Source organism: Eulemur rufifrons, chromosome 16 (assembly GCF_041146395.1).
Source record: "Eulemur rufifrons isolate Redbay chromosome 16, OSU_ERuf_1, whole genome shotgun sequence".
NCBI lineage: Eukaryota > Metazoa > Chordata > Mammalia > Primates > Lemuridae > Eulemur > Eulemur rufifrons.
In genome coordinates, this window is record NC_090998.1 from 82,817,781 (window position 1) to 83,360,250 (window position 542,470).

The 542,470-nt window shown below is 45.6% G+C and overlaps 4 protein-coding genes and 1 non-coding gene across 8 annotated transcripts; 4 read left to right on the top strand and 1 right to left on the bottom strand.

The window, feature by feature from the left end:
* Positions 1-154,229: 154,229 nt before the first annotated feature.
* ABTB3 (ankyrin repeat and BTB domain containing 3) lies at positions 154,230-442,806 on the top strand. Of its 3 annotated transcripts, XM_069490381.1 has the most exons (17): positions 154,230-155,364; positions 323,553-323,702; positions 344,037-344,241; positions 380,853-381,005; positions 407,299-407,464; positions 410,018-410,107; positions 412,249-412,350; positions 414,231-414,324; positions 414,441-414,576; positions 415,285-415,505; positions 416,999-417,177; positions 423,648-423,753; positions 428,029-428,131; positions 429,840-429,921; positions 436,129-436,197; positions 438,145-438,258; positions 442,597-442,806. In XM_069490381.1, the coding sequence occupies exons 1-17, from the start codon at positions 154,230-154,232 to the stop codon at positions 442,804-442,806; spliced, it is 3,315 nt and encodes a 1,104-aa protein (XP_069346482.1). The 3 variants fall into 3 exon arrangements, with proteins under 3 accessions (XP_069346482.1, XP_069346483.1, XP_069346485.1); XM_069490382.1 differs by lacking the exons at positions 414,441-414,576; positions 415,285-415,505; XM_069490384.1 differs by lacking the exons at positions 154,230-155,364; positions 323,553-323,702; positions 344,037-344,241 and adding an exon at positions 380,615-380,715.
* Positions 205,081-205,160, top strand: LOC138397770 (small nucleolar RNA SNORD74). The gene has a single exon (XR_011235878.1). It is a non-coding gene; the product is annotated as a small nucleolar RNA SNORD74 (small nucleolar RNA).
* Positions 442,807-463,585: 20,779 nt separating the features above from the next.
* Positions 463,586-485,278, top strand: PWP1 (PWP1 homolog, endonuclein). 2 transcript variants are annotated; one of them, XM_069489706.1, is made up of 15 exons: positions 463,586-463,771; positions 466,538-466,596; positions 466,734-466,918; positions 468,558-468,643; positions 469,431-469,527; positions 472,982-473,092; positions 473,979-474,109; positions 474,916-474,977; positions 477,446-477,542; positions 478,227-478,288; positions 480,102-480,213; positions 481,826-481,916; positions 482,016-482,137; positions 483,046-483,151; positions 484,343-485,278. In XM_069489706.1, the coding sequence occupies exons 1-15, from the start codon at positions 463,700-463,702 to the stop codon at positions 484,450-484,452; spliced, it is 1,503 nt and encodes a 500-aa protein (XP_069345807.1). In that variant the 5' UTR covers positions 463,586-463,699; the 3' UTR covers positions 484,453-485,278. The 2 variants fall into 2 exon arrangements, with proteins under 2 accessions (XP_069345807.1, XP_069345808.1); XM_069489707.1 differs by lacking the exon at positions 468,558-468,643 and having other exon boundaries at positions 466,734-466,754; positions 469,445-469,527.
* An 11,869-nt stretch (positions 485,279-497,147) lies between these two features.
* Positions 497,148-524,261, bottom strand: PRDM4 (PR/SET domain 4). Its single transcript, XM_069489725.1, has 12 exons — positions 524,097-524,261; positions 523,637-523,903; positions 519,071-519,204; positions 517,225-517,410; positions 515,031-515,825; positions 510,669-510,818; positions 509,186-509,304; positions 508,104-508,189; positions 507,349-507,476; positions 506,396-506,710; positions 505,079-505,247; positions 497,148-498,819 (listed from the first exon to the last, which is right to left on the bottom strand). Exons 2-12 carry the CDS (start codon positions 523,645-523,647, stop codon positions 498,507-498,509), a joined length of 2,406 nt encoding a protein of 801 aa, XP_069345826.1. The 5' UTR covers positions 523,648-523,903; positions 524,097-524,261; the 3' UTR covers positions 497,148-498,506.
* Positions 524,262-537,315: 13,054 nt separating this feature from the next.
* Positions 537,316-537,870, top strand: ASCL4 (achaete-scute family bHLH transcription factor 4). Its single transcript, XM_069489502.1, has one exon. The coding sequence runs from the start codon at positions 537,352-537,354 to the stop codon at positions 537,868-537,870; it is 519 nt and encodes a 172-aa protein (XP_069345603.1). The 5' UTR covers positions 537,316-537,351.
* Positions 537,871-542,470: the final 4,600 nt, after the last annotated feature.

Here is a 542,470-nt window from a genome sequence, read left to right on the forward strand (position 1 = left end):
ATATTTTGGCTATTATTGCAGCTAATAAAATATATTACTAAAATTAATTTCACCCCAGCCACATGATGAAGGTCAACAGAAATAGTCATAAATCATGTTGATAGTGTGTGTCCTTGATATGGTGTGATGAAAATGGCATTTATCTCTGTGACCTTTCTCCCAAATACCCATAACCCCAGTCTAATCATGAAGAGAACATCAGACAAATTCCAGTAGAGGGACATCCTACAATACACCTGAAAAATAATCCTCAAAACTGTCAAGATCATCAAAAGCCAGGAAAATCTAAGAAACTGTCATAGCCAAGAGGAGCCCAATGAGACATACCAACTAAATACAATATCATAACCTATATGGGATCCTGGAACAGAAAAGGGACATTAGGTAAAAGCTAAGGAATTGGGAATAAACTCTGGATTTTAGTTGATAATAATACATAAGTATTGGCCCATTAATTGTACTAATAACAAATGTACCATACTAATGTTTAAGATGTTACTATTAATAATAGGGGAAACTGGGTGTGTCTGTGGAGGCAAATGGGAACTCTGTACTATCTGCTCATTCCCCCCCTCCATAAATCTAAAATTGTTCTAAAAAATAAAGTCTATTAATAGAAAAAATAAAAAGTCAACAGCCTGGTAGCATGCAGAGGGCAGGATTAGGTTGAGATTGGGCTTGGACATAGGAAGAGGCTTCTGAGGTGAGCAGTAAAGTCTTATTTCTTACCCTGGGCAGTAGTTACACAGGTACTCACCTTATAATAACTTATGAAGCTGTACACTTGTTCTGTGAGATTTCCACTATTTTTGATCTTATTTTTCTCATAGTAAAAAAAGTTAAAAACAAATAAACCCAAAGATTTTGACCTGTTCTTTTTTTTTACCTTTTTTAAAAAAAATGTAGCTACTAGAATATTTTAAGTTATCTATGTGACTCACCTTATATTTTTATGAGAAAGCTTTGCCTTAGAAGTTTTCAGTGTCAGAATATTCTTGCATTTTGCCCTTGTATGAACTTTTCATGCAAGATACTTGTCAGGCTCTAAAAGGGCAGAGAGCAAGGACTTCACTGAAATTACAGTGACAGGTTGTATGACTTTTTGGTGCCTGCTTACAAATAAATGTTTGTGCATGATGCTTTCATTGTGTGATGCCTCCTGTAGTCATGTTGCACAGAGAAGACACTTCAATCCCTCTAATCATGGGACACTCTTGATCCTTACCGAAAGAACATGACAATTACAGGGCAGACAAATTAACTTACGTCAGTTTGCGAGGAAAACAAACACAATTTCCAGTGGCCCCACAAAAGGCCTAGAAATGAGCTGAGAGAGCTCTACAAAAGAATTCTCAGGCCCAGTGAGGCACTGCTGCAGAAAGCTCATAGATCATGTCACCTGGGACATGTTGCCTCAGTAGAACCCAGCAGGGAAGGGTGCCACACCCAAAGTTCAGCTGAGATTGACCTTTTTAACCAATGTCAGTGTAAAACTGAGCACAGCTGCAAATCAGACAGTTCCCTGTCTTGTTTCCCAGCTGCTCGGAACTTAGATTAGTCTTCGGGAAGAGGGAATTAAGAAGGCAGAAGGGAAAATTCAAAATCAATGAGTTTAAACCTAAAGTGGCTGAGAAAATCCTGAACTGGCTGAGAAAACCTGACAACATCCAGACTAAATTTTCTGCCCTCAGGCAGACTGGAGGGCCAGGTAGAAATAAAGGGTTTGATTATTGAGAAATATACTTGATATTGTCCTGTTTTTGTTTCTGAACATTTGAGTTTTGTAGCTTAAGAAACTTATATCTGATAACTATGCCAAAAAAGCCACAGCTTTCTGCCTTAGCTAAAAGATATAACTTAATAAAACACTTATTGTTCCTGTTGGTAGAGGTGGACCAAATACACCCTTTGGCAAAACACCCAAGGGTTGAGTGTTATGATCAGGTGAAAAATGGAATATTATCACCACAGGATGAATTTCTGGTTTACAAAAATATGGTAGATTATTTGTAAAAATGGCCCTAATTATACCCCTTCCTGTACTCATGCCTCTTGCTATGGAACTGTAAATGCTCTTCCACTCAGATTGTGGGCTCAGTTTTGAACTTAAGTTAGGGTTATCTGTGGGTCTTTCAAGTGGAGATGCCCAGTAAGACTTTAAATATAATGCAGGATCTCAAGAGAGACGTTTGAACTGGAAACACGGATTTGGCATCCTTAGCATAAAGTCGTTGGAATGACCGACATTCCTTGGAAGTGTGTTGGAGAAATAAGAGAAGAATGGTTGGGGTTAGAACCCTGGGACCGGAAACAGAAGAAGTGTCTGAACAGGGAGACAAGAAAGAGTTGAAAGAGAGCTAGGAGCCATAGGGAGGAGACGGTTTTAAGACAGAGTGGTCACTGGTATCAAAAGCTACAGTGTGTTAAAAAAAAAGATAGGTACGGGAGTGGATTCCTTGAATCTAGCCATTGGGAAGGTCAAAGGAGATCTTGATTGCAGCAATTTTAGGGGAACAGGAGCTTGCTTTCTTGTTGCTTTTGGATCCCCGTGACTACTGCTATGTGACCAAGCCTAGGCTAGCCTGCTGGACAATGAGAAACCACATGGAGAAAGGCCTCAGTGTTCCCAGCTTACCCATCCTGCCTACTGACTGGCCTAACTACCTTATGGCACAGCTAATGGTGATGTTGCCACTGAGTTATTAAGCTTTCCTTTCTGGTAGTAATTGGCTCTTGACTCCTGGACTGAAGATATGTTTAATGGTGAGGACACAATTTTTTGAGGTTGAGGCAATTTCAAAAATAAAAGCTCTGTGCACTATATGAAGAAGATTCTCTCTCTCTCTCTCTCTCTCTCTCTCTGAGACAGGGGTCTTGCTATGTTGCCCAGGCTGGAGTGCAGTGGCACAATCCCATTACTGATCAGCACAGGAGTTTTGACCTGCTCCATTTTGGACCGGGGCCAGTTCACCTTTCCTTAGGCAACCTAGTGGTCCCCTGCTCCTGGAAGGTCATCATTTTGATGCCAAACTTAGTGGGGACACCCAATCAACATATAGCACTGCAAGCCCACAACTCCTGGGCTTAAGCCATCCTCCCGCCTCAGCCTCCCTAGCGGCTGGGAATGTAGGGCAAGCGACTGCGCCCTGCTGGTGAAGATATTCTCTAACTAGTTTCTGAAGCAGACATAAAGTTGTTGCCATCTATTCCATTTTAAAATTCCTAAGACACTTGTGTGTACTTGCTGCCTCACACCCCAACTCGAGAAAAATTGGTTCTTAAATCTTGGGTTCAGAAATGTGGCAATGGATCAATTTAACTAACTTCCAAGGTAACCCACTACTCTTCATTTCCATCAGCAATTTGGCTTTTGTGGCATACACACCAATTTTAGCATCTTCCTTGGCAAAGTGTGATAGGAGCATCTTTACAGATAAGAAATGCTCTCTTAGGAACACTGCGTTGGCTACTTCCTCAGCAGGCTCTGGCGTATGAACCACTTTCTCTGCAGGTAATCTCTGGTGGTTAGCAAGCCCTGTTATATTGGCATTTTAATCTGCAAAGTGCTGAATTAAAGGCTCTGTTTTGTTCTAGCAGCCTTTTAAAAATGTAATAGCTGCTATTTCATCTTGTTTGAACATCTTGTGTAAGTACACGACGAAGCAATTCCAAAATCCCTTGTCTGCCTTGAGGTTTGTCTTTAGCCGAAGAAATATGATGAAAGTGGCCTCTTATCTTTCTGTTTGCAGTCAGTAATTCTGCTTCATTAGGCTGCAGGCTAATTACTTTCTGAAAACACAACAAATATTCATGGCCTAAATGGGATTAAATAACTAAAAGCTAAATACAGCTTTACAGGTTATTTTATTTAATGTTATGAAAGCTAAAACACCAAATAGTTCTATAAAGATTAGAAATAGGATATAATCCTATCTCTATTATTCTGCCTTATGCTATTTAAATTTTCATAAAGCTTTGTTGATTCAAAAAGGATGATACTCTTCCTAAAGTTTTCTAGTTAATGCCACCATCTCTATACATTAAAAATTTCTTCATAATTTTTCACAACAAAGAACTTTCACAATCATCACTAACTATTCTAGCATTTTACTTTTGCACATTAAAAACACACATTTATACTTCAACTGAGTGATAGGAATTCAAAATCCAAAGTACACAAGTAATTTTTTTTAATCTGAGTTACATCTAAAATGCTTACCTATATTTGAAAGTACATATTCAGATATTAACAATGACTCTGACACCTTATTCTATTATTATGCTGATTAAATTTAATGATAACTATACAGTCACTTGCTCATTGATCATATGAACATTCAGGCAGGCCAGAAATGACATTGAAGTTGGCATTCTGCTACTCAGCCTTCCAAAGGTCAAAGTCAATGCCAAAACAGTTTTTGGCCAAATATTGTGGCCTAAGCCAAACTTTGGTACAACCCTCATTCCTAGGAAACAGTGATTTAAGGGAAGTCCAGGCATTCAGGCAGGAAGCAAAGGGCAGCTATAACAAGAAAAAGTCCAACTATAATAAGCAGACATGATTTATTGCTCAAATTAACAGGGAATATAGAGGCAGGCCAGGAATAGGATCTGGTGATCAGGGCTAAAGAACTTTCTTGTCAGTTAAGGGAGGCCTAGATTAGATCTACCCTTTATAAAATGCGCAGTACTTTCCACGTGCAGCCCAGATGTCTGCTAGGTTGACAGGCCCTGCTAATTAACCCTTAGACCTTGACCTGCCTCCCACCCCCATCAGTGATCCCAGTTATTTCCAGAAGACACCAAAAGGTGTGACTCTAATCCTCTGTTTGTCACTTGGTATCATGTGTCTAGGGACCCTGTCCACGTAGTGGTTTGAAGAAGACCTGCCCCCGCTGTTGTCACCCTGCATGAGAGAGCCCAGGACCCTGCCAAGGACAGAACTGAAGATTTTCCTCTAGATACTTGCTCAGATTCCAGCCCCTGGGGTGTCTGAACAGTATTTGCCAAGGGTTTGGGTAGCATGGTGGAGTGGGTGAGTGGACATGGTTTCCTCTAAAGCAGATTTACTTATTCCCAGAGCCCCTCAAACCCCTTTGAATAGCCCCATCTGCCTCTATATTCCCCTCTTCTTGGGGGCTGAAAACGAGACACCATTTCATCCCCTTTCTGTTTTTTTTCTTTTTTCCTTCCTCTACTCGGCCCTTTCCCTCATGAAAACGCCCCTCCTTCTTTTTCTAGTTAAAAACTCTAGCCCAGGCAACAGAGTGACAGCCTGTCTCAAAATACATACATATATCAAACAAATAAACAGACAGCAAATACCAAAAACTCCACCTCCATGTGTAGACAGAGATGAATCAAAACTGGTGTGTGTAGAGGGTGGAGGGACGGGAAGGTTATTGTCTCTAGTCGTTCTCATATGTGGATGCACGTTCTCAAGTTGTGCTAGTTTTTATTGCTTCGTAACAAATCACTACAAGCTTAGTGGCTTAAAACACCACCTATTTTATTACCTCCCAGTTCTGTAGGTCAGAAGTCCAGGCTGGCTCCACTGTGTTCTCTCCTTAGAGTTTTTTCTCTTCTACTATCAGCTGGAGAAGACTCTCCATTTTTAAAAGGCTCATGTGATTAGATGATACCCACCCAGTTAATCTCATTTTGGGGCAGTGCTATCTCGCCATAATCACAGGTTCCACCCCTACTTAAAGGGTGGGGGGAGGCATTACAGAAGAATGAGGGTCATTCTTAGAATTCTGCCTACCACCTATGTGTATCAGAATTGTCATTTTGATCAGAACCAAATGTACAGATTCTCAGTCCCTGCCCTCTTCTCTCAAGAGTCTAGTTTAGTAACGCTGAGCTGAGCTGAGGAACTGGTATATTTCACAGATCCCCGATGTGATTCTGAGGTGGAGTCTTTAAAAGAGCGTGTTGGGATATCAACAAATAGCCCAAAAGGGTCTGCAATAAACCCAAGTTGCTCTTTTGTCTAGTGTTTTGGGAAACAAGGAAGAGGGAATTAAATCTCTCTGTTTCAAAATGTTATTATTTCTGTTATTGCACATTCATCATTTGTTATATTCCATGCATCCTATAAAGATCTTAATTTTTAATTGTTTATTGGATATGAATATAAAGTGAAAACTATAACACGTGGGTAAAACTTAAATAACAGTATTATAAACACCCGTATATTCAAGACCTAGTTTAAAAGTCGGCTATTACCGGTGCCTTTGAAGCCCACTCTCTGCATCTGCTTGATTCCTTCCCTCTCCCTCCTTCCCAGAGATAACCACTACGCTGAAATGTTTCATTCTCTTATTTTTCTTTAAGATTTTAAAGGAAATCTTAATCAATATGTCACTCAGTTTTCTGTCTTTTTGAACTTTATGTCAGTTGAATTACACTAAATCTAGTCTTCTGTGGCTTGGTTTTATTGCTCACATTATGCTTTTGAAATTCAGCCAAATTCACTCATTTTCATTGCTGCATAGTATTCCATTTAAAGACCAAGCCACCCACAAAAAGACAGATATTACAGGTTCTCACTTTTTTGTGGAAGCTAAAAAAATTGAACACGTAGAAGCAGAAAGTAGAATGGTGGTTACCAGAGGCTGAGGAGTGGGGAGGAATGGAGAGATGTTGGTCAAAGAGTACAATGTTTTGGTTAGAGAGAAGGAATGAATGGTAAGTATTTGAGGTGATAGATATACTAATTAGCTTGATTTAATTATTCCACATTATATACATGTATCATAGCATTACTCTGTATTCCATGAATATATAAAATTGTAATTTGTCAATATCCAATAAAAATAAATTATAAAAAAGAACAAGCCATAATCTATGTATCCATTCTTTAACAATGAATCTGGGTACATTTTATTTTTTTAATTATTATAAACATTGCTGCCATATTTATGTACAATTAATTTAGGAAATATGTCTAGAAATGGAATTGCTGGGTCACAGGACATGTTCATCTTCAAAATTATTAATTAATGTCAAATTGTTTTCCAAACTGAATATTCACTTCTACTTCCACTAGAAGAGTATATGAATATTTCTTGTTCCTCATCTCCAAACAAATTTGACGTGAGAATTTTTAATTTTGCCAATCTGGTGGGCTTAAAACAATGTCTCATTTTAGTTTTGATTTGCAGTTCCTGAATAATAGTGCAGGTGAGAATCTTTTCATATGTTTATTGGTCATTGGCTATGTTTTTCCTCTCTGAAGTTCCTATTTAAGTCTTTTGTCCATTTCAAAATTATGTTGTTTGGTTTTTCTTTATTGATATTTTGGAATTCTTCCTATATTCTGGATAATAGTCCTTTGTCCGTTGTATGTGTTGCAGATATATTTTCCCAATGTGCAATATATCCTTTCATTTTTTAATGGTATTCTGATGAACAGAAGTTCTGCATTTTAATGTAGTTGAGTTTAATTCATCTTTTCTTTCATAGTTTGTGCCTGTTTGTGTTTTGCTTCAGAAATCTTTTCCTCTTCCAAGGTCTTAAATATAGTCTCCTGTTTGTTTTCTAAAAGTTTCCTAGTTTTACTTTCTACATTTAGGTCTTTAATTTATGGTGTGAAATAAGCGTCCAATTACAATTTATCCAATACGAATAACCTATTGTATAGACCCTCCATTTCTCAGTCCTAGCCTGCAATTCCAGCTGTGTTGGACAGTTGCCAAAGACGGCTATGATCAATTCTTTCCTTCCTTGTGTTTGCCACTCCATCCATCAAGAGATAGAGTCTGATTTCCTTCCTCTTGAATCTGGGCTGGTCTAGTGACTTGCTTTCGCAAACAGAGAGACATCACATGGGAAGGAATTGAGACACCCCAGCCAACAATTGTCACCAAGGCCCCAGCCATGCAAGAGCAGTCTTTTGGACCTTTCGGCTCAGCCTAGCAAGTAGCTATGCAGCTGAATGACTGAATCAAGGTGAGACCAGAGAAGAACTGACCAGTCAATCCACAGAATTGTAAGAAATTATAAAATGGTTTCTGTTTTAAGACACAAAGTTTGGGGTAGTTTGTGACATAGCAATAGGTAATTGCTCTGTAACAAATCAAGGTTTTATACATATTAGAATCTGTTTCAGGGCTGTATATTCTGTTACATTAGTCAATTTGTCTCAGTATCTGATAGGGAAAGTATATCCATCTTTTATTTTAGTGAATGTATTGGTTTGGTACTTTCACATAACATATAGAATCAATTTATCAGATACATACACACATACAAACCATCCTCAACATTAAATTGCTGGGATATTTTATATATATAAAATATATCTCATAAGATATATATGATATGTCTTTCTGCATTTATTTGGTATTCTTTAATGTCTTTTAATATTCAATTTATAATTTCTCCATAGAGGTCCTATACATCTTGTATTAGATTTATTTTTAAGTAACTTTTTGTTGTTGTCATAAATACTCTTTGTTATTGATATACAAATGCAGTTTATTATTGTATGCTGACTTTGTAACCGTCATCTTTATTAACCTTCTACTTAATTTTTAAATTAAATATTTAATATTAATTTTTAAACTTTATTTTAATAGAGTTTTCTATGTAGACAATTCTATCATCTGCAAACAATGACAGTTTTGTTTCTTCCTTTTCAACTCTTATCTCTATTATTTCTTTTTCTTATCTTACTTCATTGGCTAAGATCTAATATTAAATAAAATCTTGTACCTGACATTAAAAGAGTATTTTTATTTTTATATTTCACCATTAAGCATGATTTTTGCTCTGGTTTCCTTTCTCTAGATAACTTTAATTAAATTAGAGAATATTTCTTCTATTCCTTCTATTTTGCTGAAAATAATTTTTTCAAAGTCATGATTTAATGTTTAATTTTATTAAATTGTTTCCCTGCATTTGTTGAGATGATCATATGATTTTCATCCCTTAACTTATGACTGTAGTATATTAAAATTTTTACAAAAGGGGAACCAATCTTGAATTCCTGGAATGAAATCAACTTTGTGATGATGAATCTTATTTTTTTATTCATTGCTATAATTAGTTTTCTAAAAGCATTTCCTCTATTTCTATAACCTAGAAGTTTGTTTAAAGTTGGATTTATTTGTTCCTTAAATATTTGATAAAATCTTCCCATGATACTATATGGGCATGGTATTTTTTGTGGGGAGATTTTGGAATAATTATTCAACTTCTTTAAAGGTTATATGACTGTTAAGGTTTTTTTTTTTTAATTTCTTCTGGAGTCAGTTTTGGTAAGTTATATTTTTCCAGATATTTGTCATTACAATGTTGTTTGTAATATCCTCTTAATTATCTCTTTAATGTTTAATTATATCCCTTTTGTTATCCTAATAGTATTTATCTGTCCCTTTTTTTCTTAATTAGTCTTTCCAGATATTTGTTAATTTTGTTAGTCTTAAAAATACACCAAACTTTTTTTAGGTCACCCCAGAATTCCTAAGGAAAAAAACCAAACAACTTTTAGTCTTGTTGAATCCCTCTGTGCTGTGCTTATTCTCCATGACTTTCAGCTCTTATATTTATTCTTTCTCTCTTTCTACTTTCTTTGTGTTTATTTGTTCTTTTTCTAACTTCTAAAGTTGGATTTTTAGCTAATTAATTGTAAGCCTTTATTCTTTTGTGATATATGCATTTAAGGAACTATAAATCTCCCTGCAAATACTCCCATAGCTATATCTCACTAATATTGACAAATAATAGTATTGTTCAGTTCTAAGCATTCTCTAATTTTCATTATGATTTCTTCATTCCATGAGCTACTTAGAAATATGGTTTAAATTTCTAAATGTATGATTATTTTGATTTTAAAAACTGATTTCTAAATTAATTGCATTGTAGGCAGAGACTGGGGTTATCAATTCTTTGATGAAACTATTTCATGATTAATACACAAGTATTTTTTTTTTTTTTTTTTTTTTGAGACAGAGTCTCACTCTGTTGCCTGGGCTAGAGTGCTGTGGCATCAGCCTAGCTCACAGCAACCTCCAACTCTTGGGCTCAAGCGATCCTCCTGCCTCAGCCTCCCAACACAAGTCATTTTTCATAAATTATTCCATGGAGCTAGAAAAGAATGAGCTGGGTGAGGTAGTGTACACCAGTAGTCCCAGCTATTCAGGAGACTGAGGTGGGAGGCTTGCTTGAGCCCAGGAGTTCGAGGCCAGTCTGGGTAGGCAAGAACTCCATCTCTAAAAAGATATTATATATAAAAAGAAAAGAATGCATACTTTTCTGTTCTTAGGTTTAATGTACTCTAAAGAGACATTACATCAAGCTTGTTCATGGTTATTCAAATTATCTTTCAAATCTCACTAACTTTGTTCTTTTGACTATAAATGACTTCTCTTACATTTAATTTCTTGGCTTGCTCTAAAAACTTGTGTTTATTCTATGTCTATACTATATCTCCCCTGAAGCCTCTACTTGAATCCCACTGGGTGACTCTGAAACTTGTTGATCTAGTCTACCGTTGCTAGGTTACATGCCATAACAAACAACTCCCCACATCTCCATGGCTTACAACCACCAAAGGTTTACTTCCTATTCCTATTGCATGATACTCACTGGTCAGCTCTGCCCTGTGCCTTTTTCATTCTGCAGTCTAGGCCCGAGGAGTAGCCCGTACCTGGGACAGGTGTGCTTTGTGTCAGAAGGAAAAGAGTAATGCAGAACTACTGGAAAGCTTCTGCTTGGGTCAGGCATACGACCTCTCTGCACAGTTTGTTAGGCAAAGCAAGCCACGCGGCGGCCAAGCCTGCTGTCAGAGAGGTGTGGAAGCATCATTGTATCACAGGGAGGGAGGAGAGAATGCTGGAGAACAAAAGTGCAATCTATAACACCTACCTTTTTGTTCTCTTTGAACAGTGTCTACACAGAATTTCTAAACCAGACCTTTTAGGGACTAATTCAGAGCTGCCCTTGCCTGGCCCCAATTACATGGTACATCTAGTTCAAAATAGCTGCGCTGGATGGTGTGTTTATGCTTGTAACATTTGCATGTTACTTGCATGTATAATAGTTTTGTCTCATCTCAATGGTTAGATTGAAGATGATTAAGAATCTGCTGAAAACAGTGAAAAATGCACATATGCATATATATCCAGTTTTGCTTACCATTTAAGTAAGGGATTTAAAAATTTCCCTGAATGCAGGAGCCATAAGTCCCTATCATTTTTGCAAGTGCCTATTAACACAACAGTATTGTCCACTAGACTACACCGTGAAGTAACATTGCATCTGTTTTGTTTGCTCTTGTGTCCCAGTTACTAGCACAGTGTTTGGCATATAATAAGCCTTCGATAAAAATACAAATGTGTTCAATGAATAAACAAACTAAACTGGAATTAAAATACAAGTCCAGGGTTCCAAATGGAATGAACAAGGTCAAATTAGTAAACATAAGCGATGCTCATTAGAAGTTCATGACAAAATAGAGACACTATTTTTACTAAGTCAACAAGTCTTTGAGGCTTGTCTGCTTCTTTTTGTAAAGCCCGACAGACAACATAAAGCGTGGACATATTGCAGCTAGCTTTGATGTTGGTGTAAGTGAACTGTCTTTTTATTTATTTATTTTTTTCCTTCCAGGGTTTGCAGACAGAATTTGTCAGGCTGGTAACGATTGTTTCTATTTTATGTCAGACCCTTTTGAGGGCAGAACCATGTGAGAGCCCAGTAGAGGTTGACAGCCTGGATGAATGAATAGGTGCAGGTAGGCAGAGAGTGGGCCGTGTCATGCGTTTTCTGTTTGAGAACCAGCCTGTCCTCTATACACAGAACCACCAGCAGATGTCATGTCTGATCTCTGTTGCTGGGCCTGCTGCCTGCTTTTTGGCTGTTTTCATAACACCATGTTTTTCCACATTGCGACATGCTTCGTATTACACGGACCATATTTCCTCTATTATCTCCCATGATCAATGACAGAGATGATGTGTTTATTTACTCATGCAATAAAGATTTATCATGTGTCTACTCTGCGACAGTGGTAAGCAGAACAGGCATACTCCCTGCCCTCTTGAAGAATTCTACTGGGGAGGACAGTTAATTCAATGAGTAATTTCCAAAAATTATAATTTGGGTTATGTTGGTTGAAATACATGATACCAGGAGGGCAAACAAAAAAAATGAACCAAATGCAGCCTAAGGAACCAGGGAAATTCTCCAGGGAAGCAAGGACACCGAATTCGGAAAGATGAACAATGACTGAGTTAAATAGACCAAGCACCAGGGGGAGAGCCTGGAATTCACCTTACTGAATCTTAGTTTTTTTAATGAGAAGAGTTAAGAGAGAGTGTCCTGTTAAACACATCAGCTCTGGGCCAGAATTCCTGGGGTCTAATCCTACTTGGCCATTTACTAGCTATGTTCCAGTTTTCTCATCTGTACAATGGGGAGATTAACAGACTTGCCTCATAGGATTAAACAAATTAATTCACGTAAGCATCTCAACGCACGTTGGTGCTTATTATTATTTACTGGATATTCAGCAGAACCCATGGCACCTCAATTCTTTTTCAGATTCAAAAATTCTCTCCCTACGAATCAGAACCATGCTAACACAATAGATTCCAACCTGCTAAATTGTGTTTCTGAAACATGGCTCTCTTTTTGTTTGGATTGTCATGCATGTGTTTTATGTAGATGGTACTTGAGAACCTGGCCGAGTTTTACATGACAATGTCAAGTATACAGCTCTAAGTTACATCATATAGTCATGAGTCGCATAATGAAATGTATTCTCTCAATCCTGTAAGAGATCCCATAGATAACATGGCTACACTGATAGAAACAGAGTCCTTGAACCTTAAGATAGTATATCACAGACTCATTTAAAAGTTATTGATACACAGAAGATCTTTGTAGTGTCTCTTTATATTCGACCAGTTTTAATTACAACTTTTTATTCTCAATTGACAATATAACCTCTTCAGTCTCAGGGCTGTACAACATATTCAGTCATGTAACTTTTGCCTGTTTAATGAGAATCTTTATGGCTACAATTTGGGGAGTGCTTTGAAGTCTCTTTCCAATAATGGGAGGACTAAAAAGGATGTACAGGACATAAATAAATGGTCTCAGGCTGTTGTAGAGATAAAGAAAATTGCAAAATATACAAATAGATTTGACAGAAAAAAGATATCTCTGAAAGGAAGAGCACATCTTCCCTTTGTAATAATTACAAATTAATTACAAATTATTTTTGTTTTCTAAAATTATAATCTACTCCAGAATATCAGTCAAATGCCCACCTAAGTTTCAAGTATTTTTAAGTTTTAGTTTTCTAACTTACACATTATTCATTTCTCAGCGCTCTTTTTGATTTTCAAATCGTGCCGGATTTTTCTTTATAGCTATTTAAAAAAAGTCATAGATTCTATCCTAATTTTATTCACATCTACATAGAGACACACAGAAAAAATACTGTAAGGTATTACTCATGGTTCCCTTTGGGCTCTGGCATTAAGGGAAACCTTTGTTTTGTTGTTGTAGTTATCCTTTATATAATTTTAGTTTAATAATAAAAATGCATGGTATTGGTTTTCTGAGCTGCCCTGAAAAGTAGTTCTCAGTCCTAAGCAATTCCATTTGAATAAAATTCATTTATTTTTAAAACAAAACAAAGCCAATCAAATAGGTTCCCTAGTAAGGAAATATTAGATTTTATTGGAAAATTCCTTAGTTCCAGTATGCTTTGCTTGTCAAAGGTTGATATACAATACCTACAACTTGCCTCTACATGGTTCCTAAGGGTCTTGCCCTTGGATTGATTTATTGTTGAGATGGAGTTAAATTTTCTGGAAAAGAGAATTCCACTGCTCAGCAGGCCAGCTGCCTTCAGACTAGCTACATTAACTCTACGTATCCCTAACCTAGCCAAAGAATCAATAAAAGCCAGTGGACTAAGAAAAGTCATAAATTTGATTTCTATATCCAAAATCACTTCCATCCTGGGCTGATCTCACATTGGCGGTCTGATTTGATTATAGGTCATTTTCCCACATGTTGTACTCAGCAGTTTGAAAAGTACAATGTATTAGTTAAAATCTGATCCTTGGGAGATATTTGCTTATTTTACAAGCAGCTCCTCCATTTGACACAGTTCAGTTCAATGGGCAGTTGAAGCCAATGTGCTACACCCTTGGAATTGTCCCAGCCCCACCAAGAGAGGCCCTGACAAAGTCTGCACAGGGCTCTCTGCTGCCTGCCATCAGTGTCCCCACTCTGCTGTCCCCAGACCTCATTGCGCATCAAACCTTTCATAACAATCTACACGGAAGTCTTTGTGCTCTCAAATGTCCTCATATTTATGACAGCTGTAATGCGGGGGAAAATACTCCACCTAAAGATTTGATTGAAAAAAATGAAAAAAAAAAAAGATTTGATTGAAATGTTTTTCTTAACCTCGGAATAATCATTTTTATAGTAATATATTTCCATTACTCAAACATTAAAATCACTTTTAAAGTAACAGATCTCATTGATTTAATTTCAGAGTTGAAAAGCATCAGGTACACTAGTGATTTTATCTAATAAATGAAGAAACTGAAGCCCAAAGGGAACCAACTGGACTAGCCCCAAGTCATATGGGTAAGTTCCAAACAGAGCTGGGGTCAAAACCTGAGGTCTTCTGATTCCGACCCAATGCCCTTTCCACTGCCTCAGTCTGGGCATCCAATCCCCTTATCAATTTTGGCTAAAGCACTATTACATTTTATTAATAATGATCACTACCATTTATTGAGCCTTTATTAGGTGTCTAATACTGTGTATCACACTTAATCCTGACAACAGCCTAACAGGGTAAATGCTCTTATTATCCCATTTTATAGCTGAGAAAATTGAGACACAAAGATGAGTAACTTACCCAGAATTTTAAAAGACTGAGTAAAAGGCAGGAATGAGATTTATATACAGTTCTTTCTGACCTTAGAACCCAAGCTTTTAACTATTTAATTCCATCCTTAGATTTTCCAGAACTTTATTTTCCTGGCCAAAAATATAAAACTATCTTTTTAAGGGGTCTTAGCCTGGAAAGCTTGTTATCCTGCTTGATATGAACAGATTGTTATCAGGTGCTCTGAACTCATTACATTGTCCTCTCCCCTCCTGGCCTACAACAAAGTCAGAATTTAATCCTTTTAAAATAGGCCCTTTTTTGTGTTACAGTAACTAACCCCCTGTAGTCCATCTTAGACTAAATTCTGCTCTTTGGGGGATGGGCTAGTAGCAAAACCATAATAGAGTCTAAACAATGGTTTCAAGTACCCTAGAGTGGTAGTTGGTAAGGACAACATTTGACAAGCCCGGGATCCTGGGCAGAGGTTTCTGGGAAAGATAAGAGCAGCGCCCCCCGCCCCTCCCCCATCCCACCCACCTACCAGATCCAGGCTGGTGTAGCACATCGTAAATAACCTCTTACACATGCCTCACTGCCAGCTCAAAATGGGTTTTGAGTGTATTTGGCTTGTTTTTAAAGAGGGTGTGAGCTAAAGGCTGTCATTTAAAATTGCCCAGAACCTATGTCACGAGAACAGGTGGGCCTAGATTTAAAACAAAATAAATGAGAGGCTGAACTTACCAAAGGAAACATTATGCAGTGATTGTTTTGCTTTAGAAAAGGATTACCCTTGGGACTCCTTACAGCAGTGATCTCCCTTAGTGCAATTAAAATGTAAATCTCTCAATTCAGCTTTGGTTAACATGTACGGCCTTTCAGGAAAATGCTTGCTTTATTAAGCAAGGGATCGATCCCTTATAAGGAAGAAAACCAAATTAAAGCTTTGGTTCGTTATAAATACTGAATAAGGCCTGCAAAGCTCCATTTCGTTTTTCTTTCTATATATTAACGCTGTTATAGAAGCCACTCTATGGGAGAGAGTTTGTTTTTAAATATGAACCTGACACTCTTTCTTGAAACACACCCATTAAAGTTCAAGATTAGGGAGAGATACCAACCTTTTGCACATTTTATCTGCGGCTGAAAAGCTCTTTACCGGTAGGTGGCACTCTAAGAATGAGATTACCAAATGCAGGGACAACAAATTCAGGCTAGAGAGCAAAACTCCATTCTTTCTCAGCATCATCCTGAAGGAAACAGCTTTGCTCTACAACCTTAGAGGGCCTCTCTTTGGCCCACCCCGGTTGTCTGGCTCTGCATGGCTGTTTGAGCATAAGGATGGCCACATTGTACCCTTCTTAGAATCACAGACTGTGAAGGTTAGGAAGGACCTCTTATGTAGTGGTTAGCTTATAGTCTTTTGGTCCTGGAATTACAGGATCTATAAAGCTTGGGGAAACCTTAGAAATCATTTCCAGGACTGTCATTTTTTTGATGAGGAAGTTGAGACTGAAATGAAGGACTCGAAGTCACCTAGGTAGTTCTCAGCCCAGCCAGGACAACAGCCTCAGTGGGCTTGCTCTGTGTCCAGTGCTTGGACATTGTGGGGCACTGTGGAGAGGGAAATGATACCAGCAGTGTGTGGGGAGACGATGGCTCTCCAGTGGTGGGAGACTGGTTCAGGCAGAGCTCGCTGACCGTGGATAGGGGACATTAAACATCTAGGATTTTCTTCCTCTATTCCTTTCACTGATGATTGCCACCCTTGCAGCACTTAGGACAGGTGTCAGGTACTGAGTCCTCCTCTCCAAGCTAACTTTCTTAGGCATCTTATTTCTGCGAACCAAACCACCATTTCCCACCATCTCCCAGATTCAAAATCCTAGAGTCCCTCTCGGTTAGTCCCTTTAGCATGGATTTCTCGTGTGCTTGGAAACATTCTAGGCTGCAGGGTATGGAAATGAACAAAATAGACAGAATCACTCATAAAGGAAACCAAAAATAAATAGAACAAATAAGTCCATTATTTAGCATGTAGTGATGAATGCTAAGGAAGGGGGAAAAAAACAAAGCAGGAAAAGAGGGATATAAAGTGTTAGGGACAGCATAGAAATTAGGTCAGAGAAAGCCTTACTGAGAAAGTCCTGAAGTCAGGAGCAGGTGTTGAATTTTAGGAACAGCAAGGAGACCAACAGATTATTTCTAAGTTCTTACCAAGTGAAGTTTTTTTTTGTTTTTGTTTTTGTTTTTTATCAATGTGTCTTCCCGATCACCTATTCATGCCTGTTATCATCTCCTTAGGTGAGGTCCCTAAACCTGGATCTTAACAATTCTCATCAACTGTCTGTTTACCATGAGTCTCTTTCTGTGGCTGCTTACCCTTGTCATATCTCTTAAAAAAAAAAAAAAAAGTGGCACCCTAGATTGGATCTTGGAAAAGATATAGGAGGTTAATGAAAAAAAAAAAAACCTGATGAAATCTAAATAATGTCTACAGCTTAGTTAATAGTAACAGCAATGTTACCTTCTTAGTCATGACAAATGTAAGATGTTAACAACAGAGAAAACTGGTGAGGGGTATATGAGTGCACTGTGCTATCTTTACAACTTTTCTACAGATTTAAAGTTATTCCAAAAGAACTTTATTTTTAAAAATTCTATTTGATTAACATGTCACTCCTCTGCTCCAGAATCTTGAAGGACTCCCTAGTGCTTTGGGGATGGAGTCAAAACTCCTTAGCCTAGCATGTAAAGAGACCTATAGATAGTCAGACATTCATTCAACAAGTATTCTTTTGGATTGCATTCAGTGTCCCAGACACTGCTACACACGGAGTGGTGAACAAGATCCATGCGCTCTTCCTCAGGCAGCTTACAGACTGGTGCGGGACTCAGGCAAGCAACAAGCGATTGGATTACAAAGCAATGGGTACTAAAACAGGGGAGAGACAGTGCAAAGTGCAGTGCAAACCCATGAGAGGAGTTAGGGAAGGCATCCTGGCAGAAGTGACGTCCAAGCTGAAACTGAATAGATGAGTTAGAAATAAGTCAGGTGCAGAGTTTGGAGGGGTGGAGAGAGAAGGGATAAGGAGAAAGTTCTAGCATGCAGTAAAGGCTTACTGTTCCTGAAGACTCATTTTGAGCCAGACTAGAGTACTCAGTGTCCCTGGAATCCACTTTTGTGGCCTTTCCCTACTTTACCTCTTAGGGTCCCATCTCATTATTTCCAGGCTTAGCCTTCCAAACATGGACAATCTTTTAAGACCAGTAAAAATGTCATTTCTTTCTTGAAGGCTTGGGCAGTAAAGCCCATCTTCATGTCCACATTCCCTATAGACTATGTCTTTCATTTGCTACTTAATAATTCTCTAATTCTATTTGTGACTTAGCTTTGACTTGGCTATATGTTGCCCCAATGCTATTGTGAGCCACAGAAAGCAGGACTAGTGTCTTACCCACCCACACACACAGTGCTGTGCAGGTTGGTGTGCTGGGTACCCACGACAAGAGAGGCAGCATCCTCACCTGCAAAATGAAAGTAGGAAAATCTGCCTCACAGGAGAGTTGTAAGGATTGCAGGAGGTGCTCTAACTAAAGTCCTTAATTCAGAATCAGCTTCCACTGTGACCACTTAATAAAAGGTAACAGTGATTTTGTTGTTACTGAAAAGACCATTGGACTTCTAGTTGAGCTTTTGGTTCTGCTTCTTATTAGCTTTGTGACCTTGGACAAAGCATTTAACAGGACTCCTGGGTCTCTCTTTTCTCATCTTTATAATGGGATGATAACAACTAACTTCACAGACTGATTTTTGAGGCTAAAATTTATAATAGTGTGTATGCAATCACTCAATCCTTTTGGGTATCATAATTATGAAGCAGTTTTATTTTTCCCAATCATTGCCTTCAACTGTGCCGTGCTGTATTGCTCTTGCTCCCCCGGGTGATGCTGCGTTGGCCATATCTTTGACAGTTTTAATAACTTTCTAGTCACCTCGTGACGTGGGCAGTCTTGTTTCAAAGTTTAAGACACAGTTCTGTTCATTTTCATGACCTCAATTTCAAGCTTGATTAAAAGCTGTGTTCTTAGCCCCAGGCGGATCACTCTTTTTTGGGGCCCTGGAAGCTTAGAGTAGAAGACCAGATACAGCTGTGAGATAATTGCCCAGCACCTTGTCTCTGGGCTCTTACATAATTGAGGGCAGGGAGGAGGCAGACGTATTGTTCTGTGATTGCCCACAAGGGGCAGCATAAAGGCGTTGTCTCTGGTTCTGTCGGGTGCTGACGCCAGCGCCCTCTGCTGGACCGGTGGTCTCCTTGTAGGTGTCTGTGGGTTTTTCCCTGGGGCGGTTTTCTGGCTGATTCATCACTGAGGACCAACCGCTTCCAGTCACTTGGCCTAGTAGTCACCGGGGCTGCTCAAAACTCCTGCTCCCCCGTTTACCTTGGTATTGCTTCACCCAGGGAAGCCACAGAGATTTCCAAGTTCCTCTTCTGTGCCCTCTAAAGGTCACAGAGAACTAGGATGGAGTGGCCTTTCCCTGTCTTCTTCCCAGCCACAGCACACCGCACCATGGATGCTTCCAGCCCCGTGGGTGTGGGCCATTCCACCCAGACACCCACCTTCAGTAATAGGTAAGTGAGCAACAGTCTGTTTCCCAAGGCCCCCAAACCCAAGACTGCACACTTCAAGCACCCATTCTTCTTACCCATAGTGAAGAGAAGAATTAAAAGGTTTATGGGCTATTTTTCAGGCTTCTAGAACATTTTCCAAGAGCTCTCTCTCACCACAGTATGCTTGGGGACAGCTTGATAGTGGGCCCAGCAGGTACCAGAGATCAGCAAACAACCCATTAGGGAATAGGAGGTTCTTCTTCTTCTTGCAAGCACCCCTAACGTCTCAGTTAGCTCAGGCTGCCATAGTAAAATACCATGGACTCGGTGGCTTGAACACAGAAATGCAATTCTCACAAGCCTGGAGAGTGGAAGTCTGAGATCAGGGTGCCAGCATGGTTGGGTTCTGGTGAGAGCCTTCTTTCTGGCCCTCACATGGCAGAGTACAACCTCTCTGGTATCTCTCTCTCTTCTTATAAGGGCCCTAATCCCATCACGAGGGCCCCAGCCTCATGGCCTCATCTAAACCTAATTATCTCCCAAAGGCCCTATCTCTAAATACCATCACATTGGGGCTTCAACATGTGAATTTTAGGAGAACACAAGTCAGTCCATAGCACCCAACATCACTAGAGATTTTCCTGGCTTACGGGAGGGAATGTCCTCTCACCACAAATAGTGCATTTCCTTTAAGGCCAATGATCTTTTCCTCTCCCCATTTCTCTTACAGACATTGAGTCCTATGTGAGGGTTGAATGATAGTAGATGGAGGTATTTGTATCAGTTCTGGGGCCCCTTCAGCAAGCTCTGCAGAAAGATAGATGATCTCAATGGCTAGTGGCTTCTGGAAAGCTCCTTGAGCTTGGAATATGAGGGCATCTAGCACCTTTTGTCCTCAGTTTTGAATCTCAGCCTCTAGGATAGCCAAAAAATATCCCACTCTAGCTCTAACACCATATTAGAATTGCTTTGTAAACAACACAACACTGTATAATGAAAGGAATTAGTCTTAGCAGTGCTTATATTATTATTATTATGCTATGCTCAGCTGTGGCCAGACACTGTTCTAGGCACTGGGTGGTCTCCTTGTAGGTGGCATGTGTCCTTTGGGACAAAGTCTCTGCAGTCTTGGAATATGAACAATAAACAAGTAAGCAAATATATAAACCAAGTAATTCCAGGTTTTTGTAAATAATATGAAGGAACTAGAGCAAGGTGCCAAGGTAGGGAGTCTGGACAGAGGGCACTAATTTAGGTTGAGTGCTCCAGGAAGGCCTTATTCAGGAGGTGATGTTTGAATTGTGACTTAAATGAAAAGTTGGAGCTAAGAGTGTGACAATATGGAATGGAGCATCTGAGCAGGGAGAATAGTAAATGTAATTGTCCTAAGGGGGAAGTAAGTGTGGTGGGCTCTGGTAACTGATGGAAGGCTGGTGTGGCCTGGCCAGAGCTCAGAGAGGCAGAGGTGAGGTCAGAGGGATATGCGGGGGCCAAAGTGTGTAGGGCCTTGTAGGCTACACTCATCAATTGCGTTTGTTTCTAAGTACAAAGGAAGGCCACCAGAACATTATAAGGAGCAGAGGAGTGACCTCGATTGATTTATGTTACACAAAGTCACTCTCCCTAAGAAGGGAGAATAGGCTGTAGGGAGATGTAGTGGTTTGAATGGTGGCCCTAAGAAGATATGCCCACATCCTAATCCCTAGAACCTGGGAATGTGACCTTATTTGGAAAAAGGGTCTTTGCAGATATAATTAAGGATCTCAAGATGAGATCATTCTGGATTATCCAGGTTGGCCCTAAATCCAATGATGAGTATCCCTATTAAAAGAAAGAGAGGGGAAGGCACAAAGGAGGAGGAGGCATTTTGAAAGGGGAGGCAGAGATGAGGGTGATGCCACCACAAGCTGAGGAATGCCTGGAGCCACCAGAAGCTGGAAGAAGCAAGGAGGATTTCTGTATTCATCAGGGTTCTCCAGAGAAACAGAACCACTAGAAGCATGTGTATGTATGTTTGCTTGTTTACTTATTATAACAACTGGCTCACGTGGTTATGAAGGCTGACAGGTCCTAAGATCTGCAGTCAGCAAGCTGGAGACCCAGGAGATCTGATGGTATAATTTTCTTGAGTCCAAAAATCTGGGAACCATAAGAGCTGATGCTGTAATTTCAGTCCAAAGGCTACCAGGTTTGAGACCCAGGAAGAGCCAATGTTTCAGTTGGAGTCCAAAAGCATGGAAAAAAACCCTCAAAGTCCCAGCTCCAAAACAATCAGGCAGTTCCCTCTTACTTGCAGGAGGGTCAGCCTTTTTTCTCCATGTAGACCTTCAACTGATTGGGTGAGGCCCACTCATCTTAGGGAGGGCAATTTGCTTTACTCAGTTTAAATGTTAAACTCACCCAAAAAGACCCCTATAGAAGCACCCAAAATAACCTACGACCAAATATTTGGGCACCCCATGGACCAGTCAAGTTTACACATAAAATTAACCATCACATGTCTACCCCTTGTCAACATCTTATTAAACCATACTTAATCTGCTATTTAAGACAATAACAAGGTCATAATTCTGCTTAACATGATATAGCTATCCTTCATACAACCAAAAATGTACTAACTCCTTCTCTAGAAGAGGAGGTAAAATCCTTGAGGAACATTTACTCTTCTCCTTGACATTCCATAACTTAAATATGATGATGAGGTAAAATTAATGATGCTTAAATGTTAATACTATAATATAAAGTTAATACATCTTATGTTGCATGGTAAAGGAATAAGAGAGGAAAGAAAACAAAGATATTTGATATACGCACAAACATTCATAGCAAGATCAGGAGAAAATATTCATGACAACTATAGTCTTTGTTTCTGTAACTGGTCATGTGGGAATAGCTGGTATTTATAACTGCCTTCATTCATTATCCATTCTGTATTTCCTTTGCCTCCAGCAAGCACCTCAGATGATCATGGTTCTTTACATTGTGGGCAACCCAAGCTGTCATCTCTGGAGGGTCTGGACCATTAATAGTCCTGCCAGGATTAGGTTATTATAGTTTTCTATTGGCTTTAATCACAGGGCACAGTAATACTGAGTAAGAGACATCCTAAGGGATCGCCTGTATTCCAGACATGTTCTTCCTTGCCTCCACCATGAAGTACTAGTCCAACTTGCCCTTGGCAGGCAGGATCAATCACCACAGCCAGCATGGCAATGCCCTTCTCTGCCTGTTGATTCAGAGGAAGGAGGAGCCCAAAGTGGCCAGGCAGCAGCCTTGACTTCCAGTTCAATGGAATCATTGCTGTGTCTCACGGTGGAAGGATTCCTCCCCCTGGGACTAAAACCTTTAGCCCAGCAGAGGATAAGGTTGAGGGAACAGGAAGCGGAAGTTCTGCTAGTAGGTCAGTAGGGGTGATAGTGAGTGGCGCCACTCCCATTGCCACCCCTTGATTCCCAGCCCTGTGAACCCTTATTATGGGAGAAACTGTACCAGGTATTGGACGCTGATTCAGAGCATATACAGCCTCTGGAGAACCTTGCCCTGGCCCTGCAGGGCATTGCCACACAGCTGGACTGTAACTGAGTCTTCAAAAGCCCTTTTCATCATGCTAACAAGCCAGCTGCTTCAGGATGATGGGGAACATGCTAAGACCGGGGAATTCCATGAGCACAGACCTATTGTCACACTTCAGTAACCATGAAGTGAGTTCCTTGACCGGAAGCAATGCCATGTGGAATAGCATGACGGTGGAGAAGGCATTCTGTAAGTCCACAGATGGTAGTTTTGGCAAAAGCACTGCATGCAAGTCTGTATCCAGAGGAAGTTTCTATTCCAGTAAGAACAAAACACTGTCCCCTCCATTACGTAAGGGGTCTGATGTAATCGACTTCCTACCAGGTGGCTGGACGATGGCCTCAGGGAATGGTTCCATGTTGGGGGCTCAGTGTTGGCCTTGCTGCTAGCAGATTGAGCACTCAGTGGTGGCTGTAGCCAGGTTGGCCTTGGTGAGCGGAAGTGCACATTGCTGAGCCCGGGCATAACCTCCATCCCTGCCACCGCAGCTACTTTGTTCATGAGCTCATTTGGCAAAGACAGAGGCAATTGGGGAAAAAGGCTTGACTGGTATCCATGGAACAGGTCATCCTATTCACTTGATTATTAGAATCCTCTTCAACTGAAATCACTCTTTGCTGAGCATTCACATGAGACAAATAACTTCATGTTTTTGCCCAAAGTGGTCTATCCACATACCCCTTCCCCAAATTTCCTGTCACCAATTTTCCAAACATTTTAATTTCAAGGCCCTGACCATCCAGCCAAACCATTGGCCCCAGCCCATGAATTGGTATATAATTGCATGTCTGCCCATTTTTCCTTCCAAGCAAAGTGAACAACCAGGTGCACTGCCCAAATTCTGCCTACGTGGGAGGATTTCCCTTCACCACTGTCCTTCAGGGACGTCCCAGAAAGGGGCTGTAGTGATACAGCTGTCCACTTGCAGGTGGTGCCTGCATGTTATGCAGAACCATCTGTAAATCAGGCCCAGGTCTTCTCTTCCTCTGTCCAATGATTGTAGGAAAGTCCTTATTGTACAAGTTGGGAGGAGGCAGTATAGCAGAAGTGGGGACCATGGACATTTGGGCCACTTTTTCATGTGACTTGCCTATGCCTTCATGGCCTAGTTTGGCCTGATCACGTATGTACCACTTCCACTTGATGACGGTGTGTTGCTGTGCACGCCCAGTGTTATGGCATGATGAGTCAGATAGTACCCATTTTATGATGGGCAATTCAGTTCACATGGTAACTTGGTGGCCCATGGGTAACTGCTCACTCTTTACTAAGGCCCAGTAACAAGCCAAGAGCTGTTTCTCAAAGGGAGAGTAGTTATCTGCAGATGATAGCAGGGCTCTGCTCCAAAATCGTAAGTACTTATATTGCAGTTCACCTAGCAGGGCCTGCCAAAGGCTCCACATAGCATCTCTATCAGCCACTGACACTTCAAGCACCACTGGATCTGCTGGATCCTCTGGCCCAGAGCACTTTGCACAGCAGCCTGGACCTGTTGAGGGTCCCTTCTCTTGTTCTGAGCCCCACTCAAAACTAGCAGTTTTTTTGGTCACTCAGTAAGTAGGCAGGAGTAACACACCCAAATGTAGACTATGTTGCCTGATGGGGTCTACCCACATAAGGGAGGGCAATCAGCCTTTTTCAATCTATTGATTTAAATGTTAAACTCAACAACCAAAAACACCTTCACATAAATACCCAGAATCATGTTTGAACAAATATTTGGGCATCCTATGGCCTAGAGAAATTGACACATAAAATGAACCATCACAAATTCTCTCCTACTGCCTTCAGAGGGAATGTGGCCCTGCTGACACCTTGATTTTGGATTTCTGGCATCCAGAACTGTAAGAGAATAAATTTATATTGTTTTAAGCCAACAAGTTTGTGGCAATTTGTTGCAGCAGCCATAGGAAACTAATGCAAGAGGAAGAATGGGAAGGGGGACCAGTTAGGAAACCAGTTTAGGAACTGACCTAGGCAAGAGATTGCGATAGTGTAGATCAGGGCAGAGCAGGGTGGAAGTGATATATTTTGTAGTTACAGCTGGCTGGGATTGCTGGCACATTAAATGTGGTGGGGGCAGGAAGTAGTCTGAAGGAATGGAAGAATCAAAGATGGAACCTAGGTTTGGGGCTTCAGCAACTCAATGGATGAATGTGTCATTTAGTAAGGCAGGAGAGACTGGGAAAGGAGCAGATTCTTCAGCGGGAAAATCAAGAGTTCTCTTTCGTACTTGCTATGTCTGAGATGTTGAGTGGGTGGTTTGGTAAATGAGTGTGGGGTTTGATTGGAGATGTCAGGGCAAAAGATGAAAAGTTAGAAGTCATCCTAAAAGGCAGCATTCAAATAGGAGTGGAGCTCTGCATACATACCAGGAATATAGTAAATTGTTGATTTGGTTGGAATGGTTGGAATTGAATAACTTGGGGTGACTTATCTTCTGTGGAAGACTGGGATGTGGAACACTCCAACATTCAGAGATGGAGCAGGTGAGCAGAAGCTAGCAGTGGAAACGGACAGGACTCGGGAGAGTCAGGAGAAGACATGAAAGGAGAGTTTCTCCAAGGGGTACTGATGACTCTGGTAGCTAAGAGAGGTTGACAGCAATATTAGATTTAGCAATGTGGAAGTCCTTGGTGACCACAACAAAAGCATTTTCTGTTCTGTGTTCTGGGGTGAGCGGGTATAGAAGCCTTACCAAAGTGAGTTGGGCGGAAATTCTGACGTAAGGAAGTGGAGGGAACAAAGAATGAAAACTGCTGACTGGGATGGTCTTGGTGGGGTTCTCCACTTTCAATCCTACTATGGTGCCTTGCTAAGGTATTTCTTTCCTCTTATGACTTTTCCCTTCCCCTCCCCATCTTTCCATGTTGGAGTTAGAGGCTTAGAGAAGTTAGATAAATGGACCCCAAATAAGTAACTGGTGTGATGCAGAGAAGGAACTTGGAGCTAGCCTCTCTAACCCTAAAGCTCACATACTTGGCCACTATACTGTACAGTGATGAAGCGCATTTGTAAACTGACCCCCAACTTAATAACATCTCATGAACATTTTCTCTTATTATGTCTCATAACATAAAAAAATATAACAAGAAGACCCATAATGCTTCTCGTAACATTAAAAACTCCTTATAAACACAATTTTTGTGATGGTTTAATAATCAGTTGTGTGACCTTTTTTGCTATTGAAAACAACATGTGGTCAATCAACATCTTTGTGCCCATAATTTTTGTCTGGTTTTCTGACTGTTTATTGAGGATAGTCTTGGAATAAAATTTCTGGATTCAACGAATGAAAATTTCTAATGTTCTTGATTCTTTTTTTTTTTTTTTTTTTTTTTGTTGAGACAGAGTCTCACTTTGTTGCCCAGGCTAGAGTGAGTGCCGTGGCGTCAGCTTAGCTCACAGCAACCTCAAACTCCTGGGCTTAAGCGATCCTACTGCCTCAGCCTCCCGAGTAGCTGGGACTACAGGCATGCGCCACTATGCCCGGCTAATTTTTTTTTTCTATATAGATTTTTAGGTGTCCATATAATGTCTTTCTATTTTTAGTAGAGACGGGGTCTCGCTCAGGCTGGTCTCGAACTCCTGACCTTGAGCAATCCACCCGCCTCGGCCTCCCAGAGTGCTAGGATTACAGGCGTGAGCCACCGCGCCCGGCCTGTTCTTGATTCTTAAGGCCAGATTCCTTTCTACACTTTCCTTAATTTAGGCCACCTCTTACTGGGAGAGACTGTATGACCTGAGAGGTCAGTCATCATTTCTAAACTTCCAGGTCCCCTTGCAGCACGGGGAGTAGCTCTGCATATGTACCAGGAATGTAGGAAATTGTTGATTTGGTTGGAATGGTTGGAAGTGAATAACTTGGGGTGACTTATCTTGTGTGGAAGAAATGGGACTCAGGTGGGTACAGAAGGGGCCTATTCAGTTCAACCAGCTTGATTCATGTAATTAAGGGAAAAGTGCACATAAAAATGGAAGTATGTCAAATGCTAACATTGGCTGTCTCTGAACGGAAGCCACTGCAGACACTGTTGTTGGCTGATCCTGTGCCCATATTCCAGTCCCCACCCCCATCTACAATCTCCTTAGCTCATCTACAGCCTCAGTTCTCTACCTTTCAGCCAGGTGTGACCATGTGACACAGTTCTGTCCAATGAAATGACAGCAAAGCCTGTTGGGTGGAACATTCAGAAAAGCTTTTGTATTCTCAATTTTCAAAGGGCAGGATTGAGCTGGTGTGCCATTTTTATTTCTTTCTCCTTTTTCCTGTCCAGAGTACTGCATGATGCCTCAGGATGCAGCAGCCTACTTGAGGCAGACCAGGAGAGGCCAAGCATGAGGGCAAAATGCAACTTGTGAAGGCTGGCAGGGCTAATATTCACAACTGCAAGAACGCTTACATATTGCTCACTGCACTATTCCAGAAGTTTGCATGTATTAAACTATTAATCCTTTCAATAGGCCTAGGAGGTGAGGGCTATCATTTTCATCTCCACTTTATAGATAAGAAAACTGGAGAACTGGAGAGAGGTTAAGTTTTGCAATGTCTAATAAATCACAGAGCCAAGATTTAGCAAGATTTCATAGAACTCATAAGCAGCAGCAGTCCAGGAAGCCTGCTGCCAACATCCCTGCACTCACCCACAGTGCAGGGATGTCATTTTGGGGAGTTGTGCCTTCTCTGGGCTGCCTATGTGTGTATTTCTGTGTATGAAAAATGAATCTCTGTTTGCTTGCATTTCTTATTACACATGAAAAATAAACCTCTATTTGTTTAAGTCACTATTATTCAGGTTTTCTGCTATATGTAGCAGAATAGTCCTGACACCCAAGCTGTAAAGTTGCTAATATTCTAAATCACTTTTACGTGGCTTTGTATGATAGTACATTGATTTTTTTTTCTTCTGTTAGAAGGTTAGCTCAATGAAGACACAGACCACATCTATCTTGTATACTACTGTATCTTAGCACAGTGCCTGGTACATATTAGATGTGCAATAAATGTGCTTTGAATAAATGAATACATCAATAAATGACTGATAGCTAGACAGCAATCAATTTAGTCTCCTGCTCATGCTTTACTTAGCATCACGCTAATTTGCATTCTCTGAGTGTAAGCTAGCAAAGAGAGAGGACAGGAGTACTGGGCTTTGTGATCATGTCAATCTAACCTGGCATAAAAAATACAGTATGAATAAATCACCAAGCCAAGGCACCGTTGAGAGGGAAGTGTACTTTTGGCTTTTTGTTTCTTTTGCAGTCTTCTGTGGCCTTTTCGCCCTGTCTTTAGCTACTAGTTTCTCTTCTTTTAATTCTACACCACCTCTAACATCCATTTATCCTTCTGATTTATGTATCTCATATATGCTCTTTTCTTCCTCGTTGTCTCTCCTTATTTCCCTGGACATTCTGCACAATTCCTCTCCACTTCTGATAGAGTGATTTCTCCAAGGTAAAGAGAACTGTTTGCTACCTTATAATGTACGCTGCTTGTGCCATCCTCATTTCAATTTCCTGATGTGATTTATCCAGCAATCAGACCATTGCCCAAAATTGGCTTTGCAGAAGGGCTTAATGCATTTGTCTCACCCCTTCAGGGACTGCTCCTGATAATCATTCAGAGAAGCTCGGGTCTCCATTTTGCTGACCCTTCACTTGGGCCAGATGGGCCATGTGAGCCACTTTGTTTAGTACCAAATGCAGCCATTAATTCCCAGCGTCACCAGCGTGCATTATGTGGAAGGAGTCGTGTGCTTCCTCTGTCAGCAGGAAGGGATTCTGTGTGTTCCCTTTGACGTGGCTTGCTTTTTCTCCCTGGGATGCAGTGGAGACAGCACTGGAAATCAGGTGAGCTGGAGCCTGCCTAGGCTCAACTCTGCACGAGATGTTGGTCTTGAGAAGTATTTAACCCCCTTTGGACCTCAGTTTCCTAATCCCCAGAGACTTGAACTCAGTGAACCCTAACAGATCAGCCAATCCTGCAATTTATGCTTTTATAAAAAAGAAATGGCAAAATAACTTTTAAAAATCAATATCACAAAGGCAACTTCACTCATCTATCAGGGGAAAAGGCTCAGACTCTCCTTATAAACATTTATTATAAAGTTAATCAGAGTTGATATCATAGGTCAAGTTCAGAAAAATAGATGCTATAGATTAAATAACAGGTAACACCAGGAATACGAGATTCAAGGTTAGATTAATGGCAGGAATTCAAGAACAAAGAGGTCAATTGTAACTGGTAAACTTGAGTGAGGCACAGAGGAAAGAGGTTTTGAGAGGTGAAAAATTTTTTTAATTGGTGAATTTTCCCAAACATTAAAAAAAAATTGATACATAATAATTGTACATACTTACGGGGTGCATGTGATATTTTGATACAGGAATACAATGTGTAACGATCAAATCAGGGTAATTGGGATTGAAATTTGTTTTTGTGTCTTTCCTAGTTTTGCTGTTTATATTCTTATTTCCTGATCCCCCAATCTCTGCTCCCCTCTTCTCCAAGTATATTTTTTAAATTTGTTATCTTAAAAAAAATTTTGTTGTATTTTTTACATAAAGATACGTTTTCACAGGAAATTAATAAGATAACAAAGCATGTATTGTTTTCTTATTCTTCTCCCATGATCACATTCAGGTCTGTTTGGCCTTACTGGGCGATGGCAATCTGATCAGCAGGCAGCTACAGTTGCTGTGGCCCCTGGCTAATGTCCACACGTCAACAGACGAATGAGCTACATTCTCTATTCCAAGGTTCCTTCTAGGCAGTGATGCCAATGGGAAGAGCAGGCGGAACAACACAGATATGCTGCCATGTGATTTATCATCTCCATAGATTCTATCTGAAGTCAGTAGGAGAAAAGAGAATACCATTTGGAACCCAGAAGTTTCGAAGTGCACAGGCTCAATTTAAGCCATTTATACGTAACTCCCACGTGTCCCCTCTGCCACATAAACCCTTCCCAGCTGTCTCTCTGACATTCTCCCAAGGTGGAGCCAGTTAAACCACGTGTGGCTCTTTGAACTTCATTTGCATGGAGATTCATTAGAAAGTAGAGTTCCCATAACCGAAGTGAGGTTGTTGTGATGGTTAATTTTATGTGTCAAATTGGCTGGACCACAGTGCCCAGATATTTAGTCAACCATTATTGTGGATGTTTCTGGGAAGGTGTTTTTTGGATGAGATTTAAATCGGTGTATCTAGAGTAAAGCAGGCTGCTCTCCATAATGTGGGTGGGATTCATCCAATCAGCTGAAGCCTCCATAGAGCAAAGCCTGACCTCTTCCGGGCAAGAAGGAATTCTGCTAGCAGATTCCCTTTATACTCAAACTGCAACTCTTTCCTGAGTCACCAGCTTGCTGGCCTACCCCATTAGATTTAGGACTCACTAAGCTTCCACAAGCCCGTGAGCCAATGCCTTAAAATAAATCTCTCTCTCTCTATGTATATATATACACACACATCCTATTAGTTCTTTTTCTCTGGAGAACCCTGACTCATATAGATTTCCCTGGCTAGTCTTGCCCACAGAAAGCCCCCAGGCGGACAGAAACAGAAAACTTCTGGTCTTGAAGTGCAGGTGCAGATAATGGAAGACTACCCTAGTGCAGAATTTCAAGGCTTGAAACTGGGGCCTTAAGCTTAGATGAGCTGACTGGCTGAGAAGCAGAGTTGCTGCCTTATATGGTAATTTCAGTTGTTTCTAGCCACTGTCATGGCTGGGGGTGTAGAAGCCAGTGAGCCTGCGATTCTGTGCTCTCCTGACCTGGCAGACACTTCCCTCAGTCTAAGTTCAGGTGCACCTCTCCGAGATAAGAGATGAATGGGGAGCCAAGTCCACTCTCTTGTACCCTTGTCCTATTAAGACTCTCTGTGCTACCTAAGGAGTAATTCTAAAGAGAAGGAATTTTGAGCTGAGTTTCAGGAATCATTGTCACTCAGCCTAGAACCCAGACCAAACTTTACGGTGTGGCTAAGCACATGTGACAATACCAAGTACTACAATTGCCACTCTCACATATAGACCTGCTCCTCCATTTGGTCAAACCTAGCTGCTCTTGGTAACCTCGCCTTCTTAGTCATAAGGATGCAAACATTAGTTTCCATTTTCTACTTCTTTATTTTATCTGTTTATTCACAAGGTCTTTGTGTCTTGTACCTGTTGCCTTAAATTCACAGAGTCTATATCTATTGTTTATTCCTGAATCTTTTCCCTTCTGTAATATGACTGATTTCTCCTCTGATCCATGCTGCTCATTCAACAGTGTAAAGAAAAATAGAAATCACCTGTAATTCTATTAATATTATCTAGGGACAGGCCCTCTTAATATATGGGCCTGAGCAACAAGTTGTATGGTAGTGCCATTTACTCACATTGGAAGATTGGGAGGAAAGCATGTTTCAAAGATGAGTGTTAGGGTGTAGGGGAAACCAAGAGTTCAATTTTGGACAATTTTGACATCTAAATGCAAAAGTAGAGTAAGCAGGAATTCAGGGTAGAAACCCGAGTCAGAGATAGAATTTGAAAGTCTTCAGTACATAGATGGAATTTAAAGCCATGGGCAGGTTGAGGTCACCAAAGTATAAAAAGAAAAGAGGAGAGACCTGAGGATTGAGTTCTCAGGCACTACACTGTCTAGAAGTAGTGAGGATGAAAAGGAACCAGCAAAAATAGACAAAGAAAGCATGAACAGGGAGGTAGGAGAACAGTAAAGAGTCGAGATTCGGAAGTCGGATGAAGGAAACATTTCAAGACGATATAAGTCATCAACTATGTCAAATGCTGCTGATAAGCTCTAGAAAGATGAGGACTGAGAATTGGCCAATGGGCTTGGCCACATGGAAGTCCTTGGTGACTTTGACAAGAGCAATTTTGGTGGAGCAGGGACTCATTAGAAGGGATTCTGAAAACAATGGGAGGAGGCACCGTGATGACAGAGTCTAGATAAGTCTTTCTAGGAGTTTCGGGGAAAGGCAGGAGAGAGATGGGGCGTGGGATGGAGGAGGCCATGGTGGGTGAAAGGATTTTTTAAAAAATGAAGATATTACCCAGCATGTTTGATGCTGATGGTGGCAATCATAATACTGTATTCTATTAACAGGCATGTAACAGTTTATTTAACCAACCCTACACTGGAAGAGATTTTGTGTCTCAAACTTTTGCTGTCATAAAAAATGCTGTAATAAGCATCTGCACTATTTCAGGTGCATGAGACAAACCCAACTTGAAAAATAACTGGCCATCTCTGGACCAATAAATGATGGTTGATCAAGGTGGGGGGAACATTCACAGGTCCAGCTTGGGGCAGGTGTCCAACCTGCTTCCCGCCAGGGAACTGGGATAGGCAGGAAGATGTCGTTTGAACCACGAGGGGATGGAAGTTTCTGCAAAGGTGAGTGTGCGTGGGAGTTGTTCTGGACAGATTTCAAAAAAGGCGTTTACTACAACATTCTTGTATATTTTGCATTTCTAATTATTTCCTAGGATAAATTCCCAAGTGAAATCAGTGGGTCAAAAATAATATGAATATTTTTGTGGCTCTTGCCAAGTTGTTTGCCAATCTGTATTTTCACCTCTGAGTATTAGAAAATCATTTCACATCCCTTCCCCACATCTCAGCATTTACTATTAATACTATAAAACAATTCAAGTATTTGAAAAGTGGAAAATGGCTGCTGTTTTAATTTTATTTTTTAAAAAGCCAGCGAGGTTGAATCCAAGCAAAAAAAAAAAATAGCATTAACCAACATGTGCATTAATAGTCCACTCATAGGAGTATTTCACGTGGTGGAACTAAAAGGGGCTGACACTCAAGTAACCGGAGGCCTGGTGGCCGCTATTCCCCTCACGCTGCCAGGGGATGTTTCTAAACACAGCGTCAGAGGCCTGTTTCCTTTTTAGGACCTTCCAGCTTGAATTGTTGCAGAACTCAGGAAGGGAGACTCAATCCATCAGCCTCAGGGGCTCAGCAAAGAGGAGACGCCAAGGACACTCTTAGGGAGCCTGTCCCAACGCACCGCAAAGTGAATTCCAGCCTCAGCTCGGGCTTTCTTTTGTGTTTTCCATCCACCTCAGTGACTTTGCCTGTCAGCTGCAAGACAACACGCCTGGGGCCCATGAGCAGCAGCTGATGAAGCTGGAAACGCTGCGCTGGTCCCCCGCTCAGCCCGACCCCCTGCTCCGAGGCGTTTGTTCGAATGTCAGGGTGATCCGCCGCTGCCTCGGGCAGGTCCTGGGCACCACCTGGACATTGTTCCCAGGCGAGCCGCTGCGGTGATGGAGTTCCGCAGTAGTAAAAAATGAACCTTTAGTTCAAAGGAGGAGAGAGAAAGTTTCGTCTTTAAATCCGAGTTCTATGGGACCTCTACAAGCTCAGAATTACAGGGAAGAGCTGCATCCTTCATCTCACCTCTAAGCCCCCCAGAATGAAGCGGTGGGTCTGCTTCCCACCCCCCGAGCCACTATTTTGATTCTTTTATTGTAGTTGGGCAAGTCACATGACCTCTTGCTTCCAAATTTGTAAAACAAGGAGAATAATGGGTATCACCATGGCTGGAGTGTCATTACTGTCCTTATGAGTGGATTTTTACAGTGTTTGCTTCTAACAGCAAATAGAGCATTGGAAAACTATGTCTTGAAACATGGCATCCCTTGTAGTGTAAATCTTTAGTAGAATAAAAATTGAGGGTCCTTGAAAAAGTTAGAAAAATATAAATATCTCCTTTCAATATTTATTAATTCTGGAGTGAGATACACTTGGGTTCAAATTCCAGGTCTCCCATTGCTTGGATTGTAGGAGAGTTCCTTAACTTCTCTTTGCCTCAGTTTCCTCTTCTAGAAAATGGGTACATGAGTTGTACCTACTTCATGAGGTAAAGTTAATACATGTAAAGTTCTTGGTACATGATAAGTGCTTGATATAGGTTCACTACTATAATTATTTTTAAAAATTATCATTAGTTAGAGCTAAGGCTCTGGCATGAGATAGACCTTTGTTCAAACTTCACGTCTCCCATTTACTTAAACTCTCTGTGCCTCAGTTTCCTCATCTGAAAAATGGGGGGTGATAACAATACCACCCAACCATACAAGGATGTTGTAAGAATTAAAGGAAATAGTGTAAGTGCTCCATAAACATGAGTTAATTTCACTATTTGCCTCTTACCTGGGCCAACCTTAAGGCAAACTTAAGAAGGTGGTGAATGTGTCATCTGAGCCCTAGTGCCTGACTGCGTGGCTCTGCCAGGAGCTCCTCTCCCTTTAATTCCCCTTCTTCCCCAGTGTTCATCTGTATTCTCTTCCTGCCCCGCCCTGATCAAAACCCAGGACAGGCTCCGAGAATAAATTCTAGTCCATGAGACATTTCTCTAAAGCTTATTTGAAACTTAAACCTTATCATGAGTGGTAAAACAAGGCTCTGGCCACTATCCCAGGAATTTTCAGCATCAGCAACCAGGTAAGTCCGTGTCTCAAGCAGACAGCTTTTCCAGGGCTCTTAATATTGCAGTGTTTTAGTGGCAGCTCTTAGAGAAAGCCAGACCTGAACAGAATAGTAATTCATAGTCAGATGTATAAGATGACATAGCAGTTAGGAATTGTGTTCAGCTGCTAATAGCAGAGACCCAACTACAATCAAATAGGGATTTATTCTCTCGCATACAAGAATCCTGTAGGTCAACCCTTCGGAGAAGATATGGTATCTCTGTGATAGCATTAGAGACATGGGTGTATTTTATGCTTTGCCATTCTTAGCATATAACTTCCATCCTCAAAGTAGCTCCATGGGCCCTATATGGCTCCTGGAGGTCCAGCCATCACATCCTCTTTCCAGAAAGGAAGAAGAGGAAGGGCATAGGACAAAAGGGAGGCACCACCCTCCTGAGTTAGTCTTCCTTAAGGAGCTCTTTGGAAAGCCCCACCCAAAGATTTCCACTTATATCTCCCTAGTTGCAAGGGAGGCTGGGGGAAGTAGACTTTTAGTTGGATATATTGCTATCCTGTATAAAATCAGAATTCTGTTACTTATAAGAGAAGGTGAGAAAGGATAATGTGTAGAAAAACTATTGTCTCTACCACAGATACCATTTATTTTAAACCAGCTATATTCTCTGTTTTGTTTTTTCAGGGCTGAGTAGGTGGACATATGCTAACTTACTTGGCAGAGTTAAATCATCACCAAAAAATAATCAGTGTTTCCCCTGACCCCCCAGCTGATTAGTTTTTTTCAGCCAAATCAAAGGTCTCAATTATAGGAGATTTATATATGTATATGTGTATATATATGAGAGACATTGTAATTTTCTTCTCAAATTCCTATCCATGCCTTTAACTTCTACTTCCTTCTTGGTAATTTTACTGCAATTTGGTTTTCAAACCTACCCTTGTCCTCAAGTTGCTCCTATCAGCATCTTCATTGACCTTCTCAATGGCTAGATTCAAGGAACCCACTTCAGTACTTATATTTCTTGAATGTGCCATAGCTACTGATACCCGTGATCACTTTGTCTTAAAACCATCAACTCCCTGGGGGCTCCTAGCTCTCTTTTAACTCTTTCTTCATTATCTCCCTATGTAGACATTTCTTCCTTTTCTGGCCGCAGGGTTCCACTCCCCAACCCTTCTTTGTTCTCTAACACCCTGTCCAAGGGATGTCAGTTATTCCAAAGTCTATCTGCTAAGGATGCCAAATCTGTATTTCCAATTTGAATGTCTCTCTTAAAATCTGCATTTTATATTTAAAGGCTTACTGGATATCTTCACTGGAAGACCCACAGATGGCTCTAACTTAAGTTCAAAACTGAGCTCATCATCTTTCTCCCCAAATCCATTTCTCTTCTTCCCTTTTCTGTTGAGGCACCCCTGCCAACTCTAGATACCCAACTGGAAACTTGGAAATCATCCTCTCATTTGTCCTCATTCCCCCCAACTGGTGGATCTCAAAATCCTGTGGCTTCAAATTTTCTTTATGTCTCTTGATTCAGTCCCCTCCTGACCATTTTCTCTTCCATTACCCAGGCTCTGGCTTGCATCGGCTTTCTCATGGACTTTTTAAAAAAAAGTTATGATAAAATACATACAACATAAGATTTACCATTATAACCACTTTTAAGTGTTTGGTACAGTGGCATTAAGTACAGCCACATTGTTGTGCAACCATCACCATCATCCATCCACAGAACTTTTTTCATCTTGCAAAACTGAAGCTCTGTACCCATTAAATGGTAAGTCCCCTTCCTGCCCTCTCTTCAGCACCTGGTGACCACCACTCTACTTACTGGCTCTATGAAGTTGACCACTCCAGGTACTTTATATGAGTGAAATCATAAAGGATTTCTCTTTTTGTGGCTGGCTTGTTTCACTCAGCATAATGTCTTCAAGGTTCATTCTTATTGTAGCATGTGGCAGAATTTCCTTCCTTTTTAAGGCTGAGTAGTGTTCCATTGTATGTATATACTACTTTTTGGTTATTTATTCATCCGTTGATGGACACTTGCGTTGCTTCCACCTTTTGGCTGTTGTGAATAATGCTGCTGTGAACATGTGTGTGCAAATATCTTGTTGTGTCCCTGCCTACAATTCTCTTGGTTTTATACTCAAAAGTGGAATTGCTGGATCATTCTGTTTTTAATGTTTTATCTTTCATGGACTTTTGCAATAGTTCTCTCAATGCCTTCTATCTTTTTCATGTCAAATGTATTTGCTCCACTATTGGCAGAGTTTATTTTTTAAATACAAATATGATTTTGTCATTTCCCTAAAGGCTCCTGATTGGGCAATGATGAAATTCAAAGCTTCAGCACAGCACATGGGGAGCTTTGCTGTTCTCTGTCTTGCCTCATCTCCCAACACTCTTTCCTGAATGTTCTACCACAAAACTTATAACATGACATTCTACACTTAACAAACGGTTTAGTTAACTTACTAAACAAATGCTTACTGACTACCTACTGTCCTGGGCATGGGAGCTACAGCAGTGAACAAAACAAAGTCCCTGCCCTCATGGATTTTCCATTTTAGTGGGTCCTGGTGGTGTTAGTATTAATAGAAGGCTCTAAATAAATGGATAATACTGCTGGTGGGATTGCAAAATAGTACAACCTCTGTGGGAAGTAATATGGAGACACCACAAAGAGCTATAAGCAGAACTACTATTTGTTCCAGCAATCTCACTACTAGGCATGTACCCAAAGGAAAAAAAGAAATTCTATAAAAAAAGACATCTGCACTAGAATGTTTATAGCAGCACAATTCACAATTGCAAAGATGTGGAAACAACCCAAGTGCCCATCAATACATGAGTGGATTAATAAAAGGTGGTATATGTATACCATGGAGTTCTACTCAGCCACAAAAAACAGTGGTGATCTAGCACCTCTGGTATTATCCTGGATAGAGCTGGAGCTCATAGGAAGAACTTGGTTGCTCTAAGATTATTGGAGAGTTTTGGAAGGAGGAGGGACAAGAAACAACAACGTTTTGAAAGGATCTCTCCCAAAGCAGTATGTGAAATACACACTGTAGTGGGTGAGTATAGAAGTGCAGATGCCAGCTAGAAGACCATGAAATTAATCCAGGCAACAGATAATGATGGTTTGGACAAGAATGGTTGTGATGGAGGTGGTGAGAGGTCAGATTCTGGATGTAATCTCACAGTATTGCCAATAGGATTTGGATGTGGAGTGTGAGAGGAAGAGAAAGATTACTCCAAATTTGTGGTGTATCAACCAAATGGAATAATATAGCATCATCAAAACTGTAATCATGAAGACTGTAGGAACATGGACACATATTTAGAATAAAATATTAAGAGAAAAGAATAGAATTCAAAACAGTATGTTCCCAGTGATTACAAGTCTGTAAATTGCAAACAAATAGTAATGTGCCAAAATAATAATAATTCTATGATAAATAAGTGTTAAATATTATCAGCCTTAAATCCAAGGGTAACACTGGCAAAAGGTTAACATGCCCTTTTCAGGATTTGGCCATCATGCAACGCCACAAATTAACTATCTTGGTCTCAGTGAATAAGAAGTAGAATTACAAAATTTAGACATGGACTGGTTTGAGATCACCACCTGGTACAACCCTTTCTTTTTACAGGTGACAGAAAACTGAAGGTTCCAAGTGTTGAGGTTCCAGAAGGTCACACTGCTAATTATGAGCAGAGACCAAGCTAATGTGCAGTCTATTTATTCCTGATCCACTAGTCCTTGTAAATCCTTGCACCTAATTTTATTTTCTGCTTTTGAAATTATCCTGGAAATCTATTTCTTATAGTTTCCTTAAACCTTGTTTCTTGGTAATTTATTGAAAATCACTATACTCACATAGACTTGTTTGTATGCAAAGTATACCCTATTTTCAAAGTCGAGAAGACGTGAAATGTCTTTCTCTGCAAAGCCTTGCACAACATGTGAATCCTAATATTAGACCTTCAAATGCAGAAACTTGGCAAATCCCATATGTGCATAAGAAATGCTTACTCCACATTTTTCAGGGTCTCTGATTTATTCAGCAGGGCAAGTTATTAATAACTCTGTAATGTTGGGTGAGATAGAGTTACCTGTCATAATAAATCTGAGTCTGGAAGTAAGTAAAGTCAAAAACTGGGAAAACCCCGCAAACCCTCCCCGCCAAGATCTTACATTTATTAGATTCCCATCAATGTCACATTCCTATTACTAAGGTATTTGGGTAAGTACTACAGAGGAATTGGAGAGAAAATCCCTGATAGGATTGGTTACATATCTTTTAGAGAAATTCAGATACTGCAGAGAGAGAACAGTGATTCTTGAAAAGAATGCAGAACCAGATACTCATATTACTGAATTTATGATATCAAGATAGTAATAGGTAGTAGAAAGAGCTTTAGGCTAAAGCTCAGCATACCTAAGTGCTAGCCCCTGTTCTACCACTATGGTAAACTTAGTTTACTCAATCAACCTTGAATGCCTAATGCTGACATTCAGTCTACAAATATTTATCAAGCTCCTAGAGCAGATACTGTGAGTAGCCAACTCAATATTCATGCCCCCTTCCTTGTTCATAAAAACGTGATTTGGTCTGGGGAGGCAATGTGCTTAGCTAAATACTCTTTCCCAGTCTCCCTTGTGGCTGAAGGTGGCCATGTGACACAGTTTTAGCCAATGAGACAGAAGGAGAAGACATCCTAGGATTTACATGGAGGTCAGAGGTCCCTGGGATGCAGAGACTTTTTTCCTTCTTATAAGGAGTTCAGAATCTAGTTCTGTCTATTGCCAAAAAGTTCTATGATGGAGAAAGGGCGCTCCACTCAGCCTGTGAGAGAGAAGCAAAAACTTAGAAAGGTTATTGGAGGAGGTGATTTTTAAACTGGGTCATGAAATGTCTCTGGGCTTCTGTTTCCTCATTTATAAAACAAGAGGATTGAACTATATTCACCATTTACATCCTGAGTTAAAATAAAAAAATGATTAAAAAATCTTACTTATAAATATAGTGGAAATTAAAATAGCAAAAAGTCATATTCTATTTGGAATAGTATACAGGGCATTGGATATGGGTTTGTGTGGGTGTTTATGTTGTGTGTGTGTGTGCGCACGTGTGTGTGCACATGTGAGAAACTCAACAAATTCAATGCAAAACTAGAGCCCAGGGCAAAGAATGAGCTTTACTGTAAACCATAGCCCTAAAATGTACAGAAGTTACTTCTATTAATTTGTTTTTGGATCCATTTTTAAAAATCATTCTTCTTTAGGCAAAACTCAAATTGCAAAAACTCCAAACAATAAAGAGAACTGCTTTCCTGTTAATAGAGGTGAGAGAGAGTGGAAGGAAGTGAACCTGACCATCTGAGAGAAGAGGCAGGGGGTGGGAATTAATCGGCAGCACCACGACCAGGGAGAATGATCTCAAAAGGCAAATGCAACTTGACTTCCTTTTAGTGGAGAACTAATTTTGTCTAAAGCTTTCTAGTGAACAAAATGTTTTCATATCCCTTATCTTATTTGATCCTCACAACAACCTGACAGGGAAGCATTATTAATATCGTTATTTGACAGAAAACAGAGCTGATCGGATCTGCTCAAGGTCAGGCAGCATAAGCAGGTGATAGAACTTGGACTGAAATAGTCCAAATACCATATTCTTTTTATGATTCCAGAACTGCCTTGAACTGCAATTTAGCAAAAAGAAAATAATTTGCACATCTTGTAACAACAAAAACATCAGTGCAAATGTTTCCTGCACAAAATATTTAAGCAACAAAATCTTGGAGAGTCTTTTATTCCACTTATAATTTGAAGCCAAGGGTGGGGAATTTGGAAGTGGGATTATAGCAATTAACTACAGTGGACAGGTCTCCAGGATAGGCTAACTGCTAAGACAAACAACCAGCCACTCTTAACCACATAAAAGTTTACTTCTCATTTTCAAAATGTGGATTTTCTTGGTCAAGAAACTCTCCTGAGTGGTTTTCTTTTAAATGGAAATTTAGGAATTAGGATCTTTCTACCTTTTGACACCACCATCACCATCTTCACACATGACCTATGTCATATGGAAGGGAGAGTGAACGTGAGGTTACACCACATACTTAACAGCTGCCTTGGCTCTATGGAGATACACATCACTTTTGCTGTCATTCCATTGGCCAGGACTAGCCACCTGACCCCCATCTAGAAGAAAGTAGGGCTGGGAAATGGATTCCCTGGCTGGATAGCTGCTTCCAAGTATCAAAGCTACATAATAGAAGGGACACATGAAACTTTGGCATCAGCTGTCTGTGCTGTAGACCTCTAGGTGATTGGACATGTGGTTATTCTCGCCCCTTTGAAACTTAGAGAGACCTCTAAAACTTGTTCCATTGCAGCAATCTAGAAAGAAGGCATTTCATACCAGGAATATTTGTAGTATTGGAGGAGAGTTGCACCATTGGCATTGGCTCAGATATAAGTAGTAGCTAAAGGAAACAGAAGTAGTTAGAGCAGGGAAATGTTGGGAAGACTCTGTGCTTTAAAGATGTGTTCTGGTTGGTATTTAGTGCCCACTTTATGTGGCAGGTTTAGAAGCACAAAGTTGTGGAGGCAGAGTGCCAACTATCTCCTCTGTGGATCCCCTAGATTCACTTTAGCCTGTCCCACTCTGCTCCCTGTCCTAGAAGGCCTCCCAGTCTGTTCTACCTGGAAGGGCTCCTAGCCTTCTGGATCCTCAGGTGGGTTTAGCCAATGGAGCCCTGGCAGGAAACTGGAGGAGGGGAGGAGAGAGGGTCAGGGATTTGTGCCCCTGGCCTCATTCCTTCAAGGCAGCCTTAGGGTTGCCACATCCTTCTACAGAAGGTTATTGCTCCTCTAAATCTTCTGTGCTTCACGTGACCCTCTCTCCTTCCAGGTTCTGATAATTTCTCTCTCCTGAAGTCTCTTCAAGCCTAGGGGTGATAATAGGTCTGCCATTGCCATCCCAGGGTTTCTGTACTATCTCCTGTGGTCCTCCTAGATCTCATTCACATTTTTGTCCTTAGTTTCTTTGCAAGAAAATTATTCTAATTTGATTTTCCCATTTGTTTCCATTTTTGCTTTTTTCTTTTTTAAAACCTGTTAGCATTACATTTTCAGCCCCAAGCAGCAGGTCTATTCTCTGAATAAACTAAAAGAATCCCTTTTTATTGTTCTGAGCATTTTTTATAAACCTCAGAGATTCAGAGCATTAGCGTCCTGGACTTTATTCTTACAGGGCTTTGTGCTAGACTTTGTGCTCTCAGTCTTGATTATGTGTCCCTCGTTCCCTCTTTTTGTGCATGCCCTTTGAAAATCTGAGCTCATCAGCACAGTCTCCACTTAGTCATATGTCCCTCATCACTGCTCCCTGGATCTTCTAAAAGAAGAAATTGCTAACAAGGCAAGCGGAGGATTCATCAAATGTTTTGCTGTTTGCAGAATGAGAGTTCCATCAGATATCAAAAAAGCTGAATTAGGAAGAATCCAAGATAGGAGGGAAAAACTTGTTTTGAGATTTCCTGTGCTACCAGAGAAATCCAGATACACTGGATATCTAAATTCAACTGTTCTTTGTCCAGTTCTTTTTCTTCCTTGATTACTTTAGAGGGCTGTATTTTACTTTTTCTTAGTTTTACCTGTTTTTCTTCCAGCTTCATGCTGAGTCATCTCCCTTTGCTAATTTTCTCTATTCTCCAAGGAAGATTCTGTTTGATTTCCAGGTCCTTCTCCTTGCCTACACTTTTTTGATCTTGCCTATCTGAGAAACAACTTTCTTCTAGCCTTGACTGATACAGAACCCACTCTTCTTTTTCATCTTCTTCTTTTTGTTTTCCTGACAGGCAGTGTAGTATAGTGGTAAACAATGGAGTTTTTGAGTCAGATAGAATTGGGCTTGAGTTCTACCACTTTCTAGACTGAGTGACCTTGGTGATGTTACTGAACCGAATTCTCAGTTTCTCAATTTGTGAAATGAAGATAGCAGAGTTTCCCAGTTCATAGGACTATTATAAGGATTAAATAAGAAAGTGAATGTACAATGTTTGGAACACTCAATAAAACACTGTTCATTTTTATTATGACCCTCTGTATGTTACCCAATACCAGGGTTCTAGATTTGATCTATTTTTCAAAGTGGGACCCGAGGTCATTATGTCCCTTCTGGAAGATCCCAAAAGTGTTCATGTTTGTTCATTGCTGACTAGGACCCTTCAATTTGTTCTGGTTATTGCTGTAAATAGAGCAGAGTCACTTAAAATATGTGTACAAAATCAGATGCAACCAACATTTATGGAGCAGTTTATAAATACCAGATATGGTGCCAATGTTCAATGAATTCTTTACAAAAAAGGTTAATGCCAATTACAGAATCAGACACACGCAGTGAATAACTGCTTTGTACAAGACAATCTTCAACACCTTTATTCCCTACTCTGGTTTGACTTTCAACTTGTTCTACTCATCTGACCATGGGCAGTTTTCTGGAAAGATAATGATTACAAGAAAACCCAATCATAGACATGTAAGATTTAGAAGGAAGGGATCATTTCAAAGTCATCTGTAATACTGGTTTGCTTATCAAAAGATAGCATTTACTTTGAACGGATATAATTTCAAAGGCTTTTTAAATGGTCATTTGTTTCTCGATAAAGTTGCACGTTTGTTCAGGTTATATTTACTCTGTAATTTTATTCCCACAGACTTGCACCAGCTCTTTTCCCTCCTCCATAGGGATCTGGCCCAATTTTCTGTTTCTGTGGCATTCCAATTTGCATTTAAGCTCTTTATGCCATGCCTGTCACCTGGTTGATATATCTGGGTTTAGCTACCTTCCATTGTTTCTTCCCTCATTTAAACTTTTCCTATCCACTCATATATTTCAGGACATTTGCCATTTTCTTTTTCTTTTGAACTGTTATTTAAGACTCTGACAATTTTGGAGCTGGAAAGACCTCTAAAAATCATCTACTTTGCATCAGTTTGGAATGTTCTTAGCTGCAAGTAACAGGATATGCAAATGGAGTGGTTTAAACCACAGAAGGGCAGATTTTTCATTAACACTAGGGCTGGAAATAGGTTATCCCTAGTGTGTCAAAAGCTCGACAATGTCAATGAGGACCCTGGCTCTCCTAATCTTTCACACGAGATCTCCAGTGTGTTTGTAATGTCTTCTCTAAAGGTGTGGGCAAGCTGCACCAATTCCAAACATCACAGTCTCACATTGCGGTATCCCAAGAAGGAAGTTGATAGGGTCAAAGGGCCTTCTCATGAAGCTTTGTCTTTTATCAGAGAGGACAAACTTCCTGGCAGCCTTCAGCAGACTTCCCCTTAATCTCATTGGCTGTAACCCAATCACAAGCCTACCTTTAGACTAATTAGTGTCGAAAAGAAAAGAATTGCCATCCTTGGCTCAAACCAATAATAATTAATCCCCTGGGAGTGGGCATGTTGCCACCTACAAACAATTGGGGTACTGTTCTCCAGTAAGAAGGTGAAAGGACAGTTGGATAAGCAACTGGGTAGTCTCCACACACCTACTCCCACAGCCATTTATAGATGAGAAATCCGAGGTCCATTGAGGTTAAGCCTTTGCTTAAAGACCACATACCTAGAAAGCGTCAAACCAAGACTAAGCCCTTGGTCTTATGCTCTAGAATTAATTCCTCCATTCTATAATCTTTAAAGTAACTTTTAACCATAAAAGTTCTGGGGAAGAAATGGAAGTTGGTGGAGATCCAGGACAGGGGGAATTTCTTTTCCTGTTTCCATGTTCTAGACTTACAGGGTGATAGACTTTTCATGTCCAAATTTGTGAGGTTACATCACCCAGTCATTCAACAAATGCCTTCCTACAATATATTAGGAATATTGTTAGGTGCCAGGGATATAGTTCATTTGGCTCATTGTCATAATTGCCCCTTCAACGATTAAGTGGAAATCTAGGGGTAGAGCTGTAGAAGTCATTGTAATTGGGAACAGAGATAACATATATCTTTGAAAGCCTGTTTTATTTTCCTCTTCTTAGTCATGTAGGAAGACTATATTTCCCAGCCTCCTTTGCAATTAGTTTGTACCATATATAATGTATGCTATTTCCAGGTCTGGCTATAAAACGCTTTCTGCTCTTGCCAGGGAGCAGGGTCATCTCTACTAGTCATTTTTCCTGTAGTTCGTATTGTTGAACAATATTTCCAACTTTTCCCCTTTCGGCTTCATATGGTTTGGAAAATAATAGCTTTGAAGATAGTCTTAAACTCTCAAAGGTTTTTTAACTCTTTCCCATGGATTTCTTTTAATAAATGACTTCATCTCATTTTACTTCACTTCTTTAAAATGAGGAAAGGTTTTCCTTTAACATCTGAAACAGAATTCGCTTTTTCCTTCCAGAGGGGATGGTCTAGAAGTAACAACCTTGTCAGTAAGAGGTTCAAGCCAGAGATGTGGAAAAGAGGGTGAAGCTTCATATCCGGATTGGGTTTAGTTGTTTTTAATTCCTTTCCAGTTTTGAGATTCTGTGTTCTCAAGCATTGACCCTATTTCTGCCTCCTCATACCAACAACTCAATGGGGAGAGGAAAGTGGAAACAAGTAAGATAAATCTAAGCCCTTTAAAGTTCTAGTTCCTCACCTATAAAATTGGGACAGCAAATCCAACTACGTTAGGATGTTGGAAGGAACCAATGAGATAAAAGATAAGATGCTTCAACAATAAGGGCTAGCACATACTAAGAGCTTAAGATGATGTTATTTAAATTTTTATCTTGTTATTGTTGAGAGAACCTGGACTTTGGAGCCAGACTGCCTACATTCAAATCCCTGCTCAGCCATTGACTTGGTGCATCATTTGTATAAATCACTTAATCTCACATTGCACATTGTTCCCATCTGCAAAATGATAATAATACTACTTTCTGCTTCACAAAGTTATTATAAGGATTCAGTCGATACATTTAAAATGCTTTTAATAGTACCCAGCATAGTTAAGCACTCCAAAATGTTAGCTGTTAGTGTAGCAGTTTTAAGTTCTCCTGGCCCTGTTACATCTTTTTCTCAAATGAAACAGCATAGCTTTGAATAGCCATCATAACTCAATATAGGCCAAGTGATACTGGACCTTTTGAGCTCTCCATGTTAGAAAATGGAAAATCTCTGTCTTGGTTTCTTCCGTGCAATTTATTCTTGCCATATCTTATTTCTCTCAGTCTAGTGCTTGGTATAAACAGTAGGTCCATAATCAATCATGTGTTAAAGTTCTATGCCTCCCCTTTCTGATTTTTCACATGTATATATTTTATATTTAATATGAAATGTTTGATTTTGTGATATTTCACATATTCTAGTGTTTAAAATCATTTCTAAAAGCCATATAATACTATTAAAATAAAAGCTACATTCTTATAAAAGTTAAAGAAAAAGCAAATTGTTAGCTTTTGAAAATTTAGCATACCACGTGGTGCTTTGAATTTTTACTTCTCTTCAACCAATGCCATATCTTTTCTGAGTTAGTGGTTCTATGTTAGCTGTCAGTTACATATAAAATATTTCATAAGTCAGTACTGCAAATTGAATAACTGTCTTAATCAAGATGTCATTAAAATGCATGGAAATATTGAAAAGATACCAAAGATAACCAGTGACCTATGTAATATATGGAAAGATTATCCAACTCCTGGGCCATTTATAACTGATTTGGACATAAAAGGAAGATAAAGTACACTCACTTTTGGATCTTTTGAAAAAACAATAGAAATCAGTTGCATGAGTCTTTGCAATTTGTTGTAACAACAGACAATATCACATGTCTAAGTTAACCTGCTATACATTTCATTCAAGATGATCTAAAGGGAAGATTGGCCGGGCGCGGTGGCTCACGCCTGTAATCCTAGCACTCTGGGAGGCCGAGGTGGGCGGATCGTTTGAGCTCAGGAGTTCGAGACCAGCCTGAGCAAGAGCGAGACCCCATCTCTACTAAAAATAGAAAGAAATTATATAGACAGCTAAAAATAAAAAAAAAAAAAAAAAGGGAAGATTAAGACTGGGAACAGAGAAAAGTAATAGACTGACGCTCACCACACCTCCTCAGCTCAGTAGGAGCCAAGTCCAAAAGGTCACAAGGACGACTAATCAGTGGAGGAACCCAAAGAAGCTAATTGTTCATGAACCCTTGTGTTGCTCTAATCTACCTAACCTAGGAGGACGGGAGACCACTACCGGCTGTTCTAACACTATGACTTATGTAACTCTTGGAAACTGTATAGGGTTGTGGCCTTAACATCAATCTGGACCTGGGTTTGAATCCTGGCTCCATTATTTCCTGGTAGATGGCCCGTGGCATCACATTTTCCTCATCTGTAAAATGGGGATAATAAGGGTCCCTACTTCTGTGAGTAACTGTGAAGATTATAAAGCACTTTGCAATAGGCCTGACACACCATAAATACGAAATAAATGTATCTATTACCATTGTTATGTTCAATTATATTAGGCAAGTCACGTCAGCCTCATAAGTCAAAAGGAACATGACTGTTTGTACTCATCTGAGGGCATGGGGCTTCCTTAGATGACCTCCCAAGGTCATGTCCCATGATTTTTGAATGAATATGTATATTATGACTATATATGTATCTCCACTTGTCTTGAGCATACGGCAGAGGAGTAAAGCCGACCCCAGATCATGAATCAGGATAAGGGCATATGGGCAAAGTCAGCTCCACGGTGGAGTCATTTTGACACTTGCTTTCCCTCATACCCCATATTCCATATATTATTCATTAAACAAATACAGAACAAATATATATTGAATGCTAGTTATACATCAGGCACTATTTTAGGAACTCGGGGTAGAACAATGAAAATAAAAATCAGAGAAAACAAAAACTCAAAATCTTTGCCCTCTTGAAGATCATTTTCTACTGTCAGAAATGGACAATAAACAAGGAAATGGGTACTACGACATCCTCAAACCCTACGAACTGTATTTTCAAAGTATAGCTGAAACCTGACCATGCTGACTGCCTTTCCTGCCACCACTGTACAAATCACCATCATTTCTCGTCTGGTTACTGACCAGCCCCCTAACTTGCTGCCCTGTGTCCACTCCTGCTTTCCTAATGTCTATTGCCTACCCAGCAACACACGGGGATATGACATCATTGTTCTCCCTTACTCTAAACCCACAAACAGCTTCCATCACACTTGAAAGAAAAGCCAGCGTCTTTCCATATGTGATCTAGCCCTTGACCACCTCTTCAACAGCTTCCTACCATTCAGCCCCTTCTTCTCTCCACTCCAGCCACACTAGCTGCTTGTTCTTCCCCCCCTGAACATGCCTTTGCACTTCTTGTCCCCTCTCCATCACCTCATTTGAGTTCCAACTCTTCGGAGAGGTCTTTCCAACTAGTCTTTTCAGAATAAGCTCTCCAACCCATCTCTCTTTAGCCCCTACTCTGCTTTATTTTATATGATTTATTGAGCACTTACCACATGCCAAGCCCTGCAGTACGTCTTTGATGTGCACTGTCTTCTCTAATCCTGACAACAACTCCAGGACACGGATGTTACCCCTATTCTTCAGATGCAGGAACTAAGGCGCAGAGCGGTCGGGTCGGTAATGGCGTTGTGCGGTGAACCCCGACTGTGTGATGGTCTGACTGCTATGTATGCTATACTGCCCCAGAAAGCTCTTCCTTAAGATGAAACCTTTCGTACTTGAAGGCTTTTTTATGTTCTCTTAATCTTCCTTAAGAGTGTTCATTCTGACACGTCCGTTTACCCCATCACCTTGAGCCTTTGAAGCAGATCAACTTACTCATTTTTGCAACTCTACCACCTAGCAGAGAGTCTGGCGGGTAGAAAGCGCTCAGTGAACATCTGTTGAACTGACCTCTATTACAGAGGACCGATGCTGGGAGGGGGATTTGGGGCAGCGTGTGGCCTCAGCCATTTCTTCCCCTCCCCTTTCTCTTAGTCATCCTCTCTCACACCATGTCCATGCCACGCTGTTCAAAAGTTTTCCAGGATGTGAATTTTTAAAACTAAAGATTATAAATAATAGTTACAGAAACTGATTCTATTTGGCTCTGCTCTAGTCCCTGAAAAGAGTTCAGCACAGCAGTGGGTGGGTGGCCAGACCAGGAATGGCTCTTACTTGTAAATTAGGACAACTGGAAAGTGTGTACACAGTACACACAGACATACATGTATACTTTTTACATACAGAGAGAAACAAAGCAAAAGATTTTTTCGCATTTCTCCTGCTCTAACCATAGTATGTTGTTTTAGTTTACTGGAGTGAGTGATTATCCACTCCAGAGAAAATTACTATTTTGGTTTTTGCTAAAGGGTGGTTTTTTCTACAGTAGAAAAGTACAAAAAGACTAAGTTTCCAAAAGGAGCATTTTTGTCATACAGCAGAGCACCGGGGTGTGGATTAAAGAGTGCTGGCTTGGCGGTAAGGAATCCTGCATTTGTACACCTCTCTGCCCTGGACAAATTGTTGGATTGGGGCAGGAGTTTCTGAGTTTCGGAGTCTTTCCTGGGATTATTGCTTGTCTCTAAAAGAAATATTTAAGCAGTAACCCCTGCCTTCCATTTTCTGCTCTGTAACCTGACCTACAGTAACTCTTGGAAGCTAAGAGGGCAGGCTTGGGAGTCAGGCGGACCCAACTTAAGACTCAGTTTGTTACATCAGGCTGGAGAAAGAGAGAAGGTCAGGTCCCTTTTGGTCAGGGAAGGTGGGACTGGTCATTTAAGACTGGGGAGAAGTGTGGAGATGGGGTGCCAGAGACTAATGCCCTGAAGAGCACCCCAGATGGGGGATGGCTATGGGATGCCACGCCCATGTGCCATAGGAACCCTGCTTTGCCCACCATGTCTCTGGGCTGCAGAGCAGTATCCATGAGATGAGCGGTGGAGACCCTGCCCAGCAGGCACCGCGCAAAGGGACAGTGTAACACTGGGGATCACTATGATTCAATGAGCTGCCTCCTGCCCTGGTTTTCTGGCCTCACTAATTCTAGACTTCTTGAAACACCTAATGCAGGGGAAGAGAGAGAGTCCCCTCGTCCACTCCTCAATTACTGAATTCTCGCAATGTCTCCCACCAGCCAGGAGAAGGCTGGGTTGGAGGGTAGTTAGCAGATCACATTTGATTTTGAGAAATGAAGTATTGTGACATGTACCCTAGATTTGAGGACTAAATCCTTTGCCTGCTAAACTTCTATTCTGAAATTCACTGTTAATTGAGTGAAGGAGTGAATTTGCTTTTCTCTTCGTTTGCATACCTGTAGCTACTCCTGTGAAAAGCCCAGGCTAGCCCAGGTACCTCTGTGGCTAACTTTTCAAGACTGTAGCAGAGTCTCCTAGGTCTCAGGATGCTCTAAGAAGCAGTTGCTGAGTAGGGCTGTCCCCTGAGGAACCTGGCCAGGTGACAAGGAAGTATGGCATTTGTAGTTACCATGCCCAGACATTTGAGAACCTCAAGGCTAAAGGGTCACATTACAATTGCAGAATTTACATAGATAATTTACATAAATCTCTAAGAATAATTCTGTGACCATTGAGTCCCTCCACCAGATGAAAGATATAAAAAAGGGACAGTGTGGAAGAGATCTGTGGAGAGAGTTCTTTAGGGAGGTACTATGCGAGTCCTCTCCCCCCAGGAGGGAAGTGAGGGGGAATTCTAAGTGCTTCACCGAAGTCTAATGCAACAATTGCCACAATCAATTTTACATTTTTGTCACCCCCAAAAGAAAGCTCATACCCACTAGCAGTCGCCCCATTTCCCTCACCAAAGCTAGGTAACCACTAATCTACTTCTTATCTCTACCGATTCGCTTATTCTGGGCATTTCATATGAATGGAATCACACACTGTGTAGCATTTTGCCACTGGCTTTTTCAATTAGCATAATGTTTTCAAGGTTTGTCTATGTTATATCATGAATCAGTACCTCATTCATTTTTCTAACAAATAATAATTCAGCATCAATGAGATGGATAGTGGAGATCCATGTATGGATAGTCTACATTTTGTTTATCCATTCATCAGTTGATTGACATTTGTGTTGTCTCTACTTTTTGGCTATTGTGAATCATGCTGCTATGAGCACTGGTATACAAATTTTTGTTTGAACATATATTTTCATTTCTTTTTTAAAAAAAATTTATTTATTTACTTTTTTAAAAATAGAGACAGAGTTTCGTTCTTGTTCAGGCTGGTCTCGAACTCCTGACCTCAAGCGATCCTCCTGATTTGGCCTCCCAGAGTGCTAGAATTACAGGCATGAGCCACCGTGCCTGGCCATCATTTTTTTTTTTTTTATATATACCTGGAAGTGGAATTTCTGGGTCATATGATAACTATATGTTTAACCTTTTGAGAAACTGCCAGGCTGTTTACTGAATCACTTCTAAAGGGATATAGGGGGACAAATATAAAATAGTGTTTTCATTATTTCATAAGTTCTGCTTGTTCAACATATTGATTACAGGTGAATGCAACTGTTGCACACTCCCTACCCACTGAAACCTTGGAGTTTGGCACCAGAGGACTTCAGGAGAAAGACACACACAGAGAGAGAAAGAGAGAGAGAGAGAGCCCAAGCTTGAGGGAGGGCACAAACAGGCAAACAGGAACTTAAAGACAAGGGCAGTCATCAAAAATACAGACCTCAGCAGTGATCAGAATTGGATAAGAAGTGGCTTGGATTCAAAGGTCTATGAGGTGATGGTGTGTGCTTGGAATGGACTTAGCATTCAACACATATGTATCTATTATGTGGCTACTGTGTGCCAAAGACTATCTTTAGGGGAGATTATGATTATATACACATTGTTTTACCTAATCATCATAATCATGTTAAGTGGTTATCCTTATTTCATTTTATAAATGAGAAAACTCAGGCTCAGGTAAATGACTGGACCGGGCTCATAAAATTATAAGTGACAATCTGGGATTAGAAATGTTGTGTGTCTAACTCCAAGGCCAATGCTTTTGACTACTATATGTTTCTCAGTTAGCCTGGAATCCTGGGCTTAACTTGGCAGCTCCTGAAGGGCTAGTTTTGCATGCCTCCAAAAACCATTGTATGCAGGGAGGTGTGCTGGTAAAATTACTCTCTCTCTCTCTCTCAAAAAAAAAAACAAAAAAGCCAAGGTATTGGAGTGTGTGCCAATTTCCATAGTGTAAATATTCCCACCACAGCAGATCTCAAGCTACTATCACTTTAACAACTAGCTTATAAAATTCCAGATTATTTAACAAATAGCCTTCATGATCCAGTAATAGCAACTCCAGCACATCACTGCTTCTATGTCTTTAAGTTGTATCTTTAATCTTGGTCTTTAGTTACCTTTACTTTAAAGACTTTTACTCTTTCAAGACCTTTACTCTTGGTCTTTAGAATCAGAATACCAAGTTCCAGTTAGGACCCCATGCATCCTTGAGTGTTCTGGTTAATTGAGGACTTTAACCTGTAATACTAACTCAATAAAACATTTTTGAGGGGAAGACATGCCTATAAAACCTGATATTCATGGCTTCCAGAAATAGAAGCAAAATCATATTAAAGACATGCACCAAATTTGTATGCATTTTCCTCTTTTACCTCTAACTAATAGTTAACATACTTTTAGGCTTATGCTAAAAATGTCAGTTATAAGCCAGTGACCATATGATAGAAGCTGAAGTTGACAGAAGCCAGATCTTCAACACAGTATTTCCTAACCTGGTGTCTGCAATTTCTACCAGATTTTAAAATTTAGTATGTATTTTCCATGGTAATCTTAAAATATTTTATCAGTTACAAAGATAAAACTTCTCTTTGTGCATAATGATTTGCAGTTTACAGCCATTTAGCAAAAAGCCTTTTGTTTCTCATGGCAAATGAATTCTTTGGTTGGGAGGGATAACATTACTTTCTTTCAAACTGGGTGCATGTGTATGTTGTGCCTCATGGATGAGAAACCCTGTTCCATCCTTTGGAATCTGCACCTTTTAAGACATTCACCCTTCTATATTGTTTCCAGGTTTTTTATAGATTCTTTTCAGTTTTATTCAGCCTCTTTTGTTTTCATGCAAACAGGCAACCAGTGACAATATCCAGCTTTTGCTATGTGACAGATCAGTGAGAGCAGGATAAATTGGCAATCTGTAATCTTCCAACCAATTTCACATGGTTCACCAGTGCAGGATTTGCAGGAATGGTATTTCCTAGCTGCTAATGACCAATTTCATTATCACGCCCCCTGAGCTAACATTTTGCCTTTGGCTTATAATGGGAGTCATTAGATTCTAAAAAATTCCCTCTCCATCCTCTTTCTAAATTTGATTTCCCTGGAATCGGAGAGAATATAAATTCTCCTGAGCTTTTTGTATAAGAAGCAAATGTCTGGATGAAACAAGAACCCACATCACCTCAGTGCCCGGGCACAGTCCCCAATTCCACTGCAAGAAGCCAAGCTCCAGGTAGACATTGCAGCGCAAGCTCGCTGGCGTCTCATGCTTGGAGTTTTCTGTAGGAAATTAACTAAATAACGCCAACGTTCCTTTGCTCCTCTCCTTTCCACTCTTCACTTCCCTTTATAACGAAACAGCTTAAATTCAGCTCTTTAGCTCTCTCACGGGGGCAAAAGTGTTTGACAATTTCATTCTCTTGTGACCCTTGGATCAAAAAGAAAAGTCTCTTCTCTCTTTCACTTGCTTATTCCAAAAAATGCTTCTCATCAAGGCTATTGAATTTCACTGAAGACGCAAGTTTCTGCAACAAGATGTCCTGAAATGCTAGTTCAAAGATGCATCCTTTAAAAATGGCGAAAGTGGCACTTTAAAAAGAACCCAATCACATTATAAGTGGGTCTGATTCTACATTCAACAAAATTATTGTGGCACAGTGAAATAGCAGGTTGCTAATGCTGTAGACATAAAATCATCCAATGAATCAAAATGAGGGTCAAATCTTCCCCATGTGGTCATTCTCTTGTTTAATGTGTGTGTTCCTTCTTCATAATGAACCCAGTAATGGAACGTTTAAGTGGAAATGTTCAGTAGTAATTTAAAAATATTGATGGAGAGCCTCGAAGGTGCACAGCAGTTACCATCACTTTAGAGACACAGACTCCAATAAATGCACAGCTACAATGAACAACGCTCCGTGATAGGTGACGTGGGGCACAGATAGGTGGTCCCTGGCCTCAGACAGTTTGTAATCTAGAGTAAAAGAGAAGCAAATCTAGAGATAACTAGAACACAGGCAATTGCCCATGCAACATACATTCCCTGAACACCTCTCATGGGCCATGTACTTTTGCTAAGATGGTTGAGATGCAGGGATGAGCCAGGGAGAACTTGTACTTCCCTTCATGAGGGTGAATGCAAGTATTAAATGTCTTCTTTCTTTCAACAAATATTTATTGAGCATCTACTACACTCATCCCTGTGTATCTGTGGGAGATTGGTTCCAGGACCTCCCTGATACCAAAATCCAAGGGTGCTCAAGTCCCTGATATAAAATGACATAGCATAAAATGAACCACATGCACCCTTCTATATACTTTAAATAATCTCCAGTTTACTTGTAATGCCTAATACGATCTAAATGCTATGTAAGTAGTTGTTGTACTATATTGTTTAGGGAATGATGACAAGAAAAAAATGCTCTGTACATGTTCAATATATTTTTGATCCACAATTGGCTGAATCCACAGATGTGGAACCCACAGATACAGAAGCGCCAGCTGTGTAAGCCAGCTGCTGTTTTTGAAGCAGTAGATATAGTGGTGAACAAAACAACCGTCCCTACCCTCATGTAGATTATATTCTATGTTCTACTGGAGAGACAGAAAATAAACAAAACAAATGAATATAATTAAGCAGGTAGCAGTAAGTGCTATGAAGAAAATAGAATAGGGACACTGGATTAAAAGTGACAGAGAGGACTACTTTAGATAGGGTGATCAGGAAAGGCCTCTCTGAGAAGTCTTTTGAGCAGAGATCTGGCTGAGGGAGGGAGAGGACCCTGCCCATCTCTTGGGTAGCGGGAATTGCAAATGCAAAGGCCCTGAGGTGAGAAGGAGCTTGTGTTTGTGGAACAGGGAGGAGACCAGTGTGCCTGGAGGAGAGTGAGCCATGGAACAGGGGAACTGGCGAGGAGCCAGAAGCCAGATCACGTGCGGCCTTGAAGGCTGCAGGAAGGACTTTAGTTATTGTTCCGCATATGACAGGAAGCCAGTGGAGGGTCTCCAGCAGGGGAATGATGATGTCTGACTTCTGTCACCTAAATACATGCACATGTTTGAAGTGGCATATATACAAGGGTTTTCATTTGTTTTTAAATTGCAGCATCGTTTGTGACAGCAAAAGAATATAAGGAACTTAGATGCCCATCCCGTGGGGGCTGGTTAAATGAAACTCTGGCACAGCCCTGCCATGGAATATTATATAGCCACAAAAAGGATGAAGAGGCCCTTCATGTACTGGTAAGGAATGATCTCTAAGATATACCATCAACTGAAAAAAACAAGCTTCAAAAATAGTGTGTCTACTGTACTACCTGTTTGTAAGAAAAGTGAGGAAAAATATATGCATGTATATGAATAAAATATTTCTGGAACTGTTAACGTTGGAATCCTCTGGGGAAGGAAACTAGGTAGATGAGGGAAATGAGTGAGAAGAGAACTTCACTGGATACTCTTGTGCCTTTAAAATGTTAAACCATATGACAAAGGCCTTTGCTTGTGTGAGGCATGTATGATCTGAATGTGATACTAGAATTCCTTTAGAGCCAGGAGACCACAACAGTTTCAGACCAATCCTTTAACCAAAGATCTTTCCAACTATTATAATAAAAGCCAGTTGAAGAGGTGCTTTCTTTTTTCTTTCTTTTTTTTTTTTTTTTTTTGAGACAGAGTCTCACCCTGTTGCTAGAGTGCCGTGGCATCAGCCTAGCTCACAGCAACCTCAAACTTCTGGGCTCAAGCGATCCTCCTGCCTTAGCCTCCCAAGTAGCTGGGACTACAGGCATGCGCCACCATGCCCTGCTAATTTTTTCTATTTTTAGTTGTCTGGCTAATTTCTTTCTATTTTTAGTAGGGAAGTTACAGCCATGGCCACCCAGGAGCACCCCGTTCAGAAAGGTAGATAGATGCGTAGCTCCCGTCCCGAGGCCCGTTTCCCACCGGAGGGTGGAGCAGACAGCATAGTGCGATTGGCTGGAAGGGTGTGAATTGGGAAACTCACCCTTTGTTGAAAGGAACTAATCTGACCCCTCTGTATTTCCTAGGCAAGTAGTTCCAGATAATGAAAGAGGATGATGCTTAACCGATTCTGGTAACACCCCCCCCCACCCCCGGGGCAGCTGGAGGGTGGGGGTGGTGGTTGAGGGGGTGGGAAAGGGCTATGCCAAGGGGCTGAAGGAGCTGAGGCCCTCGGGAGGCTGAGGCATCCTTGGCTCCGCTCAGCTTGGGGTAGGACGAGGGAGTGGGGTGCCTCAGAGGACCCTGGCAGCCTCGTGTCGTGTCGTGAGAGCTGAGCCGGGACATAGAGGCAGCACGTTGGAGTGAGCTAAAAGGACTCTGGCAGATCCTCCTCCCTCAACTTCATTTATTTATATTGTTTCACTTTATTTTAATAAATGTATCATTAAAGTGTAACACCCAGAAATAAAAGTGCAAAAATCAAAATATAACACTCAGTATATTTCTTACAAAGTGAACCTATCCACGAAGCTGCCACCTGGGTTAAGAAAAAACATTACCCACAACCCAGAACTCCCAGCTTATGCCGTCGTGAATCCACACCCACTTCTAACCACACAGATTGGTTTTGCCTTTCTTCATCTAAATGGAATCATGAAGTATGTGCTCTTTTGTATCTGGCTTTTTTTGCTCAAGTTATTTTCATGAGATTCATTCATTTATTGTGTGTAGGATTATCTCATTCATTCTCACTGCTGAATAGAATTTCACTGTATAAATGGGTCCCAATTTATTAGCCCATTCTCCTGTTAATGGACATTTGGGTTGTTTCTGGTTTTAGACTGTTACAAACAATGCTGCTATGAGCATTCCAGTACGTATCTTTTGATGCCCACGTGTTTGCATTTCCATTGGGTAAATGCCAAGAAATTGAATTGCTGGAATTTAGGATATGCATGTATTTAGTTTTAATAGTAAAGTGAGGGGTGCCTGGAGCAAAAGAAAAAAAAATTAGAAAAAAAAATAGTAAAGTGATTGTGCCAGTTTACACTCCCACAAAGAGTGTACAAGGGCACCAGTGTCACAAAATTCCTTTACATCATTGCCAATGCTTAGTGTTGAAAGACGTCTTAATTTTAATCATCATATGGAGTGTGTGGTAGGATGATTGGCTTTTATTTATTTACTTATTTTTTATTTGCAGTTAATTGCAGCAGAGACCAGCTTTTAATGGTGCCTCCATTTGGCAGTGGAAGGCAATGGCAAGAATGGGTCTGTTCCACCACTGTTGTGGTCTCCAAAGTGAGATGTGCTTCTCCAAGAGGGCACAGAAAAAAACAGGGGACGAGGGGAGAGAAGAGAACATCTATTTATAAGTATTTTAAAACAGCTTTATTGAGATATAACTCATACACCATACAATTCACCCATTAATGTGCACAATTCGATGGTTTTTAGCATATTCACAAGTATGTGCAACCCATTACCACAGGCAATTTTAGAACATTTTCCTCATCTCAAAAAGAAAGCCTGTACCCTTTAGCTATCACCCTCCTAGCACCTGGAATCCCTATCAGCCCTAGGCAATTACTGATCACTTTCTGTCTCTATAAATTCCCCTATTTTGGACTTTCGTAGGAATGGAATCATGCAATATGTGGTCTTTTGTGACTGGCTTCTTTCACTTAGCGTCATGTTTTCAAGGTTCATCTATGTTATAGAATGTATCAGTACTTCATTCCTTTTTATGGCCAAATAATATTCTGTTGTTTGAATATGCCACATTTTGTTTACCCACCTGTTCATTGATGGACCACTCCAATCACTTAAAAATGTTGATATTTTCTGTGTTTTATAACATAGTGTCACCAACAGCCCCAACAGAACAGTTGGAAAATTTTAACAGTTTTTCTTTAGTCTCTTCATCTATGGGCACAGCTGCTCAAGGACACCAGATGGTCCGAATGCTACAAATAGCCACATGACCCCCTGCCAGATGCCGGAGGAAGTCCAGACCTGCACAAAGCCAGTACAGACTAGAGCAGGTGACCTCCGATTACCTTTGGCTTATTAACGTGTTGTTATGATACTTAAAAACTCTCCCCTAAGAAAAAATTGCCACCATTTTCTGTACATGTGATGTATGAAAAAGCATGTCCGTTAACTGTGTCTGCGTGTCTGAACCTGCACCCTGTACCTTTTACACACACCCCCCCCACCCTGTACCTAACTCTTTAAAACTCCGTCACCTCCCTTTGCTCAGGGAGAAGTTGCCTTTAAAGCACAAGCTCCTTTCTCCATTCTTTGGCCACTGAATTATAACAGGAATGCCTTACAAATTGGACTTTCTTTGCAGCTGATATAAAGTAGGGAAAGAACACAGTTTTTCAGTAATGATAGTACATTAGTATATCATTTAATACATTAATGTAAAAGAACTCATCTGTCCTTATTTATAAACCGCCTCATCTATGGTTTGTAAATAAATGTATATATACATGCATACATTGGAGAGATAATCTCAAAAAGACTTTACTGACAGGAGTTCATGCTCAATAAATTTTGAAGATCTTTGCATTAGAACCAATCTTTCCTTTGGGGTTAAAAGTTGAATTGACTCCCTTTTTGGGTTGTCTAAGCCCCCAGAGTTTGTTTATTTATTTCAGATAATCAAAATGGAAAAGGGAACTCATCTACTAAGGTGGCAGAGGAATGTTCCAGCTCCTTTAATTTGGTTTAGGAAAATGAAAGAGATATGACCATATTTGGTATCTCAAATGTAAGGAGCTGTTCATTCTAAAATTATATTACTCTCCTTTAGTAGCCTCTAATAGTGGCCACCATGTTTCTCTCAATTTTGTGTCTTCTCCAAGTGTCTAGCACCCAAATCCAGCCTGGTTCCTCTGTCTGAGACACCCTTTCTGCAGTCTGTGCATCTGGTAATGCTTAGCACCAGCCCAGCTTCCTCCAGGAAGGATGTCCACCTGGGCTCTTTCAGTTGCAGATAACAGAACCGCACTCAACCTAGCACAGAGTGTTGTGGCACGTGCTTGTCATCCCAGCTACTCGGGAGGCTGAGGGAGGAGGATCCCTTGAGTCCAGGAGTTGGAGGTTGCAGTGAGTTACAATAACACCATCGTACTCTACCTAGGGTGACAGAGTGAGACTCTGTCTCAACAACAACAACAACAACAACAACAACAAAAGGAAACCTAGCACAGGGATTCTCCAGGGAGGTGTGATTTTTGCCCCCCTCTCCCCTCAAAGACAATTGTCATTGTCTGGAGACATTTCTGATTATTACAGCTGGAGGGTGCTCCTGGCATCTGGTGAGTAGAGGCCAAGGATGCTGCAAAACATACTACAGTACCCAGGACAATCCCCAACAACAAAGACTTACCTGGCCCCAAATGTCATGGTGCCAGTCTAGCGTAAGGGGAAAGAGCAGCTTATCAGGAGGCTCCGGAACAGGACCTGGAATACCAAGAACGTGGTGAGTTTTATTCTCTCCTGTTTACAGACTGGCTGTCTGTTTCTCTAAGCAGCAGCAGGAGGTGACCACCCAGGGCTCTCAAATTCATGTGCATCTCTGAACCACGATTCCAAAGGAAAGGGACTATGATTCGCCCAGCTTGGTACAGTTGTACAGCTCTTACCCCATCTAGTAGGGCCGGATGGCAGGATCACTGACCCAGATCATTGCCAGGTCTTATTTCTGTAGATCAGAAGGAGCAATTCTCAGAGAAACAGGAGCTCAGGTTGAAAAAACTGTATCACAACACCTGCAAGGCTTCCTGGAAAACACTGGCTACATTCTTGTCTCCTCCACTAGACCCTTAACCCCCAGGACTCATCTCTATAGTTCCAGGGTCAAGCACACTGCCCGGTACAGTGTGGGCACTCAACAACGGCTCCTCGAATGAATGAGCATTTATACATTTGCTTTCACACATAAATGATAATGAAAGCCCCTGTTTACAAACCTCTCAACAAAACACTACAAAATAAAGCACAATAAGTTAGGGGGGGAAAGGAAGAAAAAACAACAGCGAGCATCTTGAGGCATAGCCTTGGAAAGGACATACTTTCACTTGGAGTCACTGAAAGGAGAAAAAAAGAAAACCCTGAAAAGTGCTTGCCTAACACTCTGAGTGTTACTCAGAGTGGAAAATTTTTCGTTCCAAGGCTATCATTGTCAGTCATAGGCAGTGCAGCTATACATAGGAAAATACTGGTGTCAAACCTCATTTTGAAAGATGATTTAGAACTTCACTTGGCATTTCCTTCCACATTCTAAAATCTGAATGACCTTACATTAAAAGAATAAAAATAAAGAAGACCACAGAGACTGTGGCCTAGAAGAGAGATCTTCTGTGTTGAGGAGGTGCACCAACAATTTCCTCGGCTCAGGCTTTAGTGTCAGGAACCTGCTTGTTCAAAAGTCTCATGTGGTGAGGTCTGAGTGACCATAGAAGTTAAAATGCAGACAACATTAAATCACTGTTATGGGCTAGTTTGTCCCCTCCACCCTCAAATGCTAACCCTCAGGACCTCAGAATGTGACTGTATTTGGAGACAGGATAGTAAAGAGGTGATCAAGTTAAAATGAGACCATTATCGTGAGTTCTAATCCAGTCTAAGCAAGTCCTTACAGGAAGAGGATAGTTGGACATATAGAGAGACCCAAGGACCCGTGCACACAGAGGAAAGACCATGTGAAGACACAGTGAGAGGGTGGCCATCCGCAAGCCAGCGGGTGAGCCCTCAGAAGAAACCAAACCTGCAGACACCTTGGTCTTGGACTTTCAGCCTCCAGAATTGTGAGAACATAAACTTCTGTTGTCTAAGCCACAGTCTGTGGTATTTGGCTATGGTGGCCCCAGCAAAATTATACAATCATTTTCTCTGATGACTCCCCATCTTTTCAAGTATGAGGACTTTATATTTTATTATTTATTATTGCATGTAAATTTGCCTCATTGAACCAGCAACAGAAAAGAACAGAAAATTTAACTCTATGACAACTTTATCAGACAGTCCCAGAAAGAAGGGCTGGAAAGTCAATGAATGTGTCTCTGAATTTTTCCTACCATTTTTTCTGAAATTAACTTTCCCCCCTCAATTCTGAATATCCTTTTTTTCCCAGCCAAAGGCCTGCATCTGCAGGCAGATGCTGTGAAAGGATTCCTTGCAATGTTTAGAGTCTTTCGGGAGACCCTTGGGGTCCCTCCTACATGGAATTTGAGACTCTGACACCATTTCGTAACATTGTTTCTTCCCTTAGGAAGCTAATGGGATGTATAGACTCTCACTGCTGTTCTTGTACAATGTCTGCCAAGGTTCCTTGCCATTACTATTAATAAAAGGTGGGTTGCAAACTTGTGGTGAGACAGGAAAATGTGTGATGTTGGCAGATCTGTTAAAAGCCCTTTTGTTTACTGTACATAGAATGCTAAGAACAAAAGAAGGATTTACAACTACATGACAGGGGTGAATCTCGCAAACACGACACTAAATGAAAGAAGACAAACACGAAGAAATGTGCCCTGTATGATTCCACTTATATAATGTACACAAACGATTCCACTTATGTTAAGCAAGCAAAAAGGATTCTTTGGTGTTAGAAGGCAGAATAATGCTGTATTAAGTTCCCAGGGCTACCATAACAGATTACCACAAGCTCGTGGCTTAAAACAACAGAAATTTATTCTCTCACAGTTCTGGAGGCTAGAAGTCCAAAATCAAGGTGTCAGCAAGGTCATGCTCCCTCTCTGGGCTCTAGGGGAGGGTCCTTTTTTTCTGCTTCCAGCTTCCGGAGGCTGCCAGCGGTCCTCGGTGTTTCTCGGCGTGTGACTGCATCATAATCTCTGTTTCCATTGTCACGTGGCCAACTTCCCTATGTGTCTCCCTGTGTCTTCACATGGCGTTCTCTATGTGTTGTGTCTTTGTCCTCTTTCTATGAGGACACCAGTCATTAGATTAGGGTCCACCCTAATCCAGTATGCTCTCAGCTTAATTTGATTACATCTGCAAAGACCCTCTTTCCAAATGAGGTCACATTCACAGGTTCCAGGAGTTAGGACTGAACGTATCTTTTTGGGGACACAATTCTACTATAATACAAATGGCTGCCCTTCAGAGGGGTCGGAGAGTGATTGAGAAGCACGAGGAGTCTTCAGGGGTGCTGGTGATGTTCTGCTTCTTGAACTCAGTGCCAGTCACACAGTGGCTTCAGTTTATGAAAATTCACCCAGCTATTCCCTTACGATATATATACTTTTCTCTACGTATGTTATGCTTCAATAAAAAATTTGCCGAAGTCACCTTTGTTTAGAATTTGCACTTATTTATTCATTTGATTTATGTTTCTCTAAAATATTAGAGAAAAGTGAATCTATCAGTGTCTCCACATAAGGCAAAAGAAGACTGTAATTGGATATATCACCATGGGTTTTGATTTCTCCCCTGTGTCTGTGATTGAGAAACTGTATAACGAATAAAAAGCACAATGTATTCAGCATTTGATGTTTTTATTCTTCACAATGGCATCCACATACGTTTGAAAAATATTTGTACATAAATGTCTTACGCATTATATATTTGTTTGCAGATTATGTTTGCCTGCCGTATGAATTCACAGGCACACTGCAGTAATTCCATGGCCACTCTGTAGTCACAGGTTGGGGATCACTTGTTTAAAGCCCTGTAGGGAATAATGTACAGTGCTGAAGAGCATGGAATTTGGAATCAGACTGGCTGGGTTGGAATCCCAGACTCTGTCATTTTCTTTGGTATGTGACATTGGTGTGTGCCTCAGTTTTCCCACCTATAAAATGGAATGATATAATAATATCTAAGTCATAGGATTGTTGCATTAAGACAAGTTAATACATGTGAAGCACTTGGAAACTTTGTTTCTGGTACACAGTAATTGGGCCAGTTTATATATAAGAATTAGTTATTATTGTTACTATTATTATCAGGGTTCGCAAGTCTGTGGTTGTTGCCAGAGTAAGGGTCTAAGGCTGGTAGCTGCCCCGCCCCTGAGTGCAGCAGGTATTAGGGGCACAGATGATCTGGGGTGGTGGGGGGGTAATGTCTTATCATCTGGAAAGCAATGACTTACTGGATTCTTTCTGGCAAAATGTCCTGCAGAGTAGAGGCATGTCCCATGTCTACCAGGCACCACAGAGCATCACCTGAGGTCCTCGGGGTCACAGAGACTTTCCAGGTGGGGCCTGAGTCCCCATATCATGCCTGGGGCTGAGAGGGCCTCAGGAATCACCCTCCACAACTGAGTCAAAAAATGAAATTCCTTATCATCGAGACAAAAAGAAAGGTCCTCTCCATTCAGTACATCACATCTTCATAACATGTGAGACAACTTCTTACAGTAGATCTCAATCTCTGTATCTACATTTACATGTATATAGCCAGATAGATATAAATAGGTACATATTGGTCCTGTTTCTCTGGAGAACCCTGGCTAATACAATTGCCATCCTAATGGCTGTGAAGGTCTCATTAGTACTCAAGTAGGTTTCATAAACATATAATATGTACGTACTGCATATAAAACTGTTGTTGAGACTTACTATGAGCCAGACACTGCCCTAAACACTCTCACGTCTGAACTCATGTGAAGTGCTCAACAGCCACAGACAGCAGGTAGTGTTACGACTCCCAATTTATAGATGAGAAAGCAGGCACGTGGAGGTGAAGTAACTCTTGCCTAAGGTCATGCAGCTGGTATGTGGGGATTGGAACTCAGCAGTGTGATTCCGGAATCCTTGTTTCTGCCAAATGATGCTCATACACCTTCTGTTCTAGGAGCTTTACTTAATTCTAATCATTTTGGTAACTTCTTATGTACTGTATTTCTCTTTCCATCACCCCCCCTCTCCATAGGAGTCCTTCTGTCCATCTATTTCCTAAAATTAATCAAGGCCGGGTGCTGCAATATTGTGACATGTGGTGCGAAGAGGAAAGGCAATAATTTCTGATCATAACAGAAGCCTAAAAGTATGTCCTTGAGAGAAAAAAGTTAGGGACTGCTTTTATTCTGTACTTTGGAAGAGGAAGAAAAAATTAAATCCTTTAAAAATGAAAATTATTCCCATAATGTATTTCAGCCAAATAATTAAAGTGTACTTCTCTGTTAATTACACTTCAGGACTCTCCTGCTTCTGCTCTGCAGTGCTCTCCTTTTCCAGGGGTTAAGTGAGGACAAGCTTTTTGAGGTATCACTGAATTCCATTTCAAGAAAAGACTCCCAAGGCTTGTAAGGCTAAGATTCTCATCCAAAAGAATTGCCCAGCCAAGCAATTAAGTCACCTTCAGAAGTTACTAACTTCCAGCTGAACTTAGTGGAAGCTGGAGCCACAGATGTAACTCATGGATTTTAATTTTTTAAAGATCAAACTCCCCCTCCAGGAAAAAAAATGTATCCAGCACTCAAAACTTGGAAACAGTACCAAGCTAGGCCCTTCTTTCTAGAATTGCTGCAAATGTCCACACATTCAGCTGACCTTATTGTGTCCTGTCTTTCAAAACCAAAGCCTGGTATAATTTAATCAAGGTCGTTTGCTTTGCCCTTGGTGAGCTTCTCAGAATAATTGCCTCTGCCTTCTGCAATGTGTCTTGGAAACGTGGATTTTCCCAGGTTGTAAAGCATTAGCTATGGCTAGAAGGAGGCTTTGCGGGGCATGCCACACCACACATGGTTTCCCAGACTTTTAAATCAGAGAGGGATCTCAAAGACCCTTAAATCACAGTCCCTAACTTTACAGATGAGGAATTTGTAGCTCAGAGGGGCTGTACGAAGCCGCTGAAGCCACTCACAGGGATGAGTCAACAGGGCTCTCCTTGGGCCTCTCCTGTTGAGTTTAGTGATTAAATCCAAGGGTGATACAAAGCAAAGAGTCAGAGAAACTGCTATAGGTTGGGACAAAATGTCCAAGCCAATATGATGGAATTCCACAAAGAGAAATAATAAAGCACTGCTTCTAGCTACAGAACCAGCAAGGCTCTCTGAGAACTTGAGGATGTGGGGCAGGGGAGGAGGTTTGGCTGACCACAATCTTTGTATGAGTCTGCAGAGATGGTGGCCAGACAGATGCTTAAAAGCCTAATTAAATTCTAACAGTGGTACAATCACATTGTGTTTGTATATAGATAAAGTCTAGAAGGACTCACAAAATTGTTAATGGTAGTTACCTTTGAGTGGTGGAATTAGGAGGAAGAAAGGGCTACACTTTTTACTTTATATATATATATATATATATATATTAGTTAACTTATTTTACAATGAGCATTTTATTAATTTTGTAATAAGCAAATATTTAAAACTTTAAAAAAATAGTATAATAATTAATAAAAACTGAGGTTAAAGAGAGTGTCCAGATGAAGAACAGCAACAGCCGCATGTGCTAGACGACTGTGAAGAGTGTCGGCTGAGTAGCCGTGGGTATCAGAGGGACAGCAGTAAGTTAAAGCATTGTATTTAGGAGGCGGGAAATCAACATGGTGGAGGGTGCTATGAATCAGGTCACAGAGAGAATTTTGAGCAGATTTAGCTAACTTCAAATTTTGAAGGCTCAGTGTGTGAAATAGGGAGTTATCTTTTTCTTCAGATGACTCTGTTGCCCAGGCTGGAGAACAGTGGAGCAATCAGAGCTCAAGATGCCTCGAACTCCTGAGCTCAGGCAATCCTTCTGCCTTGGCCTTCCGGGTAGCTGGGATTACGGGCATGAGCCACTGCACCTGTCTTCTATGTCATTCCGAAGAGCTAGTACATGGCAATCCATTCATTCATTCAGTCATGAAATATAATAAACAAAGTATCTTCCTTAGCAAGGCAGTTGAGGAAGTATTTCCTCGAGTGAAGAATTAGACTAGTTTAAGAAGAATGAGCTGTTTATTCTTGAATGTATTTAAGGAAAGGTTGGCTGACCAATTCTCAGGATTGACACTTGCGTTTTTAAGGTGAATGGACTAGAAAACATCTAACGATTCTTACCAGTTTGCAAGCACATAATTTTCCTGCTCAAAAATACCCAAAGGCTCCAAATTGCCAACAATATAGAGGAAGGTCAAATTATTGATTGTGATACCCAAGGCCTTTCAGAATGTTGTTCTGATCTGCCTTTCCTAGTTTATCTCTTACTGTCCCCATAAGGCACCCACTTCCCAGCCAAACTGGTCCAATTATCAGACACCTTCTTGTCCCCTCGGCCCTCGGTTTTCCTTTGTTTATGCTGTTCTTTCCTAGAATGCCCTTTGGCTGTTCTGTACCTAGGGAAATGCAACTCTTTTGTCAATTTTACTCATACCACCTTGCTTTGAAGCTTCCCCCGTCCCAGGCATTACTCTGCAGAGCTGACATTCGCTGGTAGGAATTCACAGTCACAGCAGTAGTTTGCGGCAAGGATCCGCTCTACCTGGTGGTCAGTACCCATATCAGGGGTTAAAGATGTTAAACATCACCCTGCTGTCACTGTAACACATGTAACACACGTAATACTGTAAATACTGTCAAAACACATGTAATATTAGTAAGAGGCCTGCCATTTTACTATGCCATCTGGAAATCTGAGTTAAATGAATTCATTGACTTTAAATATCTGTGTTTCTAATCCTTACCAGCCAGTTAACTCTTCCAACTTTAGCAAGTAGGTACCATCTTTGTGCTTAGAGACTTTAGTTGAAATTGGTATGACATACAAATGCAATATTTCTTACTACTTTAGAGATCTTTGGGACTATTCAGAGAATATACCTAGTTGATGAAGTTAAACTTTCAAAGACGCAGGGATAACTTGTGACCACAATTCCAAGAGGGGGTAGTATAGAGTACAACAGATAAAATCTACTATAGAATGCAGTTCAACTTATGAGTCCAACAGATCTGAGTTTGAATTCTTCCTATGCCAAATGCTAGCCATGTGATCTTGAGTAAGTTATTACTATCTATAGGCCTCAGTTTCCTCATCTGTAAAAAGGGGATAAAAATGGTAACTTCCACATAGGGTTGTTGAAAGAAGGATTTCCTAAGATCCTACATATATTAATAACACACTAAGCTGAATGCATGGCAAACAGTAGGCACTCAGTAAAAGCAGATATTATTATTGCTGAGTGTTCTGGGTTTGAAAGCTGTAAAAACAACCCTGGGCTCGTCAACAGTGACTACCTGCTGTAACTTCCCCTGGCTGCACACAATATGCATGAACTTATTTATAGTGCCTGGTTCCTAAAAGGCATTAGAAGATATTGAATGCACTAAAACATGTATTTCAATGTTTGGAGCATTTGTATTCCAACAGGAGAACTTTATGCTTTTACATTTTTATGTTTAACATTGCAGTTTTTGCCCTAAATCTAACAACAAATGGACTTGAACGATTTGTATTAGGCCCTTTATGAGAGCAAAGCATTGTGGCTTGAACTTACTCAAATCCAAATTAAGGTCTAAATCTGAAGAAATATAAAGTCACACATATGGGTATCACAGAAATTTCCATTTGCTATAAATTACTCTAAATTTTTGTACCTATTACAGACTGGCAGTAAGCAGTTTGAAGGCCAGCACAGGCCCACAAATCCCACATTGGGTAGGGCTGTATTAAAACACTTGTTAGTGACAGTTTAGATATCAACAGGAATAAAGACAGTGGCATGCTGGTAAATGTTAAAAATTGGTCCTCTGGGGTAGGGGGGAAGCTCTGATTTATCATAATAGCATTTGACAATTTCTATTGACGGAATTCAAGCTACTAAGGTGAAGCCAGTGAACGCAGAGTTGTCTGCAGCTCACCATTGTATTAAGAAACCTACAAATGGGTCTTAAGTTAATGGAACTATCTTAACAACAAAAATAGAATATATAACCTTTAAACCAGCAGAAGAAAACTCAAACTCAAACTTACCCTATCCAATGGAAAGCACAAAAAGGATATAAAAAGAAACGCCCTTCCTTTGATTGGAGTATTTCTCACATTATGCAACCTGCCCCTATAAGGCAAAAGCAAAAGCCAAAAACTTGCTTTCCCGGTTTCCTTTGGAGCTTAGGTGCAGGCAGGGGACCTAGGCTCAGCCAGTCATATGGTTTCCCTCTAGACTTCTATTCAGAAGAGAGCATTATGAGGGAGCCTTGTGTAAACCACGGTGACAAAGATGACCAGATCCTGACAAGTAACAGTGAAGGGAAATCAGCAGCAGTTCAAGCCTCATCAAGTGAGAGCTGTAGAGTCTGTGGGAGTGGTGAGTGCACTGGAGGAGTCCCCAAGGTGGGATTTGGGGACTGACACCCTGACCCTCCTGGAGAGTCTATGAAATTCCTAATAGCCTTAATAAATTCCCTGCTCTGCTTAAACCATCAACCATAGATTCTTTTGTGTGCAACCAAGAACAATGATTGATGCAACACCTGCACCTCATTTTAAAAATAACATCTTTATTGAGATAAAATGCATACACCATACAACTCACCTAATTAAAACACACGCTGCAATAGTTTTTAGTATACTCACAAAGCTCTACAACCATCAATCAATTTTGCATTTATCACCCCAAAAGAACCTCTGTAGCCATCAGCAGTCATTTTCTATTTTCTCTCATTACACTGCACCCTACTCCACCCCAAGCCCTGGGCAAATACTAATCTATTTTCTGTCTCTCTGTATTTGTCTATTCTGGGTATTTCATTTAGATAGAATCGTACATTATGTGGTCTTTTGTGACTGGCTTCTTTCACTTAACTTCAAGTTTTCAAGTTTTATCCATATTGTAGCATTTGTCAGTATTTCATTTCTTTTCATTGCTGAAAAATATTCCATTGTATGACTATACCTCATTTTATTATCCATTCATCAGTTGATGACATTTGTGTTATTTTCACTGTTATGAATAATGCCGTTATAAATGTTTGTGTACAAGGTATTTTTTGTGGGCATATATTTTCATTTATCTTGGGGATACACCTAGGAGTAGAATTATTAGGTTATACGATAACTCTATATTTAATCTTTTGAGCAATGTGTAGACTGGTTTTCAAAGTGGCTGCACCATTTTACAATCCCTCCATAGTATATGAGTGTTCCAATTTCTCTACATCCTTGCCAATACTTATTATCAATGTTTAAAATTATAGCCATCCTAGTGAGTGTGAAGTCGTATCTCATAGTGGTTTTGATTTGCATTTCCCTAATGGCTACTAATGTTGAGCATCTTTTCTTGTGCTTATTGCCCATTTATATATTTTCTTTGGAAAAATGTCTATTCATACCCTTTGTCCATTTTAAAATTGGGTTATTCATGCTTTCATTATTAAGTTGTAAAGTGCTTGATATATTCTAGATACAAGTCCCTTATCAGATGTATAATTTGCAAGTATTTTCTCCCATTCTGTGGGTTGCCTTTTCACTCTCTTTATCTATATTTCATTGTTTATTTATGAAACAGAACTGGATAAGTCTTGAATTGAGTACTGACAGAATCACAAGCATAGATGGTTTGTGAGTATTTAGAAAATACTAAAGAGATCACTTGGAGCTAGTGTGGGTTCACTGAGAATAAGAACCAACATGATTCCATTTTGTTCTTATATCCTAAATTGCATTCTGTTGCCTTTTTTCTTACTTATGAAAAACATCATCTCCTTTTGCTGTGAATAATATTACTCCCTATAAGGAAGCATATATCAGTTCTCTTAGCCAGAATATCCTAATAGTAAAGTTGGAACAGACTATATTTTCTCAGGTGGGGGGCTTCTAATCACTGCAAATATCAAAATTAGGCAATTGGAATGACCATCTGTTAAGGACGTTGCAGAGGAAACCGCTGAATTGAATTACATGGCTTCTAAGAGCCTTTCCTATCCTGAGATTCTATTGTTATTCACTCATTTATCTATCTATCCATTCATTCTTTGTTCCAAGGAAAAATTTGAGAATCTTATAGCAATTTATAAAATCCCACAGAGAACACAAATTAGAAGAAGTGAGAAAGAGAAAAAATAATCCAGGTTAGAGATATAAAATGAAGTCAGGAGTTGCACAAAAGTGCCTGTCTTGCCAGCCTATATACTGCTAGGTGTAAAGCCTTTGAGCCTTCCAGCAGTCACATTTGACTTTGAATTTTCCAGAAGTCAAGGCCAAGAGGGAGACTTGCTCAGTTACACAATTTAAAGTGCCCATTAGGCACAGTTCTTTGTAACAGAAGGGACTTGAAAAAGGGTAAAATATTTTACCAGCTGTCTCTTTAAAACCTCCCCCACTCTTTTTGGGAATTAAAACCTGCATCCCTGCCCAAGGCCAGTAATCATAGGGGTAGGGGAGTATCCTTTGTTCTTTGTACCACAGGAGATGGCTCCACAGAATTGTCTGGGTGAAGGTCACAAGATTGTCTTCGCTAGAGATGGAATGGATCAGAACCATCAACTATAGTTAAACAGCAATCGCCTGAAGCTGAAAAGCCCCCTTTAAAAACTCTGTGTTTCTGCTTATAGATAGGACGTTGATACCTTAAGATGGGAGTCTGACAACCTCCTCATTTGCTGGTAAATTTATGAACTTCCCTTTCCTTCTCCTCAAACCACTCGTTCTCATTCTTGTGATGTGGTCTCGGGGAAAATTGCCAAACTTTCTTTCGGTAACATCTTGATTCTAGGACCAGGAAGAAATGTCTCTTGATCCCAGCTCCACAAAAGTCTCTCCTTTATGTTAAGGTATTTCCTTTTCTGGTTCCCTTTTGGGCTTTTAGTCACTTTGCTAACTACCTTCTCTCTTGGTAGTGGAACTTGGGTGGAACTTGGGAACACTGGCAGCTCTGAAACTGAGAGCTATTGCCCCCCACATAAAAATAATAAAAATGCCTCTCCTCCTTCAAGCCCCACGACTTGAATCATCCTTGAATTGACTCTCCCAATGATGTCTTTTGAATAATAACTGCAACTATCATTTATTGCACCCAGGCACTTTTCCATCTTGACCTCTAGTCTTTATGATAATCCTAAACCAGATAGCATTTTGCTATTTTATAGATGGGGAAACAGACACAGGGTAAATGATCTGTTCAAGATCACAGAGCTGATAAGCAACAGAGCCAGGGTTCAAATCCAGGTCTGTCCAGTTCCTAAGCCTGTCTTCTTTCAATATAATCCCATTGCTGTTTCTAACTTTTTTCCTGATGATAGTATTAATTACTTCCTAACTTTGAGCTTTATCTGAAGATTTCCATGTTGGTTAAGCTAAAGGTTAATCAGCTCTAACAGAGAGACCCAAAATGCAGCTGCTTAAACCATGGAGGAATGTGTTTCTCTCTCATGTAAAAGTCCAGAGTTGAGTGGTCCAGGCCAGCAGGAAGGCTCTGTCACTCTTCATGTGGCTTCCTAGGCTGCTCCTAGGTCACCTTTGATCAGCTGATGGGAAGGAGGACAAAGACAGAGTCAAGGACAAGCAAATTTAAGGAAATGATACAGAAGTTGCACACATTGCTTCTGCTCATATCCCATTGTGCTGAATGGTCCATTGGTTCACATTCTACAAGGGCTGCAAGGGACGCTGGGAAATTTTGGCTTTGGCTGGGTGGTCACGTGCCCAGCTAAATTTGATGTATTTGTTTGGATGGGGCTGAGACTGTATTACTTAAAAGAAAAAGGGGGAAATAATCTCTGGGGAATGGTTAACAGGCTCCATCATAATCTGTCTAGGAACAGATCTATCTTTTCTGACTCTGAGTTTTATTATGAATCAGTATTCACCCGCTGGTGGACAGACTGCCTTTTTACTTTATATCTGACTGAAAAATATATTATTGTCCCTTAATTTTTGTAAGTTCTCTTCCTTTTCATTTCTTCTCTCTGCTCCCTGAAGCAAAGCCATTATTCGCATAGAAATTTGGAGCTAGACAAAACTTTCTGATTCTACAGATGGAGCAATGGGGAGTCAAAGCAAGGGACTTGTCCAGGGTCACTCCAGTAGCTCATAGCAGAGGTGTGACTTGAATTGGGTGTGTAGGTTATACCCCACCATATGGGTGTAAGCCCGCAGCCTCCTTAAGTCCATCATTTGCCATTTTCCTGGTGGAGAGCAGTGGCAAGAAAATGAACAACACATCTGGAAAGACCTAGAAACTCTGAAGTTTCCTTAGAAATTCATTAAAGGTATGGAGAATCAGAACCCCGACAAATCCTTCCACCTAGATAAAGCAAAGTAATGCTCCAAAAAAAAAAAAAAAAAACAAAACAAAAAAAACAACTCCTAATCATTTCCAGGCTTCCTAGAAATCTTGCTGACACCCTGAAGTACCCTTCAGTCTCTGTCTGTTAATCGATGCAAAGGGTTACTCGATGCATCGGAAATTTCTGTTCCTGTTAGCACTATGAGGACCCAGGGTAACACACATTGCTTTTTCTCCTTTTCTTTCTTCTTTTCTCAGCTCAAGTTCAGTGCTACTTGAGGGGCTGGAGGAATTCCACGAACTCTAGAGTCTAGACAGTTTAGCCCCTCAACAGCACTGCAATCAGAGGGGCAGCCAGCAACAGGCCTGCCCAGCCTGGCTTTCCTTCACTGGGGCGGGAGGGAGAGAGGCAGGGCTCTAGATTGTGTGCGACTGTGTCCAGTTAAGAGTGTGTATTTGGAGGGGGTGTGGGTGTGAGGGGACCTGGATGTGTGGAGTTCGAGGGGTGTGACATGGGTGTATGTATTGTATGGTGGGAGGGGAAGAAAAAGGGATGTGATTTAAGAGGATAAAGAAAAAGAGGAAGACTTCTAGAATGTGTGTTAGGCAAAGTAAGCTTAAAGAGAGCATTGGAGGGTGAAAGTGAGATGACAGAGGATATTAGAATGTGTGGGAGGGAGCAGGGAGGAAAGGCGGAGGCAGGAGCTCTTGAGGGTGAGAGGAGAGATTTAAGAGCAAATCCTCAGGCCAGGTGGGTGCAGTGGCTCATCATGCCCATAATCCCAGCACTTTGGGAGACCTAGGCAGGAGGATCGCTTGAGGCCAGGAGTTTGAGACCAGCCTGAGTAATGTAGCGAGACTCCCGTTTCTACAAAAACTAAGGAAAAAATAGCCAGGTGTGGTGGTGTGTGCCTGTAGTCCCAGCTACTTGGGAGGCTGAAGTGGGAGAATTGCTTGAGCCCAGGAGACTGCAGTGAGCTATGATCTCACCACTGCCCTCTAGCCTGGGTGACACAGAGATACCCCATCTCTGAAAGATAAATAAACTACTCAATTAAATAAAATAGAGGAAATCCTCCCCCTTTAGCCTGGGTGGCTGCCTGCTGTCCATTAATCAATCAGTCATTGGACCGGCAGTGGTGTGGGAATTTCAGATGTATGGAGGTCAAGGTCCACCCAAGGAGCTTATAAGGAGATGGGGAGAATCAGGAGAAAGACCTAAGGGCCCATCACAGGAGGAAACGTGAAAACCAGTAACAGCTGCGGGGAGAAAATTGCCATATGTTAGCGTGCTGGGGCTGAGGGATTGAGTGGGAAGAGGATTGTAGTCTATGTGAATGGGTGAACTCGGAGTTCAACAAGCGGGAACCATTTAAATCAATTATAACTGTCTGCCATATAAGGTACCACCGGGAATAATGACATAGATGTGTATCGATTGACTTGGAAAGAGACTCACAATTTATTATGAGGTGAGGGAAAAAAGTAGACTGTGAAATAGTGCATGCAGTATGGGAACTAAAATAAAACCTTAAGCCCCCTAGTTGACTGAATGGACCCCCTCTTGGCCAAGGGGACCCCAGAAAAACCTTAAAGCTGAGTTGACCATGAGGAAAAGGGAGATCAGACACACCTCATTATTCCCCCTCCCTTTTGGAGTTACTCGTAACAATAATCTGAATGATACTAATCATTAAGTTTAGTATCATTAAGATTACTAATGATACTAAATCACTAAGAGGCCTAAAGCCATGCAAGACAAAGCTTAAATCATACCTGTAAACCACCTATTTACTTAACAGATCATCGAGTGCCGGGAAATGTCCGGCTTATCTCTGATTATCAGACATCTTTATCTTAACTTAAAACATTCTAAGCCTTTAGACAAAAATTCATTTCCTTAACCAATTACAGATCAAACAATCTTTAAACCCACTTATAACCTGTAAATCCCTTCCTTTCAAGATGTCCCACCTTTTTGAGCCAAGCCAATGTACTCCTTCCATGTATTAATTTATGATTTTATGTGTAGTTCCTGTCTCCACGAATGTATAAAGGCAAACTGTAACCAGCTACCTCAGGCACATTTTCTCAAGACCTCTTGAGAGCATGTTTCCCCTGAGTCACACACAGTCCACATAAACCTTTTAAAATTATTTTACAGTGTTTGAATTTTTTCCCATTAACAAGTATGATGCAATTTTATTTTGAAAATCATATATTTAAATATATAAGAGTGGATGATATACATAATTACCTGAATTTTTATGAAATATTGAAAAATATATAACTGATATATATGTAAAATAACAGTGTTTTTTTTTGTTTTTGTTTTTAGAGACAGGGTCTGGCTCTGTAGCCCAGGCAGTGTTGTGATCATGGCTCACTGAGGCCTCAAACTCCTGGGCTCAAGTGATCCTCCAGCTTCAGCCTCCCAAGTAGCTGAGACTACAGGCACGTACCACAATGCCTAGCTAATTTTTTATTTTTTGGTAGAGATGGGGTCTTGCTGTGTTGCCCAGGCTGGTCTGAAACTCCTGGACTCCAGCGATTCTACCACCTTGGCCTCCCAAAGTGCTGGGATTACTGGCATGAGCCACCACTCTGGATCAATGGTTAGTTTTGGATGGAAGGATCTTTATTTTCTTACTCATTCTTTTCTTCATTTTTGATTTTTCTTTTTTGCAGGAAAAATCAGGAAAATAGGAGAGAGAGAATGCATATAAAAGAGAAAAAGAATGAGAGGAAGTGAATGAAATAAAAATCCAGTGCACATTTATAAATTCTGTCTTCGAGGGTGCAAAAGGTTCTGTTTGGAAGTCCGGAACTAACCAATGACTATGCTCAGCCAACCAGTAGCCAAACAGTGGCTATACTCTTGTGGCTCCAGTGTCCTCCTTCCCCTACTCCTGCCCTCCCCGCCCCCACAGCTGCCTGGCATAGGGTACGGTCCAGCTGATCCTTGGGAAGCTGCCTCCCCACCCCTTACAGAATTGGGCCCATATGGAATGTGCCTTGTCCCCCTTGGGAGGAGGAAGAAGAAGGGAAGGAAGAGGGGGAGGGGGCCGGAGAGGAGGAAGGAGAGGTGGCGTTTCCATCGGGGTTTTCCCCCCTTGTGTTCCCAGGAAGCAGAGCTGAGTCAGGCCTCTGGGAGAACAAGAACAAACATGTTCTCCTGCTCAGATGAACTCCGAAGACAGCTTTGTCCTGTTCCGAGTGACACCCAGATTGAAAATTCTTGCGGAGAAAACTTAGGGAGCAAGTTCTTGGCAGATAACTCATGGCATTTACGGCCCCATTCATTCTTAAGTTAAAGTTTGGGCCTGAGGTTTGCTCACATTACTGAGGCCACCTGCCAAGTGAAAGGGGTAGCTCAAAAATGGGCACACCAGCGGGCTGGAATAAAGGGAGACCATGACAGTACCCTTTTGGCCTAACACAGATTGCAGAAGGTGGACTTAAATATGGGCTGTTCTTGTTCAAGTTCATCACTGGACTTGCTTCTCCATACAAGCGGGTTTTTATAAACTATGCATATCAAACAGAAAATAAACCCTGCTATTTAAAACATAATTGCTGACAGCTGCTTCTGCTCACAAACAGTGATATAATTTCTCTCTAGAGGAGATTTTTTTGTTTAGCAAAATTCAATTTAATTAGGTCCTCAAGCAAGCACCCCCACCCCCGCCCCCCTCCCCAACCAGAGGGATGGTTAAAAAAGTGACCAGAAAACTGAGAGAGCTAAACTCTCTGATAGGAAATGAATAGAAACTTTTGGGCCCAGAAAAGGGAAGAGTTTTAAAAGCGGTAGGTGTGGCAGCTATGGAGAAACATGGCCAGAAGTCCCAGTGTCTGAGATGACTTAAGGATACTAACATACTTTTTCAATATTCTGTGATTTTTTGTTTGTCATTATCAGCTCTGGGACTCTGTAGCCCCCTCGATGACCCCACTATAAAGAGCTTTGTTCAAGGGAAAGAGTGAGGTACCAATGGTCTAGAAATTGTGCTCTGGGCCAGACTGCCCAGTGAGACCTGGCTATGCCACCTGGGGACGCTATAGCTTTGAATAAGTTCCTTGACTTCTCCAAGCTTCAGTTCTTCACCTGGAAAATGGGAATACTAGTGTTTGTGAGATTAAATGAGATCAGCTGTATGGAGCATTTAGTCCACCCCTTGGCTCATAGTAACTGTTTAGTAAATTCCAGGGATGGTGATGATGAAGTTGAAGTTGAAGGAGAAGATGATGATGATGATGATGATGATGACAATAACAAAGTAGCTGCAGCTGTGTTATATAGCATCTGTCCGCCAGGATTTAGTATCAGCTGGAGGAACACGGAAAGGAAGAGCTAGTTGAACACAACTCAGAGGAATGAGTGCCGTGGTTCTCAAAGTGTAGTCCTTAGACCAGCAGCCGGGGCATCACCTGGGAACCTGTCAGACGTGCACATTCTAAGTCCACACCCCACACGCACTGAATCAGAAACTCCGGGTGGGGCCCAGCCATCAGCATTCTAACAAACTCCGCATGTATTTCTGAAGCACACTTAAAATTTGAGAGCCACTGAACTTGTGAATGCTATTTTAGTGTCTTGCAAGGCAAGAGCCACGTTGTCCATGGGTTCATTTTTTCCACACTTGTTCAAATGTGGGGAATACGATCATTATAATGTCACTGCATATGGTTATAAGTAAATCTATGGTGGGGATCACATTTTAGTCAGGTGAAAAAAACAGTGCTTTGGTTTTCTAAAACTGATCTCATCGTCCTCTGGAGTCCCCATTCTCCGGGGAAGTCTCAGTTTACTTCATCAGTTCAAAGGTCAAACTCCTATAGGGGCTGTTTTCCATCCTCCCCCACCTCCCTCCTATGAAGGCATCTGGGTGCCAGGGGGAGCCGAGGCAGCCTCACCGCGGTGGGGAGAGGTCTCTGCACGTGCTCAGCGTCCTCCCACAGCGGATGCTGCTTCCCCCACTGGGCTCACAGACCTGGCTCTGCTCAGGGGCTCTGGGCTCTGGCTGCTCTCACCAGGTCTCTTGGTGCCTTGTGCTGGCACCTGCTGCTGAGAGCTGGTGGTCCCTGACCCAGCTTCTGCCCACTGCAGCCTTCTCATCTCAGTCCTACGGCCTAGACCTCCCTGGATCCTAGTGACATGGACGGCAGATGACTGCCCAGACGCTCCAAGCCAGGGAGGAGGAAAGAGCAGGAATGCTTTAAGTAAGAAAGAACAAAACACCAATTTATCCCATGGCCATTTTTGCCGTACTTTCTTCCTTCCCTCCTTCGTGCTTTTTTTTTTCTTCTTTAATGAAAAGCTAAAAGGGAAGACATATGTCTCGGAAATTGAGATTTAATGAAAGCAGGTAACTGTCTGGAAGGCCCTGGTTGCTATAATATAATTGCTTAAATATTTAATTCGAAATTCTTCCCAGGAACCCCAGGTCTAGGTTATATGACAAGACACATCAGGAATTAAATTTCTTTTTACTTTAAATAGAACAAAAATTAAAAGTCTCAGTAAATCTGGGTTTAATGTAAAACCAGACCTTTGCTAATCATTGTAGGCCACAGTCTCTTTCTCTTCACTGCCTTCTAGAATATATACTATATTGAAAATTTTCATTTATTTAGCACTCCTCATAGGCAGTGAAGGCTTACTCTTCCTTTTTTTTTTTTTTTTTTTTTTTTGAGACAGAGACTCACTCTGTTGCCCCAGCTAGAGTGCAGTGGCGTGATCATAGCTCACTGCAACCTCAACTCCTGGGCTCAAGCTATCCTCTTGCCTCAGCCTCCTGAGTAGCTGGAACTACAGGTGTACAACACCATGTGAGGCTAATTTTTTGTATTTTCAGTAGAGATAGGGACTCGCTCTTGCTCAGGCTGCCCAGCCTGAAGGCTTATTCTTTAATGCTCATTTTCTTAAGTCTTGCTTGTGCACTGCCTGAGTTGTAAGCCACTCAAAGACGTTGATTGTAATAGTCATAGTTGCTAAGAACTTGAGAGGTTACATGCACCAAATGTATTAGGCAGGATGAGCTAGGTTATGCTGCAGTAGCAAATGACATCAAAAATCCCAATGGCTTAACACGACAAAGGTTTTTTATCTGTTCATTCTACATGTCTGTTGGGGTCATCAGGCGGCATCTGCTCCACGTAGACTCTCAGGATCCAGGCGAACAGAGGCTCCATCATGACTTGTGCACCACAGTTTTGCCAGCAGGACAAAGGGGACGTGGCAGTTTGCACACTGTCTCTTACAACTTCTGCCCAGAAGTGACCCATCCCTTCTGCTCACATTTCATGGGCCAAAGCAAGTCACATGGTCACATCTAACTTTAAATTGGGAAGGGACTATCCTATCATGTGCCAAGAAGGAGGAGAGCCAGAAATATTTGGGGAGCAGCACTAATAATTATACCATGTGTTGTGTTAAGCACTCGACTCATATTGTCTCTATCTTTACAGCTCCATGGTGGAGGAACTGTATCAGTCCCATTTCTTCAGACAATAGTATGGGAAACCAAGGTCACACAGTTTGTAAATGGTAGAACAGGATTTGAGACCAGATCTGTTTGGTTCCAATATCGATGCTTGTACTAAAAGACTGTACTGTTTTTCAAGAACAGTGAGTTAACTTTTATTGAATTCACAGACCACCGAGGCACAGAGTTTAAGTGTTTTATATGCTATGTCTCATTTAATCCTCACAGCAACTTTGTGAAGTGGATCCAATTATTAGCCCATGCTAAGGGGAACCTCTGCTTGGAGAAGTTACAAGGAAACCTGACCCTTATCTAATTCAAAAGACTAGTCCCTAAATCTACATTATACTGTAGTTTTCTCAGCGTGAATGTTCTTCATGAGAAGCATTTGGGGTGCTTATTCAAATGCCGGCTCCTGGACCCTATACGGACCTCCTGGATCAGCTTTCTGGGGAGGATGTCAGGAATGACAGCTCTGATGCTCACTAGAGTTTGATATTCATGATCCTGTTGCCACTGTCATTCATGGTGGTCCCACTGCCTGACATAGCACCCTGCTCCCAGTGGTGAATGAGCAAATCGAAATCAAACAAAACCCTAGCCCACCATCAGACCAGAAAGAGATGATTATTTCTTTGCCACTTCAGCAGCGCTTGCAGGAAAAGGTAGAGAAATTAATACATTCAGCACCATGTTCCTGGACAAAATCCCTGCCATCAACATTTTTCAAGACTTAAGGCAGTAAGGGCAGGGGAAATCAAAATTATTACATTTCTCACTAAAATTAACTCCACATTTAAGTAATAATTACAGAACCCATTCCTGACCTGAAGCAAAATCCAAAGACATTAAGATTCTGAGAATGCAGACGGTGAGTCCCCTCCTCCCTCCACACCCCACACACCAGCAGCTGGATTCTGATGCTCTGAGCACAGAGCGGGCAGGTCCTCTGTGTACAGCTGTGTAGGTTGAGCAGCACGATCCCCGTGATGGGGACACCATCTCCACAGCCTCCTCACACACCTGCGTGAGGAGAGGACACAGATGGGGGTCAAGGGGCCTGGTTTATGAGCCTACACCTCTCCAGCTGCTGTGGCTTGGGTATATCTTGACCTTTCTGCACCTTTAAAATGCCATGATTTTGTGAGATGCATTATGCCGGGATTTTATTGATGATTACAGTTAATGAATACTTTATATGCTCCAGTACTTTTGTTTGAGACTCTGTCACCCAGGCTGGAGTGCAGTGGCATCGGCAGTGCAGTGGCTGTAAATACAGAGGAAGCTTCACTTGCTCGCCTCCCGCTCAGCCCCTGCTGTTCGGCCCAGTTCCTAACAGGCCACAGACCAGCACTGGTCTGCAGCCCTGGGGTTGGGAACCACAGCTTTAATCATCTAAACTTTACAATAATCCTTTAAGGTAGGAGCTAGTTTTATCCCCATTTTACAGATAAGGAAACAGGTACAGAGAGGTTAAGTGACTTGTGCAAGGCCACCCAGCTGCTGCATTGTAGGGACAGTGTTTGAACACAGGCAGTCTAGCTCCCTGGCTCAAGTCTTAGCCCTTGTAAGGTACTGACTCTATTCTATGGGGCCTGAAAACAGTAGCTGTAAAATAGTCCTATCTACCCAGGGCTGGCCAGACCACGCTCAGTCTTTAAAAGGGGTGCAGACAAATTGGAGTCAATTCAGAGGAGGCTGTTAGTCAGGAAGGGGCCTGGAGCCTTGTCATCAATAACAAACTCACACTTACTCAGTGCCCAACTGAGGTGCTTTACCCGCCTTATCTCATTTACGCCTTTATAACATCCCTATCAGGTAAGTCCTAAGATTATCCCCACTTGACAGAGAAAGAAACTGAGGCACAGAGAGGCTAAAGAATCTGCCCACCCACAGCTGATGAGTATCTGGGCCAGAATGCAGGCCCTGCAGTGTGAATTCAGTCCACTTTAAACCAGTGCATTGCACGAACCACGGAGGGATTCTGCTAAAACACAGACTGATGCAGTAGATCTGGGCTGGGGCTGAGAGCCTGCACCTCTCACGGTTCCCAGGTGATGCTGTGGGACCACAGACCACTCTGGGAGCAGCAAGACTTCCAGGCGCTCTGCTCGAGGGCCCCAAACTGGGCCATGATGGGAGAAACCAAGGGTTTTAGCCTCGAGGCAGTTCCCTGGGGTGGAGCTGAAGAATGTCACGGCTGTCCTGAAATATTTAAAGGCCCTCCACATGAAAAGCAAATCAGACCTGACTTACACAGCCCCCAGGGACAGAATGACACAGACATGTCTTTATTTCCAGCCCTGACCTTTCCCTTGAGCCTCAGACTTGTGTGTCTAACTGCCTGCGGGACCGGCCCACGTGGGTGTGTCCCCGGGACAGCGCAAGCTCCGTATGTCCAAGTGCGCCTGCTGCCTGTCACCCTATTTTCCACCTCGGTCTCCCACACCAGGGCCTTGGGAGCATCCTTGACCACACTCAGCCTCTCCAACATCCAGCCAGTCTTGAAGACCCATCCATCTTACCTCCCATTTCTCGAGCACGTCTTTCTTTGCCGCTATTGTGTTAGTTCAGTCTCTTGGCGTTTTTCCCCTGGACTACTATGGTTTCCACACTGGTCTCCAATCTGATCTCTTGACTCCGCTCTCCACACTTTGGCTGCCAGAATGATCTTTCAGTGGCCCACCTGTCATCACAGATCTCCCTGTTTCACACCCACCTGTGGCTGTCACTGTCCTCAGGGTAAGACCCGAGCTCCTGAGAGTGGCCGGTACCCTCCTCAGCTTGTTCTCTGTGGGCTTTTCCATCCTCATTCCCTTCTGTGCCCTGTCTTGCAACTTAAGCTCTAGTATTACTCAAGTGCTTAGTGTTCTGTTCAACACTCTCCTCGGTTTCCTGCCTCCCGGTCCCTGGAGAGAGCTTTGCCTGCCAACTCTTCCTCACCCAGCACTCACACGGACCTTGCTCCTCTAGGAAGCACGTACCACCCCTGTAATATACTGCTCCCAAGGTTGTCCATTTTAACATTTAGTCTAACCACAGTGTACTTAATATATCAGGCCATAATGTATTAAAATGACTTGGGACTATGTCTGCCTCTCTCTTTTTGCAGAGTACATCAACCATGTTTTATTCATAGGTACATCCCCACCATCTCAATACACAAATATTTATTGATGCAAAGTTGCTTGTTTAGAAGAAACTCGAGGTTATTTTTGACTCCCCTCTCATTTTCACACACACACACACACACACACACACACTCACACACAGACATATCTGATCCAACAAATCCTTTTGGTTCTACCTTTAAAATATCTCCAGAATCCAACCACTTCTCACCCATCTGCTGTCCGGACAACAGCAGCAACCTCCCCGCAGAAATCCCTGTCCCCCTCCTCCCTGTCCTGCTGTTCCCACGGCAGCCAGCAAGATGCTTTGAAAACAGCAGTCAGCGCCTGTCAGCCCTCTGCGCAAAACCCTGCGGTGATTTCCCATCGCACTTAAAGTGAAACCCAAAGTCCTTAACTCGGCCCCAAGGTCTGTATGCTCTGCCCTTTCATTCCTCCCTGACCTCATTCCCCTTCCTTTCTCTCCCCATCTCCACCACTCCCCAGCCTTCTCGCTCTTGCTCAGATTGGCCAAGCAGGCATCAGCTTCAGGACTTTACCCTTGATGCCTGATAACCCAGAATGTTCTTCCCCCAGATATTCACAAAGTACCCTCTCTCATTCAGTCATGTCTCCACCCAAAGTCACCTTCATTGACCATGCTATTTAAAATCATGCTCCCACTCCTCTCACTCTAAATCCTCTTTTTGTAGCCGGGCATGGTGGTGCGTGCCTGTAGTCCCAGCTACTCAGCAGAGTGAGGCAGGAGGATCACTTGAGCCCAGGAGTTCGAGGCTGCAGGGAGCCACGATCACACTTGTAAATAGCTACTGCACTCCAGCCTGAGCAACATAGGGAGACCCAATATTTAAAAAAAAAAAATTAAAAAGTTAAAAAAATTAAATCCTCTTGCCTCAATTTATTTTTCTTCATAGTACTTAGTACTAAGTCTTTATATTACATACAAGGGCTGTATGTTCTCGTTACATTAACAGTGGCCGGATGCTTTCTGGACAGCCCTCGTGGGTATATTTTTAATTGTGCATATTTCCGTCCAGGCACGGTGGCTCACGCCTGTAATCTTAGCACTCTGGGAGGCCGAGGTGGGAGGATTGCTTGAGCTCAGGAGTTCGAGACCAGCCTGAGCAAGCGTGAGACCGACCCCGTCTCTACTAAAATAGAAAGAAATTAGCCAAACAACTAAAAATAGAAAAAATTAGCCGGGCATGATGGCGTGTGCTTGTAGTCCCAGCTACCCGGGAGGCTGAGGCAGGAGGATCGCTTAAGCCCAGAAGTTTGAGGTTGCTGTGAGCTAGGCTGACGCCATGGCACTCTAGCCCAGGCAAGAGAGTGAGACTCTGTCTCAAAAAAAAAAAAAAAAAAAAAAATTGTGCATATTTCCCATTAGAATCTAAGCTTCTTGAGAATATGCACTTGATCTACCTTGTTCTCTGTTGTATCCAAGGCCTAGAACAATGGCCCATAGCAGGCACTCGATGGAGACTTCATGAATGTTTCATGACTAAGACCCGTGAGTGGAAGCTCCAGGGAGGCACTTTTCAGTTCATTAGAAAGAAAGACTTTCTGTCAGCAGAGCCAGAAGATGGAAAGAGCTGGCTCTGGATGGGACAAATCCCCTGTCATGGACATGTTTAATTCATGGAGAAGCTGGACAGCAACCGTCCCATGGGTGCACACGCAGAATTAGAGCAGCCGGGGCTGGAGGAGACGGGCTCTAGTACCTCTCAAGGCTTCGGCTGTGTTCGGTTTCACGCACCTGCCCGTGATCCTTAGGATTCCCTGGGGGGAAGCTGCAAGCTTGGCTGAAAGAGCCTGGATGCCAAAAAAGTCACAGTTAAGTGTTTTTCAATATCAAATTTATTTTTTTCAGTTTTTCAAGAAAATATATGATCATTCCAAAAATTCAGAAAGGAGGAGAAGGAAGAAAACATACATACACAATCCTATCAGAGACGATCACTATTATAATATTTTGAGGCATCTTTTTCCCATCTTTGTAATGTTTTTTGGGGCCACTATTTTATAATGTTGCATATTTTATATAGTTATATATTAATTATCTATTGCTGCATAACTAATCACTAAATCTTGATGCCTTCAAATGGCAATTCACGCGTCTGTTAACTGTGAGTCATCAATTCAGGAGCGGCTCGGCTGGGGGTTCTGGTTCCAGGTTGATCAGGTGGCTGCAGTTGGGCTGGGACTGGGCTCCTCTCAAAGCCCTGTTTACTCACCAGTCTGGTGCCTCGGCCCGGGGACTCCTTGGGCATCTTTCTCTCCCTCTTTGCGGTCTAGCCATATGGTCTTTCCAGCATAAGATCTGGGGACATGATGGGCTTCTACATGGTGGCTCAGATCCCAAAGCCATCTCAAGAGAGAGCCAGGCAGGAGTCTTTTATGGCCTAGCCTTGGAAGTCACTAGCAAGGGTGAGAGACAGTCTTTTACTTGGACTCACTTCACTGATTTCATTGCTGCCGATTTCATTTACCTTAGCATATGTGAGTTGAGTGACTACTAAGGGCAGCGTACCTTGCTGTGCACGGGCGACTTAAAGGTGGATAGATATAGTTCCTCCCCTGAATTTATTTTCAATCTGGGGGACGTACCCACATGCTATTATTTTCTTTAGGTTGCATGTTAATAACTTCAACAACAGATCTAACATATATTAGGTACTTCCAACCCTGGTTCGGCCATTCACTGACAGGTCTAAATGAATAATCCACGTAAGGCTCCCGGCTCAGTGCCCGGCTCATGGTAAGGGCTCCATAAGTGTCTGCATTTTCTAGTTAACTGCCTGTTTGCACACAGATCCATCCTTGATCTGTTCTTCCTTCACTCTGCTCTGTATTTCAGGAAACTACATTCCCGGGGCTCCCGTACCCTAAGCTCCCAGGGAGGGCGAGCCATTAACGGCTCTGGTGGGAGACTGGAAGACAGGATTTGGAGAGAGGCCAGAGTTATTTCTCCCCTTTCTCTCTGCAGCCTGTGGCATCTCCTCCGTGGCTCCAGCTTGGACCCTGGTACAGTTTAGCTCCTGCAGGACAGCCTCCTGCTGTCCCTCCAACCCTAGCAGCTTCTCACCATAGCTAACCTCCGAGCTGCCTTACGGGTATCTGTTTTGTTTCCCATCTCTGTCGTCTCCTGTATCATCTATTTCCTGTATTAAATTCCTTTGGATTGAAAGACATAGAGTGCTTCATGTTTCCTGGTTGCTGATATTAATATTAGTATCTCATTTAACTGTGTAACAATTCTACCAGGTAGGTGCTATTAATATCCTCATTTTATAGATGGGGAAACTGAGGCAGAGGAGGGTTAAAAAACTTGTCTCAAGCCACATAGTAAGTGGTGGAGCCAAAATACAAACCCAGATGTGTCCGTCTTAGGTCTGGTTCCAGATGTGTACAATTAGGTAAGACGGCCACCTGCACGCTCACGGTGCTTTGAGAAGCCTCTTTTGGCACTGTATAGGCAGTATATAAGCTGGGGAGGGATGCCTCTTGATATCCTGGGGTTATCTCCCTTCTGGGAGTTTCTCCAGGCCATTTTCTCATGAAGCTCTTCTCCTTGGGAACTCATGAATGCATAAAATGTATGTGATTGATTCATTTCTGCGTTGTCCTGTGTTAGTGATTTATTGATAATTTAGAAGGCTTCACTGTCTAACGTACAGTGGATAACATGGACAGTTGATTAAGCGCAGGGTTAGTGGTCATGTCTATAAAACACTGAGTATCAGCAGTGGGAAGGAATGGAACACAGGATAAGATTGTTTCTCTGGTATAGCTGCAGGCAATTGACAATACCTTTTTCTAAAAAGCCATCCATAATAGTCCAAGAAATGCCCGTGTTATACAAAAGACACTCAAAATTTGGAACAGCTGCCTTCGAGTGGCATAAAAAGCGACAGAAAGCTTTACAAAGTGGAAGATGACTATTGTTCCCCAGAGCTCGGAGTGAGAAATGAAACATCAGATTAATCTCACACACAAAATAAGAAGCGTTAAGAAAAAAATCCCTCTCATCCCAGAAACACATTGAACATGGGCATTGATGAAAGATTACTTTGGCTCGGAGAACTGGGGCTTTTTCTCGCCACAGAGATTATTATTATTAGCAAGAAGATATTTTCCCTTTCTAATCACGAATCCAGCTTGGGTTTTACCAATTAGGCGAGGACTAAATCTGAGGCGAGCTGATCATTTCAGGACTTCTGGAGAGCCCGGGTAACCTTGGTGGGTCTGGTGGAGCCGGGTGTGCGACAGGGCTGCTGCTTTTGTGTCATTCTGCCCTCCTGGGCCCCAGCTGTGAAAGTCATCTCTGTCCAACCTCTCAGGTGATTTGAAGATGCGATGCGTTACATCCTCCCCAGTTGGGTGTTTCTACTGTAAACAATACCAGACTGAGGTCTTTAATGAGGACTTTTGAAACAGAATCCAGTTTCAGTGGAATGCCAGAGTGTGTCCGGAGAAAGATACCACCTCCCCTGCACCTTACACCCCTGTCCCCGGCCCCAGGAAACAAGTGAGTCCGCTCTTTATGGTCTTTCCTGTTTCTCAATTCAAAGCATCCTCCTTCCAAAGTGACATGGAAGTTGATAGGGCTCAAAGCCACATCTAGGCAGTGAGGTTAGAGAAACCAGCCCGCAGTTTTAACTCCTAAGCAGTTTTTTTCCTGACTCATTTCCTGATCCATGCGTGTAAGACACTGCAGCCAATTAATTTTTATTTTATCCAGAGAGAGCTCACCTGATAAGTGTGATGAATCCTTTTCTGTGGGAGCTCCAAGGGACCAAAGCAAAGCCAGTTCAAGGCCAAGATGAGTCTCATTAAATCCCAAGCTCACCAAACTGGAATCATGAAGCCGGGCGTGGGCTGCAAGCCCATGCTTGAACGAGGTATTAGAGACAGGCTGCTGTGTTGACCTTTCAGATTCTCGGCCTCCTTATCAATAATGCAGACAGCAGCCCTCACGGCTTAGAGCAGGCACTGAGCAGAAAACTCCTAGGGATCAGGACACGCCCCTCCTGCTGTTCCAGAGAATAAATATGGAGAAGGGGCCAGCGTGGGACCCAGAGAGCAGGCGGCAGCCAGAACCCTGCCTTGGACTCCTGGTGCCCAGGCCAACCCTGACAATGGCTAAGGAATAATTAGGGAAGAACAAAAAGAAATTATCAGCCTTTGTGCACATTTTATAGTCTGACACTATATCAATTTTTAGAACCCAGCAGAGAACTTTATCAGCCTATGATCATCAAACTCAGAAGAGAAGAGTCTCCAGGCTTCCAGTCTCATCAGTAAGCAGAGTTCATGAGGCCATTGTAGGGACAAGACTTTGCTATAATAGTCAGCAATTATTAATAACTGTAACACCTCCTCACAAGAGACTGACTCAGAATGAACTAGAATCTTCTAGTCCTGATTCCAAACAGCCAGGAGATGGAGTCCAACTGGCTCAGCCTGAGTCACATATTCACACTTGGCACAATCATCTTTGGGTAGGGTGACATGGGCCTCATAGGACATACCTGGCTGCCTGGGGCCCATCCCTGTGGGTGAGGGGACAGACTCGGGTCCTTGTGAGCAGAGCAGAACCCACAAGTGGTGTGTGTTATAATTGTCTTCCAAAGAAAGATGATCTGGGTGGCGATTCCTATTCTTCCTAGAGCAAAATGTTACTATTCCAACACTATACCCTCCTTCTTTAAATTCTCCACTTTCTGGTTTAATTGTACTTTCAGAATTCAGAATATCTACTATTGGATGGGCACAATGCTAAGGATCCCAGATCCTAGCTTGTGAATTTTGCAATGTGGCTGCACATTTCTCTGTATCTGTCACTGGGTTCAACATTAGCCAGATCCCGCAATATGCCGGCCGGATTAGATGAATCGCCAAACTGGAAAGGATATTTACCAAGATATGCCAGATGTTTTCAACCTTTCATCCTTTATTCTTGTCTTCTCAGCCGGGAACAGCCTTAAATTTCAATCCAGCTATTGAAATCCTGTTCATTACCCTTAAGGCACAGTTCAAATGCCAATTCCTCCCCGAAGGCTCCCCTAATCCTCCCAAGTTTAGAGTTGCCAGATTTAGCAAACAAAACATAGAATGCCCAGTTAAATTTGAATTTCAGATACACAGCGAATAATTTTTTGGTATGAGTATGTCCTATGAAATATTTAGGACATACTTATATTAAAAATTATTCACTGCGTATCTGAAATTCAAATTTAACCGGATGTCCTATATTTTTATCTGGTAACCCTACTCCGGTTGGGTTTAGGTACAACCTCTTCTTGTTCCCAGCATTTTGCCTATGCTCTTTTTTCACATTTATTTTATTTTGCCATGATTTAGTTGATTGTTTCTGTTTCCCTTTTTCTTGCTAAATTATAATTGAAAGCAGAATTGTCTCTTATTTATCTTTTTATTTTCTACATCACCTGGGAGAATGTCTTATACACAGCAAAAATTACTAACTATTTTAGTTAGCAAATGGAAAATTTCTTGAACCTAGGCCTTTGGCTATCCCATATATGAGATGTATGTATGCAACCAAAGTCCATACTCTGCTCCCAAATAATAGGAATATATGTTCTTTACTTGAGCAGTTAAATGTCAGACACTGTACTAAGTGTTTTGTATCCAATATAAAAAATTAAGTCCTATAGCAACTTTATGAAGTAGAGAGTATAAGCCCATTTCACAGGTGAAAATACTGAGGACGGAGAGGTTTTGATACGTTCACAGTCACAAAGCTAGGAGCTGGCCGAGTCAGGGTTCAACCCCAGGCCTGCCTGTCTCCAAAGCTGGTGAGGTAATCTTACCTACTCTCACATGAAAGAAAGACTGGGCAGATCTCTGTTTTTGTCAGAACATTGATTCAGCTGTTTTTTATAGTAATCAAAATTAGAGTATCTTAAATCGATGGAAGTTCCCTCCTCTCTAATGTATAAACCAGACCTCAGAGTCCAGGGAGATAGGCAGGTCTGCTCCCCGAAGTCACCCCGGGACCTGACTCCTTCCATCTTGTCGCTTCATAATCCCCTTGGCTACTGCCCGTCCTGCGTGACTGAGGTCAGCTCACCACGTCTACGTTGCAATCTTTGGGACTGGGAAAGTAGGAAGTGAAGGGCAAGCAACCTCCTTTTAAGGCTGAGCTCCAGCCTTTGTTCACACGTCCCTTCCACTCACATCCATCCACCCCAATGGAGACACAGAGCCACACGTCACCACAGGGAAAGCGGGGAAGTGTGGTCTTCAGGTAACCACCCTGAAGGTAAGCTCAAGGGTGCTTTACCTGAAGGACTAAGGGGAGAATGGGTACTGGGCACATCCAGCATTCTCTGCGGAAGTCTTCAGAGTAAAGGAGGCCGAGCAGATGTTATGAGTGGGAGAATATGAGTTCAGGGAGAAGGAAACAGCAGGAAGACAGTGGTGGCTGCAGGAGTGAGGCATCCTTAAGGCACAGCTCAAATGCCAATTCCTCCCTGAAGCCTCCCCTACTCCTCCCAAGTTTAGAGTTTCCAGATTTAGCTGGATCTCCGCACGCCCCGAGGTCTGCTGTGAAGGAGAGTGAACGCAGTGCCCTGACCATCCTTCCTATGTGGGAGAAATTCCCCACTCATTGAATTGACTCCCCCATACCTTTTTTTTTCGTTTGAGATAGAATCTCTCTCTGTTGCCCACGCTGGAGTGCAGTGGCATCATCATAGCTCACAGCAACCTCAAACTCCTGAGCTCAAACGATCCTCCTGCCTCAGCCTCCCGAGTAGCTGGGACTACAGGTGCGCACCACCATACCTGGCTAATTTTTCTATTTTTTGGTAGAGACGGGATCTCACTCTTGCTCAGGCTGATCCCAAACTCCTGAACTCAAGTGATCCTCCCACCTCAGCCTCCCAGAGTGCTAGGATTACAGATGTGAGCCACCGCACCCAGCCAATTCTCCTTTTAATGAATGAATTCCCCTACCCCTACCCTAGGTAGCAGCCAGAAATTTGCTTTTCCAGCCCCCCTTGGTGGCCAGAACACAGGCAATGAGATGCATCTTTTCTAGAGAATGAACTGGAAACTAGTGAAGCAGAAAAGGTGCGTCTAGGTAAAATCCACTCTGACCAAGCTGGCGGCAGTAGGAACAGAGTTTCCGTCAGTGGTAGGGCTCAGTGTTGGTGGTGTAAAGAGGCTGTGCCCGGGGGTGGCAGCAGTAGTGCTACAGTAGACTGGATAAATGTCCCCACTCTTCACTTTCTCCTTGTAATAGAATCCATGCCTTTCTCCACGTAACTTTGCAGAGGCTCCCAGACAGAAGGCTGGGTCTACATTCCAGACCCGTTGACCTTGGGCTTGGCTGTATGACTTGCTCTGAGCCACAGACAGTAGGTGGAAGGGACAGTGTCTTAGAAAGGCCTTAAGAAGCATGGTGACTTTCCATCAGCCCCCCTGTGCGTCCTCCCTTCCCATGAGAAGGGTATATACTCCGCGTAGCCATTGCCCCTTTGACCTGGGTCCTAGAATGAGGACACTTGAAACAGATCTGAATCCAACCTGAACTCTGGACCCAAACCCCATCTAGTTCAGCTAAGCCTAGGCAAGATTAGCTGAACCACAACAGATCCAGGAACAGAAAATATTTGCTGTGGAGATTGGAGAAGAGTTTGTCATGTGGCATTATCACAGAAGACACATGACTTAATCCTATCTCCCCACTGGAGTGCTTCTGAGGTGTATTTTGGGCAGGGCTGATGTTTAGTGAGTATGTTCTAGAACAGCTGGAGAGGTTATCTACCACCTTCTACTCTTCTGATTAGTTGGAGCCTGCGTCTCATGGTTGCCAAATATTTGGCAATCAATATTTGGTTGTTCCTGGATTCCAAACCTGGTACTCCAGCCTTTCTGCAGATTCTATAATGTCCCTGATATCACTGAATAAGTTGCACAAAATAAGAGTAAGTTATGTATCAATTTGCAACTTGAAACCCTGACTAAAAGAGGGTCAGCAGGGAGGAGAGCACCAAAGTCAAGCCCGCAGAGGGGTCCCTGACCTCCCTCAGTGACCACGGGATTTTCAGATTTGCTTCGCAGAAGCATTTCAGCATTTGCTATCTTTGGACTTTGGGTAAACATGTAAACAACCTAAGAACTCTGATTCTACATTTTATAAATTTGGCACTGGTATTTAAGACTCTTCTCGGTGCTTCTGGGACAGATTTTTTTCTTTCAAGCCAATGGAAAGAAGACTTGGCCATGACCCAAGAGCCCTGGGCTCTAATCCCAGTGGTGCCAGCAAGCTCCATGACCTTGAGAAACTCACTCCTTTACATCTCAGTTTTCCTGTATCCAGAACTCCAGGACACTAATATCTGCTTTCCTTTCTATGACGGTGGCCAGGAAAATAAGAAAATCCTGGGCACATGTCATGGAAAGCCACGAGATCTAAATAAATGCCAAGTGTGTGATGTACATCTCTGTTTAACACGTAGTGTGGCACTGATTATGTACAAATATATACAAAAGCACACCTAACAGTCTGGAAGGAAATGTGCGAACACGTTCATTGTGGTTTTCTCAGGGCTGTGAGATTATGGGTGATTTAAATATTCTTTTTAAAAAGTCCCCGTGTTTTCCACATTTTCTGTAATAAATATTTATTACTTTTGTGATGAGAAAATGAGTTTTTAAAAAGAAAAGAGAGGCACTAATGTACTAGGTTGATACAGGGTATTTATTAAAAGAGGTTCTCTTGAAAGCGTGACTCTTACCAAGTAGAAGCAGGTAACAAGGATGGGCCGTGGCAATGGGGAGCCGAAATGGGAGGAAGGGAGAGGAAGGCGGTGCCCTGTTACAGTCTGGGAGGTGGTGCCCTGTCTGCAGGGAGGGAGACAAGGAGAGGGGGATGGCAGAGAGATCCTCTTTCTATGCCCAGGGAACCCCATTGTAATGTGGCACTTTGGGTCATGGACTCATTCATCACCCGGTTAAGCCATGACCACCAAATGCACAGGAAGCTGAGAAGAAACCTGACCTTCCCTGCATTAGCCTGTAAGGTAACGTTCCTGTCCCCTAGGGCCAGGGCAGTAGAGGATCTGATTACACACATCCTCAGGAAACCCTCAGGAAGTAATCTGGCCACATGATCCTGGTGAAGAGGGGCCAGAAACTTTCTCCGGGCCCTCAGTTTTTTGAGATGCCTGCAGCAACCATCTTCCCAAAGGATTTTCATTGCATTTTAAATGCAATGATTAAGAGTTTGTTTGGGCTCCTTGCCACCTCCTCCCCATCCCTACTATTTCATGCCAACAAGACTCTGGCCCTGCCAAGAGAGAGGAGAGAAGAAAGAGGACAGATGAGAGAAAGAGAGAAATCAGTTACCATCACATTGCTTCTCAAGCCTAAAGATAGCACCCTCCGCCCCTCCCTCAATGCATGCTTCCTAAAAAGTTGCCAGGTCCATTCCACAACTCTTTAAGGAGCATGTAGTGTGTTCCAGGCACAGTACAAGGTACAAGGCTCAGGGGTACAAGATAGTGTCCCAAGATTAGTCTACTGAGGGAGACAAAGGGCACATAGGTTCTCTAAGGAAAGTAGAGTTAATAATGATCATTGTTAATGTTTATGGAAGGTTCACTATGTACCAGGCATGTACATTTTATATGGGTTATCTCATGTAAGCCTAACACCAACACTATAAGGTAAGTACTATTATTGTCTCCATTTTACAGATGGGAAAACTTCAGCTTGGGTCATTTAAGTCATTTGCTGAGGTCATACAGCTTACTGGCAGAGGAGCAAATGTGTGACTCTCATTTGCCTGGCTCCAAGCCCACCTACTTGATCCCTCTTCAGTACAGCACAGGAGCGGGAGACAGAGGAGGGCAGTCTAATCTGCCTGGAGAAGATCACAGAAGGCTTCATGGAGGAAGTGGCTCTTGAGCTGGGTCTTGAAGGATGAGCAGGAGTTTGCTTGAGGACAAAGAGGCAGGAAGGGCATGGCAGGCAGGGGAAAAGAATATTCTGAGGCAAGGGGCAAAGAAACAGGTTGGCCTTTTGTGGAAATACCCAATATTCCAGTACAGCTAGAAGTCAGGGGGCCAGCAGGGAGGCTGTGAAGGATGAGGGGCCTGTCGAGATCTCCTCAGAATTGATCACAGACATGTGATTTGCCAACAGGCAGGGAATTGAGCCAGCAGGGGCCTCACAGGGCCCAACACTCCCGGCCCAGCTGGGGCTCCTTTTCCAAGGAGCTGCGTTGAGTCTTTTCCAGAATATTCCCTGGTGGACCTGAAAGCAGCCTGTCTGAGCGCCAGATAGAGCAGCTGGGTTGGAAAGTGAGAGGGAAAAGTTATGGCAAAGCAAGACAGGAGAAGTTTTTTCACTAAAAGGCACGGTTGTCAGGACTGCAGGCGTTGCCCATGGAATCATGGTTTTGGAGCCCGGCTCCTCCCTTTATCTGCTTGTGACCTCGAGCACGTCACTCACCTGCTCTGCCCCGCAGGTGTGTCTCATGTAAATTTGGGCACCACCATACCTGTTTCTTAGGCTACTTGTGAGTATGAAATGAAGCGATTCATATCAAGGACTTAACACAGTGCCTTGCACAGGGTAGACACTCAGTTAATGGCGCTCACTCAACGCTCATTCGGCAAAGATTTACTGAGTGTTTTCTTATGACCAGCACTGGATTCTGGCCATGAACAAGGAAAACAAAGTTCTTGCCCTCCTGGAGCTTATATTTTAGGGAGGGAGACAGGCAATAAACAATTAATATATATAATAATTCCAGATAGCCATGAGCGCTGCGCAGGTCATAAAAGAGTCAAATATGTGAGTGTGTGCATGTGCGCGTGTGAGCTTTAGACAGGACAATGAAGTAAGGCCCCGGAGGGCGTGGCATCTGAGCAGAGACCTGAATCAAAGAAGCTTATCTCATGCAAATATAGAGCAAGAGCGATTCAGGCAGAGGACACAGCAAATGTGAAGGCCAAGAGGCGAGAAGTAGCATAACATATTCAAGGAATTACAAGGAAGACAATGGGCTGGAGGGTGGAGGGTGATGGGAGATGAAAGACAATAGTAATAATAATACCAATAATCATGATAATAACTTGTATTGAACACTTTCTCAGGGGCAGATGATTCATACTCATTATCTTCCCGAGCTCTATAAGAAGGGGCTATTAGAGGTCCCCATTTCCAATTGTGAAATCAAGATTTAGCAAAACAAAGGAGCTTCCCCAAGGTCACAAAGCCAATATGGGGCTGCAGAGCCAGGATTTAGGCCCAACAGATGGCCCCAGAGCTCATTTTCCGTCACTGCCCCATTCCACACTCACCAGGAAGGCACCCAGCCGTGCATCCGGCTTTGTGCTTGGCAGAGGGACGTGCAAGGGCGCACGTGTGCATGGATGGAGTGTGTGAGCAAGCGCTGGGATCAGAGGCGGAGGACGTAGGATGTAGCTGAGCTACATCTGAGAATTACAGACGTAGCTTAGCTTAGTTGTGGAAGGAGGACTAATATACAAGAAAGTATAGTTAGTTCAAGACAAAATATAATTAAGTGACAAATTGTGTGGCACTGACCCTAATGCCTTGGGAACTTTCTAAAGAAGAGGAAATTGATGAAGAGAGGAGAGGGAAGCAGGATAGTTTAGTGATTAAAAGTAAGGACACCAGAACCAGACTGTAGGGCTCAAATCCCAACTCTTCCACTTACCAGCAATTTGATTTTGGGCAAATTACTTAACTGCTCTGTGCCAGTTTCCTCATCTGTAAAAAGGGAGCAATAACAGTACCTACCTCACAGGTTTGTTGTGAGGATTAAACAAATGAGTTACTGTACATAAAGCCATGAGAATAGTGCCAGGCAGAGAATAGGGGGTGAATAAGTGTGCACTTATGTGAGTCCCCTGGAATGTTGAATTCGTAGAGACAGAAAGAAAGTGGAACAGTGGTTACCTGGGGCTGGGGGAGGCGGCATGGGGAGTTAGTGTTTAACGGATACAGAGTTTCAGTTTGGGAAGATGAGAAAGTTCTGGAGATGGATGATGGTGATGGCTGCAGAACAATGTGAATGTGCTTAATGCCGCTGACTGTACACGTAAAAAATGGTAAATTTTATGTTAAGTATATTTTATTATACTATCATTTTAAAAAATGGTACAAAAAAATCAGTCAACCTACACTCCAGGGAGGGCAGGAACAGCAGGAGACAGGCATCGTCGGGGGCCACCCTGAGGTTGCCCACCGCCCCATTTTCCCTTATCACTCCCTTTTCTCTGTAGCAAAACCCCTTGTGGGATTCTAAGGTGGCCGCAAGGTTCTCAGCCCTGCCCCCTCCATGTGGACACCCCGTATAATGTCCTTTCCTTGACTGGGGGCGGGGGGGGGGCGGACAGGGAATGTGATGGTTGGGTTGCAACTAATCCCCTAACTTTGAGTTTACCAAAAGGAGACGATGCTGAGGGGGCCTGACCCAATTAGGGGAGCCTTTTATAAGCGGACGAAGTGTCAGAGACATGCTCTCCTCTTGGCCAAGACAAAGCTCAATCAGGTTGTTAAATGACCTTGGAAAAGGACACCGAGCCTCAGATAAGATCCCAGCCCAGCGGACACCTTGATTTCACCTGGTGAGACCCCGAGCAGAGGACACAGCTAACCCCCGATCAGACTCCTGACCTGTGGAAAATGTGAGATGATAAATGTATGTGTTTTAAGCTGCTACATGTGTGGTAATCTGTTATTCAGCAATAAAAAACTAACAGACCCCTCCACAGGGTAGTTTGTATTTGCTGTAGTGACCACATCTCCCGCCATTCTCTTTCACAGCTACCCTGGCAGCCTTCTGCCTCACTCTGCCGCCGAACTGCTCTTCTCAAGGTAACCAATGGCCTCCGCATTCCTGAAGCCAATGTCCATTCTCAGTCTCGAGTCTTACTTGACCAGACGCAGCATTTGACACAGCTGATCACTCTCTTCCCCTTGAAACAATTTCTTCCCCTGGCGTCTAAGATGCCACCCTCTCCTGGTTCTCCTTCTACTCCCAACTGCCCCTTCTCAGTCTCCTTTGTTGGTTCCTCCTCTTCTGTCCGCCACAAGGAAGTCCTCGGTCTTTGGTCCTCTCCTCTGTCTACCCTCACTTCCCACGTGACCTTGTCCTGTCTCACAGCTTTAGAGACCAACTCAACTCTGTGCCGAATCTGTATCTCCAGCCTAGAGCTCTCCTTGGTGCCCACTCCTCTGGCCAGCTGCCTACGCTGGGTGTGCATTCTCAGTGTGGACAGTACAGCCCCAATCAGAGGAAAGCTTAGTGGGAGGGGGACTGAAAAAATCTTATTTATTTTTTATGTATAAAACACAGATACACACAGTACATAAACAGATGTACAGTATATCCGTTATAAACTTTTCGTGAGGAATCTATTAGGAAAAAAATGTTTTCAAATGCTCCTTTAGGGAGAGCCATAATGTCTGGGTTAGGGCATAAGGCTGGCCTCTTCTGACCACAGTGAGGTGAGGTGGGTTTGAAGGAGCCCAGAATCATTGGTGAGAGTCCCTTCCACTGATCCCACTCCCTGGAGTGGACCAACAGCTTCACACACAGCAGGTGTTCTTACCCCTAGATCTGGGTCAGACCCGTGACTGTGGATGGGCTTTGGGTGGAGGAATTGTAACCCCCCTGAATTATAGGCACAACCTAGGCACCCTGTATGAGGAGTGGTGAAGCACAGTCATTAAATCCTTGAGCTTAAGTCAGGTGACCTGGGTTCAGACTATGGCCTTGCTGCTTATTGTGTGACTTGGTCAAGTTCTTAACCTCTCTGAGTTACTTAACCATAAAACGAGGATAGTAATAGTACCAAATCTTAAGTCTACTGTGATGAATAAATAAATAAAACTTCTAGAACAGTGATTGGGACATAGTAAGTGTTCAGCAAATGTTACTACTGTTTGTATGTAGTATTTACAGCTATTACTATTATGTATATTTCTGAGAGGAGAGGTTATAGCGTTCATAAAATTCTGAAAGGGATCAAAAAGGTTAAGAATCTCAGAAATGCAGAAGCTATTCTCATCATAAACCCATGAAGTAATACATAATCTTCACCCTGCTTACCCACATCCAGAGAGCCACAACGTCTGCTTATTCAATTAGTGTGTCTACTCACCACGTAGATACAAAACTTACTAAGCTCACTCACCATCTCACACTTGGACAATTTCAACAGCCACGTTCCCCAACCTCCCCTACTCCCACTGCCATTTAGTCTCTTAGCTCTCTTTGTCTCTCATCTTGCCTGTTTCAATCATCTGGAATTGTTTTTGTTTGCTTGGGTTTTTTTTAATCTTTCAAGTCCCATCCTGTCTCCCTCCTACTGAAAATCCTTCAGTGGCTCACCATGACTTTCAGAATAAAGGTGAAGCCCATTTGCACGGCATAGTTCACAGTCTTCCCCCATCCACCGCCTCTCCCTGCTGCACACGCGATGCTAGAGCCATCCTGCACCCGCCCGCCCCTTGCCTCCATGCCTCTGCCGATGTTCTTCCTTGCCTGGAATGCCCCGTCTCTCTGGCAGCACGTCTCAAGCTCAAAGCCTAGCCTGATATTTTCAGACAGACTTACGTGCTTTCTCTATACTCCTCTTGAATTTTTTTTTTTTTTTTTTACTGTTTTTTTTTTTTTTTTTATTATTTTTTTATTATATATATATATTTTTTCAATTTAGTTTTACAGAATCAAAGAGTCTAACAGTATATCTTGTTAGATACAGTATGTCCTCATAATGTATACATTATTTCTTGTACAATGATATGAAATAATATGGGAAATATTCATGATAAATTATTAAGTGAACAGTGCAGGTTAAAAACAATAGTTTCATATTTTTTTCCCCACCCCCCCTTTCCCGAGTCAGCACCTTCAAGTGTTACCACTCCCCAAACGGTGCGCAATGCACTCATTGTGTAGGCATACCCCCATCCCCTCCCCCACCCCCCACCTCAGTCTGATGTCCAATTGGTGCCACTTGCAGAAGAATGAAACAGGACCCACAGCTTTCACCTCTCACAAAAATCAAATCACGGTGGATAACAGACTTAAACCTTAGGCGTGATACAATCAGAATTCTAGAAGAAAATGTAGGAAAGACTCTTACAGACATTGGCCTAGGCAGAGAATTTATGAAGAAGACCCCCAAGGCAATCACAGCAGCAACAAAAATAAATGAATGGGACATGATTAAACTAAAAAGCTTCTGCACAGCCAAAGAAACAGTCCAGAGAATAAACAGATCACCTACAGAATGGGAAAAAATTTTTGCATACTACACATCAGATAAAGGACTGATAACAAGAATCTATTTAGAACTCAGGAAAATCAGCAAGAAAAAATCAAGCAACCCTATCAAAAAGTGGGCAAAGGACATGAATAGAAATTTTTCAAAAGAAGATATAAAAATGGCTAACAAACATATGAAAAAGTGTTCAACATCTCTAATCATCAGGGAAATGCAAATCAAAACCACAATGAGATATCACTTAACCCCAGTGAGAATGGCCTTTATCAAAAAAACCCAAAACAACACATGTTGGCGTGGGTGTGGAGAGACAGGAACACTCATACACTGCTGGTGGGACTGCAAACTAGTGCAACCCCTGTGGAAAGCATTATGGAGGTATCTTAAACAGATTCAAGTAGACCTGCCATTTGACCCAGCAATCCCATTACTGGGCATATACCCAAAGGAAAAAAGGTCATTCTATAACAAAGGCACGTGTACCCAAATGTTTATAGCAGCACAATTCACAATAGCAAAGATGTGGAAACAACCCAAATGCCCATCAATACATGATTGGATTAGTAAGCTGTGGTATATGTATACCATGGAATATTACTCAGCTATAAGGAATGATGAAGATACGACATCTCTATGGTTCTCCTGGAGAGAGTTGGAACCCATTATATTAAGTGAAGTATCCCAAGAATGGAAAAACAAGCATCACATGTACTCACCAGAAAATTGGTTTCCCTGATCATCTCCTCTTGAATTTTAAAACAAAATTTTTATCATTTTTGTGATCATAAGACCAATGGTTTTATCATTCATCTTCAGTGCCACATTCAGTGTCTGGCACATGGTACATACTTAATAAATATTTGTTGGATAAGTGAATGAGTAAGAAAATAAAGGAATGAATAGATGAATTTAATAAGTTGCCCATGCTCCTATGTTAGTAATTGAAATAGCTGAATCTAGAATCCAGTGTATTCACATTGCCTCTGATAGTAAAGAATAGTAAAACTCCAACTTGACCTAAGCTTAATCAAAAAGAGCAATAGGCCTAAAACTAGGAAGTCCAAGAGGTGGGTTTCAGGGTTTCAGTCCAAGCTGAGCCCAGGGTCCAAGGATGGCATCAGCAGTCTGTCTCTCTCTCTCTACCCCTCAGGCCCTATTTTCTTCTCCGCTCTTTATTCTTCCATAGGCTTTATCTACTAACTATGGTCCCTACCAGCAACAGGCTTAGTTCATCCTTGGAGCGCTATGATTTTAGAAAAAGCAGAGAACAACTTCCTCTCCTAGCAAGCATAAATCAAATCACCAGATGGGCCTCTGATTGGCCGCTTGGGTCTTGTGTCCCCCCATTACACTCATCACTGTAAGCGAAGTGGGGGTGTCACTGTTGGCCAAGCCTGAGTCACACGTCCACCGCTGTGGACAGAGGGCAAGCAAGGTAATGTGATCAGCTTTCCACTGGCACCACATGGAATCCAGAGGCACAGTGACAACAGAAAGAAGGGTTCTGGGCAAATAGAAGCTGTGTATCTTTATTCTACCCAGTATTCCCTTCATTCTAGCCAACCATGGGCAGGAAAAGAGACAACACTTATTTTTATTTCCATGGCGGCTTTAGGGGGATGGCTGGAAGGAATCGTGGTGCTTGTGTCTTTCAGCCAGTCTTATTTGCTTAAATGTCACTGGTTTGAGAAGTTTCAGTCTTTGTGGGAATAAACACATAATGATTTTATTTCATTCACTACCCCTACTTATACTGTATTAAATCTTTCTTCCCTACTTGGTAGTAGATTCCTTATCAATAGCATGAACTGATCTAATAACTTTCCTGACACATTGGACAATTGAAAGTCAATTGTGTTTGTTTTAAAACTGTTGTTCTGAATGTCCATTTGGGGCTCCCCAGCTGCCCCAGCTCAGACAAGGGGACTGTCAGCTGCTGCTCTTCCTTCTTCTGGTCCCTGGGCACTGTAAGGGGGCGGGGGATGGGAAAACACCCATCCCCCCCTCCTGGGTCTACTCCCTGCAGGAGCCTGAGAGTCAAGAAGAGGAGATGAGCCATCTGCTGGTGGAGGGTGGGGAGATGCCCTTGACCTCCTTTGGTTGGTCCTCTCTGTGTTGACCATATGCTGGTTTTCTAGAGATAACATTGAACCTCAGTGTTGCCCTGCTGACCCTGCACCCTCTAATTTCTCCCAGTGGCCCCTGACATCATAGGGCATCCCTTCTGGCAACCTTGGATAGCCCCATGTCTCCTGCCCTTTCCTCTAACACCCTGCTGCCTGACATGGAGCCCTGGAAATCTCTGACATCCTCTCTGACATTCTCCAGTGGCTGCAGGGAACTGGGCTGGGGTAGAGGGTGCTCCATTTTCTTCCTAGGCACAATACTATAGGCTGAATGTTTGTGTCCCCCCAAAATTCGTATGTTGAAATCGTAATCCCCAATATGATGGTATCAGGAGGTGGGGCCTTTGGGAGTTGATGAGGTCATGAGGGTGGTGCCCTCATGAATGGGATTAGTGTCATTATAAAAGAGGCCCCAGAGAGCTGCCTTGTTCCTTCCACCATGTGAGGACACAGTGAGAAGATGCCATCTATGAACCAGGAAGCAGCCCTCACCAGACACTGAATCTACCAGCACTTTGATCTTGGACTTCCAGCCTCCAGAACAGTGAGAAATAAGTTTCTGTTGTTTATAAACCATCCAGTCTATGGTATTTTTATTATAGCAGCCCAAAAGGACTAAGACACATGTCATCCATGGTCCCATCTCTCCCTACTATCAAGGGCTACTGAAGCAAGCCTCCTGATTTCAGAAATCTTCAGGTGAGAAGCCCCTGGGCACATGCATGCCTCCAAACTAGAGCTGCCACTAGTACACACTGTGCCTTGTGCAGACTGTAAAAGGGAACCGCATCTGAGTGGACAAGTTACCAAAAAGTTCCATTTTCTCCTTGTTCCTCAGCCAGCCATCTTAATGAATGGCAAAAATGCACAATCCTATGCTGTGGCCCTCCCAAATTCCAGGGTATACATGCCAAGTTCTCCCAAGTATCCCTTCACCCGTGGTGGCAGCCCACGGTTTGCCTACTGACTTTGCAGTTACCGAGCACCCAGAGAGTGAGCCAGTCTCCACTTGCAAGCATTCCCACTCTGAGTGATTTTCCTGGAGCCTCACCTTCCCTCAGTCTGGCAGGACAGCAGTTCTTATCGTGTGGTCCACGCATTCCTGGGGGTCTTTAGTACATTTTCAGGGGATTCACAAAGTTAAAATTATTTTCATAATAAAACGTTATATGCCTTTTTCACTGTGTTGACTTTTGCACTAATGGTGCAATAATGGTGGGTGAAACTGCTGGCATGTCAGTGTGAATGAAGGCAGTGGTACCCAAACGTATGAGCAGCCACTGGGTGCTTCGCCACTACGCATTCACCAATACAAAAAACAAATTCCAGTTTCCCTTAATGAAACAGTAAAAAATTATTAAATTTCATAAATCTCAACCCTTGAGTATATGTCTTTATAAAAATATTGTGTGCGATGGAATGGGAAATACATATAAAACACTCCTACTGCATACCAAACTATGATGGTTAAGAATAAAACACTTTTGCAACTGAGTTGTAAGCTGAACCAGTCATTTCCTTCATGGAACACCATTTTTACTTGAAACAATGACGGACAAACTATTGCTATGCCGCCTTAGGTATTTGGCAGCTATTTTCTTGAAAATGCACAAAGAAAGCCTATTACTTCCAGAGAAATAACTAAGAGTATTTGTTGCCAATGGAAAAAAAAGTTGAGTTTTCAAACAGAAATTGGAATTTTGCAAAATTTGCCTTTGAAACCATGAGCTTGCTAGCTTCCCATACTTAAAGACTTTTCTGATGACATCAAGGGTAATGATAATGAAAGTGATTTTTGACTAGTATAATGAAATGTGTCAATTTAGAAGATCTGCACAACTCAGTGAACTAATATTTCCAAATGACCAGTCAATGTTACAAAAAATAGGTAAAAGATCCATTCCAAGTGCAAGAAAGATCAATGGATTTTAATATATCAAAGACCAAAAAAAAATTATATGGTTTCTGATTCCACATTGCAAACGATCCTTAAAAAATCACCTCTTGTCAAGTTTCAGCATAATATCAAAGAAGGATATCCACAGCTAAATAAAAGGCTACTAAAATTTTCTTTTTGTCCAACTGCATATCAGTGTGAGGCCAGATTTTCTTCATATTCTTCAATCACATTATAGAGATTTTTAAAAATGTAAAACAGTGTTGCTCTTCTAATTAATTATTTTTGCTTTGGAAAATATAGCTATTTTCATAAAAATGTTTATGCTAACATGGAATGGGTTTATTTTTATTATTTTTAAATATATTAATAAGGAAATATTTTTAAAGTTCTGGTTATAATTTTTAATACTGTGAATATTCATAGATATAATCCACATAAGCAAAAGCTCTTTGGAGTCATCAATAATTTTTAAGAGTGCAAAAGAATCTTGTGACTAAAAACTTTGAGAACTGTGTACCTGGAGATGAAGTACCTCTCCCACCTACTGTGGAAGGAAAAGGCCCTGACCCCAAATACGGCGGAAACCACTGTTGCCAATCACCCAGACCTCCCACACGCCCTTCCTCCTGATACAGAGCTAGTCCCTCTGCTGCCCAGAGGAAGTCCTGGGTGGATATCTGGCCCAGTGGTTTGTGGGTCAATTTAGGAGGCTGGGCATTTGGAACCTTTGTTCAGTCTTACTTGTCCTTTCCAGGAACTAGGAACTTTCCTGCTCAGTATCTTTTAAAACAAACTTTAATGGTTTTACAGTATTTATTTGTGTTTCTTTGTGGGAGAGTAGTTATTCTGTCATTATATAAATTTGACCTCACTTAAAAATATTCATTAGCATTTTGGTGTGACAATAAAGATAAGTTGGGAGCAAGGGTAGAGTTTTGAGAAGAACATGGGCTTTGGTTGGAATCCCAGCTTCACCATTTACAGAGTAACTGTGGGAAAATTATGTAATCTTTCTAACTTTATTTTCTCATCTGCAAAATTAGAAAAAAAATACCCTGCTTTCAGGTTGCTTAGAGATAATGCATATAAATAATCTGACACATAATAGCAAAAGAAATAAACTGTCATCATCACCATCATCACCATCATTATCCTAACAGGGGAGTTGGGAAAGAGTGTCTGCTGGAATTCTCTGAGACAATCAGTTTAAGTCCTTTTTGGTGCTCTTGCCAGGTTTCTAGTGGCTTCTTATTTCCTATCTCACTGGAAACTCCAGGTTTCTATCTGAATGTCAGGGAATAGCAGATCCATTGGACAAGGTGAACATCACCCTCTTCCCCGTTCTGCCCTGACAAAGAGGAAATGTTACCAGCATGGTTGAAGGGTCCTGGAGACTTTTTTTTCATATCTCCAATTCCCCTCAAGGCAAAACACCCTCCTTTGGGCTTCTCCCCAATTCCAGACCTTGGTGTGAGCCAGAATGGACTCCCAAAAAACCCACCACTGGGTACCATGTTTGGCCAATAGCGGAAAAAATAAACAGCTGGCTGAATTTTATGAGGTAAGATTTGCTAAATAAAAAGTTATGTGACACTGCAGAAACTGTTCTCTTGAGACTTTTATTTTTTCTAGATAAGGGTTCCAGGGGGGGATTTTTATGGAACAATGCATGAAAATGGTGTACTTCCTCATGCTGCTAAAATGGACGCCCTGGGTCCCTTTCAGAGCTGAGGGAGGCAGATTAATGAGTTGGGGGGATGTGGCTGCTGCCTCTCAGCAGCTGGCTCAATTACCTCTCCTGTTCAAGCTGTGCTTTGGGGCTTGAAACACAAGCCTGATGGAATTTTAACCTTGCTGGAGGACTTTGTTCCTTCCCTGAAGCTGCCTACTTTTAGCTTGAATATATCCTGTACTTCTCACAGGTTTGCTGGAACCATGGGTGTGAGGGAATCACCCAGTGAGTTTCCTTTTAAGAATAAGGAAAGTAAATGAGATCATGAGGATAATAACAAATGAGATGCTCTGGGAAGAAAAACAGTGTCTATTTGGGGAAAGGATATTAGTGCATTTTATTCTAATGAAGCGTTTTGGTGGGGAGAGGCGGCTTGTTTGAAGAGCTTGGTCAGAAATCGCTTGATTGCAAGTAACAGAAACCCACTCAGATTCACTCAAGTAAAACATGTATTTAGTATGAAGTGCTAAGTACACCTCATGGATCCCCAGTGCATACAGGACAGCTGAGAAGTAAGAGGTTTATAGTTCTATTGCTAAGTGTAGGGTTCTAAACTCTAGCTGCCAAGCTTCAAATTCTGGATGTATCACTTACACTATGTGACCTTGGACAAACTACTCATCCGTCTGTGCTCCATTTCTCTTCTCTGTAAAGCAGGGAAAGTAAGAAAGCTTATGTTTTAGAACTGTTGTGAAATTTAAATGAGTAGATACACATTGAGTGTGTAGACCATTGCCTGGCACATATTAAGTCCTTTATAAATGTTAGCTATTGAGAACTTCCATAATAGCTATCCTGTTTCAGACCAATTCTCCCACCAAGGACAACTAGAAAAGCTGGATAAAAATTTTATAAATCATTCCAAAGGCATTGGGAGAACTAACGAGGCTGGGAGGACCTAAGAGCCTAAGATCTCAGGGAGAAGGGGAGGAAAGAGCAGTGAACCTGACACTACATGCTGCTTTCCCTGCCAGGCATTTGCTCACTGACAAACTTTATCTAAGATACTAAGAAGCTGAATGGGAAAGACTGAAAGGTGAAATGTTGAGCATCTCTTGTGGGGCTGAAGGAGACAAAAATTAGAGTCCAGGGTCAAAGAGAGGAACCATGGTGTTTACCCTATGCTTTTAGTTGGGACTCCCAAGAGTTATAATTCAGAAATATGGATTAACTAGAAATATATCAACCCTCATAAAGACTGAAGCCCAGTTGTGAACCTGTTCAATCACTGATTTAATTAAGGTAGGCGAATCTGCCTTTAGCTAGCTACACGACAGAAGCAAAAGTTATTTCTCATTGGAGGAAGATAATATCAAGAGCCTTATATATAATGTGTGATAATCAATCTAAAATTACCAGACTCACCTGGAGACAAGACAAAATGTTTAAAAACCATGAGGAAAAGAAACTCAGACAAGATAAAGAAAACAACAAGAAATAGATACTGGAGTGAAAATGGACTTTAAAATAACTGTATTCAACAAATCAGACGACATGGTGGTAATTTTCAGCATAGAATTAAAAACTATTAAGAATGATCATGAAAATTCTGGAACTGAAAAACACAATAGCCAAAATAAAAAAACTGAACACATGGAATTATCTGGAGGATAGAAAGAGCTGAGAAAGAATTAGAACTAAAGAATTTGTTAGAAGAAAACATCTGGACTGAATCATGGAGTGATAAAAGAATGAAAAATATAGAAAAAAAACTAAGGAACGTGTGGGACAGAGTGAAAGATTGAACAAAGAAGTAGTTGGAGTCCCAGAAGAACAAGAGGAATAGAAAGGGGGGAAACAATGTGTGAAGGGAATGGCTGGAATTCTTCAAACACTGAAAAAAGACTTTGCACCACAGATTCAAGAAGTTTCATGAACTCCAAGGAAAATAAATAGAAAGGAAATCACACATAGACACATTGTAGTAAAACTACTCTAAATTGAAGATGAACATAATGTCTTACAAGCAATCACAGAATAAAAGACATATTACCTTTAAATAAGCAACAATAATCTGATAGATAATTTCTCAAAAAAATAAAACAAAGCAAGACAAAACAAAGCAAAACAAAACAATGGAAGCTCCACAATGGAGAAGACAGTGAATGGCATATTCAAAGTGATGAAAGATAATAGTTGCCACCTACACTTCTATACCCACCACCAACAACTTTTAAAATAAAAGTAAAATAAAGACATTTATAGACAAATAAAATATGAGAAAATTCATCACTGGCACATCCTCATTAAAAAAAAATACTAAAGGGAGTTGTTTAGGCAGAAAGTAAATGATACCATATGAACCTTGGAAATACAGGAAAGAACAAAGATTGATGGAAAGCATAAATATGCGGGTATATCTAAAGGAATATTGAATGTTTGTAAAACAACAATATTAATGCCTTGTATGGTTTAAAATATTTTTAGAATTAAAACATATGATAATAATAGCACCAAACATGGGAGGGGAGTAAATGGAGTGTTCAAGTTCCTTTAATTGTCCAGGAAGGGGCAAAATTACACAATTAGATTTTGGTAAATACAGTTGTCCTCAGGGCAATCAATGAAAAAACAGTAACAATATGTAAAACTATGCTAATGGTAGATGGGATTATTAAAACACATAATTAATCCAAAAGAAAGCAAACAAAAGGGAACATAGAACAGATGAAAGAGAAAACAAATAATGGAATAACAAAATTAGCCCAAATGTGTAGGTAATTCCATAAAATGCAAAAAGACTTAGTACTCCAATTCGAAGCCAAAGAGTGTCAAGCTGGATAAAAAATATGAAATAAAACCATATTCGTTTTATAACACACACTTTAAATACTAAGATGTAGAAAATTGAGAGTAAGATGAAAGAAAGTATATTATGTTATGCTAACCAAAAGAAACCTGATATATTAATATCAGATACGGTAGACTTTAAGGCAAGAAGAATTATTAGAGATAAAGAGGGGAATTTCAAAATGATAAAAAAAGTCAATCCACAGGATAAGGTAAACATTCTAAGTTTGTATGGCCCTATTACCAACACCTCAAAATATATGAAGCAATAAAGACAGAACTAAAAAGAGAAATAGACAGATTCAGAAGAATAGTTGGAAATTTTAATATACCTTTCTCAGCACTTGATAGAACAAGCAGGCAAAAAAGTCAGCGTGATTATAAAACCTGGTCTAGCTGATATATATAGAACACTACACCTAACAACCGCAGAATACATAGTCTCTAAGTACATGTGGACGTTTACTAAAACCAACCATGTACTGAGCCTTAAAGCAAATCTCAACAAGCTTCAAAGGGTTGAAATAAAGAACTATGCTTTCTGACCAAAATGGACTTGAGCTAGAAATAAATAACAATGGGTGATTATTAATAGAATATTTCTAAATATTTGGAAACTAAGCAATATACTTCCAAATAATCAAAAATAAAAATCACATTGGAAATCAGAAAGTATTTAGAATGAAATGGTTATGAAAATACAACATATCAAAACTTGCCATTGCATCTAAAGCAGTGCTTAAAAGGATAAATATATAGAGATTTTAAAACATATGGAAAAGAAGAAAGGCTGAAACTCAATTATTTAAGTATCTATTTTAAGAAGTTAGAAAAATATCTAGCAAGCCACAGCAGGTAGAAGGAAAGCAGTAATAAATACAAAAGTAGAAATTAATAAAATTGAAAACAAATGTTCAATAGAGAAAACCAACAAAACCAAAAGTTATTTCTTTGAAAAGTCTCATAAAATCAATAAATCACTTGCAAAAAATAAAGAAAAAAGGAAAAAGAAGAAAAAAGACAAAAAAGGTACAGATTTAAAGATTAAAAAAGAAAATTATAGATCCTATGGGTATTAAAAACATTAGAAGAGACTGTTACAAACAACTTATGGCTATTTAAAAATTTGGAAATTTAAAGGAGATGATCAAATCCCTAGGAAATCAAAATTTAACAAAACTGACACATGAGAAAATGGAAAATATGAACAGTGTTGTACCCATAAAAGAATATCTTAAAATATTCCTATACAATCTCTCAGGAAAACTTTTTGCAGTGTCTAGGAAAGCTGAATGTATTCATACCCTAAGATCCTGCAATCCCACTTCTAGGAATACATATTTCACATAAATGAATTTATATGGATGCCAAAGACTTGTACAAGAATAATCATAGCAACATTACTCTTAGTAGCTCCTAATGAAAACAATCCAAATGTCTATCCATAATTGAATGAGTAAATGAGCAGTGGCATATTCATTCAATAGAACACCATATAGCAATGAAAGTGAATGGACTATTTCTACATGCAGTAACATGCATGAATACCGTAAACATAATATTGAAGGAAAGAAGCCAGATACAAGGAATATATATGATATGATTCCATTTATATAAAGTTCAAAAATAGACAAAGTGAGAGAGAATACTGATGACCTTTGGGAGGGATGAAGGGAGTAGTTATTGAAAGGGGGCATAAGAGATGCTGGGAATGTTCTGTCTTGATCCAGTTGGTTGTTACATAGATGTATTTACTCCATGATCATGCACTTTTATGTATGCATATTATACTTCAGTAAGATTTTTACTTTTAACATGTTAGCTATTACTGTTGTTTTATTATAAGGGACTGGTGGAGGAAAGTTGTCAGAAACCAAAGCAGCTTGGGTGGTGCATATCATACGTATATTTCCCTAGACTCTCTCCTAACATTTGTGGGGCCCAGAACAAGGGTACAAATAAAGGCTCAAATGCCATTTATATAAATATTTTAAAGTTATAAATCAGGCTAAGAGACTGTTAACTAAAATATGTTTTACCCACCTACTTTGACAGATATACTTTTATTATGCTCTGGAAGTCCAGTTTTCAATTTAGAATTGTCAGTTTTGGAGCTGTAAAATGACAACCTGGAGCGAGGCAGTCCCCAGACCCAGCCCCAGCCCCAGTCCATGCCGTCTCTTCCCACTTCTGGCTTCCTGCAAAGGGGCCTCGTTCTCATTCACTGGATATGGCAGCCTTCACACTCCAGCAATGGCTGCCGTGTGGCCACTCCTCCAATCCAGAGATACGTAAGCCAGTGGTGTGGTCCAGCTTCAGGAGGACACATTTGAAGAAGAAGCCTGCATGGGCCCTGGGAACAGACTCAGGGACATTTGGGCAGGGAATACAAGGTCACGGATACCAAGAGCATGGTGTGGAAGGATGGGGTGCAGACCCCAAGTGGGCACGTCCTAGCCTCATGGACTCCTCACTTTGGGTGGAGGGGCACAGGGAAGGGAGCATCAGAGCAGGACCCTCTAAAAAGCAGAACAAGGGCAGGGGCTTTTGCCCACTTTTAAAGGAAAATTTGCATTTTCTTTTAAAAAGCCAACTATGCACTTTCAGCTACTAGAGAGACAGAGACAGAGAGAGAGAGAGAGAGAAAGAGACATTTAAGTAGAATGAGTGAATTCCACTCAATGAGCACACGTCCTGTGCTAACTGTGAGATGGGAGATACAAATCCCCCATCAGGCCACACATACCATGAATGTGGGGATTTTTGTTTTGTTTTGCTCAGCGACTATATCCCCAGAGCCTGGTGCCTTGCAGATGTCAATAAATATTTGACTAATAAACAGCTCTGCTGTTCCCTCAGTTGTTATGAGATGCCACCTGCTTCTCACAGCAAGAGCATCTTTGCTGGTGCTACTGCTTAAAGAAACAGCACGTGTATTTTGAACAAGAGTGAAAAAGGAGTGAAGTCTGGCTGGCCCGGTGCTCCACTCTAACACGTTAAAGAGCTTGGCCTCATGGAGCTGAAAGCTGGAAAGTTTCTCAAGGGTCCTTTAGTCCAGGGTCTCAGGAAGTCCAAGTACCCCAAAAGCTGAATGTAAATGTGCAAGTATGGGCAAATGTTCATTTTTCTGGGGAGATGTTATAGATTGCATGATAATTTCAAAGGTGTCCACAACTTCCAAAATGTTAAAAGCAGAGTTCTCAGGGAAATCTCTTACTTCTTAAGTGATGGGTCCATGGCACAGAAAGATGAAGTAACTCATGGTCACTCAGAGCTCCACTTAAATCTGCTGATTCCTGAAGCTTCTTTTTACTGCCTCATAGCAGAACTCATGTCCTTGGATAGGCGGGGCTGGGGGCAATTTTTAAGCTCTCTTTTGCAAGTGTTCTCAAATTTAACTGCACAGCAGAATCATCTGGATTTCTGGCAGGGAAAGTGGTTCTAATGTGCTGCCGGGATCAAAAACCACTGGCTTCGAGTATTTCACTAGGAAGTGTGTTGTGGGGGTTGTGGGGCAGGGTATGAGTGCCACACCCTGCTCCGTGAGTCTCCTAGCCCCAGAATTCTGACTGTGAGTCTAGAATTTATAAGGAAACAGACCTAAATGAAAAACAAGTTCTAGTGGGTTAATGGATGGGCAGGTGATCAATTACCCCCCACCACTCATGCAAATTATGGTACCTTGGTCAACAGAGCTGGACCACTGGACTTCTGCTGGGAAACTGACGTAGGGCTTCCTATTTCTCCTCCCCCCAAAAGACAGCAAAGCTTGCAGTGCATACCCCACCTGGTGAACCTACGCAGGCACAGGTGAAGATGCCGGCACAGAGATGGGGAGGATGGCTGGGCCTGCAGGGCAGAGCTGTCACATTCTGCTATACATGTGGCCACATGGTCTCTTATTTTACCAACGCTCCAGAAAAGGAGTGGAAGGAAAAGAAGGTTCCATCCCAGACCTTCTGCAGATGGCAGGGGAAGGCGAGGAAAGTCCTGACCTTCCGCAGGAGGGACAGAGAGGTCTTGACCATGGTAACCTCAGTCACTAATGAAACGTGGCCTAATCACTATCCAAAGCTCATCAGATTAGCAATTCCTTTCTCATTAGGCGAGAGACGGGGAAATGTGGGCATTAGACAGGAAAGAGAGTATCCTGGCATGGGAGGGAGGAGAACACGTCACCTCAACAGCAAAGGGACAGTAGAATTGTAATACCATGATGAGCATTAAAGTCAGGGTTTCCTGGAACCTTAGTGGAAAGAGCTACTAACCTGCACGCGGCAGAGAGGTAGTGCGCAGCTTTATGGAGGAGGTGACAGATTTAGCTTAATCCTGAAGGAAGAATGGACGTTTTCCAGATGGACAGGGGAAGGGAAATGAATTTTCACACATATTATGGCATAGAGGTTCGAGTATTACGTTATGTGAGAGGATTGTAAGAGGTGACTATGACTAGAATGTGGATTGCACAAAGAAGGTGTATTTGTAACGGGTTATTACAACGTAAGAATCAGGCGTATCAACCGTTTAGTGACCATTGCTTAAGAGGAATGAATTACTTAGTTGACCCCCAAATTAAAGAAATTCTTAATCTTCTTGGTTTGATAAAATTCTACTAATTTTAACCAGTCTCTCTTTATTCACCAGACTGTGGCTATTCTATGAGGACAAGTTTGCTTTGAATTTGACTCAGTAAGAGTCACAAATATAGCATCTGACTTCTTACAAACTGAATTCATGCATTAAATAAACTTTCTAAACTTGAACCTCAGCAGGAGAATTGCTAAATAACTAAAAGTTATCAGATTGGCCATGAATAAACATAGCATCAGAGCTGAAGATGTCGTGCAGGTTATAGAGAAAGTGTTCTTGGCATCAACTGTTTTTTCCAACACCAACAAAAGTCCCCTAGGGAGGTGTGTGGTCAAGTGGAAGGTCTTTGGAGCCAGACAGGCATGGGTTGGAATCCCAGCTCAACCACGACCAGCTGAGTGCTCGAGCAGATCATGCCGCCTCTCAAAGCCTTGGTGTCCACACTGCAATGTGGAGATAATACCCATTTCATTGTTATGAGGATTAACCTGGAAAAATGTGAATGAACTTTCCCGGCCAAGGCTGTTTTTAGTGTAAGGAACGAGAAAGCCCTTAAACTAGCTCAGCTGAAATCAAGGAACAAGCGATGAAATACAGAGTCCTTGGGAGAGGAAGCAGGAACCGGATTGTTGGGATCCAGGAACGTGCTCCGTCTCCCGGGAGATACAGAATCTGTCTCTTGGTGTCCCATCCTTCTGTCTGTGCAATTCTCCCCTCTAAGCTCTCTGCAGACTGATCTCCTCAGCGTTCCTCAGCTCTCTTCCACCTCTCACTGTTTCCCCCTTGAGACTTGTCTACACCCCAGCCTTTCTGTGGAAAGTCCTCCTGTTCGGTTCTTCTGTGTCTCAGTGCCAAGTTTCTGGGAGAACTGGATTGACTGAGCTTAGGTCCAGTGTCTGCCCTTGGTCCAGTTGTCTGTGGCCAGGTTGTGAGACTGGTCACAGGGCATAAACATGGCCCTAGGCCCACCCCTTCAGCTCTGTATGGGGATGTTCCTAGAGAGAAGGCCTGCAGGAGAGCAGGTTCCCCAACACATTTCTGCCACAAGCACCTGGCACCAGTAGGAGCACAGCAAATATCAGCCTCCATCCCTCCTCCCCTCCATACTCTAGCGGAGCAGGTTTCCATAATGAACACGTGTACATTCAGGATTACCTTCAGATTTTCATTTTTGCTTGAGCTATACATCTTACGAAGGGTATCCTACCATATCCATCCATCCACCCATCCATCCATCCACCCATCCATCCATCCATCCATCTCTGTCTTCCTTTCTACCTATCTATGTCCTATTTTCCCTCTCAGGACCACTTCCTCCAGGAAATCTTCCCTGATATCTTCAACTCCTCTTTATCTTCTTATTTCTGCCAATTCCTTAGAGTCTATAACACACAACCTAGCACTAAATTATTCAATGACTTAGGCTTTTCTCTCAATCACTTTGATGATGTTTCAACTAGATTATAAATTCATTCAGACCAGAGGGTACCACAGTGCCAAGTACAAAGAGGAGCAAAGAGTTAGTAATCAATGAGCAGAGAAAATTACAGCACACATTGGGTGCAGTGGCTCATACCTGTAATCCTAGCACTTTGGGAGGCCAAGGCAGGAGGATTGTTTGAGGCCAGGAGTTCAAGACCAGCCTGGGTAAGAATGAGATGCTGTCTCTATAAAAAAAAAAAAAAATAGAAAAATTAGCTGGGCATGGCAGTATGCACCTGTAGTCTCAGCTACTTGGGAGGCTGAGGCAGGAGGATCCCTCGAGCCCAGGACTTTGAGGTTGCAGTGAGCTATGGTGATACTACTATATCAGGCAACAGAGCAAGACACAGTCTGAAAAAAAAAAAAGAAAAAGGAAAAAAAAGAAAATTACAGCACAATAAACATTTTATATCTGGAAGGGATCTTAAATATACTTTAATCTTGATTTTAGAAGATGAACTGAGGTCAAAATAGAAGAAACAGCTTTGGTTGCTCAAATAGAATAAAATGGAGACCAAATATGTACTATTTATGTAACAGAAGAATCCTTTCCCATGATACCATGGAACAGTTGTTGGAGAATCATATGTTCAAGCTGGAAGGGAACTTGGAAGTGATCCAGGACATGCTGTTCAGGTTTGTAGATGAGGAAACTCTCCTAGGAAAGGAAGCGACTTCTCCAAGTTCACCCAAGTTTTTAGTGTTTCACAGCAGAGCTGGGACCAGGTTCCACACCTCCTTCTTCCCATGCCTATGATTTTTTTCTGCACTCTGCTGCCACTAAATCCTTGCCGTAAGCTTCCATTCCCTCCCAACACCATGCACCTGACACTAGAGCTTATTTGCCCCTCACAGCCTTGGTTCTATGCCACTTGCCCTAACCCGTTCCTTGCACTACATTCCTTTCCAGTCGCTTCTTCCTCCTGTTTGTTTGTCCCTCTGCTCACTTTGTGGTTGCTCCACGGACTAAATGCTTTTCCCTATCTCCTTGGCTATAACCTTGATCCTGCTTTTGACCTCTAGCTTAGTGTAAATACCTTTCCCAGTTCAGGCTGGCCTCAGGACTGGGTATTGCCCACTATTGACTAATTTATGCATTAATTTAGAAAGCATTTACTGTGCTGGTCTTTTGTGAAAATTTCTGACTCCTGAAAGATTCAGAGATGCAGATCAGTTAGTTCCTACTCAATAAGCTCACAATCTAGTGGTGTGTGAGAGAGATTTTAAAACAATATAGTAAATGTGTTGGTTTCAGAGCTTTATTCCCATGCGAGCCCAAAACTGAGTCAAGAGTGGTGGGAAGGTGACAGTCAGGGAAGACTTCCTGGATGTAGTGTTCCCTGAATGGAGGCCTTAGGACAGGTCAGTGGATAAGCGTTAGCAGATGGGGCAGTGGGGTGGAGGTGAATGGGTGTGCAGGCAGAAGGAACGACGTAAGCAAAGGCATAAAAGCATGAAATAGTAAGGGGTACAAAAGAAATGACAAGCACCCTGATGCTCTTGAAGGATAAAAAGGAGGGCAGGTGTAATGTGGGATAAGGCTGGAGAGATGGGTGAACCAAAGCAGGAGGGCCTTGTCTTTAAGTGAGATAATTCTACTGTTGGGATTTAAGGAGCTAATAAATGACACCCCTGTTCCCTGCCCGAGTTCCTAATTAATTGAGAGACACCCCAAGGAGTCAGGCAGATGGAGATTAAAATGTCAGCTTCATTACTGATAAAACAATAAACATGGCTTAGATCTGGCCAAATTGCTTGCTAACACTTCCCAGTACTGAACTTAATTCCCAAAATGCAGGCCTCTCCTACAGGGACAGATCTGCTTAGAGCTGATGATCACGTTTCACAAGCATCTGGCCCCCAGAGAGAAAGAGAGAGAGAGAGAGAGAGAGAGAGAACTGAGCACACTTACTAAACTCACGGCTATCACTCCTCCTCTGGGGAGAGAGGGCAGAGTGTTACTCTAATAGTGGTCCCTTTATTTGGAAACATGAAGCAAGGGGGAAAGGAAGTTCCTACCTAATACATACCCACCATTTACTGAGCTCCTACTAGGAAGGCCCTGATTCCACAAGCTGGAACCAGACAGAATCAGAATCCAGCTGGGAAGATTCTCTAACAGAATGGGTAAAAGAACACGGAAACCCTTGGTACCCAGTGTTTGCTGTTCGTTAGAAAAGGGCAGAGTCCTTAACATAAGAAATTTTGAGAAGTAGCATTGTGTATACCCGAAACTCCTCAGAGACATTCTCACTTCTGATATCACCCAGGCATCGTTCTTTCATCAGAAAGAACTCCCGTGGGCTTAATGTTCCGGCTAAAACAATATGACCATCTTCCCCTCCTTGCAACAGCTGAGGTGAGAACACAAGCACAGCCTTGTCACGGCCGTAGTGTCAGGGAGCACGCTGCTGCTGGGGGAAGTTCTCCCCGCAGGGGAAGAGCGTGGGCAAGGCGCTGCCATTAGGCACGTGTTGCACATCTCCCCTTCCTTCCATTTTAGCCTTTCCTTGAAAAGTTCTTGCCTCCTTTTGTTTCAAGCCTGGAATGTAAGGTTTGAGAGAAGCCCCGAAACCCACTGAATCTGCTTTTCCATCAGTGCGTGAAAATATCTACAGCATCACCTCCCTGCCAAATGGCCATGCACCCTCTGCTTGGATACATCATTGATGAGAAACTCACCGTCCCGCATAGCACAGCACAGCACAGCACAGCACAGCGCAACGTAGCACAGAATGGAGAACACCTGGTGCTAATTCAGACAGCGCACAGAATGGAAAACGCCTGGTGCTAACTCAGACATAGCACAGAATGGAAAACGCCTGGTGCTAACTCAGATGGGGCAGGGCTCTCTGTGAGATGGTGCTCACACTCTTTGTTTTTATCTTCTATTTTGCTGAAAATTTTGCCATTTTATATTACTGTGAAACAAATAGAAGCCGGCTTTATATTTCACATTTTTGTTTTCATGTTCTTTTGTCAGGCCTATGACATTTCCAATTCTTATGATTTTTTTGTCCTTCTGGGATATTCAGATATTATTTTGGAATATTGTGGGAAAAGCAAACCCAACTCGACACTGAGTTTATGTGGGTCCACAAAGTCCATCCTAGTAACAAACTGCTCTGACTTTAGGAAGGTTCTTCCTGACTTTGAATCTCAGTGGGCTCCTTGTGACTCTCCCTGTTGGTCTCAGTTACAGAACTTGAGGTGTACATGGTAGGCTGGTCCTGACATCCTTCTCATCTCTCCGACATACCACACTGGTCTATGACTTTGATATTCATCAGGTACTGAGAATTCGACACAGGAGTCCATCTTCCAAGCCTGGCCCTGCTGTCCAGGTGTAACCCTGTGGAAATCCACAGAGAGACCAGACTAGACATGGATGATGCAGGCTCCTTAGTTTGAACAGTGCTGCAGGAGGAGTTCTATGACACCACATTAGAAATCTTCAAAGGAGGGACTGCAACCCATTGATCAATATCTTTTGGGCATGATCATTAAGCCAGTTAGGCATCCACTTCATCCAGACCTTGCATCTCTATCTTATATGCAATACTCAAGGAGACCCTGATAAACCCCCATCTTAACTGCAGATACACCACAATTAGAGTAGACTTGGAATCAGATAATCCAGTGTGGATTCTAGCACCACCTCCTATTTTCTGTTGTGATCTCATATGAATGTCTCAATGTCTTTCAGTCTCAGATTTCTTATATGTAGATCAAAGATAAAATTGTTTCCTACCTCTTGTGATTATTGTGAGCATTAAATCAGATATGTGCATAACTCATGAGGTTAGCAGAGCATAGCGGTTATGATTGCTGTTTGCAGAGACAGACTACCTTGGTCCAAATTCGAGTCCTACTGCTAACTTAATCTATGACTATGGGCAAGTCACTAACCTCAGAGCATTCATTTCCTCATCTGGAACATAGAAATAGTGCTAACATCCACTTCATAGGGCTGTTACAGTACTTATAGGGAGTTTAGCAGAATGACTAGAATATAGTAAACACATGGAAAAAATGAGCTAAACAATTCCTTACACACACATATATGTCATATTTACATATATACATATATGTATAAACTAAACTGCGTATTAGTTTTCTTCCTTCTTTTCCTTAGTCTAGATTTCTAGCAAGCCCTTCAAATGAGAAAATGATGTTAATCTGATAAACTCAATCATAGTGAGCCCATGCTGACAGGCTGTGAGCATCACTTCATTTTCTAGAATATTAGTTTTCAGTATAGCAACCTTGGCATTTGCTGAAAGTCTCTCAGTCTAGGGAGGGAAACATTCCTAACCCAGATGAAACAATGGCAGAGCCATGAATGCAACAGAAATTTAAAGAAGGGATTAGCCTGGGCATCAGACTTCCTAGAAAAGTGACGTCTGAGTTAGTCCTTGACTAAATCCTTGAAGTAGGATTTAGTTAGGAGAAGGGCCAGGAAGAAGGAGATGAACAGAAGCCCAAAGGAGAAATTACACGGAACATCTGGGTTGGCAGAAAGGATGTTTGTGGGGTCTGGTGGGAAAGAAATGTATAAAGAAAGGTTGGGGACAATTTATAGAGGTTCCTGAATGCCACAGACAGACATTGGGTCATAGGAAACCATTCACTATAAGTTCTTGAATACAGGAATAACAAAGAGAAAACAATGTTTAAGAAAATTAGCATATGGAAGACAATTTGACAATATATGTCAGAATCTTTTAAAAAGTGTATACCTGTTAACCTAACAGTTATGCTTCTAGGACTTAACTTGAAGGAAAAAATGTAAAATGTGACCCAAATTTTAGCTATTAAGATGTTCATCTTGATGTTGTCTAAAATAGCACATACAGAGAAAGGAAAAATACTAAATGTCTAAGAATGTAGGATTGGGTAGATAAATTATGGCATATCCATAGGTGAAATACACAAAATCATAGAAAAATGTACACATGTGAGAAATGGTCATGGGATATTAAATGTTTTAAACAACTGTAAAATACTTATATGATCTCCTATTTGCTTTTTAAAAAGAAATAGATCAATACATAGATACTTGGGGAAAAGTCTAGAAGGAATACACCCCAAAATATTAAGTGATTATATCTGATGAATGGAATGATGGATTTTCTTTATTTTCTTCTTTTTGCCTGTTTGTATATTCTACAAAGAAAATTTATGAACATATTAGTATTTACATCTTGCTTTTTACTGCAGATGATGTGCGCTAAAATAAATAAAAAATTAAAAAAATAAATCTTGCTTTTTAGAAAGACTGGTGTGAGTGCAGAATCCAGACTGTAAGGTGACTCTAATGATTTTTTTTTTTTTTTTTTTTTTTTGAGACAGGGTCTCACTCTGTTGCTGGGGCCAGAGTGTAGTGGCATCATCATAGCTCACTGTAACCTCAAACTCCCAAGCTCAAATGATCCTCCTGCCTCAGCCTCTCAAATAGCTGGGAATACGTGCGTGCGCTACTATGCCTGGCTAAATTTTTTTATTTTTTGTAGAGACAGGATCTTGTTCTTGCTCAGGCTGGTCTCTAACTCCTGGCCTCAAGCAATCCTCCCACCTCTGCTTCCCAGAGTGCTAGGATTAAATGTGTGAGCCACTGTGCTCAGCCCCCAAAGCTTTTTTTAATCTCATGGTCCACACCTTTGTGTAATCCCCTCCCCTTGAGTTTGGGCAGGACTTGTTTATTGTTATGGGACCTATTATTGCTTCTCACCAATAGAATACAGCAAAGGTGATGAGAGGGTCACTCCCTTGATTAGGTTACATTATATAAGACCCCTTCTTAGCAAAGTAAAGAGAGAGACTTTCCTGTTGGCTTTGAAGAAGCGGCTACGATGTGAGCTACCAATGGAAAGGGCCACATGGCAGGGAACTGCACTGTGATCTCAGGAGCTGAGGACTTCAGTCCTACAACCATAAGGAACTAAATTCTGCTAACAGCCACATGCACTTAGAAGAGGTCCCCAACTCCAGATGAAGATGAAGCTCCAGCTGTCAGCTTGACTGCAGCCTCACTGGACCCTGAGCAGAAGACCCAGCTAAGGCCCAGGCTCTTTGCCTGCCCCAGGGAAACTGTGACACAAATTACATGTGTTATGTTAAGTGGTGCGATTTGTGACAATCTGTTATACAACAATGGAGAACTAATACAATGTGCAAAACAAAAGTTAAAAATACTTTATATGTTTAAAAAAGCTTTTTTCTTCTAAAATATTCAGAAGTATCTATTAAAATTCAAAGGCAAAATACAAATTAACATTAATGATATCAAAATTTAAATTAACATTATTTCTAAATTATGCTGTCTAAATGATTGAACTTATTTAAGGTTTTGAAATTTTAATTAAAACTAATTTGGTAAAATTAAACTTTTCACAATCTTTGTGTTCAATATCCATGTAGCTGCCAATGTAAATAATTAGTATCTCGCTTCATGAATTTTATGCAAATGTAAAAGTAATATGAATTATTTAATGTTATAAAATGTCCCACACCTCCACATGCAGCTATTGCAAGTACCACTCTATTTTTTTTAATCTTACCAGGGAGTCTGATGTTTGTACAGCAAGTACTACCCTAAATCATCAGTATCTCTGGAACTTCTCATTGGAACAGGAAGAGAAGCAGAAAGTGGACATTTGGCACTACTGGGAAACCAAACTTTATTAGACAAGAATGCACTGTATTCATGCATGTGAGAGGAAATATCTGCTCAGCTATTTCATTTATCTGTTATCTTATCTAACCTCCATCCTTTCTGTTCTTCCCACACTCCACCTCTGTCCCTCTTTGACATCAGCTGCCACACAACTTAAAACCTCATGGCATTTGGCCACAGTCACTTTTTGTAAGGTGATACAGAGAAGCATTTCCCTGGAGCCTGAACAGTGTAGATTATGGAGTGGATGTTTAGGGTTGAGGCTTGTGCTATAACAGAGCTAAACACCAGATCCAGAGTGACTGTGTGTTCTTTAATTTTTATGTATTTATCAAATTTATGTATATATTAAACTTATTTATATTTATTTATATGCTCATTTGTTTTGTTACATTTATCTTTCATGTTTATGACATGCAAAGAGCACGGCCCAGGGCAGAGGCCCTCCTAGCCCAGGTCTAAATGGAAGTGCTAGAGTTACGAGTGAAGGATGACATGTAAGGAGGTGTAGGAGTATGTTCTTTCATGAGTTTCATCTTGGTGAGATAAAATAACCAGTGCCTGCCTGGTTGCATGTGCTCCATAAAAACATAACAGCAGCCAATGTTTAGTGAGTGCCTACCAAGAGCTAGGCAACATTCTCTTATTACAATAAATGTTTTATGTCAGATTCTGTCATTTAACCCTTGCAACATCCTTATGAGGTAGATACTGTGAATTGCCTCATTTCCTTAGACATGAAGCACAGAAAGTCTTCAATTTGCTCAGAGTTTTATAACTAGTAACTGGGAAAGCTGGGATGCAAACCCAGGCAGCCTCATGCTAGTGCCATATTAACCACTATGCTGCTCTGCCCGGATCATTTTGTGTTGCTATTGAATTACTGAGCAAAAAAAGAGTACTGGGATGGGGTAGCTTACCATGAGGAGAGGGGGACGGGGTGATGCCCAGCCTGTATGGGTTATTTCCAAACTGACAAGAGAGGAAAGGAGTTCTTTGATTTTCCTATAGACCCAGTGTAGGTCACCACAGTAGAAAATAAGATGGGAGCACAGAAGAGAATCCTGTCTGAGTGGCGAACCTTACACTCATCGGAGCATCCCTTTCCCTTGTTCCATGGTGGCCTGTCCAACCAGCTGGGCTCCACGGTATTTCCCAAAGCCTTCGCCTCTCCAGGCCCCAGCCATCAGCCTAGGTCAGACTTGCATCGTTTCTCACTCAGACTTTTGCTTTTGTCTCTCAAATGTGGCCCCTTCCTCCTGTCTCTGCATCCTCTAATCCGTCCTCCACTTAACCACCAAACCCCTGCTCATGTATCAAGCCTTTAATGTCTCCTCACTCCCTACAGGGCAAGCTCTTGCATTTTTAGCATGTAACTCCAGCTCCTTCAAGGACACTCCTTATCCTGTCATATCTGCCTTTCCAACCTCTTCTTTTGACCCTACACCCACCTTCCTGAAACCCAATCACAGCTACTTACTCTGGATGTCCCCAATAAACCAAACTTCCAGGATTTTGCATAAGCCTCACCTTCTTCCTTCAATGCCCTTTATCTCCCTCTTCTGCCCAGCAAACTCCTACCTACAGTAGCAGAGACAGCTAGCTGGTCGGCAACCATGGTAGGGCCCTTCCCTATTGCAGAGCCATTGCCCAGTGAGAGATCACATGTCCCAGTATCCAATGCATCTAGGTGACCAGGTGCTAGTGCTTACCAATGGACTGTGAGCAGAAATGGCGTGTGATACTTGCAGGTGACGTAGTTCAATTTGGGGTTCATAGTCCTCCACACACTATCTCTTCACTCAGTGGCCAGCTGGATTCAGAGAATCTGCAGAGAACTCTGAGGCCTCAGGGGACAGTGGAGCCACTAGCTGAAAGAGCCTGGGTCCCTTGAGTCACCAGTTGGTGGAGAGGTACCCAGGAGAGCCCCCTGCCCAGGTGTGTCTGCATTCAACTTTGCATGAATGTGAAATAAACTTTTATTGTGTTAATCCTCTTAGACTTGGGGATTTATTTGTTACCACAGCACAGCACAGCCTAGGCTGGCTTACATACTCACTTTTCAAGGCTCAGACCAAAGGTCAACTCCTCTGCAAAGCTTCCCCTGACTCGCTTATATAAGCAGGGTCAGCTGCCACTCCTGGACTGTGTGCTCCTCCGGATGCTCTGTGAACCTGCCTCTAATACCCCGTTCATCATATTTATATTGTAATCATTGTTTTTTTCAGACAGGGTCTCACTTGGTTGCTGGGGGTAGAGTGCAGTGGCGTCATCATAGCTCACTGTAACCTCAAACTTTCGAGCTCAAGCAATCCTCTTGCCCCAGCCTCCCAAAGTGCTAGGATTAGCTAAGGTGTGAGCCAGTCCGCCGGCCTGTAATCATTTTTTAAAAATCTTCTCCATTAGCCTGAGATCTCCTTCAGTGCAGAAACCATCTATTATTATTTCTGTAATTTCACATTGCTAAGCACGATCCCTGGCAATTTGTTTTTTTTTTTTTTTTTTTTGAGACAGAGTCTCACTCTGTTGCCCGGGCTAGAGTGAGTGCCATGGCGTCAGCCTAGCTCACAGCAACCTCAAACTCCTGGGCTCAAGCGATCCTCCTGTCTCAGCCTCCCGAGTAGCTGGGACTACAGGCATGCACCACCATGCCCGGCTAATTTTTTCTATATATATTTTTAGCTGTCCATATAATTTCTTTCTATTTTTAGTAGAGATGGGGTCTCGCTCTTGCTCAGGGTGGTCTCGAACTCCTGAGCTCAAACAATCCGCCCACCTCGGCCTCCCAGAGAGCTAGGATTACAGGCGTGAGCCACCGCGCCCGGCCCCTGGCAATTTGTTGAATGAATACATGAATGAACAACTTAATTTGTATTTGTTGTAACTAAGAATTTGATAGGATGTAAGAGTTTGAGTCCTTTGGGGCTTAGGTGGATGTCTCTGCCAAGTGGAAGACAGGAGCACAACAAACAGCTCGTTTTCTACCCATCATCCGTCCTCTGTCTTCCTTTCTAAAGAGCCTTGATTTTCTCTAGGATGGCCATGTACCCAGGTAAAAATAATCACTTCCCTAGACTCCCTGTGACTATATTTGGAACAAGGATGTGTAAGCTTTTGCTGGGAAAGCTTTTATTTTTCTGATACAGGTCCCACCTCTTCCTGCTTCCCTCCACTTTGCCCTGGTTGGAATGTAAAAGTGATGTTTAGAGGCATAGCCCACGCTGTGACCATGAAGATAAAAGCCACACATCCGGGGATGGCAGAGCAGATAGACAGGAGGGTCTGGGATCCCTGACGGCATTGCAGAGTCCTCACACAGACCTGCACTGCCTTCCCCCAACATTTGGTTATCTGAGAAAAATAAATCCCTATGTGCTTAATCCACTGCAACCTGGAGTTTCTGTTGCTTAAGCTGATGCAAATTATTATAATTGATGTCAGGGTATTGGAAGGAGAATTTTGAAGTGCTAGTAACCTTGCCTTATACTTGGCTAAATTTAAATTAATGACAACCCCTTCAAAGTAATGGATGGTGAGTTAGATCTAAATTCTTTGATTCTTTAAGGGAATTTGCTAAATCTGAGTAAAATAGAGATAAATCGATATCTTAGATAGCTGGGTGACTTTGGGAAGCCCACTAATCTTTATGTGGTGCATGTTATATACATTACAAACTATGATTTTGTAAGCAACTAGAATATGCTAAGCTCAATGAATGAACGTGTTAAAGGAGGTTATTTAAGTTGCACAACAACCTGATGTAGATACCTTTAACCTCTATGTAATGGTATGAGGAAATCAGGGCTCTGCAAGTTTACTTGCCCAGCGTCACAGAGAGGTGAAGCCAGGATCTGAACCCAAGAGTCTGACTTCTAAGCTACAGCCGTCATCATTATTACATTGTCTTGAACTTGGCAGCTAGTGGTTGACAATCACATGAGGAAGTGGATAAAACTATCCCTTTCTGTTCTAATATCCTATATTGCTATAGAAATGCAGGTCGTGGCTTAATCTGCATTGGTCAGGAATTTTCCCCTGTAAGTAACAGAAAGCAATTCAAACTAGCTTAAGAAAAATTTGTAAGAGGCCGGGGGTGGGGGTGGCGGACATGGAAATTTTGGCCTTGCATAACCAAGGAGACGGATGAGCCGGCCTCCAGGACCTCGGCGGCAAGGGGTCTCAATTGCTGTTATGTCTCCTGCTTCTTGTGCTGCTACCTTTCTTCGCGTGGGGTTTATTTTCCCCCTGGAGGGGTATGTGGCCACCAGCAGCTTCAGTGTCATCTGAATCTGTGACTGGAAAGAAAGAAGCTGAGCCGGCGCAGTGGAGCACACCGGTAGACCCAGCGACTTGAGCCCAGGAGTTGCAGACCCACAGGGTCTCTAAAAATCAAAAAGAAGGAAAGAAAAGCTGAGCAGTGATTGGTTCAGCTGAGGTCACATGCTTGTCATCAAATGAATCACTGTGACCAGAGATATTGACTCTTTTATTGGTCCATCTTGTGTGACAGTGGCAACCCAGAGACCAGAACATGTCTAGTAGATTCCACCAAGGAGGGGCTCCCTGAAAGGTGGGAGGAACGGTTATCATTTGAAGGAGTGAGCTATGGGGACCCAAATATCCCCATTAGATGCCAACTACGGAACCCAGCCTCCAGTGTCTAAGTGTCCCCGCTCTCAGGCACGCCTTCTGGCTCTGAGAGCTCCATCCTGTCCCAGAGACAATGTTCAGAAAAAGAAAAGGCCAGTGGATGGCTAATTCTTTGCAGGAGCACAAGGTGGCACAATGCATATTAATTCAGACTCAGAGTATGTGCTGGGGCCTGATTCAGAGTCCAAAGCTGGGCGGAGAAACCTGAAGGGAGGCAATTGCTGAGTCAGCGTTGACAAAAAGCTGTAGGAAAATGCCAGAAGGGAAGATGATGAGCTTGTTTAGTAAGTGGGCAGGAGGACCTGGGAGAGGTGATCTTGCTTTTATTCACCAAACTCATCAGGTACCAGTAAATAATCAGCTGGCTTGTGAGCAGTGGAGAGCAGAGGAGGGGGCTCCTGCATTTGCGGGTTTTCAGGAAGTGCCAGTCTTGTTGGAATCACTAGTGCCCCCTCCCTCTAGGAAGTTCTAAAGCATTTGTTAAGGCCCAATCCCCACTCTACCCCCAAGCAGAAGGTCAAGGGGCTTGAACATGGCTGGAGGCCACATAGGATGTGCCTTTGCCTTTAAGCAAATTATTCAAATATTTTAAGTGAAAACAGTGCTCCTTAACCTGGGCAATTTTCCCTCAGGAGACATTTGGCAAAGTCTGGAGAGATTTTTGGTTGTCACAATGAGAGAGAGATGCCACTGCATCTAGAGGCCAGGGATGCTGCTAAACATTTACAAGGCACAGGACAGCCCCACAACAAATAATGTCCGAAATGTCAACAGTCGTGAGGTTGAGAAGCCTTGGGCTAAAACAACTGCCCCAGGGAAAACTATAGACAGGAAAAGAGGCTAATGAGAGAGGCACAGACTGTGAAAACTGGAAAGGGTCTCAGAGACCAGGTCAACCTGCTTATTTAGTAGCAGTTGAGGTCCTGAGCAGGGAAGTGGCTGAGACTCGGTCACATAGCACTTTGGAAGCCAAGTGAGGACTGTATCTGGGCTTCCTAATGACCAGTCTTCTCCACAGCACACCACCTTACAATCAAAACAATTTCCTTAGAACCGCCTGAGAGCCAGCCTGTGGTGGCTTCCACAGCGCTTAGGAAATAAACCAGAATCTTTATCATAGGGCAGAGGTATGCAGTAAAGAACCTGGCCACGTCCCAAGAGAGGTCTGGCTTTTGTCTGCAGCTTCTGGGAGGTAATCAGTGTCATACTGAGTGGGAGTGTCTTTGCTTAGGGTAGGAGCTGGCCACACCCGGCTGTTCTTAGGTGGGAGCTGACCATGCTGGAAAGACAACTCCATGAGTCAGGGTGAGGGCTTTGGGTCGAGCAGCATTAGTCTGCATGGACAGTGAGATCAACCCCATGAGCAGTCAGTCAATCTGTCAGTCAAGCCTATGTCATGGAGGCCAGTGACTCTGGACACTAAGCCTGGGCGAACTTTCCTAGCCGTCAACACTTTGCATATTGTCACAGAGTGGTGCTGGGAGGGCAGTACGTCTGACTCCACGGAGAGAGAATAAGAAGCTTCACATCCGGAACCCTCCCAGACTCGGGCCCATGCATCTCTCCCTTTGGCTGACTTTAATCTGCATCCTTTCTCTGTAATAAACCATAACCATGAATGTAATAGCTTTCAGTGAGCTCCAAGAGTCCTTCTAGTGAATTATTAAATCTGAGGGGGGTTGGGGGCATCACCTGAACTTGGGGCTGGTGTCGGAAGTGAAGGCACTTGTGGAAGATGGTGCCCTGCGACCTTGCAGTTTGGCTAGCTCTGGGCACAGGGGCAAAATGACGGGCTGCCCAGGTCTCACTACTCCAGCTGCCAGCCCAGCTTCAGTGCCACCTTCCCCAGGTTCCCCACGTGCACTGAAGGTTCTATGCAGGGGTACAAAGTTGGTCATCTTGAGCTATCTTGGGACAGTTCTGAAGGGCTATTCCAGATCCAGAACTCCCACAGGGTCAGCTGGGACTGCTGTTGAGCCAGCATTGTAGCTCAACTAGGCCCTCTGCCCATTTCCACTTCTGTCCCCCGCTCCCTCTTGCTAGTGTGGGTCCCAAGGGCTCTCCTTAATACCATCCTTGCATACAAAACTCCATCTCATTGTCTGCTTCCTGGGAATGCCAGCTGCCACACCCCTTCTTCCAGGCCATGCTCCAGCCCTTGCTGCCCTGTGATAGCTTACCTCGTGAATCTCCTTCTCACCTAGTACACTGCGGTTGCACCGATCTTCCCTCCATGCCGCAGGTTCTTCTCACTTTCTCGTTCCTTCCTGAAACCTTCCCCTACCCTGTCCACCCTGCCCTGCCCACCCCCATCTTTCAGGGCCAGCCTGAGTGACATGAATTTAGAGACACTTTCCCTTGATCACCTCCACTCCAAATACTAATGAAGTTCCCTTTCGCACAGTCCCTTTCACTGGCCTTTGCTTTTCCTTTGTGGAGCTTGGACCAGTGAGGATGATTTGGGCTGCAATGAACATAAGGCCTGACTAAAAGCAGCTTCAATCATAGAGGTTTATAATCCTCTTGTAATAAGAGGTTTGAAGGCAATTCTGGGGTTGGCTCAGCTCTGTGGTCGGGGTGAGGGAGGAGTGCTTCATGTCCATTCCTGAAGCTTCCTGCCATGTGAAGGAAGCTCAGCCACTGTAAATCCTGGTTTCTTGCTCCTCCCTTACCCGCCCGTCCCTGGGGAGGAAGGGTGGCCGTTTGGTAAATCTGGTCAAGCCTGGTTGGGACTGAGCGTGCCACAGGCAGCGCCTGGTCTCTGCCACTCCAGGTATGGTCTGTCAGTAGGTGCTAACTAGGCCTAACTTGGAGTTCAAGCCCGACTGGCTCCCTCGTTAAGCTACAGCCACACAGCTAGCATTTATCAGTGACCAAGGTGGCATTTTCCCTTCATCTCCACCTCCACTCTCCGATTTCCCAATCTGTCCAGAGCGCAGAACGGGAAGAAAGGAGCCACTCCTCAGGCTTCTTTAGGGACTCCAACAGACAGGAGCCCAGATTTGTTCAATCCGCCTCTGTGCCATCATCATGTGTCAACAGTATGTCCCCTTAGTGTCACAAGATGGCAAATATCACATTATCACATGACACATCCCTTCCTTCTTGGGCAGGAAGTACAGGGAAAGGGGTAAGTTGCTTTTCCCCAAGTAGCTTTGTCCCTCATATTAGGGGTCCAGGGATTAAGCATGGGGACACAGGAATAATTACATGCTCGGAATTGCTGGATATTGTAGAAAATACCAGAAGGAATGTCACCTTTAACACATTTAAACCATTTTCTATCAATATAAGGTAAGGCATCTCCCTTCCTTCTTCCAAATACTATATATCAAGTGGCCACAACATGCAGACAGTACGGTAGGTGCTGGGCGTGCAACAGTGGACAGCGAACAAGACTGGGGCCTTTCACGGTCAAGGGCCAGTGAGGGTGTCAATGAGAAAACCGCCATGATGCAGGTAAGTCGAAGACCAGGGAGCACGGAGGAAGGTTCCATGTTTCCTCTTTGCACCCAAACCCACAGCATTCAGCCCAAGGCCTGGGACTTTGTAAGCACTCAAAATACAGTGAGTATTGTGTCAGGGGAAAAAAAATAGTCACGAAAAAACTTATCAAACCTTCAGGGCAGGCATTCTTGGCATACTTTGCAACTCAAGAAACTGAGACCCAGAAAAGCTAAACGACCTTGCATGGATAATGGGATAAGAAGCCAGCTCTGAGGATGGCATGTTCCTCGTCTCTAGTCTTCACTGCCTTTCTGATGGGGCGACTTGTGACATCAGATTCTCAGTGCTGGGGATTGTTCTGTGTCTCACGTCCTCACCTGACCCATGAACATCCAAATCCATCTTCTCACATGTAGCGTGAAAACGAGCATTCATTTCCTGCCTGTCCTTCAGCCAGCAGCCCCTGCGTGAGCGAAGAAAAATAGCTGCACTGGGAGACCGAGGTCTAAACATGTAAGATTCATTTTTCTCCTTTTCTTTTAATGACAGCACCTCTTTTGTATTTAAGCACTAATCATAATTAGTCACTTCCTAGAAAGTGTGCAAACATCACAGCACAGTTGGGAACCTGCATAATTTAAACATTATCGCTAATTTAACTTCACACTCTGGGACTGTGTGGGCTTTACAATAGAGTCCTCAAACTCTAGAAGATGGGGAAAGACGTCTTTTGTTTTATCATCGGGCATCTCTCCCTGGTGCTCTGTGCAGGCCTTTGAATGGATTTATAAGGTTTCACATAAAAATGGTAAAAACATGTCCTCAAATGTTTAAGTAGTATTATAATGTTAAGCTCACAAAGAGCCTTGGTTTGCCAATTTCCAGCTACACTTTTTATAGTTTAATGGGTGTGAATGACTGTTCTCTAACTCAGATGCATAGGAAATAGCATTTTCATTCCTTCCTTTAAATCAGCTTAACTATGACACTAGTAGACCCTTATCCCACTGGGATGTGGGAAATTTAATCTCAAACCTTAACTGGAGACTCCTTCATGTCCCAGGGTCTTAGGATCTGGCAGGCTTATGTGGTCAGGTGTCCTCACTGTCTAAGCCCAAGAGACCTCTTGATGTTCACAAGTCTCTGCTTCTGGGCCATCCACAGGGTTTGGGAATCTTTCTGGATAGGCCTGGAGTCTCCCTGCTCAGGCACACCCAACGGCTGTCCTTGCTGAAGCTCTTGTATCTTCTCAGAAGAAGCCTAGAGCAGTGTGTGTATGTCTACTGCATCAAGAATCCATGCCCAGCTCTCCCCTTCCTGGCTAGGCAAGTCTTCCTCTCTCAAATGTCTCTCTACCCATCCTTCTCTTTCAGAGAGGCCAACATTCTCTCTTCATCTGGCTGAGACTTGAACAAAAGATTGAAGGAGCTCTTGGCTCCAGGTTTCTTCTGTTCTTTTGCCCTGTGAGCAGGCACACAAACTCCACCCATCCCCCAGCTTGAACTGCAGGGAGGGAATTAATTTCTTAATATAATTAATGTACAAATTACAACATACAATTTGTATATTATAATTATAAATATATAATTATTACACAAATTAATCTCTTAATGTGTTATCCTGCCACATTAGTTAAACCTCACCAACCAGTGGTTTGATTTTTTTTTCAACCCAGAGAAATTTATTTACTTAGAATATCCTATACATTTATTCAAACAATATTTATTTCATAACTCTGATGTGCAATGCAATGAGTTGGCTAACTGAGATACAGCCATGTGATGTCTTGCCTTATTGCTTGAAATTGTTCACTCATGTCTCTAACTGCACCCTATGTTGTGTGACTTTGCAGTTGCTCCTACAAGAAGCAGAGTGTATCTTCCCACCAAGATTGAGCTTGACCATGTGGCTCACGTTAGCCTACAGGATATGGCCAGAAGGGACAGGATGTCAGCTCCGAGACTAGGCCATAAGAAATCTTGCTTTCACTGTCTCTTGCACTTTTGTCATTGCCATGAGAAAGACACACCAGCAGGTCTCTGAAAAATAAGAAACTTCTCCATCAGCTTGGAGTTAAGTTCAGTGGAAACTAGCCTAGATCAGTCAAACCCCAGCCAACCGGTGGATATGTCAGTGAGAATATACAATTGTTATTGTAAGTTACTGAGTTTGGAGATTGCTTATCATGCAGCATTAACTGACTGATACAAGTGGTGAATGAGAATGACATGATCTCTGCCCTCATGGAGTTTATAGTGTGTGGGGGTCAGGCAGACATTAAACCAATAATGATACAGACAATTTTTACAACTGTAATTGTGATGGGTGTCATGAAGGAAGGACATGAGAATACAGAATGCTGGCAGAGTGTGGGACAGAAGCACCTAACCAAGTTTATCTTTAATTTCTCTATAATTACCTGGAGCAAATTACACTCCCAAATTCCCTCACATGGTTAATGCTGTTGCATCTGTATGGACCTTGTAAGTCACCTTAACTCTAAGAAATTAATCAACCAAAACATATGAATTGGTATGTATAATATGCACAGGTCCATGGCGGGGCTCTGAAACATCCTGGAAGTATGAGACTCAATATGTTCTCAGGCTACTGGGGGAGGGGAAGCAATATAGAAACACAGCACACGCTAACCAGCAACATGGAACAGCATACCATCACACCTGAGACGGGCCCAGGTAAGCCGTGATGGGCAGGTGAGGTGCACATCACCTGTGGCCGGCTCCTTTCCTCTTTCTCTCCTAGGAGCAAGCAGTGTGTGCATCTTTAGGAAGTTTCAAAGATGTAAGAGTTGAGAGCCTCTTTAGGCAAAGTCCCAGGGAATGTGCCAACAAAACATGCTCCAGAAGCAAGTGGTCTTCCAGGAGGGGGTGCATCACATTCGTTAGTGCCGACAGTGTATGACGGGGTGGGAGGTGCGGAAAGGACAGAGTGGAGCAGTGGGAAAAGGCAGATGTCACTGCCAGGCCAGCTTGGGTGTTAGGCCCAGCTCTGCCGCTTAGTGGAATGTGACCTTAGGCAAGTGACATGACTTCTCTAAGACTCATTTCCCTCATCTGGGAAATGGGAATGAGCACTGTGGCAGGGGCTGCTAGAGCTCACCAATATCTAGTTCCTCTCTTCTTCCTGACACACACCCGGAATATATATGCAGTTAGTTATGGCCTCATGATTGAATTCTGGTATGTATGACATGAGTAGAAATGATGTGAGCCCCTTCCAGGCCTGGTTGATAAAAATATTTTATGTGCAATGTTCGTTCTCTTTCCCCATATGCCAGCTGATGAGAGAGAAGCCTGAGATCCTGGAGGAAGGTCCAGCCACAGGGTGGAGGGATCCTGAGTCCCTGAATGGCTGCGTGGAGCAGAGCTCCCCTCCTAACCCAAGTCGTATGGGATTGTTACATGAACAAGAAATAAACTTTCATTGGGTTTAGCCATTGGAATTTTGGATTTGTCTTGTTACAGGCATTAACTTACCCTAGCTAATGCAATTACCTACTTTGCAGTGTCACGAGAATTCAACAAGCTTGTGAAAATGCCTGGCTTAGGTACTCAATACATAGTAGTCAATGTGACCATAAAGATTATTAATAAGTCCTGTGAGAACAGTGCTAAACAAATGATCTGGGGCTTCGGGGGTGGGGGCTGGGGTTCCTGTCTGGCCCTTGGTTCCTTTATTCTGGGCCCTGCCAGCCACTGAGATCATATGGAGTTTGAGGGGCTGGAAGACCTGACCTTGGAGTTCTCTATATCTGCCAAGAGGCCGGCAGAATGGTTGCTCAATGCAGGAGACAGGGAAAATGAGAGCAGCCTTGGAAATAGATGCAGTCGCAAGAAAGCAATGCAGTTGTCTCCAGAATACAGACAGCAGAGAGTTCCAGTTCCCAAAGAGCTCTTCTGTTTTCCCTGATGATGACTGATGTTGGAAATGAGAAGCCTAGACGTGGCAAAGCCACAAAGTGCCTTCTGAATCAACCATGGGGTGAGCATATTAAGTGCGTTACAGAATGCATGAGAGCCAACCACCTTTGCCTGGATACATTGTATCTGGTAAGTCAATTAAGTAGCATTTCCACTTGAACAGAATACAGCATTCTCCAACCCAGAACTTGCAAATCGGCAGCCCAATTGTTAAAAATTGAGCTAGTTGCCAACTTTTAAAAACTGAATGATTTCACATAAATATTTAGATTTCTAGCATTTCTCTAATAATCAAATGACCTGGTAATTCTGGACCCATATTTGCCAATGGCCACAATTGGCGGGTGCTGAGTAGCCGCTGTCCCTGTTATATGTGGCAGGCACTATAATATTTGCCACAGGACTTATCCAGCTCTTTTAACATTTATATTATTTGCCTACCATCTTTAATCATCTGAGTTTGCCACCCTTAGGTTAACTGATATGATAAACATGACTTTACCATATGGTAAAATTGTTGGTGATTATGACTTACGGTTACCATCTTTATGCCTATGATATTTTGAAAAATATTTGTTTATTGTTCAAGAAATGTTAATTGGATAGCTGCTATGTGCAATGCACTATGCTGAGTATTGCCATGAAACAAAGATGAATCCTACTCTAAGCAGCCCTCAGTCCACAAGGGAGATAAAATATGCAAAACACTACACTAACAGATACAAAACTATCAATTTCTAGGAAAGGAGAAGGGAAAGATTTATTTCTCCTTGAAAGATAAAATTATGTTTCATGGAGGAAGAAGCATTTATGCTGGGCTTTGAAGATTTGGTACGATTTAGGTGTGTAGAAATTGCAGAGATGGGCTGCTAGGAAGGGTGAACAGCACATGCTGAGGCTGGGAAGTATTCAAATTCTCAGCAAGGAAAAGAGATAAGTCACTTCCATGCGAGCACAGGATTCAGGAATGAGAGTGGTGGGAAATGAAATTGGAAAGCTGGATGAGACCAAAGCATGGAGGTCTTTGAAAGAATCTAGAGAGTTTAAACTATTTCTGTGGACATTGAAAGATTTTGCGCAGGAGATAGCCAGACTCAAGAGCTGTTATTCAGAAAGAAGAGTCTGGAAGTGATGTGGGATGTAGATTGGTAAAGAGAGAGACCAGAGATCATTGCAGTCCTCTAAATCAAAAGTAATAAGTAACAGCCAATTTCATAGCAGTCAAAACAACAAGGAGACAGTGGCAGTGGGAGGTATTAAGGATGTAAAATTTCTGGGATTTTATAAGCAGGGGACCGTTGGGGTCGGAGCAGGAAGCAATGCGGAGTTAAATGCTTCTGAGAGGTCAGGGCAGAAGTGGAGAGTCAGGAAGCAGCAGGAAACATAGACATCTCTGAAGAAGTGTGGCAGCAAAGGAAAAAGGAGGGAAGACGTGTTTGTAGGCTAGGAGGAAGAGAATGGAGTGAAGGGGCGGGGACTTGGAGGGGGGAGGGGAGGAGAGAAAGCAACGGGGCGGGGCCTCCTGGGCAGCAGGAGGTGGGGCCAGAGCGTAGGAGGAAGAATTGCCCTGAGCTGCTGTCTGACCAGCGAGAGAGCAGAGATCCTAAACCTGAATCAGCCTCTGACAATTAGGGCACCTTGATCTGCCAGTGGAGCTCTCCTGGGCAATGCTTCCTCGTGCTGCCCGGATGCTGCTGGCCCCGGAGGCCACCTGTGGGGCTCTTTTAACACTAGCCTCACAGTTTCTTACTTAATCCATCATCTAAGAAGTGATTTACAACCAAAACATGTTACAACACCCAGGTAAAAACCATTGTTCTCTTGTTCTTCCCTAGGACGGAGTCAACTCACTGTCCAGAGTGCATTCTCAACGCGGGACTGTGCACATTCTCATTTCTCTTCCCCATGCTGTGCGCCCCATAGCTGCTTTTATTTCCTTTTCACTGTTATCCTCTGTTCTCCATATATGAAGATGTTGATGATTATAGCTTAAAGTCTCAAGGAGAGAATTTAATACTTACAAAGTGCTTTCTCATTTGGTTCTTCTAACACCCCTACTGGGTGAGTGTGGTCATTGAACCCATCCTACAGATAAAGAAACTGAGATTCAGAGAAGTCAAATATCTCATGTAAGCTTTGGCAGGTAATGAATGGCAGAGCAGACCCCAAGACTCCAGAGATCATGCTAGAAGGAGCTAAACTGCCCAAACATTCCACCTGAACTCTTTAATTTTGAGGTTTCGGAGGTTTAAACTTAAGCAGTTAGAGTTTGAGGCGTGTGTCAGTCATCTATAGCCACTGTAATGCTGTGTGACAACCAAACACAAAACCTATTTAAGCATCATCTCTGAGGACGTGGCTCCTATGCTTTGTGCAAGTTCTTTGTGCACATATGAATAAGTGAATGAATGAATGAATGAATGTGTGAGTGAAGATCTGTAATAGAGTGTCTTCTTCCAGAAAAACTCTTAAAAGTAGGGTTCAAGCTCTCTGGACTTGGAATTCAAGGTCCTTCATCCTCAGAGACACCCCTATGAACTTAGAATGAGTTCAAGTTGGCCAGCTTCTATCAGTAAGTGTCACACTAAAGTTGAAAATTCACTGATTTGGTCTGCTCCATGTAGTCTCTCTAGTTTCTTAATAGTATTACATTTCTGAGACCTATCTTTCTTAGTACTCATATCAACATTATCAATTTTCTACTTTCCACTCATTTTTATAGAACAATGAGAGCAAAATGAAATAAAATAGCTAACATTCATTAAGCACCTTACTCTCTTCTGCAATATCCATAAAAACTGTGTAGTGTGTTTGCAGTTGTGCACTCTACCTTATCAAGTATTTTCCTAAAAAGAGAAAAATTCTGATTTGATTGGGCATGGTTGAGAACCCAATCCTCCACTTAGAGTTTTACATGTCTGATGATTAAAGGAATTTTCCACAGACGGAGTTCTGCCTTCCCGCATTTCAAGCCTTGTTTCTCCCCTCCAGCCCCGTCCAGTACCAGGAACTGTAGGACACTGTCATAGCACCTGCACCTTCAGGGCTAGAGAGGGTGGGGGAGTGTCACAGTGGGCGGCGGGAAGGCTCTGGAAGCCATTCCCACACTAGCACAGCAAGCAATAGGCTGATGATACACACAACGTACTGTGAACCCATAAACACCCACCAGACCTAAACTACATGCTTCCCTACACCTAAGTTCCCCTTTGGCCAGACCCCCCAAATACCCAAGACCATTTCCGTGCCACCTGGCATGAGGAAAAGTAGGAGGGAGAGGAAATATTGTTAAAATATCTTCCCTTTGGCTGGGCATGGTGGCTCATGCCTGTAATCCCAGCCCTTTGGGGGGCTGAGACAGGAGGATCGCTTGAGCCCAGGAGTTTGAGACCAGCCTGAGCAACATAATGAGACCCTGTCTCTACCAAAAATAACAAAACAATTAGTGGGTTGTGATGGTGAGGGCCTGTAGTCCCAGCTACTCGGGAGGCTCTGATAGGAGGATCACCTGAGCCCAGGAGTTGGAGATGGCAGTGAGCTACGATGGCACCACTGCACTCTAGCCTGGGCAACAGAGTGAGACCTTGTCTCAAAAAACAAAACAAAACAAAACAAAAAAACTCCCTTTTGCAAATTGTGTGTGTGTGTGTGTGTGTGTGTATGTAATATAAGCCATGCAATCCCATTGCTAGGGGCCCACCCATGGCCTTAGAAGGAGCCTGTATAAGTGAACTTATGAAGCTACAGCTTCAGTAGCTTTGCAGTAGGTAATCTGCTCCCCACCGCCCCGTCACACTGAACTGGAGTCATCTGGACTCTGCATCTAACGGTGGGAACAGGGGTGGTAGAATCAGTGGAGTGCCAGTAGGTGAAGTGGGTGTGTGCTGACATGGTACAGGGGTCAGCAAGTGATGGCCCACAGGGCAAGTTAGGCCTGCTGCCTGTTTTCATTTCCCCTTAGACTTCCTTTGCATCGTATTAGCCAAAATTTTAAAACATGTGCATGATTTAATTATTACTTGGTATGTTGGTCCATGTTCTCCAAGAAGCAGATGCCAAGATAGGGTTAAGCATTATTAGGGGAAATGGCTGTGAGAGAAAATGGGGAGAGAGCCAGAAGAGGCTGGGAAAGTTATCAGACAACAGGCAGGTTTGACCCTGAGTGAAGGCGAGAGGGAAGGAAGGAAGGTTGGGTGAATGCATTTGAGACGCTGGTGCAGTTCAAGGCCTTTGCTGAGGCAGAACGACCTGTGGGCGGAGTTCCGTGTCTCCCAGGAGCAAGCCTGTCTTAGCATCCTTGCCTCACTCAGCCATTGCCTGGGAGCAGCCCCTGTGAAATGTGAGTCGCCACCAAAGCAGTGAGAGCTTTTAGGGCACAGCACATGGGCTCATGTCCAGTTACACTCCTTGCAGTAAAGGATCTGAAAGCACATTCTCATGGCCATCACATTAGCAAGGAGCCTGAGAACCCCAGGACTTGCATACACCAATAAAGTTTCATCCCCGGGGCAGGGAAGAGCCCAGCCTGCCTGGAGGATGTGGCTACTCAGAGCAGAGAGAACAAAGGTGAGGATTCCTCTAGTGGACGGAGGGAGGAATCATGGTGGGGAGGTGACAACAGGGCCTGCCAATCTCCTTCCCCCATGCCACCCCTCAGCAAAGTTCTTGTCCCAAAAGATGGCCATTGAGCATGTCCACCTCAGCCAGGCCCGACACGGACACAGCTGCTCCCTAAATAGGTGTCTTTCCTGATCCCAGGGCCAGCACCATGTTTGCAGTAGAAGAGAAGAAAATAACTCCATTATGTTCTCCAAGTCTCAGTATTTGAGATACACCTGTTACAACATGAAGCCAACAAAATATCCTGGCCCCAGGTCTTATTATTTGCCAATCACCTAAGCTTGGGGTTAGGCTGCTTTTGTCTTTGATTTTTGTGGGGTGTGAGCCTTGGTGTCCTGTGTCTATTCTAATTTGGCTAATTGCATGTTGCCTATTTAAAATCTCCCCCCACTGTTTCAATTAGACGAAGAGTTTTTCATGTTCTGCATGGCAAATCAGGTTGCAAAGCACTTGGGGTCCTCGTGGTTTGTAGGGGAGGTGGGTGTCAGTAATTATAAACTGTGGTGGGTTGAATAAATCATTGGAGTAACACTGTCATACTGTTTCCAAAGATTTGGAAACCCAGGAAATATTTTATGTGGCATAAGCCTGGATTATTGCAGTAGCCTCCAAACTGGTCTCCTTGCTTCCTCCTTTGTCTCTTCCTCTCTATTTTCTATTCCATACCCGACATCCAGAGTGATCCTGTTAGGATGCAATTCAGATCATGTCACCATGCTCAAATCCTTTCAATAGCTGATCCATTACTTCCAGTAAAACCCAAAGTCCTTGCCCTGATCTACAGGGCCCTGAATCAGGGGCCTCCATATTATGCTCCAAATTCAGCTGCCTGTTGCCAGTTTTATAAATCAAGTTTCGGAACACAGCCATGGCCATTTGTTTGCGTACTGTCGAGGGCTGCTTTCCTGCTACAACAGCAGAGTTGAGCAGTTGTGGCAGAGACCATGCATCCTGCAAAGCCTGGGTTACTTACTATCGGCCTTTTATAGGAAAAGCTTGCTGATCCCTGCCCAGACTGGGGATCCCCCATCCCATCGCCACTGCCACCTCTCAAACCTTATCTCATCCTTACTCACTTTGCTGCATCCACACTGGCTCTTTGCTATTCCTCTAACTCATCACACTCCCTTTCACCTTGGCCTTGGCACTGGCCAGTCCCTCTGCTGGGAATGTTCTTGCCCTGTGTATCCTCACGACTTGGCCCCTTCCACCCCTCAAGTCTTTATGGTCAGCTTCTCGCCAGGGGCTTCCCTGGTCACCCTATTTAAATCGCAACCCTCCCTCCCTTGACAGCCTGTATCCTCTTTCCGTGGTTTGTGTTTCTCAGGCCTTTTCACTAACATACTGTATATTTTACTTACTTATCTTGTTTGTACTTTTCCACCCCAAAAGTCAGTTCCTTGAAAATAGGTCTCTTTGTCTTTTTTGCACTTTGCTATATCCCCAAGGCCTAGAGTAGTGCCTTGGGTATACGTAGGTGCTCAATACATGTTTGTCAAATGACTGAATATAACATGATAGATTTAGAATCTTGCTGCACAACAGAAAACTCAAACACTAGTGGCTTATTGGGGCCAGCAGGGTGGATGCACGGTGCCATCAGCGCCCGCTTCTCCAGCTTTCTTCTCCTCCATCTTTGGAAGGTGGCTTCTCCCTATGGTGTTCACATGAGCACAGGTTGTTCACTTCACCTCTTGCCTCCCCTTCATGTTTCAGGCTGTAAAAGACTGGGAGGAAGAGGTACCATTTACGTTAGGAAAGCAAGACTTCCTAGAAATGCCCAGCGCACTTTGTTTACATCTCTTTGGCGGGAACTGATTTAGTCTCCTAGCAGGATGCATTAACACCCTCAAGGAACCAAGTTTCCAAGGAGAAGGGGAAATGGACATTGGAGAGGTGACTTTCAGCATCTGCCACATCTAGCCTTTGATGTTGTTCTCAGCTGGGAGAAGAAGAGAGGGTGGAATTTGGAGAACTCCCATGGCTTTGGAAAAGCACTAAGGCCAGAAATGCTGATTTTCCCAGCAGTTGGTCCAAACTTTCTCTGCGGCGTAGTCTCAGAGCTCCCTGAACTTCCCTCGTCATCAGGCTTATGTCGTGCTCACCATCGATTCTCAGTCCTTAGCAGCACATGTATTAATAGCCTCTGGCAGATGCTCAGCAACTATTCCTAAATGATTTAATAGACAAGGTGGAATTTCATTCTGGTCAGTGTGAATACACACATGGATACCTATATACGGGTGTCTAAATGCCTAGACACCCTTTATTGCATGCTTCCTACACGCCAGTCCTATATTAATAGCATCTATTCAGTTCTGCCAACAGCCCTGCGAAACCAACAGCAGCACTCGCATTTTGTGGTGAGGATTACAGAAGTCTCCATTTCAAGACTCAGTAACCTAAGGAACCGGTACAGGAGCCAATAAGTGGTAGAGGCAAGACTCAAAACTGAGGCGGCTGACTCTAAACCCTATGCACCCTTGATCACCTTCATTCGTTTAGTCACACAACAAACATATATTTAGCACTTACTGCATGCCGGGCACTGTTGTAATAATCATATTTCCTATGTTTAGAAAATATTTCTCAAGTCAAAAGACTTACATTTTGGCATGTGAAGGGTAGTACAAAGAAATTAAAATGTACACATCCTGTCTGTTTTTATCTGTATGTTTTTTCTGAAAGTTTCTAGATAAAGAACATATCCATGTGCCTGCATTGTCACATTCTTATTTTAAGTTTTTCAACTAGTTTCATTTCTGTACATATTATTTGTTTACAAGATTATAAATTTCTTGAGATTAGGGAGTATGTCTTATTCATTATTGAGTTCCAGTCTTAAACTTGCCTGCATGGCCTGCAGTTAGGACAGTAATGAGCATACTCAGCCCAATAGATCCCTGTTGGATGAAACAGAACGGTATTAGGCAGGATTTTGGGCTGCAAATAATGGAAACCTGCCCTGAGTGATTTAAGTAGGAAAGGGATTTATTAGAAGGACATAGCTCACAGAACCAACTTCAAAACATAGGCAGGAACCAAGAGGTTATGCAGCAAGAATACAGCCAAAGTCATGGCTAGTTAAACTGGGCACTCAGTCTGCCATGGCTGGATACTGAGAGCTGATGTTCCCTGCTAGACTACTGTATCAGCTAGGTTATGCTGCAGTGACAAACAGCCCCATGATCTTAATGTCTTAAATGACAAAGGTTAATTTTCCACTCTCATTATCTGTCTACCGCAGTTAAAAGGGTGACTCTGCTTATCAGAATTGCTCAAGATCTTAGGCTGATGAAGACTTCATCTCAGTCCATGCTTCCGTGATCCCGACAGGTGGAAAAGGGAAGGGCAGGAGGCCAATTGCACATCAGTTCTTTTTATATTTTTATTTTTTTAGAGACAGGGTCTCACTCTTGCTCAGGCTGGTCTCGAACTCCTGATCTCAAGTGATCCGCCTGCCTCAGCCTCCCAGAGTGCTAGGATTACAGGCGTGAGCCACTGTGCCCAGCCAGCACAATAGTTCTGAAAGCTTCTTTCTGATATAACACACACTACTTCCCCCTCACATTTCACTAACCAAAGCAAGGCACATGACCTTGTCTAATTTCTTAGGGGGTAGTGAAGTACAATCCTATTAAACACTCCGGAAGAGAATTTTTATATTTGCGATCAGCTTTGATAACTCCACAACCTCCAATGCCACCTTCACCATGAATGTTTGCTTACTAGCTCTGTAATTTGTGTCACTTATTTAAAATTCCAAATCCTGGCAGGAGTATCCCACTGGCCAAGGTTAGGTCATGTCCAGTGCTTTATCAGGAAGGCACATGAGAGAGGGTGCATGCTAGTCGTCATAAGACCACAGAAATGACCAAACTATTCCCCTTCTTTTTTTAGCTGGAATCTAAACTGCTTATCAAACAAGCCTGTTTCTACCAGGGTGATGCATTCTAAAAGGGATTCCTAGATTTGGGCTAACCTCTGAGCTCTTCAAAGAGATAGTGCTAGGTACTCAAAGCTTAATTGTTTTCTAAAAAAGAATAAATTCATATAGGAATACCTCTCATTTATTCTTATGCCCTAGGACTTAGCACTCAATACATATTAGTCGTACGTGTTTCCTAAAGTGTTTTTCTAGATTACAAGCTATTGGAAAAAAGTGTGGGGGCTAAGTAATCATGGAATATGCTTGATTCATTTAGTCATTCTTTGTGATAGGCAGCCTCTAAGCTGGTCAATGGCCTCCATCTCCTGGTATTCATACCCTTGTGCAATACCCTCTCCCTTGAGTGTGGGCTGGATTTATTGACTCACTTCTGACAAATAGACTACGAAGTGATAGGATGTCAATTCTGAGATTAGGTTATAAAAAGACTATGGCTTCCGTCTTGGGTGCTCTCTCTTTGCTTTGGGGGAAGCCAGCTGTCCTGTTGGGAGCTGCCTAGGAGACAAGGAACCGAAGCTTCCAGCCAATAGCCACTGAGGACCTGAGGCCTATTAACAGCCATATGAGTGATCTTGCAAGTGGTTCATCCCCAAGTAAGGCTTGAGATGACTGCAGCCAGGCCAACGCCTTGATCGCTGCCTGTCGTACTCTGACGGAGAGAACCCAGTTAAGCTGCGCTTAGATTCCTGACAGCAACTGTGAAATAATGAATGTTTGTTTTATTTTTAATGCTAAGTTTGGAATAATTCTTTACACAGCAATAGTAGTACATTCTTTCAATCATTCCATAAATATCAAAGAGCACCCTGTGAGGCCCTGGGACATTTTAGTGATCACAATAGAACTGACGTCTGCCCTTATGGAGTTGATTAATTTAAACACCTTTCTATGCTGCAGGAATAAACAGAAGCTTTAATATGCAAATGTTCATCATGAATCTCTAAAAGGGGGAGAAAGTGTTCAGTGGATCCCAAACTTTTAAACTTTTTTTTTTTTTGCTCTGCATTTTATAGGGCTAATGTTTTGTGGAACACACATTAGAAAATTCTCTATTAGCTAAATGAGTGAATGAATTAAACTTGTAATTTCAAAGGCTTGAGCTCCCCTGCAAAATTTCAGAGTATGCCCCCCTTTGTTCATTACAGTCTTAATAGCCACTCTTCTTTCGCCGGCCCCTAAGCACACTTTCACTAATTTATTTAGCAAACATTGACTGATTATCTGCTACACTGCAGGCACCACAAGCCCAGAATTATTGCCTGGGTGATGGGGCTGCTGTGGTTCTTCTGAAGTATATTTGGAAATTTGCTAATTGTTTCATTTTGGGAGTAATGGTTGGTTTCAGTCACAATATTTGGGCAGAGAGCAAAGGAGAGAAAGAATGGAATTGGTGACTGTTAAAAGCAAAGCCTTGCTGAAAACAGTAATGTGTATTGAAGCAAAGCATTGTCCTCTAGGAGGGGAGACACAATCTGTATTGAAAGAGTGCCTGAAACACTTCATCGGACTGTATTTAAAATGTTTCAAGAAAGCGTGGAACAAATAAAGCCCTGAAAAGGTCTTTCACATTGAAATGAATTCTTGGCGTGCTTTCCGCTTTACTACTACTGACTTCCTCACAATAGCCTGCGTCAGACAAGCAGTGAGGAGAGCAGGGCTTTTGTCTGGATCGTCTAACATGGACCCAGTGGTTCGTATTTTGGATGGACGGCAGGGGCAAAGGGATACCTTGTTTCAGAAACAGAATGAAATGATAAACCTATTGTGTCTTTGGTGCACGGCTCTTGAGGAATTCACGTGACATTCTCAGGTTCGATGAAGTAATAAAGTTGGTCTGGGACCAGCCACTCAGCTAACAAGGTCCCATTTCTGTCCTTGGGAGCCACTTGGGGTCTGGTTTGTAAATAAGGCAGAGCCGGTGTTGGTAAGGGTAAGAAGAATGGGATGGATTGAAGATTCCCAAGGAAAATGTGAAGATACATATGGGACAATCTTTACCCGTTTGAGAATTGGGCAAACCTTTTTAACTTAACCAACCTTAAAAGGAAACATGGACAAATTTAAGTATGAGAAAATTAAAATCTTATGACAGCAAAATAAATAAATAAATGCACTTGAAGGGGAGAAAACGACAAACTGTGAAGAATTATGTGCCATTTATATGACCAAGAGTTAGTATTTTAATTCTCTAAGGAGTTCATAAAAATCAGTAAGAAAAAGACATCTTAGGACCAAAAAATAAAGAGAGAGAGAAAAAAGGAAATTACATAAAGAGTGATTCTCACAAACAAAGATATAAAAGACAAATAAGGAAAAAATTCAATTTCAGGAGCGATCAAGTAAATATGTCCACTGTATTTATTGAGAAGTAATCTCAAAAAGCAGATAATGGCCCAGTCTCTAGATTCAGCCTGCCCGGGTGGCTGCTTCCTAGCTGTGGGCTCTGGGAAAGCTGCTGGAACTCTGGGCCTCATTTTCCTCGTCTGTGAAATCAACATTACAGGTTTCTTGTAAGGGTTGGATAAGCTGGTTTGTGTCATACACGTGGAGTAGTGCCTGACACATCAGGAGTGGTTCAAAGTGTTAGCTGTTATGATTTCTCCTATTAAATTCATAAATGTAAAAAAGTATATGGCAAGTGATCTGGAGTAGTAGAGACACAGGCACTCTTACACACTGCTGGAGGGGGATAAATGGGTCCAGTCTTCTTGGAGGGCAATTTAGCATTGTGCATCAAGCTCTTAGAATGCTGCATTGCCTTGGACCAAATTCCATTGTTGGAATTTTTCCCAAGGAAATAAAAAGTCAAGTATATAAAGAAATAGCTGTAAAGTATTTTTTTCAGAACTGTACATTTATTTATGCAATACTGGAAAGAACCCAAATGTCCAAGGATAATAGATTAATTGAGCAAATTATTGGACTTCAATTCAGTAGAGAATTCTATGTGATCATTACAGATGACATAAGCAAAACCACCATAAAGGGCATCTTGGGGACAGTTGGACTAAGAACTATATATTATTAGATAATATTATTACATCGATTCTATTGCATGGTGTGGTAATGATATTGTAGTTCCTTGTGGGAGAATATAGGATACATGCTAAAGTGTCATGATGTCTGCGGCTCACTTTCAAAAGGTTCAGGGGAGAAAAGAACATATATCTCATATATATACATAAATATATCAGGGAGAGAGAGAGAGACCAGATGCTCATAGTGATGAATCTGAGTGAAGGACTGATGGAGTGTTTATCAACTTTTCTGTTTAAAATTTTTCAAAATGAAAAGCTGGAAAAATGAAAGCAATTTAGAGACAGAAAAACAATGATATATTTCAATGAAAAAAGTAGATTACAAATCAGTGTACACGGTATGATCACACTTTTGGTTAAGAGATCGAGGTTAGATAACAGTAGCTGGTAGTTATTGGAGACTTTCTATGTGTCACACACTGTGCTGAGCACTTACATGCATTGTCTCATGTCATTATAACCCTATGAGGTTATGATTTTACCCACATAAAAAACTAGTATCAATAGATGGAAATTCAGATGTTAAAAACTTATCTTCAAATCACACAGCTGGCCACTAGTACTTAAACATGGGTCTCTATGACCTCACGCCCACACTCTTAACCATCACTCTATTGAACAAAGAAAAGAGCAGAAGGCTACTGTAGCTGTTGACAACGACATTGATTATACTTTAATAATTATTGATAAGCATTGTAATGGAGCTACATGCTCAATGCTTTTAAGAAGCAAAGCAAAAGGAGAGGCCAGTTTTATAGGGCAGGAGGAGTGTGGTAATTCTTTCAAAATGGTAATATTTGAGCTGGGCTTTGAAGGATGCATAGGAGTGCAACAAGCAAAAATAAAAATAAAAAAGTAATAGTATTCAATACAGAGGGAACTGCATGAATAAAGACACACACTATGTTTAAGAAACTATAGTTCATTTTTAGGGAGCGTTGGGGGTGGGTAGCCAGAGCAGGATGGCAGCTGATGAGTTTGGACAGAGACCAGCACTACTTCTTTCTCATGGCGGTTGGGAGCTATTTTAGAAAAATAGCCTAGGAAGCAGAGCAGAAGTGAGTTTGGGTGGAAAATGAGACTGACACTGGGGACACCAAGTGAGGGGCTCTTGGGAATAGTTCCAGCGGGAGACGATGAGCAATTTCACCCAGGTAAGGACAGTGAGAAGACAGAGAGGACAGAATTGAAGCTTCCTCCTCTGAAAGCTTGTGGTGTTACTTTGGGACCCTGCATAATAAATACCTGTCTTGCAATAAATATCATAAATTACCTACATATGTCTTATCTTCTTGGCTGGTCCTTTGCTTGTCTGTACTCTTATCCACACCTGCCGTTCTCCTGCTCTGCTTCCTCTACTTTGCATCCCAGGGAACTCCCTTCCCAGACTCACTCGCACTCTAGCTGCTTGGCAGGTTTAGCCAGTGGGAGACACTGGCAGAAGATGGGAGGTGCGTGGAGAGGACAGCCCTGGGTTTGTCTGTCCCTCTCTGTGTGCTTCAGGTTGTGTTCCTGGCAGCAACTGTGTTTACCTTCGAGTCCAGACCCTGCCAGGCAGCCCCTCCCAACACGGAGCCACCTCCCCGCTGCTCGGTCTGTCCCTCCGGCCTTGGGGGTGGCAGAGGCTGCCTGCTGATGCTAATTTCCCAGCTGCCGCCTCCTTGTCCACTTACCCCTCAGCTCTCCCATGTGCTCTGTAACTCATCCTTTGTATTAAATTCTTTCAGATTAAAACACCTACGGTGGTTTCTGTTTCCAGGCTGGACTCTGATTGACACACTCCCCACCTAGAGCAGAAGTTCCTAATGCACAGAGACTATGTCTCCATTTTTAGAATTCCACAGGAGGGACCCTGCAGTCACTCAAGAAACATTTGATTGGTTCTTGGCCTTGGATCCCACTGGTGACTCTCATTGGCTGACCTGTGTGGGGTGTAAAAGGAGAAGACGTGGAGGCAGGGGAAGGAGTTTTTATTCCTCATTCCAGGTGCTTCGCTCGGGTAGTGGTGTCGTTTCCACTCATTCATTCATTCGCTCAATCAACAAACGTATATTGAGGACCTAGTAAGTGCTGGCACTTTTCTGGTGCTGGGGCGATAGCAGCGATCCTTTCCTTGTGGAGCTTACACATTAGCAGAGACCTTTGGTACACCAATAAGCCACGGGGGTCACAGGACTGGCCCGTTTTTCTTAGAGTCACTGACTGGAGCTCCCCCATGAGAGAATCTGGTTAGGAGGTGGAGACTTTCAGGATGAAAATAACAACAGTAGTGTCATTTGGGGGCATATTCTGTGCTGAGTCCCCCATCCATCCGCTCCAATAGGCGCTTGTTGTGTACCTACTATGTGCTAGGTGATGGATTTTACAGCTGTAAGACAAACAGCTCCACACCCTCACGGATCACACAGTCTAGTTGAGGTGACAGATAATAAGCAAATAATGAGAGGAATATATAATTAAAAACTAGGGCACATGCACTAAAGGAAAAGTGAATGTATTATGAGAGCTGATACAAGGGAGCTGGACTTAGCCTAGGGTTTTGGAGATCAGGTGAAGCCTCCCCGAGACAGTGAGCCTGGATGCCTGGTGTGCTGTGTGTGCGGAGCGCTCTGGAGCCGTTTGCATTTGCCATCTCATTTAACCCCCATACTAGAGACCCAAGAAACACCCGTCCTGTTTCCTTAACTGCTCTCTGTGTGCTGGTCACCAGCAGTCTCAGATTTTAACAGTCCAGATTGCTTGCAGATAATGAACCTGGAAAGTCAGCATCCCCTCCAGAGTCTGTCAATTAAACAAACTGCCCTCCTATAGAATAACACTCCTGCTGCAGCAGAAGGCTTCATTTTGTCATTATGATTGTTCACAAATATCCCAGTTCAGTTTCTGGGCAGATGGTAAAATTGTACTTCCCTGCTCCTCTGAGGTTAGATGTGGTCATATGACTGGCTTTAGCCAATGGTATATGAGCAGAAGTGATGTGTGCATGTAACTTCCAGGCGAAAACTTTAAAAGTCAGAGTGTTATTCTTATGGCCTCCACCACTTTTTCTGCCTGATCTATTTTGGAAGCATGTGTGGAGAGGGTGCTTCCAGCAGCCTGGGTCCCTAAGTGAACATGAGAAGTTGAGTAACCCTATTGACCCACATTGCACATCCTAACCTGAGTAAGAAATAAATCTTTACAGTTTTTGGCCACTGAGCTTTAGGGATTGTTTGTTACTGCAGCATAACCTTGTCTATCCTGACTGATACATGATGTTTGTATATTTTTTCACCCTCACCTCAGTGAAGAGTGACTAGCTGATCTGAAAGGGAAAAGCCAGGAATATTATATACACTATGTTAGTGAACGCTCCTAACAACTATTTGAGATAAGCAGTATCATCCTTGTTTTACAGATGGAAGTCAAAAGCAAGCACACAGCAGATAAAGTGGGAACTCTGTTTTGAACATAAGACAGACTAATTCTAATGTGCATACTTTTCCCACTCACTATGCAATGCTGCCTGGCTCCTGAGGAAGAAGAGAAAGAGGTTTATGGAGCTGTGAAAAGGGGAAAACGTGCTTTTGCTTGAAAAATGCCATTTCCAGCTTTACATAAAATCTCTGGGCTCCGATGGGAGTAGGGTGAGTTGGCTCTGAATGCCTGTGGCCCTGCCCTCCCTCCCACAGTCAATCTTACAGGTTTACTATTTTTGGAGTTCAGGGAGGTAAGGCAAGTCAGCTAACCATGGGCTCCTAATTACTTTCAGGATTAAGTTCAAACTCCTTAAAAATGCCCTTAAGGCCTTTATGTTGGCCTGGGCCTTCCTCTTCAGCCTCATCTCTTATAACTCCCTTCCGTCATCTCTGAGCTCAGCTACACTGATATTCTGCCAGTTCCTCCAAATGACTAAATTCCCTTTTGCCCTGGGACCATTGCACATGCAGTTTCCCCTTTCTGGAATATTTTCCAAACTTGGTTAAATCCTACACATCCTTAAAGTCTGAACATCCACATGTTCAGACTTTGCCCCACCCAATCTGGGTTAGGAACCCCACCTTGGAGTTTCCATGGCCCACTCAAAGCCCCCTAGCATGACCCTGTGGTACTGGGTAAGGGATTAGGCTCTGGAGTAGGAATGTCTGGCTTAAAATTTGATGTTCATGACTCCATAGCTCTCTGACCTTGGGTAAATTCCTCAATTTCTTTGAACCTCAGTTTTCTCATCTATAAAGTAGGGATGTTGTAGGGTAGGTACATGTAAAGTGCTTAAAACAGTGCCTGGCATGAAGCACATTCTAAGCAAGCGTCAGATGTGACAATGTTATCATACTAATGGACCATAAGGAAACCTGTGGGTGGAATCTGGGGGTCAGTGAACCCCAGATATTGTATATCAATTGTATACAAATAATGTTTATGCGATATGTGGACTTTTCTGGGAAGAGAGCTGACAGCTTTATCAGTGTGCCAAAGGATACATGACCCCTAAGACAGAAAAAAATCACTGCTCACATTGGGATCTGCCCAGCGAGCCTCCGAATGTTAACAGCGGCGACTATACCCCTTGCTAAAAAAGTTGCCTTTTTAAAGTTCTTTGAGTCATGTGACCTATCTGCTCTGCAAATGAGCAAGCCATTATGTTGACATGGTGATTCTTTCAGGAGAGAGTTCAGAAATGGGCACACACATCCCTTTCTGATTTGGAGCAGACTGAAATTGGGTGGATTAATTTATAACCTTCTACTCAGGGCATCTTCTACTCACGAAGATGTTAGCTATAGCAAAGGGATCATTGCTGAGGTTTGCACACACTGTCTATGCGTTTAAGAAACAGCTGATATTTGCTCAGAAATGATGCAGTGAAATATACACAATCTGTTCATTAACGTGTGCCTTTCTAGAACTTCCCCTTTTCTGAAACTCATTGCACTTGCAGCTCTTACTAACGTCTGTTTTTCAACTAAAAGCTCAACAAGGGCAGAATCCAGAAGGGAAACTGAGTCCCCCATTTCCCTACAACTGGCACCGTGCCTGACCTGTAATAAAAGTAACAACACTGTTGAGCATTTACAGCGCTAGCCAGACACTGTTCTAATACTCTCATTTAACACATTAATTACCAGGTGAGTTGTATTTAACTCATGCTAGCTCTGGGCCCGGGGCCTCATGAAGCATATGTAGCTCACGTGTCTCTTCATCTTGGGAGCCACGTGAGCTATTTTTCCAGTTGCATATAACTCACACACAGAAGACAATAAAAAATAACAAATTTTTCATTAAATTAGAAAGGATCATTTTGTTTTCAAAGTTTTTATTCTATTTTTGTAATAAAACACTGTGGCACCAAGCAAAAAAAAAAATGTTTTTCTAGTGTGGCAATCAGTGTGTTAAACCTCACAGCCAAGCCTCTGAGGAATGGAGTACTATCATCCCTAATTAAAGATGAAGAACAAAGGCACAGTTAGGCACGGAGAGGCTAAGGGATTGCTCAAGGCTACAAAACCAGTAAGCAGTAGAGACAGACTTCAAAGCCAAGTGGCATTGCTTGGAACGATCATACATGGCAGAGACTCAGGAACATGATAAAGAACACACTATGTGAGAGTTCAGCTGATGAGGCTAGTTTGCCTTATGGTTGTTGGGTTAGTTGCTGTGCTTGTTGTTTGATTTCTAGAACGCAGAAGGACAAAATATTATATTAGCACTTTGATGGACAGGAAGGATTCAGAATAGCAGGAGAAAATAATTTTATTTTCTTTTGAAAATAACTTTATGGGCTGGGCGCCATGGCTCATGCTTGTAATCCTAAGCACTCTGGGAGGCTGAGGCAGGAGGATCGCTTGAGGCCAGGAGTTCAAGACCAGCTTGAGCAAGAGTAAGAAACCCTGTCTCTACTAAAAATGGAAATATTAGGTGGGTGTGATGGTGTGCAACTGTAGTCCCAGCTACTAGGGAGACTGAGGCAGGAGGATTGCTTGAGCCTAGGAGTTTGAGGTTGCCGAGAGCTAGGCTGATGCCATGGCACTCTAGCCCTGGCAACAATGTGAGACTCTATAAAAAAAAACAAAAAACAAAAAAAACCCAAAAAATCTTTATGGCTCTGGTAAAAATGATACCTGTTTATAAAGTTCAGAAGGTTAAAAAAAGAAAAAGAAGAAGACATTAGGAATAGAAGTAGAATAAATAAAACTCCTTTTTAAAAAATCAGAAATACAACAAACTAGTTATCACCATTATTTCCATCCATTTAGATAAGTTTACATACTTATATACATTTTTAGCTCTACATAAAGCATTGTACATAAATGGGATCATACTGCATGTGCTCTTTTTTTTGAAACCCATTTCTTAAAAATTCCTTCATGTGCTTATATGTTGTGGAAATAAAGGTCACCATCATTATTCTTTGCAACTGTGTAAGGTTTTTTTACCAAAGTCCTATGTTAAAACATTTCCAAGATCATCTTGTATATTTTTAAAAACTGTACCAAGATCATCTTGGGTAATCTCAGAAAGTACGATTTCTGGGAAGTCACAGGAATGCCCATTACCATTTTGGTACATATTGGCAAGCTACACTCCCAAAAGATTGTCCCAGTTTATGCCTTGTCACGACACACCTTCATCATCACTGATTTTATATATCTTTGCTAATCTAATAGGCAAAATAATACAAGTAATTTAATTTCTAGTTTTTTGTTTTTTTATTTTTATTTTTTGAGACAGGGTCTTGCTCTGTTGCCCAGCCTAGAGTGCAGTGGCATCATCATAGCTCACTGCGACTTCAAACTCCCGGGCTCAAGCAATCCTCCTGCCTCAGACTCCTGAGTATCTTGGACTACAGGTGTGCATCACCACACCCAGCTAATTTTTCTGTTTTTTATAGAGATGGGGTCTTGCTACATTGCTCAGGCTGGTCTCAAACTCCTGGCCTCAAGCAATCCTCCCACCACCTCAGCCCCCCAAAGTGCTAGGATTACAGGTGTGAGCCAACACATCTGGACATTTTGTTTATTTTTAACCTTTAGTATGCTTATTGTCTCTTAGCATTTCTTAGAGAATAACACATATAAGACTTATAGTTTTGAATAGTTATTTAGGTACAAAAAGTTTCCTCCCTGCATGACTTACACCAGTTGTTGAACAGAAGCAACCACGTGGGGAATCAATATATCAATGAAGGTATAAAATGCAACAGAATATCTTGTATCCTCCCAAAAAGAATATTTTGGATAAATATTTAATAGCATGGGGAAATGATTATACTGCAGTTTGAGAAAATTTTTTGAGGAAAAATCAGGATGCAAAATAATTTACGGAATAATCCCAGCTGTGTTAAAATACATGGATTTAGAAGAAAAGGTCCAGGGAAAAAATTTAAAAGAGCAGAAGGAAATACTACAAGAAGTTATTAATGTTGGTTATCTGCGTGAGATGGAATTTTGGATGATTTAAATTCTCTTCTATTTTTTTGTGGACACTGAATTTTCTTATAGATGGGGCTAATATTTAATATTTGGCTTCTGTGTTTATCATCAGTGTTTGGGGTCACTCATTCTCAGTCACTTAACATTAATTATAAATGATTTACTTTTGTAAATTAAATGGGCACATGCTTTGGTTTATCCATAATACTAAGGAACATGTTCATTAGTACTGGCACTATGTTAGGGGGCAAGATCCCTGCTTTTAAGGAATGTGCCATCTCGAAGGGGAGAGAAGCCTAACACACAACATGTATAGCACAAGGAGAGCAGAGAGCCCATCTGCTAAGGTATGGCAAAGCTACCTGGAGGAGGTGGCATTTCAGCACAGCCTTGAAGGATAAGTTGACTTTTTAATGTAACATTTGTTTTTTTTTTCTTCTGACACTATAAAAAATAAATGTTTATTGCAGAAAATAGGAAAATGTAGGAGATAACAGACATTCATGGGATTACTATCATGTGTGGGACACTGCTAAATCCTATACAGTATATGAAAAATCTCATCTAACCCACACAGTAACCTTATAAAGAGCCATGGGGTAGATGAAATAACCAGGAAACACGCAGGGAAGAGAAAAAGGCCCTGGGAGCAAGCCCCAAGCTCAGAGATGGGGACAGCTTACCAGATCCGGGCGAAGTGGAGAGGAGGCAGCCATCAGGGAAAACTTTACAGCAGTGGTAAGCTTAGAGTGGACCCTTAGTGGATGACAACGGAGGAGTTTGCGTGGTGGAGTAGGGGGAAGAGTGTCCCAAGCAAAGGGAATGGCATCTGCAAAGGCATATCAGGTGCAAGAGACAGCATGTTACCTTGGAAAACCAGCAAGTGATTTCAGGATGGCTAGAGCGCAGGGTGCGCATGCGTGTGAGTGTGTCTGCATGTGAGTGTGTGCATGTCTCTGTGTGTGTGTGCAGGTGTGTGAGGGTATCTGTGTATGTCTGTGTGTCTACATGAGTGTGAGTGTGTGTTCAGAAGGTTAAGATCGTTAAAGACCATCACTCCCTTATTCAAGGTTTAGAATATTATGAAAAGAGGGTCTGGAATCAGAATGAGGGGATCCTGAAAGCCAGCTCAATGCAAACTTTATCTGCAAGACGATGGGGAGCCTTTGAATTTTTTTTTGATATTATAATTTTTTAAAATGGTAAAATCAGAACTGAGCTTTCAGAGGATGCCTGGACTGGATGGTTTGGAGAAGGAGGTGGCAGGAGACCAGTTGGTAGGATATTATGACAGCCAAAATGGGAGGTGATGAGCACATGTATTAGGATGGTGGCTACAATTTATCTGAGAAAGTCCATTGGCTCCTCCCACCCCCAGCTTTACTGAGGTACAATTGGCAAATAAAAATTGTATATATTTAAGGTGTACACTGTGATGTTTTTATATACACATACATTGTGAATGATTACCACAATTAAGCTAATTAACAGATGCATCACCTCACATAATTACCTTTTTTTGTGTGTGTGTGGTGAGAACACTTAATATCTACTCCTTGGCAAATTTCAAGTATGTCGTTAACTATAGACACCATGCTGTACATTAGGTCTCTAGAATGTATTTGTCTTACAACTGAAAGTTTGTGCCCTTTGGCCAATATCACCTCTTTTCCCCCCACCCACCCCGAGGCCCTGGTGATTCTACTCTCTGTTACTATGAATAAAATTTTTTAAAAAAGTTTTGATTCCACATAAAAGTGAGATCATGCACTATTTGTCTTTCTGTGTCTGGCTTATTTTACTTACCATAATGACCTCCAGGTTCATGACATTGTGGCAAATGGCAGGATTTTTGGTTTTTTAAAGGCTAAATAATATTCCATTGCATATACACACATACCACATTTTCCTTATCCATTCGTGTGTGCATGAACACTTAGGTAGTTTGCACATCTTGGCTATTGTGAATAATGCTGCAATGAACATGGAAGTGCAAATATCTCTTTGAGACAGTGATTTTATTTCCTTTGGATATATACTCAGAAGAGGGATTGCTGGATCATATGGTAGTTCTATTTTTATTTTTATTTTTTGAGGACGCTCCATACTGTTTTCCACAATGGCTGTACCAATTTACATTCCCACCATCAGGGTACAAGGGTTGCCTTTTCTCCACATCCTTGCCAACACTTATTGTCTTTTGACTTTTTGATAATAGTCATCCTGACATGTGTGAAGTGATATCTCATTGTGGTTTTGATTTGCATTTCCCTGATGATTAAGAATGCCAAGCGTCTTTTCATATACCTGTTGGCCATTGTTGAACATCCAAAGCACGTTCAAAGGCATGTCTATCCTTCCTCTCTTCGTAATTTACAACGAATATTTACTGAGCGCCTACACTCTGCCGGGCCTGAGTACGGGAATTCGTAGCCCAGTGTGGGATCCAGACAAGTAATCAGACTGCAGCAACCTAGCGTCCCAAGGGCCCAGAAATCAGCGGCCACAGAAGGGGGTGGGGCAGTGGAAGCACTCAAGCCAGTCTTGGGGTATCTGGGAGGGTTTCCTGTAGGAGGGGACTTCTAAGCCAAGAGACACTGTGGGGAGCTGGGGATCCCCAGGTGACTAAGATAGGGTTTCTGTCCCGGTGGGTGGGGACAGACAATTAAACAGCACGATGCCATTTGACACAGAAATGCAGCCAAGTCATGCATATACATTCTATCTTTAGTCAAAAAAGAAAATTCTCTCAGCAAATTGACCCCTTTCAAGGCTGAGCTATCTGGAACAATGCCCAGCAGGACATCGGAGTGGTGCCTGAGCCCTCCCTGCAGCACACCCCCAGGACTTTGACGGAGGGGTGCAGGGTCCCGCTGGGTACTGAAAGGAACCTAGTTACTGCGCCTTGGTGGCAGGTGGCTAATGTCCGGAGATTCGGCCTCCCAGTGGTGTCCGTCGCCCTGGGCTCAGCTCACCTGGCTTATTTCCCTCCACGCTGGAGCAAACCCGGGCTGAAAGAGGGCCACATTAATTGGTCTGGGTACCTGAAAAGGGGGGTGGGGTAGAGAGAGGAAGGAAAAACATGTTTCAGGTATCAAAGAAAAAAAAAGAAAGAAAGAAAGAAAGAAAGAAAGAAGGAAGGAAGGAAGGAAAGAAGGAAGGAAGGAATTAATTGTAAAGGCAGGGGACAGAGCAGCCCTTAGGCAGACACTTTGTGAACCGCTGGGGGGAGCACACTTCGGTGGGCAGGTCACCTGCCTAACCTATACCCTCCGGTTCTGGCATCAAAACCGGGAGCCCGAGGGCACGGACAGCAGCAGGGGGGCGGCATCCGCGTCCGTCCGTACGCTCCCACGGGTCCCCCAACTCCCAGCCGCCGCTCCCCACTTCCTGCAGCCCAGCTCACAGCCCGGCGCGTGTGTGAGGGGCGGGGCCGCAGGGAGAGGCGGGATTAAAAAAAAAAAAGGGCGAAGTAATTAACATCCTCCAATCCCATTGGCTCTCCGCCGGCCCTGCTTTGCATGCGCCCGCCCCGCCGGCCGCCCGAGGTTTGAGGGGCTCGGCAGGGTTTGCAGTCGCCGCGGCAGCTGCTGCGCGTCAGTGCGGGCGGGCGGGCGCCGCGAGCCGGGAGCCCGGAGCCAGCTGCTCGCGGAGCTGCGGCGGCGACATCTGGGGCGGTCTCCGTCCTACGAACACTGTGGCCAGCGCCCGGCGGCGTCTGCCCAGCCAGGCCCAGCGAGGAGCGGTCCAGACACTTTTTATTTTGGAAGAAAGGGGCAAGTCCCGGTGGAAGCTTCTCTCCCGGCCTGGCTCGCCCCTCAGTGCGCCGCGGCTCCGGCACGGACTCCGGAAGATGACTCCGGAGTCTGCCCTGTGTATTCCAGCAGCAGCGGCTCGGGGAGGCAGCCGAAAGTAGTAATACTTAGTAGGAGCAGCTGGTGGAAAAGTGAGCCGAGGCGGCGCGGACTCGGCTCTCCCCGCGCCCCCGGCGCCCGCTGCCCCTCGCCGCTCCTTTCCCTTGGCTCCCGGGCGGCCGCAGCATGAAGTGGCGCAGCGATGGCCAGGAGAGGTAAGAAGCCCGTGGTGCGAACGCTGGAGGATCTGACGCTGGACTCGGGTTATGGTGGTGCGGCGGACTCGGTGCGCTCCTCCAACTTGTCTCTGTGCTGTTCCGACTCGCACCCGGCGTCCCCGTATGGCGGGAGCTGCTGGCCGCCTCTAGCTGACTCCATGCACAGCCGGCACAACAGCTTTGACACCGTCAACACTGCCCTGGTGGAAGACTCCGAGGGGCTGGACTGCGCCGGCCAGCACTGCTCGCGGCTGCTGCCGGACCTCGACGAGGTCCCCTGGACCCTCCAGGAGCTGGAGGCGCTGCTGCTGCGCTCTCGGGATCCCCGGGCAGGCCCGGCGGTCCCCGGCGGCCTGCCTAAGGACGCGCTGGCCAAGCTGTCGACGCTGGTGAGCCGGGCGCTGGTGCGCATCGCCAAAGAGGCGCAGCGCCTGAGCCTGCGCTTCGCCAAGTGCACCAAGTACGAGATTCAGAGCGCCATGGAGATCGTGCTGTCTTGGGGCCTGGCGGCGCATTGTACAGCCGCCGCGCTGGCCGCACTGTCCCTCTATAACATGAGCAGCGCCGGCGGCGACCGCCTGGGCCGCGGAAAGTCGGCGCGCTGCGGCCTCACCTTCTCTGTGGGCCGCGTGTACCGCTGGATGGTGGACAGCCGCGTGGCGCTGCGCATCCACGAGCACGCCGCCATCTACCTGACAGCCTGCATGGAGAGCCTCTTCCGGGACATCTACGCGCGAGTCGTGGCCTCCGGGCTGCCCCGGAGCTGCAGCGGCCCTGGCTCAGGCTCCGGCTCCGGCCCAGGCCCGGCCTCGGGCCCCGGTACGGCCCCCGCGGCGGATAAGGAGCGAGAGGCGCCCGGGGGAGGAGCGGCGAGCGGCGGCGCCTGCAGCGCAGCCAGCAGCGCCAGTGGGGGCAGCAGCTGTTGCGCCCCGCCGGCCGCCGCGGCCGCCGCAGTCCCGCCGGCAGCAGCCGCCAACCACCACCATCACCACCACCACGCGCTCCACGAGGCGCCCAAGTTCACCGTGGAGACCCTGGAGCACACCGTCAACAACGACTCCGAGATCTGGGGGCTCCTGCAGCCCTACCAGCACCTCATCTGCGGGAAGAACGCCAGCGGTAAGTGGCCGCGCGGGTGCCACTCCTCCCCACCCAACCCGGCCAACTCTTGGCGCAAGTTTGTCTCGCGTCTCCCTCCCGCGTGTTCCCAGCCACCCGCTACTGTCCCAAGCCTCGGAGGAGGCGGCCGGGCTGGAGGCGGACAGAAACCCGCCTGTTCCATCCTGCGCTCGGGATCCGCTCACTTCACGCGGCTGTTGAGGGCCCTGGTCCCTGAGCGCGCGGTTGCGCCCCCGGTGCAGGGCGGGGCGGCTGCTGCCTCCCGCGGGGGCCCGGCGAAACCCAGCACCATTTTTTGGAGCAGGTTTGAGATCCTTTGCGCTTACTATATATCTTCTATCAGAGAACTGCTTGTTTTGACCTTGAAAATGCCACATTCCTGGGCACACGAATTTGGCTCCCTAGGATTTGGGAGGAGGCGTGTTCCTCTCTCCGCTGCCTAGGGCGCCTACTTCCCTCACGCCCTCCAGGGACACTCGTTGCAACGGGGAAGGAGGGGTCCGGCGGTCGTAAAGGCACAATGGTTGAGAGCTAGCTCAAGGGCCTGGAAACAGTCGGGGAGAGGTGTGTGTGGTGAGACGGTGGAGCGGGAAGACTTGTCGGTCCCAAGTTTTTACGGGGCAGTTTTGAAGGGCCAGAGCACACAGCTGGTGGGGGCAGTGCATTGGCCATAGCCCCCAGTTCCGCCCTTCCAAGTCTTGCCCCTCTCCGTTCCCTCTCGCAGGGAGCTGCAGCTGTCACCACTTGGCTGAAGGAAGGCCACTAGGGACCCGGGCAGGATGGAGGTGGGGTGGGGTTCTGCAGGGGGTTGTCAGTTTAGGGCGTTGTCTACAGCAGGTTCTGTCATCCCCTTTCCGCGCCCCCTGTTTTGGAGGCCTGAGCTCCGTGGGTTTGAACCCGCGGTTCTGGCGGCGGAGGGGGTGGGGCCGGGGGCGCTTGTTTTGGAGAGCCGGCGCTGGCGGTGCTGCCTGTCTGCGAAAGCCGGAGCTAGACACTTCAAAGCTTCAATTTTCCACAGGAAATGGTAGAAGCGTAACTGGAGACTCTAAAAGCGAAATAAAACTTTGTTACATATTCGGCGGTTTGGCCGGAGGTTGCGTGGTTGCAGCTGAAATGCAGTCTTTCTGGGCAGATTTCATTCATGTTGCTGCCTGTCTGTTTCCCCCCGGGCTGTAGCAGAGATACGGCGGGCGGTGCCGAGTGTGTGCATGTGAGTGTGCATGTGTGTCTGTGCGTGTGTAAATGTGCCTGCGAACGTGCGCGCCGGGTGCCCGGCTCCAGCGGAAGCCCTTTGGGAACCAACCCTGCAGCTCTCGGTCCCTTCACCTGGATTTGATCATCGGTGGGGGAGGGGAAGGAGGGAGCAAAGCGTGTGTGTGTGTGTGTGTGTGTGTGTGTGTGTATAGGGGGGTCCGCGTTGATCTCGAAGACTCTTCGGGATCTCCTTGCCAGAGCCCTTCCCCCTCTGCTGCTAGCCCAGGGCACAACCCCCAAAGAGAGGATATCTTTGAGGCCATACACACACGCGTGCGCGCACACACGTGCAGTCTTGACCAAGATGGAAACACCTGGGGAGAGGGCACTGGGCTTTGTTTGTGCTTGTTCAGAATGAGGGGATTCACCTGGAAAACCCAGGCGCTTTGGACTAGATTGTTCTTTGTTTGGAACCCCACCCCCACCAAGCAGCACAGAAGGGCTTAATTTCCTTCCCACTGCGCGCTGCCAGTGTCTCCCGTTACAATAGTCCCTTACTCCTTGCTGCCCCCTCAACCCCTTAGCCACCTTCTGGGGCTGAAACCTCCTCCGTTTTCTCACTCACTACTTCCCTTTGAGAGGAACAAGCTCTAGTCTGGAAATCCAGGCACCCTGCTCATTGCCATTCTCTTGAAGTGACTTTGGGCAAGTCACGTCGCTTCTCTTGGCCTCAGTCCTCCTCATCTGTGAAATAAGCAGTAGATATGTATTCCACCCCGAGGTGCTCTTTTCAAATCGGTTTTACTTTTACGATCCTTAACATCTTTTAAAGACAGTTTTTGTGTTTATCCGTTTAGGAGGAAGTATAATTTAAGGAAGGAGAAGACCACAGCGTTGGTTTTGGGTAGGGTGAGTGTGTGGCGGTTGAGGTTTGCTGCCATCACGGCCTTTCCCACACCATGGAGATTAACTCCTGGGTTTCAGGGCCCTTTCAGCCTTCCCTGGGTAGCAATTGCATTGGGATCCCTTTCTCTCTTTTCTTTGGGCTTGTTTAAAATGGCAGGTCATACATGCAGAGGAGTTGAAGAATGAGTGATTAATTCCTTTGGTATCTGAAACATACATTAAACATCAAACCTATTTCTTAAACTATTTTGCACACATTCTTTCTGATCTGCAGGCCTTATTAAGGAGAGGATAACTTACACAATAGATTTTTTTCCCCTTTATCTCAGTAGCATCGCTAATTTATTCACTTGTGAATTCATTTGTTCATCAATACTTATTGAGCTGTTTCCAAATGCTAGGGCCTGAGCAAGTGCTGGGTAAGAAGTAATAACAACTAACATGTGTCCAGCACTACTCTGTATATTGACCGTTTTATCTTCAACATTCTTTTGAAAAGGTACTACTATTGTCCCATTATACAGAGGAAGAAACTGAGGCGCAGGGAACTTAAAGGTCTTGTTTATTTGAATGCAGACAGCCAAGGTCCATACTCTTAACCACTGTCTACATGACTCTAAAGTGACAGATGAGTTCCCTGCCTTCAGGCCATTCTGCCTGCCCTCCATTACCTACACAGTTGAACAGGAACCCTTCACAGCTGACATTCTTCCTGTCCCAATTTATCTGCCTTGTGTTCCTCCCAAACTGAACTGGGCAGAACTGGATTTTACATGTTTTTACATCCTCTGCCAAGCCTAAGAGAGGCCCTAGTACATAGTTGGAGCTTATTAGATGCCTGTTGAGTTTTGCAAGCTATTGTGCTGTGTTACACAACGATGTCCTGAAAGAAGCTATTGCTTTTTGAGTTTCTTGAATCATCTTTTCAAGTTTTTCTACCCTGTTGTTGTTGTTCTTTAGAGACAGGGTCTCATTATATTGCCCTAGCCTGGCCTCAAACTCCTGGGCTCCAGCGATCCTCCCCACCTCTGCCGTGTAGCTGGGACTGCACATGTACGACGGCTCTGGGTCTTCAGTTGCCCCTTATTGCCATCTCTGCATTTGTCCACCTTTCTCATTTGCTGCTGCTAAACTGCCCAGGCAGAGGAATCATGGAACTAGTCATATGGGACTGGACTCAGAAAACAAAAGATAATTGGCCCTAAGCAAAGGAAGGCTTAGTGGCTCTCAGAAATCATACACATGGGAGTGTTGTGGGCATGAACTTTGTGGTGATGTAAAAACCCTTCAGAGCTGGGTTTTTTTTACATTGATTTTCAGCTGTTTGGAAGAGCCAGGTGACAGCTAAGAGACCCCATTGATGTTTCTGTGGGGTTTTAAAATTTGACTTGATTGATTTTGCTAAAGCTAAATAAGGAGTGGGCAGAAGTGCTTCACTGTGCCTTTGTATGTCTTAGTCATTGTATCTTAAACTCCTTCGGAGCTGGCCAGTTCCTGCTCATTCTTGAAGACTTGGCTCAGGAATGATCTTCCTGGCATCCCTGTGAAGGCTTCCTTGACACAATCCCTCCCCCACTCTCATTTATCTTTGTATCTCCTTCCTTGTCACCCAGCACAGTGCCTGCCACTTTATAGATGCTCTGTACTATTGGTTGAATGAATGTAACCAGCATATTGAGTCTAAGGCATTTAAAATTTACCCAAAAGCATCTGTAAGGGCAGTTATTAAAGGAATGGCCTCTGAAGTTGGACCTCTTGGATTTGAATTTCAAGGCAGTCAATTTTCCAGCTGTGTGTTCTTAGGTATGTCACCTAACCTCTCTGAGCCCTAGTTTCCTCAGCTGTAAATTGAGGTAATAATTATGAGGATTAAATGAGATTACGTGTCCAAGGGTATTATAATCTGGTGCCTGGCACACGAGAGGGGATAAAATGATGATGATAGTTGTGATAATCCAGGCACAATTCTCATCTCTGTTGCATCCAAATCAATTTATCCCCATGTACTCAGTGTGGATGGAGCCAACAAGACATAGAATTTTAACTGAATCCCCCATTTTAGTATTCCCAACACCCAACAACTCAGTGCACCCACCTCAGGGCTTGACCCCCATGGGCACAGCCCCACAGCCAAGGTCATGAAAAGATTGTTTTGGTCAAAGGAAAGTAGCTTATTTTATTTTCTCTATTTATTAATTTAAAAGATGTTTTAGTGCCAGGGCATCAGGAGACTTTCTGGAATGGTCCCTTAATACCAATAGGGGTGTGAGATCAGAGGTGTATGCATTTGTCAAAACTTATCCTGTGATTTGTGCACTTCACTATATTGCAAAATATACTTCAGTAAAATCAAGACATAAGAAAAAAGCTTTAGGCTTCCCTGAATGAAATTTTGTTTTAAATGTAGAAAGAGTTTGAAAGGAAGACTGGAAGAGGTAGTGTGGTGTGATGACAGGGAAAGAGAGAAAGAGCTCACACTTAGAAAGATCTAGCCTCAAATTTTGGCTCTATCACTTTCTAGAAAGTGACTTCATTTTGCTGAACTTGGTTTTCTCATCTGTACAGTGAGAATTACAAAAAAGAAGAAGACATGAAAAAAAAGGAAGAAAGCCTAAACCTACCACATAGGGTGATTACAAGGATTAAATCAGATAGAGTATGTGAAGACACCTGCTATATAGCAGGCACTTGATAATGATGCTTTCCTTAAAAAACATTATTCGGGCTGGTGATAATAATACTTTGGGGATTTTGAATGGTCTCTTTCATGTCAGGGATCCCCAGTCACTTTATAAACATTAATTAACACGAGCCCTTGCCTTGCCAGCACTGGCTTAGTGGGTAGGTTGGGTTTTAGGTCTTTTGCTTTCTGTTGCCAGATAGACTCTGCTTCTGCACTAAATGCATGCTCAGCAGTTTTCCTGTCCCTGAGCTGGTCTTGCTGTTCCGTGGTGCAGCATTGCTGTGCTGGACCAAAAATGTCACAGAAGAAACCCAGCTTCTTAGAGGAGCAGCAACAGCTATGTCAAGAGACAGCCATAGCAGTGTCTGTGCTCACAGAGCACGTTTGTAATTAATTGGCTCGATATAAATTAAAACTTAGAATTTGGGTCACTAGAGGGTTATTTGGTTTTCTATGCAGACTTACCAGTTCAGTGCTGGGGTATTTGCAAGTTGGATGTTTTCTGAAATGTAAAACAAAAATAACAATAAAATAAAACAAAGAGGGACCAACCTGGAGGCCTGGGGTCAAGGACGGGGTGGTGATGGCCTTTGAATAGGCCAAAGGACTCTAAGTGTGTTATTATTTGTGGCGTTCAGCCAGGCACCAAACTCATCTAGGAAATTGGTCTGATTATCATCTAGGTAAACATAACAATAATTGACTCTGGAATCAGACACACCTGTAAGCTGCAGTTTCTCTATCTGTAAAATAGGTATTGTGATAGAAATAGCTACACTTGTATAGCTTGTTATATGCTATAGCTTGTTATATGTTATATGCCAGGCACTGTTTTAAGAGCTTTATGTATTATAATGTTACAGTTTACATCAGCTATTATAAAAGACAATTCCCAAATCTCAGGAGCTTAACACACTCAAAGCTCATTTCTTACTCGTTTAAATTCTGATTGGGAGAGGAGTGGGGTGGGAGCAGGTGGGAGGGTCATTTAGGTATGAAGACTGATTGATTAATGGGGATTTTGCCTTTGTTATCCTCAACATGTGGCTTTCAGTCCTTTCCTTGGACATTCATCCAGCCAGTAGATACAGGAAGAAAGTGAGTGTGGAGGATCTTAAGAAAGGTCGCATAGACTGGAAGGGACCTACGTCGCTTGTGCCCATATATTGTTGGCCAGATGTATCATTGGCTCCCCGATCACCAAATATCTGGCACATCCTTCTTCTTACACACAAAACTCTAAGAGAAGATTCCATGTTCTAGCCGATTACTGCTTCCTTTTTAAAGTTCAGGATCTTTGGGCAAAGCTCAGTTTTATCTGCAGAGTTGTGTGTGGATCTTCATGCTCCAGGGACCTGTGAGCCAAAAGAGACACATTATCTGCCACCCCTACAGTGCAGCAGGGCAGAAGAACCACAGTTAAACTCCCATTTGGAAGAGGTTAACAGTGGAAGACACACAGCAGTCACTGGTCCTTAGTAGTTATGAAATCTCACCAAGCAGGCATTGTATGGTTGTCACAATGGGTGAAATTCCTGGATTAGGCGCTGATTCTTCTCTCTGGGAAGGATTTACTGGTTCATTGTTCTCCACACTTTCAGCTCTGCCAGTGGGAGGGTTTTCATTGTCCATTATTATTATTTCTGTGGCCACACCTGAAGTAGGTCTTGGAAAGTATGGCCTCCATGGGGGCTATGAAGCTCTTATAACGTAGTTCTTGCCCTTGAACTTTTAGGGGTCCAAGGATTGTTTTAATGCTGTAATGATAAAAGACTTTTAAAATCAAGGCTTATAGATTTCTCCAATATAATTCCCTTAACAACTTAGTAGGATTTTCATCTATGATGTCTGTTGTGCCGTTAGCCACAGACAAAGTTATTTCCTAGCCAAACTCTCAAGCCTGGATTATTTCTTTATTTTCTTATCTGCATACCCCCCTTTCTTTCTCAATTTAATTGCAGTCACCTTAAGGCCATCAGGCTTAGGTGGGAGGCCTATATCCTGATATTTACTTCACGTTTGGGATCTGTAAATAGTTGTCTTTTTTTTTTTTTTTTTAACTTCTCCATTATTCCTTTTTAATTTTATTTGCATATTGGCTAATTTATGCCTGAGTTCCTGTCTTTCCCTAATACCTTGCTAAACTCAGCCAGGAACAATTAGCAAACTCTATTATCGTCATTTTTTCTAGTCTCTTTCTCTAGTACTCACAGGCTTAGCAGGCATGAGTTCTGACTGCTAAGTTATTATAGATGACAGTTTAACCAAACATTTTACCACTGTATGACATGAGTCTTCAGTTTTCCAGCCTCTAATATAACCTGCTGCCTGACTTCTAAGCCAACGTCACGTGTTTTAAACACCCCACTTCTGGAACTAATTTCTGTATCAGGGTAATGCTAGCTGATACATCAGATACATCCTAACATCTCGGTTGAACACAATAAAAGTTGTTTTCTCGTTCATGTAGAGTCCAACTGATAGCGGGGTGAAGAGGTGCTCTGTCCACGGAAGTTGACAGAGGCTCTGCCATCTAGAACACATGACTCCCAGAAACTTCTTTGATTGAAGATGACAGAGAGTGTGGAGGACCATGTGGGAGATTTTTATGGGATAGTCCTGATGTGGGTACATCAGTTCCACATTTTAATGACCAGAACTCAGTCACATGACCTCAACTAGATGCAAGGGAGCTGGGAATTATCATCCCTGGCAGGGCAGCCACCCACACCCGCAGTTCTGTACTATCAGAGAGGCATACACTTTGGATAGAGAGCTAGCCATCTCACCAACTTTACAGAGCAAGTGCTATTATTATCCCCATTTTACAGATTAGAAAGTTGAGGAACAAAAAGTTTAATGAATTTGCCTAAGGTGACATGGCTTGTAAGTGGCTGGACCAGATTTAAATTATGCAGTCTGGCTCTGGTCTGTCTCACAGAATGCTTGCGAGGCTTAAGATGATATAATGGATGCAAAATATTTATGTCAGTATCTCGTTCATGGCATGCACTTAATAACTCTTATCTTTATCTTTATTACTCTTGATAGCATCATTCTGTACTGAAAGTGGAATGGATTAACAGTGAATAGGTGTGAAGCTCCCAGGCACCAGTAAAATATGAATCTGAAAGAGCGAGTGCTCCAGGAAAATTGTATTTGCCTGTCTTTTGCCCCCTGCCATCAACTGCATTTTACCCACAGGCGGAACCACGGTTGCCGAGCCAGGTACTATGCTAGGCCTTCCATATACATTACACTGTTCTCCATGCTGTTTTTGTGAAGTGGGTGTTTCTTAGCCCCATTTTACTGGGGAGGAGACTGAGGCTCAGAAAAGTTCAGTGACTGGTTCAAGGTGCCACAGCTGCTAAAGTGGCAGAGTTGGGATTTGGGCTCCAGAGCCTGTGCTCTGAACCGCCATAGCCCAGCGGTGCAGTCTGGACCGTAGGAGCTTCTAAGAGGATCGCAGGACTCCAGGGCAGCCGGAGGGGCGTGTGGGGTGGCGGGCGGGGCTTGCCTTGGTGCTGGTGGTTATGGTTGATGACTGTCCTCGTGTATAATATGTGGTCGCAGGGCTTTTTTTAGCCCCCACCAGCTTCCTCCTCCTCGGCCGCCCCATGAGTCACTGCTCAGCCGTCCATGAGCTCCCAGGGTGTCTCCCCAGCCGAGGCCCCAGGGCAGTGGCTGGCGTTATAGGCTGCAGGGGACAGCTCTGCCTGGCTGGGTAGGCTCAGTGCCAGCAGGAGCGCAGGCCTTCTCACCAGTAGATCCGAATGCAGGAACCCGCGGTGGAGTGGGGGATTCCTTCCCGTTCTCCTATGGTGGAGACGGAGCCAGCTCCTCCTTGAGCATCACAGAGCTGGCGTTTTCCCACACTCTGGAGTTAGGTGGATCAAGGTTCAGATTCTGGCTCCACCTCCTATGAGCCGGTGACCTTGGGCATGTCAGTTGATGTTTCCTGGCCTCAATTTTTCTTAGACGTTTAATAATGAGCATAACGGTGCTACTCCCTCATAGGGTTGTTGGGAGGAGAAAATGAGTTAATTCATGTAAAAGTCCTTAGAATAATATTGGACCCATCATCAATCATAAATACTCAATGTCTGTTAACCATTATCATTATTATTATTAAGTGTTTAAGCAGTGCCAGCCTCCTCGCTTAAAGATCTGCTCCCTGACCCTGCTTCATTTACTGAGTGAGTGAAAGAGTTTCAGTGGTCTGTCAGTAACCAGACTTCTGGGCTTTGACCACTTATTAGTGTGATATTGGGCTGTGTGACATTGGGCAAATTGTCTAACCTCTCTGTGACTCAGACCTCTGTTAAATGAGAATAATAATGAAACCTAATTCTTAGGGCTGTTGGGAAGTGTCTGACTTATAGATATTGCTTAATAAATGTTGGCTGTTGTTGGATTTTATTGTATTCATTATGAGTGTTTCTGCAGACACCGTGTTAGATGTTAAGCAACATGATTCCTCTCTTCGTGGAACTTGAAGCCCTGTGATGGATTTAATTGATTCATCAAATAATCAGGCAGATGTAAATTTACAGCTGTGACAGGTGCTACAAAGGGGAGATGCACAGGGCTGTGAGAGTCTTTACTAGGCCTCCAGTTGTGGTTGGGAGTAAGGAGAGGCTTCACTAAGGGAGTGAGGAAGGGAAGCTTGTGTGAAGCTTCAATGAGGCTAAAGCATGGCCAATTTGGTGGAAAAGGTGGGAAGTGCGCTCTGTGAATGCAAACTGCATGTGCAAAGGGCCTGTGGCAGAATGGAACATGGTGAGAAAGCAGAACAGCCAGTGTGGCTGGAATGGGAGAGGATTGCAAGGGGAGCCTCGTGGAGGTTAGATGAGGTTAATCCGCCAGATTAAAAAGTCTGTCTTTTCTGGAGGGCACTGGAGAACCATCGAAAGCTTTTAAGGAGGGAGACGCTATGATCAGATTGTGTTCTAAGAAGCTCATGTTGGCTACAGTTCAGAGAACAGCCTAGAAAGGAATGTAAATGTGGGAAGGCTGGTTAGCTATTGTTATCACCCCCATCTCACCCAAGAAGACTTTGAGGCTGCCAGACTTTAAGTCTCTTGCCCAGAGTTGCTAAGATAATAAATAGCAGAGAAATTAAGAAAACAGAGAACTCAAACCCAAGGGACTTCAAATTCTACCTTCCTCTTACCATGCCATGCCTCATCCCAAGGAAGCATCTGGCTTAGCTCTTACATTTTGCAGATGGGGAAACTGAGGCCCAGAGTGGGACACTGCCTTGTCCAGTGTCACACAGCAGTGCTGGAACCAGTGTCCCCGATTTCTGGATTCTTAGCCCATCTTTCATCCACTGTGATACACTGTGTCCTCTAAACCAGATCACTGCTGGGAAGCACAGTGGGACGAGAACCTGTGTTGTCGACAGCAGCTTGGAGATTAATTTATGATCTGGCTGTAATATCTCCGGTCTTACTGTACATCTCACAATAAAATAAATGCTAGTGTGCAAGCTTGTGGAGGTCCCCTTTAGAGTGTGGCTGAGCCAATGAAAGCAATTACTGTGAAGATCAGGTGTGCTAAATGCAGGATCAAATTAACTGTTCCCCAGTGCATTAACATCCGAAAGCAAATCAGAGAGAGGCAGCTCTGAGGAGGGGCAAGTGAAATCTTAAAAAAACAGCGCCTGCCTCAGAGGTTGAGGTTGCGCGGATTAACTGGTTTTCTTTGGGTGGTTTGTGTCATTGTTTCTTCCTAATCCCAGCTCAGGGTACCACCCAGGCAGTCATGATGTGCAGGAGAAGCAGGCAGACTTAAATCGCTTCTCTTTCTCTCGATGCCTCTGAGCATTTCAAGTATTGGGGTACAGGCACAGCCTTCCCTTCCCTTGGCTGCTCCCCTCACCTGCGTCCAGCCTTTTCTTTGCTGACTTTGAGGTTTGGGTGCCGGGCTCACCCTTGTGAGCAAAGCCACTCTGGCTTCCTGTCCTCACAGAGCTTGTAGGCCTGGGTGGGTTTAGTTTATTCACAAATAATACACAGATGTCAAACAGCATCTGTGGCAGGTGTTAGAAGAGGTTCATGGGACCATGAGCGTCTGAGGGGGACAAAGCCTCCTCTGACTGTGGGGTGAGGCCTGGGACAGTGCCTGGGAGCAGAGGAGCTGCCCCTCCTTGTGCTTGCAGGGGTGGCTGTGACCGCAGCCCCGGGACACCAGACATCAGGGCCAGGGAGTCTTGGGTGACACAGGCACCGGGGAAGCCTGCAGAGGTGGGGTGGCAAGGGTGTGAGTCATGAGGAGGGGAGGGGGAGTGGGCGTGGAGCCCACACCGTCCCGCAGGTGGGGAGGGAGAGCAGGGAGAGGGAGGGAGAGCAGGGGTCTCACCCCCATGGCAGCATCTCTAATTCTGCATCTCTTCCTTTCTCTTTGGAAGCCAGCCCTGCCCCCGCCATCCTGCAGCAGGTGTTTTTGGGGCCAGATGTTGAGTCTCTCGGTGCCTCCTGTCCAGCTCACTGGAACCAACATGGTTCAGGGGAGAGGCCCGTTGGGGGGCCGAGTCGGGGGTCTCTCGTCCCCTGCCCAGCCTCACTTCTCCCCACCTGGTCCTGCTGCTGGTTCGCCTGCTGCTCTAAGCTTCCTCTTGTCCCTGCGTGAGAGCTATGGATTAAAGAAACAGACCAACAGCAAGCCGGCGACTTCGCAGCCTCTCATAGACCCACGATGTGGAACCTCAAGGGGCAGCTGGGAGCCTGCAGGGGGCAGGAAGGTGTCTGAGCCCCCAAGTGAGTGGGACAGCCTCGCTGGGCCCAGGCCTAGGAGGGTGGGCCCGTGCTGTGCTGTGTGACCTCACTCTCCAACCTCTCTGAACCTCAGTTCCCTCCCATGGGAATCGGAAATAAGGATCGTACCAGCTTCTGCTGTTGATGGAGTTGCAAGTGTTGGATGAGGCTGTGTTTGGAAAACTGTGCAGCCCGGCACACAGTAATGGTAAATGCTCCTCCCGGCGCTGTTCTAAGTAATGGAGGCATCAGCCCCTCTGTGAGAGAGGTGTCACTATCTCTGTTTTACAGATGAGGAAACCCAGGGCTAGAGAGGTGGAGGGACTTGCTCAAAGTCCCACGGTTAGTAAGATGCAGAGCTGGGATTCAGCCCCTCGTTCTTGGCCCCTGTCCCCTAACCACCAAACCATGAGGAGGGAATATGGGATGTGAGAGAGAGATCTCTGATGAGGGTGATGACTGAGAAGTACTTACTCAGGCACCCAGGGAAGTAACATTATTCCTGTTGGAAGCTGAGAAGTGAGGCAGCTGGCCCAAGCCTGCACAGACAGTAGCAGCAGAGCTGGGAGTTGAACCTAGGCCATCCTAACTCAAAGCCCGAGGACACGTAAGGGCAGGAATGCAAAAGGTTATGAGTCTCCCCAAGCCATGCCATGCTGTGACCTCTGTGGCAAGGCCCTGCTCTCCTGCTCGCCCTACTGGGGTTGGGCTACAGATATGCCACCTGTGAGCTTCGTGGTAGCCTGTGCAAAAGGAGCAATCAGGAGCTGGTACACAATTCATAGTATGGAGGATGTGACAGAAATAAACTAGCCACTGTAGCTGTGCCTGCTGCTTAGGCCAGGAAAGAGATTTCAGCAGGAGACCAGAAGCAGTTATTAAGTTGCACTTAGCGACCTCACATTTCAGCCCATGGTTGTTAAGGAGAGCAAGGAGAGCTGCTTCTTGTTCTGCCGAGGGTCTCTCCCACCTCCCTGCTGCCTTCTCACCCTCCCGCATTACAGAATGTCCAGTTGTTGTGATGTGTGTAAACAGAAGGCCGGGGCAGAGGCAATATCTCACTCTCCCTCCTGTGCTCTGGAGGAGGGATTTGGGGTCAGAAGCTGGCCTGATATGTCCATGTGGAATGGTCTGTAGAAATAAGGTGTGAGTGCATACGCTCCTGTGGGACAAGATAAGCAGCCTGGGCATTGCACCTGCAAATATACTCACCAGCAAGCCAGGTGAGAGTTTGGGGAGGCAGGAGAGAGCTGGCTGGGGCCTGGGCTTTGGAGACATTGCACCAGAGTGGTTTCCAGGATTGTTTTGAGGCTCAAGGGAGTCATCAGATGTAAAAGTGCTCTACAAACTGTAAAATATTCAACAAGTATTTATTGAGAGGCCACTATGTCTGAGTGTGGTTCTACATACTTAGCATCCATTAGTTCCACAGACAAAATTGTTGCCTTCACAGAACTTACATTCTAGTTGGGGGGGACCCTAAACAATAAAGCTACTATGTAAATAAAGGACATAGCATGTTAGAAGGTGCCACTTGCCATGGAAAAAAATGAATCTGAGTAAGGGGGATTGGGAGGGCTGGGGGCAGTAAGTTGTGATTAGAGTGCGGTCAGGGTGGCCTCACTTTGCAGATGACATTGGCACAGAAGGAGGTAAGGGAATTGGTCATGTTAGTATCTGGGAAAGAGTGTTCTAGGCAGAAGGAACAGCCAGTGCAAAGGCCCTGAGGCAGGAATAGCTAAGAAGCCATTGTGGTAGAGAAGCATGATTGAGCCAAGAAGGTAACAAGTGAATCAGAAGCCAGGTCGGGGTAGGTCGTCTTAGGCCATTGTAGACTTTGGCTTTTATTCTTAGTGAACTTGGAAGCCACTGTAGGGTTTGAGTAAGGATTGGCAGGTCTGAGTGATGAGTAAAAGGGTCACTTTGGCTGCTGGTTGAAGAGCAACTCCAGAGGAGCAAGAGTGAAGGCCAGGGGACCAGCGTGGGGAGGCTCTCGTGATAATCAGGGGCAGAGGATGGCAGCCTAGCCAGGGTGGTGGCAGTGGAGGTGCGCTGGAAAGAGGTTGGCTTCTGGCCGTAACTAAAAGGTGGGGACAAGAAGATTGTGTTGATGCCTTGGGTGTGGGTTGTGAGGGAACAAGAGGAGGAACGATGACTCAAGCATTTTTGGTCTGCACAGCGGGAGGGAGGGAGTTGCCACAGCCTGCAGAAAGAACAAGTTAGGAGACGGCGAGGAGGGCAGGAGTCCAGGTTGGGACACGCTAAGTTTGAGGTGCCTTTTCGATGTTCGGGGGGGGGAGATGTTAACTAGGCAGTTGGATAATCATTGGCTCATGTTCAGGAGACGGGATTGTTTGGAGATAATAAATTTGGGAGTCGAGAGCGTGTAGACGGTTTTTAAAGCCACGAGATGGGCCGAGGTCAGCAAGGGAGTGAGTGGAGAAGAGACAAGAGGACCGAGGACTGAGCCCTGCCTTGAGCCAGAGAGGGGCAACCAGCAGAGGAGGCTGAGGAGCAGAACCAGGAGTGCCCTAAAAGCCAACGGATGACAGTGTATCCCAGAAGAGGAGGTGACCAACTGTGTCAGGTGGCATTCGAGGTAGTTGCGCTCCTGGCACCCCAAAGCTGGAGGAATATTTCTGCCTGAAACCCCTGGGGACTCTTTCGGGCGCATCAAAGAAGTAGCATCCGTGTGTTTAATGGGAACCAACTAACCATAATGAGCCAGAAGAATATTTGTGACATTTTCTCAAGGGGATGGAGGGACAAAGCCCTTAGTATGTTAAGTCATCTATAAACTGGGGAGATTAGGCCAAATGAGTGATTTCAATTAGGGCTCCGTAAAGTGCCTTGGGAGCCCTGTTGGGGGTGTGCTGGGAGGCTTCCCACCCCCACCCTACACATACACTTTACCAGAGCGGCTCCGCTTGTATCTGTTTATGTATTAATATATCGGGCTTCTGCACAAGATGTGTAGAGTTTGCAAAGCACTGGCCTGGATGCAGAGCGAGCCCTTCCTGCTCTGGCCTCCAGGGAGGCTCAGGCTACCCAGGGAACTGGGATCGCACAGCGGGTCTGTGCTTTGCTTCAGCCAAGGGGACAAGCTGGGAAGGTGTGTCCTGCTCTGGCTCAGAGAATCAGCGAGTGAGGCGGGGCTGGGGAGGGGAGACGAAGGTGAGTGCTCTGCTTGGAGTCCTGGCAGGGCTCCAGGGCCCGGAGGGATAGAAGAGAGAAGACAGGGAGTGAGGAGAGCCACGACTGGAAGTAAACTGAACTGGTAGAATTCAGGGTCCAACTACTGGATGTCTTGGAGTTGAAGATGACTCTCCCTTCCTCCTGCCCCCAAGTATTTGCAGTCTGCTTTTTTCCTGATGCAAAGCTCTTTTTGCTCCTCCTTCACGGCTACACCCTCACCTCCCAGGTGGCATTTCTGATTGGAGGGAGCAGAGGTGGAACTCATCAAAGCTATCTCTGAACCAAAAATAGCCTGTCCAGCCAGACATTCCCGACCCTCCGTGCCAAAGTGCTTGCTGTCATTTGTCAAAGTCGACACATTCACCTCTGGCTCGCAAAGGTCTGAGGTTTAAAAAGTTCTGTACCTAAAGGAGATTTGTTGGTTTGGTTTTTTTCCTAAGAAATTTTGTGGCTAAGGCAATTTTACATAAACAGAAAGGATCAGTTCTGAATCCCCAAACCTTGATGTAGGCAAATGGTGACTTTGAGATATTGTGACTTGTGCAGTGAAAGTTATTTATGCACCAAAATGTCTAATGTGGTTGGTTTAAAGGAGAAGGGAGCATCATGTAGTATTAACAGTTATGATCAAGGGTCTGAGGTCAGAGAGCCTGGGTGGAAATCCCAGTGTCATCCTCTGGCTGTGCCACCTTGGGCAGACTCTCTCTGAGACTCGGTTCTTCCCTTGGAAGCCTGCCCACCTCATAGGCGTGTTTGTGAGTAACACTAAATGACATGACGATCATTAGCTCTTAGTGTGTGGCAGTGGGTGTTTGATACATGTTGGCCATTATTGTTGGGATCATCCTTCCCCAGCCATCTACAACCTCTGTCATGGTGCTCATCAGATTATACTGACCTGTTAGTCTTTACAGGTCATCGCTGTGTCTCTAGTACAGCATCTGGCACACAGTAGGCACTTAAACGTATTTGTTCAATGAGTGAATGAGGACATAGAACGTAAGCTCCGTGTGAGCCAGGGGTATCTGTGTGTTGTATTCACGGCCGTCACCCCAGCACTTGGAACCCTGCCGGCACGTAGTGTGTGCTGAGGATTTCTGGCCTGCGAAATGAGCTGTGAATTAATGGGGCTTCACTAACAGGCAAACCAAGAGCCCATTGCTAACCATTGGCTTACTGGGTGGGAGTCTTCTTCTATATTTCTGAATTCTTGGCCCCGAAAAACTCTTTTTTCAAAGCTTTTTTCTCTTTGAAGAACAGAAAAGAAAGGATCGCTCATTATTCCTTTGTACCCAGTTTCTGCACGTGAGACGGCACCTTGCTCTAATTCAAAGTCGAAAGCCGTGTCTGCATAGAGTCTTGGATCTGAGAGCTGGAAGAAGGCTTCACAGTTCTAGTGTAGCCCTGCTGCCTTCAGTCTGGCTCTAAGATGGATTTTGCAAACTAGACACTGAGAATCATGGGAATTAATAGGCCTTTGCTGGGTTGCAAAGCTGCTGGCAGGTGAGCAGGTCTGGTGGGTGATACAAGTCCTGAGTTTGAGGGGTGGGAAGCCCTCACTTTTCAGCTGGACCTGGATCTCAGCTCTCTGAATTCCCAGGTTGGTGTCTCCACAATGCCACACCGCCCCAGGAAATAGGAAAGAAGGCTTTGTTCTCTTTCCTTAGTTGTGATTAACACAGGTTTCCATTTGTGGAAGTCAGCCACGTGCCAGACACTGCTGAGCACTTTCCCAATATCATCATACTTAGTCCCCCCAATACCACCAAAGAGGTCGGTGTCATTAGTTCCACTGCGCAACCGAGGAACTGATTCAGAGGACCTAAGGGACTCACTCAAGAGCATGCAGTAGGAGTGTAGGAGCTGGGGGTTCCCACCCAGCCACCCAGCTCAGGGTCACCAGACTCTCCTGTTAACCATGGTGGACGCATATGGCAAGGGTGCAACGTATTGCATTGAAAATTCCTTAAGGGCTCAGGCCAGGCACTGTGGCTCATGCTTGTAATCCCAGCACTTTGGGAGGCCAAGGCAGGAGGATCGCTTGAGGCCAGGAGTTTGAAACCAGCCTGAGCAACATAGTGAGACCTCATCTCTACAAAAAATAAAACAATTAACCAGGCATGGTGGTGGGCACCTGTAGTCCCAGCTACTCAGGAGGCTGAGGCAGGAGGATCACCTGAGCCCAGGAGTTCAAGGTTGCAGTGAGCTGTGATCATGCCACTGCAGTCTAGCCTGGGCAACAGAGCAAGACCCTGTCTCAAAAAAATAACTTCCTTTAAGGCTCTGATGATACTAAGACTGTGTCTGGACAGCGCTAGCGCAGCTGGTCAATTTCATGGGGGGTTGGGGGGAGAAATCAGCCATCAGGAGAACAATCAATTGATTTGATCAGATTAGTGATGTGGAATTGACAAATAAAGCAGACGCTTGCCTAATCCTCTCCTATATGAGTTGTTTGTGGTCTTGCTGTTCTCTCTCCATCTCTCCTTCTAACCCTTCATTTGGGAGATAGTTCGTTGCCTACTGAGTGCCAGGCCCTGGTGTAACAGGAAAAGCATGTACCGTTGCCAATCTCTAGTTCAGTTTTGTGATTGGAAAAACCAGAACCATTTTTTTTTCCAGAGCACTGTGACACTTACTGATTCACGTACTTCATTTGAGCTGGTTTAAGCTAATGTTCCTACTGCCTGACTCAGGTCTGCCCCTTCTTCCCCCTTCCCCAGGGACCGAACTCACATGCCAATTGGGCAGAACATAAACAGGGGGCACTGGAAGATGGGAAGAGATGTTTAATATTTATCATGCTATACTGACAGTAACTTTGAACCCGACAACACTTTATTATTATTAATTCTTTAGACTTGCACAGCTTACAAAGTCCTATCAATTATTTATATTGATATTCCCAACAGCCCTATGCAGGAGGGGGGTAGGTATTAGTATCCTGATTCACACAAGAAGAAGCTGAGCGTGGGAGAGGGGACGTATCTTGCTCAGGGTTACTGAGTATGGGGTGGCCTGGACAGATGCCTGACTCCTAGTCCGGTGCTCTTCCTATGCTTCCCAATACCACTCTGTGCACCCTGTTTGTGCTCAAATGTTTTGAGGACCTGGATTGAATATTCCAAGGTTGGGGGAGTACATGGTGGGGTGCATCTGAAGGCTAATCAGGATATGGAGGTCACCTCAGCCTTTAGATTCCACAACTCTTGGACATACAGAGTCATTGTGTCCCTGCCCTGTAATCTCTAACTGACGGAACCTAGAGCCTGACCTGGTCCCACCCTTCCATCAGCAGCTATGAGAGGGGAAGGGGCTCCTCATGGCCACGCAGAACATTTAATTAATTAATTAATTAATTAGAGACAGGATCTCACTGTGTTGCCCAGGCTAGAGTGCAGTGGCTATTCACAGGCATGATGATATCGCGCTACAGTCTACAGCCTTGCTGGGTTCAGGCAATCCTCCTGCCTTAGCCTCTCGAGTAGCCGGGGCTACAGGTGCACGCCACCGCACCTGGCGTTCTGGAACATTTTGATTTGGGCCTCAGATGCTGCTACCTGAAGGTCAGGAAGTTCATGGAAAGTCCGCTCAGAAAGGAGAGGAGGGCTGTCACCTCTGGGTCATCAGTGCTTCAGTTGGGCTCCGCGGAACACGGACAGCCCCTTAGCCAACTTCCCACCGGCCCAGAAAGAATGGGCTGCCATCCTGGGTGTCCCTGTAGTGGGCCTTTCTGGAGGAGCCTGTGGCCCTGCCTGGTCAAGGTCCTTCTGAAGGAAAACACAAGTGCAGAGCTCACAGAGCCCCATGTGCTGTGGCTTAGCTGTAAACCCATTCTGCTCCCACACAAAAGAGGTCGTCCCGCGTAGGACTGGCTGCTTGCAAAGATGAGCCCTGCCCGGTGAGACACATGCCTCTAGACAGGTTTCCTACCTTTTTTGCTTTCATTTTGCCAAAGTTTTCCATTGAAAGGACTGTCACAGGCAAAGATCCTTATGTATTCTGTTCACAGGGCCTCTGTTATGGATCTTAATCACTCATCATGTTTTCCTTAAAATGAGTTTTCTATGAAAGGAGAAGTAGGAGGTTATTGATTGTACATCGTACATCAAGGAAGCCTTCAGTGTGTTTTCATTTGGGTGAAGTGATGGGAAGTATTTGTTACTGCAGGAGTTCCCGGGAAACAGGCAGCCTGTATGTGTGTACGTGTGCATGCGTGTATGTGTGTGTATGTTGCATGTGCTTGCGCCTGTATCAGCTCCGCCGAATTGTCAGAAATTAGACATTTTCCATAGCTTTTGAGTTTGGGTTGGGTTTTGATAGCTGGTATTTGCAGACTGTCATGTAGGCAATTCTAACATCTTCATAGACTCTAGCCTCATCTGTGGAGGCACTGTCTCATGTCACACTTAAACACAGACCATGAAATTTACATTTATGGCTAGAAAACATTTATAATGGTTTTGCTTTTGGAATTATTTTGCTGTGTGTATATCATGCTTGTCTTATGGGGGGGCTCTGAGTTCTCTGCCATTATCATGAAAGAAAAATCTTTTTTCCCCAAACGTAATGAAATTGTTGTGACTACTGAAGTCAACAACTCATGATATTGACTTCACATTAAGAGTGTCAGTCACTTCGTTATATGGTTATGAATTATGGTGTTGCAGTTTTAAAGAATACTGTTTTGGAGCTGATAATTTTTTCTTTTAAGGTGTGGGATATTTTCTTGGGTGCAAGAAGGCCCAGGAACTGAGTTGTCTAGGGGGAAAAAAATGTTCCTGTGCTTGTGATAAAAGGAAGCCCAGACAAGATTGGCCTCAGGAAGGTCACTCGGAGAGTTTCTTTCCCTGACCGAGGCATCTGCCACGTACTTACATGCACACTCACACCTGTGCTATGCAGTTGTCAACAATAAATAGAATCTAGTGCGAAATTTAAACAAAACCAGTGAGCCCTCTCCTGCCTCTTCCCCCTTCCCTGTGGATGGTGCTGCGTGCTGTCTGTGAATCTGGACAGGAAGATGGTGAGGTTCAGACATCTGCAGATGGGGAAGGGAACAACAATTGGTGCCTGCGATGTGATTTCTTGTCTTTACAGTTCGCTGCTCCTTTTTCCTACAGCTACTCGAAGCATTGATGCAACCCTCGGGAATTGATGAAGTGGCCAAACTTCCCATTGTAGAGAGAAGAAAAAACAAGCAGTAGGCAAGGGAAAACACACACACACGCACACACTCCTAGGAGATTCACCAGAGACCTCCCAGGATGGAGGCCTTTTCTAGCTAAGTCACGTTACAGTCTGCATGTCGCCAAGTGTGTTTTGGAAAATTTGCCAAATGTTTACACAAAGGAGGGATTTGGTGAAGAGACACAGAAGGGCAGTGCTGAGTGCCCGTTCCTGGCCAGGCTGGGTGCTGGAGAGGCGAAGATGAGGACGCTGCAGTTGGTGCCCTTGCGAAGCTCCCAGCGTTGCTCAAGCCCAGGGCGATGTGGGCTGCAATGGAGGCTGCGACAGTGGCCCCAGGAAGGGCTGGGCACGGACTCCAAGCCCTATCACAAGTCGCTGGGAGCTCTGCGAGCAGAGGAGTCAGGATGCTCTGTTGCCATGCGCCTGAGCGCTGTCACCTGCAGTAACTGGACCCTACCATGCTGTAGGTATGGATGGGGCTGGGTAACGATGGCTCTGCCCCTTACGCGCTGGGGCCCCTCCATCTCCACCCATCCACGGTGCCGTAGCAAGTACTTGTGAAACATCTACTTCTCGGCAGGTTTTGTGCCAGGGGCTGGGGGTCCCGCAGCAAATGAGAACGTCACTGCCCAACCCTCATGAGGCCGCCCAGGGAGTGTAAACATCAACCGAGTCAGTGCAGGACTGATGGGGGTACGAAGCAAGGGTGTGCAGGGTTCTATGAGCCTCGGTCTCTTCATCTGGTAAGTGAGGGAGGGAGTCGGGTTGTCAATGGTTTTCAGACTTTGTAGTAACCCTTTTGTTTGCTGTGCAGTTTTTCTGGTAACCTTAATACATTAAACATGAAAAGGCAGAGTCTTTTGAGTCTAATCAGCATCCCCTTTGTGTACAGTGGAGCTTACTGCCCACAGGAACTCAGTTTGAAAACTGGTGGGTGAGATTATCCATGAGGAGCCTTCCAGCAGCCCATACTCTCCTAGAATTTTGTGACTTCCTGATGACAGGGAAAGTCCCTTTCTAAGCCACCACGATCCTGTGTCTGGAATCCTGGACTCTGTTGGATCGGGGCTAACATCCTTCTTTGTAGGTGGATGCCAGATTCACACTCTCCAATTTTCTCTGGGGGGTGGGAGGAACATGAGTGCTGAAACTTCCATCGAGGAGCCTGCCTGGGGGACTGGGGAGAGAGGAGGGGAAGAGGGCTGATGTGTCTTTGGCTTGCTCTGTCCCTCTGGCTGTCCGGAGTGGCTCTCAGCTGGGAGGACCATGCTGGTGCTGTTGTCACTGTCCTCCCATCTACCGCACTGGCCAGAGCCACTGAGCTCTGCTCCTCCCCACTCAGAACATCCCAGGACATAAGGACACAGCCTGTCTCCTCACTGGAGCCCCAGCTTGCTCTCACCTTCTGTCCTGTCCTCACCAAGTCTTTCCCTCCTGACACCCCAAGTCAGCTCCACTCTGATATTATTTCTCTATTGACTGCAGGGTCAAGTCCAAACTCTTCATCCTGGCACCCCCTAATCCTGCCTCAGTGGAGCCTCTGTTCCTCCCAGACAGAACTCCCATCCTCCCGGCACTTTCATTGCCAAGTCTAAGCTTCTGCTCAAGTGATTGCCCACCTGGAATGGCTCCTTCCCTCTCTTCCTCTGAGCTTCACTGCTCGAAATCAAGCCTACATCCTTCTTGGTGCTGCCCCCAGCCGAGCATATTTTTCCTTCTTTGAACTCATGGCCTTTGCCTGCTGTCTGCCATGCAGCCTGGGCAGTGGATCGTGTTTGTCTTTATGCTGTTAGAAACCTTTTGCTGTGGCCATGACCTGCCTCTCTGTTAGACTGGAAGGTCTTGGAGGACAGGGTTGGTATCTTCTGATTCTGTATCTTCTGATTTTGTATCTCTTTCCAGCTCTCGACTCAACAAAGCTGTCCCTCGGTCAATACTCCCTCAATTAAAGAACAAACCCATGCATTCAATTAGAACATTCTAATTGCCAAAAGTGGCTGGAGGTGAATGTGCCATACTTGATCAATAATAACACTGCCAGAATGTGTTTGGCTGCTAGTGTCAGAGAACAAACTAACAGTGGCTTAAACAAGGAGTTGTTTTTCTCTCTTTTAACAGTCCAAGGCAGATAGGCAGTCCAAGGCCAAGATGGTAGTTCTACAACAACTCAGGCTCCTTCTGTTTTTCTGCCCTGCCATCCTTAGCACAAGATTTCTAGTCTCTGGGTAGCCACATGGTCCCAAGATGGCAGCCACAGCTCCAGTCATCACTTGTGCATTTTAAGCAGGATGAAGAATGATGAAGGGCGGGGAAAAGAGTACCTGCTAGTGGAGTCAGCCCTTATTTTAAGGAGCTTCACTGGATGCCCACCCAGTAATCCTTCTTATATCTCTTTGGCCAGCAGTCCGTCTCCCAGTCACCAAGGGGGGTTGAAAATTTTAGTTCTTTAGCAGAACATGTTATACATTGTTCCTACCACTGCCACCCAGTTGGGGTTCTGTTAGGGAAGAAGAGAGCAAGAAGAAATATTGATTGGGTTGGCAGCCAACAGTGCCTTTTGTAGCTGGTTAATGATCTTTGTGTCTCAGGCTGGGTAGGTGCCTGTCAAAGAAGGCTATAGCTATTTCCAGCCTCACTTTGCAGTTTTCTGACTTCAGAGGTCAGGTTTCTTCAAGACTGCATCCTCCCTCGGACGAGTGTTTCTTAAATGATTCACCCTGAGACCCCCAAATCACTGAACTGTAATTGGCCTCATGGAGGGGTGATGGCTGACACCCCTGTCCTGGCCAGCTCATCGTTTAGCACCGAGGAATGGTCCTGGCATTCTGGGTCACTTTAAAGACTGGTTAAAGCAACTTTGAGCTGTAACACAGATGTAATTTAATAGTTCTATGGTTTTAATAAAACACTCTGATTAATAGGAGTGAATTTTGATTTTTAAAAATGATTGATCTGCTTTAAAAATCATCCTGATGGGTGAAGGGCTTTAAAAGAAATTAGCTTCAGAAAACACTCAGCCTCATAATTTTGTGGCCAGACCTTACTTATTTCCAAGGGAAGGCAACCATCGTTCAGCCCGGTCCTTCATCCTGGCTCGACAGATCAGCCTTCGGCTGGGCACTGCCCTTGCTTCTGCTGTTGCCCACGGGTTCTTTCTGCCTGGAAGGAGAGCCCCATGTTACCCACCTGAAAGTTTTCTGTTTTCCAGGGGAGTTAGTGTGTGGAACTGAGTGTGAAGTGTTTTGTTTGTGAATGATCATGGACTGGCCCAGGGTTGAAAAGATGGGCAAAATCAAGTGTGATAGAGGCAGGAGGCCCTTTATAGATAAGCAGGCACTTTGACGGGTCTGAAAAATGTACCTCCAAGGCCACTCATGAAGCAAGTAGATGCTTCTTTCTCTGGCTTCAGAGCTCTCTATGAAGGGAGAGTTTTATAGGATTTGCCCAACAAAGAGCATTGGAAGTAAATTTGATTTTGTCCTTGGATAGAATGGGCTTGGTATCTTTGGATTCTTTTAGTTGCAAGTGCTAAAAAAGAAATCCATCCTGAATTCACTTAAGCAGAAGTGAGGATTACTGGTTCATGTACTTGAGAAGTCCAGGGACAGGGTTGGCTTCAGGGGCTGCTTGGTTGAGGACTCCATCGATGTCCTTAGGCCTCAGTGGCACCATGTGTGGGCTTAACTTCAGCTTGGCTTCTCATGTGGTAGCCAGATGGCTGTAGCTATCCCAGACCTGACTTCCTCAATTATATCAGGAAAAGAGAGAGAGAGAGAGAGATTCTCTTTCCCAGATATCCCTATAAATGTGTCCTTGTGCTCACTGTTTCTGACCGAGCGTTGGCCGGGCCCATCCCTGGCCCAGTCACTGTGGCAGGGGCTTGACCTTGCTGCCTGGCATAGCTGGATCAGCTACTCCCAGACCACACTGAGAGTGGAGGAGGGGCTGAATTCCCCAAAGGAGAAGGAGGGAACCCAGGGAGACAAAAAAATAATTGCCCATTGCAGTTGCATTCTTCTTTTGAATTTGAACTGACTTTGGGCAGGTGTTGGAAGTAGGCCTTGGGGGTGGGACAAACATAGAGGGAGCTAAGAGGGAACAGTGGGTAGAAGAAAATGAACATCGAGCTGGGGATGAACATCTCTCCCTAAGTGAGGAGATGGCTGCCCACCCCTGCTCTCTGTCGTCTGTTCAACCATAACAGCTCTTTCATTCAATAGTTATTGTGTTCTAAGCATTTTATGAGACATTATCTCACTTAATCTTTATAGTGATCACATGAGGTATGAACTGGTATTGGCCTTGTTGCACCAATGAGGAAACAGATCCAGAGAGAGGTTCACTGACTTGTCTAAGGTCCTGTGGTCAGTAAGTAGCAGAATCAGGGCTCAAGCCTGGGGCTGCTGGGAACAGAGCTGTGCTCACTCCCCGCTGGCTGCCCCTGCACACTGGAAGTGTCCAGGAGTGAAAGCCCCGTGCTCCAGAGCAGGGATTCAACTAGGGGGTACTGAAGTAGGTGGCCTTTTGGTTCTGAGTTTTATGATTTTGGGGAAGATGGATGGTCTAGATTAGGGTAGGGGCTAAACTGAGAGGGCTTTGTGGAGGCACCCACATTGAGAGAAATCTGGGGTGTCCATGAGGAAAGGCATCCCAGGCCAGGAAATGGCCTTTTGTGATGGTCCAAAGAAGGCCTCCTATAGCCTGATCTCTTAGTTACAAGAGATATAACAGAAAGCCCTTCAAACTGAGGCTGTTCTTAATTTTATCCAATAAAAGTGCAATTTTTATGGGAGACAGAGACCTTGGCTTCTCAGACTTCGTGTCCGAATACTTGAGAGTAACTAGCTGAAGCCATAAGATCACAGCTCCATTCTGGTCCTGCAGGGAATGAAGAGATATGTCAGGGCTTCCTGGTACCAGGCACAAAAATGCAGTATTTTTACGTGATGTTTTTACAGTGACTGTCATAACCAGCAATATTCTTAAAACTTACTTGGGGCAATGGTAGTTTTATTTTATCCCTATAAAAAGTCTTTAGTTTAGAGTGGCGTACAATAGTCTGTAAATCTCCATATAAACGTTACCCATCCATTTTTCACATGGGCCAGGAAGTAGATTCAGCTGATCGCTGAGGACATTTTGGCTGTATTTACTGAAGCAGTCCTCCTAACTTGGGGAATATTTCATTCAGTACATGCCAGTTCAATTCAGCCAAATTAATTGAGCCAGCTATGATGAGCCTCACACTGTTTTAAGCAAGAAGATATAAACTTAAATAAGATAGAGTTCTGGCTTTAGAGGTTATTTCAATTAACTGTTGCCATGTAATAGCTACCCCAGAACTTAGTGGCTCAAAGCAACCATTTAATTTTGCTCTCAGTTTTGTGTCTCAGGAACCTGGAAAGGGCTCAGCCGGGCAGTTCATCTGTGATGCACGTGGTGTCAGCTGGGGTGGCTGGGGCTGGAGCACCTGTTCCCAAGATGGCTTCTTTACTCACACACCTGACGCCTTGATGCCTTATGACCCCTTTCTCTCTACCTTGCATCTGATCTTCCAGGGCCTCTCCACAGGGCTTGGGCATCTCACAGCATGGAAGTCTCAGGGCAATGGCCCTTATTACATGGTGGCTGGCTTCTAAGAGTCAGGTATTAGAAGCTTCCAGGTCAGTTAAGGGCTACATCCAAAACTGGTGCAGTGTCACTCCATCATTAGCCACAGCAGTCACGAAGGCCTGCCCACTTATAAGGGAGTAGAAAGAATTCCACCCCTGATTGGGGGAGTGGCAAGGTCACCCTGCTGAAAAGCATGTTCAATGGGAGAAATTTTTTGCCTCTTTGGAAAAAGCATTTGGCCACAAAGGACATCTAGATGTGCAATTTAGTAAGTCGTAACGTAGGGTGACAGCCACAACAATGAAGCCCCAACAGGTTGAAAGAAGAGCCCAGAGACAGAGTAACGGGCTCTCTAATGGGGTGGGGGTAGGGAGAGGGTCACAGAAAGCTTCTGGGAGAAAGAGGCAACCGAGCTGGGCTTCAAAATATGAGGAGTTTGTGCATTCCAGGGAGAGGGAACAGCATGTAAGGAGGCATGGTGGTTGGGATTTACCCAGAATGTCCCTCATACTTCATCACTTGTATTTAATTTTAGTTGGGTTTATAGTGTGTATATATATATATATATACACACACACACATATATACACACACACATACACATGCATGTGTATGTAGATATATGTGGATATCTACATATATGTATGTATTTCTGTATATCATATCCACATATATTTTGTTTCTATGTGTACATATATATATATATATTTTTTAACGGAGACTTTCATTCAGTATTTCATTCATCACATGTGTCCTGAGCACCTAACGTATGCCAGACAGTATTCTAGGTGCTCAGGATGTGGTAGTTGAAGAGAACAAAAGCAGTGAAAAGAGGTCTGTTCATGGACCTTATGTTCTGTGATGGAGACCACCAATACGTAAATTAACACTGAAATGTGGGCTGTGATTTTGGGTAATGCTAAGTCATAAGATAGGGCTTAGCCAGGGGTGCTATTTTAGACAGGGCATCTGGGAAGGCCTCCTTTGGGAGGTGACACTTAGGCAGCAGTGGAGGGGATCTTGGGCAGAGTTCCAGGCAGAGGAACAGCTTGAGACAAGACCTCAGGCGTGAGCATGTTGAACTGCCTGGCACTTATCTTCCACCTTGTGCTGTGGTTCTCTCCGTACCTGTGAACCCCCCTTGTCACCCTGCAGGCTCTCTGAGGTCACATGGCCAGGGTCCAGTGCCCTCTGCCTGCTCTTGGCCACAGAGGAGGGCAGCTGCAGGTGGTGGGTGGCCAGCCTCCATGCCGTGAGCTCCAGGGCAGTGGCGTCTCAGGGCAAGCAGCCTGTTCTGTCCAGACACCTCACCTCCCTGCTGTTCCTGGCACTAGGAGATTTGTTTTCACTTAGAGAGAACCTGGCCCTATCCATAACATCACTGTTCTCGGGAAGCTGGCCCTTTCCCAAGAGGAGGAATGTGGGGCAGCGTCATGACGGTGAGCAATTTCACTAATAAGGAAGTGTGCTGGGATTCCAAAGAAGGAGTGATGACTCACAGGAAGGTGCATAACAGGTTCCCTGGCTACTCATCTATTCATTCATCCTCTCATTGCTCAAACACCTACTGAGCACGCAGATGGGAAGGTAGAGGTTGCAACTCAGCTCTGCCACCTGCTAGCTGTGTAACCTCAGCAGGTTGTTGAACCTCTCTGAGCCTTTGTTTCTTTCATTGTAAAATGGGTATAATGTCTGTTTTCCAGAGTTGTGAAGATTAGATGGGAAGAATCCCTAGAGAGAGGATTGCCAGACGTAGTAAATAAAGATAAATCCAAATGTCAGATAAACGAGGAATGATTTTTCCTCTTTTAGTATAAATAGGTCCCACGTATTGCATGTTTATCTGACATTCAATTTTAACTGTGCATCCTGTATTTTAACTGGCAAGCCTTCCCAGGAATAAAGATGAATTTTACAAAATGCCTGACTTCGAGGAGCACATGCTAGAACAAACACGAACAACATACGTAATTGCATCAAAGGGTGATTTGACTCACGGCAGAGGCTTAGAGTGTTGTAGAAACGTAGACATCTCTGTTTGGGCTCTTAAGAAAAAATCCAGACTCACTCTTGCTGCTTCCTGGCAGGCTTGTCAAACGCCCCCACTGACTGTGGGATTGACAGTGTGAGAGCATAAAATGCTAGCACATTCCTTGGATGGACCGTTCAAATTTGCTTTTCCGTTGAGTAATCCAGGAAGATGAACTCTGTTTCCTTCCCTCTCAAGCAAAGGGTGACCTTTGTTGAATAGCAAACAGATAATTCATTACTTTTACTCATTTTCTATAGGCCATTTAAAAAAATAAAATGAAACTAACTTAGAGGGGAAACATCACATTGTTCCCTGACTTTGTGGAGTGTGCATTTCTCAGATAAAATGGTAAGAATTCATTTATTCTGCTTCCCTGGAGGCCCAGGAGTAAATTTGCTGCTCGCCACCCAGGGCTCTAATAGGAGAAACACAATTGGAGTTTCTGGCTCCAAAGTGAAAATTTCCCAAAGCCTCTCTTTGAGTAAAGCTCCAAGCATCAGCATGCTGGGAGAATAGGTTGGGAACATTTTTTAAAAGGTGGTATCCACCAGACACATGCTTGTCTTCTCTTGCAGCTGAATGGCCTGGTGTTGACCATGGTCCCATCAGCATTACTGAAGGGTCCCTTTTCTTTCCAAGATGTGGCAAAGGAATATTTTAGATCTCGATGGTTGTTTTAAAACCCTGAAAACCTAAAGACTGTTCTGGAGTCCTCTCAGTTGCTTTCAGCTACCTCTAGAAACCAACCCCCCCCCCCCCCCCCCCCGTGAGGGTTGAGTTTTCCACTGCGCCACAGTGATGGATGGGCAGGAGTCAGCAGTAGGGCTTGTGCTAATAGGATTGGAAAGGAGACAAAATAGGACCGGGGGCTGAGGGAGGGGGCGGGGAGGAAGGGGCTTCACAAGGTTATTAGAGGCATTTGTTCAATAGGATTTGCAGCAAATTCTAATTGTTAGTAAGTACCGGGCACTGTGCCAAGGTGCTTTTCATACAGTATCCCTCTGATCCTCACCCCTTCCTCACGCTGTAGGTGTCCGGGTGTCCATGCTGTAGACTGTAGACCTAGAGTGTTTGAGTTACTTGCTGAGGCCATGTGGCTAATGAGTAGCCCTAGGCCATCTGATTGCAAAGCCCTTGAACTTGCCACTACTGCACTTGGCCATCATACTTTCTCTTGAAGGCCTGTCCCCGTTTGCTACAGGTATTTCTGCTCTTTCTGCTCACTGTGGTGGGTAGAGGATTGGCCAGGCTTCTAATATCCTGCTGTGATTTGAATGTGTCCCCCAAAGTTCATGTGTTGGAAACTTAATCCACAATGCAATGGTATTGAGAAGTGGGACCATTACTGGGTGATAAGGTCGTGAGGGCTCCGCCCTCCCAAATGGATTAATTCCTGATGAAAAAGGATGAGTTCAGCCCCTTCCCTCACTCACGTGTGCTCTCTCTTGCCACGTTATCATGCAGCAAGAAAGCCCTCAACAGATGCAGCACTGTGGTCTTGGACTTCCCAGTCTCTAGAATCATGAGCTAAATAAATTTCTGTTCATGATAAATTACCGAGTCTCACAAACTCTGTTACAGCAACACGAAATAGACTAAGACATGCCCTCTCCCGATCCGTATCCGTTTGTGTGTGACATGAGGAAAGTGGTAGGACATCGCTAAGGCATCAGTCTCAGTAAAACGATGGACAGGCTGAGTTAGCAGAAGTCCTTTTCTGATCTGAAATCCTGTGTTTGCTACCAGTGGCAAGCCATTTTGTTTCATTCACTCACTTCTTTATTGACTAATTCATTCAATAAATGCCTACTTCATGCCAAGTATGTACAGTGGTGACTAAGCAAATGCTTCCTGTCCTTGTAAAGCTCGGAGTCTAGGGGAGAGACAGCCCAGTGAACAGGCTCTTATGATGGGTGAAAGAAAGAGGCTATTCGGTGGCAGATGCAGGGCACTGTGGGACATCCCATCTAGGACTTGGTGGGGTCAGGCGAGGCTCTGGTAAAGGGAGAGACATCCAAGGTAAGAGCTGACGGGTGTTCAGTTTCCAGGCTTAGAGGGAACAATTTGTGCAAAGGGAAGGCAGGCATGGAACCCTTGGGGAATTGAGAGCTATGCCGACCGTCTGGACAGAGGATAGAGTGCAGTGGGAAGGCAATAGTCTGGAGAGAGAAGAGGATGCTGAAGAAGAAGGGACCACATTGTGCAGGACCTCAGAGGTCCCTGGGAAGAGATCAGTGTCTGTTCTCAGGGCAGTGGGCACACATTGAAGGGCAGGGATGCCCTGGGTGGTTACCCAGGTTGTGTCCTGCACAAGAGTGCACAACTAAGGGAGGCCCGTCTGCACACCAAGCCATGAGTCCCAGTGCAGGGCCTGTGTCTACCTGGAGAACCCAGCGCCTTTTTCTAATTCTTATCAAGGAGTCTTAAGGGCCAGTGCTATCCTTGATATCAGGAGAATGATATGATCAGATTTGTGTTTTCAAGCCTTTTCTCTGGCTGCAGGGAGCCTTTCCATCCATCATCATTCATTGGATGATGGAGAATGGGGGAGCAGAGAAGAGATAGTGGGGACCTGGGGAGGCAGTGGGAATGGAGAGAAAGAATCTGAGTACTGAGGATGGTCCGGTGGCCTGCATGAACTATCCAGATCTCATTACATCCTGTGAGTTAGTGTGGTGGGAAAATTCTTTCAGAAGCAGAAATACTCAATGATGGAGGAACTCAGCTAAGAGGGTAAGTGCTTTGCCCCCAGGGTGCTGAGAGATCAAAGTTGGGTTTGGTCACCAGCTCCCCAACTCTGGCTCAGACATTTGATCCAGCTGCAGGAGGCGATGGCTGTGTTGCCTAGTGGCCACACTCAAGGCCACGAATCGGGAGACCCAGGCATTCAGCTCATCACAGACTGCTCTTCTGAGGTTCTGGACAGCATGGCCCTACCTCCCTTCCATGATATTTGATCTCAAACATTTATGGAGTGCCTGCAAGTGCCTGTCTCTGTGCCCAGTGTGGCAGGGGGAGTACAGAACCACGGGACACAATCTGGGCCCTTAAGGAACTCACCAATGGGGCAGTAATGAGTGGATAGTTAACCATCAAAGACCACCTGAGCTGTGGTCAAGGAATGTTCCAGATTATCAGCTGTGTAGGGAGGCATCAGACAGTGACATGGCAGCTGGAGTCAGACAGAACTGGGCTCAACTTCTGGTTTTGAAAGCATTTCCTACCTGAGATCCTGGACAAATCACATAACCTCTCCGAGCCTCAGTGTGCCCTTCTGTAACGTGGGGTGGGAATACGTAAATGGTTTACTTTCAGGATTGCATGATTCAAGGCATATAAAGTGCTTAGCATGGTTTATACTCTGATAGACCAGTAGAGGGTAACCATTTTTAATATTATTTAGGATAGGCGAATTTTTTTTTTTGGCATCTTTGTTGTACAGTTCTAAGAATTTTAACAAATGATAGAGCCATGTAACCAACGCCACAAACAGAATAGTTCCACTTCCTCCCCCCCAAATTCCCTTGTCCTACCCCTTTGAGAGTTAAACCCTCTCATACTCTTTTTTCCTTGTGATAATTTATTATCTCTTAGTTTTTGCAATAGCTTTCTCAAGATATAATTCACGTACTGTACAATTCACCTATTTAAGGTGTGCAGTTCAATAGTTTTTGGGATATTCAGCCATCACCACAGCCAATCTTGGGACACTTGGATCATCCCCAAAAGAAACCTCTGTATCCTTTAGCAGTCACTCTCCACTCCCTTTATCTACCCTCTCCTCTCCTGCCCGTAATGTGACGTGGTGTCTCTCTATACAAACCCTTAACCCTTGGCAATTCACTGATGCATTTCCTGGCCCTATAGTTTTGCTTTTTCCAGAATGTGATAGCTATAATCATACATTATATAGATTTTTGACTCTACTATGTTCCACCTAGTATTATGCACTTGAGATTCATCCAAGTTGTTGCATTTCTTTTTGGTGCTAAGTAGTAGCATTCCATTGCATGGATGCACTACCTTATGTGTGCCTGTTCTTGTGCCCAGTTAATGTTGAGGGGTCTCTTGCCCAAATGAATCAGGCAGGGACCAAATCCTCTCCCCTTGCCAGAGGCTATTATAGTTTGAGAGACCTTGCCCGTGCCTCCCCAGGCTGCCAGCATTGCAGGAGACCCAGCCTGTTCCTTGTGCAGGTCCCTCTGGGCTGCAGAGCTAGTCTGCCATCTGCGATCCAGAGCCCCTGTGGAGCGGAGACCCACCTGGGATTAGAATTTCTCTGTGTCATGGCTCTGAGATGCCATTTGTGGGAAGTGGTGTGTGTGGGCCGCAGCCCAGTGAGGCAGGTGGGGCCTGGACCGCCTGGGACAGCTGGTGCTTGGGAGCCCTGGGCCTCCACCGTCCAGCTGTCTCCCTTCTCATCAGGGAGCCCCCAGACGCTCCTTGGACTGATAAACAAAGCCATTTTCTTGTCCCCTTATCTGTTTTGATCTTTTCATGGCCAACTTGCAACTTGGGGCTTTGAGCCCTGCCAGCCACCCCCCCACCCCCCAATGCTGTAGTTTTCCAACTTTCTATTACAGGGCCAGGGGGGATACGATGTAATGATATAAAATAATAATGATTTGCACCTATCGGGTTCATTATATACATCAGAACCCATGAAGTAGACATAATAACTTCACGCAAGAAGAAGTCAAGGTCCCAGGGGGTTAAGTAATTCATTCAAGGTTACATTGCTGGTTAGCAGCAGGGCTGGGCTTTGAAGCCACCACCTGTGCCTTCATCTGCCGCCAGTGTGCCCTAAACCTCAGTTATTTGTGTAGCACCTTTATGAATTCCTTCTACCACTTGTGCCATTATTTATCTAATTTTTAAAATTAAAATTGAATTCAAATTCACATTTTTTGTTCTGCAAAGACATGTTCTATACAAAAAAGCCCATGGCACAGAGGGCTCGATGGACTAGTTTTATTTTTGTAATACACATTAAATAAACACATAACTCAAAATACAAATGCTCATCCATATGTCACCTAAAACCAGCCCATGCCCACCAGTGGTACGTGGACCACAGTTGGGGGTGGGCAATGGCATGGCATTCAGGGATTTATTTATGGGTCCATCTTTCTTTTTCCCTTGGTGGGAAATTACAGGCGTGCCTGTGCTTTATTCATCTTGGTACCCTCAGCACCCTGGCCAATAACAGACTTATTACAGGCCCTTGTTGAATGATGAAGGAGGAGGCAACAGAATGCATGGAGTTGCAGAGGGGAAGGTGAGCACTGGATAGCGCTGCCCCTTCTTTATGGAGAAGGTCGGAAGGAAGCCTGTTTCCCTGACCAGTGCCATGGGACCAGAAGGCTCAGGAGCCACGATGGCTGTGGCCACCGCGATGTCAGCAGGCCGACGTTCTCTGCATGAAGCCCTTCCAGCTGTCTCAAGCTCTTGGTTTCTGGCACTGTGGATGCTGTCATGTCACTACAGTCCCTTCTGCCACTTTGACCCCTGAAGTGGGAAAATGAGCCCACTTCTGGTCGTTTCTTTAGCCAAAAGGGTTCCTACCCTGTGTGCCCCTCGCTGCCTTCCTTCCCCCTTCGGCTCTCTCATAAAGCCCATGGCACTCTAGGCAAATTCCGCACCATCTTCTCTGGAAGCAAATGCAGCAGCGAAGTCTCAGCAGGAGTCAAGACCACAGAGCTGTGTTTAGTATTTGGACAAGTCAAATCTGTCAGTGATCTAGTCAGCATTTATTGAGGACCTACTACGTGCCAAGCACTGGGCCGATGCCACTGGATTCTCCCATGTGTCAGATTCAGACCATCTGGGCATAGGCACTGAAGCTAGAACTTGACTTTTGAGTTAAAAAGGGGGAAAAATCAGCTCAACAAATATTGATTGAAGGCCAGCTGTACGCAGAGCTCTGAACTCAGTCTTGAGAATACAAAATTAAGTTTCTACCATCAAGGAACTCAGAGGACCCTGAGGAATCTTACTGAAAGACAACTTGGGAAGTTGCATGTACATTGGGCAGCATCCTGAACCGTCACTGTACTTGTTCCCTTAGACAGCCAGCATATTATAGGCACATTCAGCAGGCAAGTGACACTGGTGAATTTAGCCAGCATTTCCAGGGCATCTTCTGCAGGAATGGCAAACATGTGGCACAGGTGTGCTTCCATTTCCACCAACTGCTCCGGGGTGGGTGTACCAGAGGTGGCCTCAGCATCCTTCTCCACCCAGTGCCCCGGGCATTCAGTTGGTATTTAAAGTGACACCCACTCACTGCCCCTGCTCTGTTACTTGAAATACACTGGAGCTAAAATGTCTTTTCTTTCATGAAATGATGGTGCTCAGAGCGTGCGTGGCACCATGCATGCTGTGTGGCATCCAACTCCTGGGGCACCGTTCACCCAGGTTGCTGTTTGCTCTTCAGTCTCTGGTCCCTCCTGTGAGTCCTGAATGGTATAGGAGATGGTAGTTGGTGTTTCTGGGCTTTTAAAGTCCTTACTTGGCAAAATAACATAGTTGGCACCCATGTTCTTGATCCTCTACACCTATCAAAAAAATTATATGTCTGTGAAATCCCTTCCTTCCTTGCTTCCTCCTCCTACTTCCTTTCCCTCCTTCTCTCCCTCTTTTCCCTCCCTTCCTCCCTTGCCTCTCTTCCTCTGTCCTCTCTCTCTTCCACCGACAAATATTAAATTGCCTACGATGCACCAGACACTACTCTGTGATACAGCAGTTAATAGCACAGACAAAGCCTCTGCCCTCGATAGAGCCCACATTCTAGTGGGGGAGGAGGAAATGGAAATAAATAAAATCCATAATATAAAATATATAATATGTCAGGTGGGGATAAGTGCTACAGAGAAAAATAAAGCAGGGAATGAGGATATGTGTGTTAGGATATGGTGATTTTAGCAGAGGTAGCAGGGAACGGCCTCATTGAGGGAGTGACATTGTAGTAGACCTTCAAAGAAATTAGGGAATGAGCTGCACAGAACTGGAGAAAGGCTCTCTGGGCAGCAGGGACAGTATGTACAAAGGCCCTGAGACAGGAATGTGCCTGGCATGTTTGGAGAATAGTGAGAACTCTGGCTGGAGTGGGTTGAGGAGGGAAAGTGTAGGAGATGAGTTTAGGCAAGTAATAGGGGTGGGGGCCAGATCTTGGAAGGGTTTAGGATTTCTGTCCCAAATAATGATTCTCAAAATGTGGTCCCTAAACCACCCTAGACCCACTGAATCAGAAACTCTGGGGGTGGGGTCCACATCTGTTTTAAGGAGCCCTCCCTGGGGATTCTGATACCTGCTAAAAGGTGGGAGCCATCGCTTTGCAACAGCCAGGCCATGCCTGGAACTCCCTGCAGAGTCTGCCGTCCCCTCCTGTGTCCCTGGCAGGCTGTGTGCAGCAACAGGTGTGGCCCAGGACAGAAGGGGCATCCTTGTTGCCCTGACCACCTGATCCCAAGAAATGCCATCACCTCAGTGTCTGGAAGTTGACATCTAGACTAAAAAATAAGTCAGATGCTGTGCCTGTGCTCCAGCTGAGGTCGGGTGACCGCGAGGGTGAAAGGTAGGAGGCAGGGAGGTGGGGCCGATGCTCGAGAGATGGGGTCATTGACGGTCGGGGTGGAGAGACCCTTAGGACATTGGTCCAGTCCTCTCACTTGACAGACGAGAACACTGAGGCCTAGAAAGGGGAAATGACTGCTCGTTAGATCCATGTGAGGTTGCTGTGGGTCCTCTGGGCTTCTAGGTATTTGCTGTCTTTCAAATCCTGCCTCTAGACTCTGGGCTCAGGGGCTCCCAGAGAAGACTGCTGCTCGGGGGGTGTCGGGGATGTTGGTATGCACTGGCTCCAAGTGGAGCGGAACCCCGGGTGGCAGGGATTATCGCTGCCTCTCACATGACGTCATATGAAAATGAAAGGTTTCTGGAGATGGGCACTGCAGCCTGTGACCAGGCAGACCTGGAGGTCACTTATGACTTTGTTTTTGTCCTTACGGACTTTCTGCTGAGTCACAGAGTAGCTTGTGAGTCACCAAATGATAGCTCTCAGGTGTTGACCCCTTCCTATGTGCTGGGCACTGTGTAGAGCTTGTTTCTAATCTTGTCAGGTAGGGTGATGTCATTCCCATTCTACAGACAAGAAAGCCAAGGCTCAGAAGTTTTGAGTAACTTGCCCCACACTGGGATTTGACCCCACCTCAGTGTGAACCAAAGCTGGGGATCTTTCTACTTCTCTCTGCCACGTTTGGAGTCATCTGCCAGCCTATGGTTTGGGCACCAGTTTGGCAATGGGGTTATTGCCAATTTTCTCTCTTCCCTTCCTTTATCTTCCCTCCCTCCTGTGCTCTCTTCCTGCCATCATTCCTTCCTTCTTTTTTTCCTACCTCAAAACTTTATCAGGTGCCTACCATGTGCTGAACTTACTCTGGGTTATGAGAATCCAGTGATTAGGGATGGTCCCTTCTCTCAAAGAGCCCCCAGGCTGGTTAGAGAACACAATCAGATATCTAGATAGTTGTCACACTGTTTAGTCACTACTATAATCAGGGTCTAAACAAAGTACAATGGGAATGAAGGTGATTAAAGTCTTTCTAGAAGAGGTGATAGCCAAGTTGGGCTTTGCAGGATGAGTAGGAGTCCATCAGAAAGAGATGGCAGGTGATTGGAGAAAGGTGAGGAGAAGAAACAGCTCATTGGGGCCTCAAGGGATTAGGGTAGGTCTGGGAGACAGCAAGAGTTTCATTGGTCTGGAGCCCAGCCAGTGGGGTAGGATGTAAGATTGCAAAGGCAGGGCTGGGGCCAGATCACAAAGGCTTCAAATGTCATGCTGAGCTGTTGAGACTTTAACCTGTAGGTAGTGAAGGCCCCAAAGTCTCAGGTTCGCATTTCCTGAATGCTGTTTCTAAGCTGTTCTAAGCTCCTTGCTTTGGTCACCACCTCTGTTCCCTAGCCAGCACTGACAGTCTGCAAGTGCCCCAGGCTCCAACAGATCCCTGCCCTGACTTCTTTCAGGACAAAGTCAGAACACCAGTCCCTTAACTGGGAAAGTCAGGGAAGATGCTGGACTATCTGGGCACAGTTCTGCTTACCTCATGGCTCTGCTTCCAAGGAGGAGCCAGGCCCATCTGAAGGCAGGAAGCAGAGGCTGCTCTCCAAAGGAGTTCTCTCCATCAGTGACTGGGTACCTGGATTTTTGAAAAATGAAAAATACCCTCTTTTCATATTTCTAAATACATGTACCTCAGAGAAAAATTAAACCACTTACATAAGCAATTAAAAGGAAAAAATGTAAATGACCCACCATCCCACCATCTAGAGATAAACAGTATCACCAACTTGGTGTATAACCTTTCCTAATGTTTTTATGCGTTTGTATTTTTTCCTTACAAAATAGAACCATATTGTACATACTATTCTATGCTTGCTTTTTTTCCCTTATCAGATTATGAACATCTTTACTTGTCATGACATACTGTTTGACAGTGTCATTTAAAATGTTTGCATAATGTTCTATCTTATAGTCAATTCTGTGATATTGGACATGTCGGTTGTTTCTCATTTTTCAATTCTATAAACAGTTCTGGATTAAATTACCTGCAGTGTAAGTTTTCATATATGGTTGATTATATACTGAGGATAAATTCCTAAATGTGGAATTGCTGGATTTGACCAGCCAGTTCATAAAAAGCCTTGAATGCCCTCCAGAAATATTGCAGTGACAACCATTGAGGTTTGAGAGAATTCAATAAATAGCACCTCCTTTCCCTACCCTAGTGCTGATATAGCTGAAGTAGACAGAAGGTATGTCAGGGAGATGGAGACCAACATGTCACTTTATTACTAATAAAGACTGGTTTGGAGAATGTGGCTGCTATAGAATGAATGTTTGTGTCCTTCCCAAAACTCATATATTGAATTTTCCCTAAGGAGAGACTATTAGGAGGCGGGGCCTTTGGGAGGTGATTAGGTCATGAGGGTGGTGTCCTCAAAAAGAGACCCCAGATAGCTCACTTGCCCCTTCCACCATGTGAGGACACAGTGAGAAGATCGCTGTTTATGAACCAGGAAATGGGCCCTCATCAGACACGGACTCTTCTGGTGCCTTGATCTTGGACTTTCCAGCCTCTAGAACTGTGAGAAAGAAACAGTTGTTTGAGCTATCCAGTCTATTGAGCTATCTAGGTATTTTTGTTACAGCAGCTCAAACAGACTAACACAGTGGCTTAGTTGTGCAACAACGATTGGTTGGCTTCCTAATACTGAACCTGCAACTTATCAGGTGTAAGCACCTACTCATGGGCTGGAAAGCTGCAGCCCTCACCCTGGAAACTCTGGCAGTGCAGGAGTTGGGCAGAACGCTTGCTTCCCACAGGCAATTGGAGCCCAGAGGATGAGCAGAAGGGCTGAGCTATGCCTGCTTCTCTTCACAAACTCATTGAGTCAGATGAGTCATTCCACCCTCCAGGGAAGGAGTAAGGGAGTAAAGAAATGCTAGGGATCCTATACAAATGGATGTCCCTCCACAGGCAGGAAACATTGGGAGAGGGGAATAAGTGTTCTCTAATAATAACTCTAAAAATGATAGCTAATTTGTACTGAGCATTAAACTAGGCCTTTTGCATACATCTTCTCTTTTGATTCTCTGAATAATGAGATAGATAGTCTGTCCATTTCCATCTTGTAGATGAGGAAACTGAGAGTTAGAGAATTAAATATCCTGTCCCAAATCTCCTAGGTAGTACATGGAAGAGCTGGGATTTGAACCCAGGCAGCCGGACTCCAGAGACCACTCTCTCATTTAGCCATTATTAGGCTGCCTCCCTTCCCCCACAGCATCACCTGACTTTTGAAAGGTTAATAAAATTTAGAGGAAGAGCCAGCTAAGAGCCATACCTGCCAGCTTGTTGTTGTCCCCAGGTTGAAATGGCCTCTCACGGCACTGGGGCAGACCTTCTGACCAGCCCTGTTCCCGTGAAATTCATTAATTGCTTTTGAAAGAACCACTTCAAGTGTCCTAAATTACCATGAGCAGCAATTATGGTGGACCACACACAACAGAGAGGACTTTGACAAGTGTCCTTGCTGCAAAGAGGACTGAAAGAGACACACTCGAGTTCACAGAAGAGGTTTCTGATGATTCCATTTTGACTTAAGGATTGCAGTGGCTCAGTAAGGATCTGCTTTGATTTGGGGAGGAAACAATGAAATAAAGAAATAATTTTCTGATTAGAAAGAAAACATATAATTTGAGAGGGGGGAATGAGAACAGTAATTAGACTTTTAATTGTGTCTGTTGCTTGTTAGGGTAAACTCTAAGGAAAGATAAACTGAGGTTTTCTTTAAGTGGTTTTCCATTGTTCCAGGCAATTCTCCAAAGAACTGTCACCTCTGTTGTAACCCATTTTCAGTTTTAATTTGCCTTACAAGCTGAAACCAGGCTGTTTTTTTTTTTTCTTTTTTAAGGCAAGAAATTTTGGTATTTCTTTGATTATATGTTGTTATAGCTGTCTTATCCTTTAAACATTGGCTGAGGTCTACTAAGAAATTTATAGACCTAGATGTTTATACATTAGTATATCTGATTGGTAAAAATGTTGGTGAGGAAGTATAGGAAACTGATTAAGAGTATGGATTCTGGAGTCTCAAAATTGAGGTCCACAGTTGGCTGTACCATTTACCGTTAAGGTTATTAACTATGAAATGTCTGATTTCCTCATGTACTAAGTTTGACAGTTGATATCTCTGACATTTCACTTTGACACTTCTTGTTTTATTTTTGTTGTGAAGGTACATCCTTAGTCTTTCAAACCCATGGTTTGGCTTGTGGTTATCTTTCAAATTTTTTTAGAGTAATTTTTGTGAATCCATGGATATATAAAAAATTCATGTTATTTTCAAATATGAGTTTTGTCATGGAACCAATGCTGCACAGACAGCTTGCAATATCAATGAAGTGTTTGAGAAGGATGTGGCTAATGAATGCACAGTTATGTTGATGGTTTAAGAAGTTCTGTTCTGGTGATTTTAATCTTGAAAATGAGCCATGTGGGCAACCTAAGACCATGGTGGATAATGATGAGCTGGAAGCTGTAGTGGAAGCAAATCCGTCTCAACTGTGAATTAGCAGCAAGGTTTGATGTTACTATTCCAAAAGTATTGGACCATTTGAAACAAATGGGCAAGGTAAAGAAGCTGGATAGGTGGGTTCTGCATGAATTCAATGAGCATCAGAAGAGAAATCGTCTCGAAGCTTGCTTTTCTTTGCTGTCATGACATAAAGGTGAACGATATCTACATTGTAGTGTTATGTGTGATGAAAATTGGATTCTTTTTGACAATTGCAAGCATTTGGCATAATGATTGTATAAAGATGAAGTGCCTAAACACAGTCCAAAACTTAATATTCATCAAAAAAGGCTAATGGTGTCTTTGGTGGTCCAGCGCTGGTATTATCCACTACAGTTGCATGAAACCTGGTCAGTCGATTACAGTGGATGTCTACTGCAACCAGCTGGATGAAATGATGAGGATGCTTGTGATTAAGCTGCCGAGATTGATCAATAGAGACAGGCCAATCCTCTTGCAAGACAATGCTCAACCACATGTCACACAAACAATTCTGCTTGAACTACAGAGGCTAGACTTGGAAACTTTTTATCATCTACCATATTCACCAGACCTTGCACCAACTGACTACCACTTCTTCCAGGCTTTGGACCACTTCTTGCAAGGAAAAACATTCCATTCTAAACAAGCTATGGAAATTGCCTTTTGCAATTTCATTGCCACTCGCTCTCCAGGCTTCTTCACTGCTGGCATAAACAAGCTACCTTTAAGATGGCAAAACGATGTTGATAGTTTAGGCGCATACTTTGATTAATTGTACTGCTTCTTGTTTGAGATATAATAAACTAAACTTTTGATTTGAAATCGGACATTTCATATTTAATGACTTAATAGTTGTGTGATCTTTGGCAAGTTACCCAACCCTTCTTTGCTTTAGTTTCTTTTCCGCAAAATGTGGGGATAACAATAGCACCCCCATGATAGAGTTGTTATGGGGATTTGATGATTATTAGTTAGCGTAAGCTAGGTTATGCTGCAGCAACAGACAAATCCCAAATCTCACAGGTTTAATGCAACCAAAGTGTATATCTCGCTCCTGCAAATTTCTGTGAAGATCTAGATAACTCGAGAGCAGTTGCCCTCCATGTGTTGCCTTAACGTATTCATGCTGCTTCAGTTTTACAGCCCCTTCATATCAGTGTGCTTCGGTTCTTGCTGCAATAGTGAAGACAGATTAGGGAGAGTTATGTACTGGCTCTCAAATGCTTCCGAAGACAATGACACAAATCACAAACCACAAATCACTGTTTACACTTCATTGGCCAAAGCAAGTTGCAATGCACGAATTCAAGGCGATGGAAAGGGCCCAGAAGCACAGGGAAACTAAGAGTATTGACGAACAGCAGTATGTCTACCAGCATATGTACAGTGCTTATTAGAAAGAGTGCAGATAGTAAGCATGAAATAAGTATTAATATAAGCTGTTGTTGCTGAAGGCTGGCACTGTCAAAATATTATTTTAATTTTTATTGAAGCTGCTTTTTCTTTCTTTTAAAGATTTGATCTAAGAAATAACTCCCACACACTCAAAGAGGCCCAAATGGACTCCCCTGGGAGGTAGTGTGAGTTGCTCACTGTCACAGTGGTTGTTCCAGTGCTCCGGCACATAGTAGGTGGCACACATTTGGGAGGTAGCATTAGCAGTGTTTGAGAATGTGGACTTAGAGTCAGACAGACTTGAATTGCAGCCCAGAGCCAACACCTACTGATGCATGACCTTGACTAGGTTATCTGACCTTTCTTAGACTCTGTGACTTCACAGTTAAAGTGGTCATAGTAATGGCCACATTACAGGGTTGCTGTGATAACTAAATAAGATATCAATAGATACAAAATGTTTGCAGAGCCTGATACAAAGTTAAGTGTTCATGGATAGTAACTGTTATTTGTGTTGATGATGATGGACAAATTTTCTGGAGCCCTCAACTTGCTCCTCTGCAAAGTGGGAATAACAATACTTACCTTTTAGAGTTTTTGGGTCTGAGGGAGATCACATACATGGACACTTAACATACAGATTAGACATCAGAAAATAGCTCTTTTCATCTTCTCTCCACCTACTTCATAATTATGTCGTATTTTGATCCTGATCCAGCTGTAGGAGAACATTTGGGACAGATATCTTCTTCAACTCCTCCTTGCTCTCAACGTTGTTGAGGGTTGAATGAGGTGATGTAAACACCTACCAATGAGGGTACATAGTAGCTGCACAGTAAATATTGGTTTCTATGACCCTCACCCTGTTCCACCATGTTCTGTCCTCCCTAAAGTGCCACTCCCATGATGGGATGGAATTTTAGGCATCAGAGACTGAGAGGTTTTACGATGTCGGGCAGGTCCAACTGGGCGCTACACAAATCATAGCAGACAACTGCTCCACAGTCAATGATGCTGCTTGAAGCAAACTGACCCCTCACAAGACGAGAGGTTAGACTCATGCACAACTGGGTAGCATTCATGGAATTTGACAGCCTCCAAAGGATGCTGGCAGCCAACAACCGCCTCACAGTGGGATCCACCAGCCATTGGCTTGGGTGCCCACCAGTGCCCCTGGGAGCTGGTAAAGCCAGAATAGGGCTCAGACATCATGAGAACACACCGCCCATCCCTGATAACACTGCTGTCATGAGCACCTTCCAGGCCACCCTCACTGCTCTAGAAGGCTTCTGGGAATCTGCCACCTCCTCCCTGAAGCCTTTCCCTCTCCTTCCCGGTTGGTTGGCCACTCCTTGCTTTGTGTCCCTACTTGTCAATATCGTTCAGCACCTGGCACCCCGGCACCAGCACACAGTAGGCAGTTAGCAGATGATTGCTGAATGAATAATTAAGGGAGGAAATCGGGGACCTTGAAAACAACTGTTTTCCAGAGAAATCATCTTATATAAGGTCTTTGGATATAGGAATAGAAGAGTGAACATTTTGCTCCTCTTCTAATGTCTTAAAAAAAAGGAAAAAGAGTAAAAAAGGAATAAAACCTAACACCAGGAAACAACTCTGTAGGATACCACTTGAGGCTGCAGAAAAGATGCAGGCTTGGGAGAAAAGTACACAGAGATTGATTAGTCATGCCTGCTGGGTAGCGGGCTAGGACGAGGGCAGCACCTAGGCCTGAGAGCCCCCATCTCTCCTCAGTCCTTAACTAGAGACAAAATTAGTGAAAATGCAGCTTTAAGAGTGAAGTATGGCCTTTTCTTCAACCTCTAATAGGGATATTTAGCAAATGTGTTTTACTATTAAAGTGAAAATGGGGTGGAAAATAGTCTTAATTTGATAATCCACGTTGAGTATATATTGGTACCCAATCAACAGAAAGTATTTTCTTTAACGTGTGAGAAGGAAAGTAACCCTCTCCATGTGAATTACTGATTATTCTTTCTGGCCAGGAAAGGATCTCAGAGCATCCTGGGGCCAGAGAAGAGGGACGTTGCAAACTCGGGCTGCTAGGAGCACTCGACCAAGAGCCTGGCATCACTCCTGCAGGTGCGGCCCGCGCAGGACTTGGGGCTTGCCCACCTGGCCGTTCCAGCTGGCCATTTGCTCTCAGCTGAGGTCCTGTCAGGCAGCTAGAGGGCATTCCCCAGCCACTCCCCCAATAGTGGGGACGCAGGTGATCAAAGCCATTTGCTCAGAGTTGGCCACAGTTGGTGCAGCCCAGTTTTTGTCTCTCCCGTCCAGCCACTTGCTGTGTTGAAGTTTCATCACCAGTGCAAGGCTTTCTGTGCTTTAGTTCTTAATTTTTTTCTTCCTATGATCTCCACTCTCCTATAAGTACCCATCTAAGGTGTTTAATATATGCTCTTGAATAGGTATATGTCTTTGTAAAACATGTACTGTTGCTTTGTGTGTGTGTTATTGATTTATAGAAACAATATTGTGTGAAAGAGCTTATTCTGATCTTACCATTTTCAGCCGTGTTCTCACTATGTTTTTAAGATCTTTCATGTTGTTGGCTGCACATCTAGTTTATTGCTTCTGATAGCTGCATAGCTGAATCAATCAACATAGGCTAAGTAATGTTGCAGTAACCACGCCACAATCTCACCAGCTTGACGTAATGTAGCTTTACTGCTTGGCCATCTTGCATGTCCATCAGGTCCATAGGAGCTTTGCTTTGGGGACTTAGGCTGATGGAGCCTCCACCATTCACCACGGCAGGAAGAAGAGAAAGTGATAAATCACTCACTGGCTCTGAAACGCTCTGTCCAGGAGGTGGCAAATAGCACACTGCTTTTTAAAGCCCTCCATCCAGCAGTGGCCAAAATAAATCATGTGGTTATTACCAACTTCATAAGGGGTGGGAACTACAATCCCACCATGAGTCTAGTGGAGGAAAAAACTGAAAATATTTGGTAAACAGTGTAGTGACTATCACACAGTAAGTAAGCACTCGTCATATTTTGTGTTGATCCATTCTTTAGTGATGGGCAACTAGTTGCTTCCAGTTTCCCACCACAAACAATAATGCTGGCAAGAACATGCTTTTACTTGTCCTTTTATGGACTGGTGCACGATCTCTCTGGGCTCTGTACCCAGGAGGTGGGTTTTTTTGGTTGTAAGGTTTATACATACTTGGTTTTAATAATCAGTACCAGGCCGGGCGCGGTGGCTCACGCCTGTAATCCTAGCACTCTGGGAGGCCGAGGTGGGCGGATCGTTTGAGCTCAGGAGTTCGAGACCAGCCTGAGCAAGAGCGAGACCCCACCTCTACTAAAAATAGAAAGAAATTATATGGACAGCTAAAAATATATATAGAAAAAATTAGCCGGGCATGGTGGTGCATGCCTGTAGTCCCAGCTACTCGGGAGGCTGAGACAGGAGGATCGCTTGAGCTCAGGAGTTTGAGGTTGCTGTGAGCTAGGCTGACGCCACGGCACTCACTCTAGCCTGGGCAACAGAGTGAGACTCTGTCTCAAAAAAAAAAAAAAAAAAAAAAAAAAAAAATAATCAGTACCAAATGAGTATGTGAGCCTTCCCACTCATCACATCCTCTCCAATACTCCATATCACTCAACATTCTCATTTTGCCAATCTGTTGAGGATAGTGTGGAGTCTCACTGTTGCTTTCATTTTCATTTCTCTCACGACTAATGAGTTTGCGCATCTTTTCATCTACTTGTTAACCATCCTAGTTTACTCTTCTGTGAATTGCCCATTCTGATTCACAGACCATTTTTCTATTGTGTTTTTTGTCGTTTCCTGTTGATTTGTTGGAGTTACTTATGTAGCTAGATCTTAATGCTTTGTTGGGTTTAGACATTGCAAATACCATTTTCCACTCTGCCACCTCTCTGTTAATTTTGTTCATAGTGTCTTTTGTTGAACAGAAGCCCTTAGTGTTGATGTAATCAAATCTACCAACTTGTTCCTTTTTGCTGCTTGGTTTGTGTTTTGGGGATTTTTATTTAAGAGGCCTTTCTATATCCTAAGTTCACAAAGACGTCTCTCTTTCTTCTGTTAGCTTTATAGTTTTCTTTTCACATTTAGTTTTTTTACCCACTTAGAGGCTAATTTTATATATGGTGTATGGGAGGGATCCAAATTTATTTAGGGAGCCAGTTTTCTTGACTTTAGTATAGAATCATTCCTTTCCCCGTTGTGTTGAGATGCAACCTTTCTCATAAATCAACTTCTTCTGAACATAGGTTTGTTTCTGAGTTTTCTCTTCTGTTCTGAGCTCTCTGAACCTTACTGTTCAAAAATTAAAACAGAGTGAGTTTTGTTTGGCAGAATTTGCCTGGTGTGTTCTGAGCAGGGGAGCCGCGATGACTTCCTGTAACGTCAGGAGGTGGTGAGGCATAATGAAACAGACATGAAGCTGAGGGCAGATGAACCCAGCTCAGTCCTGGCTCCCCCGCCTACCGGCCATGTGAACGTGAATAATTTCTTCAACCTCTCCGAGCCTCCATTTCTCCATCTGTAAATGATAAGATGTACCTCCCGGGATTTTTGCAAGAGTTAACTGCTAGAATATATGTAAAAGCATAGCTTTCAGTAAATGTTATTTTCCCTTTGATCACCATCACCGGACAATGATTTTTAATGATGCTGTAAGCCGTTTTCCTCAGGTCTCACTAAGGTAGGTGTAAGTGAGGGACACGTTGACCCCTAATCCGCCAGATGTCATTGCCCCTTGTCCCTACCTGCTAATCCATTATCGCTACTCAGTTATTTCTGGGTGTCGGTGCCCCATAGGGGCTCATGGAAGCTTCCTATCGCCTTTCCCGCTGACGGCACACCTCCGTTGGCACTGCTGAGGCCTCCACGGAACACGTGCTTTCTCCTCGTCCAAAGTCACCCAGTCAGTCCCCTGAGCTTGGCGACACAGGCCTGGCACACAGTAGGTGCTTAGCTGGGAGTGTTGGATGAGTCATCAGGGTGCTCCTCCTGCCTGTGCATTTCGGCACGTGGGCTTTAGGAACATGTAGTATTTCTGCCTGGCTCCCCTCTCAGCCCTTTCCCCTGAAAAAATAAAAATAAAATCAAAATAAAGCAGGATCTCTGGGCTGTGGGCTTGAGCACCGAGGCTTTGCAGCCAAGCTCTGGGACAGGTGGCCTGGGGGCCGCTTAGCCAGTGCTGCTGGAAATAGTTTGGTTTAAAGGCTGCACAGAGCTGGCTCTGTGAAGGTGCTTCTTTGGCTGCCTTTCAAAAGAGAGATTTTAAAAAAAATTTTTTTTTTTTTTTTTTTACTTTTGTGATTTAAGCTTTTGATCCCTTGGTTGTGGCTCTGTTCTCTCACCTTCTTTCCTGGCCTTGGAAGGCTGGCGGTCTAGGTGGGGGGACCCAGCAGTTACTGACTCAGCACACTGGCCAAGAAGGGCTGTCACCTGCCAAGAAGGGTGACCACCTCCTCCCGATATGGTGGTCCTCAGAGCGTGTTTATCTGGGGGGCACAGACCCCTTCTTCCCTCTTCTCCTCTTCCCTTCAGATTATGTTTCGGACTAGTGCCGGCCCAGCAGATCCAGAACCCTCTTCTCCCCCCTCCACTTTGTGATATTAATGAAGCAATTTCTTCTCTCTCTGGATTCTGGGACCTGTGTGCCCTGCCTTTGGCTTAATCCCAGCCTGTCTAGTGAGTAGGGAGATCATTCTGGAACTGTGCTGTGTCAGAATGATACTAAATCCCATCTCTGGGTTGTGTCTGCCATGCCGACAGCAGTCTTCAAACAGCCGAAAGATGGGCTGTGGACAGGATCCCAGAGAAAGGAGATTTAGGAAGTCTGGCCAAACCTGTGGCTAAATAGTCTCTTAAAGGAGGAGGCAGCGGCAGAAGGACATCTCGCACTGTCTGTCCAGCCCCTGGGAAGGAAGGGTTTGACTGGCAGATCCCGTTCTAGAATGAAATTTCACTGCTCTCCTGCTGGGCTCCTATGAAGCTCTGGGGGAGAGAAAGTGTAGAGATGGGTTGAGGAGAGGCCCTTAGCCCAGAGACCTGGAGCTTGGCCCTGTGTCAGCCAGCTGCCTTCTGATTTTAAGCAGTAATGCCTGGCTGAGTCTTTTGTAGTTATTCACTTGGTAGCAGAAAATTCCCTGCTTTTTCCTCTTATTTCGTAAATACTCCTAGAGTTGAGGACATAAATAAATGTATACTCAAGATAGATTATGAAATTGAGTTTTTTACTACTCCTCCATTCCCACGTTAATGGTGCAGTATACTTATTACATTTCTGTGTTAAACATTAAGAGGAAGGACATAATTCACTCTTACAGCTACATTTCCATTTCCACTTCAGCTTGGGTGGCGAAGATACTTGGTACTTCTGCCCCATGGCTTCTTTGTTTATCGCAGACATAGGTAATTGAGCGCAACACTTTTTCTCACTGAGCTCAGATGGGACTTCAGAATCCTTCTCAACACTGTTCTAGGCAACCACTGCTGATCAGAATTAACATGTGAGATGTAAGCTATTTGCTTTCCTGCCTTATAAGTAGCCACTGAGTCATCTTTATAGTTCTTTGTTAATTATCTCTAATTGGTACTTTGTACCTTATAGTACAAAGTACTTTCACTTCATAAAAAAGTGAAGATACATGTCTTCACTTTTTTTGCCACTCTATAAGGGGTTTGAGAGAAGAATCTGTGTTTCATTCATCTTTGCGTCATCCCAACTCTGCGCTATGGTCACCTTCAATACCTCTTCATTGGATCAGTGAATGATGACGTCGTCTCGTTAAGACTACGGGGACAGTGTTGCAATCGTGTTCAGGATCAGCTTTAGGTCTTGCAGCTCCCTCCTCAGTGACACGTGTCATTGTATATTCTCTGTCCTGAAATGAATGAAAGCCAACCAACAATTACCAAATAAAAGCTGACAGCACATTTAAGCCCATTTCCTGCCCAAAACCAGAACAAAGTGGGGACAATTTGTCTCATGTATATTTCATAATACAGGAAACTGCTTCCCCTGAGCCAAAATGAAACTCAACTTGATGTCTTTCTCAGCTTCATTGCAGCAAGTGTGTGGCACTGAGGGGTTGGATACAACCTGTGTACCCAAGGCGTATACGACCATGGGGGCCATACGATGTCACAGTTGAATTGTCACAGTAACCCTGACCTCACCTACGACTGTTCACTTCCATGCTCACGTGCTCGGCCAGGCGGACCTCCTGCTGCCCCTGAGGGTACCATGTACACCTGCCCAGGGCCCCGTCCCTCACGTTGGGCAGCCACAGGTCCAACCCTTCATCCGCCTCCATTCTCTTCCCCAGTGTCCCCTTATGTCCTCATGGCCCCATCACTCTCTTTCCTCATTTTCTTAACACTTATAACCACTGGACCTCTAGACCGTTATTTCTTATTTGTTCATTGTCTGTCTCCTGCCCTGGGACGTGCTCTCCAGGGACATTGCAGTTGCTGTCTCCCCAGTGCTCAGAGCAGGGTTTCTCAGCCTGAGCACTGCTGCCATCTTGGACCGGCTGATTCTCTGTTGTGGGAGGACTGTCTGGTGCATCGTAAGAGGCTGAGCAGCATCCCTGACCCGCCCATAGGATGCCTGTAGCACCCCCTAGCCCGAATCCTGGCAATCCCTGACAGTCAAGAACGTCTCCAGTCATTGCTGAATGTCCCCTGGGGAGGTCCAGAATCACCTCTGGTTGAGAACCACTGGCCTAGAACAACACTGAACACATAGTAAACTCAGATCTGTGATGAGAGTATGAATTAACTCTGCGTTGGTCGCATTCCTACTGTGTGCTGAGCACTGGCAAGGTTCTCTCCTACTTCCTGTTGCACCTGTGTGCGGACGCCTGGGTGAGCCCGAGGGCCGGAGGTCTCCACGGTGGGAGGGCCCTGGAATCTGTGGCCCTGTCTTCCCGCAGCGTGGGCAGGGCAGGGGGCTGGTGGCAGCCACAGCCTCTCTCCTCAGTCTGCCTCCCGGAAGCCCTCCTCCTGCTTCATCAGAGCACTTGCTTTTTCTTTTTCTCCCCTCTGCTCCTTTTCCAAATCGGAGGCTTTGAGGCCCACTTGGTCCTTTCCTTTTCTACTTCCTACATCTTACGGCCCCGGCCTGACTTCGCAGCAGACGCAGTTCCGGCTTCAGAACTGCCCTAGTTGTCTAACCTACATTTCCCACTTCCTGCTGGGAAGGATTTCTCCCCTGCCCTGTGGGGGTGGGTTTGAGGCCTCGCTCACTCCCCTCTCCCCACCCTCCCCTCCCCTCCCAGGTTGAGACCCTCCCCACACCAAGCCCAAGGGTGGCCTTTCAAATCTTTGCACTCTGGGGCCCTGGGAGGCACTTCTCGGTGCTTTCATCCTTCTTGGCCTTTTCAAAAGGAGCGTGTTCTTCTCAACAGTCGCAGCTCCACCCAGCCCGCTGGGACAGGGATTTTTGTCTGCTCTGCCCGAAAGTGATGCTTTGTGTATGTACAGTGAACCCCGGGACAGCATTTGCTTTCTGGGCCCTGGCGGGGGAAGATGGGCTCGAGTTAGTGGCGTCTTTGCTTACAGGCCCTGAATCTTCTCGTGTTTTTCCCCTGCAGGTACCACCCAACTGACACATTAGGAACACATTTAGTCTTTGAGGAAGCCAGGGTTGGTAGGGACATCTGAGAGTGTTGATGAATACCAAGGGCTCCGATGAAAACAAACAAAGCAACCAAAATTTAAGAACAGCTTCCCTCTATGGTGGATAACTCGATTATTCCTCATGCTCTGGTATCCAAACCCACCTGAGGTTTTGACTGTTTTCCCTCTTGGGCCCTGAGTGACGGCTTCATGATGGAGGAGGTAGCTGGCTTTGGGGAACGGTTCAGTCTTTTGGCCTCCTCTGCTCACATGACACGCAGAGAAACCCTTAGCTGCCTGGACTGAGGAACCTCCCTGAAATGAAAACACCACGGCTAAGTGTCAGGGGTTCCCTTTAAAATAATAGCAGTGACAACAGCAATAGCTTCTCCCTCCCTCCCCACCGTCCTGTCCCCAGCTGTCCCCTCCTGTCCTCTTGCCTGGCCATATTTCCCTTCACAGGGCATGTGTTACAAACATACTGGTTCTTTTGTTGCGCTCAACTCCAAGAGGGCCGGGCGTTTTCTGTTTTGATCACCACTGTATCCCCGGGACCTAGAACTGTTCCCAGCATATAAGTGTAGGCCCTTAGTGTATACTGGATGAGCGAATTTACATTTATGCTGCAGACTTTGTGAGACTGAGAAACAGAAGTACTACTGCCGTGGCCTGGTGTGAGGTTTTCTCCTTTGTCCTGGGTGTGCAGTAGTGATCATAGCTGCCGCTGCTTGAGAGGTTACTGTGTGCCAGGTCCATGTGTTGTTTTATTCAACCCTGCAGTAGCCAGTGTGCCAGGTGCTGTCAGCACCCATCGTACAGATGTGGGGCCTAGAGGTGTCCAGGCAGATTCTCCATTTAAGCCCAGGCCCGTCTGACTCCACAGCCCCCTCTCACCACTGCTCTGTGTTTTCCTGCTCTTCAGTGGAGAAAAAGAGTCAGTGGCTGCCACCTGGACTGCCTTGGACACAGGGATGTACTGCCCCTCAATGCCCCTTCCCCCACAGCTGTGGGGAGTGCTGCTAGCATAGCACTCGGCTCTCAGCCACCTTTGCAAATTGCCCCTGCTTGAGAGAGCTCCTGTGCCAAAGTTGCACCCCCTCCCTAGGCAGCCCGTGTCCAGTGACCGATTGACACAGGGGTACAAAAGCCCAGCCCCCACACACCAACTCAGGGCCACTCTGATTGGTCATCCCTGCTTTCTCGCACCCAGTAGACTGGGCTGAGGCCCCTGTTGAGGCTGCCTTACAACCCAGCTTCTCCCTCGGTTCGGTTCTGCTTCTCACCCTTCCTTGACACAGGGTCGAGCCCAAGAGCGCTTCCTTGAGAGTGTGTGTGTGTGTGTGTGTGTGTGCGTGTGTAGGTGTGTACCCCATACATACACCTCTCATGCCAATCTCCATCGCCTCACTTCTTGGGGAACTTAGCCTGCCTCATTGTCATCCCCCCCTGGATCCTTGTGGAAGTGTCTTGGGTCCTGGGGGGCCCCATGTGCTGGAGGTGACCCCATACTTGGAGGTGACTGCCAGGTGCAGACTCAGTGTACTTCCTCATTGTGGCTCTGAGTCTCGGTGTTGCCCGGTTATGAGTAACTCTTTGCTGAGGCTGCCGTAAGCCCACACCATGGTCTTGCACAGACGCCTGTTGAAGGCCGGGTGGTTTGGGACTGAGAAAGGCAGCAATGGGATTATTACCGTTTCACAGCCCACACAGGCGAGGGGAAGGCAGTGGGATGTGGCCACGTGTCGTGAGTAGACCACATCTTGGTTGTTCAGCGTTTCAGTCTGGTTGCTTCAGTGGCGACCCCATCCTGGGCTTCTTTTAATACCCTTCTGGTTTCCAGAAGGACCACGGCACGTACTTGCTCAAGAAGTGTGGGAAGAAGGTAAATGTATCAGCAGGCAGAGAAGCAAAAGGAACCAAATAAAGGGAGAAAGCAGGGACTATAATCTCCTTGTAGATCTCAGGGGACCCAGTCACTTGTAAATTTCTCAAATATTAGTGGAGCACTCCCTCTGTGCAAAGCCTGCGCCAGGGACTGGAATATCAGGTGATTCAGCTGTGGTCCCTGTCCAGAAAATGCTGTGACTCAGCCTTGGGCATGTCCCTTAACCACTTTCTTTGGCTTGGCTTGTGTCATGTAAAGATTGGGAGGTGATGTGATTGCTCCATCCTTAGGTCTCACCTGCTCCTCTCTTTGGCTTCCCTCCTCTGTGCATCATCGAGTGTGACTGCACCACGGCCACCACCAGTTGCCATTACTTCTCGAGCAGTTAGCATACGCCAGGCCCTGTGCTTAAAGCAATTTATGTACATGATTGTATTTAATCCTTGTAACAACTCCGTAAGGAAGGTGCTGTTACTGTCCTATTTTATAGATGAGGCTCTGAAGCTCTGGGAGGATAGGCGACTTGCCTATGTTCTCAGCAAGGGGATCCTCACAGTGCCCTCCCGCAGGAGAAGCCCACTGTCCCATCCTTTTGGCTCCCACCTTGACACCTCGGCGTGTCCCCTAACAGGCCCTTGAGCTTCCTGGTCCCGTCTCCACACGCTGGCCGGTCTTTCTGGTGTCCATTTTCACATCCCTGTCCTGACTGTTCATGCCCAAACCTACAACTGCTCTGGCTCCTTCTGCCTTTGCGAATGAGGATGGATCTTCTGTCACTTGTGAAAATGTCCCCTGATGGGTCCTTGGCTGCATGCCCTGCCCTGTGGACAGACATCGGGGTTCCCCAGGAGGCTGTAAAACAGGAGTCACTGGGATGTGAGAGCTGCTCCTGCCCTCAGAGCACAGAGCAGCAGACGGTGCCAGAAGAATCTGAGAAGTCTGATTTAGAGTCCCAGTGGCAGGCAGTGTAGGGTGGTGGCTAAACACTGGAGCTGTCAAAGCTGCCATCTTGGACTTCCCATCTACCTGCTGAGTGACCTTGGGCAGGTTACTGGACCTCTCTGAGCCTCTGTTTTCCCTTCTATGCAACCAAGATAGTAACAGTCCCCAACCCCGCAGTCCCTGCCAGTGGGGTTGCTGGAAGAGTGGATGAGGTGTGGCACTGCAAGAACTGGCTGCTCCACCTGGAGCAGGGCAAGGGCTCCATCAACGTAAACGCTGGTTGTCAGCATTGTTCTCGGTGTTACCATAAACTGAATTTCCCCCACCTTCCTTTCCTCTCTCACTCCCTTTTTTCCCTCCTCGGTATTAGTCATCACCCACCACCAGCAAAGCCTTGTGCTGAGGTGGTTGGAGACAGAGAGATGACAAAGACCGACTCAGCCTCGAAGGAGCTTCCAGAGCCTTCCAGAAGAACGAGCATCTGTGGAACAGGCTGCCGGGAAGCCTTGGCCCTGAGTCTCGCTCCCCGCCTTGCTCTGTAACTCTGGCACAGGTTGATTTCTCTGAGCTCCAGTTCCTGAGCGGTGGGATTACTCACCCTGAGCCTCAGGACTCGCGGTGCTGTGTCTGGCTGCAGGCCACAAGGGAGGCAGCCTACGGCCACCTCCAGCCATCCTTCCACCTTACGGCGGGAACAGAATTCTCAGGCCCCTTGCAGCCCCGAGTGGCGCGATGCTGTGATTCATCTGCGACCCGTAAAGGACCTGCCCTGAACTCCCGGGTGCAGCACAACGGAGTAGGTTCTCAGCGCTTGGCAAATGAGTTCTGAACTGAGCGCTGGTAAACAGACCTGGTATTTATGAATGGGTGTCACCGGCCTGCTGTTTTGCATTTTATCACCAAAGATTATGGAAGATTGGGAGCTCTTATTTCAGAGGATGCTTTATGGTTTTCATTACTCTCCTGAATCTCTGCATAATACGCTGGGATTAGGGATGGAGTGCCTTTGTTTCCTTGTTTGCATTCTTTTCCTTGTGGGCAAACCCGTAAAAATCAATAAAAGGCCAGCAAATGAAAGCCCTGCCCGCACTAGAACTTGGCTGCACGTCCCAGCATGACTGAGTTGGTCCCTTCTTGGTCAGGGAGCAGTGGTGGGATTCAGGATGAGTGAACTTGAACCTAGGTTTTTGTGCCTGTGTAGACTCAAAGAGGCCCTTGGGGGATTAGATCACACCCTGTGTTTACAGATGGGGAAACTGAGACCCAGAACTGGGAAGTGACCTGTCTGAGACTGGCTTACCTAGCATCTACCGAATGCGATGGCCTGAGTCATTAGACCAATTATTTTTAGGTGCCTGCTGTGTGTAATTAGATAGGATCAGGGAGCGGCCTTGTTTCTTTGTTTCCATTTTTCTTTCTAACATTGAGCCGAGCTGATATTCTGGCACAAGAGTCTCCAAAACAGGGTGCATGAACAAGTGTGCAGGATGGTGCACTAGGGGGCAAGAAGAACGTTCCAGAACACCTCTTCCTGTTCATTTTCTTCTCATCCTTTCAGTATTTTTATACTTTGTGTATATTTTATGATGAACTATATAATATGGTAGTACAGAAGTATACTGTGTGTGTATATGTTATGTTATATATGTTGTGTATATATGTACATAGTAGTATACTACGTGTTTAATTATAGATTAGTCGTAATCTGTACTGGGGAGGTACACATAACAGTGTAGGGGTGTATGAGCAGAGAGGTCTGGAGACCACGGTTTAGTGGATGCACAGCCGTCCTGACCATTCTCTCCGCCACAGCCCCACCCCGTTACTCTCTTTTCCTCTGCTCTGCCTTTGTCTTCATCATTCTCCCCGACATGATAGTGCATGTTTGTTTGTCTGTCGTCTGTCTCCGTCACCGGAAGGGCAGCTCTGCATGGGTGGAGTCTTTGCTGTGTCCACTGCTGTCTCCCCAGTGCCTAGAAGTGCAGGCTGGGCACATAGCAGCCGTGCCGCAGTGTTTGCTGGAACAAATGAATGGGTGTGGAGCCCCTGCAGACAGGGAGAGACACGTGCCACCAGGGCTGGCCATGGACAGCGTTAGGGCCATGCAGGGTGATCTGGGGATACCAAGGGGGTACCTGGCTGAGGCCTGAGGGGTCAGTGGAGGCTGCCTGAGGAGGGGCCACCTGAGCTGGCTCTTGGAGGGTGAGAAAGGAGTTGACCAAGAAGGAGGAGTGCTCCACGTGGGAGCAGCAGGGGCAAATGGCAGGGACGAGAGAGGGCAGAGAGCGCAGGGTCTCCCGCAGGGCTGGGACTTAATGTGCACTTTGAAGAATGGCAACAGGTAAGGCTGGAAAGGAGATTAGATCTGTTCATCAAAGGCTTCCGCATCGTTTTAAGGAGTTGGGGCTGTGTCCTCAGGGCAGGGAGAACCATTCCGACTGTAGTGTGGTGTGTGGAGCGTGGACTAAGAGGCCAGACCACCCGGATTTGCATCCTGACTCTGTCATTTGCTGACTGTGTGACTTTGGCAAGTTATTGAACCTCTCCTGCCTCAGCTTTCTCATCTATAAAATGGGGATGATAATAGCATCAGCCTCAGCAGGACACTGGGAGGATTAAACAAGTCATTTATGTAAGTCCTAGCAATGGTTCTTGGCATGTAATAACTGCTCTATGAATGTTATTTATTATAATTCATCCAAACTATTTACTGAGACCCCTCCTGCTCTCCAGGCTGGGGATATAGTCATGACCAAATCCCACATAAACCACACTAGCATGGAGCTCACATTCCAATTAAAGGAGAAAAATAATAAATGTATTAACAAGAACAAATCAGCCAGCGATGAGACCAAGAAGAGAATTAGAATAGGGATGTGCAGAGGTGACCAGGGATCCCTTAGGTTGGGCATTCCAGGAGGTCACCCCGGAGGAGGTGACTTACTTGGAATGTGATGGGGTGTGTTCAGGGGCCCAGAAGAATCAGAGTGTTTGGTACATAGAGGGGAAAGGGCAGGGAGGCCAGGACTCAGTCACATGGGGCTTGTCTGTCAAGGGATGGGCTCAGGTGGAAAGCCACCAGAGGGTTTTATGCTGGAACATGGTGGGATTTGACTCCTTTTTAAAAGGTCCTCGTAGCCGCTGCCTGGACTCATTGCAGGGTAGGGGGGTCCCTGAGATGGAGAAGAAAATGGGCTTGCCTGTGTCCCCGTTCTGTGTCCCTTCACGTCCTCAGTGGCCCCTTCACCCTCCATTGCTTCCAGTGCACTTTGTTCTCCCCAACCCCCTGCCAAGGCCCACTCTGAAGGCTAAGTTCCAAATGACAGCAATAGCTTGCTTCGTGGTTCTTTGTTTGGGGGCAAGATTAGCCAGCACGAGAGAGCCACGTTTGGGGTGCAGACGCACTCCCAAAGTCGGGGCCTGTAGACCTTGCCCACCTGCCCTGCACGTGTGGCTGGCCTGAGACCCCCATGCCAGCGTCTTCCATCCCCAGCTCTGACTTTACCATTTGCGTCTAGTGTCAGCAGGTCACTGAGACACACTGCCTGGAATGGAATCCTGCTTCCACTCTTGGGTGACCGGGTGACCTTGCCCAACTTTCTTAACCTCTTTAGAGCCTGGTTTTCTCCTCTGTAAAATGAGGATAACGATAGCAACTCCCTCACGGAGTTCTAAGTGAGTTAACATTCATAAAGCCCTTGTAGTAGGGCCCAGCACATAGCAAGTGGTCCGTAAGTGTTCGCTGTGACTATCGGTGTCATTTTCCTGCCTACTCAAGGGGAGAGGCGCCTGTTCTCGGCCTACCTTTCAGAGATGGCTGCAGGATTAATGAGATAATGACTGTCGACTGTTTGGAGCTTTGCAGAACAAAGGCACTGCATAAATACACATGATTATTATTGTCATCTTTATGCTTCGCCTGGGCAGGCCTATTGTGGTTGGCTGATTTATGGAAATGGCGTGTCCCTAGGTGATCTGCGTTAGTGATAAGCAAATTTCAGACAGTTCAGATAATAACAGTGTCTTCCATCTGCTCAGGGTCTTTCATTCTGAAAGCTTCCAGGGGCTGTGTAAGGGGGAACAGCGAGAGCGTGCCCATCCAAGCAGGGCTCCAGGCATCCAGCTGTGTGCGCCTGCATCTAGCCACCCAGCCAGTGATTAGCAGTGGGCCCAGGTGTGCCGGGCACGCTGGGCTACAGACCTGCACACCTGTGGTCCCTGCGGGCGTGAGGAGACAAACATACCCCTTGCAAAAACAGCAGTAGCTGAGAACTAACATGTCTGAGGTATCTGCCGAGTGCCTAGTGATGTTCTGAAGACTTCCTATGTATCGCGGTGTGTGATTCTCAACGGCCAGGAGGCAGAAACCCATTTTACACACGAGGAAACAAGTCAGGTGCACCCAGCTACTTGGGAGGCCATACAGAAGGATCCCTTGAGCCCAGGAGTTGGAGTCCAACCTGGGCAACGTAGCAAGACCCTGACTCAAAAAAAAAAAAAAAAAATCCACAAAACAATAAAACAAGTGAGGAAACAGAAAGGACTTGCTTAGGGTGGTGTAGCTGGGAGGAGTGAAGCTGGGATTCCAACGCAACTCGGGCAGCCTGGAAGAGCCAACAGCATCCTTAACCAGCGCATGAGCATTTCGGACGAGGAACAAGAAGCTTCCTCAAGTCCCAGTGGAGGGAAAGATAGGTTGACTGGGCGCGGTGGCACTGGGCCAGGGTGGAGATCCTGGCTGGGTTTCCTTGGTTTCCACAGTGCATCTTGGGAGGTGTCTCAGGTGGGGTTTCCTGGAAGAAAGACGGTGAGAAGTGCCTGCAGGAGCGTTATTGGGGGTGCCCCTGGGGTCAACTCAGGGATGCAGAACCGGACAGGGAGAAGCTGAGTTGCGGTGCACTCACAACGGAGGCCCCAGCCGACCCCACAGGGAGCTCTGAAGTGGGAATAGCCCTTCAGAGTTGTCCCCAGTTCAGACAAGGGGGCCAAGGCTTTGTCTAATCATTGCCTACAGCTGCCCCAGGCGGAGTGTGACCTTGGGCGAGGCCTCCCTTAGTCTGAGCAGTTCCTGGGAAGAGACTCGGTGGCTGGGGACAGAGTGCCTTGAACCTGCAGGCGGGGCTTGCGAGGAGGCCGTGCTGACCCTGACAACTTCTTCTGAATCACTGTGGAGTCAGAGGCCATGAGCAGAAACCAGGGCGAAGCTTGGACTTTCTCTCTTTCTCAGCCCCTGCGCTCCGTGTTGTGTCCCTTTTCCCTGGCGTACCTGCTGCCCGCCTCCACTTCTCCCGCTCCCCGGTGGGCTTGGCTCTCCCGGGACTGGATGGAGGCTCTGATGCCCACTCTCGGGGGTGGGAATAAGCCTGCCTTCCTCCTTCCTGGAGGGCGGTCATTCATTCATTCATTCAGTCATTCATTCGTTTTATTGTTCATTCATTGCAGTTATATATCAAGGAAGTGCCAGGTGCTGGGGATGTAGCCGGGAGAAGGTGACAAGGACGGGCTCTGTCCTCGTGGAGTCTGCCGTCGGTGTGCTAGACAGACAGGAGACAAGTCCCCACATGGAGTAATCTCAGGAGCGATGAGTACAGTGGTGGAAATAAAGCAAAGTTTGGGGTAGGGACCGAGAGCCTCCCAGTGACGAGAAGGAGCCGATGACTTACACATTCTTGCCTCCCCTACTTAGAGCTGTGCCTGGTGCAGTCTCCCAGTGCATGACAAATATTAATTATTTGAACATAACTGAATGACAGGCTGGCCTAATTGTCATCGTCAGGGTTGGGGAGCCTGTCCTTCCTTCCTGCCGGCTGGGGTGGGGTTCTGAGAAGCCCGAGGTGTGGTGCCCGCTGACTCAGCAGTGCTCTGCCTGGCAGGGCTGCGACGTTCCCTGGAAAGCCTCCCGCCTAAGTCCTTGCCCAGGCCCCCCGGAGGTGCCAATCAGAGCAGCGCTGCCAGCATGACAGCTCACGGGGCCCGATGGCTACGTGCACCCTCTGCGAGCCCCGGCTCGGGTTGGACAATCGTGTGAGAACGGGCGTTCTCTGGCATTTCTTGCTCTGCGCTGGCCTGGAGGGCCTGGTAAGGCAGCCCTGCTCCCACCCTCCTGCTGTCCTCCCTGACATGCCCAGCCTGGCCTGAGCCAGGATCACAGCAGGCCTGAAGGGGGACCCGGGGGCTGTGAGGACTCTGTGGAGTTTCACGAGACCAGGGTTCGAGTGAAAAGTCTGAGTTCTGGTCCTGGTGTGTGACCTTGACCAAGTGTTCTCTGGCTTTTAGTTCCTCATCTGTAAAAAATGAGGCTTTGCCATGCTTACCTTCTCCCCAGCTCACAGGAGTGCGCTCTCCTGCCTCAGCGCCTTTGCACAGGCTCTTCCCCATGCTGGAATGTTCTTCCCCATGCTGGAATGTTCTTCCCCAGCCCTTTCCCTTTCACCCAGCTGACTCCATTCCTCCTTCGGGTCTCAGACAATCATCGCACCTGCCTAACCAGGTTAGTTCCCTATTATCCACTCTCTTAACTACAGAGGGTTCTATTCTGTCCCTTTGCCTTTGGTCAGTTGTCAGTGATTGTTTGTGGAATCCTTGACCAGTAACCGTCTTTACATGTCCCAACGAGGGCAGGCACCTGCTGTCCTGTCTGCAGCTGTCTCCCCAGCACACAGCACAGAGCTTGGCATAGAGTAAATGTCCATCAAACAATTTTATTGCTGAGTGATTATTCAAATGAGATTACAAAGAAAAAGGCCCTTTATGAAAGTAAAGCAGGACACAGAAGGGAGGTATGTTATTACCAGTGCGATAATAACATTGGCCTGGGGGATGCATCTCAGGATCTTCAGGAATCTGGGTGACTTTTCTAGGACCTAAAAGAGGACTAGCTGGGCTCTGTCCTGGGTTGGCCTGTGCATAGTGAGCCAACAATACTGACCGATCGTTCCCTCGGCCTTGGTTATAATAAGAGCAGCCCGGGTAGGCGTTCTGGCAGATGGGTCTCGCTCAGCTGTTCCCCGCTATGTCCTTTTACTGCAACTGCCACATGCAGCTTTCTAATTGTGTCATGTCGTGGTGACATCCTTGGTATGTCACAGCAGCCTGGGCTTCCCAGGTGGGAGGCTGAGAAGTCGAAGGAAATGGAAAGAGTGTGTGTGTGTGTGTGTGTGTGTGTGGTTGTGCATACATGTGCTTGCAGAGGGAGGGTGTGGCTGAGACAGGCAGCTGCGTTCTAAACCCACTTTAACATTCACACCCCTGAGCCTGCTCCCGCAGGTGGGTCTCTCCTGCCCCTGTTGATGAGGCAGTCTCTGTCCTTGATCAGTCCGTCCCTAAGCCAGTGAGTGTTTATTTGTGGAGGAGCTACTCTGTGTCGGGTGCTGGGCTAGGTGCTGAGGACTGAGGGTAGCAATCCAGGCAGTGTCTTTGCCAGCTTGTAGGTGACTGTTTAGTGGGGAAGACAGACGGTAAACAAATCACCAGATGCAATAATGATACGGTAACAAGTGTTCCAGGTGCCGCAAAGAAGGGGGACAGGCAGGGTGGGTGTCTCATGTTGGAGAACATTCATTCATTTGTTCAGCAGTATCCTGAAGCCCCTGCTCTGTGTTGGGCAGTGTGCAAGGTTAAGTGCATCTCCTCCTGCAGCCTTCTTAGACCACCAGGCCACAGTCATGACTCTTTCCTCCAAACAGCCCATGACACTGCCCCTCCCATCTGGGACTCGGAAGTTTTTAACTTGTGTAATTCGTTTAAATTTAGCACTGATAGAAATACACATCTCGTATGGGAGCTCTGTTGCCTTTTTCATGAGTTTGGTGCTTATTCCACCAAATAGTTTGAGGAGTCCTCCCTACTCTTCCTCCTCCTCCCTCCTCATATTCCCCTCTCTTCTGCCTCCTCCATTTCTTCTCCTCCTGTTCATCTTCCTTTTCCTCCTCCTTCCCTTTCTCCTACCCTTTCTTTCTCTCTCCTCCCTCTTCCTCCTCCCCTCCTCCTGGAGGCCTGGCTCAGCTGTCCCTGAGCCCTCGAAGGCCCGTGCAGGGGACAGGTGAGTGGCATCTGTGCAGCACCAGCGGGGCTCCCCTGTTGGGGGTTCCTTGTCTCACTGACCTTCATATTCTGAGTTGCCCCAGGGCTCTGCTAATAGAGGTCAAGTGTTTGCATGGTGCCCGGCGCATAGTAGGCGCTCAGAAACAAACGGTGAACATGCCCATGTTGGTGATGATGGTGATGGATATTAGGGGCCAAGCTTTCCTCTCTAATTTTTCTGTGGATACAATAATTTAACAAAGATCAAATGGGTTTGCTCGGATTTCATGTTCTGTATTCCTTGGAGGAAAAGCATCGGGTTTACATTTTTTCTATTTTAGAGTAAATCAACATTAAAAATCAGAGTTCAACTTTTTAAATTTCCTTTTTCAAAGAAGCGGATATGAGTTGTAGGTGAGCGTTAACCTGTGGTCATTGGGACTGCACCTCTGTACTTCAAAGAACACAAGCTTATTTTTAATATTTTGGGTTGGAAAATGGAGCCAGAGGCTACGGGAATCACCTCAACAAATTTGCAGCAATATTCGATAAATTTTTAAAAACTAAACAAAAACTCTTTGAAGAAGCTACATTACTCAGGCTGTAGCCACTTACCTCTTCCAGTCTCTCCCCCGTAATAGCTAAAAACTTTTAATACTTATTACTAGGCATTTTACATCCTTTATCTCACTTAAGCTCAGAACAACCCTATCATCCCATTTTGCAGATAAGAAAACCAAGGTATTAGCAGGAATACTCCCCAAGGATCACACGACTTATAAATGACAGAGCCAGGCAGTCTGACACACTTCCCCATAGTGGTATTCTGCCCCCCAGTGAGAACCTGTTTAGATTGAAGATTCTGAAACCAGCATGGCAACTCAGACTTCTAGGTTAGGCCTCCTACAACACTCTTATCCAGAGTTACTCTTTTGGTTACTAATTGCTGCAGAACAAACCACCCCACACATAGTGACTTAAAACAACAACCATCTTATCTCTCAGAATTCTGGGTGTAGGCTGAGCTCAGCTGGGTGGTTCTTCTGCTCCAATGATGTCAGCTGAGGCTGCAGTCAGCTGGGGGCTCTGTTGGAGTGGGACATCTAGGATGGATCACTGACATGTCTGATGCCTTGGTGGGAGATGGTTGCAAGTCTGAGGTCAGGTGGGATTCTGGGACACCTGTGGGGAGGGGTGTCTGTCTGTCCTCCTTCCCTGGTAGAGGGCAACTTCCTCTTCCTTCTTCTGCATGGTCTTTCCAGCATGATAACTAGACTTCTCACATGGTATTCAGGGCTTCCAGAACTCACAAGCAGAAACTTCCAAGCCTTATTCTTTGGCCAAAGTCCTGTGTAGATTCAGGGTGGGAGGAGATTAACAAGGGCCCGGCACTGAGAGGGGTGGTCCAGCTACCACAGTGAGACTTCTCCTTCCACACAGTTCAGGGCAATGAACCTATGAGGAGTTTTAAAAGTACCTACTGTGTGGTTTACCTGTGGTATATCTTATTTAAAACTCGCACCAACCCAGGGAGGTAGATATTACTATTTTCCTTTTATGGACAAGGAAAATAAGAGACTAAATAACTTGCCCAAGGTCACCCAGCCTTGAGTTGGGGGATCCTGGGTTCTGACTGAGGGTAGCCTGACTGCAAAGCCTACGTTGTTCCCTCTCCAGCACCCCCAACTTTCCATCAAACCTTATTAGACAAGACAACAAATACTCACTGAAGTATTAGGATGTACCCAGTCCTAGGGGGAGGTAAGAGGTGGTACCAGTTCAGGTTTCTGCCCTTAGAGAGCTTAGAGTTTCTGCAGGCATAAGACAGGTCAACAGGAAAAGGTAAAACCAACAATACTGGTTAGTGCTGACATGGTCCTTCTGAGGATGGAGGAGGAGGCCACGGACTGACGACCTTGGAGGCTGCTTCTCAGAGGAATTGGGACTGAAAAAGAGATTCGGGGTTGGAGAAAGGCCTAAGAGGCCTGGGATGGTAATAGTTGAACTTAACACAAAACATACTATGTGCTTCACAGGGGTATAAGCACTTTACATGAATGAATCATTTAACCCTCAAGCAGTCCAGTAAGCTGGGTACCATCATTATTGCCACTTTACAGATGAGGAAACAGGCATAGAGAGGTTAGGCAGCTTATCCAAGTTCACACAGCTTGAAAGGTCATGGAACTGGATTCAGATTCTAGTTGTGTGCGTTCTGGCACCGCAGTCGGTGTTGTGGTCATCAAGCTTTACCACATCTTGTAAGGCAGGCTGATTGTTGGGGTGGGGGGGTCTTTTGGGGGAGAGAGTAGGTAAACCAGTTTGGCCAAAACACGGCATGCTTGGAGAGGGAACAGGCATAGCAATGACTAGCACATAAATCGTGCCACTGTGGCAGTTTATCCTTCTAGGTCCTCCTCACCTTCTGTCCCTGGTAAAGGCATTGTGGTCCCAGTTCTACAGGTGGAGCCTCCAAGACTTAGGCCAAATAACTTGCCCAAGGTACACATGTGGACCCCAAACCCTAACCTAGGTCTTCTCTGTCCAAGCCCTGCCTCTTTCTTTCATATAAAGAGAACATAACCTGATTTGAGGTTCCAGACTGCAGAAAGTCTTGACTTTAAATCTCATGAACTCCAAAGTGCATATTGGTGGTGGCTCTTGTCCAGGGGTTCTTAGCCCAGGGTCTAGAGATCCACTTCATGGAAGCCTCTGGTCCTCCTGCAACTCTGTGATGGGCGTGTGTGTGTGTGTGTGTGTGTGTGCGCGCGCGCGCACATGTGCATTTTCTAGGGAGAGTGTCCATAGCATTTGACAGTTTCTCAGAAACACTTGTGACCAACAAAGGGTACTTGGCTTCTGGAACTGGATTTTCTGACTTCAGATATGGGTTCTGCCACTTGTTAGCTGTGTGATTCTAGGCAAGTTACTCAGCCTCTCTGAGCTCTGGTTTTGTCACCTGCAAATGGGACTGGCAGTACCAACCCCATGGGCTGGTTGTCAGTGAATGGATGCTGTCTGGCACTATACATAGCACACAGTAAGTGATTAATAAATGCCAGCCATGACATTTATGCATCTCTGACTTCCTGGGCTTATGGTAGGCAGGGATCCCTACGAAGGTTAACTTCTTTGGACTTTCCTGCTCTCCAAGCCTGGAAGTAGAGCCCAGAGCTCTGGCATTTTCTGTCCTTCTTTTCTAGGAACCTTCTCCTAACTGTTCCTGAGGATCTGACTTGGGCCTCCTTGAGGGAGGTGGTTAAAACCCTTATTGTGGCCCACAGACACTGTGTGATCTGTCTCCTGCCTCACCTCCCTCGGCTCTGCCCCTCATTCTCTCTTCCCTGGCCCCAAGGGCCGTCCCGTTCTGTGTATGGGCCAAGATCTTTCTCATCACTGAGCCTTCGTTCTTATTCCTGAGTGGGACCCTCTTTTCTCCCGTCTCTTTGACAGCCTAACTCTCGGTGTCAACCTCACTCTCTCAGAGGGGCCATCCTTGACCAAACTCCATCTCTGTCCTTCTCTTTCACAGGACTCTGTGTTTCCATAGCAACCATCTAAATTTGCAATTAATGCTGGTCTCTGCTACAAGACTATAAGCTCCATGCGGTCAGGAATCACACCCCTTGATGAACCAAGCCCAGTGTTGGGCACACAGTTGGCACTTGATACATATTCACTAAAGTGAAGTGAAAAGGCTGTATTCCTAGAGAAAGGGTAAATTCTTCCTGAGCGTATTAGAGTTTCTCTGACTTGGGGAAGTTCTGCTGCCCTGTGGGAGGTCCTTCTTGCAGACTCACAGTGGACATATGCTAGAGGCCGAGGGAGACGATGGCCGGGGAGTTGCGAGGTGGGCTGCCTCTTGTGTGATGTGGTCTCAGAACAGGAACCACCGCTGGTGAGGTGAAGGGAGGGGGCAGGTGTGCAGGCCGTGCCCCGCCCAGGGCCTCTGTCGGTGCTTCTGTAGCCGCCATTGAGGAAGCTGGTGATTTGTACGTAGGTGACTCAGGAACCGCTTCCTTCAGGGGCCCTGGGCGTGTTGGGATGGCGGGGATGGGAGCTCTGCTCTGCAAACTGCAATCATCGCCTCTCATCTTAAAAATAAATCTTTTGTGGTTTTCTAATGAGGTCACAGGAAGAATTGCTCTGTGCTTTCTAGTAGGAAGGCTGAGCTGGGCAGGGAATGTGATCTGTGGGTCTCGTTTCATGTTTCAGACAGAGGCTCTTTGGGGTGGGGTGGGGGGTACCAGGGAGAGCCGGGGACATGCAAATCCATAGGCAGCCAAAGCCCTTCAACTCCCTGCACAGAGCTGCAGCCATGAGACAAAGAGCTCCTGGTAACTGACAGGGACCTGAGCTCTAGCTCTTGCAGCGGCGACCCAACAGCACTGACCGTGGCCAGGCACCATGTGATGCCCTCCACAGAGGTGACGTCATTGGAGCCTCACCACAGTCCACCCCACTTTACAGAGGCACACCTGTCATGGTGCTTGGGTCATAATGGGCTCTCAGTAAATGTTTGTTGAATGAATGATAAAACCAAGGCACAGAGAGGTAAATTAACTTAAGATTGCACAGCAATCAGGACCTGGATTCCCACCCATGACCACCTGACTCCAAAGCCAGAGTCCTTAACCATTGCTCCATTAGTGAACATCCACACTGATGCTTCTTGAAGCTTCACCAGTCACCCCCAAACTTAGGTTTCTCCAGACAATGTGTGTACATCATCTCACAAAATTCTTCCAGGAGTTCTTGGAGGTTGCCCCTGTTGGCCCATTTTTCAGAGAGGGAAACTAAGGCCTAGAGAGGATAATCAACTTACCCAAGGTCACGTTGGCAAAAGAGTTCCAGGAATTATAAAGACACGGCATTTTCGTTAGGAACGTTTGCATCCCTTTAGTTTAGTACTGCCTCCTGGCACCACGATCTCTGTCCTTTCTGATCCCAGCCGCCCTGGCAATGGTGTTACAGCATCACTGCATTAAGACCACTTCAGGCTCAAATGAGGAATGAATGCAGACAGGCTTTTGTAAAATTACAGTGCTATTCAAATGTGAGCTGTTTTTTTTTTTTTTGTTGTTGTTGTTGTTGTTGTTGTTGTTGTTTTAATATAGCCTGACTGTTAGGAGTATGGGCTTCAGAGCCAAATTATACGGGTTCATATCCCAGCTCTAACTGTTACCAGCTGTGTTACCTAACCTCTTTGTGCCTCAGTTTCTTCTTCTGCAAGATAATAATACTTTCCTCATAGGGTTGTTGTGCTGTTTAAATAAGTTAACACTTGTAGAGCATTTAGAGCAATGGTATAGAGCAAGCTCTCAGTAAGGGGTAGCTGTTGTTATTGTCATCATTGTGATCAGCACCATCAAGAGTAACATTATTATTTCCCCAATAGAGGCAGGCCAGGGGCTTCCCTCGGGGTGGCCTGTGACTCCCAGTGGAGCCAGCTGCAGCCCTGCAGTCAGCCCTGGGGGCCACACTGTGCAGAGGTCCTGGGTTTTACCAGGGTCCTTCTTCTTTCCTTTGTGTTTTACTCTCTGTCTTCTGGCCTCTCTGTGGAGCTCTGAGCACAGCCCACTTGAGTGCCTGGTCCAGTCTAGCCTTTGACCAAGATAGCCAGTGTATGTGCAGGGTACCCCCACCTGCATCAGCAGGTGGCATCTGGAAGTGCTCCTGTTGTCCTCACCTGATTAGAACCCAAACACCCACCTGCACATATACTGAGCTTCATTCTCTGCCCCACTTATGCCAGGGTTTCTGCCCCTGTTTCCTGGCTTGGTATTTAGGTGGCCTACTGACACTGTCTAGGGGCCTAGGCTATTTGCCTGTGGTCTTGACACTCTTCATGTACCCACCCCCGATTCCCCATAACCAGTAGCTCCTAACTGCTGTTAAACATGTTTATTGAGCACCTACTCTGTGCACTGTTCAAGGAGGGCCATCTGTACCAACCATATCCAAGCATTTTCCCAATTGCATGCACCCCCTGCTCAGGGGGATGCTGCCACCCACCCAATCAGATGGCCTTTCTGTGTATGTCCACAGCCTCCAGAGTCGGCCATGCTCCCCAGGTACTGTGGCATGCTGCCCACCCCCAGCAGGGGCCGGCCTCTGTGTTCCCTCTGTCTAGACCTGCCCATTCCCAGTTGCCCCCACTATCCCACCCTCTGCCCCCTAAGTTCCCATTTTTGCACAGGAAGGAGCCAAGGCACAGAGAGGATAAGTAATTGGCAGACATGTCCGCACTGTGGGGCAACGGGGTGGTGACCAGAGACACTCAGAGCACGGTGTGATGTGCACCAGGAGGCTGGGCCTGGAAGGATGCTGGAGATGATGGGACCCCGGACCCCAGACCGCAGACCAGGGAGCTCCCTCACCGACAGTGGGGAGAGAGCGTGAAGGTGCAGACCTGGCTGGGGCAAACACGTGTTTCTTGTTAGTCCTGACTCCTGCAGGTCTACCTGGCACCACCCTGGCCTAAGCCTGGGAAGTCCTTAGCCAAGTGTGGGGCCCACGGGAAATTGAGAGTGCGCCTTGGCCAGCTCTTGTATTTCAGGCCCTTTACAACCCAACCTCCCTCTGCCTCTCCTCATTGTCCTCTGCAAGTTAATAATACCTTTCTCACAGGGTGGTTGTGCTGTTTAAATCACTTAATGCATATGAAGCATTTCGAACAATGCCTGCCACTCGCACACTCTGCCCCCACCTTCTTCCCTGTTTGCTCTGAACGTCCCTAGAGTTCCGTCCAAGTTCAAACACTGCTAGCCTTGCAAGCTGTGGTGCATGGTTTATTCTTGCCAAACTGCAGTTTTCTCATCTATACAATGGGGACACTTCCTGCCACTGTGACAACTGAATGAGGCAGTGCATTAAAAAGGTCTCTTCCTCTAGCAGCCTTTGCTGAGCTCTGGATTTGTAGCAAAAGACAAGGTAGACCCAAGCCCCACCTTTGGTGGGGGGCGGGGGGAGGGAACCCGACATAAACAGTGACAAAGATGATTTTCTCACATGATAAATTTTAATTTTATTTGCTTTGGGATTAATGTTCTTTTCAATAATTAAAGATGCAGGGAATACAAAACCACCCAGCAGAATGAACAGAGGTTGCTAATTTCTCATATTTGCATGATTTTCTCACATAAAAGAAGTAAAACATTTTAACTAAAGCGGAAACCCCTCTTGTTGGCCACCCACCCGGTCCTTCCTCCTTCCCTGGAGGCAGCCTTTATCTTGAATTTGGGACACAGTCTTCCAATCAGTCTTTATGTTTTGCTCTCTCTGTGTGTTCATAAATCATAGATGATCGTTTCGTGCGTTTCATTTACATATAGAACATCGAACTGTGGGTGATATTCTGCAACTCAGTTTTTTCACCCAATATTGTTCTTCTGATGTCGTCTGAGTTAAAAGATTGAGTTGGCTCATTCGTTTTGATTGCTACACGCTCTTTTATCCCTCCCCAAGCTTTGCTCTCACAGGCAAGGCTGCAGTGATCTGTCCTGTGTGCCTCTCTCCGGGCTCCAGGGGGAGGAATTCCTAGAAGCAGAACTGCTGAATCACGGGGCGTGCACGTTCGCAGCCTGCCTGGTCAGCGCCGGTCTGGTTTCCAAAGTGTGTGTGCCGATTTATACCAGCAACACCTGAGAGTTCGTGTTTCTCCACATTCTTACCAATGCTTGGTATTATTAGACATTTTAATTTTTGCACCCAAATTGGGTGTGGAATGGTAGCTCAGACTTGTTTTCGTTTACATATTTCCGATCCTGACTAAGGTGAACATCGCTCCGTGTTTTCTGAATCTGTGGGTCTCCGATTCAGTAAAATACCTGTTCAAATTCTTTACGCATTATTGGATTGCTTGTCTTTTATTTATATTTTGGTGAGAGTTCTTGGTATGTTTCGGAGACTGATTCTTTATCTGTTATATATGTTGCAAATGCCTTTTCCTGGTGTATTGCCTTTCACTGAGCTTTGTTCTTTAGGCTTTTTGTCATACAGAAGTTTTACATTTTGTTATGATCAAATGGACTGATCTTTTCTTTTATGATTTTTGCCTTGATTAAGGCCTAAGAGTATAAAGATACTCTCCTATATTTTCTTCTAATGATGTTGAAGTTTGTGTTTCAGGTTCATGTTTGGGTCATTCGTCTATTTGGAACTTCTTTCTGTGTGTAGTGTGAGATAGTGTGAGATCTCATTTTTTCTTTTCTCAAAGGAAAGTCATTTGTCTGAACACCTTGGTTTGAACAGCGCATTGTGTCCACACTGTTTTGCAATGCCACCTCTGTTGTCTACTAAATTGACATAAATATGGATTACTGTATAATGTGGGTCTTTTTCTAGGCTCACTGTTTTCTTCACTTTATCTCGATGGAAATAATTGCTTAATTGTAATCACAGGCCATGCTGTAAAAGAAACAGCCTAAGATGCCATGGGTAAACACAGCAAGGATATTTAGCAGGCCTCTTATTCCTTTGCTCTGTTTTGTTGCTTTCTTAGGTTTTGTGTGAATTACAGACCTTTTCATTATGCAGCCTGCGCAGCCTGTCTGCCGTGGCATTGGGTTGGGGCTGGGTGTGTGCCCACAGGGAGAAGAAAGCCTGATCCTTCGAGCAGTGACAGATGCCACCCCAGTCTGGGAGGCAAGTGTGCACGCAGGGCCCGGGTTTGTTCCCTGGAGCCTGGTGTTTATGCATGCCTGTCCTTACTGCAATAGAGTCATTTTTCAGAGCAATTTAACCATGGCCGTGGGCTTGTCCCCACAGAGATTAGATAATACAGACACGCAACAGCACAAGTTGGTTCCCAGGGAAAGATTTAAAGTCTCGGAGCTCACTGGCAGGCCAAGCGGGCATCTTCCAACTCAAATGGGAGGCTTGGGGGGCACGCGTGCAGGTTGCCAGGACCACCTGGAGAAGCGGCATTTTGTAATGCTGTACCCTTTTGTGGTCTTTGCATGTGCTCCAGGGCAGTCAGAATGTCCCTCCATCCTGGGGTTCCTGAATGCTGGAGCACTGCATCGGCACACGGTTCTCGTGCTCTTCAACCTCACTTTAACATCCAGTGCATGAAACAGCAGTTTAGGAGACCGCTACATTGGGGCTAGGGGCTGGGGAGGGGGGTTAGATGATTGTTTACATCTTACCCAAGGGGCCTAAACTCACGCCACACAGGCCTTGTGTAACAGGGAGCTCACGGAGTAAATTGCTATGTGCAGTTTCCAAAGTACAGCTTGGCCTACCAGTACCTTCTAGGAATCAGTAAAATGTTCAGAGTGCTGGACTCTGGAGACCACAGCCTGGGGTTGAGTCCTGCATGATCCTAGACAAGCTACAGTCGCATCCTGTCTTGCCTGGGGTGGGGATGGGGGGGATTATGTCTAACCCCACTGCATCAAGTGACAGTCAAAATTACCCTAGAGAAATCCCTTATGTCGCCTTTAAGGTGTAATGTACATGAATGCCTCTGATTTGTGTGTATTGATTTTGTATCCTGAGACTTTACTGAATTCATTGATCAATTCCAGGAGTCTCTTGGTTGAAACCTTGGGGTTTTCTAGATATAACATCATATCATCAGCAAAGAGTGAGAGTTTGATCTCTTCTGTCCCTATTTGGACTCCCTTGATTCTGCTCTCTTGTCTGATAGCTCTTGCAAGGACTTCCAATACTATGTTGAAAAGTAATGGGGACAGTGGGCAGCCTTGTCTGGTTCCAGTTCGAAGTGGGAATGCTTTCAGTTTTTCCCCATTCAGTATGATGTTGGCTGTGGGTTTGTCATATATGGCTTGTATCATTTTTAGGTAGGCCCCGTCTATGCCTATTTTGTTAAGTGTTCTTATCATAAAGGGGTGTTGAATTTTATCAAATGCTTTTTCTGCATCTATTGAGAGGATCATATGATCTTTATTTTTGCTTCTATTTATGTGAATTACATTTATAGATTTGCGTATGTTAAACCATCCCTGCATCTCTGGGATGAAGCCCACTTGGTCGTGATGGATTATTTTTTTGATAAGCACTTGGATTTGATTTGCTAGAATTTTATTGAGAATTTTTGCATCTATATTCATAAAAGAAATTGGTCTATAGTTCTCTGTTTTAGTTGCATCCTTTCCTGGTTTTGGTATCAGGATTATGTTGGCTTGGTAAAAAGTGTTGGGGAGAATCCCTTCCTTCTCTATATTGGAGAATAGTTTATGTAGGATGGGCACCAGTTCTTCTTTGTAGGTATGGTAAAATTCAGGTGTGAACCCATCTGGTCCAGGGCTTTTCTTCTGGGGAAGGTTTTTTATTGCTGTTTCGATTTCAGATCTAGATATCGGTCTATTCAGGAATTCTATTTCTTCCTGGTTGAGCCTGGGAACTATACATGTTGGCGTGGATGTGGAGAGACAGGTACACTCATACACTGCTGGTGGGACTGTAAACTAGTGCAACCCCTGTGGAAAGCAATGTGGAGGTACCTTAACAGATTCAAGTAGACCTACCATTCGATCCAGCAATCCCATTATTGGGCATCTACCCAGAAGAACAAAAGTCATTCTATAAAAAAGACACCTGCACCCGAATGTTTATAGCAGCACAATTCACAATCGCAAAGATGTGGAAACAACCCAAATGCCCATCAATTCATGAACGGATTATCAAAATGGGGTATATGTATACCATGGAATATTACTCAGCTATTAGAAATAATGGTGATATGGCATCTCTTTGGTTCTCCTGGAGAGAGCTGGAACCCATTCTATTAAGTGAAGTATCCCAAGAATGGAAAAACAAGCACCACATGTACTCACCAGCAAACTGGTTTCCCTGAGTGCACATTTGGGAATATCACCAATTGGGTATCGGACAGAGGTCGAGGCTGGGTGGAAGGAATGGGTGTATACCTACTTGATGAGTGCGATGTGCACTGCCTGGGGAATGCACACGCTTGAAGTTCTGACTGGAGGGGATGGGGTGGGGGGAGGGGATGGGTGCATACCTACATGATGAGTGCCATGTGCACTGTCTGGGGAATGGACACAATTGAAGCTCAGACTCGGGGGGATGGGGAGACATGGGCAATATATATAGCCTGAACTTTTGTGCCCCCAAAATGAGCTGAAAAACAAAACAAAACAAAACAAAACAGGTGTAATGTACAGACATACATGCTCAAAACAGGTCCACCACAGCTAGTTTTCCTGCAGCATTGGAGCCCATCACCCTTTCTTTGGTTGAGCACCAGCTGAAGGAGGCGGCTTGTGTGTTTAGGGGATGCGTTTGAAAACCAGTTATCTCTGAACAGAACCCGGCTGGCTGGAAAAGAGGGATGCAACGGTGCCCACTGAGCACATTCTCCAAGAGTGACGCCTGTCTGAAGATATTTAGGTAACACAGCAGCACGACGGTTGCCAAGACCATGCACAAAGGACATGAGGGCAGCGGTGTGGAAATAGGACCCCAGGAATCTCCCCCAGCGGGGGCAATGCACCCCACCCCCCAAGCCCATTCCCTGTGTTGTTTGAACTTGGCTCTGCCTCTGTCTTTGAACACTGAACTCACACAGAGGGCTGGAAGCGGAACATACTTGGGTGACAGGGAGACTCCAAGGAAGCAGAAGACTCAAGGCTCCTGTCCCCCCACATTGCAGGCATGACAAAAATAATAATAACTATTATTGCTAACATTATAGCAGCAACCACTCTGTGTCCAGCTCTGTTCCAAATGCTTTACAATGTAGTAAACACTCAAGTGGGCCCTTGATAAGATAGCCTAGGGACACTATCCAGATTGCCAGGCCTTTCTCTTGGAATTTCTGATTGAGTAGGTCTGGACTGGGGCCCAGGAATCTGTGTTTTTAACAAGTACCATGAGTAACTCTGAGTCATTATTTCTCTCTGTTCTTGTTGATGGTTGCTGAGCTGGTCTGTGTCCTTTTGCACGTATGTGACCATTCCCCTGAACTTCACCTTTTGAGCCTAAGTCTCCTAAAATGGGAAATGTAATGGGATCTACTTCCTACCATGTGTGAGCATTCAGTGAGATGAAGCGTTCAAAGCATCGCGGCCGGGACGTGGTAAGTGGTCAGTGCTATCATTGTTATTGGTTATTTGGGGACGCCCAGAGCACACAAAGAGAGACTTAACACCCCTGCAAGAGTGTTACCTGAGTGGAGTGACCTTTACTCAGTTTCCTGCTGAGATATGCTCAAGCTAATCTCCTTTCCCTGGTTCCTACATGTAGATCCGGTGCCCAGAGGAAAATGGATTGGCAGAGAATTGATTACCTCCTGGCTTCCTAAGCAGCCTGGTTTCCAAAGGCCCTGGTCAAATTAAAATGCATTAACTGAGTTTGTCAAGGAGTGACCAGCCATCTGGGAAGGGCTGTCCCCTGCCTCCTGCTGCCCACGTGTGCCAGGCCGGCGACCGTGCCCACATTCACATGCAGGACCACGAAGTGCCGAGACTTCTCTCGTGGCCGCATCCCGGCTCCCATGGAAACGTGGGGTTTGGTTCTGTGCCTGGAGACAAATGAGGTGGCTGTCTGTACCGTGTCCCCAAATGGGTTCTTTTTCATGTCCAACATTTTCTCTGCCTATTGTAGAGGCTCAGCCTCAGAAAGCAAAAGCACAAAAAGGCCAAACCAAGAAATAGACCAACCGAAAGGAGCCAAGGGGAGGTGGTTACGTAACCCCAGCAGCCGGGCTGTCTGCAAGCTGTATGACTTATTTAGCTGTCTGTCTTTTCGGGATGTCAGACTCCAACCTTTCCAGCTGGCTCTCCGCTCGGGTGATTACATTAACACTCAGCCATCAGCATTCCCAAGTGGCGGGACGGGGGATATTCAATACCACTAACACCCGATCGCAGGGGGCCAGTCCCTGCCCAAGTTTTCGACAGTCTGTGGCAGGAGACAGAAATAATGGCACAGTAGTGAGTTCTTCCATGATGCAAAATGTATTAAGTTTACAGGCTGGTGCTTGATCTTGAGCTGATGCCCTGGTGTTACGATGTCCTTTAAAAAACTCCAAAACGATGGTGGTGATTATCCGTGGTTGCCTCTGTCATTTTGACATAACACAAATTCAGCCCCTGGTGTTATATGTTAGTCTCCACATGGGGGAGAAATTCCTGACCCTAGATTCTGAGGATCACTGCTTTATACATAAAAGATAACATAATAAGCAAAATAAAATCATAAGGAATAAAAGGAATCTCTTTCTTTTTGAAATCCCGTGTGCAGAGCATTTTTACCCTCGCCCTCTTCTCCTTACGCAGCGGGTGACAGCGGTTTGGGGATTCTTGCTGCCGCCTCCTGCTTTGCTTCCCTGTCTCTGGCCTCCCAGAGCTGCTGCCCTGAAGCCCCCCTGTCCGCTGGCCTAGTCCTGTCTAGACCCCTCAGCTGTTCTTGATGGGGTGAGTGTAGAAAGGTAATTATAACAACAGCCGCCATTGGCTGGGTCCTTACTATGTGCTCATCACGTGATAGGCTTTGTTCAGTCTCGCAGCAACACTGGGAGGTGGGCATTGTTATTAGCAGTACTATCCCTATTTTACAGATGGGAAAACTGAGGCTTGCAGAGGTTAAATCTCTTACTGGAAGCCACACAACTTTGCGTGGCAGAGCTGGAATGTGAACCCAGACAGCCTGACCCGGGAGCCCACGCTCTATACCGCCTCCCACATGGCAAAGCGTGGCAGGGGAGGAAGGCAGGCCCAGATTCAAATCCCGGCTTGACTGCCTGATAGGCTGAGTCTCAACCTCTGCGAGCCTCTGCTTCCTCCTAGGGTTGCTATAAGGCTAAAGTGAGGTGATGGAGGCCCTCGGGATATGATACCCTCTGCTTGCTCACCTGGCCTGATGCGGGCCAGGAACATAGTGCGTTGTTTCACCAGGCTCTATTTCCAGAAGCTTGGGGAGTGGGTGACACACCTCCCTACCAGCTACTCCTGCCCAGGGGGTGTCTTCACCACTCCCATGAGCCTCAATTTGCTCTCCCTTCAAGTGGGCCCACAAATACCTAGTAACACACCTCCTACGGCTGAAGGGAGGATAAAATGAGATCATGTCTGTAAAATGTTCACCGACAGTACACTTAATACACGTTATTCACCTTGTCCTTGACAAAGCCTTCCACCAATACAACATTCTTGTTTAAAAGAAAAATACAGCTCTCCGGGGACGCAGACTAGATGGTCAGGGCGCGTTGTGCGGTCAGGCCTGGCTGGAAGTCGCAGGTACCAGAGGGCAGAGGAAGTTTCCGGCAATGAACGCACCTCTCCAAAGGGCCACATATTTCCTAGGAACTCGAAGGATGCCGGTGGGGACCCTCCTATCCTGGCTCCCTACCCAAACCATCCGTAAATGACATAAACAAAAAGAGACCCAATGGAATGCCTGGAAGTCCTTGGAATTTATGCAGATTACAGAGTCGATGGCAACCAGATTTTATCCTAATGATCCGTGTCCCATCTGCTGGAAAGAACTTGTTTCCACAGCAAAATCTTTCCATATTCTCTTGTGTAGGGGGAGAGGGGCCACTAACAATTGTAGTTTGGGGAACTGGCCCCACCAGGACACGGTCTCTGCCTAAGACACGCAGTGTGGCGGCTGGGCCATCTCTGCTTTGCCTCCCACGAGCCCCTCCCTGCCACTGCATCCTGTCTAAAATGCGTAATAGAGACGGATCTGCTCGGGATGCCTTTGAAAGCAACCCCAGCATCTCACGGAGCACCCTGCAAGATGGAGTATTTTGTGAACAACTTGCTGGCTTTGGCTCTCCAGGGACTTCCTCTGGCTTCCAGGAGTGATGCATACCCAGTTTTTCTGTCTGTTCGGGGAGCACTGATTAATGGTGCCCTGACACCCGTTCGAGGCAGGCGCTTTTTCACTGCCAGGGCCTGCCCTGATGGATGGCACCGCCTCTTCCCTGGCTGGGGCGGCGCTGATCGGGGCTCCCTCTCCCCACTCCAGGCTTTATTCATCGTAGTAGCTGCTGTGTCCCAAATGCCGGCTGTGTTGGGGACGGGTCATGTGTCTCTGCTCATGGAAACCTCATAGCCACCCACAGGGAAGGCACTATTAGTATTGTTCCTTTTGCAGATGAGGAGGGTGAGACAGGGTATGGTTCAGGAACTCTCCCGGGGCCTCACATCAGTATGAAGTGGCAGATCCAGGATGCAAGCTCAGGTTGGTGCGAACCCAGGGCCCTGCTGTTTTTCTGCAGCACTCTGCTTCGGTGAGCAGATCTTGGAGTGATGTAGACAAAGCACTGGCTTGAGTTGCCTGCCTCAGGAGTCACCTCTGTCTGGGCCACGGCATACAGTTGGCCAGGTTGTACACTGCTCAACTCTAGAGGGTACTGGTCACAATGTAGTCTATGTGAATGGCGCCCTCTAGAATTAAGCAGTGCACAAACTGCACAACCAAAATGGTGGCCGGCACATGTTTAGTGCTGTCAGCCGTTATGATTATTAAGCAGTGTTACCTTGGCTCCGTACTTCACTTGCCACATCTGTTAAATGGGGACAATGGTAACAGCAACCTATCAGGGTCATGGTAAGGATCAAATAGTAAGTAGTCATTAAATGGTCCAAATGGTCACAGTTTGTATTTACTAGTGTTTTTCTTTAGATCGATGCACGTTTTCTCCTTTATTTAGCCTCATCCTTTCTTGAAGGCACCACCATCCGAGCGGGGAGGGCTGGCGAGGGATCAGTGCTGGCGCGGCTGCCCGGGGTTGTCCTGCCTGCCGAGCGACTGCAGGAGAGCTTCGATTGGCAGATACTTGGAAATCCTCAAGTCTGGGCCGGAGCCACGGCGGCAGGCGTCTGATCCGCCAGCTCACGCTGGGCAGGGAAGCCAGTCCCTGGGGGTGCTGTGCTGAGAACACACACACAGCCTGGCATGGCCGCCAGCCAAGGAGCCTCCCCGCCTGGGGTTGGTGGAGTTGGCTTCCTCGCCTTCCCTGTCCTCCCAGGGCCCGCTGTCTGCATGAAAGAGGGATCCAGCCGGGCGACTGGAGACCCAGGTGCAGTCCCCACTGTGCTCCTGGGCAGCTCCCCCGTTTGGGCATGGTGCTTCCATTCCATGTCCTCAGTTTCCCCATTTGTAAGTGAAGGCATTGGACCAGATTACCTTGAAAAGTTCGTTCTCTCCCCCTCTAGGTTGTTTGAGGGGCAGCAAAGGGTAGTGGTTAAGTGGAGTCGCTCCTGGGTTCCAGTTCTGGCTTTGCCACTTCTCTTAGCTGGGGAACAAGTCCCGTCACCTCTCTGGGTATCAGTGTCCTCATCTGTGAAACAGGCGGGGCACGGGGTTGTTGAGGGATTATGAGTTCGTACCAGAGTGCTCAGAACAGTGGCTGCGCCAGAAGCGCTCCGTAAATGGAGCTGGTTACTTCCTGGGCCGCTCCTTGAAGACGCCCTGGCCTTCCTGCTGAAAGGGTCAGGCCCACCGTCCCGGGACTCAAAGTCCAGTGAGCCCAGGAGCCTCACCAGGCCTGCGCCTTAAGTGAGCTCAGAGCCTGAGATGGCCTCAGCCAATTCATAGCCAGTGTTCCCTGAGCCTGCCTTCATTCACTCAGCGCTGCCTGAGGAGCATCCGCTACGTGCTGGGCACTGTTCTAGGCTCTGGGGATAGGTTAGTGACCCAATCAGGCAGAAATCCCTGTCCTTATGGAGCTTACAGTCTAATATGGGGAAGTCAGACACTAAACAAATGAGTGAAATGTAAGCATGTGTCTCCAGGTGTTGCTTTGAAAAAACCGAAGGTGATTTTCTGATTCCTACTGCCCCACTCCCGGTGGAAACTCTCTGGTGTGTAAAGTCTAAACTCTCCCAGCCCCGGCTCCTACTGTATTCTTCTAGGTGTTCTGTACCACCCTCCTCCCGACTAGGCCCTCACCCCGTGTCCCCTCTGAGCTTGGGCTCTGGACTCAGGCGGGCCTGGGCTTTGAGTCCCAACTCTACCCCACTGGGCTGGCTGCTTTGACCTTGGACAAATCAACCTTTTCATTACTAGTTCCTCATCTTTAAAATAACATTGCCCCCGTCCTAGGACTGTCATGAGGATTCAATGAGTTAATACATGTAAAACACTTAGAACCTTGCTTGCCCCTGTCTGGTCTTGGGCAGGTCACTCTTTGAGCCTCAGTTTGCTCATCTGTAAAATGAGTGTCAAATGGTTCCTAACTCACAGGGGGTCTGCTAGGCTTAAATGTGATAATGTATTGAAAATGCGTGGCACTGTACTTAGCACACAGTGGGTTTCTCCTCTCCTGTGTTATTGCTGCATAACAAAGCACTGTGAAACCCAGTGGCTGAAAGCAACAACTATTTATAATTGCTTTACATATCTGTGGGTCAGGCGAGGGAGCTGAAATATTCTATTCTCAGCTGGACCGCTGTGTTTTAAGCCACAGATCCAACAAGGCATGGCTCCTCGCTGAGGTTTGGGCTCTGATCTGCTCCACATGTATCCAACAGCTACCAGGGGACACGCTTCTCATGGCCATGCCGAGGTGTAAGAGGGTCAGTATGCAAGGCCTTGCGAGGCTCAGGCTGGGGCAGATGCCGTCACTTCTGCCTCATTCTCTTGGGAATCAGAAAAAGCAGTCACATGGTCAAACCCCAAGTCAAGGGACAGAGAAATGGTTTCCCTTTAGTGGAAGGAACTGCAGAGTCACACGGCAGGGGGTGTGCGTGAAGGCAGGGGTGAAGAGACATTGGTGGAGTCTACTGGGCCTCCCAAGAACCCCCAGAAAGACCAGCGTAAGCTGCTGGTGACAGGCACTGATTCAGGGAGATCCTCCGTGTTTTCAGCTGTACCACGAGGACAGCAGCCCTGACTCACTCTCTGATCGCTGCTCGGGATCCCTCCCTTTCTGCACCCGGAATGTCGGGTGGGGTTTTGTTCCCAGGAATGTTGTGCAGCCGTAGAGAAAAGGTGCAGGAAGGCTGGGCTGCAAGGCCCTGGAATGCCTCCCTTACACCCCCAACCCCGACCTCCACGTCAAACCTGTCCTTGCGCCGAAATAAATAAAACTGGCAGCTGGAAAAATGTGGGGCGAGCCTACCAAATGTGATAAACCGTCTTGCTGCGTATTGTACTCTACAATAAAACCCCAAGCGGATGCTAAAAATGTGTGCAGCTTTGTGAGGAGACAAGCGTGCTCTGTGTGGCCGAGATTTTCTAGAAAAGGTAATTTAACTGCAATGCACATAAAGGAAGGAAAGCAAAGAGCAGTAATTTGGAAAGTGTATATCAGGTGCATTTTTAAAAAAATTGATATTGTTGGTTATTTTTTCTTTTATTAAAATCCAGAGCCCTGCAGACTGCCATCCATCCTTATCAGGCTCATTCAAGGTGAGCGTTGACATTTCTAATTTGCAAATTTAAAGATTGTCAGGAAATGGTTTAAATACTCAGCATGATTGGGGAGCCTTTTGACTGTTGGTGAAAAGGGTCGGCTCATCTCCGGGAAGACGTTAGGGGCAAGGGAGGAGAGCTGGGCTGAGGTTAGGGATACTTGGGAATAGCTCACACTTACTGAGCACTTAGTGTCAGAGACTCTTCTAAATGTTTTATACACATATTTTATTTTATCTTACACAAGCCTGTAATTTCCATTCTACAGATGAGGATGATAAGGGTCTGGAAGGTTACATAATTGCCCAAGGTCACGAAGCTCCTAAGTGGCAAAGCTGGCATTGGAACCTGGCACTTGACTTTGATGCCTTGAGCCCACCCATCGCTTCCCTGGCTCAGGGAGAGAGTGTGAGCCTCAGCGTCAGACGGAGTGGGGTTCAGATCCAAGCTCTGTCGGTTCCTCTGGACTCTGACTTTTCATCGTCCATCCACTCAGCAAGTGTTCAATGAGATTGTACCATGTGCCAGGTGCTGTGCTTGGCACCAGGGCACAAGAGTGAGCGAGACCCAGCCTCCTGCCCTCGTGGGCTTTGTAGCCCCCCGGAAGTACAGAGCTGCTAGGAAGAAACATAATCCTCTAAGGGTGTATGGCCAGGGGAACTGGGGGGTCTGGGAAGGCTTCTCCCAGCAGCTAGGCCATGTCTCTGTCTCTGTCTCTCTCTCTCTCTCCCCCCCGCCTCCTGTACTTGGAACCCAGCTGCCATGCTGTGAGAGAGCCCAGGCCGCACGGAAAGGCCATATGTAGATGTCGTGGCCAACAGCCCCAGTCAGGACTGGCTTCGTGATCTGTGGGCTCCGGTGCACGATGAAAGTTGGGGCCTCCTGTTCAAAAATGGTGACAACAGAGCATTAAACCAAGCCTAGGGCCCTTCTAAGCGTTGTGCCTTGAGCAACTGCAAGTGCCCCACCCGTGAAGCCCCGGGCCCGGCTGAGACCCTGGCATCAGCTGCCCGCACTGGGAGTGAGGAGGCCCCCAAGAGAAGCCCAGGTGCAGATACTGTCTGACCTCGACTGTGTGAGAGACCCTGAGTGAGGGACACCCAGGGCGTGGGCAGAGCGGGGAGAGAAGGACCCAGGGATTTTGGTTTTGCTGCTGAGAGCAGAAGCAGCCGTTGGTGGGTACGGAAGGGAAGAACTCGCCTGGATTTGCGTGTGGAAAGATCACTCCGGCTGCCCAGTGGAGGAGAGGACAGAGTTGCTGGAACGCAAGTGGGTGGGCCGGTTAAGAGGCTGTGGAAGGAAGGGGACAGTGGTGGATGGAACCAGAGGGTGGCAGTGGAGCTGGGGGGGGAATTGGGCAGATTTTGAAGGTGGAATTGAACGAGACATGGTGAGGGATTTGAAGGGGAAAGAGAAGGGGATGGAGGAGGGCGAGTGAGCTGCTATTGCCAGAGAAGGGGTAGAGGGAGCAGAGCGGGGCGAAGAAGGTCGTGGGTTTCATTCCAGACTAGCTGGATTTAAGGTGCTTTTGCTAAAAGAGATGCTAACCGAACAGCTGGACAGATCAGGCTGGAGCTGGAATTTTGGGTATAGATAGGGAATGAAGCCCTGAGTAAGGAGGAAATCGCCTGTGTGCAGTGTCTGGAGCCGCGCTATCCAATACAACAGCCACTGGCCACACGTGGTTGCTAATATCTAAATTAATTGGAATGAAGTACAATTTAAAATTCAATTCCTTGGCTGCCTGCTCAAGCCTTAGTAGTCTCCTCTGTGTAGACATTAAAACCGACCTCGTTGGGGGTATTATGTGGATTAAATGCCAAAATCTATGTAAGGCACCTCGTGCAGTGTCTGGCGTCTTAAACATCGCCAGAACGCAGGTGGGACATTCAGTAGGTGCCAAGTAAATGTCAGTGTCCCCTGCCCTCTTCCTTCATTGCCTTCAACCGGCAGGTTGTGGCACCTCCGTGAGGCTCATTCCCCCTCTGTTGCCCCGCAGTAGGACTGTGAGTCCCCTGAGCTGCCGTCCCTGACTCTGTGGCCCCTCAGCCCGAGGGCCTGACAGAGCAATGCCAAGCGGCTTCCCCTGACAACTTCCCTCACCTTGCGGGACTGACCCGTTTGTCCAGTGGGGTAAGTTTTAACTGTGCCGGGAAGTTCCCTGGCACGGATGGCATGGTCTCGGATCTTCTGAGCTCCAGCTCGCCATGCACACGGCTGGTTCTGAGGACGGAGAGCAAGTCCTCCTGTGGCCTGCAGCCCCGGAGCCAGAGGACAATGACTCACTTTGAGCTAGGAGTGTTTATTCCTGCTCCAAGGATGCCAGGGCCCCAGCAAGCCCTGACTCATCGTGAGGGATGAGTAACTGCCATGTCGTTTAGGAATTGTGGATCTTATTACAACAAATGACAAGGTTTATAGGGTGGCCCTCTGTTACTCTAGTTTAATGCCACCACCACCAGCAGACGTTTATTGAGCTCTTAATGGGTACGAGGCACTGAGCTAACCCTCATTCTATTCCTGCAGCAGCCCATGTGGTGTGCGTAATACAATTCTTCCCATTTGCAGAAGAGGAAGCTGAGGTTTGGCAAGTTCAAGTAACTTGCGCAAGGCTACACAGCTCATAGTCGGAGCCCGGCTCAGATGCCTGAGCCTTCATGCTTACGGTGGGATGTTATTCACCGAAGCAGGATGTATTAGTCCTGCAGGTTGAAAGAGGCAGTGAAGGGGAGGCCTTTGTGCTCCAAGTCCACCACATGGCGATGCCGTTCATGAAATTGCATTAACAGAGGAACACAGAGATGTAGGAGGTTTGAGCAGGGGCCTTAGAGATCGTTTTATTAGTTCACAAATCAGAAAACTGGGGCCCAGAGAGAGAAGGGCTGTGCCAGGGAACACACAGATTGATGAAGACACACTCTTCCGTGACCACCCAGTCAAACCCACAGTCTGGTGCCTGCCTGGTGTCTCTGGCCTACTTAGGGGGCTCTCTCTGGGGGCAGCAGCCTGGGGGTGGAGGTGGTAGGAAGGTCAGAAACCCCTGAATCAAAGAAACTCTGAGTTGAGAGAGCTCACTCTCACCCTGCCCATCTGGTGCCTGAGTGACCACGATTGATGGTCCCAAACTCATCAGATCATCAGAATCATGTGGGGGGCCTGTTAAATCTTCAGATTCCCAGGCCACAGCCCTGGAGCTCCAGAGGTGGCCTGTCTGGGGTTGCGACTGGGAAATGGTTCTTCCCTGCAGTCCCCGGCTGCCTCCAATGCACAGTCAAATTTGGGAACTGCTGCCTTAGTCCAGCATTCCCCAAAGTGTGTTCCATGGAACACCAGCTCAGTGCCATGGGGGCATGAATAGGTGTTATGTAAAAAAATCTTCTACGCAAGTAAGTTTGGAAACTGTTGAGGGCTACTTCCCACTGCAGCTGCCATTGGAGTCACTTGGGAAGCTTTGACAGCTCCTACTGCCCAGGTGACAATCCTGAGTCCCTCTTAGGGACAGGACATAGGCATGAGTGGTTTGAAAAGCTCCCCAGGTGATTCTAAGGTGTGGCCAGGTTGAGAGCCACTAGGTTAGACAAAGTTAAACTGGCTTTTTAAATTGCAGAATTTCCCAGGGCATTCAATGCACAAGGTACATTATGAAGCTCTAAAAGGAGAAATAAAGAGAGTATTTTCTCAGCCTGGGCATCAGGAACATAGGAGAGAAATATAGGCATCGCTAGGAAAGGAAGGGAATGGTGAATATGGAGATAGTAAGAAGAGGTGAGGGTAGGCAATGTGCAATTAGAGGCCAGTTGAATTTTTTAACTCAAATGAGCATGAGTATTTTTTGTTAGATTGATTGGAGGATCAGGGATAATTTGGTAATTAGTCATAGCTCTGATACTTTTTAGGCTACACAGCATTTCTGTATGTAATAAAAACAGTGTCAAATGTATTATCTTAGTGGGGGTCCAAACACACTGTGTAGGCCATATGGATTGGGACGTTGGTTCCATTCTATGGAGAGTGATGCTTAAAGAATACCAGCCAGCTCCTGTCATTCCCCTACTTAAAACTCTTTGACACTTCCCCATCCCATTCCTCACTTTTTTTTTTCTTTTGGAGACAGGGTCCTGCTCTGTCTCCCTGGCTAGAGTGCAGTGGCATCATCATAGCTCACTGTCATCCCAAAGTCCTGGGCTCAAGAGATCCTCCTGCCTCAGCCTCCCGAGTAGTTGGGACTACAGGCATGTGCCACCATGCCTAATTTTTCTATTTTTCATAGAGATGGGATCTTGCTCTTGCTCAGGCTGGTCTTAAACTCCTGGCCTCAAGCAATCCTCCTACCTCAGCCTCCCAAAGTGCTAGGATCACAGGAGTGAGCCACTGCACCGGGCCCATTCCTCACTTTCTTACAAAGCCCTACATTAGTGGTGTCTAAATTTTTTTATTGTATACCCCAACCCAAAAAGTCTGAGCATACACCCTCATTGTAGGCATATTCATTTAGAAATTAAAGACATACTACCAGCATAGCAGTAAATTAGTAAATAGTAAAATTAATTGAGTTTTATTTATTTCTTACATTTTTAGATTCAAAGGTAAATGTAGCTAGAAATTCGAGTATTTTTCCCTGCATCTGGTCGATCGTCACGAGCGCCCCACTTTGGAGCCACTACGTGATCTGGTCCCTGCCTGTCTCCAGCATCAACTTTCACCCTCTTACCCCCGCCCCCCCCCCACTACACCCCAGCTCCACAGCTTCTTTCTGAACTTCAAGTGCAGCTCGGCCTTCAGTCATGCACTAGCTGCTCCCTCTGCTTAGAATGTTCCTCCTGCTTTTTGTGTGGTTGGCTTCCTTTTGTCACTCAGGTCTTATTTTCACTGTTGCCTTTTCAGAGGGGCCTTTCACGGCCACGCCATCTGAAGCTGAGTCACCCATTCTCTCTGACGTCGCCCATTTTAATTCTCTGAGGAGCACTGATCCCCATCTGATATTTTTCTTGTTGGTTTGTTTGTGGCCTCCCCCCTCCAGCAGAGTAGCGCAGTGTCTGCCACAGCAGAAGAGCTCAGGGACCGTTTGTCGGATAAACACACAAACTGAGACTTGGGGAGGTTAGAACACTTGTCTAGGCCCTGCTGTCAGTAAATGGTAGAGCTAGGATTTGAACCCCCCACCTACAGTGACCCCCAAGTTCAAGGTTCTTTGCATTATGCCCAGCTTGCCCCTTGTCCTTCAGAGGCTGGCGAGAGCTGTTTGAGGCCAGACTCTGACAGTCTGAGTCTGAAATCTGTTATGATGTCAGATGACTATGGAATTTGAAAGGGAAAAAAATGACTGGCATTTTACGCTCTGTTTCACAGCCAGCCGGTAATGGGAGGTTGGAAAAATTCCGGAGTCTGAAATAATTCAGGCAGGCCCAGCTACAAATTAGAAAAGTCTGTGGTCAGGAGCAGCAGTAGGTGAACGTAGCCTGGAGAAATGCTTGCCCCTTGTCATAACGAAGCCCAGAACCCGAGGAGAGGTGCTGGGGTAGACGTGTCTGCTGAAGTAGGAAGGAAGTTCTTGCACCTTCCCTTCCATTTCCTGTGCAGTTTTGAAGTGTGTTGTGAAGACCTGGTACCTAGATAGAGAGGTGACCATCTACCTTCCTTCCATCTACTGAGCACCTGCCAGGAGCAGGACTCGGATTATTTCTATTAGCAGGTTCTGGAAACCCAGCTGGCTGGCCCTCCCCCTGTCCAGAAGGTGCCCCACCCACTCCCTTGGGCTGGGGGAGGGGAAGGAGGAAGCAGAAAGGGGATGAACGCCTGAGGCCCTGTGGCCTTTTGCAGGACAAATGTTCAGCTGCTTGGGTGCTTAGTTAGGTGTGTTTGTTAAGAACCCAGTCACCTCCCTGTGTTACTTCCTCTCTTTCCAGGAGGAACCCTCTCACCCTTGACCTGGAAAGCACGTGGTTCCTGCACCAGGCAGGGGTTTCTGTCTTATTCTCACCTCATGCAGGACCTACTGCTCCCTTCCCATCCCTTTCCGCTGAGCACGGGATCTTTAGATTTTTGTCCGTTTATTGTTGAGCAGACAGAATTAAGAGCATCACATTTGACACCTGAAGGCAAAGAAATAGCGATTGGTTTTTCCCTATCTGGATCTCCCTCTTCCACATCCTGTCGCCAAAACAATATTGATGATACTCTGCTGTAATGAGGTTTCCTCATTCATTTGTTCAAGCATGAGTCCACCCATTCTGGTTAAAAGCATGGCCTCTGGAGCCAAACAGAACCTCCTCTGCCTCCAACTGGCCTTGAGACCTGTCTCAGTGTCCTAGGGCTGCTGTGACAAATACCACACACCGGGTGGTATTAACACAGCAGAAATGCAGGCTCTCCCGTTCTGGAGGCTGGACGTCCAGAGTCAAGGTGTCGGCCTCCCGCTGCAGGGAGGGCTTCAGGGGGCTGCGCTCCCTCTGGGGGCTCTGCAGAGAATCCTTACCACTTCCGGCTTCTGGCGACTCCAGGTGTTGGTTGACTTGTGGCCACATCTCCCCAAACCCTGCCTCTGTCTTCACATGGCTTCCTCATCTGTCTTCTCTTCTGTCCCTTCTAAGGACACTTGTCATTGGATTTAGTGCCCCCTGGGTAATGAAGGATGATCTCATCTTATAAACCTTGATTACTTCTCCAAAGTCCCTTTTTTCAAAGAAAGTTGAATTCATAGGTTCAGGGACCATGGACATGTCTTCTAGGGAAGCCACCATTCAACCCACTAAGCAACCTGAGGAAAGGTATTCAACCTCTCTGCACTGCAGCGGTTTTAGCTGTAAAATGGAGATGGCGCTACTGTGTACCTCCTAGCGGGGATATGTGTGGAAGCTTCTTCAGTGCCCGTGTGTAGCCCCTGCGCCATCAGTGACAGTTACTCGCGCTTACTGAGAGTCCCTCACGTGCTAAGACATTTCACTGGGCTCACACTGCATCCCCAGAGGCGCTCAGTCCCATGCCTTTCCTGATACCGCCTGCAGAACCTGTGTTTAATTCCTGTGTGCACCTGAGGTCCACCCAGTGATGTGAGTGCCCAGCAACTCTGCAAAGCCCAGTTTTCCTGCAGATGTGTGGAATGACGCACAGCCCCACCAGTAGGGAACAGTTGTGGAGACCTCAGCTCATTCCAATTCACCTTTCTGGCTACTTTCAGGACAGAGGGAACCAGCACCTGGCTAGTAGAAGTCATGCTAGGCCTGCGTCCTGTCCCCAACCCCAGCCCACCCAGCCTAGCCACCGTGGTCTTTTCTCATGGTCTTAGAATTGACAAGGACATTGACAAGGACACTGCTCACACGGTAGGCGTTCCACAGGGGACAGGGCTGTGTGCACTCTGAGAGCAGGGGCATGTTGTAGCCTAGAAACTGGGCAGCCAAGAAGGGAGTTGGCCTGACAGAGAGCTGGCAGGAGTGTCTGTCCCCACTCTGCAGTCCCCTCATGTGACCTTGAGCAAGACTCTACACTTCTCTAAGGCTCAGATACGCAGCTAGAGATGGATGGGGTTGATTTAGAGCAGTTTTGCAACTTAAAAAACAAAACAAACAAAGCAGTAGACCTGCTTTAAAATCTTTCTGGGAATCCCATTTTGTATAACTCAGATGTCTGCTGAGGGCTCCCCGTCCTCAGTCCCACTCCCATGGGAGTCCAGTGGCTTCCCCAGGGTTTTTCTCAAGTGTCCCTGCTTGCCCAGGTAACAGATGGCCTGAAAATTTAATGCAGTTCAAAGGAGCAGCTCACTGGAATTTAATTAAGAAACAAGCACTTTGAGAATACTTGTTCTCAAAGACAGCTTTGAGGACTAGGGGAGCAAGGTCACGAGGTTGCACAGCCCCAGGGGACCCCATTTACAGCAGAGACCAGGGAGCAGCTGGGTGGAGTGAGGCCTGCATGGCCATGTGCAGTGGCTTACAAGGGAGGGAGAGACGTTTGTCCTGTGACCTTCCCCTCTGGCATCCCACCCGTATAGGCACTGACCTACTTGGTCCAGGCCAGTGAGGCACTTAGAATAAATCCAGACTCTTTCACGGGCTGGGGGGCCCTCCGTGACCTGGCCCCTCCCTGCCTCTGCAGACCCTCCTAGCACCAACCTCCCTTTACTTACTGCACTACTGCACTTCTGTTTCTCCAATGTGAGAAACTGATTCCTTCCCCGGACATTTGCACTTGGGCGTCCATCATGGGCTCTTTCCCCCAATATTCCCATGACCACCCCACTGTCCTCCTTCAGGTCTCAGCTGAGATGCCACCTCCTGTGAGAGACCTGCCTGGAGCAGGTTCTCCATCCTGTTCCCCCAGCTTCTGACCCCTCTGTGCTGTGGCTTCTCACCTCTGCAGTAATGGTGCCTTACCACTTAGGATGGGTGTGAGGACTGAAGGAGTTAATAAGGGAGAATATTTAGACCAGGGTCTGGCCGTAGGGGGTGTTCACTGAATACTAGTTATTTTCATTGTCACCCTCGTCATTAACAGAGTGGTGTTAATAGAGCATAGTGTTTGAGGAGTGAGGAGGGAGCTGAGGGTGGAGCAGTCACAGAAGACCTTGTAGGCCAAGTTGATTGGTTGGCAGTGGGGAACCAGAGAAGGGTTTCCAGCAGATTTGCACGAGGGAAAGATGGCCCTGCACGGTTTTTCCCACGTGAGGATCCAACCCAAGGTGAAGGTCTTCGTTATTCCATTGCAGCTGCTCTCTCGGGGAACCCGGTTTGCCAATCCAGTGGGGGGATTTCAGGTGATATCCTTCTTGATCTTCTTGTTGCACTTGAGAGTTGACCACACCATTCTTCCTCAACCCTGCTGCATTTTGGCTTCCCTGACACCTTATCAGGTCTCCTGGGAGGCAGCGCATTGTGCTGGAGGGAACCTTGACTTCCGTCCTGGGTTGGAACCACAATTCCGTCACTGCCCTAGTTGTGGGACTCAGGTGAGTTACCCAACCTCTCGCCTTCAGAAGTTTCTCTGTACCCTGGGGATTAAAAGACCTGGCCGAGTATTGACTTTAAGTATGTAGAGGTCACTCCCCATCCCACTGCCCCCTTCTGCCTCCTCTGCCTTCCATTTCTCCTCCTGCCCCTAAGTGCAGCTATATTCCAGGGGAGCTGCCTGAATCAATACTGTTCAGATTATATAAGCCTTGCTTCCGAATTTTTCTTATCTCTTCTACCAACTTTCTAAGCTGTTGTAGAAGAGAAGAAAGGTTTCAGAGCCCCTTTCCTAGGGGAAGTCTACCGAAGGATTATTGTGTAAGGCTTGCTCTGAGCTAGCTTGCTTTCTTTCTTTTCTTTCTTTTTTTCTTTTTTTTTTTTTTTTTGTTCCATGTACATCTCTCAATATGCTGATTCGATGGAGAAAAATTTGTCTCCAAGAGAAGGTGCAAGAATAGGCAAGGAACACAGTCCTGCAGAGAAACTTTTTAATTAGCCCCATACATGGATTGATTGTTTCCTTCCTATTTAAACTTAACATTTTTATAGTCTTAGAGAAAGTTGCCACTTTCTCTAAATTGCATGGGATGAAAGAAGAGGAGAGATATGTTGCCAAATGAGGAGGAGGGAAGGGATTTCCTTTAAACGCCCGCAGCCCCGGGACTTCTCTGCTGGGACCTTTCACGGTGCAGGGGGACGGCGAGCGCTGACCGGATAATATATGGATGCTGGGAGGGAGTATCCCCTCTGTGCCTCGTTAATGAAGAGAAGAGAATCTGCTTAGACTTTCGCAGAATTTAAGGCGAAGAGAAAAAGGCTGCAAAGCTCTTCTGCTAAGAGAAAATGTAAAAAGTGCTGAAATGCCTCAGAGAAAAGGAAACTGGATTTATAGGCCTTGCACTGAGTCATTCCGAAGACTGTATAAGCCACCTTTGAGAGAAGTACACTTTTGTTTCTTCTTTGGAGCCCCAATATATAAAATTAAAAGTTGAGCTGCTTGGTTGAAGCAGGGCAGTGGCCCGAGACACTCCCACCCCCCACCAGCCTGAGCTACGCTTTGCAGACCGTGGATCGCATCCAAGCTCTTCATTGTGCAGATGGGAAAACTGATGGACCAGAGAGGTGCTAATCGCCCAAGGCCATTCATTACACATTCAGCTCTGAGCCTCTTGACAGATATTTATCGAGCACCTATGACGTGGCAGGTGCTGTTCTGGGCACTAGGCTACAGCAGTGAACAAGAGAGACAAAGTCCTTGTCCTTTTGGAACTTACACTCTAGTGGGGAAGACAAGGCAACATACAAAGAAAAAAATATATAATGTCATGTCAGGAAGTAGAGTGCTACAGAGGAAGGTAAGGCCAGGAGGAAGATGGGTTTAGGGGGCTATTTTCAATGTGATGGTCAAGGAAGGACCTCTAGGAGGTGAAATTTGAACAAAGAGAGGGAGCCAGGAAAATACTGGGGGAAGAGAGCTCTAGACCGAGGAAAGAGCAGGTGCAAAGGCTCTACGGTGAGAATGTGCATGATGTAAGCAAGGCCAGCAAGAAGGTCAGCATGGCCAGGGCTGAGTGATCGAGGACCAGAGTGATGGGAGATGGGTCAGAGGGGGAGCTGGGCCAGATCTGCAAGGCCTCCCGGCCATGCTAAGGCCCTGCAGATCATGCAAGGCCTTTGGATCTTACCCAAAGTGGGATGGGAGCCATTGAATGGTTCTGAGCCAAAGAGTGACAAGTTCTGAATTAGGCTTTAACAGGATCATTCTGCCTTTCTGCTAAGTGGAGAATAGGCTGTAGAGAGATGAGAAGGGAACAGTGAGACCAAATAGGAGATTGTCACAGTGGTTTAGGTGGGAAATATTGGACCTTGATGTTAGCAGTGGAGGTAATGAGAAGTTGGTGAGATTTGAGATCTATTTTGTAGGCAGATCCAGCCAGATTTGCAAATATATTGGATGAGGAGATAACTTCTTATACTTTGTGCAAAGCGCTGTACTAGGTTGTGTTAATTAGAACTTTTTTGCTTGTAAGAGCGGAAACCCAACTCAAACTGGCTCCCATAACTGAGTAGTCCAGCCATACGTGGGTTTCAGGCATAGCTGGTTCAGGAGTGCAAATGATATTATCAGGATTTAATCACTCTTTCTCTTTGTACCTTAGCTTGGCTTTACTTCTCACGTATAGCTCCCAGTGGCTCCAGGCTTACATGAACCTTATAGATAGCAATGGCCATGGGAAAAGAATATTTCTTCCTCAATAGTTTCTACAAAATTCATGATTCACCCAGCTTAAGGCACTTGCCCATCCCTAACTCACTCACTCTGTCCAAGGAAATAGGATACGCAGATTGGCCTGGCCTTGTCACGTTCCCAATGTGGAATCAGGGGTGGTGGCAAGGAAGAAATGTCCCTCCACCCCTGGAAAAAAAATTTGTGCATTGCTCGGAGTGAGAAAATGGATGCTGAGTAGGCAAGAATAACTGATTTATAGTACCTGGGCATAATGATTTTTCTTTTTAGTAAGTGAGAATTCTACCTTCTCGTTTTTCTTGTGTCACAAAGCATGCTTTCCCGGAGACATAAAATGTAATTGTAGTAAAGAGAACTACATGGTGCTTGATACCAGTTTCCAAAAGTGCTTCCCCGCACATTATCCAGCTGCAGAACATGATATCTCCATGCCAAGAAAAAGAACTTGAACCTGAAAAGCTGACAGTCACATGTTCTGCAGCCACCTGATGAGCCCAGAGAGAGCAGAGAGAAGTACAATAGCCGTTCATTGAGATGGGAGAGCACTATTGTGCAGGGAGAGTGGGACCCACAACAGAGATGGTGCGGTGGGGGGGGGGGGTGCGGCGTGTGGGGCCGGCAGGCAGCGTTGCACAGAGGTCCAGATTTGGAGCCAGTGGTGCCTAATGACCCTGGACATCCGATTTTCTGTTCAAGAGGATAGCTGAGTCACACTGAATTATTCAGACAGAAGTTCGGTGACAACCTGATACCACTCCAAGCCTGTCCCTCGGCAGCCTGGGCTGTTTGGCCTTGAGGACGCAAGCTGGACTCATTTAAAGAAACATTCCGAGAAGATGCTATTTTTGCTTCATTAAAGTAACAGTTCCTCCATTGCGTCTCTTGCTTTCAATGGCACCTGATCACATCCCCGAGTTGTTTTCTTTGGGTAGTTTTGTTCTTGCCTGGGTTTTGTCTGCCTCTGGGGCTGATTTATTCTTGCCAGTTAAGAACGTCCCTAAAGCCCCAAATTTGCCCATGAAATTGTTAACTTGCATCTTCCTACCCACCATGGCACCGTAAGCTGGGCCACGTGATGGGAGGAAGCAGCTAATGCCCTTACCTTGTGATGCCAGAGCGGGCACTTAAGTGGTGTGAAAAAACTGTTCAGACTCTCCCCCCTGTGGGGATGTCTCCCTGGTTACCTTTATCTGCGGCTGCTTCATCCTCGAGACCCTGGGGTCTAATTCAGGCTCAGCCACGTTTCCAGTGCATCCTTGGGAATTTTAGGTGTTTACTTGGAAAACAGTGTCCTCCTGCCTCTCTCTCCTTTCTCCCCACCCCCCGCCTGCCGCAGGTGAGCATCACGATGGCAGTTGCTGCTCTGTGGTGTGTTCGGGCCCTGTTCCTTCTGCTGGGGATGCGCTGAGCAGATTTAGACTGGGGATGGGAGCAGGAGAGGCAGTGAAAGAATTTAAAAGGCTACTTGGGTTAATGGACAGCCCAAGGCTTTGGAATCAGCCCAGGCAGGTTCGAGCCCCGGCTGTGCCACTTATTAGCTGTGTGGCTTTGGGCTTGTGGCCTAATCCCCTCTGAGTCTCCGTTTTCCTGACTGTAGGACGGGCATCACAGGTGCTCCACGGGGTGGCAGTAAGGAATAAATGAAGCAAGATTCAGAAATGCACTCTTTAGCCCAGACTCCTCTCTCGAGCCAGACCTGTGTCCCACCCAAGTGCTGCTGGAGGGCCCCGGCTGGATGACCCCCCAGAACCCTACAACCTAACTCCCCCATGGCAGAGCGCCTCATCCCCCTCATAGCCACCTGCCAAGCCAGCTCCTCCCAGGTCATTGGAGATTCCTGCATATCTGCCACCTTCAGGTGCAAGGTGAGCAGGCCACACCTGTCAGATTTGCCTGCTTAACACATCTGCAGGCCCCTCTGTGTCCCGCAGCTCCTGCCTCAGTCCTGGCCCCGTCACCTCCCCGTAGCCGCCTAAACTCTCTGCCCGCTCCAGTGGTCCAGGCTGCAGCTAGAACATCTTTTCTAAAATCCAGATCTGGTCATCCCACACCTCGATTGCCTACCATGGCTCCCACTACCTGAGCATAAAGCCCCAATCCGTTAGCTGCCTTGGCCCCGCCTCGCTTCCAAGCTTCGTCTCTCATGCTCCTTGCCCCACTGCCCGCACCCCTTCCCCGCCACTGTGACTCATGCATGGTTCAGGCAGGCACGCTTTTGCCTGTCCCACCTCCTCTGCTAGGAATGTCCTTCCCGCCTTGCCTCCTGACTTCCACACACCTCCTCTTGTTTAAAGATCAGCTCAAGAATCACCTCCTCTGTTATCCAGCCATTAAAAGGAATGAAGTACCGATACCTACTGTCATGCGGATGAACCTCGGAAACTTTATGCTGGTGAAAGAAGCCAGACACAGAAGTCACATATCGTATGATTCCATTTCTATGACATATCCAGAATAGGGTAATCCATAGAGACAGGAAGCAGATTGGGAAGGGAGGAGTAGGAGCATCTACTTAATGGGTACAGATTTCTTTTTGGGGTGATGAAAATGTTTTGGAACTAGATAGAGGTGATGGTTGTAGAAAATTGCAAATGTCCTAAATGCCACTGGATTGTTCACTTTAAACAGGTTAATTTGGCTGGGCGTGGTGGCTCAGGCCTGTAGTCCGGAGGATGGCTTGAGGCCAGGCGTTTGAGACCAACCTGGACAATATAGTGAGACCTTGTCTATGCAAAAAGTAGAAAAATTAGCTGGGTGTGGTGGCGCAGGCCTATAGTCCCAGCTACTCAGGAGGCTGAGGCAAGAGGATCACTTGAGCCTGGGAGTTCAAGGTTGCAGTGAGCTACGATCCACTGCCCTCAAGCCTGGGTGACAGAGAGAGACCCCGTGTCTTAAAAATAAAGTTTATTTTGTATTATGTGAATTTCACCTCAATTAAACACAAAGAATTGCTTCTTCTGTAAAGACTTCCCAGAAGTGCCAGGTGGAACAGACCCTGTTTGCATGGTGGCCCCCTTGCCCACCATATGCCATGTAGGTTTTTGTCAAACCACTTCCAGGCCTTGGCTGCACTCATTATTCCCATGGCTGTGCCCCCAGCGGCCCGTGGGCTCCTTGAACTCCACCCTCTGCAGCCAGCACAAGGCCAGGCATGTGGCAAGGCCCAGCTGGTGTTAATCCTCCCCTACCCTTGCCTTCCTGGAAGGTTGTAACCTTTCACGTCTTCATGTTTCAGAAGAGGGAGAATCCCTCTGCCCAGTTGGGTTCGACCATCCATCACAGCCTCATGAGACACCTGAGTGTAGTCCTCTGCGGCTCTGTTCTGAGGCTGCAGAAGGCATTTGCATTTCCAGCACGGGCTTCCCAGCCTCCCGCCCTCCCACCCCCAGCGAGGGGAATTTGCAGAGCTCTGGCCTAGTTGCATAAATGCTGGCGTCTCTTTTTCCACTCCTCTCCTGGGTGTTTCCTTTTTATTTACTATTCTCTCCAATTTTGTGCCATCAGCACTTCATAGCAGTACCATGTCCCTCTTCTTGGAGCAGTTTAGAATGATTAAGAACAAGTAGTGGCCTGCTGGCCCCATTGTGTCTAGGCAGGACAAAGGTGGATGGATGGGGACAAGGAAGGGGGGTGTGGACCCCAAGCCTGCAGCCGTGGTGCGAGCCTGCTGTGAGTCCGCATGGAGCCCGATGGGCCACCCTCCACAGCCCCGATGGACACAGCCCAGGAATCTGTGCATGGACTGGTTCCAGCTTGGGGCCTGGAGGGGGCTCCCGGCCTGCGGTGGCAGGGTCAATTCCAAAGCTAGCATCGAGGGGCGCTGCTGGCCTCTCTTCCTGCCCACCCAGCCCAACTCCTCTCCCCTTCCTTTCCAGAGTCACCCAGGCAACATGCAGACGTTGTCCCCTGCAGCACCCCACCTGGGTCTCCTTGCACATCTTGACAAAGTTGGGTTTCCTGATGAGCTCTTCGGTACCCACTAGCCTTGCTGAGAGTCAGGCTGCGACAGAAGGCAGCCACCGTGGAGAGGGAGGGTCGGCACTGCCTTGACGCCTGAGAGCAAGGGGGCCTGCAGCTCTGCCTTGCCTTCTTCCCCTACTGCCATCTGCTCCATTGCTCAAACCGGAACTGCCCACATCTCTGCCTCTCCCCAGCCCTCCGCTCCCACCTCTGCCAAGTCCTGGAGTTTCTGTCCTCTTCATTCCTCTCTAAGAGGACAGAACCCACTTCCTCCACGCCTGCTGCCACTGCTTCACCTTAGGTGACCGGGAAGTAGGCTCCTCGTTCTGCTTTTTTCTCAATTTCATCCATTGCGTCTATTTTCCCCACTGGCCTCAGAGCCATTGTATCAGTTGTCCTGTTGCTGCTGTAACAAAGTACCACAGTGTACTGTCTTACAGTTATGGAGGTCACGAGTCCGAAATGGGTCTTCCTGGGCTAAAGCCAAGACACCAGCAGTGCTGTTTCCTTTTGGAGGCTCCTGGGAGAATCCGTTTCTTGCCTCCTCTGGCGTGTAGAGGCTGCCGGCATTCCTCGGCTTGTGGCTGCATTTCTCTGCTTCCATCATCACGTCGCCTTCTCCTCTCTGACCTCTGACCCTCTCCTTTCCCTCTATAAAGACTCTTGTGATTACACTGGGCCTTCCAGGATAGTCTTCCCATCTGGAGATCGTGAATTTAATCACATCTGCAGAGTCTCTTTTGCCAAGTAAGGTGACATGAGTTCTGGAGATTAGGACGTGGATATTCTCAGGGGGGCGGGGGGGGGGGTGGCATTACTCAGCCTATCACAGCTATCTTCCTAAAATGCTCACTGCTTCTCTCCTTAGAAATCTGTGATGGCTCTCAGTGGCCTATAGATCAAAGTCTTTTCTGACAGTCAAAATGGATTGAGCGTTCACATGTGCATCCATTACAGTGGGTGAAGTGGTGTCGGACAGCGTGATCCCTGGACATTAACCATGTAAAAATCTGGGAGTCATTTCAGGGCTCTGCCTGGCATGTTAGCACCTTTGCACACAAGTCAGAATCCTCCAGAATGGCCTTAACCCCCTCGTCCTCCTTGTTTCCACCTCATCTCTTCGTGTGTCCCAGGTCCAGCCAGGCCAAACCACTTGCCACCTTCCAGAACCCAACTCCTGACTCTGCCTCTTGCAGCATCTCACACGGTGTCCGGCACACAGCAGTCAGTAGGTGCTCAGTGGGTGTTTGCTGAGTGGCTGGATGAAGGATGGAAGAAACGGGCAAATAAATGAACGGAGTAAGGAAGAGCAGCTTACCTGGCTACGCCCTGAAACGGCTCCTAGATTTCGACATGGTCGGCATCCAGGGATCTCACCACCCAACACCGCCTCTCCCCGTATCCCAGGCGCTGTCAGTTCCCCACCCGTGTCCTTGGCCATCTCTGAGTACTCCTGCAGGCTGTTTGCAGACACTTCCTGTGTCTGTCTGCCCTGGGCGTCCTCTGGCCGCAGGGGCCTGTGCAGTCTGCACCCTGGCAGGCTGGAGAAGATGGGGAGTTAACACCCCGGGAGGGACCTCCACCAGTGAAGGATGGGAGTTAGTGGGTGAACACCGAGGCACCCCACTCCCATGGGGGGACAGTCCTGCAGTGTGCTCCACAGCAAGACAGAGCCCCTGTGCCATAGCGGTGACCCTTGGTCGGCTGCCTTCCTATCCCTCCCACTCTCCATTCCCTCGCTGGGCTTCCCGGGATTGCCTCCCAAATCCCTGCCCCAGGGTCTGCTTTTGGGGGAATCCAAACTAAAACACCACACACTGTGAAGAGGCAAAATCCAGTTAAAATAAAGTCTAACGTTTATTGAGCACTTGCTCAGTGCCAGGCACGGTGACAGGCCAAGGCCACTGTCCTATAATTTAATGCTCACAGCACCCCAGCAAGGGAGCAGTTACTGTCCTCTTTTAGAGGTGAGAAAACAGAGGCCGAGAGAGTTGATGAGGTTTGTTCCAAGGCACATGGCTGCCATGGAGCTTGGGGCAGGGAGGTCCGGGGGAGAGAGAGGGAGGGAGGAAAGGAACCGTTCTTAAATTAGGACAATGTGAGGTGAGGGTGGAGATGGGGGTGGGGTTGTTTCTCTGGCTGAAAGCACAGAAAGTTCTGGGCCTCCGTTAGCAGCAGCTGGCAGGTGTCCACTCTCTCCTTGTCTGCATTGCTTCTGGGCTGAGTCAGTTCTGCTCCGGCCTGGGCAGAGCCTGTGAAGGGGGCTGGGACCAGCTGCCGAGCTGACCCTGGGCTCTGCGTGCCAGTAGCCCACTGTTTCTCCTTTCTCTGAGCTTCAGATATGTGACTGCTCTGCCGTCAGCCTGGACAACTTGTCGGCCACACTTCTCAGCTCATGCCAATTTTTAAACTTTCATTTTCTTTCCCGGTCTGCCCTCTTCACTAGGATGTAGGGAACGGAGTGTGCAGTGAATCACAGCTGTCTCATCTGCTCACCTGAGCCAAATGGCTCCTCCCGCCGTGGGCTGGGCCCTTGGGCATTTGTCCTCCCCTGCCAGGTTTGAAGTGCAAGGTCAGCTCCACAGAAGCCGCACATTTCTTGAAACTCCTCTAGCTGCCACCGAGTGAAAGGGAGTTTATGAGAAGTTTGACCCAATGGATTAGGTTTTCTCCAGGGATTAGCACACAAGACACTCTGTTTTATGAATGCATAGCTCTGGTTTTAATTCACAGATATACATGGTCCAAGTCAGCCATAATGCAGGAAAAAACCGTTAGCCTGTCAGCGGCCCAGGAACAGGCTTTGCTACGTCTGGCGTTGGTGTCCATTGCAGCTGTGAGCTTTTGAAACACAGGTGCGGCTTTGCCAAGCATAGCAAATGGCGCTTGGGATCAGCTCTGCAGCCTTACCTCTTACAAACATTGCATCGATTTATTTTTTAAATAGCACGTTTTGTTTTCTAATTATTTACTAATAAGCATGAACAAAATGTAACCCCAAACAGGAAGATAATCACTTTTCCCATTTGTGTGGTGGGAGTCTTCTTGGTCTGTTTTGTATGCTTATAACTATAATTTATAGAATCGTGTTCCTACTATGCCCACTGTTTGTACTGTGCCTTTTTCATTTGGTAGTGTAGCGCGACCTCTTTCCTGCAATAAGTATTGCTCACCTAAAATATAATTTTAAAGTGCTATTTCATATTCCATCCATCTCCTAGAGAAATCATAATTTATTTACTCAGTCCCCTTTTGCTGTATATTTAAATTGTTTCTGCTTCTGTACTTTTATAAGTAGCATAATGTTGAATGTCCTTGAACATGACATTTGCCTCTGCATCTCAGATTATTTTCTGAAGACAGATGTGCAATTACTGGATTAAAAGGTGTGAAAATGACTTTAGCTTTTGATGTTTGTTGTTTCAGTATTACACTTGAAAACTCTGTACAATTTATACTCTAATAATCGGTATTTAAGAGTGTCTATTTCCTACACTCATGGCATCCTACGTTGACGAGCACTGCACCTGCATATAATCATGACTTGGCCTCTTCTTTCTAATATTTGTCTTCCATCCATCCATCCATCCATCCATCCACCCACCCATCCTCTCCTCAATGTATTGGCTATAACATCCAGAATAATGTTAAAATATAATCACGGTGGGTTACTTTTTTGTGCTTGACTTTAGTGGAAATATCTCTTGTGTTTTATTATTAAGTGTGATGTTGATTATTAGAGAGATGTTCCCCACACCATTAAGAATGTCATGTGCTCTTCATTTTTCAGATCTTTAAGCAGACTATGAAATATCCTTCTGTCATCTACAGAGATCCAGTCTCCTTTGATCAATCAGTGTGATTGAACTATATTATTAATGTCCTAATGTTGAACCACAGTTTATTATTAGAATGAACTCTTCCTAGTCAAGACTTACTATTATAATTTTTAAAACATACCACTGCCTATGGTTTAAAGGTTGTGTGTACTTCATAAAATAAAGGAAAAGCTTCCTGGCTCTCCACTCTCAGAAATATTCACCATAAACATGTAAATGAGCACGTTTTAATGCTCTTCCCAAGTAGGTTTAGTAAATGTATCAGGATCTACGTGACCTGGATGAGGGGAAGGCGAGGCCTGTTAGACCCGGTTGGGACCGTGATTCTGTGCTGAAAAAATGTCTCATTCAGTTTGATTTCTGTTCTTATTTAACACTGACTAGTGTGTGGCAAAGCCCAAAGGAAAACATTTATTCCATTCCATAAGCAGGCTGAGCTTAGTCACCTCTGCACTCCCAGGAGGCCTGGCACATAGTAGGTACTTTAAGAAGTCAACCCAAAGACTGAAAACTGTGGCCTTTCTGGGGGCAACATATATGTAAGTCAGATCCACGTGGCCCACATTACCTCCTCCATCTGCGTCTTCCTCCCTGGCGTAGCCAGGTGATACTGAGGGTGGAAGGCCTAGAGCTCAGAGGTCACACCGAGGCTTGAGTGATGGAATTGGGAGAGAAGGAAAGATGGAAGTGGGTTATGAGCTGATCTTGTGTAAAGACTCTCTGGTACACTTTTACTTCTCTGAGTCACCATAAAACTACTGAGTCCTCAGTGAGACAGGCCTGTCAACTCCTTTACCTTGGGAATGCCCTGGCATTTCTTAAGTCTTCCTTGCGTACCTACTATGTATTTGAAGCTGGTTCCCAGTGTGCTGAGGGTAGCAGATATGGGCCCTGTTGTCATTTGGCAAATCTTTACGGTAGTGCCAGCGTCTAGCTTCATGGCTGGGACAGAGGAGGTGTCTAGTAAGAGATGTTGAACGGATGAGTGGACGGGAGTTTACTCTCACCCAGGCAGTGGGCCAGCAAACAGCAGTGCAAGTCAAGAAGAACAAAAGGACCGTGTTTCCCTAAGAGTGTACTGTGTCCCTGCGCTGGAATCCCTCGGGGAAGTTGCTAAGATGCAACTTCTTGGGCTCCGTCCAGATTGTCTGTGTCCGAATCTCTCTAGGAGAGGGCGGTTATGTGCATTCGTAACAGCTCCCCGGAGGTTCTGAGGCTCGCTTCAGTTAGAGACCCGTGCTCTGGGTGATCATTCTTAATGAGATTATGTTGTGAAAAGCTTCGCTTTTCACAGCCCACTCATTAACAAGCACACCCATTTGCCTGACTCTTCTTCACAGCAGGGCAGGGTTAACACATTCAAGACAAGAAGAGCAGGGGAGGAGGCAAGGGGGTTTGTCAGAGGTGGCTCTAATGGATTTATCCAAATCATAAAGATGAGTTATAATTAGAAATTGTAATTACACAGACAGCTGTTGGGGAAATAGCAGAGCATGACATGGGCGTTCCAGCAAGGCTTTGCAGAGCTTGACAGGCAAGATGGCCCTGGGTACAGACAGAACAGCCTAGGAGGTAGTAGCGCCTATGGGAAGGGAACTGGATTTGCTGAGTGCCTGCTGTGTGTCACTCTGGGGGTGTCATGTTTGTTCTCTTGTTGGAATCCTCGTAACAGCCCTTAGTTGGGTAGGCCCTTGTCTCAGATTGGGTTTCCCCCAGAAGGCCATAAGCAAAGATTCAAGCACTAGAAATGTGTACGGGAGGTGACAGTGGAGGAGTGGGGAAGTGAGTCAGGAAAGGAAAGGCAACCCGCAAAGGGGGTGCCAGCAAGCCAGCTGTCCTAGTCCCTTCAGGCTGCTGTAACAATGAGCCATAGACCGGGCGGCTCATACACAACAGAAACTTACGTCTCACAGTTCTGGAGGCTGAAAGTCTGAGATCAGGACACCAGCATAGTCAAGTTCTGGTGAAGATCTTTTTCTAGGTTGCAGACTGCCAACTTCATATTCTATCCTCACATGGTGGAAAGAGAGCTAAAGAGCTCTCTGGGGTCCCTTTTATTGGGGCACTAATCCCATTCATGAGGGCTCGATGCTTGTGACCTTATCACCTCCTAAAGGCCCCATCTCCTAATACCATCAGATTGGAGGTAAGGATTTCAGTGTATGGATTTTGGAGAACACGGGCAGTCAGTCCATAATACCAGCTACCACCACGGGGACTGGAGCTTATTCCTACCAGGGAAACTGGTAGCCATGGCAGAACACGTGTCTCAGAGTTATCCCATCTATGGGGCAAGACAGCTGGGGTATTTATACACCAGCTTCCACCAGTCTTTGGTCGAGGACTGCTCCAAGCAGACACTTCCATCCTGCCACACAAAGTGGCCTCCAGCGGCACAAGAAAGCTTATAAGCAAAGCAACGCAGGTGCTGGCAGTTGGAAGCCAGCTGGCATGCACCGAACCGTTAAGTCAAAGGCACACGGCAAAGACATCCACAGTGTCTGCTGCAGTCCCTCCCTGTGAGCCTTCAAGGGAGGACCTTTGTCTTGTTCATCTTTGCATTCATAGCACCCACCAAATTCTCAGATGCTCCATCCAAATAGTTAAAGCAAAACCCAGGAGACAGATGTTAATTATAATCCAATGTCCAAGAACTATATCTGCATTAAGAATAAAGGCTTGAATATCACAAGAATGGAAAAACAGACACCATATGTATTCACCATTAAATTGACACTAATTGATCAACACTTATGTGCACATATGGAAGGAACATTCATCGGGTGCCAGGCAGGTGGGAGGGGGAGGAGGGGATGGGTAAATTCATACCTAATGGTTGCGGTGCACACTTTCTGGGGGATAGGCACGCTTGTAGCTCTGGCTTGGGCAGTGCAAAGGCAATATGTGTAACCAAAGTGTTTGTACCCCTGTAGTATTCTGAAATTAAAGGCTTATTGATGAGAACATGGAGGAGAAAATAATTCTTCCCCGGTGGGGGTGGGAGGGTAGCCTAGGAGGTGGCCAGTTTTCTCTTGCATGTGACCAGCACGGTCCCCAGGCAGTCACCTTGTCCCTTATGTACTCATTGGCTTGACCCTCATTTTGGAGCGCTTTATGCTTAGCTGAAGTTTCTTCCTTGAAACTATGAACTGCAACAGTGTTACAAAAACAAACCAAAACCAGCCTTGCAGAGCTATGTGCCTCCGACTTCTCTTCCAGTTCTTGTTACTCCATGGGCACGTGTTTTTATGGAAATACAATCAGTGCACACCAGCCATTTCTCTTGCTGCTTACACTTGACACTGAGTACACACATTCCCAGGCTCTGACTTTAATCCACATACCCTGAGAACTCACTGCACCTTCTCGGGATTAGGGAAGTAATACACACGAGAACACTTTGTACACAGCTCTCTCTGCCCTGCCAGTCACTCCCTATGGCTCCAAGGCTTTTATTTCTTTGACCACACTTAACACACTTCCATATAATCTTTGTTCACTCACCTACTTGTTTATAATCTGGCTCCCCTGCTCTGGAATGAAAAGACCATAAGGTCAGAGGGCTTCTCTGCCTTGTTTGGCATCTGTCTCTTGCAGTCTACCCAGGGCCTGGCACACAGTAGGTGTTCGATAAATATTTATTGAATGAATGCAGGAATACAAATGTAGAAGCCAGTCTCCTATGTAGAAGCATCTGGGATGTTTCCAACTTCCCCTTATTTTAAATGGTGCCTCTGCACAGGATGCTTTGTGCTTCCTTTATTACTTCCTCAGGATGTAATTCCTGCAGTGGAATTATGGAGCCAGAGGGCCCAGCTCTGCTCTGCTCAGTGGAACATTCTGCACTGATGGAAATGTTCTAGATCTGTACTGTCCCATTCAGCAGCTATTAGCCACGTGTGGCTATTAAGGACTTAAAATGTGGCAAGTGAATTTTTAATTTTTTTAAATTTTAATTTAAATTTAAGTACCCACATGTGACTAGTGGGTGCCATATTGGACAGTGCGGATACAGACTGTGTTAAACTCTATGTTTCCAGGGCCTGCTCTTCAAAATGAAGGCCACTTGCTGTGCCACCAGCACAGTTCACATGAGCAAATTTCCTGACACCTGCCAGGGTGGAGTTTTTATGCTTCTTCCTAAGCTGCGGTGGAAGGAAGGGGAACAGGATAAGGTTCACTGGCACATTCTTCATTTGGAAACACCTGCTGAATACTCCCCAAGGTGTCACATATGGGGCTAGGAGGGAGAATCCAAAAATGACACTCAGCCCCTGGCCTCAAGCAGCTACGGACCAACGAGTCACTGTGTTCCTTGTGGCAATAATGTGACAGATGCTAAAAGAGGCCTCATCAATGGGATACTAAGCAGAGAGTGACAGGTTCGGCTTAGGGATCTGAGTGTGAGCCGCAGTCAGCTCTGGGATTGTGGTTCCTATACCACTAATGTGATCACGTGGTCACACAAGGATTTGGAGCCACTGCTGGGGGACAGGCCATCAGGAGTGTGGTTCCCATAGTGGAATTTCTGGAACATTCTAAGGATGTGAGCATTTCACATGACAACATATGTGCCATGAGTGACTCAGAGAGTCCAGGATGCCTCACCTGCCTGCCAGGGAAGTCTGACGGTCTGCCAGATCTGATAAGCAGTCAAGGCCTAAAGGAATTTGGTCCTAGTGGGCACAACATCCAGATGTTGAGCTTGTTTTTCTATGTCTGTATTTTCCCAGCACAGTGGAGCACCTAGCACATAATAAATCCTTGTGGAACATGTATGCCCAAAATAGGTACAACTATTATATATCAATAAAAGCTTGTGGAAAATAAATACAAAAGCATTGCTAGAGTACAAGATGCAGGAAAATAAGTTTGCAATTTTAGAAACAAATTAATTTTATAAGGACAGAAAAACATGACAGGTTATCATAGCCAGCCTCATGTCTCAGAACCTGGAATGATAATTTAATAAAATCTGTATTTTACTGATAAACTAAAAAAAAACTCTCGTGGAATGATTGCTAGAATAAGTGAGTGAATGATTGATGAGTGTCTGACTGACCCTGGACAGCTCTGGGCCTTCATGGAGAGGGTCTATGGTGTTGGATATTTTTGGGTCCTGGTCCCATTCAAGAGTCTTATGAAAGCTATGGATACTTCCCCCTCCACCCCCAAAATGCCTAAGTGCTCAGTCACACAGAATTTTGCATTTGACTTCAGGGGTAGAAAAGTCATTCTTGAACTCCTAGGGGTCCACGGAGCCTTCCTGAGAAAGCCTGGGCTGTAGACGGTATAAGCCCCTTCGCTTAATGTCCTCTGATGATGCGTATTAGTTTCCTGTGGCTGCTGTAACAACATTACCATAAGCTGGGTGTCTTGAAACCACAAAACTTTATTCTCTTCCAGCTCTGGAGGCCAGAAGTTCAAGGTCACGGTGTCAGGAGGGCAGCACTCAATTCTGGAGGTTCTAGGGGAGAATTGGTTCTTGGCCTCTTCTGGCTTCTGGGGCTGCTGGCATTTCTTCAATTTCTGCCTTCATGGTCACATTGCCTCCTCCTCTCTGTCTCAATCTCCCTCTGCTTTCCTCTTAGAAAGATACTTGTTGTTGGATATAGGGGCCCACCTGGATAATCCTAGGTGATTTCTCACCTCAGGATCCTTAACTGAATTAATTATAATACATCTGCAGAGACCCTTTTCCCAGAATAAGGTTCTGGGGATTAGGAGGTGGACATATTTTTTGGGAGGGCCACCATTAACTAACTATTACAGTGGGTATGGGTGGGTTGTTTGCCCTTTCTTGACCTTGACTCACCTCCAAACAGCCTTGACCTTGATCAGGGCTGCTAAGTCCAAACAGCAGGGACTGATTTGCATTTTGCCTGTTTCCTCTGGCCCCAGCGGGTCCCTCCAGAGGATATTTTCTCATGAGGAGACCATTCGAAGGTGATCCAGAGACCCTGAGCTGGGGCTGGGGCCCAAGCCACGGAGTTACTCCTGTGTCCCTGACTTTGCCCTGGGCTACAGTCACTGTGAACACTCTGTGTGAGGTTCTTTCCTTTCAAAGGAGAGAAGGGGGATTGAGTGGGGGAGGGGTCTCACGGCACCCTCCTTCCATGCACTGGGGCCCTGGGCCACAGTGGAGGAGACCACCTATAAGCCTTTCTAGTGAGGGTGGGTAGTTATCAAGTTGTGCCTTTCCAGGCCACAGGAACAGGTTTGCATTCAAAGATTGTCTTCTGTCAACTGTGCAGAAGAAGCTTGCGGGATGGATTCCTTTAGGTGGGGTATGGCTGTGCGGGGACAGCGGGAGTCTGGCCCCATCCTGCTTTGCTGCTGTTGGCCTTTCAGAACCTGTACACTACAGCCTCGAGTGGCATCAGAATATTCTTTACATGCTTGATGCCTTGTCTTCAGGAAATGCAAATGTCTGTGCTTTCTGGAAACACATCTTCTGACAGATGAAAAGCATCAGCCATCTGAAAACTTCTTTAAATTGCTATCGTTGCCCTCACTCCCCCCTTCAATTCTTGCAGCCTTTCAATTTAGTGTCTCCAAAGTTCTCACCGAAGATGAGACACATTAGCACCAGATCCTTTTAGTGATAACCCTGATGGAAAAATAAATTCTGGCATCAGAAGCTGCTTGCCTCTCGGAGGACAGTTGCTCCAGGTGAAATAACATAGAATGCCAAGTAGTCACACGACCGTTCAAAAAATTCTTATTTAATATCTGTTTAGCTGAAGAAAACACTCCTGCCTGTGCCAATATTAGGCAATTAGTACATGGTAATGTGTTTTGCAAATGTAAGGCGTCACCCGTTTTATTTATTACTGTGGTTGTTAACAGCCTTGGAAGTGTGGCTAACATTTGCCTCTTGAAGAACAAACAGTTTGTTTGTTGCTAGAACATAAAGACAGTCACCCACACGCATGAAGTGCTAATAATTGCACGTCTTTAATGGTGCTGTAATTCGTAGATAACGGCACTTCAGTTGTCTGGTGTTTTTCTTCTTCCAGAATTTAACCTTAGCCAGGCATGCCTGGCTTAATGATAAGGTTGGCCGGCTCAGTTTGATGGGAGCTGGCTCTGAACTTTAGCTCTGGGAATGTTCAGGATGTGTAGGGAAGCAGTCAGATCAATTAGCCCCTCATTTCTTGACTCAAGCCTCCTGCTTCTTGGGGGCCGGGGAGGCATCTGCAAGTCAGAAATCTCACCTCTCCCTGGGTCTCTGGTTGTTCTCTGGAATGTTCATGCTACACATTCCAGTCTGGCGAGTGTTCGTGGATGCCTGAGCCTATGGTGGGGCAGCGCCCAGTGCGGTGGGGCGGGGCCCAGTGTGCCTTGGGTACCACACAGGTGGGGCTGAGGCTCCGCCCACTGGCCCCTCCTCTTCTCCCACCCTGCCCCTCCCCCTCCTCCCCTTCTCTCCTGGCCCAGCCCAGAGGGCTTCTCCCCATGTCCCCTCCCACCCTGAGTAACCAGAATGGGTTTTTTATTTTATTTTATTAGCTGCTTTATGGAGGTATGATTGATATATAAAAAGCTGCATGTACTATGTATTATACATCTCAGTGTATTTGGAGTTAAATATACACCTGTGAAATCATCTCCACCAAGGCCATAAATATATCCGTCATCTTCCAAAGTTTCCTCCTGCCCCCTTTTATTATTATTATTATTGGGTTGTTTTGCTTTGTTTTTATTATACTTGAAATTTGCTAACAGAGTGTGCTTTTTAAATGTCAACCTGCTGGTATTAATCCCCTGCTGGGTTGCTCATCAGTGGCCTCCCATTGTGCCTAGAATAAAATATAAATGCCTTCATTTGATTTATCTGATGGCCTGATATTTAGCTGATATTCATTGGCAAGGCTCGACTGGTTATTAGAAGTCTAGTGTGGTTCATTACCTGGGACCCCTGTCCCCATCGCCTCTCAATACAGCCGTGAAGGGCTAACACCTGGCACATTTGGGGTCTCGGCCCTTCAGCACTGCAGCCAGCACCCATTCTGTTGTGTGTGGGCCCGTTACATAGTTGGCCCGGCGCATAAGGCCCCGCTTCATCTGATCGCTGCTTCCCCTCCAGGTTCACGCCGTGGTGCCCTCCACTTGGCCACACTGGCCTTCTTTCAGTTCCCCAGACACCCCAAGTTCACACCGACTTTTCAGTGTGTGTATCCGTCCTATTGCTTCTGCCTGGAAGGTTCAAATCTCCAAGCCCTTCTCATCCTTCCTGCCTCCGTTTGCGTGTCACCTCCTCAGAGAAGCCCCCCTTACCTGGCCTCCTAGTTAGGGTCCCTCCTGTATTCTCTGCCTCTGCTCCTTCTTTAATTCATTTGTAGAAGTTAGCCCAGCCGTGACTGTTTTCTTGGTTTGGTCACGTGTTTTTATGAACGCTTGCCCACGAGAATGCGTGCTCCGCCAGGCCTGGAACCGTGTCTGTGATGGTCTCATCTCAACGCCCCAGCTGCCTAGGACAGCGCCAGGAACCTACGTGGCATGAGATAATTGTTCTCGAGTGGAAGAAGGAAGGAAGGGACACAGGGAAAGGACAGAGAAGAAAAAAGAGAGTGGAAGTGAGTGGAAGGGGTGAGGCACCCCTATGTGATGACAATAAAGTTAACAGCTGCATTGAGTGATGCCTGAGGCCGCCAGGGCCATGCCACAGCTAACCTCCTTTAAATCCTCACAGTAACCTGAGCAACTTTGTAGCATTTCTCCCATTTTACAGATGAGGAAAACCGAGGCCCCAGTTGGAAGTGACTTGTTCAGATCACACAGCTAGGTTGTGTTAAGGTTAGTGTTCAATCCCAGGTCAGCCGACTAGTTGAAATGCCTGAGCTGGTGGCACTGGGGACAGACCCAGCCACAGCTCGGGTGGGGACAGTGGGCCAGTGATTCTCAAAACTTTAAAGTGCATAAGAATCACCTGGGGTTTTTGCTTAAATTGCAGAAAGCTGATTCCCACCCCCCACCGTCCCCTGAGTTCTGATGTTAGTAAGTCTGGGATGGAGCCCACGTTTTTTTAAGCACCCTTGGTCTACACTCTGAGAAACCCTTTTATTTTCTTATTCTTGAGGGCAGTGAGGAGTCATCCCATCTTTGGGTTTCCAGGACCTAGCTCAGGGTGTGTAGCTAGGACCCAGTAAACATTAGCTAAGTGGATACATGAGTGAGTGAGTGAATGGATGTTTTTATTTTGGACTTTTTTTCCAATTAAGCAAGAAATTTTCAAAGTAATTTGAGTCCTGTTAGAATTTAATAGAGTGTTAGCTCTAATCACTTTCCTCCTTTCTGGGCTGTAACCTAATTTGTGTCTGGAAAGTAGAGAGGGCTGTAGATTTCATTTCTTTTTTTTTTTTTTTTTTTTGCCTTACGGAAGCCAAACACTTTTTGTTTGTTTGTGTAATCATGTTTTGCAAAATGTGGGGGTTTGATGTTTTTTGGATAATATTTATCTGGCAGAATAAATGGCTTTTTTCTCACCAGGCTCCTAAATTTTAGGAAATGGAGGAGTAAATGAAGAGGTAGGGAGGGGGTTTCTTTCCTCGTTTTTCCTTTCTTTTCCTCCCAGCTGGTAATGGTTCCAGGACTCCTGAAAAGCTTAAAGCATGTAAATCCTGTTAGATAATTAAGCTTCCCGGAGGCCCAGGAGGACTCTTAAGTAAAGAGCAGCAGGGAGGGCTGGGCAGTGGGGAGACTTGGCCTGCTTGCCATGCTGGAACCTTCTCTCCTGGACTTGGGGGGCTGCAATCCCAGAGCAGCTGTCTTAGACTGTTAGGGCTGCTAAGACAAAATACCATAAACTAGGTAGCTTATAAACAACAGACATTTATTTCTCACAATTCTGGGAAGTCCAAGATCAAGGCAGCGGCAGATGCAGTGTCTGGTGCTGGCCGCTTCCCAATGTCTTCATGCTGTGTCCTCTCGTGGTGGAGGGGAGGCGTCTCTCTCAGTCTTCTTTTATAAGGGCCCTAATCCCATTCAGGAGGGCCCCAGCCTCATGACCTAATCACCTCCCAAAGGCCCCTCCTCTAGATAGCATCACCTGGAGGTAAGGATTTCAACATACGAATTTGGGGGGGGGACACATTTAGACCACAGCAGCAGCCATAGTCTATTAAAAATCCACAGGAGAGTGGGTGCGTTGGGTCAGAATGAGCTGCAGAAAATGAAAAGTCATGGCTTGTTTGCTCAGGTTCTTCAGGAGCAAAGGGGAAAATCAGGCAGACGACAGACCACGGGAAATGGAGGGGGAATGATTTCCTGGGAGCAGGCAGGGCCAGGGGGCAGGTATGCCCCCAAACCGACGGAGGGAGGCTGGGCAGCCAGGAAGCCCAAAACTGGCAGAGTCAACTAGAAAAGTGTGCAGCCGGCAGAACAAGCCACTCATTTATTCATCATTCATTCATTCATTCATTCGACAATTGTTTGTGTCGTCTTTATGGCTGTGGCCTCGGCTCCTAGAAAGGGAGATAGCCATGAACAAAACAGAGTCCCTGTCCTCGTGGAGCTTGTATCTAGTGGGGGAGGCAGAAAATATATATGTAAACTGCAGAATATGGCCAGTAATAGGTTCAACGGAGAAAAAGCAAGGATGGGGGAGGCCGAGAGGTGCTGGGCAGGAAGCAGTTGTTTTCACAGGGCCATGAGGAAAGGTCTCCCTGAGATGTCACATTGGAGCAAAGACCTGGTCAGGGTTGGCTTCTGGGAAGCCGATTCCAAGACGGCAGTTCTCATGGAGGCTTATTAGGGACCAACACCTGGGGAAGGGAAGGGAGGGGCAGGGCAGGGCAGGGCAGGGAAGCTGGAAGGGCAGAGGGAGAAATGAGCTGTGCAGCTGGCCCCGGGAAAGCTTCAGCTAATCCTTCAGTTCTGAAGACTGCCAGCCCGTCAGCGCTATCCCTGGCCTTTCCCGCCTCCATCTTGCACTCCCTGGGTGCGGGCTGTGCTGGAAGCTGGCACGGCTTCAGGGGAGGGGCTCGCTTCAGCTGGTGGCGGTGGGGCAGCGGGGGCGGTGGGAGTGGTCCCTGAGGGAGGCTGACAGCTGAGGCAGCTGTTTCGAAGGCAGATCTTGGTAGTGCGTGATTGGGTCCACTACAGATGCGAAAGAGGGGAGGGAACAAGCCAGGTGGATTTCTGCTGGAAGAGCATTGCAGGCAGAGAGAACAGCGAGTGCAAAGGCCCTGAGGTAGGCACATGGCAGGTATGTTTAAAGAACAGCAAGGAAAGGAAGTCAGCGTGGCAGAAGCATGCAGAGTGAGTGGGGCAGGGGAGTAGGAGAAGAGATCAGAGGGGCCTTGAGGGCTGGATTGCAGAGAGCCTGTAGAGCGTTGGAGGGACTTTGGCTTTTCTCCAAGTGCTGTGTTGGAAACAGACTGTAGACTCTCAATATTCAAGACCCACAAGGGGCACATTCATAATCCGAGCTACAGTCTGTGGTGGTAGGTTCAAGATGAGGTGATGGAGACCCCGACGGTGCGGGGAGCACAGAACAGAGAGCCTGGTGGAGACCTAGACAGCTGGTTCCCACCTCCTGCCCTTGGAAAGGACTGACACCTCCCCTCACTGTGACATGTGGGTGCTCTGCCGGGTGCTGAGATAGATTCAAGAACAAAGGCCAAATCCTGAACCCTTGCCTCACAGGCAGGGTCGGCCACATGGGGAGGGGGCAAGTAGGCACCCCGAGGTGAACACAGAGCCTCGGCCTGGAGTCTCTGGACCTGGAAGGTGGCTTGACCCCCCCACCCTGCAGGCCTGGCCACGGGGGCATGGGGAATATGGCAGCCAAAGTGGGGTTGGCGCAGGAACCGTGGGAGGTGGGATGGGGTCCACAGGGCCTGGGGGAAGCTGCAGGTGGTCAGGGGCCCGCAGAGAAGCGTGGCAGTGGGGTGGGGCTGCCAGTCCCCTGCCCTGGCTTCTCTTTTCCCTTTTTACAGCATATCTGGGGTTCTTAGCTTTCTAGACTGTACCCTGGGATCTAAGTCAGAATTCAGCCTACACAGAGAAGGGGCAAGGAAAGCAAGCCCCGATGCACTGGCCACCTACTGTGTGTCAGATGCTGGCGAGGCCCATCAAGTGCCCTGACCCGTTTTAACCCTGTAACCAGCACCTAACTGTGCTCAGTGGCCAGCCCAGGGGCTGGTACAGACCGGGCACCGAGACACTCACTGGAGCCATGAATGAATGAATGAATCAGCAAATGAACACAATGCCTTCCAAGGTGGGCATTATTATTCCTGTTTTACGTGCGAGAACATTGAGATCAAGGGAAGCTGGTGACTCGCCATAGAAATCACACAGTTAGTCATGAGGGAGGTGGCATCCAAACCCCGGGTGTGTCTATCTGAGATAAAAGTAACAGTGTCTGCAAAACCTGTGCTCACTTATGTACCGCAAAATGTCTGGCAAGTTAATGAATACACCTAAAAAATCTGCACTCAGCCTGTGGGGGAGAAAGGGAGATCGTATCGCCGACGTGGAAACGAGGAGCAGGGATTTGTTTCTAAAGGGGCAGTTTGAGGTTGGGCTGTCTGTGAGGCCAGCAAGGGGCTGTGAGCGGGAATGAGAGGGCGAGAAGCCCCATCAAAGGCGAGCGGCAGGTCGGGGGGACCAGGGAATGCGCCAGTGAGGGGGAAGAGGTTCAAGAGAGCTCTGCATGGAGCCGTCTGAGGCAGGGCTGCAGCCCTAGAAACCAGTATCCCTGCCAGTTTGCCTCTGATCACAGCTCTCCCGTTAGCCTGGAACCTCACCCTCCTTAATCAGCTCCACCGCTGCCGACAATCGCATGCTGACGCGCAGGTCTCCGTCCAGAGTTTTCAGGAAGGTGCTGATCGTTATGTGTAAGTCTGAGCCCACAAGCTCTGGCTGTCCATCCACAAGCATTTACTCAGCAAAACCTCCAGCCCACGGCCCTGAGAATTTAAGAATGTAAATTATAAGATAGTTTCTTGGCCTCAAGGAACTTACGATCTACAGTGTATTCATTCATTTCGTAGTTCATTCGGTAAGCATTTGTGGCCCACCTCCCCTGTGCCAGGCACCCTGCACCGGGCACTGCGGGTGTGAAGATGAGTAACGCAGAGATGCTGCCCTCAAGAAACTCATTCGTTAGCATTTATTCATTCACTCACTTACTCATTTTCTGAAACAGCTGTCGAGCGCCTGCTGTGAGCAGGCTCAGGAGTGGGTGCTCAGAGACCTGCAGTGCACAAGCAGCTTTCGTACTGGCAGGAAAGCTCAAGTCGTCTCAGAGAAGGGAACATAATCAACAGGGAGAGATGGGTGATCTATTAGCTTTCTGTTGTTGCCGCAACAAATCATCACAGGTTTTTTATGTTACAGTTCTGGAAGTCAGAAGCCCTAGAATCGAGGTGTCAGTAGGGCCACCTTCCTCCAAAAGGCTCTGGGGGGAATCCACTTCCTTGCCTTTTCCTGTTTCTAGAGGTCCCTGCACTCCTTGGCTTGTGGCCCCTTCCTTTAGTAGCACTCTGCCCTGTCATCCCGTTTCCTGTCTCTGACCCTCCTGCCTCCCTCTTACAGGGAGCCTTGTGATTACGTTGGCCCCCCTGGATAACCCAGGGTAGCCCCCAGTCTCAAGACCTGCAACTTAGTCACATCTGCAACCCCCCTTTGCCCTATGAGGTTACACACTCACAGGTTCTGGGGATTAGGGTGTAGCGTCTTTGGGGAGCCGTTACTCTGCCTACCATGGTGGGAAGACACCCAGGCGGGAGAAACTGCTTCAGCAAAGGCATAGCAAGCACAGTTCCGAATGCACAGGAAGAAGAACCGGAGCCCTCCTGGCCTCCTCCTACATGAGAAGGTTTGGGCTCCTAGATCAGAGTGTCTGAGAGTTAGTCTGGGTAGGACGAGGCCAGGGGACTCCATGTCAGGTAACAAGCATGCCGCCTTTACTTGGATGGCATGTTTATTCGTAGTGGCTTGTTGAGGGGAGGCACAGTTTAGAGAGTGGAGAGGAACCGGGCACATCTTTGGTCAGGTTGTGTGAATTATGGAGACTAGAAATCCAGTGTGCCCTACAGCGTGGGCCCAGTGAGCATTTGTTGGGAAGGCAAACCCCTGACATCCTAAAGGACGGGATCACGTTCTCCTCATGTCCCCTACATGGAGGCAGGGAGGTGAACCCCAGGTAACCAGAAGGAGGTCAGATGGGTCCATCCTGAGGTTAGCAGAGCTGCAGCCTCTGTGTCCATCCCCAGAGTGACTGATGCCAACAAAGTCCTTAATCCCATAGAAAGAACCACAGAAATGAAGTTTCCAGTGGACACAGGGTGGCAAAAAGAGGCCAGACTCAAACTGTGCAGATTGTGCCCAGATCCCAGCTGTCTTGCTGGCACACTGTGTGGCACAAGGCAAGTTACTTAACCTCTCTGAGCCTCAGTTTCCTCATCTGGAAAGTGTGGCTAATAACTTCTACTCCAGGGGGCTAGTGGAAAGATTTGATGACATAATGTATTGGAAAGTGCCTTCTAAAAAGTAGCTTTATAATTTTTAAAAGGATGGGATTTTAAAAAGGATATTTTAATTCTTTGGAAGGTGGTTATCCACTCAGGATTCCATGGCCCCTCTCAGTTAACCCCTCATGAGAAGAGGAGGGTGAGGCCATTCGATCGACTTTTGAAACCTCCTCCCCCGCTCCCTGAGCCCCGCCCGGTTTTCCATGTTGGTGGTTACCAGAGAATCCAGGTCTGCCGAACCTGCACCCCAAGCTGGCGGTTGGCAGGTGGGGGTAGCGAGAGAGGGATACGTGTCCTCACCTGCAACTGGGATATTTCGAGCAGCGTCGCCACATTTGAAATTCAAATAGCGGCAGTGCTTCCCAGCGCTGCGTTAGTTTTGCAATTACCAGGTAGGAAGGCCGACAACAGGACCCGCAGGTCAACCCAGGTAATGGTTTTCGCCACATGAATTATGGAGCCCACCCCGCTCAAGAGAGAGATCAGAGGCACTAATAGCAGCCTCTTCATTAAGACCTCCTGCAGGCTAAAAACACAATTCTGGAATTGCTTAGTGAGGCCAGGAGAACTTGAACTTCAACTTCTGACCCACTGCCAGGCGGGCCCTGCGGTGCTGGCCTGCGCAAGTCCCAGGAGCCACAGGTGCAGGGGGTTTCACTCTCTTTCCAAATATTTGCACAGGGATCGCCTGGGCCGGGATTGTAAGCTGGAATCAACGTGGGCTAAAGACTTTCCCATAGTTGTCCTACGTGAACTTCAGAGCAACCTTGTGAGAGTAAATTCTGTAATCGCTTTCGAGATTAGAAGAATGAGGCCCAGAAGGAAGCAGGAATCGTACTTATCTGAGTTGGAAATTTATCTCCCAAATCAGGCTCCGACACTTAAGATTGCACAAAATATCGATCGTCTAGTTTTGGTTTACTCACCTGCAAAAATGAGAATCTTTTACTGACTTTAAGGGATGCTGCAAGGAGTAGTTGAGCTAAAGTGTGTAATTACGGTGGTCCACTGTGTAATTGTTTGAGTTGCCGGAGTCCCACACCCAGGGTTTGGAGACACCCTCATCTTTCACCACCAATTCTGCGCTCTGCCCCCAGGGGGCACCGTTCAGAGCCTGAGCGCCAACACTGATTCCCATCTCTGTAAATGGCACCCAGAAAGAAAGGAAGGCAGCTCCCAAATACATGAGAAAAGACAAGGACAAAAATAATTTAAACTTAAAGCAAAACTCTAAACCAAGCCCAAGGCATGGCTTGCAAAGCACCCACCATCAGCTATATCCACAGGGAGCATCTGAGCGGAGTGTTCGCTTGTTCACTGTGGGGCTCAGGACTGCAGAGCAGGTGCTCGATGACGAGTTCCTGAGTGAATGAATGAATGAGTCCAAGCAGTTTTTGTCTGGAAAAGCATGAGGAAGGCTATCATGAAATGCAGGCCCAGTGCTGAGAAGTAAAAGAAGGAAGTCTAAGAGGAAGCCCTGGCTGCAGCGAGGTGACCTAGAACCGCCCTTGTGCGGCCACTTGTCAGTCGTGTGACCTGGGGTGGGGCAGCCATGTGTCTGGGGCAGGCTAGACTCAGAGCTGTTAGACCCAGCGTGCTGGGCTCCCCGAAACCCAGGCAGCACCAGAGGGTGCAGCTGGGATGTCTCCTCCCTGCAGATGGGATTTCTCTTCTTCGTGTTGGTCATGTGTGTTTTGTTAAGTATGCTCTGATGAAGCAGAACTCCCTAAATCTAAACTGGCCACGTTGGCATCATGTCCCCAGATGGGACAAGTAACAAATGGACATCCCAAAATGTAGAACTGTAAGGCTGCAGGAACCTCCTCCTATGGGTCTCGTTTCACTGCCTAAATCTTCCTTCCCAGCCCAGGAGGCTCCGAGCTTCTGGAGGGAGAGACCCCACCCACCTTCAGCATCTTTGGAATCGCTCTAAGCACCGTACTCCATTGACCACGGAGCACAATAGCGTCACAGTCACATACCGTCTGTGTCCCCTTAGCCACATCGCTTAATTTTTCAGACTTCTGTTTTTGCACCTGAAGTGAGGTTCCCACCCCTGAAGGAAAGATGTGAGGCTAACACAGGGAGGGTGGAGAGGAAGAACAGTTGTTCTCCGTAGTGGGTCGATCTGGTCTTTACTTAGATGGGGGAAACGTCTCTTCTAGCATCTGTTGATCTCTAAGGGTCTTTAATCCAAAATACTCGTTATCCCAGGCACCCATATTTTGGGGTGAAGTTCCCTGCGCTCCTTCAATATGTATTTATATATATATTTAAAAGCACGTGAAGTGTTTTTAAAGATTCTCAGGTCAAGTAATTCAGCATTAGAAATGGTGTCCTTTTGTGGGGCAGATGGATGCTGTACAGCAGTCCCTGTGACATTATGCAACCGCCATGTACAGCACGTTTTGCTTTGATAGGTTTGAAAGAAGTGACATTAAAGAGAGAAGAATATGGCACCACAGAGGATGGATTTTCTTACTTTCTCTTGCTCATGATTTAATCTGAGATGAGATTGGTTCGCTTTGATAGCTCTTTCACCTGCTTCCTTGCAAAACACAAGGTGGAAACCTCATTTTTTTTTTTTTCCGGCTGAATGCTGCGACTCTGAAGGCGAGTCTGTTTGGAGAATGTTGAGGGCAGGGTTGTCTGAGACTCCCCGCCAGCCTCTGCCACCCTGCGCAGAGCTGAGCCCTCCGCGGGGCGGCGTGTAATGGATGGATGTGCTGCCTGCAGTTAATAAATAACTATCTTCGCCTGGTCCCCTCTAATTCATCCTGCACACCACCGCCAGCGCACACGATCAAAAACAGATCATGTCTCATTTAAAATTCTCCAGAGGTTTCCAGCTGCCCTCATGGAGCAGTCTGGGCCCCTTAGCATGGCAGACAAGGCCTTCGGGACCTGACCCCTGCCTACATCCCACCTGTGTCCCTCGTCCCTCTCCCCCCACACTCAGCTCTCCTCCCGGACAGCTAAACACACGTGCTCTTCCCTACCTGCCTGGTTTACACGGCCCCTCTCCCCTCTCTCTTTAACTCCCATTTGCCCTGCAAGACTCTGCTCAACTATCAACACATTGGAGAATAAGACTAATGATACTATAACAACAGCTAACAGGTGTTGGGTATTTTCTGCATGCCAGCCACTGAGCTGAGCACGTTTTTACACTCACATGTGTGTAATGTTCACAGCCAAACTGGGTATTCTCCATCTCCATTTGACAGAGGAGGAAAGTGAGGCTTAGCAAGGTCAAGTTGCTGGTCCAGGGACGATTGGTCGTGATTGTACATGCCAACACGTAGGGCTGTGTGCATGGGCGGAGAAGAAGAAAAGACATAGCTATTATGGATTTAGCACCTCCTACACATCTCAAATCCTACGTTAGTGCTCTCAGTGAGGGTGGCGGACAGTGGGATCAGAGAGCTCAAGCATGTGGTCTGAGGTCACACAGCTAGTAAGGGGCAAAACTAGTGTAAGGGAACCCCTGTCCCTCTGATTGTAAAACTGGAGCATGGTGTCACATGGGTTGGGATGAATCTGTACCACTTAGCTGTATGATCTTAGGCAAGTTTCCTAAAGAAATACTTCAACATCTGCATTTCTCTCCAAACCCAAGGAAGGGTCAGGTTCATGGTCCTTTCATAACTCTGTGCTTTTGCCCACGCTGGTCTTTCTGCCTGGAGTGCCCCCTCTGCCTCTCGGTGGGGGATCCTACAAGGCCTGGTGGGGTGGGATTTTTTTTTTTTTTTGGTGTTTCCCCTACAGGGCAGCGAACCCCTAAGGGTTGTGAGCACCGTCTCATTCACCACTGTCTCCTCCATGCCTACTCCAGCTCTCAGTACGTAACCGGTCCTGTGTCAGTTAGGTATGGCGTGGAACCAACCATTTCAAAACTCCAAATGACTTAAACGGTAAGCGTGTATTAATGCAAGTCTGGGGGACAGCTGGGTGGCTCTTCTGGTCTCAGCTGGGCTTTCACATGCATCTTCTAGGTTAGTGCAGGTCGGGGAGTCAGTTCTGCTTTCTGGGCTGGGCTGTCTCACAGGTTTGCGAGTCAGCTGGCTGCAGGCTGATCTAGGCTGGCCTGAGAGAGGACAGCTGGGCTCTCCCTCACTGTCGCTAGTCCTGTAGCAGGCTAGCCCAGGCCTATTCACATGGCCACACTAGGGCACCAAGAGAGCGAGCAGAATAGAACAAGGTTTCTTTAGGTCTAGACGATCACCTCCACTGCATTCTCTTGGCCAAATGAAGACACAAGGTCCAGCTCAGAGTCAGCATGGAAGGACACTGCCAAAGAGCGCAGATCAGAGAGGCGTGAGAAATTGAAGACAGATGCATAATAAACATTTATTAATTAAATGAATATGCACTTAACATGTGCCAGCAGCCACTCTAAGCTTTGTTCATATTAACACATTTGATCTTGACAACTGACCCCTAAAGTGTAGTGGTTACTACATTTTATCCCCATTTTATAGATGAAGAAATGGAAGCACAGAAAGGTTATGTTACTTGCTCAAGGCCAGACAGCGAGGAGGTGATAGAACCTGGATTTGAACTTGGACAGTTTGGCTCTAGTGCCCAGTGACCATGCATGTAGCCACTACGGTAGTCGTTCTGCCTCCCAATAATCTTGGGCAAACGGTAACATTGTTCACAGCTGCCTGTGTTAGCCAGGAATCACGGTTTGACAAGCTCGTCTTTGATGGTAGTGGTTGTTTTTAATCCGAGGGTGTGGAACTTTGAGATATGGCACTCACAGCTCATTTAAATACAAACTGCTTCAAAGGCTATCCCAAATTTTATTGCCTGGCAGCAGAGCTGGCTTGCCGAAAGATAGACTCCGAAGTTTTATTAACTGTCACCATGGCAATTTCGAAGACATTGGTTATGTGGAAAGATTTCCTGACACTTCTTATTCATAATGGTACTGGCGGGTCCCAGGCAGGCTGATCTATGGCTTTTAATCAACTAATGGATGGGGTCTCTAGGTACAAATTCACAGCATTCAATCTTGTTAGAACAGAAAGGATTCTGCAAGCTCAGAGCTGTCCCAATTCCCAGCCCAGGGACAGCGTCCTTCTGGGCAGACAGCAATAACATGGCCCTCTTCAGCTGGATAAAAAGCAGCACTGTCACCCAGGGCCCTGCAGGCATGACCTCAGCTGCCTGTTGCTTGCCAAGCCTCATGCTCTGTTCTTCCATCTGTACCTTCGTGCTTGGCAGCAGGGCAAAGAGCTCAAATGGCTCAAATGTTCACTCTGTGGGAGGCCGTCGGTCGGTACATTACAGTAAGAAAGAAATGGGTTCAAGTCCCTGCTCTGTCCCTTAGTAGCTGAGTGACCTTGGGCAGCTTGCTTGACCTCACTGAGCCTCAGTTTCTTCCTCTGTAGAATGGGAATAATGCTGTGAAGATTCAAACGGGCGAAACTTTGCATAGTACGGTAGGGTGCAAGTAGTCGATGACTGTTCTCTGCTGCCATCTTCATGCTCTTTCTCCTCATCCGCATCCTCACTGCTGAGGCCGTATCAAGCCCTGTGTAATGTTCCACTTCTGCTCAGCCTGGAGGAAAAGGGAAGTAGTATGTCTGAGCACCTACTGTATGCCGGGCACTGTTTGGGTATTTTATGCAGGCTGTGTTATTTCATTGTCACAACTCCCTGTGAGACAAAGAGGTTTGGTTGTGATTTGACAGGTGAAGAGAATGGGGTCAGAGAAGTTAAATGACTTGCATACAGCCACTCAGCAAGCAAGGGCAGAGCTGGGACTGGACCACGCAGGACCAGCGCTGAGGTCCACGCTTCTGGGCAGTTGGCGGCAGGACTGGACCCAGAACAGCAGCCCCATCGATACTCGTTCAATGGGCCAGGACAGAACCTGGGGGATGGGGCTCCCTCTGAAAGTCCTCAAGGTGGAAACTAGCATGGCGGGGCCAGTGAGGACCACCAAGGACCACAGGGTGCCACACCTGGGAGGGTCACCCCCTCACAATTCTGATGGGAAAGTGAGAGCCAGAATGGCCCAGAGCCACACAGCCAGTTGGGGGCAGAGCCAGGCGTTGAACCCTAGAAGCCCCGGGGAGCATCTGCAGGGCGAGGGGAAGCCATCAGACAACCCTCCTCTGGACACCCTCCCCCCAGCTCCCCCCAGCACCCAGTTGTTTGCTGCCCCCCATGGACGAGGCCATGACACACTGAACCATCCTCTGTCGGGGACTCTGGGCAATGGGGCACTTTTCCCTCATTCACCTGCCACCCCTGCAGTCCCCCTCCTTGCCAGGCACTGGAATAGGTGTTGGTAGCTTGGTGGGTGCCTTGAAACAGGGGGCCTGTTCCTTCTCCTCCTCCTCCCCTGCACAGCTTTGCAGTGTTCTGCCCCAAATAATAAAAATAATCCAGTAAGAGCTAATATAAACATGTAGGGTTGGTGGCATATCCGAAACGTCAGACTCATCTCAGTGACCTTTCCCACAACCCTATGGAGTAGGCACTGGTATTATCCCCATTTGACAGATGAGGAAACTGAGGCTCAGAGGCATTAAGTGACTTGCCCAAGGTCACATGCTAGGCAGTGAGGGGTTAGAGTCAAACTCAGAAAATCTGAATCCAGAGCTTCCTCACATCGCTGCACTGAGCGCCATAGTAAATTCATTCATGATTGATTGATTCGGCAAATATTTATGAGTGCCAGCCACTACAGCGGGCACTAGGGATCCCACAGTGAGCAGAACAGGCAAAAATCCCTGCTCTCGTGGACCTCACCATCTACAGAGACAGACCATGAGCACAGTTAAAAATTAAAATATGTAGGAGGTTAGATGGAAAAAAATGAAGCAGGGAGGGAGCGAGGGAGTTCTGGGGTGCAGTGGTAGGAGGCTGTCAGAGATGGCCTCAGAGATGAGGTGATCTTGAGCAGAGCCCTGAAGCAAGTGAGGAAGCGCCATGTGCCCTTCTGGGGGAAGAACATTCCAGGCAGAGGGGGCAGCAGGTGCAACGACCCCAGCGTGGGTGCAGGCAGGGAGGCCGGTTATCAGTCTCTGGCTCCTTAGCCATTTATTAAAGGACCTGGAGTAGGCCCTGCAGAGGGAAGCCAGGGCTCGCGGGGTGGCACGCGTGGGCCGTGTTCGGGGCAGCGCCCTGTGCCCAGGCCCAGCCTCCGAACACAGCCCTCCAGTCCATCTCTCAGCGACTCTGAAGCTGCGCTGGGTAAGGACGGGAGTCGGAACCAGAGCTTGCAGCAGGTTCCGGGGGGAGCAGCAGGAAAGGGGGCCCAAACATTGGCTCCTCCTGATATTTTCTTTTTGAGGGGAAACGGGCTGGCTCCCTGTACCCTGCCAGGGGCCTGCGACTCACATTCTGGGGGGTGGCTGTTTTCTCAAGGGGCAGTTTCTCCTCAGACCCCCAGCAGGTTTCCAAGCCACCCATTTTCCGTTGCAAACTCACCAGTGTTCTTCACCTAGAAAGAAAATGCAGAGAAAGAAAGAGCTTTGGACTTGGGGAGAAAGCGTGGGTTTTAGGCCCCGTTCTCCATTTAGCAGCTGTGTGACCTTAGGCAAGTGCTCTAACCTCTCTGAGCTGTTACCTCATTGGAAGATGGGAAGGCCCACTCTCCCTCTGTGGCCACTGTGAGACTATACTGAGATACTGGCTGGGAAAATGGTTTGAAAACTCTAGTTCTCCCTCAGAGGGGCCACGGTGCTGCTTCCGATGCTGACTCGGTATCTCCCATTTCCATCCTACATCCGGGGCTTGAGGGCTGTGGGAGGCACTCAGAGATTGGGGGCGGGGGGGGGGGGAAGCTATTAAATAATTTCTTTAAATCCTTGCCCCTGTAGTGGGTAGAATAATGTGTCCCCCAAAATTCATGTCCCCCTGGAATCTCAGAATATGATCTTACTTGGAAACAGGGGCTTTGCAGATGTGATTAGTTAAGATGAGGTCATAGTGGATTAAGACTGGCCTTAACTCCCATGACTGGCGCCCTTATGAGAAGGAGAGGACACACAGAGACACAGACACAGATGGAAGAATGCCATGTGAAGACAGAGGCGGAGATGAGACTGATGCAGCTACAAGCCAAGGAATACCAAGGCTGCTGGGCGTCAACCAGAAGCCAGCAGAGAGGCAAGGGACAGATTCTGCCGCAGAGCTTCCAGAAGGAACCAACCCTGATGACACCTTGATTTTGAACTTATGGCCTCCAGACTTCAAGAGAATAAATTTCTGTTGTTCTAAGCCATCCAGTTGGTGGGAATTTGTTGTGGCAGCCCCAGGAAACTAACATGCCCCCACCCCTTGTTTCCTCAATCCTTGGCTCTTGTAGCTTCTGAATAATCCACTTCCTGCCCGAGACTTCTGTTGCAGATTTGCCCTGAAAAAGAAAGACAGTTTTGAGGGTGGGGAAGTTGGGGAGGTGGAAGACATGGATAAGCCTAGAGTTAGAAACCCAAACCTCGAGAGATCCGTGCTCACCCGGAGATCTTGAGCGTTACACTCTGGGCATAGTCAGGTTCCCATCCTGGCATGATCCCAGAGGCAGCCAGCATTCCAGTGTGCTAAGGAGTAAATAAGGAGGGAGCCAGGGTTCTCTAGAGAGTTCTGTCTGATTTTGCCTTGTGTTCGGGTGAAGAAGAAGGTGGTCTGAATGAGGAGAAGAGTCCAGGCCCTTCCCGATGCATTGTTTCCGTGTGGGATCCCTGGGGAGAATTCTGAGCCTTAAATGAGCCTTAGTTTAGAAATCCCTTTCGCAGAGAGGAAAGTGGAGCTTTGCAGATCCTGGAAATCTTCCTCATCTTTGTACCTTTCTATTTGCAGAAAATTTGAAGTCTTATTTTCATTTATGCCTTTAAAAAGGGATGAGATTTTAATATTAGTTTAATATTCAATGAATAAAACCATCGTTAAGTGCATTTATCGGTCCTCCTGGAATTTCTCTCATATTCAGAAGAGTTTCTGAGAGCTGAGAAATCCTCTACACAGGTGTTTTGGGGAAAGTAAAAGCTTCCCTGGAAACCAAGGTGTAGGAATTTGAAAGTTAATCAGTAAGTAGATTTGTAGAGCCCTTCTGTGAGCCCCACTGTGCTAGACTTCATGGCAAGTTTGGAATGGTGATGGGGATAGTGATGACAATGACGATGGTAGTGATGATGATGATGGTGGTGGTAACGGTGATGATACTGGTGATGATGATAGTGGTGGTGATGGTGATGATGGCAATGTTGATGGCAGTGATGATGGTGATGGTGATGATGATAGTGATGATGATGATGGTGGTGACGATGGTGATGATGCTGGTGATGATGATGGTGACAATAGTAACCTAATTGACATTGACAATGTATGTAGCTACCCTGCTCAGCACTTTATACACATTATCTCATTTTATTCTTATAAACTCCTTATGAGGTATGTTCTGTGATTATTTCCATTTTACAGGAGATAAGCAAGGCACAGAGGGGTTACATAACTTGACCAGAGTTACACAGCCAGTAAGCAACAGAGCTGGAATTTGAACTATGATAGTCAGACTCCAAAACCTGTACCTAAGCCACATAAACTCAGTATGAGACAAGTGCTTGCAATCATGATGACAACAGCAACAGCAAACACTATCCGTTCATCTCCTTTGCACAGGCACACGCTGGATGCTTCATAAACCTTCTCGTTTAATCTCCTCGGCAACCTAACGAGGGGCTTCTACCCTCATCCTGCAGATAAAGGACTTTCCCTAATGCTGTGTTAAGAGGCTGCAACCAGCCTCTCTTTCCATGTTCTAGAGAGCACCATTCCTGCCCGGGAGCAGAAAAGATGGGGATTCTGTGCTGCTACCAACTCTCTGTGGCACTGTGGGCAGATCTGTCCCTGTCTCTGGACCTCTGTCACTTCATCCCAAAACAAGGAGGAGATACAGACGCTCTCCAAGGCCCATCTTGGCCCAAGCACAATCCGGAGGGGCAGACACAGCCTGGCGCCTGTCTTGGCTTGACTGGGCTCACAGCCTTCCCGATCAGGCCAGCTTTGACTCTGATCAGACGCAATTCGCTACAGGGTGAGGTGGCGAAAGGGAGTCTGTGAGCATGACTCCTACTGAGTCCCTGTGGCTTAGGTACAGGCTTTGGAGCGTGCGTGTGTGTGTGTGTGTGTGTGTGTGTGTGTGCGTGAGCGCTCATCCGTGTACACAGTGGTCAGAGTCGGCCTCTGTGAGAAGATGGTGATATTTGAGCAGAGATCTGAAAACAGCGAGGCACTGAGCCATGTGGTTATCTGGGGGAAGAGCATCCCAGGTAGAGGGAACAGCCGGTGCTAAGGCCTCAAGGTTGAGTAAGCTTGTTTAATTGAGGAACGGCGGGAACATGGGTGTTCCTGGAGCAGTGTTCTCCATCAGGGGCCATTTCACTCCCCATCCCCTGCACTCAGGGGACGTTGGGCAATGTCTGGAAACATTTCTAAATGACATCAATGGGGCGGGGAGTGATGCTACTGGTATCTGGTGAGTAGAGGCCAAGGACACTGCTAAACCACCCACAGTGCACGGGATGGCCTCCCCACTTCCACACACATGCACAGCAAAGAATTATCTGGGATCCCAAATGCCAGTCATGCTTAGGTTGAGAAACCTGGTCTAGAGCGAGCAGGTTGGCAGTGTCTTAAGAGTTGAGGTCAGGGCTAGACCATGTAGGGCCTTGGGGGGGCCATGGCAAGACTGCCATAGCCTTTGTCGTGTGCACTAATAATTACTATTGTCATTAGCAGCAGTAGTATATCGATATAGCAAACTCAGGCAGAACATGCTGTGTGCCCCACAGTGCTCCAAGGACGTGATGCATATTAACTCATTTACCATTCACAGCAGCCTAGTGAGGAGGACGCAGGGGTAAAATGACTTTTGCAAGGTCACATGTTTAGGTGGGGTTGCTCAGTACCTTACTAGGGAGCCCGGCTCCAAAGTGCAAGCTCGTGGTCACTAGGCTCTGCTGTGCCAGGGCATCTGTTTACATCTCTGTTCCTTCCCTAAACTGTGAGGCCCTTCATGCCTTTATATGCCCTGCACCCAACATAGGGCTTGGCACATAGCAGGGACTCAGTAGTGGTTTATCGGATGCAGGTGGGCACCTTAAATGTAACACCAAAAGCAGTCCCCTCCTTCTGCACAGTGCAGGCGTCCTGCTCAGGGGAAAGGGGGTGTTGGAGGACATTCCTCCCCATGTTGCTCCGTCCTCATTTACATACCCAGGAGGAAAAGGCCACAACCAGGGCTTTTGCCCTGGGGTCAAGCTCACCACTGCTGTCCCTGAATCACTAGCCTGCTCTGTTGTCTCAAGCCTCAGGCCTCTGGGTTTGCCCACCTGCCCTTAGGCATCCGGTCTCTTCCTTCACACATTCCCAGGCCTAACGTCCATGACTTTCCCTCCCAGAAAATACACACACACAAAATCAATCTCTCTCTCTCTCTCTCTCTCTCTCCCCTCCCCTCTCCCCCACCTCCCCTGTTTGTGTCTTCCATGCTCAATCTTCTCTCCCCTTTGTACTGCCTCTTGGGGTTACTCTTCGTTTATCATGCATGCATTCACGTTGTAAGCACTTACTGAAACCCTACTATGCATCCAGTGTAGGGAAGACAGGCAGGTCAACAACTGAAATAAACTGAACCATTTTTATCATTGTAGCTGCTGCTTTCAGAATCCCCCCCCCCCGCCCCCCCAGGGAGGATGCTACCTGCTCTGGCGAGAAGCTTTGATGATGCTTGTGGTAGAAATTCGGTGGCTTAGGCCCAGGGGATGGGTGGGAGGGTGTCAGGAGAGGCCCAAGCAAGGGAAAGAGCTTGCCAGTTTTTCCTGCAGGGAGGAAACAGGAGCTGATTTGCCTACGAGAAGGAGCGGAGGCTGGAAGAAGGTGGAGGGAGGTGAAGGGACAAACGAGGCCAGAGAGGTGGGAAGTTTGGGACACTGGGGGGGGGTGGAGGACCAGGTTATCCTGCAGAGGACATTTAGGAACAAGACCCACCTTCAGTTTGAGCTGGGTTGTGTTCCTACAGCATCAGCGTCCCCTCCATCCCAGCATCCCCAAGCACATACGTCCAGAAGAGGCAGCTCTTCTCCCATGTGCTCTGGGAAGTGGATTCTCGGTGAGCATCAAAGCAGGGCTGGTTATTGTGTGAAAACAACAGCTCAGAGGGAGAGAAATGTGGAGGCCACAGCAGCCACAGATGAGAGCTGCCCCTGGGGGTCTGCAGACTTCTGCAAGGCGTTGATGCCAGGCTTGTCCAGATCCCAGAGTACAGGCGGGGGCCCTGGCATCTGGTTAAAGCTTCCTGGAAAGTGTTCCTGGACAGTTTAATGAGGAGCTGTGCAGCTCTGAGCAGGGCCAAGGAGGATACGACAGCTCATTCTGAGCTGAGCAGGGTCAGCATATGCCTCACCAAGGAAGGGGCATTTAAGTGGCCTTTGAAGGATGAATAGGAGTTGGCCATACAGTGAGAGATGTTGGAGACATTCAAGGCAGTAGGAAAAGAATTTGCAAAAGCCAAGGGGAGAAAAAGACCTATGTTTCCAAACCGTGTGGTTGGCTCCTATATGGGAGGTCGTGCAGTGCTTATGGTCTGAGTGTGTGAAGCCTGGTTCTCCCACTAAGCAGCCTCAAGTCTCCATGTTTCACTGTCTACTCTGCAGAAGGGCTTCATGCTTCTGTTACCGGAAGCTCAGCACTTGTTCCCGAGGCTGCATCAGAAGAACGAGGACAAGTTGTTAGAGGAGAAGGAAAGAGTTTATTAATCTGCCAGTAAATGAGGAGGATGGAGACTATTTTCCAAAAATGCCATCATCCTAATAATAAGCAGAAATACAGAGCTTTTAAAGGGTGGGTTCTCGGCTTCAGGCAATTGCTGTTCAACTGCAGTTGATGCTTCTAATAGTCCCATCTCACTGAAGATGGCCAAAAGAAGTGGGGGATGTTTTAAAGGGACATAAGGCACTTTTTTTTCCAGGCCATTTCCTGTGTTACATATTCCCTACTGCCAATATTTCCCTTCCCTATCTATGGAAGGAGGGGTGGCTACTCTGTTACACTCCTTTATCTGCAATTCCAAAACCCCCAAAAGCTCCGGAAACCAGAAGTTGTTTTTTTAAATAAGCTTGGCACAAATTCATGAGGCAGCCAAACCTGGCCCACAGGACACAAGGCTGTCTGTAGTCTCATTATTCCAAGTGCAGATATCCCTCCACCTGGCTGCAGAAGCGTTCAGGTGCTTGATCACGGGCATCATCCGGGATCCTCCACAAATGTTATATGTGATACACAGTGCTTACGCTACATCATCTTCCTGAACGTCAAACGTTTCCTAATTCTGAAACCCATCTGGCCCCCACAGCATTGGAAAAGGGATTGTGTGTCTGTAGCGTCTGACTCATAGGGTTGTTGAGGGGGATGAAAATCAGTGTGTTCAAATGAAGCACTTCGAACAGTCCAGACAGCACGTGGCAAACACTCAATAAATGGGAGCTGTCCATGTTGTTGATTTAATGAGCTCTCAAACTCTGAAATCTTTTGGAGCCAGGGTCTGGCTAGAGCTTGCTGTTTGCAGAGCTGGGGTGCACTGACCAGCCGGGCGGGGCGGGGAAGCCATCTGCACAGCTGGCCACCCTTGGCTTAGCCGGGGCTGCGTGAAAGCAAACCTTTGTGTTTTGTTATTGCCTAGTGGGCCGTTCCAAAGACAAGCACTCACGCTCACCTCTGGCCCACAGCAAGCCCCGCCTGGCCTGGCCTGGCGTGTTACCAACAGCCTGCAAGCTCCCGGCAGCCTGGGCCATCTTGTCACCCTCTTGTCCTCAGCACCAGCCAGAGCACTCGATAATTGTTCACTGAATTGAATCTCAGCTATTGGCTCTCAGCAGAAGCTACCTCAAGACCTGCTTAGGAAACACCTGGATGCTGCGTTGTACCCCAGCCCCAACACACGCATGCGTGCACACACACACACAGACATGCAAATACCCATCAAGACCCAGTTATACCTTGACCCACTCAGCGCTCCCAAGAAACCAGTTTCTTGGAGCAACGCTCATTTTCTCTTGCTTTTCTCTGTCAGAGAAAGAGACTTTAGGGAAAAGGCCAGGAGAAAACGCTTCGTTTGCATCAAGGTTGCCCCTGCTTTTGTTTACGAAGAACTGCTTCCCTGCACGTTTTCCCCTTCTGGAGCCGTTTGCCGCCTGCTGCCTGCCAGCAAACAAGAGCAGCGGCTTCAGAGGGCTCCAGATGTGGCCACCAACCAACCCCTCCAGATGTGATCCCCCTAACGAGACCAGAAAAGGCTCCTCCCTCCCCATGTGCAGGAAGAAGCCAGAGGAGCTGCCTGTGGAGACCCTCGTCGTTGCCCTGATGTGAAAGAGTCTCAGGCTCTGCTCAGACTCGTCCGTGGTTTTCACAACCGGGCGACACCAAATCCATCCGTCGCTCCTTGATTTTCGCTTAGGAGCCCTTCCTGAGCTGAGGTCAGCAGAATTAAGAGGGAAACAGGCCTCCCAGAAGGCTGGGCAGCGGGGAGCTGGTGTTGTATTAATCAAGCAGAAGAGGGGAAAATCTGAAGACCGAGCGCTCGCTGGCGGGGTGCGGAGAGCTGGGGCCAGCGTGGGGTGATGATTTTTCACGTCTGTGGGCCTGGCAGGAGGAAGGGGCTCCTCTCTGCCTTATGCTGGGAGAGAGGGACACTGGCCAGTCGGTGGCCTCGTGGGTGTGTAAAGCTTCAAGGGGGCTCCGGCTTCTGGCAGGAGACCACACAGGCCACGGGAAGGTGCAGGTAGCCAGGGACCCGAGTGGGAGCAGCCTGCTGCTGGGAGATGGGGGCTGGGCACGAGAGCCCTTGAAGGTGACCTTGAAAACAAACAGTGCCACATCAGAGATCCACTGTGGACGAGGCTGGGTAGGAGAGAACAGCCTATAAAAATGAGCTGCTTCCGGGCTGTGAATTGTGAGCTGAGGAGCATTTCATACTGAGTGGAGGGGGAGAGAGCTCGCATTTCCTAATATATGAGGCTACTCAGCAGGTGTTTATAGAGTTCCTACTGTGTGTTAGGCATTGTTTTAGGCAAGGGGGATATAAAGATGAATAAGCAAACAAAGACTAAATACTATAACTTCTGATGATGCTAAGTGCTGTGAAAAGAACAGAGAAGGACGTGGGGTATAAGGCAGGGTGAGTGTCCTTCTGTTGTTCTCTATTATTTAACGTTAGTGGAGGGTTTACTCTCACCGAACCGTTTTCTAGGAGTCTTAAGCCCATGACTTACAGCATTTAACCCTCACAGCCACTCTGGGACGTGAGTGATGTTGTTCCCATGTCACCCTCGGGCAGTGGAGGCATTATGTACCCAGCCCCCACGGCACAGCTAAAGCGTGCCGCCAACATCAAAGGGTCACCTTGAAGGCTTACGTCTGGGTCACACGACCGTTCTTTGCCTCAGTTTTCTCAGCTGTGAAATGGGGATGATTAGTGTAGGGACTTCAGGGGTTCGATAAATAACAGCCGTCTTCCCACACCCCAGAAAGCAGGCAGGCAGACACGGATAACAGCACTTCCTTGCTGGTGGGTGAAGGCTGGGTTGAAGGACGTGGCGTACCTGTGGGACATTGTGTGGGCCCCCTAACACCAGACCCCAGCACGAGCGGCCATGACTCACCCCACCCCGGGCCCAGGCAGCTCTGCACAGCCACAGGCCTCCCTGCAGGCCGAGTCTGAGGGGATCCCAGGAGCAGAATGTGTGTTTCCTGTGGGCAGCTGGCTCCCAAAAACAGAAAAGAAAGAAAGAGGGAGGGAGGGGCTGAACTGGGCACACGCCTCTTCTCCCCGCCCTCGCAGGAGCCAGCTCACCGGCAGAAGCATGAACGCAGCACCAGGCAGCCCGGGCTCCAATCTGGCTCTGCCCTGTTCGAGATGTGACCTTGACCAAGCTGTCCAACCTTTCTGAGACTTGATTTTCCCACCCCTAGAATGGGAGCGGCACTGGCACCCACTGCTGGGGTTCCTGTGAGGAGTAAACGAGGTGGCACGAGCTGCTTACTAAGGGCAGTGTCTGGCACGTGCGGGGTGGACGGGGCGAGGCAGCAGGAGCTCAAAGCCACAGAGGAGGTTGCCAGCAGCACGTGGTTCCCCCCTCGCAGGGCAGTTGTGGAGATCCCACTGGTTAGTACAAGAACAGTGCCTGGCACATCTGAGCACTCACTAGGTAATAATAGGTGGAATCATATGAAGAAGTTACCAATATTTAATTCTGTTCGACCTTCAGAAATGACAGCTTCATATGGTAGCTATTATCCTTGCTATGTCCTAGCAAGGTGCTTATGGGAGGACTCAGTAAATGTTTGGTTCCTTCGTCTCAAAGAATCTGGCTGGGACGAGCCAGCCCGGGGCCCAGGGAAAGCAGAGAGCCCACCGTCACTCCGGCCCAGAGTCCTTTGCCCTGGGGAGGGCCAGGGCTGGCCAGGCCTCGCCCCGGTGCTGTGCTGCGGGAAGGGCAGTCACAGCACCCAGTGTGGACATGCCCTTCACAGACGGGGATGCTCCCAATTTATCACTCGGAGCAGAGCAGGCTGCCATCTGTGGGGTCACCCCTGGGCCCCGTCACGTATCACGGCTGCTAATTAAAGACATGATTAACCGCCCCCGGCCTGGTGGCACCTCTCCCAGCACCTGGCTGTGGCTGGCTGGGCCGCAGCTGGGAAGGGCGGCCCCTGCTACTTGGGATGGTGGCCAGAGCGGGGGAAACCCACCCAGAACGGAGAAAGTGCCAAACCATCTATCTGGAAAGCTGGGGCCGGCCCAGCACCTCACTGGCCAGCTGGGTGTAATGAGATCTTGGTCCGATCGGGGGATGACAGGAGCAGGAGGGTGAGATGTGGGCACCTTGGAACGGCTGTCGCTATCAGAGAGGACAGACGTGAAGCGTGGGCACAAAGGGAGCTTTTAATAAATAATCAATGGTTAAATAGTTTGTTGGATGGAGCCATAAGTTCCTAATGTTTTCAATGTAAATTGTATTAATAGTAAACTCCTAGCTTGGAGTCAGGTGTTATTGTAAGCATTTCTATATTTTCTTGTGGTTCTCACAAGAACTCTATGAAAAATGTCATTGTCCCATTTTACAGATGAGGAAACTAAGGCATAGAGAAGTTAAGTAATCATCACAATGTCACACAGCTGGGAAGCATTAGGGGTAAGAGAAGGATCACAAGATTTGGCAGCTTCTAAGGGATTATCTGGGTGAACCTAATCTTCCAGAAAAGGAGTTTGTTTTTCACCTCCCTGGACTTTGAGGCTTGGGGACAGAAGTAGGGGCTCCCACTGCAGTTCAGGGGGAGAAAAACAGAGAGGAGAGAACGCAGCCATAGCAAAAATAATAGCTAACAGGTAGTGAGCCCTTACTGTGTGCCGAGTTCTGTACTCAGCCCTCTCCGTGTTTCATTGTATTTAATCCTTAGAGGAGCAGTGCTTTGAGGTTGGTGTGAGTTTTGTCCCCTGTGTGTGGCTTTTACAAATGAGACACATTGCACAATGACCCTGGAGTCTCTGGGCAGGAGACACAGCTGCAGTTGTCCCCTCCACGATCCATGGGGTCAGGCCTGTTTAGGGTGGAATACTGGGGCGCCCTGGGCCGGTCCATCCTGATGCCCACCCGCGGCAGGGGACAGCTCCCTGCCTCAGTATCCTCTTCTGTGACATGGGAGCAAGACAGCCTCTCTTCACAGAGCTGTGGGCAGGCCCAGTGGCACAGTAGCTGCTAAAGCTTTCTACATAACCACACATTGAACCCGGACAGTGAGGCTCCCCACTTTCTCTCAGACCTGGTTAGAACCCCCAGCCCCTGGGGTGGAGAGAGCCAGCACAATCTCCCCACTTTGCAGATGCAGAAACAGACTCAGAAGGAGACTGGAACCCAGGGCTCCCTGCCCAGTGTAGTTTCTGGAGCTCCTTGGTACCTCTTGAACCCAATAAAGAAAAGAGCTGGCCATTATCAGAAAGGATATTGGGGACCAAAAAGAAAGCCCCAAGGGGCTCCTGAGCATGGCTGGAGCCCAGAACACAGCCCCCCACCCATTCCTGCCATTTCTGCAGCAGAGACAGGTTCAGACTGGAGAAGTTGCAGAGTGAGGTGGGCACAGGGATGAAAGGCTCTGAGCAGCATGTGTGTGTGTGTATGTGTCTGCGTGTGCATGGGTGCATGTGTGTGCGTGTGTATGCGTGTGTGCATGGGCGTACATACTCATGTAAGGATGAACCTTACAGGCCTCTGGTCTAGGAGGGTAGGGGCCCAGAGGGGCTATCACGGAAACCTATACAATGGCGAAGGGAAAGCGGGCATAGAGCAAACCCAGGATGAGAGACCCCCTGGTTGTGCCAGAAGCCAGGACAAACCCAGCCAGCTACAGGGAGAGGCTCAAAAACTAGACTCTGCAGCCAGACTCCCTTGGCTTGAAATCCCTCTGTGCCATTTAATAGCTGTGTGACCTTAGGCGGTTCCCTTGGCCTCCCTGTTCTTCAGTTTATATCTGTAAAATGCAGCCAGGAGATAGAACCTCCCCCGCAGGGTTGCTCTGATGAGTGAAGGAGACACTGCCTGGGAAGGGCTCAGGAGAGTGCCTGGCACGTGGCGAGGGATGCACGAGCACTGGCTGTCGTGTTGTCGTTGCTGCACCAGCTGGGGGCATCGGCTGTTCATTGCCACAGATGCTTATATCTGGTCCTGTGCTCGGGCCACCCGCAGTGCTCGGCCCTCACGGTGCACGGAGGAGCGGTCCCCAGAGGAGCGGTCCCCAGAGGAGCTCACAGGCTGGCGGGGACAAGGCATGATGACAGACTGGAGCATGGAGGGTCCCATAGGTTTAGCTGACTCCAGGGATGTTCGGTGGGATCGTTGGAGGAAGTCAGAGATGTGTAGGGTGTGACCTTGGCCTTTGATGCCACCAGAGACAGTCCCCACCAGACGACAGAGGCCATCCCATTCCAGTGCCCCCCCCCCCCCCCCACAGAGGAAGGACAACACTGAAGCCCGGAAGGCCCAGCAGTCAGGGGAGGCCACAGTAAGCTAGTAGCCGAGTGGGGACACAAGGGTCCTGCATGACAGCTTTTTGGGTCCTTTGTACCCTTTTTCTCCTTTCATTCATGAACCTCTCTGGGGAGAGATTTTTTAAAAAATCAAAATGCAATGTACCTACAGAACGTGCACACATCAAATGCATACAGCTCAGTGCCTTTTACCGCCTGAACACACCTGAACACACCGGCGCGACCAGTCCCCACATCAAGAATCCGAGCACGCCCCCCTTCCCCCCGCCGCCCTCCTCCCTGCAGTCACTGCCCCTCCCGGGAGTGACGCTGTCCTGACTCCTGCAGCGCAGATTAGATTCACCTGCCTTTGAACTCCCGCAAATGGACTCATAAAATATGTACTCTTTAGTGTCTGGCTTCTTTTGCTCAGCATTATCTTTGTTTGATTCACCCGTGTCGTCGTGTGTGGCTGTATTTTATAGCACCGGATGAAGAAACCACACTTTGATTTATCCATTCTGCTGTGCATGGGCGTTAGGTTGTTTCTAGTTCTGGGCTGCCATGTACGGGGCTGCGGGGAACATCCCAGAACACGCTTCTGGTGACTGCACGCAGTCCTGTCGCGTGTGTACCTGGGAGCGGAATGGCTGAGTCCTCTGTACTTGACATCCAACACCCGGCCGCTCAGCCCACATTTATTGAGCTCAGACTCGGAGCCAGACCCGGCGCGGGGCTCCCAGCCGTCCGCCGCCGCCGCCAGCCACCTCGGCTCACCGTTTCTCTAATGAGGGTGTGACCCTGAGTCAGGCCCCTGGGACAGAGCGGCACGGAAGATTTATAACAAGATATCGACACGTTTAAGGGAGTGCTGCTCCGAACAGCGGGTCCTTTCGGAAGATTAAAAGCCGTGGGAAGCAGGGGTGCTCGAGCAAAGATTAAGAAATCAGAAGCTGCGCTCTTGCGGAAGGGTTCGGCCCTGGGAATGCAGACAGGACCCGGCGCTGGCCCGCGGGTGCCGGGAAGGGGCGTGGTCGGCCACAGAGGGCGGGGGAGGCATTGGAGGGAAGTCCAGACAGGTGGGGCATTAGGACGCCCTTGACCCTGGAAGGACAGGTGAGGAGGGGATGGCCAGACATACATTGAGTTAAAGAGGACTGTACGAAGAACCTTCATTTGTTACGTTACCAGCCTTTAGTGCGGCGCTTGGTTTCCAGCTCTTGGGGTGACGGATACGTTCTGGGGTGAGTTTAACCCAGATCTCACCCCTCTGCCCCCCACCCATATTCTCTCAGGCTGGGGCTGGAGGGGCGGTACAGTGCAGGCCCCAGCAGTGATTCCCAGGCCCAGGCAGGTCCGAAAACTACTGTTTTAAGGGACCAGTCTCCTCGGCTCACCCTAGGCCCATCAGAAAGGGGCTCGGCTCTCCTGATGCCTGCGCCCTGCCTTTCCTCCCTGGTTCCTAAGCTCTCCCAGCACAAGCCCCCTGCTCTCTCAGGGGGAGTTTTTGCCATGCATCCTATCTGGCTGCAGCAGAGCTCAACTCAGCAGTGAACCTCCCTCCTGGCCCGGCTGCCTCTGGCTGCTGTTGAGTGAGGCCGCTTCCCTCTGGCCTCCCTCTGGTACCTTTTAAGGGAAAGAATCTCCCTGGGCCAAGGTCAGGAAGCAGCCTCTGTGTGCTGCTGGGTGCAGGTTGGACGTCTGACTTGACCTTGGCCTTTCCCAGCCTGAGCTTCCTCACATGTATAGTGGGCATAAGAAGACGTAGATCATTAAGTTATTACCAAAGGACACGATGGGAAGATGTGCAACACGGCTCACCTGACCAGTGAGGCACTCGGAGCAGTCAGAAACAGAATCCCGGGGCGTGTTGCATGAGCCTCTGGCCTGGTGGCCCTGTCTCCAGTCTTGTCCCCTCCACACAGCTCACAGAGAGATTCTGCAGGACTCAGATCTGACCCAGACCTTTCGTGCACTGCAGCCCCCCAGGAGCAAGGAAACCAGGGTGAATCCACAGCGTCTCTGGGCCTGACCCTTTGGGCAGGACTTTACATGGTTACTTCATTTCCTCTTAACAGCAAACCTACACAGATGGTATTGTTATATTCACGGTTTGCTGGCTTTTTGTTTTTGTTTTTTTGAGACAGAGTCTCATTCTGTAGCCCAGGCTAGAGTGCAGTGGTGTCATCATAGCAACCTCAAACTCCTGGGCTCAGGCGATCCTCCTGCCTCATCCTCACGAGTAGCTGGGACTGCAGGCGTGTGCCACCATGCCTGGCTAATTTTTCTATTTCTTGTAGAGATAGGGTCTCACTCTTGCTCAGGCTGGTCTCGGACTCCTGGTCTCAAGCAATCCACCTGCCTTGGCTTCCCAGAGTGCTGGGATGTCAGGCATGAGCCACTGCATTCGCCCACCCTATATTCGTTTCTTAAAATGAAGAAACTGAGGCACTAAGAAGTAAGGAATAAAGCTGGGCCTTTCACCCAAGGCTCCTGACACCAAAGCCTTTATACCAGTTTGGACATAAATTTTTGACAGCAGAGCACGTCCCGGCAGCTGAAGTTTGCAAAATGCCTCAGGATAGGCCTGCCCGGCCAGAGAACATTTCCACGTCTCCCCAGGCCCCTGGAGCCCACTGTGTTGCATCAGAGATACTGGTTCTTGGTGATTGGGATTAAAGCCATGGATCGCATTTCTGCAGAATGGAGCATCATGCAAATGTCCCTCAGCAGTTGGGGCCCTGATTTGTTTCCTACCCAGCATCAAACCACCACTTCCCTTAGGAGGCTGGGGAGAGGTTTGTGGTAGGGCAGGGGGCTGGTGGGCTGGGCCCCCAGGCTGTGCAGGCTTGTGTCAGGCTGTTCAGCCCAGTGCCTGGTAAGATTTCCTGGGGTGCAGTGAGAGGTCAGATGTGAGCTGGGAGCTACCAAACTGGGTCTCTGCCACCCCAACTCCCCTTCTTAATTGCAATCTAGAGACTTTGGTTTCCTGAAAAATCATGAGACTTCAAGTTGCCAAAGCCCAAGGTGAGCACACTGGAGGCATTTAATCATCTGATCCTTCACCTTCACCTTTGAGTATTAGGAGACCTGGATTTAGTTCCGGCTCCTCCTTTGCCTGGAGGTGAAACCCGGGCATCTCAGACAATCTCCAGGGGTCTCAGTTTTGCCATCTGCAAAATGGAGATAGTAAGGGAGAAACTTACTAAGCACAACTTGAGTGGCAGGTACATTTATAACACCAGACCTGTGAGACACCTGAGCCTGCTGGGAAGGGGAGGTGCAAAGGTGCACGTGATCAAGGCAGGCTTCCCAGAGGAGGCGATGTCTGAGCTACATCGTAGAGTCTCCGTAGAGATTAGTAAGCTGTGGGGTGCCAGGATTGCAGGCAAGTGTCTGCTCCCACCACACCCCCAGCTGGACCGTGAGCTCCTTGAAGGCAGGCAATGTGTGCGCATGAGGGAACACATGAAGTACGTGTGCGTGGCCTTACTTGTGCGCCAGCTTGCTTCTCTGTGTATGCATGAATACATGTGTGTGCTCTTGATTCATTCCATGTCTACATGAATGTACCCCACATGATGTTCATACAGAAGGTGCTCAATAGTGTTTGTTGTTAGACTAAAGAAAAGCAGCTCTGTTTTCTAGTTGTGGGGGCGGTTCCAGCTTTTGGGAGAAATCCACATCAGCTGTGTCCCCAGGACTGCTGGTGCTCCGTGCTGGCTTCTCAGAGACATTTATTTATTATAAATAATCTGTGCCCTGTGTCAGAAAATACTGAGCTTTGTGCTTAAACATCAAGGTGCTTGTGCTCATGCCTTAAAGATTGCAAAAGGCCACATGCGTCTCTCACCTCTGCCCCACTGACTGAAGTCAGATCGAAGGAGCCTGTGGCCTCTGTCCTGCTGTGTTGCCCTTAGCACGTGTCTATGACACGGAGTTCAATGGGTAGGTCAAGAGACATCACTGTGAAAAACAAGCAAACAAAAAGCTGACTACCTCTTAACTCTTGTTAGTGTGAAAATGGTAGAGAAAGCTATTTTTCACGGGGCGGGAGGGCCATGTGGGTTAGCAGGCACACTGGCACTAAGGCTTGCCCCTGCCAGCTGCGCCATTTGAGATGGGAATTCTCATCTGCCAGGGTTGAGGGGCCTTGGAAAGAAGATGCTAGAATATTGTCATGAAGTTAATCTTTGTGTGTGCTTTAGTGTGAAGGCTGTAGGCATGCCATTCTGGTATATGGGGAGACCTGGAATTTTTCAAAAGTTCAAGCTTAAAACTGTTACTTTGTTTTATGCTAGTTTATTCTATCTTATTAGATTCAATTCCATCCTGTTTGATGCATCAACATGCTCCAAAAAGGATTAAAGTTTGCTTACAAGGTTATATATATACACATACATACATACATAAATACACACATATATACATATATATATATATAATATAAGATAAACTAAATGTGAACTCAGTGGCAGAGATAAAAGAAAAACGAGAATGAAGACACAAGAAGGAGCTAGAAATGAGAAGAATTTTAAAGTGAGTGATGTACCATTCTATATGTATACTTGGCCTGGGGAGCTATAAACGGGGCTCTGAGCTTCCAGGGAGGCATTAAGAAAAGGGAAACATGGTCATTTACACTTGTCCGGGTGGTCATTGAACAAACCTGTTGATCAGGACAAGCAAACTACGGCTGGTAGTGAGACCCGAGGGGATTTCCTCCAAGCCTTTTGTGAAGAAGACCCAGTGTGCTGGGGAGCAGCCTGGTAGAAGGCACAGTTGGCAGCGATACGCTGTGGCCTAGATGCCTGGCTCTGCCGCTCCCACGATTGTGTCGGTCCATTTAGCGCAGGGATTCCTGTGCCGGGGCCGAAACTATACACAGTTATTTTAAAACTGGTGTTTAACTATTTGTCATGCTTTTTTATAAGGAGACATGGTCGTGTTTGAGTTTCGGAAGCTCTGGCTGTTGGAAAGAGAGGGGCTGGAAGGGCGTCAAGCTAGGCCGTTTGACCAGGCCCATGCAGGTGCAGGCCCCATGGTCTAGTGTGCTGCTGTGCCTCCCACGCCTGGTCGTGCATCCGGCACACAGTAGGTACTCACAGTAGGTGTTTGTCGAATGCATGGGTTTGGATGTGGTTTGAATAGAAGTTTGACAAGCAAATGAATAACTGGTGGAAGAAAAAAGCAGACTAACCCAGGTGGCTGAGACAGTCATAGTGGACAGCTGCTGGACCTTTCACCTTTTTCATCATTTGAAGAGTTCGAATGATGAAGCTGTGTCTTCAATTCCAGAAGGATTGGATCTCAGATAATAGTCTAGTCCTACCTTCCCCACCCTCATGTTAATATATTGTATAACTAGTATATTTGGGGTTCAGGGAGCTTGAAACCCCTCTCAGCTCACCCATAAGAGAGAGGACCCCGGTCTCGTCATCATCTGGAATCTGAGAGCTGTTTCCTCGCCCTGACCGAGAAGGATGCCCAGCATCTCAGCCACTGGTCCCTCAGAATGGCCCTCGGGCCCCACCAGCTCCTAGGCTTGTCCCAATACACACTGAACCAGGAGCCGCCTTTGAACTGCCTGAACCTCCAGGACTTTGAAACTAACAGGAGGTCCAGGATTTGTTTGAGATTCTTCCCAGAGATATTCTTTCTGACTCTGCCCCCTACCTCCTTTCTCGTCCTTCCCATAAAGTATTTTATGATGCTTGAAGATCCAACAGGTTTTGAAAACTGTGCATACATTGACTTTGCCCAGGGACTGGTGAACACATATGGGCTCCAGATGTTTTCCAGCCCTGCAGAGCAGTAGGCAATTTCAGGTGGTTGTAGACAGAGCTCAGACTAAACACGTGAGGGTGCAGACAGCCACGCATAAAGGCACCTTTCAGACTCCTCTGTGCCCTTGGCCACTGTCTGTTCCCGATCTAGGATGCTACTCGGCGTCTCTGTCCTGAGAGACATCGTTAACACGCTCTGTTAGGGCGCAGGGTGTTTAGCACAGCGTTCAGGGGCTCAGGGGCTGAATCCCAGCTCAGCCGTGTGATCTGCCCCGTCTCTGTCTCAGTGTCCCCATCTGCAAAGCGAGCTAATGGTCCCCACTTTATAGGGCTGGTGTGAGAATTTCAGAGTCAATGCACATAAAAGGCTTCGGATGGTGCCCGGCACATACTGAGCACTTTTTACGATTCCTAATTTCCTCCTCCTCTGGAGGTCACTATGGAATTAGAAGTTGGTGCATATCCTTTAATTGGTTGTTATCATTTCACCCCAGCCCTGTGGAAATGTTCTTTTCCTGATCTCTCCCCAGGGCCTAACAGTGATGGCGATGGTCGTGCTGGAATGTACTGAGGACCTCCTCTGAGCCAGGCGCGGGGACAAGCACTGGACAGTGTAGCTTAGGGGAGAGGCTGTAGCTTGGCTCGATTCCCAGCGCAGAGTTTACGCATACTGTGATGCTTTGAAGTAGGCACTGTTGTCAGCTCCATTTTCAGGGACGGAAAAGAAAGTTCAGAGAGGAACCGAGAAAGCAAATGGCACCCGGGATTTGATCAGGGGTAGTCAACCTATGATCCCATGTTCTCAACCACCACACAGGGGGAGACCCCTAAATATTATTTCAAAAACTCCTGGTGTGGGATACAAACAGAACATATGATGCCATGTGCTATGGGGACTTGGGGGAGGGACCACCAAAGGATGTGGGCTTTGAGCCAGGCCTTGCAAAGGAGGGATAGGAGTAAGGATGAGGAAGGCATTCCAGGTAGAGGGAAAGGCATGAACAAAAGTGTAAAGGTAAAAACCTAGAGAACGTTTAAGCACAGAGGGAGGTAGTGCTAGCTAGAGTATGGGTAGGTGGAAGGCTAAAACAGAACCTGATTGTCGAAGGCACTGGATGGCAAAAAATATGTATATATTATCCTATAGGACATAGGGAGCCATGGAATGCTTTTGGGCAGAGGAGAACATGCCCACAGCTGTGGTCTAAGAAGATCAGCCTGGCAGAGGAATGAAAGGGGAGAAAATTGGGCGTTGGATTTGATGATGCCTAATTTTCCTTGCAGCACTAAACCAATCCCAATTTTCCATAACAGAGACTCAGTGAGGTGAGACGACTTGTCCAAAGTCACACGGCTAATAAGTAGTAGAGCCCAAACCCTAGCCAGGTTTTCTCACTCTAAATTCTGTATTCGTGCTGCTGTATCAGGCAAAGAGAGCTGAGCCTGTTGGAAGGTGTGGAAGGGTTAAGCCCCATGAACTCTGCAAGGTCATGGCTGCAGTTACAAGGGGTCTGAGGACTCCTTGCATTGCAGGCAGAAGTCTGTGCGTGCGTGTGTGTGTGTCCTGCGAGCGTGTGTGCAAATGGTATTTGCATGGGCGATAGTCCACTGCATCAGCTTGTGAGAGGAACCCACGTCGGCAAACAGAGTGACGAACCACTGGGATGCATCAGGGGTCACACCCAAAGGTAAAGCCCAGAATTCTGCAGGAACAATGCAACAGTAAAGAGAAGGAAAGGGAGATACTGATTGATTGATTGATTGATTTTGGTGGGAAGAGGGAAGGGTAGGAGTTAAATGAACATGTCAGGCTTAGGAACCAAGTGTTATCCTCTGGGCTACCAACGTTTCTTTAGAGCAGTGGTTCTCAACCAGCGGTCATTTTGCCCCCCAGGGGACATGTGACAATGTCTAGAGACATTTTTGGTTGTCACAGCTGAGGACAGGGACAGTGCTATTGGCTTCTCATAGAGCGAGAACAGGGATGCCACTAAACATCCCAAAATACACAGACCGACAAATAATTATCCAACCCATAATGTCAACAGTGCTAAGGTTGAGAAACCCTGCTTTAGAGGAAAAAGAAGTCTTGCCTTCTTGTACAGAGCTGAGGAGGACCACTGGGTTTGGGCCTCCTGTGCTAAGCTTCCAGAAGAGGCCGAGGGCTAATTGGCCTCCTGGGGAGTGACAGGCCTATGTCTGGTGAGCAGGTACCTGGAAGTCTCTGTGGTTTCTGTTAACTCTCAGTAAGGGTGTAGGACCCAGGCCTGACCCTGGAGGCCCTGTCCACGGGCCCACTTGGCCTGGTTCCCTCTGAGCACCAGGCTGCACCTCCCCCTCCTTAACTGGAATTGAGGCCCTGGGTGGCTGGTTGTGGTCCTCTGCACAGACCCAGGGCACAGAGCTGGAGGGACCTGAGAGGTCGTCTGGTCTCCCCACTCCCTCTAAGTTAGAGAAGAAGGCATTGAAGCCCAGGGAGGTTGAACGACTTGCCCATGGCCATGGCTGTGTATCCATGAGGACTCTTCCGGCAAGTGGTAGAAAATCCTACTCGAACCAGATTAAGCCAAGTGTCTTCATTCAGTAACCAAAACATCCAGGGTTCCAGCTTCAGACACAGCTGGATCCAGGTACTCTGTCAGTGTCATCGGGGCCTGCCCCTGCCACCTCCTGGCTCTGCTGTCTCCCTGTGGCACTCTGAGCTGTCTTGGAAGCGAGGTGGTTGCTGGACTTTCAGGCTTTATCTTCACAACTTTAATCGAGGGCGACAGCAGGTGCCTCTCTCTCAGAGGTCCCTGAAAGTGCACGTATTGACTCTAAAGTAGGGAACGTGTCCACCCCTGATGCAACCCCTGTTGTTCCAGGGAAGTGAGGCTCTGCACGACCAGCCCAAAGCAGAGAAGAGCGTCCATGACGCCTGTGCAGGGAGTGGAGAGGGACAGTCCTTCAGAGGAAATGTGGAGGTGCTATTACCAGAAGAAGGGGACATAGACACTGGGTGGGCCAGAATGACACATGTCACCACGCCCAGCCGGGAGGTAGAGGGCAGAGCTCAGCTCAGGTGTCCTGATACCTGGCCTGCTCTTCGGCTGTGCCACAGGCCCCTGGAGGTCTCACCTGTGGTTTTGGTGCTTGGCCTGGAGAACAAGAGACGGGAGAGATGTGGAGAGGATGGTCCAGGGCCAAGGCCTGAGGCCAGGGAGCCAGCCACCCTCGTGGCATCGGAGCTCTGGCCCTGCTCTCTGCATGGCTGGGATCTGGGGCCCAGGCTGGGATTCGGCGTGGGGTAGGGAGTGGGGGCAGGTGACTTGCACTTGGGCAGTGACTCAGGGAGACAGAGGACAAGAAGGGCCCGCATCCAGGAGATGGGACATGACCTAACAGCCCTTTATTTCCCAGCTCCCTCCCCTCCTGCCCATCCAACTTCCTTCTGGTAAACATGCATCTAGTGCCTGTTCCGGGTCTGCCCACGAACCTTTGCTGCGGCACTGGCTCGGCCTCTGCTGGCATGCCACCTCCTCACCTTCTGGTCCAGGCCACCGGCAGGCTCAGGATCCCTGCTCCTCTTCCCGGCCCCCTTCAGAGCTTGCTTTAGTGCTTATTTTCATCCCATTTTATCTGTAGGGGACGCTGGGGAGGGTGGGTCCCACCAGCATGATTTCTGTGGCCCCCGCTCTTCCCTGGGGACCGATGGGTCGTCAGACCCTCTGGCATTGCAGCCACCCGCTGCCAGTCCCCAGGCACCGTGCCAGGTGCCAGTCCCCAAGCTTTCTCCCTGCAGCCTTCCTGCCCCAGCAGGCCACTCCCAGCTCCCTGAGTGGCATCAGCAAGAGGCAGAATGAACTTGGTCGGTCTGATTCCCAAATGCTTGCCTGAAGCTCTTTCCAGATGTAGAGGAGATAGCATTGGTTAGATGGCCCAGGGAGCTGTTTACTTTTAATCCATTCCAAACCATGGATAAATATGCCTCTGCCTCATAAAGAAGTATCTGTAAGTCCTTGGGTGGGCGTCCACTGAGCACCTAATCTGTGCCAGCCGCCACCCTAGGTGCTGGGGACAGAGAAGGAAGCCCAGTGACAAACATGGCTGCCTTTGCGGAGTTGACCGTGGACGTATAACAAGTCAAGTATATAGTGTGTCTGCTGGTGACAGCTCAGCGAGAAAAGCAAAGCAGCTCAGGGACTTGGGAGAGCCAGGAGCTCAGCTGCAACTTCAAACAGGGAGTCCCAAAGCCTCTCAGAAGGTGGCATTTGCACACATGCACAGAGGCCAGGGAGTGAGCCTGTGGCGTCTGGGGAGGTGGCTCCAGGCAGAGGGGCGATTTGGTATAATAACCTGAGGGCAAGCTGAGGTAGCAGTTCAAAGAACAGCGAAGGGGCCAACGTGCCTGGGGCTGAGTGAGCCGGAAGAGAGATAAGTGAGTCCGGGGTGAAAGGACCCTCTGCAGGCATCGGAAGGACTTTGGCCTTTACCCTAAGTGGGGTGGAAGCCGTGGAGGGTTTTGAGCAGATGAGGGACCTGATCCGACTTAATTTTCTTGACAGAATCACTCTGGCTGCTGTGTTGAGAACGGCCGCTGGTCGGGGTGGGGCAGGGACGAGGCAGGGACAGGGCAGGGAGACCACTCACATGGCTGTGCCAACAATCCGTCAGAGGGGAGTGGCACGGGAAGGTGGTGGGACCAGGTGGTAGCCCCGGGGATACTGAGAAGCTCTGGGCTCATACTGGGGAAAGAGGCAACAGGATTTGCTGCTGGGTTAGACGTGGGATGTAGGAGAACCAAGGATTCCAGGCTGACTCCAGGGTGTTGAGCTGAGCCCTGGAAGGATAAAGTTGTTGTTTACTGACATGGGGAAGATACTGGAAGAACAGGTTTGGGTGTAGGGCAGAGCTCAGCAGGCCAGTGCTGGACATGTTCTCTCTGAAATGCCCGCTGGACACTGAGTGACAATGTCTAGTAGATGTCCACCAAGATGGACAAGGCTGTGGGAGGAAAAAGAGCTGCGCATGCGTTCTCTCCTTCCACGTGTACAAGAATCCCAGGCTGGTAGATTATATTATACCCATTTCAGAGGTGAGGAAACTGAGGATGACAGGGGTAGATAACAGGCCAAAGCTCACAGGGTGCATATGTGGCAAAGCAGGGCCCGACCCCATCTCTGATTCCAAATCCATTGCTGCTTTCCCCTCCATCACATTGCTTCCTTTGTTTTTCAAGAGATTAAAAAATTAGCGGGAAAATGATTGACCAGTGAATGTTGTCATTGTCACACCCAGCCAATGGGAGGAGAACCGCCACTTGCACCTCAAGATCCCGTCTTTCCCTATTCCTCCTGTGCCCTGGGTGGTCTGGGTGACCTGAAATGAATAACCCAACATCACAAATAAATCAACCACTCTACCCACCTAAAAAAAATACCTATAGGACAATAAATGAGATCATTGCTTTTTGATTTCTTTCTTTTTTTTTTCGTATTCTCTTGACACACAATATAACTTTCTCTTTTGAAAGTGATGTTTCCCAGACTGCACAAAACTAGAGTTGAAATTATTTTAGTGAAAGAAAATAATGTCTGTATGGAAATCTGAAGAAACGATTTAATGTATCTATTTTACTCTCTTAAATGTTTCTCCAAGGCATGCTGAGGTGGCAGGGAATTTTTCTGACTCCAAGTCCCGGCTGACAAACACATGAACTGTAGATGCCAGAGATATGTGAATCTGGAGCAGGAGAGACTGGCTGGGAGGGCTATACAGATAACATAAAGATGAACAGGATTTTTGGATTCCTGGTAACATGTTGGACATTGTTCCCAGTGCTGTGGTTCAGATGAGGCTTGTCCCTGCTGAAACTCACGTTGAAATTTGGTCCTCAATGTGGCTGTGTTGGAGGTGAGATCTAGTGGGAAGTATCTGAGATGTGGGGACAGATCCCTCATAAATGGATTAATGAGTTCTCAGTGTCTCAGGAATGGATTAGTTCCCTAGGTTGGTAAAGAGTCTGGCTTCCTCGGTTTCTCTCTTGCCATGTGGTCTCTTTGCATACACCCACTCCCCTTCCATGTTCCACCATAAATTGAAGCAGCCTGAGGCCCTCACCAGATGCAGCTGCCTGATCTTGAACTTCCCAGCCACCAGCATCATAAGCCAAAGGCTGAGGCAGGAGAATCGCTTGAGCTCAGGAGTTTGAAGTTGCTGTGAGCTAGGCTGACGCCACGGCACTCTGACTGTAGCCCAGGTGACAGAGCAAGACTGTCTCAAATAAAAAAAAAAAAAAAAAAAAAAATATATATATATATATATATATATATATAGTTAGACAAAAATTACATTTTTATACAACAGGGAAAAATAGACCCATTCCAAAAGTGAGACCCACTTGTAGTGGATCTCTGTCCTTAGACACTTTACTTACACCCTGCTCCAGGTGCCTTGACATGACTGAGAGAGTGACCCCCAGTTCAAGTGAGGGCATGGGCAGCTGTTCTCTAGTTCTGTGCACCTTCCCAAGTTCATTTCCTGAAGGCAGGGCTGCTTAAGGAGACCACAGTTTCCTACTTGTGCCTATTCCTAGTCCCTGAGATCAGTCAATGCTCCTAAGAAGGCATGTATCAGGATAGGGTGACCACCCCCTGCTGGTTGACAGCTCCACTGTCACCACTGAGACTGGAAGTAGCCCAGGCGATGGATTGGAGAGGGCATCTTCTATCCACTTTCATAAGAATATTATTCCATCTGGACTGGGGGAGTTGGCACTGATGGTGGCATAGTACGCCTCTAGACTTCTTAGGCTGTAGGATCAGAAACGATCATGATGGGACAGAGGGATGTGGATATTTACCAGGAAGAGTCCAACCCAGGAAGCCTTGTGAATGCCTGTAGGAATCAAATTGGAACAAATGCCCATAAAAATTAACTACAAAATAAAAACAACCCTGTCCCCTGGCACACGTAAATTTCTGATGCATTTTCATTTTCTTCATCTCCTTACAATAGTCCTATGAGGGAGGCTGGGCAGGTATTATTGGCCCTACTTCACAGAAGGAGAAACTGAGGCACGGTGGGGCAGAACAGTTTGCTTCTCCACTTACAGCTGAGGATCACGGGAGAAAGGGTGCTGGCGTGTGTTAGCCGGGCTGGGCATGTGTTTCCAGGCCTGGGCTCAGAGCTTCAAAATGATTGTCTCACCAAATTCGTTCTTCACAACCACCCTGAGCTATCGATAGCCCCTTCTATAGGTGAGGAAAGAGGCTCAGAGAGGTTAAATCACTGGCCAGAACCACACAGCTTGGGAAAAGCAGAACTGGGATTAGAACTTAGATCTGCCTGACTCCAAACTGTGCTGGGCCACACCTTCCAGGGGTCATCGTGCGCATAATGACGACCTTCCATCTGAGTATGGGGGCCTCTGTGGCGGAGGAGCTAGCCCGCCTCCAAGACCAAAGATTAGGAGACCAGCCCTCCAAGATCCATTCATTCTTTCTCAGCCAAGTGAACAGCTCCCTAGCCCCGTGCCCTGGCACCTCGGTCGTCCTGTTGATGTGATTGCAGCCCCACACTCCCAGCCTTCGGGCTCTGTTTTTTAGACCTGCCCACACCATCAATAAATAGGAGAGAAGGTGGAACCAGAAGTGTGTAATTTCCTTTTAAATGCATTCATTCTTTGATTCATTCATGCCCAGTCATTCATTTATTCATTCAACAAACATAGCCAGGCATTCCCTTTGTACCAGGCCTTGTGCTGAGAACTGAGGCTGCAAGGCTGCACGGAACACACCCCAGTCCTCACCCTCGAGGAACACTGTCCCATGCAAGGGATGGGGGTGACCCACGATGAACCATTCTCATCCAAGAACTGGGTTGAGCCCTGTGCTAAACTGTCGGGGTTCAGGGACTTAGGGGAGACAGTTGTAAAATGCAGTGATTCTCTGAAGAGCCTTTGTAAAGTGATGCTTCTCAAGCCTAAAGACCTTGGATGAGAACTTAGATTTTGAGCCTGGAAGGACTCCTGTCTCGCCCCATTCCTGTCGTGCTTTGTGTTTTCCTCCACCAACTGAAACCTCCCAATAATGATAATTTATTAATCAAGCACCATTTTTTCATCTGAGAAACAGGGATAGTGCTGGCTACCGGGGCTTTGCCACACTCCTCTGCACTGTGCGCTGTGCCTCTCTCCATCTCGCGGATGCAAAGGGAAGGACTAGAGGGACCTAAGCTCCTGCCCAAGGTCCCTCGGGAAGGCAGAGGAAATGGCAGGACGTGCACTGGCTCTCCTGGGCCCCAAAGCTAGCACCTTTCCCATGATGCTCAGGGGCTTCTGATAACACTGTGGCTAGGGCATGTTCTTCCACAACCCTGGGGCACCTTTGGCCAAGCCCCCACACCCTCCCACTTCCGCCCTGTGCCCTGCCTGTCTCTGCATCCTCCCTGCAGACGCTTTCGTCTCCCTGGCAGCGTGAGTTAGGGGCCCTGCGGGAGGCCTGCCCAGCCCTTCCAGAGGAGGCTGAACCAACCACACTTAACCCAACCAAAGAAAACAGTGTTGCCGTTAAAGCTAGCACATTTTGAGGACAGCCACAGGGAAAACCTAGTGCCACTTCTCTGCCTATTTATTAGCTCTGTGCCCTTGGGCAGCCACCCGCCTTCCCAGAGATAAACCAACTCGCCCTCGGCTGCTGGTGTGACTGTCACCGAGGGCGGGAAGGAGAACTCGGTGCTAACCTGCCATCCATCCGCGTTTAGCTGGTGGTGGTTACGTGGTGCTGCTATTAGACAGAATGAGATTAGACAAACAGGAAGCACATTAACCCGCCGGGCTGGAGAGCTGAGCTGAGCTTCCCCAGGGCCAAGCCACAGAGCACAGGAACCTCTCTGTGATAGAAAACAGAGCGGGGAAAGGGCAGGCGACAGCTGAGAGGAGTCACCTGGGGATGGAGGCAGCTCTCAGGGCCCTCCCGACTCAGGGTCCTTGCAGGGGCGTGTGGGCGAGAGGACCAGGAGTGGGCAGCCTCTCCCTGCCGAGCTGGGGCCCACGCCTCACTGTCACGGGCCGGGGGAGTAGCAGGGGACAGTCTTGATGTGGAACGTGGGTGTGTTCCCTGGGGCAGGGCATCATCGATTTGGGGAAAGTCGGGCCCAAGCGTGACGGCGGACCCTCGGGCTGTGCTTTGCAGGCTGCGTTTTCCCAGCAAGCAGGGCTCGCATCCATCACTAAAGCAGCCAGGATGCTGGAACCGGCTCCCGGCCTCTGAGGGAGCTTCTCTTTCACGGGAGGCAAAGGGGCCCGGCCTTTCCTGAGAGCCCATTCTGTGCTTGGTCCCTATACATGGGTGTTGTGGTTTGAACTGTGTACCCACCAAAATGGGTATGTTAGTGTTGTAACCTCCTGTACCTCAAAACATGACCTTATTTGGAAAGAACTTCATTGTGGATGTCACTGGTTGAGATGAGGTCATGCTGGAGGAAATCCTAACCCAAGAGGACTGATGTCCTTAGGAAAAAGGGGAAAATTGGACCTAGATGTGTGCACAAGCAGAAAGCCACGTGAAGATGCAGGCAAAGATCAGGGTGCTCCTTCTACCTGCCAAGGGGTGTCAAGGACGCCCGCAAACCACCCTAAGCGAGGGAGAGGCGTGGTTCAGATTCTCCCAGCCCTTAGAAGGAACCAACTCTGCCAGCACCTTGATCTTGGGTGTCTAGTTTCCAGAACTAGGAGACAGTAAGTGTCTATCGTTTAAGCCACTGAGTGTGTGGTGCTTGGTGCTTCTTAGGCCCAACAACAGCACTGAAAGGGGAGGTGTTAAGACTCCCCTTTACAATTGTAGGGATTGATCTCAGAGGGGTCAAATGACTTGTCCAAAGCCACAGAGTGAATAAGAAAAGAGCTCGTGTACGAGCCCAGCTTTGTTCACCTCCGAGCCACAGACAGTGTAAGATTCGCTAGAATGTCGAATCCTGGGTCTCGACTGGAAGCAACTTTGATCTGAGAAGCACCGCGGGATTCCCAGGTGAGCAGGAGGCAACCTGGGATCTGGCTACAAAGTGAGTCCTGCCAAGTCCCCGCACCTTCCACAATAAGGGGGACTAGGACAGAAAAGTCAGGACGGTCCCAGAAGGTGCTGAGCTCAGTCTGGTGAGGGGTTTGGGAAGGCAGGAACCAGGAGGTGGGAGCCAGCCAGGAACCAGAGGAGCCCCTCAGCCAGCTGACTGAAGGCCAGGGGTGTTTGGCATGTGGCCCGGGACAGAAGGTTTCTCCCAGCCTGGGCTGGCGTGGCCAGGGAGCCAACTGGCCCCAGTTGCAAGACTTGGCCTTGCAGATGCCAGCAGCCCAGGGTCGTTAGAGTGTCCGTAAGACTGAGCAACCGACTCTGGATCTCTTCACTGTTCCTCTCGGGAGCTTTCAGAGCCTGGGCCTCCTCCCCACTGCTGTAGAATGCCAGAGTGTTCCCAACAGGCCTTCCCTTGCCCTTGCCACCTCCCTTGGGCTCGAGAGCTGTCCCCAGGCAGGGCCTCCCCTTCCTGCTGAGGCCTGGCTCTGCAGCCACGGGCTGTTCCTTCCCTGCATCCGGCAGCATTAGGGGAGCTCGTCCTTACAGCAGGGCCCCGAGGATCATTCTCAGTCAAAGCACGGGAAGATGGCATCGCAGGGGAGCTGTCACTAACACAGCCAGGGATTGCAGAGATAGGGAGCAAAGGGAGCAAGGCTGGCTGTCACTTTTCAGGAACCAGGGGAAGGCGGGGGACAGCTAACATCCCCAGTGCTGAGGGGTCCTCTTCCAGGGTTGCTTGCAGACTGAGGCTCGTCCACACCACTCCCTCTCCCTTGGTGGCTAGAAAGGGGGAATGGATAGAGGACACCACATGTTTTGCAGTCAGCAGGACCAGATTGAGGTTGGGGTGATTCCATCTCGCCTTAGACGTTGCCTCCTGCCAGACCACTCCGCCAGTGTCCAGCCTGTGGGGCGAAGCCAGGCAAAACCTGCCCTGGCTCAGCCTCGCGGGGTGCCCTTGTGTTCACGTGCACTGCAGGTAGACCAGACTCGAGGCAGGCAGCAGTGGGGCTCAGGGACCAGCTTGCCCCTGTGCCCTCGGGGTGGTGGCCAGGCAGGCCAGCCCCCGCTGGAGGGAGGCCTGCAGAGGGGCTCCTGGCTGCCCCGGTGTGCTGTTCTTGGGCCCTGGCTTGGGCGTGACTAGAACAGGGGCCAGAGGGTCATCAGGGAGGCTGGGGCTGGCTGGCCCCTCTATGCCCACCCCCAAGTTACAGCCAGATCCTGCAACCATCTCCCAGGGGCTCCCTCCATGAATACCCCCTGAATTTTGAGGAGGCCCTTCCTACCTGTAGCTGGTACTGCATCTTGCGGAATCACTTCCTGGCATCTATTTCCGACTAGGCAAGTCTGGGCAGCTTCTCACTGTACCTAACATACTCTGTCGTGGGCATCCAGGCTCTGGGGCTCTGAGTTTCAGTGCAGATTTGCCCAGGTCACAGCACTCTTCTCTGCCTCTGTTTTCTCATCTGTAAAATGGGGATAATAATAGTAGCTACCTCATAGGGTTATCATAAGGGTTAAATGAGATAAGATCTTGAAGTATTTAGAATGGCACATAGTACTAAATAAAAGTTAACTGTAAGGACAATGATGATGATGATATGATGATGATAATGATGATGTCTCAGCCCCCTCAATCTGCTACTGTTGCTGTTACTACTGCCATTGCCCCTGTGACCATCAGTGCCATTATAACTATCACTACTATTCGTGCTGGTGCTAATACCCTACTAGGATAAACACCACCCTCCAGGATGTGTGTAACAATTACGGGTTTATAAAGCTTTGGAACCTTTAATAGCTGCCCGTTAAACTTCTAAAACATTAATAGGTGGTCAAGGTTTTTCATATTCTAGTTCTGCCCGCCCCCCCATCCCCAGCTCCTGCCTTATCCCCAGGCACAGCCTGTCCCAGCACTTCCTCCAGCTGCACAGCCCTCTGCCGCTTTCTTCCTCCAGCCAGACCAGCCCTTCTTCCTTTGTTATTAATCCCTTTGGTCTTAATTAAAATTACACATTCCCAAAGGCTCAGCTCGCATGTCACCTATTTGCATAAGTCCTCCCTGGAATTCTCTCCAGGGAGAGGGCTGGGGAGAAATAGGGATGCAAAATAAGAAATCAGGTTTAATTAGAAGTGAGCACTTTGTCCAGGATGGAGCACAAATGTGGGCAGCAAAGCTGACCAATAAAATGTTGAGAGCTGGTCTGGGGGAGAAGCCAAGTCAGGAACCCGAAGGCACAAAGTCTGCCTCCAAGTGGCTTAGACAAATTCTGCTAAGCGCCTTATAACAACAAGAAACATCACACTGAGCATTTGCTGTGTGCTAGGTGCTGTTCCGGTGTGGATACCTACCAACTAATGCAGTCCTCACACCGGCCCATGGGGTAGATGCTGTCGTTATTAATATCATCTATACTTTACAGATTAGGAAACTGAGGCACAAAGAGGTTAATGGATTTGGCCAAAGAGTTAATAAGCAATAGAGCCTGGATTTACACCAAGGAAGCCTGGTTCTAGAGCTCATGCACCAAACCACTGCTCTGTCTTATTGCATCATAATTATTGTTTCTCTTTCAATTTCTCCTCTCCCCTCTTCCCTTCATTCTACTACCCCTACCTCCTACCCCGGGGTGTGAGCCTAGGGTTATAGGAGCCAAGTCATCTCTATTCATTAATTCAGCTATGTTTTTGTGCCCACTACCTGAAGATATAAAATGAGTGAGTATCTGCCAAGTACTTAGAACAGTGTCTGGCACACAGTGGGTGTTAGCCAACCATTGTCATCACCACCACCACCATTGCCACCACCGCCATCATCTTCATTATCAACATCATCATCATCATCGCTGTCCCACGACAACCACCACCACCATCCTCACCACCAACATCATCATCACCATCATCATCATCATCAACACCATCATGGTCATCATCACCATCATAATCATTACCATCATCATTATCATCAACATTATCATCATCACCATCATGGTCATCATCATTATCAGCATCATGGTCATCATGATCATCACCATCATGATCATCATCGTCATCACCATCATGGTCATCATCGTCATCACCATCATTATCATCATCATCACCATCATGATCATGATCATCATCATGATCATCATCACCATCATCATCACCATCATGGTCATCATCATTATCACCATCATGGTCATCATGATCATCACCATCATGATCATCATCGTCATCACCATCATGGTCATCATGATCATCACCATCATGATCATGATCATCATCATGATCATCATCACCATCATCATCATTGTGATCATCTCCATCATCATCACCATCATCACCATCATCATCACCATCATGATCATCATCATCTATATCCCATACACAGAACCTGATGCTAAGAAAGTTTTTAATGAACATTTTGTTGGATGAAGGATGATGAGACATTTCTCACCATTACTCACATTCCCTTGAGGGACAGATTTTCAGTGTCAGAAAATCCATGCTCTGATTCAGTGAATCCCCAGAGAAGCCATTTGCCACCCTTCTTCCTCCCCTGAGACGGTGGGCACATCCTTCCTTCTCCTGAACGGGGCCCATTCCCACCTCAACTCTCTGCCTCACTGGGGAGGAGGGATGTTCCTTCCTTCACATGCCAGGACATGGAGCCTGGCCCCCGTAAGCCCCTGTTCCCCCCATGTCAGGAGGGCCTTGTGCTGAGGCACGTCTCGGAAGCAGAAGATAGGCTCGGAACAGAGGGGCCCGGGGCTGTGGGGGGCAGCCCTGGCCCACCAAGTCACTTCTTCAACGGGCTGGGAGGAGGGAACACCAAGAGCGTTTCTGAAAATAAAATGCCAGAGACAATGTTCCAGAGGCAGAGAGAAGTTATGAGGAAGAAAGTTATGAAAAATGGCATTCTTTGGTCTTCTCTTTATTTCTACATTAAATTCTGGAAATTTACCCAGAGGAGAAAAAGGCAAAGGGTGAGAAAGGTGTCTTGACTGAAAATACATCCTAAATTTTAAAGTGAAATTCGGTATCTGGACTTCTAGAAAGATGAGTGATGTTCGTTCCAGAATGACACTGGCAGGCCCCCAGCACCCCGAGGAGCCGTGCGAAGCTCAGTCTGATTTCAGAGTGTCTTAGCATCCTGTGGCTGCTGCTATAGCAGATTGCACAAACTCAGTGGCCTAAAACAACATAAATTTATTCTCTTACAGTTCTGGAGGCCCAAAGTCTGAAGTGGGTCTCACTGGCTAAAATTAAGGTATTCATAGGGTTCTGTTCCTTTTTGAAGGCTCCAGGGGCAAATCCATTTCCTTGCCTTTTACGGCTTCGAGAAGCCGCCACATCCCTTGGCTCGTGGCCCCTGCCATCTTCAAAGCTAGCAGTGGCCGGTTAAGTCTCCTCACATTGTACCTCTCTGACACTGAGCCCTGTGCCTCCCTCCTCATTTAAAGGACCCTTGTGATCACACTGGGCCCCCTGGATCATCTCCTTATCTGAAAGTCAGATGAGTGGCAGCATTACTTCCGTCCACTGCCCGATTCCCCCTTCCCATGTCACATAACGTCCTCCCTGGTTCTGGGGACTAGGGCTATTCCGCTGACCACACTGTTAGGAACATACTACTGTATTCTGACTCCTTCCAAATTGGTAAATCCTGCCTGGAACTGGAAGTAGCTCCTCATTATCCAGAAATAGACTTAAACCAAGTCAGTGTGACCTCAGGGGAGTCACTTAACCTCTCTGGAACTTTGTTTTCTGATCTCTCTGATGAAGAGTTTAGCTGTAAACCTTCGGGGACCCTGAGGGACCACGAGTTCGCCATCTCATGCCCAGGGTCTGGCGCTCAGGAAATGCTCGTGACAGACTGTGGGGAGCTGGATTTCGTGGCATTCAGGGTTTCCCAGCTTTCAAGGCCTATGATTTCATAACTTACTGGTTCTAAATGACAGAGCACACATTTTTGAAGTGGGTAATCACGTTTGTTAAGAAAGTCCCCTGGGCAAAAAATATGTCATTTTTCTCTGTAGCAAAATGTTTTGTGCTAGAAGACACTTGATTATATATGCATATGCAAATCTACACACACACACACACACACACACACACACACGCATACAGCAAATGGATGGATGGGCAACCGGGAATATGTGCATGTGTGTCTATGTACCTGTATGTGTACACACCACAGAGGAGTTTCTGTGAGTGGGTGTAGGTGTGTGCCTGTGTGCAAACCTCAGATGGCAAAAAATATTCACCTTAGCAGCAACTGAGGCTCTCTGAACAAAGAATCCCTAATAAATCGGCTTATGAATTTGCCCTGGCAGGACAAGGGCCATTTATTTATAGTGGAACCTCCTGCCCCTGAGGCCTGGCTCTTCTGCTGAGAGTGGCTGTGGGTGAGGGAAGACCATGGGGACAGCCCCCTGGGATTGCAGGGGTGAGCACCCTGCTTCTCCCTCCACTGGCTCCCTGCTACCCCCTCTTACCTGGTTGGCTTCTCCATGCCCACCGCGAGGTTACCTTCGTCCACCTTTCACCATGTGGTCTTGGGGTTGCTTCCAGGCAGCAAAGACAACATTCTTCCAGATAGGCCTCCGTCCTCTAATTCTCTCCCAAGCTTTCTCTCCCTGAGCTGTGACTTCCGGTTGTTATGTGTGCGGTGTCTGGCGTGGGATACAAAGTCAGTTCAAGCCCCCGCTCCCACGTTTATCAGCTTCGTGACCTGAGGAAGTCACTAAAGGCTCTGGGCTGGTTCCCCCACCCCCAGCCCCTGCCGTCTACAGGAGTGGCCTCCCTGTCCTGCGCAGACCACGGGACTGTATAAACGAGGCACCATCCTTCCTGACTGCACAAGAATCTACGTTCTGTTTTCCAAGCACCCCGGGATGATTCTGCCGCAGGCAGTGGGCAGACTCCGCTCTGAGAAGCTCTGCTCCCATGGGCCGCTTCTCTCCCCCGGCCCAGCCACCACCTTCTCTCACCCAGATGACGGCAGCTCAGCCGTGTTTACACTGTGCCTACCTGATTCTATGCCTCCGTTAGAGCTTTTAAATGGCTCTTCATTAATGTGCGAATAAAATCTAGACTTTTGACATGCCTTATGAGCCCTTTCCTGACTTGGCTCCTGCCTTTCTGTCTAAGCAGCACAAACTCTGAAGCCAAAGCCTGTCCCCGCTCTGCCTATTACAAGCTGTGTGACCTTGGGAAAGTAGCCTAACCTCTCTGTGCCTCCTTTTCATCAGTTGTAAAATGGCAATAATAGTAACACCAACTGCAGAGGGGGTTGTAAGAATTAGAATAATTAATACACATAAGGCACTTAGAATAGTGCCTGGCTCACAGTAAGTGCCATATAAAGTCTTTCTTTTTTTTTCCTCTGAGACAGGGTCTTGCTCTGTCACCCGGGCTAGAGTGCAGTGGTGTCACCATAGCTCACTGCAACCTCAAACTCCTGGGCTCAAACTCCTGATCCTCTCGCCTCAGCCTCCCAAAGTGCTAGGATCACAGGCATGAGCCACTGCGCCCGGCCAATATAAGGTCTTAATTATGGGTTTTCGTCAGTATTATTATTATCTTGCCACAGCACCGGATGGATGTGGAAGTTCCATAAGACACCCTGCTGTGGGAGAAGCGGGAGCGGATCCCAGCCGTTGGGGGCAGCTTGCTGAAGGAAGTGGCATTCAGTTTGTGTCTTGAAGATCAGGCAGAATCCTCACTGTAAGAAACCGAGGGAGGGGCATTCTGGATGGGAGGAACCGTGGGGGTGGGAAGTGACAGCAAGGAAAGTGAGCAGCTCAGTCAGTTGGGGAGTGGTTTGAAGTTCGGTGGGACAGCTAAAAAGTTCAGAGGCCCCGAAACCCTGGTTAAGAAGTTTCAGTCTTGGCCGGGCGCGGTGGCTCACGCCTGTAATCCTAGCACTCTGGGAGGCCGAGGCGGGTGGATCGCTCGAGGTCAGGAGTCCAAGACCAGCCTGAGCAAGAGTGAGACCCCGTCTCTACTAAAAATAGAAAGAAATTATATGGACAACTAAAATATATATATACAAAAAAAATTAGCCGGGCATGGTGGCTCATGCCTGTAGTCCCAGCTACTCGGGAGGCTGAGGCAGTAGGATCGCTTAAGCCCAGGAGTTTGAGGTTGCTGTGAGCTAGGCTGACGCCACGGCACTCACTCTAGCCCGGGCAACAGAGTGAAACTCTGTCTCAAAAAAAAAAAAAAAAAAAAAAAAAAGAAGTTTCAGTCTTGTCCTCTAAGCAATGGGGAGCCATTGAAGGTTGTTGACATGGAAGAGGGAGGGTTATGGTCTCAAAGCTTTGCTCTAGGCAGTAAGAGACATTTAAAATGACAGAGTAATCAGTTAGTCTTAGAGCTACCATAACAAATTACCACAAGCCAAGTGGCTTAAAACAACAGATATTTATTTTCTTCCAGTTCTAAAGGACAGGAATCTGAAATCAAAGTGTTGGCAGGGCTGGGTCCTACTGGAGGCTGCGAGGGACAGTCTGTTCCATGCTTCTCTCCTAGCTTCTGGTGGCTGCCAGCAATCTTTGGTGTTCCTTGGCTTGTAGACACATCACTTCAACCTCTGTCTCTGTCATCACATGGCTGTCTCCCCTGTGTGTCTGTGTCTCAAATCTCCTTCTGCCTTTCTCTTATAAAGACACACCTGTCATTGGAGTCAGGGCCCACCCTAAATCCAGGACGAGCTCATCTTGAGATCTGTAACTCAATTACATCGGCAAAGACCCTTTTCCCAAATAAGGTCACATTTGTAGGTTCTGGGGATTAGGACAGGGACATATCTTTTGGGGGCCACCATTCAACACACTACAGGCAGCTATTACAATTGTCCAGGTGTCTATACTTAAATGTCAAACCCCTGGGATCAGATGGGATAGAGCTCCCAGGAGTGCGGAAGCGCCACGGAGGCCTGAATTATTTGTTTTTTTCCTGTGTTTTTTCTGGTCTGCAAGTGTGAATGTGCTGTGCCGGGCGGGGCGTGGCGGCTGTGGGTGGGGGACCACTGGTTTGAGTTAACTCAGAGGTTCGCAACCTGGAGGCACATTAGAATGACCATGAAAAATGTTGAAAAAAAAATACCACTGCCTGGGCAGTGCCCCCAGAGACTCTGGGTTAATCAGTCTGGAGGGGGGACTGAGTGTTGGTACTTGCTAAAACACCATGTGTTATTCTCATCTGTTCTCAGTGTCGAGGAAAGAGGTGGCAATAGGGCGGCGCGGGAGTGAAAATTGGTTCTTAGGTCTCCCAAAAACATAGGTATTACAATGGTTTATGACCTTCAAAACGGCCACAGTATATAAACATCTGCACAGTGTGTCTAGGGTATTAAAATTTCAGGGGGTGGAATGTTTTAAAATCTTATGTATTAATAGAAAATTCTATTGAGTTGCAAAAAGGCCAACAGATAAGGAAACCATTGTCCTTGAAGAGATGATTTGTTGCTCACAGTTCCCAAGAGGAGGGGCTGCCGCACCCATGGGGGGCACGCAGGAAGGGCCGGTCAGGATGCAGAGGGACCGTGGGCAGGAGCCTTTATTGTGGTTTCCCCCGGAAGGAACAGGAGAGGCAGGACATGCGGTTTAGGACGGGCTGATTTGAATAATCCCAGCCGACTCTGAGGCCAGAGGCCGTCCCTAGTTGTCTGGTGCCTGGCCCTGGGGAGATTAGGCAGGTGGATGTAGCCCGGAAGGTGAGAGCCCCACAGAGGCGGCAGCTGGGGTGTGGGCTCTGGATTGTCGTTTGCATCTGAAAAGCGTACTTGCTGGCGGCTGCTTTCCGTCTCTAGGAAGTGGCCAGTCTGGGGAGGGGCAGTCCCTCCAGGGTCAGCAAGGCCCCAGATGTCCAAGCATCAGAACACAGACAGTAAAAGATATGGATGGTACAGTGGGGCGGGGGTGGAGAGGTAGGGAAGAAAACGTCCATAAAGGCTTCCTGCAAGGGAGGGGACAATAATAATAAAAAGTTGAGAAACACTGAGCTATATCTGGGCTCCGTCATATGTTCCTGGATGCAACTCCCAGAACAGGTGCTAGGAGGAAGAGCGTCTCCGCGGAGGCATCCTTGTCCGGATGTGTGGCTGGATGGGGCCCTCTTCCCAGCAAGGACCGCGGCTCACTTCCCCAAGGGCCCATGGCCTTGTCAAAAGTGCAGTACCTTTTAACAGCAACCACAAATGAGAATTTAGAGTTCTCTTGTGGTTTATTTTACTCTGTAATCAGCTCCTGATTTGGGTCTAATGGGATTCTAATGTTTTTAAAAGCCAATTTGGTAATCTTTGTATTTTCGATGGGTTGTGAAAGGCCTATTAGTTCTTCATATCAGCGTACACATGCATGGCTGCAAATGGCAGATTTATGCTTTTATGTGCCATTAACATCTACATACACTACGTCAACAGCAGCATTTAGCCCGCTCTCAAAATGCTGGCCTAATCTCCTCTGTGCCTGCACGCACACATGCACACACACACGCAGTCCTCTGTTATTCCGTGTGGTCAGCCGCAGGGTATTTCAACTCATTAAACATTCTAGTGAATAGTTCCCCACTATATCATATCAAGTAAGTAATAAGTCTGTAGTCATCAGGCTGTTTAATTAAAGATAATCAGTCTTTGAAGATTTAGAATACAATTAAATGTACTTAACACTAAGGCTTGGTTGAACATGATTTAATCTTTCCTTTCTTGGGTGACTCAGGATCTTACAGGCCTTGGGAGCTTTTGTTATGAATATAAATGATCCTTACTTACATTCTTACTCTGCAGAAGTTCCACTGGAAAGCGATTTCTAGCTGGAGGCCTGCCAGGTATACCAGCTTCCACTTTAGAGGGTATCCTTGTCATTACCTGGAAATGGTTTCTAGATATCCCTGGGACGAGACAAATCTGTGCATATTTGTCCTTGGCATAAAACGCTTCTGACAGCTGGTGTGAAATCGCTCCATTTTTCGGTCGCCTTTAATTTCTGTAACAGGGAGAAATCCTCAGTGGGGTGCTAATATGGCAATAACACCTTTCTTTAATACTTAGTAATCTTTATTTTTCACCAAGAACTCTACCCAGGACTCATTCGTTAATTCAACTTGTGTTTATTAAACAAGTCTCAGTGAGACACAGAATTAGAGAATTGTTAGCAAGAGGCTAAATTCATTTCAGGGAACATAATGTATACTCACATAATGAACCGAGAATGTTTCTTAAGTGGATATGTATCTCCTAACCACACTCTCTGCCCATCATTTCCTTCTTCCTTTGCTTCTGATGTGACTACCTTCACCAGTTGAACCATATTCACATACTTAAGGAATTGGAATTAGAATTAATCTGGGAAAGAAATAGCTAAAAGTAGCCTCAAAATATCTTTCAAAAACAAGAAGTAGGCCAGGCACAGTGTCTCATGCCTATAATCCTAGCACTCTGGGAGGCCAAGGCGGGAGGATCACTTGAGGTCAGGTGTTCGAGACCAGCCTCAGCAAGAGTGAGACCCCATCTCTACTAAAAATAGAAAAAATTAGCTGGGCATGGTGGTGCACGTCTGTAGTCTCAGCTACTCGGGAGGCTGAGGCAGGAGGATCGCTTGAGGCCAGAAGTTTGAGGTTGCTGTGAGCTAAGCTGATGCCACGGCACTCTAGCCCAGGCAACAGAGCAAGACTCTGTCTCAGGAAAAAAACAGAACAAAATAAGAAGTAATGAGGCAGGACCAGCCCTGCCTAATTTTTAAAACATTTATGAAGCTATAATAATTAAACAGTTTGGTTCTGACACAGAAAAAACTAGATGAGTGGGATAAAATGCATCAGGAAGTACTGAGATAGATTCAACTATATCTGGAGCTACAGCACATGGTAAAGTGTAATTATTTTAAATCAGTGAGTAAAAGATGGGTTAGTCAGCAAAGATTGGCTCAAAGATTGGTTAATCATTTGGGAAAAACAAAAACTGGATCCCTACCTCACACCAGACAGGTCAAAGTTTTAATATTAAAAATGAAACTAAAATTACCAGAAGACAACATGGTTAATTTTTAATAATCTTGAATAGGGGAAGGGCTTTCTGAATATAACCCCAAACCCAGAACCCATAGAGAGAAAGACGGATACATTTGTCTGCATTGAATGAAAATACCTCTACTTGGAAAAATACTGTAAACACATTCGAGAGGCAGATGTCAACTGGGAAAACACATGTCAGGCAAAGGGCTAATTTCCTTAATATAGAAAGACTTTCTACAAATCAGTAAGAATTTGATATTTCTATAGAAAACTGGGCAAATAATATACAAAAGCACTTCACAAACAAAGGGAAACTGATGCCAATATTAATAACTATGAAAAAACGTTGTCTTTCTTGTAATTACATGAAATCATATAAATTAGATAGCATTTTGCAGCTATGACATTGGTTGGGGTATAGTGCACATATATGTACTTTTTCTTCATGACACTTTACGTGGTTGTGCCTGTACATTTATTTGTGTTATTATTTGATGGATGTTTGTCTCACCACCCCCTCCCCCACCCTCCAGCTAGACTTTGGGCTCTGTGTTAGTCCATTTACGTTGTTATAAAGGAATACCTGAGGCTGGGTAGTTTTTAAATAAAAGAGGTTTATTTGTCTCGTGGTTCTGCAGGCTGTACAAGTAGCATGGCGCCAGCACCCACATCTGGTGAGGGCTTCAGGCTGCTTCCACTTATGGCGGAAATCGAATGAGAGCAGGTGTGTGCAGAGATCTTGTGGCGAGAGAGAGGGGTGCCAGGAAGGGAGGGATGCCAGGTTCTTTTTTTAACAACCAGCTCTCTCAAGAACTAATAAAGCAAGAACTTACCCATTCCCTCAAGGATGGCACCAAGCCATTCATGAGCGATCTGCTCCGTGACCCAAACACCTCCCCTTAGGCCCCCACCTCCAACACTGGGGATCAAATCTCAACATGAGGTTTGGGGGACAAACACCCAAACCACAGCAAGCTCCATGAGGATAGGGCTTATATGTCGTTTTGCTCACACATTTGTCCCCTGCAGAACCTGCACCTTGTTTGAACTTAATAAACAATTGTTGAGTGAATGAACTGATGCATGAGAATGGATAGAAAGTTCTGGAATCTTACACAAGAAACAGATAATAAGGAATCACCTCTGGAGACGGGGACTAGGTGTGGAGAGAAGAAAGGAGGTTGCTTTAGTTGACCATGTTTATCCCCTTCTTACTATTGAAGTTTCTGAAATGGGCGTGTGTAACTTTGTAATTAATGTTTTGAAAGTAGCTTACATGTTTTAAATGAATGCCCAAGATGGGGGTGGGGTAGTGAAGAGGGGACCTAAGGTATAAGGAGGCCAACTTGCGATGCACCACATTATCCCAACACGTTGATGGGGAGGCGGAGGGCCAGTCTGGGACAGAAGCCGTCAGGACAGCGCCCAGGAGTGCAGAGGGTCCGGCCAGGCATCCTGTTCGGCCACGCCTGGGGGACTGGTTGAGCTCTGGAGGCACAGGCAGAGGCGAGGAAACATCAGGTGGCTGAAGCAGATGTTCACAAGTCCCGCCAGGCCTAGGAGAACTTTGCTGCAGAGATGAGGAAACTGGGAGAATGAGTCTCTCTTTCCTCTTAAGCCGCTGTGAGACGGATGTCTCTCAGGACTGTATGGGGAAGTTGCAAGGGTAATACAAGCATGGAAGGACGCTGGGAGAGGAGGGAGGGCAAACGAGCTCAGCAGCAATCTTGTGTTCCCCACAATGGATTACATCCAAAGGGAACGTTCTCAGGCAGTCTGAAGCCAAACTACCGAAAGACATAAGATGTAGAAAATGCAAAGATGGAGAATCTTCAGAAATGCGTCCAAGAATGTGCCCAGACGTGGAGCCTGAAGTGTATGTGAAGAATAAGGTGCTGGCCTTCCCAAAGAAGCAAGAAGATACTCGTGGATCATTCATGAATTCAGCCATGAACACTGTGCACCACAGGACACATTCCTGTCCTCACAGGCTTCTCATCTGTCCCCCCTCCCACTGGCACACTACGTGAGAGGCAGTAGCTTGGCGGTGTGCCTGTGGTCCCACCGCGCACACGGCGGCCGGCCTCAAGTCAGCCCAGGAGCTACAGGGACGCTGCCCAGGAGCTCAACGGGGGAGCTGGGACTTGCGGAAGCAGATGCTCGTCCTAACTGGAGGAGGGTGTGCCTCTCCCAGACCGTTGGATTCTACAAGCCAGCCCTGAATTTGTTTCCCATTGCTGAGTCTCTTAAAATAAAAAGGGATTTCCAAGCCGGTGTACAAATGTTTTTTTAAAAATCTGATAACTTCCTATCTTGTTTCTTAATAAATTTAACAGTAAAAAAAAGCCTCCTGACACTGTCTGTGTTATCGAATTCCGAAATCTTTAGCACTGGAAAACTTCACTTAGATTAGTAGCATTTATCGACCTCCTCCTCTGTGTCAGGTTGTCTATATATATATTATCCCATTACAGCCTGCTGGCCATGCCAGGAGGGGGAGAGCATCAGACACTTTACAGAGGGAGAAATAGGCTCAGAGAAGCCACATCAAGAGCCCTGGACACCCAGCTGGAAGAGGGCGAGGTGGGAAGCTGAGCCTGGCCAGGTCTGTCCGATGCCTGTTCAAGGGCTGGTCTGCCGCACCCAACTGCTTCCTTCGCCTTTGGTAAAGCTGAGATTGGTGCCAGGACCTTCCCCTTTACATTCTGGGGATAACTTCACAGAAGACCACGTCTAGCTCGGCAGGCAGGACTTGGCAGAGTCTGTTCTCCTTTTGTAGCCAGAGACAGACAAGGCAGAGCCCAAGCCTGTGCCTAGGGTGCCAGAGCTTACACAGCCCGCCCCTCTCCAGCACAGCCTTGCAAGTCACCTCCTGATTCTAGCTCCTTCCCGTTGCTACACCGTAACCGCCCACTCACTCGGGCAGAGTAAACCCTTCGTTGCTTACATTCTGGTGCTGGACACAGCACAAAACATAAACAAATAATACATAATATAGTATTGGGTAGTGGTAAGTGCTGTAAAGAAGAAAGGAAAGTAAGGGGATGGGAGAGTGATGTGGGGTGTTACTTTTAGAATAGTCAGAATGGTCTTTCTGAAGAGGTTGGAGCAGAAGGAGCCCTAACTGACTGAGGGAGTAAGCTGTGCATATACCCAGGGGAGGAGAGTTCAGGAAGACAGAAGAGCAAGTCCAAAGGCCCTGAGATGGAAATGTCCTTGGTACACTCAAGAAACTGCCAGGAGAGCCATCCTATGAGCTTTACCATCCTCGCCCAGACACTGGGGGTGGATTCTTCCCTAGGCCAGGCTCCGTAGAAATTGGTCTGCTGCTAGATTCTACAAAGCAGCACAGGGAAAAGTGAAAAGCATTTTAAGATGATAAGTTAACCAACTATTGGTTTCATAGACTTATCAGTTAGCTATTGTGCCTATGCTGCATAACAAATGGCCTCCAAATTCAGTGGCCTGAAACTTCAACCGTTTTCTATTGCTTGCTAGTCTGTGGGTTAGCTGGATGGTTCTTTGGTCTTGGCCAGGCTCGCTCATCAGTCTGTGGTCAGTTACGGGTTGGGTAGGCAGCTCAGCTGATCTTGGCTGGGCTCACTCACATTTTTAGGGGGTGGCTGGTTGTCGGCTGGTCTAGGAGGGCCTTAGTACTTCTCCACACGTTCTTCTCATCCTCCAGCAGGCTGGCAGGGCTAAGAGAGACGAAACATGCAAGACCTCTTGAAACCCAGGCTTCAAGGCTTGGAACCGGCACCCTATCACTCCTGTCACGTGCTGGTGGCCAAAGCAAATCACCAGCCAGCCTAGATTTAAGGGTTGGGGAAACAGACCCTTGAGCAAGGAAGGAACTTCAAAGTCTTGTTGCATGTGTACAGGTGGGGACAGAAAATGGAGCCCATTTGTGCAATGAGTCAACCCCAATAGATATAGGATCAGAGGCGGGAAAGCATGACACTGCTTAATTCTGGAGCATGACTATGACTTCTGGCCCTCAGGTTTTAGTGGGGAGTCTAGAATATTCTTCCTGTTCTGAGGGAAGCCCCATCATCAAAGCTTCTTTAATCCTGGTCAGCCTAGGAGTTTTAAGAATGTCAGTTAAGTTCAAAAGGACTTGGAGGGCTCTGAATCCTGGTAATTGCGCTGGGTCAAGCCCAGAGGTTTTCGTTAATAGCTACTGGCAAAGAAAACTGACTGCATATTTGATAAATCCACATGGTTCTGCTCACCTACCAGCTATGATCCCCTAAGTCCTCCAGGAAGCAAAAGAACCAGAGCTAATGAGTTATTTCACTGTTTATGCTTAAAGTGTTCATTTCCAAATGACTTTGTGGCAGCTTATAAAAATATATACATTGTAACAGTGTACCATAGATGATGAAAGGCAAAATATAAAAAAATGCATTTCCTTATTGACATGTGGGCTGCAAATTTGACTTTGAGCTTCCTAGTAGCAAATGCAAAGTAGGAAACACATCTAGGCTATGTAGCTGTACATTTTGTCTTTTGTCCCATGGGGGCAAATGGTGAATGTTTTCTCATTTGAAGTTTGTAGGATCCAGCAAGGTTTGCATTCTTGCCTATCATCTCCTGGGTGATAGTGCCAGGGAAAACTTCTCACATGTGGTTACACTGTGAGTTCCATGACAGCAAGGATCCAGCTGTCTGTGCACAACCACATTTCTCCCTAGTAGTGCCTGGCAGAGAGTAGGGGTTGAGTAACCAGGAAACAATATGCTTAGTGGCTAAGAGGTAGGCTCTGAGTCAGAAGGCTAGGTGTTCAAAGCCCAGCTCCACTTGTAGAATGTGTGCAGCTTTAGGCAAGTTATTGAACATTCTCCAAGTTTCTGTTGCTTTTCCTATGAAATGGAGATAATAATAGAAAATATTTTATAGTACTTCCTCTTTACCAGGTACTATACATGGTTATGTTCAATTGCCTAAGGCTGCATAAGCAGTAAGTAACGAAATCAGGGTTCAAACCCAACCCAGGCAATTTGAACCCAGAGCCTTCACTCTTTTTTTTTTTTGAGACAGAGTCTCACTCTGTTGCCCGGGCTAGAGTGCTGTGGCATCAGCCTAGCTCACAGCAACCTCAAACTCTTGGGCTCAAGGGATCCTTCTGCCTCATCCTCGCTAGTAGCTGGGACCACAGGCATGCGCCACCATGCCCGGCTAATTTTTTCTATATATTTTTAGTTGTCCAGCTAATTTCTTTCTATTTTTAGTAGAGGGACGGGATCTTGCTCTTGCTCAGGCTGGTCTTGAACTCCTGACCTCGAGTAATCCTCCCACCTCGGCCTCCCAGAGTGCTAGGATTACAGGCATGAGCCACCGCGCCTGGCCCAGAGCCTTCACTTTTAAGTGTTAGCTTATATTGTCTTCCAATAAATGTTGGATTCCCTACCTTGTAGTGTGGCTGTGAGCATTAAAATAAATCTGAATTTAAATATGTAAAGTGCTTGGCACGGTGGCTGCCTATAGTTGGTACTCAGTAAAAGTTGGCTGGTCTCCTCCTTGTCATCCTCCTTCATCACCGTCATCACTGAGGGTTCAATGGATGAATGCTGATGTCTGTCTGACTTGGTTTTCTCTTTGTGGATAAATAGCATCCCGTTCCCTGGGCCCAGTAATAGAATGTAGACACAGAGAAAGGCTGAAGGGAGAATGAAAGGACATTGGGGCATTTTATTTGCCAATGGGTGGTCCTGTGCAGATAGGAAGGTGGGCACATAGCGGGCAGAAATGCACCCCCGGCGGCCCCCCTCAGAGACAGAAGGCCAGCCGTGGTTGGCCCGGGGTTCCAGCCAGAGCAGCGGCTCTCATGTTTTATGTCCAGAATGACCTCCTAACCGAAAGGCTGTCTGTCTCCAGTCGCACATGATTTTGGAAAGATGATCCTCTAGGCTGCTTGAACCCAGACATTAAATAAACAAAACTGCACATTTGTGGGAACAGGGTATTTATCAGACTCTTACTACAGGCCAGAGGCTGTAAGTATATTATCTTGCTTAATCACCACAATAACCTGTGCAGTAGATAGCACAACCCCCCTTTGCAGATGCAGGGGCTGACGGGAGAGCGGGGAGTTCTTCGTTCAGTGCGTGCAAAGGGCAGCGGCAGGATGGATCTCGGTGCCAGGGACCCCCATCGTGTCCGGCTCGCTCTGCCCCACCAGGCCAGTCCCACAGCACAGCAGCCTCGTAGGGTGGGAATGTGGACGTTCAAAGGCACTGACTGATTCGTCATTTTTCAAGACTCATAAACCCCTTTGAGAATTCGAATGAACTCCTCCCTTAGACAAATGCACAACACGCCACAAGTAATAGAATTTCAGGGAGACCGTGACCCTTCAAGCCCTCCGTGGCTGCTGGCTTATGAGCACCTGCTCTCCTGGGAAATTACTTCCTTTAGGTCTAGTCAAAGTCATATTTGAATCTCAATTCCCTCTGTCTTTAAACTTGGGTCTTAATCACCAGGCCGTGGCTCTCCTTGGCTCCAATAATGGGAATTGATGAATTGTCCGAAACTCAGCCCTGCATCTGACACTAAGATATGATGCTGGGGCCTTCTTTTGACTGAGTTGATTTTTATGCAAAAAATAAATAAATAGCTCCAGTTTATGTGTATACCCCATAGAAAGGCCTCAAAAAAAAAAAAGAAAACCCTGGTATATAATCTTTGCATAATAGATCAATTATAGATTTCCCAAATCTCTGCAATCTAGCTCTTAAAGCCTCTTTGAGTAATTATATTTCCACGTTTAAATTTCATAGCCCTCTAAAAGAAGGAGAAATAATTCCAAGGGAAATTGTTGATTCTTGTGATAAAGCATAAAGCAGCCCAAAGCTGGGTTAGTACACATTAACTGATTTTTTATCTCATTTAACATGTATTGAGAACCTACTGTTTTGCTTAGCACATGCAAAATACTTCGACACACGTTATTTCATTAACTCCCCTCTTCACCCCCATCCCCAGAAGTCCTGTGAGGAAAACAAGGCTGTTACTATTCACATCACCCCTATTTCACAGAAGAGGAAACTGAAGTCCAGAGAGGTTCTCTGACCTGCTCAAGGTCAAACACAGTGGGAAGTGGCAGAGCCAGGACTGAAGCCCTGGGTTCCAGACTCCAAGTCCTGTTTGCTTGTGCCTCAACCAACGTGTGAAGCAACATTTTAAAATGCAGATCTGGGTTAATGCGCTGCGAATAATACAAATACAGAGAAAACAATCCCGTGAGAATGTGCAAGTCATTTGTACTATTAATTAGACAACCTCTGCCCAGCATTGAGGGCCCAGCGCTCGGGTCTCCTTTGCTGTGAAGCTCCTCAACCACCCTCCCCTTCCCCTAAGCGGACGGCCTCGCTACCCCGAAACTTGTGTCGCATGTCATATCCAGTCAAGAATATCTGGTGATTTTTGCAGTGAGCTCTTCAAGGGATAGTAAGTCCCGGAATTAGAGTCAGAGACCTCAGGGGCATCAGCTAAGGAACTGGCCCAAGATTCATTGCCATGGCAACGGGCTACTTGACTTAGCCTCTGACTTAATGTCTCGGCAGGTAAGCAAACCGGAGGAAGCAAGGATGACTCAGTGTCTCCCGGCCTGGGCTGCGCAGGAGAGTGATGTAGCGCCAGGAGGCTGGCCTGGCACGGTGGGCATTTCTGGGAAGGTCTTGTCTTCCCTGAAAGTGGAGGGTTCCTAAAGTGCAGCAGTAGGTAGTGCCCAGTAAATGGTGACTGTGACATCCGGTCGGCACCAGGTGATGCACCAGCACAGGCCACAGTGTTTCCAAACTGCCATCGTGCCCCAGGAGTGGGTCATGAAGTCACTTGTGCTGCTACAGCCAGCATGTTTTATTAATAAGATAGAAGAGAAATGAAAAGAAAAAAAAAATGATAGTGCATCACACATAGTAAGAGTCAGTGTTATTTTCCATGATTTTTTTTTCCATATGGAAACCATATGGAAAACTTCCTGAAGTTATGGAAACCATGAAGAGTGTGTGTGTGTGTGTGTGTGTGTGTGTGTGTATACTGGGCTGTGATATAAATACTCTTATTCTGATTCACAGTCAAAAATGTTTGGGAAAAAATGGTTAGAGAACAATTTTAGAAAAACATTTACTTCCATTTCCTGATTACGGGAACATTAAATCTAATGGCCATTTGTATCATTCATCCATTATTCATTATTCATACCAAAAAAAAACATCTGCTGGAATTGCCTTCCCCATTGTCTCAGCCTCTGTTAGGTATGAAGGTGAAACATTTAGGGAAAAGTGAGTGGCTCAGTGTGGCTGGAGCCACTAAATAGGCAGTGGGGGCCAGAGGAGGGGTGTCACAGGCCCACCTCACATGTGTGCCCTCTTCAAAGGAAGAGGCTTTGTCTGCTGAGATTGTGTGGTCCAGGCAGCAGGAGGAGGGGACTTGGACTGCTGGCCTTGGCGTTCTATCTCCCCTCACCTTGCCAGTCGGTTTAAATCATTCAGCACTTGTATATTGACACTGTTTTATTGTTCCTACATTATTTTGTCAGTGCCAGTCTGATCTTTTCAGTGAATTCATAAATGATTTGAATATGTCTTCTGCTTCTTTGCACCTCCAAAATGCCCAACAGGGTTGGAAACATAGTAGACACTCAATAAGTGCTTCCTGGTTATTGACAACTACTCATTCTTCAGGTCCCTGAAACACCCCTTTGTTCCTAATCTCCTTCTACCATAGAACATTTATCAAATGGTTTCGTGGCTGTGTCTATAGCAGTCTGTCTCCTTCACTTAGACTGGGAGCTCCCTGAGCACACGGACTATGTGTGTTCCATCCATCACTGTATCCTTAGCCCTTGTTCATTGTATCCTCAGTGAGTAGTACTTGGCAGGTGTATCGGTTAGCTTTCACCACAATAATGGTGAGTAACAAACAGCCCCACTATTTCAGTGCTCTACCAAATAAACATTTGTTTTTGTGGGTCAGGCAGGGCAGCTGTAAGCTGTGGGTCAGTTCTGGACCTACTCTCTGTGGCTCTCACCCTCCTTAGACCAGCAGGCTAAGCAGGGCATGTTTTTCTCAGGACAAAGGTGAGGCGCAAGAGAGCAAGTTCAATTTTACAAGCACTTTTCAGGCCTTTGATTCCACTGTGTCCTTTAATGTACCTTTGACCAAAGTTAAGTTCAAAGAGTCAATCTCAAAGTCAAGAAGCAAGGAAGTATACTCTGCCTCGGTAGGTTGGGGTGGTGAAGGGACGAGGGGCTATTTCTGAGTAAGCCACTCAAGTAGGTTCTCAGATTCTTGCTAAATGCTTATAGAATGGACAGGAAGGGAAGAGATAATTGGATTCCAGCGATTTCCCATGGGTATTCCCCATACAAGTTACAGAAGTCCGTGGGGACTCCTCTGCCGCCTGACATACAGCTCTGCAGAGAAAGCCGGAAGCTTGTCTAGCAGATAGCAGCCCAGCCACCCAGAGTTCAATTTACTGGGCAAGTAAAGCAGGTCCTCAGAGCAATTGCCGGCAAAGACTGTTCCTCCGGGTGCTTGGGGACCGCAGCTGCCTCTGGGAGGGAGAGTGAGGGCAGTGACCCCCAGAGTCACAGGAAGCGCCTCTGAGTGGGTAGAAACCCCTCCAGGCCCGAGGAGAGGATTCTGTTCTGTGTCCTTCGGAAGTGTGTGCGTCCAGACAAATGCCCACATGCCTGTGGAAATCAGGAAGTCAGGACTTTGAGGAGACCTTTTCACACAGCCGGACATCTCTTTCTATGACGAAAGGATTCCAGAGCGTTGGTTCCCACGTCGGCTCTGCAGTACCGACTCTGGTGCAATTTGAGGTTGTGCGAGGTTTTGCACCCCTCCCTCAGTTGATTGAAAAATAGCAATCATTTTTCCTTTCATTCTCTCTCTCCCTTCTGACTGCAGGAGTGCTGTGCCTGCCAGACAGCCTGAATCTCCACAGAGACCCGCAGCGGCCAAACAAGCCGGGGGAACTGCCCATGTTCAGCCAGTCGGAGTTGAGGACCATCGAGCAATCCTTGCTGGCCACCCGCGTGGGCAGCATCGCGGAGCTGAGTAAGTAGACGCAGCTCCTTCAGCCCTCATGCTGACACGCATCCTCTCTGCGCCTAACGTGACACGCATCCATCAACCCCACTACTTTGTAACCGGCCAGGTGACACCTTTTATTGAGCACCTGCTGCGTACACTAGCCAGTGCTGATGTCTGTGGAGGAGGTGGGGGCTCTGGAGCTGGGGAAGCCTGGTAAATCCTGGCTCTGCCACTAATGTAGGTCAAGTTCCTAATCCTTTCTGAGCCTCAGTTTTCTTTTCTCTAAAATAGAGAAAACAACAGTGCCTAACTCAGTGTGTAGTTGTGGTGATTCAATGAGGTCATGTGCGTAAAGCTGTCAACCTAAATAACAAACAGAGAGGGAGGCCCTCTAAAAGAAAAGGATGGTTATTTGGGAATAGGCATTGCAATGGGAAGACTGTGCCATAGTAAACGTGCATATTCAGGGAGGTAAAGGAAGACAAGTTTTTAAAGGAAAATGAGGAGGATTGCATAATTGTTTTGAGATAATTATCCTCGGCTACAAAACAAAGATCATTAACAAAGGTGGCACCAATCTGAGGTTGACAGGCAGTTGCAGGACAGATGTCCTTGTAGAAGTAGTGTGTGTGTCTGTGTGTGTGTGTGTGTGTGTGTGTGTGTAAGGTTGCAATGGCCTCTGTGGAAAGTTGTGATTTTTGCAGAGTCTTTTTTTACCAGGAATTCGTGCCTGAGAACCCTCTCTTCATGGCCTTCCCGGGCTCTGTTTGTCAGAGTTTTTAACACAAGTGATTCCATTTTGATTCTGAAAACTTTCACAAAGGGGTTTTCCTGGTACACAGTAAAATACTCTATAAATGGTGGCTGGTCACCATTGATTTCCACAGTGGGATCCATTTAAAGTGAATGTCAGATCACATCTCTTCTCTGTTCAGAATCCTCCACTGGCTTCTCATCTGACCCACAGGAAAAGCCAAAGTCCCCAGAATTGCTTCCAGGCCTCCACACTCCCTATTCCCCAGACACCTCCTTTTCCCACCCTCCCTCTGGCCCCTTGGTGTTGTTGAACATAGCAGGCATACCTCAGGACCTTTGCACATACTGTTACCTCTGCCTGAACCACTCTTCTGCCAGATATCCATATGGCTTGCTCTCTCATTACTTTCAAGTTTCACCCAAATGTTACCTTCTCAGTGAGGCTTTCCCTGATCACTCTATTCAAAATTGTAACACCCTGAGGACCCTTGTCTTAGTCAGCTCAGTCTGCTATAACCAAATACTGTAGACAGAGTTGCTTAAAAGAGGCGTTTATTTCTCACAGTTCTGGAGGTTGGGAAGTCCAAGACCAAGGTGCTGGGTGATTGATTTCCTGGTGAGGGCCCTCTTTCTGGCTTGCAGATGGGTGCCTTCTCTCTGTGTTTTCACATGGTGGGAGAAAGAGAAAGAGACAGAGATAGAGATCAATCTTCCTCTTATAAGGCCACTAATCCCATCATGAGGGCCCCACCCTCGTGGATTCATCTAACCCTAATCATCCATCAAAGGCCCCACCTCCAAAACTGACACTGAGTGTCAGGGTTTCAGGAAATGTTCAGGCCCTAACAACTCTCATCCCCCTTCACTGCTTTATGTCCCCAGAAGTTATCATTCTGTGACCTAATCTATGTATTTTTTATCTTTTAATAACAGCTTCATTGAGATACAAGTCATGTACAGTTTACCTATGTAAGGTTTACAGTTCAACAGTTTTAGTATATTTACCAAGTTGTGCAGCCACGACCACTATCAATTTTAGAACATTTCTGTCACCCTAACAAGTAACCCAGTACCCATTAGTGAACACTCCCCTTCCTGCCCCCTGCACTCACACTCTGTGTTTTACTTATTTTCTCCGATTGTCTCTCTCTCTCCCTACTAGAATATATTCTCCCTGAAGGTAGGAATGGTTGATCTGTTCACTGATATAACCCCAGCACCAAGAATACTGCTTGGCACAAAGTAGGTCCTCAGGAGATATGAAGAGAGAGAGAGAAAGAGAAGGAGAAGGAAGAAAGGGAGGGAGGGAGGGAGGGAGGAAGGAAGGAAGGAAAGAAGGGAGGGAGGGAGGGAGGAGAAATGTGGAAACAAGGGAGGGATAGTCACAGCTGGGGTGTCCCAAGTTTGAGTATTAATTTGCCATGCTTATGCACCCTCGAACTCAGGGCTGTGCTCTGAGTCTGACCAGCTAAGGGAAAATAATACTGTATTTACTTATGATTCAAGTGATTATCAAACAGTTTAGCTGAATATTAGTTCCTAATGGAATTGAGGTATTGATCACAGCAATGCTGGATTATGTTAAAGTAGAAGTTGGTATTGAAATTCCAGCAAATCCTGAACTGTGAAAGGATTCAGGGCCCAGAATGCTACTTGTGCCTCTTCCCAGAGGCACTCCCTGCACACTCAGGACAGGCCTCGTCCGTTAAGCACGTGGCCTGCACCTCTGGAAAGGGAACCAGGAGCTGATTCAAGCCACAGGGAGCCCTACGGTCACCAGAGAGCTACTTTCCTGGCACCTGAATGTGAAAGTGGCACTTCATTCCGTTCAAACCCTGAAGTCACAAGATGCCTCCAGTCAAGGGTCTTCCAGCTGCCAGCTGGTTGTCCAGTTGTTCTTAAACTTTTGGGTGCCGTCACCCCTTTGGCAATCTGGCGAAGCCTGTGGACCCTGTCTTAGAATAATATTTTTAAATGTGTAACATGCATAGGATTACAAAGGAAACCAATTATATTAAAAGTCAGTTATCAAAATATTTTTAATCTAAATTGTGATATAATATTTCTATGCTTTTTTATTAGCGCATGATATAGCAAGATCTAGCAGCAGGTCTGAGGATCTGCCTCCCTAGTTTTGAGGTAGTGATGTGTGTGAATATTTTGAGATATCTGCAGCAAATGGAATGGGATAAGGAAATAACCTGCACTTTAACATACTCCCAGGTAGGGCATTCAGACGCAGAGAGTTCAAGCAGCACCCTTAGGGAAACACTGCTCTAAGAAGAAATGCCACCTGTTTGGGACTCCACTAATTTCTAGGACATGCTCATGACCCTGGAAATATGGATAGAATCTGGCTGCAGAGTTGGGACATGGTTTCATCGGCATAACCCAGGAAGAAGCCCCCACAGGAGACGGCCCCTAAAAGGTTTGTCCTGGGCTATCTCAAAGGCCCCTGCTGGCCCCCAGCTCCTACACTAGAGCCCTGCAGAATTCTGGCAGTCTCTCCCAAGAAAGGATTTGCTAAACAAATGTGCACTTCACCTAAGAGGCCGCCTGCAGGAGTGACTGTTGCATAAATTGTTTTTAAGGACAATTTGCTCTGTAAATTAAACACTGTCCTCGTTGAATGTTGACTTTTGCATATGAATTGTTGGCACACACATGGGTGTTGCTAATTGCAGATGGATCTTGTACATATTTATTAAGTCAGCCCCTAGAATGTGTGCACAGAGAAGCACTTTGATCAGTCACGTCAGCTACTGAAGGTAATAAAATTGCTTCTTTTCTGATCTGACTGTAATTTAGACTGGCTTGCTCTGTGGTCTAAATCAATACAGCCTGGCTCTCTCTGTGTACATAGAGAGCTGTTCTTCATATTCAAAGGTTGCTCAGCCAATGTCGGTGATAGAAACCACTGTTTTTTCAGCAAAGTTGAGATGGAGAAAGTATGTCCCAGCCATCCCTGCTCTTCTTGAAACAGGGCCATGGCTGGCCAGGGCCAAGAGCAGAGCCCCTTCTTAATAGCTAATAAATAATAATAAGAGAAACAGCAGATATTTCATGAACTTGGAACTATGATAAATCTTTACAAGAATTATTAATACTTCTAATGTCTTATTATTATCCGTATTTTATGATGTGGGAATAGAAGGCAGAGGAGGTCAAACAACTGTCCAAGATGAACCATACCCCTGAGTTGAAGAGCTCAAGATGGGATCCAGGCTTCTCAACGCCAAGCTTTCACACCTACCCACTAAACTACTCCCCCCCAGGGAAGCCCAGCAGATGTTTCCACTGAGACCTGAGAGCCAGGCGCCCTCTGTAAGATCAGGGTGTTGGTGTGGTCTCTGTTGGAGATGTGAACATTCACAAGGGTGACGGAGCACCTCAGCGAGTACAGTCATGCCCCACGTGATGTTTTGGTCACTGATGGGCCACAGATATGACAGTGGTCCCCTAAGATTATAATACTGTATTTTTACTGTACCATTTGTTAGCTAAAAAAAAAAAGTAATGAGGTTTATACTTTGGAAAAAGGAGAGCTTTATTTCTCATAAAGGGTCTTTTTACAGCCCACGGTGGCCGTTCTGGCAGGCTGGGAAACACAGCTCTCTGCCACAAGCCGCGAACGCATGCTTCCAGGCAGAGACAAAAGCAACAAAATTGCATCAATATACTGAGCAGGGTGGCTAAACATACATATTCAATAAGCTGTAGGAGGAGTCACGAGTATTTATGAACAGAGAAAACATGCGCATGTGTTTTGTCTCTCCCATCCTGTTGTGGCTGGGAACTCAATTTTAAGGTGTTTCTGGGGTCCCTTGACCAAGAAGGGTCAGTTCATTTAAAAGAGGGCTTAGAATTTTATTTTTAGTTCATACTTTTCTGTGTTTAGATAAACAAATACTTCCTACTGTGTTACAGTTGCCTAAAGTGTACAGTCCAGCAACATGCAGGAAGAGTTGCAGGCTGTAGGAGCACCAGGCTGCACCGTGTGGCCCAGGTGTGTCACAGGCGAGGCCATCTAGGCTCGTGTAAGCGCACTCTGGTGTTCCCATAACGATGGACTTGCCTAAGGACACATTTCTCAGGACGTGTCGTGTTGTTAAGCGACCACAAATGGACCTAGATAGGGGACCAGCCCTGCAGACTAGGACTCCTCCTGGTGACCCCTGCCTGCTTTCTCAGGGCATCATATTAAAATCCAGAACTGCCCTGATCGACTGGAATGTCCAGAGCACTTGTCTTTGTCCAGCCTGTTACAGCTTGGGGCAAAAACACATCCACTTATTTCTGGAGCACCTACTGTATACCAACTGCTTTGAACAAATTCAGGGTATTATTATTCCCATTTCACAGATAAGAAAACTGAGACTTAGGGAGGATAAATGTCTTGCCCAAGGCCAGACAACCAGTAGGTGGCAGAGTTGTAATTCAAGGTTTTTGTTTTTTTTGTTGTTTTGTCTTGTTTTTTGTTTCCCCTCTGCTATGCTGTGTTCAAATCGGCTTTGTATTCTGAACACCTAACACAGCACCCACAGCTCAGGCAATACCCACTGAATGTCAAATGAATGACCTGAAGTGAACCAGTCTGGGAAACAAAACCTGAAGAAAATGTGGCAGGTGACTGGGACTCTTAATGAAACCCCAAACATTAAATTTGCTATTGAACTGAATTTTGAGCTCAGGGACCTAGAGCTGAACCTAGGCAGGTTTTTAAATATTCAGCTGGCAAGCTAAATCAGGCCACAGTGACCTAACGGCACGAAGGTTCCCCAACGGACACAGGCTGGTAATTCTTTGGCCCTGAGCCCTAGGAAATGTGTGCGGTGCTGAACCTCTCAGTTGGCTTAAGAGGGTAGTGGGCATTGGGTCTCCTTCCCTGAACCCATGAGTGGGGGCGGGGGAGAAGGCAGGTCCCCCCATTCTCACGGGGCCATGGGGAGGCAGAGGCCCTTGGCTCCTCTCCCTTTGGTCTCGTCCAATCCTTGTTTGTGTCCTCTGAGACCTTGTCTTGGTTCTTCTGCCTGTCACCCCAGCCTTGCCCCCAAGTTCCCAGTTAACCCTCAGCTGACAGTCATTAATTACAGTGTTTGCTTTCTGTTGTTCAAAGGGAAAAAATGAGGGTTTTATTGTAAAATGCCTCTTCCCGTTGCCTTTTCACACTAGACTGTGAACTTGTTGTCTTCCTGAGTAGGCAGTCGAAACAGGACCGTAAATTTATGACTGTGCATGAAAAGGTTTTCTGGGCTGTCTCTGCTCGGTGTCACCAGAAAGAAAAAAAAAAATACACAAAAACAGCCCTTCTTGCTTGGACAGAGGGGTCTCCCTTGTGTGAAATGCACGTGGGCTCTGTTCAGAGAGCCCTGCTGCCTCCAGCCCCTAGGGTGTACCTATAGCCCTTGCAGATGGCAGAGTGGCCACTGGAGTCTTGGTATTTCTTGAATATTCCACTCATGCTTCCGCCACAGGGCCATTGCACTGGCTGCAGAGCTAGTCCGCTGATATGCTCGAGTCTCCTCCCTCACTTCCTTCAAGCCTTTGCCAAAATGCCATCTCCTCAGAGAGGCCCTCCTGTGACCACCCCACCCACCTACCCCTCCCCCACCACTCTCTATACCCTCTTCTGCTTTAATTTTCTTCTTAGCACTTACTATCACCTGACATTCTATATCTGTACTTGTTTATTTTCTGTCTCACTTGCCAAGACTGTAAATCCCATGAGAGCTGAGACTTTTTTTTTAACATCACTGTGTCCTCAGTGCCTAGAACAATATCTGGCACACAGTAGGACTCAATAAATATTTGATGAATGGATAAATGAATGAATGGCAAGTTTCCAGCTGAATCCAGAGTTGACCCTTCTGTTGTTTCATCTCTGTTCCTCCACCTCTCCTTCTCCATAAAACCCAATCTCTCATTACTCTGTATTTAATGACCTAGCTGATACGTGGTCTTTTTCCTTCCTTCCTTCCTTCTCTTCCTTCCTTCTCTTCCTTTCGTTCCTTTCTTTTCTTTTCTTCTCTTTTCTTTCTCTGTCTCTCTCTCTCCCTCCCCCCCTCCCCCCTTTCCTTCTCAAGGGCTGGTGTTTTGGTGAGGTGAGCTACACAGCAGTTTATCATGCTGGAGTGCCTTGGTTTTCTCATCTGTACTGTGTGACTTAGAGCAAGTGACTTGATCACTCTGATCCCTAGTTTTACCATTTGTGAAAAGAAGATGGTGATATCTCTCTCCCAAGATTGTGGGAGGTTTGGGGAACAGTAAATGGTAGCTGATTGTGGATGAAAGGAAGAGTAGGAAAGGAAGTGAAGGTGTTGTCTCAGCGTGGGTTTGGGCAGAAGGAATGTGTGACCCTTCATCCCAGGGTGATCACATCTGGCGTGCAGGAGCAATGGTTTCCTGGGGGCTGCACAGATGAGCCTGAGTCAGGCAGGTGAGAGTAGCATTTCCCCAAGGGTGGCACAGGAAATGATCATAGGTGATGCACAAAACACTTTCTATTACAATTTTAATTGTTATGGATTTTTTATGAGTACTAGAAAAATACTGGTTTTCCATTTATGGCACTGATATGAAGTTTCCTTTTAAAATGAATTTATTTGTGTGAAAGGATGAACCAATTTAAAGAAAAATATTAAGTAAATAAATTGTATGAGTAGCTCACAGACATGAGAGTCATGATAATGGAGATTCCCAAATGGCTGACATTTGGGAAACATAGTTATTAGTGGATTGATTTCCAAGTATGTTCCTAGAACAAACTCCAGCTACCCAAACTCAGGGCAGCTAGTGACACAATGGATTTGTTGTTTGGTATTTACTTAGTGCATAGGTTTTAATAACATAATCCTGATTATAGTGTATGCAATTTTGAATTTTGTTTTTTTCCTACTTAATACTTTAACTTGAGGATTCTTTTTATGATATTGCAGTTCTATATAAACATTCTTAATGACTGTATAAGTTTATTATTCTGTCATGTGTTTATACTAGAGTTTATTTAATCACTCTCCTTATTTTTGAACGTTTGTTTGTCAAGTTTTGAATCCTAAAAGTAAGGTTTGGGTGCAAATCCTTATGCATGAATATTTTGCTGCATTTTGAATTCAAACATTGGGAGAGATTCCCAGAAATGGACTTACTGAATCAGGAGTTAAGAGTATTTGTTAATACCTTTGCTACATAATGCTAAATTGCCTCAAGATGGACTGAGAGCTGGCCAAGGCTGCATAGGTTGCCTTTGAAAGAGGGACTCAGGTCACTGGGAAAAGCACAGATATTAGAGTCAGACAGACCTAGGTTAGAATCTTGTCTGCCTCTTACTAACTTGTAATCTTTGACCTCAGCTTTCTTATCTGTAAAACAGCATGTCTCAGCTTTGGCACTGTTGACATTTTGGGCTGAATTCTACGTTGTAAAGACTGTCCTGTGCATTTTAGGGTGCGTAGCAGCATCTCCAGCCCCTACCCACTAGATGCCAGTGGCAGCCCCCAATGTGACAATCAAAAATGCCTCCAGTCATTGCTAAATGTCCCCTGGGATTTCAAATCATCCCAGATGAGGACCACTACTATAAAATTTAAATAATTTATCATACAAACCTTATAGAGCACTGTGAGGATTAAAAACAATGTATTGTTAGTTGCTTTTCACAGTGCCTGGCATATGTTACTATTATTAATAATAATAGTTTCCCACTGCTGGATGCCACAGAGAGGACTCTGAAGGGGACAGACTAGATCAGCTCAAAGGCTTCTCCCAGCTCAAGGAGTCTCTGGTTCTTTGATTCTTTGGCCAAGCATCCAGCAGTTTCCCTGTCCTCTCAATCCAGTGATCATAGTATGGCGTGCTATTTAGAAATGGAATTGCAACAGACTCCTACAATCATAGCTACAAGAAAGCCCCTTGGCCCTCACAGGCCCTGAGCCTAGTATAGGGAGCTGCCTAGAGTCCAGGCAACTGTATTGTGCCAGAGAGGGAATTCACTCTGGGCCACTCCCTGGGACCCATGCCACCACAGCATGGCACCATTTTGTGAGGAAAGTCACCACCACCTACATCCTGCCATGGGGCCCGATAGTCCCTGCATCTCCATATCCTTGGGACTCAGCTGACAACCCCCTACATCCGCCCAGAGGGCTGCAGCATTGCAACACCAGCTGGAGCCAGTGGGGTAGCCACATCACTGGCACCCAAACCCACTCAGTACTCTACACCCTGGGGAACAGGCAGTTCTGAACATCAGTAAAGCTGCTTCCAGGACAGAGGGAGCCAAAGTATGCACAATCCAGAACCTGAGAGCTATTTCCCCTAAGCTGCTGCTGATAATGACCTCGTCCCTTCCAGCAGTCCTGCACATGCCACCCATGGCCCTGAGGGCCAGGACCTGGCCACCAACATCAGTGCCTGCATGCACTGGCCAGCAGCCTGAGGATCAGCCCATCTAAAGCCTGCTGCTGCCACTGCCAGCACCCATATGCACCATTCAGGGGCCTGAGGACCTGTCTGACCAGAGCTTGCTACCTCCAATGCCCAGTGTATCCCTGCCTTCAGCAGTGGGACCACTGTGCACCTTTGCATGCCATTTAGGAGCCCAAATACTGGCCTGCCAAGCCTACTGCCACCACCGCCAGTACCTGTGTGTGTCCCTCAGGGTCCCAAGGACCAGCCCACCCAGCATCCCTGTCCCCAGCAAAGCCATACCACACCCTTCACAAACAAGCACAACCTAAGTCACTGAGAAACTTTCAGACACTGCTGATGTTGACTATAGCTGAAGAAATCATACAGAGACTACACTACTGCACCCAAAGCACTTATCCAAACAACACTATAGATACATCTACAGAAAAAAGTCTTTCCTGATGAAAGGGTTCCATAAAATTAGAAGAAGTAGCTATTATACGAGATGCACAAATATCAACATGAGGATACAAGAAACATGAAAATTCAAGGAAACGTGACACCTCCAAAGGAAACAGTAATTCTCCAGTAACAGACCTCCCCAAAAAGGAAATCTATAAAATGCCTGAAAAAGAATTCAAAATAATGCCCTTAAGGAAACTTAGCAAGATACAAAAGAACACAGGTAGAGAGTACAAAGAAATCAGGAAATCAATTCATGATCTGAATAAGAAATTAAACAGATGGATATAAAAAGAACCAAACAGAAATCCTAGAATTGAAGGATTCAGTGAATGAAATAAAAAATAAAATCAAGAGCTTCAACAATAGACTAGTCAAGCAGAAGAATTTCTGAAATTGAAAACAGGTCTTTTGAAATGATCCATTCAGACAAATAAAAGAATGCAGAATAAAAAAGAATTAAGAAACCCTGTGTGACATATTGAGCATGATTAAGCAAACAAATATTTGCATTTTGGGAGTTCCAGAAAAGGAAGAGATAGGAAAAGACATAGAAAACCTATTTAATGAAACAATGGCTGAAAGCTTTCCAAGTCTTGTGAGTTATATATACACGCAGATACAGGAAGCTCAAAGATCTCCAAATGGATTCAACCCAAAAAGGTCTTCTTTGAGGAACATTACAGTAACACTGTCAAAAGTCAAAGACAGAGAAGTCTTAAAACAGCAAGAGAAAAGCATCCAGTTACATATAAGGGAACTGCCATCAGACTAGCAGCAGATTTCTCAGGAGAAACCTTACAAGCCAGCAGAGAATGGGATGATATATTCAGAATGCTGAAAGAAAAAAAAAAAACTGCTCTTGAAGATAATTACACCCAGCAAAGCTACCTTTCAGAAATTAAGGAGAAATAAAGTCTTTCCAGGACAAACAAAAACAAAGGGAATTCATCAACCACTAGACCTGCTTAAGGGAGTCCTACATCTGGAAGCAAAAGGATCATATCTACCATCATGAAAACACACAAAAGTATAAAACTCACTTGTAAAGCAAATGCACAAATGAGAAAGAGAAAGGAATCAAATGTTATTACTACAGAAAACCACCAAACCTCAAAGATAATAAGACAGGAAGAAAGGAACAAAGAATATACAAACAATTAACAAAAAGACAGGAGTAAGTCCTCAACTATCAATAACAACCTTAAATGTAAACAGTTTAAATACCTCATTTAAAAGATACAGACTTTGCTTGATGACTTGAGATATAGAAAAAGAAAAGAAAAGAAGAGGCCGGGCGCGGTGGCTCACGCCTGTAATCCTAGCACTCTGGGAGGCCGAGGTGGGTGGATCGTTTGAGCTCAGGAGTTCGAGACCAGCCTGAGCAAGAGCGAGACCCCATCTCTACTAAAAATAGAAAGAAATTATATGGACAGCTAAAAATATATATAGAAAAAATTAGCCGGGCATGGTGGTGCATGCCTGTAGTCCCAGCTACTTGGGAGGCTGAGACAGGAGGATCGCTTGAGCTCAGGAGTTTGAGGTTGCTGTGAGCTAGGCTGATGCCACGGCACTCACTCTAGCCTGGGCAACAGAGTGAGACTCTGTCTCAAAAAAAAAAGAAAAAAGAAAAAAAGAGACTGACTGAAAGGATAAAAAAAGAGAGACCCAATTATATGCTGTCTACGAGAAACTCAGTTTACCTGTAAAGACACATATGGACTAAAAGTGAAGGGATGGAAAAAGATATTCCACACAAATGAAACCAAACACATGTAGGACTAACTATATTTATATCAGACAAAATAGACTTTAAGAAAAAAAAAACACAAACAGAAAAAGAGACAAAGTAGGTCATTATATAATGATAAAAGGATCAATTCAGCAGAGACTATAACAATTATAAATATACCCAACACTGAAGCCCCCAGATGTAGAAAGAAAATATTATTAGAGCTAAAGGGAGAGATTGACTGCAATACAATAATAGTAAGGGGCTTCAACACTCCACTTTCAGGATTGGGCAGATCATCCAGACAGAAAATCAATAAGGAAACATCAGAGTTAAACTGTACTCTAGACCAAATGGACTTAAGAGACATTTACAAAACATTTTATCCAAATGCTGTGTAATACACATTTTTCTCAACAGCTCATGGAACATTCTGCAGTTTAGACCATATGTTAGGTCACAAAATAAGTCTTAACAACTTAAATAAAAATCAAAATCATGTCAAATACCTTCTTAGACCACAAAGGAATAAAACTAGAAATCAATAACAAGAGTAACTTTGGAAACTGTACAAATACATGTAAATTAAACAACATGCTCTTAAAAGACCAATGGGTCAATGAAGAAATTAAAAAGGAAATTAAAGAGCTGGGCATAGTGACACATGGCTATAGTCCCAGCTACTCAGGAGGCTGAGGCAGTAGGATTACTTGAGCCCAGAAGTCTGAGACTGTAGTATACTATCATTGCACCTGTGAATAGCCATTACACTCCAGCCTGGGCAGCTTAGCAAGACCCTGTCTCTTAAAGAAAAATTCAAAAATTCCTTGAGTCAAATGAAAATAAAAACACAACGTACCAAAACCAACGGGATACAGTAAACGAAGTGCTAAGAAAAAAGTTTATAGCAATAAACACTCATCCAAAACAAAAAAATAGAAAGGGTTTAAATAAACAACCTAACAATGCACCTCAAGGAACTAGAAAAGCAAGAACAAACCAAACCCAAAATTAGTAGAAAGAAAGAAATTATAAAGATCAAGAGCAGAAATAAATTTGAGACTAAAAAAAATACAGAAGATCAACAAAATGAAAAAGTTGATTTTTTAAAAAGATAAGCAAAATTGACAAACCTGTAGCTAGATTAAGAAATAAAGAGAGAAGACCCAAATAAATCAGAGACAAAAAAGGAAGCATTGCACCTGATACCACAGAAATACAAAGGATCCTTAGGGACTATTATGAACAACTATACTTAATGGAGAAAAGCTGAAAGCCTTTTAGGCTTTCTAAGAACTGGAACAAGAAAAGGATGCCCACTTTCACCACTCTTACTCAACATAGTACTGGAAGTTCTAACCAGAGCAGTTAGGCAAGAGAAAGAAATAAAGGGCATCCAAACTGGAAAAGAAGAAGTCAAATTTTCCTCTTTATAGACAGCATGATCTTATATGTGGAAAAACCTAAATACTTCAACAAAAGACCTCTTAGAACTGCTAAATGAATTCAGTACAGTTGCAGGATACAAAATGAACATACAGAAATCAGTAGCATTTCTATACACCGATAACAAACTAGTGAAAAAAGAAATCAAGAAAGCAATCCCATTTAGAACAGCTACCAAAAAATTACCTAGGAATAAATTTAACCAAGGAGATGAAAGATCTCTACAATGGAAACTATAAAACACTGATGAAAGAAATTCAAGAGAACACAAAAAAGGGAAGGACATCCCATGCTTGTGGATTAGAAGAATTAATATTGTTAAAATTACCATACTACCCAAAACAATCTAGAGAGTCAATGCAATCCCTATCAAAATACCAATGACATCTTAAAAGAAATAGAAAAAAAACAATCCCAAGATTTGTATGGAACCACAAAAGACCCCAAATAGCCAAAGCAATCCTGAGCAAAAAGAGGAGGCATCACACTCCTAACTTCAAAATATACTACAAAGCTGTAGAAACCAGAACAGCATGGTATTGGTATAAAAACAGGACACACAGATCAATGGAACAGGATAGAGAACCCAAAGATAATCCATATTTACACCCAACTGTTTTGCAACAAAGGCACCAAGAACATGCATTGGGGAAAGACATCCTTTTCAATAAATGGTGCTGGGAAAACCTGGATATCCATATACAAAATAATGAAACTTGACCTCTGTCTCGCACCATATACACAAGTCAACTCGAAATGGATTAAAGACTTAGATATAAGAACTGAAACTATAAAACTACAAGAAGAACGCATGGGGAAACACTTCAGGACATTAGTCTAGGCAAAGATTTTATGGGTAAGACTTCAAAAGCACAGGCAGAAAAACCAAAGTAATAGACAAATGTGACTATATCAAACTAAAAACCTTCTGCACAGCAAAAGAAACAATCAACAGATTGAAGAAACAGCCTACAGAATGGGAGAAAATATTTGTAAACAATTTATCTGACAAGGTTCAGATATATCCAGAATATACAAGGAACTCAACAGCAAAAAAAACCAAATCTGATTTAAAAATGGGCAATGAGCTGAATAGACATTTCTCAAAAGCATACATACAAATGGCCAGCAAGCATATGAAAAATTTTTCAACATCACTAATCATCAAAGAAATGGAAATCAAAACCACAATGAGATATTATCTCACCCCAGTTAGAATGACTATAATCAAAAAGACAAAAAAATAACAAATGTTCGGAGAAAATTACACACTTACACACTGCCGTTGGGAATGTAAATTAGTACAGCCACTGTGGGAAATAGTATGGAGGATCCTCAAAAAAACTGAAAGTGGAACTATCTGATCCAGCAATTGCACTACTGAGTATTTATCCAAGGGAAAGGAAATCAGTATATTGAAGACATATCCACACCCCCATGTTTGTTGCCGCACTGTTTGCAATAGCCAAGATATGGAATCAGCCTACATACCCACCAGCCGATGAATGCATAAAGAAAATGTGGCGTCTACAAGGGCTGTGTGGAAAGTTTCCACCCATTTAACCATTCTCATTATAGTATATTAGCAATGGCTGGATACTTTCCGGATAGCCCTTATACACACACATACACACACACACACACACACACACACACACAGTGGAATACTATTAAGCCATAAAAAATGAATTCTTAACATTCTCGACAACACTGATGAACCTGGAGGATACTATGTTAAATGAAATAAGTCAGGCACAGAAGGATAAATACTACGTGATCTCACTCACATGTGGGAGCCCACAGGAGTAGAGACTAAAATCATGGTTACTAGAGGCTGGGAAGGGTGGTGGGGAGGGAAGAATAGGGAAAGGTTGGTTAAGAGATGCAAAATTACAACTAGATGGAGGAATAAGTGTTAGTGTTTTATATCACAGCAGGGGGACTATAGTTAACTGTAGTTTATTGCGTTTGTTCCAAAAGCCAGAAGAGAGGATTTTGAATGTTCCCAGTGCAAAGAGATATAAATGTTTGAGGTGATGATATGCCAATTACCCTGATTTGATCATGACACATTGTGTACATGTATGAAAATATTACTCTGTACTTAAAAATACATACAGTTATTATGGGAGCCCAAGTCCTTTGAGCCCCTCCTCTCTGGGGCGAGGGAGGCCAGGTCTACCTCGGATCTGGCCAGCCCTAGAGCTGCTCAGACCCTGCCCTCTAAGTGCAGATGCACCGGAATTCCAGCCTCTCCGCACAGCTCACGCAGCAGTTTCTCAGAGTCCCCAGGCGGCGTCTGGTGTGTAGCCACCACTTCTGACCTGCTGTGGCTCAGACGGGGCTGCCGGCAGCCCACAGCCTTGGCCTCCCGTGAGCCTGCACGAGCCTGCGGCTGGGTCTGCTTTGGAGGACCCTGACCTCCTAGTCAACAGCAGTCCTGGGACGTCTCCAGGCCTTTCCAGAGCTGCTGGCTGTCAGTGCAGCCTCCATGGCATGTGTGGCTCTCCCCCACCCCGAGCACGCCCACCAGGGATGCCACCACCGACAGATGCCAGCGGATGGTGAGCTGAGCTGTTCGGCCAGAGCTCTGGGGGTGCCGAGGCCGCTCGGGATCTCTGGAGGCCTTGCTGTGTCAGTGCTGCCCCTGGTGGAGGAAGCCCCCTCCCTTGGCCCTCACGGGGCAGCGTGGCGTGGTGGGGAAGGCTGTGCCCTCCAGGGCCCAATGGCAGCAGCGTGCAGCCCAGCGCCCAGATCTTGCGCCCAGCGGCGGTGTGATTTCGGTCAGAGTGGCTCTCTGTGCCTCACTTTCCTCGCCCTAGAGGGGTGTAATATGTACACGGTTCTCAGAACGGCCCCGCACCCAGAAAGTGCTAGATGCTGCTTGCTGTCACCACCGTAGCCTCATCCCGCGGCCCTGAAGCTGAGCTGCCGGGCATCTCCTCCTTGTCACAGCCTTTGGGGAAAAGCTCCCTCAGCTCTGCGTGGGGCCAGGCAGCAAGTGCGATCTGAGAGAGATGAGGCTTCTGTTGATTTTAGAATCAGCCTCCCAGCCTCCATCACTGTTAATTCTTCTGCCGCCCACAGTGATTTATCTTCTGAGAGCCTCTTTGGTCACGTGTGCAGGTTGACCCATCAGCCACCCGCTCTCCTCCAGACAGTCACCAATGGGGCAGACTTGGAGAAGCCCAAGCCCCAAGCTCCACTTCCTCAGCAGAGGGGGACCAAGCCCTGGGCCCTTGCCCACTGAGTCGGCCCCATTCTGGGACCTGCAGTGGCACAAACTTTGGGAGTCACTTGGGATGTGAGTCTCAGATTCTTCATCAGAGCTTTTCAAGGGCCACGCCCAGAAGTAGATTCCAGATTTGTGCCTTTCTGGAGGGACTGTGGTGTATGATAAAGAACATGAGCCCTGTGTTAGTGTCCATCCCAAGGGTGGAGTCACAGCCTGCCACTTGTTGAGTGACGCCTGGGCAAGTTGCCTCCTACCTCGATTTCCCCATCTCTGAAATGGGTGTAGTAATACCCACCCCATGTGGCTCCTATACAAACGAAATCAGAAAATATATCTAAATGCCCTGAGACATAGCACTCAGCGTATTGGGTTCCTACCTCTGCTGCCTCCTCTTCCTCCACTCTATGTCACTGTCCTCACTGAGAAATTTAAAATATTGTCATTGTGCCCGATCCCACCCCAAACCTCCTGTCTTTGGGTTGTCTTCTAGGTCCCTGATTCTGCCCAGTGATCGGAGCTGCCCCTCACTAGACTGGACTGGTGTGACTGTCTCTAGGCAGGCCCTGGCTTCCCTTCTTCCTTCCTCCCAGGGAGTGAGGTCCCCAAAAGATGAGAGTGGAGAGAAAAGGGAAGACGGAGCAGCCAGGGATCCAAATGCACCCCAAGGGGGGGCTGGACTGAACAGCGTTGCAGCGTAGAGTCCTAAAAATGTCAGCCCCACATAAAACAGCAAATCAGGTGCCCAAGGGTCTGGGCACTGGCAGCACCATCCCTCCATTTCCAGGCACCCAACCTCTTGGTCTTGCCTTCCAGGAAGGAGGAAGAGCAGGCAGGCCATGTGCCCGAGAGAACTGCTTAGTGAGTGCCAACAGTGCACCAGCCATTTCCACATTTTGCACTTGACCCTCACGGCCACCTGAGAAGTGAATGTTATTTCCTCACCTGAGAGTTAAATGACTGGCCTGTGTTTTAAACAGATAAGTGGCAGGGCTGGGATTTGAACTCTTCCCCTGACTCCTACATAACTTTGAGGGGTAGTTCTCTGTATTTTCCATCTGCAGGTCCCCTTGGGTCTTCCCTGCCCATCTGCTTCTGAAAGAGAATTTTCTTCCCTAACTCTATTTTTAATTTCTTGTGTATATTTTCCAGATGTGGGAAATGGAGAGAGAGGGGGGCCCTGGGCTGGGTGTGGGAAGATGCAGAGAGGTGTAGGGAAGCAGCCCCTGTCTTAGTCCATCTGTGCTGCTGTGACAAAATTCCTAAGGCTGGGTGATTGATAAAGAACAGAAATTTATTTGCTCGCAGTTCTGGAGGCTGGGGTGTCCAAGATCGAGGTGCTGGAAGGTTCGGGATGGTGTGGTCTGCCTCCCTCTGCTTCCAAGATGGTACCTTGTTGCTGTGTCTTCAGATGGCAGAAGGCGGAAGGGCAGGAGAAGAGAGAGTGAATTCACTTTCCTCTGCCTTTTTGTTCTCGCGGGGTCCTCAGCTGATGGGCTGGCGCCCGCCACGTGCAGTGGGGGCAGGTCTTCCTTACTCAGTCTACTGATTCAAAAGCCAGTCTCTTCCAGAAACATCCTCACAGACACACCCAGAAACGATGCTTTACCAGCTCTCTGGGTGTCCCTTAACCCAGTCAGGCTCCTACAATGAACCATCGCAGCCCTGCTGCGGTCTGCTGAGCCCCTGTGTCTGTCGGCCGGTACTGAGCTCGGGGTTTGGGCCCTGGTTAGGTTGTGTGGTGAAGCCTCAGGACTCAGAGAACAAAGAAATTTCCTTTCCTTTGACAACTCCTATCAGAAGAGTGGCTGCTTGGAATCTTGTCTTCGGAAGCATTTTCAGGCTGCATCTATACTTGGTGGAAAAGAGCTCTGCAGACCTCGTTCCCATATTTGACTCCCCCAAAGGGGGCAGACAGTCCTCTTGTCAATCATCTTTTGAGGTAGGGGCCCCTCCCTCAGACAGGAAACGGGAACCTAGGAGGTGCGTCTCGAGCTTTCAGAGGAGAAACTCATCGCCTCTCATTTTGCCTCACCTCCTTGGGTTTGGATTTCAGGTAAAAGTGTCACATTGAAAGGCACAGCAGGATAGTGGAGAACAGGTGGGGTCTTAAGGCCTGGTTTCCGCTGGACAATGAGGGCTAGGGTCTAGGGAAGACAGCCCCACCCCCCACCAGGAGCTGGCATGATGTCAGATACTGTTAGTCAGGATTCTCCAGAGAAACAGAACCATTGGGGGTGTGTGTGTGTGTGTGTGTGTGGAGAAGGAGGGTGGGGAGAGAGAGAGAGATTTATTTTAAGGACTTGGCTCCCGTGATTGTGGGGGCAGGCAAGTCCAAAGTTTGCAGGGCAGACCAGTGGGCTGGAAATTCTAGTAGGAGCTAATGGTGCAGTCTGGAGGCGGAATTCCCTCCTCTTTGGGAAACCTCAGTGTTTTCTTTTAAGGCCTTCAACTGATTGCATGAGGTCTACCACATTAGGCAAGATAATCTGCTTCACTCAAAGTCTGCTGATTTAAATGTTAATCACATCTAAAAATTACCTTCATCGCAACATCTAGACTAGCGTTTGACCAAGGAGCTGGCCATCCTATCCTAGCCAAGTTCACACATAAAATTAACCATTACAGATCTCTTAGGCAAGCATCTCCCAAAGTGTGCAACACATTCCACTGTGCATGAGATGACTTTAAGTGGGATGAAGCAGTACATTAAACTCTATAATCATTGATTATAGAGTGATTCTTTTAAATTCATTTTAATCCTGATTACTTTAAGAAGAAAGGCTCCATTGGATATGAGCCCCTAACACCTTTCTAATACTTGTTATTTATAACAAAAGAAAGCAGGAATAGAATTTAGCTAGAAATTAATTACACTTTTTTTTTCTCAAATTTACTTTTACAGTGACTTATTTCTGTTAAGTGATATTGATTTTCCATTTATGATAGTGACATAATGTTTCCTTTTTAGGGAGATGTACTTAAATAAAACAAAAGGGGTCCATTTGAAATTGAGTAAATAATGGTACAGGTGATACTTGGATACGGTTACACTCAGGAAGGTGGTGTACAGCCATCCAAGTTTGGGAAACACCACTTTAGCCAAGAAAAGTCAGGGCTTCCAGGCCCAGCCAGCCTCCCCACAGGAAGACCCTCTCTGTGCAACAGTCTGAAAATACGCAGGTTTGATTTGATTAAGGAGAAGGCTGGTTTCCTTCTGAGAAAGCAGGAGAAAGATCAAAGTGTTCCCAGGGTCTGCTAGAGTGGAGAAGGGCAAGACAGAGCCCCAGTCTTCAGGAAGCATGGTTAGGTACATAGATCCTGGAGCCAGACCGCCTGGGTTCAAATCCTGGCTCTACCACTTACGGCTGTGTGAACTTGAGAAGTTATTGAACCTCTTTGGGCCTCCATTTCCTCATCTCTAAAATGGGTTTATAAAGGTGCTTGCTTTGTAGGTATGAATTAAAGTGCCCAGAGCTGTGCCTGGCACAATGTAAGTACCATATAAGAGTGAGTTGCTTGTCTTAGGAAAGACTGACAAGGATACAGGCAATTCTAGCGGCACGCTGTGGCTCGTGCCTGTAGTCCCAGCTACTCAGAAGGCTAAGGTGGCAGGATCACTTGAGCCCAGGAGTTCAAGACTACAGTGAGCTATGATCACACAACTTCACTACAGCCTGGCCACAGAGCAAGACCTCATCTCTAGAAAGAAAAAAAAAGAAAGCAAAGTAAAAAAAAAAAAAAAAAATAGGTAATTCTAACACAGCACCTAAAGTGCCTTAATAAGGAAAATGCAGTGTGCAAGTCAGGATGGGGGGGCAGTTCCAGGATTGTTTCCTGGAGAAATTAATTTATAAGCAGATACCTGGATGATTAGTAGGAAGAAGAAGGGGGAGAGAATGTTCTGGGAAGAAGCAATAGCATATGCGTAGGCTCAGAGGCAAGAGAGGGTATTGCCCACTCTTGTGACTACATGCAAGGCAGTATTGACCACAACATGGGATGTGACAGAGGGTATGTCACAAGGCAAGGGAGGCAGCAAGCAGGAGCCGAGCACGAAGGGCTTCCTGTGCCTTGTTAGAAACACTGGGTCCCAGAAGGGCAGGATTGAAAAGGTCTTAGCAGCCCTCTGCTTGAGAGGACATCCCAGATCCGGTCAGCCCTCGTGTGGTAAATGAATGAATGTGTGACCTGGAGGTTCCATGGGACCACGTCAGTTGAATGAGGGACTCCAGGGATCAGAATCTCTGCAGAGATCTTGGGGTACAGTGTCTCTGCAAGTGTGCACTGCCTGGAGGATCTGAAATCTTCCTTCTGTCCGCAGGTGACCTGGTGTCCCGAGCGATGCATCACCTGCAGCCCCTCAACGCCAAGCACCATGGCAACGGCACCCCCCTGCACAACAAGCAGGGGGCGCTCTACTGGGAGCCCGAGGCCCTGTACACCCTTTGCTACTTCATGCACTGCCCGCAAATGGAATGGGAAAACCCCAACGTGGAGCCTTCCAAAGTCAACCTCCAGGTGGAAAGGTAAGGACCACTGGGCCTTGCACGGCCCTGTGGGGGGTGGGTACTGCCTCCACGGTGTGGCAGGTGGCAGGGAGGGGAAGGATGCTGGGGGTAAGAATGAGTCCATCCCCAAAACTTGCTAGAGGGGTCCAGATGGGAACTTTGTGCCACGAGCGGGTATCTTACACCCCTGCGGGGTCTTTGAAATGGGTTTATATAGGGCTGGTTCCGTTCAGGATCAAAATGGCTGGGTCAGGTGAGTGAGTCTGCAAACTCCAGAGGGGTAAGGCCTCTGCAGTGAGGACGGCCTCCCCGTGAAGGCATTCTTGGGGGATGCCACCTCCTTGGGTGGTAGTTATCTGCATCTTTCATCCTGGCTGCCCTGGGGCTCCCGGGGGGGACCAGATGCACCTGTCCAGCCAGAAGTGGGCCTCTCAGGTGGGCAAGAGGCCAGGTTGTTCTGGGGGAGGCAGTACAGCTGTTCTGCGAAGCAGAATCCCTGCGGGGAAGGAAGGAACCAGGAGGACCCTAGCTCTGTCCCCCCCACTTCTCAGGGCCTCAGCCTCCCCTTCTGTGAACCAGAGGGCTGAACCAAACAGTCGCTGAGGTTCCCTTCTGTCTGGAGAATCCCAGGATTCTCCGAGGACAGTTTCATCTTGTTGGAGGTGGGGAGGTGAGAAAGAAAGAGGAGGCTGCCCACCTGGAGAGGAGAGGAAGATTCCGTCCCCGTCCCTCCCCGCTTGCTTTAGCGCCCGGTTCAAAGATCATCTCTCCTCAGTGTTGAACACATCAGGCCCCTCCTTACTCTAAAGACTATCGGTGTGACCTCTGTTGATCAGGAAGCGTGGCTACGAGAGCAGGCTCTGTGATCCACGCTTCCTGAGTTCAAATCCAGGCTCCTCTCATTAAAAGCCTGGGGAAAGCGCCTTAACCTCTCTGTGCCTCAGTTTCTTCAGCTGCAAAGTAGGGATGCAAAGAACAAATCCTTCACAGGGCTGTTTGGAAATTAAATGAACAGTGCCCAGCACATAGTAAGTGCTCAATAAATGTTAACTTTTATTATTATTATCATAGATGTTATCTGCACACAGCTGAACCACTCCTAGCTGGGGCTCAATATGGTTTTCCTTTCTGTTACTCAGTGCCGAGTGGATGTGAAAATCTCATTGGATGCTTTGTTTCTGCCAGGATGGATTGGGGCTTAATTGGAACATGGACTAGACAGAGATGGCTTGGTTTTTTTTTTGTTGTTTTTTTTTTTTCTTTGTTTTGGGGTTTTTGTTTTTTGTTTTTTGTTTTTTTTTTTAAGAATCCCAAGTTAGCGTCAATATTTCAATCCAGTCTAGAGTTTCAATCCAGTCTGGAGTTAACAAATCATAGGTACCTGTGTGTCTTTTCACGTGCAAACATGCCCGAAATGAAGAAGGTGGTAAAGTGCCCACGGGCAAAAAATAATCTGTCGGACACACCAAAATTTGCTTTCTCTGAGCATGAACGCTAAGGGCTGAGAGGATGGAAACCACAGCTGCAGCCTGTGGGGTGTCCAGCTCTTCTGCCCCGACCCAGGCAACCTATACAGGGCTGCAGTTTCTCTACTCACCCACCGCATGTCACCTTTAGGTCCTGCCTCCATGCGGGTAGCCCCTCTCCATCTCCAGTCAGACACTACCTCCGCTGAGCTCCAGAACCTTCTCCCCGCACTTGGCCACCTTCTGGTTTCCGCTGTCCAGTCTCTCCCTCTCAGAGTGGTTCTCTCCCTGGCACCTTATTCTCCTCTGCCTGCTGCCTCCTGTGATCCGTAATCACGTGCGTACTTCCGTGATTGTGTACTGCCTGTAAGCTTCATGAGGGCAGAGAGCACGTCTGTTCTGGCCATCGCTCCATAGCTGATGCCAACCTCCACATCTAGTATGTGAAAGAACGAACAAACCCGTTGATCCACCTGCCTGTGGAACATTTCCATCTGGAGCGCTCACAACCACCTCAAAGCTAAAGCCATCGTCTTTCCCCCAAAACCCACTGTCCCTCCTTTGTTCACAGTCTCTAAGAATGGTGCCGCCATCAACCTGGTCACCCAATTAGAAAACTGGGATTTGGCCCACACTACTCCCTCTCCCTAACCACCTCCAGCTGGTCAGCAGGTCTTACTGAGGCTACATCTGCGACATTTTTCTATTCCTTCCTCCCCAGACCACGGGGCCACTGCCACAGCATGGTGCAGGACGCCATTCCTCCTGCTTCAGTTCCCGCAGCTGATGTCTGAGTGGCCTCCCTGCATGGGAGCCTTCATGGTCCTCTAACCAGCTCCATCCCCCTCACGCCCACTAGACTGAAACTTCTAAAATGTAAATCTCCTTATGTGACATCCTTCCTGCTCCCACTCAACACAGTTGTGTGGCCTCCATTACGTTTTCTATTATGCAGTGTCCTTTTTTACTTCTCAAATCTATTTCTGGATTCAGAGTGTCGTTGGAGCTGCTGTAAGTCAAAGGAGACCCCCTAAAGATTCCGAACCTCCTGGGACAAGTTTTAAAGGGCATGAGCTGGGAAAGAGAGCAAAGAGAACCTATCGCAGAATTTGTTGGAATCACTTATCTTATTCTTTCCATTCATCCGTGGTTGAATTTTCCAGAGTCAGCACAAAACACAAAGTGGAACGTAACATTTTTTGAGTTCTGTCGCTTTGGTCCTCTGCAAAGCATATGAATTTGGGAGTTGGTCCTTTAGATTTGGATCCCAGCGCAGCTTCTTGTAACTCTGAGACCTTGAACATGTTACCTCACCTCTTTGAACCTTTTTTTGTCATCTGTAAAATAAGAACAAGACCATCCTTGTGGGAGTGGTGTGAGCAATGAATTAGAAATCATAGCTAGACACCCAGTGCCTTTCCTGAAACAAGGGGAACCCCTGCCCCGCCAAAAGTAGTTTATATTATGTATCTTTTTTAAATCTATAATGCTGTTATCACTGCCCCTACAGAAGCCTGTGTATGATTCTTTCTAGAGGAATAGCTATTTCTTCCTGTTCTCTGATAGAATAGGCTTTGGTGTTTACCATCTGAAAACACACATGGAACAACTTCAGAGGAGAGAGGGCCTCTAAGTGTTTCAGACAAGTGTGTATTTACACCAGCTCTTTACAAAACCTCCAAACAAGCATTTCCAGTGGGAGTCAGGACTCTGATTTGGAGTTATTCCTTTCTCTCTCTCCCTCTCTCTCTCTCTCTCATGCTTATAGTGTTTTCCATTAGACTATAAGCTCTTCAAGAACAGGGGCTGTATATTATCTGTTTTTTGTCCATGCCCAGCAGAGAGCGTGAGAAATAATGGTGAAATATGGATTGTTTTATTCCTCAAACTGTCTCCTCTTGTCCAAAGAGCCTTTCTTGGCTGAAGTATTTGGAAGTTGGCCTACGTGCGCCATTTTACTGTTTCATGTGGGCACAGCTTTAGACTTGCTGCGTTTGTTTTGGATAGTTTCATTTTTCATTGTGGGATTTTAAAGAAACTCAGTGCCAGTGTGAGATTTCTGTAGTCTAAGTTTTTCCAGAACTTTGGCTACTATTTCTTGAACTTTTAAAATTTTTCAGGTACCTCATATATTTTTATTAAAAAAAAAAAAAATTCAGGCTGGGTATGGCGGCTCACACCTGTAATCCCAGCACTTTGAGAGGCTGAAGTGGGAGGTTCGCTTGAGTCCAGAAGTTCGAAACCAGCCTGGGTAACACAGCAAAACCCCATCTCTACAGAAAAAAATCTTTAAAATTAGCCGGGCATGGTGGTGCACACCTGTAGTTCCAGCTACTCAGGAGGCTGAGGCAGGAGGATCACTTGAGCCTAGGAATTCAAGGCTGCAGTGAGCTATGATTGCACCACTGCACTCCAGCCTGGGTGACATAGCGAGAGCCTGTCTCTAAAACATAAAAAAAATAATAAATAAAAATTTAAAAATTCAGATAGATTATACTTAGGCAATATTTATTTTCCAAATAGTAATAACAGATATAGACATCTTAATTTTGATGATAGGGGCCATGTGAGGCTACTGTTTTTATACAGAATCATCTTAAGTTTAGGACAAGCTCTTCCTCTCATATATCATTACTGGAAATATCAGTGATTCCTGATATTGGCTATGGGTGATTTCAGTAGTTTGTTACCACAAAATGAAAACATTGTAGGATAGATAGGAGTATTTATCAGGTAACTGGTAATGTCTGGAAGGAACAGGGAACAGCTTTACTCAAAAGGAGAAAATTCGGCAGTCCTGCCGTCCTCCAATCTCACCGAAAACAAACCAGGATTTGTTCCTCGGCAATGGTGGCCGTCGCCCCTTTTGAAGGCAGGATGTACAAACAGATGTGGCAGACTGTCTTCAAGGGGAGTCACACCACAAACACCAGTATCCAATCACCAGTGACCCCCTGTTAGAGGAAAACTCAGGGAGTAAAACAAAACAGTGTTAACAAATTTAAGAATTTACCTTTGAGGAAACAAAGTTAATAAAGCAACCATAACAGACATTAGAAGTTAATGGCACCCAAATACATCTGTCATGATACTCTACCAAAAGATCACCCCAATACATCACTTCTTAAGTTTTTTTTCATCTGTGACATATGTGACTAGTGAGACTTAAATTTCAGCTTATCCATGGACATCCTGGGTTTATGTAAAACATCCAGCTGCTGGCTATAACGGTGCTCTGTTCTTTTCCACTAAGGAATATATATCAGAATGCAAGGGAGTGGAGGTATCCCTCATACAGCAGCCCTACCAAGCAGGGTACTCAACTGCAAAAGTTGAACCCACCATGAATGCTTAAAACAGAAAGAAAACCTCTGGGAGGCCCAGTATTGGCAGAAGCTTAACAAATCCTTCCCACTTCTACATGAGAATTTGACCTTAGGCTAATTCTCTAGCTCTGTTCCCCTGGAAACCTGATAAAAATTGCAGAGTCAACTATGTTACTAGGCAACACTGCTTATGGTCAAAATGACCCCAGACTGGTAAACTAAATCTGGCCTAGTAGTGCTAGAAATTACTTGTCAAAGACCCAGAGCTTTGGTCTTCCTTGAATACTTTGACTCTTATAACTGGCCGCGTCCTTTTTGGAGCTATTATAAGAGATATGGGGGTTCATAAACCAGGGAAGCTTCCACAACAACCCCAAGTGGATCTCTTCTCTTTGCACCTGAGTGTCACCTGGGCAGAAGATAGCTCCCGGATGGCTGCGTGAACTGCTACAAGGACTCCCGCTGAAAGAAACAAATGAGGCTGTGCTGCTGAGCCAAGTGTGGCCTATGGTAGTCCCATGAGTCTAAATGTTTAGTAGAACTTAAGAAGATTTGTGGTGTGTTGAAGCCAGAGAGCCAGACTTCGAGGCTACACAACCTGGAACAGTGCCCAAGTCACACCCCAGGACTGTTCCAGCAGAGATCTCATAGCCACTAGTCCTGGGCACAGACACTTGACCTCAACCACTGATGCTGGCCATTGGACACTCCAGCAGGACCTCTGCCACTGTTGCCCCTGAAGGCCAAATGTCTCTGTCACCTCCCACCAGCTCCATGGACCACCTGGGTCACACCACTAGCCTACACCCTAGCAAGGGAATCTGGGAAGGTGAATTTCTGCCTTATAGAACCATGGATTCAAAATACGAGAAATTCTCCAAACACAGGAACATCATTGGTTGTTCTGGGCAACCAAAAAATTAACTAAGGTCCACTATACTCTTCTAATTTACTTTTCTTAAAGTAAATAACACACAAGTCAATAATTTGCATGGTTCAGTACTTAACGGCCATTATTAATCAAACAAGTCACAACTGATTGACTTAGACACCACAACTGAGAACCAAAATGTTGCCCTAACATAAGGACTCCTTGGGCTGGCACCCTGGAAGCCTCAATAGCAAGGAGGAGGAGAGAGGAGAGCTATTCTGACATCCTGAGTGGGATTCAGAATGCCTTTTCTCACGGGAAGAATGCAGCTTCCTCATTTTGCAGTTCCCTGAAATGCCCAGCCCAGAGCTGGTGGGTCTGGAGAAATTCCGAGTCACTGGGTGAATGGGGACATGCTGGTGTAAGAACACCAGGTATTAGACCTGTTTTCTGCAGGCCTAGAATCCCAAACACCATATAAGTGGTTTCTAAGAAAAAAAAATATATGTTGGTTTTTAAGTAATTGACTCAGGAAACAAAGTTTTAAAACATGATCCATTTGTAACTTGAGCATAGAAACAATTTATCTCATCTGACCAGGGTAAAAATTCTTTCAGTCCCGATTATGTTTCAAACTTCAGATTACAGCCCATGAGTGGGCTGTTAAATCAATATGATGAAAAGAGTAGCAAACAACTTTTCACAGGCCAAATCTGGCCCACTGCCTGCTTTTACACATAAAGTTTTATTGGAACACAGCCACACCCATTTGTTTACATATTATTTATGGCCACTGTTTTATGGTGGCAGTGTTGATTTGTTGTAACAGAGACTTTAAGGCCCACAAAGCTGAAAATAGTATTTGGCCCTTTCCAGAAAAAGTTTGTTGACCTCTAATGTGGGTTGTAATTTTCATTTTTGTAAAATGAACTAGAATTGGATTTTAAAAATTAGAGTAGTTTGCATGAGGTATGTTTCATGAAACTTTTTTCCCCCAGCTATATTAACCTAACTGGAGTTGATTTACTTGCCCAAGGTCATGTGGTCAAAGTTGGTGAACTAGTACTTGAACCCTTAGAGTCAAGCCCTGGTCTAGATCATATTCACTAGGCTGTTTTGCTGGCCATGGGCTGTGGTTTTAAAGAAATAATAATGTTTGAATGCCTCATCTCTAATCTCTAGAATTTTTTCATAATCTTCATGAATGTTTACAGAATATAAAATGAGTCCATTTATTAAATAAAATTTTATACGTACAAAAAAACTGTAAAGAAGCAGCTTTGGATCACTCATGACTGTGAGAGCTATGACTATATGAGGCACTTCCTTCTATTCTTAGTTTTCTGTGTACACACAACTGTTGGGGTTGTTTCACAATATGGGGACACATCGTTTTGTTGACCCATTTCATTGAGTAGCCTTTAAAAGCGTGATTTTTCAATAGACTGTTGTATCATTGGACATGAAATTTAAAGTCAGGAGAGATCTTGGAACAGCGAAGATTCACTTGCTTCGTGTCAAAGGTGATGAATCTGAAGGCTCGAGGGACTCCACTTGTGTGGAGTCACAGGCACATCTGCAGAGGATCTGCAAGGCAGTATCTCAGTGTCTTTGCACAGGCTTTGCCCTCTTCTTGGAACACTTTCTCCCCTCTGTGCCATCATCTGGCTACCTCCCTCAGTCCATCCATCAGGATTATCTTAGGCATCACCTCCTCCAGGAACCCTTCCCTACCAGCTCAGAAGGCACTGAGCGATCAGTGCATTGCATGTACTAACTAAGTGCTCAATAAAGGCTTGCAGAACTCAGCAAAGCTGAGTCCAAAACCTAGGTGTCCCTGCATCTGGCTCAGAGAGCTGTTGCCAGTATCGGCTCAGGCAGCCCCCAGCTGGGTAATGACTTTCACCACATGCTGTGTGACCTCTAGGTCTCGGTTTCCTCAACTATAAACCAGAAATAATAATTCCTACTTCATGGGGCTGTTTCAATGACTACTGAACTAACTTATGTAAGTGCCACGTACAATCACCAACACAGAGCAGGTGATCCATAAATGGCAAGGATTATGCTTTACTCCTTTAATCCAGATTGACCTCTTCAATATAGCAAGATATTTTCATTAATGCTTACTATGTGGCAGGCCCTGCTCTAAATATTTTATTTCCAGTCCTCACAATACCCCTTGGGGCAGAAGCAGCTAGCTTTACCTCTTCCTATCTTATGGATGAGGAATCCGAGATGCAACAAAGTCAAGTAAGTTCTCCAAGGTTGTGCACATTAGGGCAAGTCTATAAGTGTCAAAAATGCCAAATGAATCACCAGAGTGGAGAGACAGCCTGTTGAATAGGAGAAAATATTTGCAACCTATTCATCTGATGAGGACTGATATCCAGAATATACAAGGAACTCAAACAGCTCAACAAGAAAAAAACAAATAATCTCAGTGAAGACTGGGCAAAGGACATGAATAGACATTTCTCAAAAGAAGACATACAGATGGCCAGTATATATATATGAAAAAATGTTCAACATCACTAATCAACACAGAAATGCAAATTAAAACCACAATGAGATATCATCTTACCCCAGTTAGCATAGCTATTATTAAAAAGACAAAAGATAACAGATGTTGGTAAGGATATGGAGAAAAAGGAACTCTTATACACTGTTGCTGGGAATGTAAACTAGTAAGGTCACTATGGAAAAGAGTATGGAGATTTCTCAAAAAACTAAAAATAGACTTTCTATTTGATCCAGCAATCCTATTACTTTGTATCTACCCAAAGGGGAAAAAAATAAATGTATCAAAGGGATACCTGCACTTGTATGTTCAGTACATTATTCACAATAGCAAAGATACGGAATCAACCTAAGTGTCCATCAATGGATGAGTGGATAAAGAAAATGTGCGTGTGTATATACAAACACACAAATGGAATACTACTTGGCCGTAAAATGAAATCATGTCTTTTGCAGCAACATGGATAGAACTGGAGGCCGCTATCTTAAGTGAAATAACTCAGAAACAGAAAGTCAAATACACATGTTCTCACTTATAAGTAGGAACTAAATAACGTTACACATGGACATAGACTTTGGAAACTCAGAAGGGTGGGAGTGGGTAAGGGATGAGAAATTACTTAATGGGTACAGTCTACACTACTCAGGTGATGGTTACCTAAAAGCCCAGACTCCCCCACTCCACAGTATATCCATTTAACAAAACTTCACGTATATCCCCTAAATCTATACAATTTTTTAATTTTTAAAAAGTTTTTTAAAGAGTCCAAATAAGGCTGGGCGTGGTGGCTCACACCTGTAATCCTAGCACTTGGGGAGGCCGAGACAGGAGGATTGCTTGAGGCCAGGAGTTTGAGACCATCCTGGGTAACATATTGAGACCCTGTCTCTACAAAAAATAGAAAAATTAGCGGGGCATGGTGGTGTGCACCTGTAGTCCAGCTCCTCAGGAGGGTGGGGCAGGAGAATTGCTTGAACCCACGAGTTTGAGGTTGCAGTGAGCTGTGCTCATGGCATTGCACTTTAACCTGGGAAACAGGGGAAGACCCTGTCTCAAAAAAAAGTTAAATGAGTGCTGAGTGACTGCAGGGAAAAGAGCTACATCCTAAGGGAACAGTATGGGCACCATCAGAGGCAGGAAAGTGAGTGAACGAAGAGTGAGAACTTGTCCAGAAGAGGCATTGGTTGGAGGCAGCAGCAGCCTAGGCTGGAAGTAAGGTTGAGAGACTTGCTAAGGCGTGAGGACTTTCCCCTGCAAGCAGTAAAGAACGCAGAAGAGCTCAGAAGGGGACACTGAGCAGGGAGGTGAAGAGACCAGAACTGTGTCTGAGACCTCAATAGAGGCATAAGGGATGGTAACAAAAGGTACTGAACATTGGATGAGTGTCTCCCATGTGCCGAGGACTATGTGTGGCATGTCACATGAAGAGTTTAATTTAATCTTCACATCAACCTTGGGAGGTAGGAATATCCTCATCTACTGATGAGAAAATGAAGTCTTTGACCCTAAATTGCTACTTAGTAGGAAAATGCTATTTGGAAGCTAAGGATCTTCATGGCACATTAATTATATCTCTGGATTTGTTTTATTTATTTGTTTATTTTAATTGACAAACTGGGCTCAGTGGCTCACACTTGTAATCTCAGCACTTTGGGAGGCTGAGGTGGGAGGATCACTTGAGGTCAGGAGTTCGAGACCAGCCTGCACAATACAGTGATACCTCATCTTTACAAAAAATAAAACAGTATTAGCTGGGCGTGGTGGCACATACCTGTAGTTCCAGCTACTTGGGAGGCTGAAGCAGGAGGATCACTTGAGCCCAGGAGTTTGAGGCTGCAGTGAGCTGTGATGGTGCAACTGCACACCAGCCTGGGCAACAGAGCAAGATCCTGTCTCTTAAAAAAGTTGACAAATAATAATTATATATATTTATGGGGCTCAGTGTGATATTTTGATACATGTATACATCAGTTAGACAGGAGAAATAAATTCTAGATATTTTTTATTCTGGAGCCAGAATGCCTTGGTTCACATCCTGGCTCTAACACTCTAGCTGTGCCACCTTGGACAAGTTACTTAACCACTCTGAACCTCAGTTTCCTTATCTGTAAAATGGAAGATAACCATAGAATCTACATGAGAGGGCTGTTATGATGCTTTTTTATGTTAATATATTTAAAGCACTTAAAACTCAGCACACTTTAATCTTCATATAAATAATGGCCATTATCATTGTCACCGTCACAGTGTTTATAACCTCATGTATGTTATAGTAGGGCCTCTCAAACTGCAAGGATTTGAATCCCCTGGGATCTTGTTACGATGCAGATTCTATTCATTAGGCTGGGGAGGGGCCTGAGGGGCTCCAGTTTAACTGGCTCCCAGGTGAGGCTGACGCCACAGCTCCATGAGCAACGCTGTGAGTCGCAAGAATAGTTTTTTGTGTACTTGTCTCATCTTTGTTCCCCAGTCTACACCAGCCTCCATTTTTAAGTTATATAAAGGCAATAAATAAGCTTTTATAGTGACTTTTGTCTCCCTGGTAGAGCTTCACCTATAATAGATGCCCAGTATTAATATATATTCTCAGACTTTGGGTGCTGGATTGAGCCTTGCAGGGTCTCGACCCCCCCTTACCTCATGAGTTGCTGGGTCCCTCTGCAGCTTGCTGAAATGGATGGGTTCCAAAGGCCGGTTGTGGCCAGCCTGCAGAACCCAGGCTTTGGAGCAGCAGCAGCCAAGGACAGCTTGGAGCATCCAGATTTAATGACCATCTCAGCCTAACAAGGTGGCCAGCTCCTCTACCGTGGCGCAGGAACGGCAAATTAGTGACAAGCTGTGCAAGGGAAAGGTGACACAGGATTTGACAGGTGTTCTCCCTGGGGGGAGCATCAGGGCAGATCCTAAACTTCACGGCTTCAGGGCTGTTTAACACCTCCAGCCTCCGGAGCTTGTCAAACAGCTTCAGTCTCCATGCCCAGGAGTTCTTTCCCACCCAAGGGGGAGAGGGTGTTCCTGACCACAGGTGACAAGCTACGAGGCTCAAGTTTAAGAATGACTGTCTCCCAACAAGCAGGCTTAGTCTGATCAGGTGCATAGGCTGCACTTGTTCATTTCAATGCCCAGGTCTTTTCTGAATCTCACAGCAATCCGGTCTGGTCTAATGCCAGTTTCTCCTTATTTTATGGGGAAAGGAAGAAAGACCTTACTTTTATGACAAAGGAACAAAGACTGAGGAACCAGAGCTGCACTGTCCAGCATGGTAACCACTAACCACGTGTGCTGTATAAATTTAAATGAATTAAAATGAAATACAGCTGAAGCCTCAGTACCATGAGCCTCATTTCAAATGCTCAGTAGCTACACATGGCTAGTGGCTCCTGTATTGTCCTGTATAGGACATTTCCGTCATGACAGAAACTTCTGTGGGACAGCTTTGAGCTAGCGAATCAAGGCAGGTAGCGTCCCCCTTTTAGCAAAACAGCCCCAAAGCAACATAGAAGGAGTCATTTTAGTGACCAGGGACCAGCGGACGTACTGAAGCATATGCCATGTTCCCATGTTTCGGTCATCTTAGAGCTGAGTTTCTTAAAGCAACCATCATGACCATCCAGTTTTGCCAGGTGTTTCTCCTAAGTTCCTTAGGAGTGTACGATGTGCCAGGCTCTCTGCTAAGTACATTAGCTTGTTGAATTCGCACAAGCATTTTATGAGTCTACAGTATCGTATACTGTTGCTGTCTCTGCCTTGCTGATGAGGAACTTCAGGCTCAGAGAGGTTGTGTAGCTTCCCCGGGTTATACAGCTCGTCAGAGGCGGAGCTGGATGCAAAGGCAGGAAGCTTGAGCACGGACCGCACTCTCTCAACCCTGTGGCTTGCACGCCATGGGGTGAGACGGACGCAGGGCATAAGGGAGAGGGCACGGAATTCCCAGCTCAGGTTCAAAGCCTGAAAATCTGTGACCAGGAACATTCTTGCTTTAATAGACGTCCCCTCCCTCTTCCTTTTTCCTTGTAGTTTTTTCCCAGGCCTAGGCTTCAACAAATATTGCAAACATTGCTAATACAAATGGAATAATGACAATCAAATCACTTCATCTGATTGGACAACAGTTGAAAACCTTTGAGAAACATGTTAACCTCCTGACACAAATTGCTGTGTACAGTCATGCGTCACTTCATGGCGGGGGTACATTCTGAGAAAGGTGCCATTAGGTGATTTCGTCATTGTGCAAACTGAGATGGTATGGCCTGCGACACAGCTAGCTTCTGTGGCACAGCCCATGGCTCCCAGATGACAAACGGAGACAGCATGTTACTGTCCTGCATTCTGTAGGCAGTTGTAACACAGTGGTAAGGATTTGTGTTTCTAAACATGTCTAAACATAGAAAAGGTGCAGTGAAGATACAATATTCTAATCTTACGGGATCATCATCATGTAAGTGGTCCAGTATTAGCCAAAATGTCAGCAATGGGCCGCGTGTGTGCACACAGTTATGCATCACATGACTTTCAGTAAACACAGAGCCTGCCTCTTTAATCTTTACCTGTTACTTGAGCTTTTCATTTTTTATTTTATTTAAATTTTTTCATCATTTATCTATTATTAAACGTTTTATCGTCCCTTCGTGCAGCAAACATCATTAAGTGCCTGCTGTCAGGGCCATTCTAGTGGGAGCCAATGTTCCTAGAATTCCTTATGTGCCAGGCCCCATGCTAAGTACTTTACATGAATTAACTCATGAGGAGGGTATTACCGTTGTCACCCCCACTTTATAGATAAGGAAAGGGAGGCAGAGAGGTAATTTTCTCAAGGTCACAGGGATCCAAAGGGATAATGCAGGATCCACACCCAGTGGCCGGGCTCCAGAACTCTCTCCCTGAACCATTGCACTTTGCGGCTGTGTCGGACCGTTTGCTAGAGAGGGGACCCCAGGAGGGCTTACGTGGCTCCCGCTCAGCACAGCTAGAATGAGAAGGTGCAAAGCATCAGCAGGGAGGGCCAGATAAACTGCAGGGAGCGGGGCAGGGTCAGAGAAGGTGGTGTTTGATAGGATCAGACATGTGACTATTGGAGGGGGAAGGCACCCAGGTGAGAGGCACCACTGGCAAAGGCTCCAGGTAGGACTCTGGAGATACGTGGGGGGGACATGGACCAGCTGAGTTGGACTAGCCTAGGAGCTAGACAGACCTTCTGCAGGGTTGCAGGGGTGTGGCTGCTTAACCGGTGGTTAATGCCGAAATGCTTCTGTCTGAGGGGTGGTAAAGAGCCACTGCTCCAAGTGCCCCCACCTGCACAGTGGCCCTGCCATCCAGCAACAACACCTTGGCCTCTGGCTCTACAGGAGATTCCAGGATGCTCTGTCTGCACCGAGGCCATAGGAGTTGGGTGGTGCCTGGGCCTTACCGGCAGTTAAATAATTTAGAACATCATCCCTGAGTTGAAAGTGAGTGGGAGAAAATTATATCCTGCAGGTGTCATGGGGGCCCTTGTTCCTTCAACAACAGGGTTAGGGCTGAAGGCTGGGATTGGGGGAGAAGCATAAGCAAAATGCAAAGTCCTGCTTGTCCTCCACCACTCAGCTGCAGCCTCCCCTGTCCTGTGAAAGTGTTGCTGACTCGCCTCTCTGTTCCCCATGTAGCCTTCCCTGAATAACTAAAACAGCTCTTGGGTGCCAGCGCATGCCAGGCCTTGCGATAGAGCTTTTCCAGAGTACCCCACTTACACTTCACAGTCGCTCTCTCAGCTGCTCTTATGCTGCCTGTTTTACAGATGAGGACAGTGAGAAGCTCAAGGACTTGCCCGAGGTCACACAGCTAAGTTAGGACGTGGCTGGGCTGGAAGTTGAGCCCCCGCACTGTGATTCCAGAGCCTGTGTCCTCCTGCCCACTTCCCACGTGGCCCCATCACTGCTCTGGCATCATTTGCTCCCATGGCAGTCTCTGCAGCCAGACTTTGAGCTCCACACAGGCAGGGATTGGGCTTTGATCATCTCGCAAGCTCTTTGGCAACGAGCCAGGGCCTGGGGAGAGAAAGATCAGTTAGGACACAGCCCCACAGGGATGGAGCAAGGAGAGATGCAGGAACCAGCTAGAAGCTTCCTGCAAGAGTCCCAAAGAGAGAAGACAAGCCCGTGGCTGACTAAGTGCCCTCTTCCGTGTCTCCCAGGGAAAGAGATCACCAGTTGGCCTCCTCCCTTCTCCTGAATGGCCCCAAGGGAAGCCACACAGGCCTCTCTGGATTGTCGGCTCTTTCTCGTATGCCTGGAACTGGCAGCCCCTTGCATGCCCTGTGTCTGCGGCCAGCACTCAGGGAAAAAAAGAATATTAGCGAGAATTAGCCTTTCAAGCTGTCCTGTCTAGAGCAAACCAAAGGCTGGGCCAGCAGGGCAGGGGCTGGTGGGAGCCCAGATGCCTGGGAGCCACAGGCTTGCAGGGAGAGAGCATTCTCTGAGCTCAGCCTGCTTTCGAACCATCCACCCCTGGGCCAGGTTTCCACTCTTTTTTCATCCTTTCAGAAATAGTGATATTGACAACTGCCAGCACATAGCTGGGTTTCACATGTTATGGGAAATAGCCGAGGCAGTAATTCTGCTCATTGGCCCAGTGGACTCTGCATCCGAGTTGATTTTTGCATTCTGCAAAGTCTGACTTTCCTGGATTTTTACTGACTTAATTACATCCTCTCCCACCTTCCATTTTGCTCTCCTCATGGACTGCACCTTTTTACAACCACAATACAAGGTGCTATAAATTCAAATTTTTATACTTTTTACTGAAAAAGGTATATATGCTTATTTTTTTTAATTTGGGGAAAATATGGAAAAATATAAGAAAGAAAATTAAAGTTATCTATAATTCTGCCGGCAAGAGGTAGCCGAAATTGTTATTGAGTGCATTTTCTTATCTTTTTTAATACAAACAGGGAGAGTTTTTAAAGTAGTTATTCTGTGTATATATAATTTTATATCTTATTTTTATTTCACTTAATAGTATACCATAAGCATTTTCCTGGTGCTACTATAGAACATTCATAAACATCATTTTTAATGGCTGCAAAATATTCCATCTTGTGAATGTACCGTAATTTGCCTCATGGTTCCCGGGTTGCTGGTCATTTGGGTTGTTTCCAATTTGTGAATTGCTTTTCTTTAAAAAACCACCCACAGTAGCATGACTAAAACATCAATGGAAAGGAAACAGATATCAAAAGAGGAGTCTGTTTGCAGTAGAGCAACTGAGGGGTTAATTCCTGGGTGCTCTGTTGGCCTGTGTGAGCAAGAAATTGCACAAGAGAGAGAGCCCTGGGAGGAAGGCTTCCCCAGCCCCATTTCAGCCCTTGTGTTTTCCAGGAAGTGAGGCCCTTGGGAAGCTTAAGGAGCAATGGCGCCCACTGGCCTGCGAGAGGCCCAGCACAGAAATGATCAGAATCTCTTGGAGAGAGCACTTCCTGGTTCCAGGAATCTTCTACACTAAGGAAGAGTCTCACAGCAAAGTTGGGGATTTTCACATCTCCAGAGACTGACTCTTAGAAAAGTCATAAGATTTATCCAAAGTCATGCACTGACTGGCCAAATTGAAAGCAGAGGGCTGCTCTCAGGATTCCTGGGAATCCCCACCCATCTGCCTGGATGCTTCTAGAATGCAAAGGAGCATGACACCAGAGAGCAAGTTCTGAGTCTGTTCTGTATACACTCGGCCAACTCTGTAGGTGAGGAAGACTCCACAATGCCAGCAGGTTTTCTGTTTGTTTGGGGGTCGTGTTTGCTTGTGTATAATTCTGGATTTAAAATGTCTGCTCTGTGCTGTGTTTTCCCTGGGTATAAGAAACATCGCCTGGGAAGCCTTCCTCAGGTTTTTCAAACTGGTGTGAGGAATTCGGTCAAGATTCAGCCAATCAGGTTCAGGCCTGCCCAGGAATTTAGGCTGAGCCTGCTGGCAGAGGAAGGTGGATATATTCCCAAGCTTCCATTCTCTCCTCACTGATAAGTAAACTCCAAGGCCGGAGCGAGACCTTTTTGCAGTCATTTGTCACCCTGCGCTGTATTAGTCTCTACGTGGAATCACGGAATCCCACCCCTTCCTTGCACGCCCACTCCCCAGACCCTGGGGCAGCAGAGTGTGGAAAGGACATTTTTATGAATAAAAAGGAGGCCGGGTGCGGTGGCTCACGCCTGTAATCCTAGCACTCTGGGAGGCCGAGGCGGGTGGATCGCTCGAGGTCAGGAGTTCGAGACCAGCCTGAGCAAGAGTGAGACCCCGTCTCTACTAAAAATAGAAAGAAATTATATGGACAACTAAAATATATATATATAGAAAAATTAGCCGGGCATGGTGGCACATGCCTGTAGTCCCAGCTACTCGGGAGGCTGAGGCAGTAGGATCGCTTAAGCCCAGGAGTTTGAGGTTGCTGTGAGCTAGGCTGACGCCACGGCACTCACTCTAGCCCGGGCAACAGAGTGAGACTCTGTCTCAAAAAATAAATAAATAAATAAATAAATATGAATAAAAAGGAAACCAGTCAATGGGCAAAACCAAGGATGAACTTGTTGAAAACACACAATGACCAAGCATCCACTGCCTCTAAAATCCTTCCCTGCATGTACTAGCCCTCCTCAGCCCGCAGAGCATTTTACAGCAACATCCCGCAGGGCACTTTTCCTGGTCTGCCTTGCATGAGACTTATCTGCCCTTGTCTCCTTGATGGCCCAGTCCCCCGGTCAAAAGTCCTGATCCAACAGGCACACAAGGATAATTAAGGAGAATGAAACAGATTTTCTGCCACTGGGGCTGCCCTGGAAAACCGGGGATGTGTGGCCATACTAAACCTACCCTTGCTAGCCTGAACACCAGGGACCAGGTTTTAAATCCTCGTGCCCTGCATAAAACTCAACACAGACCCTTGCTCCAAGGAGAGAGCCAATAAATCAGGAGCCAGTTAAGTGCTCAGTCTACTCTTAAATGGCTGTCCCTGCTCACGTATTTATTATTTATCAGGTTCATCTTCCACAATGTCTCCCATCCTCCTGTTCCTTCGGCCACTCCTGTTCAAACAATCACCCGGCATTGCCCTGCATCACCTCGTGGGATTCTCCTGCCTGGGTTCTTTTTTCCTGAACGCTTCTCCCTCCCCCTTCCAGGCCCTGGCAGCGGTTTCCAGCCCACGCCCCCTCCTCTCCGCTGGGGCTGAGTTGGGTGCTGCTACTTTGTGCTCTCGTAAGACTTTGTGCATTCCTTTATCATAAAGCTTTCCAGAGGGTGGCATAATAGCTTCTTGTCTCATGCCTTTTACGTTAGACTTTGAGTTCTTTGAGGACTAGGACTCCTGTAGTATCACCAAGTGAAGACGTTTGTCCATAGAAGGTGCTTATTTATTCATTCATCCATTCAACAGATACTTATAGAGCATTACCATATGCCAAAGTGCCTGCCTTCCTGGAGCTTACAGTCTATGAAAGGAGACAGAAAAGAAACATATGCATAAATAATAAAATATCAGGCATAGATAAGTGGCGTAAAGAAAAATAAAGCTGGATACTTGAACCAGGTACAAGTGATGAGAGGTGCTACTTCAGGAAGGGTGGTCAGGGAAGGTTTCTCTAAGGAGATAGCATCTGAGCAGAGACCTAAAGAAAGTGAGACAATAAGCCACATGGATATCTGAGGAAAGATCTTGCCAGGCAGAGAGAATTGTAAGTGCAAAGGCCCTGGGGCAGGTGCATTCTTGGCACATGCAAGGAGACTGAAGCAGAGTGAGTGAGTGGGGAGTGTGATAGGAGATGCATTCCAAGGTGGGCAGAGTCAGATCCTGCAGGGCCTTTTAAGCATGCCAAGGAGTTTGATTTTTATTCCATGTGGGATGAGAAGCTCAGTAAATGTTTCTCATATTGAATTATTTATATTGAGTTGAATTGAACTAAAACAAATTGGGATTGGGTCTCACCTTAGTATAGATGGTAAATGATTTTTGGACCATGTTAAATCTCCCCTAATTACCTACAAACACGAAAGCATTGTGGACAGTCCTGTTTTGCAATCTTAAAACCTGTTCACGTGTGAGTTTGCCTGTTCTGGAACTAGCACAGCCTTGTAGCTTGTTCCAAATGCTTTTTGGCCAGTGACACTTTTGCCAGCCCTTCCTGTAGGCACCAGTTTCATTGTGATGGCAGATTTTCATTGTGATGGCAGATCTAGTCCAGGGAACATCTGAATGCACGAATATGGTCCTAATGCCGGCCCCACATTTCTGTTTGTTTCTGTCTTTCCCAGAGTCTCAAGTCTTTGAGGGTCACTTTGATTTATTCTGGGCCTTTGGCAGTGTCCTGGGCCTGACTCTTAACATAGTTTTTACCCAAGCCTGGTTCTCATTAAATCTAAATTACATGGAATTCCTCCCCTTAATGCCGCTGAACATGAGCCTCATTTTGCTATTTTTATCATTTTACTTAGTCTGTATAAACCATTTCAGTGAACCATTCCCCAGAGTAAAGTGGGAAACCCACCAGAATTTAAGCCAAGCAAGTTCACAGAATTCAGTTGTACATTTATGATTCATTTAACAAACATTCATTCATTCACTCAAAGAAAGTCGACTGAGGTCCTACAAAGTACCAGCACTATTTATTCTAAGTGCTGGGGATATAGCAGAACACAGGGCAAGTCCCTGCCCTCATGAAGCTGACAGTCTAGCAGAGGAAACAGAACAAACTAGGAAATCAATATAAAATGTCATCTTGAGTAGTGACAAGTGCTACTATGTGCAAGTTTAAAGGATACAAAGATGGATAAGTCACGCCCCCTACAGTGTGGTTGGGGTGGTGGCGGGCATGAGTTGTAACAGAAATACGACACAAATGGTATTGTGGATTGTGCACAGAATGCTGCGGAGGTGGAGGGGAATAATGGCTAACTGTAGGGTGGGTGTGGGGGCTCTTGGAGAGCATTGCCCAGAGGACGTGACACTTGATCAGTATCTTGGCAGATAAGTAGGACTTTACTGGGTGGAGAGGAGGGAAAGAGAAAGGAAACCACAGCAGGGGCAAAGACAGGGAGAGGTGAATAAACACAGTGTGTTCCGGGAATGGCTGGACATTTGGTGTGACCGAAGCACACTGGTGCTAGACAGGCGTGGAGTGGGAACATGAGAGAATGAAGACAGAGGCTGAGGCCAGTTAATAAATGGCCAGGCTAAGAAATGTGTGCTTTTATCAGATGACCAGATTCACATGTTAGTGCATTCATCCCAGCAGCAGTGTGAAAGGATTGAAGAGAGAAACTAGAATCAGGAAATTATTATGAAAAAATGCAACGATCTGACCTTAAAATAAGCCTGCATATGTGTATGTATGTGTGTGTGTGTGTGTGTATAGCCAATAAGTTAAATTTATTTAGAGACAGGATCAGGCTCTGTTGCCCTGGCTAGAGTGCAGTGGCGTGATCATAGCTCACTGCAGCCTCAAACTCTTGGGCTCAGGGAATCCTCCTGCCTCAGCCTCCCGAGTTGCTGGGGATACAGGTACACAGCACCATGGCCAGCTAATTTTTTTATTTTTTGTAGAAACGGGGTCTCGTTATGTTGCCCAGGCTGGTTTTGAACTCCTGGGCTCAAGGGATCCTCCCACCTCAGCCTCCCAGAGTGCTAGGATTACAGGCGTGAGCCACCGCACCTGGACGCCAATCAGTTAAATTTAGAGTGTTAGACTGTTAGGTTGGGAGGGATTCCAAAAGTCATCTAATCTGACCACTCGCGTATGTTTGAATCTCCTTCCCAACATCCCCACCGAGGGATTGTCCAAGACACCAGCCCCGAGGCTTCCCTCCCAGCTTCAGAGGGCAGAGACTCCTACATGTCTTCCGTATGTGGAGCAGAGATCTGCTCCCCGGAGCTACCACCACTACTACTTTTGCTCTTTGGGGTGTACAGAACCAGTCCAGTTCCTAATTTGGATGCAGCTTGTCACTGTTTAAAAACAGCTGTAACTTTCTTAGCACCTTGTGTGTGCCAGGCATGCCTGCAGGGCTCATATTACCCCATTTCCAGATTGGAACCTGGGGCTCGGCCATGTGACTTGCTGAAATTTGGTCACTGACCCAGTTATTTGGTAGCACCAGCATTAAAACCCAAAGCCGTCTGGCTCCAGAGCCTGCACCCTTGAAAACGGTTATCGATTTAACTTGACAAACATTGACTTAGCACCTACTCCTGTGAAATCCGCTGTCCTGGTATTAAAGCAGGGGGTGGAGCCAGTGGTGAATACCGCATTCCAGAGGTCCTGAGTCTAGTGGTTTGGACAGTAGAGGCAACACTCAAGCATCGTGATAATGTGTCCTTGGCTTTGGCCTGCAACCTGGGCTGTTCCAGAAGAGGAAAGTGATTTCTGTTTAGCCCATTGCTCAGGCCTGGTTCCTGCTTGTAACACCCGGGTAAGCCCCGTGCAGGAGCTACCCCACACAGTCCGTGCCTGGGAAAAAAGATCTGTATGCCAGGATACAAGAGGGGGTGTACCTAGAAAGGCAGAAGGCATGTGACTGGTGTGTATAATCAGATTTGAATAAAGCAAAGCTTCAACTTGGACATGTCACAGTGATGAACAAAGAGGAACAGATAGCAAGACCAAGAGGCTGGAAAGCTGGAAGCAAGATGAGAACAGGTGTAAGAACCGGTGGGAAAAGCCGTCAGAACCAAGCCCGTGCACTGAGCATGCGTGCAGGCGCCCCCTTCAGGCAGCTCGCGGTATTGCACAGTCGGGGCTGGAGGACTTTAAGGAAACAGGCAGGACTCTGACAAGGTGGCGCCTTTGTTAGCTAATTATTTTTTCTGAATCTAATGTTTAAGTCTGTAACAATTCCAACCATATGTGTTACCTGCCAGATAGATGAGGGCTGAATGTAAGCCTTCCATACAATTGCCCCCATTACCTCATTTCCCCTCCGGCATCCTCACCCTTTAGGTGAAAGAGTTGTTTGTCTAAGGGATCCACTCACCTTGTATCCAGTCCCCATTCAGAACCAGCTCCCGCACCCCAGCCAAATCCAGACACTCCCGCCTGCTTTCGAGCTCCGTGAGGTGCGGCTCCTCGCCTGGCCGGGCCTCCATCCCTTGATGAGACCTGCTTTGGTTCTTCCTTGGTCACGGGCTGTCCACTCTCACCCTGGTTGGCAGTCACTCTGCCACCCTTCGGCTGGCCTCGGGACTCAGCCCCTTCCCTTGGAGAGAGGGGCTGCAGGATTCTCCCGAGAGGGATTAGACAGGCACACCCAGTCCCCTTTCCATCACACCGCATACTCAGACCTGAATGTTTTGTGTGTGTCGATGGGGTGAGTTGCCCTGCAGTAGCGACCTGTTCTCAGAGTCCTTCCCTAGATAGCCCCAAAGTCCAGCTTGATAAGCAGCCGTTTCAATTTCCCTCTTATTAAAATCACAAGCTTCCTTCCTGGTTTCTATCACCCCTCACCTCCAGGTTCAGCAAAATGTGAAATGGGTGACATTTAGTCTGAGAAGTACCTTGCACATATGTTTCCTTTTCATGCACATAGAGAGCCCATAAATCTACTCAACAGCCAAATGGTTGTTCTGTGCAGGCACCAAGCTGGCCTCCTTTCCTCCCCTTGTCTCTTCCTTGATTTTTAAGACTCCTGGGGATTTCTCTTTTTTCTTTCTCTGTGTTCCTTTTTTATTTTCCCTTTTACTGGGAAATTCTATCCTATTTCCATCCCCTACCTGTTCAAAGAACCCCTCTCATTCTACATAGTAACATTCTATTTTTTATTTTCTTATTCTTATTATCCCAGTTACTTTGGGGGCTTTGGTGCAATCTGAAACAGATGTTTAATCATTCATCATCTATAACCCATCTAACTCTGAAAGGGGATTGAGCTAGACTCAAAGTATGAGTTAGTTACAGCGTAACTACAGAACAAAGATAACAGTACATGAGACATGACGTTAAGAAGAAGGAAGACCGCTATGCCAGAAAAAAAATCTCCCTTAAGGTTTTTTACTGCAATGGAGCATAAAATTTAGCTTTGAGTTTCCCAGCTACAAAGACAAAAAGGGAAACAGGCATTATATAGATGTCATCATCTAATTTAAACACACACACACACACACACACACACACACAGCCCCCATAATCTTTACCACAAAATTGTTCACAAAAGATTCTTTTCTGACTTTAGTTCCGTCCAGGGCTAATACTCTTAGACCTTTCTGGAGATCTGAATCACCTGGGAAATTTTAAACAGTCTGTTATCAAGTCAAGATGTAGAGAAATCATTGAACTGTGCTCGGTATAGTCAGGGTCTTTCCAAGTCACATGGTCACATCTGTAAACAACAGCATTAATTATATTAATATAAAAGTGCCCCCCTCGAGGGTATGGGAATCATGACCTATTTCTACTCAAGTGGAACTTAGAGTTCCCATGGCCCACACTCCCCATGTCACAGATGAGGAACCAAAGTACAGTTATGCACCACATACACCATGGTGGTCCCATAAGATTATAATACTATATTTTTACTGTACCTTCGCCATGCTGAGATATGTTTAGATGCACAAATACTTACCACTGTGTCACAGTTGCCTACAGTATTCAGTGCAGTCACACGCTGCACAGGTTTGTGGCCCAGGAGCAATTGGCCACACCGTATCACCTAGTTATGTACTCAGATCATGTGAGTTTGTGTAAGTACACTCTTTGGTGTTCACACAATGACAAAATCGCCCAATGATGCCTTTCTAAGAATACATCCCCGTCATTAAGCGACGCGTGACTGTCTCTTGATGCTCAGAGACTCTGTCAAGTGTCACACTGGTCTTTGGAGAATCAGTAAAGTAATGAGTCCGCACCTGGCCTTTGGATTCCGGCAGACTGGAGATCAAACCCCAGCTCTGCCCCAAGAGCTGTGACATCCTGTGCGAGTTACTGAATAAAGCCTTAACTATCTGCTCATCTGTAAAATGGGGATGTGATATGTATATTGAAGCATTTTGCACAGAGCCCAGAATATTGTAAGCACTCAAGAAATGGGGGAGCTATAAAATCATGGTGATGGTGGTGGAGGTTATGACAATGGAAAGACAATGTCTAAAATTCAGGTTGCCTAATACCTACTGTAGCCCTCTTTCTATTACACTACTCCAATCTGCTAAGGTTATTGGCTGAAATCATACTCACCCAAAAGACATCCCTTAGAGCTGCACCATCCAGGAGGGAGCTGCTAACCACATGTGGCTCTATAAAGTTAAATTAATTAAACTTTTAGTTCTTCATTCACCATATTCACATTTCAAGTGGCCACCATGCTGGACAGCACAGATATAGAACATTTTCATCAGAGCAGAAAGTTTTATTAGACAGAAAGTTTCTAATGGAAACTGCCCTCACAGGTTTTTTTTTTTTCTCACTTACATCAATACTTTTGTTATTTCTTTATTTCAAAAGATTATACTATTATTTTAAGGTAGAAGAGAAGGTTCTATGGTCTCTTAACTTCACCATTGAAGACAGAGGCCAGAGAGGTAGACGGATGCACGAGTCACACAGCTAGTTAATAGCAGAGCCTGGTCCAAAACAGGCTTCTCACCCCAATGCATGAATCCCTCTTTGGTGGCCCAGGAGGCTCAGGGAATCAGCTCTCTGAGTCCGTGTTTTGATAAGTAGTTCTGATTGATCAGGGCTGGAGTGTAAATTTAACCCATCCTGTCATACTGCCAAATGCAGGGTAATGTGAGTTAAGGGGTTTATTACAAGGGAACTAGAATATCATTTTCTCAAAGCCACAGCCCAGTGACAAGGACACCAGAGACAGCATGGGGGGAAGCTCTAGACCATGCTCAGCCTCTTGTTAGATTCCCTTCTGGTTTGGGTTGTGGAAGAAGGAGATTCTGCATGGTGCTTTAAAATTAATCTGTTAATTTTAAATTTAAAACGTGTTCTTGCAAGTGAACTTTTGCAAGGATAAAGACTTTGAGATGCGTTTCTGCCTCTGAGAGCATCTGTATTGTTATTTTTATTGGTTGGGTTGATTATAAGTTCAAAGGCATTGTCGGTAAATTTTTACAAGGTCAATGAACAAATTCAACTTTCTGTGACATAGTTTCCACCTTTAAATGAACAAATACATTGTATTATAACAAATATTTTGACAAAGGTAGTTGCTCAAACAAATACACAGTCTTAAGGTTACAAGTTCGTAATGCTTATAAAATAACTGTTAAAAGATTTCTGTCCTTTTTTGGTAAATGGAAAGAAACTCAAATCGATGGTGATACAGTCAAGGATAAATACAGATTTAACTTAAATGTTATGGGAACTGATACAAGTGTCACTTAGAATTAGATTCATCTATGTGTGACCAAAAAAAACCCAAATAGCAAGTGTTTAAACAAGATAAAAATGTATTTCTCGTGTAAAAAAAAAAAGTCTGGAAATAAAAATCCAGGGCAAATATGCCCAGTTAAAGACTCATCAAAAATCCATGTCCTTCTGTCTTGTTGCTCTGCCTTCTTCAAGATGTGGCTTCCACCTCATGGTCCAGTTTGGCTGCTTGTGTGCCAACCCTCACATTCACATTCTTGCCTACAGAATGAAGGAAAACCAGAGAAGGTTGAGCCTCTTCCCTTTAGGCTCTTCCTGGAGCCTACAAGAAATTTCTGCTTATACCTCATCATAAGAACCAGTCTCCTGGGTGCAAGGGAAGCTAAAAAATACACTTTTTATGCTAGGCAATCATGAGCCCAACTAAAGATTTGGGAGTTTAGTCCTAAGAAAGAAGAGGAGAACACATACAGAGGAATACCCAGCAGACTCTGCCATAATATAAAAATATTCTTTAACTTTTCTACACAAAGGGTCATACCTATTAATAATCTGTTGTCTTACATTCTTAGAGGTATTTTTGTCAACCATTCTTGATGTTTCCTGTCAAATACTTTTCTGATTTTGTGTTTTTCAACTATAGTTCTAACTGAGGAAGAATTAAAGTATTGGGAACTTACAGTTTTATTCCAGAAGTCCATCTCCTTCCATTGCTCCTTCCTCCCTCTCAGCTCCAGTCACGCCAATTTTAGTTCCTCCAAAGCACCATGCCCCAACCTGCCACTGGACCTTTGCACATGCTGTAGGCTCTGCCTGAAAATGACATCATGCATGGCTAATAGCTCTGTCCCTGAGCCCAACTGCCTGCATGTATATCACAGCACTGCTGGTTATAACTGTGTGCCTTTAAGTAAGTTAGATAACCTCTCTGTGCCTCAGTTTCATTCTCTGTAGGATGAAGATAATAATAGCACTTACTTTAGGGTTCTTGTCATTATCAAAAGAGCCAATGAAAGAAAAATGCTCAGAGTGATGTCTTTCATATAATGAACCCTCAGTGATAGCAACTTTATTGAACATTTACTATGTGCTAAGCACCTTACAGAAATTCACTCACTTAATCTTCACAACAATCCTGTGGGTGGCCTTACAGTCCCCCTCTTTTACTTACAAGGAAGCTGAGGCATAGAGAGGTTAAGTAACTTGCCCAGGGTCCCCCAGCCAGCAAGTAATGGAGCCTGGACTCAAACATCTTCCTGGAGCATTCCCTCTCCACCTCACTGGCACCAGGTTTGAAGACATGGTGGGTTTCCTTTGTAAGACTGCCTGCTGCCTTTTGCAGACTTCTTGTGATAATCTTTTTGGAGGCATAGGCAGGTCCACGTGACCCCTGGGGGCCCATCCTGGCCTTTGCCTCTTAGCCTTGGCCAGGCCAGGCCCTGCCCTTTTAGGCTTCTAGAGCCACTTCTCCCAGGATATGAAGCTGTGCAAGGCTCTGCCGCCTCCTGGATGTTTATTGTTTGTGCCCAAGGCAGCGAGGAGGGTTCTGCCGCAGCCTCGCACACAGCCTGTGGCTTCCCCACTTCTGAAGCTGCAGCTCCCCTCCCTGGGCCATTTATATCCTGGGCCCCATCATCTTCCCACCCCATTTGAGATCAGGTTCCCTCCACAGAGGCCTCTGCTCCCCAAAGCCAAGCCGAGTGCAGCCAGCAGCCTAGAGAGCAGAGGCACAGGCTGGTCTGCTGGTCCCCATGTGGTATGTGAGGAAGGACACTGGGCCTGCCACGCATCCTGCAGCTCAGAGCCAGCACTGTCTAGACCCGAGGGTCTCAGCCTTTGGGAGGCATCAGAGAATGGATAAGATGCAGATGCCACGTGCAGTAGGCTAAATGATAAACAGGTCTCAATCCTCAGAACCTATAAATGTTACTTTATAAAGAAAAAGCGTCTTTGCAGATGTGATTCAATTAAGGATCTTGACATGGGGAGATTTTCCTGGATTATCCGAGTGGTCCCTAAATCCAATCACAAGTGTCCTTATTAGATAAAAGGAGATTTTCACACATGCAGAAGAGGAGAAGGTGATGTGAAGACAGATGCAGGACTGGAGTGATGTGGCCACGAGCCAAGGAATGCTAGCAACCACCAAGAGCTGGAAGAGGCAAGGAATGGACTCTCCCCTAGGTCCTCTGGTCTGAAGGGGAGAGAGGCCCTGTTAACACCTTGATTTTGGACCTCTGGCCTCCAGAACTGTGAGAGAATAAGTTTCTGTTGTTTTAAGCCACCAAGTTTGTGGCAGTTTGTCACAGCAGCCCTAGGAAATGAATATGCCAAGCAAACGGGCACAGACCCAGGAATATGAAATTCCACCAGCTCCCTGGTGATCTGGAGGCCTCCCCACTAAAGATGGAGAACTCCATGCAATATCTGGTCTGATGCTCCAGGACGACTGTGAATTCTTACAGTTTTGCTCCCGTCCTGTTGAGACTGAGAAAGATGGGAGCATGTTCAATGCTGATAGGAAAGATGCAGAGAGGAGATAGAAATTGAAGTTAAGGGACTGCAGGAAAATGAGTGATGGAGCCACGTCCCCAGGGAAGCAGGACTGGGGAGGAATCCTTCTCCAGGATGGGGAGGGAAGATGAAGGCTGGGGGATGTGTCATTGCCGGCAAGGTGGAGCTTGTTATTTGTGTATCACTTTTGCTCGCTCTGCCTGAACCTGCTTGTACCTTAGCACTCTGTTTACAGCCCTTCAGCCCTCTAAGTCACCCTCCTTGGAATGTGTGACAGGAGAGCCACAGGAGGTTCCTTGGCCAGTCACACGTGCCTGTGGGCACCACCAGCAGAAATCGCCTCCTCACCCAGTGACCTGTGTCACTTGCCCCATTTCAGGCAGTTTACGTAATTGCCCATAAGGAGGGCTGACTTTCACTCTGCAGAAGACTTGTCCTTTTGGTACAAAAGGGCTTACTTTTCCCTAAAAGCACTGACCCTACCCATGATGCTTTCATTTCGTGGTCCCCAAGCAGTGTATCTGCACATGCAGGATGTTGGGAAGTTGGAGCCTCCTCTCTGTTGGGCCAGTTGTGTAGCCACCTGGTGAAGCGGGTGGGATTAGCCGTAGAAAGGGGAGGCTGCCTCCCTGCCACAAATTACGTCCCACTGCAGGTGTGCGCCAGTCCAGGTTCTCCAGAGAAACAGAGCCAATGAGCTGTGTGTGTGTGGGAACATAGAAAGGTAGATTGGGTGGATGGACAGACGCAAGTCCTGTCGGTTTTGTTTCTCTGGAGAAAACTGACTAACACATTGAGTGTGTGTGTGTGTGTGTGTGTGTGAGAGAGAGAGAGAGAGAGAGAGATTTAATTTAAGGGATTGGCTCACGTAATTGGATGCTGACAAGTCCAAAATCTGCAGGGTAGGGGAGGAGTCCTCGGTACTTGGCTGGCACAATTCCCTCTTCTCTCAGGAAAGTCAGTCCTTTTTTCTCTGCACGCCTCCAGCATATTGGATGAGGCCCACCCACATTATGGAGGGCAACCCACCCACTTTCCTCAGAGCCTACTGATTTAAATATCAATCTCATCTGAAAAAATACCTTCACAGTGACATCCAGACTAGCATTTGCCAAATATTAGGATGCTGTGACCTGGCCCAATAGACTCCTAAAATTAACATCACAAGGTGTGTTTTCCAGTGTTAACATTCTCAGGATGATTCAAACACTGTCATGAATACAAAATGCTCTTAGGACAATGTTTGGTTCACAATGAACTCCCCAAGACTGAAGGATTTCATAAGATTGTTAGAGGACTAAACAAGACTCCCGGTGGAGACAAACCCCAGCTCTGTAATAGAAGATGAAACCACCAGACATCAGCTTTCCCAGCCTCGCCTGCAGCTTGACACAGGCTGGTGAACCAGGCTCCGCCAAGCTGATGCACCAGCCCAACTCCTTCCCTCCCGGCGTCTCCTGGGCCCCTCGCCCGTCTTTAAAACTCCTTCGTGTCTGGCCTCTCTTTCTCTCCCTTAAACACAATAAAAGAATTCATCTTCCTTGGTTCCTGGCTCAAATCTTGATGCTCCCTAGGGCCTGGTTACTCAAAATGTGCCAGGAGCCCATTATGTATGCAGAATCTCCGGCCCTGCCCCAGACCCTCTGAATCGGAATCTGCACTTCAACAAGATCCCAGGCGATTCACGTGCACATTAATATTTAAGAAGCGCTGACCTAGAACATTCCCTTTGGCCCCTCCCACACCAGGCAGACACCACCCCAGTGGGCAGTCTGACCCCACCTTGCACAGTAGGGCTATCGCTGTGTAACCAGCCACGGCCACCTCGTACCTCTGCCATCTTCCTGGCCTTGGTGCCCACAGATACAGTGAGATTACAATGATATTGCTATAGAAACCAGCGCTGGATATTGTCTACTATCAGTTTAGCTGCTTTTCCTTCACTCGCTGTATCTCTGGAATTATGAGCATCCTAAACCACAGTCAAACATCTAAATTCCTCTCTAGCCTAAGAAACACTCAACAAGCAACAAGGATGAAAAGTCAGGGCCACACAGTTTGTAAAGCAAAGTCGGTAGCGACTGCAGAGGTTTGGATCTCTTTGAAAAGACAAGGCAGGAACATCCCTCCCCATCACTCCATGCAGCAAAGCCTTCTCCCCCACCTGGCAGGGAAGGTTGAGTGACGCTAAAAACAGCGTTGGTGATGATCATAACAGCAACCGTTTCCTGAGCGCTTTCTCGATACCCAGCACCAGGCTACTATGGACATCAGTGTGCTCAATTCTTACAGTAACCCTCTGTATTTGTTCCCTGTGGCTGCTGCAGAAAATTACCACGAACATGGAGGCTTAACACAACCCAAAATTCTTCTCTTAAATCCTTCTCTTCTGGAGGCCAGAAGTCTAACATCAGTCCCACTGGGCTAACGCCAAGGTGCGGGCAGAGCTGGTTCCTCCTGGAGGCTCTGGGAAGGATCCGTTTCCTTGCCTTCCCAGCTTCCGGAGTCTCCTGCATCCCTTGGCTCGTGGCCCCTTCCTCTCATTACTGCAGCTTTTTGCTTCTGTACGTTCCCTAATTCCTCCTTTGATGTCATCCTCCCTCTTATACCGACCCTCGTGGTTGCATTTAGGGCCCACCTGGATAATTTGGGATAATCTTCTCAAGATTGTTAATCACATGTGCAAAGTCCATTTTGCCAGATAAAGCAATGCTCATTCACAGGTTTCAGGGATTCGGATGTGGACATCTTTGGGGGCGGTCATTATTCAGCCAATCACACCCTCTAAAGTGGCTACCATTGTTATCCCCGTTTTCCTAATGAGAGAACTGAGGCATGACAATTGGAATACCTTGTTCAAGGTCACACAGCCAGGCCGGGCGCGGTGGCTCACGCCTGTAATCCTAGCACTCTGGGAGGCCGAGGTGGGCGGATCGTTTGAGCTCACGAGTTCGAGACCAGCCTGAGCAAGAGCGAGACCCCATCTCTACTAAAAATAGAAAGAAATTATATGGACAGCTAAAAATATATATAGAAAAAATTAGCCGGGCATGGTGGCGCATGCCTGTAGTCCCAGCTACTCGGGAGGCTGAGACAGGAGGATCGCTTGAGCTCAGGAGTTTGAGGTTGCTGTGAGCTAGGCTGACGCCACGGCACTCACTCTAGCCTGGGCAACAGAGTGAGACTCTGTCTCAAAAAAAAAAAAAAAAAAAAAAAAAAAAAGGTCACACAGCCAGAAGGTAGAGCTGAAGTCCAGTTCCTGGTCAATCTCTCTCCAAAGCCCATGCCCGTAACCACTCTACGGCCTCCAAATGGCTCTGACCTCATCCTCTATTATCACTAGTTTGGAGGAAATGAACCAAAAACCATCAGATCTCTAAAGAGTTCGAGCTCCCATTTGAAGTGCCTCTACCGAAGACTAAAACCTCAAGGGTAGGATTTCTTGGTTTGGGGACCCTTTGCTCAAGTGTTTTTCAAAATGTCAAACCACAGGTGTGTTAGTTTGCTGGGGATGCCATAACAAAATGCCACAGACTTGGTGGCTCAACTGAAAGAAACGTATTTTCTCGCTGCTCTGGAGGCTGGCAGTGCCAGGTCGAGCTGCGGGCAGGCTTGGTGTCCTCTGAGGCCTCTCTCCTTGGCTTGCAGGCAGCCACCCTCTTGCTGCCACTTCACATGGTGGCCTCTCTGTGCACGTGGCCCCTTGGCATCTGAGTCCTCTCCTCTTCTTATGAAGACAGCAGTCATAGTGGGTTAGGGCCCACCCTAATGGCCTCATTTTAACTTAATTACCTCTTGCAAGGCTCTCTCTCCCAATACAGTCACATTCTGAGTACTGGGGGTCAAGGCTTCAACACGTGAATTTGGGGGAACACAATTCAGACCATAACAACAGGGATTGTGTCTGACCCCAGCAAGAAGGCAGTGTCGTTTCTGAGACGAAGTCCAGAGCCCGCAGCTGTCCTCACCCCCGGGTTTAACGCGCACTCCACGTTCTTAACCACCGCGTCTCCAGCCTCACCCTCGTGCCCCTCGGTACCCCCTGGCTTCAGGACTGTTAGTTCCCTGAGGCTGCTGTAACAATTACCCCCAATGAGGTGGGTTCAAACAACACACATTTATTCTCTCACAGTTCTGGAGGCCAGAAGTTGGAAATCAGTTTCACTGGGTGGAAATCAAGGGGTGGGCAGCGCTGTTTTCTCGGGGCGGCGGGCGGGTCTGAGTCGGTTTCCTGGTCTTTCCCAGCTTCTAGAGCTGCACCCCACAGCTTGCAGCCCCTTCCTCATCTCCAGAGCCAGCAGCGGTGCATCTTGCTTTAGCGTCACACTCCTCTGTGTCAGATCTCCCTCTGTCTCCCTCTTCTAAGGACCCATGGCATTTAGGGCCCACCTGGATAATCTTCCCTTTGCAGGATCCTTAACTTAATCACATCTGCAGAGTCTCTTTTGCCATCAACACTCATAGGCTCCAGGAAAAAGGACTTGGTATCTCAGGGGGCCATTACTCAGCCTACAGCAGTGGTCCTTCCTCACATATGTCCTGGCCACCCTAGCTCCACTCCAGCTCTGCAGAGCCACATAGGAGTTGATGCAGGTGAAAGCCCTCGGTGAGTTGTAAAGGTCTTTTCTGCCTCAGGGCCTTTGCACAGTCTGTTCCTGCTGCCTGGAATGCCCATCCCTCTACATACACATTTACACATGGCCTAGTCCTTCAAATCATTGAGGTTTTGTCACATCCTCAGAGAGGCCTTCCCAGCACCCTGCTTCAACATTGTTTACTCTATCCCAGCACCCTGGCACTGATCACCATTTGTCATTGCTTTATTACATGTTGGTTTTTGTGTTTCTTATCTGTCTCCCTCTTAGCCTCTTAGACTGTCAGGTCTCTGAGAGCAGGGACCTGGTGGGTCCTGTTCTCCACCATATCCCCAGCCCCTGGAAGCATGCTTGGAATCTGGGTGCTCTCTAACCCTAATCCTAACCCTAACCCTAACCCATGGAGGGATTCCTCATTAGAGGAATAAGTGACAATAATAGATGGCATTTCATCAGGTATGCACCCATGGCCAGGTCTTGAGTTTTCTCTTTTAAGATACTACTCTGGATATGCCTGTGATTCAGCATTCCCCACATCCAACCATGACCTCTTTGTGAGAGGGTCCTATCTTCTCATCTCCCCAAAGCTGTCTGTCCCCATCACTAGGACCTTCAAGGTCTTCTCCCCATCTTCCCTGGACCACACACTGGACCCTTCCTGAGCCCCCAGGCAACTGGATTTTCCAGTAGAATCAAAGAATATTAGAATTGGGGAACCAAACAGACCAATGGCAGTGAACTCTGACCTACCATCTGATTTTGCAAATGAAGTTTTATTGGAACACAGCCAAGTTCATTCACTGTGCGTCATCTCTGGCTGTTTTTTCACTACAACAGCAGAGTTGAGTAGTAGCAACAGAGACCATATGGCCCACAAAGCCTAACATACTTACTAGCTTGCCCTTTACAAGAAGGTTTGCTGACCCCTGAAAGAGACCATCTGATCCAAGCCACCCCGCTTTACATATGAAGACACTAAGGGCCAAAACATTTATGGGCCAGAGTCCCACAGTGAGTTACTGGCACATCCTGGACTGGAATTCAGTTCTGCAGAATCCCAGACCAGGCTTTTCTCATATACCATAACATCCTCTTTAGTACCCAAACTCCCAACCAAATTAGTTTTTTGTTTCCATCGCCCACGCTGCAGTGCAGTGGCGTCATCATAGCTCACTGCAACCTCAAACTCCTGGGCTCAAATGATCCTCCTGCCTCAGCCTCCTGAGTAGCTGGGGCTACAGGTGCACACCACCACGCCTGACCAGACTTTCAATCCTGAGTGGTCACCCTCATCACCAACTCTCTCTTCACCATTTAGGGAAAGGCCACACACATTTATGTTCTCCATCTACTACTTGAATCAGGACTCAACAACCTTCTTGAGCTGAAACTTGCAGGCTTGACCTTGCAAGAAGCCTATCTAGGCTCTCTCTTCCCTTCCATAGCCTCTGGTCCCACCCCACATGCCTCTCCTGACCCCAGAGTGTAGAGTCAGATGGCTGCGGTCCTGTTTGCATTGACCTCTCCCTCCTCAGTTCATCTCAGGCCACCAAGTCAGGGGTTAACAACCCTGGCTGGCTGCAGGATTCCCAACGGAGCTCATTTGGAATGCAGATGCCCAGGCCGATTAAGCCAAAACCTATTAAGCCAAAACTCTGGTGTGAAATCATGGGATTTAAACAAGCTACCCATGTGATTGTAGAAGGTGTTCGACAAAGTCTAAGAACCATTTCACTAAACCATGAGCTCCTCAAGCTGCTTTTAGCCTTTAATCACTGTAAACAGCTTCAGCATAAAGTAGGTAGCCAGTGCAACGCTGTTCTCTTAAAAAATATACGAGGAGAATGCAATATTTTTCTGCTCAGCATTCTCTACCCTCTCCTTGGCATAAGGCCCTAGAATCCTTTCCCAGCTCCACTCCAAAGAAAATATCACAAAAAAATGCTATTTTCCCCCCTCTGAGTAGACAAGATAAGAAGATTTTTAAATGAGTTGCTGGCAAAGAATTCATGAGCTTATAAACTATTAAGGTCAGAATGATGAAAAGAAGGCAATGTTGAAAAGAGAGAATAGGTACATAGAAAATTCCAGAAGAGGCTGGAATCCTGGGGTTCAAGGTTTCTTATTCTGGGGCTTGCCAGCTGCCTTGGTAAAGGTATTATTTTGAAGGCAGAAGAGCCTCTTTTTGCTCCTGTTCGGTATTCACCAGGCGCTGGCTGTGTGCCCTGGGCCTCGCTTGCCATCTAACATGAAAGGCGGCAGCCCAGGGGCAGTTCTGTGATGGAGAGGCAGCCCTCCCCCGCCCCCCCGGGGACCACAGCTGTGGGCTGTGCTTGGGGCCACTGAGCAAAGGAATGGCAGGAGAGGGCACCTCTGGAAAACAACCCATTGGAGAGTTCTCCCAGCCTTTCAGGCTGGTTTCCAACAGTGATGGAGACACAGTGACAAAAATAAGTCCTGCTCACCTGAGCCAGTAGAATCCAATTCAATTTCGAGGCAGTGTGTGTTTATTGAGTGCCTGATTCAGTTTAGGTGATGGAGAGAATGAGAGAATGAGGGAGACAGCCAAAGTAGCAGGCAGAAATTCCCCAGGAATCTGCCCCACAGGGAAGTCCACAGGTCCAGAAATTTAATTTTATCAGTTTCACCCAGTAAGAAATTGGTCAATCTTAGTCTGTGTCATGAACAAATATTTATTAAGTGCCTGCAGTCTGCTGGGCACTGTCCTGGGGCTAAAGCCAGAGCCGTAAACAAAGCAGTCCCAGATCTGTGCCCTTGTGGATCCTACACTCTAATGCGGCACCTTCAGGGCCAGTGGGTGAGGCCCGAGGAGTCCTCTGGGGTGGGGTCCACCATGGAAGGGGTCCACGTGGGGTGCATTTGAACTGTGGTTTGACAGTTAAGTGGGGTGTGGGTTTTTAAAGGGCTGGCGGCCTCAGAGACAGGGGGCTGAGCTGCATGAGCAGGACGAACATGGTATGCCACCCAGGGTCCATGACCACATCAGCTCCCTGGGCCAACAGGTGCATGCTGGGTAGTAGGGTGCATGCTGGGAAGTTGGACCAGAGAACGTCAGTATCACATGGGGTTACGGCACATGGCTATGTAGTCAGATAACTTGAGTCTGACTCCCAGCTCTCATGCTTGCTAACCTTGCGATCCAGGGCATGATACTTAACCTGGATGAACCTTATTCTCCTGATCTATAAAATGGATATAATCATAAGTAGCTCAAAGGTTGGTCCTAAGCATTCAGGTGAGATCATGAATGAGATTAACAGAAATGAATGTAAAAGGCTGAACTGTTGCATGTTGTTAACATCAGATAAATAGGTCTGACTTTAGGAGAACTGGCACCTACCTCTAAAAACTTTGTGGGAAGCTTGTGACATTTGCATTCTACAGGGTGGTCAGCCACCTTGTAAACCCACCTCTTGTACCCCTCTTCTCAATGCCGTGGCAGCTGGGCTGGACTGAATGGCAGCCCCAGGACTGGGGGAGGCAAGAGAGGTGCCTAGAATGTGTTTGCACAACCTGGCCTCCTTTAATTTTGTACCCAAGAAACTCCACTTGTTTCACTGGCACCTGCAAGTGGATCTACATAGTGCATTTCTCAAAGTGTGGTCCTGGTCCACCTACATGCTTATTAAAATTATATTCTTGGGAAACTGAGAACCCACCCTTTAAAAGCTCTGTATTTCTGCTGATTATGAGGACGATGGCATTTTTCAGACAGCAGTCTCCATCCCTCTCCTTCGCTGGCAAAATAATAAACTTCTCTTTCCTTCTCCTGAAAACAAAACAAAACAAAGCATTCTTGGACTTACACAATCAGCATCTCTAGAGATAAGGCCAGGGAATCTGCATTTTAACTCCTCTTCCCAGCCCCTGCCAGGCCATTCCCAGGCCCTCTCCTGATTGCTTTAGAGTAGAATTTTGAGTGTGGTCCCCAGACCAACTGCATCGGTGTCAGGAATTGGTTAGAAATACAATTGTTGGGTACTTCCCCTGATCTACTGAATCAGAAGCGCTGTGGGTGGGGCCCAGCAATCTGTGTTTTAAGCCTTCCAGATAGTTCTGATCACATTAAACTCACATGGGGAGTTTTAAAAACTACCAATGTCCAGCCCCACCCTGTGCCAGTTAAATCAGAATTTTTCAAAACCCCTCCCAGCAATCCTAACATCACGACAGAGTTTATGATCACTGGAAGAAATAGCAAGGTGCCACAAAGGTATTACACTTAGAAAGTTGTGTTCAGTCATAGACATTGTCTCAGTGAATGCTTGCAACAAGCTTGCAACAACCTAGCGTGATTTCATTAGCAGGTGAGGAACCTGAGTTTCCCAGAGTTGCAGGGGTGTGAACGAGGTCCCAAGAGCATGTCTTTGCTGGCTGCTACTGGGCCACTGCCCAGCCTGGCTCTCTGGGAAGGCTGGCTCTTGACTTGGCTGTTCTTATGCCTTTTCCAGGTGCTGAAGCCTTTTGGCAGCATGGTGCCTGGGCAGAGCTAGGGCCGGGGACAGCTCCAGAAAGACGGCAGGGACCTTGCTGAGGGTGTGAAGGGAGGGTTAAAGGACACTTAGGTTTGGGCCCAGAATGAAGGAGCCCCAAGTGGTAATAACGCCAGAGTTCATTGGTTTTCCACCGCTCCAGCCCCTGTGTTGGGTGCTTTCGGTGAGTCATCTCCGAGTGCACATGATCGCTGAGAGAGATGATATTCATGGAATAGTTACCGCGTCTCTTTTCATAGTCACACAATCCGCCGTGTTACAGATGAGGAAACTGAGGCCCAGAGATTCGAGAGAGCCTGCCTTGGGGTCACCGGTGAGGTCTGGATGCCTCCAGAGGCTCTCCCACGACTCCGGGATTCAGAGGCAGGGTCTCCAGGGAAAGCGAAGTGGGCTGGGCTGGGGGGTAGGGGGCGAGGGGTCCATGAGCAGGGGGTGCGGCTGCGCCGGCAGCCCCGGCTGGGCCGTCCTAACCGCGCGTCTCGTCCCTCCGCCCGCTGCAGGCCCTTCCTCGTGCTGCCGCCGCTGATGGAGTGGATCCGGGTGGCCGTGGCGCACGCCGGCCACCGCCGCAGCTTCTCCATGGACAGCGACGACGTCCGCCAGGCGGCCCGGCTGCTGCTGCCCGGCGTGGACTGCGAGCCGCGCCAGCTCAGGTAGGGGCCGGGGGGCGGCCGGGGGCGGCCGGGGCGGGCCGGGGCTGCTGCCACCCACCGCTCCAATCAGAGCCCTGCGGGCGGCGGCGCCCGGCACTCCGAGTCCCTGCGGCGGCGGCCCCGGGTTTAAATGACACACGCGGGCTTAACAATAAGCAGGTCCCGGAGTTCCAGGATGAAAGAGGAGGGCAGCCAGGCTGCGGGGGAGGGCCGGATTCTTAGATTACGGGAATGGGTGTGTCTCCTCGCTGGCTGTTCCGTCCTTACCTTTCTATTCGCGTTCGCATTCTCGCTCCTCTCCCCGCCCCTCCCCCACCCCAGGAACATACGATTTCCTGTAGTTTTCTAACCCAGCCTTGCAGAGTAAAATTTGTGGCTGGGTAAGACAGTGCCTCCGCTTTACCACACGCATGAGGATGGAGTGGTCCCCCTGCATCTCATGCCTGTATCAGGGGTCTCCTCCATCGAGGTGGGAGTCACTCATGGGTCCGCTCAGGGACCCCATGCATGGGGGCTCCTTGTAATCCAGAGAAAAAGAACTAAAACAACTCATTCACTCTGGTGAGTCATAACCTGCCTCGAAATGTGAAAAGCACAGAAACCCAGTGGGGGGGGGGGTTAAGAAAATGCACTTTCCTGAAACCAGCCCCCCCAGCTGTGTTCCAGGTGTCATTGTCATCATTTTCAAATCCCCTCCCACCCACCTGATGAGAAACTGCCCTCCCTCCACAGTTCATCTAACCCAGTCATGCAGCCAGGGCTGCAGAGGTTTCTCTTCTTCCTGGATCTGATTGGGGTTCCGAGAGGAGATGGAGGGTTGGCAGATAAAACACAGCCCACCAAAGGCCCAGAGCTGCCCCTAGCCCAGCAACACGCAGGGGCTGATCAGTCAGGGTTGCTAGCATTTGCTGAATGCTTACCATGTGGTAGGCACCATGCTAAGTGGTTCACATGGATTAATATCTAATATTCCCAAACCCTCTGAAGTGGGTACTGTTTTTATGCCCACTTCAAAGAGAAGGAAACTGAGGCACAGATAGGTTAAGTAACATGGCCAAGGTCACAGGACTAGTAAATGGTAGAGTCAGGATATGAATTCAGGCAAACTAGAGCCCTGGGACCAGAGTTCTAACCACTGAGCTCTTCCGCCTTCAGGTTTCTGTTTAGGCAGTTTCTGGCTGTGCCACCATGATTTACACCTTGTCACCTAGAATAACGGCAGGTCTCAGGGAGAGGCTAGGGAGTGGCCATTTACTGAGCACCTACTATGTGCTCAATATCAGTTGCCACAAGAGATTTGCATTCATTACTCGTCTCCTTTAATCTCTGCAGCAGCCTCATGAGGTTAGCATCATCTTCCCATTTTACAGGTTAGGAAGCCATTGGCGGGACTGCTTGTAGGTGGAGATGCCAGGGAAGAGATCCTTGTGGCTCCTACTCCACAGACCAGCCTCTGCCCACTGGACTCTCCTGCCTCCCGTTTCCTAGGGAGGACTATACAAACAATGGCTGAAAGGAAATAAGTGCCCACCAACTGGTCATTTTTAGCAAGAATCCCCACATCTCTACTACCCCTGAAATAATAATGGAGGTTCCCACTTAGGTATTGCTTTATAATTTGGGAAGGCCTTTAACACTTTCTCTTGTGAGCCTCAAAACAACCATTGTTATCCAGAAAAGTCGTGCTGCCCCATTTTACAGAGGAGGAAATCAAGGCCCAGCAAGATCAGGTAACTCTCCCAACATTGCACAGATAGTGACAGAGTTAGTTATAAGCCAGATAGCAAACCCAGACACCCACAGTTAAAACCATGTGTCATTTTTCTGGTCCCTCATCCTAGACCTAGACAAGCCCTCCGAGTGGATGCTGGTAACCCTCTTCCAGATAGCTCTGTTCCTTTCCAAAAGTCCGTAGACTGAACACAAGCCTCAGGGGCCACTGTCCAGCTCTGTGCCACTCGTCCAGCACAGAGATTTCACTGCATGGTCCGGTGACCACATGTGTGTCATTCTGACAGTCACACCAAGGATTTCAATTTCAGCATCTGTCCAGCTTGAAGCCTCTGCCCTGGCATTCAGGATGTGAGTGTGATACGTACGCAGGCCGAAATGCACAGGGGAGCGAAGGAAGTCAGTTACATTTGAGTCCCTGGGCTGTTTTTAGTCACTCTTCTCTGCATTCTTGACTCATTTGTCTCCTGAACGATGATTCATGTAAAGAAAATATACTAATTGATTGTTCCAGCTAAATGTTCATCAAATTTGGAAATCATCTTCAAAGAGAAAACTAAAAGTATTCAGTTAGCTTTCCTAAATAATAAATGTGAGATTTACAAATTTCATTAACTAGAAAAAATTCAGTACATGAAAAGATAAACCAGTTCTTTTAAAAAGAGTACTTATTTTTCAGTCTAATCAACATACAGATACACCTGCACATATATTTCCCAATCTCATTTAAGGTGACATAAAGTGGGAATTCCTGTGTCCATTTTGTAGGCAACAGGATCAAAGAAGTTTTGTTCATTCAGACATCCCACAAATAGACACCAGGGACCTACTTGCACAGTTCCTACAGCATGGATATAGTTGTCCCCAACAAATGTGCAAGGCAGCCTGTGTTATCCCATTTTACAGATGAGAAGGCTGAGGCTCAACGAGGTTGTGGGACATGTCCAAGGTCACGCAGCTACTGTGAGGCAGCGCAGGTCTAGAACTTGGCAAATGAGGTGAAAATACAGTGTCCTTACCTCTCTGCTGTCCCAGATGTTCGTCTTAGAAGTTTCCAGGTGGGCACCTAGTTCTGAACCAATCAGAGCGGAGCTTCCCTCTCTAAGTAAACAGCCCTAGGAAGGTGAGGGCAGTCTGGCATTCTGACAAATGCGGGAACCTGGGACATGGTGTCAGGGGCCAGAGTGTCAGTGACTATTAGCACATATAATTACCTACCAGCTGGCCGAGGTTTCCTGGTGGGAGGCAGCCTGGATACCAGCTGGGACAGAATGACCAGAGTCAAGGATTCCCAGGTCCGATGTTAGTACTGCCATTGATTTTCAGAGTGACCTTGATCCAAAGCTGCCAGAGATTTGCTTTTGTCTTTATGCAGCTACAGAAAAGCCTCACCGTGGTGATCAGGTTTATTCTAAAAGGAATACCATTCCATGAAGCCCTATTCCTATGCTGGCATTGGTGACCCATCTATTCTTCCTTAATTAAAGTGTCAGATAATCTAAAGCTGGTGAATTCTGCCTTGTTTTTCTTTTTCTTGTCCTTTGGGAAGGGGGGGGTTGGGCAGTGGAAGGAAAGGAAAGAGCAGTTAATACATCTTGGCAGGATTCATATGTTTTCTTAATTATTGGTTTTGGAACATTTCATAAATACAAAGAGTAAATACTGTTGTTTTCTTCATGTTTGTAAGAGGTAGTTTTTCTGCTCTGGAGTGAAGGCTGCATGAAAATAGAGGTAGTTGGAGGTGTTCTCAAGTCCTCTCGCAGCTGAGAAGTGGTACCTATCAACAGGATTTGGGGGCTGCTAGAACTGTGAGCTCATGCCAGGCAATGGTTAATCTTTTTGCAAGTGTTTCTTAAATGCAAACCAGATTTTGAGCTGTTCCAGAATGGAAAAGCTCAAGGGTGGTAAGGTATGAAGAGTATTAGAATGGGACCCGGGAGACCTGGGCCATTCCCTTTTTGCCTTCTTTTGTCATATTTATTGGGCACCTACTAAGTGCCAAGCCCCCCACAGAGGCTCTCATTTAGGTCTCCTGGTTTCTAGCAGGTCACCTTGGGCAAGTCCCCTCCCCCATCTCACAGGGCTTGGTTCATCCTCTGTAAACATGGGAGTGACACCTGCTTCGTGGGCTTGGGAACTGCAGTAGGGGTCAGGGATGAATTTAACCAGTTGTACCCCTGTCTGACCTGCTAACTTACAACCCTTCTCACGTCCCCTGGGCACGTTTTGAGGCTGGCAGGGTTTGTTACTTATCCAGTATGGACCAAACTGGATTCTAAGGCGAAGGTTGAGCCACAGCAGCACTTTTCTTGAACTGCAGCCCTATAATGACAGCTGGAAGTTCAGGTTCGTTTACCGAACATGTATGGGATGCTGGTGGCCTGCCAGGCCCACCCAGGATAACATCTGTGGCCCTTGGGGATGAGGATGATCCAGGTAAGGGAAATTTCAACCCTGGTGTCAGAAGGGACCACCCACTCCTTCCCTGGACCTGTATGGTACCGATCTTGTTCTGGAGTTGGGGGTCCCCAGGACTTGCATGCCGCTGGGGAGACACAGACTATAAACAATGGCGAACAAATCAGCAAGGAAACTTCGTAGAGTATGAGTGTCACAAAGAAAGTGAAACTGTGCGTGAGTAGGAAGGAACTGAGGAGGGAGGGACACATCGATCAGGGTTTCAGAGAGCACCTGGGGACCTTGCAGGGAAAGGGACAGTGTCATGCTCCTGCTTTAAAGGAATGCCTGGTATCTTGCGGGGCAAGGGGCTTATGGAGAAACTGGCAGGAGTGGAGGGGAGAGCAGATCTGGAGCCATTTCCCTCGGTCACGTCCACACCAACCCCTGAATTCAGACCTTGGACCTCCCCATTCTCTCCCTCACAAGGTCACCTGCAGAGGCTGAGCACCTGGGCCCGGCCTGTGGCTCTGTAGGGCCCTGGAAAGCGCCCCAGCCTCTCACAGAGTCAGGAGCTGCTCTCTCCTCTCCCCTTGAGTGTCCTTGTCCTTCCCTAGCCCTGGACAAATCCTGCAGCTCCCCATGGACTCTCCGGCTGGGCTGCCTGCCCCTTCGTCACCTCCAGCAGACATTAAACTCCACGCTGCAGCCCCGCGGTGACCCAGTTGGAGCTGCTGCCTCCCCCACACCGATGTCAATGCATTAGCGCCTCCTGGAAGACAAAAAACTGCCCTCTCCCTGATCGCTGGGGAGTCGCTCTGGGGCTCAACTGTCCTCCCCTCACGGAGTCAGGGACAGGCCACTGGGCCTGCTTGAGGAGCCAGGCTAGCAAGAGACAGCCTTGCACTCAGCAAACACATACGGAGCACCCACCAGGTGGCCGCCTGCTCTGTGCATGGCTGGATGGGAGGTGGGCAGAGAGGTACAAGAAATTCCAGGAGAACGTGGCGACTGCTCTGGTAGAGGTCAGTCGTGATCTAGGTTTGAGGGAGGCTGGAATGACCTCCCTGCGGGGGCACCATTTGATCTGAATCCCGAAGAATGAACAGAGTCTCTGGTGGAGAAGGGGAAGGGAGGGGAGAGGGGGGAAAGGCATTAGAGAAATATGTCCACACAGAGGGAACCGCATATGCGAAGGCCTCAAGGTGGGAAAGCGTGTTGGAGGAAACACAAGGATTCTGACAGAGAGAGAGCAAAGGATTCAGCAAACACGGAGCACCTGCTGTGGACCAGGCCTGCACCAGGCCCTGGACAAGAGCCGAAAGCGGGGCCACACTCAGCCGCTGGAGGGTCTCTTGTGCCATGCCGAAGAACTTGGGCTATCTCCTGCAGGAGGTAGGAGTCGTCACAGATTTTAGAGCAGGGAAATAACATCAGATCTATATTTTAGAAAGAGGGGCTGCTTGCTGTGGACAATGGGCTGAGATGGGCTTGGGCAGGGGAGCCTGGCGTCGAGTGATCCAGGGGAGACGCTGATAGCGGAACAAAGGCAGAAGTGGTGAGGACGAGGACAGGGAGACCGGGAAGGCTGCGAGAGCAACAGAGAAGGGACAAGCAGCAGGACTTAGTGATGAACTCTGGGGTGAGGGAGTGGGCCAGGAGCAGGGATGGGGAGCAGCTATTTAATGGGTACAGAGTTTCAGGTGCCATGGATGGCGGGATGGTCGCACAGCAGTGTGAATATACCTAAGCCATAGACCTGTACACTAAAAGATGGTTAAAATGATAAATTTGTTATACATATCTTATCACAATAAAAAAAATGGCCCCGGGATGTTCTCAACTGAAAAAACTCCATACAGAGCAGTGTACAAGGTGTCAGTGTCGGCCCTGTGTGAAATACGTGTATTTGCCATATGTGCTTAGGCTGCCTCTGGAAGGATGAATAAGAGACCGGTAACAGTTGTCTCCAAGGAGGGGGACTGGAAAGCAGGCGTATCAGTTTCCCAGGGCTGCGGTAACAGACGGGGCAGCTCAAAGCAACAGACATTCATTGTCTTACAGTTCTGGAGACCAACAGTCCAAAATCAAGACACCCACAGGGCCCTGTTCCCTCTGAAGCCTTCAGCGGAGGACGCTTCCTTGTCTTTTCCAGCTTCCGGTCGCCGCAGGCATCCCTTGGCTTGTGGCAGCATGGCTCTGGTCTCTGCCTCCGCCTTCACGTGGCTGTCTGCCTGCGGTGTCGTGTCCGAATTTCCATCTTCTGATGAGGACAGCAGTCGCACTAGATTGGGGCCCCCCTTACTGACCTCGTCTTAGCTTGACCACATCTGCAAAGACCCTATTTCCATAACATTGAAGGACAGAGGTGGCAGGGAAACATGATTGGCTGTTGGGTTTTGTAGCATGTGCATGTACTGCCTAGTCCCCTGGCCAAATTTTTATGTTACAAGTTGATTCTGGAGTTTCCAGCTCGGAAGAGTGTGTAGCTAGGGATGCTTTTGACAAATACAGTGCAAGGACAATGCAGGAGAAGTAACAATGGGTTTGGTTGTTAAAAATGTTGGTTGTCTGTCCAAATGAGAGTCCTTCTCCACTGGAGCATGGCTCCCACTGGGGAATTAAGTCCGTGCCCTGGCTTCTGCTTAGCAAGAAAGCACACAGAGCACAGTGGTGACGAGCACAGGACTTGAGGCTTAACTGCCTGCGTTCAAATCCTGGCTGGACCACTTACTCTCCGTGTGACCTTAGGGAAGTTACTTACCTCTCTGGGCCTCAGTTTCTGTATCTGTAAAATGGAACAATAATATACCCACCTCATAAGGTTGTGGGGAGGATTAAATGAAATAACATATTTAGTACAATATTTGTGTTACAATAAATGAACATTAAATGTTAGCTATTATCCTTATTTTCTCCCCTCTGGACCATGAAGATGATCTGTTCCTGGTAGCCAGAAACAACCGGGAGACAGGGGAAATAACTATCTTGAAGAGAGCTGACAGTACACCATCGGGGATGGGGTTGGTAGCCTGGCTGAGGTGCGGCGTGTCTCAGACCTTCTGCCCCAGCTTAGGAGCCACTGTCCCCACCCTGTGACTCCATACATCCTTTGTGCAACTCAGGTTTTGTATTTTCTCTGAGGTCCGAGATCTGGGAGGCCATCACCGGCTGGAGTCCCAAACCATATCCAAAGCAGTCGGACATCCATCATGGCCACACCTGAATCAGTGATGAGGTCACTAGTGCAAAGAGATAGCAGAGGGGAGGAGGACATGTGTAGACAGCAAGTGTGGCCTTGTCCAAGTGAGCAGAGGCTAGGGGAGACGCCAGGGAGCATAGACTATTCCAGAAGGAAGGGTCACAGTGTGGACTTTTATCTCAGATAGTTGGCTTCCTTTTCTCTCTAGGGCTGGGGCAGAAATCAGTTGCCTTGACCGTGGGCCTTGACACATAGTTGGGGCCCAATAAATGTTTGTTGAATGAATAAATGAATAGTGCAAAGGGCTGTTACGAAGTGTGCTGGTGGTACCATAAGTGAACAGACTAAGACTTTTCCTGGACTGATTAAGATGCAGAAAGATTTCACCGTGAACACAGTGGTAGGCAGGGGAGAATTCAGGTGTAGAACTCAAGAGAGGTCTTAACGAAAGAAGCCTTTGGGGGACTCTGGCAGACAGGTGCTGTTGAAGCCATGGAATGAGGTTGTCTTGGAAAGTGACTGATAGAGACAATGGACAGTGGTCCCCGGTCAGAGAAGAGCCCAGAGAAAGTGAGGGAGCAGGTGGCAGGCACAAGGGAAGCTAAGATGGAGAGAGGTCACTGGAATCCAAGGTGGCAGTGCCAGCCGAGAAAGGAGGCCACTGGGCCTGGAGTGAGGAAGTCATCAGTACCCTTTGCAGCAGCCGTCTCGACAGCCTGGTGTGGGTGGAAACCAGACTGCAGGCAGCAGACAGTTTGCCAACACTCGGAATGTGTTCTGCACTTCCGAAGTGTTAAAAGCAAAACAGAAACACATTTGGTACTTAACAGCAACACAGAGAACTACGTCTTAAATGGCACGGAGCGCTCACTTCTAGATTAGGGCTTGAGATCCAGGCTGGCAGTTCAAGGGTTTTGAGTTTGCCATGTAGGATTTGGCTTCCTGGGAAACAGGGGTTTATTGATTATTTATTGATCTGTTTTTGGCCGACTCTTGAGTCTGTTAAATTTCTGCTCAGGGTACTTATTTACTCATGCCAGTAAACCTCCCAAACTCTAGTTTAAAATATTAGTTGACATGGGAGCATTATCTTTCCTTAGCAATTAGTCAGGACACCAATACTTGCTACAAAGCCATGTACTTGGTACAAATTGTTTAGTATAAAGCCAGCACAAAAGTGTTTTTGGTAACAGTCCGATCCCTCAGGAAGCTCACAGACATCACCACGTTCGGTGCATGTGTGCCATTTTTCCAAACAGACTGTCCTTTCATCGGTTCGTTAACCCTACAAAAGGTTAACAACCACCAGAATGAATGATCTCCAAAGTCCTTTCTAGCTCTGAAAATCATTCAGCTTTGTGATCAAATGTTAGATGTGCAAAATGGCAGTGACACTGTTACCTGTGGGGAAAACTGAAGCACGTAGCAGGTGAATGAAGTAACTATAGCTTCAGCTCACCTCCTCCCTCGTATCTCTGCAAGATCATAGAAGGAACGATCGAGAGTCTGCGTGCGCCACACAGTTCTGGGTGTTTCTCACACCTGTTCCAGTCAGTTATCCCCCAGAGATTCAAGGGGCTTCCTTTTCTTCTTCATACCCGAAGAAACCAGAGCTCTGGGAGGTTAGGAAACCTGCCCACGGTTATGTGGAGAATGTGACCCATCTTGGATTGGAACCAAGTCTATCTGACTCCCCATGTTCTCTCTGCGAGACAGGCAGCCCCGATCAAAGAATCGATGTGAAAGTCACTTTTGCACCAGGCCCTCGGGTCCATGTGGAAAGGCTCAGCCTCCAGCCTCAGTCCCTCTTGGGGAGTCAGAGGCACTGCAGCCTGTGGGGTCCAGGTAGCATCGTTGGCGCTGTCCAGTGCCAGACCCCCTGTGAAGACGTCACACAGCAACATTCTACCAAGTGGCCAAGAAATATGTGAAAAGGGCTCAACCTTACTAGTCATCCCACAAATGCACTTCAAAACCACACCGACGCATGCATGTCCTACTGGTCAGATTGGGAAAAAATTAAAGTCTGACGATGCCAGATTTAAGTGCAGATGTAGAACAGTGAGAACCCTTAAACACCATTGGAGGGGGACTCTGGATCCACTTCAATGTAAACTTGAAAAAACATCATTCGACTCTAGGTCTATACCCTAGAGGAAGGCCCTCATATGGAAACAAGGAGACATGTATGTGGATATTCATAGATGCAGTCTTTGTAATAGCAAAAGAAGGAAAAAAACAAGCTGTCTGTAGGAGAATGGATAAATAAATTATGGTATGTTCATTCAATGCAAAACCAAGTGGCGATGAAAATAAATGAACTAGATTGACCTGTTATTACATGGCTAACTCCCAGATACTGTGCAAAAAAAGCAAGTTGAAAAAGGACTTACGTAGTATGCTAACATTTATATAAAGTTTACTGATATGCAAAACAGCCTATATATTGTTAGGAATTGATATATGTAATAAAAAGTATAAAGTGTGCATCGGAATGGTAGATGTCCAGTTGAGGAGAGAGTGTGCTCTCGGGAAGGTGGAGGAGATGACGGAATCAGGGCGGGGCTGCAGGGGCCCCGTGCTTGTAAGACTTTATTTTGTTCAGCTGTGTTGGATGGTCAGCGTGAAGGTGGTCAGTATATTGCTGTATATTTTTTGTGCTGAAAGTAATTTATTAACAATAAAAGTTACCTACTTAGCAAGTATTTGCAATAGCACACTCAGAAGGCCAGTTCTGGGATATTAATAAGCATTATAAAAAAGTGTTAAATGGTTCAATAAATTTGGGAAACATTAGCTTAAATAAAATTAAATAGGGTTTCTAAAAAATTTCTCAGTGCTTTTAAAATCCTGTTTCTTATAAATCTCAAAGAGAAGGTTTTCCTGTTTAAATATTTTACCATAGAGCAGGGGTCAGCAAACTACAGCCACTTGCCACCTATTGTTGTCAATAAAGTTGTATAGGAAAACAGCCATTCCCATTTGTTCGCTGTTCTGTGGCTGCTTTCCCACGACAGTGGCAGAGTCGAGTAGTTATAACAGAGACCACATGGCCCACAATGGCTAAAATACCTACTTATCTGGCCCTTTACAGAAAAAACTTGTGGACCCATCATAGAGCATCTTAAAGGACCAGTGTTACTGGGCGTGCACTTGGGGATTGTAACGCTAGAACTTTGCCCTCACATCTCAGGAATTGGTCTCTTTATTGGTGAAAACTGTTAGAAAGAAAACCACCAGTTCTTTCTATAATTCCTTGGAGGATGGTGTATGGGCATTCATCTTGAATCTCTAGCACCAAGCCCAATAGCTGGCATATACTTAGCACTTTCCATGTGCCTCTGAACTGATTTAAACTTAAAAACTATTTGTGGAATGGATTAATTAGGATATAGATTCATTAGCTGTGATGGACATGCAAACTGTCTGGGGCTTGGATAAGATAGGTGTTTAAAATTCTCCCTCGTGTAACAATCCAGGCATAAGCAGTCCACAAGGTCAGGGACACAGGCACCTTGTCTCTTGTCGCTCTGCCATCCCTTGGGTGATACCTTCCTCTGCAGGGCCCCACCCAGCAGACTACGTCTATCTAGTCGGAAGAGGGAAAGTAGGAGGGCAAGGCATGCCCCAGAAATCCCACATATAACTTCCCCTTGCTTCCTATTGGCCAGCACTTGGTCATATGACCACACATAGCTATAAGAGACTCTGGGAAATATAGTCTTTATCAGAGCCAGCCATGTGCCCAGCTAAAAATTCAAGTCCTGCAACAATACATAAAGAAGATAAGAGACTCTAGAGGACAATAACCAGGATGCATTGGGGACTTGCATCCTTAATCAGAGGTGACTCCTTTCTCTAGAGGTGGACCTTATTTTTGACTCTAACATAAGCCATGATACTGAAGCAAGAAACCTGTAATGCTGCTTCATCATTTTCTACTCAAAAGAACATGACAACACATTCAGATATGAGCACACTAGTTTCATTCTCCTGGGTATTTGCAGCCCTTGCTTTTGAGATAGATCTTTTTAAACGTATTCAAACAGACCCAGGAGGCCTATGTTTTGGAAGGAGGTGAAGACAGTGGGTTTTGCCACTAACTAGGCATCCGCATGTAAGGAGAGAGGGGTTCTAGCCCCCTTTGGTATCTCTCCTAAGGCCGAAAGAACTGGCAAGGAGGAGGATGTGGAATCACACATTACCTTATCCGAGGCAGGTTTAATGAGCTGGTCCTTTTCTGTACTTTAGTAGCAACATGAAACAGCAAGTGAGCACAATTTTTGGACAAAGATTTCTCCCAGGAACTTTTGCAAGCATTACATGTTCCATTTGCTGAGATAATATAATTTTTTTTTTCTTTCTCAGAAAAGTGCACAGAGATCTTGGTGTGACTTATCTCAGCACAAAACACTCTGAATTTGTTCATCTTTTTGTTATCCAAAAGAAAAGGAAACAAATCATCAGTTGGGAGACTTGAAGCCAGTGAAAGGGAAATTGACGAAGGCCTTCTTGGGAAAGTGTTTAGAGGAGGGGGCCGGGGGCTGGTATCCAAGTCAGGCCTGCAGTCCTGTGAATTTGCCATTTCATGATTCATTTCTAAAGGCACCATTTTGTTGTCACACTTACAAAATCTTGTGATGGGAACTGCTTGATATATAAGAGATGATGCAAAAAACTTTTATTATCTCGTATTACCCTGCACCAGGGTTTCTCAATCTCAGCACTGTGACATTTGGGGCTGGATAATTCTTTGTGGCTGGGGGCTGGGAAGGGAGGGGGCTGTCCTGTGTATTATGGGATGTTTAGCAGCACCCTTGCCTCTACCTAGATGCTAGTAGCACCTCCCTAGTGTGACAACCAGAAATCTCTCCAGATATTGCCACATGTCCCCTGGGTGACAAAATCACCCCTAGTTGAGAATCGCTGACCTACACAAACTTAAATTTGTTCATAGAGAGACTTGCTGAATGACTTTTAAAAAAAGACATGGATTCTATTCCTAAATATGACTCTGACTCGTACAAATGAGTCAACTCTTCTCAGGCTTCCAGTTTCCTGGTCTTAAGGTAAGGAGTTGAGCTGAGTGACCTCTTTCAGCACTGACATTTCGGGATCCCACAGGTCAGAAGCTGTTTCGTGGGACCTCTGTCTAGAATATTATTTGAAGGAAAGCAAGATATGGGGGGGTGGGCAGATTTGAAGTGAGGGCCACACCACGCACGCAGGCAATAAAGCACTGTTCTGTGGAATGTGTGTATGGAGTGGGAAACAGGCCTTGTTGGCTGGAATTGGGGGGAAGGAAGAAACCGTTGAGAGGTGGGGAACTCTCTGGAGGAGCCCACTGCAAGAGAACCTTAAACTTGAAGCCTGTGGTTGGGAGTTTATATTTCTTTGGCATCCAGCCCAGTTCCTGGCATCTGGTAGTCAATTACCCAGGCAGCAGCATTTGAAGAGAATCTAAGAGAATGTGGAAGGCCCTTGTTAGCACAGAGGGACAGCGGAGTGGGGTGGGAAGGACAGGGCCCCACCAATAGCCTGCCTGGTTTCAAATCTCAGTTCTACCATGGACTGGCTGTGTGATCTTGGGCAAGTTTCTTAGCCTCTCTGTGCTGTAGTTTCCTCTTCTGAAAAATAAATATAAAATTTATAAGGTTAAAGTAAGTATTGGGTAAGATCATATGTGTGTGTGTGTATATATATATATGGATGTATTTGTATTTATATATTATACATATGTATATACGCATTCATATATAGGTAGGTATGGGCAATATTTATATATATAAGTATATATTATATACATATATAATTATAATAGTTCCTGATACATAAAAAATACTATATGTGTTTGCTATAATTATTATTTGAGAACCAATAAGCTGTTTTGAGTACAGAAGCACTCAAGAATGTCTAACACACTGCTTTACATATAAGTGAACCAGAATGAATTAATAAAGATTTCTTAAAATATTATCTCCTGAATATTCACCTCTGATACTAGAATATATCACATTTTATCCTTCCCTAGTCCAGGGTCCAATCACAAATGTCTCCAGGGCCAGGCAGGAAACACAAATGAGTAGACCCAGCTGGACGTAAGACAACAGGGAGAACTGCACAAGTGTGTGCTCCACATAAAAGTTTTATGATTCAAACTCTTTTGAAACACTGTGTGGGCACACAGCAAGCCCCAGAGTTTGCCCTCTGCACCCAGACCAAGCACCTCTCCCCCCTTCCTTCCCTCCCCTCTTGACCCTTCAACCTTCCCTCTTCCTTAAGTTCTCTTCCAGTCAGACCTCCTTGCTTCACAACAAGAACAGAATGTGGCTTTCTTTGCGGCTCTTTACAAATTGCTGGGCTGCTTTTAACTAAAAGTTCAAAACAGTAAATCTTAGTCTTGTCCCGCCCAGGCTGGCCTCATTCAGGTGCGCAGCAAACTGGGAAGTCAGAGCTGGAGCATCCCTCAGAGTCCTGCCAGGCAGCCTAAGGTGGAACCACAGGCACACTCGGGGCACATTGTCCTGCTTTTGTCCCTGTGAGCCATGATTGCATCACCACACTCTTGGAACTGAAACCCCTCCTCTCCTAGATACTCTGTGTCTGCAGACTCTAGCATTCTTATCTAAAGCCCCAGAAATTAGAAAATTGGTGAAAGCAGCCAGATCTGGCCCTTTAAATTCCGGGAAAGACATGTTTCCATTCTGACCTACTAGACTAGCATAATGGACAGTGTCTTAGTCTGTTTTCTGTTGCTATAACAGAATAGCACAAATTGGGTAATTTAAAAAGAAAGGAGATTTATTCAGCTCATGGTGCTAGAGCCTGGGAAGTCCAAGAGCATGGCGCCAGAATCTGGTGAAGGTCAGCCCATGGTGGACGGGCAAGCAAGCATGCAAGACAGACAGAGAATGGCAGCCGAACTTATCCTCTTGTCAGGAGCTCACTCCCGCAATAACAGCATTAATCCATTCATGAGAGCCCTTGTGGCCCAGTCACCTCCCGAAGGTCCCACCTCCCAACACCGCCACAATGGCAATTAAATTTCAACATGAATTTTGGTGGGAACATTCAAACCACAGCAGACAGTTATTTGCTTAGTTCATGTATTAGATAGATGACAAGCTGCTGTGACAGGGTGACTCCAGGGTACAGTGGCTTAACTAAGACAGACGTTATTTCCCTCTCATGTAATAGATCGGCCATTGCAGGCTGTGGGGTAACTGCCAGACAGGATCTTTTGAAAACCCAAGTTGCTTCCATCTTGTTACTCTGCGATTTTTTTAGAGCAGGGGTCAGCAAACTATAGGCACTGAACCACCTCATTTTTTTTAAATAAATTTTTATTGGAACACAGCCACACATATTTGCTTGTTGTCTATGGCTGTTTTCAAGCTCAAACAGCAGAGTTGGGTAGTCATGACACACATCATCTGGCCTATGAGCTTAAAATATAGGCTGTCTTGCATTTTAAGAAAAACTCTGCCCTAGAGCATTGGGTTCACCTGCATGGTCAGAACTAGGATGTTGACAAATCTACTTGTCAGCTAGGGAAGGGGACAAAGGGAAAGCCAGGGCCAGGACCTTCCTTTTAACCAAATGCCATAGGCAATGGTGTCCTGGTAAATGTTTAACAGCCAGCTGTCCCAGGAGGGCACCTGGCACTGTGGTTTGTAGTGTTTGCCAATGACCATGATGTAAATATTCCCACTATGGCTGATTTCAAGTTAGCAGTGAGATGTCACTGAACACGGAGTAGGGATGATGCACACAATTGACTTTGAAGAGCCAGTAAGATCCAGCTCCAGCACAATATTGGATGCAGAGGTTTTGTGCGTCACTTCTGCTCATGTTTTATTGGTGAGAACTTAATCGCATGGCTGTAGCTAGTCACACAGAGTCTGGAAAATGGAGTCCCTAGCTGGGTGGCCACGTGCCCAACCAAAACTCAGTGAGGCCAGGCAATTCTATATTACCATAAGGAGGAAGTGGAAATGGATTCTGGGGACAGTTAGCATTTGTGGCCACACATTCTTTCCCAGGTGATCCTTTTGGCCACAGCAATAAGAGGAGAACAAAAGCCAAGAAGCTAAAATGTTAGGATGGAGTAAGTGAAAAAAAGCTATTGCACAGTTAAAAATGGTATATGAGGCTGGTCCAAATCCCAGCACTTTGGGAGGCCAAGGTGGGAAGATCATCTGAGGCCAAGAGTTTGAGACCAGCCTAAGCAACATAGTAAGACCCCATCTCTATAAAAAATTTTAAAATTAGCTGGCATGGTGGGCACACCTGTAATCTGAGCTACTCAGGAGGCTGAGGCAGGAAGGATTGCTCGAGCCCAGACATTTGAGGTTGCAATGAGCCATGATCACACCACTGCACTCCAGCCTGAGCAACAGAGCAAGACCCTGTCTCTTAAAAAAAAAAAAAAAGAAAGAAAGAAAGAAAGAAAGAACGAAAGAAAGAAAGAAAGAAAAAGGTACATGAGCACTAGAAAACTTGTGAAAAACTCAGGGAATGTCCATGCTTGAAGGCACCCAAGAGCTTGACTAGCCCAACATCCCATCCATGTCTTACAGGTAAGAAAACTAAGACTGTTAGAAGAAATGTGATTTGTCCAAGGTCACACAGCTAATAGGTGATACAGCCATGACCCACCTGGGCCCTTACCCTGGCTCTGTTCCTGCCTTAGCAGTTGCCTTCAGAACTGTTCTCTAGGGCCTGGGTGTCATTCTCTGGCTACATCTGGACATGGCCTCAGAATCCTCCTCAACACCATACTCCAATCAGGCATTACAATGCATCAGAGTTGACACACGAGACAAACCCTGCTTGCCATCCTTGGGTTGGGTGTTCACAGCCACAGGAGATTCCCCAGAGATCCTGAAGAGTGGTGGGGTGTTGACTGCCTGGGACATTTTTCCTGCGTTTCAGATGGCTGACCTAGGTCCACGCCATCTAGATATTCATAGTCTATGTCAGTATTACACAATCCCTAGGTGCGTGTCCACATTCAGCAGTGCCCCATCATAGCAAAAACAGATCCGTGAGCACGCTCTCACTTCTGGCAGAAATCTTAACTCCTGGGTGCTGTTCTCCCCATTTTATAGATGAGGAAGTGCCAGCACGATGGGATAACTTGCCCGAGGTCCTACAGCAAGGACATGTGCTGCGTCAGCGCACACTGCAGCTCCAGCAGTTTCCCTGCCGCCCTTCGCTGAGTGCCCAGACCAAAGAAATCAGCGTTACTGTCCACTCCTGGATAGCATCAGTCCCTGTTTGTGCCCACAGAGAAATCTGAAAGGCTGGCGACTTGGCCCTTAATTACTATTTTGCATTAGTGTTGCACTCTCATTTTTCTCGCCCGCTACATTCATTTTCAATTATGTCATTACCTGTGTAACCAAACAGCTCGCTCAATATCCTTCTCCGTGACAGACTGTGAGGGCGGGGCCCTGACCCCCTGCCTGGCCAGTGCTGGTGCTCAATAACTATGTGCATATGAATTATTACTAAGTGTCCACTAAAAATAATAATAAAAGCAAAAAAAAAGCACGTATGAGTGAATGAATGATGGCACTTCCTTTAGACTCTGAGCTTCCCCAGGGCAGACATCCCAGCCTGTTGGCCTCTCTGTGTCCCGCGGGTGTGGCAGAGCCGTATTCAGTATTGGCGGATTCTGTGGGTTGTGCTGGGACAGGGTGTGGGCCGTCACCCACCAACACAAATCTTACTGAAGCCTGGACTTTGGAATGTGACAGGGCTGGGTTGACATGGACATATAAGGAGCCAAGTGGCATTAGGGACATATATGTGACTCCTCTGCGTCTCTGTTTCCTCCTCTGTAACACGGGGATATGAAAACTTGCCTTTGGGGCTTCCTGTGAGGGTTTAAGCAGGATGCACACGTGGGCCCAGGAGTCAGACTGCCGGGGTTGAATGCCAGCTCTTCACCTGCAGGCCGTGTGACCTCGAGCAAGTGATACACGTAACCAAGGTGCTTCAGCTTTTTTCCGTCTGTAAAATGAGGATAACAGTTCCCAGTTTATGAGGTTATTTTGAAGATTTAAGCGAGCTGTTATGCGTGAAATGCTTAACAAATGAAAAGCTATCTATAAATGCCAGTTAATATTATTATTATATTAACTACAGTGAGTTAGGGAAGCTGTTTGTAAATGTTTATTGTGCCTTTGATCATTCTTATTATCTCTGCTTTCTTCCAAGGCAACTAATCTGACTGCTGGTCTTGGGGGGCCCTATTATAACCCGAATCGAGGGTCACAGGGCCCAAGCAGCAGGGTGGGGCCGCCCCTCTCAGATTCATCCCCACAGCACCCCGCACCCCGTAGTAGGCGTCAGGCACCTTCCGCATGAGCAGGGAGCGTGTCCTCCCCGACACAGCTCCCAGGCAGGCCCATGCTACTGCCTCTGACAGGCGCCGTGGACGTTTCTCCGCCACGGACTGCCAGCCTGCAGGTGAGACCCAGGTGAACGCGAACAGAAGCACATGGGCAGGGAATGGAGAAGCCACGGAGCAGCAACAGGGCAGCACAGGGCTCTCACCAGACCCAGCGAGCGAGAGGCTGCGGTGAGGGCTGGGCTCAGAGGGGCCCGGCTCCAAAACAATTGCAAAAGGCCTTGGCAGCAAGGAAAGACCTGCCCTGGGCTCGGAGGATTGTGTGGTTGAGTGGAGAGGGGCTTCCAGATGGCCCGATTAAATCCCTGGAGAGAAGACTTAGATTACAAAATCATAGCATTGAGTATGCATTCCACGTATTGGACAATTATCATCGTCACACACTGTGCTGAGTGATTTAAAAGTATTAGGTCTTTTAAACCTCATTACAGATGTAGGCAGTGAGTACTATTGTCATCGTCCCTGTTTTGCGGAGGAGGAAACTGAGGCTTAGAAGTTTCCCCTGCCCAAGGGTAACTTAGAAGTTACCTGCCCAAGATCCCCCAGCAAGTAAGCAGCAGAGCTGGGATGTGAACTCTGGCCTTAGGCAGTAGCTCTGCTGCCTCCCTGAGGGCACAGGCTTGGTGTCAGACACTCACACCTGAGCCTCAGTTTCCTTGCCAATAGAATGGGAATAACAATAATAATGATGATCTCCTCCCAGGGGAGGATCAGTTGAAGTGGTGGAAATTGAGCGCTTAGCCCAGTGCCTGGCGCTTGATAAGCATGCAAAAAAGGGCGGCTTTGGTGTTATTGATCATGGTTGTGGGGGCTGTTTGGGCCTTTTGGGGTATAGACTCCAGAGTCATGGCATGAGGAATCCCGTTGGAAACCTGTGCTTCCAAACCCCGGCAGCCCAGTGTGTGGCAGCACGTCACCAAGAACGGGGCCACACAGGGTGACTAATGGGACAGACTCTTTAGCCAAACTACTGGGTTCAAATCCTGACTCCTGCTTCGCTGTGTGACAATGAGCAAGCTAATGAACCTTGCTGTGCCCCATTTTCCTTATCCATAAAATAGATTAAAAATACTAATGCCTCCTTCAAAGGGTTATCATGAGAATTGAACAACTTAGTGTTTCTAAAAAGTTTGTAATAGGTCTGGTACATCGTAAGCACTATGTAAGTATTTGTTAAGTAAAGCATGTTAAGTAAGGTTAGGGTCCCTATTTTACATATGAGAAAAGGAAATGAAATTAAGTTACCTGTGTGGGGTTACCCCATTAGTGAGGGGCACAGCCAAGAGATGAACCAGGCAGTGTGGCTTCCAAGCCCACACTGTCCTCCGGAATGGGCTTACCAGACTTACGCTGGAGTGAAAACTTCAGGGAACCTGGGAGCCGCTAGTTGGCTCCTTCCTAGCACCCATGGGGGTCAGGGTTGGCCCTGGGAGCAGGGAGAACGGAGGGGCAGGAGTCTGGTTGGGCAGGCTCACAGCACCCTAAGGGGCTCTGAACTGTTCCAGAAACTGTGCTTTCATCCGGCACTGACTCCCTCCCCGCCCTCTGCCATCACAATTTGCCTGCAAAACTGCTGGACAGGGACGGCAGCCTCTCTGGGGGCCGGGGTTTCCCCACTGGGGAACGGATTGCCTTGATTCTCATGGTATTTGTTAGATACGGTGTCTAATTTGAGACCTAAGAAGCACTTGGACTATAATGTACTTTAGTTTCCATGTCTCTGTATTTGCCTCTTCCAAATACAGTATATTCTTTCCAAAGCCTGCACTTTGCTTTGTAATTTATAATAATGAGCATGATAGATTTATAACATTTAATGAGAGCTGTATACTCTTGTAAGCATCATCCATGAATTATCTCATTTAATCCGCACCCAAAACCCTGTGAGGAAGGTATCAGAAGCTCATTTTACAGATAAGAAAACCAAACCATAACATGTTTAAGTAACTGGCCCCAAGATCACAGAGATGCTAAGCAGCAGAGCTCGGATTTGAAGCCAGGTAGTGAGATGCCAGAGGTCATTCTCATAACTTCTGTGCAGCTGTAAAAAATCATAAATGTATAAAGGTGTCTGAGGCCTTGCCAGCTTGCATTTGGCACTCTCAGTGCGTCCAGGGAGCCGCAGAATGCGTTAACCTCTGCTTCAGCGCCACCTCCCTCCCAGGGGAGAAAAAGCAAGGCAGTCACTTGCCACCCTCAGGCCTGCAGGCCCCCTGGAAGACATCTTTCTGAAGTCACATCCCTGAAGTGGTGGAAGACACTGAGCCAGTGCCTCGTGGGGCTGGGGCACTTGAGAAATCAGAGAAATTGACCACCTAGGCAGCAGACGTCGTCCTTAAATGGGTTAGGTTTTTTATTGCAACATGGGAAGCCACTCGAAGGGAAAACCACAAAGTTGGTTGCCTTCTAGTGAAGCCCCAGGCGACTGGCTTAATAGATTTCTGTATAAATAAGTCAGGCACTTAGGAGGGCACACTTATTTGTCCAGGCCACAGGGGGACCTGTTGGTTTACAGCGGTAGTGATCCTTCAGGGACGTTTCAGAAAGAGTAAATGAAGTTCTGAGCCATGTTTACAGGAATGCTGCAGGAATGGTTTTTAGTTTTGTTTTGTTTTGCAAGAGCTAAAATTTTCTAACCAAGTTGAACTGAAAGCCATGTTTTCAAGACTTATAGAAAATGTTTCTTAGGTAAGAAACATATGAGTTTACTTGCTTGACTTAGCTGGTAAAATTCAATAACCAGAACCATGATTTACTTTGGATAACCAAGGGATTCTTGATAAACGTGTGCTTTCGGGGCCTGCTTTCAAGAATGAATGGTGCCAAGACCACACAATGGGGAAAGGACAGTCTCTTCAGTGAAGAATGTTGGAAAACTGGATATCCACATGCAGAAGAATGAAATTAGACCCTATCTCACCCACAAACACAACTCAACTCAAAATGGATTGAAGACTTAAATGTAAGACCTGAAACTATAAAACTACTAGAAGAAAACATAGGGGGGAAATTTCCACAACATTGGTCTGGGCAAGGATTATTTTGACTGTGACGCCAAAAGCACAGGTAACAAAAACAAAAATAGACAAACCAATGGGATTGCATCAAATTAAAAAGCTTCTTCACAGCAAACGAAACAACCAACAGAGTGAAGAGACAACCTACAGAATGAAAGAAAGTATTTGTAAACCATACATCTGATGGGAAGTTAATATCCAAAATATATAAGGAACTCAAACAACTCAATAGCAAGAAAACAAATAACCCGATTTAAAAATGAGCAAAGGACCTAAATAGATATTTCTCCAGAGAAGACATACAAGTGGCCAAGAGGTATATGAGAAGATGTTCAATATCACTAATCATCAGGAAATGCAGATTAAAACCACAAAGAAATATCACTTCACACCTGTTACTGTTATCAAAAAGCCAAAAGAAGTGTTGGCAAGGAAGAAAAGGGAATCTTTGTACACTGCTAGTGGGAATGTAAATTAGAGCAGCCATTTTGGAAAACAGTATGGAGGTTCCTTAAAAAATTAAAAATAGAACTACCATGTGATCCAGTAATCCCACTACTGGGTATATATCCAAAGGAAAGGAAATCAGTATGTCAAAGAGATCACTGCACTCCCGTGTTTATTGCATCTCTATTCACAATAGCCAAGATATGGAAACAACCTAACTTCCCATCAACAGATGAATGGTTAAGAAAATGTGGTGTACTCTATATACACAGTGGAATAATATTCAGCCTTTAAAAAAGAAGGAAGTCCTGTCATTTGTGACAAAGTGGATGAACCCGGAGGACATTATAAGTGAAATAAGCCGGGCAGATACCACATGATCTCACTTATATGTGGGATCTAAAAAAGTTTAACTCATAGAAGCAGAGAGTACAGTGGTGGTTACCAGGGGCTGAAGGGACAGAGGGGAATTGGGCAGATGTCAGTCAAGTGATGCAGATTTTCAATTAAAGAGGAATAAGTTTAAGAGACCTATTGTACAACACGGTAACTATGGCCAATAACAATGTATTACATACTTGAAAATTGCTAGTAGATTTTGAGTTCTCACCACAAATAAATATGTGAGGTAATGCATATGCTCATTAGCTTGATTTAGCCATACCACAACGTAGACATATTTCAAGACATTATGTTGTACACCATAAGTATAATATAATGGTCAATTAAAATTTAAGTAACTTTTTAAAAAGAATGAATCATAGATTATGCATGTCTCCCCACACATCAGGCACCATTGGGGACAACAGAGAACAAAGACCAAAGTGGCCCTGCCCCTAGGAGGCTGACATGCTAGTGGGGAAAAAAAAAAAAACTCACATGATGTTCTAACTTACACTTGAAGGATGAGAAGGAGCCAGGCCTGCCAAAAGAGCCAGGGGAAGGGGCACTCCAGGGAGAGGGAACTGCGGGAGCAAAGTCCTCGAAGTAGAAAAGACCTTGCTTGTTGAAGGGAGAGAAGAAAGAGGAGAGTTGCTGGTGCAGAGTGAAGGAGGAAAGGAATTGGTGGCGGGGCGGCGCCCAGTGCCTGCAGAGCCCAGTAGGCCGTGGATTTTAAAATCCAGCCCAGTAGAGCTGGATTTTATCCTCAATACACTGGAAAGCATCGGAGGGCTTTAAGGAGAGGCTTAGCATGGTCCTATTTATGTCTTAAGCTCGTTCTGACCTTGTAGAAGAGGCTGGTTTGGATGGGGAGAATGAAAGCAGGAAAACCAGTACGGAGGCTACTGCACTGATGTAACTATGCAAGACGCAGATGCTGCTGGTGGAATCCAGGTAGGGGCAGCAGAGGTGGAGGAAAGTGGGTGGATTTGGATCTGGGTGGCAAAATCACCAGCTGATGGATGGACATGGGCGTGAGAAAAGGTTCTGGCCTTAGCAGCTGGGTAGGCAGTGGTGCCAGTTACCGAGATGGGATGGCTGAGGGACAGGTTTGAAGGGTGGGGGGTGGATGTGTTAATAAAAAGTGCCATTTTGGACCTGCTAAATTCGAGGGTCTGAGAGTCATTCGAGAGATGAGCTCAAGCAGGCAGTTGTTTGTGTGGACACATGGGGTGGTGGAGAGAGCCAGGTCCCACTGCGGGGGGGTGGGGGGCGCAGCTTGGAGGTCAGGTCACCCCGGTCAGCTCCTGGCTCACCACTTACGAGCTCTGTGACTTGGGCAGGTCCCTCACCTTGGTTTCCTCATCTGTGGAGTCGGGCTTCTAATAGCTCTGCATCAGGACTCTTGATGATTGTATGAGTTAATACATGGAAAGAGCTTAGATTTCAATAGTAAGTATTCAGTAAATGTCAGCTTCCTGTAATAACAATTATCATCATGATCATCTCAGCTACAGTAATTTTCTTGCCATTTGTCTCTTTCTAATTAAAATCAAGGACCTAGGTTGCTGGTAAACACTTGTGATGTTCTTGGAATCATCCATTAATGAGTCTGTGAGCTCTGTGTACACGGCATCTATCTCCCTTCTCCAGTAGCCCCCTAGTGTGGGGCCCCGCACACAGTAGGTGCTCAGTAACGTTTATCTAGTCACATGGAATTTAGCTTGACTATAGAAAAAAAAAATGCTTATTTGAATGAGTCCATCAAGCATGGAGTCTATAAGAAGGGACTTAGACACATAGAAGAGGAAACTGCAATGGGTGTTTTTCTGTGACGGTGATAATTTACAGCATCTTTGCTCCCAAGAAGGGAGCTCTTGATTTCACAAAGCAGCCTCTTCCAGAACTGGATAGTGGTCTGTTAGAAGAAATGTTTTTTCCTGCACTGAGTCAAATCTGATGCTCTCCAAGATTTGCACACTCGTCCCTTGGACGAAGCCTGTGGTCACACCAAGGGTCTCCCCTCTTCCCTCTGGACATAGATGCTGTTTATATTTTGAAGAGACTTATGGTTTCTCCTTGTGTTTTTTTTTTTTTTTTCCTGGGCCCTTGGTAGATAGCTCTACCCTTTTGCAGAAAAAGACAAGACACCAGTTAAATTTCAATTTCAGATAAACAATGAATAATGTTTTAGTATAAGTATATCCCGTGCAATATTTCTAAAGTATTTGTATTTGCTAAGTCAGGCAACCCTAGCTCCGGGAGAGCCAAGTTCAAAGCTCCCACGAGCTGGGCCAAAAGCCCCAGGGCACAGCCCCACTCCGTGCCCTCTGGGATGCTGATGCCATGTCTGAAGCCAGGCCCGCAGGCCGCCCGACCTCCCCCACCACCGGGGTAGCCCTCGGACTTCCCCAAGAGTCTTCCCGCAGTGCTGGAGTGGCCTCGACTCCCCCACCTGCCATGAAAAAAGGTCTTAATCCTGGAGTCTAGGTCCTGGCCAGCTGTGGGCCCCTAAACACCTTTCATTGTCCCTCCCAGGGCTCTCATACCAATAGGCCTCTGGAGGCCTGGCCCGACGCTTAGCTTCTGCGGCGGGTGTGCGGACCGGACTCCGTCCCAGCACCAGGCTCGCATCTGCGGTCCTCGGAGTCCATCCGCACTGCACCAGCTCCCCCTGGTGGGCAGATGCAAGCTCCTCTAGTATCCAGCGCCCTGGCATCTACCACCCAGTTGCTGCTCCAGGGTGGTCTTCAGGCCCAGGCTCCTCTGCCCAGCAGAGATGAATGACATGTCAGGAACCCAACAACACCCCGTCCACTTCCCGAGGCTCTGTTCATGGTTCACCCCTCAGCGGCCTCCCCCACGTCCTAGCCTTCCTGGTAAACACGAGTCTCAGTGCTGTAAACATTCTGAAGCCACAGCACCTCCCGTGTCCTCCAAGGGTGACAAAGAAGGGAGTTGCCTCACAGACTTGGCCCCTCTTTTGTCACGGAGTGGGTCAGTTAGAGGCAGGAGCAGAACCAGAAATTCTGCACACCTGGCCCCTTTCCTCAGTTCCCGCCCCCTGTGTTGGCGAGCAGAGCGGGTAGGAAGGGCCCGGGGCAGCGCTGACGCCAGCTGGCACGAGTGGCTCACCAGCCCCTGGGCAAGGGCACCTGCACGTGGAGAAGGCAGACTCCACACCCTCTGCTCCATCCTAGCAACTACCGCCTTGACTCGGCCCCTGTCCCTTCACGCTTTGGCAGAGGCTGCTTCTGTCTGCTCAGCTGGTTCACTCAGCGCTGACAGTCTCCCCACCTCTAGGCTTGGCTTCCCTCAAAACATCCTCCGCCCTCCCCTGGGGTTGCCACCCAACCGTATCACTCCCCTGCTGGCTGTTAAGGATAAAGTCTTAAGTCAAAGGTCCTCTGTGACCTAGCCCCTGACTGCCCCACCACCCTCAGCTTCAGACACCCTCTGCCTAGAAGTTTATGCCCCAGAAACACCGAAACCTCCATAGTTACCCTCATTCAGCCTGCCGTGTCTCGCCTCCATGCTTTTGCTCATACTGGCCCTGCTCAAAGTTCTTCTGCCTTCTTTTCTCCTATTTCCCAATTTAAGACAGCTCAGCAGTGCTGTCACCTTCCCCAGGAGGCCCTGCTGGATGCCCTGGGCTGTGCTTGGTGCAGCTTTCTTGTACTGCCACGGCGCCTGTGTTCTGCAGTAGCGCACGTCTCTTATCCCTCGATCCGTGCGTTTGCCACACTGAGAAACAACCCGCGCCTGCATCTCTTACCTGCCGGGCAGGGCTCTCCCAGGGCAGGGACGGTGACATGTTTACCTTTATGTTTTCAGCACCTAGAGCAGAGCTTGGTGCAAACAGGTGCTCGATAAATGCTTAATGATTTGATTTAATAATTAATTGATTGTGAGAAGGAGGTAACATCGTTTACAAGCAGAGTTTGTATCACCTTCTCAGTTCTGCTACTTCTCTTCACTCTTACCCTAACCTCTTTCTCCCTGCACCTGGCTGGCTAGACGACAGCATTCGGTGCACCTTGCCTTTTACACTCTCGTTTCATCTCTCTGGTTCTCTGTCTTGCTTCTGTTTTCAGTGTGGAGAATCCACCCATTGTGTATTCATTCACACCTCCACGTGCTGTGCGCTGTCTGGCCCTGGGAAGGAGAGACCCACCGGACATGGGTCTTGCTCTCAGAAGTCCCCAGCATAAAGTGGGCGGGCAGACAAGTAAACAGGCAGACAGTGGGTGCTGAGACTGGGGGACAGAGTGACACAGTAGATTCGCAGGCCAGCTTTCCACACAGAACACCTTGGTTCAAATCCCAGCTCCACTGCTTTCAGACTGTGTGGCCTTGGGCAAGTCCCTTGCTTGTGTCTGTTTCCCCCAGTTTGGGGTTGTGTGGGGATTCACATAAAGAGTTTAGCAGAGTGCCTCGCCCACAGTAAACATTCAGTAAATATTAGCCTTTAGGATACTCAGCTCAGTGTGCTCTGGGAGCACAGAGGAGACAATTCAGACCCGCAGCAGTTACAAAGGACAAAGGATCAAGGGACATCAGGAGGCAATCGTTTTAATTGCAGCCTGGGAACAGCAGTTGCAAAGCTCCGCGGTGCTTCCTAAGGAGTTTGCTCCTGCGGCCCTCAGGGACCGGTCTCTGGGGAGGCCGCTGCACCCACGTGACGATCTCCCCCTTCCCTAGGGCCGACGACTGCTTCTGCGCCTCTCGCAAGCTGGACGCAGTGGCCATCGAAGCCAAGTTTAAGCAGGACCTGGGCTTCCGGATGCTGAACTGCGGGCGGACCGACCTGGTGAAGCAGGCGGTGTCCCTGCTGGGGCCCGACGGCATCAACACCATGAGCGAACAGGTACAGGGTCCGAGGGTCTGAGCAGGCGCCCGGTGCCCCGCGCGCACCACCCTCTGGCGAGACCGCGACGGCTGGTGATCCCAGCAGGCGCTGGGCACACGCGCCCCCTGCTGGCCGCTTGGGTTGCTTGCTTTTTGATTTTGAAGTTTTTAAAATATAAAAATACTCTCATTCGTCTTTATAGAAGTAGCACATGATCATTGCAGCTGAAATGAAAAAGAGAGAAAAATAGACCTATTCCAGAAAGGAAATAATGCCATCACCCATGGAACCATCATTTATATTTAGTATGTGTCCCTCACGTCCTTCTTCCAGCATGGTTAAAATTAGTTCCCTGCCTGTGCACAGGACAAGTCCAGGCAAATTCCACCACACTGTCGGGGTATGTTCAAGGTGCGCAGAAGTCATTCTGGGGACCCTGGGAGGCACCTCAGAGATAGGCAGCCATGCCCCCAAACTCCTGCAACTGAGGTACAGTGAGGGATGCTTGTGTCCAGCAGCCAAGGGGATGTCTTGTGTGGGTGAACAGTCACAGACACAGAAAACAAGCAGCAGCTTTAAAAGTGAGTCCCACGTGGAACATCACAAAGGACAAATGGGGCTGCTTCCCCCATGGGCAGCTCATGCAGCAAGTTCCAGAGAGGGGACAGAAGGACCATTTAATTACAGCTAATAATTTTCTTGAGTAACACCAAGGAGCCCTCTAAAACACACACACACTTACATTATTTTTAAAATCGCAGGGATATCTTGCTTTTTCCATATCTTATATTAAAGGTACTTTATAATGTTGCATGTTCTTTTTTCTTTTTAAGAGACAGGGTCTCACTATGTTGTCCAGGCTGGCCTTGAACTCCTGGGCTCAAGCAGTCCTCCTACCTCGGCCTCCCTAGTAGCTGGGATTATAGGCACAAATCTCTGCACCCTGCCTTACTTTTTAAAAATCACTTTTAATGGCTATATAAAATGATCATATTGGCCGGGCGCGGTGGCTCACGCCTGTAATCCTAGCACTCTGGGAGGCCGAGGCGGGTGGATCGCTCGAGGTCAGGAGTTCAAGACCAGCCTGAACAAGAGTGAGACCCCGTCGCTACTAAAAATAGAAAGAAATTATATGGACAACTAAAATATATATATACAAAAATTAGCCGGGCATGGTGGCGCATGCCTGTAGTCCTAGCTACTCGGGAGGCTGAGGCAGTAGGATTGCTTAAGCCCAGGAGTTTGAGGTTGCTGTGAGCTAGACTGACGCCACGGCACTCACTCTAGCCCGGGCAACAGAGTGAGACTCTGTCTCAAAAAAATGATCATATTGTTTATTCATTAACCATGCCTTTGTTGTTAGAGATTTAGGTTGTTTCTAATTACTTTATAAATGATGGGCTAAATATACAACTCCTTGTTCAAATCTCTGATTATTTCATTAGGGAAAATTTTTTAAATGGAAATAGTGGCTCAAACCCATCAGCCTTTCTTAAGGTTCTCAATCTTAAATTACTTTCCCACAACCTTTGGTTCCTTTTACACACCCTCCAGCTATATATGTGTTCCCTATTAATCTTCTGCATATCTTTTGCCTGTTTTTCATTGGAACTTTACTGGATTTTTTTCTTTATTTAGAAAAACTCTTTATATATTTGGCACATAATTTTTTGTTACAATGAGACAAATGTGTCTCAATTTATTGTTTACCTTTTAATTTTGTTTCTAATGTTTTCCATTATATATCCTTAATGCTGTAATGATTTTCCTCTGTTGTTTCATCCATTAAATCTATGCCTAGAAGCAGACCCAGAGACCAGCTAGATATCTTTTATGGTTGTAATTTGTCCTATGTATCTCTAATCCAACTAGAAATCATTTTAGTCTATGGCGTGAGATAAGGCTCTAACTTGGATGTTTTCCCAAATAACCACCTTCACAACACTGTTTATTGAACATCCGTGCGTTCCTCCTGTTGGTTGGGTGCTTGGTTTGTAATAAGCAGGCGTGGTGGGCAGCTTTCCTAAGGCCATTTCTCATTCGCTTGCCTTTTCCTTGTAAATGATAATGTCAAACCCGTCAGTGACGGGTGATGCCACATGCTCAGAGTCATCCAATTTCCCTTGACGCTGACCAGCAGCTTATATAGAGCAAAGATGACACCTGTTATATTGTGAAAGAGAAAATGTCAAAAAAACAGTGTTTACCAATGAGACAGCTTAGGGCTGATATTCCAGAATCAATCTAGCAAGTTCCTAAGGGCCATAAGTTAAAATCAACCACTTGTTTTAGCAAACACTCTTAGGTCTGTTGCACCCTAAGACAGACAAACAAGTGAAAATTCTCTGATTTAGGCCAAGATAAATGCTGGAAAGACAATGGAAGCTCCCTTCTTGCCACCGTTTTGGTTTCCAAAATGCGGAGGGTGCGACGTTCTGAGTCACAGGGCTGCACGTGTATGTTTGGCATGCTGGATTTTGAGCACACGCGTAGCCTGCTAAACTCAAGTGAGAGCTGCCATTTGTTATCGTTGTAAACGTTCTCCATTCTCTGGTTTCTAACTCACCACAGGGCATGACCCCCCTGATGTACGCCTGCGTCCGCGGGGACGAGGCGATGGTTCAGATGCTGCTGGATGCCGGAGCTGACCTGAATGTGGAGGTGAGGGTGCACAGGCCTGCAGCAGGCGGGCGAGAGGGGGGCGTTTTCTCCCGAGAGCCACCTCAGGGACCTCAGGTCAACAAACAGATCATTCCTCCGCCCTTTCAAACGCTGTGGCCCTAGTGAGACCACCTGACAGATTCTGTCCATCCCCCGGCCCCAGCCCAGCCAGACGCCAAGGAAGCGCTTGCACGTGTGTTTTGTTTAAACACAACCAACACAGCTGCAAGGAGCACCAGCTTTTCCTTGCATCAGCCCCGAGTCTCTGATTCCAGCTGCCGCGCCATTCCTCCTGGGACGGGGCAGAAAGAGCTCCCTGAGCCAGCAGCCCTTTCCCTCTGCCCGACACAAAGCAGAGGAAATGCTGGCCCAGTCCCCTGAGCTGAGGTTTCCCTCCCCTGATCCTCCACCTCCCCCACCAAATCCTGACGGGCTCACCTTGTTGGCTCAGGTGACAGATCTCAAAGCTTCCCCGAGGCAGTATGGTATAGTGGAAAGTGCATACCCCCACCCCAACCTCTCCTCCCCGCCTCCCTGCCCTTGCAGCGGCTTTAGAGTTTGACAGACTCGGGTTCAAGTGCTGAAACCATCGCTGTCATAGCGACTTGCTTTTGTGCTTGGGCAAGTGGTTGAAGCTTCCTGTCCCCACCTACAAAATGGGAGAACAGTCACATCCACCTCAGACAGCTGCTGGAAGGAATGAAGAGTGAACCCAGCGTGGGTTTGGGACTCAGTTCATCTCAGCCCCTCTGCTCACACCCCAAGTCTCATAATAGTTGAAATCCCACTTTTTTTTACCCTGTTCTATGCTATTTGAAGACCTTCTCTCCCTGGCAGCCAGATACTGGCAGCCTTCAGCAGAAAGATTGACATGCTGCAGTCGTAACTCAGCAACCCTGGGAAACCTTTTTAGTTCAAAATTAGATGCCCATGCAGTCTTTGTACTGTGTTGTTTTTTTAATTAATGAGTTTTATAGTCATCTGAGGAAATCAGACAATAGACATAGTTTTGGATCCAGAAGTATTTTGGATCTTATAACTTTCAAACATATGGGGACTTTTCCCCTTTCTGTGAACCCCTAAGCACCTTGCAGACCCCTGCAAGGGCTCCTCAGGGTGGGGTGCTGGGGTTCTCTGCTCCTTCTCTCTAGCCCACCCCGTGATCTCAGCTCAGGGCCTTCCCCCAGCGGGTGCTTAGTGAGCTGAACTGCTCTGAGGAAAGCAGGCATGGAGGTTATGTGGCCCCAGGAGTGTTTGGGAGAAGAGCCATGGGGAGTGCTAACCTTGCAAGACCTCGGCCGTTGGCTGCCCTGCCTCCTCTCTCTTTACCTGGGGTGCTTTGAGGCCCCCATCCTGAAAGACCAGCCTTAGACTGCTCACTCGTGCTGTGTCCAGGGAGAGCTTCATGCCACGTGTCAGTATCGCGAGGGTTCTTGTCAACCAGGAGGTCGGCAGAAGAGTAAAATGAGAACGGTGTGGGGTGAGCTGTGAGCAGATGTTGAAGTTCCTCTATCAGATGAGTGATGGGCTCCCCTGGCTTCAAAGCTCCAAGCAGACTGCCCCTTGCCTGGGGTTCGCCGCCACTGAGAACCTCTCTTAAAAAGTGGGTGGTGTAGTAGTGGCATCTCGCACTCTCTGACATCCTGTAGCTCTCAGAACCACCCACCACCTTCCCCTAAGCAGAGAGAGGAAAGAGACAGGCAGGGGAGCTGGCTCATTGTAACCATTACAGCCTCCAGGGCACCTTGGAGGCCATCTGAAGTCACCCATTAATTTCTTTCAAAGGAGAAGCAAAGGAGTCCTTATTATGCACAGAGAATGCAAAGTCACGGAGAAATGTTCTCACTGCCCCAGGGAGTAAAATCTCCAAAACATAACATGATCTTCTGATGGTTTTTGGAGGATTGGTTCAGTCTCTGTTCTTACAAACACAAGCAGGGTAGATGCCTAGTTCTGGTGAGAGCTGTTTGGGGCATCCAGCAAGGGAAAATCCCTACCCTGTATCAAAAACATTTCTCAAGGCATCTTCCAGAATGTCTTTGTACATCTAGAGCCCTTGCGCCCAGCCACAGATAGGTCCGATTTGCTAGCCTAAGAATTGTGAAGGTCACATTTTGAAAATAACCTCAATTTGTTTATAGGTTGTCAGTACTCCTCATAAATATCCATCCGTCCACCCTGAGACCCGCCATTGGACGGCTCTGACTTTTGCTGTGTTGCATGGACATATTCCTGTAGTTCAGGTATTAACGAATTTCCCTATCCACATCTGACCTTTAATTTTACCTCTTCCATAACCAAAATCTATACCTCTCCCAGCATGCATATTCCCTAAGAGATTCATATTGGTTAATTGCAATGAAATGTAGCCTATTTGTATCATACAAATAAAAAATATTATATGTAATAATCTATGTGGCCCAGCTTTAACCAATATGAAATTACCATGTACCCACATTCAGCCTCACACACGCAGTGGCAAACCTACAAAGTTCTTCCTGGTTGCTCCGGGGTGGGGCTTCAGCCATTTTGGTGGATTTGTTCATTCTGCTTGTCATAACATGAACGAAAGACTTGGCTGGTGTTGATACCTTGGAACCTCCACTAAGGTGTAACCTGGTGTTTGTGTAGAATCCAGCCAGTGGGAGGAAGCATCCAAGTCACCAAGGGTCGAGAGTAGAGCCTTAGCTATGTGTCTTCTGAAACAGCTCCAAGTGCGGTGACACGTCCCCATTAGAGGTCCTTTGGGTGTATAAAATGTGTATCACTTGCACTTTTTCTGGCTGTTGTAGAGTTGATGTTCAGTGAACAGCCATCTAGTACATTTTAGATCTTAATCTCGATCTTTACTCCATCAGAAAAGAGAGACCAGCATCCAGGCTCTTGACCACACCTGGCCCCGCCGTAGTGGGGGCTGAGCTTTGGGTACGTCAGGAGCTCACCTCCTTTGGTGTGGTCCACGCCTCTTGATTCTATGCAGAACAGGGAACAGGGTTGCAGGGACAGATCAGCAATGTCGGAATTTCACAGGAATGGTTTGTTGTTTCCTGGGTCATGATAATTTTTCGGACAAAACCCCAAGTCATGTTTCAGGAGGCTGAGAAGGTGACAAGTCACACTGAGAGCTGGCTTCTGCCTATAGAACAGCATGCCCAGTCCACTCCTCGTAGAGGAATCTAAGAAAGAAGGGGTTTGATGGTGGTCTGGTGGACACAGATGTCATCCCCCAACATGCAAAGGCATCCCTGGCCTTTAATTCAGGACTGGGAACAGCGGGCAGCCAGGCACAGCCACACAGCGGCCAGGGTCGAGGAATGCCAGTTGGCAGCTCCCGCCAGGCTGTGCCCTTGGGCAGCCTTAGGCAGGTAGTAAAGATGGCTGATTTTTCTTCCTATTTTATGTCAGTGATGCTGACAACACATCCAGTGTGAGTGAGACCCAGCATGGACAGAATCTCTGCCACTTTAAAAAGCCCAGATGTCTTAGGGAATGCACAGAATAAAGTCATATGAAGCAAACTTCCGGAAGTTCACTCTGCCACTCCATTAACTGATCCTGATGGACAGAAAACTTAGCATTGACTAAACTGTCCTCAGAGCCACCCAGGGTGTTCCAGCAGGAATTCTTGTCCTGGTTGGCCCAGGAGGCCCCCAAAGTCCTTCAGGTCTCTTGAGAGTCTGTGGTTCTAAGAGACCACGCTGATGCCCTCCGAGGCTTTGTGCAGCCGGCCCAAGAAGGGAGTCTTCCAGCATTCTGGTGCCAAGGACTTCTAGCTCAGTGCTTCTGGAAACTCTAATGCACGTGTAAATCCCCTGGAGATCTTGTTGCAATGCAGACTCACGGTCAGTAGGTCTGAGTGGGGCCCGAGAGTCAGCATTTCCAACAAACTCCCGGGTGGTGCTGATGTTGTTGTGCATGGACCACACTCTGAGTAGTCTGGGGTTCTAGAAAATACGAGAAGCCCTCAGTTCATCTTCTGAGGCGCAGTTGCCCTCCAGCCCTGTGCACACTGACCCGGAGGGAGGGAAGCGGTGCTGACCTCTCCCTGGTCCCACCAGTCTTCGCTGGCGCCTGCACACGGTGCGCGACCCCGAACGTCTCAATGGCCGCTCTTCCCCTGCAGCTCCTCCTGGACGCTGGGGCCAAGGTGGAAGGCTCCGTGGAGCACGGAGAGGAGAACTACTCAGAAACGCCCCTCCAGCTGGCGGCCGCTGTAGGTAAGCGCCATCGGTTCTCATCCCGGCCGAGGGTCTCCAGCACCCTGGCCCTCGAAGTGCCTGTGACTATATTTTTGCTTTATTCTCTTATGAAACCCCCTTCTCTGGGCTTGCAGGAAATTTTGAGCTGGTTAGTTTGCTGTTGGAGCGTGGTGCGGATCCCCTGATAGGAACCATGTACAGGAACGGAATTTCTACAACCCCCCAGGGTGATATGAACTCTTTCAGCCAGGCCGCAGCCCACGGACACAGGTAGGCTAGGATGGGCCAAAGCCACGAGGTCCCGAGTGGTGCTTGTTAAAAATGCAGATTCCCAGGCCTACCCCAGACCCATTGTATCTCTGGATGTGGGGCCCAGAGGCAGTGCGAGGTGGTCCAGGCTCCAGGCCTGGCCAGAGCGACCTTAACTGCCACCTAAGAGCCAACTTCCTTCAGCGCACGTCTGCTCAGACCGGCTCGTTTTGCCCGTTCTCAGCCAGCTTGACCTCACAGAGCTGTCGCCCTTTGCCAGTTTGGGTCAGAGTACATCACATCAGCTGTCACCAAGTCAGAAGAGTCCATTTTAAAAATAATAAAACCGCTCATGTTTGGCTACTTCTCTTCTAAGTTTCCTTCAGGATTTACCCACATCAGATTTTCTCACCCACAACCTTGAGTAAAGCAAATTCACCATGGAGGGAATGCAGGCTAACGGTTAAAAGGGCAGAGTTCTAGAGCCTTCTATACATGTGAGGAAATCACTTAGCTCCAAGTTGCCTCAGGGAAACAGGGCCTGTCACGCCCCACCATCTCCACCCCCAAAACGTAGCCCCCACGGCCAGGACCCTGACGCCCCCACCCTGTTGTTCCTGCTCTTCCCTCGTCCCAAGTGAGTGGCCACCCCACGTCCCTACCCCACCCCGCTCTGGCAAAGCCACTTCCATCTCTGAGTGTCTTCCTCTCTGGGTTTATGATTGACAGGAATGTGTTCCGCAAACTGCTCGCCCAGCCAGAGAAGGAGAAGAGTGATATCCTGTCCCTGGAGGAGATTCTGGCCGAGGGGACTGACCTGGCGGAGACAGCCCCGCCCCCCCTGTGCGCCAGCCGCAACAGCAAGGCCAAACTGAGGGCCCTGAGGGAGGCCATGTATCACAGTGCCGAGCACGGCTACGTGGATGTCACAATTGATATCAGGAGCATAGGTCAGTGCGGGCGCCCTCCACGCAGGCACGGCGCTGCCGCCAGCTCTAGGTCTACACACACACACACACACACACACACACACACGGGGACCCAGGGAGCTTCTCCTTCACTGGTTGGAACATTTCCAGGCCAAGACGCCCACACTGTCCCCATAGATAGCAGCATCCCGCCCACCCCAAGACCCGCACTGACATCATCTTTCCAGGATCCCCAAACTCTGGACCCTGGGGCAGGAATTCAGATCACCTGGGGAGCTTGTGTGAATACAGATTGCCAGGCCCTACACCCAGAGGCTCTGCTGTCGAGGGTCTGGATGGATAAAGGCCGGAAATCTTTATATTTAACAATCATCCCAGGTGGTTCCCAGCAGTTGAGGAACCGCTGCGCTAGAGCACCCAGCTCCAGGATGTGGCGGCAGGCAGCCTTCGGGGTACAGGCAGTCTTCGGGGTGCAGGCACTCCTCCTTAGCAGGAACCCTCCCATGGAGTTTCAGGAAACAAAGCCACGCTCAGGAAAGTTCGGGCTGGCTATTCCGAGTGAGCTAGCCCAGAGCTACCTCCTGTGAGCGTCCAGGGGACGAGGCTAGCCTAGCCTCCACCAGTGTGGTGGCTTTAGCCCCGGCACAGGAGCAGCAGGTCCTAAACACAAGGGTGTGGTGGATCGAGGCTGGCTGGGTGGCTGTTTGCTATGTGGGACATTGATGCCACTGCCGTGAGAGCCTATTTTGCATGATTACGAAGCTCGAGGCTCCGCATGGTCTACTTGTTACAAACAGTAGTGAGACGCGTCCCCTTTGTGCCTCCCCACGAGAGCAGGAGCCAATTATGGCAATCAGCTGCTGGGGGGCTTCTGCTGGAGCAGGAAGGCCTGCTGAAGTACCTGCAGGTGCAAATGTTGTTTTGCACAGGGGAGCAGCGGGAACAGCCTCCCGGGTCTTCTTCCTCACATACAAATACCCATCTCAGCCAGAGCTGTGGATGGTGACGTCCACCTTGGGTTTCGCCAGTGCTAAGCTCTCATCTGGGCCTGGATGTGTCCCAGATCCTCGGCCACATCCGCTCTTTAATCCTGAGCAAGATTCCTCCGCTCCCTGAGCGTCCCTCCCCAGTAAGCAGAGTAAGTAGGATGGAGGCTATGAACTCAGAACCCAGAGGTGTGTAATATGCATAAGCAGTGTGTGTAATAATCCCAGTGTGTCACACAATGATTATATGTGAAATGCAGCCCCTAATAACATGAGTAGCATGCAGAGATGGACACCCATAGTTAAGGGAATGGAATTATGACCTCTAATTTCAACTTCTGCAAGTCTTTGGGAAAAAACCAACACCAGCTCTATTCATGGGCAGTCAGTTCCTTGGTCTCATAACATGGAAATGTCCTGGGGAAAGGCCAACTTCCAGATAAAAACATGCCGCCTCCTCTGGTTGTTTTCTGCCTTCCCTTCTGCCCCCCTCCCCTCCCACCTCCCCTGTTCCTCTCCCCCTTCCAGGTGTCCCGTGGACTCTGCACACGTGGCTGGAGTCCTTGCGGATCGCCTTCCAGCAGCACCGCAGGCCCCTCATCCAGTGCTTGTTAAAGGAGTTCAAGACCATCCAGGAGGAGGAATACACGGAGGAGCTCATCACCCAAGGCCTGCCCCTCATGTTTGAGATCTTGAAGGCGAGCAAGGTACGAGGAGCGTGAGGCTGTTGTGGCTGTCGGCCGGGAACAGGCCAGAGGTTCCCAAATCTGAATGGTCCCTTAGCCTGATACTGCACTTCGGCGGGGGGTGGCTGCAGTCACAGCCACTGGTGGCGAGTGCTCCCCAGCTGGCTAGTGCTGCCTATGCAGTCATGTGTGGGGCACCTGTTTTGCTGAGTATCTGCATGTCCCAAGGTAGTTGGGCACGTGGGGAAATTCGGTATCTTCTAACTCAAGGAGCTTGCACTACAGCTGGGGAGATGATACCAGCATGTGCGCCCCGACAGCGTGTGAGGCAGCTTATACAACAGTGTTAAATTGGGAGGTGCAGGCTAGGAGAGGGGTGAGAGTTCGGAAGGGGAGCGTGAGCTTCCCTGAGGTGCCGGGACTAGAGCAGGCCTGGATGGATGACAGGAACCAAGCAGGAAGAGGGAAATGGGTGCAGCTCTCTGCATAAACAGAGTGCAAACCCTGCCAAGGCAGCTGGATTCCAGGCCTGGGAGAAGGCCTTTCAGGTAGAGAAGGTCGAATGAGCCCAGCTCTGACTCCTTGGGATTCACCCCTGCTGACACCTGCATTCCCAGCAACACGGAGATGCTGCAACCCCTTCAAAACATCAGTCCAGCCCTGGGACTCTTATGAGATTAACTCTTAAAAATCTCTTTGGGGTCATTCGCTTGGCAGGCGATACCGTATAGACACTCTGGTCTCTACCGGTGGGCCATGTGGCCTCGTTGTGTATGTTGGCGGAGCACGTAGAGAACGGACAGCCTTGGTGCTCCCATGGATGCTCAGTGTTCCCCCAGCCATCGGGGTCGACAGCCACAGGCCCGGGGGAGGCCACGGCAAATGCCCTGGCACTGTGACCATGAGAGACACCAGGGAGGACCAGTCTGCCCGAGAGGCTCTGAGGAGTTTGTGCCATCAACCATCACCTACCCCAGCAGCTTCTCAGTAGGGCACAGTGGTTGAGAACATGGACTCAAGCCGGGCTGCAGGGGTTCAAATCCTGGTTCTGCCACTTAGTGGCCTCATGGCCTTATCCAAGCTTCTTAACTTCCCTCTGCTTCAACTGCCCTGTCTGAAAATGGGGACAATAATTGCACTGACCTTTTAGGGTGATTGTGAGGATAAAATGAGTCAATACTCTAATGCCCTTTGAATCGTCCCTGACACATAGTAAATGCTTTTGATAAATGTCTATACCATGAAGATGGCCTCACCAGGGGAGGTGGCACCTCCAGTATTTCCCAAAAGTGTTCTGTGTAAAACCACCCCCACAGCAGGGATGGTATCGAAATATTTAACACTCCAGTGCAACACAGGCACCAGCCAGCTGGGAATACTGGCCCGTGAACAGGCCAGATGTCAGCTCCTCTCCTTGGAATAACATTGGCTTATCCCAATTTCACTACTGCAGAGTCTTGAATACCCTAATTCACAGAGGGAATGGCGTGTTTCCCAAACTCATTTGACTTCGGAACCCTTCTATAATGAACTATCTCAAGACACAAATGAGGATTTTTTTAAAGCTAAAATATATGTATTTTATATTTCACTACATGCCAGGCACTAATCTAAGCATGGTATAAGGATTCACTCATTTAATCTTCATAAGCAACTTTTGAAGGAGGTAGTAATCTTATCCCCATTTAACAGATGGGGAAACTGAGGCACAGAGAGGGTGATCAACATGCCCAAGGTCACACAGCAGGTAAATGGCAGGGCTGGAAGTGAACCCAGGCAGTTGGGCCCCAGCACCAGCCCCTCTTACAGCTTTGCCTCCAAACAGCCTTTGTGGAACTCTGGGGAAATTGGCCTCTGAGCCAAAGGGCAGTGTGGGTTTCCCTGCCAGGCTGGGCTACTGGACAGCCCCCTAGAGCAAAGAGGGGACACGGAGCAGCCTTCTCCAGACAGCAGGGCTGGCCCTTCAGTAAGGAAGCAGCAACACAGCCCATCTGCTTTTGGAGCACCTGGCGTCTGGTCCAAAGCAAGTCCCATTAGGTGTCCTCATTAGTGCCCATCCTTAGCCGGGCGTCTCTGGGCCCCCTGCAGGGTGGACTTGTGCTTGAGATCCAGACCCACCGAGGCCCCAGATGGGAGCAGGTGCACCAGGTCTAAGGTAACAAGTCTCAGCGAATCCACAAAGAGCAAAACCTGCTGGAAGCATTTCAAAACCAAACTCCCCCTCCCCACCAACTTACAAATAAATAAATGAATAAAAACGCTTTCACCTGAAATTACCTAAGAACCATCATAGGGAAAAACATTGTTAGGTCTGTTCTCAGGGTCTGGTATTCTGTCTTTTGGGGGGGAGTTTTGTTTGCTTGTTTTTTGTTTGTAACTTTTCTTCAGGCTGTAGTGGGGAATTAACTGAGGCATCGTGTGTATTAAGTAAACCTGATCTGTGGCTTCTTAAAGTAAACTCGACTTTGCATTACGACGTACATACAGAGCAGTGCCCAGATCATCACTAGAGACCCTGGTGGATTTTCACAAGGTAAATGTACTGTGCAGTCAGCACCCAGCCCAAGAAACAGAACATGACTAGCACCCCAGCGTCCCCTCATGCCCCTCAGCCACTGTCTCCCAAAGGGCCACCACTCTCCTGACTTCTAACACTGTACTTCATTTTGCCTGGAGCTGTGGCTTGTGTGGGTAGCTTCTCAGAAGCTGAGCCCATGATGATCAGAATCTACAGGCTAGCTCGTACACACCTCGGCTCGAGAATGGCAGATGCCCCATCATTTACAGTTAGTCATTTGAAAATCACACTGAGTTTTTTCCCCCCCGCAGAGGTGATTCTAGAACAATGCTCAGGTACCCGGGTCAGACCACGAGTGCCTGCTTTACTCGTGGTGTGACAGAGATTGTCCTAACAGAGCACAAAAGACCACCTGAAACTCTCCTGGGCCCCAAAGCCTCGGAGCCCCGAGGGGGCTAGTGTTTGGTGGGCCAGCAGTGTCTGGGGAGACCCCCGGCTGGTACTCCAGCATGTCTGACAGGGAGAGAGTAGGGCAAGTTCAGTGCGGTGGCGTCAGGGGAGGTCACCAGCAGCTCCGACAGCAACAGCTGGGGATGGGGAGGAGGGAGGGGCCTCTGCCAGGAGATGTGGCCTGGAGTCCGCTCCCCCGGCAGCTGCACTGGTCATCAAGGGTGGGAGGAGCCAGAGTTGGGGCAGCTCCTGGTCTGGAAGGAGCAGTCCAGGAAGGCTGCACTGCAAGAGTAGGGGGAGTGAGGGGGTGTTTCGCTTTTACAGGGGGTTCGATGGCATCCCCTACAGGTGAAATGTGGCATTACACATCGCATACACTGGCCCCGGGGGCAAAAAGAGGCACTCAATTTCCCAAGACTGCGGTGTGAAGTCAGGCATTCCCCAGGTGTGGGTGATATTCCTGTGGTCAAAAGAAAAACTGGAGACAGATGATGGCAGAGAAATTCACAGTTGAGAAGACAGTGTCCTATCGGAGGACAGTAGCAGCCATACATCACACAGCTGCCAGCACTGGTCCTCCCTTCACTCAAGGATTCCTGTTCAGATCACGTCTGCTGTTCTAGCTGAACAAATACCTGGTTTTATCAGAGTATAGAATAAGATTCCCGTAAATAAACTCAGTTTATGGTCAGCTCCTAGAAACGCAGCTGTCCTGTCGACCTCCTCCCACCCTAACTGTGCTCATTCACACCGGACTTGACATCTGGTCGCAGAGCTGCTTTTTTCCTCCTCCTTCTAAATTTTAACTTCAATGAATCCATTTTCTCTAGACTTCCCCACGAGCAGAACAATACTGTCATTTTTTAAAAAATACATCTGTTTAAAGAGAGCTCCTGGCCCACTTTTCCTACAGTAATTCCTCCGGGCGTTTATTCCTTCGTGGCAGTCAGGTGCGCCCGCCCTGCTGCAGGCGCCACCGTGGCGATGGGACAGGCACGCTCTTCATCCTTGTGGGGCTCACGGGCGGTAAGCAAGGAAATAAGTCAACAAAACGGAGCCTGATAAATGATATTTTAAAAAGTCAAATTGGACAGTGATACAGTCTCTGGGGCTGGGGCAGGTGAGGTCTAACTTAGACAAGATGGTCGGGAAGGTCTCCTTGAGAAGGTGGCATTTGAACGACCACCTAAGTAAGGAAAAACTTCCAGCCATGCGGAGATCTGGGGCAAAAGCATTTCAAACGAGGGGACTGCGGTGCTGAGGCTCTCAGTAGGAATGTGCTTCGTGTGTTGGGACAAAGGGAAAAGTGTCGGAGATAAAAAATCAGGCTGCGCAGGGCCTAGGAAGGGTTGGATTTTCCTCCATGTGCAATGCAGGGGACACCACTGGTTTTAGACAGGGGTGAGGTATGGGCTGTGTTTTGTTTTGGGTTTTTTTTTTATGGTTATTACATTTCAGGGAGTTTTAAAACTTCTTATTTTGAGATAATTGTAGACCCATGCAGTTGGGAGAAGTAGTATGGGGGGATCCTCTGTACCCTTCACACAGGGGTGTCTCGGTTTCCCCCATGGCAATGTCTTGCAAAAGTACAGTAAACATCACAACCAATACATTGACGTCATAGTCAATATGTGGAAAATTCCCGTCACCACAAGGATCCTTCATGTCACCCTTTTATAGCCACACCTACTTCCCCCCCCCGTCCCCAGCCCCCGCTTCAGCCCCTCCTAGTCCCCGTTTCTCTAATTTTGTCAAGAATGCCATTTAAATTTCAGAATGACATCATATATATGTAATGACAGGGAAGTCACCCTGTCCCTCTGTTCCCTTTCTGGGTTTTGCCTGCAGTGCATGTGTCACTGTGGAATGATAGCTTCATCCCCTTTGATGGCAAAAGCAGAGGTTGGTGTGAGGCCATGGAGCCTTGTTTTGGTGGGAGGGTCATCCCAGGTCTGGTGCAGTCGTAGGCGGCCCATGGAGTCTGCACTGGAAGGGACCTTGGAAACCGTCTGGCCTGATGATTTCCCCAACTCTGATATCCGAATCCCACTGTCAGGATTTTTCCCAGATCTGTATTAACTAAGTGTATTCATATACGGAATCCTGGGCCCCACCCCGGCGCTTCTGAGTCGGAAGATGTGGGGTGGGTGAGACCGAGAATTTGCATTTCTAACAAGGTCCAGGTGATGCTCATGCTACTGGTCCAGGGACCACACTTTGAGAACCGCCGCGTTAAGCCGAGAGGCAGGCAGTCACTTTTATGAGTGTTAAATGAGAGGAGCATTTGACACCGTTGGATTATAAGGCATCATCTTTGAAAGTAGAGTCCCCTTGTCCTTTCAATGCGATTGTGTCTCTGGGAATCACATCTGAGGGGACGACGCTGTGCCCTCTGCGATCTATCCAATGTCACGGAAGGGTTTCGGTTTTCTTGTCGTACGCCGAGCTGCGTCCTCCTGCCCTGGGAGCACCGTGAAGCAGGTAGATTTAAAAATAGCTTGAATCACTGACACCACTAATGGCCCCAAACCCATCTCTTAAAATCCAAAATAGTACTGTCTGTTTTTATTACAAAAGCACTGCTTGTTTGTTACAGAAAGTATAAATAAAAAGAAAACAGAAAACATCATTATCTTACCCAAAGGTAGCAATTCTTCTAGACCTTTTTCTAGACATATCTGTCAACCCAAATATGCTTGTAGGGTTTTATTTCCAAAAAGACATGGCACAAACTGTGTCGTAACCTACTTTTCTTACTTGCTATATAGTAAATATTTTTCCATCTGACCCCCTTTTGAGCCCCTGTTTCCAAGCAACAAACTGCGGTGGGTCGTGTCCTCCCTCCTGCACATCCTGCAGTTGGAGGGAGGTCAGCGCCTGGAAAGGGACGCAAAGTGGGCAGAGGCAAAACGTGACGGACGAGTGTCCAGCAGAACCGGGCTGCTTCGTCCCTGAGCAGCCAAGGGTGGCTGTAGTGTTTTATTTATTTATTTTTTTTTTTTTTTTTTGGAAGTGATTCAGCTGAGCACTTCTGTTCGGAAATGCCTCAGCACCAGAATCAAATCCATAATAAAGCCGAATCAGGAGCATTTGTCTTGTTAATGGAGAGCCCGGTCACAGGACTCAAAGGGCTTCCTGCTGCTAATTTCAGGATAATTGGCTGCTTCCAGAATTTTCGAGTATTGATAAAGGTGGGTTTGGGGTAAAAACTTAACTTTTCATCCTTTGAGCTACTCAAACCTGTCTTCCAGTGGATAGTATCTGATTAGGATGAGACGGAGGAATTTAATTACAAATTTCTTAAGCTTTACCAGGGAACCACTAGAAATAGCGGACAGACAGAGCCAATAAATCCAGGTGGCTGGGGCAAACTGAATGTGTGCCGTCCGGCGTTCCTCCTGGAACCGGCAGTACCACCTGCGTGCAGGCCTCTCACCTGGGGGTCGTCGCATTCCTGGGGGGACAGCCTGGCTGAGGCCACCCCCAGCCCCCAGTCACGAGAGCTACTCTTTCTTCTCCGCAGAACGAGGTGATCAGCCAGCAGCTGTGCGTCATCTTCACACACTGCTACGGGCCCTACCCCATCCCCAAGCTCGCGGAGATCAAACGGAAGCAGACCTCGCGCCTGGGTGAGTGGCCCCCAGGCCCGTGGGGGCTGTTGCTCTGTGATGTAAGGACGGGAGCAAGCAAATGATAAAATGGGGTGGGTTAAAGACACACGAGAGAGAGAGGCAGGAGTCAGGCTGATAGAGATCAGAATATCTCCTTTATTACGTGATAAAACTGTTCGGAGAATATGCCTTGGAATGTGGACAAGGAGACTTGCCAGTTAGGCAGATTTTCTCCCATAGTCCTGGACAGCGGGGATCGCCTGAGGCCCCGTGATGGCATCCGTGCACACGCCAGGCACAGGTAGATCCCGAAAGAGGGCCACGCTGCACATGGCAGCTCTTTTCCCAAACTCTCCCCTCTTCTTCAGTCCCTCTTCCTGCTAAGGAGGAGTGAGCAGGGGACAGTGACAGGCCCTCAGAGTTCCTGCAATGGAATCCTTCCACAGGGAAGTAGGAGAACGGGGAACAAAGCCCCCCACACACACACACACCTGTAAAAACATGAGGGGGACGTACCTGAGCCGAGGAGGCTGGACGCTCTGAAGGCTCGGGAGAGTGATGATAGTCACTTCTTATCCTTTCCGGAGGCCTGCGCTGAGCAGGCTCCAGCCACACACTTGACCTGCCCTATCTCAAGTGCTCTTTGGGCCACCCCAGGTGGCAGGCACCATGACTCATCCCATGTTATGGCTGCGTTATCAGCACAGGGTGGAGCTGGGACTTGAGCCCAGGTCTGCCCCAAGTTGTAATTCCGTCATTCGGCGGTCCCAGCTTCTGAGATTTTCCAGGAGAAACCCTTCCACCGGCCACCAAGTGCTTTCAGAGGACCCAGGGGCTGGGGCCACGTGGTCAATCGACCTAGAAAAAATTGCAAAGAAATACCAGGCTGCTCTGCAACCTGCAACATGAGCCTTCGGTTGTGGCAAGGCCCTGTCTCCTTGCTGCCTGGGGAGTTATCAAATATTAAAGATGAAGGATTGCTTTTCTGATAGAGATTGGCGAACTTTCCTGCTTCCTATTTCCTTTTCCTAAGAAGATTGGGAGACATTTGAGAAATGGAAGCGTCTGAAAATGCTACCCGGTAGGAAAATGTGAAAGGAGTGGGCCAGTTTAAATTAATTAAAAGGCTGAACACATGGAAATGTTGTAAAGTATTTTTGTTCCTGCCATGAATAACTTGTTAATTTAAATGAGACACAACTTTCTGCTGAAATGGAAAATTCTAGCAGCTGAGTTGAAAGCTGTCTATGTCCATGTAGGAAAAGTGGGACGTGTCAGAGTCATGAGTCTTTCTACCTCGTAGAAAACAATGTGAATTAAAATATTATCAGGGCAACAAATTATAAGGAGCAATCAAATTAACAGATGTTGGAAATCAAGGGTTACATTCCCAGGACATAGCAACAATCTCTGGTGCCGAGGTGCCCCCTAAGACACCCTCCTTAGAGCGCACATTTGCAAAGGCCGATTCAATGGCACAGCATAAAATCTGCTTTCTTGCAGCTACAGGAGAGGAGGGAATATTTTCTCCTTCTGAATTTGCTGAGATTTCTTTCTCCAGCAATTAGAAGCACAGGCCAAGCATTAGAATTCCAAGGGTTAGCACCAAGAGAGGAAAAAAAGGCAGACCTGGGAAGCTCAAAGCTCACTTTATGAAAGATAGAGGGCACGGTATAATTATTAACAAACAGAATATGGAGCAGGTATGTTTTGCATCTCAAACTAGGATAAGTTTTGGGGATTTTTTAATTAAAAATTTTAAAGAGAGTGGAATTATAGGTGATTTTGACTTTTTTATGCTTTTCTGCTATTTTTAAAATAAAAACCTTTTTTTTTTGAGACAGGGTTTCACTCTGTCACCCAGGCTGGAATACAGTGGCTTGATCATAGCTCACTGCAGCCTCAAACTCCTGGGCTCAAGGGATCCTCCTGCCTCAGCCTCCTGAGTAGCTGAGACTATAGCGTACACTACCATGGCTGGCTAATGTTTTAATTTTTTTTAAGAGATGGGGTCTTGCTGTGTTGCTCAGGCTGGTCTCAAACTCTTGGCCTCAAGCAATCCTCTCACTTCAGCCTCCCGAAGTGCTGGGATTAAAGGCATGAGCCACCACACCCAGCCAAAAGCCTTTTTTTTTTTTTTTTTTTAATGGGAAGAGGTGAGGTAACTATGTACTGACAGAGGAAAATGAGTGGAAGATCACCAGGACCACCAGTCTGAGGCAGCACAGGGCCCCAGAGGGGCCATCCCACCTTCAAGGGCTGGGTGAAGAGAGTCAGTCAGGAAGGGGAATTCCAGGTCCAGGTGACAACAATTTGGAAAAAGGAGACGGGCTGGGGACCTGCAGCCCCCAGGAATGCAGGGCATTGGTTCCTGCCTTCAACAGTTTAGAGCTCCTAAACCCAGCCAGAGGAAGCAGCTGGGTTTCATTTCAGGACAGCCTTGAACCCCTGGGGAAAGGCCTGTCAACAGCAAACGGGCCTCTAGGCTAAGAAGGGACCGATGTCCTCGGCAGGCTCCTAGAACAAGATTCTGAAGCAAGAGTCAAGGCATCTCTTATTCATGCAAAAAATAGTATACGCAACTGTTATGTCCCCATAATAGCTAAAAATAAAACATTATTTTTAAAAATACTAATTGAGCATCTACTGTAATGGTCATGGTTATTGAGGGAGACTCGTGTGTCAGGCATTTATATGAATTCACTTAATCCTCACTACCACTCTGACGTAGGAGTATAAGAGGTATCATCATTCCCATTTTACAGAAGGAGAAACTGAGGCACGGAGAGGCTAAATAACTTGCCCAATGTCACACAGCTGAGACTTCTGGCTTCAGAGCCCTCACTCTTACTGTGCCCCACCACCTTTCTGTGCTAGACACAGGAGAAAGGGCGTGAGAGGGACAGACAAGGATTCAGCCACGACTGACACTTGGGCGGTTTGAGGAGGGCGGGGCCTCAGGCAAGGCTTGCTGATGCAGGCTTTCTGCGCTGAAACCTGAAGACCATGTAGGGATGAGCCAGGTCTGGAAGGGGCCGGAAGAGTGTTTTAGGTAGAAGGAACAGCATGTGCAGAGGCCCAGAGGTGAGAAAGAAAGCACATGGCACCTGGGGGGACCTGAGAACTGTCGCATGTGGCTGAAGCACACGCACGGTTTGACAGGGGGATGTGACTAGGGAGAGGCCGGAGAAGCCTGTGCAGCCCGATCACAGCGGCCTTGCTGAGACGTCCGGACTCCGTCCTGGGAGCGCTGGGGAGCTGCTGACAGGTTTATAGCAGAGGAGGGGAGGGCATGATCGGATCTGGCTTTCGGAAGGGTGACTCCTGCAGTGAGGTGGGACATCGGACTGAGGGGGCCGAAAGCGGAGGCAGAGAGACCAGCGGAAGCTCCTGCAGGTTCCCAGGCAGAGATGATGTGGCCCGAACGAGGGTAGTATCAGAGGGAGTGGAGGGAAATGGAGGATTCAAGAAACGCTGAGGAGGGCAGGGGGTGTTGGCGGACATTCCCAACAAGATAGAAGCGCTGAGCTGGGAACAGACTGGCACCTTCTGGAGCCTTGCGTCTAAATGGCTGAAACGACAGGCAAATTGAAGGACCCTAGTGTTTAACAAAAGCAGGCTGTCGAATCAGAATGTCCAAGTTCAAATCCTGCCTTCTGCACCTGTCGCTAGCTTGGACAAGTCACTCTGACTTCTGTCTGCCTCCGTCTCGTCACCTGTGCAGTGGGGATAACGTGGTCCCTGCCAGCTTGCACAGAGCCTGGCACATCGTAAGTGCTCAGGAAGTGTGATTAATACTTTGCTAAATAGACGATGAGGGCAGGGGCCGGCCTCATTTGCCACCGACCCTAGAAGAGAAGGGCTTAGATGCAAATCACCTGGAACACAGTGGCCAGGGACAGCTCTTTTGAACCACTTCCATCGGGCAGGAGGGGACTGGGCCTCGAGAGAGAGAAGCACAGTGGGGGTGACTGTTGCTCTTAGCGACAAGGGGGGGGCAGGTGTTCACCTTGCACACCTGAAAGTCATCTGAACTCTGGCTATAGGTGAGTCTTAATGCCGCTACTTCTAATCACAAATAGGCTGTAAAGATTTCCTATGAAAAGCTGAATTTCGGTGACGTGAGTGTTCCTCTGCTGGGCCCTGTCTCCTGTTGGGTTGCTGTCTCGCCGATGAGTGTTTTGTCACTGGGGTTTTCCTGTCTGCTCTTATTTGCACTGTCTACAAGAGAAATCTAAACTTCACCCTTTTTTCCACTAAAGCTACCCTTTCTTTTTCCCTTTCCTATTCTAGATCCTCATTTTCTTAATAATAAAGAAATGTCTGATGTTACCTTTCTGGTAGAAGGAAGACCATTTTATGCTCACAAAGTGCTGTTATTTACAGCTTCTCCAAGGTATGTATCATCAGTTTTGAAAGCAGCTGGTATGACTGTGGCTGTTGCTATTACTGTTTTTCAAAGTTCAATTTTGATTGTGTCTTCACTGGACTGGCAGATTATCTTCATAAAATCAAGGAGTCAAGAGTACAGGGCAGCCACTGGTGCAAACAGCCTAGAACAAGGCACCCCTTCCTCTGGGCAGATAAAGGTGTGTACCAAGAGCAGATCTTTGGGAGCAAAGCAAGAATTGGATTTTGGCTCCCTCAGCCAGGTTCCCTTGTGCAGTGAACAGCCTGAGACCCCATACATGGCAGCCTTGAGAGGCCCACTCTCCAAATGTCAGGGAACAGACTTAGGCATAAACCACTGAAGTACACAGCTTCTGGCCTTGCTTTTCCCTACCTGTGGAGTTAACAGACATGTAGCAATAGGAATAAGAAATTGCTTACCCTCCTTGCTAGCTCTGTGACTGCCCTTTCTCCTCCTTTCAATTGGAGCTGAGATTGGGTTGACAGTTTCCAACCACGTTATCTGAGGACCTGAACAGGGAGCAGTGGGGCTGGGCAGGGGGGAGAATGATGCTGAAATGAGGAGGAGGCAGTCTGCTGGGTGGTGAGCAGGAGGTGCCGAATTGGGTAAGGACACTGGGAACCCAAGAATGGAACCCCTCTTCCAGGAAATTTGCTAAGGGAATGTGTGTGACCAGCACTCGTTGGGTTCCTGGCATCTCCAGTGCCCCCTCCCAAAACCAAATACAAACCCCAGATATCTGCTCTGCCACCATAAGAAAAATATGCTCTCCCTTGCATGGTTCTTGGTTGTGACTCCGTAGCATAGACAAACCAGATCGATACTGTACCCATGTTAATTTCTTAGTTTCGTTTTGACAAAGGTTCGTGGCTGTGTATGATGTTAACATTAGGGGAAGCCGGGTGAAGGGTAAACAGGAACTCTCTGTACTATCTTTGCAACTCTTCTGGAAAGCTATAATTGCAAAATTAAGAGTTAAAAAACAAAACAGAGTCACATCTTAGCTTGTTCCTAAACGCATTGAGTTTCATTGTGTTCCACTGATGGGATCTCTACCCACCAGGAGCTTTTAGTTTAGTTGATGGGCAGGAAAGTACATCTAAAACCCAAGACAGAAGGTCACCCAGAAGCAAGATTATTAGGTAGTCAATAAACATTGATTAAATACCTGTGATGTGTCGGGTCCCTACTGGGACAGGCTCTGGGGTTGCAGGAGAGACAGAAACTGCCGAAGTCCCTGCCCTCATGGAGCAAAGCTTGAGGGGGAGGAGGGAGAAGGGAGCTAAAAGCTCCATAGGCACCAGAGGGCAGTGAAGCCATCCCCAACGCTCAGGAGGATGCTACGAAGGAGGCAGCCATGTGACAGGCCCAAGAGCTAGACGGCGTCCTATAAGGCATTAATTCTTTCCCAATCACCAGTGTAAGAAATAGTGTCATTACCAGAGAAGGAGTACTAAATTTATTTTTTAAAAGAAGAGTAATAGTTCAAAACACTGGGTTTAACTGTAGAGTTTTAACTTCAGATCACATCGTGGTATAGTAAGCGGGTTTTGAATTAAGAAATGCATGGATATATCACTGCTGTATTTCAGAGTTGGGGGGGATTTCCATCATCAGGAGCGCTGAGCTTTTTGCAGGCTGTGGATATGTGTGTGTGAGTCTCTTTATCTCCCTGTGTGTTGTCCTTGTTCAGGTTCAAAGCGCTCCTCTCCAGCAAGCCGACAAATGACAGCACCTGCATAGAGATCGGCTACGTGAAGTACCCCATCTTTCAGGTGAGCCCTGGCTGTGGCCTGGACTCTGTGCTGGTGGGCGCAGGGCACAGGCGGTTGCCTCTGATCCTCAGCCTGTGGGTTGGCCCCTTGGAGAAGTCCCTGCAATGCGCCGTCAGCCTCCCGAACCCACAGCCCCTCCTCGAACCCCCATTTCATTTCCATCCATTCATCCCCGCAGCATTAACAGAACCAGCGCCTGCTGTGCCTGGCTCAGAGCTGACTAGAGGGGCTCAGAGACTAGAGGGGCGACTGCCAGGAATCTGTCAGTTGCAATACAGTGGTTCCCCCCTTATCCACACGGGATACGTTCCAAGCCCCCCAGTGGATGCCTGAAACCGCAGATAGCATGGAACCCTATGATAACGTTTAACTTATAAATTAGGCAAAGAGATTAACAACAATAACTGATAATAAAACAGAACAATTATAACAATATGCCAACATCACCACTCTCGTGCTTTGGGGCCATTATGAAGTAAAATAAGGATGACTTGAACACAGGCAGCGCAACACCCCCATAGTCGATGTGAGAACCAAGGCGGCTACTAAGTGACTCAGGTGTGTGGCGCAGACCGTATGGAGACACTGGACAAAGGCACGGTTCAGCTCCTGGGTGGGACAGAGCAAGATTCAGCATACTACTCACATGGCGTGAAATTTAAAACTTAGGAACTATTTATTTCTGGAATTTTCCATTTAATATTTTCAGACCTTGGTTGGCTGCGGGTAACTGGAACCGCAGAAGGTGCAACAGAAGATGAGGGAGGACTGCTGTATACTGTATACTGTATACTGTATACTGTGGGGTGCATGAGAAGGGTGAGCCAGCTCACCCTGCCGGCTGTGGCAGCTCACACCAAGGAATGGGGAGGCCACCCAGACAAGGTGTTAGGACCCAAAACACCCAGGGCCAAGGGGAAGTTGTCGACCCAAAGGAAGGTCAGGGCTCAAGAAAGCGAGTTAGAGCATTCCAGGCAAAGAGAACAGCAGTATGATGTCCCAAAACTCTGCCTGAGCCCTGCATGATCAACATAAACAAAGGCACGACAGCAGAAAGTCATGGGGTATGTCTGAGGGAAGGTGACAGCCCAATCAGCTGGGTCTTTAGGAGACTGAAGAGACACGTTGGGACCTTGAACGCCACAGTGCCAGGAAGGATTCTCCCCCCGCCATTGACCTGGGCCCCCTTCCTGCTGCTCAGAGGGCTGCCAGGAAGGCACTGTGCTCTCACACTGGCCCCTACAGCCTGTGGAGGTGCCTGAATTTCCACCATTAGAGACATATTCCTTTGATTGCGATTGAAACTTCAAAATAAAGAACCATGGACAGGAAACTGAGCCTCAGTTTCCCCATTCTTAACATGCTAATTATTATCACCTCTATGTCTTATCTTCTTGCAGAGATTAGAATCTCTTGCAGAAATCAGTAGGACAATGTGAGAAAAGATTCAACTTGGTGTCTGGTGCACTATGGCAATTTTTAAGTGGGTGGCGGTTTTTCTAGCCATCACTGTTTTTCTAAGCCACCTCTCTGCTGAGCACAAGACCCTATGGACTAGGTTACTTTGGACTAAGGGTTGGAGAAAGGATGAAAGAGGCTTCCCCAAACAGGGCCAGCCTGGATGAGCTCCCACGGGGGCGGGGGAAGTAAGTGGGAGGGAGCAGTGAGGAGGCTGGACCCCCACGGTGGGCCTGGGAGTGGGCACACCCCAGACATCCAAGTGCCTTTTCCCCCTTTTCCCAGCCCCTTGCGCCCTTTTCTACTGAGAGCAAAGAGGCCACAGCCCTTTCTTGAATGGCAGCTGCTGGGTTTGAAAATTTCCATGAAAAGTTTTTTGGTTCAGGGTTAGGGAGGGGGAGGGGGATGAAGAAAGGTTTATGGAGCTATGACCGGGGCACTGACCTGAGCTAGCACGTGACTATTATTCCCATTTTTAGCGACAAACCGAGGCCCAGAAAAATGCTGTGCCTGAAGTCTTAGTCCTAGTTAGTGACAGAGCCAGGATTTGAACCCAGTCTGTCGGGTAGCAAAGCCTGGTGACTTTGTTCTAGAATGCCCTTTCTAAGTGGGAATAATGACAATAAGGACAGTTCCCATTTCTTAAGTATTAGCTAGGGGATAAGGCTCTAAGCCAATGGTTCTCAACTTGAGCTGCAAGTTAGAATCACCTGGGGAGCTTTGAAAATTCCTAACACCCAGGCCATTAATCAGACCAAGTAAGGCAGAATCTAGGGGTGGGGTCCCACCAGGTGTCAACATTTTGAAGTCTCGCCTCTCTGCCCCTTATCGCAACGTGCAGCCAAGGTGGAGAGCCTGCGCCCTAAGTTACAGCGTGTCTTGCACGTTAGCAGTTGTCAGAATCACCTGGAAAGGGGTGAGATGCTTGCTAAACACAGACAACTGGTTGAAATGCAGAATCCTGGGCCCCTCGCCCAGAGTTTCTGATTGTATGGGTGTGAGAATTCACATTTCCACCAGGAGCCCAGGTGCTGCTGCTCCAGGGACCCTACTCTGAGAACCACTGCTGCCCACCACCTCACTGGCTCCTTCCAGCCGCCCTGCAAGGCAGCCATTGTCCCCCCTTACGGACCAGGGTGCGCACTCAGGGGAGTGAGTGGCTGAGGTTCAGACCAGGCCTGGTGACTCCCAGAGCTGTTCTTTAACTTCGTCCCTCCTGCGGGCACTTGGGCCCTCCCTAAACTCACCCAGCCCTCAGGAAAGAATCTTCCAGCCCATTAGAGTTTGGAGCATGAGCTGGATGCTGGAAAATGCTGGCTCCCCCAGCTCTGGGTGCTCGTGAAGGGGGCACTTATGCCATTAAGCCCAGGACTAAGGGGGAGGTTCCCGTAATAGAACTTGGCTCGCCGTCGGGACTCAGCACAAGTCTGCCGCTCGGCTTCACTGAGCCAGAGACCTACAGGGGAAGGGCGGCCTCCAAGAATCCGAGGCCTGTAATTGCTTTTGACTGGGGAAGGTTTCCTGGCCACATTAGCCTCAAGTTACTGTAATGGGAAGGGACGATTTAATAGGCCCTGGGGACTTTCCCGTGTGCCTGCCCCTTCCCCATAAAAGAAGAAAAGCCTCATTTGTGGCTTGAAATAGGCCAAGGAGGGCTGAGCACGACCCAGATGGAGGCTCCCAGGGGCCTGCTCACTTGCATCCATGCTGACAGAGGCATTTTAGTAAATGAGCCTGCCTTGGGTTTCCGCCCCCAAGTTCATTTAACGTCACATGCAGGCAAAAGCCGGACGCAGCTGGGGCTGCACCTGGACGCGGGGGCCTCCGTGAGGCTGTGGCGCCATTTGAGTCCCTGCTTCACGCACGTTGGCAGCTGCCAAGAAAAACAACGCTGTGAAAGGCCTGATGAGGGTCTGCGTCACTCCCTTGCAGAAGGGCTTGTGCCGGCAGAGTCTGAAGGTGGCATAGGACAGCCCAATTTCAATTCCATTAGCCCCGGGATCCCCCTCCGCTGAGGAGCAGCATTTGCCCAACCTGGAATAAATGAGACGAGGCGACAAGAAGTGCTCTGTCAGTGGAGAGGCCCAGAGCTCAGGGCAGTCATTATTATGGTTCTTGTTGTTGCCATTATTGGTTTGGCCTTTATAAATGAGAGGTGACTAGAGGAATAAATTGATTTTTTTTATAAACGGGTTTTAATAAGGACAATATCCCAGCATCTGCTGACTTGGTATTTCAAATGCTTACGACCCATCAGGGCGAGAGAGGGGAGGGTAACCCAAGCTGTGTTACTTCACAAAGCCACGGCGGCGGCCACCATCAGCGCTCCACCGTCTCTGCAACGGCCAGGTGGTCACCAAAGCCCAGAGTCGGTACATGGGAGACTCAAACACAAAAGAGGGAGGGGAGGATCCCTCTTACGTCAGACGTGTGCATCCTGCACGCTGTTCGCTTGCTGTGTGCCGGGCACCGTGCTAGGCACCAGGACACGGCAATGGGCAAGGCCCAGTCTGTGCCCTCACACCCCAGTGAGAAATAACCCTGCAGTCCTGGTGCCCGGCAAGACACAGGGTGGAGAGCAGCGAGGAGATCTCAGGAGACTTCCCGGTGGAGGTGACCACTGAGCTAGATCCAGAGGAGGGGGACTGAGCTCAAAAGACAGAGAAGGGGAGGGCATCGTAGCAGAGGGAACAGTGTGGGCAAAAGCTTGGGGCCAGAAGAGAGGGTGGGAAGTTCTGACACAGGTGAGTGGTTGGGAGCGGTCAGAGCATAAAAGGCAGGGACGATCAGGTTGAGGAGGAGGGAAGGGCAGAGGGCAGATGAGATCCAAGAAAGGAAATTGATACACAAAAATCCATAGCAGCAATCTTCATAATGGCCCCAAAGTGGAAACAACCCAAATTTCCATCCACTGATGAATGGGTATACAAAATGCGGTGTATCCAGACAATGGGATGTTGTTCAGCTGTGAAAAAGAGTGAATATCCATGCCTGGGACAACAGGGAAAAACCTCGAAGCATCATGCTAAGTAAAAGAAGCCGGACACAAAAGAGCATATGGTGTACGATTCCATTTATACGAAATGTCCACAATAGGCAAACCCTGGCGGTTGTCAGGGGCTGGCGGGTGGGGGGGATGGAGCTGACTGCTAATGGGTACAGAGTTTCTGTGGGGGGCAGCGTTGAAAATGCTGTAAAATTAGATGGTGGTGATGGTTGCACCACATTGTGAATATGCTAAAAACCACTGTGTGGCGCACTTTACGTAGGTGCATTGAGACCAGTCGCCAAGGGTCTCGAACGGCCTGGGCGAGAAAGTGGCAGCATCTAGCAGAAGCATACTGAAAAAAGATTTTTCAACCTCAGAGAAAATTAAAGAGCTAACACTTAGTGCTTGCCACGTGCTAGGCTCTGCTGGGCCTGTTACATGTCATAACTCATGTAATCCTCTTCATAACCCCATGAGGATTAAGCCCACTTTGATGAAACTGAGATAAGTAGAGCCTAACTTAATCCGGTCACCCAGCTTTTAAGTGGCAGAGCGAGATAAGAAAGTCAGGCAGCCCAACTCCAGCGTCATTGCTCTTAGCCGCTGTCCTGTGTTGGTCACAGACTGTCAGAGCCTGAAGGAACCACAGAGAGCAGCCCAGTCCAAGCTTGTCATGTTACAAGTGCCCAAAAGGGGATGTAACCAACCAGTCTCCAGGTTTAGCCAACACAGCTGCCTTAGAGCCAGGGAGGCAAAGTAGGGACATGACGATGGGGACTGGAGGAGGCTGGGACAAATTGAAGAGTGCACTCACCACCTAAAAAATTCACACTCAGTTGTCATGGGAGGTGGTGACAGCAAACTCAGTCACATCCACGGACCTCGTTCCCTTCGAGGGACACCAGTTTGCAAAGCTCTGGAACTTAGCACACCATTCAGACATCGTGAGTCACATGAACAAAGAACAGCCTGGCTGGGACCATCCACATTATTAGTGAAGCACGGAAACCCTGGACTCCTGATGGCTTCATCTTGGACCTTGTCCGGCTGTAATAGGAGCAGGTGATCTCTGGTATCCCAGAGTCACCCTCTGGGACTTCAGCAAGAGCCTTTGAGTCGAGCCGGGCCATGTTCCCAGGGAATGACCTCCTGGTGTGGGTTCTTTGAGCCGTGCCACCTGTGCAGCAGTTCTGGACAGCACGACCAGGCTGGGAGGTGGGATCGCAACCCATAATTACCATCCATAGGTGGGGAAAATCATCATGAGGAGCAGAAGTTAGGATTGTTTAATTTGGCCCTGGGGATGGACGTGGAACCAGGGACTAGAAGCCACAGGGAGACAAATTTCAGCATGTTCTCAGGACAGACTGGCCGATGAGGCTGTTCACAATGGAACTTCTCTCCCTAAGGCAGTGAGCTCTGGGTCACTGGTGGTGGTTAGATGGACACGGGCAACCACTCATAATGATGTCTGGAGGTCTCAAGAAGTAGCATCATATCTGAGCATGGTGGTGCACACCTGCAGTCCCAGCTACTCGGGAGGCTGAGGCAGGAGGATCCCTTGAGCCCAGGAGTTTCTGAGGCTGCAGTGAGCTGATGACGCCACTGCACTCTAGCCCAGGCAACAGAGCAAGAGATCTTGTCTCAAAAGAAAGAAAAAAAAAAAAAAAAAAACCTAGCCTGAATTGACATGTCCACTGATGGCTTTAAGATGACTGTGTTTGTGCCACTGACACTCTTCGATGTGTCCTTTCTTCCAGCTGGTCATGCAGTACCTCTACTATGGTGGCCCAGAGTCACTGCTCATTAAAAACAACGAGATAATGGAGGTAAGGAATCCGTCACGCCATGGGCCTGTCACGGCTCCCCTTGGGTGCATGGCACCTCTGCAGTCAGGTCACCATGCATCAGTGGTGTCTGGAAGGACTTGTGCTGGGTTTTCATTTGGCTGAGGGTTTGGGGCTCTTGTTCCTTCCTGACTGCTCAGTCCTCCCACATGGGAAGGGCCTTTCATCAGAGCCCCTCCCTGGAAGAATGGGGGTGCTAGTGCACTCGCCTAAACCTTTCCATAGCCACTGAGTGAAACTGGCATTGGGGGGCAGGAAATGTACTGGAAAGTCTGAGGCTAGCTTTAGCTCTGTGCGCGGCTGGGGTTCTACTGGTGTTACCAGGAAATATCCCAGGTGATTTCTTCTCCCGTGTCATTTATAAAAGAATTATATCCCCTACAAACATTCCTCCAATCACAAGGCTGTCCATTCTTCCAAGACTCAGAAACCAAGGGCAGAGGCACCCAGCCTTCCTCCGGTTGACCATCCTTTGGGCGTGCAGCACGCCCCTGCCCACACCTGCCTCCTCCTCTCTCCCCCACACCCTCCCTGTCCCCCTCACATAATCCAGCCAGTTCCAGCCTCCCCTGACCAGGAGCCTGGCCTCTGCTCCCTTCTGTGCAAGGCCACGATTTCCCCTGCTCCCCTCCAGAGTGGAACTCTTTTCAGTTTTCCTATTCAAAACTGGGAGCTTTGAACCAGAAGCCAAAATTCACCCCAGGAATCCTCAGCTGTCTGAAGTCCAAGGTGCCCGGCTGACGAGAGATGTCAGGACATGATCAACTGTCCGGCAGGTGACCCCACGCCGTGGTTCAAGCGTGGACTCTGGGCCAGACTGGGTTTAAATCCAGGCTCTACCATTTCTGAGCTATGTGACCCTGGACAAGTGATTTAACTTCTCTGAGCCTCAGTTTCCTCGCCTATAAAATGGAGATAATATGTACCTCATTGGGTTTCTGAGAGGATTTTAGAAGTTCTATGCTTGGAACAGTGCCTGGCGCACAGTGAGTACCATGAGGGCTGTGTGTCCTTTGCGTGGCCCAGTTGTCCCGTTCTTACTCTGTGAAACCTGTGGTCACTGCCCCCCACCCCCAGTACACGTACACACACAGTCACTGACTTTTTAAAACGACTTTAGGCCGGTCCAAGTACATGGATATTTACAACTGATTGATCACAACCAGTTACAGATTCTTAGTTCCTTCCCTACTCCCGCTGCTTCTGTTGACTGACAACAAAAACCAAAATAATTTAAATTATTTTAAAATTGTAATAATGGATGTGTGTTGAAACCACGTAAACCACACAGAAGGGCTTGTCAGCCAAAGCAGCGCCCCAGCCCCTCCCTGCTCCCCCAAAGGCAGAGCTTTGAACTCTTGCTCTCAGCTCTTCTTCCCTCCCCAAAGCCTGTCACGCCCTCCGCACATCCGCTGAGGCTCTGCCGCGTGGCCCTGTGCGCAGGGATGCGGCAGAGATGGAAAGGGACGAGGATCCCTGCCCTCCCGGACTCCAGCGAGGAGGCAGCCACGAGAGACGGGGTGGAGGGAGCTGCGGGGCGGGTGGTCCGGAGGCTCCTCTGAGGAGGCGACGTCTGAGCGGAGCCCTGGACAGCGGAGGACGTGAGCCAGGTCCATGTCCACCTTGCTAATGATAGACTCTTGTTTTCACCCGTATTTCTGGACATAATTTTGGGCATTTGGGGTTTGCCCTTCCGCTGTGATAGGTGTGAATCTGGTGCACTTGGCCCCTCCTGTCCCCCATCCTCCCCCACAGTGGAGTCCCATCGTTGTCCCATTCCTCTAGTGTCACCTTTGTGCTTTATTTCCCGTGCCCTCACCTGTGACGCCGCTGTGGCAGAGGAGGGTTTTCTCACCCCTGTACTTTCATGCTGTTCGCCCCTTTCCGTCCACCTCCCCACCCCTGACGGACTCTTTTTATGGTTTATAGCTTCTGTCTGCCGCCAAGTTCTTCCAGCTGGAGGCTTTGCAGCGACACTGTGAGATCATCTGCGCCAAAAGCATCAACACCGACAACTGCGTGGATATTTACAACCACGCCAAGGTACTCGGCCCGTTCGCGCCTCGCGGCACACGCAGGGGCGCCGGAGGGGGTGCGTGGGGCCTTGGCAAACACCAGTCGGGCTCGGAGGCTGCCCCTGTTGGCTCAGGGCTGAGCCGCTGGACTCTTCCAAAAACTGCTTCTTGCTCTAGAAGAGAGGCCTTCCTTCTCCCTCCTCTCTAGAATACAGGGAAAGTAGGAACCCGGAAGCTTTGAAAGCAGAGTTGTTCTCAGACTCCGATCTCACTGCAGACTCTGATCCCGCAGGCCTGGGCTGGGCCCTGGGTTCTGCTTTTCTAACAAGCCCCTGGGTGATGTCTCTGCTGCTGGTCTAAGCGACACCCTCTAAGGCTCTAAAACACTGTTCTCCAATCCAGCAGCATCAGCATCGTTGGAAACTTGTCAGAAATGTAAATTTTCCGGCCCTACTGCAGACCTGCTGACTCAGAACCTCAGGGGGCCCAGCCATCTGTGGCTCCCCACGCCCTCCAGCTGATTCCGATGCTGCTCAAGGGCGAGAACCACTATTCTAGAATTGTCCTCCGTGCGGGCTGCACATTAGAATCACCTGGGCACTCACTCAAAATCCCCACACCTGGGACCTATCACGGACCCATTAAATCAACCTCTGGAAATGGAGCCGGGGAAAGGTAATTCTCCAAGCTTCCCAGGTGATGCTCAGAGATGGCCAAGGCTGAGGACAGGCTGTCAGCACTGGAGGAGTCCTTGGAGTCCACTTCGGAGGACCCAGCACCTGGCTGCTAGTCACAATCACCTGGGGAGCTTCCTAAATGCCCAAGCAGCCCCCACACCCCCGACGACCCAGCAGCACCCTTGCGGGGAGCCCCGAGATCTGTATTCATAACAAGCTCCCAGAGTGACATCAGCCCCGAGGCCAATCTTCAGGCCGGTTTGGGAACCACTGATTTCATCCAATTCATTTCACAAGTGGGAGACTGGGCCCGAGAGAAGTAGAATAATTTGTCCAGTTTCCACTTCATTTTGCTTCATGTGTGAGCACAGGGGGATTGACAAGTCTAGGAAGAAACAGCAAAACTAGTTAAGATGAGGAGTTGGTTCAAAACAAATTTCCTTCCTTTGTATAACCGGTGCTCAGTGCTCATGCCTCCCATGTCCCCAGCTCGCTACAGTGACAGCTGATGTTCTCATGCTCCTCATGAACAGACAGCTGTGAGATGTTATTTGCTTGTTTTACGCCAGCATTCAGTGAGCCCTTTTAACGCACAGGTACCTGTGCTAAGAGCCTTGTTGCATCTTCTTTTTAATCCTCACCACAACCCTTTTACGGAAATTCTATCATGAGTCCCATGTCATAATAAGGAAACAGAGGCACAGAGAGGCGAAGTAACTTGCTTAAGGTTACACAGCCAGAAAAGAGATTTTTTTCCTATTATGATAAAATATGCATAACATCGAATTTTCCACTTTAACCATTTCTAAGTCTACAGTTCAGTGGCATTAAATACATTCACGTTGCTGTGCAACTATCACTTCCATCATCGTCAGAATTTTTCATCTTCCCTAATTGAAACTCTGTACCCTTTAAACACTAACTCCGCATCCCCACACCCCACCTCTCCGACCCTGGCGACCACTATTCTACTTCCTGTCTCTATGAATTTGGCTACCCTAGGGACCTAACGCAAGTGGGATCATACGATAGTTGTCCTTTAGTGACTGGCTTGTTTCACTCAGCATGTTTTCAAGGTTCATCCATGTTGTCGCATGTGTCAGAATGTCCTTCCTTTTTAGGGCTGAGTAATATTCCATTGTATGTATGGGCCATATTTTGTATATCCGTCCATCAATGGACACTTGAGTACACCATTTTTACACACATGGGTATACAAAATCTGTTCAAGTCACAGCTTTCAATTCTTTGGGGCATCTTCCCAGATGTGTACTATTGAGATTTCATGTCTCGCTCCAAAGCACAGGTTCTTAACCCTGTGTTCACTGTCTGGCCTATTAAGTGTTTGAAATATTTTCCATCATCCTTGATACTCAAAAAAGGTTTTCTGATTAGGCATCAGTATATCAAAAGGTACAGTCAGTCTGCTTTGTACACACACACACACACACACACACACACACGGTGTTGTGGTTAAGTGACGATTATGCCAAAATCTGTTTTATTAGGACACAAGCAACATTTTTACCTTAAACTGATTACTTTGCAGAAGAGCATCCAGGGAAACTCTCCCTGTGCCAGGAAGAGAGCCCGATTAGCCTCGAGGTCCTCTGCCCTCCTTCCTGGCCATGGTCACTCAAATCGTCCCATGAACCTGACATCCCAAGTTGCTTTTCTGTGACCTATCACCTTGGCAGCAAGGCTTGTGTTCCACAAGCTCCTTGGCAGGCAGCTTCTGTGGTGCATCTCATTATTTAATATTGCAGCCAGATGCAACGTGAGCCCCGGCTGGGAATTCAGGCTTAGAACAGCGATGGCAGAGAAACTGCCTCTTTCATTTACATGCCTTTGCAGCCAGGGCCTTGGCTTTTACAAACACCAGCCCCTGCCTTGGCCCTCCAGGCCACATCCTGCAGTGTTTCCAACAGAAATACCTGCGCTTCGTGATAGCAGCGTGGAGGGCGGGCCACTGCTTCCCCTTGCCACGGGCCCTGCAGCCCCGCCTGTGCCCGCATGCCATGTGGATTCCGCTACTGGCAGATTGTGCTACAAATGGAGGCTATTTAGTAAAAGAGTGGAAAAGAAAGAAACCCACACTTGGTTTGGAACCCCAGAAAATACAGGCGTTAAGATGCTAACTGCCACGTTCCAGATGTCAGCAAAGACCCCGGCAACATTACCTCTGTACTACATCTAACCGTTTGACACAGCTGTGCAATTTCACACAGATGCGAAATCCACCTGCCGCATGCACAGCTCAGCCATCTCCTTTTCCTAGTAAAGCTGTCCCAAACTAGTCAGTCGTGAAAAGAGCCCCTAGAGCTTCTGACGGCCCTTTCAGGGTGCCTCTCCACATGAGAAAAAAAGAACAAGCTGGTTCATCAAATTGAATCTCGGCTGATGCAAGAAGCTCAACAGGGCACCGTGATGGAAAGAACACAGGTTTGGAGACCAGGGGATTCGTTCACTAGTGTTTATTGAGCACCCGTTATTTACTAGGAGCTGTATTCATCAGAATATAGTAAGACACTGTTAGCAGTAAGACGTGGTCTCTGGCAGGGATGGGGACCCCGCGGCCTTCTGATTTCAAGATTTTTCTTTTTTAAGCACCAAAGGAGGCAAGAAAAGCTTCATCTTTTCTGCTGCACCCCTTTTACTGAAAGGATGTGTTCTGTAAAATTCAGATTCAGTCAAAAGGCCGCACTTAAGGACCTAGAAGGCCACATGTGACCCTAAGGCTGTGGGTTCCCCACCCCTGGAGGGCAGGGGTCAGCAGACATGTTCTATGAAGGGCCAGATAAATATTCTCAACTTTGCAGACCATATGGTGGCTTCTCTACCTACTCAACTTTGCAGAAAAGCAGTCATAGATGATATCTAAATGAACAGTGTGGCTGTGTTCCAATAAAACTTTATTTACAAAAACAGGTGGTGGGCCGATTTGGCCCGCAGGCCTATCCGAGTTCTGTCAGTAATTAGTGGTGGTGGTGATAGCAGCAAGTGGCTGGTATATTCAATAAATATTACCAACGTAAGTAGTTATTATGCTCATTCCCCACTCACACTAACTTGTGCTGCGTGACACTCATCTATCAAAAAAGTGCCAAGTGTGGTGGGGAGATGCTCACTGTGGCCACAGAGTCAGAGATGAGCGACTCTGAGTCGCAGCTTCCCCACCCGTGCAAGGAGGCCTTATGCTCCGTGACTCTAAGAGCAGGGTTCGTGCTGAAAGCGTGAAAGCATGCCACGAGCTCCGCCACTCCCGGGGCTCTGTGCCTCTGTGTACACTTGGGGGATAACAAGTCTTCTCACTGATAAACTTCATCAAGCTTCCCAGGCCTCTTGGAGGCCACAGAATTACCTCGTGTGTCCCTGTCCTAAATGACACAGCAGAGTATAGTACCCCTCTAGTCCACCCTTTTCATTTTGTAAGTTGGGAGACTGAGGCCCAGAGAAGTGTTGTGACGTGCACAAGGCCACGGAGTAGAGGAACGGACTCCAGCCCTTTGATGGGATGAGCTGCAAAGGCAGACCCCCAGGGTGTGCTACAGCAAAGTGTGGAGTACCGGGGCCCTTTCTGTAGTCAGTCTGCCTTAGCTGGTGTTCGCCATCCGTATATCTGAAGGCATAATCCGAGAGGTACATTTCAGAAGCTTAACCATCTTCCGCTTCCTCTCCACCCTCCACAGTTTCTTGGAGTCACGGAGCTCTCGGCATATTGTGAAGGCTACTTTCTCAAAAACATGATGGTCCTCATCGAAAACGAAGCGTTCAAGCAGCTCCTATATGACAAAAATGGTGAAGGGACGGGCCAGGATGTGCTCCAGGACTTACAGAGGACGTTGGCCATCAGGATTCAGTCCATCCACTTGTCGTCTTCTAAAGGTTCTGTTGTATGAAACGTCCAGTGTAGCGAATGCTTCCCAGGAACTTTCCAGTTCTCCTGCCACGTTGGCTTTACACAAACACGTACCAATTCCACCTGGTGTCTGTTTTTCGCTGGGCCAAGGAGCTGCCTCTACTGCCTCAGCTTCTCTTGAATAAGCAAATTCAGCTCCCACGTGTTCCTGTTGAAAAACAAAGGACATTCCATTGGTCTGCAGATCGGATCAGCTGAGTCCAGAGCTTGAAGGGCAACACGGGGCGACCAAGCTGACCCCTGCTGAAGGCACCCTGGGCTGCCGAACACCCACTGCCGGGACCACTCTTGACTGGATGGACGGAGGCCTAACGGTCACTCCAATTCCAGGTTGACAGTCGAGGAACTTAACTGTCCCGACCCCGAAGAGCATTGCATTACACACTAAGGACCTTGGTAGCTGCAGTTCAGCGAGCGTCAACCATGGTTGCAAACTGGTGAGGCTGTGACCCGCAACGAGGAAATAATTTGGCAAATTTTTAGGGGTGGGAACTTTTTAAAATGTTCATAAAAAAAAAAACAAAAAACAAACAGGGCAGTCTTGTAGTTTAAACTATATTTCTAAAAGCTTAACAGTTCATTTTCAACTAAATTGTGTTTAGGGATCTGTGTTTTGAGGTTTTCTTTTCTTTCTTTCTTTTTTTTTTTTTTTTTTTAACAGTAAGTCGCAGGTCCACGCTGTGTAAACATGCATCTGACAAGATACTGCTGATATTCTATACAAGGGGAAATAATCTTGCCTTAGTGATCATGGTTACACAAAAGAGGTGCACTGCCAATAAGTATCTCTAATTTAGTAGTTGAAAACAACCTGCATGCCAATCGTGGTTTCGGGGTGAAATAAAACACCCCCACATAACCAAACATGCATTTGCATGGGCCCGAACCTGTGAAACGTTACGTTTGTGCTTCATTTCTGCCAAGGTAAAAATGTTCCATTACTTCTTGCTAAAAGTCCATTTGGTGAAACCGACATATCCATTTCTTCTAATTACGGATGATTCTGGGATGCTTTTGCAGAAATGTGTTCATAGATGATGCCGGAAGGGGGGTTGGGGGGAGCACGTCAGAGAATTTACTATTAACGCCAGAGTTTTCTCTGTATTCTCAGAAGATGTTAATAGTTTGTTACTAGACAGAGAGTATGACTATGTTAGATTATTTTTAGAAACGAAACATGTATGATAGGATGGATTCTTTCTGTATTCAGAGAGTGTACAGTATAGGGTTATTATAATGAAAGTTTATATCAACAGGGTTCCGTTGGCTCTGCCATATATTATTAGCAAAAGAGATTGGTGAAGTGCCACGATATTCCAAATAATTTTTCAGTTGCGGCCTATTTTCTTGTCCTTTCATTTGAAACCTAGATACATGCAGTAAAAACTAGGAGAATGACTTTTATCCTTGGGGATGGCCAAGTTTTGTTGACAAACCTATTTCCTAGCATGCCTTCAGGAAGTTGTGCCAGACCCTAGGTTCTAAAGGAGCTGCTGTTCTTCTGTCACACTTGCTCCCTGAGCCGTTGTTCAGAGGACTGATGTCACGTGGATTCATGGCTGTGGCCCGTGCAGCACCTGGGCTGTGTCTGTCTATAGTATTGGCGCCTCTGCAATGCCGATACCCAAGGCCTGTCTTCCACGTGGTCATTTGCAAACCTTCCCCAGCTCCTACCATCGAATGAGGAAGGAAAAGAAACTGCCTGCAGAGGAGTCCGCATTCCAGACACACAGTCCATGCGTCGTGGCTGTCGTCTGCCTCCTCCCTCCTCCGGATGCTCAGAGATGCTGCGCGGATGTTCCCTCAACCTCAGCAGACTCCCTGTGAATGTCTATTGCTAGTTCAGGACCTCCAGGCATTGATTTGTACAGTGGCAACTCCCAACAGGGCTTCTGTTATAGTTTGGTGTGCTTTCTCTGTCATTAAAAGAAACGATTTTCCCAAGCCGCGCATCGTTTGTATGGTGTGAGTGCGTGCTTTACCCAACGTTCAAGCCTGAGAACCTCACTCATCTAAGAGATTGGAAAATATGGCCCCGCAGAAAAAGTCAAGGGAAATGAAGACACTAGATTTAAAAAAGTAGGTGTTCCTGTTGTCGGCCACGTGGCAGGGGGCTGACCCAGCTGTGGTCCCCAGGACTGCGTACTCTCCCGGGCAGTGCCCTCAGACTCCCTTCCCATCCAGCAGGGGAACTACAGGTGTTGTCACTGTCACCAGCGCCCCTGCCTTAGTACCTACTGCCTGCTGCAGCCAACTCGCCTGCAGAGGGTGGAGTTCTGGCTACCATTCGTGTGCCTTGATGACGCTTTTTGAGAGTGGGGGGATGAATAAGACGCCTTATTTCCACATGGTGTGCCCCCGCCAAGGGCCAGCACCAGCTGATGCTAGTGGAGGGTGTCAGCATTCTGGCAGGGGGTGGGGGGTCAGCGAGGAACAAGCAACTCTCTTCTTGGTGTCATCATCACTGAGGTCAAACCAAGTCCCCAGCTGGTCTGCTCCGACCCGGCCTGCCTCCAGCCCAGGCCTGTGTGGGGATGAATGCCCCTGGCTAGTCCACGAGGGGCTACAAGAAGCTAGGAGTAGGGAGATGCTCACATCACCCACCTCCCGGGAGTGCTCACCACTGTTTAGCAATCTGGGTCTGTTTCTTCTTTAAGAAGCAACCAAGTGCCAGGGGCCAGAACTCTGGGTCAGGCCAGAACAGAAGGTCGGTTTATTTTTGACTATGTGGCCCTCTGTGTAGCCTCAGGGCGAGTAGGCATTTGGTTTATGCCGTTTAGGAAGATAAAGCGTATACTGCCACATTGGCCTTTCGCTTGCCTGGCAGGCGTCTTTGTCATTCAGGACTCAGCAAAGCCTGTACCAGGGCCCCTCAGCATCTGGGGAGGAGGGGGCCGGCCTGCCTGCCACAGGGTCCCCTCCACCCCTTCCATTTGCCATGGGACACTGGAAGGAGCGTGTACCTGCAGCTGCCCCGGCAAACACAAAGGCCCCGACTTAGCTTCCGTGCCCACCCGCATGTCGTCGATTTTCCATGTACCATACCTGAATGTCATGCATTCTCCTCAGGAGAAGAATCTTCCACCCACATGGAGATCAGGGTAAGCTCCCGGCCAGGGGGGCCCAAGCAGAACCCCAAAGACAGTACAGCCGGACATCAGGGCAGAGTTGGAGGAGGACCTCTGGGGTCTTTTCCCCCTGAGATTGTGCAGTTCTGCTTCTCTCTGTGTTCCCTGTCCTGGGATTCTGCTTTGGGATCTCACACTGTTTCTTCCTGTCAAGGCCCAGGCAAAAAGTGCTGCCCTACCTGGGTGTTGTCACATCGGGCCTCTTTGATCACACGGTGTTTTGCTAACATCAGGCTGGGTGGATAAAGGGTTCTTTGAGAAAATCTGTTTCACCAGTCCCGGGTTCTCCGGCTTCAGAATTCAGTGCTCACCTCCCTCCATGCCCACCTTGCACTTGCCACCTGGATCACAGACGAATGACGGTCGCAGAAGTGGTCACATCCTACCACTAACTCCCTTTCTGCCTGTCCCTGCGCAGCCAGCCTCCAATGCTAGCCGTCATTTCCTGGGTTCCATTCAGGGAGACATTCACTGAGGACCTACTGCTCACTGAGCTTCGGACTCTAATGGAGACCCCTGTTCCAACCAGATTCAGACCCTGAGTAGCTCTGGGACACGGGACAAGTTACCCAGGCTACGTAGTTTCATTTTCCTCTTTGGAAAAATTGGGTTTAACTATAACCGGTTAATAGGGTTGTTGGGAGGATTAAAGGAGATGCTTTGTACGGGCCCCACAGTATCAGTAGCAGAGAAAAGGCATTTCTAAATCTTTAGGACTGAACAAACGGAAGGAGAAAGGGACAATTCATACAAGGAAAGGAAGGGTAATGATTTTGTCCTTCATTTTTAAAACTTTCTACTACAGCGATTCCCATGGTGGTTTGTGATTCTCTAGGGTTTTGCTACTTATTCCAAGGGGTGTGGGGAAATTCCCCCAAAACTGAGCTCTTTTGCAATTCTCGTTCCTGGTATGGTGCCTCACACAAACTCAGCAGTCAGGAAATGTTTAGCCGGGCACGGTGGCTCATGCCTATAATCCTAGCACTTTGGGGGGCCGAGGTGGGAGGATTGCTTGAGGACAGGAGTTTGAGACCAGCCTGAGCAAGATGGTGAGACCCTGTCTCTACAAAAAGTAGAAAGAATTAGCCAGGTGAGGTAGCTTGCACCTGTAGTCCCAGCTATTCAGGAGGCTGAGGCAGGAGGACCACTTGAGCCCAGGAGTTTGAGGCTGCAGTGAGCTATGATGTGCCACTGCACTCTAGCCTGGGCGACAGAGGGAGACCCTGTCTCAAAACAAAAAAAAAAGAAGAAGAAAAAAAAAAATGTTTAAGTCAATGGAAGCTAAATTGACCTAGATTTCCTTTCATATAAATATGATATGTCCTAAATATTAGAGTTGCAGGGATTAGCTCTTCCAAATTCCTTGTCTACTCAGGCACATGAGACACACATGGTGTGTGCCTAGGGTCCAAGGCCCCAGGGTCCAGAGTCGGTCCAGGGCTTGAGGACCTCGGCTCTGTGGAGAGGGTGAGAGGGTAGCCACAAACCCCCCACGTGATGCAAACTGCTAGATGTTAACTCCAGAAAAATCTGGGACCACTGTCCTCCTCGAGTCAGCAGTGAAGCCCATGTGTCCTTTGCTGCCATTTGAGCGTGTGAACACTCGTCCCCCTGCCTCCACGGAGAAGTCTCCCTGGTGGAACTTCACGTCACCTCCATTCCTCCAGCCTGGCCAATGCCTTGAATAAAGCAGCACGTGCCTTCGGACAGGGCGATTACAGAAGCTGCTATGATGCCTATTTTTTTTTTTAACCCTCTTTAAAAATAACTCAGCAGATTGTGAACTTCCTGCTGGGTAGAAAAAAAAATAGAACTGATATTCGGCAATCACATTGCGCTTTGGTTCCCGTTACTGATGAGGCAGCCAGATAATGCCCTGGGAAAGGACACATCTCCAAGTTTAGCCCTGAATATGAAAAGATAATCTGTCTGCGTGAATAGGCAATTAAAAGAGATGCCCCCATGTCATTGACACGTTCTTGGGATGGTGCTTTTCAGAGTTAACCTAGGATGAGTTCTGCATTTTAATGCCATCTCAAACCTCTCGGATGAAGAGCCCCAAAGGGAGGAGAGGCTGGTTGGTACCGTAGAGGGGCTTGTGCTGGGCACCACATCTCACCTCGGTCCTGCTTCTGCCACCTGCTGCCTGGGTGACCTTGGCCAGGCCTCTTCTCCATATGGGCCTGTTTCTTCAACTCTGCAATGAGGGTCCTGAGCTGATGTTCTGTGGGCCTAGACTGGGGCACATCACCCTCTCCTTCCTACAGTCAGATATTAGAACCTTGTGGTAACACCAATTAATGTGATAGAACATTCTGGATTGCATCCAGGAGGACTTAGAAAAAGGGACCTCAGTGTACAATGAGGCCTTCAATAAAACAGGCTCCCAGCAAGAAACCAAATAAAAGCCTTACAACAGGGCTCCAGGGCTATTTGATTGTGAAGATTGCATCTCACTAGATCATGACCACGCTCCTTTTTGATTTTTTGCTTTTTTCACTTTTTATTTTGACACAATTACAGATTCACAGGAAGTTGCAAAGATAGTAGCGAGAGGTCCTGTGTACCCTTCACTCAGTTTCCCCCAATGGTGACATCTTGACAACCGCAGTACAGTGTCAAAACCAGGAAACTGACATGGGTACAAAATGTGTGTACAGTTCTACATCTTACCACGTGTAGACTTGTATGACCACCACTGCAATCACTTAAAATTCCCAAGGTGATTTGTGATTCTCTAGGGTTTTGGTACTTATTCTAGGGGTTACTGGGGAGTTCCCCCAAAACCAAGCTGTTCTTGAATTCTGACTCCCAGCACGGTGCCTTACGCAGTCAGTGATTTCCCACACGCTGTCCCTTCTGCTCACCGCCGCCCCTTCCTCCACGTCCTCCATCCCTAACCCCTGGTGACCACTAATCTGTTTTCCATCTCTGTAGGTTTGTCACTTCGAGAATGTTACATAAATGGAACCATGCAGTAAGTGGCCTTTGGAGATTAGCTTGTTTTCACTCAGCGTCATGCCCTCGAGATCCATCCAAGGGTGTTGCAGGTAGCAAGTGTTCCCTTCTGTTGCTGAGTGGTATTCCCTGCCGTCCCTTCTTCTAACCAAATATGTGAGCGTGTCGGGAAGTCCGGCGGTAAGACAGGTTGGCTCCGGCTGTCTGGTGATCGCGGTTAGGAAACAGTTCTGTCTCCTGAGAGCTGGGCTGGAGTTCCTCATCCTGTAGCGCATGTCAAAAGGAACTTCCTGCAGCACTGAGGCAAGACTGTTCCTTGATGTTAGTCCAGCAATTCTGTGTTGATGATGGACCCTGAGGTCCACACTCCCGTCCGGGCTAAATGAGGTTTCAGCTCTGCAGCAGGTCCTCCTGCCATTGACTGACTCCCACACATCCCGCTGACGGCGAAGGGCAGGGCTTCCCTGCACACGCCCTCCGTACACCAGTCACTGAGGATCTTGTTAAAATGATTCAGTGGGGCAGGGGTTGGGCCTGAGGTTCAGCATTTCTAACAAGCACCCAGGTGGTGCCGATGCTGCTGGTCCAGGGACCACACTTTGAGTAGCGAAGGTGTAGAGTCTACAGGTCAGAGACCCATCTCCAACCCTTTCTGCTGCCTGACCCACCTGTGGCTTCTGTCCTGTCACCTGATCTTTCTGGAATCTGAACCTTGAGGGTTATTATGAACCTCTCTTTCTGACCCAGACAGTGAGGACATTTTATCAGTACATCTGAGAAAATCATTTGAAATTATATTTTCAAATTAACCAGGTGTGGTGGTGTGCACCTGTAGTCCCAGCTACTCTGGAGGCTGAGGCAGGAGGATCGCTTGAGCCCAGGAGTTTGAGGCTGCAGGGAGCTATGATGAGGCCACTGCACTCTGACCCATGGAGCGAGACTCGATCTCAAAAAAAATTATATTTTCCTAGTTGGAAGGTTCAAACAGACTGAATTAAGCCTAAGGAATTAGGCTTAATAACCTCATTCAACCTTCACTTTTCCCCTGTCTGTTGTTGGTCTAAATCAAATTTGTTTATTTCACAGGTATTTGCTGATGCTGTAATAAATGTACATTAGGGACCCACCTCTCTGCCGTGGCATTAAGCCTCTCCCCCTTTTGTTTGTCCTTTTTCCTTCAGGGTTGGCAGCAAAAGGAAAGGAAAAGATTCTTGTTTATCTTCAGACTGTGTGATGAGGCTTCTTTCCACTCTCACAGAGGCCCCTTGGGGGTGGTAGGGACCCCCAGGAGGATCCACAAGGAAGGAATCAAAGACAGCTGTCCCTTCCATGCTCACTGTAAAATGCTTTGATAGTGCCGAGGGAGGAGTGAAGGATCTGGTTCAGAACGGCTGCCGGGTGACCTTGAGACTTCTCAGCCATATGCTGTGGGGAACGAGTAGGTGGAGAAGAAAAAGTAGCAGGATTTTATCCATAATTACTCATTATTTTCTTTTCTTGTCAAGGGAATGAGTGCATTGTCAGCACTTCAAAGGACTCACTCTCACACGTTAACTATTTTGCTTAAAAGGAGGGGGAAAGCTCAGATAGTGTTTTCTGTTGAATAAGTCATAAGAAAGTGCATAAAGTCTGATTTTCTAGAAATTCCTTTGGCCAGGGAGTGACTCCCTTCCCCTAAAATGTGAGGGTTTCAGTTGGCCAGTGAATTTAACGTAAGTCACTGTGTGATGTGGTTGCTTAGATGAGTTACTTTACCTCTGGGCTACATTAATAGAAGCGTGGTTGCCAGAATGAGGGAGGTGATGGTTCTCTGTGCATTTGCGTGATCTGTGCTGGAGTTCTGCGTTCAGTTCAGGGCCCGTAGGAATCAAGGCTTCTAGCAGCATGCAACTCTGGCTAATTTAGGAAGAAAGGAGAGTCATTCAAAGATATTAGGGGATTCATACAATTGTTGAGCGGGCTGAAGAAGCCATTAAAGGCAGAGCCTTTAGGAATAACTTACAAACCACGACACAGAACTGGCCTGATGGGGTCATTGCTGCCACTGCTCCCACCAAACACTGCAGAGGCAGAAGTTAATAATGGCAGTTCTGGAATTCCCAGGAACTTGACTTTGGTGACTACTGCTTCCTCCAGCACCAATGCCATTCGTGCATCAGGAACTCAACCTACCCCGAAAAGTTTGACGACGCTGCCTCCACTTGCACTGCATAATGGAAGCTCCCATTTCCGCATGTTCCCTTCAGCACCAAAGTTTCATTTGGGTGCATCCGACTGGCAGGACCTAGGTCATGTGACTGTGGCTTTGCTGCAGGGGAGGCTGGCAGTTTCAGTTCTCACCGCTACATGAGGGAGACAGGAAATGTACTGTGTGATTCCTACAAATATAGAAAGATGATGGGTAACCATGAACATGACGAATGTCCCCTACGCTTGATGAAGGTCACAGAGAAACTGTGGCCTCATCAGAAGGAAGGCATTAGAAGGTGAAAGAACAGCTCAAGGAACTGGGATGTTTGGCCTACAGAAGAGAAGATTTAGGTGATCATCATAGCTGTCTTCAAATAGCAGGAGAGGTTTCATAGATAAGAGGAATGGCTTGTTCAGGATGGCCACAGGGATTAGAGCTGTTCCAATGATGGGCCCTTCTAGGATTCAGATTTCATCTAAGCATAAATAGGAACTCTGAACAGGCACAGAAAAGCCTTCCAAAGATGGCATGAAGGGGTAGTGAGTTCCCCATTATAGGAGGCATTCAAGAAAATGCCACTTAACCCCTTGATAGAGATTCACGAAATAAATGGGGTAGAATTTAAAGGTCCCTTACAACTCAGGGATGTTGTCACTATTGATTTTCTCCTTCTGACATGAATCATCTATTTGGCTTCAGAAAAACGGATATTAATCTTGATATAGCTTATGTACAATACGTAATGACCTTCCAGCCTTCGTTTTTTTGGGCCACTGCTGCATTTTATTAAAGCCTGGCACCCTGTTTATCCTCATCAAGTTAGTGAGGCAGCAGATCGATTCATTATTCTTACTTATCTAATACAGAAGGAAGAGAAATGGTCCACAGAACCAGCCGGGAAGAGAGAAAGTAGCTAGAAGCAATTCAGTCACTGAAAAATGAGACTTCTTTTCATAAAGGGAAAAAAATGGATTTCAGTGAAGTGATCAAGTCAGGAAAGGGCCGTGTTTGAGAGCAGAATGAAATCCAGGCGTGTGAATTTGCACATGTCAACCGCATCTGATACGCATTTTTTAAACTGAACTCATCAGAGAAAAACCACGAGTGCCTGGTGAGTGAGTTCCCCTGTCATCCTCAGTCTTCCTTCCTGCAGGGTGGGAACGACACTGCACTGACGCACAGGAGACAGAGAGGCACTCTTGCAACAATGGCGGGAGGGAGCGCTCTGTGAAAATGCAGTGGGCGTGTTCACTGAGGGCCGTGCAAGCAGCCAGAAGCAAGAGGGAAGCCAGGGATTGTTCGCGCCCTGGAGCTGGCCGCCTCCAATCTTGGTTGGTTAAATCCACCTCCCCGGCGTCGCAGGTCCCCAAAGGCCAGCAGTGGCTCTGTAAGCCATCCAGCCCCGGGGCAGCCTAATGGCGCCACTCACTGCACTGTGGAGTGTGAGGAGTCATCCACTAGTTTGATTCATGAAACTCTTGACAGCCTCGTTCCCTGGAATCCCCAGAGACCCCGGCATTTTGTTCATCTCCTGCTCTAGCTCTTACGTGGGGCATTTGACTGTGTGGCTGTCAGCTGGTTGTCACATTCCATCCAGAGGCAATGGCAACGATGCCTGAGTACCACGCCATGTCACAGATGCTTCCGTGCGACTGAAACATCTTGGACTATTTTCAGGGCACGGAAGGCTGGTGTGTTTCCCATTCCTTTATATGTCGTGTTCCTCTTCATATGCATTTGCCTCAGTCCTCACAATAAATCCTACGTGGTAAGAATTTTCATTCCCATTTTACAGGTAGGGAAGATGAGGTACAGACAGCAAAACTATAAAAAGTGGCGGAGCTGGAATGTGGATCCCCATTGATCTGACCTCTGAGCCTTCCTTTTACGTGCCCCTTCGTTTATAATGCCTCGTCTAAGGAGACAGGACAGAACAGGATGCTACTCTCTTCTCTACTGCTTTAAAAAATATGAGCATTCAGATAACTATTTAGAAGAGGAAGAAAAAGCCATGTGAGCTAAGACAAATGTTAGTCCTGCATGTCTGGGCTGAGCTGTGTGACAAGGTCCACTTCTTCTGGATGTCGTTTGTTGTTGTTGTTGTATTGGTTGGGGGAGACAGAGGTGTTAAGGGTGTAAGGATTCAGACCTCCTGATACTTAATGAGCATTGATTATCACTGGGAACAGAGATGCAGAAGACGGGGTCCCTCAAGGAGCTCCCCAGCACGCAGACACAGCCTAGGAGACTGAGTTGCCAACTCCTGGGGAAAAGTGAGATGGTAGGAGAGGCCAGACCAGCACGGAGGACCCTCCACCCCAGGCCCACCAGCACCTCTGGCAGATGGGCCCAAGGTACTGACTGTCATGTTCCTGCTCGGAAGGGCGCTGGGTCAAACAGCAATGTGACTGGCCCATTTTGCTTCCCTGATGGGAGCACCCACCTCTCCCAACTCAGATTTTTGGCTTTTATTGGGCCAAGGTCTCACTGACCTGGGTGCTCAGCCTCATGGGTAAATAAAGTAATGTGTCTGGGAAGAGTCCCCTAAAGGCTGGTGTCAGGCTGGGTACGGTGGCCCATGCCTATAATTAATCTCAGCATTTTGGGAGGCCAAGGAGGGAGGATCACTTGAGGCCAGGAATTCGAGACCAGCCTGAGGAACATGTCGAGACCCTATCTCTACCAAAACATAGAAAAGTTAGCTGGACATGAGGGTGCACACCTGTAGTCCCAGCTACTTGGGAGGCTGAGGCGGGAGGATCACTTGAGCCCAGGAGTTCAAGATTACAGTGAGCTGTGATCGGGTGACAGAGCGAGACCTCACCTCTAAAACAATAAACAAATAAATAAAAGCTGGTTACACCCCAAATAGCGACTCAGTGATGTGCTTCACTTACCAGGACACACACCCAAGAGGCATCTCCTGGCCTCCTAGTCTCATCTTGTCACCGCAGGGGGTGGTGGAACAGGGTGTGGTTGTGTGACCACAAAGCTGGATTTGATGCCTCTTTCCAGGCCCAGTGAATAATCTGAACTTGAGAAGTTTGGCTCTTAGTCTTTTGTTAGAGATGAGAAAGACTTCAAAGACTCAACTGCTTCTAGAGCTTTCCAAATCAGAAAAGCCCTGCACAGCCTGCTAATGACGCCGCCTTTATGCTCCTGAGGACGAGGACGGAGCATCCAGAGGCCAGGTCCTGCGGAGCAGCAACCGGGCTTCTTATGTTTACTTCCATGGGGAGGACGAGAGATTAATTTGCTTTCTGTTGCTGAGACTGCTATGAAAACGAAAGTTCCTTTTATCTGCAACCTTTCAAAAGCGTTTACTCAAAAGAATAAACTAGCAAAAAACCCTGGAGCTTATGTAGGCATTCTAATCTTTTCACGGTGGTTGAGTTTTTAAAATATGGGCCAGTTTGAGCTGAAACACTGTTTGGCTTGTTCCCATTTCCTACTGTACATACAGTAGCTTCGTCTTCGAGATGCCTGTGTTCTTGGGTAGCAAGAGCACGAGGGCAGATTGAGAAAGCCCAGCACGTGAGGGGTTTTGAGGTTTGGGTTTTATTTTTTTTTTTTTCTTTAGCAAAACCAGGAAATAGGAAGCCAGACACGGAGGCCTGTAAGCCCCAGCTGCTCGGGAGGCGAAGGCGGGTGGCTCAGGAACCAGGAGTGGCCGCCCCGGACCTCACTCATGCTCACTGCTGTTTGCGACTTTGGGCAAGTCAGGAAACTGCTCTGCCACTGTTTCTCCATCTGTATAAGCATGTGTAGCTTTTTCCAAAATAAGTGCTTTACTCCCTCACCTTTCAAAGTGGGGTCCACAGATAGTCGCAGGGCGTCACCAGGAGTTTGTTAGGAGTGCAGAATCTCAGCTCCGACCCAAGACCAGCCACCATGGAATCTGCATTTTAACCAGCACCCCGGGTGGCTGCTGGGTCTGAGAAGCATCTGTCCTCCCAGGTCACCAAAACGTATCAGGCTCTTCTACTCCCCTCTCTCCGAGCAGTTTTCAAAGTGTGCCTGCAGAGACGATCAGCGTTGTTTTATTTATTCAACTGTAATAAGTCATTTTAAGAGCTGTGTTCTCTGAGACATTTTCTGATAGTCATTTGTGCATACTTCTATTACCAATGATTTCCCCCTGACTAAAGGTGTGAGATGTTTTTCAAGCCTGCTCTGAATGTCTGTTAAATTACCTTACCCATTAGATGGGGTTTTCCCCTGCTGTTTCTCACCAGGGGAACCGTGTGAAGAAGCTGGGGAACACTGTACATGCAATCACCCTTTCCTGCCACCTGTTTCTGCTGACAACTTTATGAATAGCTTCTTTACCGCTCATTAGATTAAAACCATTCCATTCTGGGGAAGGATGACACAGAACGGTAAGGGCTTTTTACAAAACCACACACACACACACACACACACACACACGTGTGAGGTTTGCCAAAACCAGCTTGTGTCCAAGGTAGGACAGCTGGGCCACTACACGGGAAGGAGCAGAGAAAGGGATTGAAGAAAAGGAAGTTTTTGTAAGGCTTGTGCTGTAGACTAAATATCCGTGTCCCCACCAAATCCATGTGCTGAAACCTAATCACCAATATGATGGTATTAGGAGGTGGGGCCTTTAGGAGGTGACTAGGTCATGAGGGCAGAGCCCACATGAATGGGATCAGTGCCTCTATAAGAGAGACCCCAGAGAGCTCCCTTACCCCTTCTGTTATGTAAGAACACAGAGAGAAGACCACAGTCTGTGAACAAGGAAATAGGCTCTGGCCAGACACTGAATCTGCTGGTGTGTTGGTCCTGGACTTCCCAGCCTCTAGAACTGTGAGAAATAAACATTTGTTGTTTAAGCCACTCAGTCTATGCAGCAGCCTAAACAGACTAAGAAAGCTTAAAAGAGGACGTTTTAATGGTACCTCTAGGGGGCAGAAGCTGCAATCTAAAATGTCTTTCTTACATATGTCCTTTGAGAATATAAAAGGACTAACAAGAAACTGATTTGGGCAGGGTGCTGCCTGTAATCCTAGCACTTTGGGAGGCCGAGGTGGGAGGATCACTTGAGGCCAGTTTTCAAGACCAGCCTGGGCAACATAGTAAGACCCTGTCTCTACAAACAATTTTTAAGTGACCTGTGCCTGTAGTCCTAGCTACTCAGGAGGCTGAGGTGGGAAGATGGCTTAACCCCAGAAGTTCAAGGCTGCAGTGAGCTACCATCACACCACTGCACTCCAGCCTGGGTGACAAAGCGAGGCACTGTCTCCAAAAAATTAAAAAAATAAAGAAATTAATATCTCTACCCATCAAATAATGGGATGCAATATACTTGTACCATTCACAATACAATTGCAATATTTATAAAAATTCATATATTAACTCATAGTGCCCTACAGACAGGATTGCCCTGGATTGGGATAGAACCTTAAAGATACACAGAGAAAGGTTTCTTTTCTTCAGTCCTGCCGGTGTGTCTCTGTAACTATAAATATAACCTTAACTGGAACTAATATTAAAGGTCTAAATTTACAGCTCTTTGAAGTCATATCATAAGGAGCTGCAAAAGGTCAGAGGCAGAAAATAATAATGTAAGTACCTTCATATGTATATACACGTATGTATAACTATGTATTTATATGCTGGATGATATTCTAAGTGCTGTGTGTGGGTGCACAGAGTTTTATAGCAACCCTTTGTTGTTGTCATCCCCTTTTACAGATGGAGAAAACAAAATGCAGAGCGATTAAGTGACTTTGGTCAAGCTCACACACCTCATGAGTAGGTATCCAAGTAGAATCAGGATTCAGACTGAGGCAGTTTGGCTCCAGAGACCACCACCCTGGACCAGTTTGGTGTACGGCCTCTCCAAAGGAAAGGGCAAGCCCAGGAAGATGTGTGGAATCATAGAAAGGCTTTAGAGAGCATCTCAAGAGTGGAACCATGCAATGCCAACAATACAGGCACTGGAGTCAAACAGATCTGAGTTCAAATCCTGGTTCGGACCCTTAGTAGCTGTGAGGCCTTGGGCTTTCTACTTAATCTAATGCCAGTGTCCTTGGCTGTAACATGAACACGGTGGTCCCCACATGTCAAGTGAGGCTATGTTGGGACCTGAGAACTAGCCCAGGAGCACAGACCAAGGGCTCGATCATCACAAGTGTGTCTAATCTCAGCCTCTGTGTCCCCATAAAACTGTGGCTCAGAGAGAGAAAGTGGGCTGCCCACGCCACACAGCAAACTAATGACAGGCCTCAGGCACCCGGTCCAGTGTCCTGTGCATGGCACCAGCAGCTCTAAGACAACCCATCTTATCTAGTCCATTCTGCCCCCTAATGACATCTTGCCCATTTCAAAGTGACATCTAGGCTTCTGCTCACCTGCAAGGCCATGCTGCCATACTCAGCAGCCCATGACAAAGTAGGTAAAACAGGAACAAGCAACTCCACAACAAACCAAGTGGGGGAAAAAAAATGTTCACAGTCCAGGCAAAACCCTAGAGTGTCCACTAGGTGGAGCCACATGTCCGCATTCAGGGGTTCCCACGGTTTTTTTTTTTTTTTTTTTTTTTCCAAAGAAGAGCATTAATATGGCTCCTAAGTGAGGGATTGAGTTCACTGATTCACTCATCCATTCATTCATTCAATAAATCTTTACTGAGCATCTATCTTTGCCGGGCATGGGGATACAACACGAGACACTGTACTCACGAGCACTGTAATTATTAATATAATCTGTCAACAACTCCTCTGCTTCTGCAGTGTATCTCATAGCCGTGCAACAACGACATCATTCCATTCATTCCACCCTTAACAAGGATCGAGAGAAGTCATTCTTCCATTTCTTTCTTAAATGTTTATTTGGCATGTGCCCTCTGCCAGCCCCTGGGTATGCTAAGATGGGCAAGACAGTCTAGTGGAGAAGACAAACATGTGACCAGCGTCCATTCCGCCTGCAGGAGCCTGGAAACCACGCTCAGGATCCTCTGAAATAAATCCACATCCTTTGTCCTTTGGCATCCTGAAGAAAAAGATGGAAATCTTTGCCCAACTCATCCTTCCTCTGCTTCTTGTGAACAATGTGGCCCACCTCCCTGTCCCCTCAGAAATTTCTGTTAGTGCCACATAGGTAGGGTTTGAGATGGCAAGGATGTGACTGATTTCATCATATCTAGGGCTTTGGTGAAAGCCCTCCCTTCTCACCTGGGTACACATTTCTGTCTTCCCTTCTAAAAAGAGGCTGTCTGGGCACGGAAGGAACCACATCGGACTTAAGTTGGAAAACCCAGGCTCTGTCCCCACTTGACACTTACATGACGTGTGGTCTTAGATCAACCACCTCCTATTTGCTCATCAGGCTTCTCAGCTGTGGTAGATTAAGTATGGCCGCAAATTCTTTACAGACCCTCCCATCAGAAGACGGCATCTTTCCCACTTCCCTGGATCCTACAGCCAGCCAACACGCTCATACAAGTCACCGATTACTGCGATGGCCTCCTCATATTTTCACATCCACATTCTCTCTGCCCTGCCCCGGCGATGTGCTCACAGGGGCTCAGATGACCTGAAACGTTAAGTCGGATCGTGTCATTCGTCATCCTATGACCCTACTCACAGCCCCGTGTCTGCCTAACCAGCAACAGCGAGACCACACCCTCTGGCTCCCTGTCACCTCTCTGCCCTCTCTCCTTGTTCACACTGCTCCAGCCTCACATCTGGGATTGTGACCCTGCTACCACACAGCTGGTCATTTGGAGAAAGACTGGAGCAGAAAACCAAGGTAGAACTTGAGTTGGAAAGCTTATGACGTGGAAGTTTTGCTTTAAGATAAACACTGAAGTGTTTTGCAGAAGCTAGGTGAGACAGAAAGCTAAAACCTGGGGAAAGGAGTTTTTTTTAAGAAGTGATGATGGTGGTGGCATCACGGAGGAGGGGTCTGGAGAAATACAGAGTTTCCAGAGAAGGGTAAGTGGTCAGAAACCTCAGCTGTCACCCGGCAACTGGAAGGTGAACAGGGGGAGGCAGTCACCAATCAGGCTGCCGCACCGACATTTGCTTGCATGTCTTTTTTTCCCCTTGACTATACCCCTCTGATCCTCCATTAGATACAAGTTTCTCAGGAGGGAAGGACGATGTCACGTTCATCTTTGTAGCTCCCTGTCTCCCACCCCTGCTCTGCATGAAGATGGCAGAGAAAATGTTTGGTGAATGCCATGAGTCCTCCCTGCCAGCCCACTCCTGGTAGCAGCATCCCAAGTTTCCTCAGGAGAACTCTTCCTTCCCCACTCTCAATCCATGTGTTCCGCGTAGACATAATTGCCTCCCTGGCTCCAGGGCTGGACATGTGGCTCAGGCCCAGCCAAGCAAAACATCACCTTCTCCTGGCTGCAGTGACTGGTGGCCATTTCAGAACCAGAGAGACAAATGAGACAGAGAAAAGCAGAGAGAAGGACAGATGCTTTTTCTGCTAGGGCTGCAAATCTTAACGATGCTGCAAGCCCGAAGCTGCTGAAGGTTTAAAATTAGGCCAACATATTGGAAGACAGAGACAGAAAATATGGGAGGAGATCAAATCCTGATGATCAAGGTTTAAGCCCTTGGGTCCAGCTACGTCTGAAGCCATTTATGTCATTAGATTCTTGAGTCATCTGAGCACATAAATTCCATTTCTTGCCTAAGGCAATTAGAGTTGCATTATCTGTCACTTGCATTCAAAAGGGTCCTGGCAGACCAAGGAATGAATGAATGGTCAAGCAACTCTACCAGAAAACCTGTGTGGCAGAAAGGAAAGAATTCTATACCAGGAGTCAGGATGGTATTAATATCTTGCCATTACTAACTACATGATATTGGGCAAGTTTCCTAATGTCTTTGAATTTCATTTTAGAACTCTAATATCATTCACTTATTCAAGAAATATTTATTAGCATTTATGGTGCCAGGTACTCCGCTAGGTATTAGCAGTACTGTGGTAACAAGATCCTCATGGTTCTTGTTCTCATGAAATTGAAAATTAAGTTCAGTTCTAGACAAATAAACTTTCGTTTTTGTACATCTGATTTTGTCACTGTAAAATCTGTTCATAGTATAAGTCTCTGGCACTTGATAACTGGTAGCTCCCATTATTCCTTCGGCGCTTAATCAAGCTAGAATTGCAGGGTTAGCTAGAGGAGGGGCAAGAATCACAGCCTCCTATAGTGGGCGAGGAGGCTACTATAGGCTTCACTGCCTTCCCAGCACTCACGGCCAATTAGAAGTAATGTTTATGAGCCTAATCACCTATGACACTGAGCTAGAGGGTGTAACAAGAGCCCAGCATGGGCCTGGGTTCAATCCTCTGGGACTTTTAACTCTAAGAATAGCCAACGTGCCACCAAGTACATTTTTTTCCCAGCCTCTGGCAAAGAAGCTTTTTGGAGTTAAATATGCTCATCAGCTCCCAAGAATCAGGCTTAGAAACAGAGCTACTTAATCTTGGATCTCTTTCAATTCTCGTTTTAAGGAGCTAATATTGCCTGCTACATTTGGATTCTCACTTTTAAAGGGAATTCATAGCTTGGGCTGAGGTGGCAGAATGTCAGAAATAAATCCCACAAAAGAGAGTGGGCTTGGCAGGCCCAGGATAACCAGAGTCCTGGCCTACCTGCTATTCTGTGATTTATTCACTCATTTAACAAATATTTATCAAGTGTCCACTCTGCACCAGGCACCGTGCTGGGTATGGCAGCAAACCAGAGATTGGGCCATCACGGAGCAGTAGCTGGCTCATAAGAGGGCAACCCCCAGAGGGAAAAGGCCCAGAGTCAAATATTTCAACACAAGCCCACTCCTGTGTACCAGGTGAGGCCACCTGACTAAGCTCAGCCAGGTGTTAATAGATCAGCCTCTACTAATAAATCAGTTCATGTGCTCTATTCTAAACACAGTGTAGTTCTCACCTGTTCATTATTATTGCTGTATTTAAGAACCTCAAAACTTAGTGATTTGGTACTTAATGCCACTAAACTGTACTCTTAAATGGTAAATTTTATGTTATGGATATTTTACCATAACGAAAAAATTATGGAAGGATAAAAAAACTTAGTGGTTTTAAACAACCATTTCACTAAGCTCACGGATTCTGGGGCTCAGAACTTTGGTCAGGGCACAGTGGGGATGGCTTGTCTTTGCTCCACAGTGGCTGGGTCTCACCTGGGAAACTTCAAGGGCTAGAGATGAATCAATGTCTGGGAGCTGGAATCATCTGAAGACTCTTTCATCTACATGTCTGGGTTAACTCAAAAACTAGGACTGTCTACTAGAGCACCCACATGTGGCCTCTCCAGGTGGTTCGGCTTCCTGACAACATGGTAGCCTCAGGGCTTCAGACATGAGTGTTCAAACATGAGCAGAAAAAAAGCAAAACCTGCATCCCATTTATGACCTAATCTTGGAAGTGTCACTTCTGTCATACTCCAATACTCCACTGGTCAAAGCAGTCATAAGCCTACCCAGATTCAAGGCGGGCGCGGGGGTGGGGGGTGGTTCATGCTTTGATGGAGAAGCATTAAGATCACATTGTATAAAAATGTGTGAAGGATGATATTGTTACATCCATCTTTGAAAAACACAATCTGCCCTACCATTTTTCTTTTTTGTTGTTTTTTATTTTTTATTTATTTTTATTTCAGCATATTATGGGGGTACAAATGTTCAGGTTACATATATTGCCCTTGCCCCCACTCGAGTCAGAGCTTCAAGTATGTCCCTCCCCCAGATGGTGCGCACTGCACCCTTTAGGTGTGAATATACCCATCCCCTTCACCCCCTTCCCATCTGCCCAACACCCGATGAATGTTATATTACTATATATGCACTTAAGTGTTGATCAGTTAACACCAATTTTGATGGTGAGTACATGTGGTGGTTGTTTTTCCATTCTTGGGATACTTCACTTAGTAGAATGGGTTCCACCTACCATTTTTCTAAATGGGCCAAAAGCGAAGAATCTGTTTAGAGAAACAGCACTGGAAGAGGCCTTAGTGAACACATAATCTGCCTCCCCAACAATGAGCAATTTACTCCTGAAAGGATCCCTCCTCAGGCTGGTAGAAGGCCAAGGGTATTAGGCTTAGTGTAGAGTTGGTAATAGAACTACCCGTATTATGACAAAGCGATTGCAAAGACAAAAATTAAAATTAAAAAAAAAAAAAAAGAACTGCCTGTAGTTCTATCAGCTCCTAACCATGTGTGTGATCTCAGGGTAGTAAGGTATTTAACCACTGGAACCTCTAACTTCATCTTTAAAATAAAGATAATTCTTGAACCTATTTCATCAGTGTTGTTGTGAGAAACAAGTAAAACACTGTATGTAAAAATAAATTTGTTGCAGAAATGTCCACAAATTGACCCCACAGTGGACCCCTCCCTTTTGACAATGCAACTGTGGAAGACTTATCTTTGCCACCACTTTTTCTCCATGGCGGTCACTCTCCTGTTCCTTTTGTTTGCCTGTCTCAGAAGTGGGCATGTTGAAGATCAGAGAGGGCAAATAACCCAGATAGGGTCACACAGCCAAGAAGCCAAGATCAAAATTCAGATCTTTCTGGGATGCTAGGTTAAGACTTTCCATTCTGAAGTCTCCCAGCCACTGATATTTTCCAACAGGTGACTCTGACAGTAGCTACGGAGCATGACATAGTAGCCAGGTATCTGGATTCACACTGTCTGGGTTCATATCTTAGCTACACCACTTACTAGGAGTGTGACCTCAGGAAAGATCATCACTTCCCCATGTGTAAAATGGAAGTAAGACCTCCCACATAGGGTTAAGAAGTAACCACATCAATATAAGGCACTTAAAATGGTGCCTTCAACCTAACAAGCACTTTGTGTTGCCAATGCTATAATCATTACTGCATACTTAGTAAATAAGAGGTGAGAAGTGTTTTAAGGTGAGAAAGTAACATTCAAGAACGCAGGCCAGGTGCGGTGGCGCCTGCCTGTAGTCCCAGCTACTTGGAAGGCTGAGGCAGAAGGAGGCTTGAACCTAGGAGTTTGAAGTTGCAGTGAGCTATGATGAGACCACTGCACTCTAGGCTGGGCAACATAGTGAGACCCTGTCTCAAAGAAAAAGTAATGAAGTATAATGGTGGAATTCCCTTGAAATGACAAGTTTATTTTGGAGAAATCTAAAAAAAAAAACCCACAAACCCACAAAACTCTACCATTTGTCAGCTTTAAGTCTATGGAACTGCAGCATAATAAAGGTGGAACTTTGCCTCTGACTAACCCCTACAGTACCAAATAGTTTCTGTGCCTCTAGCAGACGCCATTACAAGCGGTCCTAAAAAGCCTTTTTACCCTACTTGACCCAGCACAGTCCACCCCACGTGGACTCCTCGCCCCTCGGCTTCCACTTCAATCACTTCTCCACCGCTTTCCCATTCGGCGCCCCCGAGTGACGTCAGAAACCGGCGCCGACACTGCAGCAGCAAGTGTCCGCGCCTGCGCTCTGCTCTGGCGGCGGCGCCGTGCGGAGTCCTGAGCGTGGCGGCTACCGGAGTGGCTGCGGTCCCTCCCGCTGCGGCCGGGTTTGTAGACTGACAGGTCCTTGAGCCGGGGACCATGAACCGCAGCCGTCAGGTGACATGCGTGGCCTGGGTCCGCTGCGGCGTGGCCAAAGAGACGCCAGACAAGGTGAGGCCTGGTCGCCGGGAGAGCGCGGGAGCGGCTTCTTCACGGCATGCCGGGTCAGCCCCGCCTGGGGACCCTGGACCCGGAACCCTGGGCCCCGGCCAGCCTAGTAAGGCTTGCTGCGGGGAGGCCGGCTCTGGCCCGGATTGTCGGGACTAGAGCTCGGCTCGGAGGGTCTGGATCTCCTGGGCCTGGGCAGTCGGGGGCCGCGCCTCTTCACCGCACCTACCCCCAAGCCCAGCCCCACCCCCAGATTCGCACGCACGTGGACTTCCCGGACTGGAAAAGGGGGGGTGTGGTGGGCTGCTGCTCTGGTTGAGACATACCCCAAAAGGCTTTTTGACAGCACCCCAGCTTCATTCCCACCCCAGTGCATTTTCAGGCGTAACTGGGAAGAGAGCACAGCTGGGAAAACTCCACTTTCCGCTCCTGTGCTCGGTGTTCGTCGGAGTAAGGATGCATGTGGTGTAGAAAAACGGGTGTGCAGGCTAAGATGTCGTGAGGCTGGAAGTTGAATTAGGAGTTTTTTGACGTAATCCAGGTGAGATGATGATGGCAGTGGGGATGAGAGGTAAATGTGACACGTTGTGAAAAACCTACAGGAGTTGGAGACTAAGTCTAACAGGTGACGATTACTTAAGTAATTTATTAATCAAATTCTGAGTGCTTTCTGCATGCCAGGCATCGTTCGGGGTCCTGGAATAGGCATGAACAAAACAGAAAAGTCCTTGCCTTTGTGGAGTTGACATACGCACTTATGGTATGTCAGTGGGAATGAGCGCTATTCAAGAAGTAAAGGGGTTGATTTGAATGTAATTGATTGGGGCAATGACGACAGAGAGAGAGAGAGAAGGTGACAGCAATGTGAGTAGACTAGGCATGAAGTTAACAGTAATGAGGGATTGGAATAGTCCCACTAGTTTAAAATTCCACAAGGGCACAGACTGTTTTATTCACCACTGTTTCTTCAGTGTTTGACTAACAATAGGCACTCAATATATATTTGTAGAATAGGAACAGAAAATTATTTCATGTTAAAAATTGTTGAAGGAGGAAACAGATGTTATTAAAAAGGGACATACATCCTTTCAAATACTTAAAAGACAGTGATTTTTAAATGAATCTACTCATTGAAAACACTTGGGCCGCTTCACAAATACTGATGCCTGTGTTTCACTCCTGAGTGCTGTGATTTAATTAGTCTGAAGTGTAGCCTAAAATTTTTAAAAGATCCTCTAGATGATTCTAAGGTGCAGACAAGTTTGGGAACCACTGCTTGAAGAGTTTATAGGAAGAAGAGATTGAATTTATTTTATGAAATCCCAGAAGGGAAAACTTGGACCAGTAAGAGAAATTGAACAAATAAATATCTTTTAATTAAACTTAAATAACCTTTAGCTGGTGTGGTGGTTCGTGCCTGTAGTCCCAGCTACTTGGGAGGCTGACGTGGGAGGATCACTTGAAGTTGGGCATTTCAGACCAGCCTGGTTGATATAGCAAGACCCTCTTCTCTTAAAAAAAAAAACAAAAAAAAACCTTTAATCCTTTAATTTCTGGAACTGTCCCACAATGAAAAGTCATTCTCAAGAGGATTTCCATATTACTAGAGGCACTTTAGTAGAAATTAGATGATTGATTGATCATCAGTCATTAAGCATTGCCGCCATGGGCCACGCATTAAACTATGTGCTTAGACAGTTCAGTTTCTGTCTTCAAGGAACTAACAGTTTAGTAATGATGGGGTGTTTTAAAGGTACTGAAGTATTGTTTGGTGAGGGAATGTCAGTTTTGAAGTAGAGAGAGTGACTTCAGTTTTGAATTTGTTAATATTCAGATAAAGGATGTTCTAAGTAAGAAGTCTTATAGGCAGTCAGGGGAATGGAACTGGAGTATAAGATGAGAAGAGAAATTTTGGAGTAATCAGTTCAGAGGTGGTAATTTTAGTCTTGAGAATGAATGAGTTTTACAAGGATGTGAGCCTAATGAATGACTACTTAGCAGTGATAATAGGAAAAAGAGCAGAGGACCAATGCAATGGTGGTTTGTTAAGGAATGAATGTCCACAGGGAAGAGAGGGAGAGGTGCTCTAGAAGGAGCCAGAGATGGTTAGAAGAAAACCAGATGCACTGCCACAGAGCCACTTTACAAAAATCAGTTTTGGGCTTTTGTTTGTTTTAAAGACAGAGAGGTAGAGTAGAATGAGCATGGTTTTTAAATAGTTTCAAGGTGGGAAGGGATCTTAATTATAAAGACCTGTAAAAACTCCCTTTCTGTTAAATATAGAAGAGTTCAGATTGATGTTTGATTCTTATCTTGAAGTTATATTACACTTGTTTGCAAACTTCTTTTTAATTGAAACACTTCTGATTTCCTTAAACATATTGTTTTTTTTTTTTTTTTTTTTTTTTGAGACAGAGTCTCACTCTGTTGCCCGGGCTAGAGTGAGTGCCGTGGCTTCAGCCTAGCTCACAGCAACCTCAAACTCCTGGGCTCAAGCGATCCTCCTGCCTCAGCCTCCCGAGTAGCTGGGACTACAGGCATGTGCCACCATGCCCGGCTAATTTTTTGTATATATATATTTTAGTTGTCCATATAATTTCTTTCTATTTTTAGTAGAGACGGGGTCTCTCTCTTGCTCAGGCTGGTCTCGAACTCCTGACCTCGAGTGATCCACCCGCCTCGGCCTCCCAGAGTGCTAGGATTACAGGCGTGAGCCACCGCGCCCGGCCTCCTTAAACATATTGTAATGGAATGTTTGCTCTCTTATAGGTAGAGCTAAGTAAAGAAGAAGTAAAACGTCTCATTGCTGAAGCAAAGGAAAAATTGCAGTAAGTTTAGGAATGTTGATGTCTGTGGTAAAGTCCAAATAAAGTATATATCTTAATGATGACTAGGTGGTCTTGTTATTGGAAGGTGCCATTTGAGTGATTTTTTTTTTTTTTTCCTTGTGTTTTCATTCCCATAGAGAGGAAGGTGGCAGTGATGAAGAGGAGCCAGGCAATCCCTCAGAAGACGGCATGCAGAGTGCACGCACCCAGGCTCGACCAAGGGAGCCCTTGGAGGATGGTGACCCAGAGGACGACAGGACACTAGATGACGATGAGCTGGCTGAGTACGACTTAGATAAATATGATGAGGAGGGTGACCCAGGTTAGAATTCATTCACTTCTGGTTTGTAATTACAAGCTCAATGCATTAGATCATGCTTGTGGTGTTCCAGAGGTTTACTCTGAGATTTTATTGTCCTTGACATCAATCAAACAGTCTAGTTCAAGACTTAGAGAACATCTTTCCTAAACCAGTTTGGAAGATAAGCTCTAACTCACTAATCTAAGCTGTAAATCCGAGATCTAGAAAAAAATAATATTGTATATTTTATTGCATATATCAGGAATAATCTGTAACCCACTTGTGAGTTTTTGTGTGCAATTTGAGTGTACTTGAACTTATATCTGTATACCTTTTCCTCCAATGCAATGAATTTTTTCAGAGTACAGTAGTCCCCCCATCTGCTTTCCAGCTTTCAGTTACCCACGGTCAACCGCAGTCTGAAAATAGTTGACTACAGTACAGTATTTTGAGAGAGACCACATTCACACAACTTTTATTACAGTGTATCTTTATAGTTGTTATATTTTTTATTGTTGTTGTTAATCTCTTACTGTGCCTAATTTATAAATTAAACTTTCTGATAGGTATGTGTATACACAGGAAAAAAAACGTAGTACGTATAGAGTTCAGTACTATCCATGGTTTCAGGCATCCACCGGGAGTCTTGGAATGCATTCCCCAAGGATAAGTGAGGACTACTATATGTGCATTTTGAGACACTGTTGTTGGAGATAATTATAATAGAAGAATAGAATCACAGGTGGGAAGAGAGAAAGGAGGTAGAGCAGAAGGCAGATTAGGAGAAGTTCATGTAGAAAGCCTTGGGGGCAATAAAGTGAGCTGGGAAGAAAGCTATGCATATTCTCTTCTGGGGAAAGGAGTGTGAAGGTGAACGGAAAAGGAGCTGGCAAAAGCTGGAGCAGCTCACTTGCTTGTCTTCTGGAGTATGCTGCCCTGGGTGGCGCTAACCTCCAGTCTTGGGGTTTGAGAAATAGGCATTCAGCTTTAGCACGCTGAGCAGGTTAAATAAGTTATTTGTTTAACTTACAAATTCCAGTTAGTCTGCATCTCTTGGACCTGGTGGGAATCTGACAGCTAAAATCAGCAACTCCCAAATCATAAAATCAGGAAGTGTAGATTATCTGACAAAGATGTTAACTTTGTGAAATACGTCATTTCTCAATTTTATTTGACCAGGCAACCCTTGTTTATTCTGTGTTGATTTCAGTGTTTCAGGGTCATTTTATTTCCGGGTTCTCAAGGCTGCCTCTCTGCAGCACCTTCAATCATGATTACAAGGAGCAAGCTAGAGAATGTGAAGAGAGTTCTAATATTTGCTAAAAGGGTTTAATTCCCTGGTTTACTTCTTTTTCATTGGAAGATTGTGAATTCCAAGACAATCAGAAATGCCTTCCATCTAGACCAGTAATGAGAGTTAAAAAAAAAAAAAAGAAAAAAGAAAAAAAAAAACCCATAAAAAGAAATGCCTTCCATAGGTCAACTATAAATGGCTTTTAAATTCCTGTTTATTATTATGCAGTTTCCTTTCCCAATCGTGGATGATGCAGAGTGAGTTATGAAATAGATGGTTGGATCCAAGTCCAAAGATGGGTGTTTTAGAAAAAATGTTTTTGTCAAGATGATTATTTTATTCATTTCAATTTATGAATTCTTACAGATGCTGAGACTCTTGGTGAATCTCTCTTGGGTCTTACGGTCTATGGGAGTAACGATCAAGATCCGTACGTTACTCTGAAAGATACAGTAAATATTTACATCACTTTTCTAATTGTGTTTCTTTTTTTTTTTTTTTTTTTTTTTAAATAAAAATTTTTTTTAGAGACAGGGTCTTGCTCTGTCATCCAGGCTAGAGTGCAGTGGCATAATCATAGCTTACTGTAACCTTTTTTTAAAATTTTTAAATGTTTTTAATATGGGGTGGGGGGAGTGAGGTTCAATGTCTGTCTGTTTGTTTGTTTGTTTTTTTATTTTTTTTTCCCCCCTCACTCGGTTGCCCTGAGTAGAGTGCAGTGGCATCATCGTAGCTCACGGCAACATCAAGCTCCTTGGCTCAGCCTCCTGAATAACTGGGACTATTAGCGCACGCCACGACACCCAGCTAATTTTTCTGTTTTTAGTAGAGATTGGGGCTCACTCTTGCTCAGGCTGGTCTCGAACTCATGAGCTCAAGCAATCCTCCCGCCTCGGCTGCCCAGAGTGCTAGGATTACAAGCAGGTGTGAGCTACCACTTGTAACCTTGAACTCCTGGACTCAAGCGATTCTCCCCCCCTCAGCCTCCCAGTAGCTGGGACTACAGGCTCACACCACCATGCCTAGCTAATTTTTAAATTTTTTATAGAGACTGAGTCTCACTGTTTTGCCCAGGCTGGTCTCAAACTCCTAGTCTCAAGCGGTCCTCCCACCTTGGCCTCCCAAAGCTCTGGGAATACAGGCATGAGCTACTGCGCCGGGCTAATTATGCTCTTAAGTGTTTGAGAAACCTTACTGGATATCTACTTCTAGCCAATGACTTCTTTTCTCTCCACTTAGGAACAATATGAACGTGAAGATTTCTTGATTAAGCCCAGTGACAATCTTATAGTTTGTGGCCGAGCTGAACAGGACCAGTGCAATTTAGAGGTGCATGGTAAGTGAATTAAATCCCTTACTAAAAGGTTTTCTAAGTGATATTAAAATAATAACAGTAATAGTTACTGTTAGGAAATTTTAGGTGCCAGATCCTATTGTACCTCATTTAAATTGGTTACATAAATTCTGCACAGCCTACAATTTCCTGGTTATTGTTCTGGGCACATGTAGTTGGATATATCACTTTGGTACCCGACTTTGTTTTATGGAAGTAGGTCCCCTGGAAACTTTTTGTAGGGGGTTTTAATCTTTTTTTGGTTGGGGGGGACAGTCTCACTCCTGTCGGCTGGGCTAGAGTACAGTGGCGTCATCATAGCTCACCGCAACCTCAAACTCCTGGGCTCAAGCGATCCTCCTGCCTCAGCCTCACTAGTGGCTGGGACTACCGGCACACACACCACCACACCCAGCTAATTTTCCTATTTTTAGTAGAGACCAGCTCTTGCTCAAGCTGGTCTGGAACTCCTAAGCTCAAGTGATCCTCCCACCTCTGCCTCCCAGAGTGCTAGGGTTACAAGTATGAGCCACCGTGCCCAGCCTTAATCTTTTATTTAAACACGTTTACCAGTTTTTTGCTTCTTCCCCCCAATGTAAAAAACATGGAAGTAAAACTATATATAAAGTACAAGAAAAACATATAGTCCTGTTACCCTGAGGTAATAATTTGCCACCCTGGTTTTCCACTCCAGTCTTTTTTTCTTGGCCACTTTTTCTTTACATAGATTATACTAGATATGATTTTATCCTGCTTTTTTATAGTTATTTCAGATATTTCCCCTTTGCAAAACATTTTATTTTCTTCATACTAACTCAACACAGGGGCCACATTTCTCTTTTGGAATCAAAACATCACCTTTCTCACTTCAGGGAATGTTTGCACCAAAGCCAGAGGTGAATGCTTTGCAGTAATCTGAAGTAGGCATGGAAAATATGAATTTTTAAATCATTTTTTAATGTTGATATTTATTAATTTAATAAACATTAATTGAATGACTTGCCTCACTTTGGTATTTTTTATGTAAAATCTATTTCGATTTTTATATGCTAAAATAGACTTCTCAGATATCTGGAATATACTCTGCAGATTTTCCCTGTTGTTTTTCTTGCCCGCTCCTCTGTGCACATATCCTCAGACAAGTCCACCCTTGCCCAGGTACCTTCCACCCCTAGCAATCTTCTGTTCATCTGTCTTGAAACTTTGAAGATGTTAAAGAGACTATTGGGTTGATAAGGCCTTTTGTTATAGGAGACACAGTTGTACAGTTTGAAAAAATAAAAGGCTTAATGTTTATTGCTGTCTTCCAGGTTGCTTCATCACTGGTCCCACTGATTAGCTTGGATTTGTGTAACTCTTCAGAATCCTTAAGGCTGCCTGTGGGAAGCCTATAGATTAGGCCCGTTTTATCCCATGGCTCATTGTCATCTATTTTTGAAATCATTCTTAAAAAGGCTTTAAATAGCAGGCACTTTAATGTGAAGTTATACTCTTTAACTCTTGGTATCTTAGAACTTTTACATATTTTGAATGAAAACCATTTGGTGTTAATTTGCTTTTTAAGACTAATTTCATGGTGGCTCACACCTGTAATCCTAGCACTCTGGGAGGACAAGGCAGGAGGATCACTTGAGGTCAGGTGTTCGAGACCAGCCTGAGCAAGAGCGAGACCCCGTCTCTACTAAAAATTGAAAGAAATTAGCTAGACAACTAAAAATATATAGAAAAAATTAGTCGGGCATGGTGGCGCATGCCTGTAGTCCCAGCTACTCGGGAGTTTGAGGCAGAAGGATTGCTTGAGCCCAGGAGTTTGAGGTTTCTGTGAGCTAGGCTGACACCATGGCACTCTAACCCCAGCAACAGAGCAAGACTCTGTCTCAAAAAAAAAAAAAAAAAAAAAAATACTAATTTTCATTTCAGGAAGTTGAAACCCTGTTACAGTTTGTCTTGATTTTTATGCATTCTCATCTGAGAACTTATAATCATTCCTTTGAATTCAATGAGAATCAGAGAGGAGTTGAGAAAGAAGTGAAATAAAGCAATTTTATTTCTACTTCCTTCTAAGTTAGATCATTATAGATATACTTTATTGCTTTGGTTTGGAGGAAATCTTTGAACTGTCCAGCATATCTCTTCAAGAATAATTTCAAAATTGTATTCTAAGTATGAATATTGATCTCTCATGGTTAAAAGAAGAGTATGTTTTCAATTATTACCAACTTTATTTAAAATGTAAGCCAAGTACATTGAACGTGGTTGAGGTTTTAGCAGGACCACAACCTAATCATTTTGAATATGCATTCTCATCATAGTCCAGTCTGACAGAACATCACATGGAATCTGCTAATCCCAAAATCCATCCCAGAAGCAGAGGTCTGAGGAATTTAAAAAAAAAATGCTTAGCTTACTTTATCATTTACTTCTATCTTAATAAAAAGCATACAGAGGAGGGGAATTCTGACTGTTGGGCTGTATTTTGTCAGTATTTCACTGTATAATTTTTAGAAGACTTCTTAGGCTAGGTGTGGTGGCTCACGCTTGTGATCCTAATACTCTGGGAGGCAGAGGCAGGAGGATCACTTGAGCCCAGGAGTTTGAGGTTACAGTGAGCTATCCTGACACTACTGCACTCTAGCCAGGGTGACAGAGTGAGACTCTGTCTCAAAATAAAATAAATCTTAGTCATAGATTTTAACAATATTTTTGTTCTTTTATATTGTGACCATGAAAAGATAAAAAAAACATTATAGCCGTGAATGTTAAAGAGCTAATTCTGTTAGTTGCCATATTCCAAAAGGGTGTCCTCAAGAGCTTTCTTTACATTGTTGGCCTTCATAAACTTTTTTTTTTTTTTGAGACAGGGTCTTGCTCTTGTCACCTAGGCTAGAGTGCAGTGGCCTCATCACAGCTCACTGCAACCTTAAACTCCTTGCCTCAAACAATCCTCCTGCCTCAGCCTCCCAGAGTGTTAGGATTACAAAAGTGAGCCACCACGCCCAGCCCATAAACTTTTTTAAATATTAAAGAAGAGTAATTTTTGACAAGCATTTAGATTTCTATATATGGATTCTCTCCAGTGCTGTTTTATGTTTGTTCTTTTTTCTTTATAATCAGCTAGATCTTTAGAAGATAAAGTAAGTACTTCTTGTAGAGATCTCATGAGTGTTTGTTTTCTATAATGAATGAACTAGACAACAGGACCATCTATCTGGCAAGCATGCAGGTGGAGTATCTGTCAGTGTTCATGTTCCTCTTTGGGGCATGATACATGGTGGGAATAAATTAGGCAGATTGTCACCTAGCAATAAAGACTTTGGAATCTCCTTTAATGTCATCACACGTGTCTCACTTTAAGCATTATGGCTCCTAATGGTTTAATGGTCTACTTTTGGGTGGGAAGTGATTTCTGATGACTCTTGTTCTGATGCAATAAAAGTCCTTTTTCCCAATCTTTCAGTTTACAATCAAGAAGAAGACTCTTTTTATGTGCACCATGATATACTCTTGTCTGCATATCCTCTGAGTGTGGAATGGCTGAATTTTGATCCTAGCCCAGATGATTCTACTGGTAATTAGAAAACTTAAGGTTGCTCAATGGTTACTAGTCCTGTATGTTTTTTTCTAGCTACTTAAATTCTGTGTTCTCTTGAATGTTTTCAGAATTGTTGCTGATATTTTATGAAGCTACTGTCATTTATGAAGTCACAGTTATATAGTTTTTAACACACTATCACTTAATTGTTTGGGGTCTGTATATCTCTAGACTTGAAAGAGGCTAAGGAGGTAGCTACTCCGCTGCAGCTGAGGACAGGGCCTGAAAGCCTTCTGGACTGTGCAACTGTTAAGGTCCCATAAAGACCCCGTATAAAATGGTGTGATGTGTCTCATGTTACCAGCTTGAGTTCAGTGGCATAATCTGTTTTACAAAACATCAGATAAAACTGAAGTGAAGAGACTTGGCACAAATAATTAGGTTCTCACATTAGTCTTTTTAACCACATCTGCACACTATTAGTTGCCCCTTTCTGTACTTCTTAATAAAGGTAAACACTGATAATACTGACATCTTACATCTTGTTTGCAAAGCTTGTTCACATTCTGATCTGATCTTCATGCCCATAACACCCCATGAAGGAGGAAGGGAGGGGGGTTATTCTGACTATATAAGTGAGGATGCTGGGGCCAAGAGATTGACTCTTTGTTATTCAAATTGTGGTTCAAAGACTAACAGCCCAGCATTGGCATCATCTGTGAGCTGGTTGAAATGCAGACTCGGGGCTTACCCAAGACAGCCTGAAGTTTGCATCTTAACAATATTCACATGATGCGTAGGCATACAGAAGTTTGGGAAGCACTACTCTAAACCATTACTTAGTTAATCTGCAATGTAATGTATTTGATTAGAAGTTATATGTCTTTTTTAATAATCGTAAGGACATTGTTTCTTCCTGTAGGAAATTATATTGCTGTGGGAAACATGACCCCCGTTATTGAAGTGTGGGACCTTGATATAGTGGACTCTTTAGAACCAGTATTCACTCTTGGAAGTAAGCTTTCAAAAAAGAAGAAAAAGAAAGGAAAGAAGGTAAAGAAGTTAACAGATATTTAAACTCTAATGACAAATGGAAATAAGCGTATAGGGGATTAGGGGCATAGGATGGGGGTGGGAGAGTGAAGAACATATACTTTTCCAATAAGATATTCTTGGTGAAACAGGACAGGTGGTTATGAAGTTACTGCAATGTCTAGTTTCAAAAAGCCCATCCAAGGAAAACTTATTTCTGATTGTGTAAAACCTCCATTGACATGTTATTCTTTATTACACAAAACGAGTTCAAAATTAGTGTATTAATATGAATAGCTACCGTATATGAAAGACCCTCAAGTTACAATCTTCCTTCACATATTATAGATATTCATACTAATATACTAGTTTTGCACTTTTAAAAAATTTCTATTTAGCCTTTAGTGTGTTGAATTCTAAATATCTGTGTATTAATTGCTGTAGGTTTTTGGGGTGATGATGAACAATATTAATGTTTGTAGAATTATAGTACCTAGATTAAGAACCTCCAGCAGCTTGGGAGGCTGAGTCGTGAGCATTGCTTGAGTCTAAGAGTTTAAGACCAGCTTGAGCAAAATAGTGAGGCACTGTCTCCAAAAAACTAAATAAATAAAAATAAAAGGGCTACTATAGTTTCTTGCCTGTAAAGAATATTTATCATGGATATCTAAAGTAACAGGGAGGCAAGGTGTTTATTTCTTTAGTTCTTCAAGCAAGTTTAATAATATCAAAAAAAATAATTTTAAAGTTTAAAGAATCTTGCAAATAAACATCAATTTTATAATGGGGGACTTTAAAACAAAAAGTAATTAAAACAATTATTACAGAGTTCCTCAACAGAAGGGCATACTGATGCTGTCCTTGACCTTTCATGGAATAAGCTAATCAGGTAAAAAGAAATGACATTTGAATGATTGTAAAAGACTGTCACCATGTGGTCTTACCTCATGCTTACACCCGACTCTCTGCTTCATGTGCTGTGGGCCTTTGTGTCCATCCTGTCTTCGTTGCCTGCGGGGAGGGGTCTGCTGTCTGTATCTTTGCGTCCCCCACCCCACCTGCCAGCTCTTCCCCGTAGGTGCTCGTTACATGTTGGTGACCAAGTACCCTCCTCTTTACCACCATGGGAAAAAACCAGTGTACACTGCAGTGCGGCTGCTACAGTAGGATGTGTTTCTTCCCAGAAGACTTTTTATTAACTCCCTTTAGTTTTCACACCTCATCCACATTTTCTTTTATTTTTTCTTTAAGTTATGGCAAAATATACATAACATAAAGTTTACCACTGTAACCATTTTTAAGTATACAGTTCAATAGCGTTCAGTACAGTCACATTGTTATGCAGCCATCCCCATCATCCATCTCCAGAACTTTTCCATCTTCCCAAACCGAAACTCTGTACCCTTTAAACACTAACTCCCCATTTCCCGCTCCCCCAGCCGCTTACAGCCACCATTCTACTTTCTGTCTCTGAATTTGACTATTCTAAGTACCTCGTGTGAGTGGAATCATACAGTATTTATATCTTTATGGTTGGCTTATTTCATTTTGCATAACATCTTCAAATTCATCCATGTTGTAATATGTGTCAGTTTCCTTCTTTTTTGAAGCTGAATAATACTCCTTTTATATACCACATTGTGTTACCCATTCATCCATCAGTGGACACTTGGGTTGCTTCCGCCTTTTGGTTACCGGAAATAATGGTGCTGTGAACATGGGTGTACAAATATCTCTTCAAGTCCTCCTGGGTTATGTACTTAGAAGTGTTCTTGTTGGATCTTATAGTAATTCTATTTTTAATTTTTTTTTTTTTTTTTTTGGAGACAGAGTCTTGCTCTGTCGCCCAGGCTAGAGTGCAGTGGCATGATCATAGCTCACTGCAACCTCAAACTCCTGGGCTCAAGTCATCCTCCTGCCTCAGCCTCCCAAGTAGCTGGGACTACAGGCACATGCCACCAAGCCTGGCTAATTTTTTCTGTTTTTCAAAGAGAGATAGGGTCTCATTTTTGCTCAGTCTCGAACTCCTGACCTCAAGCGATCCTCCTCCCTCGGTCTCCCAGAGTGCTAGGATTATAGGTGTGAGCCACCATACCTGGCCCTGTTTTTAATTTTTTGAGGAACCACCATACTATTTTCCATAGTGGCTGCACCATTTTACATTCCCGCCAGCAGTGCTCACACAAGGGTTCCAATTTCTCCATACTCTCCCAACATTTGTTATTTTCTATTTTTTTCATAATAGCCATCCTAATGGATATGGAGTGGGGTATCTCATTGTAGTTTTAATTTGCATTTCTTAATGATTAGTGATGGTGAGCATCTTTGTGCTTATTCATCATTTGTATGTCGTCTTTGGAAGAAATGTTTATTCAGGTCCTTTGCCTATTTTTTAATTGTGGTGTTTTCGAGTTGGAATTCACATAAATTCTGGATACTAACCCCTCATCATATACATGATTTGCAAATATTTTCTCCCATTCTGTGGGTTGTCTTTTCACTTTCTTGGTGGTATTATTTGCAGCACAGGTTTTTCATAGCGACAATATCTTATTTCTTTTGTTGTTGTAAGAAACCATTGCCTAGAGGTCATGAACATTAACATCTATGTTTTCTTCTGATAGTTTTATAGTATTAGCTCTTACATTGAAGAGTGATCCATTTTGAGTTTTTTATGTGTCTGATGTAATGAAGGGGTCCATCGTCATTCTTTTGCTTGAGGACATTCAGTTGTCACTGAACCATTTGTTGAAAAGACTGTTCTTTTCACCACTGAACATTTAATAGTCTTGGCACCCTTGTCAAAAACCCTTGTAAATGTACAGGTTCATTGCTGGACTCTTAATTCTGTTCCATTAACCTGTATGTCTGTCCTTATACCAGTACCACAGTTTTGTGATTACTGTAGCTTTTCAGTAAGTTTTGAAATCAGGAAGTGTGAGCTTTCCAACTTTGCTGTTCTTTTTCAGTATTATTTTGGCTATTCTGGGTCCTTTGCATTTCCATATGAATTTTAGAATCAGTTTGTCACTTTGTACAAAAAGTGTCAGCTGGGATTTTGAGAGGGATTGGTTGAATCTGTACATCAGTTTGTAGCTCAATCTGTACATGTAGTGTTTCCATATTATTAACAAAATTGTCTTAAAGTACATGAACATGGGTGTCTTTCCATTTCCTTAGATACTCTTTCTTTTGACAATCTTTGGTAGTTTCAGTATATAGGTCTTACATTTCTTTTGTTAACTTTATTCCTAAGTATTTTATTCTTCTTCATGTTACTGTAAATGCAATCCTTTTCTCATATTTAATGCTTTTGGTTTTTAAAAGATTAGCTGATTTGATTCTTATCTTTCTCAGAAATGTGTTGGCAAGTGCGTCAGCCGACAATACAGTAATTCTGTGGGATATGTCCTTGGGGAAACCAGCAGCTAGCCTGGCCGTACATGCAGACAAGGTATGGTGACTTAGTGGATCAAAGGGATTCTAAAAAATCTGGGACAAATATTGGCCAAAAATAATCCTAAACATTTATATATGGCTTTTAATGTAATTTTATATGGCTTACAAAGCCCTTTGACATATTCTGTCATTGGATTTTCACAAAGCCCTTTGTGATAGGTATAATGCCCATCTTAGAGATACAAAAATGGGTGCAGAAAAGGTACAACTGGGAACAGTAGTGCCCTGCAACATTTTTACAGAGGCTCCTAAAAAAGGATGGGGTGGGGGAAGGGGGTCAGTCACAATGATTTTAAAGAGTCTAACAGATCCGTTACTACAGCATGCCTCAGGGGTCTAAGTGACTAATGCACCTTTTGGGACTTCTGGAGCACGTGGAGCTGTCCAGATATGTTTAGCCACTTCCCTTTTTTCCCCCAAATATCCTTTAACATTTAAGGAACAATAAGTATTCTGCCAAACAGTTTGGGGAATGCTGCATTGTGTCTTTAAGTGCCAGTCTTTACTTGGGAATACAGTTTGCCCTTTTGATTATGAAATACATTTATGTTTCTTCAACTACTACTGAATTTCAAAGGGAAAAATTTATAGAAACACTGCCAAATTCGTTCTTGCCACATATTAAGTAATTTTACCAAGAGTAAACACAGATCTCTTCATTTATGTTTCCTCCCTTTAGGTCCAGACTCTTCAGTTTCATCCATTTGAAGCACAGACTCTGATTTCTGGATCATACGATAAGTAAGAAAGCCCATCAGGAATTACTGCTGTTCTGTTTTTATCCTCTGGAACTAATTCAAAAAATACCACTTAATACCCACACAAGGCCAAGCATGATGGCTCATGACTGTAACCCCAACACTGTGGGAGGCTGAGGCAGAAGGATTGGGTTGAGGCCAGGAGTTCGAGAACAGCCTGGCCAACATAGCAAGACCTCATCTCTCAAAAAATAGAAAAATTAGGCTGGGCGAAGTGGCTCACGCCTATAATCCTAGCACTCTGGGAGGCAGAGGCAGGAGGATGGCTTGAGGTCAGGAGTTCTAGACCAGCCTGAGCAAGAGCGAGACCCCATCTCTACTAAAAACAAAGAAATTAGCCGGACAACTAAAAATATATAGAAAAAGAATTAGCTGGGCATGGTGGTGCATGCCTGTAGTCCCAGCTACTCGGGAGGCTGAGGCAGAAGGATTGCTTAAGCCCAGGAGTTTGAGGTTGCTGTGAGCGTGGCTGACGCCATGGCACTCTAGCCTGGGCAACAGAGTGAGACTCTGTCTCCAAAAAAAAAAAAAAAAAAGCCAGCCATGGTGGGCACATACTATAGTCCAGCTACTCAGGAAGCTGAAGTGGGAGGATCACTTGAGCCCAGGAGTTTGAGGTTACAGTGAGCTATGACAACACTATTGCACTCTAGTCTGGGCAACAGAGCAAGATTCCGTCTCAAAAAAAAAAAAAAAATACCCAGACAGAATATATTACTGAAGTCACCTACATGTTTAAATTGTTAGCACTATTTATTTTTCCTTTTCAACTCTGGTCCTTTGAGTCTGTAAGGAAACATGGTTTTCTGTCATTAAGCTTCTTTGATTTTGAGGGTGTATGATTATAGCTATTGCTGTGAAACAAACCATCCCAAAATTGAGTGGCTTAAATAAGCACTTATGTGAGGTTGAGCTAATCTAGGCTGGATTCAGCTGATAGCTCTGCTAACATGGGTGTGTCCAGGCTGGGCCAGAGACCTGTGGCTCTCCTGGTGGTTCACATTCTCCTGGTCCCAGCAGGCCAGCCCACACCTGTTCTCAGGGCACGGTCAGAAGCACAGCAGGGATACCAAGACCTCCTGAGACCTAGCCTAGAACTAGTACACTTCTGTCTTGTTCTCTTGGCTAAAACTGGTCACGTGGAGCAGGGGGATGGACTCTGACTTTATGGGAAGAATTCTCATGTCACAGGGCACAGATATAGGGAGAAGTGAAGAATTGGGCCACTACAGTTAACCACAGGGGGTTTCCATTTATATCTGTGCTCCTTTTTTACAGATTGGGTCTGAAGGTGGGAGAGACAGCTAGTAGAAGCTGAAAACAACTTCTTACCCTTTTGAGGAATGATATGTTTACATTTTTAGTTGTGATTCATACAACATTATAATAGTGTTTCTATCCCTTGGTTCCCCCAACATAATAACCTGGTTATAGACTGTAAGTGTGGCTATAATGTGAGTTATCTGGTCCTGAGCTTGACCAGGCAAGGGGACATTAGACATTGTCCTGGACTTTTGGAAACAGGATTCATCTTGGAAACGGAAGATTTGACCTGGAGAAGGTCAAGAGCACTGTGCCATCAGAGCCACTAATGCCATCAAGTGTTAGGATCAGAATCTACCAATTAGTGAAACTCAATTCTTTTTTTCCCCCTACTTTATTTTAGAACCTTAAAACAGCCTTTAACTTAATCTTGACTTCACAGTGCTATTTTATTACCATTTCGTTATCTGTAAACTTAAAACATACGGGAGAATCGAACTCTTAAAACGCTCGTTTTGTCTGAATGTGTCCAGGTCCGTGGCTTTGTACGACTGCCGGAGTCCAGATGAAAGCCATCGCATGTGGCGATTCAGTGGGCAGATTGAGAGAGTGACTTGGAATCACTTTTCACCTTGTCACTTTTTGGTAAGAGTACACATGTTACTGTTTTGCTTTTCTAGGTTACAACTTATTTTTCTTTAATTCCATGGTAGAGACAATTTCTGAGAAGTTTTTCCTGTATTCATAGTGTGAAACTTGCATTTATGGTTAAAAAAATGTTTTTTCTCAGAATGGCTCAGCCACAAAAAATTAGTGAACATATAAATAGTCTTGTCAATTGCCAACCATTCCAAAGTATGCCACATTTTATTTTACTTAATTGGTTTTGATCATTTTTCTGCAGAGTACTTTGAAACAGTAAGCAGAATTAAAATTATTTACGTTTTTAATGGTTAAATCAGGGAAGATATTCTTGTATATAAATCCTCGTACTTAAATGGAGCTCTAGTGATGAGAATGCCAGCCTATTTAATAGCTGTCTCCCAAATAGGGAAAAAAAATATAATAAGACCTTTCTGTAAATGCCCTTATTGTCTGTAGGATAACGATTTTCCATGCAGCATCACAAAATTCCACTGACAGTTCAATATATGGAGAAATAAAATCCCAACTTTCATCCAGAAAAGAAGATATAAGAAATCCATGTTTCCCAGTTTTCCTAAAGTAAATATGTAGTGCTTTGCAAAGGAGGGAAAGAGTTTCTAAAAAATAGCTTTCATAAAAGATGTGGACAGTTTTAACAAGGTTCCTGAAGTAATGATTCTGAGACACTTAGTGTCAACTCTGCGTCCTTATTAGAGGCAATGCTGTTCCCAGCCAAGCTGCGTGAAGCCAGATTCCATTTTACAGTTGTCAGGAATGAAGTTCCAGTTGTATCTGCATGTTGTACTTTGGCTCTCAGCAGTCAGGCATACAGATTTCCTAAAGTTATTTGCTAACAAATGGTCATAGATACTAAAATCACAAATATTTAGGGAAGTGGGAGATAAAATGGTTCACCTTCTCCCTCCAGTTTCAAAGGAAAAGACCACCCTCCTCCTCTTCTCCTCCTCCCCAGCCCAGCCTTCAAGACTCCTCGGTTGTCCTTCCTTTTATCCTTTTTTCTTATACTGGTTATTGGCCTTGGCCTGTATACAGGCTCGGGTCTGTCTCTTAATTCCTTCATTTCCTTTCCCTTTTTTGATTGTGTAACAACCCTCTCTAATCGGCCATTCTGTCCTTATCTGATTGAATTTCTCTGCTTCCATATTGCCAGTGTTGATCTTCCTTATTCCCTCCCTTTCTGACCCACTTCTATGGGCTCCTCAGCCTGCACCTGGAGTAGCTGTGCTCACCAGACCCCTGCTCTCAACCCGCTGCTCTTTTAACTTTACACTCCCAGGTCTATCCCGTGTTCCCCTCCGTGTTCACGTTCACATCTGCTTCCACATCCTAACCCCGTTCCCTGCTGCTCACCATAGCTTCATGCTTATATCCAGCGGCCTAATAGACATGTCAACTGAATTAGTCCATGTGGGTGCAAACTCAGCTCCTCCAAAAGTAAATTCTTTATGTCCGTGTTAATTTCTAATCATAATAATTAGTTCCGCCAGTAAGTCAGATACATAGCTGATTTTTACTATGACTTATACTTTTTACCCACTGCTGAAGTGTATTGTCATGTAGCATGATCTTGCCCATCTTTTGCTCTTTCCAGGCCAGTACAGATGATGGCTTTGTATATAATTTGGACGCACGTTCAGATAAGCCAATTTTTACACTTAATGCCCACAATGATGAAATCTCTGGTGAGCAAGAATAGTGTTTCTTTTATTTTTATTAACTTAGGATGAAGTAAATCTATATTTTAAAGTGAGATTCTCTGAACTAATCTTATCTTCCTATAGGTCTTGATCTAAGCAGTCAAATCAAGGGCTGTCTTGTGACGGCTTCAGCAGACAAATATGTGAAGATCTGGGACATCTTAGGAGATAGGCCAAGTCTAGTTCATTCTAGGGACATGAAAATGGTAAGAATTTCCCTGGGGATCTTTGTTTTTTCTGTTTCTGACCTTGTCTTCCTCTGGGACTATTGTTGGTCTTTCTCTGGGAATCGCTGCATTAAAGAATATGGATGTGTTAAGGGAGTTCATTTTGAGCTTCAGTCGTTAAATTTGGTGGGAGTTTTCTGATTTGGGACGGTTTGGGGGAATTCAGTGACTATCTGTTCTTTTCCAACCCACACCATTAACAGTTGCTTGGTAAGACCAAGAAGGAATAGAACACTGCACAGTTCTTCAAAATCATATATATGTGTGTGTGTATATATAAAAATGGAAAGGCAGGTTACAGAATCAATTTTTATAGGACCATCCCATGCTTACATTTAAATGCCTAATTGCTTAAATGCTTATATTTAAATCTAGCAGATTATATCCCAGAAAATGAACAGTGGTTATCTTGCTGAAAGATTTTTATATTTTTTTGTTCATATTTTCTATAATGCATATGTATTATCTATTACTACAATTATAAAAAAGAAAACATTAGAAATTTTAAAAAGACTTATTAGTGACCTCTGGTATCATTGTCATTGTTTTAAGGAGAGCTAATATTTCTGGGAACACATAGATTATATTTATTAAGGAATCTCTAATAGAATGATAATGAAGATGAGAGACCTGAGTGGTCAGAACATGCACATGTCCCCATGGAATGGCCATCATGCTGAACTTGTCCGGCTTCATAGGGCCGGACAAGTTATATCCCTTGCAACTTGACCATCAGCTACATTTGCAGTGGGCTTGAAAGAGACACTGGTGAGTTGGTTTTGAGTAAACATTTTAAGTCATAGGTTCTTAGAGGTAAGAGTAGGGTCTAGGCATTAGGGCTCTCTGAAAAGATCAAAATCACTGACTTACAGTTCTTTTCTCTCCAGGGAGTTCTCTTCTGTTCTTCATGTTGCCCTGATTTGCCATTTATTTATGCCTTTGGAGGTCAGAAAGAAGGGCTTCGGGTCTGGGATATAAGCACAGTCTCGTCAGGTAAGAATCTTTAGTACCTGTTCTTTTTGAATGAATTCTGTAAGGACTAACACAGAATGTGTATGACTTGAATACATCAGGTAGAGAGCAAAGGTAGTATGGTCTGCGTAGGAAACAGATAAGATCAAATGTAATTTGGAAATGTTCGTGTTCACAAATAAGTTTCTTCACACTTTAAGTGTAGATCATTTAAAAAATGTATTTCCATATTCAGAATTATGCAATTAAAATTTTTAATTGAAAGGTCTTCTGAGAAAGCTGGAAGAAAATGTAGCATGGTCTCAAAGAATGGCCTTTCTCTTACTATTGTGACTAAGTCTGTCCTTTTCTCAACTAATTTTTTTTTTTTTTTTGAGATGGAGTCTCACTCTGTTGCCTGAGCTATAGTGCCGTGGCATCAGCCTAGCTCACAGCAACCTCAAACTCCTGGGCTCAAGCGATCCTGCTGCCTCAGCCTCCCGAGTAGCTGGGACTACAGGCATGGGCATGGCACCATGCCTGGCTAATTTTTTATACATATATTTTTAGTTGTCCAGCTAATTTCTATTTTTTTTTTTTTTAGTAGAGACGGGGGTCTCGCTCTTGCTCAGGCTGGTCTTGAACTCCTGAGCTCAAACGATCTGCCCACCTAGGCCTCCCAGAGAGCTAGCATTATAGGCGTGAGCCACCACGCCCGGCCTTCTCAACTATTTTCTATACAATCCAGCTTTCCTGAGGGTGCTACTCCCCTCCCTTCAGGGGATCCTGGCTGTTTGTAGTACACTGGACTACCCAAAAATGATAAATAAACACAGATAAGATATCCCCACTGTGTAATTCCTGATTTCTTTCTGGGTTATTCTTGGGGGTGGGGTGTGTATGTGTATGCTAAATCCAAAAAGTTCTATGCTGGTCATGATACAGAGGGAAACAATCAGCAGTAAAATGAGGGAAGGATAGTCCCTGTTATAAAGGATGGGACATCTGTTATTAAGGTAGATTAGATAAGTCTTATAGCAAAAAAAGTAAAGTACAAAAAAAAAATCGGACCATTTTTAAAAATGATTTTACTTCATTCAGAACATGAACTTTGAGTTGCTTTACCTACTTTTCCCATTTATAAAGTACTACTTAAATATATTTTCATAAGCAAAATTTCTACCCCAGAGTAGAGAACCTTATTGCTCAGTTTCTTAACTGTTTATGTTTTAGTAAATGAAGCATTTGGAAGACGAGAGAGGCTTGTTCTCGGCAATGCAAGAAATTCGTCTGTTAGTGGCCCTTTTGGGAGCAGGAGCTCAGATACACCAATGGAGTCTTAATGAAGATCACATAATTTCCTGTTTTGTTAACCTTAACTGAGAGTTTTAAAAGGCTGGCCTAAGACTTCCTTCCTACTGCCTGACATTCCTTTCTGCAACTGTGGTGACACAGACAGAGCCAGTCTTTGTGACTGCATTTCAAACAGGTGACGTATAGGGCTCTTGTTGCATTTCTTAAAAAGAATAAAAAAGATTTTTAAAAAAGTAATTCCTTAAACATGGCATCTGTCACAGGTAATCTAGGTTTGTAAAATAGGTAGTAATTTAGAGTTTTAAAAGGGGAAAATCCTGTGGTCTTACAAGATGAGTAAACCTGGGCCTGGAAAGGGTGTGGTTTGGCACAGGAGGCCACAGACAGAGGCAGGTACCCCAGAAACTCCACTTACCTAACTGTTCTCAAATCAGTGCTCATGCATTAGAAGCATTCCCAGTGCTACTCGTAGAATTTGGTAAGTAAATTAAAAGTGACATGCATGTCATCAAGGAGTAGAGCGAGACCATTCATTCATTTATTCTCAAAATAATACCTATTCTGGGCCTAGCACTATTCAGGGCATGGGGAGATTCAGTGTCAGTAAGAAAATCTTTCCACCTAACAAGGGAATGATTCCAAGTATAGTCTTCCTATTAAGTATGAATTTTAGCAGGTATTAATAGTTTGATTTATGAGACCCAACCCTAACTTGGTAGAAGAGTTATCAGTTCATGAGCCATTAATATTTCCTATATAATTCATGAATGTAACTTCATTTTTAGTGTTAATATTACAGAATGTCATTGGTGTAGCAGTTTGAGTTCACCCAAACCTCTCTTTCTACAAGACAGATGTGTGAATTAAAGAGATTAAAACATGGAGTAACTATTTTGGTTCTTTGTTTTAATTTGGCTTTTATATATCAAAACAAGCTCCAAATCACTAAAAATTATTTATTAATAACAGCTAGAGGGAGACCTCACAGGTTTAAACTCAATAGTTAATTTTCTCTCAATCAAGGGTGTCCAAATAGGGATAGAAAAGATCAAACTCTCACTCTTTGCTGATGATATGATACTATATCTAGAAAACCCCAAGGATTCAACCAAGAGATTCCTGGAATTGATCAATGAATTCAGTAAAGTCTCAAGATACAAAATCAATACACACAAATCAGAGGCGTTCATATATGCCAATGACAGTCAAATGGAGAACCAAATTAAGGACTCAATACCCTTCACAATAGCAACAAAGAAAATAAAATACCTAGGAATGTAGAGGTAAAGGACCTCTACAGGGAGAACTATGAAACACTGAGGAAGGAAATTGCAGAGCATGTAAACAGGTGGAAAACCATACCATGCTCGTGGATCGGAAGAGTCAACATTGTTAAAATGTCTATACTACCCAAAGTGATCTACAGATTCAATGCAATCCCTATTAAATTACCAACATCATTTTTCACAGATACAGAAAAAATAATTTTATGCTTTGTATGGAACCAGAGAAGACCCCGTTTAGCAAAAGCAATTTTAGGCAAGAAGAACAAAATGGGAGGTATTAATTTATCAGACTTCAAACTATACTACAAGGCTGTGGTTATTAAAACTGCATGGTATTGGCACAAGTGCAGGGACACAGACCAGTGGAACAGAACAGAAAAATCCAGATATAAAACCATCTTCATATAGACATCTAATCTTTGACAAAGCAGACAAAAACATACTCTGGGGAAAAGAATCCTTATTCAATAAATGGTGCTGGGAAAACTGGATAGCCACATGTAGAAGACTGAAACAGGACCCACACCTTTCACCTCTCACAAAAATCAAATCACGGTGGATAACAGACTTAAACTTTAGGCATGAAACTATTAGAATTCTAGAAGAAAATGTGGGAAAGACTCCTATAGACATTGGCCTAGGCAAAGAATTTATGAAGAAGACCCCAAAGGCAATCACAGCAACAACAAAAATAAATAAATGGGACCTGATTAAATTAAAAAGCTTGTGCACAAAGAAACAGTCACAAGAGCAGACAACCTACAGAATGGGAAAAAATTTTCACTTGCTACACATCCGATAAAGGACTGATAACTAGAATCTATTTAGAACTCAGGAAAATCAGCAAGAAAAAAAATCAAACAACCCTATCAAAAAGTGGGCAAACGACATGAATAGAAATTTTTCAAAAGAAGATAGAAGAATGGCCAACAAACATATGAAAAAATGCTCAACATCTCTAATCATCAGGGAAACGCAAATCAAAACCACAATGAGATATCACTTAACTCCAGTGAGAATGGCCTTTATCCAAAAGTCCCAAAACAACACATATTGGCGTGGTTGCGGAGAGACAGGAACACTCATACACTGCTGGGGGGACTGCAAACTAGTGTAACCTCTGTGGAAAGCAATATGGAGATACCTTAAACAGATACAAGTAGACCTACCATTTGATCCAGAAATCCCATTATTGGGCATCTACCCAAAGAACAAAAGACATTCTATAAAAAACACATCTGCACCCGAATGTTTATAGCAGCACAATTCACAATCGCAAAGATGTGGAAACAACCCAAATGCCCATCAATACATGAGTGGATTAGTAAAATGTGGTATATGTATACCATAGAGTATTACTCAGCTATAAGAAATAACGGTGATATAGAATCTCTTGTGTTCTCCTGGATAGAGTTGGAACCCATTCTACTAAGTGAAGTATCCCAAGAATGGAAAAATAAGCACCACATGTACTCACCAGCAAATTGGTTTCCCTAATCATCACCTAAGTGCACATTGGGGAATAACATCAATTGGTGTCAGGCAGATGTGGGGGAGAGGAGGGGATGGGTGTATACATACATGAGTGTGATGTGCACTGTCTGGGGAATGGACACGCTTGAAGCTCTGACTCGGGGTGGGGGGAATGGGCAATATACATAACCTAAACTTTTGTACCCCCATAATAAGCTGAAATTAAAAAAAAATAAAGACAAAATCATAACAGATTATGAGGCTTAAGTAAATGTCATAAATATTATTAGATTATTTTGAATATCATTAAAATAAAATATCTCACACCCTTAAAAAATTTTTTCTCTCATTTTCTCCTATAAAGAATATCTCTAAAAAATATATCTTTCCAGGACTTTCAGTTCTCAGAAGACTTACGTATAAAAAGTAAAGAACTTCCACTGTTACACAGTCATATGCATCTGCCTAAAATAATAATTCATACTTAATACATACCCAAAATTTTAAATGGTAAATGGGGTTGACACTTCTGTTTCCGACTTGAAGTCCTAGGTGTGGTGAATGCTAAGGAGGGGGTGTTTTCAGAGCCAAGAGAACATGCCTGTGAACCTATACGTGCCTGAGACCTGAAGAATGCTGGCCTGGGCTTGGAGTTGCTGCTGAAAGCCCGTGCAGGCAGTGGATGGGCCATCTGAGTAGACAGACAGCAGGAATGGTCAAGCCCTGGGGACTGAGTAACATGGAGACTCAAATGCAAACCAGGATTACAGAGTTTAATTGGAGGCTCAGTTTTCATACAGACTGAGGAAAGAGTTCCCATCACTTCCTACCATGGGAATGTGTTGCGCCCAAGTGTGGACAGACCTGAGCCCAAAGATTATTCTATCCTGGAATTCAAATTCACTGAGACCACTTGTCTCAAAGTAGAAATAATCAAGTTACTTGGGTAGTGGAACATTATGCAGTTATAACCATAAGGCCTCAATTTTTCAGGACAACCCCAACTACATGTTAAAAAGCTATTGTCAATAAAAGTGATGTATTAAATATATACTCATGGGGGGGGTCTTTTCAGGATAAGTAAATTAATAAGACAGAAAAATACTGTCAGGGCAAATATCCAGAATTTGAGTTCAAAAATAACTTGTTATATACTTCCTTTTCTAGCTGTGACACTGCTCTGCCACTGAAAACAAGAAAAGCTGAACAGAATGCATGCAATGTCTATGAAGTCACTGGAATATTTCTAAGGCAGCCAGGACTTGAGGGGCAGGCAAAGGTCCCAGGAGAAGGGACATGCAGAGAAGTAACCCTTTACACTATGCTAGTTTTCTTAGGCATTTACCAATTTTTATGTTGTACAAGTTAAAAAAAAAAAAAAAGCCAAAAGGTGTAGCAGAGCATTTGACAGTATCACAATACTGGAAAAACAAACACTGAACTTAAGAACCTCAAAGAGGAAGGTCTCTAAAAACACTCCAGCCTTTTTCATTGTGACTCCTCAAAGACTATACCCTAAAAATTGAGGTAAACCAGAGATAGAGCCAGCTTTATAAAATCTGAAGCCCAGCCTTCAATAAGCTCAGTTTTTGAATGGATTGTGGTGTACCCACTCTAGTTTGCCAGAGGAGAGGGTAAATGTCTCTGGAAGAGTATAATTTCATCCAGAGCTTCTACAGTTTTTCATATAATCTGGCAGTAAAAATTACTAAGCATACTAAGAAATAGGACCAAAAGGGAAACAAACCCTCTAAGGAATTCATACATTGTACTTATATGGGACATGAAACTTGAAATAGCCAGGATTGAGAAATCCAGCGAAAAAAAGTTTGAATATATCAAAGCTGGAGTCTATAACCAATCAAATGGGAATTCTATAACTTAGAGAATTTTATATGTAGGATTAATGAAAAATTAGACACAGCTGAAGAAGGATTAGTGAATTTGAGATTAGGTCGATAGAAAATACCACACTAAAGTACAAAGAAAAAAGTATATATAAAAACCTAGGATGCATATCAGGAATGGTACAAAGGTCTAACATACAAGTAATTGGAATTAGAACGGGATGAGGGAAAGCCATATCCAAGAAGATTATGGCTAAGAAATTTTCCAAGGCCAGGCACGGTGGCTCATGCCTATAATCCTAGCACTCTGGGAGGCCAAGGTGGGAGGATTGCTCAAGGTCAGGAGTTCGAGACCAGTCTGAGCAAGAGCGAGACCCCATCTATACTAAAAATAGAAAGAAATTAGCTGGACAACTAAAAATATATAGAAAAAATTAGCCGGGCGTGGTGGCGCATGTCTGTAATCCCAGCTACTCAGAAGGCTGAGGCAGGAGGATCGCTTGAGCCCAGGAGTTTGAGGTTGCTGTGAGCTAGGCTGACACCACAGCACTCTAGCCTGGGCAACAGAGTGAGACTCTCTCAAAAAAAAGAAGAAAAAAAAAAAAAAAGAATTTTTCCAAAACTGGTGAAATACATCAAGCCAATAAGCACTAGAAAGATGTTAAACATTGGTCATGAGAGAAATGCAAATCAAAACCACAATGAGATACTTCTTCACACTCTAAAAAGGCTATAATCAAAAAATTAATAATATTAGATAGGGCTTAAAATGTCTGTAAAATTAAAATGCCCGACAACAACAAAAGGGTGGAAGGAGACAAGGTGTTCTAAGATCCCAACATTCTTTTGGAAGGGATAAGTATTCTATCCTAATAAGGCAAGGGTGCATGTATGTAACCTATAGGCTATTAAAAGAATACAGAAAACATACAATGAGCCAGAAGGAGGGAAAGTGAATAAATACTTGATTAATCCCAAAGCAGCAAGAAGAAAAAAAGAATACAGAATGGGTGGAATTAATAGAAGACAAACAGTGAAATGGAAGATTTAAACCCAAATATATTGATAATTATATGTAAGTCATCTAATTAAAAGGCAGATTATTAAAATATATAACTGCTGCTTACAAGAACTTAACTACAAGGACACAGAAGGGTGAAGAGTAGAAAATACATTATTCAAATACCAAAATTAGGGTGGTACAGCTAACCCAATATCAAAGTAGATGTTAAGGAAAGATAAAAATAGTGTCCTTTTTATAACGACAGAAGTATTAATCCAACATACAAGATATTTTAAACATCCAGTAACATAGCAAAAATGACAGAACTAAAAGAAATAGAAAAATCTACAATCACAATGGGAGATTTAACATTTTTCAGTATCTGAGGGAACAAGCAGACAAAACAGTAAAGATAGAGGCCTCAACAACGTAATTATCAAGTCCTAATTGTGACTCACGGAACACTGAATTCAATAACAAAATCTGTCCTTTACAAGCAACACGTGGAACATTTTCCAAAATTATGCAGGGCCATAAAGCAAGTACTGACAAATTTTAAAGAATTAAAATTATTCAGAAAATGGTCTCTCTTGTGGAATTAAGCTAGAAATCAACTTGAAAACAAACAAAATTCCCAAATATTTTAGAAATTATGCAATTCATTTCTAAAAAATCCATGGGTCAAAGGAGAAGGCACAACTGAAATTAGGAAATACTTTAACTGAATAGCAATGTATGGCATATAAAATCTTACAGGATGTAACTAAAGCTGCATTCGGATGGTTTTATACCCTTAAATGCATATTAGAAAAGAAAAACTGAAGGTCAGTATTCAAGAAGCCATTTTAAGTAGTTAGAAAAAGAATAGCAACTTAAACCTAAAAACGTGTACAGAAGGAAAGAACAGTAGAAATTGTCAGAAAATATACAAAATAAAAGTAAAAGCATTATTTAGAAAACCAAGAAAGTTAATAGCAATAGTGATCATAAAAACACAAATTATCAACATCAGAGGCGAAAGGGGGATATCACTTACAGACCCTATTGATGCTAAACAGAAGATAATGTCAGAATCCCGGGTTTTCCGCACCGAAGACGTCAGGGTGGGAGTCTGCCCTCGGTTCTTGTTATGCTCTTGGCTGAATAATGACCAGACACACCAAAGTGTCAAGTCCAGACTGTTATCCCAGTCCTCTGACTCCTTTCTTGGAAAAAGCACCAGCAAGGCCAATACTACAGAGGAACCTCAAGCAGGGAGCAGTTTCATAAGAGTGGAGACAGACAAACCAACTCACTCACTGACTCACCCGCTCACTTACTATTGACTTCTGGGATTGTTTCCTTTTTATTAGCCCAGTCTGGAGGAGGGCTCTTGGGAGGTGTAGGATGTTATCAGATGATCAACAGGTGTCAAAATCCATCTGCATATTCGAGCTCCCTCTAAGAAAGGCCACCTGCGGAGGGAGGAGGGGACCTGCAATGCACATTCAAGTACTGGCATACTAATCACCCTTAGGTTACTCTAGGTCACTTTCTGAATCTTATTATGCCTGGGCTGGGGAATTCCTAGACTGATAGAGCATTCCCTGCTTCCGCGGGTGTAGCATTTGCTCAGGATACGATTAAGTGTGGGCAACACCAAAATGGAGTGCCTGCCCTTATCCTTCTTCCCGGTGGAGCAGTTGCTAGACACAGCCCCAATACAGGGAACCCTTATCCCGAGAAGAGCCGGAGATCTTAACTCTCTACCTAACAATATTACAAACAATTTTATGTGAAATTTGGAAATGTATATTAAATAGACAAATTACTAGGGGAAAAAAACCCTTAAAACTGATAGTAGAATAGAAAATCTGGATGTTGAAGCATGCTTCATAGTCATACCCAACAGACGTATCAGCTAGGTCAGAGAACCAGGGAGTCATCTGTGATTGTCCTGAGATAGTTTCTTCTCTCTTGTAGCCATAAGAGTGACACAGTGATAAACCAGAAGAGAGCCTGATCCTCCAGGTTACTGATTTACAACATAGGCTAAATTCACTGTTTCATCGCGTTTCTTAAAAATTAGACTATTTTGGAAGAAATAATGCAAACCCAAAAAGTCAAATGGTGATATTTGAAAGGATTCCAATGACAAGTACCCAAAACCCTTGCCAACAGAAGCAGCTCCTCCCCTATCTAATGAGAATGGTTCTGATTTTCTTGAATATCTTGTAACGACCACACCTGAGGTGGTTATCCTCCCAAATAATTCTAATCTCCTCATTTACCCCACCTACCACCTCTTATTGCCTCTGACTTAGGAACAGGTGAAACCCTCAAATTCTCTATGAGATCATTCCAAAGTCAAACCTTGGAAAGGACAGCTTGTAAACATTTCCTAACATATCAGCAAAATCTTGGTTGGGAGTGGTGGCTCATGCCTGTAATCCCACTCAGGGAGGCCAAGGCGGAAGGATCACTTGAGGTCAGGAGTTTGAGACCAGCCTCAGCAAAACTGAGACCTCTCCCACAACCCCGTCTCTACTAAAAGAAAATAGAAATTAGCTGGGAAACTAAAATAGAAAAAATTAGCCAGGCACAGTGGCGCACACCTGTAGTCCCAGCTACTCAGCAGGCTGAGGCAGGAGGATCGCTTGAGGCCCAGGAGTTTGAGCTAGGCTGATGCCACAGCACTCTAGCCCGGGCAACAAAGCGAGACTCTGTCTCAAAAGAAAATAGTCCCTAATAGAATGTCATCTCACATGCTTTTGACTAATTCATTTTTCATAGCCAAGTGCCAGTTGGCTATAACCAATTAAGAGCAATGGCCCACAAAGATGTTCTTTGCTTATAAAAAATATTAATATATTTCGGGCCAGGCATAGTGGCTCATACCTGTAATCCTAGCACTCTGGGAGGCTTGAGCTCAGGAGTTCAAGACGAGCCTGAGTAAAAGTGAGACGGAGTCTCTCTACTAAAAATAGAAAAGTTAGTCAGGTGTGCACCTATAGTCCCAGCTGCTCTGGAGCTGAGGCAGGAGAATCACTTGAGCTCAGGAGTCTGAGGTTGCAGTGAGCTATGATGAGGCCACTGCACTCTAGCCGGGGGGAGAGAATGAGACTCTTTCCCTGCCTCCCCTCAAAAAAGAAAAAAATAAATATGTATTTCACAACCCAGTGCAAATATGTAACTAGTATAGGTAGTGGTGTGATGCACCCTGAAATGAAGTGTCAGAACAACAGCAGAGTCAAAATAATTTTGTTTCGTGTAGATAAACATGAAGGAGACTGCCGGACGAGAAATACATGCATTTATAAAAATGCTCCCAGGCAGTAAATCAATGAATATGAAATGCAGAAAATTAATTTTTCTGAACTTAATTTTCAACATCTAGAAAATCAAGGTAAAACCTACTTTTATAATGCTCTATGAGGACTAAACAAATGATAAACTAAAATGTACTACTACCGTTAGAGACTATGTCTGCAAGCAAATGTATCACAAGTGCCTAGATAGTGCTAGTTAAGGACCAAAAGTCATGTCTATTGACCAATAACAGATCATTCGAGAGATAAATTTTCCCAAAGTAAGTACCTTTCACCATAAGTGGTTTTCTCTCCCTAATTTTTTTTTTTTTTTTTTGAGACAGAGTCTCACTCTGTCACCCTGGGTAGAGTGCAGTGGCATCATCATAGCTCTCTGCAACCTCCAACACCTGGGCTCAAGCGATCCTCCTGCCCCAACCTCCTAAGTAGCTGGGACTACAGGTGCACACCACCACGCCTGACTAATTTTTCTATTTTTAGTAGAGACGGGATCTTGCTCTTGCTGAGGTTGGTCTTGAACTCCTGAGCTCAAGCGATCCTCCCGCCTCAGCCTCCCAGAGTGCTGGGATTATAGGCGTGAACCACCGCACCTGGCTTCTCTCCCTATTCTGACCATAAACTGATCTTGTTAGTCCTACCCCAAAGCCCATGTCCAGCCTGAGCCCCAGCAAGTACGTAGCAGCAAAAAGGTGTGCTGCGGGGTAATGAAGGGGGGCTGCAGGTGACAGAAAACACAAAGAACATGCTTTCCATGGGCTCCCTAACTCACAGACATAAATATTCTTTATCTACACAGAAGAGTTTAGATTTGTGCCACTATTAAAGAATCAACAAAACTCAATGGTAAGGCACAGACTATTTACATCTGAGCTCTGCCACTTAATAGCAGTGTAACTATGGGCCAATAATACTTAACCTCTCTGCCCCTCAGTCTCATCTGTAAACTAGGGAGAATCTAAGGTCTTCTGAGTAGATTAAATGTGTTATATATAAAGCGTTAGAACAATGCCTGCCACAAATAAACACTATTATTGTAATTAAAAACAAAATAATCAAAAAACTGTTACTGATTTGGTAAACGAGGCATTCTAAAATGTTCAGTCCTGTATCCGAATGTATGATCTGGTTTTTCAGACACCATCTCTTCACTCTCTTCTCAAAGCCCAGCCCTCTCTCACTACACGGCAGATCCAGGCCCACTTTCTTTACCAGTCTTCTCTTAGATTTTCTCTCCTTAGAAGTAACTTTTCACTCCTGCTCCCAGATTTTAAGAATACTCTGTACCTATATTGTAACACTGGCTGTACTCTGGCTTGCATCAGAAACCGAGTCAGCCTGTGTATCTTGCATGGTTCCCAGCATAAGACTCCTGTGGGCTGATTCAGAATCACCCAGGGAGCCCAAGAGGCTCATCAGCAGGGCTGTGGTTCATCTGGACACTTAAAAGTTCTTCATGTCCTTAGGTAATCCAGATGTGAGGCCAGGTCTCAAAGCTACTGCAAGACTTTGGGTATCTACAGGAAAAAGCGCAGTCCTAGTCATTTTTTTGTTCCCCTCTACAATGCCTTAAACTGTGCTAGCACTTAATAAGTGGTTTTGGGAAAGGCGGCTGTCCTTGTCTGAGGACTACACAGGCCTGACTGCTTGGTGATCCTCAAGTGCACATATGCAAGAAAAACTAAGGAGCCAAAAAACAGTTGCGCGATTCCATCCCATTCAGAGAAATTTGCTTGGTGGGAATATATACCACTACAAATTGTTACTGCCTTTTATATTGCTCATGATAATCTGTAAAACTGAAATTACACTATTCTGGAAGCTGATCCTCTTGAAGCCATCATTACAGAGAGGGTGTATTTGGTTAGGAACTGCTCAGTTTGCCAGGGCTGCCACAACAAATCGCCACAGGCTGGGTGGCCCTAAACAACAGAAATTGTCTCACAGTTCTGGAGGCTGTAAGTCTGAGATCGAGGTGTCAGCAGGACCACTTCAGGGTTGTGAGGGAAGGATCTGTGGTAGCCTCTCCTTGGGCTTGCAGATGGCTGTCTTCTCCCTGTCTTCACATCATCTTTCCTCTGTTATGAAGCCGTGTCCAAATTTTATAAGGACACCAGTCATATTGGATTAGGGCCCACCTTAAGGACCTCATTTAAACTTAATTACTTCTTTAAAGGCCATATGTATCTCTTAAGGGGTCTGAAACTTAAAAAAGAAAAAAAATAAAATTTTTTTTAAAAAAAGGCCGTATCTCCAAACACCGTCACAGTCTGAGATACTGCTGGTTGGGGCTTCAACATATGAACTTCATGGAGCGGGGAATGGAGGATACAGTTCAGCCTGTAACAGACAGTAATCACTTGTGTATATGAAGATATACTGTTCTTCAGTGTTTGCCTCCAAGACGCAATTTGGTGATCAGATAATGTAAGTTTACATACTTGATGAGGGGCCGATAGCATCTGGCATGTTCATGCTTCTCAGGACACAGGTAGGGAAGTATTCACTAGAAAGTGTGTATACCGGTCAACAGTTTGAAAAGGCTGATGAAGACTCTAGCTCCTGTCACCTCTTTGCCCTCTGATGTGGCTGAGAACCTCAGCACAACACATACGCAGGGATTATGAAAAACTCAACTTTTAAGGAATGAAACACAAAGCATACACTATCTACAAGAATACTATGAATTAGTTTCTAGACTTTGGCCTTGAAAACTCAAATTATTCCAATTTTACTTGTATTACTAAAATCTAGGGTTTCTTGAGTCACTTATAGCCCAGTTTTTTTTTAGCATAGAAATCTATGCTAGTATGAAAAATTTAAATTAATACGAAACTGAAGATTAGCTACTGTTAAGTATATGTTGAGCACCGTGGTAGCCACTAACATGTATTAACTAACTTAACATCCCAATAGTATCATGAAGTGGGAACTCATTATTCCCCATTTACAGTTAAGTAAAGCAGCACAGAGAGACTGCATAATTTGGCCAAGGTTACAAACCATCATCACGCAGCAAAGCCCAGAGTAGAGAACGGCCAGCAGGACTCCAGAGCCCATACTCATCACATGCTGCCCCTCAACGTGACCGATTACCCAACAGCAGCAACGCTGGAGGCCACCTGCCACGGGCAGAGAAGGCTGAGCGCAATTCTGTCAAAAGGGCAGCGACTCGTTCATTCACCTGTGAGAATAACTTGGAATGTGCCATTTAAAACTAAGAGGTAAAAAATGGAAGATGATAGTAAATAATAAGCAAAAACAGCTACATTCTCACTCAGTTTTTCAGACTTCCTCGCTGTTTTTATGATAATGAGCAAAACTATTAAATATTTTGGGCATTACTTCAGTGTTGGGAAATGAAGGAATTTAACCCAGTGTGTATTTGAGATAAAAGAAGAAAGGGAACTTGTAGTTCCAGCATCAGTGGTTTCCTGGGGACAGGAGGAGCCTGCCACCAGGCTGCCTCTGACAAAAGGCTAAGCTTGAAGCTGCCCTTCGCACAACTGCCCTGACAAAGGCTTCACGACCCAGTGTCAGCAGCCACCCCTGCCCCCAACTGTAGACCTGCCATAATTCGCCAGGGAGGAAGCAGAGTGAAGGCTCAGGGCAGAAGGAGGCTGGAAACACAGGAAACACAGTTTGTCTAAACACTATTACACAGAAACAATTAGAATATGATCTCAAAGCTATAATACTTAAGAAATACTTTCTCCCTTGCAACCTCAGAAAAAATCAAATTGTTCTTGATTTTCTCCGGAAAACTCATCTTCTCCTTCCTCCACAAAACCAGATTATAAGAATCCTATAATTTAAAAAAAGTTTTTATTTTAATCCTTCCTAGAGGAATACAGATTTGAATGAAATACATTCATTCCACAAATACATTAGCAGCAAAACCTTCCCAGCAGAGTCCTCTACTCCAGCCCAGAGGTTGTGCCTTTGAGCAGGAGCGCATATTCCATCAACCCTGTCAACTTAAGGATGGGTCTGCTTCTTTCTAAAAGTTGGATGTGCATGGGAGACACAAAGCCCAGGTGGATGGATAAATTAACTAAGCTGGGAACCTGAAAACAGACCCATGTGGTGACCACTAAGCCTTCTTTACCTTCCAAATCCTCTGGTATCTTCCATGCTTCTCTGGTGAGGTTCTTCAGCACAGAGACAACTGGGAAGGCCTAACTATGCAAATACACCAATGTATTTGGAGTCATTTGTTGTTGTGAATTGGCAACATTTTAATGGTGTCTTGATACTTTTCATAGGGTAAACCCTTCTTTCCCTTCCATGGGCTGAGGTACCACTTTGTCAGGTGAGTCCACGTGTACTTGCTGTGGGGAGGCAATCCAGCAGGCATTATTTGGGCTCTCTAGCCCTCCAGGTCCCCTTTGTCTGAATGGCTGAAGGCTTTACTGGAGTCAGAGAGACACATGTCGAAGCCTCTGACTTTGTAACAATATGTAACCAACTAGGTGATTTGCTCTGGCTTCCATCAAAGCTAGCTCCTTGGACAGTGGCCAGGCTTCTCTCCTTTTCTTCTCCCATCACTGCCTATTAACTGAACTGTCCTTTTTTATTTGCCCTGTAGGTACCTGCTGAAAATTTGGGAGGCAAGATCTACCCTAAACTCCCAAGAGAGATAAGGTAGGTGCTGCTTTAAACTTGTTACCTGCAAAATAACACGCTGCTGTGTTCCAACCCATTCTGGGATGAGTATAAGTCACAAGAATCTGCATAAAACACAATCAGCAATCAGGATGGCTATGGCGCAGGGACCAAGTTTAGAGTGTTACCAAGTCATAGGGCGAGGAGAAAAACGGAATAATGGAAGAACCTGAAATAAATATGGGCAGAAGACCGCTCTGACTCTGGCATAAATGCATCTCCCAGATTATCATGTATATAAGGAACAGACCTCAAAAGCTGACACTTTCCTCCCCATCCATCACTTAAAAATAGGACACATGCTCTCTTTTCCCAATGTTTTAAAGTGTTTTCATTAGGATACTCTTCTATAAGTGCTTTATCCATTCCCATTCAGTCTGTTTTGACCACTGGCTGAAAAGAAATCAGGAACGACTTTATATAATAAACCACTGTAGTGGATAACTGGATATGTGTGTTTTTCCCTTTGCATTATCCATCCAAAATAGCTTGCTTCTTTTTCTTTTATTTATGTGCAGAGAGAGACTCATCCGCTGAATATACAGCACTGCTAATCTTGCAGTCTTCTGTCCCCACCGAGTCTGCTAGATCTTCCTCTTCTGAGTCATCCTCTTCCTCCTCTTCTTGTGCTGATGAACTGGAGGTGGGCCCCTTGCAGGTTTTCAGGTGGCGGGTGAGATGATATTTGGTTAGATAAGCCTTTGTACATTTTTCACAGACATAATCCCGTTTTCCTTCATGAGAATTGAGATGCTTCTTTAAGTGATTTGTTCTCAAGAACAGCTTATCACACTGAGGACACTTGATCTGGCGTTCTCTAAGGGGGATACAAGAAAAAACATTTGATTTAGTGTTATAAATGACAAGTGAGGCACACACTTACTCTTCACAACCTCGGGATTTTATCAGAGCTCTACCCTTCTAGAATCAGGCTTCTTTTTATAGGAGATCAATCATACAGAAGTCATAAAACATTTGTATACTTTAAACAGCATAGGCTGATTTTGCCTGTTTTAGAATTCTATGTAAATAGGACCATACTATGTATATTTCTTTTGTGTCTTGCTTCCTTCATTCAGTGAGATGCTTGTGAAATTCATTCAAGTTGCTGACAGTGTAAGTTGTTAGTTCCCTTCTACTGCTGCCTACTATTTACAAACATGCCACAAATTATCCATGGTAATGGATTTGTCTATTGCTAATGGATATTTTGGTGGTTTCCAGGTTTTTTTTTATCATAAGCAAGACTCCTATGAACAATTCCATACATGTAAGTTACTTTGCATTATGTATAAATTTCTCTAGGGCAATTCTCCAAGAGCAATACAGTTGGATCAAAGGATATGCATATCTTCAACTTTACTAGATCATGCCAAACTGTTTTCCAATGCAGTTGTATCAATATACATGTCAATCATTGAGAATTCCTGTTGCCCCATATTCTTACCAACAATTGGAAGACTCAAATTTAAAAAACGTTTGCCAGTTGGCCAGTACATAATGGTATCTATCTCACTATGGTGTTAATTTATATTTTCCTAAACACTACTTTTATGAAACTGCCATTTTCTGTCCTTTGCTTAGACTAATGGTTCTCAACTAGGGGTGACCCTGCCTCTGTGGGGACATCTGGCAACGTCTGGAGGCATTTCTGGTTGTCATAACTGGGGAGGGGCAGTGCTATTGACATCTAGTGGGAAAAGGCCAAAGATGCTGCTAAACATTTTACACTGTACAGGGCAGGCCACCGCCCCCCACCCCCCAAAAAATTAACTGGCTCAAAACAGCAACAGTGTCAAGGTTTGAGTAACACCAGCCTACACATTTTAGAGTTGAAAAGAACTTTAGAGATCACATAGACCAGGAATTTTTAAACTCTTTTTTTGAACAGCTGAACCGTATGTCTTAATGAAAGCCCAATATGAAATAGACAACGGGAGTTAAAATCCTTGAAGGAGTGGCAGGGTGCAGTGGGGAGTTCTGAAGCCTGGCCACCTTAGCATTTCTTAGCAAAATTTGGCACCAAAGAATTCTGTGGAGCCCTTGGAATTCTCTGGAGCAATTTTAAAACCACCAATGTAATCTAACATTTTAATTCTGTAGATGAGAAACATTACATGCATGAAAATTAACTAACTTGCTCAAGGCCACAACAAAACCCAAATCAGAAGTCTGATCTCTCACTGTCCAGTCCGGTGGTTTTTATATGTCCATGCAACACATATTTACGGTGTGTCTAATATATGCCAGGCACTGTCTAGATGCTAGGGCTACAGGATGTGGATAAACTCAGTCTCTGCCTTCATGGAGCTAGCATTCCAGCGGAAAGTTAGTACCAGAAACAACTAAAAAATATGTAGCATGATTATCAGATGAAAAAAAATGAAGCCAGGTTAAGAGTGATGAGGTCCTATTTTAGGTAAGACAATCGAGGAAGGCCATTCTGAGGAGGTAACATTTGAGCAGAAACCTGGAGTTTCTGGAATGCAGTGAGGGAGGAAGACATGTAGGTATATGGAGGGAGCAGTTTCAGGCAGGGGCAGTGCAATGCAAAGGCCCTGAGACTACAGCGTGTTCAGTACAATCAAGTAGTAGCAAGGGGAGAGCCAGTGTGGCTAGAGCAGAGTACGAGAAGAAAAGTAATAAAAGATGAAGTGGGAGAGGTGGCCACATACCACCACTACCACATTATGAAGGCATATCCAGGCTATGGTAAAAACTTTTTAACACAAATATGGTGAAAAGCCACTAGACACGAGTGGAGACGGGCAGTCTGACATATCTGAAAGGGATTGCTCTGGCACCTGTGGACCAAATACCGTGTGTGTATGCATCTGTTTGGGGGAACAGATGAGACAGGAGCAGTAGCAGGAAGGTCAACTGCGAGACTATTGAAGTGGTCCACACAAGAGAACCTGGTAGTTTGGACAAGATGACAGTTGAAGGAAAGACTGAGGTGAGGATTACTCCAAGGTGTTTGGCTTGAGCCACTGGGTTGAATGGCGGTGCTATTCAATGAGCTGGTGAACACTGGGAAAAATCAAGTTTGTGGCGTAATATTAAGAGTTGAGTTTTCACCAGGTGTGGCGGTACATGCCTGTCATCCCAGCTAAACAGGAGGCTGGGGTGGGAGGATCCTTTGAGCCCAGAAGTTTGAGGCTACAGTAAGCTATGATCCTGCGACTGCACTCCAGCCTAGGTGACAGAGTGAGACCCCATCTCTTTTTTTTTTTTGGAGACAGAGTCTCACCCTGCTGCCCTGGGTGCAGTAGCAGCATCGCAGCTCACCGCAACCTCAAAACACCTGGGCTCAAGTGATCCTCCTGCCTCAGCCTCTGGAGTAGCTGGGACTGTAGGTGTGTACCGCAATGCCAGGCTAATTTTTTCTATTTTTGGTAGAGATGGGGTCTCGCACTTGCTCAGGCTGGTCTCAAACTCCTGACCTCAAGTGATCCTCCTCCTTTGGCCTTCCAGAGTGCAGAGACCCAATCTCTTTTAAAAAAAAAAAAGTTTTGGACATGTTAGGTTTGAGTTGCCTGGTAGACATCCAAAGCATAAGAGCTGCTGAATGATGGTTACATGTATGAGGCTGGAGATATAAATCATGAAGATGGTATGTAAGGCCAGGAGACTAAGGAGATGACCTAGGAAGTCAACCTCACCACTCTTCCTCTCAAATTCTTCTTTCTTAGAGGAAGGGCAAAGCCAGTTTCTGCCACAACCCTTCCACTCTCGGGGAAGAGGAACTCTTCTTACATTTGGCTTTAGGGCTGCAGCTATTTACTTTTTAAGCAGATAAATAAAAAGAATGCCAATACTACTATATCCACTTTGAAATACCCAAAAGTAAAAATACAAACATCTGAAAATTTTACTAATGATCTCTATAGGAAGCCTAAAGTGTCATTCAAATATATTTTGAGTGAATAGTGTCTTTTATGTGAATAACTTACACCAGCATTATGCTGTGAAGTGGCTACAAAAAACCAAGTGCAAATTAGGCATCACTTGAAGGAACAGAGTAAAGGTCAAGACCAAGGAAGACCATAGCACTTTGAGAGGCTGACACAGGACTGCTTGAGGCCAGGAGTTTGAGACCAGCCTGTGCAGCAAAGCAAGACCCTATCTCTAAAAAACCAATAAATAAAATAGCAAGGCGTGGTGGCATGTGCCTGCAGTCCCAGCTACATGGGAGGCTGAGGCAGGATCACTTGAGCCCAGGAGTTCCAGGCTGCAGTGAGCTATGATGACACCTACTGCACTCCAGCCCAGGCAACAGAGCAAGATCCTGTCTCTTAAAAAAAAAAAAAAAAAAAAGGGCTGGGTGCGGTGGCTCACGCCTGTAATCCTAGCACTTTGGGAGGCCGAGGTGGGCGGATCGTTTGAGCTCAGGAGTTCGAGACCAGCCTGAGCAAGGGCGAGACCCCATCTCTACTAAAAAATAGAAAGAAATTATATGGACAGCTAAAAATATATATAGAAAAAATTAGCCGGGCATGGTGGTGCATGCCTATAGTCCCAACTACTTGGGAGGCTGAGACAGGAGGATCCCTTGAGCCCAGGAGTTTGAGGTTGCTGTGAGCTAGGCTGACGCCACGGCACTCACTCTAGCCTGGGCAACAAAGTGAGACTCTGTTTCAAAAAAAAAAAAAAAAAGACAGTAATTCAACTTTACTATGTACCGAACAGATCATATCTGGAATACTGTGTTCACTTTTGGGTACCAAATTTGACACTAGGTGATACGAAGAAAAGTTACAGAAATTAGGGACGTTTGGCCTGAGGAAAAGAGGGTTTAAAAGGAACATGACAGTGACGATAAATTGTATGAAAGGCTGTCAATTTAAAGGAATATTAAACTTACGTGTATAGTACGTTTAATAAAGGGCAGATGTAGAATGAAAAAACAGAGGGTGATGTCACTTGGTTCAAGCAAAACTTTTCTTCAAAACTACATTTGTATGATATTTAAGAAATAATATATCCACTTGCCAGAGATATTGTGGAAATCAGTCTTTCACTTGGACAAACTCAGCAGTTCTTAACCCTGGCTGGACATTAGAATCACTTGCAGAGCTTTCCAGAATACCAAGGTCAGGGCTCTACTCCTGACCAATTAAATTAGAATTCCCAGGGGTGGGGTCCTGGCAGCAATTATTGTTTTTCGCATTCCCGAGGCAATTACAAGGGGCAGTGTTACAGACTGAATATTTGTCTCCTCAGCCCCAAATTCATATGTTGAAGCCTTAACAGTGTGATGGTAGCCCTAACCCCCAGTGTGATGTGGGGCCTTTGGAAGATAATTAAGATTAGAGGAGGTCATGACGGTGGGCCCTCCATGATGGGATCGATGTCCTTATAAGAAGAGATCAGAGCTCTCATTCTCTCTCAAAAGAAATTTGCTTTCTCACAGATCTGGACGCTGGAAGTCTATGGTCTGGTGCGGGCCCTCTTCCTGGCTTGCTCAATGGCTGCCATCTCTTACTGTCTCTCCCCTTGTCTGAGCCACCCAATCTGTGATACTTTGTTACGGCAACAGGCTGATTAGACAGGCAAGTAGACTAGATGATCCCAGAGATCTCTTTCAGCTCTAACACTGTACAATTCTATATAATATTTGATGATTCCTGTCTAATTTTCTAAAATTTCACACTAATAATAAAACTAACGAAGTCTTTGTTTTAAAAGGTCCTTTTGAGAGTTAGGAATATAAATCCAGACTCTGGCTATTTAGTGTTTCAGGCTGCATTGTGACTAAGAACCTGACAAAAGAGCTGAAATTAAAGTGAAGTGTTTATCCAAATTCTACAATAATATATAAAGTTTCCAGTGAATATGGATTTCTAAAGAATACCTCCATAATACAAGCTCATCATGTCTTCTCCCTCTTCTAACACTTGCTAAAAGCTGAGGTCCACAAAACATTTTTTTTTTATTTTTCTCCCCCCAAAACATTTCTCTCTACCACCGTGACTAAGACAGGCTAGACCTTTAATTACACATGGATTCAAATAATAAATTCCTAATCAGTCTCCCATTATTTGGTCTCCTCTTCCTTCAATCATCCTCTGTTCACCTGCCAGAGTAATCTTTATAGAATGGGTATCTCACCATGTCACTCCTTTTCTTAAAATACTTCAGTGCTTGCATAACAATGTGAATACTAAACTGGACACTTAAAAATGGTTAAGATGGTAAAATTTTTATGCAATTAACACACACACACAGCAATGGAACAGTTCCTGGTATCCATGGGGGTGAAGGAGAATAGTGGATCCTTCAGTGGCTCCCCTCTAGTTCTGGAATGAAATTTAATTTTCTTAACAGGACAAAAGGCTCTTCATGGTGTGGCTGCTGCCTCTCACTCCATCACTCTCTCACAGGCACACTATGTTCTAAGTATAAAGAACCACTTGCATTCAATAGTCCCTCCTGCATCTATGTTTCTGCCTATGCCATTTCCCCTGTCTAGAACACCATTCTAATTCCTTACTGTTCTTTGCTTCCCTGAATAATTCTGATTTATCTTCTTTATAACTTAGCTCTAACTACCAGGAAGCTTTCCCAGATCCCCCCAGGGTTAGGTGCCCCTCTTCTACAGTCTTTCAGCATTCAATGCTTATTCTAAACAATTGCAACACAGTATGATAAATGTTTACTTGTCTGTTTCTTTTACTGGACTGTGAGCTCTGGGACAGTGTCTCTCTCATCTCTGTTGTTCTACCACCTAGCACAAGGCTGGACATCAAGGAAGTATTTAAGAAAATTGTTACATTAATAAATAAATGAGATTATGTTTTGAACACATGAGTAAAAGAAAATACAGACAGTGAGATATGAAAAATTTTAAAAAAAGCAAGCAAGTGAAACCCTCCAGGATGAAACCAAAAACTCAGTGTTCCAACCTTGGCGTGGCTATGTGCAACACAGGAGGCATCTACCCACCACAGCATCAAGGCAGGAAACAGATGATGAGATGAGTCAGCACTTCCAAACCCTTGGGTCGGTAGGCTTGGCTGCGGCCACACAACAGCTCACCACCTGAGGGACAACGTCTTGGCCACAGGGTAACTTACTGTGTGTGGATGAGCACGTGCTGCTTGAGGTCCTGCCTCCGCATAAACAACTTGTCACAGTAATCACACTTAAGATTCTTCTCGCCCGTGTGGATGACCATGTGGGTCTCCAGGTGAGCCTTCTGGGTGAAAGACTTGTCACACAAAGTACACCTGTAGTTCTTCTGACCTGCAAATTGACCCAAATTATCAACCTATAAATACAAGAACTGCTGGCATTCCCAAGACAAACAGGCAGATACATGAGTATGCAGCAGAGGCAGGAATAACGCAGAGCTGACTGGTAAGTGGATCTTTACTTTCCAGAGCTGTCTACCCAGAACCTCTCAGAGCCACTGAGTTTGTATTCTGCAACCAAAGTGAGTACAGCTAAAAATATACCTCCTTTAGTACCTCTGACATAAATATGTATAATTTTTTATGTTCATAGCTGATACATGACATAAAATTTGAAAAAAAACCATTCAAAATCCTAGTGCCCTGCCTAACACAATTGTTAAACAAAAAACAACTCATGTATTCTAGAACTTATCTAAAGGCAAGCATATTTTTATAAGCTACAATTTATAGTTTTTTCCCTATCTTGTTTAAACATATAGTATGACCTCATAAACCAGGGATGAAATAAAATCCATCCAAGAATGCAACAATAAGTCCCTACTAAGCTAGGGGTTGGCAAACCCTTTCTTAAAAGGCTATATAGTATTTTAGGCTTTGTGAGCCGTATGGTCTCTGTTGCAACTACTCAGTCTTAATGCAAAAGGATGAGGAAGAAACCTCCTTTTAAAGATCTGGAAAACAAATGACCCAACCAAGAAAGCTAAAACTTTATCAGTTATTTGTAGTATGCATGAAATAAAATAAGTACTAAAAGAAAGGGATTTTAGAAAATAGAAGTTCAAAAAACAAATCTTGGCAGTGTTTATCAAGTTATATTTAAAGCAGAGAAATTAGCTCTGGCTGGTGAGCAGGGGTGAGCACTAATGGGAAGCTCAGGCTGCTTCTACAGAATTCCCTTCAATTTAATTCCAAACACATTTATCAACTTCCTGATTATTAACTGTATTTTTTCCAGGCACCTTCAAACTATGGTGGGGGCACCTGGAGAGTCATCTTAATAACTGGAAGTAACACCCTCCAAGGAACCTCAATTATCCAACCAAGGTTCACCACCCAGTGAGGTCCTGCTGAAAGCAATCTGGATTCTTTCTCTGAAAATCATAACTCTACCTGCAATACTCTCCCTCTGCAAAGCCTTTACTACCACATTTTCTAATTGCTGGGAAAATTCCATTCTGATAGTCCAATACAACTTACCTGTATGTATCTTGAGGTGAGTACGCAGGTTGCTGGGATCACAAAAAGCCTTGCTACAGAAATCACACTTGTGGGGCTTCATACCCATGTGACCCATAAAGTGGACATGAAGTTTGGAAGGAGAGATAAAAGCTTGGGGGCACATCGAGCACTTCCACTTCCTTTCTTTGTTGTGTCTTGGCCTATGGCTGCTGCTGTGGCCCTGGCTAGGAATGTGGTTATGGATGTGGCTGGTCAGATGGGCTTTGAACTCTGCATAAGAATTGCATTCCTTGCCACAGTTACAGAGGTGTACATCTGGGTGTTCAGGAACACCTATTAAAAAAAATTACTCAATGTCTCCTGATGTATAAATCTTGAAACTTGTTCTTGCTATTAACAATTGTTGCTTGTGATTCCCCCTTCTACTAGAATTTCCAATTTGCCCACTACCTATAAAACTAAAATGTCTTATTCAACACTCTATCCCCAGCATCCAAAATAGTGTACCAGGCACACAGAAAGCACCTGGTAAATACTGGATTATAAATTCTCTTTCCTAGGCAAAATATTTAGATTTTATAGGACACACAAACTCTTACACATCACATGTCATCATAAAACAGTGCAAAGAGAAAGCCTATGCAGGTTAAATCAAATCAAAGGTCATTGCTGTATTTCATGAACTTAAACCTGAATGGTACTGGCTCAGAAAGTAGCCTTAGGAACTTCAAAGTTCCAAACCAAAGTAAAAGATCATTTCATATGAATACTGCTTGGTCAATAACATTCAGTTTATGCAGAATCTCACAGATTTTAAATACCTCAAATATAAAGGTAATAGCTTGCTTTTATATATACAAAGGCATGTGATTTGCTTCAGCTAATATGTAAATCATTACCAAAACTTTATTCCTGGTCCTGGTGCTTTTCCTGTGCTAGATTTATAACAAACAAGTCTTACATTAACTTACCCATCTGCTGAGCATAATCCCGGCTATAATAAAAAAGCAGTTCATTTTCAGGAGGGATATCTTGTGAGGTGCAGAAAAAGATTTTTCCATCATGAGGATAAGCCACCAAATTCTGCTCTTCCCGATTCCTAAGTTATTACATTTAATAGATCAAGCACATTAATTTTGAAATGTATACTAAACATATCATTCTCCCCATAGTGAAATCCTATATGAAAGCTTAGGTAGAAATATTTTCTCTGGAACAATTTTCTAATTCCCTATACCACCTAAAAGGAGGGACTTGTAGAGAAACAGAATTCTTACTTCCATATATCAGTGGATTACCTTTTATAGTCAGAAACACTAGAGTCTGTTATTAGAAGCAAAAAAAAGGAAATACAATGAAGTCTTAAACAATGTGACAAAAGACTCAGAGATAGCTAGATGAACAAGAATTAACTCCCATAACAGTCTCATACCCAATACAACAAAAAAGCACCCACTTACACATTTAGTGGTGAATATATTGTTCCTTGTTGCATTGGTGAACTGAATAAACTGTTCATTGAAAAAAGTACAGTTTCATATGTTTTAATTCATAATCACTATTAGTCAACCACTACCAGAGTAAAGAAGTTGAAAATCCTTAGCTTTTAAGTATGCCCAGGTACTGGTGTAATTTGGATTCTTCGATTCTTTCCCATTTCATGCAAAGCTGCCTATTTAAAAACATCTGAACAGTAACTATGTCTCTCATCCAACACTACTCTTACCTGGCTTTGCGCACAAACATCATCCAATTACATTCGTTTTCGTCAGTTGTAATGATGCAGAATTCTAGGACACCGTTGTGGTATATCTGCCAATGGAAAGCCAACACATGTCAAATGATCTGACAAGCAATGAAGTACCACACTAAATTCAGTCAACAATCATCTCATTCGCTCATTTGCAGTAGGTCACAGCTTTCCCAGTCAGTGTGAATATATAGGATTGCCTTCTCCAACATGCTTGTCATTTCACCAACCCCCTATTCCCAGAAACATGGTAAAGACCATAAAAGACCTACAGTTAGTGCTCAATGAAGAGAATGACTTTGTTCTTGATTATTCACCTTTTCCCTAGAAAGACAAAAAACTAGTCTACTTGTCTACCTGTCTTAATCACCTACCACACAGTAGGCAATGAATGAATGAATGTCCCTTAAGGGCAGATGACCATTCCCTCTCATTTCTCCAACTGGATCTAGCATTCTTACGTTCTATTTTGGACACCAAAATTGAAGTCCCTGAGGACAGTGGTACCTTACCTTTCCAATTATTGCAAGATTCATTTTCCCCTCTTCAATTCTGTAAGCCTCATTCCCAACACATTGACTAAGATTTTTAGATAAACACGTTACAGGAGTAGCTGTTTATGTCAAAACCTTGCATTTCTAGCTCCTCCCACTAGAAAACTAAAGAAATAACCTTAGCTTCTAATTCTAAAATTGTTTCCCAAGGTAAATATTTGAGGAATGTTTTAGCTGATTACAAAATAAGACTTTTATTATATAAACAAAGTCCATGGCCTCCACTGTCACAAGTACTTAAAATGCATAAAATGATTAAAATCATTGGATTACCTCACAAAATGGAGGCTAAAACAGTTTGTCCTCTATTTCCAACAGCTGGTGCTTTGCTATGTATCATACCTTGGCTACCAAGAATAATAGAGAGGATGTAATATTAAATAAATGACTGGCAGGTGAATGGCACTGTATCTGTCCTGGCTGATTTTGACTTTATGTCACTTTTTAAATATTTCATCATAATAAAAACAGCCAAAGTCACAGAAAACTGTCATCAACACTGACCTTCCAGATATGGTTAACTGCTTTGTCTGTCCATTCTGCTACTTCCATGGAGTGACTCTGCTGGCCAATAAGAGGCCCAAAGCAAGTCCGCACAGGAATGGTTTCTCCTGTCCATACACCTATCAGTGGAAGGATACCAGCTACACAATCAATTATTTAAACAATTAATAGAAGATAGAAGAGAGAGGTGCTTCCCCCTCTCCCCAGTCTAACATGGGAGTAGAGACAGAGGTGCTTAACCTACACAAAGAATCTAATTTTCAGTGAACCTAAGAACTGACACGCTAGCACTCCTGAGAGGTAGCTAAGCCTTGTGTGTCCTGGCCTATAAATATATGAAACGGACTGAACAGATTACATGGGGCTCAGAAGAAATGCTGAGCAAGAAGTGGTATCAGAAATTCTTGGCCAGGCACAGTGGCTCACACCTGTAATCCCAGCACTTTGGGAGGCTGAGATGTGATTATTGCTTGCTCGAGGTCAGGAGGTCAAGACCATCCTAGCCTGGGCAACACAGCAAGACCCTGTCTCTACAAAAAATTTTTTAAAAAGTAGCCAGGCGTAGTGGTATGCTCCTGTAGTCCTAACTACAAGGAAGGCTGAGGCAGGAGGATTGCTTGAGTCCAGGAATTGAAGGCTGCAATGAACCATGATCTCATCACTGCACTTCGGCCTGGGTGCCAGAATGAGACCCTATCTCTTAAAAAAAAAAAAAAAAATTCTTGACCCTGTAACTCACTTTTATGCAAAAGGAACCTAACTGTGTCTTTCTAAATATATAATTTTAGAGTTAATATGTTGAAAAATCCAGAAAACATTATTCCATTGTAAAAATATAAAGCAATTACTATAAAATAAACTTCTAAAATGTGTGCTTAAAGCTCTGCTCTGTATTATCTAAGCTATTCAGTGCTTTCAAATAACTCATGCTCAAGCTGAAGCTGAAAGAATAATGAACCTAATGTTATGTTTTCAAAGAAATGGCACAGTAACTCAGAAGCCATGCTAAATTCAAATAAGGGTAAGTAAACTCTGGCAATCTACATTTCTTATTCCTAAGGAGTTACTAGACAATTTATAAACATTTGCTCTAAATACCTTTTGTGCCATAAAGTTATCAGTGGTGAATTCTCCATGTTTCTATAAAAGAAACTAAATTCCAAGGAGTGTATTGTTAGGATAATTGTTAGAGGATGAGAGAGCTGAGAACAGAAGTCAAGGCTTCAAAGACTCAGGCCAGGATTCTTTCCTCCATTCAATTCTGATTCTAAGAGAGGAAGTTTCCCAATAAAGTTTTCAACTTGATTTATTGTTATCGCCAGTGGATGAAACAAATATTCCCTAAAAGCATAAATCTTAAGCCATAAATTGACTTTTGGGATCAACCAAAAATAATCAATAAATTATACACAGCCACTTTTACAACTCTATCCTACAAAGGACGGAGAGACTTGATGGGGTTTTATGGTTCCAAGGTTCTTACCAACTTCTGCTCCCACAATTGACTGGCGGAGAACAAGCTGCTTTGGGAGAGAAAGCCTTGCTCTGCTCTCTATTGGAGTGTCAGGAACAAAAGTCACTGGTCCATGATCAGGGCAGTCTGAGGGATAGGCTCGGTCACACAGAGTACACCCTGTGGATAGCAAATGAGAGCAACTCAAATGGGTTTACTTTGAGCAGGCTAACCTACCACATGGTTTTTTATTTAAATACAAATTACTAACCTGTAACCAGTAAGAAGCAAGGTTCTAGTAAAAATATTCTGATCAAAGAACCACTTTCTTACACTAAAATATATAAACCACTTTTATACCACTCTTCAGACTTCAGTAAGACAAGAATTTTTTTCTTTTTATCCAATAGAACTAGTTTCCTATTCAATGCATAAGAGAAACATTGATTATTACTTCCACAATCAAGTACATTGTCCCTCACATTAAGTAGATAAGTAATACACTTAGATATCCCGATTCTGAACTACAAGAGGAAACTAAGTAGAAATGCTAGTCATGCAAAGCCAACATGCAGATGACACTGTATGACAACGGAGTCAGGGCCAGCTGTACCACTGCACTCTTTTGCTTCACTACAGAATGCTCAACCAAGTTTTGATGACACATTCTTAAGTCAAAAAAAAAAATGCAATCTGCTCTTTTAAAAGGCAGGCAAAATCATATTCTTGCAGACATATTTGCTTTAAACTCTTAATTTCTTATTGTTCACATGGTCTTTCTTTCTGCACTGTCAGAGAGAGTGCTACCTTCATATACTATTTTCTATTCTTACTACAAGTTCACTTTTACCAGCTTATGAGTGTCTTCCATAAATCTTCTTTTGTTCTATTCTTTACACTTTCCTTTCCCTCTGTTAAGGAATAGTATTTATGACACTATTAGTAAACAACTGAGTTCAAACCTTCCAAATTCATTCACAAAATAGAATACATAAACCACAGCCATTTAAGCGTCTTATTTTCTTAAGCAACACATTAGAAACTTCTACTAGTGCCATAAAACAATGGTAAGTTTTCATATTTAGGCAAAACAGTAATGACATTACTTCTTCAACTACTACTTGATTAAAAATTCTTTGAATTGTCAGATTTGAGATCCTCTACAAACACTGAGAACTGATTCTCCACTGCTCTTAAGAAGGGGAATCACCTCCAAACAGAGGAGATTCAGATTTCATACTGCAAAAAATGCTTAGAAAATTTCTCCATAGAAGATATACACATGGCCACTAGGGTACATAAAAGATGTTTAACATCGTTAGTCATTAGAGAAATGCAAATCAAAACTACTATGCAGCCAGGCAGAGTGTCACACATCTATAGCCCCAGCTACTCGGGAGGCTGAGGTGGAAGATCATTTGAGCCCAGGAGTTCAAGTCTAGCCTGGGCAACATAGCAAGACCCCAACTCTTAAAAAAAAAAAAAAAAAGAAAAAAGAAAAAAAAACACCCCACAATGACAAGCCACTTCCCACTCACAAGGATGGTTATAATAAAAAAAAAAAAGAAAGAAAGAAATGAAGTGTTGGCAAAAATGTGGAGAAATTGGAACTGTCATACACTGCTGCCAGGATTATAAAATGACACAGAAAACAGTCTGCCACTCCTTCAAAAAGTTAAATATAGAGCAATTCTACTCCTAGATATATATTTGAGAACATATGTTCATACAAAATCTTGTACATGAGGGTAGTGGTTCATAGCAGCATTACTCATAATGGCCAAAGTAGAATCAACCCAAATGTCCATCAACTGATAAATGGATAAACAAAATGTGGTATACCCATATTACAGAATATTATTCAGCCATAAAAAGGAATGACATACTTATACATGCTATAACATGGATGACCAACAACATTATGCTAAGGGAAAGAAGCTAGACACAGAAGGCTACATACATATCATTATGATTCCATTTACATGAAATGTCCAGACTAGGCAAATCCATAGAGATAGAAAGACAACTAGAGGTTGCCTGAGAATGGCGGGGAGGAAGGAATGGGGAGTGACTACTAATGGGTCTGAGGTTTCTTTATGGGGGTGATTAAAATGTTTCGGAAATAGGTAGTGGTGATGTTTGCACAACCTTGTGAATAAACTAAAAACCACTAAATTGTATACTTTAGAATGTATATGTAAATTATATTTCATTAAAAAAGATACACACATTTAGAAGTGGTTCTGCTTGCCCACTTAGGAAAGGATCAATAGGCTTATTTAGGTCATCTCTTATTGTTTGCTAAATTCATGAGCCTCACGTTAATTATATTTTTGGATTAAAATATTTAAAAATTCTAAATTCAAGACTTTAAAAGGTTAGTACAGGTCTCCCCGCTGCCTGGCTTCTGTGGCACCATGTCGCCCTGGGCTTCCTCCTGCTTGTCTGATGCTCCTGTTCAGTCTACTCTGGTAGCTCTTCCTGAGCTGCTGTACCCTGGTATCCTCTGCCCTCCTCTCTTCTCATTCCCCACTCTTACCTCATCCCACTTCCATGGCCACAATTAACATCTTAATGTTCATGATCCCTAAATATTTCCAGACAGATCTCTCTCGGAAATCCACAGTCAACTTTTCATTAGACATCTCTAGTGGTTTTCTTACAGACACTGAAATCAACATGTTTAAAACTGGACTCACCATCACTCCTCCAGAAAAAAAAAAAATAATAATCTAATCCTCCTCCACCTTGCATTTTCCTATCTACCTAGTTTTCCATGTCAGAAACCAGGGCTTTCTCCTTAATCCTTCCCTTCCCCCAACTTCATCCAATCAACAAGCTCAACTGAGTTCTCTGTATATGTCTTCCACTTTTCCTCATCCTAATGACCTGTACTCTAGGCTGGAAAATCATAATCCTTCACTTAAATTATGGCATCATCTTCCAGACCAGACTCTGCTTGCCTCTAACAAATTTATCCTCGAATTGCAACAGAACCCCACTCCAACCCTCACTCCTTATAACTTTTGACTGGTCCTTTTAGACCCTTTATATTCTAGCTCCTAGTTCTCTCACCATGTGACCCCTCTCCTCACCTCTATTTTATGCTTCAGCAATTCTGACCCATTCATGATTCTAGGCATTTATAGGTGCCGACTCCTGTCTTCCTCTCAACTGCCTACATCTTTCTTGTCCTTAAGGTCTATGCTAATGTGCAGGTTACCTCCTCTGGTGAAGTCCTCTTTGACCCTTCCATGGCCTGGTTAGCTGCTCCCCTTCAGGCTACTTTAGTACCGTGCAATTACCCCCATCTTCGCACTTACTATACTGTATTGTGACAGACTGTTCACTTGCCTATGCTTCCTATTAGACTATAAGCCCCTTAAACGTATGTACATGTACTCTTTGTAGCATCTAGCAAAGAGGTTGGCATATAGTAAGCACTCAACACTTTTCCTGCATGAAGTACACAGTGACAACAAAAAATCAACTATATATATATTTTTTTGATACAGAGTCTTGTTTTGTCACCCTGGCTAGAGTGCATGGTGTCAGCCCAGCTCACAGCAACCTCAAACTCCTGAGCTCAAGCAATCCTCCCACCTCAGCCTCCCAGAGTGCCAGGATTACAGGTGTGAGCCACTGTGCCCAGCCAAAAATCAACTGTTTTATATATTTTTTTTGTTGTTGCCCAATAAGAAAAACTTTTATATGCCTAACTATGGTAATTTATGTGCATTCTGGGCAAAAAAAAAAAAAAGTACATTTATATTCTCTTACATTTTCCATTGGATTATAAAAGTGATCTAATAATTTGTTTTTGGACTTATGTTTAAAAAGCACAAGGCATGTTGCACAGAATAGCTTTACTGTGGTGTACTCCTATAACTCTCTACTTGTAAAAATTTGGAAAATACTTTAAATATTACTGAGCTAATTAAATTTATCTGGTTTTTTATTTTTTAGAGATGGGGTCTTGCTATGTTGCCCAGGCTGGAGTGCATAGCTATTCATAGGCACGATCATAGTGCACAGTCTCAAACTTCTGAGCTTAATAGATCCTCCTGCTTCAGCCTCCTGAGTAGCTGGGAATACAGGCACATACCACCACACCTGGCTATGCTTATTTGTAAAACACAGAAATTACTACTTTATGTTTCATTTCTTCAGGAGGATGTTGCAAGAACCAACTAAATGGTTATATATCATTTGGCTTACTTAAAGAAAAGGTACCACATTAATATAAAGGATAATACAAAGGCAAAGAAAAATTCCAAAGTCTAGTTACTTTCTATACTCCCTCAATCAATGCCAAAAATTTGCGACTAAACTTATTAGGGATGATGGCCCTTTTATCAGTATTTCCAAAAGAGAAAGGCTAAACAAACTCACAAATTGAAAACAAGGTTGCCATGTTTTCCTTGTTTGAATTGGAGTCTTCCATTTGCAGTGAAGATGGTACAAAAGAAAGACTGTCTGAAGATACATCTACATGACCTGCCCCCATAGCAACCTCCTGGGTGATGGAAGAAACAGCCACAGGTTCTAGGCTCAGGCCAACTTCATGGAGGGAAACAGATTCTAGGGAGGCGAGGTTGTGTGAGGTAGAGAGTGCCACGCTTACAGAGTTGGTGCTCATGGCCACAGTGTGGATGGAGTCACTGAGGGCACTGTCAGACATCCCGTTGACCCGACTTGCAATGTGGTCTGTCTCCATGACCACAGGGAGCTCCAGGCCATTCCCATGAATGGGTATCACACCACCATGTCCTACAGGGTCTGCTGCAAGGTTGCTGCTCACAGAATCCACAGACAGAGGTTCATGACTTCTGGAGCCATTTGGGATTTGGGAATGCTCGCCTGCAACACCATCCATTGTAAGCTCCTCTGCCATTCCATCTGAAGAGATCGGGCTGGCAACCCTAGAAACGTTCTCCATAGTGATTGTTGTGTCCAAGGCCACCTCATGGCCATCACTGGGATGAAGACTTTGGGCACCATGTGTGTTCACAGAGCGAGAGTCTATTGAAACAATGCCTGGTTCTAATCCAACATTTCCATTGGACTGATAGGGATCTAGTGCTGAAGGGTTATTGGCAATTGATAATGCTGTATTACCATCAACATTGATAGAGTTGGGGTGGATATACTGAGGAGGTGGTCTGTCAGCTAAATAAGATAAAATGCCTGGGAAAAGGAAATCATGAGATATCAGATACTTTTTAGTACATTGTTAAATATAAAGAATTCCAAGTACCAATAGCTCTTTTCCTTACAAATGTAACTAAGTTAAAATAACCTCCCACTTCTTTAATCAACAGACATACTTTATAAATACCAACATACATATGCCATAATTATTTCCTATAAAATTCAGAAATTCTAAAAAATTATATATTATATATAATATATAAATATATATTATATATAATATATATATTATATATAATATATAAATATATATATTATATATAATATATAAATATATATATATTCCTTTGAAGCTGACAAGAAATTAATCATTTAAATGCTGTCTTTAATGTATACATTCCTGAGTCCTAAGATGCTAAAATTTTCTCTACTAATTATTATTAAAAGGAAAAATGATTTAAAAGCAGATTTTCTAAGTGAAAAATAAAATTTAATTAGATGTATTTTTTACTTTATTAAACTATTATAGCACATCAATATATTCAAAACAAGTTACAATTGTACCTGCTTTATTAAAACAAACAAAAAATTAACACTCATGCTCATAAGGTTGTGGTGAAATGGTACATGCTTCCCTGCCAGTGGGAATGTAAATTACTAAAACCTCTTCGGAAAGAGTGTGTATGTGTGTGTAAATATATGCATTTTTTAAGAAACAAGTTCTCATCTTTCCCCCAGGCTAGAGTACAATGATGTAATCATAGCTCATTGTAGCCTTAAATTCCTGGGCTCAAGGGATCCTCTTGCCTCAGCCTCCTATGTAGCTAGGGCTACAGGCATGCACCCAGCATATCTGGCTTGGAAAGCATATCTATTAAGAACCTCAGGGGACGGGCGTGGTGGCTCACGCCTATAATCCTAGCACTCTGGGAGGCCGAGGTGGGTGGATTGTTGGAGCTCAGGAGTTCGAGACCAGCCTGAGCAAGAGCGAGACCCCATCTCTACTAAAAAAATAGAAAGAAATTATATGGACAACTAAAATATATATAGGAAAAATTAGCCGGGCATGGTGGCTCGTGCCTGTAGTCCCAGCTACTCGGGAGGCTGAGGCAGTAGGATCGCTTGAGCCCAGGAGTTTGAGGTTGCTGTGAGCTAGGCTGACACCATGGCACTCACTCTAGCCCAGGCAACAAAGTGAGACTCTGTCTCAAAAAAAAAAAAAAAGAAATTTAGTTTAATCAAAATGCTGTATTAACGTGTTATATGTACATTCTAAAAGGAAAAGTACAAAAATACAAAGATATTTTTTCCCACCTAGAGATTAGCATCTAATAGTGACAAACAGAAAAGAATGTTATTCAAATCTTTAGGAACTGAGGTTAAAAGCTGGCTCTATCCTTTTTTTCCTAACATCCCAGTTAACTATAACACTTACCAGGTAGAATGGTTCTGAAGTAACTGCTCTCCAGGTGAGGGTAAGGTGGTGGAGGTAGGGTGTAGTTTCTTTCAGGTAACCCACACATCACCCCTCGATCCCCAATACCCATCGGGAGCATCAGAGACAAGGCAGAAGGCAGAGAGCTCAGGGAGGGACCCAGGTTTGGAATTGCCACTGGCAAACCTAGAAAAAGATGTTTTTTCCCCAATTAAAAGAAGGTAAGCACTTAAAAATTCTCTGTACATCCACTGGCTAAACTCTTAGAAAGGTTTCTGCATACGGGCAAAAATCTCACCTAGTAACGCTTTTCATCCCTAGATAGATGATGCTGTGTAAACATCCACAAATAGGACTAAACAAAGTAGTCCTAGTCCCAAAGTTAGTTCTCAAGTTAGTTTTAAATTGCCAAGTTGATCCTCCAGTTGTGTGTATTGCTATTAAATGCCAAAACATTTAATTTACAATTAAAAATCTAGTTTAAATATAATTTAAGAAAGCAAATTATATACAGAAAAAAACAATGGAAGAAAACAAAATGTTCACAGTAGTAGTTCCTGATTAGTGATATTATAACCTTTTTTACATTTTAAAATGTTATTATACCTTCCATTTTTTATGGTGAGACTATATCATTTCTACTTAGAAAATAATCTAATTTAAAATTAAATTTGTCCTACTGCTCCACTTGACCAGCCAAAAAAATAAAATAAAATAAAAAAATAAAATTAAATTTGAAACTATTAACATACATATGCACTTTCATACAGTCTTTTGTATATATGCTGTACTTCACAACTGGTAAAAAATTTAAACCTTGGATTATATCTACTTGCAAAGTGTTGAAGTGACTCTTAACTGTGCCTAAGTATCATGAATACTCACCAACTTGGGCAGTGCTGATTTGCATATTTTTGCCAGGGGCAATATTTTTTAATAGGCTTTTCCTCCTTAACAAGAGTGTCCACTAAAAGGAATGCCTAAGAGACAATCAAATGGGTTAACAACTAATAAAATTTTTTAAAAATTTCTTTTGTGGACACTTAAAGGAATGTGAAGAGACTCTAGGTCTTATTTAACTGCTGCATTTTACTAATTAAGCAGGTAATTCTCTACAGAAAACTATTTAAACAACTTACAGAATTATTTAAAATACTCCTAAACATTAACTCCTATTTTGATAAAGTCCAATACATTACAGTATCACAGATCCTTAAGAATAGCTTATTCATTTCTTTTCCATTTCAATAGAAAAAGAAAATGAAACTAGGAAGAAAAAAAAAGTTTTAAAAGTACAGTAATGGGGAAAAATATGTTTTTCCTACGCTATTCTCCTGAGTGTGGAGGCTCATTTGGACTTCCATGTAGCTGCTGCATCTCTGGTACCACATCTCTTTCCTCATAATTCTAGGCCTGATGCATTTGCAGTTGTTGCCATTCAGTTTCAAATCCAGGAGAAAATAAAGCTCAATTCTCCATGTTTTTTGGGAATAATTATTAAAGTAACTTTCACTGATTCTCTTCTATTAACCCAGGGACAAGGTGCCAAGGTGTGAACCAGATGAATGGGCAGCCCTATATAAAATGCCAAGTTCCTCACAGCTCTGGACAAAAGGCTACCAACCCAAAAGAGGACTATCAGCAAAAACTGCTACTTCTGTCCACTAGAACTCTAATATTCTGCAAAAATGTTTTCTTCCATTATCTACCACATGTGGAACCACCATTCAGGCCTGCTTGGCTTTTCTCTTCCACCCCTAAAGGGGCTCTGATCTCCTCTAGGCTCCACTTAGAACTGGTAGCACAGTTAAGTATTAAAATGCAGAGGCTCTCCCTTACCACTCACCTGGGGCAGGGATGGCACTGTGAGTGGGTGAGGCAGCCAACCCCAGGTGACTTCCTGAGACTGGCAAGGCATTGCTCACAGAGGATGAAGTCAGCTGCTCCATCCCCACTGGGCTCAGGTTCATTTCATTCATCCTGGGAAAAGAGCACATAAAACTAGTTATGCAAAAAATTACCTCGGTGACTGACTCTGTATTAAGATATTAAAGAACCGGAAACAATGCAGATGGGGAAATGGGACTTGGCCAACTATTACTTCATTTTTGTGCTCACAATTCTCTTAGACAGGTAGCCATATTCTTTCTACTGATAAGGAAACTGGGATTCAGAGACATTAACTAACTTGTTAATGTCACATAGCAGAAACAGGATTTGAATTCAGGTTTGCCTTGATCTAAACCCTCTGCACACCATCTAAAGCAAAGTTTGCAATCCTTAGAGCACACTGGCAATGAGAGTGTGTTTTTTTAAATCGCCTGAGCTTTTTCTTTTACAATGTTTATTTTCTCCAACTGGCTTATACTTCAAACCAGTAGTTTTTTAGGCAGTTTGTTTTAACCTTCTCAAGGAATTTTTACTAATCATTTACCAGGAGTTAAAGTGATAATGGGAGTGATTCAGATTATCAATGGTATGAAGAAACACCGTATCTTTCCCATGGGTCAACATTTTATTAAAATTCTGTACCAATATCTTAATTAATCATATAATATCCTCCACATACCAAGGTTCATCACGTAAGCTTTAATAGAACCTTATTAAAAATTATTTCAGGCCAGGCACAGTGGCTCACACCTGTAATTCTAGCACTCCGGGAGGCGAGGCCGGAGGATTGCTTGAGCTCAGGAGTTTGAAACCAGCCTGAGCAAGAGCTGGTTTCTACTAAAAATAGAAAAATTTCTACTAAAAATAGAAAAATTAGCATGGCCTTGTGGTATGCACCTGTAGTCCTCGCTACTTGGGAGGCTGAGGCCGGAGGATCGCTTGAGTCCAGGAGTTTGAGGTTACAGTGAGCTATGATGATGCCACTGCACTCTAGCCCGGGCAACAGAGCAAGATTCTGTCTCAAAAAAAAAAGAAATCACTTCAAATTATACCACTCCTGTAAAATAAGGTAGATGAGGGAACTATATGGCTCAAAGAGGACATGTCATATGCCCCAAATCACACAGCAATCAAGAAAAAGATCATCCTGCAAAATATTGCCAAAAAGCTTTTCAATACATCAAACTTTTTTAAATCTACAGACCACTCTGGCAGACTGAAGAATCTAGGAATCATGATTCCTATGCAACCCATCTTGAATTGCCATTAAAAATGTCTTAATAATACTGGCTGGGCGTGATGGCTCATACCTATAATTCTAGCAATTTGGGAGGCTGAGGCAGGAGGATAACTTGAGGCCAGGAGTTTGAGACTAGCCTGAGCAACATAGCAAGACCCCATCTTTACAAAAAATAAAAGAAAAAACAAAAAAATTAGCCAGGTGTGGTGGTGCCCACCCGTAGTACCAGCTACTTAGAAGGCAGAGGCAGGAAGATCACTTGAGGCCAGGTGTTTGAGGGTGCAGTGAGCTATGATGATGCCACTACACTCTAGCCCGGGAAACAAAGCAAGATCCTGTCTCAAAAAAAATAAAATAAAAAGAGTAATACTGATTTGAACATATTATAGGAGGTTGTTATCAAAAAGTATTACTTCCTATGTCAGAATTTAAAGACTGCCATATTATAAACATTATAATTCCAAAAGGGTAGCCAATAGGCTATCCAAAGGAGGTCTCTAATGACTTCCAATGCTTACACCAGGTATCATAGTACTGCATTCTTCTCTGTGTGCCTATGTATATGAAGCAAGGGAGAAAAATCAAATGGGCCTACATATTCTTTAGCAGTAAAAGTAAACCTAAATATGTTTTTAATTATGAAAAATGGCAATGCCATTTATCAGTCAACCTGAAAATAGTAACAGCTAAAATTTATTACTCCCTTACCATGTGCTAGGCACTGGGCTAAGTGATTTCCATGTAACTCTCTCTTCTAATCCTCCTAACTCCTCTGAGGAAAGTATTATTAATCCCATTTTTTTTTTTGTTTGTTTTGTTTTATTTTCCAGACAGAGTCTCACTCTGTCACCCTGGCTAGAGTGCAGTGGTGTCATCATAGCTCACTGCAACCTCAAACTTCTGGGCTCAAGCGATCCTCTTGCCTCAGTCTCCCAGTAGCTGGGACTATAGGTGTGTGCCACTGACACCAAGCTAATTTCTCGATTTTTAGCAGAGACAGGGTCTCACTCTTGCCAGGCTGGTCTCTGAACTCCTGAAACTCAAGCAATCCTCCTGCCTTGGCCTACCAGAGTGCCAGGATTACAGGCATGAACCACCTCGTCCCACCTTAATCCCATTTTAAAGATGAGGAAACTAAGATTCATAGAAGCTAAGAAACCTAACCCAGAATCACATTAACTAGTAAGAAGCAGGCCGGGCGCTGTGGCTCACGCCTGTAATCCTAGCACTCTGGGAGGCCGAGGTGGGCGGATCGTTTGAGCTCAGGAGTTCGAGACCAGCCTGAGCAAGAGCGAGACCCCATCTCTACTAAAAATAGAAAGAAATTATATGGACAGCTAAAAATATATATAGAAAAAAATTAGCCGGGCATGGTGGTGCATGCCTGTAGTCCCAGCTACTCGGGAGGCTGAGACAGGAGGATCGCTTGAGCTCAGGAGTTTGAGGTTGCTGTGAGCTAGGCTGACGCCACGGCACTCACTCTAGCCTGGGCAACAGAGTGAGACTCTGTCTCAAAAAAAAAAAAACAAAAAAACTAGTAAGAAGCAGAGTTGCAATTTAAATCCAGATATGTCTAATTTAAGAAACCCAAGTTCTTAACTACAATAAGAAAACAATTACAGTAAAAGAACTACATTGCCTTTTACACAGTTACAATACATTAGGACCTATTTATACTGTGGGATATATTTAAAGTTCCACGTAGACCTGTTTCCTGCATTATTCTACAGCCATAGGCTTCACCTTTATGGCCAGGTATGCCATAAAACTAAACTCTCAAACATCAATAAAATGTACAAAGCCAATCAAGTACAGTACCCTGTATAGAATAGGCACTCTGATTTTTTTTTTTCTGGTTGGATAGAGCGAAGCAAATGCATTATCCTTATCAAAAGGACAGCTAGAAACACACAGCAAAAGAGGTATACCTTATAAAGGACAGCACATTAATGAAAGGACTTTATGCTATAAAAGAATGCAAAAAATCCTTGTAGCCTAAAGAAGACACAGCTACATTAATTCCGAAAGTTTCTGGGCTTGAGTTGGTTTAAAACAGAGTTTTTCTGTAATTCTTTATTGCTATGACCATAACTAAAACACTATAATCACTGGAGCCTACAACCAATTGGTTACAATAATTTTTTAAAAGTACAACTGAAAGTCTGTAGCTTCAACTTTTATTCTGAAAATTCCTGAATATTAATCTATGTATCTAATATCGAGATAAAAATCAAAATGGTGTGTCTAGGTTGAGTCCTAGGCTTTCTCAAACCAGTTCAAACCAGAGTTTAATGCGAGAAGCTCAGCAGATTTCTGCTTTGTTGTGAGTCATTAAAATGTGATGACCTCAGCAGCCATAAACCAAAGGTAACTAGTATCCCACAGAGAGAAAGCAGATAAGAAGGGAATGTACAAATGATCTTCATAAGATTTTCTCATTCTAAAGTGCGATTCTATTCTAACTACCTTTCTTATATGGGATTCTAAGAAGCAATCTTGGAAGAAGGGATGGAATCAAGATACTAAGCTCTCTCTTCTTCCCAATGCATTTGTGGTAAAATCATTTCCCACATACTTCCACAGTTTATGTATGTGTTTCTAATTAAACTATGTAACCATCTGCCAGTTTCTGATTTCACATCTTTTTCTTGCAATGACATATAAGAAGCTAACTAAAATGCAGCCACTTTGCAAAATGCAATGGACAGTTTCAATAACATCAGTGAATTCATGTCTTATCTTCCTCATTCTAAACACACAGACTTTGAAAGGGCCCTGAAAAAACAGGGAAATACAATTATTTCTTTGGCCTGCTTCTGTAACTGTACTGGGATGGTATCTTAAAGTATCATAAACATCAGCATGAAGCTTGCAGAATTAAGAACTTAATTTCCACCCTCCCATCAATCCCGCCATACAGTAACCCCCAAAACTCAAGGTGAAGCATGATGATGAGATAAAAATACGTTGGAAGCCAGATAAAGATATTATTAGACACTCAAATAACTGAAAGACATGAGAAAAAGGTGTCAACCAGCCAACAACAAATGTGTGGCTATTTGGAACAACTTCTCACATTTGGAGTAAATCAGGATGCATGAAGAGCACATTCAACCCAACACTAGTTTCTGGATTTCTTGTTCCCTTAGGGACAGAAACTCATTTCCAATCATTCCTGTAACCTTCCCAAAGGCGCACACACAAAGGCATCAACTCTGGACATTCACTTGCCAAATGGTTTCCAAAGACGTCACCAGCGCTGAAGTCCACCTCCCCACTCACCTGTGATGCATCTGCTAGGGGCCAAGTATCAGAGAAAAGAGCGCTGGGGCGGCGGGGAACCAGCATCAGGGTTTGCGTTCCAGGGTCACGTGCTACCGCATCTTGTCTACAACCGCTGGACCAACGCGGCCACTCGTCCCCGGGGCCGGCCAGGGCCGCCCAACTTCTCCCGACGGCCGGTGGCCGCGCACCCCGCCACGGGATGGGGCATGCCGGGAGACACCCGAGGCCTTTCCTCCAGAAGCTTCGGGAGGGGGACTGCCCAACCTGAGGGAAAGGAGGGACAAGAGCCGTCACCAAAAACACGAGAAGGATGCAGCCCCTGTCTTCTCGCCACCGGAGAGCCCGAGGCGCTGCGGTCACCGCCTCCCAAGGGCAGCCAACTCCCCCGCCGGCTTGGGGCCCGCAGGACGGGCAGCGCCGCCTCGCCCCGCCCCGGCCGGGCCCGCGCGCAGCCCACCTGCTGGCTGCGCGGGGGGCGCGCGCGCCTGCCCCACTGTTTTGTTCTTCATCCGGGCACAGCTCGCCTCAGGCCCTCCCCGCCCGCTCGGCCCCCTAGCCCCGGGGGCCGCTGGCCTAACGTTTCCCGCCCGGCCCGACGCCTCCTCAGGGCCGCACCCTCGGCGGCGCGTTTCCGGCCCCTCAGCCACTCTGGGCGCCCGCCGCTCCGCCCGCCCCCCTTTGCGCGTGCGCACCGCCGGGACCCGGGCCGGAGCGGTAGGGCAGCGAGAGGCTCGGCGTGGAGCGCCGCTTCTCTATGCAGCTCGATCGAATCGAGCGCCGAGCGATCGACCCACAGTTGCTAGGCGACCAGGGCTGCCGGTGCAAGCAAGGGGTGCGTTCTGAGTTGCCTAAATCCCGGAGGCTCAGGGTTTCAGTCTTGATGACATTTCCCTACTTGGGAAGCGTGGGTCCACACAAGGCCCCAATACTCCTAGTAAAGGATTTAGCCCAGAGAGTTGGCGGTGTTGCCCAGGAGGAATTGGGATTATATCCCGAATATTTGCCGCTGTATGTTACACTTGAAGATTGTCCAGTTTCCCAGCTTCACGTCATAAATGGTGATGTTTGGGATTTTATACAAATTTCCTTCCCCTTTTCTCTTTGCCGTTCGTTCCCTCCTGCATGCCAGGTGCTGTGCTAAACGCTGGGGCTGCTGAGACGGCTTTAAAGGAAAACGGCCCCAAGCTCCAGAGGCGTGGAAACTGCACCACACTGCCTGGCAGCGTCCGTGATCCGCCGAGCCCCAGACCCAGCAATTCCTCCTTTCATTCAGTTAGCGCTTATTGCATTACATCTCGAACACGAGGTTACATGACAAGACACAGGTCCTGACCTTCAGCTGCTTGCCATCTAGTGGGGACTGGTGAATTTTGAAAATTCAATCTAACATAAAAGAGCAGACACATACACAATGTTTTGGACGAGAGCCAGGAGCGGTGTCAACTCTCATAATGTTTCCCTTCCTTCACTTCTCAGAAGGAGAAAGCACATTCTGGATGAGAAAACTGAACGTTGGCAGGTCACACTGGTTTCACTCTCTGTTGACAACAAATAGAAATCTAAATCAAGAAAGTCATCATATCACAAGTGAGAGACAGTATTCCTTGAAATACCACTTCTAACTTGAGGCCTAGAGGATGATGATGTGTCTTATCCAGGGCTGAATGCTTGCACTCGATCGGTGTCCCTTCTTTTTGAACAATTTTGTTAAGTTCAGCGGTGTACATAAAAATTGGGTCAGATAAATATAAGAGCTAAAACTAGAATATATATAGAAGAAAATGTAGCCAAAAATCTTTGTGACCTTGATAGGGCAGAAAAATCACAAACTATTAAAAACTTGACAAATTGAACTTCATCAGAATTAAAACGTTTGGCCTTGAAAAGATACTGTCAACAAAATGAGTCAAGCCAGAGACTGGGAGAAAATATTTTCAAAACAAATATCTGACAAAGGATTTTTATCTTGAATATATATTTATATTTTTTTAAAAATCCTTTAAACTCAATAAAAAGAAGACAACCCAATTTTTTAAATTGTGCAAAATAATTGAACAGCTGCTTGACCAAAGAAGATATATGGATGGCAATTAAGCACACAAAAAGATGTGCAACATCAATAGGTATCAAAGAAATGCAAATCAAAGCACAATGAGGCAACATTGTACACCTACTAGAATGGCTAAAGTGAAAAAGACCAACTATAACAAGTGTTGGTACAGATACAGAGCAACTGGAACCCTCGCACTTTGCTGGTGGGAATGCAAAATGCTATATCCATTTTAGAAAACAACTTGGCAATTACAATTCAGTAATTACACTCATATGTATTTACTCAGGAGAAAAAAACATATGTACAAAGACTTGTACACAAATGTTCATAGCCACTTTATTTTTAATAGCCCCAAACTGGAAACAACCCAAATGTCCATCAACTGGTGAAGGAATAATGACTATATACGGTATCTGTATTGTGGAATTCTACTCTGAAATAAAAAGGGAGAAGCTATTGATACATGGATGAAACTTAAAAGCCTTATGCTAAGTGAAAGAACCCATACACAATAGGCTACATGTGAGTCTATCTATAAGAAATTCTTTAAAAAGCAAAAGTCTAGTAAAAGAAAGCATATACATGATTGTTAGAAGTTGAGGATGGGTAGAGGGATGAGGTTACCTACAAAGGGGCATAAGGGAAGCTTTAGGGCTGATGCAAAGGGCATCAATTGTGGTGGTGACTATATGACTGTATAAATTTGTCAAAATTAATCAAATGGTAAACTTAGCATTGGTGAGTCTTATGATCTCAAAAAGTAGATTTAAAAAAAATCATGTCAGGATTACCAAAAAAATTGAAGCATTCTGACCCCACTCCCCAGACTAGGTCCACTGTATGCTCTCTCATTGTACCTATCTTTATTATAATTAATTAGTTAATCTTCTACCTTGCCAAATAGATTTTAAATTTTGGGGACAAGATCCATGTCTATCTTATTTAATGCTACACAACAAAGCACAATGCCTGGCACATAATAGGTGCTCAATGAATATTTGATGAGTGAAGGAAAATCAAAATGTCATAATTTGAAACCATGCATTTTGACTCACATATCTATTTACTTGGAGATGTATAGCAAACAGATGCCCAAATATTGCCTTAGCTGCTGATTTAGGGCGACCTACCCCTTTAAGGAGACTCCATGGTGCCATTAAGATAATAAAAACAATGAGAGAATTAGATCAATCAGAAAAGTAGAAACGAAGAGTGTAGCCCTTCTTTGGGAGCCCAAGTATAGTCATATGTTAAGGATACATTTTAAGAAATGCATCATTAGATTTTGTCACTGTAGGGTGTACCTACACAAACCTAGATGGTCTATACTACTGCACACCTAGGCTATATGGTATGGCCTTGCCTTTTGGCTACAAACTTGTACATGGTTTCTGTACTGAATACTATAGGCAATTATAACACAATGGTAGTATTTGTATAGCTAAACATATCTATTAACCGGTCATGGTGGCTTAAGCCTGTAGTCCCACCTACTTGGGAGGCTGAGGCAGGAGGATCACTTGAGTCCAGGAGTTTGAGGTTGCAGTGAGCTATGATCATACCACTGCCCTCTCAAAAAAAACCACCAACCAACAAACAAAAAACCATATCTAAATATAGAAAGGTATAGTAAAAATACAGTATAAAAGATAAGAAATGGTACACCTGTATAGAGCAGCACCATTGTAATCATATGGGACCACCATTGTAAATGCTGTTCGTCATTGACCAAAACATCATTATGTGGTGCATGACTGTATTAGAAAGACAGTGAAATAAAGATGTAGGGTACAATCAAGAGTAAACTGGGCCGGGCGCAGTGGCTCACGCCAGTAATCCTAGCACTCTGGGAGGCCGAGGCGGGTGGATTGCTCAAGGTCAGGAGTTCGAGACCAGCCTGAGCAAGAGTGAGACCCCGTCTCTACTAAAAATAGAAAGAAATTATCTGGTCAACTAAAATATATATAGAAAAAAATTAGCCGGGCATGGTGCCCATGCCTGTAGTCCCAGCTACTCGGGAGGCTGAGGCAGAAGGATGGCTTGAGCCCAGGAGTTTGAGGTTGCTGTGAGCTAGGCTGATGCCATGGCACTCACTCTAGCCAGGGCAACAAAGCGACACTCTGTCTCAAAAAAAAAAAAAGTAAACCTTAGAGATAACTGAAACCAAGACCAGATCACAACCACTAACATTTTTCCTGAATGTCAAAAACAGATGCAGAGGATAACTTACCTTTAAAGGTCACCTAGCACTAAAGACAAGGACAGTAATGGGTAAACTTGGGCCTAGATTGAGCTGCTCGGGATCTTTCTTTCAATTGACCCTAATTAAGGATTCAAATCTCGCTTCTGATCTCTCATGGTAAGGAGGGTCTGGAAGTATGACTTTTTATGTGGTTAAACCTGTTCTTTAGCATTTTTGGGATTCTCCCCCAGAAGTCCTATACAATTATAATGTATTGTGTCAGATTCTAACTGATCCATTTCTTTATTTAATATTTGCTGAAAGGCATGGGAAGGCTAGAGTTAACTCAACAAATATAAGTTGAGTATCTACTATGTGCTAGGCATTGCTCTAGGAAATGGGGTATAGCGGTAAACAAAATAGGCAAAAAATACCAGTTCTGAGCCAGGCACAGTAGCACACGCCTGCAGTCCCAGCAATTTAGGAGGCAGGAGCATCACTTGAGGCCAAGAGTTGGAGACTAGCCTGGGCAACATAGCAAGACCCTGTTTCTTAAAAAAAAAAAAAAGGAGAAGAAGAAGAAGAAAAGAAAATGGAGGCTGCAATTTTAAATACTGTACACAGAGAGTCATCGCTGAAAAGGTGACACGCGAACTAAAGGAGAGGAGGGAATGATTCATGTGGACATCTAGAGGAAGAATGTCTCAGGCAGAAACAAGGGTAAGTGTACAAAGGCCCTGAGGCAGGAATGCCTGACACGTTTGAAGAATTGCAAGGAGACCAGTAACTAGAACTATACTGTCTAATGTGGTAGCCTCTAGCCACCTGTGGCTATTGATCACTTGAAATGGGCCTCATTTAAATTGTATAGTTATTTTAGATTGGGGGAGTAAAACAAAGCGATTGTATTATGGCCCCAATTCTTTAGCCCTTTCCTTTCGGGAAAAGGTGGAGTCTACTTGTCTGCCCCTTGAATCTGAGTTTGCCATGCCAGACATGTGCTAGAGCTCAGCTCAGCTCAGCTTAAATCATTGACACTGGGGCTCAAGAACTGAATAGATGCTTATTGTTTCATCAGTGGCCATTCTGAGGAGGCGACCCTCCTTTTCTCGGCTCTGAGACTCTGCTCAAATCTTTGGAAACTAATTCATGGGTATAGAAGATTAAGCACCAGTACTTGAAACACTATTTCTCTTGGATTTGCTCCAAGTACATTGTTTAACTCCTCTAAAGGCTGAAGAATTACTTGTTTTCTAAATGTAGCAGATGTGGAGGCAGAACTGGGGTGATCTTGTGTGTTCAACTCTTAGGACTTTAAAAGCAGAACACACATGGTGTCGAACTGATTTGATTTCTCAGATCTGAAGGAACTATCCTCATTTCAGTGGAGGGTCACCCAGGCTGCAATGAATCCTGACTCTACTCAGGCTTTGGAGTAACACCCCTTGAGACCGAGCAGAATAAGAAATTGAGGAGTGAGTGGAAAAAAACACACTCAAATGTGTTTTTTCTATTTTCTCACTCAACACCATCAGCACAATAACACAAAAGACTTCTGAGCCAAAATGTGTGTGGGGTTTCCCCCACATACCAAGCAAGCAAACCATTCTGCAGCAGATGCCAGCTGGGTGTCCTCCACTTCAGTTCCAACACTACTATGTACCCGGAGATAGCATCAGATTCCGCGGGTTGAGGGCTCAGATCCACAAGACTTGCTCCCCTGCCCCATCAGATACCAGTTGCAAGTCCAGGCCTCTGGAAGTTCTGACTGGCTGGCTTCAAGTTGGGGTTCCCATGGCCCCCTCTTTGGGTTCAATTAATTTGCTAGAGCAGCCGGGCGTGGTGGCTCACGCCTGTAATCCTAGCACTCTAGGAGGCCGAGGTGGGTGGATCGTTTGAGCTCAGGAGTTCGAGACCAGCCTGAGCAAGAGCGAGACCCCATCTCTACTAAAAATAGAAAGAAATTATATGGACAGCTAAAAATATATATAGAAAAAATTAGCCGGGCATGGTGGTGCATGCCTGTAGTCCCAGCTACTCGGGAGGCTGAGACAGGAGGATCGCTTGAGCTCAGGAGTTTGAGGTTGCTGTGAGCTAGGCTGATGCCACGGCACTCACTCTAGCCTGGGCAACAGAGTGAGACTCTGTCTCAAAAAAAAAAAAAAAAATTTGCTAGAGCAGCTCACAGAACTTAGGGAAAGCAATTGACCGTTTGTTTTTTTTTTATAAAGGATATTACAAAGGATATGGATGAAGAGATGCATAGGGCAAGGTGTGGGGGAAGCGGCGTGGAGCTTCCATGCCCTCTCTGGGCACACCACCTTCCAGCAACTTCCAGGTGTCCAGTGATCCAGACACTCTCTGAACCGTGTCCTCTTGGCCCTGTTATGGAGACTTTATTGGATAGGCATGATTGACTACCGTGTAGAAATGTAATTGGACAAAAAGGATGTGATCTGATGCTAATAGACTGAGTGGGGAAACCCAGCGAGTCCTGTCTGTTCAGATTCTTTCTGGCCTCTCTGTGAAGCATTCCTTCCTCCAGGGTATGGGGCAGGACCCGTTCTGAACTGAGGGTCTTATGACCCAAAATAAAGGCAGGGGAAGATCAGAATCCTACCTTGGGCTGGTGAAAGGAGGTCAGAAAGAAAGAGATTCTATTTTCTGAGGTCTAAAGCACACCAAGCACTATAACGAAGGACTGTAACAAGGGCTATGGGAGTTATGAGCCAGGAACTGTGGATGAAAAGCTATATATACATACCTAGATATATACCTATATATACATATTAAATATAATATCACAGAGGGAATGATTTGTGGAGTTTAACCAAAGAAATTTTACTGTTGATATCTTTGATTTTCAACCTATAGGATAAGGTTAGTTAAACTTTGGGTTTTAATTTATGCCTAGTAATTTGATAATGGGGGTATTTTTAAATTTGGGGAATGATTCTATTCCTAATTTATTTGACTGCATAACCTCTGGCCAGCTATATTAGAAAGGTCTTTATTGGAAATAGGAAAGAGAATCAGGAATGAGTTTTTGGCCTGGAGTTCACCACACTTTAGGGTTAATTTATTAATAACTGATGTACTGTTCTGATCCACTTTAGAGGTTTTATGGCTCAGAAACTAAACTGCCCATCTGTGATTCTAGGCTGATACACAAAGGTGCAATAGTTGCCGTTGAAGCAGGCTGAGAACTTGAGAGAGAAAAACAAGAATGTTATTAATGTTGGGAGGCTGAGGCAAGAGGATCACTTGAGGCCAGGAGTTTGAGGTTGCAGTGAGCTATGATGACACCACTGCACTGTAGCCCGGGCAATAGAGCAAGAGATCTTGTCTGTCAAAAACAAAAACAAAAACCAAAACCAAGAATGTTTTCAATGGCCCCTAAAAGTCCAACAGTAATGATAAAGGAAACTGAAAAAGTAATTGAAAATTTACCTCTAAAGAAGGTCTGTATGTTTTTTAGGATGGGTTTTACCAACCCTCCAAGGAATAGATAATTTCCATCTTTTACAAATGGTTGCAAGGCCTAGAAATAGATGGAAAAGTGCTAAAATTATTTTTAAGAGTTTGAAATAATACTGGTACCAAAAAACAAGAGCACAAGAAAATAAAACTATAGCCATTATGACTTGGGACTGTAGGAATGAAATTTCTAAATAAAATTTTAACAGAGTGAATCCAGCAGTGCATAAAGGAATTTTGATGTCATAGGATTCAATCCCAGGAATTCAAGGTGGCTCAACATCAGAGAATCTATTAAAGCAATTCACTACAATAACAAATAAAAGAATAAAATACACATGATTATCTCCATAGATGCTAAAAAGCATTTTATAAAATTGAATCTGCCTTCCTGATAATACTCTTAGCCAACTAAGAGTAGAAGAAAGTTTCCTTAACTTGGTAAAAAATATCTACTAGATAGTGAAACATTAGAAGCTTTTCCATTAAAATTCAAAGATGCTAACTATTACTACTGCTATTAGTATTGGACTGGCGATCTTAGGCAATGAAACTCAATAGAATAAGAAATGAGTTATATTAGAAATGGGGAAACAAAACTATTAGTATTAGTAGACAATATGATTATGGTTTAAGAAATCCTAGAAAATCATCTTTTTAAAAAAAACTATTAGGACTATCCTGAGTGGGTGTTTTTTCATACATTTATTCAAAACTCATTGCATTGTGTATTTAACATCTGTGCATTTAACTCTGTGTAGATTTTATCTGCATTAAAAAGCATTAGAACTAATTAGAGAGTCCAGTAAAATCACTAAAGATTAACATGAAATAAGTCAGTAGCTTTGAATAACAGAAAAAATCCTCTTCACCATAGCAACAAAACCTATGAAATATCTTAAACTAAACATAATAATGAATATGCAAATCTACATGGAGAAACCTGTGAATTTTATTAAAAGGCAAAAAACAAGGCATGAATAAATGAGTTCTACTATGTTCATATATGGAGAGATACAATGTTAAAAAAAAGTCAATTCTCTCCAAATTAATGTTTATATTCAATGCAATCTCAATTAGTGATGGTCGTTTTGTTCCTCATGGATACTAAACGTGCACGTTGTCTTCTTTGTTCTTCTTTTCCGAATTTGAGCATGTTTGCCCAATAGTTCTTCCAGATGAATTTAAGGGTCAGTCATTCATTGTGTAAGCCTTGAGTTTGGTGTCTAAGTCACACCAAGGTGTCATATAGACAAGAAGAGCCCTGTAAAACTTGTGGTAGGAGAAGGTAGCCTTAAACAAGAGAGAAAATACAAAAGCTATAAGGAAAGGATCAATACATTTGACTACATCAAAACTTTAAATTTTTATATGACAAAAGACTGCATAGACTAGGTTAAAAATGCAAATAGTGTTTGAGAAGGAAAGATAAAACAGTAATAAATTGTACCTAAATATTTATGGTTCTTTAACTCTTGCTGTAAATTATGTGAGTACTATCTTTAAAATTGAATGTAATGGTACGGGAAAAGGATTAATAAAGCTTTCCTTCTTCTGCATGGCAATTTGACCTTCAGTTAACTTTCTGTTATCTACTCCTCGGGGAAACCTGATAAAGGTAAAATGCCAACTATGTTATTAGGCAATCTCATTTATATCAAAGCAATTACCTGATGGGTAAGTTGCATCTGGACTGGCACAACTATAAATACCTGATAGGGGTGCATAACTTTAGGCTTCCCTGAGTATGGGGACTCTTTAATTGGGTCTCCTGGGCTCCCTGGAAGTTATGCCCATGGAGTCCTTGCAAGAAATATTGGCTCCTGAGGGGTAGGAGAGTTCTAAGTTGGGGCAGCTGCCACCAGGCTGATGTGAGTCTTGTTTCCTTGTACCTGAGCTATTACTTGGCTGCAGGGGAGTTGGAGGGAGCAGCTGTGTGGATTGCTGCATGGACTACCACAAAGATGCCCAGGGAGGTGGAAGGCATAGTTGTGCTCTGCTCCCAGCTGTCGTTCCTGACCTATATCCTCCCAAATGAATCTGATGCCAAATGGCCCATGGTAGTCTTAATGAGTCCAGATGTTTAGTTGTACCTAGGAAGACCCCTGGTGGATGTTGCACATGATAATAGAGAATTTATACTTGAGCTATATAGAAAAGGAAGAATTGAATACAATCATGTTAGATAATCAAATTAAGATTTAGTTAACTACACCTATGAGAAATCTTAAGGCTAGGATGAGATCACAATACCGTATGGGTATCCCTGCTCTCCCTTGTGGCAGCTGACCCAAATTGCTGGTATGGGGCCGGAAGGGTACGTACACCTCTGAGTCATGAGCCTAGGAAACCCAAATCTGTAATGTGATATCAGATATTTCATAAGAGGAGCCAATCTAAGTTTCTTCACCTCTCACATTTCAAGCAGGTGATGAGGGACCTGAGTTTTAGACATGGAAATTTTCCTCATCCTTAGAAATACCTTAAAATCTATTAAGCTTGATTTTTAGTGAATTCTCATTCCTCCTTTTAAGAGCAGATCTGAATAGGACTACACAAACCCAGTCCCAAGTGTTCTTGGCAGGTTACCAAATCTGTAACATGATCTAGCCAGCCTTTTGTGAGACATCTTTAAGTGGGAGAGAACACTTATCTGCGTCAAAACTGACTGGAAGGCCGGGCGCGGTGGCTCACGCCTATAATCCTAGCACTCTGGGAGGCCGAGGCGGGCGGATTGTTTGAGCTCAGGAGTTTGAGACCAGCCTGAGCAAGAGCGAGACCCTGTCTCTACTAAAGATAGAAAGAAATTATACAGACAGCTAAAAAATATATATATATATAGAAAAAATTAGCCGGGCATGGTGGCATATGCCTGTAGTCCAGCTACTTGGGAGGCTGAGGCAGGAGGATTGCTTGAGCCCTGGAGTTTGAGGTTGCTGTGAGCTAGGCTGATGCCACGGCACTCACTCTACCCTGGGCAACAAAAGGAGACTCTGTCTCAAACAAACAAACAAAAAAACAAAACAAAACAAAACAAAAAACAAATTGACTGGAGAGTGATTGGGAGTCAAAACTTCCTCTCTTGATCTCTTACATACAGAAGAAAGTAGCCCCCACCCCTGTGCCCCTTATGTGAGTAAAACAGTGCTATGATCACTGGAAAAGCCACTTATTTCCAATGCTTTTGTGCTTTAGGAAAGACTCTGTCTATTCTTTGTGACCATGTAGTTATATCATCACATTACTTGGAACCTATAAAAAGACTACTATAGCATCAGGATCTGACCATTTTTGCCATTTTTGATTATGGTATTGGAGGGGGAGGTGGGGGGGGAAAGAGAGAGAGAGAGAGACCTGTAGATATTTATTTCTCAGAGACAGAATTTTTACGGAGCCAGAAAAACTGGTCCAAGAGCTTGAATTTATAATAAGTCTGTTGGTTTGGGTCAGATCAGAGTGTCATTTGAGTTTTCTATACATTTTCCTCTTATTTTAAATTTCATTAAACTATAAAAGTACAAAAGTAATATGTACTGTTTGTAATAAGTTAAGCAATAGAGAGATCTATAAAGAAAAATGAACACCCCCCCCCAATGCCAATGCTACCCTTTTTAGATAGCCAATGACAAAAAAAGAAATGTTTGGTGTGTGTCTTTCCACTTCATTCTCTGTGCTCAAACACATATAAAGAAGACATACACATCATGTAGAATTGTTCGTTTGATGTTCATGCTGTGTACATTACTCTGCAACTTGCTTTTTTCACTTAATGCATCATAGACAGCTCTGTAAGGTCTTACATATAGATCGTACTCATTATTTTTAATAATAGCATAATATTCTAAAACATTAACCCTTTCCCTATTGATGAACATTCAGACTGTTCCCTTATTTTTTTAAATTATTACAAATGCTGCAATAAATATTATACATATATACATCTGTATGGTGTATTTATTCTTAAAGGAAAAAATTGTATGGTTAAAGTGTATGTGATGTGCATTATTAATTTTAATAGTTTCTTTCCCAGAAGCTTGCAGCAATTTCTGTTCCACCCCTTCCTCAAACCCTTGCCTATCATGGATGTTAGCAATCTTTTTAATTTTTGCCAATCTGAGAATAAAAAATGGTATTTCAACTGTTCTCCCTTTTGCTCTTTTCCAATCTATTCTTCCCTCTGCAGCAAGAGCGATCTTTTTTGAAACACAAATCTTACTATGTCACCTCTCTGCTCAAAATACCTCATTACCTTCCTGTCACTCTTAGAATAAAGGTCAAAATCTTTGACATGGCCAAAAAGCACCTTGTGGTCCAACAGCCTGCCAGCCTCTCTGGTGGGCTTTTCTCCTAATAGAAAGGGCTTTCTCAAGTTTGCTGAGAAATCATGATGACATATTAGGTTGTTTGCCAGTGCAAGCCTCATAGGAAGCTGCATCTTTTAAAATGCAACTAATTTATGCCTGAAAGGAATAATTATTTCTCATTTATTTGCCTTGTTTTCCCAGTTGCTTCGGGCAGATCATTTAGAGTAAACAGGGGGGAAGAAAACATGTTAGGGCAATCACTTTGGCTCCTGAGGAATAGGCAGAAGGTCTGATCATAAATGTAGGGGGTTTTTGCTTCTCTTGTTTTCAAGTCGGACTTTTAAAGTAGAAGATGCCTTTAATGTGCTGGTTTGCAGAAGAGGAAATCTGATTTTCAGTGTGATAACACATTCTTTGACATTAGCCAGTACAGTTGGATTTTTAATGGCACTTTCATCTTCAAAGCCCTTTACCAACACGGATGGATTAATTATTCATTTTTCGGTTGTGTGTAAAAAGACAAGTCTTCAAAGCCATCATCCTTTCTCCTTGGAATTGGGGCTCTCCACCTTTCAAATGTTGCTTTCTTGCCTCCAAGGGACAAAAGAATTGCATTCTTTTTTTTTTTTTTTTTTTTAAGAAGAATCCAATGGAAAAATACTCTTTGCAGTACGGAAAGATGATGTTCTTGTATCCTGGGTGGGATCAGAAGAGGTCTGGAAGCAGTATTTAAGCTGTGTTTACAGTAAGCACTGTGAGAAATAACCGGCTAAAAGTGTTTATTATTGCTCCGTCTTTTGATGTGCTCTTTAAAAGTAGCATATATGCATAAAATGCCCTGCCTTAAACGTTAAGTTGGAAAATAATATGTGGACCCTTATATTCGTTGCTAAAGTGTATATTTTTTTTCTGTTCTCTTAAAAAAAATGTCAAATTGAGTGTTTAAAAGATTTGGCTTTAGAGAAGAAAACCTCAAGCCTCCCCCCCCCCCAGGGGTCCTCCTTCACTTGACACATAACCACAAGAGAGCAGTCTCTCCTTTGATGAGGGCTTCCCTCCACCTCCCCAGAAATGAAAGAGCAAGTTTGCAAACACTCTAAAAGCTCCTTCCATTAGACCTGGACGCCGGAAACCACAAAGGGCAGTCAAGTTTTGATTTTCTAGGAGAAAGCCTGTGGTAACCTCTCGCTCCGCCGTCAGGAGATCTGTAGGTTCCTGGGAGGAGCTCTTCTCAAATCTTCAAGATTCCGAGGCTTTTTGCGAACGACTCATCTCTCCACGCGCAGGAGCTGAAAAGCTCCGGTGGTTTTGGAAGATCACTCTGTGTTTGGTGTGCGCTCCCATTTCCAGGCTAGGGGACCCAGCGGAGGAACTCCCTTTGTTATCTATTGAAATAAGAAGATCAGAGGGGAAGACCGGGTTTGAAGTGTGGATTAGAGGGTCCTCAATCTTTGCGTACTCCCACCGTCTGGATCTTTATAAGACGATCGAGGGGTGCAATGAACATCGGGAATCTGTGCAAAGTTCCCTTGACGCCGGTCCTGGAACCTAGCTTCTGGACCCACACACTTCTCCAAATACAGACCTGCTGTGCCAGGCAGTCTGGATGGACCAGCATCTCCGCTTCGAAGATTTAAGTCTCACCTTCTGCTGAGAGATCACTCTCTTGGGTGATTTGTTTGCTTTTCGGCGAGTGATGGAGAAACGTAAAGCGGCAGGAATGCTGTCCTTGCCGTACCCCCTGCGCACCGTGCCCCTGGGCATGCCAGGGACCCTGCCCGGACTCCCTCTGAGGGACCCCTTCAGGGTGTCGTTGCGCCTGGATGCCGCGTGCTGGGAGCAGGCACACGGGGGCTGCGCGCGGAGACGCCAGTGCCTGCCCCTGCCGCTGGCCGGCGCCTTCGAGCCCGCCTTCCTCCGCAAGCGCAACGAGCGCGAGCGGCAGCGGGTGCGCTGCGTGAACGAGGGCTACGCGCGCCTCCGAGACCACCTGCCGCGGGAGCTGGCCGACAGGCACCTCAGCAAAGTGGAGACGCTCCGCGCCGCCATCGGCTACATCAAGCACCTCCAGGAGCTGCTGGAGCGCCACGCCCGGGGCCCCGAGGGTCCCGCGGGCGCCGCCCCCCGGCGTGGGGCGGAATGCAACAGCGACGGCGAGTCCAAGGCGTCCTCGGCGCCGTCGCCGGGCAGCGAGCCCGAGGAGCGGTCCAGCTAGCGGGCGCGGACCCCAGGCCGGGACCCCTGCGCCCACTGCGCAGCGCGCATTTGGGCGCTCTCCGAAGGTGGTCTTGTTTGCATTTTTAATCTGATTTCTTCTCCAGGCCTAAGCCTTAGGAAAAAGAAATGAGTACTGCGGGGGGGGGGGGGGGGGGGGAAAGGTATTTTGACATTTAGGGTTCTTTCCCCCCTGACCTTATTGGTTTACACGCCTGAAACTTACAGGTGCTTATTAAGAAAAGTCTTTTCTTGTACTTCTAAAATGCAAACTGTTCCAGATTCTGAGCACCTCATTCTAAATGCGATTACTCTAAAAACTCAAAGAGTGATAACTAGAATTTCCCACGGTCAGTGGTAAATGTGAGTAAATTATATACCTAAATATTAAACCTTAACCAAAGAAGAACTTTACTGCTACCCCCACCAAAAACAAAAACAAAAACAAAAAGCCCTAAGGAAAAAGCCCCAGCCCTTAAGAAGAGAGGAATATTTTCTTGCATTCCATCCTTTGGGAATTGTATTACATTTTTAATTAAAAAAAAAAGACAAATTTTTTAAAAATTTAATTGACGTGGTACTTTGGGTTAAGACCGAATTTGACAGCACACATTGTTGACTATGTGAATGATATGGCCCTAGAGAAGCCATTCTGTTTGATACTTACTGTTTTATCAACAAGTGGCCACTTGGAAACTTTGTAGCATTTAGCAGATGATAAAATATCTTAAGAGTTAACCATCTCTTTGGAAGAGAACTCAGATTTGTATGAAAACTTATTTTCCCTCTTGGTTGTTTTTGTCCACTGTTTTTTCCTTTTCCTTGCATTCCCCTTTGTAGTTCTCACTCCATCTAACCTTTGGTTAAACTAAAGTGACACTGTGACTTGAAAAATAAAAAGGAAATATGCTTGAAAGTGCCTTTTGACAGTTGAACAGGATGGGGAAAGGGATGTGGAACCAAGAGAGATGAATGAAGGTTGGTACATCTCAAACTCTTTATCACTTTGAGGGCTTCCAGGTAACTTATACTGAAATTATGTAGCAGCTTCAGCTATGCTAAAAGTCTTTTTTAAAATATTTAATTTTGCTCATTTTTTTTTTTCTGAGAAACAATTTTGAATTCAGTAGGTAAGTGAAATGCTTGTTGACATATAAAGGTAAACTTCCTCTCTCTAAAGTTCATCCTCTAATGTGTTGAATTGTCCTTTCCCTGAAGGCAGCTTTGGTTTGCAGGGATGGGCAAAGGGGGCATGGAATTGACAAGGAGAAATAAAACTTTCCAGGTATTATTTCACTTAATCCTCACATGGCCTCATTATCACTTCCTTTTACAGATGCATTGACTGAAGGAGGCTACAATTCAGGGGGCATCTTTTCCACGCTAGGAATTTTGTTGTGTGCTTTTTTCATTTTGTCCTAATTGTCATAAATTTATGGGGTGGATAGTACATACATTTTGTAGTTAAAAAAAAAAACGAGGCTCAAGGAGGTTACATACCTTGAGCAGTTTCGTGTTGCTAGGATTAGTTGAGCTGAGACCCAATTCTGAGTCTGTCTGACCCCAAAGCCGGGGATTTCTTTCTCCCTTACCAGGCTCTCTCTTTTTTTTTTTTTTTTTTTTTGAGACAGAGTCTCACTTTGTTGCCCTGGCTAGAATGAGTGCCGTGGCGTCAGCCTAGCTCACAGCAACCTCAAACTCCTGGGCTCAAGCGATCCTACTGCCTCAGCCTCCCGAGTAGCTGGGACTACAGGCACGCGCCACTATGCCCGGCTAATTTTTTCTATATATATTTTAGTTGTCCATATAATTTCTTTCTATTTTTAGTAGAGACGGGGTCTCGCTCTTGCTCAGGCTGGTCTCGAACTCCTGACCTTGAGCGATCCACCCGCCTCGGCCTCCCAGAGTGCTAGGATTATAGGTGTGAGCCACCGCGCCCAGCCTAGGCTCTCTCTTGCTGTCATTGCTAGCTGAGTGACTAGAGCAAACTTTCCTTCTCTGCAACTCAGTTTCCTCGCTGGTGCTATTTCACAGAACTGTAGGTGAAAGATCTTTGTAATCTGCAAGGCGCTAACCAATGATAAATTAATAGCATTATCATTATTTGGGAAAAATACTATTTCTCAGTTGTATGGAAAGTAAAGCCTGGTTAAGAATAATCTCCAGATGGAGTTGGTGTTATTTCTTCAATATTTCAAAAGAAGGACAGTAACCACACTCTTTTACCTTCTATGATAAAGTTCTAGGGGACATGACTTGAATACTGAATCCAGTTTAAAACCTATAATTACTAGTATCTGTAATGATGACTTGTAGTGGAATTCTATTGCTTGGGGCTGCATAGATAAATGCTGTGCAGTGATTCACGACCAAACTTTCACTTTCCTTAAAAGCTGAGGCCTTTTGGCTTGAATTAGCAAGATGTATCAGCTATTTTGTCTCAACCATTACTCAGTTAAATCCTCACAAACTCCTACATTGTATTCACTGTGGTTTCTAGGTAGGTTGTTATTCCAAATGGGGGTTTCCATGAAGCAAGCCTAAGTGAGGTATATTTATTAATCAGGAGAAAAAATGGGAAAATGCTCATGTTACCTTCCTGGCAGAGTTAAAGAAGAAGCTAATCGACCAAGAGGCTGGAAACCTTAATGTGGTTTTGTTTGAAGCCCTACTAAAACAACGGATTTTGAGAAACCTTTTGAAAAATAAAAATAAAATCTTGGCCGGGCACGGTGGCTCACGCTTGTAATCCTAGCACTCTGGGAGGCCAAGGTGGAAGGATTGCTTGAGCTCAGAAGTTTGAGACCAGTCTGAGCAAGAGTGAGACCCCATCTCTACTAAAAAATGAAAAATTAGCCAGGTGTCATGGCACATGCCTGTAGTCCTAGCTACTCAAGAGGCTGAGGCAAGAGGATCACTTGAACCCAGGGGTTTGAGGTTACAGTGAGCTACAGTGACACCATGGCACTCTACCCAGGGCGACAGAGCAAGATTCTGTCTCAAAAACAAAACAAAACAACAACAACAACAAAAACTCATCTCAATCCTATAACTTTTTTAGAAAAAAAGATAAATCAGGCAGTTTTTCTGAAACCTTCCTGATCGCTTACAGAAGCACCAATCCAGGAGTGAGACCTTATAAAATGTCCCTTTCCTGTGAATGATCACTTCATTAACCATAGGACAATCTGACTTTCAAAAAGAACAAAACAGATTCCCCATGAGTTTTGTGGAAGCAATGGAGTGCAGGGAGTTTTGTGGAAATGAAGCATTCAAGAAAGGAGAAAAAATTACATGTTCTTCAACATCTTCCCTGTTTTTCTGGCCACTCAGCCCGGACATAGCCCTTGATTACACTTTAAAGCTTTTAGAATACTAACTGTGGTTCCTAACCCTAAGTGATGGCTGTGCGACCCTGCCCCCACCCCAAGTGTGCAGAGAAGGAGGGGTTGTGTCGGGGTGTGGCAGAGTGTGCCCTGGCCCTGGGGCTTGGTCCAGCTCTGCCACCCTCCAACTTGGTGACTTTGGGCAAGTCTCCAGCTTCTGTGGTCTCAGTTCCCTCTGCTAGGACACATGAAGATGGGATTACATTATGTTTTAGACTCTTCCAGCTCTAAAATACCTCATCCAACATGTGCAAAGTCCTCAGCTGGGGGGAAACAACTGTAACAAGGCATGCCCACTTCCTGCCACACAGCACAGTGGCTTTCGGTTGCTGTATTTCTCTTTTCCCACTAGCACCATCCAGCCCTGGGGGCTGCAGCCTACTTTTCGAGTCCTAGTTTCTGTTACCGTGCCTAATTAAAAACCAAACCAAAACAAAACAACAATTACACAAACTCACAAGTTTTATAATTTTTTGTTGAATAGACGTTGAAGAATCTTACAAACTGGTGCGAAAATAGACCCATTTTTAGTGCAATACGAAGGAAAGTTATAAGTGGTCTATCTGATGTCCAAAACGAAGATGCTATGAGGATCCAGAGGAAAGAGGGACTTGGTCCAGCTTCGAGTGAGTAGAGAACAAGGAGGAAAGGCTGTTGGGGCTGCAGCATTTGGCAGGTGAAAATGGAATAACCACAGGCAGACAAAGTAGCAGAGAAGGCAGCTGTTGGGAGAGCGCAGAGAGGCTGAGTAAGGAGACAAGACCTGAGGCTGAGACAAGGTTCCAGGGCATCGAAAGCAAGGCTCAGTAAGAAAGCTTGGACTTTATCTTTTAACCAATGGAGAACCATGGATTTTTTTTTTTTTTTTTTTGGTTTGGAGAGAAGGTGTAGATGCGGAAGCAGCAGCCCAACAGGGTATTTGCCATAGTTAAGGGAGAAGAAGTGAAGTGAGGGCCTAAACTGAGGCAGTGGCAGTGGGAACAGAAAGGAAGGGATGGGGTGACAGATGATGTGGGAATGGAACTGACAGTTCTTGGCAACTCGGAGGAGGGGGAGGGGCTGAGGGAGAGGGAGAAGCTAAAGACAGCTCTGGTGAGTTCCCATCCACTGAAATCGGGAACACAGAAAGATAAGCAGCTCTAGAAGGTGAACATCTTGGTTTGGAAATGCTGAATTTAACATACTGGCAGGCTACTCCTGTCCGCAAGCAGCTGG

Bases quoted from the DNA above. Each gene is read 5' to 3' on its own strand.
- ABTB3 (XM_069490381.1), top strand. From the start codon at position 154,230: ATGGCCAGGAGAGGTAAGAAGCCCGTGGTGCGAACGCTGGAGGATCTG. The intron at 344,242-380,852 runs GTAAGGACCACT...CGCCCGCTGCAG, and splicing joins GTCAACCTCCAGGTGGAAAG to GCCCTTCCTCGTGCTGCCGC. The intron at 412,351-414,230 runs GTATTAACGAAT...CTTCCCCTGCAG, and splicing joins GACATATTCCTGTAGTTCAG to CTCCTCCTGGACGCTGGGGC.
- PWP1 (XM_069489706.1), top strand. From the start codon at position 463,700: ATGAACCGCAGCCGTCAGGTGACATGCGTGGCCTGGGTCCGCTGCGGC. The intron at 463,772-466,537 runs GTGAGGCCTGGT...GCTCTCTTATAG, and splicing joins CCAAAGAGACGCCAGACAAG to GTAGAGCTAAGTAAAGAAGA. The intron at 468,644-469,430 runs GTAAATATTTAC...CTCTCCACTTAG, and splicing joins ACGTTACTCTGAAAGATACA to GAACAATATGAACGTGAAGA.
- PRDM4 (XM_069489725.1), bottom strand. The intron at 510,819-515,030 runs GTGAGTTTGTTT...TGCTATCCACAG, and splicing joins GGCAACCTTGTTTTCAATTT to GGTGTACTCTGTGTGACCGA. The intron at 507,477-508,103 runs GTAAGAGTAGTG...GTAATAACTTAG, and splicing joins ATGTTTGTGCGCAAAGCCAG to GAATCGGGAAGAGCAGAATT.
- ASCL4 (XM_069489502.1), top strand. From the start codon at position 537,352: ATGGAGAAACGTAAAGCGGCAGGAATGCTGTCCTTGCCGTACCCCCTG.